General features: G+C 47.1%; 10 protein-coding genes and 1 long non-coding RNA gene across 20 annotated transcripts in view; 6 read left to right on the top strand and 5 right to left on the bottom strand.

The window, feature by feature from the left end:
- Window positions 1-21,287: 21,287 nt before the first annotated feature.
- Window positions 21,288-26,027, bottom strand: LOC119391188 (proteoglycan 4-like). Its single transcript, XM_037658861.1, has one exon. The coding sequence runs from the start codon at window positions 26,025-26,027 to the stop codon at window positions 21,288-21,290; it is 4,740 nt and encodes a 1,579-aa protein (XP_037514789.1).
- A 5,455-nt stretch (window positions 26,028-31,482) lies between these two features.
- On the bottom strand, window positions 31,483-80,351 carry LOC119389947 (replication protein A 70 kDa DNA-binding subunit). The gene is made up of 15 exons (XM_037657404.2): window positions 79,946-80,351; window positions 78,399-78,446; window positions 77,725-77,800; window positions 77,493-77,607; window positions 72,750-72,853; window positions 69,922-70,000; window positions 68,178-68,352; window positions 65,119-65,317; window positions 62,974-63,113; window positions 59,398-59,467; window positions 56,877-57,020; window positions 50,519-50,766; window positions 39,572-39,694; window positions 35,663-35,749; window positions 31,483-32,187 (listed from the first exon to the last, which is right to left on the bottom strand). Exons 1-15 carry the CDS (start codon window positions 79,979-79,981, stop codon window positions 32,065-32,067), a joined length of 1,767 nt encoding a protein of 588 aa, XP_037513332.1. The 5' UTR covers window positions 79,982-80,351; the 3' UTR covers window positions 31,483-32,064.
- A 9,573-nt stretch (window positions 80,352-89,924) lies between these two features.
- On the bottom strand, window positions 89,925-106,789 carry LOC119389948 (replication protein A 70 kDa DNA-binding subunit). Its single transcript, XM_037657407.2, has 16 exons — window positions 106,588-106,789; window positions 106,455-106,502; window positions 106,253-106,328; window positions 106,070-106,178; window positions 104,434-104,549; window positions 103,867-103,917; window positions 103,332-103,428; window positions 102,355-102,526; window positions 101,950-102,151; window positions 100,993-101,132; window positions 100,361-100,430; window positions 97,260-97,403; window positions 92,883-93,124; window positions 91,632-91,748; window positions 91,290-91,376; window positions 89,925-90,160 (listed from the first exon to the last, which is right to left on the bottom strand). Exons 1-16 carry the CDS (start codon window positions 106,618-106,620, stop codon window positions 90,053-90,055), a joined length of 1,812 nt encoding a protein of 603 aa, XP_037513335.1. The 5' UTR covers window positions 106,621-106,789; the 3' UTR covers window positions 89,925-90,052.
- A 247-nt stretch (window positions 106,790-107,036) lies between these two features.
- Window positions 107,037-159,173, top strand: LOC119389949 (merlin). Of its 2 annotated transcripts, none has more exons than XM_037657409.2 (16): window positions 107,037-107,484; window positions 107,739-107,867; window positions 110,392-110,514; window positions 114,123-114,206; window positions 115,186-115,337; window positions 116,826-116,901; window positions 118,197-118,331; window positions 119,085-119,159; window positions 122,163-122,276; window positions 122,790-122,912; window positions 126,896-127,027; window positions 128,088-128,173; window positions 129,326-129,428; window positions 130,768-130,952; window positions 134,164-134,323; window positions 159,055-159,173. In XM_037657409.2, exons 1-16 carry the CDS (start codon window positions 107,398-107,400, stop codon window positions 159,103-159,105), a joined length of 1,815 nt encoding a protein of 604 aa, XP_037513337.1. In that variant the 5' UTR covers window positions 107,037-107,397; the 3' UTR covers window positions 159,106-159,173. The 2 variants fall into 2 exon arrangements, with proteins under 2 accessions (XP_037513337.1, XP_037513336.1); XM_037657408.2 differs by having other exon boundaries at window positions 107,038-107,484; window positions 129,326-129,437.
- An 18,601-nt stretch (window positions 159,174-177,774) lies between these two features.
- On the top strand, window positions 177,775-463,696 carry LOC119389950 (transducin beta-like protein 2). Of its 2 annotated transcripts, XM_037657411.2 has the most exons (10): window positions 177,784-178,137; window positions 182,262-182,456; window positions 247,870-247,921; window positions 330,013-330,287; window positions 390,692-390,778; window positions 406,004-406,139; window positions 410,309-410,358; window positions 413,976-414,170; window positions 461,152-461,338; window positions 463,370-463,696. In XM_037657411.2, exons 1-10 carry the CDS (start codon window positions 177,804-177,806, stop codon window positions 463,404-463,406), a joined length of 1,548 nt encoding a protein of 515 aa, XP_037513339.1. In that variant the 5' UTR covers window positions 177,784-177,803; the 3' UTR covers window positions 463,407-463,696. The 2 variants fall into 2 exon arrangements, with proteins under 2 accessions (XP_037513338.1, XP_037513339.1); XM_037657410.2 differs by lacking the exons at window positions 247,870-247,921; window positions 330,013-330,287; window positions 390,692-390,778; ... (3 more) ...; window positions 461,152-461,338; window positions 463,370-463,696 and adding an exon at window positions 183,651-185,580 and having other exon boundaries at window positions 177,775-178,137.
- LOC119389951 (uncharacterized) lies at window positions 206,229-207,661 on the top strand. Its single transcript, XR_005183193.1, has 2 exons — window positions 206,229-206,318; window positions 207,158-207,661. It is a non-coding gene; the product is annotated as an uncharacterized LOC119389951 (long non-coding RNA).
- A 9,474-nt stretch (window positions 463,697-473,170) lies between the features above and the next one.
- On the bottom strand, window positions 473,171-483,185 carry LOC119389952 (coiled-coil-helix-coiled-coil-helix domain-containing protein 2). The gene is made up of 4 exons (XM_037657412.1): window positions 483,011-483,185; window positions 479,318-479,513; window positions 476,142-476,373; window positions 473,171-473,312 (listed from the first exon to the last, which is right to left on the bottom strand). Exons 1-4 carry the CDS (start codon window positions 483,040-483,042, stop codon window positions 473,299-473,301), a joined length of 474 nt encoding a protein of 157 aa, XP_037513340.1. The 5' UTR covers window positions 483,043-483,185; the 3' UTR covers window positions 473,171-473,298.
- A 219-nt stretch (window positions 483,186-483,404) lies between these two features.
- LOC119389953 (RNA-binding protein cabeza) lies at window positions 483,405-497,484 on the top strand. Of its 4 annotated transcripts, none has more exons than XM_037657413.2 (12): window positions 483,405-483,545; window positions 484,203-484,242; window positions 484,882-484,966; window positions 486,321-486,480; window positions 487,418-488,035; window positions 488,574-488,619; window positions 489,553-489,593; window positions 494,719-494,822; window positions 495,242-495,371; window positions 495,859-496,066; window positions 496,219-496,527; window positions 497,143-497,484. In XM_037657413.2, exons 1-12 carry the CDS (start codon window positions 483,530-483,532, stop codon window positions 497,177-497,179), a joined length of 1,794 nt encoding a protein of 597 aa, XP_037513341.1. In that variant the 5' UTR covers window positions 483,405-483,529; the 3' UTR covers window positions 497,180-497,484. The 4 variants fall into 4 exon arrangements, with proteins under 4 accessions (XP_037513341.1, XP_037513342.1, XP_049270551.1 ...); XM_037657414.2 differs by having other exon boundaries at window positions 486,324-486,480; XM_049414594.1 differs by lacking the exon at window positions 489,553-489,593 and having other exon boundaries at window positions 483,424-483,545.
- A 10,600-nt stretch (window positions 497,485-508,084) lies between these two features.
- Window positions 508,085-510,322, top strand: LOC119388760 (uncharacterized). The gene is given in 4 exon segments (XM_049415185.1): window positions 508,085-508,228; window positions 508,381-508,522; window positions 508,525-508,546; window positions 509,827-510,322. Coding segments are annotated over 4 exon segments (804 nt in total).
- Window positions 510,323-515,977: 5,655 nt separating this feature from the next.
- On the bottom strand, window positions 515,978-523,733 carry LOC119389955 (CD2 antigen cytoplasmic tail-binding protein 2). 2 transcript variants are annotated; one of them, XM_037657421.1, is made up of 6 exons: window positions 523,615-523,733; window positions 522,684-522,866; window positions 521,299-521,465; window positions 520,064-520,277; window positions 517,957-518,235; window positions 515,978-517,616 (listed from the first exon to the last, which is right to left on the bottom strand). In XM_037657421.1, exons 2-6 carry the CDS (start codon window positions 522,856-522,858, stop codon window positions 517,393-517,395), a joined length of 1,059 nt encoding a protein of 352 aa, XP_037513349.1. In that variant the 5' UTR covers window positions 522,859-522,866; window positions 523,615-523,733; the 3' UTR covers window positions 515,978-517,392. The 2 variants fall into 2 exon arrangements, with proteins under 2 accessions (XP_037513349.1, XP_037513348.1); XM_037657420.2 differs by having other exon boundaries at window positions 522,684-522,869; window positions 523,615-523,730.
- A 138-nt stretch (window positions 523,734-523,871) lies between these two features.
- LOC119389954 (GATOR complex protein Iml1) overlaps window positions 523,872-548,226 on the top strand; it is a 48,676-nt gene continuing 24,321 nt past the window's right edge. Inside the window, exons 1-25 of one of the 4 annotated variants that reach the window (XM_037657415.2) lie at window positions 523,872-524,194; window positions 524,298-524,385; window positions 524,565-524,611; window positions 526,581-526,666; window positions 526,740-526,838; window positions 527,011-527,060; window positions 528,296-528,358; window positions 533,020-533,230; window positions 534,181-534,323; window positions 535,405-535,592; window positions 537,139-537,273; window positions 537,375-537,436; window positions 538,071-538,141; window positions 538,916-538,985; window positions 539,084-539,117; window positions 539,396-539,519; window positions 541,272-541,477; window positions 542,439-542,629; window positions 543,113-543,167; window positions 543,244-543,387; window positions 544,852-544,977; window positions 545,244-545,391; window positions 547,033-547,123; window positions 547,735-547,842; window positions 547,944-548,029. In XM_037657415.2, coding sequence (XP_037513343.1) covers window positions 524,152-524,194; window positions 524,298-524,385; window positions 524,565-524,611; window positions 526,581-526,666; window positions 526,740-526,838; window positions 527,011-527,060; window positions 528,296-528,358; window positions 533,020-533,230; window positions 534,181-534,323; window positions 535,405-535,592; window positions 537,139-537,273; window positions 537,375-537,436; window positions 538,071-538,141; window positions 538,916-538,985; window positions 539,084-539,117; window positions 539,396-539,519; window positions 541,272-541,477; window positions 542,439-542,629; window positions 543,113-543,167; window positions 543,244-543,387; window positions 544,852-544,977; window positions 545,244-545,391; window positions 547,033-547,123; window positions 547,735-547,842; window positions 547,944-548,029 — 2,669 coding nt within the window. In that variant the 5' untranslated portion in view covers window positions 523,872-524,151. The remainder of the gene's footprint in view (window positions 524,195-524,297; window positions 524,386-524,564; window positions 524,612-526,580; window positions 526,667-526,739; window positions 526,839-527,010; window positions 527,061-528,295; window positions 528,359-533,019; window positions 533,231-534,180; window positions 534,324-535,404; window positions 535,593-537,138; window positions 537,274-537,374; window positions 537,437-538,070; window positions 538,142-538,915; window positions 538,986-539,083; window positions 539,118-539,395; window positions 539,520-541,271; window positions 541,478-542,438; window positions 542,630-543,112; window positions 543,168-543,243; window positions 543,388-544,851; window positions 544,978-545,243; window positions 545,392-547,032; window positions 547,124-547,734; window positions 547,843-547,943; window positions 548,030-548,226) is intronic. The other 3 variants (XM_037657417.2, XM_037657418.2, XM_037657419.2) reach the window with 3 other exon arrangements.

Here is a 548,226-nt window from a genome sequence, read left to right on the forward strand (position 1 = left end):
TGGAGACCGGCCGTCTCTGCGGCGGTAGAGTAGGCCACAGTGGGGAGACGACTAATGCCGTCCTACCACGCGCTGGCATGACGCAGGCGGCTGTGGCTGGGAGGACTGAGCTGCCGGTGCAAGGCTTCCAGCCACTTCTTCCTCTAGCTTGGAGGCAGCCGCCTGCTGGAGAGCGCAGGTAGCTGAGCGACGCTTGTAGAGACGTCCCAGTTCGGTATTCACAACCAACGGTTTCTCCGTCGGCGGAGTCTATGTGGGTCAGGCCCGTAGCCGGGAATTTTTTTCGGGAGTGGGGGGGGGGGGGGGGGGGGGGGGGCACTTACAGGAAACCTTGACTATTTGAGAAAAACATTCATTTTTATTATTTATTTTTGGTAAAAACACCTACTTCACCAAAATTTCGGGCTACGGGCCTGATTGATGTGGGTGCATGCACTATCTGCGCATAGGAACTCCAGGTGTTGGGGGGGGGGGGGGGGGGGGTTGAAGCCGCCAACCTCCTCGGAATTCGGGGCACGGGTTTACGGGACGCAGTATATTCGGGGTCCCAATACTCGACCGGGCTGATGTGGTCGAGGAATTTCCGTGATAAGGACTCCAACTCGTCGAGCACAAACGGTTACGTTCAGTGGCGTAGTCAAGGGGGCTGTTGAGGAGGGGGGGGGGTGAAACATCTTCCCTCCCTACACGAAATATTTACATTTTGCATGTGTATACATACGCGCCCACACACACACACACCGACGAACATAGATAAACGGGGTCGGACCACTACACCCTGGTTATGTTTTTATTTATTTATTTATTTATTTATTTATTTATTTATTTATTTATTTATTTATTTATTTATTTATTTGTTTATTTATTTATTTATTTATTTATTTATTTATTTATTTATTTATTCACAATACTGTCAACTCTCTTGCGAGAGTCCTTACAGAGAGGGGAACGTAATAAAAACAGAAAAGAACATCATTCTCAAATACACAAATACAGGTTACATCAAGGTCAAGCAGTACACTCGCACAGATAGTCTTCCAAGGTCTGTTCAAATTCGGACAACTCGTTATGTTCGACAACACACATCGGCAATTTATTCCATATTTCAATGACGCACGGAAAGAAGGAGTATCTGAACCTATCGGTGTGAGTGATGTACGCTTGGATTGTCCTGTTGTGGTTCGTTCTGAAGCTCTGTTTACCTGGTGGCAGTTAAGTATACTTCTTTGTTAATATTTAGTTGACCGATTATTATTTGAAATAATAGCTTTCAGACGATTTTTCCGCCTGCGCGTTTCTAACAGATGCAGGTTAGAAGAACGAAGCATTTCCGTGACTGACTCTGTCCCTCGTTACCGGGAGCATATAAATCGCACGGCGTGCCTCTGACTTTGTTCTAATTGTTTCTTTAGATAATTTTGATGAGGGCTCTATACCACCGTGTTATTGAAGATAAATTGAATTAAGGAGATACAAAGGTAGACAGAAATTGGGTGAAATAGGTTAAGCGTATACGATCATATAGTAGCTATTTCTAAGGTTATGCTCAAACCAATACGAAAAAAACAAGCGAAACTGTTGCACGCGTTCATTTTGCCTGTGCTTGCCTCCAGGCACTGTTTGAGTGTCCGGAAAATATCATCGTACCGACACGGCGGTCCGCCTGATGCAACGGAGACGGAACTGGCGCTGCACTTGAAAGCCTCGGCGAAGGCGGCCGTGCTGCGCAGCGGCAGGTTCACCATGTGCTCGGGCGTGAGCACGTGCGCGCGCTCCATGCGGTGCACGTCGTCGCTCACTTCGCAGTGGTCCAGTGCGAAGTAGACGAAGAAGAGCTGCTCGGACGACAGCTCGGGCAGCCCGTTGTAGCGGAAGTCCATATTCCAGATGCGCCGTACGGGAAGCAGCTGCTGGAACGCCCTGTTGCGAATAAGAGGGAACATCTCTTTCAGAAGCAGGTTCCTCGCTATTCGGTTAAGGATATCAGTAAAAAGTCACAGTGAGAGGCATCGCATTTATGAAGGCGAAAGCCTTAGGTGCTTCATCAAACTTGAAAATTGACCGTCGGCAACGACGCCGTCAACACGAATGATCACGTGGTGACGTCACCATATGACGTCATTGTGACGTCACAGATCGCCACAGTTTGTTACGTCATCCCACGACATCGTCAAAATTGGACCGATCACAGAGGCAGTGCAAAACCATGAAAGGTGCACAATGCTCTTGGAAGGCAGTGGGGGCGGATCAATACATCGACTGAAAAGAAAAAGATGGCTTACGCCTTCGACTTATCATATATATGCGAATGCACAAGAGAATCAGTTTTTCTGCGTTTCGTCCGGAGACCGACCATTTCAAAGATGTTTGAGAGATGTTCTTTCTTTATCTGCCTTTGGCATATCGTAATTGGAAACGACAACTTCACTCATAACATTAAGATGATCTCGGAAGCAATGTTTTTTGTAACCTCTTTGGACAGTAACTATAGCGTATGCAATGCGGTCCTGTACAAAGAATTGAGGACCAGAGACTAGAGCACTGCACGAGCTCGGGCCTACCCGAAAACCCAAGCCCGGTCCTGCCCGTGGGCCGGGCCGGGCCGGGTAAAGTAGCTTTCACGGCGGGCCCGGGCCAGGCTCGGGTCTGAAGCTCCGGGCTTAGGCCGGGCCCGGGTTTGAGGTGGCGGGCTCGGGTCAGACATCGTACATTCTTCAATTTTTAAAGGGACGCTAAAGTGATACAATGAATCGGTTAATACTGATGAAGTGTACTCTGAGAACTCGATTGTAGTTCATTTCACCATCATAACGATAAAATCAAGGGCAAGGTTCCATTTTAAAATTTCGCGCCTAAATCTCCGCGCGTCACGTAATGAATTTCAAACTGTATTTCTCGTATCTTGGGGACATTGAGTAAACGAAACTTCTTGAAACTTGGTATGTTAAGTCTATGTCCCTCTCAGAGGTCAATGTACTTAATTTTTACCGATTAGAAACTACGTGGACCCCAGTAGACGCCGCGTTTGTTGCACGATTATCAAGGCGGCGTCGGCACCCTCATTTTCTTTTTACGCGTTTTCTCGCTTACAAAGACTCTTGTCGCAGCGAGCATGGTGATTATGGAATTTTAAGAGTAATTTACTGATAATAGAAAAATTGTTTTTTTTTCTTTAGTGTCCCTTGAAGTGTGTTCCTCATACGTGGCGCGTGCATATACGTTTCATATTTTATCTCGATAAAACGATTCTTTTTTTTATGTGGGGCAAGCTATTTGGAGAAGTTTTATGAGCGACAAGCACTGATCTTCTTTTGCTTCTTGCATATGCGGCTACTTGATTTATCTGAAAGGGGCGAGCTAAAAGGAAATAGACCAGGCGCTTATATAGCTTAGCTAACATCTCGCTATTCCGTGCTTTATTTGTATTCGTTATTATTTTATATGCTAAATATTATTCTCTAATCGCAGTAATAAATGTAGTATAATAAATATATACCTATAACTCATCATCGCAAGCGCGATCGCAGAGCTCCAAGGCGGGGAAACGTTTTTGCAAGTTCCAGCCCTCCACTAAAACGAAAAGATTGCGCGGAATCTCGTTGTAAAAAGAAAAAAAAAACCCTATAACGACATTCTCTTTCCGTGGCTCCGTCTAGGCTCCCAGAGGTCACGTGACGCGAGATGGACATGCACAGCCTGCTTTGTGTGCCCACATTGTTAACATATGAGCGTTCGTCTTGTTCCGCTATATCAGGGGTCTCAAGCTCACCTCATCTAACGGGCCGCATTCACGAAAATTTACTTCCGCAAGGGCCAGGACAGTGACGAAGGTAGGAGTGGAAGGTGAGGGAGGGATAGGTTGTACCAGATGTCAGCTAACGTTGCCATTTTAAAAACGTTTTTAATATTTCATATATGGGTCATTTCTGAAGGGTATTTGGCGGCAAGTTTCCAACATATCGATACCTATCTCCAAAATGACTAAAATCTGGACGCCAATTCCGCAATACCGAAGTTTTGTTTCACAATTATGTTCACCGCATGGTAGATGCAGGCGATGCCTCGTAAAAAAATACTTTAGACCTGTTATGCCTGTGTAGCTCAAGAACGTACTTATAAAGAAAATAAAGAAAAACGAGACAGACAGTCATGTGCGGGCCCCGCCACGGTGGTCTATGGTTATGGCGCTCGACTGCTGACCCGAAGGTCGCGGGATCGAATCCCAGCCGCGGCGGCTATATTTTCAGTGGGGGCGAAAATGTTTGAGGCTCGTGTACTTAGATTTAGGTGCACGTTAAAGAACCCCAGGTGGACGAAATTTCCGGAGCCCTCCACTACGGCGTCTCTCATAATCATATCGTGGTTTTGGGACGTTAAACCCCAGATATTATTATGTGCGGGCCGCGTGTTTGAGACCCTTGCACTATATAGTGCGAGAGCTACATGATACATCCACAACAGCGTTGGAATATGCAGGAAAAGCATAAGGCCATTAAACATGTATATTCATGTTTAAAGGCAATGTATATTAGCTTGACGAAATATGCGGCTTGAAATAAGAATCACGAATTTCATGCCGGGCGACGTCTCCTACCTCGAATAATATGCACCCAATGAGTAAGCTTCGAGAACAGGGCCGTAGCCAGAAATTTTTTGCGGGGAGAGGGGGGGGGGGTGCACTTCCTTGATCTGAAGTGGGGGCTGGGCAGGCAGACGCGGTCGAGTGTCATTTTGTGGTGTCTATGCTATGGCAAAAAAAAAAAAAAAAAAAAAATCGGAGGCGGGGGGGAGGGGAGGCACGGGCCCGGTGTGATGCCACCCTGTGGCTACGCCACTGGTCGAGTATGTTATTCGCACCTTTATTACCAAACTGGAATGAACCCCGAAAATAGATCGCAATCACTTCGTCCACCTACTCCCAGTCCTATCATTGTAATCTTACCAGCGTAGATCACCTTCTACCGGTGCAACATCGTTAGGAAGGCATACAACATGTTAATATTAAAAGAAAGGGCCCTTTGCAAGCAGTGCATAACAAACACTGCTCAAAACTGCAAGGAGAAGCCATCAGAGGCATTTATAGATTATATTGAATAGTGGCACAATTTTCGGGAACGAGAGAAATGAAGGGATCAGCTTGACAGCTATTTTCATTCTGCAGAGGTACAAAAATACATACTAAATTTGCTCCAGTGGTGTAAGATTAGAACTACGTCTACTGACGCCTTCACATTTAGCAAGGCAGATGAGCGCCCCATGCGGCTAGCGCAAGCAGTGCAAGAAACTTTAGCGCGGTAGGACATGTGATGCAACGGCGCGTGGTGTGCTTATAATGGAATCTCTTTATAATTTTATTTTTTGTACAATAGCATGCGAAGAAACAAACTATTAACAATGCCACAAAGACTTAGATTGTATATAATAGCAGTGGTGTGATATGTGAAAAGAATGTTAAGACTTAAATAGTTTCTTTTTTCCATTCGGCTTCTTACACGTATTTGCAAAGTGCACGTGGTGCGCGCGGTTCGGTATAATTTTTATCTAGGTTAGTGTATTTACAACAAATGTAATAAATTTGGCTTTTTTCCTCTATTTCTCTTGATGCGGCAAAGTGCTACTACGATGAAGATATATGTGATATACATATCCAGAAGGGTGCACGGTTGGCTTTGTCGTTATGGCACGCTTTAATGGGACACTAAAGAGAAAAACGATTTGTGTCGTATTAGTAAATTACTCTTTCACAATTCCGAAATCACCACGACTGCGGCGAGAAGACGCATGGGAAGCGAGAAAACGTGCAAAAAGAAATTACGGCTGGTGACGCCACCTCGAAATTCTAGCATCAAACGTGTCATAGATTTTGACGGCGTCTGCTACGTACTACGCATTTCCTAATCGGTAAAAATGAAGTGCATTGTCTTCCGAGGGGGCCATAGACTTAACATACGAAGCTTCAGGAAATTTCGATTAGCCAAAGTTGCCAAAATACAAAAAAAATACGCTTTGAAATACGTGTTGTAACGCGTGGAGATTTTGGCCCGAAATTTCGAAATCCAACCTTGACCTTGATTTTCTCCTTTATTAATGTATCTGTGTTGGTGAAACTAACGACATTAGATTTCTCAGAGTACAATTGATCAATCTAAGCCGATTGATCGTTTCACTTTCTTGTCCACTTAAACTTCAATAGGGAGCGCAATAAAATTAAAGTGAAGAGAGCGTTCTGTGTCAGTCCCCTCTGTTTTTATTGCGCTCCTTATCAAAACAGAACTCATGCAGCAAATCACTTTTCTACCTGCAATATCTGCTACAAAACGCTCTTGATGATCCCGATTGTATTCCCAGAAAATCAGGTACAATATACCACTGTCAAACAAACGTTCATCGTACAGTATACATATGTCCGTTCAACTGTTTCCACGGTGAGCCAGCCCCTTTTTATAAGAAAGTACCGTACGTTAAAGTAAACTTGCTAGGGAAGCATGCGACAAGCAGGCGCATATATTTGCCACTTAAAACGCCTTGCGGTCAATTCTGCGTTCGGGCAACACCACCTATTGGCTCGGGCCCCTGTCGGGCCCTATCTGTGGTCGGGCCGGGCCGGGCCGGGTAGGCGAAATTTTTTCTCGGGTTCGGGCCGGGCCCGGGTCTCGCTTTGAGTCGCCGGGCCGAGCTCGGGCGAATAAATGTGAACTAGTCCCGGGCCCGGGCCGGGCACGGGACGAGAATCAAGGCCCGTGCAGTGCTCTACCAGAGACTGCGTTTTTTAGAAGTTTTGAGCGCTTGCCCGAGTGTTCTTGTTGTCTTCGCAGCGATGCCCGGATGATCTCGTCTGAGTGCCCGGACAACAGCCCTGTCCTTACCCGCGCCACGGTGTTCTAGTGGTTATGGTGCTCGGCTGCTGAACCGAAGTTCGCGTGATCGAATATCGGCCGCGGCGGACGCATCTTCGATGGAGGCGAAAAGCTTGAGGCCCGTACGTGCACTTAGATTTAGGTGCACATTAAAAAAAAAAGACCAGGTCGTCGAAATTTCCGGAGCCCTCCACTACGGCGTCCCTCATAACCATATCGTGGTTTTGGGACGTTAAACCTCAACAATTAAAAAAAACAGCCCTGTCATTAGCTCAATGTCATTTTAAGGTCGCTGATAACGGGGAGCTAAAAGCATTTCATGCTTAAGGAATACCAGCGTTCCCATCCCCTTCATTTGTATCCAATTTGCCTTATACATATCCCTGCATGGATGGATGGATGGATGGATGGATGGATGGGGCTGTACCCTTTTGAACTGGCGGCCGCCACCTAGCCGTGACATATAATGAAGCGCTAACTGTAGTGAACAACTAAATTTCACTCCTGCCTTGATTTTAGCCACCAATCATGCAGATAACCTCCTCTTGGCTATTCCCCTAAACCACAAGGCTCTGAAAAATTCAGCCCCAATGCCATGGACTCCTCCCCTCTACACGCTCCGCAAAGTGTGTCTATCCCTTCGTACTTGGCTCGGTACGTCTTAGACTGCAATCGCTTACGCAGCCAGGGGGTGGGGGCGGGGGGTTGGAGGGTTCGAACTCCACCCCCCGAAAATTTTCAATTTTGCTTGTGTACATATACCGGCGCACTACAAACGCGCGCACGAACATACATAAAGTATGGTTGAAGCCCCCATTCCCCCCCCCCCCCCCCTTCTAGGAAAAAGTTTCTGGCTACGCTACTGTCCAACAACAACAACAACAACAGAGAGCTATTCCGTGAGTTACCGTAGATCTTTTCTTAAGCAATTTCCGGCTTGAAGCTGCAGGGGCGAAACCCGCAAAACTTCTCTTTCGTAAATGCGATTTTCCATTGATCAGCAGGCTTCGCTAATGATATGTCCCGGATCATGATTGGATCAAATATTCTCTTACGAAAAAGTTTAGCGTAAGACGCTTTTGTGATTACGGGCCCTGTTCTGTACCTATGCGCCAGCACGAGCGCCGTGGAACGGTAGAGCAGTTCCCTCTTGGCGTCGCTGGCTGCGAATAGGTTCCCGTCGGAGGCGTAGGCCTGCGTCGCGTCCCGCGAAAGGCAGCGGCTCAGATCGCTCGCCGTAAAGCGCATGTTGGCCACCTCGGTGATGGGCGCGACCAGCTCGTACGGGTCGTCGAAGAGCACTCGCACCAACGCATGGTAGAAGCGCGTCGCCAGCCGTGACAGGTGCAGCGCGAACGCCGTGCTGTTGGTCGGCACCGATTGGTTGAAAAGCACGGACGGCACGCGCACGTACCGGTGCGACACGTCGAACGTCGCGTACGGGTGCGTCTCAGGCATCACCGGGTACCTGCGTCAGGGACCATGGCATTCAAAGTGCGCTCCGGACGTTCACACATCGCGCTTTCAGAATGAATATTTCACTGACTAGTACACGTTTACACGAATTTCCCGCGTGCAAGAGCGTTCGAACGCGCTAGAACGCTGATGGCTTTACCCTAGTTACTCTGTGGCTTTACGTCGAGCAAGCCAGCGCGTTTGCACGACATTGGTGTGTCACGGCCGCTTTTTTTTTTATGCAGTGGCCATGGGAGTGCCGTAGAGTCTGCCTTCTATTAAGCGTGCGAACAAGAGGGCATGGGGGAGGGCGCCCCACCTCCCCCCTAATGCTATAATGTGGAGCACCAAATCTTCCTCATAAGCGTATACTCAGTCGAAGTGCAGGGTTAAGGCCCTGCAGGTTTTTGACCATAATGGCGGCCGAGGACCCGAGAAGCCCGGAACCAAAGACACGCCGTTCTGATCGAGAAGCACATCATCGCTTCATTTGAATTTTTTTTTCTTTCGACCATTGCGAAACTTGTTTTACCTCGGACGCGACCAGTGGGGGAGGGGGGTGGGGCGCTGTGGTGCAACTTGGCCCCTCGTAATGGAGAACCCTGCGCACGTACGCCTATGCAGATAAGGACTATGGAACACTACATCAACGACAATGGAGTCATTGATTCTGACAATCTTCGTTAGAAGGGGATCACGAGAAACCATATCTGGTCTGGCTGTACCAAGGGTATGGATATGCAGCCGAGTTAAGTGCGACCAATATTTATGTCGAGTATTCGAATCTTGGGACGATGCAAGCATGATACTTATTTGCTTCCCCCCTTATGTAATGCCTTGTTTAAGGTCTTTAAGGATTTAATAAATGATGATGATGATGAGGATGAGGATGATGATGATAGATGGATGGATTCAAGTAGCGCGGAGGACACAACTATTCGAAGGCAAGGCGACGTATTTCCGGCATTTGCAGTCGCTAACGACATTTGAAAGTACATGAAGTACATGAAATGACGTGAAGTACATGAAAGAGTATCTGCAATACTGGGTTCCGCTGAAGGTGCGACCGAGCATTTACGCCAAACGCTTTCCAAATTGCATCCCCAGCGATGGTTCCCTCCGAGTGAAACGTGGCAATTCAAATTCAAATTCAAACACGCTGCGGTTTTACCCATCATGCTTTCGGACTGACTGAAAGCTAATCACGAAGGCAATGACCTTGTACAATGCAAAACACCGGAGGCGACTGCGGGAACCAAAAACACGCCATGATTGTCACCATATAGGCGTGCGCACGGAAGAGGAAGCGCAGGGGTGGTGGGCGACCGCTCCCCTTTTTATCACCTAATGGCAATGTCTGCCCCACTCATTCATTCAGTTGGACCAGCTGCCCCGTCATTGTTTAATGAGCACAGTTATGGCCATGCAAACTTTTGACGATAATTGTGTGCTAAGGCTCCCGATATTGCATTGCAAGAACTGTTTGTTTCCCATATTTACTCCCGGGAAGCAGGTACCAAAATACGCCACTATGAGAAGTACGTCATTGCTTCAGTTTAATTATTTCATCCATTGTGAAGCATGTTGTCTCTTGGTCTCGACCAACGAATGGAGTGAGGAGGCGCTGCGATGACGTTGTTTCCCCCCCCCCCCCCCCCCATTCTCAGGGGGAGCCTGTGCACGCCTATGATTGTCACGTTTCGGCGCGTGTAAAACTGGTTGACTATGGCAATTCCGCCCGACAAGCTCACTTGTACGTAACCCGGGACGCTACGCTGATCTCCTGGAGCAAGGCTCGCTGTTGCAGCATGGCCACGTCAAGGAACTTCTTGAGCGGATTCCCACTGTCCCCGGGCTGCGTCTTCGACGACGCGCACTGGCCTCCGTCGTACGCCGTGAGGCGCGCGATGGGTCTCCGCTTGAGCCGGTAGCGCACCAGCAGCGCGGACAGGTCGTCCATCCAAGACAGGTCGCGCACGTTGCGCGCAAAGGCGGCCACGAGCTGCGCGATCCAGTGGCGGGCAGCCAGGTCGGAGCCCCGAGCGTGCAAGTACTGGAGCGCCGCCTTGGCGAAGCAGCCGGGCAGAAGCTGCTCCGTGGAGTAGAGGCACATCAGGGACGTCTCCCTGGTGCCGGCTGTCGAGCGGCCAGTCACGCTGTGTAAGAACAGCGCCTGGAGGCCCCCATCATGCAGCGCATGGTCGGGCATGTACGCCGCCATCCGGATTACCGCCAGGAAGCCCATGTAGTTAAGCAGGTGGACAGAATCACTCGTCTGCGGGGACGCCACATATCGCACGCTCGCTATGCATATATCCATGGCGATGATATTAGGAAGTTTATGATTATACGCACTGTAGTTCATCGAATGTATGGACGGCGTCAGCAGTGCTGAACAGTAATATGCGGTGACGTTTTGTTCAGCCACAAGAGTGCCAGAATTGTTCAAGATCTATCTATCTATCTATCTATCTATCTATCTATCTATCTATCTATCTATCTATCTATCTATCTATCTATCTATCTATCTATCTATCTATCTATCTATCTATCTATCTATCTATCTATCTATCTATCTATCTATCTATCTATCTATCTATCTATCTATCTATCTATCTATCTATCTATCTATCTATCTATCTATCTATCTATCTATCTATCTATCTATCTATCTATCTATCTATCTATCTATCTATCTATCTATCTATCTATCTATCATGGCACTTGTGAACATCTTCCGCAGAAGAAGATACATTTTGCATAAGGTCTATATAGAATTTACGATTAACACACACACGCACACCGTACCTGGACGATTTTCCTGAGGCCAATGGTTGCGTACTTGCGCGATGGAAGCAACACTCGCCACTTGCTCGTGTCCTCGCTGTAGCTGAACACTTGCCCGACGAAGGTACGCAGGCCCGACATGAGATCACTCACGTTCATTGGCTGGTAGGAGCGCGTGTCGTCCAGCTTCTGCTCGCTCACCAGCTGGAACATATCGGCCACGCCATTGCTCTGCACGGGGTAGATAACCGCCATCCGGTTTGAACACGTTCGACCCATAGAGTCGCAGATTATTCCTGCGTTCTTTACAAAGTGACAACATTCCTCTTCCCTGCATCTCATCTGTCACACAACTAATGACTTGTCATGTCATGGCACTCTTTGGCCATCACTGGCCCTTGCGCCATATTGAACACCATATAACATCATCATCACAGTTAACGTCGACCTAACTCGCATGCTCGTAGCGGCAGGTTACGCTAGTTTGTGTACAGCCTATTGTACGTCTCGTTAGGTTACGGAGGCGAAAAATCCGGTAGATCCCACGCACTGTGGGAACCGATGCAGCCAACAAAGAGCTGCATACATCGCCTTGTTTATTTTTGAGCCAAATGAAATCATTCATGCCATAGCATCTAGTTCACCATATATCGCATGTTTGCCACGCACGCGTGTATGCACAATGTGGTATATACCATGCCAATGAAACGTATATTCTGGTATATACACTGCATGACCGGTCATTTATGTTCACCACGCACTCCTGTCATGCCATACCAATTTTGGTATATATCCAGTTATCTAAACGGCCGGAAGGCACATAACAATGTCATGTAAATCATACCGTACATGACATGCATAACATAATTCGCATGTTAGGACCTGCCATTTATGTTCATCATACAGTCACATCGCACAATACCAATTTTGGTGCTTATCAAACGAGCGAAATGGCCACGAGTCCACCATGAGCGTGGCATGTAGATCATGCCATACATGACATGCATGTCATGGTTTTCATGTTACCACCTGTCATTTATGTTCGTCATACATTCGCGTCACGCAATACCAATTTTGGTGTGTATCAAGCTAGCGAAACGGCCGCGATCGGACCATGAGCGTGGTATGTAAATCATGCCATAAATGATATGCATATCATAATTTTCAAGTTACCACCTGTGATATATGTTTGCCATACAGTCACGTTGCGCAATACCAATTTTGGTGTATATCAAGCTAGTGAAACGTCCGCGAATGCACCATGAGCGTGGCATGTAAATCATGACATGCATGTCATGGTTTTCATGTTACTAGCTGTTATTCATTTTGTTGATACAGTCGCATCGCGCAATACCAATTTTGGTGCATATCAATCTAGCGAAACGACCGCGAGCGCATCATGAGCGTGCCATGTAAATCATGACATACATGACATGCATGTCATGGTTTTCATGTTACCACCCCTAATTTACGTTTATCATACAGCCGCGTCGTGCAATACCAATTTTGGTGTATATCAAGCCCGCGAAACGGCCGCGAATGCACCATGAGCGTGGCATGTAACTCATGACATACATGACATGCATGTCATGGTTTTCATTTTACCACCTGTTATTCACGTTCTTCATACAGTCACATCGCGCAATACCAATTTTCGTGTATATCAACCTAGCGAAACGGCCGCGAGTGCGTCATGAGCGTGGCATGTAAATCATGACATACATGACATGCATGTCATGGTTTTCATGTTACCACCTGTTATTCATGTTCTTCATACAGTCACATCGCGCAATACCAATTTTCATGTATATCAACCTAGCGAAACGGCCGCGAGTGCGTCATGAGCGTGGCATGTAACAAACCATGACGTGCATGGCACGCGTGTCATGATTTTCATGTTACCACATGTCAGTTATGTTCGTCATGTCGCAATGCCTCGTCATACCAGTTTTCGTATATATCCATTCATTTAAACGGCCGCGAGCGCCCAGAGACCATGTCATATAAATCATGCCGCACATGACATACGTGTCATGATTTGCACGTTAGGACTTGTCATTATGTTCGCCATGAACTCTTGTCACGTCATACCAGTTTTGGTATATATGAAACTAACGGAATGGCCGCAACAGCCCCAAGGCCGTGGAATGTAAATCATGCTGTTCATGACATGCATGTCATGATTGTCATGTTATGACCTGTCATTTATGTTCGTAATACGGTCATGTTATTCCACAGCAATTTTGGTATACATCCGATTAACGAAACGGCCAGGAGAGCACAAAGTCGTAGGCGGCTAGATAGATAGATAGATAGATAGATAGATAGATAGATAGATAGATAGATAGATAGATAGATAGATAGATAGATAGATAGATAGATAGATAGATAGATAGATAGATAGATAGATAGATAGATAGATAGATAGATAGATATAATAATAATATCTGGGGTTTAACGTCCCAAAACCACCATATGATTATGAGAGACGCCGTAGTGGAGGGCTCCGGAAATTTCGACCACCTGGGGTTCTTTAACGTGCACCTAAATCTAAGTACACGGGCCTCAGACATTTTCGCCTCCATCGAAAATGCAGCCGCCGCGGCCGGGATTCGATCCCGCGACCTTCGGGTCAGCAGTCGCTAGATAGATAGATAGATAGATAGATAGATAGATAGATAGATAGATAGATAGATAGATAGATAGATAGATAGATAGATAGATAGATAGATAGATAGATAGATAGATAGATAGATAGATAGATAGATAGATAGATAGATAGATACGCTCAAACTCGCAGAAGTTCGCTAAGAAATGCTTCGCATTAAAAAAAATTGTAGATCTTTTCCTGCTTGCAACGAAGTTCGACACCGCTATAGATAAGGCGGGCTTAAACAGACGTGAGGGAAGGGGGTGGCTAGAGGTGGGGTGCTGAAGACAACACAAAGGGAGGGGGGGGGGGCAGCGTCCTCCCCTCCATATTGCTCGAGTCCAAAAGAAAAACTTCACATTCGATGCAAAAATGAAAATCAAGCGACACCCTACCTGGCTATTACCCCATACTTTAGAAAATGATTGCCCCCCCCCCCCCCCTTCCCCCTGTGCGCACGCTTATGGTGGCCGTTATTGCTAACCATTGCCTCCAGCGACTGTCCGGTAGCCGCGGCGTTCAGTGCTTTGACGGCTTCCTCGAAGCCATCGATCAACGTTTTCTTGACGGCGGGTACGGTAAACGCGCGGCTCGCGAACAGCGGTTTTGGACGATCTAGCTGGAGGATGGTAGGCCAGGGGGCGTCCGGGCTCGCGTCCAAATCTGGATGCCGGTCCGGATCGGCTCCCACGTCAACGGTCACCAGTGTGGCGAGGCCCAGGTCAACCATCAGTTGGGCGGCGAAGCGCCACACCATCGTTTCTCCGTGCTCGCCCCGAGGGACGTCGTAGGATTCGAGGGGCCACTGTTTGACCTCTCGCGCTCTGAAGAACTCGCGTACGACTTCTGCCGACATGTCCGACACCTGCAAACAGCGGACAAAAGCTTAGCTTACGCAGAATATATATTAGTAAACAACTAAGTCGCTGGATCAAGAGTGAATGAAGGCAACTTTGCAATAATAACAGCGGATAGCAAACACTAGCGATCCTCTAGACAACATTGGGCAGCTCGATGCTAACCAGCGTTGAATGCTTGGCTCCGCCGCAGAACAAGAATGCTGTGCTAAGAAGCATATTTAATGCCTGGCAGTGAAGCATTTACATACCATGAGCGGAAAAGTCACAATGCCCATATCAGACGTATATCTATTTACTAATGTGAGTGGTGTACACACGTATGCGTGGTTGGTAAAACAGGGACAGCCCCGCCAGAAACCGACTGAAGGTCTGTCAGCACGCTTATTTGACGTGTTGGCGCTTGTACGGTGACCGAAGACAGCATGTGCACGCGTGCGTATTTAAAAGCATCTTGAACCACCCCTCGTGCTTGGCGAAAAACCACATTCTACGAACAGCAAACACTGCTACGAACCGCTGAGCGAAATTTTGTATTCGTACGCCGCACGCAGAGTTTACAAGTGGAGCGCGAAGTTGCCGCTTTCTCAAGCGCCCTCTCTTCATACAGAGACCATATAGATAGATAGATAGATAGATAGATAGATAGATAGATAGATAGATAGATAGATAGATAGATAGATAGATAGATAGATAGATAGATAGATAGATAGATAGATAGATAGATAGATAGATAGATAGATAGATAGATAGATAGATAGATAGATAGATAGATAGATAGATAGATAGATAGATAGATAGATAGATAGATAGATAGATAGATAGATAGATAGTGTCATTCTTCTGCTGAGATGAAGTGAGTTTGATTCAGGAGGACAGCCTTAAGCAGGAAAGGTGGCTTTGAGTGTGCGCTCTCTCTCTCTTCGGAGCTGCCGGCGCCTGCTGTTTAGCGTCACACAACAGACAGCTTGTTATTGGCCAATAGCCAGGGGCGTAGCCAAGGGGGGGGGGGGGGGGTTTCAACCCCCCCCCCGAAATTTTTCAGTTTTGCTTGCGTATATATACACACACACATACAAACGCACGCACGAACATACATAAAGTATGGTTGAACCCCCCCCCCCCCCCGAAAAAAATTTCTGGCTACGCCCCTGCCAATAGCCGAAATAAATCAAGAGTGGCGTTTGGATCAGATGCGCTTCTTGCCACGGGGTGCCACCACGTGCCGGCACCGCGCTCTAGAGTGTGCTAAAGTTACGTAGTAGCCACACTAGCGCGCATCGGAATCACACAGAGAATGAGCAAAGGCATCTTACCCGGCGCGTAGCCCCCTCCATCAGAAATTCGGGGGAGGGGGGGGGAGCTACGGCACCCTCCATGGCTACGTGCCTGCTCTTACCCCTTTGCCATTCCCCCTTGTGTAGCTTTAAGCACGCTCGTCTGCCTGCACGAAATAAGAGAGAAAGCGCTTGAAGACTATACGACCAATCCCTGTAACTTCGCTCGTGCTTGATGTATTCAAAAAAATTTTGCGGTAATCGATTCGTGAGGCAATAAACTATTATATTGAGGTCGTTCGATGATAATTTGGAAGAGTGGTCCATGCCTCCTTTAAGGAAGGCGCACTATAGGCTATATGTGTTCGAGCCCTCATTTCACCCTTGAATGATATGCTTCACCACACTACACGATAAGCCATGTGCTTCACCACACTACAGCAAACATCGCCGTATAACAGTTGCGCACTGCGGCAAAACCACGGCCGGACTGGAAAGGCGCGCGAGCGTTCTAGCGCGCCTTTCTAGTAAGGTCGTGGCAAAACTACTACAAGCAGCCGACCATTGTGCAACGCAAGTAAGACCCTTGCCAGGGACGTAGCCAGAAATTTTTTTCGGGGGGGGGGGGGGGGGGGGGAGGGTTCTACCATACTTTATGTATGTTCGTGCAAGCGTTTGTATGTGTGCGTGTATATATAAGCAAGCAAAACTGAAAAATTTGGGGGGAGGGGTTGAACCCCCCCCCCCCCCCTGTCTACGCCCCTGACCCTTGCATTCCCGGACTACCTAGCCGTTGTACTTGCGTGCTCACCTTTTCACCTGCAACAGACCACATCGAGCACTCAGCGCGTGGCCGCGGGCATGTGCGGTCTAAGCTTTCATTTGCATGTTGGTGACGAAGGCATGAGCGCATGTCTGTGCAGTTGTAATCGCAATAAAAATAGACGCGACAGTATCCTCATAAAACTTTCTAATGCGTACAGCACGAAGCTTGGGCTTCGAAGCAGCGAATCGGCAGTTAAAATGTTTCGCCGCAAGGGCGATAGCATTGAATTCGATAGCAACAAACTAATGTTATACGAAGTAAGCCTAACAGCTGTATCTTTTAGCACGTGACCTATCGTCACAAAACGCTGGCGTAAGGAAAGACTGCCGCCGAAGTGAGCAAAGCGACCTTCGTACTGCCTATGGCTTCATTGCAAACTTTGCGATAGGAACATAACACGTACATACGTATTTACGAGACGCGTCTGCTAATCTCTGTAAACATACGGCGCGCGCGATCGCCGGCGACCACACCTGCTCGGTCCGCGTATTCAGTTTCTGCCAGAGACACGCAGCGCCCCCCCCCCCCCTCTTCCAGCAACACTTCGTGGGGCTTTTGCGCGACGGAGACTGCCGGCGCGTTCCTCTCCGTTTGAGCCACGATCGTCGGCATTCCTCGCACGCTTTCACTCGCACATATATAGAACATATACGCGGGGCGATATGTTATTCGTTTGGACTTTATACGGAACCTCACAGCGACGGCGCTAACGTGCCTGAAGTGTCCATATATCTTATGTTTCAACGCAAAGAAACACGAGGACGAAAAGGAAGACACGAGGACAGAGTGTCCCATTCAATTTATATCGCAATAATAGGCAGCGGGTGCCTTAAAGGGGCACTAAAGGCAAAGAGCAATTTATGTCAGAGTGAAGACTCAATGTATGACAACGTCTAAAATGGCAATATTATCAACAGCAGTGCCCTACTTACCGAGAAATTAAACTAAATGTATCACACGATGAGCGCCACGAGTGGGACATTTTGGAAGTGATCCCGATGACGTGGGAGAGTCTGAATACAATTAATCACTAGTAATCAAACTAGCTGCAATAAAAAAAAAAACCTTCCGCGCATCAAGAGACGTAATAAAATGCTGCTTGTTCGTTTCTGTTTGATTCATGAAAAAAGAACCTCTTTGGCGTCGCCATGGGAACGGCACGCGTGGTTCAAAAGTTCCGTTTTCGCCGAACTGCGCTTCGCCCGGCGCCCTGCTAACCACCCTAGCCTTGCTTCGCTCACGCGGTCGCGTCTCAGTGGTAGTTTCGGTATCGCGTACTGCCGCGTGTGTTTTGCACGCTCGTGAAAGTCGCTCTGATAGAAAGTTCGACAAAATACCGCATGCATGTGATGTTGCCGGATGCCCAAATGTGCACGCCGCCAGTGCACGCCGCCGCACAGTAAAGGCGGGCAACATTGGGCACGGCAACAGTGACGTACGAAATACCGCTTTCAGGCGGGTGATTTGAAGTGCGCTAACGCGATGCGGACCACTAAAACGTGATTTTATTTCAAAATAAGCACTTCCTTGGCATAAAAGTAACACTACGAGGTTTCTGGACCGTTATTTCAACAATCAACGTCAACTTAATATTTGCCTTTAGTGTCCCTTTAAGGCGGAAGTCAGAGGTGCGCTTTCCCCTCTCCCCCGTCGAAAAACTTTCTGAGCATACCTTAAATACCGGCTGAATTTAGTCTAGATAAACAGCATACTGCTTAGATGAACCTTAATTGCGTAAGAAATTATTTCTTTTGCCTGCCTTTCGTGAACCGCTACATTGATGATGCACCTTCCTTTGCGCGCACCCGCCAACCGCTGCGGCTCCCACCTGAGCGACTCTCAAGTGTCAAACGCGCATGCACAAGGTCCGTCATAGAGTTGTCTGCGGCGCAAACGCACCTTGCCGCGCTGCATGCAGCTATCGTAGACCTCGGAGGCGAGCTTAACGTCGAACTCTTGCGACGACTGGATGGTGCCAAGCAGCGCGTGCACGAGCTCGTCCTGCAGCAGGCTGTCGGTGGAGACGAACTCGTTTGTACCTTTGCGAAGGCGGTGGTCCCTCGCCCAGCCACCGCACACGTGCTCGTAGAAATTGACGCACGCAGGCGTCTTGGCGTTGTCCATCAGCGACCTGCGGGTGGAGCGGTGCTGCCCTTCTTTTATACGGTCGCTCGCTTGTTAGCATAGGCGTGCGCAAGGTTTTCCACAAAGGGAGGCTTGCCCCCCCCCCCCCCCCCTTTATGGAAGACAGAGTTCTTGTTTCACTGATATATGATTCAACACATTGTGACCGCGGTGGATGCTTCACGAAAAAAAAAAAAAAGCTTGAAGCTTGTTACGCTCGTCGTGTTTTCCCGAACAAAGCGTTATTAATCGCAACAGTTGAGAAAATAATACGAGCACGTCAAAATACTCTATTTCTTGTGAAGTACAAAATAACTGCTAAAGGTCCAAACACGCTGGTTTGATGCCTGCCAACACATAGCTGCGACTAAAGAAGAAATGTCCGGATTAACTTGTGTGGAGACGATCCTCATGGTCCTCACGGCCGCGGGCCGCGTGTTTGAGACCCCTGCTATAGTATACATACCTTCTGTATGTACTGCTAAAGCGTCACTGCATCTCTTTACTCTCTGATATCCCGTGTTAGCTCCACGATCACAGCCACCAGGGTTACACTGCGGAGACCACACAACACGCGTTAACGGAGCTTGATGTTATCGCTTGCCGTCGCCCGAAAATCGAGCGCACATGGCTACTTTAGCGAGGTTCCGTTAACGACTAAAGAAGAAGAAATGGATATGGGCTGAGCACGTAGCACGTAGCACGTCGGTAGGATAACCGGTGTGTCATTAAGGGTAACTGACTGGATTCCAATTAAGAGATGGCAAACGCGTGAGGGGTAGACAGAAAATTAGGTGGGTAGATGAGATTAAGAAGTTTGTAGGTATAACGTGGCAGCAGAAAGCACAGGACCGGGTTGATTGGCGGAACATGGGAGAGGCCTTTGCCCTGCAGTGGGCGTAGACAGGCTGGTGATGACGAATTTATACCTGTTTGTGCCTTAATATTTCTTTCGTTCCGCTATAAAGAATTTAGTGCAAGAGAACAAAAAAATGCAACAAAACCTGAGGTAGGCAGCTTCGCTTTGGCAGAACGATGTCGAACACTCGTACACGCCGGCGAACATCGTGGTTGGTGCCGACGGTGTCGTAATGTAGGGCGCTTCGCTACTTGTCGGCTCCGGACCAGGTGGGCGCGGACCAGGCGGGCTCGGACCAGGCGGGCGCGGACCAGGAGGGCTCGGACCAGGTGGGTGCGGACCAGGTGGACCCGTCTTAGTTGTATGTGGCCTTCTGCGTGCGTGCATGTCAGATATTGAGCTGCACTCATCCGAAACCCTCGCATATATAGAGTGGCAAATTCTGAGAAATCCCGAGAGCTCGAACGAGCAGGTGTTGGAGTCAGTAACCTTAACACAGTATATACCTTTCCTTTCGGTCGCGATGATTGAAATAATTTTTTTTCCTGTGGCAGTGCGCGAGACGTCCATTGTTCGGCAAGCGTTCTTCTTGTCCGTCGAGGAGTGTGAACAATTTTCGCCTGGAGTTTGCCCCCTTTACATCGAAACGCTGACCCCGGCTGGAGACAGCGTAGTTCGACGTGCTGCTGATGCCTTATTAGACTTGTTCGCCTTGTTCGATGACTAAAGCTTGAACTTGGGCTAGTTGGTACGACATTCTGATGTAGTTGCGCTGAGCGAAAGGCGCGAAAGACTAAGAGAACAGGACAAGTATTAAACCTCACGAGAAAGCTTGCGCACATACTTGTCCCATTTTCTTTGTTAATCTGTCGTGCTTTTCGCTCCGTGCAACCGCATTATAAATATATAGAATGTCGCATTCGACTATAGTGATGCAAAAGGCGCCGACGAAGGGAAAATGCTTCGGTGACGTCACTGCAGAGTCACTGAAATCTTCCTCTTATTGTTACGTCAGCACTATTCCATGTTCCTTTTTATGTACACGTCTAGGAACAGTTTATAAATACACAAACTTGAGATTTCGTACCCATCTGATGAAAAAGATACCAGGCAATTATTTGACTATTATACTTCGAAGACAAGCTCAGCTTCGCTAGTATTGAGGATTAGCATGAAACTCATATTTCACACAAACTCCAACGAAACACAGTTTGACTAACTAATACAGCTATGCTCTTTCATGTACTGAAAAAGAAACGTTATCAGCATCGGCTGTCAGGGAAAGCAGAAATGTTTGCTCGCTTTTCCCTGGCACACAAAGTGTACACGAATGAGCGTCGTACCTGGCAGTTGTCTCCCACGTTACGATAGGCGTCATCAGAGTGGAGAGCATCGTTGTATCCTCCGGTTCAACGGGCCCCTTGAAGATGAAATAGACAGCAAGCACGGCGAAGCCGACGACGCACAGGGCCGACAGGAGCAAGCAAATGGCGACGAGCGCCATGTTGCCCTCCTTGTGCGCCACGGCTACTCCGTCTGCTCCTTTACGGGCTCCTTTCTTTCCTTTCCTTTTCTTCTTCTTCGCGCCCTTTGCTTCACCTTTCTTGTGTTTTTTCTTCTTCATTGCCTTTCTTCTTACCCTTGGACTTCTTCCTCTTCCTGTCCTTGTGCGGTGGTTTCTCGGTCGTCCCAGCTGCCGCTGTCCCTGCCGCTGCCTCAACCGCCGTCTCTGTCGCAATACCGACACCATCAACTGGCGCAATCGGGCACACGTCTGTTACCAGCCCCTCGGTAAGCTTTGTGCCGGCGCCCTTCGTTGTCTTAGCCTTTTTGTGGGCTTCCGGTCGCGACGGTCGTCGGGGAGGAACCTCAGACGCTGCCTGCAGCATGGGAAGACTGGGCCCCTCGACTATAAACGGCACAATCTGGGGCGACGCTACCGGCACCGCCTCAACTGTAGTCGCCGGAACAGCGGTCGCTGCCTTTTCGTCCTCCTTGCCGTGTTTCTTTTTACTCTTCGAGTCAGGTTTCTCTCCTTTCGCGTGAGTCTTCTTGGAGTGCTTTTTGCGCTTGTGCTTTCCTTTGCTGGACTTATGGGCCTTCGTTGGGAGAGATGTCACCTGAGTGGTTGACGAAGTTACAGGGACGGATCGCTCGACCGTGGCGCCTGCGGGGTGTCTTTTGGTGGCCTTTTGCGAGGCTGACGAGGTAGCTGCTGCCAGCGTCGCCGCCGACGATGCAGTTGGGCTGGTGCCGAGGGACGTGACGCCGGTCGTACCGCTCGAAGGGCTCATAACGAATGGCGTTGCCGGCGCGCTCGTCAATGTGCTCGCCGGCGCGAGCACCGACTTGCCCTTGGGTTTCTTCTTCTTTTTCTTCTTCTTTTTCGGGTCGGACGGCTTGGGAGGCCTAGACTCCTTGAGGGAGATGCTCTGCGGACAAATGCGCACAACGCTGGCGCGTCGACCGGGCTCAGGTGGTGATGGTACGAGTGACGGAGTTGGCAGAATAACTGACTCTCGACGACCCATCTGGCTGGTGCCCCACTTCATCGAGCGGGTCGGTTCGCAAAGCGGAGGAGAGCTAATGCCCCAGCGATACGTGGAGAAGAACATCTCGCGAATGTGGCTTGGCATAGTCGACGTGGACCATTTGAACGTGGTCTCCTCGGCGGTGTCGGTCGCAGGTTCCTTGCGCTGCTTTGCTCTGAGGACCTTCTTGAGCTTCGCCGCCTGATGAGCGGTGGCCGTGTCCAAGTCAACCTCGAGGGGCGCAGTCAGCTCGACTTCCTTGTCTTGTGAACTGGGCATTGCAGTGGGTCCTTCTCCCGTAGCAGCGCTGTCTACCGTAGACAATGCAGCCGGATGAGCGCTTGGCAGTGCAGGCAGAAGTTTTTCGTCCGGTACAGCTGACTTCGCCCCGCTTTCCATCAGAGCAGACTCGTGTTGCTTGGATTTTCGTCTCGAATCGTGAGAGCCCTTCATTATGCTGAACTTGGGCACCGGCAACTCCGAGGCCGTCTCAGCCGTCTTGTCACCAGCGGCTGGGTGCTCGTCGACCTTCTGCTCTACTGCCGAGGTTCGGCGTTTCTGCTCGTGCTCAAGGGCAATCTGACCGATCGTGCCCGTTTCCACTTCCGTCTTTTTCGCGGTTCTCTCAGGACGCTTTTTCTTCTTCTTGTGTTTCTTTTTCCCTTTCTTCTTGTGGCTCTTCTCTGGGCTTGCAGAGTGCGACACGCTGTGTTTCTCGGACATAGATGCGAGGGTGCTTTTTTCCGCATCGTCTTTTCTCTTGCTTTTCTTTTTCTTGCCGCCGGCCTTCTTGCTCGTTTTCTTCGATGCACTTTCTTTGCCCGAGTCCACTGTACTCTTTTCAGTCTCCGTCGTTGCCATTTTAGACACCTTCTTATGCTTCTTTTCGGGCGATCTTGCCACAATGTCGCTTTTCTCCGCGCCGTGAGACGGCTCTTTCTTCGACATTTTCCGTCGACCCTTGACTTGGTCCTCGTGAGTCTCTTCAACCTTCTTGACTGCTGGCTGAGACATTTCAGTAGCGGCAGTGACTTTGCCTGCGTCCTTGTCTTCCGCACCTTCAGACTTCTTCCATGGCGCAATATGAGACTCCACGAGCTTATCGTCTTCCGCCACGTCCGTGGCAGCGACCGCCGTCCTCTCGTCCAGCCGGCTTTCGTCTCCGGCTTTGGGCTTCTTGCGGCGCTTAGAACGTTTCTTCGGAGCCGTGGCTTCAGGCTTTTCTACATGGGGCATGTCACCGGGCATCTTGGCGGAAGCCGCAATCACCCCTTTTTCCGGCTCTTTATCGTCAGCCGCACGCGGAAGTCCCCCTGCAGTTCCACGACCGAGGGAAACGTCGCCGGGAGCCTCCTTCTCCAGGTCGAGCGGTCGCACTGCTTCGACCTCTTCCACGAGCGCCTTTCCCATCTCGCCCAGAATAACCTGCGCTTCTTTAGTAAGACGCTTCGGCACGTCGTCGTCGGGGATCTTTTCGTCCTCAGCATTAGGGGGCGCCATCGCTTTTGCCTCGACCGCTGGCAATTGAGGTAAAGCCTCAAGCTCGTCCTTTGCCACTGCTTCGAGCTCATCGCCTTTCATTTGCTTTCGAACCACGCCGACCTCGGGTTCTCGACGTTTTTTATTCGTCGCTTCGACAACTGCTGCTTCCGGTTCCTTCACGGTATCTTTTTTCTCCAGCGCCTTCTTTTTCCTCTTTTTCTTTTTTTCAGAGACGCCAGGTGAAGTTCCGTCATCATCGCGTTGCTCTTCGCGTTCTTTCTTCGGCGCCTCTTCCGTCTGTAGGGACATTTTCCTTGGCTGCTTTTCGGCAGTACCGACGGATTTTCTACGCTTCGTTGATAGCTTCGTTTCCTGCTGTTCCGTTTTATCTTCCTCCGCAGCAGATTTCCTCCTCTTTTGTTTCTTCTCTGCAATTGTACCGAGCGGAGAAGCCGCCTCACCCGTACCTGATTTTCGGCGTTCTGACCGCATTTCCGTTTCGAGCATTTCCGTTTTTTCTACCTCCGGGGCAGATTTTCTCCTCTTATGTTTCTTTTTCGTACTTGTACCATGCGAAGAAGCCGCCTCACCCTTGCCGAATTTACGGCGGCCTGATTTCATTGCCGTTTCGTCCATTTCCGTTTTTTCTTCCACCGGAGCAGATTTTCTCTTCTGTTTCTTCTTCGTACTTGTACAAAGCGAAGACGCCGTCTCACCCATGCCGGATTTTCGGCGTCCCGACTTCACTGTCGTTTCGTCCATTTCCGTTTTATCTTTCTCCTGGGTATGTTTTCGAGCTTTCTTTTTCTTCTTGTTTTTAGCGCCAGTCGAAGTAATCTCTGTATCTTCTGCCCCGACTTTCTCACCTTTCCGGAGTTTGGCTTTCTTTTTCTTATCCCCTGCTAGAGCCTTGACATCGGCTACGTGAGCAGCGAGAGAATCTTCCATTCTACCCAGAACTTGCGGCGCTCCACCTACCGTTTCTCGGCTGAGGGATTCTCTGCTGGGGGCCTCTTTAAGCCAAACTACCACATCCTCGGCCGTGACCTCATCCCTGGGCGATTGCTCCGTCCTGCCCAGAACGTCCTGAATACCAGCTGCGATATCTTGCCTGGGCGCATCGCTACCAGTGGGGGCAACCATGTGCGCGGCTTGCATGTGGTCCGCGAGTGAATCTCCCATTCTGTGCAGAACGCCAGGGACGCCCTCTGCAGTTTCGTACTCCATAGTTTCTCCACTGGAAGCCCTTCTCACGGCGGCAGCTATTAGCGCGGCTTGCATGTGGTCCGCGAGTGAATCTTCAAATCTGTCCAGAATTCCCGGAACGCCATCTGCAGTTTCGTGCTTCAGGGATTCTCCACCAGAAGCCCTTCGCACGGTGGCAGCTGTTTGCGGGGCTTTGACATCGTCCGTGAGCGAGTCTTTCATCCCTTCCAGGATGCCAGGAACTCCTTCCATCGTTTCGCGCATCAGCGCTTCGTCGATGGATGGAATAGCGCCGCCGCTTTCATCTACGGTAGCGTCGACACCCGGCCTGGCCTCCTCAGGAGCCGGCATAAAGCGAGCGTGAGCGCCCGCGGTCGGCAATGCACCGCCGACTGCGTCTGGGCCCGCGAAATGATTTCGTTTGTGCCCCCTTGGAACTCTCCATGCCCTGGCATAAGGATCCCACACCGGTTGTTCGGGGCGCCATATCGGCACGTAACCCCTTGGAACTTGCCACGGCGTGGCATATGCGCCTCTAGGAGGTCCGGGGGGACCTCTGATGAGCTGGCTGCGGCTATCGGAACGCGGCGGAGCAAGCAGTCGTCCGATTATCTTCTCCACATTCGTCGATATGGATCGCAAAAGCATCCCCCGGCTACTTCCCGCCGCGGTTGGCCTGGTGAACTCGATGTCGATGTTAACTGCGCGCTTTCCTGGTGAACCGGGTGAAAGGGCCACGGCGGAAGATATTTCCATGGATGAAGCAGTGTCTGCAGCAGAAGAGTCTCTAGTGGAGGGCGGCTTGCCGTACCTGGCGGTGCTGGGCGTCATTGTACTGCGACGTTCGGCAGGCCGCGGCGCGCCACGCTGCACTACTTCGACGGTGACCGAGCTGGAACTTGACCAGCGGTCCGGGCTTACACCATCCGCACCACCGGCTACTCCTTGGCCACGCTGTCGTGGCGCTGTCGAGGGCTGCTGTCGGCTTCGGGCCATTGGCACCGGGCGCCGTTCGCTTTGCCAGTTAAGCGAGACGCTGGGTGGACCATAGCGTTCGTCCTGGGAGGCAGCAGCTTCGTCGCCGGCCTTAGCCACGAAACACGTTGTGTCGCCCATCTCATACTTCTCCCGAGTAGGGCTGGTGGGGCGCTGTTCTCGCAGGAGTGAACGTTCTTTGCCCTTTCCGGTCGCTGTAACTGGTTCCTGGTGAGCCGTGGAGCGACAGCGATCGCTAGTACTCTTTCCGCGGTCGGAGCCACTGGCGAGCCGACGTTAGAGGACTCCGCCCTGTACGTCGTGGTTTCAATATTTGTGTCCATGTCCGAGAAGTCTCGCCGATGCCTTGACGGGCGCTCAGGGCTGGCCGACGACTGGCGTGATCTGACGCTCCTCGTCTGTCGCCGAGCTGGCTCGACGCTGTGGCGTTGCCTCTGGCGGCTATTGACGAAGCTGTACCTGGCGTCGCCCATAGTAGATGCTAGGCCTAGTCGTGCGAGAACGCCGTGCTGCTTCTCAATCCACCACGAGAACGTGGGCACGCAAGACACGCGAGCTCGCGATTGGTTGATAATGATGGTGACTATCGTAACGGTAACGGCTCCTTCAGCGATGAAGACAAAACAGAAAATGATGGCGATGATGACGATCCTTTCCTACATGGCACATACGCACAGTGGGGAATGGGCTAAAAATTCCGTGCGTGGGGAGAGGGGGGAGGCACGCACCTATACTTACAGTCACTAAAGATTGACAGTGGTAAGTACTCACAAGTGTGGCTGTTGGCCAAGATTCCAGCGACTTGGTGAAACGGTTCCCAGATTACAAAGGCCTGATGAGCTAAAAAAAATTCGGCAGATCCCAAGTATTGTGGAAATCAATTTCATGCGACGCATTCAACGAGTAGCAGCCTGTGCCACCTTTATTTTTCTTTTTTGCCAAACGTTACGAGGTAGAGCGAAGTCGTTGCGTAAACTGAGTAATTGTGCGCATATCGTGGGATTACCAGGCACTTCGAATACACTGGCGCGCAAAGGGTAACCCACGGTCCGCCGTAACATTGTAACTCACGTTACAGAGCAGACGTCACTTCCGTCGCAACGAAGTGCACATTATGGTGCGATGATCTTGGTATTATTAAGCACCGGTTGTCGGAGTATTCGAGCAACGCTTGCCTTACCTTGTTGAGTGACAGGAGTACATGCATAACGTTTAGCATATTGTTATAAATGCGGATCGCCAACACCGTAACCACAATTGGCGTTGCCGGCATGAAGTTTCTATAGGGTCTTCTTGCAAAGCAGTTTGAAAGCCTGGAATGGCTCTGTGGTAGAACACTTGACCGACATACAGAATGCCTGGGTTCGATTCCAGCTTGAGCCGTGGATTTTATTATTTGCTCCCATCGGGATTTCTCGCTCACTGACAACGCCGGTACAGAATTTTGTGCGACACTGGTGCGCTATCGCATTATTATCTTATGATTGCGGAAGTCCATTCTCACTGTCCCCGGTATTGACTGTGAATCACCTGTGGTGTATACCCGCTTACCACAGGCCGTGGCATGCGGCCGGATATGTGCCAGACGTGGCCGGGGGAAGGGTTTCGCGACGTACGCCGCAGGCAATTCATTTTATTCATGTCATGACCTGCGAGTCGTGATCATCATGTACTCGTGTCCTCCTCGGCCAATTTTGGTTAAGACGACCACGAGATCGCCAAGACGTAAACGGCTAGATAAAGAGATAGAAACGGTCAAAGTTCATTTGATTCGCAAAGAAACGCTTCGCATTTAATAATAGCGCTTACAGTATGCCTTCACGGGTGCCGCCATAATTCCCTCTGGACTGTGGCAAATATGCATGACCCCCCAAAAATGCACTGCCGCGGCAGTGACGTAAGCGTGCGTCAGCCTTTGTGCCCCCTTATTGCCACAGTCCTGAAAGGAGGCCCTCCTCCCCCCCCCCCTTTCCGTTGAAAAGGTCTACATATAAAGAGAGCATAGGCGTGCGCACGGGGTAGGTGGGGGGCACAGTCAGCCCCACACATTGACATATTAGGTAGTGGGGGCGCTGCGACTCGGGGGGGGGGGGGGGGGGCGTAATGTCAGCCACGGCCGAACTAGACCGCACGTGCGCGCGCGTGCGGTCTAGCCCGGCCGTGTGTCAGCGCCATACATTGACATAATTGGGGGAGAGGGGGGGGGGGGCGCTGCGACGAACCTTTGCGCACGCCTATGAAAGAGAGTACACAACTTTATTTTAATCTTTATGGAGGTAGGCGATCCGCCAGGCTTAGCCTGGTGGCCACCTCCTCTGCCCTCGTTATGGCCTGGAGCTGAACTTCCAAGCTGGTGGAGTAGAAAACCCCCACCCCTCGGGTGAGCGAGTGGCCAGGATATCGGGGGAGAGGGGGCGGGGGTCTTGCCTGCAGTCCCAGAGAATGTGGTGGTTAAGTGCGGCTATTGGCCCACAGTGCGAGCAGTGTAGGTCAATCGTGTAGGGGTATATATGTGCATAAATATATAGGCATGGGAATGAATGTGCTTGCAGTCGGCGCCAGACAACCTCCTGGCGCTTGGTCGACTTGTGGTGCGCGAGTGCTTTTAACTGCCTCGACAGGCGGTAATACTAATACTGCGTAGTATCGGGGTACGATGTCAAGGCTTCACCGGGGTGCCCCGAATCAGAGGCGGGTTCCACCACTGATTCGGGGCACCCACCACTCGGCTGGCGAATTGTTGGTGAGCCGCCTCGTTCTCTCCGGGTTCCCCGCGTGAGCCTCTCTCCTGTTCCTTCCTTCCTTCCCCGCGTGAGCCGGGACCCATATCAGCTCAATGGGGCGTAGTGTTTCTTTCCTCATCATCTGTAAGGAGTGCGGGGAAGAGCAAACGTAACGTTGTAAGGGCAACAATACCACGTGCGAAGTTGGAAATGGCGGCCTTTGAGTCGCTTAGTATAATAGTGAATCCGGCTGCTGCTGCCAGGGATGTGGCCGCTTCCTCGGCTTCTGTCGTGTTAAGCGCACGGACGGAACCCGCCGTTTTTACCCGGGACGAACCTGCGTTGTTGCCGGGGCGTGTGATCACGCTTATTGCGTATGCATTGGTTACGTCTCGGTATTTAGCGGCGTCAATACACGCCGCTTCGGAGTTATACGCGTACGTTCCGTGCAAAAATTGGGCCCTCGCTTTCCTTCTGTCGTCGTGGTGTTTGGCCAACGTGATCTTCGAGTGAGCGCGCGCAATTGAGGCATGAAGAAAAAGGTCTATATAAGTGGATTTAATCGTGCGTAAAGATGTCAAGAAGAAGAAAATCATGCGAAGAGAAAGAACGCTGTGAATGAGCAGTGAGACGCGGATAAAGACTCGCGCGTTTGAATGAAAATGAAAGAAAAAAGCTCAAGATCAGCGACATTTCAACAACATCTCTGCCTGGCGACCCTCATACTTCGCTCGCCACATCCAGTTGTACGCTGCGTGAATGGCAATGCAGTACTGCAGTGAGAGAGACTTGCAACTGTACTTTTACCTATAGTGCAATGCCATGTCAGAAGGGTGCTATGAAACCAACCACGTTTACATATCGTTTAGAGCTGACAGACTGTGAGTGTACAAAAAATAAAAAAGAGTGAGAAAAGGTATTAGAAGACAGAGAGGTCGGACTGAGCTAGAACGCTCTAGCCTGCTACTCCGCAAAGGTTAAAAGAGCACCAGTAGCAATAACCGTTGGACAAATAAAGTTTATTCAACTCAAGTGATGAAAGGTGATGATTGGGAGAGGGGAAAAACATCTTATGGATACCATGCAGTCAGGGACGTAGCCAGAGGGGGGGGGGGGGGAGAGGTTGGGGGGGTTGAAACCTCCCCCCGAAATTTTTCGATTTTGCATGTGTATATATACACGCACACATACAAACGCACGCACGAGCCTACAAAACGGATGGTTGAAACCCCTCGAAAAAAATTTCTGGCTACGCCTCTGCATGCAGTTGAGTATAATGCTGTGCATAAGACGTGAATATGGCGGTGTTTTGTAGTCGCCATATTTGCTGGGCCCAACAAAGCCTGCATCGGCGAATGGTTGCCCAAGTCGTCCTTGCTAGTAAGCTGCAAGAAGCAGATCCTTAAGAATCTTCACAAACATTGAACTTAATAAAATAATTGCGTGCTTGAATTAAGACGACCATATTTAACGCAACGAGGGTACTGTGTATACTGAGCCAGCTACCAGCACGTCTGCAGAAGGGTAGAGAACCTACTCTATCCGATATGTGAGTAATGTCCCGCAGTGGGTGAACTACACGACGAGGCAGCAGAATCATGTCTCACTGAACCAGTCACGGTCGGCAATGACCACGACGGTGACCATCATGGACTTCGGCAGGGGATGCAAAGGGGGCACTTGCCCCCCCCCCCCCCCTCCTCAAGCCACGCCAGGACAGCCCCTGAAGCGCCACCAGTGCCCCCCCCCCCCTTCCCCGCTGCGATGCAACACGGGTTTGCCCCCCGCAAAACAAAATCCTGCTGACGCCCATGGTGAGTGACCATGACTGGCAACGAAAAAAGATATACGGGAAAAGCAGAAAGGTCAACCAGGTTTAGTCCGGTTGGCTACCCTGCAAGAGGCAAATGGTTATGATTGATGATCTAAGTCCACACAGTTTAAAAAGGTATGTACGTGGGTCGTACTATACATCGTAAGCGTAGTATAGTTCCGTTTTGTGCGTGGTCTCATGCGAGCGGTTTTCGGTCACGGACGCTGTCGACGACCGCCAGTGGCTGTCTCCATCTGAATCGAGGAGGAGCAAATGCCAGAGGGTAATCAATCATAATGAAGATGTATAATGCAAGTATGGATGACAAGGTGTATGTGAAGACGTTGCGGTTGGTGGCTTGCAGTGCGGAATGCACGCCGCTGCTGCTGATGATGATTTGATTGATGCACTCGGATTATTTGCAGCACGAACTCTTCACTGCGGGATATATGTTCGAAGAGAAGTTTACAACACGTACGCTCTAAGCTTCTTATGTAAGTGCCGTACGTTGTTGATCATCGCTGCGGCCTCATGGTATGCACTCTAAGAACTTTGACTCTTCTTTTATACATGTGAGAGTCACATGTGTAGCGCTCTCTTTAGAGAGGCACGTCGACTCTATTTAGAGAGTCACATTGACTCCGTTTAGGGGAGTCGTGGGACGCACAACTTTCCAAAAGAGAGTCAATGGGACTCTCTAATGAGAGTGTTCCGCATGTCACTCTAACATGTATAAAAGAAGAGTCAAACGACATCGTTTTTTTCTTAGAGTGTACATACAGGCACGCGGAACCATATAATAATCATCACGTTGAGTTTTAAGCATATAGGAAAGCCCAGGCTATAGACATCGATGTTTCACAGGTTGCGGTATTCTGGAGAAGACGAGTGCCCTCGTTGAAATGTTGGTCCCCCTTGTACAACCACTGTCGATCAATATTCGATGTCGTGCTCTGCGTAACATTAGTAGTGCCAACAACAAAAGAATCTGAAAAATAAGAAAGACAGCAAACGAAAGAAAACAAACGCGAAATATTGATAAAAGAGAAGTTTATTAGATTCAGTTACAAATAAAGCTGTGCGATTACCAGCGACATCTACGGGTGACGCTGCAGTAAGGCAGGTAAGCGCAAAGGTAACAACCTTAGTACCAGAAAAACCAGAAAAGGATAAAAAACGCAGCAAATAAAAAAAATCAGATCAGACACACCACGATTACTGCCCTGATTAGGCAAAAAAATGACAGAAAGAATGCAGTGCGGAACGCTGAGCAGTGAAGTCAGGCCGTTCGAGATGCAACGAGGCGTGGCGCAAACACATGCCAAGAAAAGGAAGGTTTTCAAGTTAGAGATTACCACAGGCAGATGATCCAACGACAATACATATCTAGATCACAGTAAAGTTGGATGTGGTACTCACATGAATGAAAAACAATCACTGGCACAGCAGCGCAACGACAGGTTTGAGTGTGAAAAAATAGACCCGGCACCAATTTTAGTGAATCTCCACTCATTGAACGAAAAAATCTCCGCGGACACGTGGTTCGGGAGATTGTATAAGTTGAGGCAAACATTGCAGATCAAATTGAGCGCAAATTTTGCAGAAACCATGCTTGATGTAGTCAATGCGTTTCCATCGCAATCCTTGCTGACAGCTCTTCGATTCTCCTGAGTAGGCGTCGCGCCTGTATGTTGTAGCGGACTGGAGCCGCGTCGACCACTGTTGTCTTCAAGATGACTTCGTTCTGAAATGACAACAACAGCAGAGGTGGTAAGATTTGTGAACCCAATCAGCCCTTTGAAGGGGTACTGACAACTATTTTTGAAGCCGAGTTTACTCTGCCATACAAATCTCCTGTATACAGAGACGGCTGTGAGCAAGTGTGAAGCTCAGTAAATGCTGATAAGATATTTTATTTTTATATCAAAGTCGACTTTAGCATAGCGCACCTACTTAGATCGACACTATCGTGACGTCAAGCTACAGTGCAAACTTTGATGTCTTCACGCACCAGTATGGCTAGTTGTGATGACGTGACAGGGGCGTAGCCAGAAATTTTTTTCGGGGGGGGGGGGGGGGTTCAACCATACTTTATGTATGTTCGTGCGTGTGTATGTATGTGTGCGTGCCTATATACGCAAGCAAAATTGAAAATTTTCGGGGGGGGGGGGGGTTGAACCCCCCCCCTTGGCTACGCCCCTGTGACGTGAGGTATCAAAACACTCAAAATGACCGCTAGTGCGTCACCAGAAACACTCAAAATAGCCACTTGCGCGTCACCAACGGAGCCACGAAGCGGAGCGGCCGTGGAAACGTCACGATAACTTGCGCGGGCACGTGACGAGAAGCTCATACCGTGTTTCGACGTCAGGGTACGGTAGGAACCGAAACTAGCTTTTAAAAACATTACTGTAATTACCTTCCCAGTATGCACTCACGCATAACAGTACGTTTTCTAGTCTCTTGAGGGCTTGGCCTTTCACGTGACGCAATAAAGCGACACCTGAAAATTTCTGTGTCAGCTCCCGCCGGTTCAGACGTGCGCGGCCATCTCTCGACGGGATCGACATGGGCGCTAGACGTCACCCACAGAGTGTATAGAAGAAGTAACTTCGGTTACTGCCACGTTATAATTGAACGGGGCCCTAAGCCACTCTTCCAAGCCGACATCGAGTTATGCGGGATCACGAAATGAAGAAGTTCGTGGGAATAAAATGGAAACAACCCGCGCAAGTGAGGGTAAATTGGAGATCATTGGGCGAATTCAGCGTCCTACTTCGTAACGCAGTAGACATAGATGAGGCTGACGATGATGATGATGATGATAATGAAGACCATGAGTATATACGGGTACCCCTCTCGTTTTAATTTTTCACTATCTGGTATAGGTAACCAATAATTATACGCCACCATATTGACATATTACTGTTACTAATTCCACATGTTTTCTTACGGAATCCATATAGTGTCCATATATTTGCCATATATTTGCCATACATTTCCGTAAGAATATCACGGAAACATACGGAATTATTGCAATGGCATATACGGAACGTTTGAGTAGCTATGCGCGAATAATGATAACTATATGCCCGATAGCTGCTCGAGAACGTGGTGACGACGTCGCCTGAAGTTAGAGCAACATATGGGTCACCGAGAGTAAATCGAATATTTTGACGCTTCACGGCCAAGGTTATTTAGCCGCGAACAGTTAAACAGAAATATGGAATGCATTTCATTTTTACAAAAAAAAAAGAGAGAGAGAAAGAAAAAACGTAAACAGGGAGCGCGCGACTTCACTTCTCGATTGCCGTAAAATACAATGCGCAGAAATGCCAATAAGTTTGTGAGGTTGAGCACGATATTTAAAAAAAAATATATTTTTTTAGCAAGTTCCCAAGACGTTTCCACATTTTTGTACGTGGAATCCACATGCGTAAACAAAAATAATTGTTTCTATTTAGCGACATTTTAATTAAAGGTGCATGTGTTTAATTCCGACCGCGGCTACAGCATTTTTGGTAAGAATGAATTTAAAAAAAAAACCCGCTCTGGTAACTTCAATCTACAAGTGCACGTCAAAGAATCTCAGGTGCCCAAAACAGCCTGGAGTCAATAAAGCAGCGCAAGAAACAAGAGGAATACGACAGGAGACAGACATGGAGCTGACTAATAACCAGTTTTGTTTTGTTTTTTATTGCATTTGCATGTTAGTATGCATATATGCCTTAAAAAAAAAAAACAATCAGTGTACACATAGGAAATACATCGCGAATGTGTTTCGTGTGTTCCTCCGTGATTCCGTCTCACTTCGTCGCGCCGTTTCGTAATTATGTACACATCAGGAAACGAGATATCGCTGTAAACAATGCTAAAAAAGAGTCACACGTTCGAAAGGTATAGTCGGCCTGAAAAAGTTTACAGACCACAAGGTCTGAGAAGATTTTGAATTTTCCAGCAATTTGTGGCTGTATTTGGTCGAGCTGCGGAGTACATCAATGTACGTGTTGTTAGCGCGTTTTAGAACAGACCAGGAATCTGAATTCATGGCCGCGCCTGTTGAAGCAGCTGAAATATTCAATTTTTTTCTTGTGTCTCGTGGTCCACAAAGCTTTGACGCTGACTCTACATGATTGCATCTCGGCAGAGCGATAGCGAAGGTATACGCTCCCTTGTTTCTTGCGCTGTTTTGTCGTCTAAGTTTAGTATAAAGTACGACCAGCCCGATTCAAGACGCTAAGCTCGAGTTTTCAACCCACCAGGGCGTATCCCATAACCCTATACAGTATTTTCCGGATGAGTTTCGGTGCCGCCATATTGTGATGTTAACTTTGCCGTTTTGTATGTTTAACAACTAAACGACGGTAGACGCATACGCATGAAAACCGTTGTGTCGATGCTTTCGACTTTTCGTGACATTGTTCATTTCACGCCACGATGTACAAAAATAACAAAACATTCGTTTAACAGCCCAAGATAGCAGCGCCAATGTGTAGAACGTAACTATCTTCTACATATTAGTTCTGAGTTCAACCTCCTTGGTTCTGACGAGTATATAGTTTTGTCGCGGTTGTTCCGTATTGTATAGTATATGCTTCAGTGAGTTATGGTGTATGTTGCATCATATACACAACCAATGAAATCAACGGAAAACGTTGATTTCATTGGTTAACGTTGATTTCATTGGTTGTGTCCAACCAATCAACGTTTTCCGCTGATTTCATTGGTTGTGTCCAACATAAAAACGAGCCCCTCGCACTATTCCCCTTCTTTCGTATAGACACAGGGTAGTACGTTTTGTACATTAATTGCCTTATGTTTAAAAGCTGCGAAACTGCCTTTTGTACGAGGTGGACAGGTTCACCTCAAGTTACTACTTGCGGCTTTTTTGCCTGGGCGTCCTCGCAACCTTGCCGTTGTTGCCGAATAAACTGAATTCAATGAAAGCCAGAGCACGATTTTATGATTTTCGTCCGTTAGCACTCACTGTCACTGGCCAGCAGGCCCTCCCCAATGATGCGTCCAGCATCGTGATTGGCTGAAAATTTATCTTAAGAACTTCTATAGCGTACGTAAGAGGTTATTACTGTCAACACGGATTCACGAATTTAATTGCAGACGCGCGAAACTGCTTGTGCCGTCAAGGCCACAGTCGAAAGGAGCGTTGCGCAGGCGTACAAGAGGTGAAATAAGTTAGAGCAGTTACCACTGCTTCTTACATTGTAGGCCTCCTTTGCCACGCGTAGCCTGAAGATAAACCTCTTGAAGGTGGCCTCATGGAAGGTTTCTTCAAAGTCACAGTTACTCTGTAAAGAGGAGAAAAGCACGAATTAGGTCAGTAAAGGCAAACTTAAAGGGTCCCGTCCTTAAACCGCCTACGACATATTTTTTTTAAGCTTCAACTTTCAAGTAAACGCGCGCATCAAGTTCAGTGTGCCGTTCCGATCAGCAATGCCAAACGCGCCAGCGCTACACTTCGCGGGCGCGCCACAAAATACAAAAGAAGACAGTCCCGTACTCTTCTCTGGATCAGAGACGTAAGTCCCCGTTGACTCTGCTCCGGACCTTTCGGTATCCCCAGAGTTGGTAGCGATGTCACCAGTAGAATATGGGCATATGTCAGCAGCAGAAAGAACCTGTTTGTCAGCCTGCAAGTACGCGCGCTCCCTGCTTTTTCTCCTCGCACGGCGAGGAGGAACACTCGGCCAGGAGGAGAGACGAGCCAATGAACGGAGCGTAGCGAAATGGAAAGGGCGAAACTACAGCGAGGGCCGCATTTCGGTCACCAAACGCATGTAACTTTGCTATTACGGCACCACTTCGAAAAATTCTGACGACCACATGTTCGCTGTAGACTCGTGCACAACTGCAATACCACAACTAAATTTAGACCTCTGGGTGGTTTAAGCGCCCTTTAACTCAATGAGGTTTCTAGGGCCTCGTAAAAGGACAATACATCTACAGAAGCCTCTTTGACGTTTTAAGTACGAGTGCAGCCCTATTTGTAAAGATTTTTTCGGATATAAGAATAAGAAAGTCACAGTTGCGCCGCAACGGCGAAGCAATGAATACGATAGCAACAAATTGGAATGTAACGCGAACGGCAAGCAGCTCGAAATTTCCAGCGCGTCGCTCAATAGCAAAGGACGCACGAAAAGAGCGCACAGAGGACGAGCGCGAACTATGAAGTGTCACAGTTGTTACTTCTTTCTGTTTGAACAGCGTGCTCGTTTCGCAAACGCGGCCGCTGCAGCGAGCGAAGTGACCTTTCTACGCTCTGTAACCTCAGCGCGGACATCACGGTGAAAGCACAAGACATACAACCCCCTCCTCCCTCCACGCGATAAGCGCGCACGCAGGCGACCACGCCCTGTAGGGCGAAGTGCACGGATGCGCGCGCGCAACGCTACGAGCGAGGCGATGACCTTCAAAGCGCGCCCCTCGCGCACTTCGCGCCATCTCGCTGGTGAGCAATAAAGCACGCTGATGAAGTAAATGGTGTATATAAATAGCTCGAAAAACTTGGAGGACGGTTAAGCATCGCCTTTAAAAGGAAACGTAAAAGCAAAAATGTTAGATCTACATTGATTATCGAAATAGCCTTCCAGGAACCTTTTAGCGCTCAGAGCGACCAAAAGTTGAGCTATATAGTTGGTAAGGATTCACGATTAACGACGCTTGCGTTGTCTTGATCTATTCTCTTGCGTACGCGTTTACACCCCTACGCTCTTTTATGATGAAGCTTTTAGCATTGTGGTTCTTGCCAAGAAAATGCTTAGTTTGAAAGACGTTTTAGTGGTAAGCGTACCATTAGCGCATTGCAAACCTCCAAGCACGGGCTTGTGACGTGATGTAGCATGTCCGCCCATTACTGCCCGATCGAAAGCCAGCCAGAGATCAGCGAAGCACAATAATAATATCTGGGGTTTTACGTGCCAAAACCAAGATATGATTATGAGACCCGCCGTAGTGGAGGGCTCGATAAATCAGGACCATTTCGCCTCCACCAAAATGCGACCGCCGCGGCCAAGATCGAACCCGCGACCGCCGGATCAGCAGCCCAATACCGTAACCACTGATCCACCGAGGCGGACAAGAGGAGCACAGCCTGTCGAAAACGCAAACTGGGAACATCCGCTAAAATGTATTTAACGATGTTATTTATAAATGCTAGAAAAAGCAAAGGCCCGTTCCTCGGACCATCGGATGAGGTGTCCGCATCTCGGCGGACACCTCAACCGCGTCATGGGGGAAGGAATGTCTGTGTGCATGACACTCACCGTTGTAACACTCTCCTAGGGTACCCACTGCAGCTACAGTTGCGAAGTACCCACTACGTCCTAATTCACCATTTTACGAAGTAGCGAAGTACCCAGAACGCCTCTGTAAGGCAATACGCGCGCCCGCGTAGCTGCACTTCGTTGATGCTGTGGCTGATGATGATGCACTATAGCTGAGCCCTTTGTAATGGGTTTGCAGCTTTTAACAACTCACTCCTTGCGCAATTCACAAGGTGTGACGCCTGGTGTGATTGTACGCCTCTGTCATGCAATGCTAACGCGACTCCACGCCCGACATTGTTTCCAAGCACTGGCATAGCTCTGTGGTAGAACACTTGACTGCCACGCAGAATGCCTGGGTTCGATTTCGGATCGAATCCCTATTTTTATTTTTTGCATCCAATGGGATTTTCCGCACACACAGACAACGCCGCCGACGCCGCGTTTTCTGCGACATGGGCTCCTCGACGCTATATCGCGTTCAATATCCGTGGCATAGCATATACACCGGACATTCCAACGTTAATTATAGGCAGACAATCAGAAAAAAAATCAGGAGCCCAACTTTATCGGGAAAATGGGGACAAGCGAAGCTCGGCGTGTGCGTGTCAGACCTACTATTTTTCTTTCTTTCTTTCTTTCTTTCCTTCTTTCTTTCTTTCCATCGCAATGCGCAATGTTCACTCTAACCAGCCCCGTAGCCAGGAATTATTTTCGGCGGGGGGGGGGGGGGGCACTAGCTGAAAGCCCTGACTTTTTGAGAAAAAGCACCAATTTTTATTATTTATTTTTGGTAAAAGCACCTACTTCACCAAAATTTCAGGGGGGCGGGCCTGCCTCTAACCTTTTCCTTCCCGCGAATCGGATCTTCACCGACGAGCTTAGCAGCGCAACACTTCTGTTGCGACAGGCAACAACGACGATCATGCGTGAAACAATGAAAGGCAACAATGAAAGACGACAGTGGAATGCGGCAGCGTGAAATGACAACTGACCTCGACAAAACATCACATTTCCACATCAGAAACGGCCGATCGCCGATAAGCCCACGATAGGGAGATTCAGTTATGCGTACATTGGAAAACGGCGCGCGCAAATACGCACGTATAGCCAGCGCACCATCGAGGGCCTTTTTTGTGTACATTCGCTGGCACCGGGTTTTTGTAGCGTTAGCTACACTGGCCTAGCCGAGCCAGTTTCGAGTGGATCCTCAAGAGCCGTGCTGCGCATGCGCGAGGATCAGTGATGTCACGCACCGGAGCCGGCACCTTCCGCGCACTCCGCCGCTGCCGCGCGCGACTCGCCGCCGCCGGTCTGCGCTTTCCAGAGGAGTGACATCGTAGCCTGGGCAGACGTATTGGCGCCGGCGCGCGCGCAGCTATTCGCCTTCGCTGTGCAGTCGCCGTCTGACACTGCGCTGGAGCCGCTTGATAGCGCCTCTGACTGGCGTTTGCCAAAGTAGTTTAGCCATGGAGAATGAGAGCGCAAATGCTGCTCAACGGCGCAAAAGAGCGCAGAAGCTTAACTCATCGTATCCCGAAGTACTTGCCTGGCAAAATAAATATACATGCGCCACATAATATGTATACCATGTGTGTGTCATTGGGGCAGCAGTAAGCATGATAATCAAGCTAATCCTAGACAGTCAGGTAGCTAAGAATAATTAGCTGAACCTTTGCTAACGCTACGTTATCCTGGCATAGCCGAGCTAAGCCGCTGCAATTTTTTTTTGCTAAATATGACGCCGCCGCCACCGAAATAGAAGCTTCACTCACAGAAGGGGACAGAGCACCGTTCACAAATGAATGTAACGCAGCATATCAATCGACGCTCTGAACGTGTACTTACAGGGCTAGATGCCTCGTACATTCTTCCCAGGTCTTCCGCAGACACTCCGACCAACTGTTCAACTTGTTCCCCAAAGCAGGTTATCTGCTGGCAACCACTGAAATCTGCGATCGTCGATTTCCCCTGCAAGCGCAACAAAACGTTTAAACTATTTAGCGCGTGTTCTCAAATCTTTGCTGTTAAACATGTGAGAGAGTTATCGTTAAACCAAAGCGGGGAGCATTGAAAAACCTTTCGATTACCGAATCGAGTAGCGCACGTACGAAATACCGAATATCTTTTCGAATAATCAGCACCGACGAAAAAACACCAAATGAACAAAACGTTGGAACCATGAGGGGTCATTTTTCTTGCTTTAATCACTGAATTACCAAGATGCATGCAGCTCAAGCTTTTGTGGGACTGTCGATTCTATATTGATCACCGGGAAGAAAGGTGTTTTTGCTTAAAACTTCAGTGTCGACGAAGCAAGAGTGTCATCAATCCATGAGCATCATCATGATGATGTTGTTGGTTTTGTGGGCGGGCCCTTGAAGATACATCGAAATCCTTCCTCACGTGCTCTCGCTTTGTGTTCGTTTACATGAATAACAACAGGCGCAATTGTTCGATTTGTATAAATTGTCTTGCAGATACAGTACTCAATACTGATGCTTACCTGCGTGCTAAGGCCTATACATAACTTGCAACTACGTCACACCGCGGAACTCTGGGATACGATTTCGCGGCATGCGCCGCCATTACCGAGCACATGGCAGCAGACGACACCGACTCAAGCTGTGCGGCTCTCGCATTTTCCGTCAACGCTGCACATCGCAACGGCGATTTGTGCAATATTTGGCTGCTGCACTAGAAGTGTTAATCAATAATAATAATAAAAAAACAGGCGCGGGGACGTACTGTTTGCCAAACGCGATCACAAGCCCGTGCGACCGCACGAAAGAGCTGTCCGAGAAGCGGAGCACATGGCTTATGCGCGCGTAAACAGGAAGGACCTCAGACGTTGCACAACGTTTGTGTGTGCGGGTGTCACTTCATAACAGGCAAGTTATGCTTCCAAATCTCACCTTTTCACCGAGTGTATCACCACGGAGTTATGCGCGAGGTCAATTTTTGTCGAAACGTGAAGCACCGAATTGAGCACAGCGATCGCGCCTTGGTTTTCGAGACGCCCTCTTAGCTCTTCGGTGAAACGAAGCCCGACTGGACGCCAAACATGTTATTGGGCCATGGTTTTATGCAGCAATCAGCGACGAAATCTGTGCAGTTTGAGCGCCGCAATATGCAGGCGGAGAAGAGCGCCGCTGTAGATGACTCCTGCGAAGTTGTTTCAACCATTACGTGCGACACCACTGACGACACTGCAGGCTGCATAATTTCCCGAATGATTCTCGTTCGTCATAAGCGCAAGGCAAACGATCAAAACACGCGCACTACGCCGAACGATCAGGGCACGAACGTAAACACAGCGCAGTCACTGAGACGTTTGTGTTCGGTGATGGCGGACGGAAGACAGGAAGTGACGTCACTTGCAAGTTATGTATTCTGTGGTAACTGGTATATCAATTTCATCGCACATTTTAGCTGTGTGTGAGGTGTTCAGTTCAACATCGCTTAATTTTTATGTCTCAGTTTTATTTAAAGGCTGCTGACGAGGTACCGCCTTGAATACTGCTGTCACTTATTACTTATTTATTATGAATACTGCTGTCACTTATGCAGAATATAAGTTATCGCTTATGCCACTCACAACCCTCAACACTGCATTCAAGTGCGAACAAACTGCGGATAGCACTGACAGACGTCCCTCGATACGATGTGGCGATGCACCCATCCTCTCATAGGATGTTTTCACTGCATAGCGCTCGCACGTCCTATAAGCCGGCATCCCCGCGAGACAAAGGCTAAGCCGAGAGGGCGCCACTGTTACCGTGGTGGCGCCACCTGACGGAGAGGATACGCGGAGCAATGAGAAGCGGGTGTCTTTTTTTTTTTTTTTTTTAACGCAAAAGCTTTAATGGCGGCCTCGTACGAGAGGCTTCGAGAGACCTTACGCAAATTATCACCAAAAAACCACTTGACCTTGCCCGGGCGATGAAGTCGTCATGTGACGTCGTTACGACCACACAGATAGCACAAATCTGTGACGTCATTCTGTGACCACGAAAACATACGATGCATTCCTAAAAACGCATTACTTCAACTGTTATTATGAATGTTAACCTTACTTTTGAGTCTCTTGAAATATGTTTCCTGCCGATTTTTTATCAGTTGCTAAATTCCCCCTTTTGTTTTGTTTCGCTCTGTGTATCTCTATTTTAATGTTGCAGCAAGTGTACTTATTGAAGATTCTTGCCATGTTGCTGCTTGCATTGTACGGGAAGGTGGGACCAGTCACGCTGCCTTTTAAGCAGCTTTTATCCTGCCATCCTTGCTGTGTATATATGTTGTGTACTTACGTGGTAGTAATGAACTTAAAGCTGAACATTTTGACAGATTTGCCTGTCTGGTTGTATTAATCAAGTATTAATCAAGCGGGAGGGAGATTCCCTCAATTTCTCAGTCTACCGCAAACCCACGCACACAGGCCGCTACCTGCACTTTAATTCAAATCACCCTGCAAGCCACAAAACATCAGTTGTCAACACTTTGATAAGAAGAACGGAAACGCATTGCACATTAGAATCAGACAGGGGGAAAGAGAGAAACACCGTGTTCAACGAACTACAAAAAAACGGCTACCCGCCCCATTTCATTCGGAAAGCAATCCGGCAGCAAAAAAGAAAAGTACTTCCAACGAATGCCCCAGCGTCGCCGCCTTCCCAGAAGCGAATCTCTCTCCCCTACGTAAAAGGCACCAGTGAAGCCATAAGCAGACTTCTAAAGAAGGAAGGCATAACGGTCGCACACAAGCCAACCAATACAATAAATCTTCTTCTACCGAAACCCAGGGACCTTCCACCAAGAGAGAGGGCGAAAGGCGTCGTCTACAAAATCAAGTGTTCCGACTGCCAGGCCGCATACATTGGCGAAACAAAAAACTTGACCGAAAGAATTAAACAGCACAAAAACGACGTCAGGACGTTCTCAAGACAACGGAACCCCCTTGCAGAACACTCAGAAGATGCTGACCATAAGATTGACTTTCAAAAAACCGAAATCCTAGCAACAGAAACTAACCAACAAAAGCGGCTATTACTGGAATCGTGGTTCACCGAAGGCAACTTGAACCGATGCAAGGGGAACCTGCCGTCAGTATACATTCACGGTCTAACCACAGCAAGAAAACCAATGCAAACAAAGTCGCGAGTGAGCGCATGCGTCCCCGGCCGCGAGTTTGTAATATGCAGAGCGCTCAACGCACGGCAACGGCAGCGGCGCGCTATTGGCTGCGTGCACACAGGGACGCCGCTCCGGACTTCCGCCTAGCAACGGCTGCCACGACGAGACGACGCCGCTCTCCTTCTCGGGGTGCCTTTCGCGGGAATTTTAAACGGTGAACGCGGCCGCCGGGCCCCGTGGAATTTTCGTCGCCGCTTGTGAACTGCTACTACTGCTCTCGCGTTGACCGAAGACGCCGTCGTCGCCGTAGGGTTCGACTGTGCTTTGTGCATTTTGTTTTGTTATAACGGCCAACACGTTCGCCCATGAACATTTGTGTTGTCGCCACTGTCTTGGCGCTGCAGCAAGACGCGATCGGCCGTTGTGTTCTACTGTGCGTTTCTTTTTTTCTTTTTTTAACAGTGAACACGCTCGCCCTTGAATATCTGTGCTGTCTGCTGTGTCTCTTGAGCCCTCGCGTTGTCGCAAGACATAATCGTTGTTGTGTTGGACTGATTGCGTTTGTTTATTTTTTTAACACTGAACACGCTTTCACGTGAATATATGTGTTGTCGCCAGTGTTTTTTTGTGATCTCGCGTTGTCGCAAGACGTGATCGCCCGTGGGTTCGAGTGTGCCTTGTGTTTTTTAATTTTTTTTTTCGCGGCTGTTCTTGCCAACGCATTTCGCAGAGCCCTGCAACGCCGGTGTTGTACGGCTATGACCACGGAAAACAGCGCATGTGAGACGTCGGCGCGCCGCGCGATCGAATGCGTTGAAGACAATGACAGTTCATCGCCTGACGTTGACGTGGTTCGGGCGAACATCACTGATGAACAAGACGCCTGCAGCTGTGTAGAAGGTTACGGCTTGAAGACAAACAGATCGTGGGTTGTAGATTTCGTGAAGTCAACATCAAGGTGTGAAAGGTAATACAAAAATGGTGTTTCATAACTACAAAAATAACTTGCAGCATCTTCTGTGGTGATTTAATTGGCGATAATGTCCAATGATGAGCTGTTTCAATTAGGTCGTAGTATGTGCACTTGAGCCGTCTCAGGTCGTATTAGCTGTGCTCGTTCTACTGCCTTAATTGAATTTTGTGTGTATTTCTTTTTTAGTAAATTGGCAATGTCAATCTGGCTCCCAATCTCTGGCCGATGCAACCTTGCGTCCTTGCTGGTTGTTGTTTGTAATTTATCTATATTCTGTCAGTCCAGGTGCTGGCAATTCTTTCCAACTGAGCTTCAGTCAATCCTTCTAAGGTGTTATGTATGCCCAGATGCGTTAATCTCTCTATGCTGGTGCTTTCGAGCAAGCCTAGGGTCTGCTTAAAAGCTTTCCTTACGAACATATTGATTTCTTCCTTTTCTGTCTTGTTCCATTTAAGCCTAAGAATGCTAGCCTCCTTTCATTCCGTGATACTTGTTTGTGATTCTCCTGATCAGACAGTTGCCTTAGTGACCTTAGTCACTATTTTTATAAGAGTATTGCTGTTATTTCCCTTCGACTCAATTTTGAGTACAAGGACCCCTATAACTTGTTCAATGATGGGGATGCCCCCCACGTTTTTCGTGCAAGTCTGTATCTCCGGGCCACCTGCTGGTTAAGTATGGGTCTGTAAAGGAGTTCTGATTTCTCTGGTGAAAATTCAAGCCTAGTGCCTGTGAGGTAGACTTCCACTTTATCTACCACTTCCTGTAACTTCTGTTCTATTTACCCATCACTGCCTTGCGAGATCCATATGGCAACATCATCCGTGTATACGGAGCAATTGATTCCTTCGATGTCTTCACGTTTTTCTGACAATCCTGTCATAATGAGATTAAGAGCATGAGCGATATCATGGAGCCCTGAGGTGTAACTAAACTGTCCATGCTCCTCACCTCAGACTCGAGTTCCCCCATGTTGAAGGTAACCTTCCTATTCGTTAGGAAGTATCGGTTGTAATTGTATGATCTTTCTCCCAGGTTTAAGTTGGTGACCTAAGTGAGTGGGGCCAAATATGCAGGTTTGTGGAATACTTTCGTGAGATCCAACCATAATGTAGCTCTGGTTCACATTGCGTTCTGATTGCTCTGATTATTTCCCCATCCTATGGTACATACGCCATAAGATAGGAAAATAACTAGAACACAATTACTTATGTGGCTGCGGCAATTTTCGATTTTGTTTCGCCAACCGCTTACGCCACGTATAAAGAGGGCCAAGTGCACACATAATACAACTTAATTGAGACGGCTCATCATTGGACATTATCCCCAAAACAAGAAGTTAAATCATCACAGAAGATGCTACAAGTTATTTTTGAAGTTATGAAACATAATTTTTGTATTACCTTTCACACCTTGCTGTTGACTTGACGAAGTCCACAACCCACGATGTGCTCGTTTTCAAGCCGTAATCTTGTACCCAGCTGCAGGCGTCTTGTGCATCACTGATGTTCGCCCGAAGCACGTCAACGTCCGGCGACGAACTCTCACTGTCTTTAACGCATTCGATCGCGCGGCGCGCCGACGTCTCACATGCGCTGTTTTCAGTACTCATAGCCGTCCAACACCGGCGTTGCAGGGCTGTGATATGCGTTGGAAAGAACAGCCGCGAAAAAAAAATAATAAAAGACAACAAACGCACACTCTAACAAAGCAAAATGCACAAAGCACAGTCGAATCCTACGGCGACGGCGGCGTCTTCGGTCAGCGCGAGAGCAGGCAAAAACTTTCTTTAGGTTGGACGACACAAAATCAAGACGTCCGCTCTGTTTGAACGCTTCACGAAGACTGCTTTATTTGTTCACTATTTACAGTGCTCTCGTAGAGAGGGAAAATGAAAAGGAGAATAGAAATACAGAAACAACAAGCACAGTCCAAAAGAGTTTTCTCTGCACCCCGCACGTGCAACAGACTTCAAGAACAGAGGGAGAAAAGGCCTTCCCTGTGTTTTGGGTTACGGTCCCTGTGGCTTTCACTGTTCTTTCACGGGGTGGGGGTGTAGGTCGTAAAACGACGATGTCAAGAACACGTTCTCCGCTCTTGCCGTACGCGTCGTCGCCCCCAAACTGCGGGCCGCTGCGGTTGCAACCCCGAAAACGCCCCCCCCCCCCCCCCCGAGTTGCCCTTCTTCCTTCTTTTGGCCGCGGGGTCTCCCAATTAAAGCTGCCCAGAAGTGGGGGCTGCTTCCCAACATTGCGAAAATACAACAAGGTGAAAGCACAGGCGGGACGAAAATTCCACGGGCCCCGGAGGCGCACGTTCACCGTTTAAAATTCCCGCGAAAGGCACCCCGAGAACGAGAGTGCATCGTCGCGTCGGCGAGGGCGAGGCGGCCGTTGCTAGGCGGAAGTCCGCGACGGCGTCCCTGTGTGCGCGCAGCCAATAGCGCGCCGCGGCCGTTGCCATGCGTTGAGCGCTCTGCATATTACAAATGCGCTCCCCGGCCGGCCCCCGCCCATCAATCCCACACGTCCGCAGCAACCGCGGCAACCGCAACCCCCTCAACGCTCTCACCACCAAAGAAGACGCGCCTTCCCTCCTTCTCCCCAGCTGGTTCGAAAGAGAAGTTAAGAGTTGCACCTCGACACCGCCGTTGTCACTCCCCCTGAGGAAGGAATCGAGTTGATTCCGAAACGTCGGGAATTAAAACCCATTTTTTTGGTTGGAGCTTTTTGAATGTCTTAGTAATGAACTTCAAACTTCGTTGCTTGGTCAAAGGTGGGCGGATCACGGAGGCAGTGTTAAACCCCGTTAGGTGCATAACGCTTTCTGGGAGGGGGCGTGGGATTGGATAGAGAGGACGGATCAATACAATCGACTGATAAGAAAAAGATGGCTTTCGCCTACTAGTCGTCTTAGACGAATGCACAAGGCCCCGTGTGAATTTTTTTTCGCCCTTGGAGCTGCACGGTCGCACGCGGTCGAGTGGTGCGTGCTATGCGATCCCGTGGACTAAGAAATGAAGGAGCACACTTACGAAAAATTGCATATTTTTACTCATTTACGTTTCGGCCGTGGTCCATTCCCTTCTGAACACGCCTCCGTTCGCCAGACGTGACCCGCGGGCGCCATAGGCTTGGGTTTCCGAAAGGGGCGAAGTTTACTCGCCTGTTATCCTGGCGTGGTGAGCAAACATCGTCGATCACGCATCGTGTCACATTGGTCGTGTTACAATGGCATGCTGTCGGTTGGTTAATTCGACTAGCGGGCTTACTGTGCGCAAGATATAAATGTAGTTAGAAGTACACGTTGCTGGGCTAGTCGGTTCATGTTTACAAGCCACAAAAGTATGGCTATTTCCTTGCGCAAAAATAGCCATACTTTTGTGGCTTGTACTTGAAAGATACAAATAAATGTTCTTTTAACAGCGAAGCTGTTTATCCTCGCCGTAATTTGTCTGTCGGAAACAGAAATGTTGTTGTTGTTGTTGTTGTTGTTGTTGTTGTTGTTGTTGTTGTTGTTGTTGTTGTTGTTGTTGTTGTTGTTGTTGTTGTTGTTGTTGTTGTTGTTGTTGTTGTTGTTGTTCCTCAGACACTTGGCGCAACCCACTTAGGGGGATAGGCCATGAATCGGACGGCGCCTTTCTCAAAGATTGGATTCACTTTTTGAAGGAAACGGTTTTAAAAATTAATATTTTATGCGCTACACATAACCAGTACCACTTCATAAAGCTTAAAGGGGAAAAACGAAACGAAAGAAAAACGGCCAAGAATACCTATATATACAACTGTGATTAGAGAAAGGAACGCTCTAAAAATAAACTGACCGAAGTTACGCTTAACATTCAAATCTTTTAGTCTCTCGTAGGAAATTGCATACAGCGTCGAAAACACTCCTGTGGCTAAAACCAAGCACGGTAGCACCAAATGAAAGAACCACCGGACGTGACAAATTTAATCCCATCTTTCGAAGGGGATCTTCTAGTAGTCTTTTCCTTTGGATTTTAAACCTGCGGCACGTCAAAAAGAAGTGATCCAGAGATTCACTCTCCATGCAGTGAAGGCATAAAGGTGACTGATCCAGACCGGACTTGTGAAGGTAAAAGTTCAGTGGGGGGACTCGACATCGTAACCTTGTAACTGAGATTTCTTCCTTTCTAGAGGAACACCATCTGCTCTTCCAAGGAAACTTCAGTTGTGGGAAGTCTGATGAAAACAAAGGAGATTTGTCGAAGTGATTGGACCTTGTAAGCTTTTCAAACCTCGCTGCAGTGACATATGCCGACGTCGGCAAAATAGACATAACAGGGCCATCGTGGGATGATACTGCAAGTGAATCCGCATATTCATTGAGTATTAAACCTTTGTGGCCAGGTTCATGATCACCATCATGAACCGGCACGCGTTCTCTTCGTCCTCTTCTTCGCTCCTAAAACACGTGTGCCGATTTCTCCGGCGTGGCCTGTCATAACCCTGATGGGTCAGAGAACGAATACAGAGAGAGAGAGAGAGAGAGATAGAAAGAAAGAGAAATAAATTCCTGGTTAAGAAATTTCTTTACGAGGCGGCATTCGAACCCGCGTACCCTCGAACCGAAGGCGAGCGTCCTAACCACTCAGCTATCGAGGCACGCTAGCAGACCATATTAATAATAATATCTGCGGTTTAACATCCCAAAACCACGATATGATTATGAGAGACGCCGTAGTGGAGGGCTCCGGAAATTTCGACCACCTGGGGTCTGTAACTTGCATCTAAAGCTACCTACACGGGCCTCAAGCAATTTCGCCTCCGTCGAAAATGCGGCCGCCGCGGTCGGGATTCGATCCCTCGACCGGCGGTTCAGTAGTCGAGCCCCATAACCGCTAGACAACCGTGGCTCGTGGCAGACCATAGCGTAGGCTTGCATAGTATAGCGTAGCAAGGGGGTGGGAATGGGAAGTGAGCGTGAAGAGATGTGATGGTGAGGGGGAGGAGGGAATTGAGGGAAGAGAGTAGATCATAGCATAAAAAGAATGATAAAGACAGAAAGTTAGAGAAAGAAAGAGATGGAAGAGCAAGAAAGAGAAATAAATAGAGAGACAGAGAGAACTAAATAAACCGAAATAAACAGAGAAAAAAAACAGTGAGAAGAAGAAAGAAAGAGCAAACTTGCAAAGCTTAGCAAAACAGCAAAAGCTGCTCCGCTGTCTCAAGCATTGCGCCTCCGGTGCAAGCAGCACTAATTTTTTTCGCTGGTTTGCACAACAGTGTAATGTGTCCCTTGTTCCGTGAGTGCGACAGACCCCACAACGATGATCGCATCTGTTACTGGGATTCTTTCTTCCTTTTGGTAGCATCAAGTAATTGATTTGACAACAATGATGTATGGCCGCTGTGTTCGACAAGCAGTGATAACATCATCGCCATTTATGTTTTAAAGACGATAGTCTTTCTTGGGGAACTTAAACGCAGAAATTTTGGTCTGTCTTTCTGTCTGTCTGTCTTTCTGTTTGTCGGCACGTCCCTCGATTCAGCCACTCGGCCAAAGTTGAACCACTTGCCCAAGGGCCAGCCGTCCTGAACTGGTACGGCTGTTCATACATGTGAACGTTGTCGATCAAAAATTAAATATCATGCATATCTGAGGTGCAATATCACTAGGTAAGTATTAGGTGGCGTGTTCCTTTAATAGAAAATGCATACATACGTAATTTTAAGGACCCTAGTTTCTTAAGCTGCGCTGAAAATGCATAAGAATGGAAGCTTGAGCGAGTTGGTATGCGTTCATCTTTGTTAAAACAACGCTCACTACACGACGACGAAGTAAAAGAAGGCACAGGACAGGCGCTGCCTGTCCTGTGCCTTCTTTTACTTCGTCGTCGTCTAGTGAGCGCTGTTTCAACAAAGCTGAAAATGCGACTGCGCTGAAATTTGCCTTCCTCCGTGCCCTTCGCACGAGCTCATTGTTGTGTTTCGGTTTCGGTTCTGTATTGCACTGTACGAATGCCATGGGTTGGTGTTGAAAAACGTTAGTTTTGAGAAGGCCAAGAAGGTGAAAAAAATATTTAAAAAATGAAAAAGCAGCGTTGTGGGCGGCCTTCAGGCTGCCGGTTGTGGGCGCCGCTCTGGCGTTCCTGTTTTACCCAGGCGACGTGTAAATAAAAGATTGTGTGGAGAGTACTCGTTGAGTGCGGACGTTTCTCTGCTTCAGCGCTTCGCGCCAAACCGCGTTTTCGGGCTGGCTGGCGTCCCCGCCGGTCACGTTGGTCACTGCCGGTCTTCGCCTGCTGCTGCGCCGGGACTACCAGCACGCAACACAGCACTCATGTTTCCCGACGTATTGCCAGATGGCGTCCATATCTCACACAGCGCCTCTTCTATCGTCTTTACACGACATTTGCAGCGAAGCACGCAGATACGCGGCCATTTTTTTTGTAGAGTAATGCAGTATATTGTTGATTATTGTTACATATGTGATGTGCCATAAGTTATGACACGGTTATAGTGAAGTTGAACAGAGCTCAGTAAATGCTTTATGGATGAGAGAGGAAAGAAGGAAAGGTGACGAGTTTTACCGCAGGAGTGCGTGCCTACGACCCTCTGCCCTCTTCGTATTTCGGGGTTGAAGTTTACTACCATTGCTCGCACACAGCAGGAGTGCCCACTTTTTAAGAGCGACACTTTCCTATATTTTCTTGAACGGAATGCTCTTACCGTAATGAGAGGCGTCCACTTGAATTCACTTGTCTCACAGCCGCATTTCTCGCAAAAGTAGTTTCCGTCCTCCCGGTCGAGCATTTTTTTGTTCTTGCAGTTTTCGTTGGTGCAGGCCTTGTACAGGGCGCTTTCAGTGCGCAGGACAGAGAGGCACCCCATGACGTTGTAGTATTCCGGCGTGCCTCCCTGGCCCAAACGCTCCTTCTCGACTTGTGCCAGGCACTTCCAGTTGGGCATTCCGTGGTCTGTAGAATAATTGGATTGGCGACATGTTTTCATCAATAATCGCGCCTAGCTACAACGGCAGGTGTGACGCGAAAAAGAAAAGTGTATACGACACGAGCGACCCGCCGCGGCGGGGCTCAGCAGCTGCACTATAAACATGGTGTTCTGCGGGCCTACACTGTATCACAGAATACGAAATAATATATTCCACTTGCTCCACGGCTCCTTCTTCGTGCCGCCGGCGCTTCCCACGTGGGGGCCCTGACGTATTTAGAAATGGCCAATCAAGGAGGACCAACACGGAATACTATTCGCAGTGACTATTCTGTGGTCCAGACCACAGGATAAACTGCAGCTTTATTCTATGGACCAGACCACGAAATAAAATGAAGCTTTATTTTGTGGACCATACAATGAAGTTGTGCCACTGGTTGTGCGCTGTGGGCCGCGCAGAATGTACCATAGCCCAAGCAGCCCACCTCTCTTGACGACGGTGTCTGTGCACCAGACCACAGAATATAGCCCCAATCTATTATGTGGACCAGACCACAGGATAAACTGCAGCTTTGTTCTGTGAACTAGACTACAGTGTTCTAACTAGACCACAAACTAAAGTGCAGCTTTATTTTGTGGACCACAGCAAAGAGACTTGTGCCGTGGTCCGTGCGCACCAGACATCGCAGTAGCCCAAACAGCCCACCTCTCTTGACGACGGGTTTCTCTCACAAATTGGAAGGGTTTATTCGGTGGTCTAGTTCACAGAATAAGCATTGCGCCCTCCTCTCTTGATGACAGCTTCTCTCGCGAATCGCAAAATTCGCTCGCAGTTTTCTGAATAAGTCCGGACCAAGGAGGTCATTTCCGGGCGTAGTACGCGAGATGGAAGACCCTTATAAGTGAAAAGTTCGAAATGCGAAAGCGAAACCCACCTTTGGCATGCTTGCTGGTCTGACATGCCAAAGCAGGTAAACTAGTGAATTGAAGCAGCAAAAAGAAGGCGTGTAATAACAAATGACAGAGGTTCTAAAAATTTCTGGACCTGATCTATCGCGTCCGGAAGACTTAAGTCACTTTCACCTCAGTACATTTGTGTCATGCAAAAAAAAAAAGTGCGCTAAGATCTGCACGGGAGATTCAAAATTTGAGCAATCCCCCCGATTGTGCGAACACGGCTACAGATCTCCCGAAGAACAGCGTCAACGCCAGACACACTTCAGTCATTTTCACGGCAGTGCATTGGTGTCGTGCAAAAAAAAAAATGCACTGAGATTGGCAAGGGGCTACTTTAGCTGTTTCTGCAACGTTTTCAGACGTTGACGATCATACAAGTACTCGTAATTATACGGCGCGTGCTAGTTTATGTACTTAAGTGACAAAGTGTGCTGTGTCCAGTGACAACTAGTAGGTTCTCGCCAATATTATTGCGCTTTTTTTTTTGCTTGACACAGGTGTACTGCGGCGAAAGTGGCCTAAGCGTAGCATACTCGATGAATCAAGGCCATAAAATTTTATACACGCTGTCATTTGTTATTATTGTTTTCTTTTCGCGGTGGCGTTAGCGTTCTTTTTCGGGTGATTTATGGCCGCGCCCATTCAGAAGGATTGCTCAAAATTAGAGTCTCCCGTGCAAACGTTAGTGCACTTTTTCACATGACACAAGCGTACTGTGGTGAAAGTGACTTCAGTGTTCCGCACGCGATAGATCAGGTCCACGAAATTTTAGTACCGCCGTCATTTGTTATCATCATACGCCTTCGTTTTGCTGCTTCCGTTCACAATAAAAAGTTTATCTGCGGCTGATATCAATACTGGCATATGTCAAAACATTGGAATCTTTCACGCGTACTCCAACATACGCGTCTTCAATATCGATTCACAAAACGGCGAGCAAATATTGCGATTCGCGAGAGAAGCTGTCGTCAAGGGAGGAGGGAGCAGTGCCTGTTCTGTGGACCAGACCACAGAATAAACACTCGCAATTTGTGACAGAAAACCTGGAAAACCGTCGTCAAGAGAGGTGGGCTGTTTGGGCTACAACGAAGTCTGGTGCGCACGGTCCACACCACAAGTCTATTTGGTGTGGGGTGTGGTCTACAATATAAAGCTGCACTTTATTTTGTGGTCTGGTCCACAGAACAAAGCTGCAGTTTACCCTGTGGTCTGGTCCACAGAATAGATTGCGACTATATTCTGTGGTCTCGTGCACAAAAACGATCGTCAAGAGAGGTGGGCTGCTTGTGCTACAGTACATTCTGCACAGCCCACCACAACGCGCAAGATTTTGTGTGGTCCACAAAATAACGGTGCATCTTATTTTGTGGTCTGGTCCACAGGATAAAACTGGAGTTTATCCTGTGGTCTGGGCCACAGAATAGGCACTGCGAATACTATTCCGTATGGTACGGTATAGGCCCGCTTCTACTGCACCCAGCTGCGCCGCACGCACAAGACAAGCTCTACGACGACAACGACAGTGAAGAAAGCAACAAACAATGATTATTATTATTATTTTATTTTTAAGAAAAGAAGTAAGGACACAAGGTGAGAAAAACTGCGACAGATCCAAGCCACGGACTACGGGCATCTTCAAATCAAACTCGAGCCTAATTATGCGGAAGAGAAAATATGACAGAAGGGTGATTCCACGTAAGATCGAACAAACGATGGCTGGTCGACCTCTCAAATTTATTTCAAAATTTTATATATTATTGCCTGATGAGTGGAAAGAAGAGATCCGCAATTTGTTTTGCCACCAAAAATTTTTTCGAACCACAGGAAATCAATAATGACGAAGAGGTGGAGTGGAGCGCTCATCCGCTCTGCTGTTTTGGCCAACTTTCGTTATGAATTGCACAAAATATATTAAAGTTAGGTAGATGAAATTTATTTACCTTAATATATGCGTGTTTTTGCTTCTGCTCAGGTATTTTTAGCCTTTATGTGTAGTGTATATGTTTTTATAAAAAACCTCAAAAATGACCCAATCGGCCAAATTTTCTTTACTTTGAAGGTTTTTATCTCAAAAAAGCCTTGTAGAAGAGGTACAAAAATTCCGCATTACGTTCTTCGTATGTTTATCTACGAAACTGCCAAATCTTGTATTTATATAACTTCTCAGTAAAGAGATATCATCGGGCTAAGTTCAAGAAAACACCGAACGATGAAAACTTCTGACGACAATTAAAAAAAAAAACCCATTTTTTAAATTTCTTAAACTTTGTCCACTTATTCTCCTCCACATCAGCTTTCACAATCATTAAAAACATGTTGCATAATGTCGTTGCACTAATAGTTACGGCCCCTCCAATGAGACTCTTAGGCAAGGATGGGCAATTCCGACTTCTTGCCCAGCAAGTGTATAAAATGCAGGCAGGATTGAATTTCTTTTTATTAAAAGGTCAGCAGGTACCTAAAAAGGTGTCGCCTGCACTGACGACGTTAATTTTGAAATTATTTGGTCACTGCAGCGGCCACGAGCGCTGAGCTACCGAGTAGGCGCGCGCGCACCCGAGATGCTCGTTGTAAGAGACGGCGCAGTGAGAGCTCGTTCTCGCGTCCTCAGACCGATTGAGTTCGAAACAGTAACACCTCTCGGGTGACTTGAACGCACGTGCACTGGAGCTTCGCTATTCTATCCGCCCTCTGTTCGCATCTTAGCTAGGCGCTGATAACACGGCGGAGATGGAAGCAAGATGAAAACTCTATAAGGGAGCTATGAGCGCTCGCTTCACGCACGCTGCTGCCACAGAAACTGCGCTGCGCCAGTTGCGATCAGTGGAAAGCATGAACGTGGCGCTCCAGTGGCAAAACAAAATATGGATTGTCAAATGAAAGAAAAGCAAAACTATCGGTAACCGGATGCGCTTGTCTATATTAGATGTCGGCAGCAGACGGCGTGAACTGGCCGCGCGTTCGGTGCGCTGTTCACACTTCATTCGGCGCGGATAGTTCTTGTGCTTTGCTCTTACTCTACTCCTCCTGTGCGTCTCATGACGAGAAAGTATAGCTCTGAATGAGTCTATTGTGGAGACTACCTTTCGAAGCACAAGAAGCTTAAAGGAGTACTGACACGAATTTTAAAAAAATTCGGATTGTTGCTCTAAATAAAAATACTGGTGTCGAGAAACCTAAAACGACTATTGTGGTGCCTGGGAATGCATCCTATATATTTTAATTAGCGCCACCTTAAAAAGACACTTTCGGTTTCGACATCGAGGGGGGTGGCTTCTCAGTGTCGTTTCATAGCAGTGTGACGTCACGGAGATACAGAAATTCGCGACGTACTAGCGGGAAATCCGTCATCTGCTCGTGGTGCAACGGACAACGATGAGTGAATTGTCGTCCAGTGACCCCGACAGTGATTTCTACGATTTAGGCTGCATGCAGGACGCAGAACTCGCGAACTCGGAGGAACTGTCTTGACTTGTCGGGATAATGTCCTTGCAGTGTGGCTGGCTTGCAAATGCTCAGCGACGAAAACTTCAAAGTCAAATAAAATTATTTTATACGTGTTCTCCGACTCCAGTGTGTGGACAGCGTGGACACTGCATACCAACGAAGCAAAAAATGTCCCTTTTGCGATGTCTCAAAATCGTGTCAGTACTCCTTTAATTATTGCAAAGATGCCAAAATTTCGGAGAGTTACCGACCTAGACATAAATGCTTTGAAGGAACGTTTAATGCCCGAAAGATCAGTGACTGTCAGTGAGACGGACTACTTGTGCTACGCGTGCTTTTGCTACCACTGCAATGAAAGATCTTCACGGAACGCACAGTTTAACAATGGCATTCTTATGCCCCTGAAAAAGAAAGCGACGCAATTAACCAGATCACTGCGACTACCGGTGCACGTGCGTTCAAGACACCCGAGAGGTGCTGCTGTTTCGAACTCAATCGGTCTGAGGACGCGAAAACGAGCTCTCACTGCGCCGTCTCTTACAACGAGCATCTCGGGTGCGCGCGCGCCTACTCGGTAGCTCCGCGCTCGTGGCCGCTGCAGTGACCAAATAATTTCAAAATTAACGTCTTCAGTGCCGGCGACACCTTTTTAGGTACCTGCTGACCTTTGAATAAAAAGAAATTCAATCCTGCCTGCATTTTATACACTTGCTGGGCAAGAAGTCGGAATTGCCCATCCTTGCCTAAGGGTCTCATTGGAGGGGCCGTAACTATTAGTGCGACGACATTATGCAACATGTTTTTAATGATTGTGAAAGCGGATGTGGAGGAGAATAAGTGGACAAAGTTTAAGAAATTTAAAAAATGGGTTTTTTTTTTAATTGTCGTCAGAAGTTTTCATTGTTCGGCGTTTTCTTGAACTTAGCCCGATGATATCTCTTTCCCGAAAAGTTATATAAATACAAGATTTGGCAGTTTGGTAGATAAGTATGCGAAGAACGTAATGCAGAATTTTTGTCGCTCTGCTACAAGGCTTTTTTGAGATAAAGACCTTCAAAGTAAAGAAAATTTTGCCGATTGGTCCATTTTTTAGGTTTTTTATAAAAACATCTAAACTACACATAAAAACTAAAAATAGCTGAGCAGAAGCAAAAACATGCATATATTTAGGTAAATAAATTTCAGCTACCTAACTTTAATATATTTTGTGCAATTCATAATGAAAGTTGGCCAGAACAGCAGAGCGGATGAGCGCTCCACTCCACCTCTTCGTCATTATTGATTTCCTGTGGTTCGAAAAAATTTTTGGCGGCAAAACAAATTGCGGATCTCTTCTTTCCACTCATCAGGCAATAATATATAAAATTTTGAAATAAATTTGAGAGGTCGACCAGCCATCGTTTGTTCGATCTTACGTGGAATCACCCAGAAGATACCATCATTCTATTCCCGCGTAAAAAGCAAGTCTGACGCACCATACAGTCTTGCCACTACAATTAGATCAGCACGGAGTTCCGTTATTTTTCCCTCCCAATTTGCCGCTGCAGAGTTATTGTATATGGCTCCATAGGAGCCATATGCAGTAACTCTATCCTGCTGAACAGCACAGCGCCATCTATGGGACTCAAAATAACGGTGGCGCAGTCGACACAGGGAAGCACTTCCGCACCTTACAACTACGCAGCTGTTAAAAAATAATAACTGTTAACGCTATGTTGGAGGAGTTGCTCACCCAGTAGTTCGTTGCTATGGGCTGAGAGCGAACGAGTAGGCCAACGCACGCTTTCCTTATACCAGCTGCGAAGTGTATGGGTCTCCGGAATGTTCGGGTTGACGTGCAGGGCTCCAGAGGGAAGCATGGACAGGGATATGCTACCTGCAGGTGTATAGGCAGAGTGAAAGATGCATATAGAGTGGTCATTATTACCTCTGTACTCGGTTACAACATAATAAAAAAAACCTCAGCTCTGTCCACAGCGTTCACTGTCCCTCCCACAGAGAGACCTTGCGTAAATACTCCATTCAACAGCGCTTGCCCATTTTCATGACGTCAATTACTTCTCGAGTGTTTCGGCCGGATAGTTGACTTTCCCGACAGACACACGTTTGTGTCGCTGGTGTTAGGTCGAAATGAGGTAGAAGGTCACGGGAAGATGGAACCTTGAAGCGACGAAAAATCCTTGGCACACAAGGTGTCGCTGGAGCCAACGTTTCGACAAGCGGCCTTGAAGACAAGTCCGCTTGTCGAAACCCTGGCTCGACCGACACCTTGTGTTCCAAGGATTTTTCGTCGGTGTTAGGCCGGAAACTTGAACGTCCTAGTAAACTTCCTCAGGGATTTTGACATCGCTGCTCAGCCAAATGTAATGTTTTAGGTAGTAACGACGAACCTTTAGCTCTTAATGTGCGTAGTATTTACACCGGCCGAGAAAAAGTACGTACGGTTCGAGCGGAAACCAGCTAGCACCACTGTCTTTCAAAGATGAAGGGCGGGCGCGCCGAACTACTTACTGTGGGCGGTGCTTACATTTTCTCTTAGGTTGTAACCGAGTGGAGTACTAGTAACGGTGATGGTGGTTATCGTCGTTGTAACAGTAGTAGGAGTAGTAGTAGTAGTAGTAGTAGTAGTAGTAGTAGTAGTAGTAGTAGTAGTAGTAGTAGTAGTAGTAGCAGTAGTAGTAGTAGTAGTAGTAGTAGTAGTAGTAGTAGTAGTAGTAGTAGTAGTAGTAATAGTAGTAGTGGTAGTAGTAGTAGTGGTAGTAGTAGTAGTAGTAGTAGTAGTAGTAGCAAACACATCAGAAGTGTAGTCATACCAATCATAAGAAAGAAGATAATTTTTTCTATGATTTTGGATACCACTATACTTTACAATAACACTGCGGCTGTCATAACTATAACAATTATACTCGGACTAGCACTGTGATTTGGAACCCACAACCGCCGCTGCTCAGATACAAATAAATTGTAGAGCACTATCGCTTCCAGCATTGCCGGTATCCACCCCCCGCCAAGGGTCTGGATAAGGCGGGAGAAAGAATCCTACACGCCGACTTCAAACGAACACATTACTATGCCCGGCCATATTACAATACTTCGATCCAGCAGTCACTGGCAGGTGCAAGCACTGTGGGGAGACAGCCGATGTCTACCACATGGTATGGGCCTGCCAGCTGAATACAGCCATTCCCCCCCTCCCCAACCCTACGCGAGAGGACTGGGAGGCGACGTTGCTTAGCTGCTCTGACCTGGGGGCCCAACAAGCCCTCATTGCGCGAGCAAAAGCAGCGGTGTCGTCCAATGACGTCCCGGACTGAGGATGTCACCTAGTCTGTAGGGCCCTTTCAGGGGCTCATACACTCTCTTTTATAATAAAGTTTTTCACCACCACCACCACTGTGATTGTTATGACGTCAAGTTTCGGAGTATGTTCATTAACGCTTTTCTGTACATTGCGCTTTAACTGTAGTGTCGCAGGAATACCCCACAAGTCCGGTATCCTGTAAAAATAGTTGTCTGAACTCCACGAAGGCCTTTAAGCAGTTATAGCAAATTAATGCGAATACCTTATAGTCTACAAGTTTTCTATAGAGAAACGCTGCTACATTAATGTCTCATAAAGAATTATATGTCCATAGATTGTATATGTAGAGTCTCTTAACATATCAGTGCGAACTTGCAATGTGAAGGGAACGTCCGTGCATGTCGTGTGCATCAACGATGCGCACAGTGTAGTCATATTTACGCAAACGAACGATAAACTAAAAAAAATTACACCATCTCCCACTAAAGGGAACCATGTGTGGATGCGAAACAGCGGGGAGATGGTTCGCTTGAGCGGGAGATGGTGTAATCTTTTTAGGAGCTGGCTCACCAGGTTCTTAAGCTGGGGCGAAGTCCCGCGCCGTAAGCTGCATCCATCCATTCAAAGCATCGTGGAACGCGAAGAGCAACGCTACGCGCGTCGTGTCTTCCCTCTAGCCTGGCCGTTAATTCTCACACAGGGCGAGCGGGGAAAGCGGTCGACAGGCGCGCGTAAGGGGGGGAGCGTAGGAGAGGATGGAGAGGAGGATGCGCATGCGCAGTAAGGGTGGTCACGCCGCACACCACCACCCGATTGAGCTCCGCCATAAGCTGCTTCGTATCTAAAAAAAAAGACATTAAAAGGCCCGGATAGGGTACGCTACCGGCATTCACTTGAGCAAGGCCTGCGACAACGACATGCACGAAAAGACAACAAAGCTGCAGAAGCTTACCATTGTATCGGGACACGCGCACTCCTTTCACAGCGATGACAGGGTTGCCAGCACCGTCAAACCTCTCCGCCTGTGTTTATAATGAAACAGGATACTTACAGTGAAGTTTTAGTTGTTCCACAAACTTCTTAGCGCTTTCAGATTACAGGAGCCGTAAACGTGAGGCGCCGTCTGACGGCGAGTTACCCATTCTATCACATAACCACGAAGTGCATTCTATAGTACACTGCTGGTGTCAATTGTTCGGAAGCGGCGTTATGGTGGACCTGTTGCGTTCTTATACCTTTTATTGCGATAGCAATTATAGGGACACTCTCAGCTGGTTTTTGCAGTCGGCGTCGCCGTCATGTCTCGTATATATATATATATATATATATATATATATATATATATATATATACCACGAAGATAGAAATACTTTCCGACGCGCGGAATCGAACAGGCGACCTCTCGCTCCGCAGCGCGCGGCGCTACACGGCTAGGCCACGAGGAGTACCGTTTTTCAGCATGCTAACGGCGAGCTATTTATATACACCATTTACTTCAGCGACGCGCTGGAAATTTCGAGCTGCCTTCTGTTCTTTGCGTTACATTCCAATTTGTTGCTATCGCATTCATTGCTTCACCGTTGTGGCGAAACTGTGACTTTGTTCTTCCTAGAACACACACACACACAGACACAAAGAATATGTGTTTAGAATGGCGGATAGAATCGTCGAAAAATGTCCCTACATCGATCGATAGCCAGGCGCTACGGTGCTGCGACCATGCAAGCAGTTGCGTATACCGGAACAAAAAACATACTACCCCTGCTTGTTAGCGCGCCCGCTCGTTTGCTTGCCTTTCTTTATATTTTATATATCGAGGACGGCTGCCTTAGGGCATGTACAGTAAAGCTTACTGAAGTGTAATCTCGCACCCTGCAGACAGTCGAGTAAGGCTCCGCAACAACAGTCCGATCTTGACAGCTTGTGCTTTTGTACTCACATGATGTCGCTTTCACTCGTGTTCTTTAGTCGAAAGTCAAGCGGTTGTCTCTTACGTCTATAACTTCAGTCATTTTAGGACATTAATTTCAACAGAGGACAACAAGCACAGCCCATTACCCTTGGCTGCACCTATAGACACCATTTGGTGAAGGCAGCATGCTCATCGCGCACTGCGATGTCCAACACTGTCGCAACATGTCGGCCACTTCGGTACGCGTCTGATGTTCACATACGTGTGAAGTCGCGGTCAGCATGAGCCGCAACACGGTGGCCGTGGCCAAAGAGACGCAAACACAACGTGGAGGCGATAACACAAGTATAATGGCTGAACTGGTCACCGGTATTTTGTCAGCCAGTTTAAATGTCCAGAAAACAAACCCGCGACCCAAAATTTATGATGAAGGGATAACAGCGCACTTCTGCAATGTGAACATGCTGCCGCGAGAATTCTGCGTATAAGTGGTGTAATGATGAAGTTACAGCAGATAAAACAACCATTTGGGCTCGTTTCAGCTTCTCGCTCGGCCACGCCAACCTTCTCTGCAGCGAAGAGAGGTTGGCGTAGCCCATTTTCGTGACTACGCCCACATCGGCAACGTAACACTAAGTCAACGATTACTTCATCGGCATGCAGCCAACGACCGCGCAAGGCTCCGCATTCCTCCACGTGTCGCTCGTGTCAAAGCGGAGCGGTGACGAAGCGCGGTGCGATCGGCACTGGCGAGGTAACAAATACGCGACACGCGCGACAACTGCAGTGCCAAAACCGGATCACCGCATCAAGGGTCCAAGGCGCCGTTTCTTAATATCGACGAAGTCTGCGCTACGTAACGGCCGATATGGGCAACATTACGTCACTTCACGGGCGAAGAGGACTGGTGAGGCACATAAGAGGGGCGCAGGAATTGTTTCTAAATGCGAAGCATTTCTTAGCGAACTTCTGCGATTTTGAGCGTATCTATCTATCTATCTATCTATCTATCTATCTATCTATCTATCTATCTATCTATCTATCTATCTATCTATCTATCTATCTATCTATCTATCTATCTATCTATCTATCTATCTATCTATCTATCTAGCCGCCTTACGAACGTAAATGACAGGTGGCAACATGAAAACCATGCCCCGCCACGGTGGTCTAATGGTTATGGCGCTCGACTGCTGACCCGAAGGTAGCGGGATCGAATCCCGGCCGCGGCGGCTGCATTTTCGATGGAGGCGAAAATGTTTGAGGCCCGTGTGCTTAGATTTAGGTACACGTTAAAGAACCCCAGGTGGTCGAAATTTCCGGAGTCCTCCACTACGGCGTCTCTCATAATCATATCGTGGTTTTGGGACGTTAAACCCCAGATATTATTATTATTAACATGAAAACCATGACACGCATGTCATGTACGACATGATTTACATGCCGCACTCATGGCGCACTCGCGGCCGTTTGGCTAGCGTGATATACACCAATATTAGTATTGCGCGACGCGACAGTATGGCGAACATAAAGAAGAGGTGGTAACATGAAAATCATGACATGATTTACACGCCACGCTCATTGTGCGCTCGCGGCCGTTTCGCTAGCTTGATAAACACCAAAATTGGTATAGCGCGACATGACTGTATGACGAATATAAATGACAGGTGGTTACATGAAAACCACGATATGCGTGTCATGTATGGCATGAGTTACATGCCACATTCATGGTGCGCTCGATATACACCAAGACTGGTATTGCGCGACGCGACTGTATGAAGAACGTGAATGAGAGGTGGTAACATGCAAATCATACCATTCATGTCATGTACGGCATGACTTACATGCCACGCTCACGGTGAGCTAGCGGCCATTTCGTTGGCTTGACATGCACCAAATTCGGTAATGCACAACGTGACTGCATGAAGAACATAAATGCCAGGCGGTAACATGAAAATATGACATGCATGTCTTGTACGGCATGATTTGCATGCCCCGCTGATGGTGCGCTCGCGGCCGGTTCGCTAGCTTGATATACACCAGAATTGGTATTGCGTGACGGCATGCATGTCATATACGGTATGATTTACATGACACCGTCACGGTGCACTTGCGGACGTTTTGTTAACTGGATATATACCAAGATTGGCATGGCATGACACGAGTGCGTGATGAACAGAAATGACAGGTCATGCATTGTATACTCCCGAATATACGTTTCATTAGCATGGTACATGCCGGATTGTACATGCATGCATGCATGGCAAACATGCCATATATAGTGAACTAGATGCCATGGCATGAATGACTTGACCATGGTATGAATGACCATGGCATGAATGAAAGACAAACAAGGCGATGTAGCAGCTCTTTGCCGGCTGCTTCGCATTACATCGGTTCCCACAGTGCATGGGATCTGCCGTATTTTTCGATATGGAGCGTATATATGCGAGGCGCGCAGCGCTGTACGTGATATTCGCAAAATGTGATCTCCGCGGCCTTCTGTGCGAATTACTGTACAATCATTATACCCGCGTTTCGGTATACGCTTCTAGCATATAACGCCCCCGCTGTGACAAACATCGCAGTCTACGGCACCGCATCTCACAGTCGCACCTGATCACCCCAGAGTGTGAGGGGGACGTCCGTATTGCTTTCGTCCACTAGGAGTACGTCTCGTTTCTTGAGGTCCTCATTAGTGGCCCGCTTCTTCACCGTCCTCACGTCGCCTGTCCACGAGCAGACCCCGATCACGTCTGCAAATACCAGGGGAGGCAACATGCACCATTAGGCTTAGCGCCGTTAGGCATAGCAACCATACAGTTTCGGAAATTCGAGGCGGGCACCACAAAGTACCTGCGACTGTGCGACGCCTTGACTCAAGGCATCGTATCGCATGCGTGCTGTCTCTTAAAAAGGTCACGCCACGCAGCTTACCAGTGGCATGATATCCATGTATAGTATAGTTAGCAAGGGGGTGAAAAAGGGAAGTGAGGGTGAAGAGGAGCGGAGATGGTAAAGCATAGCGTACTCTTGTGTAGTGTAGTTAGCAACAGGTCGGAAAGGAATGTGAGGGTGAGGAGGAGAGAAAGGAGGAAGGGAACGCCACCAGCTCTGCTGTCTCCTCAGTCTTCGCACAAATACTGCGCAGCTGCCCCAATTTTACCAATAAAGAATCATGTAGGCTCCAGCAGACGCCATCAATATCTATGACGTCACAGCGGGACGGTACGAGAACTTCAAATGAGGTGGCGCCACCTGCATATTGTTTTTTTTCTTAGCGTTTCCTCGATTTCCAAGCGTCCTCTCTGGGCGAGATTTGTGCTTTTGGCATTGCGAAAGGATGATTTACTAAATTCACTAAATCGATAAAAATCGTTTGGTGTGCCTGTATGGCAAGTACGACAGATATCCCGCTACGCCTGCCACGACACCGCGCATGCGTTTGACGCCGTCTGCAAGTCCAGACTGATCAACGAATTCGGCCAGGCCACATTGGGCACCGTATCGCAACTTGGAAGACTGCGAAGTTTAGTACTGGTTGCGTAATCCAACCAGAATTGAGATCCATACAGGTATGTGGCTCCGCTGTTAAATGTTTGCTTCTGATAGGCCCCTAAGCAACACCGACTGAATAGGATCTTCGAAGAGGTATTCCCTCGCTTGCTGCCACTATGAGGAGGGATGGCAGAAGCGGGCAAGCTCTCGAACTAAGGAGAAAATTTGGGTTTCTAAAACGTGGCGTCAGTCACTGGCCTAGCCAGGAGGGGGCGTGCAAACCACCCGAAAATTTTCAATTTTGCATTCGTATACATACACGCAATAATACAAACGCACGCACGAACATACATAAAGTATGGTTGACCCCCCCCCCCCTTCCCTCCACCCCGGAAAAAAATTCTGGCTACGCTACAGGCGTGTTTCCGTGCGCATACAGCCAGGGGCGTAGCCAGAAATTTTTATCGGGGGGGGCGGGGGGGCACCACCTTGATCTGAAGTGGGGGTTCGGCCAGGCAGATGTGATCGAGTGTCATTTTGAGCTCTGTATGCCGTGGCAAAAAAAAACAATTCGGGGGGGGGGGGGGGGGGCCGGGCCCGGTGTGCCCCCCCCCCCTGGCTACGCCACTGCATACAGCCAGAAAGCATAACAGTATTTGTGATTGGGTTTAGCTACTTGAAAGAAACGGTCGCTGGAGTGCGGAGGTAAGCACCCGTGGTCCTATCGTTGTAATTGGATGTGCCGCACGTGCCGGCGTTCTCGAAGAGCTATAGCGTGCACGAGAAAAGCAATGTAACGATGATCGTTATCTGTACAGTCATTCGTGCCTTTGGAGAGTAATGCGAAAGTTTTGGGGATCGCGGTCCCCTTCGGTGACAAACTGTTTTAGGGTCCACTTTCATTTTCATTTATGTAACAATCACTACACTTTAATTAAAAACCGCTTCTCTTGACTTTATTATATATCGCTTTCACATGACTGTGTCTAATATATATGTCGTTAATATTGAACAATATATCAGGATGTTGCGCTGGGTTCACCCTTGTTCGAAATCAGCCACCAGACACGTGGCAGAGAGAGAGAACAAACGTTTATTTTCAGCAAGCGCACTGTGTGCCCAAGGTGGGCGGCCACCTTATTTTTTATTATTATTATCATTGAAGGAGCTCTAGACTACCAACAGGACGAGGCAGGAGGCTATATACGTATTCACCACAAGAGACAAAAAAAAGCAAAAAAATAAAGATTTTTCAGAACTCACCAATGAGACCGTTCTCGGCCACATCTGGAACATTCGATATAGGCACCGATTTGAGTTTCAGCATGGGAATGTTTGGAGGCTCATCACGGCATGGATAGACGCTGGTTGCTGATGAGAATGACAGCTCGTATTCGTGTTCGAAAGTTGAATACGAGGGGTCTTTTGGTGGCTTCACGGTGTAGTTTGAAATCTCATATACCTGCGCGGAACGTTTTTTTTTCTATTTATTTTTTTCACGTCCAAACACACAGCGTGCAAAGTTGTATAGGTGGCACAGGGGAGACGTTGAATGCCTTTTGCTACTGCACCTTTCTCGAAACTGTGTTCGAAATCATTCATTCATTCATTCATTCATTCATTCATTCATTCATTCATTCATTCATTCATTCATTCATTCATTCGTTCATTCATTCATTCATTCCAAAACTCTATACTATAGGCTTCTTTCCTCTGAAACTTTGCCTGGAAATCCACCGGTTTGAATTGCTCGAGAACACGTCATTCGTCATTCGTAGCTCTAAAGACTTTCTACAGACGCTGGAAAAAGGACTGCCCCGCGCTGACACGACCTTTTCCGTTGACGTGGAAGATTTGTTCTATTCTATACCACACGATGGACTGTTTAAAGCCATCAGGGAAAGTGTTGAAGAATTTGGCGAAACAGATTTTCACAATACTGCTGGCTTTAGCACAGAACATTTTTTAGAACATATTCAGTTTTACTTAAGCTCGACAGCTACCCATCATGATGGGCACTTTTTTGTACAAAAATCCGGCATTTGCATTGGCTCTTCTGTTGCTCCTGTGTTATGTGATATTTTTCTGGCCTTCTTTGATAGGCGTCTGGAAAGTGAACTTTCCAAACAACCGGTTTTGCAGGTGTTTCATTATGTTGACGACTTTTTAGTGATCTTACACTCCTCTTTTAGCAATGACCTTGACAGTGTTGTCTCTCACATCCTAAGCATCTTCTCCTCTGACGGGAAAGGTTTGACTTTTACACATGAATTGACAAAGGACAACCATATCCAGTTCTTGGACATCAAATTACAGATTACCGACGGCCACGTTTGTTGAACGTATAATCCAAGGTCCAACAAAAGCCTACTACCTTACAAGAGTGCTCACTCTAAGCTTGTGAAACGTGTTATCATTATGTCTACCCGCCTTTCCGCTTTACAAAAATCTTGTGCCCACACAGCATCATCAAGCTTCACTAGAGCACGCCTGCTTTCTGCTGGCTATCCGCGACACTTGCTTCGTAGCACATCCGAAAGCCTGCTTCAAAAGTTAAGATCCTCAGAAAAGCAAGAGAAACGTTTGGACCAAAAGCCACCTTTTGTCATGTCTTATTTGCATTGTCTGTCCCATAACGTTAAGAAGGCCGCACAACGGTATGGAATTCGCGTCGTCTTCTCTGCGCCTTGCAAACTTCAAAAAGTTTGCCCGCTTGTGACAAGAACAAAACAAGAGATGTCATGCAAAAAGAACCATCAGATGAAATTCACTACTTGCGATCCCAACGTTATTTACGAGATACCCTTTTCGTGCGGTCGGTCTCACATAGGCCAAACCGGCCGATGTTTCAATGAGCGTGCACAAGCGCACAGCCGATCTTTGCGCACCAGCACGGGTAGCAATCTCGCCCTGCATTGCAAGAGGTGCGATAGCAAGATCTGCTTGCCTCATCTGAAAAGACAAGGTTCCTATCGGAGGCTAAGTCGAGAACTCAAAGGGAAGTCATTGAGGTATTTTTCATCGCAAAAAGTGGAGATAGCTGTGTCAGCTCTCCTTCGATATCGTTATCAAGGGATGAAATTGAATGGACATATCAGATAACTCCCGCGTACGTGATGCGCACGCGCCTTTGTTGTTGTTTTAGATGCGAAGTATCTCTTGCTCGGGGGGTATGTCACGCGGCGCGGTAATCCGCACGCGGCGTAGTTGTCCGCACTCACACTATGCATGTGCAACTCTCCTCCTTCCCTCTCTCCAACAGCTGCGCGTTACTCCCTCCACTTCGCTCCCAGCACCTGCTTGCGCTTCTCCTGCGTTCTCGCTTCTGCTCTCACGGCGCATACGTTACTCTCCTCCTTTAGTCTCCTCTCCTTCAAGTGGTAGAGCGCTGCGCGCGTTCAGTCCAGCGCTTGTCTCGGTTGGCTCCTCTGAAATGCGGGCTACGCAGCTAACGCAGCGCCGCGATATATAGCGGTTCTTGGGGGGAAAGAAAAAGGGCGCTAATTTCTGTCTGCATCAGCGACACGGCTAAGCGCCCTGTAGGGGTAGGGGGTAGGGGATAAAAAGAAAAGTAGAAAGAAAAAAGGAAAGAAGTAAGGGCACAGCGACGGAGAAGAAAGAGATAGGAAAGATGGGCTGGGAGCCGGTCACAAGAGTTCATGGACGGGACCACGATCGGCTAGAGGCACGATGCACGTCGGCGACGGAGCGGCGAAGCCCCAGTCGTTGAGAGGCGCACGGCATGGCGGACGAGGCAACCGTCACGGGGCGCCTACGGCGAGAGGCACGAGTACGTCCTGAGCGGGCGAACAGGGCATCGCGGGACACGTCCGTCTTTAATGAAATCCTCCGAGCAACTCCGCGCCGCGATGAGGGCCAGCGAATGCGCGTCCCCTCCCCCTCTCTCTCCTCTCCTACGCTGCCTCTCTCTCGCGCGCCTGTCGACCGCGTTCCCCGCACGCCCTGTGAGAATTAACGACCAGGCTACAGGGAAGACACGACGCGCGTAGTGTTCCTCTTCGCGTTCCACGACGCGAGGTCGGTAGCATGCCCAGCGAACGCCAACGGAACGCGATCGTGCAAGTGCTCCGGCTTCGCATTGCCTCATCGTCCCCTTTAGCGGGAGATGGTGTAATTTTTTTAACTGTGTCATTGCGATTGTTCCTTGCTCTTATGTTTGTTACTTTGAAGAAACTTTAAATCACCTGCTTTCCGCAAATAAAGTCAGTTGGAAGTTCTGCGCTTGTGTGTGTGTATGTGTTGTCGTCCCGTCTTCATCGCGAAGTTTAAAACTTTTTTGAAACTATACATTTATAGCTTACCTTGCTGGCTTGAAAAGCATCGTAAAGCCAGTCGCAGTGATTGTCGATCCACACCGTCGCACTTATTTCTCCACTTTCATCCAGCAGATGAAGGGAGAACAACTTTCCTGTCCCGTTGTAACTTCTCCAAGATCGTACGGCAGTCTTATACGTGACCCGAACTCTGATTGTCCTCCTATAAAGAAGTGTAGCATACATACATAACACATGCTGCGCCTCCTTTCTTTCTTTCTTTCTTTCTTTCTTTCTTTCTTTCTTTCTTTCTTTCTTTCTTTCTTTCTTTCTTTCTTTCTTTCTTTCTTTCTTTCTTTCTTTCTTTCTTTCTTTCTTTCCTTCTTTCTTTCCTTCTTCCTTTCTTTAACGTCCGGCATATGCAATCCTTATCGATCAATGAATCCCATGCATAAGCCGCCTTCGTGCAGATTGTGACATGGCGCGATTTTGGCTCCTCGAACAAACATATGGGAACAGGGCCGGGTCTCAAACTGGCACCCTCCGTCGGAGTCAAATATATTCCTTGTCATTCAATGCTATGTCATGCATACTTGAACACCACAGCTGAGGAAATGACTGCAATGACATTTGGTCATATACGCCATTCATGTTATGTCATACATGACATGCAGGTTGTGCAATTTATTTCTCATGCCATGCAGGACAGGACATGCAGTTTGTCATACATGCTTGCGCATCCTGGTACATCCTGGTCCCAACTATCACGCAGCACGACTTAAAAAAAAAAGAGGAGCGGCGTTACGCGAAGCAAACCTAGTACATATTGTTCCCAGTACACTGTAGTAGCCACTACTTATTTATTCCTTAATAATGTTTGATTAATTAGTCATAATTATATTTGCAACTCGACAAGTACATACCTAATTATCAAAATGTCAATGAGGCGTACCTAGGCATGTTCTAAAGACATCTAACTGCGCTATTTTCAACGAACCCTCTGGAAATTGCAAACGAACACTTACGTTCACGGTATACTGCTTCAACGCATCTCACCGACTGAGCACTCGTGCACCTGCAAACACTGTGATGTCCCGGACACTCTATGCCATATGGTGTGGGGATGCGTACAAAACCCTAGCACCGCTACACTAACCGAAGAGCAGTGGGAGGCCAAGCTATCGGACCCAGACCTGAAGAATCAGCGCAGTTTAGCTGGTTCAACGGGCACGAGAGATGGCGAAGGCCCGCGGCTACCGACCGCCCACCTTGGGCGCACAGTGCGCTTGCTCAAAATAAACGTTTATTCTCTCTCTCTCTCTCTCTCATTAAAAAACCTCATTAATGAAAAAGTCAGTAGTGGGTACTCCAGTGTACTGGGAACAATATGTACTATAGGTCTGCCTTGCGTAACGCCGTTCCTGTTTTTTTTTTTTGTTTGTTTAATCGTGCTGCGTGATAGTTGTGACACCCTGTATACGTATAACGTCAATGGAACGACCCCGACGGCTTCACGACATATGCATCATGCCTGTGCTCTTGATGGCGTGACATATAGATGGCATGCCTATCATCCATTCATTTCATGACGTGTCGTTCACGTTAGTCACACACGCAACTCGCAGCTATTACCGAAAGGCGATCGGTTATTTGTGGTATATATAACAAACAATAGCGACGTACACACACTACGGTTGCAAAACCTATACATTCTGTGGCCATAATAAAATTAAACCTTAAGGCGGACACGGCAAATGAGAGTCTCTGGGAGAATGAAAATAAAAGCAATTACCTTGAATTGAAGGGAGTAAGTTGAGCGATCGGGATGATATAGGCGTTTGAGCTGCTTCCAAATGACGCCGCTACCGGTGCTGCAATGGAATTAAACGAACGCAGCGCGTTCAAGCAACAAACTGTCTGCATTTCTCAAGAGAGAGCAACCGCTCTCCGGCAGCATTGAAGTGTTCCGTATCACGAAAGCTTGTCAAAGGAAAAAAATGGAAAGACACACCTCTTTACTTACCAATGTTTATGCGTATGGAGGACGGACTTCTATACCCCGGTTGGTCGAGTCCGAAAGAAAAGCAAGCTTTGCAATAAATACAAACATGAAAATGAAGCGATTACGTGCCTCTCACAGCGGCCTGCCTTTGGTCACCGGCTTTCCGGGGTTAAAGGTGGGAGGCAAACAGTTCTTGGAATGAAACAACAGGACCCTCGATAGGCCGCCATTATCGCCACAAACATGCATGGCCGTATAACCCTGCACACTGATGACGGGACAGGTCTGATTGAGTAAAGATTTCGGGACGGCTTGGTCGCTCCCCTTTAAGACTAAACAGTTGTTTCTTAAGACTACGTCCCAAACGTATAGACAATAAGATATCCAGAGAAGAGGATGTCGTCCGGCGTTGACTGTAAAGAAAAAATTGTGGGAAGTTTGCACTAAGTCGCGCAAAGCTTGGCACAGCGAAGCACGGGCCCGTCGCCGCTCGTACTCCCCGTCGACCGACACCTCTAGCTTCGAGATGCGCGGCTTCCTCCTCGAGAGTACGCAGCCAGGCTATGCACTCGAGAGCGGAGGTTGCGCGCGATGTCTCCGTCGGTGGGCGTGGCTTAGCTACTGTGCATGCGCGGCTTGGACAGGTGGTGCGGTATCTGGTCGCTAGACAACGCGATGCTTGCTTCCTATTTCTTTCTATCTTTTTTCCTCTTTATACTTCTTTCTCTATCTTTCGTTGATGTTCTTTCTCTTCTCTTTCTTTTTCTTTCTACATTTCTTTCTTTATATTTCTCATTCTTTCTCATTTCTCATGTGACAAACTTTGAAAAAAAAAGGCGCGTCGCAGCACAACATGGTCAGGAAAAACAGCAAGCCGTCTCAAATACACGAGTGGACAGCTTATTCTTTGTGTTCGGTGTGTGGTGGTTATTCGTTCCTTTGTTAAATTCGAAATAAATGCAAAGAACTCGTTCGCTTGTCTGCGAGAAGCAGCGCCGCGGTGGCTGCCGCCTAGTTTTAAACTGTACAGTGAAAGAAAAAGTCACAGTTTCGCCGCAAGGGCGAAGCAATGAATGCGATAGCAAGAAACTAATGCTATACGAAGTGAGGCTCGCCAATGGATACTCTCAGTTTGAACAGCGCTCCTGTTGCAAAGGCGGCCGAAGCAGCGAAGCAAACTAGCGTGCTTAAAGTGTCGAGCTGTGACACTTATAGTTCGCGCTCATCGTCTGTTTGTTCGTTTAGCGGCGTCCCTTCAGCTCGAGTGACTTTCGTACGCTCCGTAACATGAGCGCAGACACCACGGTGAAAGCTTGAAACAACCCTCTTCCCCTCACCGCCAGAAAACCGCGCGAGCAGACAGCGGAAGGGCAACGTTCTCCCTGCGCAATGAGAAGAAGCGAGCGAGCTCGCCGACGACATTTAAATGCGCCCGTCGTGCTCCTAGCGCCATCTCGCTGGTAATGAAGAAACGCTTATAAGCGCCGGCCGTCTCCGAGTCCGTCCAGCGGTAAAGGGTGTGTATGTAACACTCGCCGTTAGCTTCGTGGAGGGTCTACGTTTCGTGGCGTAGCGGTTAGCGCCGCTCGCTGCGGAGCAAGAGGTCCCTGGTTCGATTCCGCGCTTTGGAAGCACTTTTCTGAATTATTTTTCTTTGCGGGTTTTTTATATATACATACATACCTATACATATACGGTGCATGACCGCGACGGCGACGGCAAAATTCAGCCGAGACTGTCCATATAATTGCTATCGCAATAAAAGTGGAAATTGTGGTTTTCTTGGGTACAGAGCGAAAGAAACAGATAAGCACTACACACCAAAAGCAAAGAATAAGCGGTCCGTTTGGGTATTTGGGACGACTTGCCTTTTCTTCTGACCATGCTCTGCTGCGACGCGCCTTTTTTCAAAAAATTGTCACGTGACCTTCCGGTCTGACGTAACAGGGCTGACGGATTTCCTGCGCGCCTGGTACACTCGATATTATTATCTCAAATTACGTGCGTTTTTTGCGATTTAAAAAAATAGACATGTCATAAATTGTCACGTCCTACAACTCTTAAACAACGGCCCTCAAATTAATAATTAGAAAGTTAATTGAACAGTTTTTGTCAATTACTCATTTGAATGTAACTTTGGGTGCGGCAAAGTTTTTCCGCCTCGCAGTAGGCTGTCACAGCATATTTATAAAATTTTGTATTGTCTAAAAAAAACACCCTGTATAACTCGGTGCCAATCGCGTATTTGCGAGTGACATTACATTAATTCAACCGGTAATGTAATGAATTATTTCTTTTAGCAAACGGATTCCATGCAAACTTTACGTTTTGTTTCATTTAGAAATGAGCCGATGTTCGGTATTGGATGAAATATTTCGAGGTTGTTTTCGACAAACGCTTTTATTCGACACGAAAATTTCGCGATTCAAACGCTCCCTGCACTTCGTGGTCCTGCAACAATTTGCCCTGTCGAGTTTCCGGAGAAAGAAGCAGAATGATAGGAGCAAATAGAAAATTAAACACGGCGACAGATTGCACGCGAGCAATATTTGAGCTCCGAAAGGCACAATGACCACGTACGCGGACGTAAAGAAATCAGCTTTCACTGTCAGGCTCACCTGCAGATGGCGTTGATGAGATGGAAATCGAAGGCCTCCGCAACGTGCAGCCCACGTCATCGCCTTTCCGGATAACGGTTAGGCCCAAAATAACCAGAATATCTCTAGAAAAAAATTCAGAGCCCAATGCCGAGCATGCAGTAACGTTATTCAGAAACTTAGGCGCAGTTACACACTTTATCTTTTTGTAGCAACCAGAAATCAAAACTGGCGCACAGAAAACTGAAGCAAACTCACAAGGTTGTTTGTTTTACGCTTCTTCGACTCACACCCTTACACCTCCCCGAAATGGATGTTTTGCACGAATTGTGGCCAGTTACAAATGTTACGCCCTTGGCAATGTAAGATTTTTCGTTGCTTTAGTGCCAAGAGGAAGGTGATGTGCGCATTTGCTGGACTGACTGGACAACCGCCTGCTATTATACAACAAAATGTTCTAGGCCAGTGCTCCCCCCAAAAAAGCTGCACGCAGATGGTTTTATTCGCGCGACTCAAGTTTCTTAGATTTAACGGCTAACCAGTCTACTCTTCGTGCAAATGAACTAGGTAGTATGGTACGAAATGACAAACAGCGCTTAAGAGGTCATGAACCACCCCTCGGGCTTAGTGAGAAAACACATCTATAAGGAAAGCAGGCACTGCTATGAACAGCTTAGCCAAATCTTGCAGTCGTGCACGGCAAAGAGATTTTAGAAGAGGAGCGCGAAGTTGTCATATTCTCAGGCGCCTTCTTTTCATACAGAGGCGTGTGCTCACTCTCATCGGAGCTGCTGTCGCCTGCTGTTTGACGTCGAAGAACAGATAGCAGGCTATTGGCCAATAACCGACATAAATCAAGAGCGGCGCTTACATCAGATCCGCTTCTTGCCACGGGGTGCCGCCACCGGCCGGCGCCGTGCTTCATAGTCTGCTAACATTACACAGTATAGCCACACTAGCGCACAGGAATCACAACGGGAGAGAGCGATCGCATTTCATCACGCGCGCTCAAGGCCATGACGCGCGCTGACGTAATTTCTCTCCCCCATGCCATCCGTCCCTGTGTAGCTTCCGGCGCGCTCGTCGGGACGAGAGGAGAGAGAAAGCGTTCAAGAAAGTGCTTAAAGCGGGCGAGAAATAGCTATAATGCCGCTCATTATTGACAGATTCGAGAAATTTTTGCGGCAATCGAATCGTGAGGCAAAATTAGCACAGCTTGCACTAAGTCGCTTAGCTATGATTGTACCCTCTCACTTCTCTCTTTCCCACCCCTTGCTATACATGGTATGTTTGCTCTCTTTTTCTTTTTTGTCGCCGTTTCTATTTCTTTCTCTCTTTCTCTCTATCTGTTTTTTTTTTCCTCTTTCTCGCTCTATCTTTATTTCTCTATCTTCCCTTTCTCTTTCTCTCTAAAGTGCGGAGCTTTACGGGCCCGGCCTGTCGTATGTTGTATATATTGTCACATATAGGTGTTTGTGCCACTGTGGATTAGAGGACACTACTAGCCGAAGACGAAGTTGAAGTGTCTCGGGCTTGGATCGATGGTGTTGCACTTGTCATAGTGTGTCAACGCTACACCTTTTACGTATTGTAAATATATTGTAAATACTGCAACTCTACGCGTAACAATATGATGTCATCGCATGCTGTCCTAGCTTGGCGTAACGCAGGCAAAACCACGAATAGCATAGCCATCTGCAGCATACCGAGCGCGCACTCGCACCAAGGAGAATTCTTCTTCCTCTTGTTCTTCGATGATAAGTCTTCTTGTTCTTCGAGCGCCTTGATGATGATAAGTTAGCGCACACTCGCGCCACGGAGAAGTATTCTTCCTCTTGTTTTTCGAGCGCCTTGATGATGATAAGTGAGCGCACACTCGCGCCACGGAGTATTCTTCCTCTTGTTTTTCGAGCGCCTTGATGATGATAAGTGAGCGCACACTCGCGCCACGGAGAAGTATTCTTCCTCTTGTTTTTCGAGCGCCTTGATGATGATAAGTGAGCGCATACTCGCGCCAAGGAGACGTATTCTTCCTCTTCTTCTTCGAACGCCTTGATGATGATAAGTGAGCGCATACTCGCGCCAAGGAGACGTATTCTTCCTCTTGTTCTTCGAGCGCCTTGATGATGATAAGTGAGCGCACACTCGCGCCAAGGCAAAGTATTCTTCCTCTTGTTTTTCGAGCGCCTTGATGATGATAAGTGAGCGCATACTCGCGCCAAGGAGACGTATTCTTCCTCTTGTTCTTCGAACGCCTTGATGATGATAAGTGAGCGCACACTCGCGCCACGGAGTATTCTTCCTCTTGTTTTTCGAGCGCCTTGATGATGATAAGTGAGCGCACACTCGCGCCACGGAGAAGTATTCTTCCTCTTGTTTTTCGAGCGCCTTGATGATGATAAGTGAGCGCATACTCGCGCCAAGGAGACGTATTCTTCCTCTTGTTCTTCGAACGCCTTGATGATGATAAGTGAGCGCATACTCGCGCCAAGGAGACGTATTCTTCCTCTTGTTCTTCAAGCGCCTTGATGATGATAAGTGAGCGCACACTCGCGCCAAGGCGAAGTATTCTTCCTCTTGTTTTTCGAGCGCCTTGATGATGATAAGTGAACGCATGCTCGCGCCAAGGAGACGTATTCTTCCTCTTGTTTTTCGAGCGCCTTGATGATGATAAGTGAGCGCATACTCACGCCAAGGAGACGTATTCTTCCTCTTGTTCTTCGAGCGCCTTGATGATGATAAGTGAGCGCATACTCGCGCCAAGGAGACGTATTCTTCCTCTTGTTCTTCGAGCGCCTTGATGATGATAAGTGAGCGCATACTCACGCCAAGGAGACGTATTCTTCCTCTTGTTCTTCGAGCGCCTTGATGATGATAAGTGAGCGCACACTCGCGCCAAGGCGAAGTATTCTTCCCATTATTCTTGGAGCGCCTTGATGACTATAAGTGAGCGCACACTCGCGCCAAGGAGAACTCTTCTTCCTCTTGTTCTTCGAGCGGACCCCTAAAGTGCGACTTCAGGGGCCCACTCTTTAGGGGCTTCAGGGGCTTCAGGAGCACTTTAGGGGCCCGGGCTGTCGTATGCTGTCGTCGCTTGGCGTAACGCAGGCAAAACCACGTATAAAGATAGAAAGAAAGAAAGGGAAAAAATAGGAAGAAAAATAGAAGGAGCAAGAAAGAGAAAGAAATAAAGAGAGAGGAAGAAATAAATAGAAATAGAAAAAAAGAATAGAAAATAAACGGAAAAGAGAAAAAGAAAGAAATAAATGAGGAAAGGAAGAGAAAACAGAAGAGAAACAAAGAAGGCTGCCCAGCTCCGCACTTCCTTCAGGCTTGGCACCACTAATGCGAAGCTGCCTTGACTTTTTTTCTACTTTATTTTATTCTCTCTCTTATTTGCTTGCCTTTCTTTCTATCTACTTCTTTCTCTTTATTTCTACGGTATGTTTTACTCTCTCCCCTCCTCCTTTCCCTCCACATCACCCTCACAACTCTCCTCCTCAGCCTCACTTCCCTTTCCCATCCCTTTGCTATACTATACAAGGATATATGCAATGCCTTGCTGGCGTGCCTGGATATTCGAGTAGCTACGACGCTCGCATTCGGATCGTGGGTACGTGGATTCGAATCCCGCCTCGCCAAGAATTTTTTTCTTTTTTTCTGTTTCTTTGTCTCACTCTCTTTATTTCTCTCTCTCTCTCTCTCTCAAAATATTGACGAAGCCTGCGATATAAGCCGCGCAAGCCTTGAAACAGCCAAACTGGACGATTCTAAAGACTAATCTTGTTGCTTCTAGGTTGTTTCTAGGCCTTAGCTAGGTAAGGTAATGAGGGTTGTTTCTAGGTTGCTTCTAGGTCGTTGCTAGGCTTTAGCTAGGTGATGCTAGGTGCAGAGAGGTTCGAGCTGAACCACAGACAGTCACCGACACGACACGGATGTCCTAACTCCAGAGACAGAAACTCCCGCTACAGAAACCAAGCGTTCGCACCTCACATAGATCTACGGGCAGGTCGTCGTTGGCGTAGGCCTTCCATTGCTTCGGGGTTGTCTCGCAGCCGCCGTTGCCTTTCCCGTTCCCTAGTCCCTAGTGTTGGGCTAACTGTTGCCTTCTCCCTTTTTAGTGGACCAGTGGTGAGTAGTGGGATTTACCCAATTTCTGTGGCACCAGGCCCGTAGCCAGGGGTGTAGGCCTCCCCCCCCCCCCCCCCCCCCCCATGAATTTTTATGGAGGGGGTGTTTTACCAAAAATAAATAATGAAAATAGGTGCTTTTTTTTAAATAGTCAGGGCCTTCAGCAAGGCACCCCCCCCCCCCCCCCCCCACGAAAAAAATTCCTGGCTACGGGCCTGTGTGGCACACACCCGTTTATGATGCTGATAGTTTTCTGATAGGCCGCACAAACTTCTGTGGCACATGCCCGTTTCTCTGGCTAACTGTTTTCTTTTTCATTTTTGGTGGACCAGTGGTGATTAATGAGATTTACCCGATTTCTGAGGCACATACCTGATAGGCCGCACAGGATAGGCCGCACAGGACAGGCCGCACAAATTAAGGCTGCCTGAAAAAGCTTCGCTGTTAAAATAGATATACAGTGTCCTCCAAATGAATGTTCACTAGACAAAAGAAACCAACAGCAAGAACACTGAAACCTTTACCATGATATACCTAAGCGCGTGTATAACCCGAAAAAAAAAGGAGTAGCGCTAATAACTGTCCCAGTTATTGGTATCCTCAACATACTAGCAAAAACATCAGCGAACTTGCCTGTTACTTTCTTTGACTGTGTACCACATGTACTTTTCCAGTCGCACCACTGAGTATTTGTCAACTTGGTTGTTGTAGGCTGGCGTGCTTGTAAGATGCGCTCCAAGCATTGCATCTGCAAACCAGGTATATTGCGATATATACAGTTGCTGATATGCTTCTGTAATGTGCGATAGAAGCGAGACTCAAAAATAAGCTCGCAAAAAAAAAAAAAAAAAGATCTATATCTCACACGTGTGGCAGTCTGCTCCATCGAAGAGCGCTATCCTACATCTCTCCGCAGAGTCAGTGCGAATGGCGTTTAAGCCCTGAAAATGAAAAAAAAAAGTGACAAAGTATTAACGTACGAAATAAGGGTAGTTGTCCAAGGGGCTCGCTTTCCGCATTATACAGAACTAATGAAACCGACAGACAATTAAGCCAAGGAAAGCATAGGGGACCTTATGTGTGGTTTCTTAAAACTGTAGTGTAATGATCCTCGCTTAAATTGAAAGGAATTAAGGTGGACGAAAAATCACCCTTTCCCTTGGTGGAATCCGTACCCACAACGTGTTTTTTTTTTTTTGGTATTTCGTGAGCATCTGTAGTAAACAGAAAAACAGTAACACTTAATAGATAGAAAGTGAGAAACTTTCTAATCGGACGTTTTGCAAACCGATCTACAACTTTCTTTTTGGAATTTTTGGTCTAGCTTTAGTGCTTCGAAAGTTAGTTAATTAAGGTGGCCTAATTAAGCAATTAATCATCAGAACACAAAAAATAGTGTGACGTACTCCAGCAAATCTTCAACAACATGCATTTGGTCGCGTCGTCATTGGATGCGTTGGCATATTTTTAAACTCTGGCTAAAGGTAGCTGAAGTAACCTGAAAAAAAAAAAAAAAAGAAGTGATGGAGGGTTACATACCAGTATCTGCAGCACGGGTTTGTGAACTTCTTCTTTGTTGAGTAGACGCTGTAAAACCGAGGCAATAGAGATGAGAGCGTCAGTGCGCACGCCTAAAGCCCCTCCATCGCGTCTACTAGCCGGCGGAAAACGCATGGAGGGGCTTTACGCACGCCTATATACGGTGAAATTTTGTTTTATAAGGTTCCACTACCACTCAGAAATTTATTGCGGGGCTCTGGACGAGTCAAGTCAACTTGCTTGAAGGGACATTAAAGTGAAACAATGGATCGGTTAAGATTGATAAAGTGCACTCTGAAAACTTTATTGTCGTTAATTTCATCATCATAGGTTTTTAATAGAGGTGAAAATCAAGGTCCACATTTTATTTTTAAATTTAGCGCCGAAATTGCCGCGCGTGACGTCACAGATTTCAAAGTGCATTTTTCGTATTTTGCCGGCATCGGCAAAATACGAAAAAGTGTCCGAAACTTGGTGTGTTGGATCTCTGGCTCCTTCAGAGAAAAAAATTACTTCATTTTTTACTGATTACAAACTAGATAGGACCTAGCAGATGCCGTCAAAATCTATGACGTCGCGACGTTTGGTGCGGGAATTTCACGGTACGTGGCGTCGCCATCCGCATTTCCTTTGTGCGCGTTTTCTCGCTTTACCAAGCGTCTTCTGGCGGCAAGCGTGACGATTTTGAAATTGGGAAAGAGTAATTTACTAATATCAGGCCCGTAGGCAGGAATGTTTTCGGAGGGGGGAGGGGCACTTGCTGAAAACCTTGTCTGTTTGAGAAAAACACCTATCTTCATTATTTATTTTTCGTAAAAACACCTACTTGACCAATATTACCCCCCCCCCCCCCTGGCTACGGGCCTGACTAATATGAGAAAAATTGTTTATCTCGTGTCCCTTTAAAAGAAACTGTTCAACCTGTTACTCCACATAATTAAACTACATACGCTACACGAGTATACGAGGAGCAGCTGTTTGGCGACGCGACATCAGCAGTAGTAGCGGTCACCAAACTTAATTACCGCCCCGCCCCCCAATCGGTAACACTGTTAGCTCACACACCAAGAAAGACTAACTATAGTCTATCGTGTCTAATGTGCTCGCGGCGTGTAAAACGTCAAATCCCTTAGCTAGTTCCAAGAAATCCCTAGGTCTAGGTATAAATACCTATAACAGGGATCCGGTCATACAACTGAGAAAACCGGCGAGAAACTAGACTAGCGAGTGGGCCCAGTAAATCGGTCACTTCTGTAGCTGAAGCACCTACCACGGGTAACCAGAAATTGTGATCAAAGGCGTTTCTGTAGCCCCTCAACACCTATCTAATGATACAGTGGTGCTGTTACCTGCCAGCTGACACGTACGCACGTGGCGCGACCAACACATTCACGGCTCAACTTCTGCTGAAACGACGACATAATGCTTAGCCGAGCAGTAGACGACCAGATGTATAAATGCTAGAGACATCTTCCGCACTTCATTTCTGCTCTGTGCACATTTAAAGAAAATGACACCAGCTGTACAATAATAATCGAAATACTAACCTGAATCGCCCCAGCTGTGAGACCTTCGTTTTCCATGTCTGAGTGGAAACAGCGGAGGCGTGGAGAGATAAACAGGCGAGGCCCGGTATATCTAGCAACGCCCTCGTCGACTACGGAAGGACGTCGCACGCAGTTCAAACAGTTCGAATTCTACTCTCGATCCTTTACGCGCGTAAGTATCTCTGCCGGTGGCGTCACTTCCATCCCGCGTTTTCTCTTGAAAGGCAAATGCGGGCAACTGCGGGCGCCTGTGGCGAGGCCTCCTCACGACGATCCGTGTGAACGACCTGGAAATGAGGTCGTTCACACGGTTATGGGGCACCGCACGTACAACAAAAGCTGCCCAAGCTAATTGGAACTCGAGCGAAAGCTGAATCCGCGTGTGCAGCCTAAATTATATAGTTTCGATATATCTCCACGCACAGAATGAAAAATAACAAAAGCAACGGTAGAGCGAGCGACGTGGTGACAAGTGCACTTCAAGTGCGATCGAGTTTATAATACCCCGGTCACACTGGCAAATTTAGTGTCATTTTGAGCGAGTGCACTTACGCTCACTGAGTGTCACTTTGGCGGCGCGCTGCTACACGAGAAAGAGAAGTGTGCTTTGGAAATGATGACAGTGGCAATTGGTGGTTCAGTAGCGCAACATAAATTTGTTATTTTTTGGCAATGCTCGCAGTTTAATTGCTTATTATAGGCATGAACATAATTTACAATGAACTTTGCGCGTAAATGAAGTAAACATTGCAACCGCATAACGTCATTGGTCATCGCGAGCCGAGACAAGACATTATCATATCCAAGACGAATCGAAAACAAAAATGGCGGACTCCGGTGCAGTGGTGCAAAAGGGACGCGTAGTGGTGACGGGTGTTTGGAGCGTGTTTTGGCAGCAATCATTTGCTCCTCCCAAAGGCGTATGAGCGCCCGGGTCTCTGCTTCGGACCACGTTGTCTTCGCGGAAGTGGCACCCGTGGCACACGCCATCGCAAATGATTAAAGAATGACTAACCTGCACATGTGCAAGGAAGTAAAAAACGTGATGGACGCGGCCATTGCACGGCATGTGCTCCCGCATACCCCTAGCGGACGTGACCGCAAACTGCCCGAGGGCGAGAGTAGCGAGGTTTTTTGTTGCAGTATCATTTATTTGAATACATGGCAGTATTCCTAATAACGAGAATGATGGTTTAAAAATACCATGATCGTCGCGTTTTGCATTAGCGTATTTATTTGCAAGCCACTGCTGCCGAGGATAGACACTCCGTCGCAGCGAAGTGAGTTTGGCGAACGCACTTGCCGGCAAGTGTACTTTGCAGAGAGTGTCTCTAAGCGTTCCTGTGTGACAGCGTGCAAATGACACTACTGGCGAAGTGCACTCGCTCAAAGTGCACTTAAGTTGCCCTGTGTGACAGGGGTATTAATCTCACCTCTGCGATGTCCGTCAATTGCTACCAAGCAAAACGGACATTTGGCAGGGGCGGCGCCAGCGGAGATCATCCATTGGGGAGGAGGGGAGGGGGCAGCCCCCCCACCCGAAAATTTCGTCTTACACCCATTGCACCCCCCCCCCCCCTCAATAACAACCGTAGTCTAACAAAGCGTATAAGGTCCCCGCCTCTCTGCCCCCTGAAGAAACACTTGACGTGGGTGCCAGTAAAGGAAAAAAAAAACGTAACAAAGGGAGAGAAAAAAAGAGCTGGCGTGTTCATCTTGCGGAAGAGGTACTCAGAGACGCGGACTAAGGAAATATGAAACGACATGTGCACAATCTAATTTCTTGTCGTTTTGAAAACCTTTCCTTACAGGGGCGTAGCCAAGGGGGGGGGGGGGGGGTTGGGGGGGTTCAAACCCCCCCCCGAAATTTTTCAGTTTTGCTTGCGTATATAGGCACGCACACATACAAACGCACGCACGAACATACATAAAGTATGGTTGAACCCCCCCCGAAAAAAATTTCTGGCTACGCCCTGTTTCCTTAGCCCATGTCTGTGAGCACACGTTGAGGCTCGATTGTGGCCTCATATCAATCAATCAATCAATCAATCAATCAATCAATCAATCAATCAATCAATCAATCAATCAATAGCGCTCTATCATGGGCTCCATTTTCTGTGCTACACTTGATCATGCATGTTTGCCAACAATCTCTGCAGTAGAGAGAAAAAGAAAGAAAAAATTTGCAGCATGAGACTCTCTCGGAACCTTCAAAGGCGAAAGCCAGAGGCACACTTGGTAACAATCGGGGACCAGACTTCCTGCAAGACATCACTATCGTGTGAGAGGCACGATTTAATTACTTAGACATTCTCAGCCGTTTCAAATGTTTCTCCCCCCCCCCCCTCCTCCACTGAAGCTTTCTGCACCTCCGAGATCGGCCCCCACCACTGACTGCCTGACCGACAAAACAAGTTCATGACGTCACAAATTCTGGCTATCTGTGACACCATCGCTCGCTTGGAAGCCATGTGGGTCTTTAAACGGGGCTCGAGAAGTCTCGTAGGGTCTCGCTCAAGTATCACGAAGGGAGCGCACAGTTGTTCTGCATTGGCGGCACCGTTTTACTCTTAGTGCAACAAAATGAAACTTTTAGGTGCGTGACACTTTAGGGGCCCGGCTTGTCGTCCAGTGTCTCATGGTCACGCTCAAAATCAAGTGGCCAATACAGCCCTAAAACAAGGCCAGCAGTGCTCAAAACTGGGTTAAAATCAACGAACAAGGGCTAAAATAATATAATAGGTAATCGAAATAATTAACTTAAAATCGCTAAATGCGCTGCGTAAACATGCGGGTGACACCCGCGCCGTGCGACAGAGGGCGCCACCGCCTCGCCAAGCGCGCGATTGCTCCTCCCACCGGCACGCCGGCTCTTCTCCGGCGCCTTCATCGCTACATCTGAAGGGGGCGCGACAACCTGACGGAACTCGCTGCAGACGACGTGTATGCCAACTGCAGTAACGAGCAGGAAGTCTATAAAGTGCGGCAAAAAGTAGCGCGCATGTCGCACACCGAGTTTGCGAATATCTCCCTAACAAGATTCTACTCGTGCCGGTGTAACCCTACACGCCTACCTCAAATACTGACGTCATCCACGGTTTGGTAAACGGAGCAGTGGGAACTCTACAAACGGGAATCGCTGGGGTGCCCATATGATATGCACTTCCTCAGGTTTCACAGTAGTGGAGCTGCATTTAGTGCAGGATTTGGAACTACAACAATCGCTACACAAGAACGTCATTTTTGCACCGCTTTTGGCATGTGTAACGCAAACAGCTGGGAATATCATAATTTGTATATGCTCGTGCGTTTTAGAATGCTTCGCGAGTGCGTCAGTGCTCCGACAGCACAATCACGCGGTGCACTCGTTTATTTTTTAGGCTAAACCCGATCTGCTGAGAAGCCAAATGCCACACAGGTGGCCGGCTTTTCAGTGTCATCACTGGAAGGCAGTAATGCCTTCCAGTGCGTCTACTGCACAGAACAAAGTATCCATAAATGTCGACCCATTTCATGTTGGCACTACCTAGCATGCCATCAACTCTGTTAATAAAGACAATTTCGACGGCTCTCTAAATGTCTTCTCAGCAGGAAATTCAATTTGCCACCCGCCTCCATATAACAGCCATGATGCGATACAGGGAAAGTCCTCAGTTGCTCACCTGTTCCCGAGGCTGCGAACGCGGACAAAGTGTTGTTGCGGGCTTTCTCGTGTTTTACACATGCGGCGACACGTTGACTTTGACGCGTGCTTTCGCGCAGACTGGAATGGCACAAACTGTGCAAAAAATGTGCAACAGGGAAAACCAAGAACGTAACGAGCCCCGACTGCCGAAGCACGTGCTGTGCATACCGACGTCCGCCACGAAGCGTGAGCAAGAAGGTCTGGTAAGAAAAAGAAAAATAAGCGTATCACTACATATGCAAGTTAGTACGCGGTGCGTTCCGAAGGCTGAAAAACGCCAGGCACACATATAAACACCACATGAACATACACATGGGATGCTTGAAACCCCCCCAAAAATTTCTGGCTACGCTCCCGATATGTACGCGGAACCTGCATCCTCCTCTATTTTTTCAGTGCCTGGGCGAACGCCCTCCCCGGGCCGTCGAGCGCGCGCTCCGCGTCCGCTCGCCGCTGCCGCGTGGTGGAGCTGTGCAAGTAGACTACGGGAATGGCGCTGAACCATGCGCTGAACGGCCGCGCGTATAACGAAGCTCACGAATTCGTGTTTGCATCCGAGTTTAATTGCATTTGTGCTTCTTGCAGGTTTTCACAAGCACAGGGGGATGGAAAGAAACGCGAACATAGCGGCGCGCTGTTTTCATCACGCTCTAACCGTGGTAGCAATGAAAAGATGCTAGATGGTCTTTTATTGCGTCATGGATGACGTCGTCTTTTCATCAATCATCCAGGCTATAACCACTTGAAAATAAATGCGAAACAGCAAAGAATGCAGATGCCGCATGTTCGCGTGTCTTTCCATCCCCGCTGTACGTATTCCGCAGGCAGTCTGTCAGGCCGTGCTTTCGGTTCGATACATGCACTCGAGTTTGACAGTATTCGCATTTTATTTTCTATTTCAGGCTACGCCCCAATACTTTAGTATGTCATACTTGTGTTCCACTCTGCAAATGGAACTGAAAGAAATCACGATTGTCTTTTTTTATTTCCCTTTATTGAGAGAGAGAGAGAGAGAGAAGGAATGTAGGAAAGGCAGGGAGGTTTTCCCTTTATTGATAAAGAAAAATCTCACAGGGTCCCTTATGCATTCTCTAAGACGACTGAAAGGCGAAAGCCGTCTTCTTTTTATTGCGATAGCAATTATATGGACAGTCTCGGCTGGTTTTATATATATATATATATATATATATATATATATATATATATATATATAAAAGCCACAAAGAAAAATAATTCAGAAAAACTTTCCGCCACGCGGAATCGAGCGGGCGACCTCTCGCTTCGCAGCGCGCGGCGTTAGACGGCTAGGCCACGGAGAGTACCATCTTTCAGCCTGCTAACGGCGACCTATTTATATACACCATTTACTTCAGCATGCTTTCTTAGTCACCACCAAGATGGATCTAAGTGGGCGCGGGGCGCGCTTTAAAGGGACAATAAAGAGCAAAACGATTTTTCTCGCATTAGTAAAGTAGTCTTTCACGATCAGGGGCGTAGCCAGAAATTTTTTTCGGGGGTGGGGGGGGGGGGGTTCAACCATACATTATGTATATTCGTGCGTGCGTTTGTATGGGTGCGTGTATATATACCCAAGCAAAACTGAAAAATTTCGGGGGGGGGGGGTTGAACCCCCCCCAACCCCCCCTTGGCTACGCCCCTGTTCACGATACCAAAAACACCACGCTTTCTGCGCGAAGACGCTTAAGAATCGAGAAAACGCGCAAAAAGAAAATACAGGTGGCGACGCCACCTTGGAATTCCCGCACCATTTGCCGTGACGTCACATATTTTTGACGGCGCCTGCTTGGGCCTACGTAGTTCCTAATCGGTTAAATCGAAGTCCATTGTCCTCTGAGGGGGCCAGAGACTTGAAATAACGAGTTTGTGGAAATTTCGTCGAGCCAGTGGCGCCAAAATACGTTAAATGCTCTCTCTTAAGCCTTTTACGTCACGAATTACAAAGTACGGCGCGAAATTTAAAAATGAAACGTTGAACTTGGTTTTCTCCTGTAATAATAAACCTATGGTGGTGAAATAAACTACACAAGAGTTCTCCGAGCACACTTTATCAATCTAAACCAATCCATTGTTTCTCTTTAGTGTCCCTTTAAAGATCGTCGCCCCGCTCCTGCGAACGCCGTTGCTCTTCGCCCTACAGGGCGCGGTCGCCTTCGTGCGCTTATCTCGAGGAAAGAAGGGGGCGGCCGGGGGGGTGGGGGGGGGGTGGAGCGGGGGGTTGTATGTCTTGTGCTTTCCCCACGACGTCCGCTCTGAAGTCACAGAGCGTACGAAGGTCACTTCGCTCGCTGCAGCGGCCGCGTTTGCGAAAGGAGCGCGCTGTTCAAACAGAAATAAGTAACAACTGTGTTCGCGTTCGTCCTGTGCGTACATGTTCGTTCGTTTCGTGCGTCCTGCTTTATGTTTGAGCATTGCGCTTCAAGTGTCGAGCTGTGACGCATGATAGTTCGCGCTCGTCCTGTGTGCGTTCTTTTCCTGCGTCCATTGGGCTCGAGCGACGCGCTGGCAATTTCGAGCTGCTTTCCGTTCTTCGCGTTACAGTCCAACTTATTGCTATCGCATCGTTATGTGACGTCACGATTATGTCACAAAATTTTATTATTTGTGACGTCATATGATGACGTCATCACGTAATTATTTTTTGCATCACTCGTGCTGACGCCGCCGACGGTCAATTTTCGCGCTTGATGAAGCATCTAAGGCTCTCGCCTTAATACACTGTTCGGCTGTCGTTCCATGAAATTCCAGCTGACGCTGGTGTTCGGTAGAGGTGGCTTGCAGTAATTAGGCGGGATAATTGGTCTCCTAATACATCTTCAAACTACACTAGAACATGCAGCCGTCATTTACGACGCGAAGATTTCATAGAATATAAGAAGCGGCGGCTTGAGAAGGATGCAGTAGCGTCACTCTTTGCAGACTACCCTTCATGTTTGCAGCCCAAGGTAACAACTGAACCAAGAATGGCATGTGTTGCGTCCGAACAGTCAACGAATGCATGTAGTACCAGTAGCAACGCTGCCTCGCGATCGCCGCCATGTGCATGCAGCGTTGACATTAGGTCCCGAAGCTGAAGAATCGGAGCCCATGGACACCACATGCGCTAACCGCGAAACAACCGACAATCATCATGTACAGTGTCACAGTGAATGCGTGCACAAGGCTGAGCAGGCTGCTCCATGCGACAAAAGCGTCCAGGTCGACAGCCATTCGGCCTCTATACTTTGCTCACTACCAAAAAGGGCAAATGGAAGAGAAAAGAAAGATACCTGAGGAGCCAGATACTGAGGCTACAACAATCCGTCGACAAATATCAAAGACGAGCTCAAGCAACTGACAACAGGCCGCGCCATTCTTGACGCCTTTCACATTGGCTCAAGTGGAGAGTCGGCACTACGACTTTATACTTGAACGTCAGCGTCTGTTCACACACATCGGTCAGTGTTGCAGGAAGCGCGCGGCATATTTAACCGGTTTTGTTTGTTTTTCGTACCACCACGATTTAACTGTTTAGGCTCTGAAATGGTGGAATCACTTGGCATAGTTCCTCTTTTTCTGGCACGAGCTGTTGCTTTCTGCCGGTGGCAAGAAATTTAATTCTTAAAAGCCTTACGAAGGGAACGGGCGATCACGTATATCCCTGGAAGCAGTCTAGTGAAATTTCATGCTATTTAGCGCAGGAACTCCAGGCTTGCGTATAGTGTGCTACACCAGTAGACGGTAGCACGCATCGGGGAATTTTAAGCACCCAAGCTTTCAGTATTAGCTCTTGGCAAATGCTGCTTTCTAAAATCGACTTTCAGACAGTCAAAAACCGACTCTCAGTCAAGCGAACGTAACGGTGATAAAGCAATTTTCCGCGCATCACTGACATGCGCTGTGGTATCGGGCTAGCAGACGACGCGCGAGCGTCTCGATCAGATAGCCGCAAAAGACACATGCCTTCGAAATGGACTGGTTGCCCAGAACGGCAAGTACTTCATGATTCCAGTTTACAAGTTCTCATTATATTTTAAACAACGCGTATACAGCCGAAAACTGAACCATATAGCAGCTTCGAATGCAGCCACGGCATTCGTTTCCGCGAGCGACGACGCGACGGCGGGTCTACTACGGTGGCGGCGCCCGGCGGCTAAAAGCCGCACTAACGCTGACGGTCGGTTTTCATTGCGCTCCGCTCCTTCGCCCAGGCACAGAAAAATAGAGGAGGCGCTGCCCAATCACAGCGCAAGCTGAAGGAGCCGCCATAGAGCCTGTTGTAAACTCGATTAGGCGCCTAGTGAGAATACTTCCGTTTCTTGAGGACAACGGGCCTGTGAGATCGCCTGACTAGCGGTGCAAACCATACGCACGCATCAGCACATTTACTGCTCCTTTCCTTCCCCTCCTCTATTTCCCTTTCCATTTCCCCCAGTGTAGGGTAGCCAACCGGACACATTTGTGGTTAACGTCCCTGCCCTTCTGTTTTCTTCCTTCGTAGGGCACCTAGTGCAAGTACAGCTGCGAAGTACCTACCACAAACCTGAAAGGCAATGCGTCGCCTACGTAACTGCACACTTTATGTTGCGATTGATGATGATGATGATGAATTATGGCTGAGCCCTTTGTAATGGCTGGGCTGCTTTAAGCGACCCACTCGCTATGCAATTAACATGATGCGATGCCTAACGGCATTGCATGCTCCTGCACAATATTACATCTGTTAATGCGACTTCTCGCTTGACATGATGCCTGTATAGGGCCTTTTCCATAAAAGTTTCAAGCACTGGCATGGCTCTGTGGTAGAACACTTGACTGCCACACACAATGAAGTTGTGAGCTCATGAGAGCTTACACTGTAATAGTGCGTTCGTGAGAGCTTGATGGCATGAACAAGCAGCAAATATCTGCAAACTGTACTCGGTGGCCATTGCCACCAGTGCCGTGCATGCAGGTGGCCGCTGTTGTGTCTGCTGTTCCAAGACGTATTCGGTGGCATAACGACCGTCAGTAGTCGAGGAAATGACGACCAGTACGGATGCCTTGACTACTAGCGGTCATTCTGCTGCCCGAAAAGTCACACCACCATGCACATTGAGACGAGGAACCGCTCCCTAGGTGACAGCCAGAATGGAACCCAACAGTTCGTCTCACGCTGTCTTGTAACTCCTAAACCCAGAGTTTAGAAGAAAGCTGCGCGATGCTGGTCACATGCAGTATTCTGTAAGAACACACTACTAGCGGATTGCCCATTTCAGCTCGTGGATTGAGGAAGGGCATCTGAATGACTTGACCTCCAATCTCCCTCTACTTCCTGTGTGATGTTTGTGTGCAGTGTGCCACAGCACGCAAGTCACAAACTTTCAAAGTTCACTATGACTGTACTGTTACAATGTTTACTGGAACACGAATTTGTCATCATTGATTACAAACACATGTACAATTATCATCATCAATCGCCATCTCAAAGCCTCTTCCTCTTCCTGAGGAAAAAGAACCTGGAACCGTGCCCTATGTAAATAGACAACCAGGAGTGCTATCTTATAACGGCTCGACAAGCGAACTGTTGCATACCCTTACATGATTGGCTCGAATCACTCTTTTTCTGCCGCAAGTGTGATTCTGGCCAATCGCACGAGGACAAGCAAATGGGTTGGTTTTCCGAAGCATTAAAGATATGATAGGACTCCGCCAGCCCTCAAAAAGAAACTGTGAGAAACAGACACCACACTTTGCTGTAGGTACACAAAGACATGAAGAAAATTTTCACACCATCTTCGCATAGTTTAGGTACAGCAATTTAATGCAGCACAGCACCGTAACATTACTCTCACATGGAAATGTTAGCGTAAGCAAAGCAGCAAGATTTCTCAAATGCCGATAACAAACAAAAAATAGATAATACGATCATTAGAATAACAGAGAGCTGAGCTAGTTGGTACGTATTCATTCTAAAAAGAGACAGGGCGTGCAGGGCGGCGTTTGTGGTGTCCTGATCTCTTTCTTGTGTCCGTGTTTGCACGCCCTGTCTCTTTTTAGAATAATACGATCAACCTGTGTGCTATGGGTAATTTATGTGCAGAGAAATTATATTAATATACAAGACTGACGTTGGTGAGCTTGTTAACATTATCTCAAACTACACATACTACTGGGATCTCGAGATATGAAATACATATTTATGAACACACTTGAGAGTGATCTGAGCCATTCCACCTGAGTTGTAGTTCACTTTCAAGGTTGCGGTATATGCATGTAGTGCAATAAGCTACAATCAGTGCAGCGCTTGACACGCGAGTTTATTGTGCTGGCATGATTACTGAGTATAGCTCAACTTCTTAATTTAGCACTGATCTGCTAATACTGCACAGTGCAGATCTTGAAAGCAACTTCCTTCAGCTGTTCTTTGGTTTCCTACCAAGAGATCACAAGTTTTTCTGCAGTTCAGCAATGTCCTTGAGCAGCTTTTTTGTATATTCAACATAGTCGACCGGGGAAACGGACATCACGGAAGTCTTCAACCGGCTTTCATCCTGCAACCAAGGTTTGAGAGAAGGTAAGGATTAAGATAGCGAACTAGTTCAGGCTGTTTGATAAATTAAGAAAATGTGTATAATGAAAGCAGGCATGGCCCCTGTCAAGCATATCACACTCAGAACAACAGTAAGCACAAGGACATTAATACAATCGAACCATGTTACTTCTAAAGCCAAGGGGAATGGAAAATTGGTATGCATTGCTGAATATGTATTTTTATTGCTGTAGGAATGACACGCACACTAGAGGCACATTTTTGGCGTCACCGCGAGGTTCCGTATACTAAAGTCCAAATGAATGACAACATGCTGTGCGTCGTATATTTAATGTGTGAATGAAAGTGTGCGAGGATTGCCGCCGACTGCAACTCAAGCGGAGAGAAAACGCACCAGCCACCTCCGTTGGGCGAAAGGCGCATAAAGGGGTCCTGCAGGCGGGGCTGTGTGAAATCAGCAGGAACTGCATACATTGGCTGGGCGTAGTAACCCGCGGCAGCGCACCGTATCTTTACACGAAGTAGCAGACTGTTCATATCTTTGTGCGTGTTGTGTTCTCATCACAAAGTTTGCATTGAAACCATATACAGTACTCATCGCTGCGGCCGTGTTTCCTTACACCAGCGTTTTGTTACGCCAGCGAAGTCGCATGCTAAATGAGTGAGCTGCTAGCCTTACTTCGTATAACATTCCAATTTGTTGCTATCGCATTCATTTGGTTTGCCCTTGTGGCGACACTTTCACTTTTTTTTAATACGTCAACATCAATGTCACAGCAACAGGCACTGAGGTCTCCGTAGCAGCAAAGTATTCTTGCAGAATGCAAGGCGATGTAAAGGCATCGGAGAACAAGAAATCAGACTACCGCTTCTCAAAGAAGCTGTTGCTGGAATTGCTATTCCTAAACTTGTTTTAAAATTTATGGCATCCAATACAGCTAGTGCTAAATCAAAGTCCATTACATTTTTAACATAGCTACTTGGCACTGTTTTATGTAGTACCGATTTTAAAGCATGAATGCTACACAGCGTTAACTTGAATAAATTCGAGCCACATAGCCATACCAAAAAATGTTCATATGCTGCTAGAGAAAAAGAAAAGGTCCAAGAAAATAGGTGATGTCTCTTACATTGTAGACCTCCATTTTGGTGCGAAGCCGGAAGATGAAAGGCTTGAAGGGGACATCATTAAGGATGTCTTCGTATCTACTGTCCTCCTACGGCAGACAAGCAACCAAACAGCTCTCACAAAAACACTCTTAGACTGAATGAGGGATTACAGAACACACAGTAAATCATTGCTTAATAAAACGCAAATGCACCATTCACAGTTTTTCATGGCTCTAATCACTGTGAATGCCTTCTTTTAGATCGCATTATTTGAGGTAGAGAGGCACCATGTTGAGACAAGCCAAACATGAAGAATTTGTTTACAGCTCGACTCGCAGCAAGATGCAAATTGTTCACCGTACCTTGCTGGAATTTGAGTACATCTCGCCCAAGTCCTCTGCAGAAGCCCCAATAAGTGTCTCAGCCTCCTTGCCAAAACAGGTTACCCACTGGCCATCACTGAAGTCTGTCAAATTTGCCTGAGGGGAAAGAGACAGCAAAACCACGTCTTACATTCAAGACATTGATGGCATCCTGTACAAATCTTCAAGTATTTCTAGGCCTGTGTTGTGCCTTTCATTGTCCTTGTCTGTTTTTGGCACTGTAGTTCCTGCATAATGCATTACCAGCAACTAGCTCAAGTTTCTCTTCTAGTGTATTTCTAGGAAGCCCAAATGGGCTCATACGAGTCTAAATTTCTCAGAATAAAGACCTGCTTGGTCCTCAATTGAAGAGTGCAGTATATCATAAATAATAAAACTAATTGTTGAGGTTTTACGTACCAAGGCCACAATATGATTATGAAGGACAACAGTGGAGGGCTCTGGAAATTTCTACCACCTGGGTTCTCTAATATGCACCTATATCCAAGTACACAGGCCCCTAGCATTTTGCCTCCATCAAAAAGTGGCTGCGATTCAGTCCCGCGCACTTCAAATCAGCAGTCAAGCACCATAATCATTACAGCACCATGGCGGATGATATCGTAAATACAATTACATACAAATATGTTGGAAAATCAAAATCTCACAGGGTCCCTTATGCATTCACTTAAGACGACTCGAAGGCGAAAGCCATCTTCTTTTTCCTCTCAGCCGATGTATTGATGCTGCCCCGGCACCCTTCAAAAGCTTTCTGCACTTAACGTGGTTTTGCACTGCCTCCAACATTGGAGGCACCTGATGGCATTGCATAGCCTCCATGATCGGACCACCTTTGACCAAGCTATGATGAGACGTGATGTCACCAGGTGACGTTATGTCAAAAATTTTGGCGATCTGTGATGTCATCGTGACGTCATCTCGTGATGACCTTGATGCGAGACACCGCCGACACGGGACGCTCACGATCAAATTTCGTGTTTGATGAGGCACCTAAGGCTTTCGCCCTTAATCGTTTTTGTTGCCTCATGTCTATTAACATGCGCTAATGACACTCCCTGCACACATTTATTTTTCTGCCAAATCGAAGAATACCAACTACAGTTTTACAGCTGCTTGCGCCGTTCAAATCCTCAGTGCCAGCCCTGCTTCAGTTGCAGGCGCTTTGACATTATTTCATACCACAGTAAATCAGCCATCCTATTACCCTCTTTGCATAACTTTTGCCCCTACCGAGACGAGAAGCCTCCACTTGAATTCCATGGTCTCCTGGGCACACTTTTCACAGCGGTAATATCCAGTCTGCAGGTCGACCACCTTCTTGTTGCAATTCTCACTTGGACAGGCCTTGTAGAGGCAATTCTCCTTGCGGATGATTGACACGCATGCCTTAACGCTGTAGTAGTCCGGTTTGTCGCCTTGGCCCAGACCTTCTGCCTTCGCCTGCGCTATCGACTTCCAGTTTGAGTTGCCTCCTGTGAAAAGATCATGACAATAGTGAGACAGCATACAGCAGAATCTTGGTAAACATAATCACTTAAACGGAACAACTGCCTCTACAATCGTTAGTTTTGTGTTTAGATAACATAAAAACACGTTCAGCAATCGGAGCCGAAATTTCCGCATCACTCTTTCAAATGAAGGAGGAATGGAACTGAATATATTGCAAATACTACCACTCATCAACTTCCCGTAACACCCAGCGCCACGTTTTTTTTCCAGTATCGGCAACGCTCTGTCCCCATGTCTTGTACTTAAGTGAAAGTTCTTCGAAATAGAGATTTCAGCAGCGGTGGCGACATAGTATTTTGCAAAAAACCCGGTGCCGGCAAGTGTACAGAAATGCGGGTGTCAACAAAAATAGGCCCTCGAAGATGCGCTGATCGCATGCGTATTCCTATGCACCGTTTTCCAATAACTGATGCTCTCTCAATCATGGGCTTGCCGGTGATCGGCCGTTTCTGATACAGAAATGTGATCTCTTATTGTTGAGGTCGCTTGTCATTTCCCTGTTGCCTTTCACTGTTTCACGCATGACAGTTGTCATTGCCTGTAGCAAAAGAAGTGTTGCAACTGCTAATCACATGGACGAAGGTCCGATTCCCAGCATGGAGGAAGGAAAAAAGTTAAGAGGGAGCATTGCGCAATGTGATAAAAAGAAAGAAAAATAACAGAACAGGCACGCACACCGCCAAGCTCCACTTGCTCCCATTTTCCCGATAAAGAAAGGATTCCTTTTTTTGTTTTTTTTAAAGCCCTGTCAGAGTCAGCAGTGCCAGCAGCACAGGCAACAGTCTTTTTGTAGTAGTTATTCAATCCCCATCATCGTCACTTCAGTATGACCAGTGCAGGTTGCCAAAGTTTAAAGGTATTATAATAGAACTTTTTGTTGGGCTAGTTGGTACATGCTTACTGAAAAACCAAAAAGATGCGTACCATCAAGGAAAAAGTAAGGACAGGACAGAAAGGGCGTCACTCGCAACTAACTTTATTCCCAGAACATCAGCGTCATATACAGTAGAACCCCGCTGATACGTTTTTGAAGGGACCGTAAGAAATAAACGTAAGAGACGGGAAACGTAAGAGCCGAAAAACAGGAAAAACGACAAAATATTTAGTGGTACAGAATTTTATTTCAATGCTTACGAGCAGCACGAAAATTGGCGCGCTCAGCCGCGATCTAGTCGATGGATAGAAACGCGGAGCTGGGGACGGCCTCATCCACAGAAATGTAATCAACGTACGTGATATTTTTAACACCAACAGCTGTAAGCATGAAAGAACTAAGCACACGCAATCACGACCAGCGCGGCGAGTCCGACCGCGAACCGCGCGCACGACCATGCGAGCTCCAACCAGCTCGAACCGCTCGAACTCCTCCCGTCCTCCGACAAATAACGATGATGATGAGTCTACGCCAACGTGATGGCAGAAGTGAATGCCAATCTCGAAGGCCTTGCTTTCGCAAGCAATTACGTCATAGACGCCATGTTTGTGCAATACAAATCTCAAAGGCTGTGCTTTTGTCAATAGTAAATGCCGATCTCGAAGGCCCTGCTTTCGCAAGCAATTACGTCATAGACGCCATCTTTGCAACGCGAATCTCGAAGGCCATGCTTTTGTTTGCATCAATTGAAAGATCCTGATGCTTGCGCCTCTCATGCGGCTAATATTACGGTAAAACCAGGCCAAGCTGCGTGAAAATGCACCATGGCCACTTTCTTCGGTAGTCACTCGGTCGGCTCCAAGCGCACTTCGCGACGTATCATACGGGAACGGTCCGACAGTTACGACGTAACAGCGGGGTTCCCAATACATTGTATCCTATGGGAGCTATGCCGGGACCGGCGGAAAACGACGTAACAGCCGGGAAAACGCACCAGTGAGGAACGTAACAGCGGGGTTCTACTGTATAACCACAGCGACCGTGCATGCGCACATCGCCTCACACACTCGTCAAAAACCCGCGATAACAAGATTAACTAATCGAAAAATGAATCGATGAAACTAAATTCAATTTAAAGGTATTGTTCCTGCCTTGGTAGTGCTATTCCGGGCTTCATTGCCGCGTCTGCATCTAACCACTTCGGTGACTGGCGAATACTGGCAAAGTTACGAAGGCCTAGCCCCTGTCTGCAAGCCTCGTTCGTGCTGTGGTGGTCCTATTTCATGCTTCACTGCTGTGTCGGCATCTAATTACTTCGGTGGCTGGTGAACACCGGTGAAGTCTAAATATCCACCGTTCAAAGGGCACCACAGAAGTGCGCGCAGCACACGCTTACTTTATAAAAGCAGACGGATATTAGTGTCGACTTCGAAAGCGGCAGTTACGTGAAATCGGCGTTTGCAACGAAACATGCAGTTCCGATAAGCAACTTGACAATGATTCCGCAAGACAAAGAGATGCTAGAGCATGCCCTCGAAAGTTCTCAATTCAAGCCCCGAAGGAAAAGGCTACGACACGGCGACCATGAAGAGTCAGAAAAGAAATGCAGTGGCAAGGACTGAAGCAAGCAAAAATTGATGAACTTTTTAATGCACAACGACTAGTAGCTGCATAATAAACTGTGAATGCTGCGCAAAAGCCCTTGGTAATTTCCTCTGCTTTTTGAAAAGCTGTCAGCTACATTCATTTTCTAGCGCTTATTTAGGGGGTGCATGCACAGAGCACTGCACATTTGCCCATATTTTTCAGTAAAAAAATCCTGTTAATTGGAACTAATTTCTTACCTCCCTTGAAGTTTCACTTTTAGTCAAGCGCGGACATTCTGCGGAAAGACAAATTTATACAAAGACGAAACTGGCCCAGTAAGAGAGCCACCTTTGAATCCCCAAAAGAGCTGTCTCCATTGAAAGACTGCAGGACTGAACTACAAACTGTGAGCTTCTACGTCTAAAAACAACAAAAAGAGCAGCGACAAGCATAGTAAATGTGTTAAGGTGCCAGGTTAATTTCAGCAACTAATGATTCTCAATAGTGCACCTTGCAGATAAGCACTTTCTGTGGATCTGCAGACAAAAAGGAGCCAGCCTATTTCAGAATCTCGTAATGCCATAACAGCCTTTCCAAGGCAACTGCACATTACTTCTATAGTAAGCTCTTGATAACTCGAGGAGACCCCAGAATCTTGTTTGAACAATCAGAAGTTCTCATAATTATGACTCTGGGCAACATACCAACTTGTGTTGTAATGTTTATTGTTTCTTAGGGACGCAGCTATGTCATAGACAGCTCTGAATGACTGCCAGTATAATGTTTTTAAATATCAGCGATCATACTGGCACCAGTTATTATACAGCACATGCATGCATGTAATTTAAGGGACAAATTGCCATGTCCTGCAATAGCCGGTGGCACCTTCCCAATCTTAATGCTTTTTCGCATGACACCAATGTACTGCGGTGAAGGTGACTCCAGAATTGTCTGGCCCGCGATAGACCAAGGCTTGACCTTTTCGTTTTTTTTGTGTGTTTTTTCCTTCTTACTTCCAGTCAACATGTGATTGTTGGTGCGCAAGGTTTGTGTAGTTTGGCCACTTTGTAGGCTAGCAACTGGCTTTATTTTCGACTGTTAGTGACATAAAAACGCAAATGTTCAGCCGAAAGCGACAAAGGTAGCAGATTTTTCAGGCATGAAAAATCAAAAGGTATGAATTTACCAAATTTATGCAATGGAGCAGTTTGAATCAATTGGTGGTAAAATATACTGAAAATATAGCGGGCCAACCAAGAATGTTTAATTTGTTTGAATTAACCGAAAGTTTGAACAATCAGAGTTTGAAATGTCGATAACAATATTATGCGGGGTTTTACATCCCAAAACCGTGATATGATTATGACAGACGCCGTAGTGGAGAGCTCCGAAGATTTCGACCATCGGGTGTTCTTTAACATGCATTGACATCGCACAATACACGGGCCTCTAGCATTTCGCCTCCATCGAAATGCGACTGTAGCGGCCAGGATCGAACCCGTGACCTGTGGGTCAGCAGCTGAGCACCATAGCCACTGTTCCACCGTGGCGGACCTTGAATTATCGAGTCTACTGTATTTACATACAAAGAGAATTGCTAAATGGAAAGACATATTCCCCAAAACACGTGTACTCACCCATTGGTCCGCCTCTCTGTGTGGAAAGGGAGCGTGTCTGCAGGAGTGTTCCCTCTCTGCTATACCAACCCATCAGGGCATGGGACTCTGGAATGTCTGGGTTCACTTGCAGCATGCTTGAGCTGATCAGGGAGAGGGATACACCTGGAAAGCAACAAACCAATGCATCGAATGTTTCCACTTACACACACTGAAGCAAGAACAACAGCGAGAACAACAATTTCGAATCAACGTTGGGGATGCCTCTGTTTCTGCTTCAAGATGCATCTGGAGCTGCACCTCAGTGGATTGACGAAAGAGCTGCCAGCTGACACTCAGCCTGCCAGTATTCACTAAAAATGATCTCTTTAAACGAAACTGAAGAAATATATTGCACTGCTGGTCCGGTTTCTCTCAAAAAATGACAGAAGTTCCTCACAGAGGAGGCTGACCATGTGGAACTACAGTTTAATGCATTACTGTACCAGCCTCTGCATTGACATTGGGTAATCAACTCATCAGTGCAACATCGCAGCCACCAAGCTACTGTGGCAGGTATTATGCATCATAACAGCAAGTTCTGTGTCTAGTACGTATTCTGGTATACACCATGACTTTTGCATAGTGCAGCTCAGACCATTTAAAACGTAACCACCTACAATGCAGGAGTAAGTATAACGCGGTCTTTTGCGACTCCCATAGAACTCTATGTATATGCATACTAGGGGTGTGCGAATATTCGAGTTAAGAATTGGAACCGCATAATATACCTAATCGAATAATTCGATTCAACTTTCAAATACCTAGTAATCGAAGTTTCGAATAATTCGACAGGACAAATACATAAAACGCGAAAAAGGCCAATGGTTCAACTTGGTTGGGGTGGGTGGCGAAAACTAGCGTTAACGTCGTTACAGTAGGCCTGTCGTTGAAACTTTCACCGATATTCTGGTTCAAAAGAGAGTGAATGTTTATTTTAAAGGAGATTATGTCATTTCCACACGTAAAAAAAAAATACATGACAAAACTGTCCAGCCCTTATCAACTTCACTTCCAAAACGAAGGCATGGGTTTCTTGCGTACTTCAGTCGCGCTTCCCTCAGTGCTGGCTTCACATGTGAAAATTTGTTCACGCTTTACAGTCACCACTACTGTACCGCATCACTCGTTCAGAAACTACTATGGTTCCGGATACTGAAGTATATGTTTTCAATATGTGTCCAGTTACTTCGAGTTGTCGATGAATTCGCCCTCGCGCTGCCAATTGCTAGCTTCCTGGTTAGCTCAATTGGTAGAGCGACCGCCCCGGATAGGCGTTGGTCCCGGGTTCGATCCCCGGACCAGGACGAATTTTTCGGCGACCTAAGAGGCTTTATTTCTGAGAAATCCGTATGGATTTCCTTGTGGCTCCGTGCTACAAATGGGTGGTTGTCTATTTTCCCTTTCTTACCGTGGTTCCAACAAAGCACCAACACCAACACGAATTGCACCAACAACGAAAGGAAAGGCATAGATGGCATTTACAACACTCGAGTGGTGGCAACTTGGTCCATGGGCACCTAGTTTGTCATGCTGCTTTATAGCACTGTTCCAGTGCTTGGAGAATATTCTTGTCAAAAAACATTAAAAAGGCGATGTTTTCGCAATCACGATACAGTCAAACCTCGTTAATACGTACCCACTTTAAGCGTACTAACGGTTAAAACGTAGTTGCGATGAATCCCCGACCGAGTCTCATAGAGCCCAATGCATTCGCTGACCGTTTAAGCCGTAGTACTTCGTCCTACGCCTACCGGTTAGTGCGTACCCTGCGTACCGCGATAACGTTTTGTGCCATAAAATTTTACTGCGCCGCTGAACTTCCCGACGCCACAATGTGCCGCCAAAGGTTTTCAGTCTTTTCGAGAAGTGCGTAGATCGGTCGATCACTGATTCCGACTTCCGCGCGATTGCGGCGATGCCTTTGCGGGCAAGCGGGAAAGAACGAAGGTGAGGCGGCGGCCACCGACGAACGCACCAGCATGACTTATCGCCGACAACCTTATCACAATAAGTATCTTCAGGTATCTGCTCGGGCACGCGTGCGGCGCAGCACCACTTTAAGCCTACTGCACGCTTTTAATAGGCGACAACCTGAACGCGCTGGGCCGCCGATTGCTGCCGCCTCGTTGCGCGGGGCCGTGTTCAAGCGCGCGCCGCTTTGTAGAAAAGAAAGCAGCTCGCTGTTGCGGTGTTGAACGTTGTTGGTCGCGGGCGACGAGAAACCTCTTTGCATTGACGCTATCACGTTAAACGCACACGTACGGTACAGCAAGCGTAGCGCTGTTGTAACCATACTGCACGCTTTTATTGGGCGACCACCCAAACGCGCTGCCGTCCGCTGCCAGGACCGCTACAGCGTCGCGGAGTGCGCATCGCTTGCAGGAAGTTCGTCATCGCTGCGTTACAAGCTACTCGCCGCATCTGTGCGCGGTCTGGAGCGAAGTGGGTACGAAGAACACTCCCACGACAAATGCGCGCGTGCGGTACAGCAAGCGGCCTGGAAGTGACGGCGTGAGCCGAGAAGGCGACGCGCTGCACGCAACTAGCCAGGAGACGATCGGCTCCACGCAGCCGTACCGCGTTTCACTGGAACTGCGTCAGTTTTCGTTTATGAGCAGATCGCGGTACAGACGCATGCACATATATCGCGGAAAGCTGACACTGTCCGTTCTGCCGTTTGTTGGTCACTGCGTATACCGGACCCTGTAATAGTTCTGAAATGCTGCTTGGCGTCGCCACCGCGCGCTATCGGCACTATCGGACGGTCGTGCGAGAGTACCAGAATCTTTTCTCCACTTTGGCAAAAAGAAAGAAAAGGCTTTGCAATGGGTACTTTAGGCAATATTTGCTGTGGCACTGTATTTATTTCTTTGCTGGCGGCGATGGCGTACGCGAGGAGATGGAAATCTTTACTTGGTGGTTAATGCGTACTACCGTTTAGTGCGTAGTTACGCGGCGTTCCCGGCAGGTACGCATTAACGAGGTTCCACTGTACACCCGAAAATTTAAGCCAGTAAAGAAGTCCCGGGTCCTCATGAGTTGAAGGAACAGATCAAAACTACAAAATGCCGCAGACTTACCGCTGAAGTCAGATACACGTGCTCCCTTAACAGCCACGACAGGGTTGTCAGAGCCGTCAAACTTTTCTGCCTACAATTAAGAAATCAAGAAGCAATGCTTTAGCACCGTCGCAAAAGCCGTTCGATAGCTGTTATCACCGTATCAGAAAACCTTCGCATTACACACTTGCATGTACTGTAAGATCACACTACCATCACATTTTTCGTACAATACAGAATCAACGGAAGTCTGCTCTATCTACCTTAAAGCAACACAAAGCTACAAAGGATATCAAGATAGCCTCCTTTCAAGATGCAACTCCTGTATTATAAAGCTTCGCTTCAACTCTCACATAATCTGCTGATCTTACTTCATTACTATAAGCCTTCCTCAGGAAGTGGCCTTGTTGAAGCCCTGCAGAACTTTCAAACAAAAGCTAACCCAACTCACCAAGAACCTTCACAAGGGCTTACCTAGGAGCAACACTACTGGCCATTTAAGCAACAGGAAATTGAAGCGTATACAGAATTAAGAAAATTGCACCACTATAACCACACGCCCATGCACGATTTTTGGTATGAGAATGAAATAGTACGGGAATGCCTGGAAGAATGTAAGTTTCCATTATAGGCAGCATCAACCACAACTGTACCTGATCTCCCCAAAGTGTGAGGGACACCTCAGTGCCGCTTCGATCCACCAGGTTTACATCCCGCTTCTTGAGCTCCTGATTGGTGGTGCGACGTGTCACTGTCTGTACGTCACCTGCCGACTTGCAGACTCCAATGACATCTGCGGCACCCCAGCACGCAACCAAACAATGTGCTTCATAAGCTCTACACACAAAAATGAGAAACTTTCTATTGTGCAAAGGTCATAGATGAGAAAATTGAAGAGCAAGCGAAGGACTTATGAAGCAGAGATTTCAGCAAGTGAAGAACAAATGGACAAAGAAATAATGGTTAACATGCTTAGAATGCAACGACAGGCAAAGGACGAAAAAAAAATATATTGCGAAACTAAAAGATAATTCAGAACTTTTATGCAACTCACAGTTTTACGCTTCTCCAAGTTTTAAATTGTCGTCTACTAGTACTGTCACACATCGGCAGTTTTGTTTGCGATCATGCGCGTGTGCAGGGCTACACTCGTTAACACATGCAGTTGGGTGAGTTGGTTTAGTGTGATGAAGTCGAGAATGCGCTTGAAAAACGTGGACAAACGGTCTTGTCTAGCGTGCCTTGTTGTTGCATTTTGTCCACGTCTTCTAAGCGCATCCCCATCTTTGTTACATATTCTTGAGTTCACTTCAGCGAACTTCAGTAGGAAATCCAGCACCAGTCTTTTCGTAGTTCATTTTGCTCGTCCTTTGAGTGCTGTTGCACTTTGAGCATTGTACATTACCAATTACCCCACTCTCAAGCACCGCTTTAAAACGCAAAAAAATGAAATATATAACTGCATAAAATGGCAGTTTATAGCATATGTCCACAAGACAACGGCCTAGGCTTTCTCCTCAGCATGACAATGAAGAACGTATGTTAAAAGCATGAAGAAAATCATTACTGATAAATGACCACAATGCTATTGCATAAACATGAAATCTCACCAATGACACTGTCCTTGCTTACTTCCTGAAGACGCGCAATGGGCACAAAGTTGAACTGCAGTGTAGGGATGTTTGGAGTAACGTCATCGCATGGTGTAATAGTTGTCTCTGGAATGAGTGACATCTCGAAGTCGTTCTTGATAGACGAAAACGAGTAGCCTTTTTTGACGTTCTTGATAACGGCTCTTGAAATGTAGTACACCTGCATATATTTTTCCGGCACGTGATTACTTTCTTCGGAGAGTTGCATCATAGGCGAAAACTCGACACAAGCATTTTCGGCAGGCCGCACAACAAATGATCATTTCACGGGGTTTTGAATCAAGCATCCCATGCACGCAACTGGATGTTTGCACAGCACATCGCAGTGGACCCTTCAATGCAAGGAGAGGGAGTCAGGCTAACCTTGTTCACTTCAATAACGTCGTAGAAGCGGTCACATTCCGCATTGAAGGCCGTGGCACGCATCTCCCCACTCTCATCCAGAAGGTCCATTGAAAAGAGCTTCCCTTCACCCTTGGAGTTGCTCCACGTACGAATGTTGGACTTGTTTGTGATGCGCGCTCTGATGGTCCACCTTAATTAAATGTGCAATAGAGACCAAATAGAGCACTCTACAATACAAGAGGCACATCAAGCACTGCAACAGAGGTAGTAACTAGTCGATGTCTCTAAAGTACTATTATACTGACAAAAGATGTTTATACCTTTTTGCATAGCTGTGAACCCTACAACAACGCTATGGTGCCAATATGCCTTGACCAGAACAAGTTATTTGGGTACATGCTCTCTTAACATGACTGAATCAAAACAACCCCTAGACGCAGCAGAGTGTCTAGGCATAGGGCATGCCCACAAGAGCTCCAAACATGTCACGAAAAATCAGAGGTAGTGGCTATGTGGCATCCGAAACTGCTGGTCTACAACTTGTGGACAATGAAGGCAAGGTAAATCCACATCACAATATACACCTAACCATTTAATTTTGCAAAACCTAGCACTCACGTACAGCATAACTTCAGGATAGGCCAAGAATGAAACATCCAGCTCACAGATTCACATTTCACTGTAAACCAAACCAAAGTTTTGGTGTAGGAAGCAAATTACAGTAGCTATTCTATGACCATGGCAGCTGGATTAGTTGATTCTAGGACCTTCAAAAATCGGAACCTTAGGACAGCTAAGTTTTATGTTGCCCCAACTTCTAATCAGCTATGACGACAGAACTATTAAATTGGGCAACTTGCATTAGACAGAAGCTGTACATTTCAATTCCAGAATGAGAGACTTCGCACAAATGTGAAGTGCTTTCGTATCATGGTTAACAAGACCTCCCAAAGATCTCTGATATAGCACAGCTACAAAGCGAAATAGAAGGTTACCTGTTCTGATATGGTGTAAGGCTGGCAATGGGGACAACTACGACATCACTGGTAGAAGCGGGGTACGCTCGATTTCCAAATGATGGTGCTGCTGAAGCTGCAAACAAGCACAATTCACTTTTGATGTGGAAAAAAAACTATCGCTTTTTTTATTTTCTTTAGAGCAATCAGCATGCGTAACAGTGATCAGCGGTTGAAGTGCAATACTTGGATCATATGGCTACATGTGGTTTTCACGCCACTGCCGAGTGCTTGGGACAACTGAGTTGATGTGGCATGGTACACGATGAAAGGATGAAGGTGAGAGCCTTTGTTGCACAGTGTGACTGAACATGGTCCCTCAAGCGATCACCCAACACTCACTAATGGCACACAAAGTACTGTGCAGTCTAAGTATCGCATTTCAATCGCTGGGCACTGTATGAGAAAGAAGTGATGCCGGCTTTTGGAACTGGCTTTTTGTGATGCAACAACACCGCAAGCATAAAATGGAACGCCACCCAAAAATTCTGAAACGTGCATTTTATTCACTCACGTGGAGCATTTCCTCCATTCGGCTGGAACGGTGGCTTGCTGGCTCCTCCATCTGCAGAGAGCACAGAACTGTCTGTATATGCCAACTTAAGAATTCAGTACATACGCCTGCCTCCCCACCCCCTTCACAAAAATTGCACCTCACCCCCCTGAGATACGAAATGTGGTCTCCAAGATACGTCAACATAAGACTGCTCTATTCTCAGGCATTATGGAAGCAATAACCAACTTATGCTTCCATACTGATACTGGCGTCACACGGCCATTTATGATGGCCAAGCCTGATCCGGTTCAAGCTGCTACTGGCTCTGAGCCATGAATAGCTCCCTTCTGCATCTTGCATTAATAAGCCAATCATGATTAAAGGTACACCATGTGACACATTAACTTTCTTTTCATCCCCCCTTCCCCTTTTTCTCTCATTCTGTTGACACGGTGCACAAGTTTTGCAGCCCCATTGCATGACCAATCAGAACTTGCCAATTTGATAATGGTACAGTGACCACACACAACCATGCTAACAGAGCACCTGTAAAGATATTAAAAGTGGAGCTTGCACCTTGCTCACCTGTAGGCTGGGCAGCACCAGAGGAGGACGACGTTGGTATTACAGGGCTCCCCAGCCTGCAGCCCACTGTTGACCCTTTGGCTACCACAGTCAAGTCCAACACAATCAGAACTTTCCTAAGTGGGGTCAACACAACAATACAATCAGTCACAGCAATAGGTCAGCAAAAAATGTGGAGCTCACTCAGACTCACTCATGAAATACAATTTTGCCCCTAGGGCTTACTCGGAATCACACCAAAATTTTCCTCATTCGGACTCAGACTCACTAAAATTTTTCTCAACTGGACTCACTCGGACTCAAACTCACCAATATATTACTCACTACTTGCTCTGACTCAGACTACTGCTCGATTTGAGTCTGAGTGACTTGACTCACAAGTCCTATAGCGTATAATTAGCTTTTCCGACCGCGTTGTCAATGTTTTTTAACACCAATATTTCGCACAATCGGTGCTCTACTCGACGCCTTTTGATCTCGTACCTTCAGCTACGAATTATCAGTGGTTGCAATCCAATAAAGACATTCTTATTGAAAGCAATGACTCACACAAGATAATTTGATCAAGAACTTCCCGTGAAAGTGTTGCAGGGAGGAGGAGGGGGTGCGGGGGGTCAAGGCACCTCCGTAACTCACGGCTCTGATCAATAAATATTAAGCTGGCGTATGAACGTTAGCGTGTTGAAGTATGTGTGAGTAGAGGTGTGTGTAAACCTGAGTCGACATAAGGTTGATAGTAATGCTGAAATTGAGTAATGCTGAATAGGTCGGCAAAAAATGTCGAACTCACCCACACTAACTCAAGAAATATGGTTTGTGTTTAGGGCTCACTCGGACTCAGACTCGCTGAAATTTTTTTAGCTGGACTCACCCAGACTCACGGCTCGATCTGATTCTGAGTGAGTACTCATGAGTGAGTTTGCCGACCTATGGTCACAGCGGAGATCTCGAACCTATCAGTATTTGTTTAGCGGCAAGCTTGTACACCTGCACGCTAACTTGGGTTTAAATAATGTAATGATCCTATGCCAACACTACTACTTTTAGCCCATAATCAATGGTACAAGCACTGCTCTGCCTATGTTATCACTAGGACCAGCCAATCATATGAGGCAAACAACAAAAAAGGAACACAATACATACGAGATGAACCGTTACATTATGCCAGCTTATCCATACAATCCCTTAAATAAAAATATTGCAACTATGCAAGATATGAGCTTGCTGAGCTTTGTAGCTGTAATGCCAGGTAAGAGCAACTTTCCCTTACAGGGCTAGCAAACGGAAACCTTGCTTTTGCTTGTTATGTCGCTGTATCCACTGATGCTACAGGACTGTGGTTCCATTACAATGCGGGTTAGATCGCTGTGAAAGTTGGGCTTTTCAAAACGTACAAGTCCCCGAAAAGTACTGAAAGCAGGAGCCTGTAGGTGAATTCGTGCCCCTAGATCCAATTACAACCGTCGCCAAGTTGTGCTGCAGCATCAAACAAGCAGATGCCCGTATGAACAACTGAATGCAATCACCCGTACGCAAACTGCATTACATTAGAGATTTCACGGAAAAGAGCAACACATAATTATCGGACGGCTTAAGAAACTAGTGTTTGTAGTTGTGAAAACATGATCAAACCTACTTGTCAGGACTGACAACGTTGCACATATACTTGTCCAACTGCACCACAGCAAATTTGTCAATCTCGTTGTTGTTGATCATGCCGTTGAGCTGCGTGCCCAGCATGGCATCTGCAAACACCGACGCCAGCGCATTACAAATGGTACACGTAGAAAGCTTCGTTTAAAAACGAAATGTAGCTTACATGTGTGGCACTGCACTCCATCCGACAGCAGCAGCCGGTACCTATCGGCTGTGTTGCTGCTAATGGGTTTGAAGTTCTGTAAACAAGGCAAGGAAGGTTGTTCGTAAACATGCAAACTACCATGCTACCATCTTCACAGTGCTCGCCCAAGACAGTGCGGGCAATACCAATAGCAACGAAAACGCATCAAACGGGTACTCACCAAAACTTGCAGTACGGGCTTGTCAACTTGCTGATTATTGAGAATACGCTGCAATACCGAAACAAGCAGGGAACTTTAGTGAGTGGCATACTCCTAATCGCGCAACATGGACTACATGGTTATTACAGCTCACCTCTACCGCGCCAGCAGTCAGGCGGTTCTCCATTGCGTCTTCTCAACTTGCAATCGCAAAACGACTTCCAAATAAACTATGACAAGACACGCCCAACGAAAACACGCGAACCACTATTCACTGTTAGCGAGCGTGTCCAGACAGGAACAAGGCCATTTGCTTTAGAAGCGCGCCAAATGCAATGTTCCGTTGATTCCTCCAGTTTCGGTTCAACGGCGCTGCCATCGCCGCTCGCGATTTAATGCTCAAATAAAAACCTCAATCCTCGTTAGTGCCCCAAAATTACGGCGCTAAGAAGTTTCTGTTCGCGAGGATTTTGTACAATCGCGTGCTGGTGCAGTCTAAGTTGAACTTAAACGGAGCTCGCTTTTCAAGCCCTTAGCGGTTTCTCGTGTTTTACGCTCTCCACGGCCGGCAACTACGTGCGCACTATCCGTCCCTTCTTCTCGTACTCCGTCCCATGAGATTCCGGACAGAAGGGTTATTCGGTGCCCCCCCATCTTCCCCGACTAAGTTTTACACGGCCCGCAAGAAACTTCACTCAAAAGTTCGTGAGAGCGCAGCAGATGCTGGCGGACGCCGTGTCGCCGTTGTCATCATGTTTACGGTCGCCCAAAGATACCCGTTGAGCAATCCACTTTGGCTCGAGTGAACGTCATTCGCCCAGCGCTATGCTAGGGACGGCAAGTGCAGTACGCCGTTTCCTGACCTAGTAATTATTAAAACTGGAGCTCGTCTTCAAGATGATCGTCATTTCACCGCCACGCTTATGATACCGGCCGACGAGGGTCGCCTACGAGAAGACTCATCATGCCGTTCAGAAAGAATCGAAAGCCGGGAAAAGTTGTCCCAGTTCGGGTCTCTACGATGGATGCCGAACTGGAATTTGATCTTGAGGTAAGCGCCTCTTTGCTTTTGAAGTTTATTTTTTACTTTTTTAAAGCGCGTGACTCACTATACGTCGTCCTTGAAAAGGTCAGTTTAGATTTTTACGCCGTTTTAAGCTACCACGTGCCGGCAACGCCTTGGCATCCGTTGGTGTGTGTATGCGTTGTTCGCCCAAACTCTCGGCTGTGCAACAAACTCTTTACACTTATCGCGTTTTTGTTTTGTTTTTGTCTTCTTTCTCTCTCGCTTTGCCCGTGCTTTAGCCAAAAGTCACCGGTCAGGAGCTTTTCGATTTGGTTTGCCGAACCATTGGCCTGAGGGAAAGTTGGTACTTCGGTCTGCAGTACGAGGACACGAAAGGATTCGTCGCGTGGTTGAAGCTCGACAAAAAGGTAAGCACTCAGTCTTTAAAAAAATCCCGTTTACCCAGTCACGATTCGAGGCGCGCAGACTTCGATACAGTCTGTACGGGCCTGTTTGACAAGTTGGTGCTGTCATTCCGCGCCTATCTTCCTCTAACGTCCGGCAGCGTGGCGTTCTGCCTTAACGTCACGTTACGATGCGTTCACTAAACTTGCCGCTTTGGACATAGCGGTAGGTCAGTAGCTTTGGCATACCGGACGGCTTTCTTTTCGGCTCGCTGAAACTGTCATGTTCAGGCGCTGTCAAAAAGCTGATGTACTACTTTTTCCGAGTCCCTGTTTCTAATTTTTGTTTTCGCCTTTGCGTGTATTCACGCCATCTACCCCCCAAGAATAACGGCTGAACAGCTGCTGGGATCGCTGATATGGTCAGAAAAAAAAAATTGCGAAATGTTGCTGATCTAACGAAAGTATGTGTGCAAGATTGCTCTAACGTCAATAAACATCTTCCTTCGTGAATTTTTCACATTGACTCAGTAAAAACAAAAAAAAAAGAACGAAACGAACTCAATGTCATCAAGCAATACATATTGTGAGAGTTAAAAAAAAATAATTTATGGGAGATCAGCTATACAAACAGATGGCAGTCACGTAATCAGTGGCAATGACATGCATTCATTGTGGATAAAAATTCAAATTGACTTTACCAGTGGCACATGTTAACCACATAAGGCTGGTATACTATGTATTAGCTGCATGAATCTTCTGTCGCAGCATTGAGAATTTCCATGTTTGTTAGTGAAGGCACTGCTAAAGGGTGCCACTTCAGTCATGTCACTGAAAAATTTTTTTATCTAGTTGTTACTCTGAAGACAACGCGGTTTTATGTACATGATTGCATTCTTGTGTGGCCCTCGTCTTTCGTTGGTGCAAAACTATAATGTGTTGCAGAGCTGCACCAAGTATGTTCTAGCTTACAAAACGTAGTTCTCATATTTAAGCATAGGTGCAACCAGGGGGCATTCAACCCTCCCTAGCAAATCTTACAGTTGGGGTGTATATCAGAAGGGAAACTTGAGTGAGTTGGTGGAAATTCGTCTTTGACAAGCAACAGCAGTAATTAGACATCCATGTATTCGTACACATGCAAAGATATAGGTGAGTCGGGCCCCTCCTTTCTCCACCCACCCCCACCCCCCCATATAGAATCCTCACTACACCCCTGTAACTAAGCATTAATTCTACTGATCTTCTGCATAGGTCGTTCAGTACTTCATTAAGAACAAAGTGAAGAAACCTTCATAGACTGGGATATTACTTCATTACATTTTCACTTACGTACTCTTGTAACTTATGACTTATTTCCATGAACATAAGTATTGTTTTGTGTCGGCATGTGTACTTGCTGGTACAGAGGGTACAATGTGTGTTCTCTTACACAAAAGCTAAGTTCCTTGGAGCAACTGCTTAAATGTACTAAATGGAAATACTAGTGCATGCCAACAACGGTGTCCGGATTGCAGCTCTGAAAGATATTCATGTCATTGGTACGCACTTCATTCTGTGGTCCAGTGTCGAGCAAAACATGATTTGTTCATCATCAAGTTGATCTTTGTGAAAACGTTAGCGTAGTGTCAAATACCAAGTCTTACGGTTGCATTGTTTGCTTAGCATTGAGAAGGTTGAGTGTCTTGGTGATTCAGTGGTTTTATACAAAACCAGGATTTTTAAAAATGTATGTATGTGTGCAATTGCCATTAGAGTCTGTAGTGCTGGTGTTAGACAATGCATTTTCAAACGTGATCGAGTAGCATCAAGATGAAATTTCTTGACTATGCTTGGCTCCCTTCTGCAGCTTAGGTGGATGAGCCAACCGCAATCCAGTTCTATTCAGATGGGGACCACTCACAATCAAAAGCGACCATGTTACACTGGTACAAACCCGCATTATCAGTTTTGCCCTCAATGTACTGAGGAGGTTTTGAACTATTTCGCCATCCGCTGAAAAAAAAATTCAGAATTTAGGCCCAGATTTGTTCTTTTTACGTGTTTGTGTGGTTCTTCTTTCCTACAATGTTCTCAAACTGTGTGAGCACTAAAAAAAATTTCACGTGATGAGTGCCAATGCAGTGGAGGCATAATCACGAATGTTTTGCCTTTTTAAATCTTTTTGTGCTGATAACATTCATTGAAAAACAATAACAGCGAAAAAGAAACGACACTATAATTGTGATCAGAAGATGCTTTACAAGATGTCGCTTACTATCGTCCAGTAATGTGGTATTATACAAAAGCCATTTCGTTTACTGGAAAGCTGGACATGCTAAATCTCTCCATTGATCACAGCAGACAGCTGCTGCTGCTACTGTTGCGTTGCTGCAAAGAAGTGCATTATCATCTCCACTATCTTATCTTTAAAAATGTCTGCAATGTTTTATCTGAAGCATATGATAATGTGGCAGTAATCAAGGTGTATGACTGTAATTAAACGCACAATTAATGTTAGCCTTTGCTTGGATGACCTGGCATAATGGGGGCATGACAATCGTTTCAGGTTCAAGACCAAGATGTGGCCAAGAAAAGTCCACTCTGCCTGCTCTTTTTGGCAAAGTTTTATCCCGAGGATGTTTCTGAAGAGCTCATACAGGAAGTCACACAGCATCTTTTCTTTCTGCAGGTAAATTCATCACCTTTAATTTGGCACTAGCATTGCACGTGGCTGACTTCACATCATGCATGTCACAAGCGAGTGAACCTAGTTAAGTGCAATACCAAGCTTAGTTCTCTTGGGATATCACAAACACTTAAAGAACACTATGGACCGATATAATCAGAGATGGGTCAGCAAAAAAAAAAAACCTTCCATAGTACCGGAAAGGCCACTCTTGCCATTAGAGTAGGCTTGGTAAGCCAGAAAAGATGGAATAGCAAAAGATGGGCCGTGAAGCTGCCTTCACACTCCCACATTAGTTCACTATAATGAATTGGCTTGCCACCCCCCCTCCCCCCTCTCATTTTTGTTTGTGAAGATTGGCTACTTTGTATAGACGGTTTCGCCAGCGCTTGCCGTTCTCTGGCAACATTGTGCGTTGACTGGAAACTGGCCCTAGAAAACTTCCTGTTTACCTGGTTTTAGCGTGGTTTCAGCCTGCGTTGCTGGCCGCGGCTGCTTGTGTTTCGATGTTTTCTGCTGATAGCATTATCCCGATGAAGCGCTCGCGACTCGTGCACTGTCCTGTAGTGCCAGGATGCAGTCTGCGATACGGAGCTAATTTGCTATTGCAAGTCAAAACGTTCTGTTTCCCGAGAGGTGAAGGCAGAAAGAGCGCCTGGATTGCAGCGATCAGGCGAGAAAACTGGATTCCCATGAAAAGCGCGTAGATTTGTTCTGCCCACTTTATCAAAGGCAAGTAAAGTTCAAAGCATACTCTAATGGCACAGAGGCGATGCTGAGACGTTAGTCGAAGGTCCCCAATGAAAAAGAACACGTCGGACGCCGTCGTCTTCCACCCGTGGCAGAGAAGTACGCTGACGCCTGAAGTGGATAGCAAGAGGTGAAAGCTGGCTAACGCAGAAAATTCACCGTAAAGGTGTTTCCTGTAGTTGGAACCTCATCAGTGATGTGTACTGTTCGAAGCAACACGCGGAGCACCAAAGCAGCCGCGCTCAACATGAATTCCCACACAGTGTAAGTCACGGTGCCCGTGTTTTGTTGCCGTTGAGTTTCCATTTTATGAGAGCGACGCCTGCGAATGGGTTCGCATCAGTGAGAGCAAATGACTCATCACCTGTCTTGTTGCCGTCAATGGACATCGCCCCACTCTAGCTAAATCATCTTCCGGTGTGAGTGTGGGCAGTAGATGTAGGCGGGTTAACTTGAAAGTTGTATTCATGAATACTGTACTCGTGAATAAACCATAGTAGTTCGCGTGACTCAGCCGCACCTGACATCATCGCATGAGTACATTCATCTATATTATCTCAGTCACACCGAAAATGTCGGATTGCGTGCGATTCCGATCGGCGCCGATCTCTATCAAGAGTGCCCGGTGTGACACAGGCGCAGTAATAAGCGTTGGGAGCGGCCCGCTGCGCGCTAATCGCACGTACCGAAGGACTAAAATAAAGTTGTTCATCCATCCATCGTGAGGTTGTGTGCCTAGACGAATATACATAAATGTGTCCGCGGCTGTGATAAAAGGCAGGTTTTTGGCTCCTGTCGAAAAGCCGAATTGCACGACTTCTCTATCCAGCGGATCAGGCAATTCTGCTCGCGGCTGCAGTTTCTGCTTGTACCTCTCCCGTGCGACATCGTCGAGCCCATTCATGCAGACGCTAGACATCGCTCTAAACACATCTGAAGGAATGCGCCAGAAATAATAGAGCAACAAACTCAAACACACCAGGAAATACGACCGGGACCATTGAAAAAGTATTACCGGAAGTGGCGCACCGGAAGTCTTCTTGGGCAGGCCGTTCGGTGCACGCCAGTTTGTTTACCAACAGCGAAACAGTCTATTCTAAAGGAGCCGAGCCAAAGGCTGATATCAGTACGATTAAAATATATATGCTGTGCTATGATGGACATATACAAAAAAAAAGAATGTCGAAGTCCCTGATGTCGCACTAAAATACTGGCCCTTGATGTCGGGATGATTTTCAACAAATTGGTATTTGGACTTCGTTTTATCTTCTTATAATAGAGGTGATAAAAGTAGAGTTTTCAATGCCTGCTTTAGCAGCCTGAAGAGATTTGCCACTTTTTAGTGCACTTTATCACCACGTTTATTGGCTGCTTCTTGTTCACGTATTAATTGTTATCTTAGCAGAATTGTCATCATCATCAACACAGGAACATTTCTTGTATATCTCTGGTTACTCATGCTCTCTGTTAAATGAACCAATCCTCTGCCTGTTTTTGATCTTTTAATCTTATCACTGCTTGTAATCTTATGTTGCTCTCGACTATGTTTGATCTTCCCTTGTGCCCCGCTATAACGCTGATTGACCCCACCTCTCTCTCATGTTGCTGTCCCGTGAACAACTTTCGAGCAAGCTTGACCCTATTCAGATTGAACTCGGTCATCATTGAAGCACTTTTCACGCAGCATTTTCAGTCACACTTGACTTTTGTTTGCCCACATCCACTCGTTTAGATGGGAACTTGAAAAGTTTGCTACGAATGGAGGTCAGCAAGTGTCGAAGCTGCCCATGTGACACGTCTTACAAATCTGAAATAAATATCATCTGCATGCATGCAAGAAAAACGAGCCCTTAAAAGTAATCTTTCCTTCATTCATAGCGAGGGTCTCGTTCTGGCAGACATGATGCCTTCAGGTAGTATGCGAGGGATTATTGGTCAGCTGCCTGCTCGTAAATAGATCACGTGCAACGTGACGCCAAAAAGGCAGAAAAAAGAGTGTTCCACACTCGCTGCCATGGCTGCGACTGGCGCTGACTGACACTCCTAAGTTTCAATCAACATATATACCCTATAAAGTGGACGGGGAGATGACCGCCGCCGTAGCTCAGTGGTAGAGCATCGGACGCGTTATTCGAAGGTCGCAGGTTCGGTCCCTGCCGGCGGCAGGTTATCTTTTCGTCCACTTTACTTTCTTCACATTTATATTCAAATTACTACAAATAACACCCCCTATACTTTCCTTGGCATTGCTGTCTGTTAGTTCTCATTAATATTGTGTCTAACAAAGAAAAACGAGCCCTTAAAAGTAATCTTTCCTTCATTCATAGCGAGGGTCTCGTTCTGGCAGACATGATGCCTTCAGGTAGTATGCGAGGGATTATTGGTCAGCTGCCTGCTCGTAAATAGATCACGTGCAACGTGACGCCAAAAAGGCAGAAAAAAGAGTGTTCCACACTCGCTGCCATGGCTGCGACTGGCGCTGACTGACACTCCTAAGTTTCAATCAACATATATACCCTATAAAGTGGACGGGGAGATGACCGCCGCCGTAGCTCAGTGGTAGAGCATCGGACGCGTTATTCGAAGGTCGCAGGTTCGGTCCCTGCCGGCGGCAGGTTATCTTTTCGTCCACTTTACTTTCTTCACATTTATATTCAAATTACTACAAATAACACCCCCTATACTTTCCTTGGCATTGCTGTCTGTTAGTTCTCATTAATATTGTGTCTAACAAAGAAAAACGAGCCCTTAAAAGTAATCTTTCCTTCTTGCATGCAACAGAAATTTGTCTTACTGCCGCTAGCTATTGTGTATCCGTTGCCACACATTTAACATGTCTGCTTGTTCTCTGTACCCGTCAGGTGAAACAGGCCATCTTGAGCATGCATGTGTACTGTCCACCAGAAGCCTCTGTTCTCCTGGCATCATATGCGGTTCAGGCAAAGGTAAGCACTGTGTGAGATTGAAGGGGTACTGTCTATATGTTGGTGAAGATGTATGGTACACTCTCTACCTAACCATCTGTATCCACAGCTAAAGCAGTTCAGTCTTGGTAAGTAGGAGACACCTGGTAGCATGTAAGCATCATTTGGCACTTTTCTTTTTATCCTTCCGTGTGTTTGATTTCTTATTACCAAACAGCAACTGAGCTACAGTAGCCTTCTCTCAATAAATGGCACTCCTGTTAAACAGTTTAACATATTCCTGACCCCTTCGAGTTCAGTTTAAGGAGAATCTACTCTATGTTTTGTGTCTGGAAACTGCAGCTGTTGTCATAGCCATTAAAAAATGTACAGAAGCACAGCAACCAATTCTTCCATTTTTGGCATTGCGGGAACTTTCATCAACCTTTCTTTTTTACCCCTGGGAGCCTTTTTTTTTTTTCAGTCGTATTACTGTAGTATGTTATTGCTTTTCATTGTGTTGGTATTATATAACTCTAAGCTTCCCACATGGCTGCTTGTTCCATTCAGCATTTTGGTTCTTTTAAAGGCCGCGTCGACTGAGCCAAGTTGCAGTATCAGTTGGCACGGCGTTTATGTGATACAGTGGCAGAAAAAGAGGCGAGCAATGCAGAGGCAAACAAACATGAGGCGACTTGATAAAGGACGGAGTGAATGGTGATAGGGCATCGCAATTAAGATAACTCCACAAGTCGTCTTCACTTATCAAGCGAGGGCAGACAGCTCCACACCTAAAGTATGTTTAAACAACCGTTTTGGTTAGTTGCACCTACATGGCTAAGCAAAGCCTGTACTTCACAATAAACCTGATCGCTTTGAAGTACAAACAAAGGGATAACAAATTTTGGGCCTCGCAGCATGATTCGGGCTCCTCATTGTTCCAAGTCTGTTATTTTGCTCAAGTTAGGCGGCTGACAAGCTCCAACTAGGTCTCTCTTTTTTTTGTTTTTGTTTATTTCAGTACGGAGACTACGACGAGACAACATATAAACCGGGCATGCTGGCCAACGATGATCTGCTGCCCCAGCGAGTCATCGACCAGTACCAGATGACATTGGAGATGTGGGAGGAACGAATCAAGGTCTGGTACGCTGATCACAAGGGTATGACGAGGTAAGAGTGTGTCAAAAAAAATTCAGGAGCCCTTACACTATTGGAAAAACGGGGGCAAGCGAAGGTGGCGTGTGCGTGCCCAGCATACTACTTTTCTTTCATTCTTTCCGTCGTATTGTGCAATGCACCCTCCTGTTTCCTTCCTCCGTACCGGGAATTGGACTGTAATCCACAAGCTTAACAGCACAACACTTAAGTTGCTACAGGCAACAACGGTCATGCGTTCATATCCAGGCAACAATGAAATGTGGCAACATGAAGTGACAAATCACCTCGATGAGCTCGATAAAAGATCACATTGCCGTAATATAAATGACTGATCACCGACAAGCCCACGGTCGAGAGATCAATTATTGGAAAACAGCGCATACAAACGCGCATGTGGTTGGTGCACCTTTGAGGGCTGCATTTCTGTGCACTCGTGGGCGCCGGGTTTTTTGCGTATGATGATGAAATCTGTGGTTTACAAAACCCCTGCTTTAGAACAAAAGTCAAGTCAGTCAGTGTTCTTTCCAGGATCAAGAGATTATGACTAGCACTAGGAGCCACAGAAGCAGGGGAAGAGGGCCATGGGATATGATGCTATGCTTTGACAAGCCCCGTATCAACTAACCAAGGCACAGGACTGTCCTTACCTCCTGGTCGTACGTCTTTGGCACTAGTAGTTACAATACTTAAAAATTTCAGACACCATTTTGATCGCAGCTGTGGCTGGTGTTCTTTCTGCACCGACTCTTTGGTGTCTCTGGCTTTGCCTGTTCTTCTACTACTCTTGATTATCAGTTGACATGCAGTGTGAAGTACGATGCCGAAACTGCCATTTAGCAATTGCGAGCACACCTGAATTCAAAGCTTTTATTACATTTATTCGACTTTACCAACTGTTTGGCAGTTTAGTACGTCAAAGAGTCTGGTTGACTAACGTGTCTTAACAATCATGTGCTTAAGGTGTTCAAGTAAACTATAAGAGAATGCCCGATTAACAAATCTGAACCTTGTATAATTGTTGAGGCATGTGGTTGGTGTATAGCAACCACGCTAATTTTGTAGTGGCACGGCCCTCTGCTTTTATATAAATAACGAAGAAGCGTCAGGTTGAAACGAAGCTTAAAAATACCAGAGAGTGGTAGTCTACCTTCAAGCTTGAAGAAGTCCTTGATTTTATTCTCAACTTGGCTGTGATATTCCGACGTGGGAATGCACTGAAATTTCAGCACATTTTGACTTTTTTTTCTCTCTGGATCGCGCTTCACTTCTGTTGTGCTTGAAGTTTCAAGCTACGTGGTTTCTGTAGTTGTTAGCACAAAGGTCTGTTATCTCCTGCCGCCGTGCAGTATTCTTGTTGCCTTGTTTTGTTTTCTTTTACCTATTTGTTTTGGTATACGCATGCTGCTTACTTCCACTGTGTGCGAGTGACTTTCTAAGCAGTTGTTATTCAGAGAAACCATTCAAAAGAGGAAACCTTTGTTTTTTCTTTGAACGGCGCAGGGATGAAGCTGAGATGGAATACCTAAAGATTGCCCAAGACCTGGACATGTATGGAGTCAACTACTTCCGCATAAGTGTGTGTATTAATTTCAGCGAATGCGTTTTTTGTCTCCTAGTCTCTTCACAGTTTTTCAAATTTATGCCGTGCCATACATTATGCTGGTCTTGAGGCATTTTGTGGGTGCCTGTGTATCAGCCTGACATTTTTACTGCTAAGGAAAAACGAGGACAGAGAAAGAAAAATACGGAACCACGACACAGGCGATCTTTCAATAGCGGGAAAAGTTTGAGGCAGCCCTTTCCAAATGTACCGAATTCAAGTGCTTCTCAAGCTCACATATCTGTAACTATAACTTTCCAATCGTTTTTTTATTGGAAGGCCAAGCCACTTTGTTATACAGTACATAGTTCAGGAAAATTTTACAGCAGGCTAATTGGCTATAAACGTTCGAATTTGTGTGCACGAGTTACGAAGAAAGAAAGAAACGTATAGACACTGAGGAATACACGAACAAAAGACTCTGTGTGTTGTGTATGCCTCGGTAGTCAGGATTGCCATTCGTGGACACAGCCACCACGCGTGCCGTGCACTACCAATTGTGTTGCAATAGCGGACGTTCCCCTGTCCACTCTCTGGCACCTGATTGTGGTCATAAAAAGGGCTTAGGAGGTGCAACTGGCAATACCGAAAAGGCATAAGCCGCTTCTTAAAAAATAACAAAAAAAAAAAACTTAGGAAACGTTTGAGCTTCACCTTCAAAAGTAGAACACAATAGCGTAATCGGGCCCCGTTTGCATTGCCTTCTCAATCGTTAGCGTGGCTTCGGTTTTCGGTGGGCACCACAGCCATGCCGCAATGAACCGAACGTCTGTGCGCATAGCACTGGCCGTTTCAGACTATCCTAGAACGCCTACTGCAAGTGCAGTTGCAAAGTACCCACTGTGCCATAATTATTCTTGTTGAGAATTAATGAAGTACCCACTACACATCTGCAAGGCAACACGTGCACCTGCACAGCTGCACACTTTGTTGATGTTGTTGCTGGTGATGATAATTTTAAAGAAAATCGTTTTCAGTCATTCCTGCCTTCTCTGTTGCATACTATTGTAAGGCACAGTCAGTATTATGCAAATTTTATTGCTATTCCACACCTGAAGGTGAAATTCATGCATGGCTTCCATCCATACTTTGCACTTAACCTTTCTGTAGATGGTGTCTGAACGTGTTTGAAAATGTCTCGTTCATGCTTGCCCCTAGTGCCATTAGATGATGCTGTGATGAAATCTTGGCCGTTGTTCCGGCATTGACAATACTGATAGCAGTGGCCCGATTGTTGGACTGTTGGTTTAATTTTATTTTTTCCACTTCAGAACAAAAAAGAGACGGACCTTTGGCTCGGAGTCACTGCCTTGGGCCTGAACATCTATGAAAAAAACAACAAACTGTGCCCCAGGATCTCTTTTCCTTGGAGCGAGATTCGCAACATCTCGTTTGATGACAAGAAGGTAAACTTTTCGTATATATTGCTTTTTCCTTAGTTACTTGCTTCTTTTTGCTGCTGTTAGTTGCTTAGGAGCTGTGACATTGGGCTGTGTAGTATGAGATGATCTGATCGAGCCTTGACCACTTTGAGCATGTCACAGTGGGTGGTGGGGAGGTGAAAAGTGAAAATTGCTATGTAGGTTGCCTCAAAGAGTCCATGAAATTTGTTTCTAAGTGATCATACTAATGGGGTAATGGACCTTACTAATGGGCTAGAATGCTTCACGAATCTCCTGCCACAAAAAATTTTCTAATCTTTCAAGTATGAGCTGAGTTACAACCAGTTATCACACGCAACAAAAGCTTTCACTCTTCTTTCATTCACAAGAGCACGCAAGAAGCTACACAGGTTTAGTACTCATCTGGGTCCCTGCATTATGGCTCTCCTTTGCAGTTTGCGTTTAACAGGGCACAGATTAAGAAAGCGGTACTGTAAGCTGAATTTATTGGCATTCCAATAAACTAAATGTTAGTGTCTCTCGTGATGTTACTACTGGTAACTTTAAAACGTTACAGGAGCTGCTGGGTCATTTAACTAAATCTTGATGGTTAGTGACCATGCCATACGGCACAATTTCCAGAGTAATTTGTGTTCTTTTGCCCCTTGTTCAACATGTCATCTTGTTATTTTCTAATTGTTGGTTATTTCAAACATTAAAGCCTTAATCATGCATTTTTACCTACATCCACCGGCCTTGTGGGTCTTCTCCTTGCAGTTCAACATCAAGCCCGTTGACAAGAGTGCACCCTGTTTTCAGTTTTACTCATCTAAGATACGAATGAACAAACTGGTAAGTTAAAGCAAGCCACCTACCCTCTGTTGTTTGTATTTGTCAGCTTGTATAACAGCAAATCAAAATAAGAATGAAGCATGTTGAACGGAAAAATATTTTGGGGACGAACAGGGGGAGAGTTCGCAGCATAAACCCGCTTTATCTGAAGCTGTGCTCGCCCATAGTTTTTATTAAACAGACAATCTGGAAAAATGCTTGTGCTTACCTACATTTACATGCACAGGGGTGGAAGTGCTGCGCCATTTGTGCCACGCTGCGCCAATCCGCTTCTGCTGCGCCATCCTGCTCCAAAACGCATTATTGCGCCGAAACTGCTCCCAAGCGGTCTTTGGTGCACAGCCTCCGCGATGGGCTCCGGTGCGCTTCCGAAACCGATCACCGAGGCTACGTTTGGTGCCTTTATGTGCCGCTGTCATCCGTGTCATGGCGCGCCTATGCGGGCTTATATCATCATCACTTCGCGCGTTCTCGTAACGTTGTCAAAGGCGCAAATAAAGCTAGTGAGCCTGTACAGGAGCTAGCTACAAGAAAGTGAGTTGTGCGGCCATATTTCGATTGTGACGCCGCCGGCGCCGGTGGCAACGGAGTTTTTTGGCACGCTGCGCGCACGAGGCGGTTGCTGTCAGCGTGGCCTGGGATTGCGAACTTGAATAAAAAAGTAAGTGCGTTCGCGCTTCATATTGTCGAAAAGGTTCTATTTACTGCGAATATTTAATTTGATGTAAAGCCATGAGGATAGTGCGAGCAGCTGCCGTTGACGTTAAACACGCGACCATTATTTAGAAACTTTGCACTAAGGAAACCGCTAGCTGAGTGTGTGATGTGAATTTTGTGTCATAACTCTGCACGAGAAAGAAAAATTTGTTTTATCCGTTTGTGGTCAGTGAAGCCACTACCAACCGCGAAACCACTCACAGGGCTTCGGTTTGTGCAAGTCGGTTGAACCATTTCCGAAACTCATTTTTTTAGTGAGAGCGTGCCTCTCCATGTGCAGAATTTTTTGCATTGCACACAAGCCCTTAGACGTTATAAATGCAGCATGTAAACGCGCTCGTGCAGCGACGAGCTTAGTCTCGCTAGTACGATCGGTCGCGTTGTTCGATTTTGGCTCGTCAGAACCTGTGCTCGGCTCGTGGTCGAGTAGGCTGTAGCTCGTACCATCCGCAGCACAACATGACATGCCGCTCACCGCCGTTGCTGTGTGTCGTTTGGTACATGAGGTGGCGAGTGAAGAAATATACGAAAAAGAACAAGATAGACACCTGGAACGTTTATTACTGAAAAGACGAATGTGAGGTAGTACGAAAACAGAACCACGGGATACAAATTGTGCGCTTGCGACATCTAGTATCGTGGCACCTGAAGTACCATATTTGCGTGCATATAACCGACACCAATGATTGACAAATCTTGGAAGGGAACTTGAAGGGAAAAGGTGGAAGCGCGTGGCGAAATCTTTGGCGCGATTTACGCGCGTTTTTTGACGAACGCCTTCGCGAAATCGCGCGCGTCATTTTCACGAACGCTATCTCAAAATCGCGCTGCCGCGTCTTCCTACTTGAAGTAGAGACAACACCTCGCGCGGCGCATCGCCCGCTCGTCCGACAAGCTGAGTTTAGGGTGCAGACGCGTGTTTGTTTGGTTTCTTCCAATGCCTTCAGACGGCGCTGACTTCCGCGCATAAACGATGGAACATGTACTGATTGAATGTGGCGATATTCACCCAGGTATACGTGTGGGCACGAGTCTACATGAAGCCTTGGGTTTTAGGGACAACAATGGAAAGCTGAACACGTCCGCAATAGAAATAAGTAAGAGACGGTTAGAGTATTGGTGGCAGAAAAGTAGAGATAAAGTACAAAAATAAATAATTGGGGAAAAGAAAAGGTCATTCTGCCTTAAGAGGCAGAGAGATGGACCGTGAATTTATAATTTTGGTATAATAACATAGATTTAATCAATGTAGATAAGGCATTAGGACAACATGAAACAAGGAAGTTTTTTTTCTTCTTTCTTTTTTTTCGCCTTCGAGCCTGGTGGCAGACATGTCACCGCCCCGTTTTAAAGGGGACGCTCATAGCATCCATCCATCCATCGAAAGAACTTTTTGAAGCCGGCCTGCGCCGGCGTAGGCTTTTGACGAGAACGTAGCAACCCGACAAACACGGCGCAAAAACGCCGCTGCTGAAAAACGTTCATTACCATGAACGTTTTTCATTTGTCAGTCTAGTCAAGTGTAGCTATTGAAAACATCGCTTATCTCGTTTTCCTGAGTCATTGCTCTATCACAGCTGTGATGTTTTAATGATAACATGTACGCGCGTGTGTGTATATATATCATTTGTTTAAGCGTGGTTGGTTCATCAGTAGTGAATCTTTTCTAAAATCGTTGGAATTTCTTGTGTTTACCAGAAATAAAAAAGAATTAAACAGCAATGATGTTTGACCCTAGAATTCTGCTCCAAAACTAACTTGCATTGCTCCAAAACACACATTTTGGTGCTCCAAAGCTGCTCCAAGACAGCATTATTCCTGCTCCCTGAGCTGCTCCAAAACACTCAAGCCCGCTTCCACCCTTGCATGCATGTCAAAGCTGCAAATGTGGTAAAGATTGTTGCAAGGTCTTCCATCACAGCACTTCGCAGGTGTTTTTGTTGTTAATAAAGCTCATGAATTGTTCAGACTTTCAGTCAATGGTTCTGTAGTTTGCTGAAAACCTGACAAGCCATATGAAATAAAGTAGTGTTTAGCCATACAGTAGGTACTGCTGTGACAATGTTTTCATTCTCTTGATATCGCTATGTGTATGTACATTTACATATTTGTTGAATTAATGCGATTTGGCTCCCCCCTTTTAGCAGATTTTGTTCATTCTTTTTATTGGAATTATTTGCACAGCTCATTCACAGTGAAGCTAATATAATTTCACAGAAGTGATTGCCATCTCTTTACATTCAGGTGTTTGGTTTTTAGCCATTCTCGTTTTTCTCATGCCCTTAGATCCTGGATCTCTGCATTGGCAACCACGACTTGTTCATGCGCCGCCGGAAGCCAGATTCAATGGAGGTGCAGCAGATGAAAGCACAGGCCAAAGAGGAGAAACTCCGGCGCCAGGCAAGTTTGGGTTTACATAGTGCACAGCATGCCTACAACGGGCAAACGCTGTTGCTGACCATTTTTTTTTTTCACACAATGAGGAGAAGATGGAAATTCCCCATTTTAGGTATGTGCAGATGTGCGCGTTTGTGTGTGTATGTGTGTGTGTGCTTGCACGCACGCGTGCGCAGAGCCATTGGTTTAACCATTCATTTTTCTGGATGGTCAATTTGAGAGTTCTTCCAAGTATCTAGAAGCTGTATGTGCCCTCATAGACAGTGGTAAAGAAACAGGCACTAGCTTATCAGTATTAAAACCTTGCGTGTCATGACATTGAAGAGCAGATGCTTTAATCTAGCTGGTGTAACTCCGGTAGCATAGTGGTTTAGGGAGGTTGACGCAAGAATATGGACAGGAGCTCGCCATCCATGCCTGTCCTTTGTGTCTGTGTCACTTTAGTGGTGTGATATACCAGTATGCCATTCAGGCTCATTTAGAGGGTGCATAACTTTCTTGTGTGTGTTCGTACAGACGGAGCGCAACAAGCTGACCCGGGAGAAGCAGCTCCGCGAGGAGGTTGAGAAAGAGAAAGCAGAGTTGGAGCAGCGGCTGTTGCATTATCAAGAGGAAGCAAGAGCAGCACATGATGCCCTGGTAAGTTTGCAGTGCCAGGTCGGTGCACTTTTTGTTCAGCGCGGAAGATACACTTGTTTTTTGTACCTGCCTTTTTTTTTTGTCTTTAGCTTCTCTTCAAGGTACCCATCATACGGAACCGTTCTTTATTTCATAATGTTCCATAGCAACACTGTTCCAACCATTCTTGACGCTTTTGTAAGCTTGCCCGCTTTAGAAGTGCATTGCGAGTCGGCAAACTGAAGCCGAGGAATCATTTTCCTGGCATGGGCGACTTTGTGGTTGCCAACTTCATAGGTTCTTCATCCACTGTTTAAATGCATGACCACAGATTATGTACGTTCCTGGCTTGTATACTAATACCCCTGTCACACGGCAAATCTAATGTCATTTACAACAAATGACATTAGGTGAACTTAATGTCATTTTACCTGCCTGCTGTCACACGACGAAAACAAATGACATTTTAAAATGATGACCATGACCTTAGCACTCCGGAGCCGTGACGTTGGGAGAAATAAAAATCTATTAAAACTTGCATCTCACATGCGTGTATCCTAGAAAAAATTTTCTATCACTAAAAAGCTGCTCAAAGAATATAAACGCAGCCGTTTTACACAACTTGCCACAGCTGTACGACACAAACGAAGTCAAGCCAAGAACCAATCGAAAACCAACATGGCCGACGATATGACCGGGCGCGCGTACAGTGAACTAAAGCGTGCGAGCACGACTGACACTCCGGCTGCAGAAATGAGACGGCGGCGGCTAATTCGTGTAGTCACCACCTTGATCACCAAAACACGTGCAATCGGACGATCAACACCCGCGATACGGGCAACAGCAAGAGAGCACAAATGAAACATGGTCGGCGTCCAGCCGCTGTAGTTGAGAGTAGCTTTCCTTTAGAAATTTTCGCGCGTGCTGTTACGTGATCAAACCAGTAATAAGTTCATTTAGTAAAGAATAAGATATTTACGAATTACAAAAGTTACGCATACATAAGTCAACAGTTATCTCCCTAAAAGGTCCCTGGTGTCGAGACTACGCATTCGGTCCGAAATCGAATGCGAATGTGTTTCGGGAACTCATTCGACTGGAGATGCCATTTTCATCGAATGGCATTAGTTTCCCCGTGTGACAGCAAACAAATGACATTACAAACGAATGACATTAGCTGTAAATGACATTAGATTTGCCGTGTGACAGGGGTATAACACTCACTTGCCGGCTCGCATGACCGATGCAACACCGTCGCACTCTGAATTGAAACCTCTCTTGTCGAGGAAGCACTGTCCATATGGGATGTAGAGCCACACAGAAAGTGGTCCTGAATCGCCCCTCATGCTTGGTGAAAAAGTACATGCAGTGGAAAGTAAATGCTGCTGTGAACAGCTCAGCCAAGTCTTGCAGTCATGCACAGCAAAGAGCGTTCACAAGTGGAGCGCGACATTGCCACTTTCTCAGGTGCCCTCTTTTCATACAGAGGCCCGTACATTCTCTTCGTAGGGCATTCATACAACAGGTTTTTCATCACACAACAGATTGCTGCTGTTCGCCAATAGCTGACGTAAACCAATAGATGTGTTCGGATCAGACGTGCTTCTTGCCACAGGGTGCCGACACATGCTGGGTGCCGCGCTCTATGGTTTGCTAAAATTTACAGTAGCAACACTGGCGCACCCCGGAACCACACTGGGAGAAAGCAGTCGCGTTTCGTGACGCACTCTCAATGTCTTGACACCCGTGTTGATGTAACTTCTTTCCCCTTTGTTATCCCCGCTGTGTAGTTTCCAGTGCACTCGTCGAGACGAAAGAAGAAAGCGCTTAGTCCTGTGATGGTCAAATTTTTTCGCGGAATGCACTCCAAAAATGTGTATTTTCTTGTTGCTGAATTAAATTCTTCAGATGATTCTATTTAAGGAACAAATTGTCTAAAATATTGTTGCGTCACCGTAAAGTGACAAAAAAAAATCATTTTTTGTTGTTACATACACATTTTATTCGTGAGTAACGTGAAGTGAAATCCTAAAAAAAAAACACTTATACAATTCCCTATAAATAAAAATTATGCGTTGTATTAAACATAGCTCACAGACACAAAAGTAAGCACACCAGAGTACTTTTCCGGTAAAAAAATATTTTTGCTCTAACGCTAAAAGCTTTTCAGCGTGTGATAGTCGAGATGTCGCTCCTTCATCATCATCCAAGTCTGAAGTCGTAAGTAAATCCTTGTTTGACGAACTGACGTCCAATGAAACAGATTTGATTCGGCACTTGAGGAATAGTCTGCATCAGAAAAATCGCCACTCGACTCACTAGCAGCAGAGCAACAGGCGCGCACTTCCATGGCGTAAGTGAACTGCATGAGTGAGTGCAAGGAAGAAAATTGTATGGTTGTGCACCCATCCGAAAAGCAAAACTAGTGAAAAAGCTATAATAATCCTTCATCTTATCACCAACGAGGCGGAGTTAGTTTTTCCGAGTCTCCAAAACAGGAAACGCAACCACGGCGGCATTGTTTGTGCAATTTAACTCCACATGGAAACAGGTGTAATCGCGCCCCGGGGAGCAATAAATGAGAAAGTAACAAGCGGTCACCTTTTGAGAGATTAGAAACCAGATAGCCATCAGCATTGCGGGCCCGAGAAGCGATAACCACCCGAAGGGCGAAACCAAAACCAGCCGCACCGCGCGTGTGCTCGGATGCACATCTGAAAGCCAGCGCGCCGCTTTGGAAAGAAAAGGAAAAAAAACAATGGAGAGACATCGGCACATGAAAAAAGTTCCACGTATACTACTGTATTCCCGAAGTGTGGCAGCACATGCCAAGTAAGAGAAATGATTGAAAAAGGCGCGCATTTTAAACATACAGGCAATGACGTACATGTACGACGTAAACGCTCAAAGAATTAAAGTATGCGACTAATCCCTGTAAGTCCACTCGTTCTTGACAGATTGAGACATTTTTTGCTGCGACTGATTTGAGCTTTATGGGATCGTCCCATTTGCTGGTAGCGCTGGCTCTGTCGTAGGATTCAAGCCATTCCTCAACGTCTTTCTCACCGGTGCCGCTGACAATCACAGGTTCTCACAGAAGTTGGGCGCCAGCACATACTATGGGCAGTGAAGCTGGTGGGGTTGTTGAGTTGGCGTTGTCATGCATGACGGGCGGCAACTTTTGACTACGTAATTCCAAGGTCGGGGAAACCGCAGCAGCCTCTACCAAAATATAATGAAAACACTGGGCTAAGAGCTGGACAGGTGCAGGCAGCATTGCAGCAAACACAGGGTAGGCAGCTCCAGCTCATGCATCATGCAGGGCTGGCGATGTAGCTGCAGCGCTAGGCATTCCTCTTCACTAAAGAGGCAATAAACTCCGATACTGAGGTCAAGCGGTGATTACTACCCCTTGAAGATTCATAAAGTGCAAGCTTCGCTGCAGTGGAGTTTCCACCAGCTACTCAGTCAGCTGCAGAAATGAACATCAATTATAAGTGTTGAATCTCTGTAAATTTGTGGTGATAATCAAGGCGTCACGAATGCCGTAAATTTCGTTATTGTATCTTTAACTACATTGTCCAGCATTCTTTAGCTTCATAGTAGGGCGAAGGGCTTCCTCTGCACCTTTCTTTCTTTTGTATGTGTGTGTTGGTGGCAGGCTTTCACTTATGCATGACTGCATAAGCAACCTTCATTAAAGATAACGTGCTCCATTTTTTTCACTTACCTCTTTCCTATCTCTCACCTTTAATACATATCTCTTTAAAATGTCATGTTGCCTGCTTTCTCTTGAACTGATCCTGCTTTTCCTTTCCTCCGACACCACTCCTCGTTCCTTTCTTACTGCGTAGCACCCACCAGGTCTTATCAGTTTAGGTGAGTCTAACGTTGACTCTACATCGGTTTCAGCCATTCCAGATGTTATTCTATCTCAACCACTGTGCCTGTGCTCTTCGTGTTTGCATTTTCGTAAACACTGCCCCACGTTTTTCAAACGGCAGAGGCGGTCGGAGGAAACTGCCGAACTTCTGGCTGAGAAGTCCCGGGTGGCGGAAGAGGAGGCCATGCTGCTCACACAGAAGGCAGCAGAGGCGGAAGCTGAGATTCAGCGGATCAAGATCAGTGCCATCAAGGTAGGCCCAGCTTTGGCTGAATGTAGAGGCCATTATTACTAGTAGTAGCGTCTAGCAGTTGACACGGCATAGACCAGTCTCTGAAGCACTTATCGGCAGTGCTTATAATGCGAGGAAACATAATGCCTGCCCCAGTTTTCCTCAGTTTTTTTGTGTGCGTGCATCATGGAAGCTCAAGACGATTGACACTCCTGATAAAGATGTCATTGTGCTTAGCGAGTTAGTAGCTAGTTTTTAGCAGGCAGCAGCTTTACAGACACCCTGTGTTGCTGGTCATCAGAAAAATATATGCACAATTCGCAGGACAAAATAAGCATAAAAGTTGCAGATGAGGCAAATGTGCACATACAGGTGATGAAAAATGAGACGAGTTCTTGAGGTTGGGGTTTGCTCAGGTATTCATAAATATGGTGAAATGAGGAAGGTCCTAAGTTTGTCGTAAGGTATTAGCAAATTTGACATCCCAGGAAGTCATCAGCTTAAAATTTGAAATTTACCCAAGCTTGACATAACGTTGTTGAATTGCGGAACTCATCTTAATGCGAAAGACTAACATTATCTGACTGGGGTGGCCAGCCGTGTAGGTTGAAGAAGTCGTACCTATTGTAGATGCAGATCACGTGTGATTTGAAGACATGCGAAGAGTGTGAGCTCTAAAGTTTGTGGCTCTGTGAAAGTTTATTCAAAACCTCTATTCTTTACACTTGGATGTCTTATTTTTGGTTTTAAGAACTTTGAAGGGTTCCTGCCTACTATTGTTTTGTTTTTTTTACCATAGACAGTACTCTCTTTTTTTTGTTTTCTTTTTTGTCATATAATGTGCGTGCATATTTACCACAGTGTATGCACATTTGTTGATTCAACATTTTTCATATAGCACATTTCGCACAGCTGATTATGTATCAGTGCAGCGCAGTGCAGCAGACATTGTCATTACTTCTGTATTTAGTACTTTACACCAAAGACAACGCCTAAGAAAGCACCGATGACGAAACCGTGCAAAAGCTCAAAACACTCTTTGTCTTCTTTGACTGACGGAATGCTGGCTGACACCTTGCAGACCGAAGAGGAGAAGATAATGATGGAGCGGAAGGCACGGGAAGCAGAACAGTTGGTAGCCCGCATGGTGGAGGAGTCTGCGAGGAGGTAAGGTTTTGTTCATCAGAGCCGCACGTCGTGATGTGGCTTTTGGAGGTCTGCATCTGCTTAGCCTCCCAAGACTTAGAGCAAATTTAGGATCACAGTGAATGCGTAGCTTTCGTAATGCTACAACATTGCTATATTGTTGTAGTTCGCCTTTTCGGTTGTGTGAGCGTCATTGAATGCATTTCTGTCATTGAAGATGAAAGCTGTAGCAAGTGGGTTTCTCTGCATGACAGTGAATCCTTTCCGCTAATGAAACGGAACATAAGGAGATAATGGCACGCTCTTGACCATGATCCGTAATATATTGTGCAGGTAGCAGTTAGCTTAATGAGTGAGGTTTTGCCGTCAGGGCCCCTATGTTAATAAAACATAGGGGCCCTGACATACTTCCGGCCTGTCGGCACCCCTAACACGGGCAATCACGGCCTTTGAGATCAGCGCACGCCATTCACCAATGCCGTCACTGGTGGTGCAGTTGTATACACCCTAGTGCCACCTAGTCTTATATGTCACACGTGCTTCTAAACTACACAAACTGTCTGAATTCACCGAAATATGACCAAATACTTACATTTGAATTAACGCTTCATGCCATAGGACAGTATCAGACGGCGCGTCCGAATTAATGGGGGCCGAATTAACAAGGTTTTTCTGCACAACCTTCCCACAGCACACATCATATAGTGAACTCAGATTAGAGGAGACGTGAGATTCTAGGAGACGAGAGCTCTCACCAGACGGGAGACATCTGGTGAGAGCTGGATTCCAGGAAACAACCAAAGGGACACGAGACAGTCGAGCATTTTCACACTTGATAGAGTTTCCGCTGATCACTGAGCCAAGTTGAACGCCTTTAGCTGCAAGCAAAACTGGGGAAACTTGCTACACTCAAACCTCGTTATAACAAAGCCACATCTGCCCCGAAAATAACTTTGTTATATCCGAAAATTCGTTATAAACGATTATTTTTAACACTGTAGCATATGACAAGCCTATTTTTCATTTACTTCGTTATAAACGGTAATTCGTTATATCCGTGTTCGTTATATCGAGGTTTGAGTGTATGTAAATACTAATTGAAACTGATGTTAATGGGTTCGATCCAGTTTCTGGGAGCAGCATGCATACATTCATTGTGCTGTTCACTTGCAGAGCCGAGGAGGCTCATCAGCTGAAGGATGAGCTCTTCCAGGCCCGCCTGGCAGAGAAGCAAGCCAAAGAGAAACTTCTGGGAATCTTCAGGAGCCCCTATGAAGTACGGACGGTACGTGCATTGTAATGGGTGGGAGTTGGCTGGCTTACAGATCTGACAAAGCCTTTGCATAGTTTGTTTATTCTCATATCAATCTAGCTTTTATGCATTTTTATAAGTTAGACCTGCCTATAACGAACCTCCATACAACGAATTCCTCGATATTACGAAGCTTTCCTATTCCCTGCCATTACTCCATAGAAGCACGTGTATTTGCGACTTCTACGTAACAAAGTGGCAGCAGGAGACGCCCTTGATATAACGAATTTTCGCCGCCAATAACCTAGAGATGTTGCCTTGAATTTTGTCATTTTGGCATGAGCAGGAGCCGCATGCATCTTCTGCGGTTGCCCCGCTGACGAGAGCGCGAAGCGGTGGCGTCGCTCATGGCACGCTCGAAGCCCCGCCGACTGTGTGGTGGAGTGAGCGCTCGTTTGTGTGTGCGGGTGTGCAAAAGCAGCCCCTGACGATATGCAGCTTTTGTGATTTTTTTTTAATGCGGACAACTGTGTCATCATACCAAAGAGATGTCAGATTAGGCGCTGGGGGTATCTCCGCGGCCATGTCCTACGAACGTTCGGTATTGCCGTCCCTCACAAACAAGCAATAAAGCAAAATAATGCAGTTTTTTGCCGCTAAATAAATGTTTTGGGTGAGGTCAGCCTTCATTTCCCTTTGTGTTCAATTTGTGCATTTCTTTGCCGAATTTCATGCTGAAACTGGATATAATGAAAACGTGTTTATAACGATCTTTTTCGGGAATTTGTCAATTTCGTTATATCTAGGTTTAACTGTATAGTAGGTGTGCTGAAGAAATGAAAGGAACTTGAAACACAAAAGTAACGCTAACCTAGATTGCAGCATTGTATTTCTGTGGGCTGGTTGCTGCATGACTTATAGAAAAGAAAAAAAATAAACTACTCATTCATTTAATAGCGTAGCTTAACTGATATTTAAGCCCTCTTGTGGACATCTTTTGTGTTTGCAATAGAGTTGCCTTAAGAGGAACAAGCACTAGAAATAATTTTGTCTCATGGGAAACTAAACTTGGTGTGTCCTAAAAACTGTGCAGAAGAACGCCATGCTGTCAGCTTATCGTAGAACTCTGCTTACCAGGGCTCACTTATAAAGCCTCTCTTTCTTTCAACAACCGACTAATAACTGAGCGGCCTGCCCCCCCATCTTTCATACTAATTTTTATTGCTAGTGTTTGCCCTTGGGTTTCGGTTCTGGCTGCTCGTTCTTCTTTTATTTTTAAATTTCTTTATAGTAGATCTGCGCTTGTTCCTGTGTTGTGAAAGTTGTCCATTGTCTGTCTTTTTCAACTCCGTTTGCGGTGAAGACTTACGAGAACTCGGTTGTGGTGCCCGACGTGCCAACAGTAGCGACGAGCAACCTGCCCGCCAGTCTTGACCATAGCAGCTTTAACCTGGACAGTTCCACGCTGCATTCGCCGGTCAGCATCAGCTGCGACTTCACCACCGACGCTGACATGGCCCAGCTCTCCATGGAAATTGAAAAAGAACGGTGAGACATTTCATCCCTTGTGGCTTTTATTCTCTCTGTAATCCAGACCTTAAATTACCGGCAATGTGCCCATCAGTGATTTAGCGTAGATACATTGCATGCCCGCAGCAGTACAGGACTTGCACAGTGCATATCTGAGGTTTTCACTTGGAGTGCGAATGAAACGTTCCAGTCAAACACCTACACGCTTTTTTTAGCAGTGTGAAGAGTGGCAACATTATTGCGGGAGGCTCCGCATGTGCAGTGTAGACAGGGTGTCCCAACTATCACTCAGCACAATTTAAAAAAAAAAAGGAACGGCGTTACACAAAGCAAACTTAGTACATATTGTTCCCAGTACAATGGAGTAGCCGCTACTAACTTTTTTTAATTAGGCGTCATTAATTAGTCATAATTATACTTGTAACTCGACGAGTACTCACCTAATTATCAAAATGTCAGTGAGACATATGTAGGCATTTTGAAATGACATCTAATTGCGCTATTTTCAACAACATACTAATTGCGTGCTGATTTTTTGGGGTTGATAAAGTCCACAAAATGTGAAAAATAACACGTGATGACGCTCCCACCCGCAAAGGAAAGCGCCGCCCTGAAATAAGCTTACTGCAAGCAATCACTTTGCCTGTTTCTGTTGCCAGAGACAGTGTTCTGCACTTTGGCAACAGTACACGACGCGCACCAACAACATGCGTCACAATTTTGCAGGAATTCGTTCCACTCAATTGTACGCCACATTCACTATCCGTATCTCACAGCCGACAGTTGGGAGTGGCAGATAGGGTGATTCACATTTTTTTTTATACTGCATTTTTTTCTTGATACTGGCTACCTCACAGTGAACTTGTTCGAGGGCGCTACTTCCTGATGCGCACTTCAGTCTAGTCACTTGTCATTTTTCAGATTTTGCGGGCTTTCTTTATCAAACCAAAAAAATGTGCACGCAATTAGTACCTTCTTGAAAATAGCGCAGTTAATGAAAATGCCTACATATGCCTCAGTGACATATTGATAATTAGGTGAGTAGTTGTCAAGTTGCAATTATAATTATGACTAATTAATTAAACCTCATTAACGAGAAAGTTTGTTGTGGCTACTCTGGTCACTGGGAACAATATGCACTAGGTTTGCTGCATGATAGCTGGGACACTGTATGTATATGCAGTTGCATGCAACCATCTACAAAAGACCGTATGGCCTGAAAGAGCAAAGGCACAAAGGAGAGTTCAGTTGACAAGCTTTCCACCAAGAGGTTGTGTAGGTGCTCATGGACTGAAACGTGACACTGCAACATTTAGTCTAACAGCTGGTATGGGCTCAAGATAACCGCATCGTTGCTATAAATCTGGTTACGAAAGGTAATCTTGGCTCTGATGTAATTGTTTAAGCCAAAATCACACCGACACGACATGGACTGAAGACAGTGGAAACGAAGGCAGTATGTGCATTACCTAGCCCTAAATTGTCGCATTTCAGTCAATGAGCACTGTGCACTCATTGCAGACGGAGAGACACACCTGTGTATCATTGAGATATGGATACCCATGTGCAGCCATAGCTTACAAGCTATGCTTGTGCAAAAAGGAGCTGGCCTTTATACGGCCATGTTTATTTTTTTTTTCTGCTTAATTTAGGTTCAAATTTATGAGTGTTACTTGTACACCATAGAATATCTCATAATTTCTACTGGTAACCCCCTTCTGAAAGTCCTACCGCCTGTGGTTATCGTACACATGTACAGCTGTGCATGCCCAGCGGCAAGAGTTTACAAACCATGGGATTTGCAAAAATGTTGAACCCCTACTTAGCCTGGGAACATAGCCTTTGATTAAAGAACTTCAGCCTGTTACGTTTTCATTAAATGAGAAGTGCTGTGCTTTCGCAGAGTAGAAATTTACATTTGCTGTGGAAATTAGGTCTTTTTAAATGTTGTCACCAGGTGTAGAAGTGGTTGTGTAAATCATGCTCTCAAGTTACTGGTCGTAACGGCAGTTCTACTTTCCTGCAGTTTTCCATTTGTATTGAGTGCTACTTAGCGCGGCGGCTGCATGCTGGATGAATAACGTTTAGTCTCGCTGTTCGTGTCACATAACATACATCTGTTGATGCCATAGTGTTTGTGCAGTACTTCCTGTCCATGCACGCAATAAATTATATACTATTACCAAATGTTCTTTTACAGAAAGCATGCTTGCCAAGAAATTACTAATACAGTAGAACCTCGCTGTTACGTTCCTCACTGCTGCGTTTTCCCGGCTGTTACGTCGTTTTCCGCCGGTCCCGGCATAGCTCCCATAGAATACAATGTATTGGGAACCACGCTGTTACGTCGTAACTGTCGGACCGTTCCCGTATGATACGTCGCGAAGTGCGCTCGGAGACGACCGAGTGACTACCAAAGAGAGCGGCCATGGTGCATTTTCACGCAGCTTGGCCTCGTTTGACTGTAATATTAGCCGCATGAGAGGTGCAAGCAACAGAATCTTTCAACTGATGCAAACAAAAGCATGACCTTCGAGATTCAAATTGCAAAGGTGGCGTCTATGACATAACTGCTCGCGAAAGCAAGGCCTTCGAGATTGGCATTTACTATTAACAAAAGCATAGCCTTTGAGATTTGTATTGCACAAACATGGCGTGTATGACGTAATTGCTTGCGAAAGCAAGGCCTTTGAGATTGGCATTCACTTCTGCCATCGCGTTGGCGTAGACTCATCATCATCGTTATTTGTCGGAGAACGGGAGGAGTTCGAGCTGGTTGGAGCTCGCATGGTCGTGCGTGCGGTTCGCGGTCGGACTCGCCGCGCCGGTCGTGATTGCGTGTGCTTAGTTCTTTCATACCTACAGCTGTTGGTGTTAAAAAAATCACATACGTTGATTACATTTCTGTGGATGAGGCCGTCCTAAGCTCCGCGTTTCTATTCATCGACTAGATCGCGGCTGAGCGCGCCGATTTTCGTGCTGCTTGTAAGAATTGAAATAAAATTCTGTACCACTAAATATTTTGCCGTTTTTCCTGTTTTTCGGCTCTTACGTTTCCCGTCTCTTACGTTTATTTCCTACGGTCCCTTCAAAAACGTATCAGCGGGGTTCTACTGTATTGTGACCATTTTGTACGCTTTTGAAAGTTTTGCTCGCATGTAACGGGACGTATACCCCAAGGGTTTCTCCTTGACATTGACCTCATGGTGGCTTTTCCTGTTGTATGCAGCGTGGAGTATCTGGAGAAGAGCAAGCATTTGGCCGAGCATCTGCAGGAGCTCAAGTCAGAGATCGAGGTGCTCAAGGTGGAGAACAAGCTCACCTCCATGGACCTCATTTACGAGGACAACGTGCTGCGAGGCGAGAACAAGTACTCTACTCTTAGGAAGGTGAGTGCTGCGTGACGTCCTTGGTCCTGCGGCTTGGTCAGAGCCTAAATCCTACAGTGGGACACATTCCCTCTTAGAAGAGGAATCTTGAGTACCATGGAACCTCGTTATAGCTAACACTGATATACAGTGGAACCTCGATTTTACGTCCCCCGGTTTTCCGACGACCCGCATTTTACGACGAATCAGTTCGGTCCCGGCGAAACCCCCATAGAAATAATGTATTTAAAACCTTGGTTATACGACGCAATTTTACGCCGATCCCGCATCTTACGACGGCTTTTTGATTCCGTCAGAGAGAAAACACCACCTTTACTCGAATCAGACGTCGACAGAAATATTCCCGAGTGCAAAATAAGAACTTAAGTTCCCCTAGGTTGTCGATTAGAAAAGTAGAGAGTGAGACAGTATGCCTTCTTAGAATGGAAAATTTATTCTCCAGGCAGTTCATGCGCTTCTGTGATCCAGTTTCCCTGACTTTTAAGATCGCTTCAGGATACGCCTCGATCGCGTGCATATCCAGAGTCGTTACCTAGACAAGCTCTATCTAGTACACGGAGAAACTCCAACTGGCCATAAAGAACATCTTTGAGATGCAGGTATTTTCACGTTTTCGGTCCGTGGAAACTTTTCCTGGTCGACATCCAGCTGATCTCCTGCCTTTGTTTGCAGCACTCGCAGTCACAGGCCTTGAGCACGCAAAAGGACGCAACACAGCTATTTTCACAGTGCAAAATAACTTTCGCTTGACATGGACGTTCATGATAACAGCGGGACATCACGCAAGGGACTTCACAAGGGAACAAATATGATGCGCACAGCTCAGTCGCGCTTGAAAGTATCCTACGCAAACTCGTGCTCCGTCGCCGTTATGTGATGGCGATGACACTGTGTCTGACACTTCTGATGGGAGGCTGTTGCTGATGCGGTTTCGGTTTCGTTTTCACGTGCAGGCACTTCTCAGGCTCGATTTATCGGGAGAAAGATGCGCGTTGGATTCGATATTTTAAAGTTAAGAATAACGACTCGCGCACACCTCATTTAACAAAGTAATGCCGCCATTAGCTGCCATTTTCAAAAATAATTTAATCTACCATCCTTGGAGAACCTCAGGGTCGTGTCATGGGCTATTGAGGCGGTCTGTTCGTCTTTTTGGGCAAAGCTGTCTGCCACTGCCAATATTTTTAGTTTTTCGATTATACGACGGTTTTGCGTGGTCCCCTCAAAGTCATAAAATCGGAGTTCAACTGTAGTGAATTGTCGGTTATAGTGAACGAAATAGAACTTTGGTTGGTCACGCTTCATTTCATTTACAGTTCTTTTTTTATATATACAGTCGATCCCGGATATATCGAACTTGAAGGGGATCGCGAAATAGTTCAATGTACAGTCAAACCTCATTAATACGTACCCGCTTCAAACGTACTAACGGTTAAAACGTAGTTGCGACGAATCCCCGACCGAGTCCCATAGAGCCCAATGCATTCGCTGACCGCTTAAGCCGTAGTGGTTCACCCTATGCCTACCGGTTAGTGCGCACCCTGCGTACCGCGATAACTTTTTGTGCCATAAAATTTTACTGCGGCGCTCAACTTCCTGAAGCCAGAATGTGCCGCCAAAGGTCTCCCGCCTTTTTGAGAAATGCGCAGATCAGTCGATCCCCAATTCCGACTCCCGCGCGATTGCGGCGACGCCTTTGCGGGTAAGCATCAGGAAAGAATGAAGGCGAGGTGGCGGCCACCGACGAACGCGCCGACATGACTTATCGCCGACAGCCTTATCACAATAAGTATCTTCAGCTATCTGCTCGGGCACGCATGCGGCGCAGCGCTACTTTTTAAGCCTCCTGCAGGCTTTTATTAGGCGACAACGTGAACGCGCTGGGCCGCCGACTGCTGCCGCTTCGTTGTGCAAAGCCGTCTTCAAGGCTGAAGTTGAATTCATGGCACAAGTGTCGGGCAGGGACGAAGAACTTCAGCCATGTACCAACTAGCCCGAGAGCAAACGCTACTAAGCCGTCATCAGGCGGGCACCGCTTTGTAGAAGCGAAAGCAGATCGCTGTTGCGTAGTTAGCGTTGCGGGTCGCGGGCGCCGAGAAACCTCGCTGCATTGAAGCTAGGACACTAAACACACGTGTACAATACAGCAAGCGTAGCGCGGTTGTAACCATACTGCACGCTTTTATTAGGCGACCACCCAACGCGCCTCCGTCCGCTGCCAGGACCGCTTGAGCATTGCGGAGTGCGCATCGCTTGTATGAAGCTCATCATCGCTGCGTTAACCGAACAAGCTACTCGCCGCATCTGTGCACGATCTGGAGCGAAGTGGGTACGAACAACATTCCCACGATAAATTCGTGCATGCGGCACAGCAAGCGGCCCGGTAGTGACAGCGTGAGCCGTGTAGGCGACGCGCTGCACGCAACAGCCGGGAGACGATCGGCTCCACGTGGCCGTACCGCGTTTCACTGGAACTGTGTCAGTTTTCGTTTAGTAGCAGATCGTGGTTAGGCGCACACACATATACCGCGGAAATCAGACACTGTCCGTTCTGTCGCTATGTCGGTCACTGCGTTGACCGCGTATCCCGGACCCTGCAATAGTTTCGAAATGCTCTTCGGCGTTGCCACTACGCGCTATCGGGCGGTCCAGGATCTTTTCTCCACTTTAGCAAAAAGAAAGGAAAAAATTTGCGGTGGGTACTTTAGGCAATATTTGCTATGGCACTCTATTTATTTGCTGGCGGCGATGGCGTACGCTAGGAGATGAAAATTTGTACTTGGTGTTTAATGCGTACTACCGTTTAGTGCGTAGTTATGCCGCGTTCCCGGCAGGTACGTATTAACGAGGTTTCACTGTATCGATAATTTGAAATATAAAATATGCGTATTTAAGGCTTATATTAATGCATTGTAGGTCTCGAAACAGTTTTCGGAATTTGTAACAAGCGCTAACATGATGATTCGCTCACAACTAGTATGCTAAATAACAAAGTGGCAACTTTTTCTTTTGCAAGTTACTGCACTTTATTCCTCACGAAAATAGTGCGTAAACTTGTCTTCTTTCTTGCGCACTGTCAAGTTCATCAAGTCATCCTAAATATCGTTGAAGCTTTCCAAATAAGAAAATTCCGCACATTCGGCCTCAAAACGCCGATGCAAGCTCTGGAGCGCTGTAAAAGGTTGTTTAGCGGCGGCATTGGCATCTTCATAACTGCACGGGTCCACTTCCGCGGCACCGGCAACGTCGGCCTTGACCTCGGCGTCGATGAAGTCGCTTGCTGTACTCCTGTCCAAGAGCGCGCCTGGAAATGCTAAGTCGCAAAATTCACTGAGGCACCGTACACCGTTGTCAGCGGTCATGACGCACCCAAAGTCGCCACCTGCCACCAAAGCCCGCAAGGAAACAGTTCATGACGGTGCTTTGCTTGACGTAGTTCCAAGCATCACTCATCATTTTATCGCTACGAGCGGGTCAATGTTTAGTGCGTCTCTCAAATGAGGATTTGTCAGGAACGAAGAGAGAAGTACACGAGTCCTCAAGCCGCAAGAGACAACGCTGTGTTGCTGCCCACAAACAACGAAGGAAAAGTCCCCACCACCATCGACATCTTGGCGATGGCGATAGCGATAGCACTTGTGACTTTGTAGCAAGCAGCCGCTGCTTTGGCGCGAAAAACAGGAAAAAAGCGTAGCCTCCGAGATGTGCGTTTTATAACCGAAAACGCCAAAAATACGTCACGACGTTGCGGATCTCGAAGACCATGCTTTTCAGGCTCGCACGCCATCGTGCGCGAACAAACGGGGAAGGGAATGCGAACATTGCGACGAGGCTGCCGAGTATCTCCGCATTCATCTCATTATGGTGCCTTCGGCAATCGGCTCGTTTGAAAAACACTATGCCCACGCGTTAAAACCTACAGATTGCGCATCTAAGTGCACTCGCAAGCACTGTGCAACCAACCAGATAGACGTCATGCAATGACACCGCCTTTTTGTTACCTGCGCGCGAAGAGTCATCGGAACTTGACACAACGCGGCCGAAAATGACCAACATTTGTTAGGAAAAATGCACTCCCTGAAGTTCGGCGCAGCGCAGCGTTCGATATATCGGATGTTCCGCTGTGTGGAAGTTTGATATACGTGTGCACCAGCCCTATACTTTTGCATAGGAAATTCAAGGGGATTTTTCAACTGTTCGATATAGCCATTAATTCGATATATCCGAGTTCGATATATCTGGGATCGGCTGTATAACGAAACCAAAAACGCGAGAGCCGCATCAATATCGGCATATTTGGTTCGTGCAAGGCTCAAAACTCTAAAGGTAGCATAAAAAGCAAAATAAATATTGAAAGACAATTCAGAACTTCTTTTTAATCATTTGAAAAAGTTGCGATAATATTGGTCATCTAGTGCCAAAAAAAGTGCATTTGACTGGTTGGGCCACCACATAAACCAAAGTTTGAAGTGCCATGAGGAGACAGGTAAGGATTACCTCGTCTATAAAGCTGTGAGCCAAGAATAATTAGTTTTTGTACCTAGGATTTCTTGCGAACCAGATTGCCGATTTGTTAGCACCAACTTTTATTTATACTGTGAAAACGAATATCGGATACAATTAACTAATATGTGGTCTCGATGCTTCTTCGTTATAATGACGTTTGACTGTATTAGATGTCAGTGTTCATCACTGTAGCTGGAATGGCACGCAGAGGAGGAACGCTACTGAGGTGAAGCAGTTTCCAACACTATAGTTACATTGTATGGAGGAGTGGCGAAACCTTTACAACATTGCCTGACACCTCACTATGGCTGTTGTAACCACTGTCAGTAAGTGCATGCAGGCAGTGCTGGTGTTTAAATGCTCCAATTTGCGTTGGTCTACAATGATTGCATTACCCGTGAAGCTCCGAGAGCATGACCACCAACTTTTGTGCACAGAGGAGCATGAACGAAGAGGTTGCTGCAAATGCAGCAGCTGCACTCGTGCAAACGATAGTTTCATAATGGTACACTAGAGGGAAATTTGGCGCTAGTGTCTATGGGAGCTGCAACACATGGCGCTTCAGCCGGCATGGGAATGATGGATTTGCCTGAACTTCTTTTTCTTTTTTTTTTTCCGGTTCTATGTAACCTTTAGCCGCTTTGTCGCAAAAGTTCAGCAGCTCCACTTTACCACCTTGACCTTTTTAGGCTGACCAATTCATTCAAATCAGGTCACGAGGCTTATAATGAGCCATTCCTTATCTGTAACAAAGGCCAATACACAACAGTAAACAAAGCCACTGCCACTAGGGCACTGGAAGCTGCAAGCAGGAAGACTCGCAAATCGATGTCTACCCATCATTCCCATGGTTTTTGTAAATATTGTAGAAAACTCTTATGATGCAAACCATGATTAGTCAAACTGCTATAAGAACATTGTACTTGCAGTAGTGACACTTCATAATATTGGCCATATCAATAAGATGAGGTTCCTATGGGTCAACAGTAAAAATAGCCTCGCAGGTTTTTAAAACAGTCCTAAGCATACTGAAGAGTATCAGCCAAAGAAGAGAAGCTTTCAGGGAGGCTGTAATCTCCAGGTCACATACAAAAGGTTGTTTAGGTTTTGGTCTCGCTAATTTCTGGACGGTGAGATTCATCGTGACTGCCGCATACAGTGGAACCTCGTTAATGCGTACCTGCCGGGAACGCCGCGTAACTACGCACTAAACGGTAGTACGCATTAACCACCAAGTAAGGATTTGCATCTCCTCGCGTATGCCATCGCCGCCAGCAAAGAAATAAATACAGTGCCACAGCAAATATTGGCTAAAGTACCCATTGCAAAGCCTTTTCTATCTTTTTGCCAAGTGGAGAAAAGATTCTGGTACTCTCGCACGACCGTCCGATAGTGCCGATAGCGCGCGGTGGCGACGCCAAGCAGCATTTCGGAACTATTACAGGGTCCGGTATACGCAGTGACCAACATAGTGACAGAGCGGACAGTGTCCGCTTTCCGCGATATATGTGCGTGCGTCTGTACCGCGATCTGTTCATAAACGAAAACTGACGCAGTTCCAGTGAAACGCGGTACGGCTGCGTGGAGCCGATCGTCTCCTGGCTAGTTGCGTGCAGCGCATCGCCTCGGCTCACGCCGTCACTGCCGGGCCGCATGCTGTGCCGCACGCGCGCATTTGTCGTGGGAGTGTTCTTCGTACCCACTTCGCTCCAGACCGTGCACAGATGCGGCGAGTAGCTTGTTCGGTTAACGCGGCAATGACGAACTTCCTGCAAGCGATGCGCACTCCGCGACGCTGTAGCGGTCCTGGCAGCGAACGGCAGCGCGTTTGGGTGGTCGCCCAATAAAAGCGTGCAGTATGGTTACAACAGCGCTACGCTTGCTGTACCGTACGCGTGCGTTTAACGTGATAGCGTCAATGCAAAGAGGTTTCTCGTCGCCCGCGACCAGCAACGCTCAACTCCGCTACAGCGAGCTGCTTTCTTTTCTACAAAGCGGCGCGCGCTTGAACACGGCCCCGCGCAACGAGGCGGCTGCGATCGGCGGCCCAGCGCGTTCAGGTTGTCGCCTATTAAAAGCGTGCAGTAGGCTTAAAGTGGTGCTGCGCCGCACGCGTGCCCGAGCAGATATCTGAAGATACTTATTGTGATAAGGTTGTCGGCGATAAGTCATGCTGGCGCGTTCGTCGGTGGCCGCCGCCTCACCTTCGTTCTTTCCCGCTTACCCGCAAAGGCATCGCCGCAATCGCGCGGAAGTCGGAATCAGTGATCGACCGATCTAAGCACTTTTCGAAAAGACGGAATACCTTTGGCGGCACATTGTGGCGTCGGGAAGTTCAGCGGCGCAGTAAAATTTTATGGCACAAAACGTTATCGCGGTACGCAGGGTACGCACTAACCGGTAGGCGTAGGGCGAAGTACTACGGCTTAAGCGGTCAGCGAATGCATTGGGCTCTATGAGACTCGGCCGGGGATTCGTCGCAACTACGTTTTAACCGTTAGTACGCTTAAAGCGGGTACGTATTAACGAGGTTTGACTGTACCATGCAAGTACTGCTGTCGGTGTGCAAGGGTCTGTTGAGTTTCCCTGCTGGCACTACTCGCTAATTGAATGCGGTAAGGTAGTGCCATCTGTCTTCTTCAAATGTGCGTGTTGACGACTGCGCAATGCATGTACATGACACAACCTTTCGGTAGGGCCTGGTGTAAAACACTTTTGAGTTGAAAAATATACCTCTTTCCGTGTGAATATTTGAGGGCCTTTGTATTCTCAGTAAACGGCCGTTTCAATTTGCAGCTATTTCTAGCACCACTATCACGTGTGCACTGTGGCTCTGTAGCTTTGGCTGAATAGCCACAGAAAGTTGTTTTTGAGTACAGTAAAAGCTCATTTATTTGGATTTCACAGGACCCGAGAAAAAAGTGACCGAATTAAATGAATGTAAAATTATCGAAAGTACAGTCGCCGACCGATAAATCGGACACCGATAATTTGGACATGCTCGGTAATTCGGACATGCTCGGTAATTCGGACATGCTCGGTAATTCGGACAGTCGCGCGGCACCGCTGATGATCCCATAGAAGTAATGTGTAAGGACGGCCGATATTTTGGACAGCTGCCAGATCTACATTCGATAATCCGGACCCTGTCCGAGACTGTCGCGCACGCCAAATTGCCAGCTATTACCTCCTCCGGCACCCATGCCATACAAAGTATGGCCTTAGAGATCAAAACGAAAGCGAATTGATTATCTGTGAGGCTTTATTTCGATCGCTACGTTATGCCTCAGAGATTTGTTATTGAAAATGCCGATCTTGGAGGCACTGGTCAACTGTGGGAAAGCGTATCGACATCGCGAACATCCTACATTCCGGTTCCTGTATCCCCATGCTGCGGTAAAGCGTTTCGCTAAGGCAGTGACTACGGTGACGGGGCCCGTCAGCGCAGTACTATCGTAAGAGTGAGGGGGCCCGTCAGCGTAGTGATAACGTAAAAGTGAGGGGACCCGTCAGCGCAGTAAAATCGTAAAAATGAGGGGGCTCGTCACCGTAGTGTAATGCAGTGACGGGCCTTGTCTCGAGCCCTCGCTGTTCTTTCGTCATCGTACAGTGATCAGATCACACTGGCTGAGATACAGGCGGACTTGGTTGCACATAAGCAGAAGTGCGTGCACCAACGCATTGACAACTTTTTTCGGCCACCAGGACACTGAAGTGTCAATAAAAGTATTTTTTTTCTGACGCATTCGTTTTTTCGGATATTTGATAATTCGGACATATTTACGTTCCCCGTGGAGTCCAAATTATCGGTCGTCGACTGTATCAAGAACATCCGGCAGATCCCACGCGCTGTGGGAATCGATGTAATGCGAAGCAGCCAGCAAAGAGCTGCATACATTGCTTTGTTTGTTTTTGAGCCAAATGAAATCATTCATGCCATGGCATCTAGTTCACCATATATCACATATTTGCCATGCACGCGTGCATGCACAATGTGGTGTATACCATGCTAATGAAACCTATATTCTGGTATATACACTGCATGACCGGTCATTTATGTTCATCACGCACTCTTGTCATGCCATACCAATTTTGGTATATATCCAGTTATCTAAACGGTCGGAAGCGCACCATAACAGTGTCATGTAAATCATACCGTACATGACATTCATAACATAATTCGCATGTTAGGACCTGTCATTTATGTTCGTCATACAGTCACATCGCACAATACCAATTTTGGAGTATATCAAACGCGCGAAATGGCCACGAGTCCACCATGACCATGGCATGTAATTCATGCCATACATGGCATGCATGTCATGGTTTTCATGTTACCACCTGTCACTTATGTTTGTCATACATTCGCGTCACGCAATACCAATTTTGGTGTATATCAAGCCAGTGAAACGGCCACGAATGCACCATGAGCGTGGCATGTAAATCATGACATGCATGTCATGGTTTTCATGTTAACGCCTGTTATTCATGTTCTTCATGCAGTCACATCGCGCAATACCAACTTTGGTGTATATCAAACTAGCGAAACGGCCGCGAGTGCGTCATGAGCATGGCATGTAAATCATGTCGTGCATGACACTCGTGTCATGATTTTCATGTTACCACGTGTCAGTTATGTTCGTCATATCGAAATGTCTTGTCATACCAGTTTTCGTATATATCCATTCATTTAAACGGCCGAGAGCGGCCCGAGATTATGTCATGGTAATCATGCCGCACATGACATGCGTGTCATGATTTGCACGTTAGGACCTGTCATTAAGTTCGCCATGAACTCTTGTCACGTCATACCAGTTTTGGTATATATGAAGTTAACGGAATGGCCGCAAGAGCCCCAAGGCCGTGGAATGTAAATCATGCTGTTCATGACATGCATGTCATGATTTTCATGCTATGACTGTCATTTATGTTCGTAATATGGTCATTTTATTCCATACCAACTTTGGTATACATCCGATTAACGAAACGGCCAGGAGAGCACAAAGTCATAGGCGGCTAGATAGATAGATAGATACGCTCAAAGTCACAGAAGTTCGCTAAGAAATGCTTCGCATTGAAAACAATAACGAAATGTCTATTGGATAAATACATTTTTATTTGCTACGAAACGAACTAAAAACGAAAGATGTTTGCCTCAGTCGCCAAGCCTTGGTCACCAACAACGTGATTATGAATGGCAACCATGCCTACCTAAGGCCTGTGGCCAACACTGTGTCACACATGGTGGTAAACAACAATAGGCATGAAGCATTCCGGCTTTCCGATCGTTACTGTACAGTTCGCGCTGATGACGATGCGGACTGCACTGCCTCGTTTCGGTTTTCCCCGAACACTGTTTTTGCTCTTCTGTGTTGGCCCTTTGCGGCGCTTCGCGCTTGGCACGGACATCCGAACTAACCGTGTTGCAGCCATACACGATTGAATTAACGAGAGTTTGATGCCATTAAGCAGTGCATATGTTTGCCTCGACCACATTACACATCCAAATTGTCGAATTTCCTAAATAAACGAGGGCTGAATTAATGAGATTTTACTATAGTGGAAATCTGCGCGATTGTATAATGTCCGTGTATTCAAGATGCACAGTTGCACCCCACTCATGTGGGGCCTGAAGTGTCAGTTTAATACAGCTAGCCATGTCATCCAGGCTTTTTTTTTTTTTTTTTGCTATGTTGTTGTCTTTCAGAAAAGAAAAACATCATAAGGCAGGTCATTGATCATAAGGCAGGCCGTGGGGCCTTCCGTTATCACACCTGCTAGGACCGCTTTATCCTAAAAACAATTGAAGGTTCAATGGTCTCGATTACTGTGCTTTGCTGTGCTGGCTTATCAGCTCTACCCGACAGGTAACAACGTAGCAAAGGTTTAAAAAAAACGACAAAACATCAGCTTTTGAAAACAGCATGCAGTGCATAGAGTGCACTCGCAGATTTATAAGTGTTGCGCTGATTCCCAGACAGGCCTGAAATGTTATTTTATTGTGAGCAGAAAAAAAACAATGTTTGTGTGTCAGGATATTGGTCCACTTTAGCTATTGCATAGTTGGGGCTAATGAAATTTTCTTTTATATTGTTTACATTGTGCTTGTACTATCTCTGCATTGCACAGCATTTTTAAAGTAACCATGACTCACTCATAACAAATACTTTAGATGCTGCCTTTCCCATCAGCTGCCTTATTGGCTCATGCACTTGTCTTATCTTAGGACCCAAGTTTTGTGTGTGTTTTCTTAGATGTTTCTTTATAAGATGCTATAAAATTATATTATATGAGCATATTATCAGTGATATCACTTTTCTTATTTGTTTATATCACATATAATTTTGTAGGTGCGCCGCAGCATAACCCTTGATATCATGGGCATCAGCAGGATTTTGTCTTGAGGGGTTTGGTGCAAACCCGTGTTGCATCTTAGCTGGGTGGGGGGTGGGGGAGTGCTGGTGTAGCTTGGGTGGAGGGCAAGTGCCCTTTTTGCACCCCCTGCCAACGCCAATGCTTGATATATATATGTACATACTGGGTGTCACAGTTAGCTTGGACCAAGATATCTTTAAAAAACACCATGCACTTTAGGAAATTCGTACCTGCCGTATATTAGTGGTAGTCGTATGTACTTAAAACCTGTATTTCTTTCATTACTAAGCATTAATTAATTAGTTAACTTTAACTGGCCAACTTTTACATTTTTGATTGAATCTGTAGAATATTAACTTTATGTTGTAGGCTCTTAAATAACCTCAGAATTAAGGATTTATTTTGTTCTGAAAGCTTCTTGGTTGTTTTTTCCAACAAGAAACCAAAGCGCGTGCAAATATGAGATAGACGCGTGCTCGCGCACTCCTACTGCAACGCTTCCAAGCATTGTTTGATTGATTCACAGTTGCGTTTATTCATTGCCGCATTGTTCAGGGCTTCACGCTCTTTGATGGACGCATTGGTGGCGTATTTACATGCCGGAGCCACGGAGCGGAGCAGCCGTGGAAACGTCATGGTATCTCGTACGAGCACGTGACGAGAAGCTCATACCGTGTTTTGACGTCAGTGTACAGTAGGAACAGCAACTTGGTTTTAAAACATGTTATTCAATTTTCAGGGTGCACTCACGCTTACCAGTACATTTTCTTTGCTCTTGATAGCTTGGCCTTTCACTTGACACAAAAATACAACTGAAAATTTTCATGTCAGGACCCCCTTGAAAGGAAAATACTGCCTCTAATACGATTCATTGGTTTCATATTTGAATTCTGCACCTATGTTCGTCTCTTGTTAAAGGAGCCCCAACACTTTTTCAAGTAGCCATGAAATGGCTTTGCTAAAGGAGCTTATTTCCTCATGAATCGACCACCGAAAAAATTTTTAGAATCCGCCCAATACGAGCGGGGTTACAAAGATTTGTCTCGCGCTGTAATTGCTTTCTCTCTTCTCTCATCCTGACGAAAGCGCTGGAAGCTAAGCAGGGAGGGATGGCACGGGGGAAGAAGGTACGTCACTCGCACCTCATGACCTTGAGCACTATTTCTTCTTTTTTCTTTTTCTTCGAACGTGCAGTGTACTTTCAGTGTGATCGCGCGTGCCCGCGGTGGCAATCCTGCAGCAGTTGCAGTAACTACCAAATGCACCATGATCAAATCAGCCAATGGCATGGAACTTGTGTCATTGATGCAGTGATTTTGAGTCAATAGCATCATTTGTCGAGAGAAGAGGAAGCGATTTTTAGCTGACTTTGAGAATTTATTGTAAATCCCAGGCCACCTGCCGCGCTATAATGTTTCACTCGCGTGTTCCTCGGGAGCCTTGACCACCGAACGGCAGCGTTTTCTGACCATGCTAAAAAATATTGCGGGGCCCCTTTAAACAGGACTGCTGTTAAAAGGCACACATATTCCTGCTCCCTTCAGGTTTTGTTTAACGCGAGTCTACTGTAGTAACATCGTATTGAAGCACAACTCATCCCTGCTTGGATGTTGGGTCTGTAAGCGAAGTACGGCACCTGAGTACTGAGATGTATTTCAACTGACACGGCATGGCATGAAGGCAGTGTGCTTCCTTTAATCAATCATACAGACCAGGTTGGTTTTCTTTTTTTTTATGCTTGGATGCAGCGTTGAGCTGTAACGTACCATCCATCTGTTCCACTTCTCGCAGTGGAATTCTCGTGCGTTGTCAGTTTTTTAACATTTACTTTTTGTCTTATTCGTGTTGCTGGGAGACTGAAAGAGCCTTGACAGGTCATAGCAGTGCTTTGTATCAGCATTGTTTTTAATTTTGCTTCCTGTTGTCAGGGAAGCTTTTCCAGCAGCTTTTAGACTAAGCCTTGGCTTTTGGAGCTTGAATGCCCTTGATGCATCCGTGCGCATGAACCTAGTTAGCCCGAAACCTTGACCAGTTCTCATTTGTTCTGATTTCTTTTTTAACCATTGCAGGCACTTGTTAGTTTGCAGGTTAATAAAGAAACGAGTGCTGAGCTTGTGTAGCTGTTGTCACTGTTCCTTGTAAATGTTTTTCATTGACTATCCTTTCGTTACTGCATAGGCTTAAGCTTTTGGAAGAATATTACGCTAGAGCAGCATTAGAGAGATCCGCTTATACAGACATTAAGTAGTATGTTATGGTGATTATCGTGCGTAAGCCTTACTTGCTTCGAAGATGTTAACCTTTGGGTGCCCGTAACTTGAGCCACTTTTCGTATTGCGTATCTGGATTGCATTGCTGCGCTTGCCATGCCATGTCTGTAGTTTTTATTTTTCTGCCGTGAATGAAGGGGGATTTGGCGTGTGTGTTATACACGCAAGCTTATACTTGGTATAACTATATTGCACGCCAAAATGTGTGAAAAATTTAAGTGTGGGTTGAGGCAATTTTGGTCTGCAGATTGACTCGCAGAGGTTAGGGGGTTAGGTTAGCTTAGGTTAGGATATTGGAGGAAATAATAAGGAATAAATAGCTAAAACATTGGCACTTTATGTACCGTCTTCTGGCTTTGCGAACCTTTACTTTGTTTTAATTCGGTCTGAGGTCAACTTTGCCATGGAAACTTCCACTTCGAGCCGAGGTCAGCCTAAATTGGCTGCAACGACGTTGTCATTGCCAGGGAACTGTGCAACGCTCCAGCTGTGACCTGAATTACTTTTGCTAGGCATTTACGACAGCTGTTGTCTCCCACATCTCAATGTTGCATGCAAGGTAATTATGTTTCACAGTTCTCAGTGCTGTTTCTGTCCACTTAGTGAGCTTGTGACAGTGTGTGTGGGATTGATTGATGACTCTTACCCTCTTTTATCTTCTCTTGCGAGAAAAATTGTCTTTTTTGTTGGTGCAATACATGAATCACAGGCGCAGTATTAATGTATGTTGACTAACGTGAAAGAGCAGTCTAGTATGCGACGTTATTTGCATATGCAAGAAACTTGAATAGACCTGGCACCGGTAGAACACACTCGGTCACAAGCGTTATATTTTCACATTCTTGCATCTAGATCTACATCAGTTCCTGTAAGGGTTATAGTTTGGAATGCGTCAACTACTGTGTTTGTCAGTGGGATTCAGCAACACTTAAGGAAATGAATTACTAATAATAACGAGTGTGCTCATACCCGAAAACATGAATTGAACATTCAATTCTTTGTCAAGTATATAAGGAATAACAACACTTGCTGGAGTTTTGAAGAATACAGTTTGATAAATGTCAGAACTGTTCTTTTATTATCCTTCTGCAGGTTAACTATGGTTCTTGTACAAGGGCAGCAGTTTCTTTAACAAACTGTCAGGGCACATAACTACTGCTTAGTGATTGCCAGTTATATGAATTGCCAGCTTTTAGGTGTGTAACCTACTACGTAAAGAATTTGTTCCAACTTGTCTAGTTTCTAATCGTGAATGGTATTATAGATATACGTATCACTGAATACAAGCTTCATTTCCTATATATTAAAGAGGCAAGCGCTTTATATTCTATATTGCATCAGAAATGGGAATTTAAATACGCGATATTTGATTTGAAAGTTTCGCTGCCATCAGCCATACTGACAACTGAAAATTGTTAATTTAAAAAATGACAGTGAAGGTAACCATAATAAATGTGATTTTGCAGCATGGAACTGCTCACTTTTAAGCAGAGCATGCACTTTTTACCTAATCTCTGTATCAGTGAAGCATTCAGCATCTGCTTTAGAGTGCTGGCTTCAAGATAGGTATTTCACTGAAAAGTAGTTAAAAAAAAAGCCAGGCAAGAAATCTGGGTAACTGTGACAGTGGTTGGCGCTAGCAGGGCTGCGTTGTGTGTGGAAAGATTACTGTGTTCTCAGCTGTCGCAGGTGTGTTCACTTTTGCCCCGGCCCACGAGGAGATGTAGCGAAAGTAGCTCGCTGATGTAGATCGATGCGACATGTGGTTGCACTCTCCGCACACAGGACATGCAGCACTTGTATGCTCTGAACGGAGCCTTTTACTGATCTTCTTTTCTGTTTACCTCTATTTTCATTCTTTTTGTTTTCTCTCTCTCTCACTAACCCAACGCAGTGGGTTCGAGCACCTTAATCGAGAGTAGGCAATGGTTTTTTTCTTTTATGCTGACATCGCAGCTGCTATTTCATGCCGTTGGCATGTTCCACAATGCCCTATTGCTAGTAAAGTATTAAGGCAGACTTATTCGTGTTTCAGTGTAGCCGAGCGACAAGCTTGCTGAGAAGTCGTGGGATCTATATGCTTCGTTTTATATTTGTTTATATAGTTTGCCACAGGCAATTCATTTTCAATCCAGACCACCCATAAAATTCAAGTAACGAAGGTGTCTCCGACTTTTCATCCATATCCATTATCGTTCATTGCTCTGCAAGTGGCTTAGGGCTACATAATTTTCAAACACTTTGTATGTTTTCTGAAGAAAAAATTGGAGCGCAAAACGACACAAAGACAGGTACTACCATTTTCTTTTTCCACAAGTCGTGAACCACCTAGCCCAAGAAAACGTTCTGCTGATTCATATGTTTCTCCACAATATACAACTTTAGCCTAGAGAATATCAGTTTCTCTGCTGAAAGAGCCAAGTTAGAATTATTGAAATGAAAAGTTGCAAAAATGCAAAAACAAGGAGTGTATATTTATAATAGTAGGGATTGATGGTTCAACCTATGCACCAGATTAGGTTCACGACCTCTACGTTCTGTCAAAGTGGATGGTACAATGTCTCTTAGGGGCCGGGAATCATCAGAGGTATCCTTTATTTTACACAAGGGGCCCTCGATTGAAGGAAGTTACCACGCTGCAGCGGCAGCCTCCAGGCGCAGTCCTCCAGAAATTGTACTTCCATGTTGCGGATATTGTCGAAACTGTTTGTTTATTCAGTCAACAAATGAACAGTGTTTGTCGAAAGTTTCAAAGCCGCAGTGCGTGTGTATGAGCCTGTCATCATTCCGTGGGGTACCTCCGCGAAACTTTAGTTGTCCAAAAAAATCGGTGATCAAAAAAAAGGACAGAGCCCCCTCACAATCCGGGCACCAGGAGCATCAGGTGCCCTGTGAAAAAGCTCGATGAATCTTGGTTGTGGAACGATTTCGGGATTTTTGAACTAAAGTAGCACATGGAAAACAAATTGTGTATCAGCTGCAGGTGCATTATACTAAGTTTTAAAAACTGAACACAGAGTACACCTGTGTGATGCCCTCGCAGAACTCCTGCAACCTTCTGTGGGCCTTCATTATGTCCTTGCTTTATTTATCTTCATCATGGAAATTTTCGCCTTGGTTTCGTTTGTAAAAGTGTGCATGGTGCATTGTATCGCAATATGGTTTTTACACAGGGTTTAAAACCACAACCCTAGTTGCCTGTATACTGCTGTTATTGTCCTTTCTTTCATTGTATCGTATCTTAAAGCAGTGTGCTGCACTCACTCAGAATATTCTGCGCATCTCAGGAATATTGCGGCCAGAAAGAAATGGGACTTTGTACATTTAGTACCCTTTCACACACACACACAGGGAACTCCACTATGGAATTTCATCATTGCTAATGATGCCTCTACTATGTCTTCGTTTGGAGACCAAGCTCTGAGTCACCCTACAATATATGCGCTGCATGTTTGTCTATCCTTTGCAGCTGCATTATTACTGCGAGACAGCAAGACTGCGATGTGGCGAGCACGCCAATGTTTGCACACACACAGCTGTGCATTTTTTTTTTTATTGTTGCTGTAAACCATTCGTATGCTGCATCCATCTGTGTTGCAACTGCATACCTGATCCTTCTCTCTCTCTCTCTCACTCACTTTATCATATTTTTGCAATGTCCCCATTTCCTGTCACACCCATCATATGATACTGGCTCTTTAGCGCTTTGTCTGTCTGGGTAGCTGTTCCTGTGCTTCCCATCGGGTGCGGTTGCATTTTTTAGGGCATAATCCTTTGTTTTGTGGTGGACAATGTGCTTCTTGTTAGTTTAACATGTGCTAATTTTGACACAATGAGAGAGCGAGTAAACGAGCCAAGGCTAAGTCGTGTTGAAAAAGGATTGGTTCTGCTTATAAGGCTAGTGGCATTTGCAATTCTTCATGTGGTTTCATGTTGTTGAGGAGGCACACATCACGTCCATGGCAAGGCGCGTAGTATGCGTTTTTTTTTTTTTTATGCCAGATTGCGGGCATTGAAGAAGGACAATTTTATTCATTAAGACATGTAAATTAGTTAAATTAGATTTTAAGGATTTTTAAGGAGCACGAAAAGGCAGAAAACTACATCCCCAAAGGGGCATGTAGATTGGAATGACGAGCCTCTTGCGTTAACGTAGAGTGGCACCAGAGGTTGAACATCCGGTTGAAACCTGACGTAGCTCAGCATAACCGAATCGTGCTGTGTCATGAGCCACGTGACGGCCGATCCGCAGAGTGCATCCCCGATTTGGTCTTTTAAAGGGGTCATGAAGCACCCCTTGGGCTGATTGAAAAAACACATCCTGCGGAAAGCTGACACGGCTATGAACTGCTCTGCCAAATATTACAGTCGTGCGCGCCGCGTAATGGCCACAAGCGGAGCGCGAAGTTGCCGTTTCCCCAGGCACCCTCTTTTCAAACAGAGGCCGGTTCTCACTCTCGTCGGTGGGCGGGTCGTCTGTCCGCTGTACGTCGCAAGAGACATAGCATGCTTATTGGCCGATAGCCGACGTAAATCGAGAGCGGCGTTCGGATCAGATGCGCTTCTTGCCGCGGGGTGCCGCCACTTGCCGGCGCCGCACTCCTCAGTACACGGTAGCCGCACTCGCGCAAGCGAATCACAGCGGGAGAGCGATCGCGTTTCATGACGCGCGCTGGCGTAACTTCTTTCCCCCATGCCATCCCTCCCTGTCTAGCTTCCAGTGCGCTCGCCGGCACGAGAAAAGAGAGAAAGCGCTGGGAGCGTGCGCCAAACCCCTGTAACTCCGCTGATTCTTGACGGATTCGAGAAATTTTTGCGGCAATCGATTCGGGAGGCAGTACACTCCGATACTGAGGCCATTAGATCATTACTTGGAAAAGTGGTTCATGACCCCTTTAAAAAGCACTACCTTTAAAAAAATGCACTATCATTATGTCAGGGGAATGGGATGCAGGCGTCGCACCGCGATGGTGATGCACGAAATGACGCCTTCAGTGTCGTGAAAACGCGCTGCCGGAGCTTATCGCGGAGGCCACGCTAGAGGCCCAGGAGTTCGAATCGAGCCGTCGGAACATTTGTATTTATGTTTATTTCTTTGTTTACTTACAAACTCCCACGTCACCTCCGCCATCCTTTCCGTCCAGGCTTCTGATCGACTCCGTGGACGATTTCTCCTAGCTGACAGGTCATATTGCTGACGCAGCGTCCGTAACGGCGTTGCATACGCGTCACGCTTCGCACAGAGCGCGTGCGCAGAACTTCAGCTCGTGCGCACTATGCGAAACGAAGCTTTCGTACGTCCGCAGTGCCGTTACGAACAGTACGTACGGAATACTAAAACATTGCTTTAATTGTGATGCCGTAAAAAGGCGTGGTGCAGGTGTAAGGCACCGTGGCGACAGGCCTATCTGAAGCGTACACGCCCGTCTCAAGAAAGAGAGAGGGGGGAAAAGGGGGAGGGGCGTGGTACCCACTCATTACCGGCCGACTGCGCTTTCTTTTTTTTTTTTTTTTTTTTTCCTGCACCTCGCCCTACGAGTATCGACACACACTCGCGCACACCTGACCGCTCGTTTCGGCGACTTCGTAAAGTGGAATCCAGAATAACGTGTGTCTCCTTAGCGCAGCACCTTGAAGGCTGCGACGCGCACTGAATTACGACGAGGTTGAATTAAATACGGGCGTGCTAAAATTAGCGCTGTCTCCCTTGGCAGGTGGTTGGCAATCGACGTATACGTCGCGGACGCGTTCTTACGTCCTGCTGCCTTTTTGGGATTGCCGCGTTGCACATGCGCTGAGACTAATCTCAGCGCGTGCCTGAGTACAGTGTGACTTCATGCAGAAGTTGACGCAAGGAAACCCCCAGCGTCAGCTTGGTTTCACCCCCCCCCCCCCTTGTCCGGGGCGTTTGATTTCGTTTTGCTGCGTATGTCGCGATGTTATCGCTTGTTGCCTCCACTCTATGGCACATAAGGGCAATTAATATGTACACCGACCACGAATGTTCACATAAAAGCAACTTGCTTTTATGTCAACATTCGTGGCCGCGGTGTACATTTTATTGTCTTCATGTCTTTTTTCCGGCCAGACGGGTTTCCGCCCGACTCTCGACTTCGTATGGCACGTACCCACGAGGAAGTATTGGCTTAGGTTCAGATTTGAAGCATAATGATATACCAACCATCTCGCTATCATAATGGAGTTTATTACCAAGATTAAAGTGATGATATTAATACAAGGTGTTGAATAATATTTGAAGGTGTTCACGCCAATACTTGAAGAAGCTTGCGAATAACAAAAAAAAAATAACTATTGCGGCTGACAGGACCTTCTTGTCTTTTTTCTAATGGGGCTCTCCGAACGTACATCGCATGGCAGTATAGCGGCCATCTCTGAAACAAGTGATAGCTTTCCGTCGCTGCAGTAACAGTGACTGGTCTTTGGGTTGCACGACAAGCCGTCAAATTCGCAAAGACGACAGTCTGCGATTGTCACAACACGCTGAATGATAACACATTACCTCTTATGAAGTTATAAGCTTGTGTCAGGTTCGGCAGTCTTGTGAACGTGGATCATGGTTTCGTGACAGACGCATGAGAAATGTTGAAATAGCGGCCTTTTCGTTTCCGCTTTCATCACCTATCCACACAACACAGGTGTCCTTCATTTATGCAGTCATCCATCCATCCGTCCGTCCGTCCGTCCTCCCGCGTCGAGCGGCAGTCTTTGGCGGGAAGCGTTTCCTAACTTGCCCGTGTACTAATGAATATTACGCTGTTGTTGAATCATGCTTTTCTAATCACGTGAGCGTGCGTACGAAGGCTCCCTGTTTACTTCACGCGGTGCAGCTTTCACGCGTACCATTAGGAGTATTCGGAAAGTTCTCTAAACTTTTCATTTGATATGTTGCGTATCTCATCGCGGGACGGAGCTTTAGGACATGCAGAAAGCGCGGTTTCGTCTTATCCCTCCGTTGCACGTTTGGATGCTGGGTTGGGTTTGGGCCATATAGGTCGGCAAAAAATTTGGAGCTCACTCGGACTCAGACTCACGGAATTTTTTCCTCAGCTAGACTCAAACGCGCCAAAATATTACTCCCTCGGATTCACTCAGGCTCAGAGTCACGGCTGAGTCGACTCATGCGTTTGCCGACCTATGGGTTTGGCTGCAACTTGGCGTGTAGCCGCAGTGCCAGTTCGCAGAGATTTTATTGCGATAGCAATTATATGGACAGTCTCGGCTGAATTTTGCCGTCGCCGTCATGCACCGTATATGTATAAGTATGTATATATATAAAAAAGCCACAAAGAAAAGTAATTCAGAAAAATGCTTCCGGAGCGCGGAATCGAACCAGGGACCTCTTGCTCCGCAGCGAGCGGCGCTAACCGCTACGCCACGAAACGCAGATCCTCCACGTAGCTAACGGCGAGCATTATATACACACCCTTTACCGCTGGACGGACTCGGAGACGGCCGGCGCTTATAAGCGTTTCTTTATTACCAGCGAGATGGCGCTAGGAGCACGACGGGCGCATTTAAAAGTCGTCGGCGAGCTCGCTCGCTTCTTATTGCGCAGGGAGAACCTTGCCCTTCCGCTGTCTGCTCGCGCGGTTTTCTGGCGGTGAGGGGAAGAGGGTTGGTTTAAGCTTTCACCGTGGTGTCCGCGCTCATGTTACGGAGCCTACGAAAGTCACTCGAGCTGAAGGGACGCCGCTAAACGAACAAACAGACGATGAGCGCGAACTATCAAGTGTCACAGCTCGACACTTGAAGCACGCTAGTTTGCTTCGCTGCTTCGGCCGCCTTTGCAACAGGAGCGCTGTTCCAACTGAGAGTATCCATTGGCGAGCCTCACTTCGTATAGCATTAGTTTCTTGCTATCGCATTCATTGCTTCGCCCTTGCGGCGAAACTGTGACTTTTTTACTCCGTCACCGCTGTCTATTCGTCATGTATGTTTATTATAAGTTTATAAAGCAGCGTTCTTGCATAATACATGTACCAAGGCAGCGCACAATACACTGGCAAAGCTGTCAGTGCAGCTACAAAGCATCATCTCAAATATGTAGCGATTGTCCTATATGCCGTCTGCGGAGCTCGAGCACATAATGTACCGCACACTGGGCGCGATGACTTTGGTGCGCGCGTCTTCACTGGTGGCAAGCGCGTCTTTCTGGCAGCAAATTGTGTGCAGTAGGTAGCACGCACATCGCGTTAGCAGCAACGTGATTTGTCACCCATTGTTAAGAGCTGTCGCACCAGGTGCCGCCATCTGTTCAGGCGGAGAACTCGCCAGGCTCTCAAGTCGGGTTCTGTTCGATTGCGTTGTCATCTATTGTCAGTAGCTGTATCGCCAGGTGTCGCCACTTGCTCGGCTCGGGTGACGACGCTTCGCGTATCCCAAGTGGAGAAGCACGTGTCCGCTGCAAGAGAAATCGCGAGGAGTACTCAACGCGTCGAAATGAAATGCCCGCCCAACAAGAGCCAGGGGCGGTGCCAGCGGGGGACACGGGGGGACGAGGCGCTCCCCTTCCCTCCCTCTCTTTTCCCAAGCGCCGGAGCATAATGATAGCACACAACGACAAGTCACTACGACTTAAAATGTATCAAAATTAAACGACTGGTGAAGAAGCGCGTACAAGTGACTGCGCGATTCACTCGCGTTATTCTCTCATCAAAATTTTCCAGGCGTTATCGGGGGAGGGAGGAAAGGAGGAAGGGCGCAACTGATCGGCTGTTTCTTTTTCTGCAAACTGTAATTATGTGTGTGGAGGAAGAAAATGTACAACGAATGTTACGTTGTGTTGTCGAATTTTATTTTCTTTGTGTGATTAAAGCATATTTTTACATTACGCTATGATTTCATTGACGAAATAGAATAATAGTTTCTAATGAAATAAGCTCTATTCAGTCATTTAATAATTGAATCTTGGGAGAAACACTTTCTACAAGCTGCATAGAGCATTTTTTTTTTTAAAGTTCCATATCACTTGGTTGGCGGCATTTATTATTGTTATTTTCATTCCGATTAGAACGGGCTGTTTCATAACTGTAAAGCTTACTTTCCTGCGATACAGTTTTGCCCAGCTAATGGAGGCATACTCATTTCTGCAAACAGCGCTTACAATTGCACAGTTTGCTTGCACTGTGACGTGGAAAAATCTATATTTGGCTCTCGTGATATAAACGTGCACAAAGGACGAGCACAAGCATGCGCAACTTGAATAAATTTCGTCGTTATTTGCATTGACGTCATTGTGGCCGCCATGTTTGTGTACCAGCACGAAGGTCGAGAATCTGCGTGAGCACGAAACATGGCAGGTGCGTCTTGCGTACGGCAACAAATCGATGACCTGCTGAGACAAAAATACAACAGCCACCGTCAAGCAGTGCAAATTAGCTAGGAGCGCGTTGATGCTATTGTGCACTGACGTCACTGTGGCCGCCATGTTTGTGTACTAGCGCAGTGAGAAGCTGCCTCCATGACGTCAGGTGCAATCCATCTATGGATGAAGTGTTTTTGTCGGTATCCAACGTATGCGTTTGTGACTCATAGTCACTACTTCGCGGGAATTGGCTAAGAAATGGGTTCCAATATATATAATGAAAAGTGAAAAATTCTGGACTGGGTGACTGCGATGTTTTTGTACTGGCGCAGTGAGAAGCTGCTTCCATGACGTCAGACACAATCCATCTGTGAATGAACGGTTATTCTCGGTATCCAACGTATACATGTGTGACTCACACCCACCACTTCTTGGGATTTGCCAAGAAATGGATGTATTATTCCAGTATATATATACACCGGGTGTCCCAGCTATCTTTAGCCAAGGGTTAAAAAATACAGTGAGTGAAATCAGTTGCAGATTACTTAGTCACCTTGCGCACTACAGACAATCTTTTGTTTGGTAATTAACTAATTTGTTGATTAGTATTATTTTACTAAATTGCTAAATATTGACTTTAGGCAAGACATGCGACTTGCAAAGTTCGAGAGGGTCTTCAGAAACCCCAATTGCATTATTTGCGATAAAGCAAGTCTCACGTATACCATTTCTTTTTTTCAAGCTGCAAAGAACGCCCGCGAAATACAAAAAGAACCACGTGACTAGCGCATTCGCGCGCAGCGAAAATGCTGCCCTCAGCCGTGGTTTGAGCGAACGAAATCAGCTGCGGCCAGGACCCGCCGGCTCCGTTGCATCGGTAGGCCGATAAGGGCGGCGCTCCGGAATAATCTTGTCCACTTGGAGTTCCTTAAAGGGACACTAAAGGCAAATAACAATTTATGTCAGAATGAAAGCTGAATGTATGACAAGGTCTATAACAGCAATGTTGTCAACAGCAGTGCCCTACTTACCGAGAAATTAAGCTAAATGTATCACACGACGTGCGCCACGAGCGGGACATTTTGGAAGTGATCCCGATGACGTGAGAGCGTCCGACTACAATAAATCACTAGTAATCAATCTAGCTGCAATAAAAAAAGAACCTTCCGTGCATCAAGAGGCGTAATAAGATGCCGCTTGTTCATTTCTGTTTGGTTCATGGATAAAAGGATCTCATTGGCGTTGCCATGGAGAACGGCGCGCGTGGTTCAAAGGTTCCGATTTCGCCGAACTGCGCTTCGCCCGGCGCCCGGCTTCGCTCACGCGGTCGCGTCTCAGTGGTACTTTCGGTATCGCGCACTGCCGCGTGTGTTTTGCACGCTCGTTAAAGTCGCTAAATGCCGCATGCATGTGATGTTGCCGGATGCCCGAATGGTGCACGCCGCCAGTGCACGCCGCCGCGCAGTAAAGGCGGGCAACGTTGGGCACGGCAACAGTGACACCAGAAAGACCGCTTTCAGGCGGGTGATTTGAAGTGCGCTAACGCGATGCGGACCACTAAAACGTGATTTTATGTCAAAATAAGCACTTCCTTTGCACGAAAGTAGCACTGCAAGGTTTCTGGACCGCTATTTCAACAATCAACGTCCCCGGAGCATAATCGTCATCAACATCATCGTTTTACGTTTCCGGCGCCGTGTGCATTTCGTTACATGGTGTTGGAACGTTACAATAGTGTTGATTCATACTCTGCGAGTAATAGTAGTTACAAATTTATGATGATTTCTACTTTCTGTAATCGGTTTACGTCCACTTAGCCGTGAAGTTTTACCGGTACGCAAGAAATGTGTTAGCGCATGAAATTTTGTTGTTTTGTTCTTCAATGAATGTTATATAATATAGTGTTGTTATTATTTTTTGAAAAACCATTGTCAGAAACGTGTAGGAGAGCGGGGACCTTCGTCAGGCAAGCACACCTGTACTTCTTGAAACTTTCGAGCAAATAAACTGCACAATCAATCGATCATCCAATCAATAAATTAATCAACAACTTCAAATCACGCATCTTCCATGTGAACTCCTCATTTCTCTCTTGTTTTTGCAGTCCCTCGTGCCCCTCATAACGAAATTGTTGTTGTTGTTGTTGTTGTTGTTGTTGTTGTTGTTGTTGTTGCTGTTGTTGTTGTTGAAGAAGAATACTGACCGAAATGTTGACACCTTGTTGAGAGTCTTCTTGTTTTTGTTTTCTTTCGCAGACGAAGTCGGGCTCCACGAAAGCCAGGGTCGCCTTCTTCGAGGAGTTATGATAACTACTTAATTCTTGTTGCCTGGAAACGGTGTGTTTATATATGTACGTTTTGTTTTATATGTGCGCAGGCTATTGACTCGCATTGTTTGTTTATCGAGCAGTGCGCCTTTTAAAGAAGAACAAGATACTAGAGGAACAGAGGAAAATCTAGAAGTGTATACCGTCCCTATTTCACTAGATAGAAAAAAAAAAGCAAACAGTGCAGCTGGCTGCGCTGTTCCGCTTTTTTTTAAATACTTTCTCTATCGCTTTCTGTCGTCTCGTCCCGTCCACGTGTGCAAACAATTTTTTTTTTTTTGCTGGTCCTGTAAATTTTGTAAATAAAATTATCGCTGCCCTGCTTTTATACCCTGCGTAGATTTTTATTTTTGTCTCTCTCTTATCGAACTCGTTAAAAGCAAACTAGGTTTCCAGGACCGGAACAGTACAGAACACGGAACACTCGACCCAGCCACAGCGTTCTGCATGCAAGCTGCCCGTGTCATTTGTTTGAGCTGTGCACGTAAGTTATCAAATGCGAGCGCAGCATGTGTGTTATTATTTCCGCTCCGCTATGCGTTTGGAATAAGGTGCCCTCGTGGCACGTATTCGGCAATACCGACCCAGTACCGTGCAGTAGCTTGCCGCTGTGTTTCATACGAAATACGGTTATAGGAAGTAAACCGGGTGTGCGAAGCTGTTTTAGGGTCAGCGTAACACTTCGCGACATGCATCATGATCGACTGTCTGTAAATGAGGGAAATTTACATAATTTGATGCCAAGGATCTGGAGACCAAATCTAAACCATGTGCAAGTGTTAGTAACAAATCTTAGTGTATTTTACAGCAATTTACTGTAATGGCAACGTGAATAGTTATCTCATTATTGTACATTCAGTCATGCTATATTTCTTCATAAACCGAATTCAACGACCCACTCAAATTACGCGCGATAGTTATCTGCTGGCAGCTAGCATTCCTGAAAAGGTAAAACAAAAAATGTTTTGAAAATTCTGCAGAAACGCCCCGCGTCCACTGTCTGGTTAAACACGGCACTGCCTTCAGCAAAGCTATCGTGTGGAGCAAAACGCTTCAACCAGAAGTGACATAAAGGAACTTTAGGCAACAAGAATGCCTAATTTACTGAGTTCGTGGTCTCTTGATTACTTGCCAATACTGCACAGAAATGGCAAAAGTAAGTCGCGTGTCCAAAGGAGGACGCCGTGTCGCAAAGGATTGAAAATAAAGCGTTTCCCGAGCAGAAATTCGAGGGATTGTGTGTTTGTGTTAGGGGGAGGTGGGGAGTGCTGAATTGGCTCTAATCCACGCTCTGTGAAGATGATTGGTCAGCGAAGCTGTGGTATCGCCTGATCCGGCAGACCAATGTGACGTAGCCTTAAAACGATTGAGCAACGCACTACTTGAAATGATTGACAGCAAGGTGGATTCTTTTACGTGTGAAATTGTGGTGACGTCACACCCTGCTTCGCGTATACGTGAGATGGGCGATTTCCGGAAAGGGCAACTTAAGGCGCATTCACACTTGAGAAGCGAAGAGAAAGCGAAAGCGCCAGAGCGGCCGGAAAACCGTTTTCGCGCGCGTCGGAAATGTTCACATTTGTTCTGCCTCTCCAGCATGCTGTCGCCGCCGCCGCCGCCTTCGCCACTTGGAGAATTCATTCTCTTTTCCCCGTTTCCTGAGCATTTAATTTCGTACCGAATTCAAATTGAGCATGCAAAACACGGAAAATAAATAGCTTTCACCTTTTCAAACCGCCGTTTCGGGAGATACACCAGCAGAAACTACATAAGCGGACACGGCAGCAGTGGCTGCGGCGGCGGATTCACCCGGCTTTGCAAGAAGCGAGACACGTTGGGGCACGCCGACTCGCTACTGCTACACCTTTTTCTACTTCCAGTGTTCTTGTCAATCGTAATCCAAACCAGGTTCTCGAGGAACGCGTCCTTGTCGAGGCTGTGAGTCTTGTCGTGCTGGACGGGTAGTTTGCAAATGCGCCGATGTGAGCCACCGCCGACGCCTTGGCCGCCATGTTGAATTTGCGGTCTGTTGTTTACGTCACGTGATTTGAGCTAGCGCAGCCAAAGTACGGCTTCCCGTGAAGCGGAAAGGCGATCCGCTTTCGCGTGGCGGAAAAATCGGTCTCGGACCGATTTTTTCGCGTTCGCCTCGCGGCGTGGTTTTCCGGCCGCTTAGGCGGCGAAGCGAGTGAATTTCCGGTGAGTTTTGCCGCTTTCGCCCCCATCGAGGCCAAGTGTGAACGCGCCATTACGCAATCTCTAACGCGAAAACGCGCGCGGCAAACGCTACGTGCCTGGCATTGTTCTAAATGCGTCTTATCGTCTGTCAAGCGGTTTTGACACTCAATTCTTTAAGCATATTGACTATGTACCCTTAGTTTGAGGCGATATCAAAACAAAACTTGTTCTTCTCGTTACTCTATACCCTGAGTCATTCTCAAACGCCCAAGTACGCATTCATATATTTGACATCGCTTGTGTTTACCACCTTGACAAGGGTGAGGGGACACGACACTTGCGCACAGAATGTACGTTTTCGATAACACGTGAACGTAAAAGCGTATGGTATGCCATTAAATTTCACGGGAACGCTTCGTACGTGTGTTGAGCCTCACTAGACAAGGCAAAAATTCAAGGGTAGATGGAGGCTTGAATAGATGAAAAAATCTTTGAACTGGCGTTGTCGCTGGCGCCAATGTTTCGACAAGCAGACTTGTCTTTGTGAAGGCAGCAAGTCGCGGTGCCTTGAAGTAATCTGTCAAATGTCTACTGTCATGACCAGGATATGGGGACATGTGCACGTAGCGCCATCTCTCGTCAGTGACAGCGATAGCCTATACCGTAAGTGAATGGGAAATAGGCAAAAAGTTTTACCATCCCCCACTAAAGGGAACCATGTGGGGATGCGAAGGAGCGCATGGGTCGACTTAAGTTCCGTTCATCATGGGCACCTTGCCCGATGTTAACGCGTCCTTGCATGTGAGGCACACCACGAATTCACTGTAGTTGCTGTTGCTGGAGCACGCCACGAGGGTTCATCGCGCGTCTGCAGAATCTAGCTCCCTGACGCCGTCACGTGATTGCGGAGAGAGTGTAAGGGGGAGAGGCCGCAGCGTCTTACCAGAGAACATCTGGTCTTACCCAGCCCCTTACACAGGCGCGAACGCGCTAGCGCGTGCCAGTACACGTGGTTTTGTCTGCGTTAAGCGCGAGACAGACGGTACGATTTTCCATGCGATGTGCCGGCCGACGCGGCGGTGGGGGAGAGGGAATGGCGGCTGTCCGATGCTATGAAAGGTCACCATTCCGGTTTCCCCACCGCCGTGTCGGACGCCGCATCGCATGGAAAATCGTACCGTCTGTCTCGCCCTTTACGCCAAGCTAGGACAGCATACGGCAGCCCGGGAGCCCGGGCCCCTAAAGTTCTCTGCACGTATCATCATCAAGGCGGTCGAAGAACAAGACGAAGGAGACTTCTCCTTGGCGCGAGCGCGCGCTCAATATGTTACAGATGGCTATGGTAGGTTTTAGAAAGCGGACGGTCGCCAATGGAACTACGGACAAAGCCCAGCGCAAAAGCTGCTTCGCATCTAGAAAAAATCGTATATGACGAAAACAACTACGTGAAACCTCGGTGATACGATCACAGCTCATACGAATTTCCGGGTGATACGAATTTTTCGTTGGTCCCGGCCAAGACCCATTGGCCTGCAATGTAATGGAGTATGGTTGTTGCGAATCGGTTTTCAACCAGCGACGCTTGATACGAACGTACGCTACCGCGCAGGTACGAAGAGGTGCTGTCCGCACTGTCGCGAAGACGCGCCAAGCACGCGCGAGCGCGGGAACGCAATCGTGGGCATGCGCGCCGCACCGCCAAATCGCCAGAATCGCGGTGTAAGAAAAACACTCTTTTAAAGGTGGACAATGACCGAAAGAAGGCGAGGGCGGTCTTGGCGAAGGAGTGAGGCCTCACAACGTCAACATGCGCGACCGTTGAGGTCGCACTTGTGCGGGCACGGTCGTAAACCAGCCAAAAAACATCCCCAACACCTACGCGATAACAAAATCATAACACAGGATCGTGGTTCCAAAGACTCCGGTGTCATGCACAAAGACATACTAAAAATTTTGGAGGGGCTACTGCTGTCGCGGGTCACAACGCACCTGGTTCATAAATCAAGTACGCGCCTACGTGCCGTATATTTCCGAGTGTAGTATGATTACGAACATCTAAAAACTTAACTGAAAATCATTCAGAGTTCTTCCTGACGTTTGCTTCTGCCCTGAAAAACAATAAATGAAAATTTACGCCAGCTTTCTTTTGTCGCATGCTAATTTTCCATGCTTTCTGGTGATACGAATTTCGGATGATACGAACATTTTTTGTGGTCCCGTGAGATTCGTATCACCGAGGTTTCACTGTACTTATCAAAAACGACTCCCGGTTCTACGTATACAGCAGAGACTTATTTGAATTTACAGTGTCGCACTACAAACCGCGTGGCTTCTCGGAGTGTTTAATATTTTACAATGGGCTCCATGTGTTTCTAATGGGTGATGTTCAATTGTTCCGGGAAGCCACACGCTTTGTATTGTGATACTGCAATTTTGCCAAAATGTTCCAGTATGACTGTGCTGTATGGAACGCGGAGTCGTTTTTGATAGCTAGCTTTTTTCAAGAGATACGATCTTTTTTTTTTTTTCGTCTATTTATTATTGCCGTTGCTACCGCCGAAAGGTGGCGCCACGTACAGATGTCCCCAAATCTTGGGAATGGTATGAAAAGCTGCACCACCGCCACGAAACGTTGACTGTGTGGAGACCGGCATGGTGCCTGTGTAACGGTTTCTTTTTATCGTGGGACCGTCCTCGTGATACGTGCGACGTGCTGCCGAAGTATCTGAGAACGTCGCTGCGTCGTCGTTGGGTGGTGACAGGGCGACTTCGATGCTGTACAGCGGTAAACAGGCCGCAGTGCGCTAGGCCTAATCTGCTTGTTCCTGCTCATACATCGCACCGGCACTGCTGGCGCACCGTCTAAGAGGTGCCGCTAGGTGTGCGATATATCTCCCCCCTTCCTCCATCCGCCTTATTTGAGTGATGGAGGTGGTCGTGGAGGACCAGACAATCACCGAAGAAGAGTATCTAAGCGGGAGCTGGACCACGTTGGAGGCGCAGCGCTGGTGCGCGCGCCAACAGCCCCGAGCCGATACAGACAGGAAGCATGCAGACCGGGAGCGCCACTGCCGGCTCCGAGCATCGTGAGAGGGGGAGACCTCGATTCCGCGCCAGGCCGCCACCGCTCCCTAAACGTAAACCGCTACCGAAACTTCCGCCGGCGGATTACAAGGTCATCATCCGACCACAAACAGCAGCCAGTCTGCTACACCACGGTGCGACAGAACTTTTTAAGGCAGTCTGCGCTGCGGCGCAGGTGAACCCCACGGAAGTCGTCGCCGAAGACCAGCTCCGGTTACACCCTACGAACAATACGGCGCTGATCAGCACCCCGTCCCTGGATAGGGCAGGCAGGTACATAAAATTACAAGTCGTCAAAATCGGCCAACAAGAAATCGAAGTTTTTGCTTACGCTCCGGCGCCTGAGAACTCCACCAAAGGGATACTGTATCATGCTTGTTCTGACGAAGATGATGCAGCTATCTTGAATGAACTACGTGCCAGAAATAAGGGCATCGATATCGTCGGAGCTCGGCGCCTGGGGAAGTCCAGGCATATTTTGACGATATTTGCCGGTGCCGACCGGCCGCCCTACGTAAGATACTGGGGCGCCACGTACGTCGTATACCCTTTCCGGGATCGCATCGAAGCCTGTTACAACTGTCGGAAAGTAGGCCACCGAACGGATGTGTGTCCTCAACAAAGACAGGCAAGATGCAAGAGATGTGGAGATGAGACGCATGCCACGCCGGAGTGGGGCACCAAGCCCACATGCCTAGCTCGGTGCATAGTGTGCAAGGGTGGGCACCCCACCGGTGGCAGGAACTGCAAGTTCAAGTACTATTCTCAAGTACAGCAGCATAACAACAACAGCAAGAACAGCACATGGACCAAGGGCACGACCGTCGTCATCGGTCAACAACAAGGCGGTGACCAGGAGAACACAACCCGCATCACCTCGGCTACCCAGCCGAACTCGCAGAGCACAGGTTACAGGGACGCGGTACGAGGCACTCCACTGACGGAGGCGTCGCAAGCCCGTCAAGAAAACGCAACTGTGCTGCAGCAGGCTCCATCAGGCTCCAGAGAGCACTCGTCCAGCAGAGGAAGGGCTGCAGCACATGGTCACTACACCAGCCATGGCCACGGGACCAGCCAAGGCCAAGGGACTACCCGATCGGACCCTGGCGGAGAAGTCAGCGAAACGGTGAGGGGGTTAGTTGCAGAAGTTAAGGAGCTCAAAAAACAATTAGAAGCTGCTAATAATAAGATTCGAGCGCTGGAAAATCCCACGCCCGCTCGGCTAAAGGCCCGAACACACGTGCGCGTTGCAGCGCGTCAACGCGTGACTTCTTGACGCGGCGCCGCGCTCTCTCCCTGTGGGGTGAGAGGGCGCGCGGCTACGCGAAGCTGCGCGCCCTCCCTCTCCATTGGGAGAGGGTGCGGCGCCGCGTCGAAAAGTCGCGCGTTGACGCGCTGCAACGCGTACGTGTGTTCGGGCCTTAACGCTTGCAGCTAGAGAAACGGCCGCATACGTACTCAGGAACGCGGAGTCGAGTATGGAGGTAGATCATGCACGTAATCCCAAAAGAAAATTAATCGACGAGAGAACCCGCCGAAGAACCAGCTAGCGATCTCAAACAACGAGTCGAAACAGTAGAACAAACAATATCAAGCCTGGCGAAAAGCATAGACGAAAGATTCAACGTTATGCAGTGTGCAATGCAAGAAACGCTGAAGACGTTCCACGACATGCTCAAAAACGAAATACGCAACATGATACCCACATTAGGCAACAACATAGAGACACCGTCAACCTCGCTACCTCTAGTCATCGCGTCTGCAAATCAAACAGGGGGACCTCAAAACGGACGCGGCATTCCCAACGGTGCGGCCGACGCCAGGTCCACAGTATACCACAAAAATGATGGCAGAACAAGTTAGAATAATTCAGTGGAACTGCAGATCGTTTGCCAAAAAGAGAGCAGCGCTGCAGTTCGCAATGACGGACCTCAACCCTAAGATCGATGTCATCGCGTTACAAGAAACAGAATCGGCTGTCAAAATTAATGAGCTCCCGACAAGCAACAAATCGAACGTAAGAACAGCCATTGCAGTACATCGTAACATTGCTGCAATGCAAATCGACTTGGAAATGGAAAATCTGCACTACACTTTTGTTCAACTCATGCCCAAGAACAGAAAGCATAAATGCATCTATATACTTAACGTATATAGCCCGCCAAGATGCAGTACTATCCCCTTCCCAACAATCATGCGAAAAATGAGGAAAGAAGCAGGAGAAGCCCAGGTTGTCATTCTGGGAGACTTTAATGCAAGTCATACCATGTGGGGCTACCCGCGTAACACCAATAAGGGCGTCTCGATAGCAAATGGGGCCAACAACCACGGCTTGACCCTGCTCACAGATCCTTCACAGCCGACAAGAATTGGCAACAGCGTGACACGAAACACCACTCCCGATCTGACCTTTGTCCGACAAGTGGAGGGAGCGACATGGTCCAACACAGGACTCAATTTGAGCAGTGATCACTATGTCCTGGACATCAGAATACCTGCGGCGGGATACAGTAAAAAGAAGAAACATATCAAACATACCAAGTGGGACCTTTTTCGATTCAAACGGAACCATCAGGCTGTCACAAAAATTGAAGACTTAAACGAATGGACAACGCAGCTCCTCCAGGACGCCGAAGAGTTCACGACCGACGCGCTGGCCGAAGAGGATGACCCCAGACCTGACGCTAAGCTGATCACGCTTTTGGAAAACCAGCAGACTCTCCAAGCGGAATGGCTGAAGCGCAAACATGACCGTCAACTTAAACCAGCCCTGGCTCAAGCTGAAACGGAAGTACAAAAATACTCTCAAGAGTTACGTTCGGCTCAGTGGATGCAGCTGTGCAACAGGCTAAACGGTCAGCTCGGCTCGAAGAACCCCTGGTTCTTGTTTCGTCATTTGCTGGATCCCGACAACAGCAAAGGGGCAACTGCCAAAAAGGCCAGCCAGCTTCTCCGGATGCATCCGGCGTCGGATCAAGAGATCATACAAGAGCTCACTAGCCGCTATTTTAATACGGAAACAGATGATCTTGCGTGCGCAGAATACAGTGGCGAAGCAAATGAGAACATAGATGCTGATATCACCGAGGCTGAGGTCAGAGCTGCACTCGCCGATCTAAAAACCACCTCGGCGGCTGGGCCGGACGGCATTACTAACAAATGCTGCGCAACCTCGACGACCAGTCGATAAAAAAACCTAACCGACCTATTCAATCATGTTTGGCGCACCGGTGAACTTCCACAGACGTGGAAAGAAGCCGCCGTAGTGTTTATTCCAAAACCAGGGAAAAAGCTGCAACTTGAGAATCTATACGTCCAATCTCGCTTACGTCGTGCCTGGGCAAAGCACTAGAACATGTGGTTCTGACACGCCTCATCGAGCATGTTGATGAACACCAGCTATTTCCGTCCACCCTGTTTGGCTTTCGGCAAGCTATGTCCACGCAAGATATTATGTGGATGCTCAAAAGGGACGTGGTGGACGCAGGCATTCCAGGAGCAGTACGCACAATACTCGGGCTCGACGTGCACAGGGCGTTCGATAACGTCAAACACGAGGCCATACTCAGAAACCTATCGAATATGAACGTTGGGGCACGAGCGCACAAGTACATTATCGCATTCCTTAGGGACCGGACTGCCACCTTCAGCATCGGAGGCATCAACAGCCCCCTGCTCAGTCTTGGCGCTAGAGGTACGCCCCAAGGTGCTGTACTATCCCCATTTCTTTTCAACTGTGCAATGAGGAATCTACCCAAAGAACTTGACAAGATCTCGCTCATCCGCCATGCCATCTACGCGGACGATGTGACTATTTGGACAAGGCAAGGCAATGCCGAAGTCGTCAGAGGAGCACTGCAAGAAGCGGCCAACACTGTACAAGCCTATGTGGACGGCAATGGACTAAAATGCTCCTCCGCCAAGTCAGAACTGTTTATTGCTGGCAAAACAACACCGGCAGTCAGAAGTATTTGACCGTTGTAAGTCTTGTCTGGCTCAGTCATCTCTGCGCCTTCATTGCAATGGGAGTGCGTCTCTGCGTCATTTCTTTTTAAAGGGGTCATGAAGCACCCCTTGGGCTGATTGAAAAAGCACATCCTGCGGAAAGCTGACACGGCTATGAACTGCTCTGCCAAATATTACAGTCGTGCGCGCCGCGTAATGGCCACAAGCGGAGCGCGAAGTTGCCGTTTCCCCAGGCACCCTCTTTTCAAACAGAGGCCGGTTCTCACTCTCGTCGGTGGGCGGGTCGTCTGTCCGCTGTACGTCGCAAGAGACATAGCATGCTTATTGGCCGATAGCCGACGTAAATCGAGAGCGGCGTTCGGATCAGATGCGCTTCTTGCCGCGGGGTGCCGCCACTTGCCGGCGCCGCACTCCTCAGTACACGGTAGCCGCACTCGCGCAAGCGAATCACAGCGGGAGAGCGATCGCGTTTCATGACGCGCGCTGGCGTAACTTCTTTCCCCCATGCCATCCCTCCCTGTCTAGCTTCCAGTGCGCTCGCCGGCACGAGAAAAGAGAGAAAGCGCTGGGAGCGTGCGCCAAACCCCCGTAACTCCGCTGATTCTTGACGGATTCGAGAAATTTTTGCGGCAATCGATTCGGGAGGCAGTACACTCCGATACTGAGGCCATTAGATCATTACTTGGAGAAGTGGTTCATGACCCCTTTAACATATCGCCGGTTAAACACTTTCAAGGACTACATTTTTTTTTAGAGTAATCTTTCCGAAATATACGTCTTTATTTGGCGCTTATGATCGTCCGAACGAAAGTACACATTAAAATTTATCATACTTTATAGACATTCGTCGCGTATATAACATCTATCATTTTTCTCACGATTTATATTTTAGTAATTTTTGTTTCAGTTTATGTTACTATTTATTTTCTAAACTATTGCCTGGTTTAGAAAATGGCCGATCCGACCACCGAAGACCGATCCCCAAGGGTTGGTCGCGCCAGGTCGGGAAAGAATCAACCCACTCCCTGTCATAGTTCTGAAAATCCCAGAGCTTTTTGTAAAAATTGTTAGATTTAACCACAGCTGCAATTACACAATAGCGTAGTCAGTAAGATAACGGTTTTCGGTACCATTAGGTGTGCTATTACGGCTAGCATCGGATTCCGCCCATTGCCAAATTCCGCATGCCGTCTGGACCGATGATCTTGAACACGTCTTTGAGTCTGGCAGGATGGGAAGAGGCACAGAATGTGCTCAACCGTCACCTCGCAGTCGCATAGGCTTCATGCTGCACTGTTGGCTGTTCCAATGAAATAAGAATATGCATTCGTAAATGCCAAACCCAACCGCACGCGACACAGTTGCATCGCGACGGGAAAGTTCGGATGCCAAACGAAGTCGCAAATCAGGGTCGACAGAATATAAGCGGCATTGGAGGAGCCCCGTGTGCTCCACTATAAATGTGTGATGTGGTGAGCAAGGGATTAATGTTGCCGCGCATTGTCCATTCTAGAAGGCTGGCGGCTTGGGCTAGTTGGTATATAGGTCATGACGCTCGTCTTCGTGTACCTTTTTGTCCTTGTTCTGAGTTCACGCTATAACATTTGTCCATTATAGAGATAGTGTGGGCATCCGCGTATATCGTTCACGAGCCGGTCGTTGCCGACAATTCCGCAATGACTCGGCAACCATTGATATGTAATATCGTGTCCCTTCGCGAGCGCTTGGTGGTAATCGTGCCTTATTTCAGACGCTATAGATGCTCGTGCAATCCATGTCGTAAGGCAAACTGCAGTATTTGTAAGGCTGAATTCGAGTCGCGAAAGATAGCCTTGACGCAAGACCACTTTCGGAAAACAAGATCCTGAGACCTTGGTCTACGGTTTCGTACATGCAGAAGACCACACACGCCCTGTTGTGCTCATTCAAAATTGACCGACATTCACGTACGTTTGTACAGCGCGTGTTCGTATTCAGTGTTTTCACACTAACTCCTAATTTCTTCTTTTTCTTACTCTTGTTCTTTCTTTATCCTATATATTATTTGCCCTTTCCCCCTCCCCACGTGTAGGACTGACAGCCAACCGAGCCTGTGCTTGGTTAACCTCCTGCCTTTCCCATTCTCTCTCTATCTCGCTGGACCAATCAAAGCCGACAAAATAGCGAATTCGACTATGTCCAGAATGCATGCATCCCAGTACTGCAGTGAACATTAAATGGATTGCCTAAATTAGTTTAGGAAAATTCATCGACCTAACTGCTAATTCTTGATTCTCCTGGCCTCGAATGGTTTTGTAATTTTGCGAATCGATTATTTCCAACGCGACGTCACGTTAAAAGCGCGACGGTTCAAACGCGCTTGCTAGTTTTTAGAATACTGTCTGCTCGTAAGTTTAGAATAATCTAGAAGCGTTTGACTACGACGAAGGAGATGATGATCATGATGAGATGGTGTTTTCGGGCGCAAGCCAGTTTAGCGGCTTCCCCACTGCGCCTCTTCTGCAATCAGGAGGAAACCATTGGTAATTTCTTTCTATCCTGTCGCCGGTTCACGACATTGAGGGAAAGAATCATAGTACCACCTCTTCGAAAGCTGGGCCTGGGAGTATCAGAACCGGTGGTACTTTCTTTTGGGGTCACCACTCTGGGATATAGCCACAGGGATGTTTTCTTCGCCATTGAGGAATTCATCAGACAGTCTAAAAGAATATCTAGCTAAATTCTGCCTGCTTTAAATATTTCATTACCAATAATTGGTACATCAATGCATTACATTAGTTAATTATAGCTTCTAGGAACGACACCCTAAATATAATATTGGAAAAATTCACCCCCTACTCGGCTAATCCCCTGCATTGGGTATGAGCCATGCTAGGAAAACAACAACAAGTGTGGGCAAAGAGCGCCATGCCAGTGAATCTATGAGTTGCCGATGGCCAATGGATTGCAATTAGGGGTGTGCGAATATTCGAAATTTTCGAATATTCGTCGAATATTAGATTCGAAATATTCGTATTCGATTCGAAAATCGTGTATTCGAAAAGTTTCGAATATTCGATAACTTCGAATATTCGAAAAATCGAATATGCGATTCGATTATCATGCATAAAATAACTCGTCTTCCACATTTCTGCTGCGTTCGTATTGCTAAAAACATTGCCGAGAGGAGCGATAAACATCGTAAGTACACGGAGGCACGATATCTGCCTGCGACGAGCGCCCCAATACGTATGATTTATTGCTGGTGCATCTCCGACGTGCAGCGCTGTTGGCGATCATGTAACCGTACATTTTCAATATTATGCGGCCGTAACGTGCCGCACTACCACTCGTTCGCTATGCGGGACCACTTCTGAAGAAAGACAGTGACCCATGTGACTGGTGGCGGACTGTAGGCACCTTCAGATACCCCATTCTGGCAAAGCTTTGCCCCATGTACCTCCCTATACCAGCCACTTCTGTTCCAAGCGAGCGTGCCTTTTCAGTGGCAGGGGGAGTTGTCTCTGTTAGTAGGGAGCGCCGGCTGCCTGATCATGGGGAGCAGCTCATATTTCTTCATGATAACATCTAGTCATTACTTTCATTGTGCAGTGATATTTGCTTGCGTTGTGATGTGCATTGTGCTAGCCTGGACATTGTGTTCTGGAGATAGCAGTGTATGTTTTGTTGCCAGTCAGGCTGTTAATGTTTCTTTTCTTCAAATAGTTACATGTTAAATAAAGTATTGTTACTGTGGAGGCATTTTTCCTTTGATATTCGATATTCGATTCGATATTCGAAGGTGGATATTCGTATTCGATTCGTATTCGAAAAATTTGATATTCGCACACCCCTAATTGCAATGCAAACGTAAGGAGCGGCTGTAGAAGGGTCTAGAAATCAGTCGCTATACAAAGGCGTAAAAAAATTACGGCGGTGGTAGGTGAGGCGAACTATGGACAGAAAATATTTGTGGATGAAAATAAAAGGAATATTAAATATGTAAGTAGCACAAATGCCCCACCCGAGCCCTTAAGTTCTAGGGTTGGTGAGGCATGTTGTTGGTGTTCGCCTATAAAGTGTGGCACACATCCACTGTGGGGGATTGGCCAAGAATTGAGTGGTTTTATAAGTTGTTAAAAAACTTAAGAATAGCGTACGCAGTTGATGAAAGCTCCCAAGCAGTAGCCTCTAATAATTAAGAGGCTGTGGTACAGATCGCTGGATGTGTGACATGCTGTTGCATGTCACACATCTTATAGATTGATAGTATTCAGAAAAGCAAGCACTGATTAAACGTCACATAAGGATTTTTACCATAGGCGTGCGCAGGGTTCCCATCAGTGAGGGGGGGGGGGGGGGGGGCAAATGTTCATCGAAGCGACCCCCCTCCCTACTAAGTCAATGTATGGGGCAGATTTTGCGCCCCTCCCCCCTCTTAGGTGACTAGAAGGGTCAATGTACGGGACAGATTTTGCGCCCCCCCTCTAAGGTGATTAAAGGGGGGGGGGGTCGCTCACCCCTGTCCCCCCTGTGCGCACGCCTATGGTTTTTACGAAGAAACAGGAGCGATGCAATGACATTTGTTGGTGGTTTACCAGTGGAAAGTATTCTTTTTTTTTTTCTGTCTGCCTCTAGTTCACGACATTCCGCAAATACGTGAATACTGTCAGGGGCTCGCCAGATTTACCATATATTGGTGACTTCAGTACATCCTAATTGACTTCAGTACATTTTGTTCTACTTTATGAGCGGCCAATTGTTCAGTTGCGGTTTGATGAAGCGTAGCTTATTATGTATCTCATTATCCTACAGACACTGCCAGTAAGCTCTGAGATTTTTTTCTTAGGGAATGGCTTAATGTCCATTATAGGGACAGATTGCAGAAGCGTAATAAATACAATTTCATGAAATTTTGAAGAAACATGCACAAAGGTCAGGCAAGTATACCAGGTGTTTGTACCAGGTGTTTTCCTTAACAGACAGCGTAGATAAACACGGCGTAGTCCGAGTTGGAATGGCGTCAAACAGTGTCACGCAGGAGTCCGCCGGCGAGCAATAAAAAAATAAATGCATAATTGTTTCTTCTCCCTCCAAGCGCGAAATACATGCACATAACCGTCATTTTGAAAGATCGCAGCACCAGTGCTAGTCATTTCCGCAGGAATCTCTACCGTACAAGCTTTTCCAAGTTAAATATCGTGGATGTTCGCATGTGGAACTTGCGCACGCGGAAACGTTGGCCAGCCCGCGCTTATTCTTTTTATGACGTAGCCTCCGAAATCGCGCATACTGAATCTCGGAGGCTGCGGTTATGGCAAATCAGTTCCGCGCAAACCCGCAAGGTGGGGGAAGTGTCGTGAAATACAGCTTGGTGGCACTTGCCGTTACTTTGATTCAAGGAGATGCTCTTAACATTTTTTCATCTATGCGGAAATAAAATGTCAACCGACGGGCAGAAGGAAATGTTGAAAGTAATGAAGAAGCAAGTAGATTGCAGCTAGAGTCAGGTCTAATTAAACTGTCAATTCGAAGCTCGCATTGTATCTGGCCAATCAGGGTGGTAGAAAGGCCAGGAAAGGGTATTCGCAACTCAAATCAACATGAGAGGGCGCTGCGGAGTCTGGCACGGTCTGGCCACGCTGTGCAGCATGGCGGATTCACGGAGGTCCCCGCATCCGCTGTCTCTGACACAAATATGAACTTTTTTGCAATGTGACTGCAGTTCGCGATGTTTTGTAGAAGGGGAGCGGGTTGTCGATGCTGAACATCTCATTTTAGTAGGAACCAGTGGTCCTGCAAGCGCGAGTGGCGTGTTGGAAGTGGTCGCGTTGTGTGTGCGGACCGGCGATCCGGCGTGACTGCGGTGTGTGCGATCCGGTGTGACTGCGGACCCACACGAGATCCTCGTTCGAGTCATAGCGTCACGCTATGACTGACTCGTTCCAACTCGCCCAACAAGCAACGTTCCTCGTTCGAATCGCCGGTGTTTTCCGGGAGCCGTCCATCACTGAAGCGGAGTGCTCGTGCACAGCTGGACTGTCCGCGAAGTGCAAGCACATTTCGGCTGTCTTGATCCACTGTTACAGGTAGGTGACCCGTGACTAGTTACATCGACGCGCATGGTAACGCAGAGCAAGCTCACTGCTTCTTTGCTTTTGAAGCAAGGCTGGCATAACGTAACTGACCCTGCTCCTATTCCGAACTCGTTTTTTTTTCTTTCCTCTAACGAAGTTCGCGCTTCATCATTCATCGTGTTCGACGCACAAGGAGCTGCTGCAGACCAGCAGTTTGGGATAGCAATAGGGCCGATGAAAGGAGTCTGTTGCATTACACCGACACTGGCTTGGTACGGCGTTGTTTTTTAGCCGTCTTCGCTGGCATGGGATATGTGAAAAATAAATTGTGGAAGCTTTATGTGTCGATGTGTGTTGCATTTAGTTTTTCACAACATAAACACAATGTTTTTAGGAAAAAGAAAGGGCACTTGCAAGCAAATTAGGGTCATGTTTGGAGTGTTATGAAACATTGCACACCGAACGTAGCATCTGCAAGACACAGTTTAAAGTTGCTTGTAACCCAATAAAATGATGAATGCTTATGACGCAGACGTCAACATAATCGAAATTATCTACATAACGCTACTTTAGGTACTAATACTGCACTTGTAATACGGTATACGCCAGCAAAAAGTGGATGCGGTTGGTTTTCCTTAACTTGCAAGGGCGAGTAAAATTGTCACGAGGGTGGCATGCGTGTCACCAATTACTGTAATAAACCGGCTGAGTGAAATACCAGCATCATATGGACAAATTCGTGCGTGATTGGAAGACAAATCCGTACTCGTTCGCGGAGAGCTTTTTGAGTGCACTGCGAATTCGTCCGTGCCATGCAAGAGACTGCGCTTTCAATAAATGCCAAGGTTACAATGATGATTGATCGCTTCCCCGAACTTGCTGGTACGCCACTAGTAAACACTAAGACTTCCCACACCCGTTCACGATGCGCGAGCGTTGTGCTGGAAAGTGCATAGGATGCCTTCCGGGTTGCCGCCACGTGTAGTGAAGATACGAACAACGCAGACACCGTTCAAAGGTCGCACATGGGCTCGAACTGCGGCATGAGACATGCAGCAAATAGTCGCAAGTGTGCCCAGAAGATCAAGTCCTCGTATTCCTGTTAACATACAAAGAAAATAAGGTACAGCTCAATCGCACATGGCGCACCGAGACCTCGCAGTGCCACATTTGTTGACATACTTCAGGCGCCGCAGCGACATGTAAAGTCGCTAGATACAATGATCATGTAACAGGTTCTAGTTCACAAGTTTACACTAGTGTCTCACCTGGAAAGAAGAAATCATCCCGTGCAAAATGCCGCGAGCAAACGGTCATCGTCGGCGTCACAGCCTTGCCTATATGCGAAGATTCGCAATCCACCGCGCTCTGCGGTTTCGGTCTTTGCCCTCGGAAGGAAATGCATGAAATAGCGCTATCTTTCCATCTCGCAGACACGCACTGGGGAACACAGCAGAACTGCTTGGCCGTTCGTTTTTTCTTTACTGGCGGCTCCATCTTACCGCCCACGACTGCAGCCGATACGGCACTTATGGCGTCCGGACTGTTTTGGACCTCCGTGCGCTGTTTCCTCCCACTGCCGCTAGGTGCCGCATGAATTGCTGGAGTCGCGAATTAAAGACGGGTTTCTTCTTTTGGCAGCTTTGTGGCTCTCCTGGAGGAGGTGGTAAATACGTTTTTCTTTCAACCAGTTTTGTTATGAAAAGATATTAGAAATGTGTGGGTACTGATCAGGGTAGCTTGCCGAGAAACTCGAAAAGCGCTTAGCGGGTAAATATTTTGTTTTTAATGTAAACCTTGTTGGGAGCGTGCTACTAGAACGGACGACCACAGGCAAAGCCCACAAGACGCGGAACGCAATGCGAAATCCATTTGACGCGCTATATCCTGGTGAGCGGTGTCATTGACTTCCTAGGATTCTAAAGAACCCGTCGCCTTTCGTGACTTTCTTCGTGGCCAGGTCGGTGTAAAAGGTTCTGGTTTGCGTTAAGTAGCACGTGCTAAGTTTGAAAGCGCAGTCACATTGAAAGAGAGCCGATTGACGCACCTTAACATAGCCTGCGACGCAAAGGAAATGAGAGCCTGGACCACGCTGAAGAGAGAGCTTTTGCATCCCGATTGCAACAACGACTTTCGGCTGACGAGTGATAATGAAATGGCATTTGTATGACGTTATGCATCTGAGGTCATAGACGCGTTCTCTCGGAAGAAGTCCCATTTGGTTGCTCTCACGTGGTTAGCACCTGAATATTAATGTGGCTATGTAGCGTTAGATAGGCCAAAGGTGAGAGTAGAGATCTATCTATCTATCTATCTATCTATCTATCTATCTATCTATCTATCTATCTATCTATCTATCTATCTATCTATCTATCTATCTATCTATCTATCTGTCTGTCTGTCTGTCTGTCTGTCTGTCTGTCTGTCTGTCTGTCTGTCTGTCTGTCTGTCTGTCTATCTATCTATCTATCTATCTATCTATCTATCTATCTATCTATCTATCTATCTATCTATCTATCTATCTATCTATCTATCTATCTATCTATCTATCTATCTATCTATCTGTCTGTCTGTCTGTCTGTCTGTCTGTCTGTCTGTCTGTCTGTCTGTCTGTCTGTCTGTCTGTCTGTCTATCTATCTATCTATCTATCTATCTATCTATCTATCTATCTATCTATCTATCTATCTATCTATCTATCTATCTATCTATCTATCTATCTATCTATCTATCTATCTATCTATCTATCTATCTAAACCCAATGTCTTGTAAATATTTATTTTGAGAATTATATCACAGAAGCGGGAAACCACCAACAGCGCTTCGTTGTAATGGTTTACATTGGCACTTATTGATTTCAGTTATATGCATTATTACAAGAAATTTTACTGTATGTATAGGTGCCGTAAGCACATCAGTATTATTGTGCAGAGATTCGCGAAAAAGGTGTGCAGGCGGCATCACTATACCGTGCAGTGATATGGGCCGCCGAAAAGTGGTTCATATCGAGGTGCCGATATAAATATTTTCCCTGTTGGAAGTCCGCCAGCAAGCGATAAAAAAAAAATAAATAAATAATTGTTCCTTCTCCCTATTATCCGAGCGCGAAATAGAACGCAAATAATTCGTATGAAACTAACAAACGCAGAGCAGCTGACGACAAGCTGAGCACGCACGCCAGACAAGCTATTCGACGTACGCGGGTTTTACCAACGAATGATGGGATTTGCGTCACGCCACTTGCGCGACGTGGACATTTCGCAGCAGGCGCGATGAAAAGCGCCCGCTATATATTCTCTCGCGGTGCGAACCCGGATTATCGCCTTACACCGACCCCTCCGCGCTGACATCGTATTTTAGAAAGGCAAGTGATAAAGCGCGCATACTGAGTTTAGGATGCCCAACGACTCAATTCAGTGGGAGCAGAAACAGGGTGCTGGCAACGGTGTGTGCGCCACGACGCGAGCGCCGTCTACACAAGGCCAGCGCACCGGTTGTTGTATCGCAGGTTGTATCTTTTGGCGCGTAGCAGCGTGTCATCATCTAGCCGCTAGTGTGCTACGGGTGCCTGTAGCACATGGGAGCAGGAGCATGGCCGACGAACTAGTGTTTATTACTGCTAATTCACCTGTGATAGTGCTTTCCGCTGTCATCGGGGTCCTCATTCTTCTGATCATTCTCGTGGGAGGCCAGAAGAAGGACGATGTCAAGAAGGAACCTTCGGAAACGAGTGAGTAACGCATCATGTGCGCTGGCTTTTCCCCTTGGCACGGCGCTCGACCAGCGAGGACGCATCTGTGCTTTGCTACCGGCCCTCAGCGAGGTGCTGCGTGTTCTTGAGCAAGGCACAGCGCTTTGCATTTCCACGAAACCGTTCGGGAGCTCGCTTACTTGGTCGCTGTTAGCGTTGCGGCTCATTTCGTTCTCAGCCGAGATGCCCCACTTCGCGTGCCGGCTTCGGAGCCCAACCGCGTGCGTGCACAAAGGCGACGTGGTCGGGCTCCAGCGCTCCGTGAGTAACATTATTCTCCTAAATAGTTGCGCTACGTCACGACGACGACGAAGACGAAGCCAACGTACGGATTTTACAGAAAGCGTTAAGTGGGCACGAATGCGTTTGCAGTTAGCCTTACTTTCCTTTCGATCGCCCGCCTTTTTTCTTCTTATTTTTTTTTTACCCTCGGCTTCCCTAACCGACGCCACCGATCGAAGCTCGACGCATTCGGCTACTTGCAGCTAGCCGTTACTCCCTGAAATTTTGTTACGGCTGAAACGAAAGCTCGTTGTTGGGATTTTTTGCTCGTGAGCAACGAAGTAACGCCGCTGTCCGCACTCTACATTCTGTACGCGCGTTATGGTCCGTTGATTCGGGCGGTCAAGTCCCACTCCAGGCCTCTTTTCTTTTGCACCTTTGTTCATCGGTGCATCCCGAGCCGTTCACGGGGCGAGTGTGTTTGAAGAAAGCGCAAATACAAATAAGGCAAGAAAAAAAGAGTAAGTCCGAACAGGCGGGAGTTGCTCAGAAGCGTCAATGAACGAAGGGGGGTTCTTGACTTCTTCGTATTGTCGGCGAACAAAACACGAACATAAAATAACTGCCGAACGCCGGTGAACCCCTCTGCCGTCGTCGACGTTTGAAGGAGAACCGCGGAGGCGGCGCATTTCGCGAAGGAGGAAAAAACGATGACGGGATATCCGTGCAGTGACCGCGGCGAAGGCTTGTGGGGGGGTGCCGCGAGCCAGGCTTGCAAACCCCCCTCCCCCTCCCGGTATTACCCGCTCCTTGAAGGAGAATGCGTCACACCAGTGAAACAACCGTCGTGATTTATTAGGAAACTTTGAAGCGGTGACGCTTGGCGCAACGCCGCCTTCTCCCCGCACGTTGCGTGGGCAAGGGAAGGGCTCTCTCTCGACGGTTTGCTCTGTCGTCTGCTAGCGCGGCCAGACGTATCTCGTACCTTCGTCCGCGCTGGATCGCCACAACTCTATCCGCAGCTTTGGACGAAAGGCAAGCGCAGGCTTTTATCCTTTAATTAGGACTAGTTCTCGTCCCTTTTGCCTAACGCGCTGGCGTTTCGGCTGCGGTGATTACACGGGCAACGCAATTTGACCTAACCCGGTTTCATTGTGAGTGTTTGGTGCGTGTGTAGAAGGCCGCACCTGGATTGAGGTCAGTGTCAGTCCAGCCCAGCCGCGTGCGTGGGGATCCTGCTTCTTTTCAGTCTTGTCTACAAGAAAGCGAGAAAAAAAAGAAAACACGGTGGGGGGATGGGCTCTCACGGCCTTTTTTTCTCGAGTCTCTCACACTCCTTCGTTTGTGTTGCTTTCGGTGACCCGAAGGCCCCCTTTCGAGCTAGCCGCCGATACATCTGTTGCTCTTTTAGTGGAAAGCGTTCCTTTCTTCTTTTCTGTAACCACGCGCTCTTTCTCTTTCCCTCCGTTAAACCGCTCCGGATGCGAAACCAGGAGGGTGAACCCGTAGAGAGGTCGCAACACCCCATGTTCTCTTTTGTGTCGTTAAAAACGCGATGTATCTACCTGTCGCGTCAGACGCGCACAGCGTCGAGGTTATTCGGCACGTTGTCCGTTTCCTGGGATGCGGGAGATACAACCCTGAAAAAAAAAAAAAAAAAGACTGCCCTTGAAAGAAAAATTAAAGCAGAAACGGGGTTGTTGACGAGAGATAAGGGCTCGTGGCTACGTGGAGGTTGCTTTTGTTTGATAGACACAATGCTCGTTTACAATCGCGATCGCTGTAGGCGACACGTCATCAGCGGGTTGCTTTTTTGATTTCCCGGTACGTGTCAAGAACCGCACCGTCTCCGGACGGAGTGACTAAGCACTTTTGTGTTTACGCTGAAGCTCACATCTGTAGGAGCAGAAACGCGCCCCCTCTCCCCATCCTTCCTCACGTGAAACTGAGTGAGCCTTGCAGTTGTATATAAACAAGTTCGCTTGTCCGATTTGGGTAGTGCGTTCACGTGCGGACCAGGGATCATCAGTGCGTGTGTCTACGTGCGGATGTGGCTATCTGTGACGCACGTGTGTTTTTATGAAGGCAGTTTTCCTGTAAACCATGTAAATTTGGCTCAGCTCAGGGTAGGAGACGCACTGTTTGTGTATCCTGTAACTTGCTTTTAAAGGGGCGCCGATGACCGATAGAAGATATTTTTAACTTAACGGAAGAGCTAGTGTTTTTCCTAGCTATCAGTCTGGAGGTATCGTACATCTGTATGGCACCGAAAATAGCCCTTGCAGTGTGTGTTGTTCTGCCTTGCTGTGAGACGGCGGCGCGCAGTGCCTCATGTATATCTGTTTATATTTTGAGGACAGCAAAAAAGTGGGTCAAAGCTGATAGATGTTGGCGAATCTGAACGCACACGGTCTTGCATGCAAGCTGCAAAATTTGCTGACTCTTGTTAGATGCTTTGCTTGTTTGTTTGCATGTTGAGATGTCGCTGGTTTAGAAGCGCGGTTGAGGGTGCGGAGTCAACAAACAAGGGGGCCATATCTCACTTTTATAATGTGTGTTTGTGTTTACTGCGAAAGAGGGGGGGGGTGGGTGTTGATTTTGTTGGCGACCTCGCTTATATGTAAAAAAAAAAGCGATCATAGCTGATTAAAACGGCATCACTTTTGGTGAGCAGTCGAGTAGACTTTTGTGAAGAGTTTGCAGTCTGTTACAGTGGTTAAGGCATGTTGGTAACAATTTCTTTCGGAAAAATTTCAGCGCACTTTCAATTAGACCGGAACCGAAGGTCGTACCATCGTTACCTTTTTACGCCACGAATGTTTGATCCCACTGATGTCTTCGCTTCGGTTTTCTGCTATCCAGTGTTCTAAACGCAGAAATGCGTATTTCATTAACACGTGCCTTTAGATGATGCAAGAGCTGTAAATAGGAAGCGTGCGAAAGCTGTCACGTGGTGCGATGTGCAATTCGTAGATCGGAATTCAGCTGATTAGCTTCGCGTGCGCTGTTGCCAAATGGTAAGAGCGCCGCGTGGTGGGAATGACTCATGAATTGTACGCAAATGCTTTTTTAACGCCTGTTATATAGAACGTGGGTCTTCTAGAGCAAGTGGGCAGGTACGTTCAGTGTAAAAACGGAGTTTGTACGCAAAGTACACTGCATCGTCGTTCGTGGCATAACGCAGCTTTAGTCGCTCGTCCACTTTCCGGGAACAATTAATTGTTTGGCTCGTTGGTATTGCATTGCTGAAGAGATAAATTAACGCTACCAATGGCAACGCACGCATCTCGAACTTCCGATTTAAGTGTGAGGAAGTTAACGCGTACACTAGGTAACATTTATGATGTGCTTCTGAAGTATGTTTTCAGATGTGGATAGTTGCGGAAACGAGCTTACTCATAAATTAATTGCTACACTAATTAGGTTGCAACTGAAGCTACATTTCATTGTCTGTTTTCTTGCACGGATGTGCTTTACGTGATCACAAATTAGGGTGAAGTTGAAATTTTTCTTTGATGGTGAGATATTCCTTTAGTGTGTCATTTGTTGCCCTAATTTACCTCTTCAGTAAAAAAATGTTGCCACCGTTGTAGCTTAGTGGCTGAGGCGCTGCACAGCCAAGCAGGAGGACGCGGGTTCGATTCCCGGCCACGGTGGCCGCGTTACGTCCATAGAATCTCCCAGATGGTCGAAATTAATCCTGAGGCTTCCGTAATCGCACCGTGGTTTTGGTGCATGAAACACGAGAATTTGATTTTAAAATTTTCATCAAGACGTTCTGTGTGTATCGTCGATAGCTACTCGGAATCGTTGACGTGTAGCTACTCGAAGGTAGCTACTCGCGGTGAAGTGACGGCGGGCTCTCTCTTTTGTCCGCGCAGCCAAGGAAAAGGAAACGGTGCTTAACAAGGAAGTGCGAGCCGTGCCAAAGAAGAAGAAAGTGCAGGAGAAGAAGCGTGACTTGAAGACCCAGTACTTACATCCGTGGCTCATGACGACCTTAAAGGGACACAGCGGCTCCATACTCGACCTGGACTTCAACGGCAACGGCAAATACCTGGCGACCTCGGCTGATGGTAAGTTGAAGGCCTGGCGCTTTTGTCCAGCTCCACATATTCGCGTCCGCGCTTCCTTTGATTTGAAAGCACGCTCTTTTGTTTTCTCATGATGACGCCTGGAGACTCTTATTAGAGTTGCCGTTCATTGACGAAATACAAACTGGATTTCACCGTAAAATGATGCATCATGAGGCAGCTTAGTCTGTGCCATCATAGAGCTTTATTTGCTTTAAAACAAGCAATATCAACAAAACAAACCTGGTGTGGTATTCTGTAAGAGTTCCAGTAAGTGCACTGTTCTATTTCAGTGCACTCCGATTGGCTGTATACCATGTGAGCCAGCGGACTGTACGGCACCAGCCGTGACAGCTGGCTCTGAATTATATCCAATCAGAGTACGCGGGAACGGACGGTGTACTCATACAGGGTACAATTCCGGGACGTTTTGTTGACGCTGTGCGTAGGCTGGTACTCCAGAGTTGCTGTAAATAATCGAATCATTGCTAGATTTAGTTAGACTCCTCCCACTTGTGAAAAGGCATCCAGGTATATCTCCTTGGCTTCTTCTGTAGAAAGAAAAAAGAAAGAAAAACATAGGTTCCTTGATATCGTAATGTATAGCAGCTTTATAAAAGACGTTAAAACACGTAAGCGATAGGACGATATTCGAACGCTCGTGTTACATTAGTAGCCATAGTTATGGGCTCTCTTATTCTCTCTCTGAGGACGCGTTCCTTAGGACATCCTTTTGAGAAAGTAACGCGTAACAAAACCTAGCTACTGCAATTCACCCTCGCTTTATCAGAGCTGTAGAGAACCCTCACCTTTCCCGCTCCTTTGACTACTTTGCGTACGTATGCGTGTGTGGCTGTGTGTATGATGGCATCCCAACGTGCATGCTGGTGCGTGCCATGGCAGGGCGCGAGCTGCCCGGGTGTGGGAGGTATGTGCAAGTCGCTTTGTCATTCCGGTCCAGGAGCCGGAGATCTCTTTGCTTTCTTTCCTTTCCTTGCGGTGCTGGCACTGTCTTTGTCTCCTTGTCCTGGAGAGGCCGTCTTTTATGGCTGTAGATTCTTAGCGCATAGCGCTAGTGAGAGAGAGAGAGGGAGCCCCGCGGGTCCCGCCGCCCAGAGCGCGGGAACCATGTCGAGAGTGAATCCCGACCGCACTATTTTTGTTGTCCTTCTTCCCTGCTTCCTTCCCCTCCCGGAGGTCGCTCGGCTCAGCGTGCCGTCCAGGGTCAGAACAACCACAGCTGTCACAAGTCCTCCTCCGTCGGAGGACGCACGACCACGACCGCGTCCCGGGGTCCACCGAGCCCGCTGGAGGGCGCCTGGCGGCTTCCCCTGTGCGCCGACGACTTGTACCACCAGCTGCTGCGCTACAGACTGACGCCTCAGGAACTGTACCGCTGCGGCTACCCGCGGCCTTGCCCCGACGAGCCCGGCCGCGCCGTGTGGCTGCAAGCGGACGCCGCGACGGCCGACTCGAGCCGCAAGACTTGCTGCCGCTGCGGCTCCTCCTTCGTCATCACTCCGGGCGGCGAGTACTACGCAAACGACGTCTGCACCTTCCACACGGGTCGCCGGGGGCTCGCCGAGTTCTCGTGCTGCGGCGCGACGGGAGACGAACCGGGCTGCGAGCGCTCCGACTACCACGTGTGCGCCCAGGGAGCCCGCGGCGAGCGCGACGGTCCCGCGAGGGGCTTCGTGCGCACTCGTCCCCGACACGGCGTGGCCGGAGGCGTGTACGCGCTCGACTGCGAGATGTGCTTCACCATCCGCGGACTGGAGGTGGCCAAGGTGAGCGTGGTCGGCTCGAACGGCGCCACCGTGTACGACTCGTACGTGCGACCCGGTAGTCCCGTGCTCGACTACAACACAGCCTTCAGCGGCGTGACGGCCGAACACCTGCGCAACGTCCGCACCACGCTGCAGGACGTGCAGGCCGTGCTGCTGCGCCTGTTCACCGCCTCGACGGTGCTCGTCGGGCACGGCCTGGAGAACGACCTGCGCGGACTCAAGATCCTGCACGACACAGTGGTCGACACGGCCGTCGTGTTCCCCCACCACCGGGGACTGCCGTTCCGTCGATCGCTGCGCTCGCTCGTCGGCGCGTACCTCAACCGCGACGTCCAGGACGGGCCCCGAGGGCACGACAGCGTGGAGGACGCGCGCGCCTGCATGGAGCTCATGCTGTGGAAGGCCGGCCGGGACCAGAAGCTGCGCGAGCGACGGAGCCGCGGCGCCGGTGGGCGCCTCATGCAGCCGTCGCTCTAGTTGTGGACAGTGTCGTTCGGTGCTTCGCGCGCGCGCGTGTGTGAGTGAGTTCAAAGGAAAAAGTGTGTGGTGTGGAGGACTCTTTAAAGTGAACGACGCTCGTGCGCGGGGCTCCCTCTATTTCTCTATCTCTCTCTCTCTCTCAACCAGACCTGCTATCCTCTCTCTCTTTATGAAGAAAGACAAGAATTCGTGCTGCCCTCGGCGACACCAACCAACGCACACTGCCATGATGTGACACCTGCTCCCTATAAGCGGATCTATCCTCTCGGCGGCTCGTTCTGCCTGCACGCGCCCGGCTGGTCTGTGTGTGTGTTGTTGCCCGTGAGAAAAAAAAAAGAAAAAAAATTAATGGACGTGCCGCTGTGCGAGGACTGGACCATTGAGACGGAGCGGTGCCACCGAACCACGGTTGTGAAAAAAATGTGTCACTCTCCGGACTTTTTTTTTATTGTTGATTTTTTTTTCTCAAGGACTTGTTGGGGGACTATTGTGTCTCAGTGTTGGTGGACGCTTGTTTGGGAAGACGCCGTTGTACTTCTTGTTTTCCGCCCCGTTTTTTTTTTCCCTTATTCGTACAAAGTAAAAAAAAAAAGTCTTATATGACTCAGGAAGGAAGGAGGGCGTCTTTCCAAAATAGAAAAAAAATCGTATAGAGGAGGAGAAGACAGAAGCCGAGACGAGCCGACAAGACCGCGCATCGACCATCTTGTACAGTCTTTTATTTATTGTCACGTGCCCATCGTCATGCTGTCATTTTACACGTGCGGCTGGGTCTCGTGCAGCTTGCGGATCTTAATTTATTGATATGCCCATTTTTTGTATTTTTTTTTACTGCCATTAAAAGGAAAATATTTTTTTCCTCGGCGACCAACGTATCTGTAGTACGGGACTTGTCTCTTACTCTCTCTCTCTCTCTCTCGCGTGTCGTGCATACAATTGCGGACACTGCGAATCGACTGTGCACATACCTTTCCATCCTGTTGAGTGTAAGTGTTTGACAGTTCGGTGCAGTGCTGCATCGCGTGTGTGTCTATACTGTGTCGGTGTATAGGATGCCGCGCATATGGATTGCTGGTTCGCAAGTACCATGCTCTCGGGTTCGTTCAAACTAGAGCTCATGTATGTACAAGGCCAGGCAAGGCACCTAAGTTTGAATGAGGTCGAAGAGCCGATAGAACAGACTTTAGTCGGACAAACCATTGGGCTAGATGGTCTTATATTATAACAAGGTCAGAGTAGCGCAAATGAAGGACACACATACTAGGCAGACAAGGTGTCCTCCTTCATTAGCGCTATTTTGACTTCGTCATAACGATAGAACCTCATGCAGGTTTACGTCAATGACGTCATGCCGTCTCATGTTGCCGAGGGGTTTGTTGAAACTGTGGTGACTGGTCTTTCATATACCCCTTCAGCACCTGCTGGCTGTTTCATCTGGCGTTGGCTAGCTACCTCGTAACTTAAGCAATCAACAGTGCCTCAGACCTTGTACTTAATTTCTTACGAGCTGTACTAACCATAGTTTCCGGCTATATTTGCTAGAGGGAACTGTGGCCCTGCGATTGCTCAGGCACCTTAGGAATGATGGGCAGTACGTGGATTTTGCCAAGTCTTTGTGCTTGCGGGTTCGAACGCACTTGCCAAGACTTTGTTTATTGTTGTCTTTTGGCTTTTGTTTCGGTTAGAAGAGCGGCTCGTTGTGAACCTCGTGAGCTGATTTCATTTGTTAAGTCTGAAAGGGTCCTGGTGGGGAAGTTGGACTTTGAAGTTTTTGCTGGACTTTGTCTTGCGACAAAGTGGCTGGAGGCCACACGGAGCCGAAAGAGCGAAGCATATATATGCAAATCCATGTACTACCCATCATTCCCATGCTGGCTTGAAGCACCATGCGTGTCAGCTCCCGTGGACACTGGCGCCAGATTTCCGTCTAGTGTATTATAAAACTCTATGGTACTGACCACGTACAGTATTGCTAAGCTGCCAGGCACCCGTTCCAGTGAGCTGTTGAACTCGTGCACAATAGACATAGAAGATATATGTATACGGCACAGCAACCACGCGGTGTCATGACGGCCGGGTTAGTGACATCGTGTATAATTAAGCTGCAAGACCACCAGCCCCGTCTCCAGAGTCAGCGAAGAACTTCAGTGGAACGGCGAGAGGTCTCATGGCGGAGCTGTTGTAAGCGACTCTTAGCGTTGTTCGAGGAAAAGCCGTTGCCACGGCTAAAAATGTATTGACTCACGCCTCGGAGCGCTTGCCAAAACGTTGCCACAGGGCGGCTCTGGGGCATAGCGTCCTCTCGCAACTGGATGCGTTGCGCAACTACCGTAATGAAGCGAGCCTTGCCGCTTCCTCCGCGTCGGATGTTGGGACGATCCGCGCAACGACCACGAAAATGCGACGGCGCATGCTTGAAACAAACGCAGGTGGTGGCGATCTCTTGTGAATCCCCCCCGCTGTTTCTGTAATTGACGATGTCTTTGTTTAATGAACACTGTCCTTGAGGGCTTTTGAATACAACAATACCAGAGAGAAGTTGAAAAGCTTTTATTCTTTTTTAGTTGGGCTTCAATACATCGCTGGCAACGGCACGAAGGCTTGATATGCATAGGCGTGTGTAGGTGTGCGGTTGCCGTTGGTGTGCTTCATGAAATTTGGATGGAAAAGGAGACAGTTTTATAATAGGGTAACGCAAAGTTTCGCGTTAGCGTTTGTCGCCACTACGCATGCGTCATGCGCTAACCTCTTGCGTACCCCCGTTAAGTTACGAAAATAGCGTATCGTACCCAAGCAGCGCTAACGCTGCGAACCCTCTTCCAAAACTGCCTAATAAGTCTGGTACTTCTATACCGGGGCAATATTACGTATTTATTACATGATTGAGGTCGGAGATCTGTACATGTATTTACCACGAAACGTGTGGAATAACGCGTTATTAAGACCAGAGGCCGCAGTGCAGCGCTTGCGCCTGGGACCGAAACGTAGTGCGTTGTTTACAGCAATCGCAGAAGCGGAAAAAGTCGCGTAAGCAGTACGACTTTGGTGGCGTGTCGTGGAGTCTATAAGTTGTAGTTGTGACACACGAAGTTGCTGTTCCGTAGAAATTTGACTTGCAGAACTGTACTGCACCGAAAAACACGAGGAATCGTGTTATGAACGCGCTACTCGCAGCGCTTGCCTGCTATGTAGGAGGTGTGTGTTTGATCAGAACGGTTGCAGAGAAGAAACACGGCCTGTTGGTTGGTGATGGAACCACGACGGCCTCATGCCTTGGTAATGAATCTGCGTGCTACGAAACAGGCGCAGGAAGATACTTAGCATCGTCAAGGACAGCGCGCCGTAATTGAGCCAACAGTTGAAGCTTTTAAAAAAAAAACAACGTTTCGTTCCTCGTCTCCGTGTGGTTCGCCGCTTGTTGCCTGGCGCTTGCGCGGGGCGTTTTCCTGCAAGCAGCGAGGACGTTGCATTGACTACGCGCCGCGCGCGAATTGCGTCATTATCAACGCCGAATCAAAACTCGAAAGCGCGTTCCGAGGGTGATACGCCGGCGCAAGGCGTCGTTGTGGGATAATCCCGCACCGGAGAGTCCCATGCCTCATCGACGACCCTTTCGCGTCGTATAATTGCTGCTTCACCACCGGCAAGTCGATCGAAGGACCTTTCTTTTCCTCTAGGGGTGTGCGAATATCAATTTTTTCGAATACGAATCGAATACGAATATCCACCTTCGAATATCGAATCGAATATCGAATATCAAAGGAAAAATGCCTCCACAGTAACAATATTTTATTTAACATGTAGCTATTTGAAGAAAAAAAAACATTAACAGCCCGACTGGCGACACAACATACACTGCTATCTCCAGAACACAATGTCCAGATGTCAAAATGGCTGACTGGCCTAGTTGGTGATTCATTCTGCTTGCTTGAAATGCGAGCGCTTAACGTAGACAAGGATGTAAAGAAATAACACACGGACAATGTCCGGGCTAGCACAATGCAAATCACAACACAAGCAAATATCACGGCACAATGAAAGTAATGACTACATGTTATCATGAAGAAATATGAGTTGCTCCACATGATCAGGCAGCAGGCGCTCCGTTGTAACAGAGACACCCCCCCCTCCTGCCACTGAAAAGGCACGCTCGCTTGGAACAGAAGCAGGGGCGTAGCCAGAAATTTTTTTCGGGGGGGGGGGGTTCAACCATATTTTATGTAGGTTCGTGCGTTTGTATGTGTGCGTGTAATATACGCAAGCAAAACTGAAAATTTTCGGGGGGGGGGGGGGTTGAACCCCCCAACCCCCCCCCCCCCCCCCCCCCCCCCTTGGCTGCGCGCCTGAACAGAAGTGGCTGGTATAGGGAGTTACATGGGGCAAAGCTTTGCCAGACTGGGGTATCTGAAGGTGCCTACAGTCTGCCACCAGTCACGTGAGTCACTGTCTTTCTTCAGAAGTGGCCCCGCATAGTGAACGAGTGGTAGTGCGGCACGTTACGGCCGCATAATATTGAAAATGTACGGTTACATGATCGCCAACAGCGCTGCACGTCGGAGATGCACCAGCAATAAATCATACGTATTGGGGCGCTCGTCGCAGGCAGATATCGTGCCTCCGTGTACTTACGATGTTTATCGCTCCTCTCGGCAAAGTTTTTAGCGATACGAACGCAGCAGAAATGTGGAAGACGAGTTATTTTATGCATGATAATCGAATCGCATATTCGCATTTTTCGAATATTCGAAGTTATCGAATATTCGAAACTTTTTGAATACACGATTTTCGAATCGAATACGAATATTTCGAATGTAATATTCGACGAATATTCGAAACTTTCGAATATTCGCACACCCCTATTTTCCTCGTGTTGACGCCACGCCACCGATGAACACCTGTAACCGAACCGTTGCAATGGCACGTATAGACCTTTTCAACGGAGAAAGGGAGCACCTTTTTTCTGGGCTGTTGCACGGGAGTACAAGGACTGACGCACGCTGATGTTGCTGCCTTGGCAGTGCATTTTCAGGTGGTCACGCACATTTACAACAGTCCAGAGGGGATTATGGCCGCGCCCAGGGAGCCTTCGTTGAGAAGGTGCGTAGTGGTGTGGACTTCATGCTGTGCCAAGAATCATCGCGCTGATTGGGTGTCCGCCGACTCGTATGAACGACACGCAACGCGCGCCCATGACGCCGCTGCTTCTCATCTGACGACGCGGCGAGGGGAACGGCTGGCCCGAGTGCGTTTTGTGACGTCGAGCGCCGTACGCGACCTCTGGCAGCGCGCGGGAGCATGTCGGCGGCGATGTGGAGGAGTCCGCGAGGCCTTGCGTCACGCGCGCGGTGGTGTCAGATGTCAAGGCGTGTAGCTCGAGTGACCATCAATTAATATGTATACCATCCGCGTCGGCCTCCTCGGCTTCTTTCAAGTATACGTCGTGGTTAACGGCTTTTACAGGGCGTTGTAATTAAACGCTGGTCGGTAATTAATTAACGGGCGCGCTAACGTGTAGCGCACGAGCACGAAATGGAACACGCCCACGACTGTCCCTGTTACAGCTTTTTTTCCCCCTTTCTATTTCTTGATTAGGCTTTCCAGCGATTCGGTCTTCTACGGTGTATAAGACTGAAGTTGAATGACCTTCTGTCCAATGCCAGGAAACATTATGCCGGAATGCAGGCGAACTGCTTTGCAAAGTTGCAGCCTTTGGAGCTTATCCCTAAGTAGGTATTGAGCGCGCGTTCGCCCAGTCGCGTTGCGAGAAAAAAAGAAAAAAAGAAAACACCTTCCCCCCGCCATTTTGTTTAGATTCGAAGCCGATCCATCATTTACGAACGAAAAATTGTATGGCGCTCCGTAAACATGACAAACAAGCGTTCTCTTATAGCCAATTACAAGAGCTGACCCAAATCGGGCCAGTCCAGCTCGCTCCGTGTCTGGCTGCTACTCTGAAACGCGTATAACATCTGTAGGGGCGGATGAACAACTGCGTGCGTTGTCGTTTTTTGCAATCCGCTAGCGTTTTCGCTGCAAGTACTCGTTCAGTACATTGCAGAGACACCAAACTTTGAGAACTGATTTCATGTTCAACATAGGTGGGTGTGCTGGTGTCCCGATAACACACATCAACCTGCAACGACATCTCCACGAAGAGGGTAGACACGAAACCCGGAAAGGTACCAAACCAGCGGGGTCCACATTCCACGCTGGATGACCGGAAGTATTAAGTACGCTGGAATTTCGGGCAGGGCGGTTGGGTTCCTCCGTAGTGTCCGAGCTTTGCAAAGCAAGGAATGTCCAGCGGCGTTTTCCTCCGGCTCGCGGTCCCAAGAGCACGCAGGGAACTGCGAAGCGTGAGCTTTGTGCACGTGGGTGTAGCCCCATTTGGCTTCCGCAAAGCGTGCACAGCAGACCGCCACGCCACCTCCGCTGTGGGCCAAAATAGTTTAGCACCGTCTGTTTCCGGGATTACGTCGACGTTTATAGGCGCTGCGTTTACCGGCCGCCTTCCCGCCCTATAACGATGAGGTCTTGTAATGGACATTGCTTGTGTTGTGCACGGCTCACGACAAACAAAACTTCGCTGCAGGTGCAGCTAGGAAAGTCGCACGTGCCGCTATACGTGCCGTGCTCGGAACGAGAACCACACGTCCTGAATTCAGCAGAGAGGCTTGCACACTTCCGAGAATCAGCAAACATATCCAACTTTGTTTACATCTCCAGTCACGGAGGTCCGCTCACTCCAGAGATTCTGCTCCATGTCCAGCCCAGCTCCATGGATTAACTCACTTGGGCCATAGGTAGAAGTCAGCGTATACAACATGACCCAGTGTCACGTATACTTCCATCTGATCGCTATCCACAAACCACACTATAGATGCTTTGCCGCAGTCTCTGTCAGCGGGACTGTACTGACATGCGCCGTTGTCTCCTGGTATACGTGCCACCGTCACTCGGTCAGTTAAGCCATGCTGCTTTTGGTGTCCCGAACGTGAAAGGTCTTATCAGCTATAATCTCGCTCACAAAGGTTACACAGAGGCCATCACCCGCGTGCGATTGTATACACGTCCGCATTGTATCTCGTTCCCTGCAGATCGACGTCTTTATCCACCGCTCCGTGCGTAAGCTTTGCCTGCGACCATACCTGGCGAGTCGGGGCATATCGTATATACTACATGCTGCCGTACATAGCTGGCTTTCGCACGAAAGCGTTCGCCTTTTGCCTGCGTGCTAGCAGATGATTGGACGGGCTGCCGGCGTCATCAAGAATTAAACCAATCGCGCGCGGAACAGAGTCGGCATTGAGTGGCTTTTATATAGGGCAGGCGAATGTCGTGCGTCAGTTGCAACTGACTGCCAGCGTATCTGACATGTCAGATACGCTGGCGACCACGTGTCACCTGCGAAATTCTTTGACTTTGTGTTCTGTAAGGTTGGATAGATTTCGAGAAAGACAGCGTTCGCTTGAACTAATGGAAGCGTTAATGTGGGTGTCGCTCATAGAGTGATGAATACACAGAAAGATACGTCGGCTCTTTCAGCACTGCCGATGTCATAAACTCAACTTGAGGAATGTGAGAGGAAGACAAGAACTAGTAAAAGTAAACGAAAACGAATATTTATGTCGTGTTTCCAACACACTTTTCTATGTCAGCCCGAAACAGTCAAAACACAACGCATAAGTTGCCCCCCCCCCCCCCCAGTAAACAAAAGAAAAAAAAAAAAACCTGGCGCCTCCCCTGCGAGAATTATGCCTGTAAAGGCACTGGCGTAGCCGTGGGGTGGGGATCGGAGGGGTTGAACCCCTCCCCCCCCCCCACCCCCCCACGATATTTTTTGAATGTCGCATATATATATATATATATATATATATATATATATATATATATATATATATATATATATATATATATATATATATATATATATATATATATATATATATATATATATATATATATATACAAGCGCACATAAAAACACACGCACGAACGGACATAAAACATGGTCGATCCCCTCCCGAAAGCAAATTTCTGGCTACGCCCCTGCTGAAGGGGCAAGTCTTCATCACAAATATAGATAGAGAATGTAGAAATATAGGGGAACTCTCTTAACTGATTCAGGTTTCCTCATTAGTGTCCTTTTAAAACACCACTAATGAATGAATGAGGGAAGTAATTAGTATACGAATGTATACAGCCGCTATTCGCCGCGAGATCGGGCTACAGGTGGCAGCACCGTCGCCGCGCTAGTGTGGATAGGCGGTTGTCGGCGCGTATACCAACGTGCACAACAGCGCTTCGTTGTGAGCGATGAGACCCAATTTCCGGCAAACAAAATGCGTTGACTGCAGCTTTGTGGTAATATGTGCGATCTTCATTCCCGAATTAATGCACGAAGCGCGCCAAACGTTACAATTATTAGTGAGAGAAGCGCATTCTGCCAACGAACGGGTCGCTCGCCTTCGGCGACAGTCGGCGTTTTCGCAATGGGTGACGTTTTCTTGTTGTTTTATTTGTACATGTTTAGCTTGTGCTCCACCTACTACGCACTGCTGTAGCGCACGACTGAATTAACTATTTACTTCTTGTTCATTTGGATGCCCCTCAACAAAAAGAAAGCCCGTATTCCTGCACGATGAGTTGAAATAGCACTTTGTGCACTGCGTGCTCAAATATTCATTAGCATTTCTTATTCAGTTCTCCATGAAATGTAGGACAGTATATGGGTTCACTGAGGAAAGCTTCGTGGCTGACAGCGCTTTAGCGCTACGGAGACGTTTAACACGTACACGCTTGTTTTTATTCCAGTAACAATACATAAGGGTAACTGTACAGCACGGAAATTTCTTCGATTGATTACTTGCACGATAGTAATGGAACAAAGGTCCGGTTATTTCACTGGACCAAAGTACGTTTTTTCATACGAATAATGTCCGCTGTCTTCCGTCAATCTAAACAACGCAACACAAACGCTCAAGATAATGTAAAGAAAAAAAGATGTGGCTTCGCGTGAAATTACTACGACATAAATGTAAACTACGCCCTTTGGATTAATTTTGACCATTAGCGCTCTTTAACGCACACCTTAATCTAAGTACACCGGTGTTTTGTATTAATTTCGCGACAAGTTAAAATTGCGCAAGGCAACTCAGTTTTGCGATTTCCGTGTGATTTCATTTTCTGTTCTTTTTAGGGGACAATTTAGGTACCGAAGTGTCACACGTGACTTAGCAGAAATATTTCTCTCTAGTGAGACCATGACCGTACACAACTAAAGCTCGTCGCGTAACGTATAAACAACACCTAACCACAACGCTCAAGTACATGCGAGCCTTTTTTTTTTTTTACCACCGCGCCGCTAAAAGGCTATATTCACATGAGATTTAATACTTCTCATCTTTAGGGCAACACCAAGTGCACTTTGCAATGCGCTTGAACCATAGAGCGGCACCTACACTGATATGACTCTCGTGAACGGATGGTACGACGGACGGTACACACAGCACTGTAGACAAGTGCACTCACCGATCTTATTACAGTATACATATACAGCCGATCAAGGCCAAATGCTTCTTTACATCGTGTTAGGCATACGTACGAGCGGTTAAAGTTGCACTAACGCAACGGAACAAACCGCCTTTTGAGGACCTGCGTGACGTACGCGCACATGCAAACACAACGGGGCTAGCAGACGACGCACGGAGCAATCCACACTAGGCACGGTTCAGCCAGAAGCCGCTAGGCGGCGACTGTGCTCGATCTCGCGGCCAATCGAACCGTATTGGCCTCGAGGAGTTACGGAGTCGCCCTCTGTCGGACGCGCCTCGATTGCGTGCTAGGCAGGATTACCGCCGGCGCGCTCCCCATAGGTTTTGCTGTCGGCGCTCTACAAAAACACCTCGCGGAAGCCCTCCAGGGCATTTCTGTAAGTACTTTCGAAATGAACTGTGTTCTTTACTGTCAAAATAATCATTTTCGATGAACTGAAAGCACAAGATATTCTACAGTCGCTGTCTCTTTGCAGAAAACCGAGCACCCGCGTCACTCTGTCACCGCGTTGGAGACCCCTGAACCGGCTTCTTGCGTGAAAGGTAGTCACTCGCTGAGTGCAAGCTGTGAAATATCTCGTTAGAGTAGACTGCCTGTATAAACAAACGGAGCATAACAGAAAGAAGCCTCAAGCCAGCGATCGCACGGGTTCGCGACGTTTGACGGTGCCTCTGCATGTATGAGCGTCTGCATGTATGTTCGTACTGATGGTTTCGCTTTTGCTACGAGCGCGTTTTGACACCGCGCTGTGAACTTTAGGCCGCAAAATATGAGAATTTGTGAGTAAACAAACAACTACTGTTGCGCGGACGCTATCAGAGCAGTTCAAAAACAATTTCCTTACAACTGCGGCTTCGGTGCGCATGGCAACTTCGTGATCTGCCGTCCCGACGATTCAGTGTTTTTTTTTTCTTTTTCAGTCTAAATTCAGGTACGTTTCAATGTCATTTGACAAGTTTCTCGCACTGCGTATTGATCGGTCTTCTCAGCGGGCAAATGCCGCTGCTTCTGTTTCTTTATTCAGCGCATTCGTTTCGTTTGGTGCTCACACAAAACGTGAGCAAATGCGACGCCTTTTTTTTTAATGCTCCTTAATTATCGTTCCGTTTGCATTCCAGTGAACTTGCCGCTCTCTGTCATCAACAAATTCATAGACCAAAGCTTCACCACTTCGAGATTGCTGGTGGAAGAAGAAGCAGTCTACGAGACCGAGCATGTAGTAGCATGCGACGCCTAGGAAAAGAAAGAAAATACAGTAACGTTTGCCGGACTTGTTCTGCAAACGTCGGCTGTGAACTAGGACCCACATGAACTTGAAATGGCGGTGAATAAAATAGAAGGTATTGCAGCAACCAGCAGCCGCAAAACAGGATAGTAATTATTTGCCGTGTACCCGAGCAATTTTGGCAGCAGTGTCGTGTCTAACGCCAACAGGGTGGCATCTTTCCCACGTGAATAAATGAGGCTCCAAGAAAATACGTGGGGTTGGCCGGTGGGCCGATCACAGAGGCAATGCAAAATTTATGTAGCTTATGAAGCAATGCGTGCCTCATCAAATGGGAAGGTTGCCCGTCGGCGTCCCGCGTCGGCGGCGTCAACACGAGTGATGCAAAAAATATTCGTCACGTGATGGTGTCACCATATGACGTCATCATGACGTCACAGATCGCCATATGTAGAGTCATTATGACGTCACATAATGACGTATTCACACATCATGGTCACTTTGCATTGCCTCCGTGATCGGTCACGGAGGCCATGCAAACCCGCGTTAGGTGCAGAACGCTTTTGGAGGGGGGCGCGGGAGAATCAGTACATCGAGTGACAAGAAGATGGCTTTCGCCTTCTAGTCATCTTTAACGAATGCATAAGGGACCCTGTGCGTTTTTTAATTTAACGTATCTAAACAATGACTTGCGTATCTGCAGCCGATTTTGTGGACGCTGAGCATGGGGCCGACGATCAAGAGGTCGCATTGGAGGGTTCTGAGATGGCATCGCACGTGGTAAAAGGTAGCGCTTTTTCCATCGTGTGGCAGATAAGCATCATTTGCCGGCGGGAAGCGCGCGCGAGCCATCGTCTCAGTGCGCGCTGTCTGCTACTCACCGAACATCGCAGGCCCGACGCAGTAACAAAAGTCTTCGTCGCGGAAGTGCTTCTTGCACACAAGACTCGTAGCGGATGGCTACTTGCCGGTACTTAGCTTTACAACCCATCCTTCACGCTGTTTCTTGTCCCGCGGTTACCAGTGCAGGCTGACACTGGGCTCCTTTGCGTAAGCGTGGCACTGCGGCACCGAGCGGTACAGCCCCATGTTCGTCGCCTTCGGAGGCAGCCACTCTATTACAATGGTTTCAATTGAGTAGAAAATGAGAGAAAACTTCCGAATTTGAACAGACCGCAGCGCATGTGGGACTTGAAACTCATTTTCAAAGCACGCGTCAGTGCGCCACAAGCAGCCGACGCGGCCGCTGAGACCACGTGATCCTGCCAAGCACGTCACGCCGACGGTGGCGCCGGCGTTTCCAGTGGTGGGCCTCGAGGCCAATAGTGCGCCGTTTTATACATGTCGACGAATAAGACTGAAACGCTCCTGCATGTTATATATTTACTTGAGGCAATGCTGCGGATCGCTTTTCAAAAGGCAGCGTGGTGTTCTTATCCGCGTGCTTGGAATAGTGTTACAAAAAAGCACGATAAACGGACACAGCCATCGCTGGAAATCTGAGCTTGCGCAGGGTTGATCAAACTGGCCGGGGGACGAGCGCAGGCCACGTTCGGATCCGCCCGGAACTCCTAAGCAGCTTTTGACACAGTGGGTGATTCTTGCGTCATGCCGTAGTCTATTGTAGACGATGACATGACGAATAGACTGTGCTAATTAGACAATGCCCTGGTATATCTGTCATAGCGGGTTATTTGACGAGAACAGCTTTGTCTAGCTTTTTTTCCGCATTGCTTGTGATAACGTAGGCGAGCAATGTTTGCTCGAGGCAGGTATACACCGATATCGGACAATGGCATTCCAAGAATTATCAGCAACAAGCCGATGACGGTCTGATGGACAAAATCCTCCACCTCCACCAAATGTCACGTGGTCTATTCACGTACAAACGTGAAGGAACGACGAGGGACGTCAAGGGTCCAAAATTCAAGCAAGCGCAAGCTCGGGTCGCGTGGCTACCACTAACGCTGTGGCTTGCTTTCTTGGCTGCCTCGTCGTCGTCTGTATTGTTCACTACAACTAATATGAAATGTACTTTATTGTGGGGGGGGGGGGGGGGGGGGGGGGGGGCAACGCGTGCTTCGTTTGCCTTATGAAATGTGAAGCATTTCTTAGCGAACCTTTGGAACTTTGAGCGTTTCTATTTACGTATCTGTCTATCTATCTATCTAGCCGCCTACGTCTGGGTGCTCTCATGATCGCCTCCTTAACTTGGTGTCGACCAAAATTGGCATGGGAGGATAAGAGGTTTTAGCGAATATGATTGTCAGGTCATGACATCAATAACGTGAAAATTCTGTCGCGTACGTCGTCAAACCCTTTCCACTAGACACGTGTGGCACATACCCGTTTATCACGGGCCGCGGTGTATGGGTGTGCGCCACAGGTGATTGACAGTTTATATCTACCCAGGAACGGCGAGAACAGACATTGGTAACTGAAATGCTAGAGCGTTAAGGAGAACCAACACCGGCAGCGTTGACTCGACGAATGGAAAGAATGAAAATTAGGATCCCAGCAGGAATCGAACCCGAGCATTCTGCGTAGCAATAAGGTATTCTACGACTGAGCCATACCAGGTCTATAAACTGGTTTGGAAAAACAGCCGCAGGGCAATATCGGTGCAACGTCAATTGTGGTTTTGGTGCTTGCTATCTAATTTTACAAGAAAGCAATAAATACTACATATGTACTCCTACGATACAGGCGTCATATCAGATTAACGTCTGTGGTTCCAGTCTTGGCTCCGCTTTTATAGCAGTCTAATAAACATTACGTTTGTATTCCTGTGATTCAGCAAGCTATGTTGAAGCATTGCTCGACCCCGGTGCACTTCGTCCGCCGGAACGACGCAGTGTCCTCTTCATTTCTTACGAGGCTGGGTGATGGCCTCATGCTGCCCGAGGATGGTGCCAGATTGATTGACAGCCGCTTTGTAGACTAGGCTACGTAGGCCACATAAGCGCAGGTATCCAGGAATTCCAACAGCTCTACTATACCACATACTTCTCTACACATGGACCCCTCATCAGCACAATCACGACCGGATCCTATAACAAGTCATGACCAGTTGCTGGTGCTCACTGATCAGGGGGATGATGCCCTTCTTCAAGAACTGTCAAAAACTTCCACACATGCACACGGGTTCGCGAAACGTGCGTGCGTTCACGGGACACGTATAAGCACTACATGTCAGCTTACCGCTTCTGGTGTTGGTAATACCCGCGTTGCCATTGGCAGCGTTACCCAACCGTAAACAACTGGTTATATAACACATATGCGGCTCTTCAACATATATGTGTGCGTATAAAATTTATACAAATCTTTAGCGTCATTTTGTAACGTGTCGCTGAGTAAAAAAAAAAATTACGCCACTGTCACCTTCCCGCCGCATGCTTCGCACAACATCGACTCCCATGGTACGTTGGATCTGCCGAATTTTTTATGTATATGAATCGTACTGACAGAATGCCTGTTCCCTGCCACGGTGGTTATGGCGCTCGACTGCTGACCCGAAGGTCGCGGGATCGAATCCCGCCCGCAGCGGCTGCATTTTCGATGGAGGCGAAAATGTTTGAGGCCCGTGTACCTAGATTTAGGTGCACATTAAAGAACCCCATGTGGTCGAAATTTCCGGAGCCCTCCACTATACGGCGTCTCTCGTAATCGTATCGTGGTATTGGGACGTTAAACCCCAGATAATATTATTATGACAGAATGTGTGTTTCGACTTTTTTTTTACTCTATTTTATACCTGCCGACACTCGCAGCGCAACGAAGTGTGCGCAAGAAAACAGATGTTACGTCTTTTGTTTTTGTTTTTCTTTTATTTTTGTAAGAAGTGCGTGGCGTATATCGTCATGTACAAAACCGTCTCCTTAAATCTGTTAAAAACAAAACATAGATAAAAAAAGACGAGTTGCCGTGTAAGGTGTTCCGGAAGACCCAGAAAACTCTAGTAATAATTGGTTGTTTGCTTAGGAAAATATATAAATAAAGAGAATAATAATAATATCATGTTTTACGTGCCAGAACCACGATATGATTATGAGGCACGCCGTAGTGGAGGGCTCCGGAAGTTTCTACCATCTGTTGTTCTTTAACGTGCACTGGCATCGCACAGCTAGCACGCGGGCCTCCATCGAAATGCGACCGCCGCGATCGAACCCGCGACTTTCGGGTGAGTAGCCCAGCACCGTAACCACTGTACCACCGAGGCGGACTATAAAGAGAAAGAAAATGAAAATTTACTGCTGATCGCACTGTAACTGTGTAGCTGACATTCGAACGACGGTCAGCGTGGTTGGGGGGGATTATTAAAAGGAAGAAGGAAATGAAAATGAAAATTGGGTGTGAAGTGCACGATAACTGTCTCTCAAGTGAGGGATAGTAAAAGAGAGAAAAAGAGGGGGGGGGGGACTGTTTACATACGTAAAGAGCTCACAAAGAGGAGTGTTAAGAGTTCCTTGCCGCTCTTATACGCGTATAATAGCCGTTTACGAGTCACGTTTGTTTTGGTGTTTCCTCTCAAAGCATTTACCTTCCACCGACGAGGAAGCGAATGCTTGAAACGGCAGCGGCCGGTGACACAGAGCTTGTTCAAAACACAAAGAAGAGCGCCAGGTTTTTTTTTTACTTCGAGTGAACTCGTTCGCCCGCTTCGCTTCAAGGGATGCAGCTGAATGCTTTGAAAATAAACACGTCACGGATGTGATTCGTCAAACGTCATGCGCGGCAGCACGTGACTTCAGGAATATAAGGATGAAAGCAAGAACGAAAGAAAGAAATACTTGAGGACGCCCGCCGACAACAGCAACACATTTCCCTACGAGATCTGTGTACCTATGTAAATTATCCGCCCCCCCTCCCCCCCCCCCCCCCCCCCCCACACACACACACACTTCCCGTACTCCTCTCTCATCGATTGATGACCGCCGTTCATGTGCCAGTCACTCGAGCTAGACACGCAGTACCAATTTTGCTTTCCTTCCTTCCTTCCTTCCTTCCTTCCTTCCTTCCTTCCTTCCTTCCTTCCTTCCTTCCTTCCTTCCTTCCTTCCTTCCTTCCTTCCTTCCTTCCTTCCTTCCCTTCCTTCCTTCCTTCTGTATATATTTCCTCAAATAATAATCATAATTGCTGGGGTTTCACGTCCCGAAACCGCGATATGATTATGAAAGATGCCGTAGTGGAGGGCTCCGGAAATTTCGACCACCTGGGGCTCTTTAACGTGCACCTAAACGTAAACACACGCATTTTGCCTCCATCGAAACTCGGCCGCAGCGGCCGGGGTTCGATCCCGCGATTTTCGGGTCAGCATTGGAGCACCATAACAGCCAGACCACCGCGGCGGGTCATATATTTGCTCAAATAACCGATCGCTTAACTATTTAACTTAGAGCTCTGCGCGTTGAGCAGCAGCATATATAGTATAGTGTTGAGTAGCATTTGTAGCGAAACATAACCGCGGAACACAAACTCGACATCTCAGAATCGGCGTCCAGATTTCAGTCATTCTAGATAGCAGTATCGACATGTTTCTCGAATGCTGGCGTCAAAACCCCTTCAGAAGTGACCCATATACGATATACGGGAAAGGTCTTCTTTCAAATGGCGACGTTCAGTGTAAATGGACGTCATTGACAATGACGTCCAACGGGTACATTGGGCATCATACGGAGAGGTCTTCGTCCTACAGTGAATATAAAATATGCTGACAATGATGATGATGATAATAATAATGAATTGTCCACGTGTTCGGGAAGTGCAGCTTCGGTAACACAAGCCAGGCGTGTGTATTGTAGCTCGATCCTCGAGGCCTTCGGAGTGGTGCATTGCCGCTTGCGGCCTGAATGTCCAACGAGACGGAATGTACAACGAGACTGAATGTCCAATAGTGGACATTCAGTCTCGTTGGACATTTCGTCTCGTTGGACATTCCGTCTCGGTTGGACATTCAGTCTCGTTGGACATACAGTCTCGTTGGACATTCCGTCTCGGTTGGACATTCAGTCTCGTTGGACATTTCGTCTCGTTGGACATTCAGTCTCGGTTGGACATTCCGTCTCGTTGGACATTCCGTCCCGGTCACAAATTTCACTTTTCCGTTTTCGTTCCACACACCCCAATATTTGCTGTGAAAATTTTCCGAATGTGCCCTAACACCTAACATTTGCGACGTGCGTGAAAATTCGTTTCGTCGTGATAGGACGTGGCGCTGAGACTGCGTATTACGCACGGCAAGGATATATATATATATACATATATATATATATATATATATATATATATATATATATATATATATATAATATATATATATATATAGATATATATATATATATATATAGAGAGAGAGAGAGAGAGAGAGAGAGAGAGAGAGAGAAAGCGCAAAGACACGAGGGAACAAAATAGGAAACAAGACGCAAAAAAGAAGTATTTAAAAATAAGAAAAAATATTTAAAGAGCTCCCTCTTGCACTCGTTTGCTCGTGTTCATATAACTTGATGCCTTTTCAACAAATCGAGTTGAAAGTTTGCGCTTTTCATGCTTTTGTTATGTGCGTCCTCCCTAAAAATATGTACCTGTAACTTTACCACAGTTTAACAATTATGCAAAACCAAATAGCCCGGTACCTCACCTTGTTGAGTAATCGATTAGCTTTCAGTTTTTTCTCGGTAATCCGTTAGTTTTTTTAAAAAGGTAATTGTAATCGCTGACGCTCTTTAACTGTAATGCGTACAAGTCTGTTCCCGACCGAGTTTTTTTTTTTCACTTGAGCTTCACAGCACTAATATCGACATCATTGGAAGAGTAATAGAAGAGCTCGTGTTCAGGCCGGTTCTGAAAAGTCCTCAAATTATTTTAAACATCATAAAAACGGTTTTATTGTCGCCAACGATTACCTGTATGCTATGTGTTGTAATGAAAAATTATTCACGCGGAGCACTGCAAAACGCGAGTAAGATTGGCTACTTCGGCAATAAGCTCAGGAAAAATGAGCAGTTCGCAGCGGATGGCCTGATGCTCTCTTGACTGGCCCGGTGCAGCGGAGGTGTAGGTCACCGCTCATTGCACGTCACTCTAATGTGGTGTGACGTCACTAAAACTTTCATTACGCTTCCTACACAGTGACGTCGGTGTCAGACGCGCTAGCGATGGGTCTCGATCGCGAGAATGAGTATTTATACAGACTTTGGAAGTGAATTCAAATATATTCTAAACGTTTGCTGCGTGCAATACATCGTGCTGAGCGTCCTTGCTTACAGAGAAAGCCTACAGCAGGCTTTTTATAGCCTCAAAATTTGGTGACACCACCTCTTTAACGGCATGGTCTTTCCTAGACCGGCCTGCAGTTCTCTTGTAGCCGAAATGCCATGACATGTTTCCATCAAGCTAGTCAAAACTAAAACTGATATCCCACACTCAGCATGCTTCATAATCATTTCGTTGTTCTGGCGCGTGAAACCCAGGAATTTAATTTTAAAGGAAAATTTCCTCCCTAGCTTCTTCGACCCGCATTCTTTAAGAGGAAAGAAGAATTGTTCTAGGGGCTCGTAGAAAAGCCAACAATCAAGCCAAGGAAAGCATAGGTACGTTATTTGTTGATCTTTTTAACTGTAGTGTAATGAATGTGACCTAAATTGAAAGGACTTAAATGGGACGAAAAAGCACACTTTCTTTCGGTGGGTTTCGAACCCACAACTTTCGCATTACGCGTCTGATGCTCTAACAATTAAGCTACGACGGAGGGCGCTCCCTCGTCCACATTGTTGGGTATTTACGTGAGCTTGATCCCGGGAGGGTTAGCAAGCGCAAATCGCCGCCGTAATTATAAGGTTGCGGGTTCGGATCCCACCGATGGAAAGGGTGTTTTTTCGTCTACTTGGATTCCTTTGCATATGGGTTTTAATTATTACATCGAAGTTAAAAAAAGCAACAAATAATGTCCCCAATGTTTTATTTGGCTTAATTGGCTGTTGGTTTTCTAACAAATAACTGAGTCTCTCGAACTATTCTTCTTTCGCACTTTCATAGCAAGGGATTCGTCCTGCCTCGTGACGCTTTCTGGCAAAAATAGTGTTTCACACTCGCCGCCTTAGCTACGAGTGGCGCTGGCAACACTCTCAGGGATTAAACGCAGATAGATACCGCACAGAGTGGACGAGGGAGCGCCCTCTATCGTAATCCTTTAAGGGGCTGTGATGTCCGATTCATGACAAAGATAAACAGGAACAGCAAAGTATGCAAACAACCAAAATAAAGCATTAAAGTAACATATTCAATATACATATGAAAACTAAAAAATACAAAATAGAAATAAAACTAACAGAATTTGAAATTATGGTAAATGCAGGAAAGCGAATACGGAAACAAAAATACGACGCCCGACGCCACAGTCAATATTTGGAAAACACACACAAAAAATGCGATCTTCCGTTAGGCTATCTTAACCCAATGAATCAGTTGTCCTGAGAAATTTCAAACGAGGACTCTTCTAAATTGGACATTCCGTCTCGTTGGACATTCAGTCTCGTTGGACATTCCGTCTCGGTTGTACATTCCGTCTCGTTGGACATTCCGTCTCGTTGTACATTCCGTCTCGGTTGGACATTCAGTGTCGTTGGACATTCAGTCTCGATGGACATTCCGTCTCGGTTGGACATTCCGTCTCGTTGGACATTCAGTCTCGCCGGTCACGTGACCCATTGGACATTCAGTCTCGTTGTACATTCCGTCTCGTTGGACATTCAGGCTCTGAATCGTGCATTGCCTACCTTGCTAAGCGCGCGCGCTGAAGGTCATTCGCTGCTCTTCTCTCCTAACTTAATGCACTGTGCATTGGCAGATTCTTAAACATAAGTAAATAAATAAACCAGCGTGCTCGAACGCATTGTGACGGAGGTCAGTGGCGATGCGCGACGCAAGCATTAAACAAAAAGCTACGTGACTGTCTTTTTTTCTTACGATCATCATTAATATCGGCAGAGGAAAAACCTATTCTCCCTTGTTGGAAATTTCGGAATGTATAATTAACTTTTTTTTGTGCCCTTTGAAGCGGGGATCGGGTTATTTTCACGAGGAAGGGCAGCGTGACACCTTGGATGTAGATACTCGCCGCGTGTACGTGCCAGGCACCGAACACGGCGATGACGCCGCGCGGGAATAAATTAGCGAAGGGACGACAAGCACGACGGTGCGTGTGCTCCTCGACGAAAAGTTTTTAATCGGTGCTGCGCACCGACTTCACAGGCAGGCAGGCAGGCAGGCAGGCAGGCAGGCAGGCAGGCAGGCAGGCAGGCAGGCAGGCAGGCAAAGAACTTTATTATTATCCGGAGGCGGCGCTCGACCCCCTTTAGGGGGTGACACCGGTGGGCCACTCCCACGACGGGACGGGGTGGTTAAACTCTACGGCCATGTCGCGGGCCCTCTGGATGGCCTTAAGCTGGTCTCCTTTGTCTTGGCTAGTGAGCAGATGGTTCCAGTCCGCCTCCGTAGAGGGAGACTCGCTGCTCCCGCGCAACGCAGGGCATTGCCACAGCATGTGTTGTAAGGTGCATTTTGGGTGGCCACAGCGCGGGCACCCCGGCTCTATGCCATCCATGTACTTGGAACATTTTAAAGGCGATGCATACGCCTCCGTCTGTAACAAACGTAGAGTGATTGATTGAGCCCTGTTTAAGTGTGGGTGCGGGAGTGGGTACCTCCGCCTCTCCAACTGGTAATGTTTGCAGATTTCATTAAATGTTAACAACGGATCTCTGAAGTACCAAGTAACGTCCTCAGCCTCCGATTGGTTCTCCCCGACGTGGAATGTGAGACCTCGCGCCCGGGAGTGAGCCAATTCGTTGGCATTGAGGATGGTTCCGTGTACGTGTCGGCCAACGTGTGCCGGGAACCAGATGATGTGCTTTTTGTCTGACCAATTGGCAGCAGAGAGAACGCGCGCTGCTTCCCGACAAACCGAGCCCGTCATGAAAGCCCGTGCGGCTACGCGCGAATCTGTGTAAATGGCGGTGCGGTCGGTGGCAGCGAGAGCTAATGCCACAGCGACCTGCTCGGCGCGATCAGCAGTTTATAAACATATATGAAGCAGGGAGCATGTGAAGCAGGCGTGTGGGTTTATGCAGTGTACAACGGAGTCTCATTTCACGCAGTCGCATTCATGTCTATTCGCACTCCTAGGTCCTCACTCACGTTCGCACTCACGTGTTCTCACTCACTCGCCCATTCATCACTAACTCGCACACTCGTCTCACCGAGGATCACTCACTCACTCACTCACTCACTCACTCACTCACTCACTCACTCACTCACTCACTCACTCACTCACTCACTCACTCACTCACTCACTCACTCACTCACTCACTCACTCACTCACTCACTCACTCACTCACTCACTCACTCACTCACTCACTCACTCACTCCTTTTGAATTGAGTATGAGTGAGTATGCTGACATCAGGCCCGTAGCCAAAGGGGGGGGGGGGGGGGGGGGCTAGCCCCCCCCCCCCCGAAATTTTGGTGAGGTACGTGTTTTTACCAAAAATAACTAATAAAATTAGGTGTTTTTCTCAAATAGTCAAGGTTTTCAGCAAGTGCCCCCCCCCCCCCCTTCCGGTAAAAATTCCTGGCTGCGGGCCTGGCTGACATATGGTTGTGGGTCACTTCCGGATAGATGTAAGAGCGGCACTTCTTGATCCCCTTTTCTTTACTTTTTTGCGAGTATCAAAAACATATGTATTTTTCTTGCCAACGCCGAAACTGAAAACTGATTGCAGTGGGCATGCAGCGAGCTCAGGGAGCTGGTGGAATCGCGGATGTAAGCATTTTTATTATATTTGAGTCCCTGTTATTTCGGTGGCAAGCAGCACACATGCAGCCGCACTGCACATTGGAGTCCCTTAACGTGTTATCGCGCGGAAGAGAGAACGAAAAGTTTGCGAATGTGCTACGTAGATCGTAAAGACGTCAAAGTATTCCTTGCCTCATTGAAATATTTCGCAGTTATTTACCCACGCGATGTGGTTTAGATGACCCATGACCCCGGGAGCGTCAGCCTCAAACTTGTGCGTCAAAACGCCGCCGCGAAGAAAGACATCCTCGCGCTGTTATTGTTTCTCGGTATTCTCCGAACTCCTTTTGCTCATCTCTTTTTATTATTTTTTTATTTTCTTAAAATCAAAGCGGGAGATGTGTCTAGAGTCAGCCGCGTTCAATGGGATGACAGAGAGTGCGTCAATCGAAGCGAAGACGTCGCTGTTGTTTTATTTTTTCGAGATCGTTCAACGCAAGCAATTGACGCCGGTGGGGACGAGATAAACAAAGGAGAAGAATGTATCTTTCGCAGTCTACTGCGCATACCGAGGCATTTAACCTCCTGCGTCGGGCACGTTGTCCTTTGCGTAAAGCACAGATGCGTTGCTTTCCTTTTTTTTGCTCGGGGGCGGGGGGGGGGGGGGGGGGGGGCTCCTCTGGTGCGATATTCAGTAAATGCATGAGACAATCGTGTTCATGTCGAAGTGTTCTACACACATTACCAGAAAGTGTGGTAGAGTGTTTATGGGATCTGGAAGAAGCATAGCCGTTCAAGCGGCATGTACGGGAATACTAAAAATGTACGTCCATGAATTTGTCTAAACTTTATCTCTGTATTTTCAGACGGCTCTCCCGCCTTGCGAATCGGCCATCTTCTATACGTAATATAAGGTGACGTCCAAATGTCACGCTCAGCAGCGGCTGCCCCGGAAAAGCGAAGGCGAATCTCGCAGGCCATGATTTTATTCACTACCGGCACCGGAAGCGATTGTGGGATCCGAATACACGTCACATTCGCCACGTTTTTTTTTTGAAAAAACGAAAGCGAATCTCGGAGGTCACAATTTCATCCACTACCGGCGCCGGAAGCGATTGTGGGACGCGAAAACACGTCACGTTCGCCATGTTCCTTAAAAAAAAAAAACGAAAACGAATATCAAAGGCCACGATTTTATTTACTGTTGATACAGGAAGTGATTGTGGGAGCTGAAAACAAAACACATTCGTCGTGATTTTTGGATATTCCTGTATTGCGCAGTGTTATTGCCTTTCGCGTTTAAAAAAAAAAAAAGAAACTCGAATGCTTCGAAATTTCGTACAATAAAGGAACATTAACACGTACTAAGATATGTAACTAACAGGTGATAGTCTATTACGTGACGGAAGACACCAGATCTATGAAATGTAGAGGCCTGTCAAAGACATATTGGGCTTAAGTGGCAGGGTCTGGCAGACAGGTCTGAGTCATGCATGTTTTAACATTAAGATCTACTAAGAAAACAACAAAACATAGATCCTCACCACACTCTATAATCACTAACAAGACAGGACATATCCATGCACTAAACATAATTAACTTAACGATCCCTAGTTTCTTCTACTAATTTCTCTATAAATTCCGTGGTATTTATATTAGTCAGGGGGCTGTAAAACGATTAAGAGATCAGCAAATTTACTTATCGGTCTTTTAACCGTTTACAATAGTTATAAGTATTGTAAACATGAGATAGACACTCGCCCGCTTCGATGCTATTTTGCATTGTCATGTATGGTTTGAATATCCGCGTCTGTGCGGAATATCCGCTGCATTAAACCCGCATTCCATGCGTTTCACGTCCAGGTGTATTATTTGAATGTCGTAATAATCAGAACATCGCGCGTGGTCCCAAGCATCATGACAACGCCTGAACGAAGCACACCAATCATGTTTCCTTATTTGGAAAGATCAAAATGCACTGCAGTATACAGTTTTGATTATACGTAGCTCCTATCGACAAAAGTGTTTTTTTTTTTTTTGAAATTCGCGCAATTTACCAAGTAAAGGTCACGCAGTCCCTTATGCATTCACTAAAGACGACTGAAAGGCGAAATCCATCTTCTTCTTTTTCTTCTTCTTTCTCTTCGCAACCGATTGTATTGATCCCATCCCCGCGTCGTTTTACGCTGCCTCCGGGATTGGAAGCGTTGCGAGCTTTCTGCACTTCACATCGTCTTGCAGTGCCTCCGGGATCTGCCCTCATATGGCTAAGCGACGATATCATGTGATGACGTATCATGCGACGTCATAGTGACATAACGATGACGTCATCACACGATGATTTTTTTTTACCCCTCACTTCGTATTGAAGCTGCCGCCGACGGTTACTTTTCGCGTTTGATGAGGCATCTGAGGCTTTCGCTTTAATAGTGGTCTTAGAAGAGTTACAAGGCAGCGCTTTCACAAGTCTAGTTTCAGTTTATTCATGCGCACACGCGAAGTATATATACATAATGCTGCTATGCGTACGAGGGCCTCAAAGGGTTAATAAACTTAGCCAACGTTCGGCGAGGAAATAATTATAGGACGACTGTACTCTGTGGCCTCATGCGAATGCTCGGATTACGCGCTTCTGTATGCTTGCACGGTTAAATGAGAAACGAACGGAGTAGCGGACATTGTAGCGAAGGGCTCTGTAGAGGAAGGTTTGGGGCATGCTTCGGCTGCGCTTTGCGAAGAACGTTTTCGTGTGTCATACGTGCGCAGGCAATGCGAATCGAAATCCTTACTTCTTCTTTTCTTTTTTTTTTTTCAAAAGGAAGATGCGGACAGAGAATATCGGGGATGATCCCAAGAAGCCCATGAGTGACTGGGTGACTGATAAGGGGCGACTCGAAAGAGGCAGGAAAGAACAGTGACACGCTGCGTTTGTATATAAACGAGAGATAGGTGGCAGAGGAAAACATTGTTTAAGCTCGTGCGGTAGGGTTAACTGAATTCCATTCGTCGAGAGATATCCGCCATAAAACCTCGTATCGCGCACGCGCGCGAGAGAGAGAGAGAATTTCAGAGAGAACTTCTTGGGTGAGTTCCTGCTTTGATTTACTGTGTCAACTTCTTTCTGACGCGAAGTGCATATCGTGAAAAGAAAACGCACGGAGAGAGAGAACTCGATATCGGATTGAGAGTGAGTCAAGACAAAGTTGTTGGTAACAGTGGATAGCCAAAATTAACCAACATTTGCTAGTGCCGATAGTATGCGAGAAAATCCAGTAGCTGGTGAAGGAAGGCCTCTACAGGGGTTAAAAAAAGAAAAAAAAAAGAAGGTTGAATTCGTACCCACCATCATATGCCGTTGTATAAAGTGGATGGAAGAGACCCAGGAACACGTTTGCTTAAATTTTTTTTATTAAAATATAGAGAAACCGCTGATTCCTTAAAAGAGAATTATCAAAGCAAGGATGGGACAACGCCTTACGCTTTGCATTCGTACACTAACTGTACCGCGCGTCTTTCCCGCCGTGATCGTCTAGTGGTTATGGTTCTTGACTGCCGAACCGAAGGTCGCGGGATCGATTCTGGGTCGCGGCGGCCGCATTTCGATGAAGGCATAATGCCGGAGGCCTGAGTGCTTAGATTTAGGTGCACCTTAACCCTTTAATGCCTGAATTATGAAAGCGCCGAAGAAAAAAAATTGTTTTTCATTTTTCAGCTTTTGATAGCAACCTTAACTTAAATCAGCGTTTGCATTATCCAAAATGCAACGTTAATGCATACTTTTAGGTATGTCGCGAATTCGCGACAACCGGCACTTAAGCCAATAGTAGCTCAATATGTTCATTGCAACGCAAGTGTGGCATCGCCGCATCAAAGAAGTGGATTTCTTCAGGGGGACGTAACTTGGCGTCATCATTGTTGTTAAATGCAAGTTTGACTTTATTTCCTCCTACCAATCACGTGACATCGTGTCGGCCACCCTGTGTGCCCTAGACTCCGCCGCCCAGTATAGCCGACTTCTTAAGAGCCGACAGAATGACATGAAGGTGACGGCACCGAGAAATAGATCTAGCTCACCACGATACAGAGCCAGCCCTTTGTTCAGATTTTCCGCGTCGCAAACAGATTGCTCTGCTGAACGATGTGTTACGTGAAGGTGTCATATAAATTGCTTGAAATATTCAATAGGAGCTCGGACAGTGTCACATTCAGGATGAGCGGTTTTCCAGTGTGGCACTTCCCGCTGTTCTTGACAGTCATTTTTTTCCACCGCACTGCATGTTTTAGACAGGCACTATCTTGGCTGGTCTACCACATCTTCGTCTTCATCCTCACTGCTCGATGAAGACACTCGTGCTTGTGCATGAGGATCGACATCGCCGTCTTCGCTGTCATTGAGACAGCTGTCGTCACTTTTATCTTCAGGTGGCAAGCGCATGCGAAGCCTTTTTTTTTTCCATAAAATGAGCGGAAGTCCATCATGAACATGTCATACCGGCAGTCATCACTGAATGACTCAAATGCCGGATGTCGCGAATTCGCGACATACCACAGAAGCGAGGATTGCGCAGGAAATAACGTACTTCAAAACAACGTGACATGTCGTGTGCAACCTCTTGTATGCGGACACATCGAAAAAATTTTATACGAGATGGAACTTACGTTCTCGCGCAGAAAACAACGAAGTAGTTTGAGTTGTTGCACGTGCTTCGCGTTCTCCGGCGTCTGATACACAACACTGGGTTCCAGCTTGCAATACCTTACATGCAATGGCGCTAGATGTCTCGTGCTGAAAGCTACGTTCGCCGCAAATACGTGACAGCCACCGTTGAAGGCATCAACGCGTTTCGTGTGTTACTTAATCGGCGTCTTTCGGTATGTCGCGAATTCGCGACAACCGGCAGTAAAGGGTTAAAGAACCCCAGGGGGTCGAAATGTCCGGAGCTCTCCACTACGGCGTCTTTCACAATCAAATCGTGGTTTTGGGACGTAAAACCCCAACAATGATTATTATTATTATAACACGCATCTTGCATTCTTAAACAGTGACCGACCCATCCGAACAGCCATGGATGCTCCCAGGAATGTTTACAAACACGTGGATTGATCTCCTTGAAGTCTGAACTGAACTGCGGTGTCTGTGTTTCGTTCTCTAGAACGTTTTACTATTAATAGAATGCTATACAAGGCTAATCCTAACACCCCAGTGAGTCACCCGCCGTGGCGTGGTAGACTTGAACTACGGCGAGCAGTTCAACGTCGTTCCCGACCGCGGCTGCAGCTGCATTTAGAGGGGAGAGAAATCAAAGAGAAAGAGAGAGAGAGAAACGCAAAAAAGAAGCCCTTCTGTACCGTTCTGTGAGCCTATTCCAGCATGAAATTTATAGAGTCATGAAGTACGGCGTTCCGCATGGTTTCCCGTACTGTGTACGGAAACGCCGCACCGAGTCAGCGCGCAGCTTTTTTTTATTTTTCTTTTTTTTCAGTCTGCAAGACCTTTATAGCTTCGTTGATCATCCCATCACATTACTGTACGTAGTGAGCAACCCGCGTGGCTCAAATGTTTAAAAAAAAAAAGGCTACGTTGTCTGCCGCGGTGTGGTATGTAGTGGTTACGGTGCTCGGCTGCCGACCCGAAAGTCGCGGGTTCGATCCCGGCCACAGCGGTCGCGATGCTATACAGGCCCATGTACTGTGCGATGTCAGTGCATGGTCGAAATGTCAGTGCATGGTCAGTACACCAGATGGTCGAAATTTCCGGATCCCTCCACCGTCGTGGTCGGCACGTAGCCAAAGGGCTGACCACGACGGTACGGTAATCCGGCACTACTAAAACACTGTTATAACTCAACGCCTGGATGTCGTAAACGCCGTGTTTTCTCGATAGAATGACGAGGCGTATAGAAACAACGGCGGGGTCCGCGTGCTCGCTGCAAAACGTGTTTAGAAAATTTGCTGTTTTTAAAGGCGCATTGTTGTTGGAAGCCGGTTGAATGAACTTCATTTCGTTCGCTTTGTAAAATGTTTTTTTCTTTTCTGTTTCATTTCTCTGTCAATTTTGCCTACCCTGTCATATGAACTTCGTGATTTTATCCTCTAGATTTATTTCGCGAAATATCTGGAAAGGAACCAGCACCATGTACGTAAAGCACTGCAAGGTTCTTAGGTTTTCTCATGTTCCCGTGTCCGAACGGAACTGACGCGAGAACGAGAGAACACTGTGGCGTCGACGCGACACTCCATAGCGTGTCGACTAGTGGCCGCTGTGTAACGCATCGAGTTCGTGTAAACACAGAACGATGCGCCAGGCTTGCGCTTACACTCTCGTATTTAATTAAAGTTCCAAACTACTTAAAAGAGCTGCGTGCTATAACAGTAGTCATCTATTATTATACGTGTAAGAAACGTGCCAGCATATTCACAATCAAACGAAACAGGCAAAGGAACGTGACGTGTTCTTCGTCAGTTTCGCGCTCCTTGTTGTCGAGTTATACGTCAACCTACCAAATCGCGCAGTTTGACGTTTTCCCGTGTTTACTAACTGCCCTTACGTCATCCTTCAGTGTAGAGTAGCCCTCCGGACGATTGACACGGTTCTTTCTGTCGTCAGTCACTTGTTTCTCTCTCTCTCTCGTACACACTGCGGACACGTGTCCTGACACTTCTTTGTGCTTTAGTTTACACCGGTGGTACGCATAAATCGAGACACTCAATGAGTAAGCGCGACGTCACGGGGACGTGAAGTCTATCACGCATTGTAACGAACTGGTCCGCCAACGTGTTTTATTTAGCCAAGGCGCATTAATCTGAGGTGACCTGTCATTTCAGGCGTAGTCACTGACGGAACCCGACCGCTGCTTAGCCTTAGTGATCCTATGAGGAACTGACGTGTTTCGGTATAATGACGCAATCGACGTATATACTGTCATCTTGTACAGCGAGACATTGGCACGCAACACCGAGCGGCGAAGGGTGGTCGACGAGAAGTCAGCTGGCTGGAGAGAAAGGGCGAAATATACCGGAACGCGCTTCCTTCCGTCCCACACCCGCCGCGTGGTGTTGTAGCGTGCGCCGGCCCACGTGTGCATACGCCCGTATCGATGCGTCACACGCGGCGGAGGGGCATGCTCTCGGCGTAGGCAAGTTGTAGCGAGCCGATATAAAGGGGAGGCGTGTTCGGTGGTGAGTCGGCGGCGCTCTCCTGGAAGACTGGGAGGCAATGCGCGTGAAACGGCCGGACGGCTTCCGGCCTGCCCTGTTGGCGACGGCGACGGGTTTGCTCACCGCTTGCGACGTCGTGCGTCGTCGGCACTCGGAAGGGGGCGCCGCTGTGGCGACGTCACACACTCTCGGTGTAAATCGCTGCCTGTTGAATGGTCCGGGCCGACTCGCTTGCGAGTTGGCGGGCTCGACCGTACAAGCGAGTGGAGGAACGATCGAGTGATTTCGACGAACTGAGGCGTTGGTGACCACGGAGCTTGGAAGAAACGGATTTTTATTAACGCGAAAGCCTTCGATGCCTCATCAAACGCGAAAATTGGCTTTTGGCGTCGGCGTCAACACGAGTGATGCAAGAAAAAAAAATCATTATCACGTGGTGACGTCACAATATAACCTCATCTTCACGTCGTACAGCACCGATGTCGGGACGTTATAATGACCTCACTGTGTAGTCACATGACGTGACGTGATGAAGTCATCACATCATGTCGTCGCTTGGTAAATGGTGGGCTGATCACGGAGGCAGTGCAAAATCAGGTGAGGTGTAGAAAGCTTGCGGTGCCTCCGATTCCGGAGGCAATACAAAACCACGTTAGGTGTAGAAAGCTTTCGAAGGTGGCGGGGAAGTCTTGTTTTCATTTTTTTTACTTGTCTTGTTCGCTACGGAGGGTCTTCCCGGGTGAATATCCCGGCATCGTATGTGCTGAGAGTGTACATATAGTTTCCGGACTTTGTTGCAGCATGGCACATGCCTTATCCTCTTGTAACTCTTTGCTTCCGTACGTATCCGTACACCCAGGAAGCGCAGTTCGGGTTTCGTGCAGCAGCGCGATGCCACTTGTATAATCAGGTCGATTTTTTCATCCCCTTGCGAATCTCTTTCTCTCTTTTGCCGCATCTGTAAGCGTCACGTGATCTTCCACGTTTTCCATCGTTCGCGCATCCCGTTTACTGTCTCCGTTCTTTAACTTTTGTTTCGAGGATTCGTGCTTGTATATTTAAGCTTTCCATCGCTCCACAATTGGTTGCATTGATAGAGATGCCTACAATATTTACTAGAGGGAACAATGGCGCTGCGATCGTTCAGCCAATATGGAAATGGTGGATAGTATACATGGATTTGCCTAGTCTTCGTGCTTGCGGCTTCGAACACACTTGTGGCTTTGTTTATTGTTGTGTTTTGAGTTTTGTTTCGGATAAAAGAATCGTTCGTTGTGAATCTCGTGAGCTTATTTGGATTGGTGAGCCTAAAAGGGTCAAGATGGCGACTGCTGAACTTTTTCAATAATTACCCGTTTTAAATATTTAAAACGCCACACGGAGTCGAAAGAATGAAGCTTCGGCAAATCCGCGTATTACCCGCCATTCCCATTCTGGCTGAAGCACCATGCGTTGCAGCTCCCGTTAGAAACTAGAGCCAGATTTCGCTCTAGCGTACGATTATGAAACTCTATGCAATGGTAAATCGCATAGTTTCTGTGTACAGTGCGTCCGGACGTCGCAGTCGCCATATTTGTGCGCCTAAAGCCGCAACAAATTTTCCATCGACAATATTCTGTACACGTGCGCAAAAAAATTCTGCATATTGTTTCTTCCCAATCGCTTAAACGGGCGAAGAAGACATGACGTCAACATCTTGATCCCCGGGCTCAGTTTCACCGCCTTGCCGTCTCTACAGGGCTTCTTAACAGCTCTAGCTTGCGTCTATGGGCGCCTGCGCATTTATGGAAGTTAGGGAGTTGGTACTCACGTGCACTGAACATGAACGCATTTACAGTGCTTCCCGATTCGACCTTTATACCGCGGAGTGCCATCTGCGCATGCGTCAAACGCGGCAGCGCGTGCGCACATGCTGCCCTTGCGAGCGTTTGTCTTAACGCGATATGGTTAAAGAGCTCATTTCGCAGAAGTCACGGTGTCCGCGGCGTCGTCGTCGTTGGTTGTGAGCGAAAAATCAGTGTTGTCCGTGAGCGAAGCTTCGAGATATATGCAAATAAATAAATAAATAAATAAATAAATAAATAAATAAATAAATAAATAAATAAATAAATAAATAAAAGTCTTCGGTCGGAGTGCGAATCGAACCCAGGCCTTCTGCGTGGCAAGCAGCTGTTCTACCACGGAGCCACGGCAGTGCTTGAAACTGCTTCTTAAAAAAAAACCGCTATAATAATGTAATGTAGTAGGAGGAGTCTCGACGCATGTATAGTATTGCGTGGTAGAATCGTAGAATCTCGTCAGGCCTCAAAACACGTGAATTGTGCAATGAGTGGGTGGTTTAAAGCTGCCCACCCATTACAAAGTGCGCAGCTGCGCGTGCCGCCTTACGGCCGGGTAGTGGGTACTTCGCCAATTCGCAAAAGAAAGAATTATGGCGTAGTGGGCACTTCGCAACTATATTTTCAGTGGGCGTTCTATAGGATAGTTTGAAACGGCCGATGTTTCACAAATTCTACTGCCGCACGATTCATGGCCGGTCTCCCGTGGTGGGTTGAGCCATTCTTCTAGGAACCAAAAACAACCAACGAGCCAATCTTACGTTCACAAACGTTCCTTTTCTTGCGGCACGATTGAATGCGATGCGCACGGGGCCCTATTACGCTATCGCGTTCTACTCTGGAAGGCGAAGCTGAAGCATCCTTCTGGTTTTCGGTCGTCCGTTATGGACTATTTTACAGATAAGTTTTGGTGCCGCCATATTGGGCTGTTAACCTCGTCGTTTTATTGCGATAGCAATTATATGGACACTGTCGGCGGATTTTCGCCGTCGCTGTCATGTCCCGGATATGTATGTATATGTGTGTATATATAAAAAGCCTCAGATAAAAATAATTCAAAAGAAAAAGATTCCGAAGCGCTCGACCGGGGTTTCGAACCTGCGACCCCTCGCTCCGCAGCTCGCTGCCTTAGACAATTACGCCATGTCTCATTCGTTCGCCAGGATACTAACGGCAGAATAGAAACGCACGCGGCCATTTTCGATGGAGGCGAAAATGTTTGAGGCCCGTGTACTTAGATTTAGGTGCACGTCAAAGAACCCCAGGTGGTCGAAATTTCCGGAGCCCTCCACTACGGCGTCTCTCATAATCATATCGTGGTTTTGGGACGTTAAACCCCAGAAAAAAAAAGAAAAAAAAAGAAACGCACGCGGCGATGGGTGAAACGCACGGGACGCCACACGTGGCGAAATTAAAATTATGCGAGACGCGGGCCATGCTGCATCGTTGCCCGCGCTGCGTTTGCGTCGTATCGCTGCGACCCACGTTAGTTATCCATTTTCGGGTTGTAGCGCCACGCCTGTATTTCACTATAGCCACGCCACTCGTGGCTAGTCGGCCACGGAAAAAAAAATGTGCGCCCCGTGGCTTGTGGTGGCGCGAGCTAGTGGGAACGCATTGGCTCGTATACATGTATATGCCACACGAGGGAAGAAACGAGACGGCTTTACCGAAATCACAGTATATATGTTACACGGCGACCAGAATCCTGAGGTTAAAATTACAGCGCGTACGCACAAGACACCCACGAAGAAAAGAAATGTACGAATCAAGCGCTGACTGCTTTATTCTTTCATACGCCAGTGCATACATAAGCCCAAGGCAAACTTACTGCACAAGCGCACACAACAATAGCTCTAAACGAAAACGTATAACAAAGATGATAGTGTAGCGGGAAGACATGAAATTATATTCAGATGGGTGCAGGGACGAATAATTAAACAAGTAACAAGGGTAAAGAAGTGCGTTTGCGCTGTAATATTTAGTGTTTCGCCTGAGTTGGGATGTGCGCCTTCGACTTGTACTTTGACGTAGGGCGTGGTCGACCGCGCTCGAGCGATTATCTCTTGAAGGGGAGTTTTGTACGTCTTGTGCTTTCACCGCAAAGTTTGCGTTGAATCTATAGATCACAAGAAGGTCACTTTGCTCGCTGCAGTGGCCGCGTTTGCGAAAGGAGTGATCTGTTAGCTATAGAAGATCCAAAGTAGGGGTTAGTTGAAATAACAACTGTAACAGTTCGCGCTCGTCCTATGTGTACCTGTGCGTTCTTTTGTGCCTTCTTCTTTGTGTTTGAACAGCGCGCTGCAAGTGTCGAGCTGTGACAGTTGTTAGTTCACACTCGCCTTGTGTGTTTTCTTTTCCCGCGTTTTAAATGCGAAGCATTCCTTAGCCAACCTCAGGCACTTTGGCTGTTTCTATCTATCTATCTATCTATCTATCTATCTATCTATCTATCTATCTATCTATCTATCTATCTATCTATCTATCTATCTATCTATCTATCTGTCTATCTGTCTGTCTGTCTGTCTGTCTGTCTGTCTGTCTGTCTGTCTGTCTGTCTATCTATCTATCTATCTATCTATCTATCTATCTATCTATCTATCTATCTATCTGTCTGTCTGTCTGTCTGTCTGTCTGTCTGTCTGTCTGTCTGTCTGTCTGTCTGTCTGTCTGTCTGTCTGTCTGTCTGTCTGTCTGTCTGTCTGTCTGTCTGTCTGTCTGTCTGTCTGTCTGTCTGTCTGTCTGTCTGTCTGTCTGTCTGTCTGTCTGTCTGTCTGTCTGTCTGTCTGTCTGTCTGTCTGTCTGTCTGTCTGTCTGTCTGTCTGTCTGTCTGTCTGTCTGTCTGTCTGTCTGTCTGTCTGTCTGTCTGTCTGTCTGTCTGTCTGTCTGTCTGTCTGTCTGTCTGTCTGTCTGTCTGTCTGTCTGTCTGTCTGTCTGTCTGTCTGTCTGTCTGTCTGTCTGTCTGTCTGTCTGTCTGTCTGTCTGTCTGTCTGTCTGTCTGTCTGTCTGTCTGTCTGTCTGTCTGTCTGTCTGTCTGTCTGTCTGTCTGTCTGTCTGTCTGTCTGTCTGTCTGTCTGTCTGTCTGTCTGTCTGTCTGTCTGTCTGTCTGTCTGTCTGTCTGTCTGTCTGTCTGTCTGTCTGTCCGTCCGTCCGTCCGTCCGTCCGTCCGTCCGTCCGTCCGTCCGTCCGTCCGTCCGTCCGTCCATCTAGCTGCCTACGTCTGGGCGCTCTCCTGGTCGTCTCAATACCTTGTAAAATACCAAAATTGGCATAGCAGGGGATCAGTGTATGACGAACACGATTCACTGGTCATGACATGAATAACGCAAAATACCTGTCACGTACGTCATAAAACCCTTTCTCTCAGTCACGTGTGGCACATACTCGTAAACCAGTGTTAATTTCATGCGGGTATCTGCCACAGGTGATACAGAGTCTCAACCAACACCGTAACCGTGAACACACATTGACACGCAAGGAATGTGATAATAATAATTGTTGGGGTTTTATGTCCGGAAACCACGATATGATATGAGAGACGCCGTAGCTAAGGGCTCTGGAAATTCTGACCATCGGGTATTCTTTAAAGTGTACTGAGATCGCACAGAACACGGGCATCTAGCATTTTGCCTCCATCGAAGTGCGACCTGCGCGGCCGGGACCGAACCCGCGACCTTCGGGTCAGCAGCCGAGCACCTTAACCGCTACACCACTGCGGCGGACGCAAAGAGAGTGGGGAAAATGAAGACATAACACCTTTGGAAGACGCTCAGCTACAGTCCGCTCGTCCACGTGGTCCGTGGCACTTCCTGGCATACCTGGCACTTCACTACACTTAGACTCCTCATTGCCGCGATTACGAACGAATCCGATAACAAGTCCGGTCGAGCTGCTGGTGCTCGCTGATCACGGTGATGATGACCTTGTTCAAGAACTGTCAACAAACCCTCCTTAACATACACACGGGTTGGTGAAACGTGCGTGCGTTCTCCGTCATAACGGACAAGTATAAGGATAACAACTGCAACTGCGACAGTAACGTACGTGCAGTGCGCCTGCGCGTGCCACTCGGCTGTGTATATATCTATGGAAGCTTTCCTGAATGAAGCTTAGTTGCGAGTAACGCCTGCCCTGTGCATCTGTGTTCGTTCTTTGTCCTGTTCGGATCCGCGCTATACAGTATTGAAGAATATAAGCACTACATGCCAGCTTCCCGCGTCTGGTGTTGGTAACACCCATGTTGCTGTTACCATCGTTACGCATCTGTAAACAAGTGGTTATATAATAGATATGCGGCTCTTCATCATATGAGTGTGTGTACACCACTTCTATATTTCTCTAGCGTCATTCCGTAACGTTTCACTCGATCTGAAAAAAAAAAAAAAACGCCTGTCACCATCCCGCGCATGCTTCGCATAACATCGATTCCCACGGTACGTGGGATGTGCTTGACCAGCTTGCAGCAAGTTTCTAGCTGTTTGCCATTCTTCCTGTGACATTCCAGTTTCATGCTATCGCATTCATTGCTTCGTCCTTGAGGCGGAACTGTGACTTTTGGTATCTTTAACAACTAAACGAACTGTGCTACGATACACGCATGCGCTTGAAAATGGTTGGGTTAGTGCCTTCCACGTTTCATGATGTTATTAATCCGCGTCGCGATACACAAAAATAAGAAAGCATTCGTTTAGCCGCCAAAGGTGGCGGTGTCCATATTTCTTACGTAAAATCGTCTATATGTAGCGAAAACCTCGTTGTCTTCGTAATACCGCAGTCTATTTGAAGTGCAACGATCTATATATAGGCGTGATTGATCGTGCACGCGTTCTGGGCGCTTGCGTTTGGTATTTCAAAACGGGTGACGCTAATGATATATCGATATCTCGCTCTCGTTTTGTGGTTATTGTCCGCGGAACATTGTTTTATTTTTCACGTTGAGGGGCATTTTAAAGGCTTCCGCTGTTTAGCGCACGAGCGCGTGCGTCAACGCGAGCTTTGCTTCGCATATTTACATTCGTGCGTCAGCGGACGAATTGCTCGGTCGGGCTGCCGCGGTCGTTAGCGAGGAGGTTTTAAAAACTGCTGGAGTGGAAGCTCTGGCAACAAGCTAGTGTGAAGCCAGCGTTTGCTCATGATTTACCATCAAAAACATAGCCTTTTCCAGTGATGCCCAGTTAGAAGTAAGGTGTTCCTGTTCTGTCAGTATAAATAGGTTAATTATATAAAATAAAAAAAAAGCGCTGTTACCTACGGAAGTATTTTATCCGGTTGGGTATCGCCAGGGTCCTTCATTATTGAAGGACTCTGGTATTGCTAACGTGATCTCGAATAAAATTTGCCTAGACTTTGAGGTTTCATTAACCAGTAACACAGGGAGGTACATTGAGCAGTGTCCAAAACAATTGCCCGTTTCACACTCATATTGCGTGTGACGATAATCGCTACCTTTTCTTCGCTGTAAGCTAACGTTCTATCGTGCCTATGGTAACATGGCGGAGGTCTGGCTTCACTTTCGGGGCGGAATTTCCACTCCAGCATTTTATTATTTAACCTCCTTGATTGTCAGCAATAGTTTTCCCGAAAAAAATTTACTCCTGCATAAGCACCTCAATGGGCACTTTTTTTATTTGCTTTTATTGTAGTTTCGTTACTTGGCGAACGTATTGATTGCTGTACGTACAAATGAGATGGTCAGAACAGAAGCTGTGTACCAATGTTCGAACTTATACTATCGTTTTCATGGTACGTCAACAAGGGTTTTGAAATACCGGACAAGTATTTTCGACCACCTGTAGTTTTTTTTCGACATCCAAAATTTGCATGCACATCGGTAGCTTTTTTTTTTTAGTTAGTACGTGAGATCTGCAAAGAGGGACGCACGCGTTCTTTCCTTTTCCTCTTTTTTTTTATTGGTAAGCTGGCTTTCTGTGATTATTTTAAAGAAAAGCTCTACGAGGATCACTTTACTGTAATTACATCATGGCTTTCATGACAACGGAAAGCCGATATTAGCGAACATGAGCCATAATACGGCTAACGGTCAGCCAACGTTACACAATGCTGGTAGTATGCCAGTGAACACGGCATCTGCGTTCTCTCAGCTCGCTATCCGGCCGCACACTTTTATACAACTAAGCTTTATACGGCTAGGTTCTGGAGGAACGCGTCCGTAGACAAAATACGCCTAGAACAACAACTTTCGGCGCCCCTCGCACATCTCCCCCTCGCCACCGCCGATGCCTTATTGATGGGTGTAGCGATACTAGGCGGCGGCACGGACGCGTGCCGCCGCCGAGTATCTTCTTTGTTAATGAGTCAGTAAATTATGGTGAACAACGGCATCGTACCTCGTTACACAAACAGAAGCGTTGCTATCGGGCTGCTCGTGTCAAGGCCCTCGGGTAACTACTCTATTTTGGCCCACTCTAACTTCCGCGTCCACCGTGTAAACTTTTGTCGACGCAGACTTCGCAGTTATTGCGACAGACGAAGAAAGTCTCGTCAAGCATTGTCGCATTGGCCGCGAAGAAATCCGGGGACATTGAGGCTTGCTTATCATACGCCAAAGGATGTTCCGTCGTCTGCGACGTCTCTTTATTTATTTAGTTTCTTTTTGCGCAGTCCATACCGGGTCCGACTTTAACGCGAGCGGATACATAGATCCCTGCAATATGCCCTTTCTTCTTTTTCCGTGTATTGCACTAAGGTCGTGAAAGGCTCTTACGTTTCGATATGCGACGAGGACGTCAGTAGCATTTTATTTTGATAAAGTAAACCAGGATTTCGGAAGCTTTTTTACGTAAGCGTAAGGGAACAAGTTTATTTCCGGATCTTAAAGTTTGGGGGATGAAAGACCTCCAGTAATGTGAATTAAAACATGCGAGCTATTCGTTAATCTTTATATTTGAGTTATGCCCTACAACATCATGCCCTTCAGTTAGTACGAACTCGCCCAAGAAAAGTAATTGTGGAACGAAAGCAACTAGGACACAAATGAAAGAGATCGGATGCGGCTGGTTATTTTGGTCACGATTGCTGATGCACTGCTGTTTTAATGGATCCGACTCAGTTTGATGCAAACAGGTGCAGGATAGGGCTCATTTGTTATTGGCAACTGCTTTTTAAAGTTCAGGATACAACCAAGAATCGCCCCATTTTGATTACAAATGTTTAGAAGTGAAAGATACCTAGGCGTGCTTTATGTTTCTGTGAAATTCATCCCAGTCTCGGTTTCTGGATTTGGCCCTTTTAGAGAGAGAAAAAAAACACCACATATATTGACATATGTTGCCCGTACTATATCTGTACTGTTTGGATGTCGGCGAATGTTGCTTTCTCCTGTTATAACAGCGTAATGAAATAATACACGCGCTCTACTACGCCTCTGCATCGATGCTTTACACATCAAGACTGTGAAATTCGCTACCGTTTTCGTGTTTGTTATAAATAGTACCGTGCTGGCAAAAGAGAAAGTATAGGGCTAAGCTTGTGAAAGCATATGTAAAAAAAATGCCCGTTACGTTATCATTTTAAAAATTGAACTGTACGAATGATATACCCCGAAGAGAGGTGAAAATTTACGAATAGGCAAGTTTGCAGCTCGCGGGTGTCGAACCCATGCCTCGTGAATTGTGGGTTCTCTCTCTCATTTCGATGGAGGCGAAATGCTAGAGTTCCGCGTATTTAAATTTATGTTGCGTTAAAGAACCCCAAGCGGACGAAATTTCCAGAGCCTTCCACTGTATAGTGCGTGCCTCGTAATCATATCGTGGTTTTAGGACGTAAAGTACCAGGTGTTATTATGAACATTGTCCCGCGGCCACCAGTCGTAAATATATCGTTTCTTCGATGCCGCGATGTGGAGAAATTCTATTAAGAAGAACTGATCAGACGTTTTTCTTTAACTTGCTGGGAAGCACTTGGAGACATTTACCGGTATACGGAGAGGCTGTTTGTTGCCTGGGCATGCTACTTTGCATCGCTTAAATGCGATGACGTGCGTAGATGAAGTGACGCATACGCCACGCACGCACGCAGGCACGCAGGCACTCAGGTTTGCGCAGCACAGCGGAGCATCTCATCGATTAAATTTCTCTAGAGGCCAGAGGTTCGTTAGACTCGTCGCCTGTCAACTAGAGTCTGTACTGCTCCTTGCTGTCTGTGCCTGAGCTTACCGGAACGGAATTCATCATCAGCCTCTCCTCTCCCTTCTGATCTATTATCCCCACTTCCCCTTTCCCTAAGGCTCTGAGCCGTCATCCCGCAACGGTTGAGGAACGCCGTGCCATTTTGTTTCCGAATAAACCACGTCTCACTTTTCGAGCCTGACAGCATACGCTCGTTTCCGCACGCACTGGCGGTTCTGTGAAACCTTCTCCTCCCCGGTCTGTGACGCGCAAGTGATCTTTTTGAAGCTCGAAAGCTTCGCTTGGCGTTCTTTGCTCTCTCGCACCACTCGGTGCGTCAATAACAAGGGCGTAGAAAGAAGGATGCCATCACTTAACTATGGCGTTTCAGCGCAGTAACGACGTGAAGCGCTCCTGTTATTTATTCTTTTTTTTTCTAGAGGCGAAAGCTTTGTATGCCTCATCAGACGGGAAAACTGACCTTCGGCGTAGTCCTCGTCGTCGTAGACACGAATGACACCAAATATCATCGTCATCGTCATCATGTTGATTGTTCTGATGTCCTGGTGGTTCCTCTGAGAATACTCGAAGGCAAAGGCCATCCGGTGTGGCCATCATAATCATCACCGAAGAAGAAGAAGACAAAGAAGATGATAATGACCGCACCGTCTGCTCGAAATTGCAGAATTTCATTTTTTTTTCTAGTTTATTTTTTACATTTTTTATTAATAAGCACTCTTGAAGTTGTGATCGAAATGTTACGATGCGAAGTCTTGGCTAATCCCTCAGAGTGGGTATGTGCCGTAGTCTTGAGGATACAAACAAACAAACAAACAAACAAACAAACAAACAAACAAACAAACAAACAAACGAACAAACAAACAAACAAACAAACCGGATGGCTTTCGCCTTCGTGTCGTCTTAGGCGGATGCATAGGGGACCCTGGGAATTTTTCTTTGAAGACAAAGTCGTCATTAACCTCTTCCACGGTTGCGATGATATATATATATAGGCTGCGAGTTCGATTCCCCGGTCATGGAGGCCACATTTCTACGGGGGCCAAACGCAAGAACGCTAGTGTACTTACATAAGTTTAGGTGCACGGTCGTTAAGAAAACTCAGGTGGTCGAGATTGACCTGACGTTGAAAAGAACTGATACGAAAGAAGTGTAGTGAAGTTGGTCGGAAAACGGTCCGAGCTGTTTTGTTTTTCGTCTACTTTCGTTTCCCTTTTTCCGTGCCTTGTATACATACTTCAACTGGACCTACAAATAACTTCCCCTGTACCTTGCGTGGCGTCATTATGTTTATCTTTAAGGAAACTAGCTCAAACCAACTTCTTCCCCTTCCTTTAATGGCGCAATCAGCGAAATGCATGGGTCTACCATGTGGACCGTCCATTTCAGCGTACGCTGATTGGTTAGAGTTGTAGAGCTGATGGACCGGCGCCAATCGTCATTGGCTGCTCTTGAGGTCAGTGCAATCGGCGCACGCTGATATGGACAGTCCACGTAATGGACTTGGTCAGAATACCTGGAGTTGTTCGACGTGCCACCAAGTGCGCGGGCCAAGAAACCATCGCGTAAGCCAGTTGGCGCGCGTGATGGTGCAAGTTGTAGCAAGCGCTGGCCAAGAAGCCACCGTTAACTTATCGGCCTACCGCTGCAACGGAGCTGGCGAGTCGCGGCCGCAGCTGATTTCGTTCGCTCAAACCACGGCTGAGAGCAGCGCGTTCGCTGCCGCGCGAATGCGCTAGTCACGTGGTTCTTTTTGTATTTCGCGGTCTTTCCTTGCAGCTTGGAAAAAATGGCATACGCAAGACTTTCTTTATCGCAAAAAAATGCAATGGGGGTTTCTGAAGACGCTCTCGAACTTTGCAAGTCACATTTTTTGCCTAATATCAATATTTAGCAGTTTAGTGAAATAATACTAATTAACAAATTAATTAATTACAAAACAAAAAAAATGTGTACAGTGCGGAAGGTGACTGTCAGCAATCTGCAACTTATTTCACTCTCCTGCCTCTAATATTGTATTTTTTAACCCTTGGCTAAAGATAGCTGGGCCCCGGTATATAGGGTGTGTTCAAAATTAAGCTTGATGGTTTTCTTAAAATTCAGCACTGGGAAAGAGGTGACAAGCACCTTTGCATGCAGATAAGTTTTCTTTTATCCAGGGGGACACAAAGCGAGACAATAATTATCGCTGTCAGCCGCCCAATTAACTAAGATTCAATGATGAACTTTTTAATGAGTGCAACAAGTGGTCATGTTTGTATTGAAAAGTTGGAGGCAGTCGCGTTTCTACACGGTTCCACTTGGAATAATTCTTCTAGCATGTCTGTGTCCCGAGATATCCCGCTGCAAAGTTATATTGCGGTTTGAATGATTACGCGTGCAAGACAGTGAGCACTGGTGCAAAGCTCCTCCCCGATGTGCAGCGGCAGTTGCATGCGGCGTTTAATCTGACAACGTGCCGAAGGCATAGGCAAAGATGATTACGGTTACCCTTTTACTACCGGCTGGCGATAGCAAACAATGACTGCTCGTCACATCAGGGAGGAACATTGCGCCGATCCTCACCGTCTTGCATGCGTAATCATGCAAGCCGCAATTCAACTTTGCGGCGGCATATCTCGGGGCACAGACATGCTAGAATTTTTCCAAGAGGAAGTGTGTAGAAACGCGACTCCTTCCAATTTTCCATACAAACATGACCGCTTGCTGCACTCAATAAAAAGTTCATCATTGAATCTTAGTTAATTGAGTGGCTGACAGCGATAATTAATGTCTCAATTTGTGTTCCCCTGGATAAAAAAACTTATCTGCAAAAGTGGTTTTCACGTCCTTTCCAGTGCTGAGTTTTAACAAAACCATAAAGCTTAACTTTGAACACCCGGCATGTATAGTTTGTAACATGTATTAAAATAGAAGCTTGAGCTAGCTTGCAGGGATTCATGCTTGTGAATGTGTGCATGCTCTTCACGATGTCCGGGCTTGCGCCTGTCCCGTCTGTTCCTTTCGTTTATCGTCCAAACATCTTGAAGCGCACACATTTACAAGTATGAGTTTGTATATTGTATATACGCACACACACAACCACATACACGAACATTCATTAGGGGGGGTGCATGGAGGGGTCTGACCTCCTCCCCCCGAAATAATATCGTGGCTGCACCCCTGTAAGGGAGCACGGCACAGGCGGGAAAAGGGCATAAAAAATAGAAGCGTGTTCCGCCAACACCATCTAGAGTCTGTTTCAGCAAGATATAGAACCCCCGCCATTTCTTTTTTTTTTCTTTTTCTGGTAGCTCATAGCAACCGAGCTGCTTCGACGGATGAACGAATACCAGTATATCAGCAACGAACGAAGGCATGCAAATAAGGCAACGCGTTTAACGTCATCTCCGCAAGCTTTTGGAAGCGGAAAGTTGATGCATGGGGGATGGGGAGCGGGAAGCGCGGTGTGAAGAACCTCTGCGTGCCGCGCTGGGAGGTATAAGGGCATCACATTCGTCTACGCACGACGAGAATGCGCGTATTTTCTTGACGCGATGTCAGGGGTGAACGGCACGGAGGGCTCCGTTATATACTTGCGTAAATCCTACGACGTGAACGCAGATGACGCGGGCTGAATATGTTACCGGAAAGGAAATTATGAAAGTGGAAAAAATATATTACATACCTAGAAAATCAGAGGTGAACGGAGCCATTGTCGTCAGCACGACAGCTTCGTGAAACGATGCTCGCCGTTAGCAAACTCTCTTAGTAATTGATGTGCCTGCTTACATTATACGGTGCGCCGCTTTCTCAACCCGCCGTGCGTGCATTGCGGCTTATAGAAGCTATTAGGTGTTGCGATGCTAAGCACGAGGTGGCGGGTTCGATTCCCAGCCACGGCGGCCGAGTTCTCACGGGCAGCGATATGCAGGAGTGCCCGTGTACTTAGTCTGGTACCTGGTCGAGTTCGTGGTTGTACGTACATGACGGCGACGTGCACAGCGAAGAATCAACTTACGAAAAAGGCTGAAGAGTAGAGTCTTCGCTGAACACATTACAATCGTTGTTACCACCCGCCACGGTGGTATAGTGGTTATGGTGCTCGACTGCTGACCCGGAGGTCGCGGGATCCAATACCGGCCGCGGCGGCCGAATTTCGATCGAGGCGAAATGCGAGAGGCCCGTTAGATTTAGGTGCACCTTTAAGAACCCCAGGTGGTCGAAATTTCCGAATCCCTCCACTACGGCGTCCCTCATAATCATACCGTCATTTTGGGAAGTAAGAACCCCAACAGTTATTATTATAATATGTTTGGGGGTTCAAGGGAATATTGAGGGCGTTAGTATGGCGCTGCATGCTCGCAAATGTTTACATCACCACCGACGTCGACAGCAACGATGAGACTGAGGCTGTGGAACAACAACAACAACAACAACAACAACAACAACAACAACAACAACAACAACAACAACAACAACAACAACAACAAAAGGCACTAGAAGTGGAGCACATTTACTTTCCGATGTGGTTGATGGCCTTGTTCGCCTCGAACGTTTTAGGCTCATCTTCGATAAAAAAAAAAAAAAAAAACCACGAGGAAGGTGTAATGCGCGTCTTTGTCGCAAACAGCTCGGCGTTCAGATCAATAGAGTCCATCGTCGGCTGGGCCTGCATCCTCGCTCCGCAGAACCGGCTTCTATTTCCCCGTAGTCTCTTCGCCCTCCCCTATGCCCTCGCTGGATGATCACGCTTGCTCCGTATATGAGGTGGCACTCGGTGGTTGTTCTCTCTTTATAACACAGCTGGCTCCGTGGACTCACTAACCCTGATGATTTTGTGCCTGCCCACCTATCTCCGACTTTCTTTCTTTCTTTCTTTCTTTCTTTCTTTCTTTCTTTCTTTCTTTCTTTCTTTCTTTCTTTCTTTCTTTCTTTCTTTCTTTCTTTCTTTCTTTCTTTCTTTCTTTCTTTCTTTCTTTCTTTCTTTCTTTCTTTCTTTCTTTCGGGTCTGCGACGGCGATCTGCCGCCCGGAATCGTGCGCTGCTTTGCTCTAGTATGCGTCTTTGCTTCCTATTCCTGTTGCTGCCTTTTTCTCTTTTTTTTTCTTTTTAATTCTTGCCCCACCACGGTGATCTAGTGGTTATGGCGCTCGACTTCTGACCCGAAGGTCGCGGGATCGAATCCCGGTCGCGGCGGCTGCATTTTCGATGGAGGCGAAAATGTTTGAGGCCCGTGTACTTAGCTTTAGGTGCACGTTAAAGAACCCCAGGTGGTCGAAATTTCCGAAGCCCTCCACTACGGCGTCTCTCATAAGGATATCGTGGTTTTGGGGCGTTAAACCCCAGCTATTATTATTATTATTATTATTATTATTATTATTATTATTATTATTATTATTATTATTATTATTATTATTATTATTATTATTATATTATTATCTTTTCATTCTTGTCTATTCTTTTTCATCTTTTCCTTAGCGGACTGTTTACTTGGCCTTTGGCTCCTTCGAAAACCGAACGGAAGGCCGTTAACCCTCAACCCATACCGCCTCCCCCCTTCTTTTCCCTTTGTGTGTATTGACCTGAGGGCGGATGTTGTAGATGGTGGAAATAGGGCATTTTTTGTCTGTTTGTTCTTGATTGTTTATTTTCACGTAAAACTAAGCTGCTGCGACGTCGGCACTGTTGTCGGGTTCACGCACTCTTTATTTATTTACTTATTTTTCAGACCTCCGATTACCCGGCTCACTCACCTGAAGCGCTCGCTGCAACTTCCGCAAAACGGCGCGGTGAGAAGCAGCGTCGCGTCGACGCATGCGCTGTTCAGGTTTCTGCTCAGACGAACCACGTTCTTGGTTTTATATCATGAGCGGGGCAGTGTGGCGTATCTGTAAACTTCATTTCGTCGATTACTTGCTGCAACGTTCATCTTCGGAACGTAAAATACGAGCAAAACCATTAGCCTATACACTTACGCTGCCCGTTCGTCTGAAATGCGCTAATATAGGGTGAAGCCCTTAAATAGGAATAGCCTCGCAGACGATGGGCGCAGCAAAGCGCGCTTTGTGGGCATGCGCTTACCCTCGCCCTCACCCTGTTTGAACCCGCCACGGTGGTCTAGTGGTTATGGTGCTCGACTGCTGACCAAAAAGGTCGCGGGCTCGAATCCCGGCCGCGGCGGCCGAGTTTTCGATTGAGGCGAAAATGCTTGAGGCCCGTACTTGGATTTAGGTGCACGTTAAAGAACACCAGGTGGTCGAAATCTCTGGAGCCTTTCTCTACGGCGTCCCTCATAATCATATCGTGGTTTTGGGATGTCAAACCCCAGCAGTGACTACTATTATCTCCCTGTTACATCTTGGCTCCGTCTTATATGGCGCTGACGCACAGAAAAGTCGCCGCTCGCGCACGCTATAGTTAAATATTTGGGTGGTTGTGTGTTTACGATCCTTCATACTAAACACGCAAGGCTCTTGTCATCACTGTATGAAGTCCTACTATCCAACGCTTCCTCGAGTGGCTTATATATTACTTCATTACTTCCTGTTAACTTATCTCTTACTCTGCTGCGCAATCACGCATTGCTCGCCACTCTTTTCTGTATCGCGCATGTGCGTGCGCGTGTATAGGTTTGGTAATCTTTCTGTCTTATTTGCGAACGGACCGTAGACGCTGGCGTATCAAGACTTATCTATAAACTGGCACATGTGTTACACGTGTGTATTGGTATACCGGAGGAAGCGCCTGAAATGAAACACTTTAACGGAACCGCCGAGGAAAGCTCGAACCGTATACTGCTGACTTCGAACAGCTAGCCGTTAAGGCCATAGTGCTAAATAGAAATAAAAGAAAGAAAGAAAAAAGAAGAAGACAATATCGAGTTTTACGTTTCAGAACCACGATATTATTATGAAGCACGCCGAATTGGGGGCACACTGGATTAAATTTTGTCCCCTATAGCGCAAACTTCACAGACGAGGCACGAAAGAACACAACACGCACAAGCGCTAACTTCCAAATGAATATTTATTGTTTGAGACGCATATTTAAAATGATAACCGCTCGACTGCGCCACTTGACCTCCACAACCCACAACACCCTAAAGCGATAACAGTAAGCTTACTATCTAAAAGCCATCGGTAACGTGCAAAACCAAAAAGTTATACACGATTCACCAGGCACTATCAGGTGCTGCACATAGAAAGCACAATTCTTTCTTTGGCAGGGCAATGGAAGGCATGCTGATACGGTGATCATCGTTGACCATTTCGGCTGCTTCGACTATTTCTCGTGTCTTCTGGTCGGCACGAGCGAATGAGCACTGCATCGATGGATTACCAACTATAGCCCAAACGTGCACATTGCTAATTTTGTCCACCTGCGAGGGTTCAATAGATGTCTTGCACTGACGTCACTGAAACCGTCGTGTTGGAGCACCAGCATGACGGGGGAGCGGGGGGGGGGGGGGGCGAAGTGTAAACGTCACACGCAACTTCTTTCGTTGTTTACGCGCAGAGGCGTTCCTGCCATCTCCTTGTCACATTGAAGTAGGTTAACCGCAGCCTTTGTCATCAAAGCCGCCGTCGCGGTGTGCCAGTATACGTTCAGAAGCTGCGTCCATGGCGTCACGCATACGTGCTATCTATATAATGCGCGTTTAAATGTAAGCGCAAGGGGGTTCTTGCATTTTGCCCCTCATCAAAATGCGGCCACAGTGGCATGGAATCGAACCCGCGTCCTCGTTGAGAAACTGTTCATTTACGCCCATCGTATCTTCGTGAATCGACCCGGCACTGCGGTGGTGCTCGCCATTTCTGGAGCCCTCCACTACGGCGTCCCTGATAATACCGTGGTTTTGGGAGGTAGAGCCCTAACAATTATTATTATTATTATTATTATTATTATTATTATTATTATTATTATTATTATTATTATTATTATTATTATTATTATTATTATTATTATCGTGAATCACATTCCGGCTAGGCGCCCCGTAAAGCAGTTCACTCGCTGACTGTTACCATGTTCGTCACACAAATAGAATTCTCGTTCTTAGATGCTTAAATACGGTGCTTTGGAGCTAGCTTCATTTAAATCATAGCCTCTTCGCTTAGCATATTTGATAGAAATGCCATTCGCAGAGAGAGCGAGAGAGAGAAATAAAATGTATGAAAATATACAAGGATATAATGTAAAAGGGCAGCCGGTCCGTATACGCGCGTGCTTATTGTCACGTGACCTTTCGGCCCACGGGCCCGTGGGATCGTGCGCATGCGTTGAACTTTCACGTTTCCAAGGAAGCCCATTAGCATTGCGTGCAATACTTAGAGCGACATTGGATTCTCAAAGCACGCGTGTTTTGCAAACGGGGCCGATCAGTCTTTGCGCATGTCGTCACACTCACTGCGCGCATATATGCCTTCGTTTATATCGAGAATGCCGTGTAGTTGCCTTTTAAGGTGGCTCACCGCAGGTTGCCGTGTCGCTAACGTTAAAGGGACACTAAAGAGAAAACCGAGTTTTCTCGCATTAGTATAATACCGGTGCCACGCGGACACTTTCGATCGCGAACGCGCCTGATCAGGATCGAATTTATTAATCGTGATTGGCTGCTCTACGCAAGCTGCAGAAGGGAGCCAATCACTGTTAAGAAATTTGAGTCCTATAGGGTTTAATCGCGATCAGCATTGCACCGCGTGACACCGGTATCTTTCACGATGCCAAAATCACCACGCTTACGCCGAGAAGATGCCTGATGAGCGAGAAAACGCGCGAAACGAAAATGAGGGTGGCGACGCCACCTTCGAGTTTCCGCACCAAATCGCCGTGACGTCATAGATTCTGACGGCGTCCGCTACGTCGTTCCTAATCGGTAGAAATGAAGTACATTGTCATCCGAGTGGGTCAGAGACTTACCATGCCAAGTTTCAGGAAATTTTAATTGGCCAATGTCGCCAAAATATGAAAAATGCACTTTGAAATTCGTGACGTCACGCGCGGAGATGTCGACGCGAAATTTACAAGTGAGACGCTGACCTTGATTTTTCTCCTCTATTATTCAAGCTATGATGGTGAAATTAACGACATTATAGAGTTCTTCAGAGTAAAATTTACCAATTTAAACCGATTCATTGTTTCTCTTTAGTGTCCCTTTAAATGTGACGGCGTGCTCGCTGTGAAAGTCGCTTCGCTTGCCGGCGTTCGTTTAGCGCTCGCGGGCTATTGTGCCCGCCGAAGCACCAGGGCCGCCGCCGTTCGGCAAACTGTTTGTATTCCCCTAATCTGCAACGTGATAAAATACAAACACTCGAGCATCGGTGAAGGTCGGAACGAAAATGGCCTCCCGAATGATATCTGTTCTAAACGCCTCCTTTTAGCTTTGTTATCAGAAGGCGACTGCTAACGTGTGCCAGTGCTTGTTATCGATTTCGAGGTTTTTGCGTTCATTTCACTTGTACGCCGCTAACGTAGTGATCACAAATAATCTTTATAAAGCAGCCTTAGATGCCTAAGTGACCGTCGGCGTCAACACGAGTGACGCAAAAAATCACCACGTGATCACGTCACCCTGTGGCGTCATCAATATGAATGTCACGGCGTCACTATGAATGTCACATAACGCGACGTCACATGCCGACGTCATGACATGGCACTACAAAACCACGTGAGGTGCAGAAAGCTTCCAATGCCTCTGATCACGGAGGCAGTGAAAGACCACGTTGGTTGCAGAAAGGTATCGAGGGGGTGGGGGAGGGGAGGTGGGAATCAGTACAGTCGACTAAGAAGAAAAAAAGATAGCTGTCGCTTTCGAGTCGTGCAGATGCATAAGGGTCCGTGTGGGTTTTGATATCGCGATGTCCTCAGTTCACAATGTGTCTTAATTGTGTATGCAAGCGCACGCAAGCATGCTAGGACAGACAGACAGACAGACAGACAGACAGACAGACAGACAGACAGACAGACAGACAGACAGACAGACAGACAGACAGACAGACAGATAGATAGATAGATAGATAGATAGATAGATAGATAGATAGATAGATAGATAGATAGATAGATAGATAGATAGATAGATAGATAGATAGATGAAATGCTGTTGCGCGTTTTGCTGACACGGATACTTGCTCTGTCGTAGAGCTGATATGGAATGACCCAGCCGCACACCTGAGGTCGTCGTTCTCCGTTGCAGAAACCGTGGCGATAAGATTGGGCCGGCGCCGTACGCGCGCTGATAAGATCCTGTTACACTGATGCGATCCGCCCCTTTATCATGTCCATTACCCACAGGGGCATGTGCCGCGCTTGCGTGCGCTTTGCTCGCGACTGCGAGGTGAGATGTAGCAGTAAAAAGTAGGGAGAACGACACCGACCGCAAGAGAACCTGAGGAATTCTGCGGTTGGCTACCCTGTACTTCGGAAGGAAAGAGGGAAAAAAAATCAAAGCCAGTTCCACCGCAATTGAAAGCTGTATACGAACTGTGGAGCATCGATTCGCCTGTGTTTCCTTACGTTTATCTTGTGTTTGTCTGCTCTTTTCTGGCGTTGGCGTTCAAGCGTGCAACCTTCTCGGCTTACGTGTGTCAAGTATGGTACCTGCGTGACGCCAACGCGAGACATTAGACGACGACAAGGCAGTCCCTTAAGCTACGCCGCAGTTAAGAGGAGAATGCAGTCTGCAATCGGATACTACAAAGTCATGGCAATATATATATATATATATATATATATATATATATATATATATATATATATATATATATATATATATATATATATATATATAGCACTGTCCAAGAACGAACTACCGCATGACGTTCTGGAGCCATATTAATTATCGCCCGAATGTCACACTGGCGCGAGCAGTAAGCGCGACCGAGATGCCGTAAGCGTGGGAAAAACGAAGATGGCGAGCGCGTGACGCGTTATAGCGGCCGCCTCGCGGAAGCGGCTGTAACCCGGCGAGCACTGATGCCGTGGCCTCCGGGATCGTCTTGCGCGCCGCCCGCTCGCCGATGCCACGATGACGCCATCAACAACGGTGAGCAGTCTTGGCAACCCAGGCCGCGTGCCTACTTCTTTCAAATACCATGGCGTGTCGTAACCAATCTCTGCAAGCGAAACTCCCCGCGACTTCACATTTTCAGTGAAGCTGTCTTGTCTACCCTGTTCCGTCGTCGTCATTCTAGTAGTAGTAGTAGTAGTAGTAGTAGTAGTAGTAGTAGTAGTAGTAGTAGTAGTAGTAGTAGTAGTAGTAGTAATAGACGTCACGCAGGTCACGTGACTATGAGTGGAGTGAATAAAGTAATAAATAAAACGAAATGACGATGATGATGCTCATGCAAAACGGGCTCCGGGTTTTTCGTGCACGATGTCGCCACTGAAACCTGTGAGTTAGAAACGCTTCGCTTACAAGTTGAAGTTTCTTTAGAAGTATAAGTGCGTCGCAGTTGCACTCTTTCTCTCATTGTCAACAATGCTTCCGCGCGTGGCAGACGAAACGTCTTGCCCTGTTCTAATAAGTTGTTTATTCGGTGTGTACTATACGTCCCTTGTAACGTTTCGCCCCGACGCGACGGGCTTCTGTCGAACTTCCGGGTACAATGTCAACGCCCTGTTGCTGTTTGGTGTAGCATTGCTGCGTTGTGGGAGACTGATGTGTGGCGTGTAGAGCCATCAACATTTACAGTCGAGTTCAATTCACGCTTCTGTTTCCGTCTCTCTTTTTGGATTCAGTGAACCTTCTGCGACCGACATACGCTTGTGTGTGGGCGTTAGCACGTTTAATTCCTTTGAGTTTATAATGAAGCGTCTAGAGCGAACATATAATGGCCTATAAAATATTTCAGCCAGTTCTGTGAAAGCCGTCGTACAGCGAAGCAGTAAGCGCGTGAGTGTACTTAAGATCCGCCGCTAGATTTGGAATACGCGCGCTTACACATTTCATCATCATCACTATCATTTAGTTTTATTTATTTCTTTATTCACCCCCTCTTGACACGTGACGCCTACTACTACTACTACTACTACTACTACTACTACTACTACTACTACTACTACTACTACTACTACTACTACTACTACTACTACTACTACTGGCCCGTAGGCAGGGGGGGGGGCTCCTAGCCCCCCCTCGAAATTTTGGTTGTGTTTTTACCAAATGTAAATAATAAAAATAGGTGTTTTTTTCGAATAATCAAGGTTTTCAGCAAGTGCCCCCCCCCCCCCCCCCCAGAAAAAAATTGCTGGCTTCGGGCCTGACTACTACTACTACGACGACAACGACGACGAAGATGGAAAAGGGTGAATTAAGACAGCCTCGCTGCACAATTTGTTGGATTTCTATGAATATATCTGGAGCGAACGTGAGGCCTTAAGAAAAGAGATGTTGCATGGGCGCCTTTCAGGCGAGGGCACGCATCTCGACGCGTCTCTTTCCAAAGAGGGGCCTGACCGCTTGACGCGCGGAAGAACGTGCGTGTAGTTCCTTTGTCGACATTCTCTAAGGTCGCGTACAGTTTCTCACGAATGACTCATGCGGATACACGTGTCGCAGAGCTGCATATCTGAAGGCGAAGCAGGAATTGACATTTCTTGGTTCCATAGAAACCAAAGAGCATTTGATAGTATAAACTCTGACCTCTTGGCCCGACACATTCGTACGGAAGTGCTCCATTGCTCTTAGGCGTCAGAGCATAGATGCTCCCGTAGGTTAAAAAATGGTTTCCCTTAGAGAAACCTTTTTTAGTGCGCAAAACGGCTTTCATTATGTGAAAGATGTCACCTGCCAGCCAAAGCTGCCGACTTGTTCCCGTACAGTGAGCGTGGAGCACATGCAGTATAACCCTAGTTCTCTAAGCTGCGGGACGCTTTTTTCAGACAGTGTTGGTGTTTATTGAAAGGGCGAGATGAGTATTGCAGTCATGCGGCGTTTATTTATTCGAGAGGTATAGCCCCTTCAGAGTGATCAGGTTGGCTCAGATTGCAAAGCCTGGTTGCTAGGGAGGTGCCGAGGAGGAAGTCCTGGATACTGGTCGGAAGGTAGTGTCGATATAGACAGGCTCCATGTTAGTGAACAGCGGTAGGAACCGGCGAAATACTTGGGCACTTGTAACGACGTCGCTACGCGTAGACTTTGCTCAGCGCTCGCCACCGCCCTCTGCGGTCATGCAGCAGCTGCGAAAGCTGCTTCCGAGCATCGCGCGTCTATGCGTCTGTTCGCACAACGTGGTCATTGTTTCTTCCAAGAATGTTGTCGTTCGTAATGTATACCTTCAAGACTTTTGACAGACGCTGCACAGTGTTGCCACGTTTCCGGCGCACACTGACCTAGGATGGGAGGGGGAGGGGGTGGGGTGGTATGTGAACGGGGTAAGGAAAGAGGTGCAATTCTTTCCGCGGCCAATGCATAGGGAGAACAGTTCAGCACCAACGCACCCTTCGGCAGTGATGGTGGTTGACAACAGTTCCTTGAACATTGTGCAAGGGGAATAAAAGAGAGAGAGAGAGACAAAATAAAAAAAAGAAAAAGGAGGGAAGTTGACCATCACCGTACCTTGTTTGTTTTGCAACCAGAACGCCCATGTCTATGTTTTGTAAGCATTATTTAAAAATTCGTTATAACTTGTACACACTGTGCGTGTCGTTATATCTGTGTCACACGCTGTGTCAGCGTAGCAACTACAGCGTTACGCTGCCATGCACGAGAATTCCCGTCAGCGGGGGCTAAACTTCGATGGAGGCTAAATGCAAAAACGCCAGTGTACATAGATCTAGGTGCACGCTAGCCAGAATTTCGTGCTTTTTTTCTTTCATACATATGTGGATGCAGTCACTGGACGCCTTAACGGGCCGCACTAAGCGTGGCAGGCTCACAGGCGCCACCAAGGGGATGCACGACGTATTATTATTGTTTTAAAAACAAAGCCAGAGACTTAATTAAGAAACACACACACACAAAGAAAGGAAATAAAGACAGATTTGACGAGGGTGTCGTGGCTTTTCGAATGATAAATTGGTGTTTTTTTCCACTGTCTCTATCGTAGTTTGTCTGCGTCATCCCTATAACATTCGGAGGTAGCACGTTTGAAATCAGTGAAACATTCCATCCACTCATTTTTAATTATCGCGTGCTCCGGACTTCATGCGATGCACGGTTTACTGTATGAGAGGAACCTTTCCGACGTTGATTACGAAAGGAAGGAACAACGGAAGCAGCTTACGAATTTCATTGACGCCTTTTTTTCGTTTTACGCTTCCCCCAGTCATTGCCACTGTTTGTTTGTCTGCGCGCTGTCATTGACGCTAAGTTCACTGACGCATACTTCAAAGCAAAGCTTCTGAACGAACCCGCTCGCGGTGCCTGATTTTCTGCGTGGGTATGGATATCCGCTCGGGCTTGACGTTCTGTAGGCAAGAAAAGCGCTTCGCTTAGAATAAACATGTATACGTGATGACGTGCTGCTTTTTATTTCGAAATCTCTTCAGCTTTATTTTTCATAGCGCAGCAAGTACATTTGTCGAAGAAGTAAAGCGATGAAATGTTGCCTTTTTAGTTTTTCAAAGTTCGACAGCGTCGTAATTGACCAGTAGTTGGTGTACTGAACTATCCACAATTGGGAAATGGCTCCAGCCTATCAAAAAATTAGCGCGGCTTGCACTAAGTCGCACGAGGCTTGGTCATAGCAGAGCTGGTGCACCTAGCTGGTCCTGGCTTGGCTAGGCTTTAACTCGCTCACCTCTCTTTCACACACCTTGCTATACTATACTATACTATACTATACTATACTATACTATACTATACTATACTATACTATACTATACTATAGTATACTATACTATACTATACATGGCTATGCTTGCTCTCGCCTAGAATTTCTCTATATCTTTTTCTTTCTGTACTCGTTCTTTCGCGTATCAGAGTTATTGCATTCCACGCCGGAGAAATGGGCGCACCTGTTTCTGGGAGCAAAGCGGAAGATGACAGTGAAGAAGCAGAAGCATCGTCGTGCCGGTTCACGATGATGATGATGATAATTTTCTATCTACGACACACGGCCAACCTCGAGCATGGCAGCTCTGCTGTGGAAACGCGACATTATATAGGCCAGAGGGATACATATCAGCGCAGACAAAGAAACAAAGACTCGACAGAGAAGTAAGAGGAAGCATTATATAGGCCATTTCGTAAGCTCCGTTTCGTTTGATTCGCCTGTAGCTTGGATCCACATTCACTTGTGGTGACTTTAGTCGTGTTCCTCAGGGTGCCTTAAATAAACTGAACACCACCAACGACGACGACGTACGGCAGCGCAAGACACGTAATACATCTACAAAAGGACGCGAAGAAAAAACAAACACGATGTACCGAAATAACACTAGAAAATGTTTAGCGCAGGTTGTTAAACAGTACATTTAGACGTCCAAAAGAAAACAAAAATAAAATGATAATGAAGCAAATTATTTTAGGTATCAAAGTCGGTTTAGCATATGTATGATAAAGGACGATAGGCTCGCAAAGACGGACGCAAGCGAGAAGTCAGGACAGTTAGTCGGCGTTTGTTGACTTTTCTCTGGTGTCCGTGTTTTAACGCATACCGTGATTTATCATGAATGCCTACCAACTAGCTCAGTCTTTTTGTAAGTTTTAGCATATGTATAGGATCACAAGTGTGGCGTTTTGGGGGTTACTTTGATATATAGTCCGCGTCGCTTCCATGTGACAACCTGCAAGTTTCCTTGCGTGCTTGCGAGTGTTTCTGTTTTTCTTCTTTTTCCGTGGCCTTTCTAAATTCACTCTGTGTACACGGGGTGCCTGTGCATACATAAGGTAGCCGATCTCGGAAGCTCATCACACACAATTTATTTCTCTCTCGCTCTCTCTCTGTCACTCTCGCCTGCCTACACGTTGGCTTTGCTGTACGTTCTGGCAAGCATGCCGCATGCAGCGCACACTTTTTAATAAACACGCAAAACTCGCGAACCGCTTTCATTCGAAATGCACGGCGCGATCTATCAGGCGCCGTGAGTATAGCAAACACCGCAGCGCTCGCCGTTTGAACGCGTACGGACATATTTTAAGTGCTTCCTGTCGTAAATTAGCTGTTTCTTTTAGCATTTTTAATACGTACCCATCGCGCCGGCGATTCGTCTCTCATCTCATTGAGAAACTGCAACCTGCTTTGGCAGACCTGGAACAGAGCCACACAGCAGTCGTGCATGCTGTCAGGATGTTGGCAGTGTTACGCCTAGCCTTGCCTATGGTGTGTATGCTACTATCGCCGATTCACATCTCTGGCACGCAGTGCATCTTATAGTGCGCTGCTGGCATCGTTCATCGCGTTGACATTCTTGACAGTGTTGACGCGCGTGCATGTGTTGCTCGTGCACGCGCGTAGCTCGCAATAAGTGTAGTATACGTGCGTAGTCCTTAATGCGCAAGTGGAACAACACGGCTCGTGAAATCGTCCGAGTGATTGATGAATTGCGCGGTTCATTCTGACTTTGATTTACCGAGGCGGCTCGGAGGCTGTGGACCGTTTGCATTGACGCTCGTCGTCGTCGCCATCTTTGAATACTATAGCAGGTAAAGAAGCTGCTTAAGCGGAAGACGTGACAGACTAAAAGGATGCGCGACTTGCGCCGAGTGATAAATCGATATGGGTGATCTAATCCACTGAAAAAAAAAGAAGAAAAAGAATCAATAAATCAATCAATCAACTTTGAATTTGAGCTTTTTCTCATTGATCGTCCATTTGAAACAACCTTCTCTGGTCCATGTATCTGTAATGGCATTTGATATTGAATTCTCTATGTTTTAAAGGTCGGCAAGCCGGAACTGAAAACTTATAAAACGCGTAATGGAGTCGTTCACCCGATAACAGATGCGTAGCTCTTTATCCATGGGTTCAGCGCCCGAGACGGTAGAGATACGCCTTACGTGGACTGGGATCCAGCTTTCAGATTCAACTACGCATCTCATGTACAGAGGCCTCATTCCGATGTGGGCGGTGTTCCTAGGCTTTCTTGTTTGGGCTATGTTTGTGTTATGGACGGACACTTTATTTATAAGCAAAACCTGCGGCCATTGTCTCGTATACTGTGTAGCTTTTTCAGACGCTGAAAGCAGCACCTTTTACTCTATTTATTGCACATCATATTCGCGTATCATTGAAACTGCAGTTGCACGTAAGCGTAGTTGCGTGCGACTTGCACGCAACTACGCTATAGTTGCAGATGCAGCGTCAGTGTCTCGCGTTGCCTGTGCTTATCGGTCGACTGTCTTATCCTGCTTTCATTGTGTAAAATCGTTTACTTACAGTCAAAGCAAGCAAAACGAAAACACGCAGACATGCCTCTATCGGGCAGTTGCATGTCTAAAGAACAAGTGTGTGAAATATATACAGCTGCGTTTTTAAAATACATTTGCATTCGAGGCATACCCGTACATGTGGCGTTGCACTCTTGTTGCCTATGGAGTTCGCACTTGCAAATATTTTAACTGCTGTTGCATCTATATCGTAGGTTAAACGTTGCCAAGGCGTAGCCAAGGTGCCACTCGCCGCCTTGGCTACGCGATCGGCGCTGGCTAACACTCGCAGGGATTAAACGCACAAAAATAACCAACAATGTGGACGATGAAGCGCCCTCTGTCGTGGCTCAATCCGCCTTTTTCATTTTCCTGTGCTGCCCTCTGCCATTATGGTAGGGTTTCGGTAGGGGCCGGGGCGACCGGTGTGGCCAGAACGAAGGCCTCCGAGATCGTAAGGCGTTCCGCGACTTTTCCGCTAGGGGAAGGGCGCATGCGCCGTGGCATCGTGAAAGATGGCAGATTGCATGGTAGAGTATCCGGCGTGTAAGTTGAAGGCTGATGGTTTGGAGCTCCACCGATGGAAGGGTTGCTTTTTGTCCACTTTAATTCATTCCAATTTATGTCGTAATTACTACACTGCAGTTAAAAACGCAACAAATAATATTCCCCAGTGCTTTCCTTGGTTTGATTGTCTGTTGGTTCCATTTGGTTGTAGGTGAATGTATCACATGTCTGTACGCTGTCTAATATACGTTTATTGCGCTGCACTATCGTAAGTGTGTACATGATCGCATGTTGCGCTTGCTTATCGGTTGAGCACCCGGACGGTGCAGCATTACGCGATCGATACTTTTCAGTCGAGATAAGAACAAAGTGAGAACGCGTCGACATGCTCTTATTAAGGGCGAGTGTCCGTTAATATAGGTTACTGACATTCGGCTCACTTGGCATATCGAGGGCACCCCTTCGCATCACTATGCCGTTGCGTGATAGGGTTTTATATAAGGAGGCTTTTTTATCGCGTAACCTGGCGAAACTTATAGAGCGCTCACAATGTAGCACTAGGGCTCTTTGCAATAAGCACGGTCTTAAGCAACGCTCTGTAGTGAACGAAACAAAAGAACGAAGAAGGAAGACACCCACTGACGTTCATAAGTTTATTCGTCATTCAGTGGTTACCCCGCTTAGCCCGAAGGCACCACAGCAGGAGGTGGGAGGGGGGTTGCATTGTTGAGAAAAACATCTTCATTGGCGCAGCCCACATGCTGATTCGATAAGCGATTCCGTTCGCTGATGGAACGAACAGAGAATGAAATATTAGGCCTCGTAAGTGTGTCGTAACTGCGAACACCTTTTCTATCGGCGTAAGTAAGGCAACTTTGCACTCGTATACCGTATGGAATCAGTGTGTCTAACCTCTTGCTTCTCGTGTGCGTGTTTGCCCGCCTTACCTTTTTTTTTTTTCGTGTTGAACCTATGTCGGGCGGTGTACTGTGACGTGTTCTCTCAAGCGTAGAAAGAGAGGAGAGAGAAAGACATCGGGGGAAGGTTCAGCAGCGACATCACGTTTCTCAAGGAGCACACCGGAATCAGCCCCCAGCCAACCGGCAGTTGAGTGTTGTCTCGAATGTTATGACACCCCAATAAAAACTAAAAACTCATATAAAAAAGAGGTAACGGTTCGAGTTAGGAGTTGTATAGGATACGTAAGAGATGGAAGTATAACTTTAGCGGAGATAAGGGTCAATTAACTGCCATGATAATTACTTAAACTTAATTGAAAGAGTTGACTCAAAGAGCAGACTGTTATGTGAGTGTGTTCCATCACAGTTTCACATGCCCACTACACATCAAGACGACGCCTACCCACTGCAGAACGGTATTCTTTCACTTATAAGTTCACTCATTGAAGTGGACGACAGTGGAAAAGCCAGTTCTAGTGGATTGTGTGTGCACACTGAAGCTATGCAAGTCGGCGACCAAAAGTTAACCTAAAGTCTAGCCAAGTGAACCAAAAGTTCACTAGACAGTAGGGAGCAAGCGCCATTAAATACATTTAAATGAAACATTAAGGTCGCCTCAAGATTTTTTCATCACAACCCACGTTAGTTGAAGTTATCCGGTCATAGGTCTTAGTTGTTCGGGTTTAAGTCTGCACAGCTGTGCGCTATGACATTATAGTATCTTCACTCTTGGTACCTGCACACACATCGACAAATGGGCAAGTGAATATTCGTTAATATCTTAAATATTTTAAGCGTAAGAAAGGACGAGACACAAGGCCTGTTGTTTCCGCTTAGTAATTAAGTTTTGCATCTACACAAACTCTGCTTGCACAGACATACGGTTTCATTCTCTTCGGTGCACACTGCGTTCGAGACAATTTAACTTAGACTCACCGAACACAAAGACAACGAGAACTTCATATATAGCTAATTTTGCTTGCTAGCGCGATGATGGTGTATGTATATATTTAAAACATTTTTAATACAATCGTATTTGATGTGAGCTTCACTTTGTCTGATTATCTATGCGCAGAGCGTCTGTTCCGAGAAATTCATCATCTAATTTGACATTAGTTTCAGCTAACTTAGTACTTGGGGTCATAAATCTCGAGCACTGTCGCTTTTTTTTTTATTTAGCGGCCGTGTCTCGACGCAGTGTCAAGCATTAAGGCCTAAAGCTTATTGCTTTCGTGCGCCGCTGCTATTGGCTGACGAAAATAAATATCAACTGATTTTTGTATTTTTTTACTGCGCTTTCCCTCGCGTTGACGGTATTCATCTGACACGCCTTGATATTGCGTCTATATCTTAGTTCCTGAATCCGAATTTAGGTTAGCGAATGTCAAACTCGATTGCTAATATCTCGTAGCAGATTGAACTGCCTTGTTTCGTAATAATAAATTAAGCAAAGTGAAACTGCGCTTCTTCGAATAACATTGGCTTGACATTTCAAATACCGACGCGTATGCTAGATCGCGATAGCGAGAAGAGTGAATTATGAAGTTTTTGTTAACACTATGTTTGATCATGCTGTAATTATACGCGAAAAGTCTCGGAACATGTGGACTTTTGGAGAATCGAGAAAGGATGAAGTCGTCTTCATATACGATCGTACGTTTCAGTTTCAAGTGTACAGGCGTAAACGATAACGTGACGTCATGAAGAGCGCTTTATGTTGTACTTGGTGATTAATGCGTCCGATGACGCTCAATCGTTCTCGAGACTTTGTGTCCACGAATGCGCACGAACCTTCTGTGCAAGGTTTCTTAGCGTAACTCGCATCGTGTTCAAAAAAAAAAAATATTATTTCGAAGTCAGTTAGTCACAAGGTGTTTATTTCCCTCTCGGTCGACCCCGCGTCAGATTGAATATGCGCCGCTTTATATAAGCTCCTTGCACCGGTAACGGGGCGCTACGACGCCTTCATTTACTCAAGGAGCGTGTTTTTTTTGTTTTTTGTTTTTTTTTTTGGGGGGGGGGGTCTTGTTGGTAAGACATTATCATGTGAACTTAAACTTCGCTTGGGACGAGACACCAGAGTAGAAGTAGACAGGACAAACGCTGCGTTCGTCCTGTCTACTTCTACTCTGGTGTATCGTCCCAAGCGAAGTTTAAGTTCACGTGAATGCCTTCATTTGCCAACACAGCGTCGCCGACTCTAGGTACTGTCGGGGAAGGGGGGGGGGGAATAGTGATGATGACATTCCACGTGCCGATGGTTTTTGCTTCATCGCTTTTCTAATCGTTACACGTTGAGCTTTGGAAAGCTCGAGTTTAGCGATGTTAACGCTTCTTATTTATGGCGTAAACGCGTCAAAGTCACACGGAGCATGCGCGTACAATGAATTCGCGTCGCGTCCCTCCAATTTTTCTTCCACCGTCCGCTAGATTGTGTGTTCCGGAGCTATATGTCAACGGTGAACAGATTCAGCGCAAAGTGCCTGTCTATTTACGGAGTTTCAACTTACACTTGCACGCGCGGCACTGTGGCGTAAAAAAAAAAAAATATTGGAAATGTGTATATAGGCACGAAAATTGGTGCAATGCATGGCGCGTTAGCATGTTCGACGTGTATTCTGTCAATGTCAGTGACATAATCTGTCAATGACGCGTTTCATCCCGACCAGGCGGGCTTACGCGTCATACTCTCGACTTCGCCCGTGACAATATTATTGATATTATGTCAACGGAGGGGGGGGGGGGGAAGAGGGGACGTGTTAAGGTATTTCCTGCCCCCCCTCCCCTTCCTCCTGTATTTGCAGCCGCCTCTGGTCAGAAGTACAGGAGAAGACGGAGGCTTTATGAGAGGAAAAAAGTCCTTGAAGATGGGTGACGCTGATGCCGGCCAGCGTTTCGGAAAGTGGTTTCATCCCGACCAGGCGGGCTTACGCGTCATACTCTCGACTTCGCCCGTGACAATATTATTGATATTATGTCAACGGAGGGGGGGGGGGGGGGAAGAGGGGACGTGTTAAGGTATTTCCTGCCCCCCCTCCCCTTCCTCCTGTATTTGCAGCCGCCTCTGGTCAGAAGTACAGGAGAAGACGGAGGCTTTATGAGAGGAAAAAAGTCCTTGAAGATGGGTGACGCTGATGCCGGCCAGCGTTTCGGAAAGTGGTTTCATCCCGACCAGGCGGGCTTACGCGTCATACTCTCGACTTCGCCCGTGACAATATTATTGATATTATGTCAACGGAGGGGGGGGGGGGGGGAAGAGGGGACGTGTTAAGGTATTTCCTGCCCCCCCTCCCCTTCCTCCTGTATTTGCAGCCGCCTCTGGTCAGAAGTACAGGAGAAGACGGAGGCTTTATGAGAGGAAAAAAGTCCTTGAAGATGGGGACGCTGATGCCGGCCAGCGTTTCGGAAAGTGGTTTCATCCCGACCAGGCGGGCTTACGCGTCATACTCTCGACTTCGCCCGTGACAATATATTGATATTATGTCAACGGAGGGGGGGGGGGGGGAAGAGGGGACGTGTTAAGGTATTTCCTGCCCCCCCCTCCCCTTCCTCCTGTATTTGCAGCCGCCTCTGGTCAGAAGTACAGGAGAAGACGGAGGCTTTATGAGAGGAAAAAAGTCCTTGAAGATGGGTGACGCTGATGCCGGCCAGCGTTTCGGAAAGTGGTTTCATCCCGACCAGGCGGGCTTACGCGTCATACTCTCGACTTCGCCCGTGACAATATTATTGATATTATGTCAACGGAGGGGGGGGGGGGGAAGAGGGGACGTGTTAAGGTATTTCCTGCCCCCCCCTCCCCTTCCTCCTGTATTTGCAGCCGCCTCTGGTCAGAAGTACAGGAGAAGACGGAGGCTTATGAGAGGAAAAAAGTCCTTGAAGATGGGGACGCAGGAAAGTGCCGGCCAGGTTTCATCCCGACCAGGCGGGCTTACGCGTCATACTCTCGACTTCGCCCGTGACAATATTATTGAATATTCAACGGAGGGGGGGGGGGGGAAGAGGGGATTGATTTCCTGCCCCCCCCCTCCCCTTCCTCTGTATTAGCCGCCTCTGGTGTCAACGGAGGCTTTATGGGGGGGGGGGGGATGCCGGCCAGCGTTCGGAGGGTTTCATCCCGACGTGTTAACTTCGCCCGTGACAATATTATTGTATTTCGGAGGGGGGGGGGGGGAAGAGGGGACTGCCCCCCCCTCCCCTTCCTCCTGTATTTGCAGCCGCCTCTGGTCAGAAGTACAGGAGAAGACGGAGGCTTTATGAGAGGAAAAAAGTCCTTGAAGATCCCGACCAGGCGGGGGTCATACTCTGACGCAATATTATTGATGCGGAGGGGGGGGGGGAAGAGGGGACGTGTTAAGGTATTTCCTGCCCCCCCCTCCCTTCCTCCTGTATCAGCGTTTCGGAAAGTGGTTTCATCCCGACCAGGCGGGCTTACGCGTCATACTCTCGACTTCGCCCGTGACAATATTATTGATATTATGTCAACGGAGGGGGGGGGGGGAAGAGGGGACGTGTTAAGGTATTTCCTGCCCCCCCCTCCCCTTCCTCCTGTATTTGCAGCCGCCTCTGGTCAGAAGTACAGGAGAAGACGGAGGCTTTATGAGAGGAAAAAAGTCCTTGAAGATGGGTGACGCTGATGCCGGCCAGCGTTTCGGAAAGTGGTTTCATCCCGACCAGGCGGGCTTACGCGTCATACTCTCGACTTCGCCCGTGACAATATTATTGATATTATGTCAACGGAGGGGGGGGGGGGGAAGAGGGGACGTGTTAAGGTATTTCCTGCCCCCCCCTCCCCTTCCTCCTGTATTTGCAGCCGCCTCTGGTCAGAAGTACAGGAGAAGACGGAGGCTTTATGAGAGGAAAAAAGTCCTTGAAGATGGGTGACGCTGATGCGGCCAGCGTTTCGGAAAGTGGTTTCATCCCGACCAGGCGGGCTTACGCGTCATACTCTCGACTTCGCCCGTGACAATATTATTGATATTATGTCAACGGGGGGGGGGGGGGGGGAAGAGGGGACGTGTTAAGGTATTTCCTGCCCCCCCCTCCCCTTCCTCCTGTATTTGCAGCCGCCTCTGGTCAGAAGTACAGGAGAAGACGGAGGCTTTATGAGAGGAAAAAGTCCTTGAAGATGGGTGACGCTGATGCCGGCCAGCGTTTCGGAAAGTGGTTTCATCCCGACCAGGCGGGCTTACGCGTCATACTCTCGACTTCGCCCGTGACAATATTATTGATATTATGTCAACGGAGGGGGGGGGGGGAAGAGGGGACGTGTTAAGGTATTTCCTGCCCCCCCTCCCCTTCCTCCTGTATTTGCAGCCGCCTCTGGTCAGAAGTACAGGAGAAGACGGAGGCTTTATGAGAGGAAAAAAGTCCTTGAAGATGGGTGACGCTGATGCCGGCCAGCGTTTCGGAAAGTGGTCTGGTCTTCTTCAAAGCTTACTTGCTTTGAAGAAGAGAAGACCACTTCTCTAAACAATGTCTCCCTGCAGCGAAACCCCATAATCAAGGATTTTGTCGCTTCTGGTAGTGAAACATATAAGTGCCGTCGGTGCTTTAAGAAAAAAAAAGCACTCGTTAAACATTGTTTTGCTGACCTGACTAAAACTCTGTTGCTTCTCTTTGGTATTCCTTCTTTTTTTTTATTTGTATAGCTAGCTAAGAAGCACGTTTTTTTTCTTCACCTTGCAGATCGGGTTATCCTCATATGGTGTCTCAAGAACCTGGCGCAGAAGGAGCACAAGTGAGTTGGCCAAGCAGTTTGACTTTTTTTTTTTTTTTTTGTTTACGTCAAGACGTTATAGGTATAAGTCGAAACGGCGAATATATATCAACCAGTGACAGCGCCGCTGACGAATCAGCGTCATCGTTCATTCACAGGTACAAGTGACGCAGTACGCACAACGCTTCATGAATGATTGTGTCCGTGGAATTCGGCTGACGCGCAAACAGGGCAATGTCCTTGCAAGCGGCGGTTGTCGTCTTGTCGGCTCTTTCGCGCTTTATTTATCTTTTTTTTTTGCCGCACTTCACATGTAGCCTATACAGCGCATGACGTATTGGGAAGAACATCCACGCATACCCTGAACGGCGCCGCACGCGTTTTTCGCTGCGCTTCACGTATGTACCTTTCTTCAACGCCCCGTCAATGACCCTTCTTGACCGTCCAAAGGAATATGATAGATACCGCGCTCGCCTCGCCTGCGCAGGTGCTGGCGTGAATGTGAGATGCTTAGCATTGTATGTAATTCCTTTAGGCGCATATGTCTGCCGTCTCGTTCTTTCAGTCGCGACTTGAGTGAGTTTTACAGTCCCTGTCTACGCCAAGACATCTCATTGTTTTCATTCTCTACCTTAAAAAGAACCCAAAGAGATAATGTCGCGTTTTCGTAGACTTTTCGTTGCCTTCAATACAGTACCCGACATGCCATACACTCTAAAAAAAAAAAAAAAAAAAAGAAAAGGGTATGTGTTACTCTTTTCGGCGAGTCTTGACTCGTCACGCATATGACTCTCTTTAAAGAGACACGTTAACTCTCTTTTGGGTCCGACGACTCTCCTAAGAGAGTATAGTGATATTCAAAGAGAGTTCGTGTGACTCTTTAAAGAGAGTAATATGTGGGGCAAGTCGGGACTCTTTTTTATTTTTTTCTTAGAGTGTAGTACATTTAGCTTAGAGGCTATAAGGCATAGAATTTCTTACATTTACCTAGAGGGAAAACTGGCGCTGCGAGCTGTTGAACGCATGGGAATGCTGGGATATGTGAGCTTCAAGCTTGGCTCGGATTGGTATCGTTCACGAAGAGCCCGGACACATTTCGAAGATGCATCTGGCTTCAACGCGTTCCTTGGGTCAGAGTGGTTGACTTCGTACTGGTGGAGCACGTAATAAGCCATTTCTTTTTTATCATTGCGCAGAAACGAGTTTTATTTAACTTTGGAAACTTATTCGTTGACGTACAATTATACGAAGCGTAAAAAGTAACGAACGGCCTCTAAACTTTGAAGGCAGATGACAAAGCCAGCGTTCACTCTGCGACTGCTCGTCGTCGGTTTTTTTCTTTCGTTGTTTGGTTATGCCGTACAGGTGGGTGGACATTTATTCTAGAATATAATGCGCGTGAATGAGATCCATTTATAAAAGTTTTGTTTTAGAGAAGCTATATTTGCGAAGTCGTGTCCGCTTTTTAGCCGAAGCCTCGCTCAACACCAGCCAACACAAGCCTCGCAGACACATATACCGTCATTCCTATCGCGGCAATAGCGCCCCTTAAGAAATTCGCATAGACGGTGGCGCCAGATTTCCCTCTAGGTATTATTGTGAGAAACTATATGCTATAAGGATGGCCTCCGAGATTGGTTGCCGGCGTGCCTAATCTCGGAGGCCACGCTATAAGGTGTTGCGCTGGTAAGGTCAAGCACGCTGGTTCGACTCCCGGCCACGACGGCTGTGTTTCGACGGGGGCGAAATGCCAGAAACATCCCGTGTGCTTATAGATTTTATGTGCGCATTAAGGAACCCCATGTGGTGAACAGAGTTAACCCCGAGTCCATTACTTAGGCGTGCATGACTCATAAGTCGTTACCATATCGTGGTTTTGGCATGTAAAACCCCACGATTTTTTAAAAGTAGAGTACTTGTTGAAATGACATTGAATGCCATGGATTACTTATGTAAAGGTTCATCTTCGTTGTTTAAATGAAGATAGGCGTGCTATAGAGTGTGTCGGCTCTTTCATTCATTCATTCATTCATTCATTCATTCATTCATTCATTCATTCATTCATTCATTCATTCATTCATTCCTCATCGACTGTTACACCCTTGCGATAGAATGTCAAACTCATTTCGCTATAGGTTGACGTCTCCGGTTACCATTAACCCTACACGAAACTCTCAGTCGCTTCCGAAAGAAAATGAAAGGTACTTGATCATTTTTTTTTTTGTCATGAATATTCATTTGTACAAGAACACCGTGGCAAGTCTTGACGCTTTCTAAATATTAGTATATCAGCACCGTTAGTATTATTAATTATCATCATTAGGGTTTTGTGAGCCGTCCACACTTTAACCGTTGTTCTCCTGCGCATCATATAACGCTGCTGCGAACCTTGCCTCAACTCTTCCATGCTTGAATCAGCATTCGGGGGTGTCAGAGTGACGAAAAAAAAAAATGGATTCCACGCTTGCGTAGGGTTAGGTCAAAGCTAAGTTTTTTTTTTTTTTCCTATCTTATCTGAAATGCCTTCGCTTCACTTCTCACTTCTCCTTCTTCATTTGCTGCTCAGCAGTCAGTCTGGTGCAGCTATCTGCAATTTTCTGTCGTCGACACCACTACTTCTTACTTCTCGTCGAAAACGTCAACAGTCGCAGCGGAGTCCACCTCGATGGTGCAGTGGTTACGCTGCTCGGCTGCTGACCCGAAAATCTAGGGTTCGATCCCGACCGCGGCGGTCGGATTTTGATGAGGGCGAAATGCCAGAGGCCCGTGTACTACGCGATGTCAGTGCGCGTTAAAGAACACCAGATGGTCGAAACTTCCGGAGTCCTCCATTACGGCGTGCCTCATAATCATGTAGTGGTGTTGGCACGTAAAACCCCCAATTAATAGTAATAATCTCAGCGGAACAGGACTCTGAAATGTTTGTTTCTTTTTTACTCTCGTTTCTTAACGAAAACATTAACGCTAACTCCAGGCTCTAACACTTTGTCCTTTCGTGCGCCACATGGGCCCTCCTGAGATCCATTTTTAACATCGACACTGTTTATAAGCCGGCCGTAACCCGTAAAAACTTTGGTGTTTAGAAGTGTGTACAAGAAACTATCGTCACAATAAACGGGTACGTACCGCAGAAATCGGGCAAATTCAACTACTCGCCGCTGGTCCACTAAAATCGAAGAAGGCAACAGACGGGCGGCAAACACCAATTAAGATTTCTAGGCAGACTTGACCAGAAATTGAGGAAAGCTTTAATAAACCGCCGGCGTTAACCCAGTGATAAAACACCGTGGCCACACGTTTCACCTTCGCTGAAGCATCTGTACGGAGTGCTTCAGCGGTGCGTACAACGAGATAATACTATAGGGAACGGGAAAGGCAACAGCGGCTGCGAGAAGACCCCGAAGCGATGGAAGCCCTACGTGAACGACGATCTATGCTCCTAGATCTATGGGAGGTGCGAACGCTCGGTTTCAGCGCGAGTTTCTGTCTCTGGAGTTTGGACATCCGTGTCGTGTCTGTGACTGTCTGTGGTTTATCTGGAACCTCTCTGCGCTGAGGAGCAACCTATAGAAACAACCTGGTATCACCTAGCTAAAGCCTAACAACAACCTATAAGCAGCCAGATTAGACTTCAGAATCGTCTAGCTTCGCTGTTTCAAGCCTGCGCGACTTAGGGCAAGCTTCGCCTTTTTTTTTACACTCATCAGACGAAAAGTTTACCTAAGACTATGGTGATTGGTTCCGTTTGTGCCTCTGTATGTCCGTGTGTGTTTGTGTTTGTTTCTGCGTGTTTCCGCATGTTTGTGTTTGTGCGCATGTTCCTGTGTGTTGTACCTGCGTGTGCGTGCGTGCGTGTGGGAGTTTGCGTGAATGTGCGTATTCCTGTGCGTGAATCCGTGTCATGAACGCGATTGGGTGTTTGCGTGCGCGTTTTTGCTTGTGCGCGCGCGCGCGCGCGCGCGTGTGTGTGTGTGTGTGTGTGTGTGTGTGTGTGTGTGTGTGTGTGTGTGTGTGTGTGTGTGTGTGTGTGTGTGTGTGTGTGTGTGTGTGTGCGTGTGTGTGTGTGTGTTTGCTTGTGTGTCATTCTCACTCCTGTTTGTCTCATTCTATAACCCGTGTACGTGTTTTACAGCCAAGCCCTCGGTCGTTCTTTTAATGAATTATTGATGTTTTGTCGTCGTAACGGCATTCTCGGTTCCTGGGATTAATTTTGTCAACCTTAGCTTGACATATTATACGTGCGTGTTTATATAAATATTTATGAGTTGTTCGTTTACGTGTGCAGTGAATTGCGCGCTGCAAACATGAGCGCCTTATTTGACCGATAAAATACTTTTTCTAGCTGACCTCGCGTCATTCATTCATTCCAGCTATAGGGGTCTGTTATGCCGCGTTAATCGTAAAAAGACTGCTCATTTTCGCCCTGAGCACATGTCTTAGGAGGCAATAACGGAAAAATGAGCAGTTAGTTTTGTTTACTTGCTTCACACAAGCGATTTTCGTCGCTGTATTTGAAATGGGCGTCTGCGTGTTCCGTTGACGATATTGGAATTCTAGCTTAGGTTTTTTGCAAAAGTTGCACAGATTTAGACAGAGAGAGAAGAAAGGTAGAGGAGGATGGAGCGGGCTTTCTGGGCTTCATTCTGCTTGTAGTTTTCTTTTTTTTTTTTTTCAAAAACGTATTTCACTGTGTTAGAATATAGTTTCCGTAGCGACCGCCACGCTAGGTATCAGGCCTCACTAAAATACCGGATGGAGATATATGCAACGCGGCTATGGCTACTTGATATCATTTGAAAAAAAAAAGGGGGGGGGAGAGGGTGCGGAATGTCGACCTTGCGGTATGTGCTAGAGGAATTCAATTCGTGAGCATTATGCAGGCGGACGAGGCACCGGTGGTGTCGAACAACTGTATGCTATGGATGGTTGGATGCTTTGCACCGTCGAGCCACTGGCGACTTCCATCGTGACACCTTGAGTACATATATATTACCGCTAGCGAGACCTATTTAATGCAGATATGAGAAATTGTTGAGACAGGTAATGTCGCTGGACCCAACCTTTCGACAAATTGTCTTCGGGGAAGTCCTGTTGTCGAAACTCGAGCGGCATTCCCTGCTCAATGATTTCTCATTACTTCAAACGTCCTTCTTCCTTTCTGTCTTTCATAGTGCGCTTTCTTTAGGTTTACAGGTATTTTATAGATACGTTTCCCGTGGTCTCCGGAGTACCATCTAACCATCTTGTTCAACGGTCGCGGCTTCGTTTACTCTATACCTTCCACAACACTGTAAAAACAAAAAAGAAAAAAAAAACTTCCCGTACAAGATTTCCTCTATATTAGTAATGCGGTTGCAAATCGACTCGCGTGCTCTATAAATAGTCTTCACGTGTCTACTTTTGCGCGTTTGATCGTCGACGGTTTATTTTCTTTCCTCGTGCGTGTAGTCGGTATATACGCACGTTACAGTGTTTTCGCCTCTCCGAAATACTTCTCGGCATACGGAAACCCCCCACCTGTCGTAGGCAGGCGGGCCGTTATCGGCTCTGTGTATATACGCTTGAATAGACACGCATCTCTGGCAGACCAGAATAGTGCGCGACGCGGTGCAGTGCGCGTATAACCTGCTCTGAACCACTTCTGTGAAATGTAGCAAACTTTCCTCGCTTGATACACCGGTGGGGCAATCCCCGCGGGCGTCGCTGGCGACAGACACAGTTGTAGACATATGAACAAACGCTTAGAGGCATGTGTTTGACTAAAGCCCCTCCAACGCATGGAGGGGCTTTATGTTTGACCGTCTCTTCCTTTTCTTCTTAACAACAAACTACGACGGCAGAAACAACATCGACCCGAGTAGAGAGATAAACGACTTTATTTAGGTAATTGGCTGCTTTATTGCTGGTTACTGTGGGTGAAGTCCCTTTTCCAGGTCCCCACTGACTGTTGCGGCTCGCCGGGCATGGTCTCTATAGGGTCGCCAATGCACCTCTTTAATTTTCCTGCGCTGCCCACTGCCGTTTTGGTAGCACTTTGGTATAGGGGCGGAGACAATGACAACCGGTATCGCCAGAACGAGAGCCTCCGAGATCAAGGCATTTGCCCACAATGCGTTTCGCCACTTTTCCGCTAGGGGAAGGGAGCATGCGCCGTGGCATCGTGAAAAAAAAGGGCAGATTGGCTTCCGAAGTCCAGTGCAGAGAGTCGCGCCTCCCACGATCAGTTGACAAGTCTGTCCTTCATTAGTGGTGAGACGGTGTCTGCCGACCACGTGTGCACTGGTATAGGTTACGTGTTCGAGTTTCGGGGTGGAGTCGCACCACGGTCGTTTGTCGCTTTGTTGTTGTAGAAACATCGCAAATGCACAGTTCACAAGAAAGAAATGCACATAGCAACGGCGCCATCATATGCCCCGTTTCTATAGGTGATTTCTACTCAAGTCGTCAAACAACTAGCCCAAAACGTACGCTTTGACGACAGTAACAATTACGACAACGATGTTCATCATGATGACGATGGTTGTTCTCTGGTTGTTCTGCCTGCACGTTCGCGCAGTGTTCAGCGTTTGTCTGTCACCCTCATTTTCCTTTTTACATAATATTAATGCCATGATCCTTGCGTTTGGGTAACCCACGTACGCACCATATGATAACTAATGCGCAATGTTATCGGATATTACACGGAAGAGCTGTGGTTCCACACTCTTATTTGTACAAAATGTCACCTAACGCTGCCATTTCAAGGAACGCATTTCCCATGTATATCTCATATATGGGTCATATCTTGAGGGGTCCTGGCGTCAGGATTCGATAAACACATCGATACTGATCTCCAGAACGACTTAAATCTGGACGGCAATTCTGAAATAGAGATTTTGCTCCACGGTTGTGTTTCAACGCATGGCTACCTTATGGGGTTCATCAGGAAAAAAATTCGGCAGATCCCACGTACCGTGGGAGTCGCTATTATGCGAAGCATGCGGCGGGAAGGTGACTGTGGCGTAACTTCTTTTACTGAGCGACACGTTGCAAAATGACGCTAAAGAGTTGTATAAATTTTATATGTACACATGTATGTTGAAGAGTCGCATATGTGTTATATAACCAGCTGCTTACGGGTGGGTAACGCTGCCAATCGCAACCTGGGTATTACCAACAGCAGAAGCGGTAAGCTGATATGTCCTGCTTATACGTGCCCCGAGAACGCACGCTCGTATCACGAACCCGTGTGCATGTGTGCAAGAAGTTCTTGACAGTTCTTGAACAAGGGCATCATCACCGCGATCAGTGAGCACCAGGGGCTGGTCATGACTTGTTATAGGATACGGTCGTGATCGCGGTGACGAGGGGTCCATGTGTAGTGAAGTATGAGGTATAGTGCAGCTGTTGGAAGCCGTGGATGCCTCGGTCATTTCGTCGACAAATTGTCTGTCGACAGAGCCGGCGACATGTCGGAACCTGAAGCCACCCTTCGCGTTGGTGAGGCATAGGCCGTGGAGGCTGGCAGGCCTCGATAGTGCGACGTAGACCAACATCAGTGGATGGTGTTTGTCGTATTCGTAGACTACCTGGGCGTATGTGGCCTACGTAGCCTAGTCTACAAAGCGGCTGTCAATCAATCTGGCATCATCCTCGGTCAGCATGAGGCCATCGCCCAGCCTCGTAAGAAATGAAAATGATACTGCGTTGTTCTGGTGGACGAGCTGCACTTTGCGGTGCGGTGATGTGGGTATCATATGTAACTTTCGTTAATGAATTCCTCCGGGGTCGAGCAATGCTTCAATATAGCTTGCTGAATCATAGGAAAACAAACGTAACGTTTATTAGACTGCTATAAAAGCGGAGCCAACACTGGAACTACAGACGTTAATATGATATGACGCCTGTATCGTAGGAGTACACATCTTAGGAGTGTCATGTAGTGTTTATCGCTTTCTTCTAAAATTAGATAGCCAGCACCACAACCACAATTGACGTTGCGCCGATATTACGCCTGCCTAGGCTGTTTTTCCAAACCACTTTATAGACCTGGCGTGGCTCAGTGGTAGAATACCTGATTGCCACGCAGAATGCTTACGTTCGATTCCTGCTGTGATCTAATTTTCATTCTTTCCATTCCTTGAGTCAACGCTGCCGATGTTGGTTTTCCTTACCGCTCTCGCATTTAAGTTGCCAATGTCGGTTCGCGAACGTTCCTGGGTAAATATAAACTGTCAATCACCTGTGGCGCATACCCGTACCCCGCGGCCCGTGGTAAACGGGTATGTGCCACACGTGTCTAGTGGAAAGGGTTTGACGACGTACGCGACAGGATTGTCACCTTATTCATGTCAAGACCCGGCAGTCATATTCGTCAAATCCTCTTACCCTCCCATGCAAATTTTGGTGTACACCAAGTTAAGGAGGCGATCATGAGAGCACCCAGACGTAGGCGGCTAGATAGATAGATAGATAGATAGATAGATAGATAGATAGATAGATAGATAGATAGATAGATAGATAGATAGATAGATAGATAGATAGATAGATAGATAGATAGATAGATAGATAGATAGATAGATAGATAGATAGATAGATAGATAGATAGATAGATAGAAACGCTCAAAGTGCCAGAGGTTCGCTAAGAAATGCTTCGCATTTAATAAAGTGCTTGAGACCAGTTCCGCCTATGTAGCTTACCCGAACAGAGCATTATTAATCGCGACACGTGAGTAAATAATGCAAGAACCGTTTAGCAAAGTCACAAACATTTCATTCGTTGTGAAGCCGCGGGCCGCGTGTTTGAGACCCCTGCTTTATGTAATTTGTGCTTTATAGTGTTGCTCTTCACCATTCAGGCTTTAAGATAGCCGACTCTGAAGCAGAGGCCGTTGCGCCGCTCGCTTCTGATGCGATTACGATGACACGTATCCCGATGTTTGTATTAATTATGTGAAATGTGAAGTACCAATGGACTATGCAGAGATTGTCTGATGGGCGACATCTTTCTAAATGCGTCTGGGGAGCGGGGAGGGTGGATATAGGTATGATAATCTTGTCAATGTGTTTAGGGGGGGGGGGGTCGAGGAGTGTTATATATATGAGAATCTCGTCAATGTGTGTTTACGGAGGGGGTGGGGAGGCGGGGGTGGGATATGCGTATGAGAATTTCGTCAATATGTTTACGGGAGAGGGGGATGGGGAGAAGGGGAATATACGCATGAGAATTTCGTCAATGTGTATACGAGTTCGACGATTGTCAAATGTCATCACTCACGAAGAGGCGACTCACCTCACTGAATTTTTGCAGCCACTAGTCACGAGGAAATCGTGGAGGGCTCCCGAAAAGCGTGGCCCGCATTTTCTCGAGGACATTGGTATATTCTCTTCAGGTTGGGGACCTCGCATGCATTCAGACAAAATAGGAGTAGCCGACGCGTGTCTAGTACATATGCCATTCCCTTAGAGACAGGTTGTACGATAACAACCGGAGAAGAAAAATATGAAGAAAAAAAAAAGAGCGGAAGTCACCGCACAAATGAAACAAGGAAGTCAAAGATCATTCACACCGATTTATCTTTGTACGTATAAAAAAAAAGTCAGTATTGTCCTTCGAGTCATTTGCGTGAGAAACAGTGACGAACCACATTCGCGCTTGCGAACGAAATCCCGTCCGAGTTCCTTGAACGCGAATTTGCGTACAAGAATCGACTCGATCTCTCTGCGTGCGTATCTTTCTTACTTTGTTCTCAGTACTGCGATTCCGAGAAGCGATGTAAGCCAGATACGCTACGCCGCGTTTTTTTTTTTTCTTTATCGACCGCTAAACCGCGACAAGAAAGAGCGAGTGAAAGGGAAAGAAATTGGGAATTAATCAAGCTTTTGTAATTGCTCTTCTTTCGAAAGAAAGAAGGTTGAGGGAGGGTATACACAACGCCCGCGTTTCGCTAATCACATTCGTGCCTGGACGTACTACACTGGACGCGATAATAATCGCGCCGTTATTCTCTTTCTTTATATAAGTATTCGGTTTCTTCGGCACGGGGAAACACGGTCGTAATTGAAGCGGCCGGCCCTTCAACGTGACTACATACGGTGTTTTGCACACTCGGGAGCTTGCGAAATGAAATCTGGAACGAACCGCGCATGCGCAACGTCATCCTTGCATACCAATGAGCGAGCAACGGATTTTTCTGTTGTCGTCCTCAGTCCCACTTCAACGCTGCCTCACTGGCACTGCGTTCTGTCCGTCGACGGAAAAATAAGACCGTCTGTTTTTCTGCTCTCTCTCTCTCTCTGTCGTCGCATCAATCGGGGTGATGTCCCCCGACTGTTCTTAGAACTCGTGGAAATCCACCGATTACGCAGCAGCTCGTGTGCGGCGTAATCTCCTCAACATCGCTGTTTATCGACGCGCCTTTCCCTTCGCGCATGTTTCGTCCCGTTCGTCCCTCGTAGTGCGTCGCCAGTCTTAACGCTAGTACCAGATCTTGACCTCCAAGGTGGTGCCGGTGGGAGATTTCTCCTGTGCGTTGTTGAACAATAAAAAATTCGCAGTGTGCGCGTTAACTAAAAGCCGAATTCTTCTTTCTCTCATTCCCCATTAGCAGCCATTAGCATGTTCCAGTAGGAAACGTTAGTAGAAGTGGAAGTGTAAGTGTTAGCTAAAAGCCGACTTCTTCTGTCTCTCATTCCCATTAGCAGCCATTGTTTACCTCCAAGGTAGTGCCTGGTGAGATTTCTCCTGTGCGTGATTAAACAATAAAAATTTTGTTCAAAACGCCGTTGATTGATGAAATAAACCAACGAAAGACGCCAGATGTTTTCTAAAAGCAAAACGAAAAGACGCCAGATGTTTTCTAAAGCAATGGTTTTCTAAACAATGAAAATTCACAGCGTACATGTAAAATTAAAGTGAGCTGCAAGTCGTCATAACTCTCATCGAACCTTTAGTATAAACGCGCCCGATCTCACGTCGGTGATGATGTACTGGGCAGAATTCACGGAAGATTCACGGTTTACCGATGAACCTCCGCAGCTTCGTCCACTCATCATCATTCACTTCGTGGATATGCTGTGATTTTTTTTATCCCGACGTGTTATGGGGGAACACGTTCGGTTCTTATATGGGGTAAAGAAACATAGCGACGCGATTCGTTCAGTTATGTACGCACATGGTCATCGCAGTGTAATCACTCACTCACTCACTCACTCACTCACTCACTCACTCACTCACTCACTCACTCACTCACTCACTCACTCACTCACTCACTCACTCACTCACTCACTCACTCACTCACTCACTCACTCACTCACTCACTCACTCACTCACTCACTCACTCACTCACTCACTCACTCACTCACTCACTCACTCACTCACTCACTCACTCACTCACTCACTCACTCACTCACTCACTCACTCACTCACTCACTCACTCACTCACTCACTCACTCACTCACTCACTCACTCACTCACTCACTCACTCACTCACTCACTCACTCACTCACTCACTCACTCACTCACTCACTCACTCACTCACTCACTCACTCACTCACTCACTCACTCACTCACTCACCACTCACTCACTCACTCACTCACTCACTCACTCACTCACTCACTCACTCATCACTCACTCACTCACTCACTCACTCACTCACTCACTCACTCACTCACTCACTCACTCACTCACTCACTCACTCACTCACTCACTCACTCACTCACTCACTCACTCACTCACTCACTCACTCACTCACTCACTCACTCACTCACTCACTCACTCATGCACACAGACATGGTATGCGTTGCGGGCATCTCTTTCCTTAAGTGCATATCTGTGTTCCTGCTGCCTTTCGAGGTGAACTTCTCTGTTTGTCCTTTATTTTCACACTTGTGCTTCAATTACTGCGGCGGTCATTTTCTTGTTGCCAAGCGTGGCGTGACAATGGGAGATCTAACGCATGCAGCGCAGGGCGGGCGAGCTAATGACGCCGTCTTTCTTTCGTCGCTCTCAAATTCTTGGACGAACTGCAATTGTTCGCGGAAGGGCACCTGCTCTCGGGACGCGAAGAAATAAATGTAAGAAAGAAAGAAAGAAAGAAAGAAAGAAAGAAAGAAAGAAAGAAAGAAAGAAAGAAGAAAGAAAGAAAGAAAGAAAAACAATTCACGGTCTGTGAGCCTCTCTCGACGCGGCCTCTCTGTTCGGAGCATTTTCTCGGGAAGTGCCGTATCGCGACGCAACTCCATCCAGACTGCCGGAGAAATGCCGCTGTGAGGAGGAAAGCGGTGGAGAGATGAGATGAGAGAGAGATTGATGAGGGAACCGGCTTCCCCGACGGAGAAGGAAACAATGTTTCACCATCCGGTCGCGTTCGTTCCTGGATCCTTCTTTCTTTCTTTCTTTCTTTCTTTCTTTCTTTCTTTCTTTCTTTTCGTGCCGGTGACAGGCCATGGTTACGAAGAAAGGTCACGGTCCCCGACGATCGCACTGAGTCGCCGTCTTAACTCCGAGAAACCGTTACTTGCTCCGGAACCGAGATTTTATTTATGTATTTGTTTATCATATATTGCCACGCGCGCTCTTTCTCTATTTTTTTCTATTTTTATGTAACCGCCCGTTACACGTGCAACCACTGCCTTGCGCAGGCCTCGCCAGAATGTCTGGGAACCTTACCCGTTCTTTTAGACTCTTCTGATAAGATTGCGTAAATTTATCGATAAGGTTGGTACGCTTATTCTGGAACTAACGTGACCACCAACGATAACGCTGGAATCTTCGATGCCACACGTACGAATGCCTACGCGCCTTAACGCTGATCACTTTCATCGACGACCGACGACTGTGTGCTCCGATATCGTTGCAATCTGAGTGTCATACTTTTTTTTTTTCTGGGCAGAAGTTCGCCCAATAAAGAGTTTAATCTATGCCAGCTTGTGTTCTGCGTACTTCACCGTCACAACCGCGTGACAATATTTTATTTGTTGCGACCGTGTGGAAGATTTGTTGCCGTGGCGTTCCTTCGCCGCGGCAAAAGGTCGCAGGTTCGATTGTCGGCCGCTGCGACCGCGTTCTGATGGCCGCAGAGTGGAGAAAGGTTTGTGCTCTTACCACCTGTAGGTTGCGCTATGCCGTACAGCATCTCTCAGAAACCCAATGTTGGTTCGTGTCTTAGAACTCAATAAAGGCGACACGAATGCTAAATCCATCTTCTTCCTTTTTTTTGTTAATCGATTGTATTGTATGATTGTATTGAGAAGGGCAGCGTAATCGTCTAAAGGGAGCGCCAAGTCCACACCGTGCCTTTATTCAGTCGTATCTGTCATGTCATTGCTTTTTAAGTGCATGGTTATGGCCCACGCAGATATTTGACGATAATTGCTGCCGAGAAGCCCTTTTGTTGCATTCCAAGATGTCTTCTCACCTTTACCCCCGGAAAGCCGGGGACTAAACGCAGGTCGTTGTGAGGAGCATGTGATCGCTTCGCTTTCGTTTTTACCTCTGTTGCGCAGCTTGTTGCCTTTCGGACTCGACAAGCGGGGGAGGTGGGGGGGGGGTGCCACTTGCCCCCCCCCCCCCCCCGCGCCTTCTGATAGGAACCCTTCGCACGCCTGTGCTAGTGTGTGTTCTTACTCGTCTCCGTCTTCATAAGCTTCTGCGCTAAGCACTGGGAATATTCCACAGGAATTTCCACGGCTCGGTGATTGAACTGATAGCGCACATGCGATCTCTGACTGAATTGTTTCCGGTACTTAAGGATTCCGATTGTGAAGAAAAATAAGACGGAGACTATAGAGAGGTGTATGGTCGACACGTATTAGTTTGCGTTCGTTAAACCTTTTTCGCTTGCGGCAATGAACTGCCACCTTAGAGTTCACACACAGTGTCAACTTGTGTTTCCGGTTTCTCGGTTTAATTCAAATAACTGTGGTAGCGCAAAAGGTAACGAGACACAAGAAGAACACGGAGACACATACACAGCGCTGTGTGTGTGTGTCTCCGTGTTCTTCTTGTGTCCCGTTACCTTTAGTGCTACCATATATAGTTATTCAAAAATTCCGTACCCACAAGCCCGCCTCGCAACTTTACTCAGTTTAATTCGGCTAGTACACAACGTGCAGGTTAAGATGAGATCACTCAGTTTTTCTATAGTCATAGCCTGTGTGTACATGAAATCTTCGGGCCATTAATTTGAACGCTTTTTTCTTGCGCACCGTAGACTATGTGTCTAAGATATTGCGTTGCGTGTATTATACTCAGATCTTGCGACTCAGATACTAAAACTGTCCGCTTTGTTCCTATCGAGGTACTCCTCCCTACATGCCTGACATCGATAGTAAAACTTATAAATATCCGTTTTGTGAACTTAGCCGATTAGAGAGTTTCAGCCTGTCCGGTGCTCCGGTATGCACGTAAAGACGCCTGCCTAATACCGGACGATGGTAGCGACATATTGAGGCACTTCGTCTAGCCACGACAACAGACGCGTTTTCTTGGGTTGGCGAAAGAAGTAGGAAAAGATCTCGAGAATAGAGCGTGCTCACGACAATACCGCTGCCGAAACTTTACACCGGGAGCGAAGTGAAGTGCATTAAGTTATTACAAAATTTACTCAGTGTTCTTTCTGGTTCAACTCAATGCCATGAGGAGGCGCCACCATCCGGTCACTCACGTCTGCGCCTGTGGTAAACCGCAAACTCTAAGAAGTTCGCGGACAAAAAAAAAAAAATCTTGGACCATGATGTATCTCAACCTATATACGGCTCATACACCAAGATGAAGAGGGAACTGTGTGAGCTTATTGAAACGCAGCCGTTATTGCTTAGTACAGCGTGGCGTGAGTGACTCACCGCCATCTTTAAAAATGAAGGTCTTTAGTTTTTCGGCAAACTTGCCTAGCGTTCGCGGATTACAACACGAATGGCCGGATCGGTGCCGCCACATGGCGGCGTAGAAACAACCAGGCAGACGTACAACTATTGTTGCAGTATAACCGAGTGTATTCTATATATGCTAAATTGTTGGTGCAAATTGTCCGCGGCGCGGTAATTGCGAATGCGCTGCCTTTTAAAAAGGGTTTTCTTTTTTTCTTTCGTCAAGAACACTTACCTAAAACGATAACAGTCCTTTGAGGCAATGTGGTTATATGTGGCCCTATGCTCCGAACATTTCGTTTTTTGTGCTAAAGCCGTCGCACATATAGGAATACCGCGGATACGCTACAACTAAGTTAAGCGCTTGGAGACGAAAGCTTGATTAGGTCAAGATGCACTGTCCTTGCATAGTTATGTAACGAACCACCGGCGCGGCACTGTGCTCGTAACGATCCTTCGTGACTTTGGTCGTTTGCTGTGGATTCCTCGCCACCCACGCCGCTTGATCGAGCTCGCGTGGAGGTTGTTACGTAAAAGCCGGGATATCGGTCACTGCAACTGGCGTGTCGATCAGTGCGACGCTCGTTACACGGGCTTGATAATGTTCGTTTAATTCGTCGCCCTGTCTATCATTCGCTCTTTGCCAACGCATCTCAAACAGATTTCGCCACGTCCAGCAAACCGAGAAAGAGAGAGAGAGAGGGATATTTCGCGGTACTTCATGCGTCCTAAGTGTCCGTGGGAGCAACGTGACCGATTAAATCGATTAGATTTGCATACGCTCGCGAATTTTCTACATTCTTCTTACCGTATTTACAAGCGCAACGTATTCGGGATCGTCGAAGATTCCGCATGGAATATCCTGGGCCTGTATTCTCAAACGATCGCAAAAGGCGATAGTATCGCGTTTGGTGACGTAGAATCTGATGCGTTCAACAACTGAACAAACACTTGCCTGTGACGTCATTGTTGCACTGGCCGTTGGTGTTACGAATGTCTCACAACAAAGGAGTAAGTGTACCGTATGAGCGCAGAGCGACCCGAGTGCGGCGTTTTCGAGCGTATGGTGGCTTCTACGCAGTGGCAGGCTTGGCTGTGGCTACTTGAAATATAGGACGTGTTGAAAGTGCTTTCAACGTTTTTTGCGCGATTGTTTAATGCACAGTATAATATTTAAAAAATGCAACTTTGCGTGAAATGTATTTTCGTTGAGAGTTTAACACGGCGTACTCGGAGAGTTCAGCTGTAGTGTGCCGCCGCAGCGATATCGTCTCAACATCTCAGCATGTTGCCGGCTCGCGATAAGCCACGCGAGCAACGCACGGTTCATGTTCCTGGGACGCTCAAACCACGAAAAAACAGGCGCTGTCAAAGAACGAGTACTGATAACACCCCAAGGTAATTCTCGCTGAAAGCTTCAGCGCAAGAAATGCTGCGTAGATCCACCGAGGATTGAATGCTAGAAGCTACCGCCTACGTCACTGAAATGCTAGTCTTCACCACCAACCGACGGTGATAAGGTGTGTTCGTTTATTCCAGGCATTGCAGGAGCGCCGTAGAGCACCGTCACGTCGACGGAAGTACTTGATGGCGCCTTCACTTTTCCTGTTTTGGTCAATAGCCAATCAGCGGGCACCAAAGGCGATACTTTTGCGATTGTCGCCTTTTGAGAATACGGCCCCTGTGCACAGCGAAAACCACGAAAACCACGAAAAACCACGGTTTCAGTGCGGACACCGATTCAGAGGTGTCTCCGGCCGCACTTTCGGGTCTCGCTGAAAGGCCCAGCTGTCTCCCGTGTCTATCATCACTCTATTCAAAAGAAAAAAGAAAAGATTTGAATAAAGGGCTCGTTTTCTTCGTCTATGAACAGAGCCTAATAAAACCCACAGAAAATGAAGCTAGCCAATGTACACAGGGAATATTATTCGTAGTCTTTCAACTGCAGTGCGGTATAATTACGATTTTACGATTTACATGTGAAGATGTCGAAGTGGACAAAAAGTCAACTGGCCACCACTGAACCTACCACCCTCGGATAACGCGTCCAATGCTCTATACCACATGGGCTGCAGATTAAATAGGCTACAAAGAATGCCCCTTATTCCTTCCTTGGCTCCATTGTCTGTTGGTTTCATTAGGTTCACTGTATTCAAAAGCCACGCGTGCTTTTAGCTAATCCTTTGTTATTTCCCCTTCCTCTCTGATCGTGCAGTCAGAGCGTTCGCCGATATTTCGTTCTTTATGTTCGTTCATTACCATTTTACTCGCGATTTCGCTACGTCTCTATATTTTCCCAAAGGGTGCCGCGAGAGCTGTTGAACTCGCTGTTCTGTTATTTCTTTCCTTTATTCCGAAGGCATCGAGAGAGTCGATCGGCATGTCGTTTCTTGCAGCCTCTGACCTCGCGACTTCTTTACGAGCGCGTCAGCGTGGAATGAATGAACCGTATATTTAAATGCACTGGACTCTGAATCGTGTAGTGAGCTTTCTTTGTTATGTTTGTTTTGCTTTAAAACCATTCATCCGGCGTAAATGACCAGAGTTTCAGTGAACCTAGCTTTCCTTTCCTTGAACCTATTTCTTTTTTTTTTCCTCCTGCTCCTTTTTTTTCTGCCACCGCTAAATATAGCTTAGGGCAGCACATATCATGCTGTCGAAAGTAATTCAAGGCTGTTTATTTTTTCTTTTTGGTGGGGTGGAGGGGTGCATGGGTTCCCTATTTCGAAGCAGGCAGAAAAAGTTAATGTGTTTTCATTAGAGTGATTTAGCTTTGCATTGTGCGTTCCTGATACGTTAGACAAAGTGCGCATGCGCTAATTCATCGCCTAAGCAAGCTTAGAGATCAGCGTATTAGTACTCCGTTGTCGTGTACCGTACAAGAGCTTAGAAGTGTAGTATAACGATACTATAAAAAAAGCAAGGCCTTGAGAAGTGGCGCGCATCGCCAACGCATCACCGATATCTAACGCGGCGCCATCTACTAGGTTACTATGTAAACACACTATTCACGGATACTCGCCCCGAGTAAGCCCAGCAGCATGAAAACAAAATGGGGTTTCAATATTAACGACCAATCGTCTCTCATACTCAGCGCCTGTAATACTGTGATCCTAAACACGAGATAAACATTGAATCGTTGGTTAACACCTGTAGCTGTCTGGCGCTGCTATCGCCCCTTGTTTACCTCAATGCGGGCGTATTGTACGGCTTGTTCATTGCGTGTAGCATTTCTTTAGCTCTCCACCCCGGCATATAGACCGACCAAGTACGCACGCACGCACGCACGCACGCACGCACTCACTCACTCACTCACTCACTCACTCACTCACTCACTCACTCACGCACGCACGCACACACACACAAACAAACGCGACGTCACCTAACCGCGAGTGACGTCAGCAGAACACGTATGATGTACATGAGATAAACGTAAGGTGGACATTCCTGAAGCCTGCATTTGAACTTCGGGTATCTAGTATCAACCGAAGCGCTCTGATCACATTGCCAGAGGCGCACGCCTCATGAGGCAGAATAAGAACGTTAAGAATTTCCCGCAAACAAGCGAGCATGTTCAGACGCTCGGCGCGTTTTGCACAACGCTGATGGTTTTCTGAAGGATTTCCTTCATGGTAGGCCTGTGCGTTGTTGTGCCTGGGCATCTGCTTTCGGGCAACCAGGAGAGGAATCAGCACCTGGACTTCGGTCAACACCTGCGTGTTGCTCATGCCGGCGCATCCCGGTTCGGAGAAAGGTCAACACCTGCGACCGGCGGACGCTCAACAGGTTAGAAGGCCGTCAACACCTGCGACCGGCGGGCGCTCAACAGGTTAGAAGACCGTCAACACCTGCGTGTTGCTCATGCCGGCGCATCCCAGTTCGGAAGAAGGTCAACACCTGCGGCCGGCGGATCGTCAAGTTAGAAGACAGCCAACACCTGCGGCCGGCGGATCGTCAAGTTAGAAGGAGCCAACACCTGCGTGCGGCTTCTGGCAGCGCGTCGCAATTGATACTCCTGGCAGCGCGCCGCAATTTGGAGAACTTGGATAGGAGCCCAACACCTGCGACCGGCGGACAGTCAGCAGGACAATGGACGGCTAGACGATTTAAGGCCGTGCCGGTCCGTGGAACGAGAGAGATCGGAGATCGGAGAAGGAGAACGACTCGAACGGAGTCGAACCAGCCGACGTGGTCGGGCTGGCAGTCATGTTGCCTGGCAGCAAAAATATGTAAATAGTGTACATAAAATCTTTTCCTTCTTCACCTTGCCATTACTGACTACTCCGAGCACGACAGCGATGGACCACGCTACCCCAGTCGTAACAGTGGTGGCAGCGGTGGGATGCAACGACCTCGGATCCTACGCCGCGCACCCGAGGGGCCCTACCCCAGTCGTAACAGTGGATGGCAGCTCGGTGGGATCGGCCAGCGTCAGCTACCCTGGTGTGGTGAGTGCCTGAAGTTTACTTCTCTTATTGCCAGACCTAGCTAGCCCAAGTCTTTGTTAGCAGGTTTTGGTTGCAGACTTGTAACTTTGTTTGGTCAGCCAAGAATTGGATGGTCTGACCGCTTAGTTTAAGTAGAGGGTAAACGAGGCGGAGTGCAGTGTCAGTATGGACAAGTTCAGTGTGCAGGACCTCCTTGAAATCTGCGAGGAGTTGGGCATTTCGGTTGGATCTGCTAAACGGAAACGGCAGATCCTCCCGATTATGGAGGCAGAGAGGGTAACTGTCGAGGAGGCCCAGGAAGCTCATGAGGATATTCGAGCTAGAAAAGAGGAAATAGATCAAGAGAACAGAGAGAAACAGATAAAAGAAAGAGAGAAGAAAGCTGCCGAGAGGCAACATGAGTTGAACCTAAGAGAGCTGGAACTTCGTATATCCGCCGCAAGACAGGTTCCCATAGTGAGGGAGTCCGTAAAGATGGAAGACCTGTTACAGCCGTTCAAAATTGGCGAGGACATCGCACTGTTTCTTGTTAATTTTGAGCGAACGTGCGAGAAGGCCGGATTCTCCCTCGAAAGTTGGCCGCAAGAGTTGCTAACTCTTCTTCCGTGCGAGGCCGCCGATGTTATTGCTAGACTCAGTAGGAAGGACGCGGAAACGTATGACAAGGTCAAAGAGGCGCTGTTGCGCAAATGTCGCTTGTCAGCAAAAGCATTCCGACAGCGTTTGAGTCATACGCGCAAAGCTAGGGCATCGGACGAGGGCACGCATGGGGGAAGAGAAAAGATGGCCAACAGGCACGCAGAGTGCCTCGGACGTGGGAAAGGCTCAGTTTTAGCCTTAGTGTCAGATGGCCAGCACGAAGTAACGGAGGTTAGGGATAGGTTGCTCAGCCAGTGTGGTAATGTAGGTTCGGCCGAATGCAAAGGCCAAAGGGAGGGGTCTCTGAAAGGCAGTGATAAAGCCCGAGTAAGGGAAGAGACTCTTCAGAGCAAGCTGACTAGCTTAGAGAGCGTCGCGGCTGTCGTTCAGTCACAGGATATAGGTGACGATGACCGTGAGGGTAGCTCAGTTCAGCCGTTTGGAGCTTCGACTCCACAGAGTTCCGTACATGCGAGTACGAGGGACGAGGCGTCTAGTATTGTGAGGCGCTCCGAGGCGCAAAAGGATGAGGCGCGCCACAGAGACCAAGAGGTCGGGAAGCGTCGCGAGGCACAGGAGGCTGAGGCCCGTCGCGAGGCGCTTCAGGACGCAGAGGCGCGTCACAAGGCCCGAGAGGAGGAGGCGCATCAGAGAGAACGAGAGGCTGAGGCGCTTCGATGGGCGAGAGCGGACGAGGCGCTTCGAAAAGAGAAAGAGGCGCGAGAACAAGAGGCACTTCTTATAGCGCGAGAAGCTGAGGCGCGTGAGGACGAAGCGCGTCGAAAGGTGCCAGACGAGGCGCGCCGCGGAGACCAAGAGGTCAAGATACGTCGCGAAGCGCAGGACGCAGAGGTCGCCTTCGAAGGCCTGAGAAAAGGGGCTATCCAGGATAGTGATAGATCACCCGAAGCTAGAGAGACATCTCAGGGCGAGCTAACTGAGTTAGAGAGTGTCGAGACTGTCGCTATGTCAGAAGTAAGGACACCTAGCGACGACACCGAGGATAGGCTAGTTGAGCCGCCTGAGATTTTTGCGGTGAATATCGAAGGCAGCGTACTTGCGCGCGCGTGCGTCGAAGCTGCCAGCATTCCGAGCCGTTCAGTGAGGAAAAGGCGCCGGCGAAGGAAGAAGGGGAACGAAAGAGAGACCAGTAGCGGTAAGCGTGCTAAAGCGCTGGCAGAACGCGACGACCGCATCTCTCGAGACGGCAAGTTGAAGGCTTGGCCTGAAATCCCAAGAAGGCGTGCTAGGAAACGTCCCAAGTTGAGAGTCCCGCGGGGATCTAGATTGTGCGCTAAGCGCATCGCGAGGAAGCGAATGTCGATGAGATTCAGGCGCCGAGGTTTCCGTCTGTTCTCATCTTTTTCACTGCCGTGTAGAGGCAGGAGCGCAACGAGGTGTCGCGCACATAGGTATCGTGACAAAGGCTCCAAAGTCTGCACCAAGAAGCGTGCGAAAAGGAGAAAGCGCCCGAAAGATAGAAATGCGACAAAGGTCGCGACGCGGTTGAGAAAGAAGTTCAAAAGTCGGCGCGAAATTGCAAGACAAGCGCGATTGCCGTCAGGGACCGGTTTCTACCGCATGCGCCCGAACCGCCGAAAGAAAAAGAAAAGAGAAACGCATGATTCGCGGAAAGGGTCAGTGGGTAAAAGAACTCCCCGTTCCTTTCGAGGAACGTTCAAACAGGTGCGACACCGCGAGGTCGGTGACCTTCGCGAGGTGGCAGGAGGCGACAAAGAAAAGTCCGCTACAGGGAAAGTAGTGAGGCTCGACGAGGGGGTGATTAACTTTCATGCGTATCGTACACCCCGCTTGACGAGAAAAGCCTTCTGGGCGCGACCACCGCGAGTGCGCCTGAAAAGTTGTTGAGGACAGCTGTTGGCTTTTCCTGGAATATCGACTCCGGATTTGTTGGAAGGAATTTTGACTGTTGATTTTAGTTAGTAATTAGTATTCCTTGTTATTTCCGCGAGTATTGATGGCTTAGTAAACTGTTATTGAACTTTGTTTTCTTTAGCGCTCTGTTGTTTTGTTTGTTTGCCGATATGCGTTGTGCGGTTAGCTATCAGATGGTTAGTGACACGTATCAGAGCGAGTCAAGGGCTTTAAGAGATGAGCGCCTTGAATAGGGTTACGTCAGCTGACTACGAAAAGAGTTTGTGGCGTTTCCGTTGCGTGTCATGCGTGGACGCAAGGAAACATTGGGCAGTTTTCGGGTGGCGTGCGCTGAGTTAGCGTTGGCGTTTGAGGCCTGCTGTTTCCGTCACCGGCGGGAGCCCGCAAGCGGTTGGCGTATGACACGTGCGCAGTTACACGAAAGGCCGGCGCAGGGCTTTGTGTGCGCCGTTCGGGAGCTCCCTAGTAAGTCAAGGTGTCCCACGAGTTGTTAGCGGAACCTTAGGCGTTAAGCTGAGAGCTTGCGAGAAGGATAGGCAAGGCTAGGCTTTGTGCGAGTTTTGGTAGAGCCACGCAAAAATTTATTTTTGTTCGTTTTTTTTTTTTTTTGGCGTGCGTTCTGTGTAGGAGCGAATGAGGAAAGGTTATAGCGAGTCGCTCGGTTGTTTGTAAAAATTGTGACCGCAAGAGTAGAGCTAGGTTAGTGGTACATCCGCGGAGTAGAAGCTCGCAGTGGCACTGGTACGTGCAATTACGGATGTCGTTTGCGAATTCAGTTCCTGATGTGGGTGCAGCGTGACAGAGTGCTCACGGGAACATGTCTAGCTTTAGTGGCGCAATATTAAGAATAACATGCGGAAGCGGTAACCCGCATGGGAGTGAGTTGTCGGCGTAAAATAATACACGTTAGCCGTGAGTAAAGATTTGTACGACCACTAATTGTGAAAGAGTGGTGTTTGTCGAGCGTAACCGAATGTTACTTGTTTGTGTTTACTGTAGAGGCAGTAATTTTGACCTATGTAGTGTCTAATTTTGGAGGGTAATCTAGCGTTGTAGTTGAAAATTGTTTCAACAGAGCTAGCTGTAGGTTGAGTTTTGTTTTGTTTTTGTACTAGTTAGCGTGAGCATTTAAAGAAAAAGGTAGTTCAACATTGTTTTATGTGAAGCGTGTAAGCTTTATTTTCAATTTCAGTTCCTAGTTAGTAGAACCATGTTGTGTTCTTACTGTGTTACGCTTACGCTGAGAGCGTTTAGTGTGGATTTAGCGAAGCCTTTGAGCTTCCGTTTGGCTTCCTTGGTTGTTTACCTTCCATGCCTAAGCAGCTATAGTACAATTACAATTCTTGTATTACCTCGGAGTTGTTTCTTTAACAACACCTGAAATTGAGGTCTGTGGTTGAACTCGTCGCCATACGATACGCACTTCTCCTCGTTTTATTTAAAGCGGGAACGTTAGTTGTCAGTAAGATTTGTTTCATTCATGTCTGGCAATTCGAGGGAGTGCGGAGGGCACTTGCAGCGTTGGGTGTAGTTTGATAATGGTTGCCCTGTCGAGTTCGTCTTATCCACAGGAGCATCGAGTCCGTGCCAGCCGAATGTTCGTGTGGAATGTCACGAGAGCGGTGATCTTGGGAGCTTCGCCTCGAGCCGTGGATGAGCCTGGTGTCCGGCCGCATCAATTCAGCCGAGCTACGTGGAGCAGATCGTCCTCCTGATGCATTGTTTGGCGGCGGGGGTGCTGTTGTGCCTGGGCATCTGCTTTCGGGCAACCAGGAGAGGAATCAGCACCTGGACTTCGGTCAACACCTGCGTGTTGCTCATGCCGGCGCATCCCGGTTCGGAGAAAGGTCAACACCTGCGACCGGCGGACGCTCAACAGGTTAGAAGGCCGTCAACACCTGCGACCGGCGGGCGCTCAACAGGTTAGAAGACCGTCAACACCTGCGTGTTGCTCATGCCGGCGCATCCCAGTTCGGAAGAAGGTCAACACCTGCGGCCGGCGGATCGTCAAGTTAGAAGACAGCCAACACCTGCGGCCGGCGGATCGTCAAGTTAGAAGGAGCCAACACCTGCGTGCGGCTTCTGGCAGCGCGTCGCAATTGATACTCCTGGCAGCGCGCCGCAATTTGGAGAACTTGGATAGGAGCCCAACACCTGCGACCGGCGGACAGTCAGCAGGACAATGGACGGCTAGACGATTTAAGGCCGTGCCGGTCCGTGGAACGAGAGAGAGCGGAGATCGGAGAAGGAGAACGACTCGAACGGAGTCGAACCAGCCGACGTGGTCGGGCTGGCAGTCATGTTGCCTGGCAGCAAAAATATGTAAATAGTGTACATAAAATCTTTTCCTTCTTCACCTTGCCATTACTGACTACTCCGAGCACGACAGCGATGGACCACGCTACCCCAGTCGTAACAGTGGTGGCAGCGGTGGGATGCAACGACCTCGGATCCTACGCCGCGCACCCGAGGGGCCCTACCCCAGTCGTAACAGCGTGTTGAACGATGCTCATGGAATGTCGTCGAGTTGCCGTTCAGTGGAATGCGGGCGCAGATAATTACAATAAGACACTGCCATCCTTCGGTCACTCGTCGCGACGCTGATATCGACAAATTTTCTCGCAGAGGAGACGCGTTGTTTGTCTCATCAGTGCACCTATATAGCGACTTGGAGGTCTGTCTGCTCGACCTCTGCTGCACGCGATCTCCCTTCTCAGCTATATTATAGTCAGCCATTGTTGTCACCGGGTCGTTGTCGTCGTCGTCGTCGCCCTCGAAGGCTCCGAAACACGTCTCAATTGTTTTCAGCTGCCCTTCGGCGTTATCTTACCGTCCTCTGCGCTGATTTGTTCTAAAGTGCCAGTGTCTTTATCGACGTGCTCTTCTCGCTGCATGCGAAGTGACTACGGCCGGTTGGTCGGTTTGTTGTTGGCGTTTCCGCAAGGTCTTTCGTCTACATTACCGGTTTGCCTTTTAGAAATTGTAATAACTCAGACAAAGCTGCACGCCGCTTAATTAATAAAAAAAAGGACAAAAGAATGATGGCTTGCACTGAAGGTAGCAAGACATATAATTGCCACTAAGGCCAGTCTTGCAGTCACGCTGTAATACATAACTTCTGACACAGAAGATATATATCGCGCACACGTTTGGTGTTTTGACAATGTTTGCTATTGGCGGGGGGGGGGGGGGGGGTTCTGCATATAACGTGGTTTTGCACTGCCTCCAGGATCGGAGCCATGGAAAGTTATTTGCGCCTCGCCTGGCTTTGCACTGCCTCCGTGTTCGACCCACCTTTGACTAAGCGGCGATGTCTTGTGAAGCCGTCATCAAGTGACGTCCCAAAATACGACGACCTGGGACGTCATGTGATGATTATATTTTGCATCGCTCGCGTTGAAGCCCACACCGACGGTCAATTTTGGCGTTTGATAGGCATCTAAGGCTTTCGCCTTAATAACTCAAGTACACCGAAGGCATTGCACCTATCAGAGTGTCGCACCAATGAGATGCATGCTCTGATTCCGTCTGTTGCGGAGAGAGATGATGAGCACTCGCACGCCTAGCGTGCCTAAACCGACGGCACGCGTAGACCAAACTTTCTTTCTTTCTTTCTTTCTTTCTTTCTTTCTTTCTTTCTTTCTTTCTTTCTTTCTTTCTTTCTTTCTTTCTTTCTTTCTTTCTTTCTTTCTTTCTTTCTTTCTTTCTTTCTTTCTTTCAACAACGGCACTGAACGACGTGACGCACTGCACATTTGCATTCGTAATGCTCAGACGATGTCATTGCACACTGAAAGTGTAGCACAAATTAATGTCATTTATGCACGGGCACTGCTGCAGGGAAACGGGAGCCATCGTTGTTCGACAAAGCCGTCTAGGACTATCTTCGTCGAGTCGTCAGACGTAGTAAGTCGAGTCAGACGACCTTGCCAGGGGGTTGCTAGGGGACGCTCCGCAAGGCATATATTCCTGCCCAGCGTGGACTGTATGCGTACGAGCTCGTCGCGCGTCATTTGCATAAGTAACGGTGCGAGTGTCCGGCCGTTAGCGAGTTTACTCAAAAGACAGGCCGTTGCTTATGTATGTAGTGCGAGGGAAAAAGAACACAACTTAAATATCTAAACAGTAATAACAATTAACTTAGAGCCAGACGAAAGGGAATAATAAAGCGTGCGAGCGAAGAAAAAACAAACAAAGCAGTGGTGAAATGGCCTCTGCGCCTGCGCGCTGTGTAAACTGATCCACATGCAGTGTCCGGAGGGAGAAAACGGTGATTGGAATCTCTCAGTGTGGTCGTGTCGCGGTCGGCACTAAAATGACGGCCCGCTGCAAATATTGCGGTTGGACTGCCGCTGGCCTAGCTCAAGTTTGCGCAGTTGACGTTGTAAATAGCTATGTAGCCCCGTGCAACACATTTGAATTTGTTTATTTCGATTTCCTTACCGTGCGGATCGAGTCCATTGCCACGTATATGGCTTGAGATATACGTTTTATTTTATAGCTCTATATAGAAGCTATGTAGAGCTCGGCGATCGCTCCCAAGCCGGACGACGCATTGGGACGCACGCGCACTCCGAGCGCGTGCTGTCGTTAACCTTGATCTGGGCTACACTCGCGGCCTTTTCCTCGAGTTCTTTATATACATATTTCAATTTTATTTCTTCGCGTGCGCTTATGCAATCTCTGTCGTGTCGTAACGCGAGCGAAAGGATGGATCGATAAGAGCGTCAATTTCTCCTCGGGTGTTTCGCGTTTATTTTATTTTTTCCCCCTAATTACGCACATCCCTTAGGGCTGCGTTCTGCGCTGTCTTTGGCAAATACACGTGCGAAGCGTCCTTTGCATATGACGTGTAACTGGATTCCTCGCGAGCGAATGCAAAAAGCCCTCCAGTATTCGCTCCGCGATTACATCTGTCCTCATCTTGCCGTTGCCTGGAGCCAGCGAAGGAACTACTGCGCAGTAGTCGTTTTACGGGGCATGCATGCACGCATCGAAGCAGCCGCTAAGTCAGACCCGTCAAGCAGCCAGGCTTTCCCTGTTGGGTTTCCCGCGATGATAGCCTTATTACTTACCCCAGAGAAGAGAGGAGGGGAGGGAAATCGCGGTGGGCTGAACTATAGGCTGTCCGTGTATAGGAGAACGGTGCACGGCCAACCAACGGTGAGAAGATAGCGCCGATTGAACGCGACGTTGTATGGATGGAGATACGTATAAAGGGAGCGCTGTTCTGTTCTTTTTTTCCCTCCTAATTCAAGTTCAAGAGCAGGCTACGCGAGCGTTGTTATTGAGAGTTGTGTGTGGTTGTTCCTACATGCTGATATACGTGCACGCGTGTGGCGTGGCGTTCCTGCGCGTGAGGCGTGATAATCGGTCCACGTTGTCGCCAGTGCGAGTTGTATGCACGAGGACTTTGACATCGGCCCGGCTGGCGTTCTAGTTTGCTGCGTATAGTGCGTTCCAGTGGGGATACGTGTGCAACTGGAGCGACGGTTAACGCGTTCGGGAAAAAGGTTCACCGCCCGTGCGCTTCTCCGTGGGCGGATGGCATATACCAGCATCTAACGGCACTCACTAACGCTCACCAACGCTATAACTACGATCATTTTCAAGGGCGTGAGTACGAGTGTGAAAACGAATATTGACATCGACCCGTTTTATAGCACGAAGATATACAAGGAAATCCATGGGGATTTCTCAGAAAGAAAGCGTTCTTTGTTGACGAAGAAGTCGGAGTTCGAACCAGGCATCAACGCTTTTCCGTGGCAGTCACTGTACCAGCTGAGCCGATCGGAAGGGTAGCAAATAGCTGCGCGAGCTCTAATTAAGCGGCAGCTCGAAGCATGTCGATGCAGAATGTGGCCAAACATATAGTTGAATCTCGCAAGGTAACAAAGACCGTGTAAGCGCGCGTGTGCACATGTGTGTGTGTGTGTGTGTGTGTGTGTGTGTGTGTGTGTGTGTGTGTGTGTGTGTGTGTGTATGTGTGTGTGTGTGTGTGTGTGCGCGCGTGCGTGCGTGGGTGCGTGCGTGCGTGCGTGCGTGCGTGCGTGCGTGCGATGTGATGTGATGTGATGTGATGTGATGTGAGTGTAGAGTGTAGATAGGAGTATGAACGTGAATGAGAGTTACAAGAGAGAGAGAGAGAGAGATTGACTATTCCCGTTTTCGAGTAGACGGCTGTCCAGAGCACACACACACACAAGAAAGAGAACGAAGACAAAGAAGGACTGATGTCTACGCGTTATCTTTGCTTTTGAAATCCCTGCCTCCAAGCCCCACACACCGACTGTTGCCGCCATATCCGCATGGATTGCCGGCATTACTGTAACTCCTTAGATACATCACATCGAACGACACGTTGTGTTTGTGCATTGCACATGCGTATTGTTCTTGTTTGTCATCTGGGCATTGGTGTTGTCATAATAAGTTTGTGGAGCCTTTCGTGAACTCTTCTCTTTCATTCTCTGTTCCTTTCATGTCCCGCTTCCCGTTTGAAAGTACAGAGTAGCCAGCATGTGCTCTCCTCTGTTTAACCTCCCTGCCTTCCATTTCTGTCTCTCTCTCTCTCTCTTGATATGGATAGTGTGACATAACGAAGAGCAAGGCCACCGCTGCGCTGCGTCTGCTCTGAAACAATGCAGAAGTCAAATCGGACGTCGACTCGCATGTTCACCGCATTAATTTGTTTCGCTCGCGCGATAAAAACAGCACGAAGCAGGGAAAAGCCGGACACTTATCTGAGACTTACTCCCGATCGAGAAGTTCATGCGAAAATGAGACCTTCGATGGCTATCGTGACGTATTGCCGACCCTTGCAATCAATCTCTCCGTGCACCTGCACTACCGAAAAGCATAGCCTCAGAGAGTGGTTTCAATTACACCGAAGTAATCCTCGCTGGGAACGTATTTTCTCACTGATATAAGTGTCAGCATACTGCTGTGTACGCTTATGTCAACTGATAACATGACACGCCTGCGAGTTTCCTTCAGTATAACAATGTTTAATTCTCTTTCGTGCTCTACTGCGCTTCTGTTCTGTTGCCACCTGTTCTAGTAACTCTATAATAGATACTCCGGTTATCCCTTCTCCGTACGAATTACATACGATCACCTGCTTCGTTTCTTTTTTACATTTATATTTATTAGATTCATGTCGGCTATAATACAGGCTGCCCTGCCCTCATATCCGCACTGCTGTTCTCAATGCTGTACGCATTTTACTTCAATCCACTTTACTCAGTTGTGTTTCAATATGAAGTTCAAGAACAGTCGGGCGCGATGTAACGCCTGGTCTTTTTAAAGGGGTCAAACGGACGCGCCCTTCACAATACGTAGCAGTATATATATATATATATATATATATATATATATATATTATATATATATATATATATATATATATATATATATATATATATATATATATATATTTGTATATATATATATATATATATATATATATATATATATATATATATATATATATGAAAGAAAACTAGTCACAGTGAAAAACATAACATTTATTCTGAGGACCGGCCTTTCCCCGGCCGAAAGCTCAGAATAAATGTTATGTTTTTCACTGTGACTAGTTTTCTTTCATATATATATATATATATATATATCACCATAACGTTATAATCCATTGTTTCTCTTTTACGCACGTCGTTTTGACATCGCAATTACGCACGAAGAATAACGGGGCGCTATGTTTGCTTGACATAGATTTTTAAACAGTGTAGTTCCGCATTGTATTTTTTGTAAATATAGTAACATCGTGAATCAGAAGACATCATTTTTTGTTTCGTGTCTTTCGTATGGATGGCCGCGTCACCATGTACCGATGAATAGAACCGTTTCGCGCGCAGTATTGTCGAAGGCAAAAAAAAGAAAGCCTCTGTGCGCGAAAATTGTTGCGCATGACCAATTGTTATGACATTTTATACTAACCGCACGTACGTAAGCGGCAAACTGCATTCTATGGATGCATAACATTTCTTAGAACTAACAATGAGTTCTAAGAACTAAACATCAACTCGCATACCATGGGCCATGCGTGCAGGTAAACTTTTGTAATGTTAGTCATAACCTATTATATAATATTGTTTCCAATATGTACCCTTGATTCTGAATAACTTCTAGTTCTAAGAAGTGTTCTGCATATGTATATATAGCTTATAACTAACATTGCATAATTTTTATTATGTAATGTTATAACCTCTATACATATATAGAACACTTCTCACCATGGCTTCAACGTCGACAAGATTTTGGTTGCGTGGGACCGCGCATACAAGTTTCGCAAAGCAACGAATGCGCCGCTCTAGTTTCAGCCAAGGGACTGACTCGCCGCCTATGATGTCAAGCGCAGAACTTCCGTTACGTCGACGACAACAGCGACTTTTCTCTCCTCCTCCTCTCTAACTTTCCTTCCCCCTCCCCCCTTCCCCAGTGCAGGGTAGCCTACCGGGCTCAGCCCTGGTTAACCTCCCTGCCTTTCTTTCATCCTTATTCTCTCTCTTCTTGGAAGTTATTCAGAATCAAGGGCACATATGGAAAACAATATTGGAATAAAAAGCATCTTTCGTAAAGCGGTTGATTAATTTCTACGCAAGGGTTCGTCACCTGCAGATCAATTTGATGCGTGTAGCCATCTTCGATCCCTTCCACCACGCAGCTTCCTTGCGTTCTGCTGCGTTGCGGAAAGATGTCACCCTTCCCCCCCCACCTCCGCGTACTCTTAGAAGACCGTTGTAACATCCTCAGGGAAACACTTAACATCGCTTTCAATGTTTCAGGCGCAACATCCGAAATATTTTTTCTATGGTTTCTCAATATTTCGACACGTCAACCGCGTGCAAATAAACGTTAAGCCAGAGCACAAGTGCGATACGATTTCAAATAATTGCCATAGAACAGGCAATAGCGTAAGGACTTACGCACTGTGGTGGCTGATAGATCATTGAGGAGGCCATGTATACTTTTTACCGGCAATATTTGCATTTTCTGAACAGTCCCTGATGCATGCATGCGAACAAACTGCTTATTTGCTCCTAATGCTTCGTTTTTGCTTTTAATGAATAACGCTTAGTATAACGCGCAATTCGATGACTGAAACCTAAATTGCTGACATCATGAATAGTGTGCATGATTCATCATTACTTTTAATTGTGAAGATGGTTCGTTGCAAAGCTAGTCCATTCGACTCTTTGCGGTCAATATTTCATTTGTATTGATTAGGTTTCAAAAAATCTGTCCGTAGGCCTCTTAGAGTTGAATCCTTGTGTCTAGTCCATTAGGGCAGATGCACGCACGCGCATTCGCAGGTGGACAGTGTACACGCAGTGCATACACGGCAGACACCATGTGTTACGAGAAACCACGCTTCATTTACATATCTTAAAAACTCTCATTTCATCATTCCCGTCATTCTCAGCACGAGTGAGGTGTCTGCTATGAAATCATTTTCTATTTTTGTAGAAAAAATCTATTTATCTTTAGTAATGCGCCTTAGTTCCTCTGTCTCGACGACAGTTACAAAATATGGGCTTCCGTTCTGCAAGTAAATTTATCTCGATTGCTTTCTCGTTCAGACAAGTAAACAACGTTACGGATACTGTAGAACACTTCGTATCCAACCGGAAGTGTTTGTCGTTAACCTCCCTGCCTTCTCCTTTTTCTGTTTCCTTCCTTCGTTTTCACCGGATACAGAATACACGAAGACGGCAGCTTTACAAGGGAAACGCAGAGAAGAATAGTATTATGAAAGAGAGAGCAACAGGGTGGACTTTCAAACGTTGCAAAAGACAAAGGTGTCAGGCTCGAAACTTAAGTTCGTCTGGTGTAAACGCCCTGGTTTTTCCCGTGGTAATGTATGCGGAAGCCGTGGACTTTGAGGAAATATGAAAGAACATGACAGAAGAAAACGAGCAGAAAAATCTAATTCAAACAAATTATTTGTGGAGAGAACCTTAGTCAACGACCGCACTGGACTTAGCCGCCCGTTCAACGCGGTCGATCAGCGATTGCTGGTCGACCGGGCCAGAGCTCGACAGTGGCGCCTGCCACTGCTCCAACGTGTGCGTTGGTGTCGTCTCTATCAGGTGTGGGGGGGATGCTTTGAGCACGTCTAGGTATTGTGGTATAGTGTAGGACTTCCTCCGCACAATTAAGGGACAGGAACCTCGATAGCACGTAAGAAGGAAAAAATAAAGATAGATTTCGTTTGAGCTGTGGTGCTGGCGTAGAGTTTTGAGAATCCCGTTGACTGTCAAGCGAACAAAGATCTCGTTCGTGAGTGGTACAATCCTGAAATGTTCTTTCGAAGCAAGGGTATTGAGATTAAAGTTGTATTATTGTGGTCGTGCCATGCGAGCTATATATCAGTTCAATGGAGCGAAAATCAACGTTAGCCAAAGTTGAAGGTAAGAGAAAACTAGGCCTCCCAAGCACGACATGGTTTGATGTTATTCTTGAAGCTATAGGCGTGCGTAGGGGTCTTCAGTGGATGGGGGGGGGGGGGGGGGGGGGGGGGAAGGCAAGTTTCAACGCAGTTCAGTTGAAGATGGTGGGTTGACGAGATGAATATTCTTGAACAGGGGTATGTGTGTCGCTGGAGCCAACCTTTCGACACCTGGTCTTGTCTTCTTCAAGGCAGCAACAAGTGGTCTTGACGAAGACAAGTCAACTTGTCGAAACGTTAATTGGCTCCAGCGACACACACCCCTGTTCGAGGATTTTTTTCTGATGAGCTCAAGGAACTTCTATGAAGCAGGTCTCATTGGCGGCCGTAATATTATGGTGTTACTAGAAGCGGCGGCGTAGCCAGAAATTTGTTTCGGCGGGGGCATGTCCTTATTCTGAAGTGGAGAACGGGCATGCACCTGTAATCGAGTGTCATTTTGTTATCTGCCTACACCATGGCAGAAAGATATTTCGAGAGGGGCAGGTGCCCGGTGCGCCACCCCCTGGCTGCTCCCCTGACTAGAAGATAGCTAGCGGCTCGAAGGCATTTTACAACAATCTAGAGTAGCAGAAAAGGTGCATACTGACAGCTAAAGCAACCACAAAGAAAGCGAAGGTATAGGTTGTCTCTAATGCGATCGTTTCTTCGCTCATCGGATCCTCCATTAGCGTCGCGTTTGCAGACGACCTTGTCGGTTCGAACCACGCGGAAACAGCATTGACGCAAAAGCTTCTGTCGGACAAAAGTGTCGACTGACCTGAGGGCGGCTCAATCTAGCTAACACGTCTTTTTCTTTCGTTTTTGTTTTTTTGCTGCATGTTTTCTCCTTGACGTACGCGCTCGCGCGGCTCACTCAACTGTCGTCATTCGGGCTGATTGCGCACGCTAAAGCTCTATTTATTCTACTCTTTCTCGCGAATTTCGCAAGGGGAGTCAAGGGCAGGGGAAGCAACTCCGCGAGGGAGTGTCATCCTGTATGCATTCCCGCTGCGAAGAAAACGGGCGCGAATGCAATTTCGGAAGGCACGACGAAAATTTGTCATTTGGCATAAAAGAAGGACTGCTGTCGTCATTGTGCGCAGGAGGTGATTTGCGTAGCCCATCAATGCCGGTTTTCGTCATCCTTATATGCACGGCCACTGTAGTACGGCAGAGAACGCACATTCGACGTCAGTGGCTTGAGCTCAATAGCTGAGCTCAAGCGGTGACTCTGAGATTGTTACAGACAAGCACTTACCCGAATCTAAACTTTATTAGCAAGATATATCCAGAAAGAGAGTTACAAATCAGTTGCAAGTAGTGTAATGGCATCATTACTCCGGACCATATGCTTTGGCAGTGTCCTGTGGCTTTCACAGACTGTGACAAGAAAAGAGACTGGTGGCAAAGAGTCCTTCACGGTGGAGCTCTTTCATATCAAGTACAGGCCGTCCAGAAGGGCCACGATACGGCGGAAAGGTTAAACCATACTGTCCCGACGTGGGAGCCGCCAGCGTCAATCTAAAGCTTGATCTTCAGGACCCGAATAAAGTTCATCGTATACCATACAATACCACCTAAGCACTAAAACGTGCTGGCCCAGTGTTTGTCACAAACTGGGATCTATCGAAGTGTCTTCTGTTGTAGCTTTTGATTTCTCTATCATCGCATTTAAGAGACGTGTGCTTCTAACTTTGCATCTGGTGGTGTAGACCGATGGATACATGACAACACATTCCACAAGACACTTCTTCACTTCATACACAACACCGGCCTAACGGCGCACATTTAACACAATTATACACAACATATATTATGCCTTAAGGGCAAGTCTATGTCGCAAATAAAAAATAATAATATTAAGCACACCCAAATGATTTTATGGGTATCCAATAATGCTGCAGCAGGTATCACCCCTTGCTATATATGCTGGCGAAACTTGAAGAGAACAGTGCAAGCGCGGAGACCCTTCGTGAGCGTATGCTGTCATTGCTTCTTCATTGTAGTTTCTGCGTGCTCACGGACCGCCACATTTTCCCACCTCCTAGCCATATCATGGCCTGACATGTGAGGCGCTCCACTCCGGCGTGACCATGTACGGCTGCACTGCAAGTTAACCGTGTACTTAGACTTAGGGCAAGTTAATGGATCCTCGGTTGTCAAATTCAATCCGGCAAACCCCGCTACGGGGTACCTTATAATTATATCTCGGTCCTGGCACGTAAAAACCTACGACTAATTTTTCATTTTTCTTTTGTTTAGTAAATTGTCTTGTGTCGTTAGGACTTCTGTACGCACATATATAGATGTTATTCGCGATTGGATGCCCCCCGTTAATCGGTTCAGGCATCGACTTGCGAGCTCATTTCACAGACGTGTGTTGCGTATACGCACGCTAATTTCCCAACCGAGTTGTTGCCAGCCTTCGCAGCGGAGAGCAATCGGCAGCCCATGCAGCGGCTCCTCGCGAGTTGCTTCGAGGAGAAAGACGCCCGGTATTTCCGGCCCCTTCGAAGAAGAAGACGCGTCTTGCACGCTGCGCTTTATTTATAGCCGCGCGCGGCAACACCGCTAAACTCCTTCGCAACGCCTGCGATGCTTTGCGCAGGAGGGGGAAGAGGGGGGGGGGGGGCATAAAACAGGGGAAGGCCCTTGTCCTCTCAAGTGTCCCATTCACGGTGTGTGAGCGCCGTAATTCTTTGCTTTCTTTCATTCTTCTTTGTGTTCTCGCGTTTATTTTTATTTTTTGTTTTCTTCCTATTCGCGCTGCTACGTCGAGCATCGGCGACAGCGTGCATTGCCCGTGGCTAAAAATGAAAAATGAAAATAACAACGAGAAAGAGAACAGGAATAGAGGCAGCTCCACATTACTTCCATGCTATAGCTGTATTTGCCTCCGATGAACGCGATGTTTGGGCGCGATGAATGCGCTCGAATGCTCTTTGAAATTCGCGCCGGAATCGACGCGGCGCCGACGACGTATATCGGTTGCTATGCACGTCACAAATATCCATCCATCCTGCCATCCATCTATCCATCCATTCATCCTTCCGTCTGTCGTACGGACAAATTACTGATCACCTGACCGCCGTCAAGTTATGCATTTAGGGAGCTATATAATGGACATTTTTTTTTTTTTTTGCGTGCTGAACGTCGAACAATGGTGAAGGCCTTACGTGGAAAGTCGACGCTTGTGTTCGTCGCTTTTATTCCTATACCTCGTCTGCCTTCCGGGATGATACACGACTTCCCTCACTGCAAGTTCCGCCGACTGTTACGTCATCATTTTTTAAAACTCGAAGCCCGTGCGCAGCACGCTAGTTCTTGTAATACGCGCGCTGTGTAATGGGAGTTTAAAAAGCCACACGGTTTCTTATGTATTCGCCTAAGACGACAGGAAGGCGAAAGCAATCTTCTTTTTCTTCTCACTCCATGTTCTGATCCTGCCCCCCCCCCCCCCCAACCGCCGAAAGCTTTCTGAACCTAATGCGGTTTTGCACTGCCACCATGATCGGGTGCATTACAAGGTTTATGCACCTCACATGTTTTGCACATCTTCCGTGATCGGCCCGACCTTTGACCAAGCGACGATGCCATGTGATTGATGACGTCATCATGTGACATCACGTTATGTGACTTCATGACGACGTCACGAACTCTTGCGACCTGTGACGTCATGACGACGTCATATGGTGACGTCATCACGTGATGATGATTTTTTAAATCACTCGCGTTGATGCGTGGCCGACGGTCAGTTTTCGCGATTGATGAGGCCTCTAAGGCTTTTCACCGTAATATAAATGCACGCTTGGAAACAAGACATTAGCGGCAGGAGGCGTTAAAAAGCTCGATCGAGTGAAACTATACTGCGCAGTAGTTCTTTCTTTATAAGCGCACGTCTCTTGCCTGGCTTACGCAATACTTCTCCTCAATAAGCCAATAACAAGCTTGCCAGTTGTCGACCGGCTAATTCTTGTCAAACAGTTAAGAAGGAATGAGAACGATTTCAGCGCTGGCACACATCTGAGTCTCGGAGGAAAGATGTTTTAAGTAACGAAGAAAAAAAAAAGCCGCATATAGCTGATGCAAGCCGTTTAGCTGCAGCTGTGCCAACTGCGTGCATGGTGACGTTGACTTTTAAGATTCTGCCAACCTCTTTCACAGCGTGTTCGGTTATTTTCACGCGTGCTTCTTTTCACTATGCCTCTTTTCGAAATCCGGCCGGGGCTTACGCGTTTCTATTGCGGCGATATGCGGAAACACTCGTGCGCTTTAATTTGCGTGTACCTAAGGAAAAAAAAAAGCGCTGTTCAAGTTAAATCGTCACTATACCACTATACGCGCCTTCTCATAACGACAGTGTTGTTTGGGACGTCATATCCAATTAATTAATCAATTAATGAATGAATTGTGCTGAGCGTATGGTACGTGGCTGGCACATGACGTAAGCATAAACATGGCAAAGCTTACAGACACACTAAAATGTGACGCCATGAAAACGTGAGTCCGCTTGTTGTAGTGTATACAGTTTTCTTTGTTTTTTTTTTAGATAATACAGATTTTTTATAAAAATTCTATGACAGTCACCCGCCTGTCGATTTCGCATGCGTACTGTATGTCGAGGCGGAAATATTGTGCCGCAACTAAAAGGCTAATTAACAAAAATTCGCTAATTATCTCTTAACTATTGACTTGAGGGCAGTTGTAGTGCGTGCCAGTTTATGGCACAGCCATTTTTAATTTTTTTTAGAAATCACGAAAGTTCCTCGCAATTCGAGATATTCATCTTCGAAATTTAAGGGCGAAATCGAAACTGATCGCGCACGGCGCGCAGAAGACGCGGCATCTCTCTTACGTTAGACAGGAACTACTACCTGTGAATTTTTATTAAAATTCTGTATTGTCCGAAAAAAGAAACACCCTGTATAAGCATGTGACTCGCGCGTAGTAACGTTCTTGTTGTAATCTGATACGTTTTTCTTGTGATTTCGCTGTTCGCTCGTTCACTCCTCTTCATGCGTCCAGAGCAGCAATTTGGATGAAATGTGTTGTGGACATCCTTGACGGCGCTCGTCTCTCTGCCTCTCTGTGGCATCATAACGAAACCAGTGAAAGCGCTCATGTTATTCACCTATACAAGTGAAACGGAACCGAACGCATCACTGCGAAGTCATTTGTTAACCATTCCATTAATGATTCCACACCAATACTACTAGCGGAGTCGTTCCAGATGCGGACCTACGACCCCTCATTTGCTGTAAACACTTAATGCAAGGTGGCAAACTGACTCGGCTGGTTTGTGGTTCCTATATATGATTGTCATCTTTTCCGTTCACATCCAGTTTCGCGGCCCGCTTGGAGATCGTTGTGAGACTGTCGTGGACTACTACGTCTTCTACGTCAAATGAATGAATGAATGAATGAATGAATGAATGAATGAATGAATGAATGAATGAATGAATGAATGAATGACGACAATCAGCCTATGCCCAGTGCATCTTCACTCCGCGGCAACTTCGTCGCCAGCGCTGATTCGACTCACGGATGAAGACAGAAAGACAGACAGACCGCACTAATTTAAAAGAGCTCGATTTCCGCGAATTCCGAGATTACACTCGCGTCACTTCTAGGTATAAGACTTACAGCAAATAACGAAGTAAAGCACGAGGGTAACGAAGAACGGACAAAGGTTAGGAACACTGCACGAGGTCTCCCGCGCAAGGGCTTGGGTGCCTCCGATTACTTTCTTCTCGATACGCAGGACGGGGAAAATGAGGTCGCAGCTGGTTTCAAATACGTATACAAAAGCGTCCACCCGTGTACGCGAACATATTATACACTCGCGCGCGTCGTCACATCTTATAGCTGCGATTGCGTGCGCGATGCAAGGAAGGTCCCCGCGCGCGATGGGGTATGTCCCGGCCGTGACGAAATCTGTTGAACCGAGGAGGCTGGGGACCTCGCGCCCGGCGAAGGAGTGATTGGCTTATCGGCGACTTCGATCGATGCCTCGTTGCCCGGTGCCAAGACGACGATGGCAACGACGAGGAAATCTGCTCTGCCCTCGCGTGAACACACGCACGCTCGAACGGACGCACGGTGGCGTCCTTGGTGTCGTCACCAACGGCGATGGACGGTACACGCACGGCGGTCGGGCCGAGGCGAAGTAGCGTGCAGTGTGCCCCGCTCTCGAAGTGAGTTCTGAAGTGGTGCATAACGCTTTGGGTCTTTTGTATGTATGCCGAACAAGATGGAGGCTTGCACGAACGTGGAGACATTACTGTGATCGCAATTGCTCCGCCTGTCATGGCCGTAGCCGACTTTTCGAGGGCGGCACTTGTCTTCTTCAGTGCAGCGTCCATTCAGTAAAGGCGAATTGTCTTGTCCTTATCAACTGTAAATCTCGGAAGTGATTTGTGTTCCAACGTGGGATCTCATTGGAGCCAACGCTTTGAAGAGGTATTTTTCTTCTTAAAGAATTTCACATTTGACCAATCGTCGGTGTCCTGTGATGAAGTCACGTTTAGGTGACGTCATGACGACGTCCTACATTAAGGCGGTACGGGGCGTCATGATGACGTCATGTGACGTCATCATGCCGTCATGATGCAAGAGATCATCATGTCGTAACATAACGTGACGTCTTCACATGATCTTTTGCATCACTTCTTGTTCAATGTTACTAGTTCTTGTTGACGCCGCCGCCGCCGCCGACGGTCACTTTTCGCGTTTGATGAGTCACCTAAGGCTTTAGCCTTAAAAGAAAACTGAGACGCGGCACAGTGTACCTCTTGGCGATCGCTCATTAACGACGGTTTCGTCTTGTCTCTTAGATAAAAATAATTAACGACGTTCCTGCATTTCCCAGCTTTCCTATTCGCGCGTCTCTTCTCGCACGGAGAGCCACATAACATTTCTGCAAACAATAAAACTGTGCGACCACACAGGGCTCACTTGTAAACTTTACCGGTTGACACTTGTATGGAAGTATATTTGTTTCACGTGTTCAGTTTTTATTTCCTTTGGTTTACCTTTCGGCTCGGTTTCCACATGTGTGTATATCCTTCGTAACGGACAAATCAGCTGCTCGTGTGAGCGCTCTATGTAGACCTGTCCTCGTCTCCAGTCTCATTGTTCGTGCTCTTTCGGTGAAAGATTTCGAAGAAGGCATCTTGCTTTTGTCAGTAGCTCAACCCTGTGCCTACGTGTTTTTCCATGAGTCAGTCTAATTGTCTTCGTCCGAGGCTCAAGGGGTTCTCGGTGACCAAAGTGTCGACACGAAGTCTGGCCATTTTCTTCGTTCTTGCCTTCTTGAAAGGTGGATCGTCTACGGTGCTCGGCTGCTGAGTCGAAAGTCGCGGGTTCGAATCACCGCCGCTGCGGTCGCATTTTCGATGGAAGCGAGAATGCGAGAGGCCCGTGTACTTAGATTATGAAGCAGTTTAAAGAACCCCAGGTGGTTGAAATTTCCGGACCCCTCCACTGCGGCGTGCCTCGTAATCGTATCGTGGTTTTGGCACGTTAAAGGGACACTAAAGGCAAATATTAAGTCGACGTTGATTGTTGAAATAGCGGTCCAGAAACCTCATAGCGCTGCTTTTGTGCCAAGGAAGTGCTTATTTTGAAATAAAATCACGTTTTTAGTGGTCCGCATCACGTTAGCGCGCTTCAAATCTACCGCCTGAAAATACGACTCTCATACGTCACTGCTGCCGTGCCCAACGTTGCCCGCTTTTACTGCGCGGCCGCCGACACTAGTAGCAGCCGAGCGGAAGTAGCGGGACCCACAGTAGCAACAACGGCGCTGCGGCAAAGACTTGCTCGGATGGGCACATTCAAAGCCGTCACCGAGTTGCGGTTGGTCTCGTAATCCTCAGTACGAAAGTGCAGCGAGCACACACGCAGAGGTTTTGACTGTTTAGCACACTGGCGCAATGGCATGACACTAAGCCACTTCGAGCGTAAGGGTTCATTCCGCGGCACCCAGTGAAAAGACACACCGGTTTCCTTGCTGCAGCACTGGCGTTGTGCACCATTCGGGCATCCGGCAATATCACACGCATGCGGCATTTTGTCGAACTTTCTGTCAGAGCGACTTTCACGAGCGCGCAAAACACGCACGGCAGTACGCGATCCCGAAACTACCACTGAGACGGGCGAGGCACAGCTCGGCGAAAGCGGAACCTTTGAACCACGCGCGCCGTTCCCCATGGCAACGCCACGGAGGTTTTGTTTTCCATTAATCAAGCGGAAACGAACAAACAGCATTTTATTACGTCTTTTGATGCTCGGAATGTTCTTTTTTTACTGCTGCTAGTTTGATTACTAGTGATTTATTGTAGGCCGACTTCCCTACGTCATCGGGATCACTTCGATAATGTCCCACTCGTGGCGCTCATCATGTGATACATTTAGCTTAATTTCTCGGTAAGTAGGGCACTGCTGTTGATAATATTGCCGTTTTAGAAGTTGTCATACATTGGGCTTTCACTCTGACATAAATTGTTATTTGCCTTTAGTGTCCCTTTAAAGCCCAGAAATAATTGATTGATTGATTGATCCCCATAATTATCATTACGGTGGATCGTCTTGACTGACAGTGACACCTATTCTCGGCGTAGTAGTTTATTGCTTCTTGCGGCTATCCATTTGTTTCGTCGGGAGAAAATTCTAAGAACTAAATTACATCCATTGACTAAATCATTTTACGCTGGAAGTACTGTTCAAATTTCCGTTTCTTTTCGGCGCAGACATTTCTGTGGTAAGCGGGTACAACAAGAACGCTAGCTTGTTTTTTTTTTCTTTTTGTAATTTTCGCGTCAGCTGCGCGGTGCAGCTGAATGCTCCCTGATTTCATCATATATATATATATATATATATATATATATATATATATATATATATATATATATATATATATATATATATATATATATATATATATATGCTCTTTTTTATTGCGTCAATAAAGGAAAACGGTGTGCCACCATGTGTCGTGTAGTACTGGGACACGGTCGAAGGCGTCTAAAGGGGGGCGTCGCTTAGCCTCATTAACGCGCATAACTCACTGGAGAGGCCATAGATCATACGCATTCACTTAACGTATACCATATGGCACGTGGCAACGTGCGCCGAGGCATTGCGCGCGGACACACCTTGACACATCTGACCTCACCTCACTGACACATGTCGCCGCCCACCAAAATTAATTAAGATGCACGCTTGGCTGATTCCCGCGTGCTTGTGCGAAGGGTGGTGGCCAGTAAATATTCCCTGTTGTTCAGCCAGCCCGTCTACTGTTATTATTTTTTTAAGCAAACACGAAAACCGCATTTGCTGACACAAATTGAGCGAACCTGACGCCGAGGGTAAGGAATGGTGTGAGCTGGGAAGGGGTGTATTATTAAACGTTTAAGTTTTCGTCATGTTCTGCTAATCACGCTAAGCTACACCACGTATCTTATCGGAAATGCTACCTCCACAGTCACGCAGGCTTGATTTTTGTTTGTTTGTTTGTTTGCTTGCTATCGCGCGCATACGTGTCATTGACGAGCTTATTTAACTTTTTATTTTTGTTTTTGACAGTCTTTCCTCCGCATTTAGTTTAACCTTTAATCTATCCAGTCCCTGCCACGACATCGTTCATTGACGTCATAATGGACAGATGTTCCGCATAAATTAATCTTTCACAGAAGTGTCGAAATCTGGGCCAGTTGAATCATGTTGTTTGAAGAAAAGCCAGCAAATTCACGGAACATGAGAAAGAAGCAAACCCACACAACGCTGGAATCCAGCGTTGTGTGCGTTTTCTCATGTCCCGTGAATTCGCTGGCTTTTCTTCAAGTAACCTTTCACGCCTGACATGACTCTTTCTACTCTCTCTCTCTCTGCTGGGGAAAGGCTATACGTATGCGGGGAACAGTTGTCTCCCTAGAATAAGCCTAGACATTCCAGGGAAATGCGGCCGTTTGCGTGCCTATACCCTTCATTAACACAACTGCTACGATCGCGACGGGCGTCACAAAGGTCACGTTCACGCATATGTCGTGACCTTCGCGATCGAGCAAGCGTTGACATCTGCGTTCATATCGGTGCGTACGCGCCACCCGCTGTGTGGACGGCTGCGAGATGTGCGAATGATCGTGTAGTACACGCGTGCGCACATTAAATGAACGCGCGTCTCGTTCGTTCGTTCGTTCGCGTGCGTGTGTGTGTGTGTGTGTGTGTGTGTGTGTGTGTGTGTGTGTGTGTGCGTGCGGTGCCTGCCTACGTGCGTGCGTGCGTGTCTATGCGCCGCACTTTTCACAAATTCCGGCTGCTGCAGTTGCATAATACATCCAGTAATTTGTGCGACAGCATCTGCGAACGTCGTACAAATCGATTGCGCGAGGAGCTGTGCCGAAATAGCTTCGCCTATCCTGTTTTGTGCGGTTTATGGAGCACTAAAACAGCTGGTGGTGTCTCGTTCTGTCCTCCTCATCTGACGAGGTATACCCTGCTCGCCTGTTCTTCTTGGCCGTAGCCGCAGACTTCTTTTGTAGCTTGTTAGTTACTAAACATCCAGAACCAGCAAAAACATTGCACATTGAAAGGGAACGATGACAGGAGAAAACCGTGCGCATATATAAAGAGGGCCGCTGTCTTGGTGGAGGTTCCACAACGGTGCTTGAAACAGCCTTTTATTTTTCATACGGATTCGGGAGTTCCAGTACACCTACGTTCAATTAACCTTGTTTTTTTTTTAAGTACAATTAAGGTTCTTCGATATTGCGTTTCTTATCTACCATGGTGGCTCAGTAGTTACTAAGGCGTTGAACTGCTAAGCACAAAGGCCCGGGTTCGATTCCCGGCGGCCACCGCATTTCGATGGGGCGCGGTATTGAAAAAACAAAAAAAAAGGAAAGAAAAGAAAAGAAAAACGTGTACTCATTCATAGTTGCTCTGTAAAAGAACCCCACGTGGTTCGTCCGCAGTCCTCCACTATATAGTATACAGTGTACCCCATAATAGTGTCGTGGTTTTGCCACGTAAACGTTGTCCGGTGGCATCGAGTCCCTGTGACACTGCGAGTGCATGAACGCTATAGTGATACCCATTCAATACAATTTCCTTAATTAAGCACACCTACATACATATCGCTGTGTCCTAAAACACACTGTCTAATCATCATCGTGCACCACTGGCATTTGTTTTCGCTCAGTCGAATCGACAGCTATCATGGCTTGACCGAAATGAGAACGTTTTGGTTTCATAACCATTGCTTCGAACGAACATTCGGGCTTAATAAGTACGTGTTTTCACCAAAAATAAATAATGAAAATACGTGTTTTTCTGAAATAGTCAAGGTTTTCAGCAAGTGCCCCTCCCCCCCCCCCCCTCCCCGCGAAAAAAAAATTCCTGGCTACGGGCCTGTCTCATTTTATGAGAGATATTGACTCGTTTTATCTGCAGTTTCGGGGGATTGTCGATATCACACGCCCGAATCCTTAGCTCGAAAAAAGAATCGAGCTGTTTTCTTTTCCTCCGCGCATCGTTGTGACGACTTCACTTGCAAAACCGCGTATAGAGATTATCAGCGGCGGCACGAACTTCGATCGTTCGTTCCATAGCCACGAGGACTCCGAGCGATGCTGCGCGCAACTACGTCTCTTAACGAGAGGCAGCGGCCTGACCGTTTATTATTATTATCATCAGGGAAACCCACGGACGTCTCTATATCTCGTCGTCTCTCCTTTTTTCGAAGGACGTCTGACGCGAGCACGTCGTGTCACTCTCGCTTGACCCGTCTCCCTCGCTTTCTCTCTCTCTTCTTTATGTCTTTCAACTTTGAATAGATGTCTCTATTTCTTTTCTCTATTTCTAGTCCCCTGGACTTTCTTCGCACTGCATTGCGTTTGCGTTTCGCCGTCGAGAGTAAGTTACAAGCACGCTTGAGATCTCGGGCGTAATCACGGTTTGGCTTATTTGCGGTGGGATCGAGTTTCCGCAGTGTGGTGCGTCATAAAAAACAACCTCGCCGTTTAACGTATGATCTAAGCGCGGAGTTAAACATCACAACATCGTATATGGCCGCATATACTTGCTGTACGCCAGTGGCTGTACGTGTGTACAGACTATATAACTATATAGTTGGGCGAGACGGTACATCTGCATCTTTGTGTTTTGTCGTTTCTTCTTTTAGTGTCTTGTTATTTTATTCGCACTGGGTATAAAGATGCTGTACGCGTGACAAACTGCCTCCGCATTTCCTATCTGGTTTTCGATTGAATTTAAGTGTGTTGCACTAACTTTGCTCAAACGTGAGTGGTCGATATAAACGCACTTGCGCTGGCCGCTTGCAAGAATATATATGTTTGTTTTTTTTCAATCTGGCGTATTCTGACGCCGCTTTCGTGCGCAGTTAACTTCTGTATGCGTCTCTGGGTGTTTACACGCATTCTGCCTTACCTCCTTCACTGCAACTGTGACATCATTCTTTCCGTTACAGCTCAGTGCAGTAACGTCGTTTCACTAAAATCTACACTTTGTCGAAAGCCCGTTTGGCCGGGTTTGATCGTGCCACGTTCATACACGAATAATGCGAACGCCGACCGCGTAAAGCAATAAATAACGCACTAGCAGTTTCAAATTAAGGAAAAAAGACGTAATCTGCAGTTATACGAAGAGGATAGAATTAAACCAGATCTCCTTGAAGAAAGCTGTCGAACTCTCTTGACCAGCTCGGAACCAACAGACCAACGCTGGGTTGTCCAGCGAGCAACGACTATCGCCGAAAGGCTACCCCAGTGAGCTGTCGACCCCCTGGTTGTTTAGCTCAGGCCGATAACGTCGCTGGACCTTTAAATAAAATGTTACCCATACCATACCAAGAAATATCGGCTGGGTGGAGACTAAACCCTCGATGTTCCGTCAAGCTTCTGTACTGTGCATCTCTTGTTGTCCGTGTATTTCGCGGCTGCTTGATTAGCTGGTGCTGCTGCTTCTGAGCAAGACGTTGCGTGTTGGAATTCCAGGCCTTGGCGATTTTACTCACGTGGAGTCAAAGTGCACGAGCGAATAGTATATGCAATAAGGACGCCGTGGGGTGTCGTGAACTCAACTTTCGCTAACAGGGTTCGTCCACGCAACAGCAGCAGCAGCAACAACAACAACAACAACAGCAACAACAACAACAACAACAACAACAACAACAACAAAAACACTTCGGAGGAACATTGAGAAACAGACAGGTTGAGGCTGAGTCGTCTCTGACACAGATCTCACTCAGATTCAGCTGCGTGTGGTCTCGTGAAAGTCGTCGTGTGGGATTTCATCTAACACCTTCTAACGCAATCGACCTTAATTACTATAGTCGCCGCAGGTGAGAAATGTCCGTAATGATGGGGTATGGTATAAGGCTTGAGCCCGAGTGTCAGGATTCTCGAGCGCTTGTAACACGCACGCGTGTATACGTGCCGAATTTTCGCGCCCAACAATACCACGACGAGCCAGCTCACAGATCACGCGATGAATGCGCATCCTCCGCAAAGAGGTGCTTATGTATATGCACGCATATTTGCCACGCACACGCCATCACGGCGTATATACAGGGAGGCATGCGAGCGCGGAGCACCCTCGGCCGGTCAAGGGTCCAGCGAGCTTCCTCGAAGGAAACAAGGCTGCGCGTGCGCGCGCTCGTGCGCGGCCAAGGCTCAGTACTGCTAACGTCAGGGTCTTCCGGGTGTTCTTATGAGCACTTAGTGACCGTATCAGCACTGACCGTCATGATCTGAGAAAAAATTACAACACTGAACTGTGGCGTTGTCGTACAGTTCATCTATATGCTGTGAGAACAATGGACATAGATAGCTTGCTCTGACGTCATCTCGCGCGCCGTCTTAATGTACTAGCTCGTCGAGAAGCTTCGTGAGCGAGAAATATAACAGTGATGATCAGATGAAGTATGGTCACCGTCAAGCGCGATGAACATTGAGTATCATTGCAGACATGTGTGCAGTCATCCTCTAGTCATCTCTAGTAATTTTCTTAGGAAACTCTGTGCTTGAGCATACGCTACAAAGAAGCACTATAGCCAGTTTAGACCGGCGAAACGTTCTCAGAACATTTATTTCTGTTCATTTGACATATAACGTTTCATTAGTAGAGCAGAATACGAACGCCAGACTTTACTAAGATTGCAATATATCTCAAATATCACAACGCATCAACATCATGTAAATATCGTCTTGACGTCAGGTATATGTCGCATTTCGTGCTTTTCCGCACAGGGAAAAAACAGCTCCAGGAGCGTGCTAACAAGATTAACTAATCACATTATACTATAATGACTGCGTCACTCTTTTTCGCGCTTATTTAATTAAACATACCCCAGCTAATGCCGTCAAAATCTATGACGTCTCGAAGGGTGACGTCACCGCTTGTTTTTCTTTTTTTAAGCTTCGTTTCGTGAACATGAGCGCAATGGATATGTGCAGGCTTCCAGCAAAAAAAAAAAAAAAAAGAATTGCGTGTAGGAGTGCGCACGTAACATTTTTGTTGTCAAGAGCTCCCGGCAACACTTCTCTCGTACGTGCCTGTTCTTCTGATCGTTGTTTAATCGTTTCGAGACATGTGTTGGTTGGCTGGTTAGTATACTGATTGGTCATGGCAGCGCACGTCGGTAAAAAGGACGGCACTGAAGAACAAAAACAATGTTTGTCTGTTCTGCGTAGTCCATGTTGTACCTATACGTGCGTCACCATATCCCATCGTCCTAAGCACAGTTATGCCACGGACGATTACATTTTTATTGGTATCTACTTTGAAACGGGGGCACGGGCAACTGCAGCCACCTTTACCCGTATGTTACAATCAGTAGTTATGACACCTGTTGTTGTCTGCAGCGTAGTGTCTGTCTCTTTCTGCTTCTTCTTTTTCTTCGTGTAAGTCCCTCCACTCTCTCTCTCCCTTTGTTATTATTTTTTACTGTACTTCCCCTTGCAGTGTTGCAAGGTGGGTATTTATCTTGCGGTTAGCCTCTCCGCCTCTTCCGCGTATCATTTATCTATCACTTTCCCTTCGCTTTTTTTTTTTTTCATCGCTAACGTTCGAAGGGTCTCTTGCTTATTTGCACCGCTGACCTGGTAATACTTCCGTCTTTGTATCCCGTTGCCCCCAAGAGGTGGACGCCTTGTAAGGGTGTCTGTCTTGTTGGGCGAATATATCGACATCGCATTACAATGCGTTGAGCAATCTCCGGACGTTTGTTGCAACAGACACGAGCCTCGTCCTGCGGAAGCGTGGAATTTATTGTGCACGCTATACCTATCAGAGGCGTGTGACTGTGTTACATTAAGCGGAGCCCGAAAGAACTCATAGTCACGCGCGTTACTGTATGAGTTCTTTCGGGGTCCGCTTAATATGCCACAGAAAACTCGTTGTAGTATCTCCGACATACTTCGCCGAATAAAATGCGTTGCTGGGCTAGTTGGTGCATAGCTATTTTTTACGAAAGCGGCGCACCAGGCAACATGGACGAGCGCACACTACTAACTGGTTTACTACTTGAGAAACAGCTCTGTATACCCAGGTGTGCAGCACGTGCGCAAAGGGTTATACTAAGATCCTAAAGCGAAGCCGTGATAATGTGTAAGGTGGGAGTTGGCTGAGGCACATTTTACAAAAGTGCATAATGGGCGTAAATGGAACTTCGATCGTGTTGCGAAGCAACACATTTTTTTATTGGGGGAGATTGCCTTTGATTTCCCCTTGAGCACGTGCTTCAAACTTGGATACATAGAGCTGTTTTTCGAGTAATAAATCAGTTCGCAGTGTACGCTCTTCCTCGTTGCCTCGTCTCTCGTCACTGTATTTCGATGCGCCACTTTCCTAGAAAATACTTCGCACACTTTATCACCTCCCGATGGAAGCAGGGAAATGGAAGTAGACCAAAGCATGTCACTGAGCATGTGAGGAAGCGGAGAAAGGGGCTCCGCTTAATTTACCACAATCACCGAACAAGTAGTAGAGAAGCGATTTAAGCCGAATACGACTGGCCCTTCATGAGCGTGTTTGCAGTTGGCGGCGGGATAAGAGAATTCGTGTGCATCCTCGAATTTGCAACGAGTGCATTGTTGTTAGATACGATCTTCTTTTTTTTTTCTTGTTGTACTGAATTCGCGAAAACGTCACGCGCCTCGTTTATTGAAAGGCCACACCGGCGGTACGGAGTCGTTTCCCAGGATGCGTGATCTTGTTTTCCGAGAACAGATGAATGTCGGGAACACATGTTTTTTAGAGACGCCTAGAAAAGGTCGCGTTCTAGATGTGAGTCAGCTTTAGCTCCGAAAAAAAAAAGAATAGAAAGCTCCGGTGTAGATCCCGGCGATGACTTTTGTAAATGTCGATTTCGGTAAATGCATTTTTTTTTTCGGCGTTCAAGGGTAAGGCAGTTTCGCTTAAAGCAGTTCCGCTGACGTCTACTGTGTCTTACTTATTGTACGCGTAAAGCGTATTGTGCTTTAAGCATTGGGCAACAACAGGCAGCGGATATTTACGTGGTGAATAAGCCGTTTCTAAAGTTTTCATAAGAAAGTGTGAACTTTGTTTACGTATATGAAGAACGTAGCATTGTTCTTGCGTTTATTTACTCCTTCTTCGTCAGACAGATCGCATCGGTCGTTTCCTTAAGATTATATAGGAAATTATATACAATAACGATATTTGCGCATGCAATGACTAAATGTATGTATTCGTACGTCACGGGCAAAACATACCCCGGGGTTGACGTCCTATGTACACGACAGCATAATGGTACACGAAAAATAATAAGTATTTGCAGGGATTTTATATTCCGGGAAAAAAAACGATCGAAGGCCAAATGGTTTTGAAATGTCAGGTGCAATGAATCAGACTTGTGCACTGATCGGGGACACTGCTATGAAAGCTCTGTGAAAGCGCGTGAGCTTAGGCTGCTGAATATGGAAGCAAAGTTTTTTTGTGTGCTTTCGTTGGAAATCTATATACGGCAGGGGTGTTCGATGAATCGCAGCATAAAGATGTATGGGGCTTTCGATCAGAGAAACACGATGTTTATTATTATTATTTTATGTCTGCCTTCGGTTTGACGCTTGAAGGTGTTTCGTGCATCTGTAATTATCTTCGCCTCGCGTTTCATTTGCTCCGTAGCAGCTGCTGCGCCAGTGACAGATTCTTTTCGATCAAAGCAGTATAGTTACGAAACTAACACTCGTGGACGCCACGTTTTCAAAATTCGAGAACACGTTGACTATAGTTAACACAAGCGCCTCTATTTCTCGTGTTTGCCTGACCTTTGCTGCGCGCATGCGCGAGGAAGAGCAGTTGCGACGGATTAAAGTCAGGGGAGCTTCGTTCATTTTTAACGAGTAAAGAAACAGCGCCATTAGAAAGGAAAAAAAAACGCTGGCAAGTAAGAAAACTACGCAGGCAAAGGCTGAATTTTTGCCTTAATGCGGCCCTGCAGCACTTTTCCAAGTAACCATCGAATGACCTCGCTGTCTGAGTCCATTGCCTCACGAATCGATTGACGCAAGAGATTTTCGGATCCATCAAGTATCAACGAAGTTACAGGGAATTGTCGCACGCTGTCATAGCTTATTTCTCTCATTTTGTCCTGATGAGCTCGCTAAAAGGTGAACAGAAAAAAAAAAGGGGGGGGGGGTGATGACAAATGGGCAAGAAGCTAAAGTGCAGCACACTACAAAGGGCTGCGCCGGCACGTGTCGGCACCCCGTGGAGGCCGTGGTAAATATGCAGCACAAAAATGCTCAATCAGCCTATGGCCATCTCCGATGACGTATTCGGGCCTGTCGATGACGCAATTCGCCGAGAGAAGAGCGAGCGACTGCTAGCTGTCATTGAAACGTAACTGTAAATTCCCTGCCGCGTGCGGTGCTATAATATTTGGCCGACATGTTCGCATGAGCCTCGTCTGCCGATCGGCAGCGTTTTCTGACCGTGCTCAAGAAGTGTTGCATGGGCCCGTTTGAAGATATATGCCTTTCCCTAACTTCACTGTTGGTTATGTTCGTCCATCACTCAGTGCGGAACAACTGAATGCACATCAAATAAGTAAGTAGAGAAACGGTTTGTGTCTAAAGAGTCCGTAATGGTAAATATAGCAAGCCTTTCGTCATCGAATATTGGCCCGTATGCGACTGCATGGTGTGTCCGTTTTCTCTACATTTCGTTTTTCTCTTGTTAGGAAAGTGGCCCAAGGACGCAGCAGTCTTCACCGCACAACGCAAAAGATGCGCGTCACATTTATACAGACAAGCTTGTTTTGCGCATAAAATCTGCACAAAACAAACTTGTTCAATAAGGATCGCCGGAAAAGTCACTGGATCCAACTTAGCTATATAGTCAGGGAGGTGATTCGAATGATGACCTGTTGCTTTGAAGTGGCCCAGAAGTAACAGTTCGGTAGCATGGCACTGTTTCGGAGGCATTGATTTGCCACTGTATTTCGTTATTTCGAGAGAGAGAGAGAAGGCGGGATGAAGGGCAGAGAGGTCAATCAAGGCCACATGCGTGTGGAAAGGAGAATGTAATCTCCGGAGTTTCGGCATGAGCAGAAGCCACTGCATACGGAAGGGCCCTGCTTCAATCGATCCCAGATGCTACATATATTTATAGCGCCTTCGAGATGCTATCTGCCTCGCCTGCTAGCATCTCGAAGCGCTCGTTTTTAATCCCCGCTGTGCTGCGTCATTGCGTTCATGCACGTTGGTATGCGTACAGCACATTCCGCGGTGTCGCTGCACCCGAAATATTTCCGTCACGGGCGGCCGCACTGGTCGCGGTGCTAACTTTTTTTTTTGTACAAATGTCGCGCCTCACCATTGTCACCGCACCTTGAAGACAAACGCGCACATCGATATCTTTGTTAGCCATTGACATGCATGTTTCCGGTGCGTTCCTGAATGAACCATGCTTTCTCTCCATGCATGAGCATTCCCTGCGTGCTTACTTTCTGTCTCTTTCGCTGATTCGTTTTTTAATCGACCTTTCCCGTCTGCATACTTATCGATGATATATCTCTACTATCGCCGCGACGATAGCGTGGCGCCGACGTGCATGCCCTTTGCTCCGAGCACCATGCCTCTCATTCTGAAGAAGAGAATATCTCTTGATACGCGAGATATAGCGCGCGTTTCGTGCCGATGTGCGCACTAAAAGCCCCAAGTGGTCAAAATTTGTCCGATGCTGTACAGTTCGTCACAGCTTGGCGATAACTTGCAACAAGTAATCGATACTTTAGGCACTGAAAACTGTTTCTTCCACTAGCTATCTATGATGCTGTTGTTTCCACGCGAAGTTTCGACGCTGGTTGCCCTCACTGAAGCGGAAGGGCTTGTCTACAGAGCACGCGATATTACTGCTTATTCGAACCACGCTTGCGTTTCGCAGGTTGGTTGGCCTAAAGGGCCTACCAACCTGCGAAGGGAGTGGGTTCTTTCTCGCCTTCGCTATTCTTCCTACAGCCGATATCTCCTCCTCGCGACTGATTCCTTCATAAAACACGTGCACAATGTCAGCACTAAGCGTTGAGCCTGTCAGGGCTTCGCGCTTTTCGGATACACGCTGTTAGCTCCGCTTGCGCAGTCGAAAACCCACAGAACGAAGTGAAATCAGTTGATCGCGCACGATAGTCATGTGAGACAAGGCAGGACGGGTGTGCGACTGCATGGCAAAGCAGGTTAGGAGACAATTCACATCCAATGTCCGTCCTATGTGGACAAATCGACAACTTATATCCTCATGACGTCATGTGAACAGACTGTTGGCGTCACGAATTATTCCGGAAAGAGGGATGACGTCAGGAGAGAATAACGCTCTGGTTTCTTGTATTTTCTGAGGTTGCTTGGGGCCCTTTAAGGGACACTGTCTCATGTCACCGTCGAATCGACACTATATGACGCAATTGACCGCGAGCGCTGTTAAAATACCTCGTTTCTCATTGATATAATTATTGTGCATGTGACGGAGACGGACTACTTCGGCGTCGACGTTAATTATGACGACGCGACCTGGCGGAAGCGAAAGGTTGTCGAACCCAGCGCGGCTGCCTAAGCGACGGGCTCGTTTTTAATTGTATTTCGCCCCATTTGTTTGTGAAGTGACGCGTGCCTTTGATAGCTGACCCCTTTGAGAAACAAGCCACGCGCTTCCCGCGACTGTATCTGAGGATGATAGTAGCGCTTTGTTCCGAAGCTGACAACTGGACGCGGCATTAATTTTTTTTTCTCATTGGCGCTCGTCGAAAAGCGCCGGTCCCGTCTGTACAATATAGTTGGCGTCAACTTCTGTGTCAGCAGGGAAAAGAAATAGTACGGCAGCTGAAACTTGTCTTCCTGTTTCCGAGTTCCCCGCGGTGAACAGACATCGAGAGGCCGGCAACATAGCGGCCACTCAGCCTGGTTGCCTTTTACTCTTATGTATATGCTATACTAAACACTATACCATACTATACTGTACCATAAGCACTGTACTATACTTTAATATTTGACTCGGTTTTACGACCCCAAAACCACGATGTGATTATGAGGGACGCCGTAGTTGAGGGCTCCGGAAATTTCGATCACCTGGGGTTCTTTAACGTGCACCTAAATCTAAGTACACGTGCCTCTATCATTTCGCCTCCATTGGAGTGCGTCAGTTGCAACCGGGATTCGATCCCGCGACTTTCGGGTGAATAGTCGAGCACCATAACCGCTAGACCACCATGTACTTTACTACACGATACGATACTGTACCATACCAAACAGTGCCATATGTACCGTACTATACTATACTGTGCTATGCTATGCTATAATACACTATATCTATATCTATAATACACTATAATCAAAAGAAGGTCGAAGTTTAATAGAAGATGGAGGCTTGAATAGTTGAAAAAACCTTGAACAAGCCAGTAACTGACGCTGACAAGACCACTTGTTGAAACGTTAGTTCTAGCGACGCCCACTATTCAAGGATTTTTCAACTATACTATTATAGCGGATAAGGTCCTGAGGCTTTTTAGAAGGAAAGACTGGCGGCGGCAAAAGGCTTAAGCGCTCATGAAAACAATTTTCCCTTCTCATCCGGTTTAGCTTAAAGGGGTCATGAAGCACCCCTTGGGCTGATTGAAAAAACACATCCTGCGGAAAGCTGACCCGGCTATGAACTGCTCTGCCAAATATTACAGTCGTGCGCGCCGCGTAATGGCCACAAGCGGAGCGCGAAGTTGCCGTTTCCCCAGGCACCCTCTTTTCAAACAGAGGCCGGTTCTCACTCTCGTCGGTGGGCGGGGCGTCTGTCCGCTGTACGTAGCAAGAGACATAGCATGCTTATTGGCCGATAGCCGACGTAAATCGAGAGCGGCGTTCGGATCAGATGCGCTTCTTGCTGCGGGGTGCCACCACTTGCCGGCGCCGCACTCCTCAGTACACGGTAGCCGCACTCGCGCGAGCGAATCACAGCGGGAGAGCGATCGCGTTTCATGACGCGCGCTGACCTAACTTCTTTCCCCCATGCCATCCCTCCCTGTCTAGCTTCCAGTGCGCTCGTCGGCACGAGAAAAGAGAGAAAGCGCTGGGAGCGTGCGCCAAACCCCCGTAACTCCGCTGATTCTTGACGGATTCGAGAAATTTTTGCGGCAATCGATTCGGGAGGCAGTACACTCCGATACTGAGGCCATTAGATCATTACTTGGAAAAGTGGTTCATGACCCCTTTAAGCCGGAGAAAAGAGTGATAAGCGCCTTATCTACAAAAAACTAAAATGAAAAATGCACTACTGAGTGTTAAAGCTTGACTTTTTTTTTTATCTTCTCTCTCTTACGTTGGGGCGTATGCGAAACTGTCGCGCGTGGAAACTATATACACTGACTCAGCATCCGTTCCAAGAAACTGAGAAAGCGGTGTCAGATGCTGTCCAGGGTGCTTGATGGAACTTAAACACGTGTGCAAATGCTCCACATCTGCAGATTTCCTTTCATTACCATGCACAGATGTGTCCACGAGCATATGTTAAAGATGACGGTGATTCATTGTTATCAACTATGGGGCTATAGGCTACGTACCGGGTAGTCATTTGAATAAGCGACAGAGAAAGAAGTATTAAGAATAAAGAAAATGAATATGTGTTCATAAAGATATGAAAGAAACATTAGTAAATGGAAACTCATGTATGTAACGTACGTCTACTAATGGAATTTATAAAGGCCGGGTCGACAGCAACGCGAGGCTGCCATACTCGCATGTCGCAACGAAGATGATAAATGGACGCTTTGCAGTTAACTAGCTATGTTTCACTAGCATATGAGATTAGTCCGCCGCGGCGGTACAAGTGTTATGGTGCTCGGCCGCTGACCCGAAGGTCGCGGGTTCGATCCCGGCCGCGGCGGTCGCATTTCCATGGAGGCGTAATGTTGGAGGCCCGTGTACTGTGCGATGTCTGTGCACGTTAAAGAACACCAGGTGGTCGAAATTTTCGGAGCCTTCCACTACGGCGTGCGTCAGAATAATATCGTGGTTTTGGCACGTAAAACTACAGATGTTGTTGTTATTATTATTATTATTATTATTATTATTATTATTATTATTATTATTATTATTATTATTATTATTATTATTATTATTATTATTATTATTATTACGCATATGGGAGAGAGAACGTGTGTACAGAACCGTTGGCAAGACAGCGTACAAGTTCGCATTGGTTAATTAAATGTGACCGGGAGTTGACTTGAGAGAAAAAAAGAAAAAAAAATGGCCGCGTATCTGCGTGCTTCGCTGCAAATGTCGTTGAAAGACGATAGTCTTCTGCCGGCCGTCTTTTTTTTCTGCCGGCCAATTCTGCGCTGTTTCAGCGCAGCCTAAGAAACACTAGCATTTTCGGCGCAGCCTAAGAAACACTAGGGTCTTTGGGATTACGTATCTATGTATTTTCTAGTAAAGGAACGCACCACCTAATAATTATGTATTGATATTGCGCCTCAGATATGCGTAATATTTGCTTTTTGGTCGACAGTGTTCACAAGTATGAACGCAGCTACCAGTTCAAGATGGCTGGGCGTTCAGCAAGTGCTTAAACTTTGGCCGGGTGGCTGAATCGTGTGACAGACAGCCAGAAAGACAGACGGACAGACCAAAATTTCTGCGTTTAAGTTCCCCAAGAAAGACTATCGTCTTTAAAAGATGAAAGGGGACGGCATCGTGTAGCGGTGGATTATGAAAGCTGGCAGTTTCGTGACAAATTGCTTCCTCCTGATACCAGCTTTCCTCCCTCCGTGCTATCGGCTATATATAGCTCACGTCTCTTCGGGCTTAATCGCAGTGCGCTGATTGCGTAGATTTGCGCTAGTAATATGGTTAAGGTCTCGCTCGTGTCTACAGCTATAGAGTAGCTGACGATGACGATCATGATGATTCAGCCACGGTGGTGTGTATCGTCAGGCAATCGCGCGACATGAGAAAAGCACCTTCGAAATGTACTAAATTTGTTCCTGTAAATCGAATATGGAGAGATCAGATGTTTACAAGTCAGGCAGCACGAGCGGGAGGAGGAAGTGCGAAAAAAAAAAAAAAACGAGACAGAGGAACGTAATATTTGTCGGGTTACGTGTTTTACGTTTACGTATTAGCGTGTTTCTTATCACAGACAAACTTGTTTTACGAGCAAATTGATTGCAGGCAGAAAACGAAGTTCAGTAGTGCAATTTTCTATCCCAGTGCAGTTCATCGTGACTGTTGTTGTCGTCGTTGTTGTTTGTACTCGTTACAAGTTTTCTTGCCTTTACCCCGTGTGAATCAAGCTGCATATATACCTGTTTGCCCGTTGGTATCATTCGCACCGAAGCAGAGAGAAAGAGAGAGAAACTAAGGGGCGCCATTTTGTGCAGCGCTTCTTTATGAGCGTTTCTTTTCTTTACACGCCCGCCTGTTTCTTCCTCTCCTCTCTCGGCCATTCGCACCTGTGTGCGGAGGCGCTGAGAAAGCATGAAGGAAAACAAAGAGGTCGCGGGTGCGGCGCGAAAGCGTTTGCGGGCGCGCCCGCTGATAAGCCGCGCCGCGCGCCCAGTAGAGAAGGTATTCCGTTGATTACGCTGACGCCCGCGATGCCCTGATGTTTACGCACTCTCGTTGTTTTTTTCCCTTCCATCGTGGCGTTAGCTGAAGCAGCGACCGTAGTACGATAACAGTTGGGGCGAAAAGTAAGAGTGTAGAATGGAGGAGGGGGGGGGGGGGGGACTGCACTGCCAACGGCCTCTGGGCTGCCACGCGCTTCCCTACTCAGCATTGTACTCAGCAGTGTACTCAGCAGTGTACTTCTCCTGCTTCACCTGCTTATCTCGCAATACGAGACATGTCTCGTAATTGCGACGACGGTGCGCGTAGTCGTGCAACACACACTCGCTGAAGTGACACTGCAGACGGATTACTTAGAGTGAGAGAGAGAAAGATAAGATGTTTGAAGATCGCGGAAGGTATCAGCCAGCAGATATAAGCAGAGCTTGCTACTTCAGGTCAGTTGCTACATCATTGCTACATCAGGACAAGAAAATCGTCAACAGCAGCAACCATGCAGCTACGGCCCCATATTGGATACGCGATAACAGATTCCCCAGAACACCGATTCAATTCTCACACAGCACAGGCCTTACGGCATAAGTATAGTAGAACACACACATCATGCGTCTTAAGGGAAGGGCAGGTCTACGTCGCAGTAAAACAACAACGACTAGAAAAAATAAGGAATAAGAAAACATACGAAGCACAAAGTGCCGGCTCAAGGTCAGGTGTGGATAAGTATACAGATTGACGTAACTGCGACGGCAGGGCCTTCGTCGGCTTGGATCACGTCCGTATATATGGGGCTCCTCAGTCAGAGGCACGGCAGGATGACATAGTCGTTGCTTGTAAATGAGTGTTTATATAGTTATCAATGATTTCCTGCTACTACACTTTTTCCTACGTGCTATTCTTCATTGCTGTCCTTTAGCTTCCATGCCCCATCCATACCACGACACGCCTTTCAGTACTTAATTTTTTTTTTTTCGTTTTTTTTTCCTTTTCCTTGCTTGAACGCTCGCTCGCTTGCTACGTTTATTGGCGGTCGTTCAGGCTACAAAATTTGCGTTATTGCGTAATTTCGTTGGCGATATCGCGAAATGCGATTGGGTCATCAACGAAGAAGAGCAAACAGAAACTCTGCGTGCGTGGGCTGCAAAATCAAGCGCCAAAGTGGGTAGGGGGCACGACCTTTCGCGTAAGGTGAGCGCGTGCCGCTGTTCGCCAGTTGTCGCCTGAGGCGACGATTTGTCACTTTTCTCCTCGATCGCAGTCTCGTGCAGCCTGATGATATCGCCTCTGCGCAAACACCGTCACGCCGTGCCAAGTGTTTTCATTCCGCTTTCGTTGCGCATATTCCACCCCTTCTATGTTCTGCATCACGCTGTCTACTTGGCCTTGATGATTTCAACCTTTAGAAACCTCCTTGATTGATTAATTAATTAATTAATTGAGTGAGTGAGTGAGTGAGTGAGTGAGTGAGTGAGTGAGTGAGTGAGTGAGTGAGTGAGTGAGTGAGTGAGTGAGTGAGTGAGTGAGTATTAAAATCTAACAGCTTTGGGCTCTGCATATATATCCCTCTGTATATAATAGACGGCTCATGGTAAATGCACATGTACTATCGGCGCCAAATGAAACCCGAACAGCGGCAAGCTTTAGCAGTGGTTTAGTGCGCGCCGTCGATTCATCACCATGGACATGCGCAGTGCTGCCAAACCGGAGTGCTGCGCGCCTGTCAATGGCGATGACTGGACGGCGCGCACTATACCATATCTAATGCTTGCTGCTGCTCGGGTGTCATTTGACGCTGATAGTACGCGCATTTAGCGCCGCGAACGTATAGTTTTTCGTGCATATCGCTGCACGCATCTTCGAAGCCATGGAGGTATCGCGCCCGCAACCTCCTGTTGCTCGTGAGCAGAAATGCCGCGCGTATTTGAACCAGCAAACCGCTCGCTTCCGCATGCATGCTGTTTTAGCGCATCGTGTCGATATGTCTTCTGCCATTTCTCTCTCTATCTCTCTTTATCGATTTTATACTGCTATTCTTTCACTCTTCACATATCTGTAGAGTGAGCGATAGCGTTCGTTTGTATCGCATATCCATACCGGCGCATGTTGCCGATTTAGCCGCACTTCAGGTTTTCGAGGCAATTGATTTAGCGACGAATGAGCAAGCTCCTAGTATATACTACTGCTACCGCCACTACTACTGCTACCGCCGCTACTACTACTACTACTACTACTACTACTACTACTACTACTACTACTACTACTACTACTACTACTACTACTACTACTACTACAGTATTACGAGGATGCGAGTTGCTTGACTGAGTCAGCGCATGCTGATGGGGCCAAAAGTTTAGAAGAAAGGCAACAACGCTCGAGCGAACGTTCAACCTATGCAACATATGCACATACACTATAGAGATGGTTCGCTAATAGAGGCATTCGCCCGTCTATACCCTTATGCGGTTCACACCATAAATCACCACGAAGGCCTGCGGCAGTGTTAAAGCGCGTATGTGTATGCCTTTCGCTTTCACGATCGTGCTCCGCGCGCGCGGCGAATCGAATCGACTCGAGTCGCTCGCCGATCAGATGGCGAATCGTGATATCGTCGGAGGGCACGCTTTCCCATTGTCTGCCGGGGTCACGCCGTGAGCGGTATATAGCTTAAACGACTGTGCGCCCGCGTCGTGTATGCTTCTTTAGTTTCACCTTTCTCTGGTTTCCGCGTCATATTTAACCTGCACGAATCGCCGGCGCTATTTCTTCAAAGCCATTACAGATGCAGCGGATACGTACGTAGGTCATTTCGGAAGAGGTCACGTGTTTTATATGAATATACTACGCGCGGCTAATGCGGGGTGGGGGGGGGGGGGGCATGCTTACTCATCGGTATACAAAATAGCGATATATGAATGATGCATATAGTATATATGATCATCCGAAGGACATCGCATTGCATTCATTGATAACGATGCGCTTTTCGTCGGTGTATACGGCCAGCACTGTTTCGCTTAAGCGATTGTGTCCGTGCTTTGTCCTGCGTAGTAAATAGAAGAAACACACATGAAGAAACAAACACGTACGCACGCACGCAAACACACAAACAACCACAGACACCAGTCTGTTGTATTGGTTATACTTCTTTTTTTTCAGCAAAAAAAAAAAGACCAGTCCGGAAAACGTTATAACAGCGGACCTCTCTGAATGCATTGTAGAGGCTCAGTAAATGTGAGCACCGTTTAGCTGCGGGGCCGACCGCGGCGTGAAAACGAAAACAAGACAAAGAGGAAATTACGAGCGTCGTCGTGAACGGCGTTTCCTCCAAGAGCTTCCTCTTCCGCTTTGCGTTGTTGCCGCAGTTAGTGCAACGATGATTGCTGTACACTCCGCACACCACAACGAGGTTGTGCCTTTTTCGATAACCTTCCGCCGCGATGGAGGAAGCTCATTTGAACCGAATGACATTTGCGTTTCGGCCGTTAAAACTGCATGCAGCAGCAGCAGCAGCAACCGCCACACGCAAGCATTGAAAGTCGCGCGACGACATTTGAAAGTCCTTTGTTAGTCTTTGTGCACGCAAATTGCGGTCGCGTACGCGAACAGTTTCGCGCTCAGTGTCGCATATACGCACCGTTTCGGTAATTCCGTGCAGCGACGCCGAGCTGAGAGGACCGCGGTCTGGTGCCCTCGGGGAACGGGAACGAAGTTTGCTGCAGAGTATATCGGTCGTATGCACCCTTTTCCGCGGCCTTGTTGGTACTTGATTGTTTGCACGATGCCGGAGATCAGAACGCGTAATTGAACTCTTGATCAGGGCTGTGGCGTGTATAGGCGGTGAAATGAATTCTTTTGCGAAGCCCTTGAATTGAACTTTAAATTCAGGAACCTAACTGATCGAACATATTGAGCGCGACGCTTTCCCTCAGAATTCCACAAACAGACACGATCCTTACACGAAACAGTTCGTAATTGCATGCACCGTTGCGTGATTCTTCTGACTGTTCATGTTCCGTTTTGTTTCTCTGGTCAGAATCGGCGAGATAATTGAAGAATTGTTGATATTGTCATCATAATAACTAATCCAGGAGTAAGCCACTGTAGTTGTTCAAGCAGCTCTATCAAGTCCTGCTTAAACGTTGTCTTCATTTCCTGCAAGCCCAAAACACTTCCTTTGGCCTGTCTGTGTCTGTATACAGTAAGTGTCTCTTCAGCTCAAGCACTCGCGCTTCCGGTCTGTATTGTACACTGCACGCAACTACCGGCACAGCGTCCATTATGAATACATGTAGCGGTGCATTACGCCCGATGGTTTCCGTCGCCCTTTCCGGCGTATCTTTTTTTTTTTCTTTGCCATTGCCATCATAGCGACCTTCGGCGCTCCACCTTGGATCCTCTACCCTTTTTTATTATTATTTGCCGGCGCGCGTACTTTACCGTTGTTCCGTATGCTTCGTATGCTTCTCATGCCCACATGTGTGCGCAAGGGTAAACCTCTATGTACTACATCGCACATGCTGTGTACGTGTGCAGCAATTTTCATTGCCAACGCGCTGCAACGACCATGGATATGGTATACACACCTGTTAATGCGCGACTGCTTTACTTCTGTCCCCCAGGGCGCTCTTGTGATTTGCAGTCGTGAGAGGATTTCGTATGCCAGAATACGTTTACTATAGGTATCCGACAAAACGTTGATTTATCCATACAGGTAGTTTGAAAGAGCCTGTCTGCCAGCGCTTTCGGCCGTCTGGCAGAATTACCCTACCTGTGGTGAACGAAAGAGAGATATAGAAAGGGGTGATGAACGAAAGAGAGATAGAAAGGGGTGATAGAGCGCTCGCTTCTTTTTTTGCACACAACCCAATGAAACCAACAGACAATGAAGCTATGGAAGCTATAGGGTACATCGCTTGTATGTCTTCAAACTGTAGTGATATAGTAATTACGACATAAATGGAGAGGAATTAAAGTGGATGAAATAAGTCACAGTTTCGCCGCAAGGGCGAAGCAATGTATGCGATAGCAACAAAGTGGAATGTCGCGCGAAGAACGGCGAGCAACTCGAAACGTGTAGCGCGCTGCTCAAGCACAAAGGACGCACGAAAACAACACACACGGGACGAGCGCGAACTAACTACTGTCATAGCTCGACACTATAACAGCGCTCTGCTCAAATTAACACAGAGAAGGACGCACGAAACAAGCGCACAAGTATACACAGGACGAGCGCGAACTAACAACTGTCACAGTTGTTGCTTCTTTGTGCTTGAGCACCACGCTGCAAGAGCCGGCACTGCACAACCAACTGCCCCTATATAGTTCGGCGCTTCTAGCTAGCAGCTCACTCCTTTAGCAAATGTGGCCACTGTAGCGCGCGAAGTGACCTAACTTCAACGCAAACTAAGCGGTGAAATAACAAGACGTACAAAACTCGCCCCTCACAAGATAAGCACGCGCGCACGGGCGACCACGCCCTGTAGGGCAAAACACAGGTGCTACTGGTAGGAGGCGCGCGCGCGCATCGCAACTCCCGTGAAAATCGAGCGGGGCGACGACCTTTAAAGTGCGCCCTTCGCGCCATCTCGCTGGTGATGAAGAAAACGCGCTGAAGCGCCTCCGAGCTCTGCGTACTGCCAGCGGTAAATGTATATAAACAGCTCGCCGTTAGTGTGCTGAAGGGCGTATGCTCCGTGGCCGGGTCGAATTAACGCCTCGCGCTTCGGAAAAATTTCTTCTGAATTATTTTTCTTTGTGGCTTTTATATATATATATATATATATATATATATATATATATATATATATATATATATATATATATATATATATATATATATATATATATATATATATATATACGGGACATGACGGTGACGGCAAAAACCAGCCGAGAGTGTCCATGTAATTGCTATCGCAGTAAAATCAACTTGCCGCAGGTAAGGACCGAACCTATATACACCCTTCGGATAATGTGTCCGATGCTCTACCAACTGAAGTGTACAGGGGCGGTCGCTTTCCCATCCACTTTATCGGGTATTTGTTTTTGTGTAATCCTGGGAGTTTTAGCCGGCGCCGCTCGCAGCCATGACGGCGAATGTGAGACACTCATTTTTTTTGCCAGATGGCGTCACGTAGCAGGTTATCTTATTACGAGCTGGACGCTGACCAGTAAGCCCTCGCATACGACGTTATAATCAATTCTGTCGGAACAAGACCCTGGTTATGAATGAACGAAACCGGGGGAGTTTATCGAGGGCTCGTTTCTTTCTCAGACGCTACCTAATAAAACCAACAGATAATGAAGCTAAGTAAAGTACAGGGGACATTACTTGTATGTTTTTTTTTAGGGGCGAAGCTCCTTAAGGCGGCACCCGTTCGTCCCTCGTAGTCGTCGTGGTCGTAGTAGTGAGTAACAAGTCTTACGCTTTGACCTCCAAGGTGGTGCCGGTGGGAGATTTCTCCTGTGCGTTGTTGAACAATAAAAAATTCGCAGCGTGCGCGTTAACTAAAAGCCGAATTCTTCTGTCTCTCATTCCCCATTAGCAGCCATTGGCATGTTCCAGTAGGAAACGTTAGTAGAAGTAGAAGTGTAAGTGTTAGCTAAAAGCCGACTTCTTCTGCCTCTCATTGCCATTAGCAGCCATTGTTTACCTCCAAGGTAGTGCCTGGTGAGATTTCTCCTGTGCGTGATTAAACAATAAAAATTTTGTTCAAAACGCCGTTGATTGATGAAATAAACCAACGAAAGACGCCAGATGTTTTGTAAAAGCAGAAAGAAAGAACGCCAGATGTTTTTCTTAAAGTGTAGTAGTAGTAGTTGCATGTAGCCACCTCGCCCGATCGTCAACGGGCGAGGTGGACTGGCAACGGCGCGAGGACCCTGCCGTACGAGAGTTAAATCACACTAAAAGACATACTTTGCGGGCGATACACTCTAGTGAGCTTTCAACTTTTCGTCTTAATGTACATGATAAAGAAATTATTTCTACGAAAAACGCAAGGCACACCTTGAGCAATATGTTTGGTTTTGGGACGCTAAATGGAACCATGAGGCGATGCGAAGCCGGAGCACTTGCACGATCGCGTTCCGTTGGCTTTCGTTGGGCATGCTACCGACCTCGCGTCGTGGAACGCGCGTCCTGTCTTCCCTCTAGCCTTGCCTTTAATTCGCACAGGGCGAGCGGGGAATGCGGTCGCTCTTGGCGCTCTTTCGCTCGGGAGCGGACTTCTTCCTTGCATTTCACCGATCACAAGTGATAATGAAGGGACCACGTAAACCAACAGTACAATAAAAGTTTGATGTTTAATATATACACGATGTTTCACACTCTTTATATTATGTACTGGGCGCATTTCACGGAAGAGTTTCACGGTTTACAGATGATTCCCTCCGTAGCTTCGCCCCACTCATCATCATTCACCCCGTGGATATGCTGTGATTTTTTTTTAATTCTATAGTATAGTAATTATGACATACACGGAAAGGGATTAAAGTGGATGAAAAATCAACTTGCCGCATGTATAGGGACAGAACCTAAAACCTATACGCGAATAACGCGTCCGATGCTCTACCAATTGAGCTACAGGGGCGGTCGCTTTTCCGTCCACTTAATTGGGTATTTATGTGTTGTTTTTTTTTGTGTAACCCCAGGGAGTGCTAGCCAGTGCCGCTCGCGGCCATGACTCGCCGTCATTGCGTGTGATAGTGCGTTTGACGAAAGTGCGGCAGAGCTCTCGTTGCTGTGGCCTTTACCGACTATAGTGGACTTATCTGCAGGCGTAAACTTTGTCGCTTAGCGGCATTAACGTTGCGAAAGGTTGCCTTTTATTCTTTGTTTTCTTAGGACAGCGTCGATAAAGATGCCCTTTTCCCTCCAGAGTTCGCGAGTCTCTCAGCTTTCGTAAGATTTCGTCACCATCGGCGATCTCCTTGTCGAGCACATGTTGCAGCATTCCGACATACGTCTACGCTCTGGGATTTAATGTCTACACGTTTCCAACTATTGTGCCTTTATACATTAGTCCTTGAATGAGATGAAAATGGCACTATCTTCTGCAACGTGTGCTGGAAGTGCTAGAGGCCCGCGTGCTTACATTTAGGCGACCCCACGTGGTCGAAATATCCGGAGCCCTCCACTACGGCATCCCTCATAATCATATCGGGGTTTTGGGACGTAAAACTGCAACAGTTATTATTATTAAGCTTTGCGAGAGCACGACTGAACGTCAGTGGAAGAGTGCCGTCAGCGCTTGGTGATCTAGGAGTACTGACTGAGCCCAATGCTGCTTAGCTTCGGTGATTCGGTGATTGGACGACAACCGGCATATTCAGAATGATATGGCCGGTGTTTGGCCCCAACTGTAGTACCTCTCATGCGCCATTTGCGCTTTTTCGCACCGCTGTTTCCTCTTTCTTTCTTTCTTTCTTTCTTTCTTTCTTTCTTTCTTTTTCGTGTTCTCAGGGCTAACCCGACCCCACAAGCAGAGTAGGTACTACGCTGCAGTTCAAGGATTTTCCGCCTACGGCGCACTCTGTACAGGTGGGCGCTAAACGGCGTTAGTGTTGTTTTTGTTGCCGCGATCGCTTGTTGCTAGGCCAGCTCGTTGTAGCTTGAGATCGCAGCAGCAAAACTCATGGCCAAGGTCGCTGACTGCGCTGCTGTCGCTTTAAAGGAATATTTACGCGCGTTTCCCGACGCCCTGTGAGCCCTAGAAACGAGCATTTCAGACGTATATATACAAAAGGTCATTCTAACATGAAACTTAATATGGTCACGAAGTGACGATCTTAATCGAATTATCTACAGTGACGTCATTGCTGAATCAACATTATTGAAACCTTAGATGTAGCGATGAGTCAAAGTATATATATACGCTGAGGTAGCTCAGCTGGTACACGGGCATGTAGTGAGAAGACCATGGTTCGCATCCCACCCGCGATAAATTGTTTTTCTTCCGTCTTAATTTTACTTTGCTTTATGATTTCTACTTTTTCAATTAAATAAAACCAGTAATTTATCGCACTCTTTCTTTGTGTATCGTTGTCTGCTGACGCTTTATTTTGATTGCGCGCCGGTTCCCCTTGTCATGCGCGTGTGTGTTTGTGTGATTTCTTTCTTTAAATAAGCCCAGGCGTTCTTGGATTTGCCTTTTCTTTGATTTACCTTTTCTCTTCATTTTGTATAACTGTGTTCAAGTGTTTATGTGAAGCAGAGAGTCTTTTTTTTTCTTTTTTTCATATTTAATCGTTTACTACAGCAATAAAGCGAGCCCTCGGCGCTGCTGTTATACCGAAAACGCGCCGACATTCCTAGCATGGAGGCGCATCGCAGAATAGCCACCCACTCCTTTCCCCCATTCCCTTTGCGGGATCTTCTCAGTGACTTTGATATAGCGTCCATTCTACGCAGTGCTTCTCTTTCTTTTTTTTCCGCCTCGGCTTCGGGTAGCATATACAGTGACTCTAGGCTTCGGGTTCTTCTGCTTCACTCGGTGAATCCGCTTCCGACACAGCTCTGCGAAAGGCGTGCGCGGCGGGGCAGGTGGTGACCACTTGCGCTCGCATGCAGGTGGGGGCTGCCTGCCTGTGCGAACGCCAAGCAGTCTAGTGACTCAAATGCGGCGTGACCGCCTCTTCCGTCTGCATCGTCTTCACCGGCTCCTCCCTTGCACGCCGTTGTTGTTATGTAGCTTGGGCGAGGGCTTACGCATTGTGCGTCGTCGGTCTGATCTACCGGCCCTTGCCAAGATAAAACGTTGCATTCAACAACATCGCATCACGAGCAGCCTATTTTAAGTTCACTGCAGGATGATCAATCAATCAATCAATCAATCAATCAATCAATCAATCAATCAATCAATCAATCAATCAATCAATCAATCAATCAAATAATTGATCGATCAATCAATTATTTAACGTGCCCAGGAACAACCGTAAGGTCTTTGTGCAGGCGCACGTAAAAATAAAACAATAAAAATAAACAATACAACACAGTCTTCAGAAGAAAATCCAAATAGAAAGAGCAAACACGCATAGACAAAAAGAAATCACTGCAAAAGGATAATAATAATAATAATAATAATAATAATAATAATAATAATAATAATAATAATAATAATAATAATAATAACAACAGTACACGGGCCTTTATAGAAATTCGCCTCCGTCGACATGCGACCACTGCGGCCGTGATCGAACCCGCGACATTCGGCTCAGCAGCCGAGCACCGTAGCCTCTGTACCACCGAGGCGGACCTATTGCCTCTCGGAGGTGGTCGTCTAGGATACGTCATAACACTGATAAAAAAAAAGTAAGGTAAAAAAAAATCTGTGATGTTCATGGCAATATGCGTTGGCAGTTGTGCATCACACTTCGGACGCATTGGAGATTTTGATTAGCTACGTCCCTCTACAGTTCGCGACAAATTTTCCTCTGTACGGACTTCAGACTTGTGATTTTCCATGATACGGCAAGGACTGATACAGGACAGAGAAAGAATGAGTGGGAATAATAGCAATTAAGTATTAAGAAAAAAACTAGGTGTATATGTATATATACACCTCTTGGAGTAAACGGACAGTTGTGCGTGTAATCGGCGAGATCGGCGCGTTCATCGTCAGCGAATAAGTGACGCAGCAGTGGAAAAGGGGTCTCACCGCACTCAAAGTTTTGATATCGACGCGCCGAGGTCGCGGTTGATCGCTATCACTTGCACTTTAGGCTTTCCCACTACCCATCGCCCGCACACTTCGCTGTTGCGAGGGTAATTTGTTGACGTCACGATGATTCTAGGTAGCCTGCTCAGTTTGGAAGGGCTCGACGACTTTGCGGAACACGACGTCAAAAAAGAACAAAGAAAAGAAAGAAGAAAGGCCGCCATGGTGGTACATTATTTACGGTGCTCGAGTGCTGACCCGAAAGTCGCGGGTTCGCTCCCGGAGGCCACGGCGGTCGCATTTCGATGGAGGCGAAATGCTAGAGGCCCGTGTACTTAGGTTTATGTACACGTTAAAGAACCACACGTAATCGAAATTAATCCGGATAGTCCCCCACTTCGGCGTATACCTGACAATCGTATCGTGGTATTGGCGCTTAAAACTCCAGCAATTACTACTGTTATTAACTCGTCCAAGCGTCCACTTGACTGGTGCAACGATTTCGCGTCGTCTCCACAACTTACAAAACGGAACACCGTTTCAGGCTTCTTCAACGTCTCTCGCGCGCTGCTTTTCGCATCACGCGCTCCGATCGTTTCAACCGGAGATATATAATGTCTTATATATAATGTCTTAGAACGGTTGGCGACGAGGCAACCCGCGGAGCGCGCAACGCTGGAACAATATGCGCGACAATCGAACGATTCTCATGCACACTGTATACGCTCGGCTATGCTATATGCTTTGGCTTGCAAACTTTCCTTTGTGCACGGGGCGCGTATGCAGATGTTACGGATCACATCCTCTCCACTTTGCGTAATGTGACAGCGTGTGCCAGCTAGCCCATAGTGCCATTGTTCTTCGCTGCCTTCGTTGGTGTTGTCATAATACTATATATAGATATGATACAGATATATATTCTCGGAACACTGCGACACATGTGGCGACACCTGTGGTCTGCTGCCTGCCGCATTTTTTTTTTTCGTGGAATTTCGTGCGCTTTATTCGATGCTCGCGTGAAACCTTCGTTTTCCCTGTATGTACACTTCACTCTAACCCCCATAAAAATTTCCATATGAATTTTGTGGAATTTATATTGACCTATTGTAAGTCTCGATAGACGTTCAATTGGGATTAAGTTTAATGTTACGCTCAATGTTTGTAAGATTTATCTTCATAATCTTTTTTTTTCTCTCTCTCTCTCTTTGTAATCAACTCACTTCTATATAATCTCCTCTGTGCCTTGAAGGCAATTGAAGTAAATAAATAAATAAATAAATCTGCGGCGAATTTTCTTAAAAGGAACGGTCGTAGTGTGCGAGTGTGTAATGTACTGTGGCAGGTGCATAGTAGAACACACGCATTATTTTATTGAATCGTTACGAGAACCGATAGCCAGAAGTAGCCAAGATCAGTCAGTGCTTGTATTAAGCGACTAAGTGCTGTAAGCTTGACAGAAGCTGTGCAGTTTTCTTGTTTTTTTTTTTTTCAGTAATAATGAATATTCTAAATTAATGTATATTCTGCCTCGATCGTGTAGTCATACGACAGTTTGTATGCCCTACATTACATCACTACAGATTTCTTTCTTACGATATCGCTAAAGAAAAATATCGTTTTTCTTTCCTTTGATGCTAAAGCAAGGACAGCTAGTGAAACCACAGTTTGCTTCGCTTTATATGGCATTATATGTAGAAACCTACGTTATTACCATCTGAAGCCGATGGCCGTGGCCTCCCATAGGTGGTTATTTACACAGGCGAAAAAGAAATACCTTGGGCGATTCCCGTTCACTATGCGAAACTTCTTTTCCCTTTCTCTCTCTTTTCTCGTTTCTCGCCGAGTGGCCACATGTGCGGCGGCCAACAACCGCGCTGCCGCGCGTCATATGTATGCATACACACGGCCCGTGCCTCTTAATCCTGGCGCGTAGCCGACCGGTTTGCTTGTTCTTTCTCCCCGGGCTTTGGGTCATTGGTTCAAAACAAACGCACGTGATGACTTTGGCACTCGCACTGTTTTGCTATGCAATCGTGGCGGTGAATGTTTAAGAGGAACTTTTCATTTTTGTACATCGCATTCTTCTCTTTGCCTTTGGAATCTCTTGGCTCTTAACCGCATGGGTCAACCACACGGTATTCCATCACGTACTATACGCTGCGTTTAACCGACTTGCCAAACAGCTGGCTTTCAAGACGCTCACTAAATCGTGTTTCTTTTTTTTTTCTTCTTTTTCTTCTTCATTCGACGAGTGCTGAAAGAGAAAGAATGGTCTCTTATTATGGTTCGGTCACCCTCCTATTCGATGATGAAGAAAATAAACTTGAGTAGACGATTACGTCACGCTGGCAAGCGAAGCTCCTTGCAAAGTCATTCTGCTCCCTCATTCCCTTCGCAGTATAGGCCGGACACGTGACCTCTGAGACGCATCGTTATTAGACCAGAACGTTTCGTTCGGCTATGCTTCTGGACAGCTTTGCTTGCGTGCTCTGACGTGACGATGGCGGCTCGGTCATCATCAGTTGCGCTGACGTCACTGAAAGCGCCACGTTGGAATACCAGCATGGTATAGGGCGCGTTGTTTGTGGTGTCGCGCTAACGTTATCAGTGCACGACATGCACGTTCTTTCGTTATTCATGCGGAGAGACCAATAACGTTCCGGCCGCATCGTTACCACATTGAATCAGGTGTTAACCGAAACGTGATTATGGTGCATTGACGTCATCGCCGCCATGTTGGAGTACCAATACGTCAAGAACCGGCGTCCATGACATCGCGTGCAAGCTATCAATAGTATTTGTGTTCAGTTGCGTTGCGCTGTTCTTCAGTGTTTCCACACTCCACGTCGAAGTCATTGGCCGTCCGTCATCTGCGAGGCGGAGAGAGTGGGCGAGGAGGAGGAGGAGGAGGAATGAAAAGGGAAAACAAGAGCGCCGTTGTGTGCAGTTCGGATAAACGACCGCGTTATTGCACGTCGAGGGCTTTAAAAAAAGCGCGCTCAAAGTATAAACAGGCCTGTTTACGGGAGTGCCAAGAGGTTGTTGAAGCTCACCGCCGCCCGCGGGTCAGAAGTCTCTTATCTCGTACTCCGTGTATATTGCCCTGCAAAAAAAAAGGAAAGAAAAAGAAAAAAAAAAGAAGAAGAAAACATTACGAAACGAGAACGAGAAAACGAAAGGAACGGGGAGGGCATTCACTGAGACGAGGGGCGCCAAATGAGGAGAGATACGAAGACACACAAACGGCGCGTAAAGCCCCTCTACCTTACGCAGTAGAAGGGCTTTAACGGCGCGCGCTTATATGCCTCCCCTGGTGTCGTCACCCGTGTTGTTTCTGTTTCTCGCTGCATACGCTTTTCGCCATTAGTAGTCCAGCCGCGGTCGGTTAACCTCTCTCTCTCTATCTCTCTCTCTCTGTAGTACGATAGGTCAGTAATGCCTTTGCAACGGCTCAGTGCAAGCCCCCCCCTCCCCCCTCTGTCTCCCTTTCTCTCGAATATCCTAGAGTGCACCGACTCAGTGCAGGATATACCCACGTGCTCTGGGCCGTGTTTGTAAACAGTGCAGGGGAGCACGTTCGAGTAGCGACCTATTGCTCCGTGCCCTTTGGGCGTCTCGTGCTATTATTGCACTCACTGCCTACGACACTGCGGCGTGTCTCTTTTTGTCGATCGAAGCCGCGCACCAGCTGCGCACAGACAGCGATTGACCTAACCGGCAGCCATTAGGACGCAAAGGAAACCTTGTACACAGACGATGTCTCGTTATCTCTCTCTCGTCCTCTCTTTTACTGTTTCTCTGTTATTTCCTTCGTGCTTTTTCTTATGGGACTGCGATGTGCTGGGCCCTGTTTTCGCTCTCTCTCTCTCGTACAGCCCTGTTTGTTTCAGTTGCGTTCGGAGTCGAGCACTGATTTGTTATCGCGTGTCTCGTTCTGTGGCACAGTGCGCTTGTGCCCCATCGACGTCATTTCACTGCGATAAACAGACACGAGCCGATAGGAAAGGGGGAGTCTTCCGCTGTTGTCTACGTTGTTTCGTACCAGCTGCTAAAAGCGCCGTGACCCCAGCAGCATACTGACTGGTGTTTTTATTTGAGAAGAACGAAAACATTATGTACGCTACATGTTATCAAAGGCGAATGGGAAGAACGAAAATATTATGTGCCTTACATGTTATCAAAAGTGAACGACCGACCCACGCTTTGCCCTTTGCTGTAGATATGAATTCATGTCATAAATTTGGCGACAAAACACAGAGATAAAAGGCTGGAAAATGGCTGGAAAGCGTCGGGGAGGGCGCACGCACACACACACACACACACACACACACACACACACACACACACACACACACACACACACACACACACACACACACACACACACACACACACACACACATGCACGCACACACACACTGGTGCAAAGATGTAGATTAACTTTAGTAAAAGTTGGAGTGGAACTAAGCACGGTTTGGGCGAGCTTAAACAACAGTCGCACAATGTCTCAAGCTGGCTCAATGAAATTATGGATAGTTAGGATAAGCGCGACAATGTTACATAAAGTGGAGGTTTCAGTCTCTGTCACCCTGAATGAGCATAATAACTTGGGGGGGGGGGGGTCGTTTGAATAACGCTTATTGCCCTCTGCAAACATTGCCGCACGTGTCTGCGGGAACGCTGATCATACGAGATGAAGCTCCGAAGAGTAAAGATAACCATGCAGCACCAGCTGCTTGTTACAATGGGACACAAATATTATGACTAAGACAAAACTGAAAAAGACTATAGCGACCGTATACGCGTGTGATAAGGAAGCTCCACGCTGGCAAGGTCAAGGTCCTTTCGAGTATTTTGTCCCTCCTTTTGTTTCTTGTGACCCTTTGTGCCCGGCGCACTTCGATGTCGAATGCTCCTAAAGAACTACGCGGCCCTCTTCGATGTTGATCATGAAATGAATGGTCAATGTACCACATGAGATATACCTCGAGCTCAATTACCTCACATTGCTGACCGAAGCACGCGTAACTTCACACATAGCCTATATAATGGTACGGTAATAACGTTACTAGTATATTTTTCACTAAGACAGTTGGTCATGAGAAGCAGGATCTCCATGAATATTGATGAAGTGTCCATCTGCATATGCTGTATATTATAAACGCTCCTTTTCATTGGATAAGGATCGAGATGAAGAGTCACAATCGCGTAATGGGGTGTTGGCAGCATCTGGCATTTCTCATCTCATGGTACGTGCAACATACTTCATCGCTACTGCTTGACCATGGCCGATGTCAGATTAGCAGGTTTTTTTTTTTCTTAAAAAATTAAGGCAGCTATATAAAGCGCTTTCGTTAGGCTTCCCCATGAACCTCCCCTTGTATTCGGCATGAGTATCTCGTGTAATCTTCTGCCAGCTAATGGGGTCCTGCACTGAGGACTCCACCCACGCTCAGCGCCTGTCGAACGACGCAGCCGTTCCTCTATATTTTAAAAATCACACGGTCCCTTATATGCAATCACCTAAAAGTACTTGAACGCGAAAGCATCCTTTTTCTTTTTGGTCGATGTAGTGATCACCCTCCCCTCCCCTCCGAAATCTTTCAGAACCTACTGTGGTTTTGAGCTGTCTCCATGATCGGTGCATTACAAGCTTTGTGCACCTCACGTGGTTTTGCACAGCCTCCGTGATCGGCCCGCCTTTGACCAAGCGACGATGTCCGGCAATGACGTCACCACGTGACTTCCCGAATTCTGGTGATCTATGACGATGGCGTCATGTTACATTGAGGTCGTGTGACGTATGGCACGCCCACTGGACACCCACTTCACTTGAGTGTCACGTGACTTTTGATCTGCTTCTGTTACTTTTTTTTGCGTCATTCGTGTTGACGCCGACGCTGGGCTCGCGAAGTATTGTCAGATCTCTCCAAATCTCGAAAACGCCGACGCTGACGGTCAATTTTTGCATTTGATGAGGCATCTAAGGGTTTCGCCTTAATATACGTCATCACTCACTCACTCACTCACTCACTCACTCACTCACTCACTCACTCACTCACTCACTCACTCACTCACTCACTCACTCACTCACTCACTCACTCACTCACTCACTCACTCACTCACTCACTCACTCACTCACTCACTGTGCCAACTGATATGTAAGCAAACCAAACGCAATGCACAATTTAATGTACGGCGGTTCTCGGGGGGGATAAGCGCTTCGCACGCGCGCAGCTCATACAGGAACTGCGGGAACACTCCAGCCACGCGCGCAACTATACGCATCTTCTGCTGCTTCTCTTTGCCACGGCGTGCGAGTCAAGGCGCCAGATGTGTATTGGCTTTGCGTTCGTCCCGACTGGGGCGCGGCTATGTTTCGTCACCCTTGGGTGCGTCTTGCGCGCGTGCGTATCCGCTTGGCGCGCCACGAGAGAGCTTCACTGGGGCTGAGAACAAACAGTGTGGGCGACTAGAGCACTGCACGGGCCCGGGCCTGCCCGAAAGCCCGGGCCCGGCCCGCGGGCCGGGCCGGGCCGGGCCGGGTAAGGGATTGTTGGATCGGGCCCGGGCCGGGCTCGGGCCAGTGACCTTCGGGCTCGGGTCGGGCTCGGGCCTGAGCCAGGCCCGTATTAGGCCCGGGTCTCATACGTGTCTTTATAATTTCGTGTGTACGTTGTTTGGCTTTGTTTTTGTTGTTTTGTGGGGTTTAACTTCCCGAAGCGACTCAGGCTCTGTGAGACGCCGTCGTTGAGGGCTCCGGGTAATTTAAACCACCTGGAGTGTATTGGCGTGCACAGAAATTGCACAGTATACAAGACGTCTACAATTTTGCTCAATCGGTATGCTACACGTAATTTCAAGAAACGCCTAATATAAGTTTCCACAATTATACCGTGTAAGGAAAGCAACGGTAAACTGCCTATATTAGTGTATATAAGATGTGCGCGTTTTTATCTAGAAAAACATTTCGAGTATGCAGCTACGCTCGCATGCCCGCCGCGCCAGTTTCTGCCTGCGTGACTCCGTAGACTGGTCAACGCGACTTATGAGTCATTAACATCCCAGGAGCTGTTTTTCGTGCAGTTGAAGCGCAAGATGCGGAGCGACTCTTGTCACAGGGCGAACGCCGCTGTTGATTTTCCAATTACTAGTCGCGACCAGAGTGTGACTCACAACAGGAGTGATGAGGCTTGAGAAGCGATCCGGGATTCTGGGAATAACCAACACACACACAAGCACACACAGACTGATTAGTATCATTTAAACCACCCTTTATTCAACACACCGTTACTGTACACACGTCTGACACGAGTGTTTCGCTTTAAATAACTTCGCAATGAAAACAAATTTTCACGTAAAAGAAGGCGGGGACCTTGTTTCGCTTAGGCACTGGCTATGCATGAATGAAAGAACTTCTATCTGAGAAATCGCTTCAAAATTTGCTTTCAGAATAAGCCCCCGGCATAATCCGACAACCAAGCCCATCCTCTGGATGTCAGGGGCACGCCGTGAGCGGTTACTGACCGCGTGTTTTACAAACGTAACCCATCCTTAAACACGCAGTTAAACACGTGCGAGTACGAACTCCCAACGACACCAACGCGCGTGGACGCAGTCTAGGTTGACATCAGACATGGCATGGGCTAGAATTACCGCACATAGCTCCTAAAGTCACGTATACTCACTCGATTCTGATGAACGTCACCGCAGATGTAAGCAAAGCACGAAAATAGCAAACAGAAATGAGGGTAAAGAGCACTCGGCGGCGGGCGCAATAACGCGCGCCGTCGAAGAGCCTTTCCCGTTGCCGGCGAGGTAAACGGGCCGGGCCGGGCCGGGCCGGGCCCAAACCTTTCGGGCCTGGGCCGGGTACGGGCCGCATTTAGGGCGACTCCATTTTTCCTCGGACGCCGCCGTCAGGTTGCGTCAACGCTAGACCAACAGGGACCTCGAGACGCGGGTGGTTGTTTTCATGTCAATGAATGAATGAATGAATGAATGAATGAATGAATGAATGAATGAATGAATGAATGAATGAATGAATGAGTTTTAAAGCTACTGATTTGGGCAAGTTTGTGAGTCATAGTAGGAAAACTCGAGGTCTAAAGAGAGGGCCACAGTCAAGAAGACCACGGGACGAGCGAATGAATGAATGAATGAATGAATGAATGAATGAATGAATGAATGAATGAATGAATGAATTTTAGAAGCGCATGGTTTTGTGGCAGTTTGTAAGTCATAGTAGGAAAGCTCGAGCTCGAAAGACGGCACTACAGACAAGGCAAACGTGGCAGTAGTAATGAATGAATGAATGAATGAATGAATGAATGAATGAATGAATGAATGAATGAATGAATGGAAGAAACGACTGGCCATGTATTTATCAACTTAAAATAGCTCATTTTTCAAAGTGCACCCTTAATCATGTCCTGCATAAAGTGCTAGGTATAGCCAGGAGAATAGACCGTTTCCGTCTGGTTTCCCGTCTATAGTATAGCACTTTACCCGGTACATGATTAAGAGGCGTCTAAGGGGCTGACCGAAGCTTTAACCCATTCTGGTCATATTTTTCTTTTTTAATCCTGCGAAGATTGTATGTTACGAGCGTGTGAAATACTAGAAAATGGGGCAGATATGAAGACGACAAATATTACCAACCGGAGTTTGTTTGTTTCTTTCCCCTCAAATAGTCGTAGGTTTGCGTTGTAAGGAGCGTTTGATTCCTGTGACTTCTAAATTCGCAGTCATAATCAGTATGCAGTCACGTGCTATTTTAAGACCTGTCGTTTGCGTGACTCATGTCAGGAGCACTATATATATAGGCAGCAGGCTCCAGGCTCCTCCGATGATAGAGCACCGAGGCTTGACCTTATATAGCGTGACAGGGGACGCGTGGACATTCCTGAAATATCAGGGTTAGCCTTTCTCTCTCTGCAGCCCAGGCTTGATGGGTTATCTTATTATCATTTGGAACATTACTGAGGATAGTTCTTTGTTTTTCCCCTCGATGTCAGACGTTAACTGCGATGCATTATTATCGGGGAGAGAAACGACCAGGTCTCAAGGGTTAACAAAAACCGATTGAACAGTCCTTCTAATGGTACACGCCGTTACGCATCCCATGCTATCTTATAATATCGTAATCTATTTTGAGGCGTGGCATTTCCTTTCGCAGCTTATTGAGAATCATTTGCGTGTTAGGAGCATATGTCTTTCTTTCTTTCTTTCTTTCTTTCTTTCTTTCTTTCTTTCTTTCTTTCTTTCTTTCTTTCTTTCTTTCTTTCTTTCTTTCTTTCCTGAGATACAGTGAACGATTACGTGATCAGTGCTTTGCTGCGAAGTCATACGGGCTTCCTGTATGAGCTGGCGTCGCGTCCTTTGAATCGTTATTTTATTCTTACTCGTCCTTGCAGAAGGCTGCGGCACAGCTTCTAGAGAAATGTTGTGTAAGGCAGCAACCAGTCTTTGTTAGAAGGCGCAGCCAGCTACGTACGGTATACCTAATTATACAAACGTGATTATTATCGCTGTTACAAAAGCCCCCTCCCCCCGTTATATATGTACGCCACTGCCGAATTCGACTGTGCTTCTGTATTCTCTCGCCAAACTTTCTCCACTATATCCTCTTTAACGTGAGCATGGGTCAGGCAAAGAATAAATCAAGGAACTTACTCGATCGATATTTTTCTCAACTCGCTACCTATACTGCGAATTCGCAAGCCACACTTCGATATAGGGGCTGTCTTATCTGCAATAAGTACAAGGTACGCTATAATATCGTCCGAATGTACTTTAATATAGAAATAACTAATGAAAAATCCAACAAAGGAGGGCGTCAGTTTGATGAGAAAGTCCAGTCTGTAGTGTCAGTCCAACGTCACACAGGCGTTCCAGCAGCCCTTGGCGCTCCCGTTAGGTTCGCCGCTGAAGCCCGAGGCGACGTAGTGCTCGCTCCGTGGCAGCCGCAGATACATCGACGCTCCTATCCCGAAGCTCGAGGCCGATCTATTGCAGCGCTTGGAGGTACTGCTGCACCACGTGCCGCCGTCTAGCACACTCGTCGACGACGGCTGGAGAGCAGTTGCCACCATTACAGCTACCTTCGTTCGAATGGTCGTTCCTGTCCAGCAAGAGCGACGCCTCGTAATAGTTGCGGTGGTGGTCGTGCCGGCTACAGTCGAAGTTGAACAGACAACGTGTCCCTCGTTTCGCGAGCTCGACCATTTACGCTTTGGAGCGCCGCGGCAGCTGGAGCACGCGTGCCTACACCTACCGCGACTCTTGAAGGCGCCATGTTCGTCGCCGCGCGAATGGCTGCCATGGCTACTCTCACGATGGCGACGCCTCGCAGCAGTCGTCGTGGCGATGGTTGTGCAGGCAGCACTCGCTGGTCCATTCGCAGCAGAGTCGCTCTTACGTCGCTTCTTTAGAACGCTAGATGTCTCGTAGGTCGCAGAAAGAGAGTCGATGGGGATTCGAACCGGCTGTACTCCGGCTGTCAGCTTGGTCTTCGCCCTTCGCCAACGAAAGGACAGTGTCGCCGGTTTCGTCCTGCTCTCCTCCGCTTGTGTAGAGTAGTCCATAGGAGTCGCTTGTGTTCGACTAGCAGGGATCGCCTCCGGCCCAGGATATGCGCTGCCGCGAGGAGCACTGTTGTGTAGTTTCGTCGTATTTCCTATCTTGCCTGACTTCACATCTTGTCGGGCCACGTCTCGAATACGCCAGGGCTTCATCGCGTGCCGTCGCGCTGCAGGCCGACCTACTGCTTGGCCAGAGTACATCCACCGTCCTCGGTTCCGGGAAATGCCGTAGACACTCTTGAAGGGCGTCGGAGTGGGGGGTCTTGAATCGAGTCGCAGCGAGGTCCCGGTGTTTGGCAAGTATTGAGAGAGATATCAGCGAGAATGCCGGGAGACTGCAGCGTCCGAGAATGCGACCGCGCTTCTCCGATGTTCCAAAGCTGCGATCGTCTCGAGCGACAAAGCGCGTGCTTCCACTTTTTTTTCTTTTTTCAGCTAAGCACGCGCGATGCGTTTGCTTCGTCGTCCTCTGCCACGGTGTGAGAGTATATACCGTACACCGTGTCCTCTGCACAGTAGCAGCATTGGCGTTCAACCGTGGCCTCCGCGACTAACTCCGACAGGAAGGCGTACTGCAGGAACTGATCGCGGAGGCCACGTTTCATCGCACGAGCTTTCGTGATCGCTCGCTGCGCGAAAGATGGCGCGGCGGGATTGCACCCCTTATCGCACCATACCTGGGTCGATTTATCGATAACGGATGAGAGGATGCGTATAGACTGTAAGAATAAACGGAGCTGATATCTTGAGCTCAGTGCTCATCATGACTCGCTGGTTTCTCATACACCGTCATACGTGGAGCCTTTGTTGCGGGAGATGGAGCCGAAAGCGGACCAAGGGGTCAACTTGTGAATAACGACGTTTAATTATATTATCACACGCGCACTCGCCGCGTTCAAAATTCAGCCTAAGGCATTTTCCCTCGATTTCCTCAAATATTGTCGTAGGATGGACCGATGTCTTCGATACAGCTTTATTGTTTCGCCCACTTAACATTCTCACGCCTTCCGTTAACTACGGAACCTTATGGTTATACATAAGGGGTCAGACACGAGAAGCGGAAATTCTCGCATGCCATGAGCCACGTCACTGTGCATGTTGTAATCATGGCTCTTCACTATAAACCGGCCGCCATGATATCAATACCGAGCGTGCCGGGATGCAGAGCCGTAGTCAGAGGCGCGCGGTGACCCGACCTAAGGACACGACCTGAGGACCTGAGGTATCAGCTGCTCGTGACTTATACAACTACCGACGCACTTTGACCTCACCCATTGTTCCCACGGTAACGCCACTTCGATCTTCGATGCTAGCTGCGACACCTGTGCAGTATGACATTCCACTTTCAAAGCTACATTGCTTACGGAAGCAACGCGCTTTGGATGAGCACGCTGCTGTGTTACTTGTATGTGGCGTTGCACTGCTTTGTTTCACAGCAGAATGGTGAGTCAGCCTAATAAGTATAGGTTCAAGTAAATGTTGAAGATATTGTGTTGAACATGTTGGTGTTCAACGTGTTGAATGGTACACAGGCAAGAAGTGCACGCTCGCAAAAGCTGCTTAATGGCAGCTGCAAACGTTGATACCGAACAATATAGCCAGGTATTTATCCTTGTAACTATTGCGGCCAGGCATAGGTGATCGATGGAAGGCTATATGTGCCACCAGCATGCACGTATAGTTTCACCACATCGTCCTGGCGGATAAAGGTTGTACAACTGGCTTTAGGCGCCTTCATCTTTCATCATCTCGGAACCTTGCATAGTGGTACATCATAATTGACCTACATTTGTACGCCGTACCCTGTACAGACCTCGTTTTTTGTAACAAACTCGCGTTCCATGCTTCGATCGTCGGCATACTGCAGACGCGCCGGCACGCGATATGGCGATTGGGGGAAATGGGTTGCGTTAGATCGGGTTATGACTAGAAGCCTCGGGGTTGTGGCCCCTGTGGTCCGCGGTTCGAAGGGCGCGCGTGCGCACGTCTGCATGCACGTTTCTTCCGCAACGCATGGCTTGTGCTCGGGGAAGCGAGCCGAGGAGCACGCAAGCGGAGGAAATTCATTTATTTTGCTCGCGCATCGTTCGTCGCTGTCCTCGTCGTCACAAGAAGGACTCTGGATGTTCACGTGTTTCACTCTCTCTCTTTCTACCTCTCTCGCTTGTCGTCATTGCTGTAGGCATTCGTGCCTCCCAAAACCTCGAAACGGCCGTAAATATAGCGCGCGAGAAAGAAATTAAAAAAAAAATGAAATAAACGGGAAAGGAAAGCGGCACCGTTGCCTTGAGCCGCCTGCAGATTCGGTTGCATCTGCGTGCGTGACGATTTGCATGGATGCATACCGACCATGGGCCCGCATAATGGGTTGTCTGAGACATCTACCTTTTATTTTTTCTTATTTAGTATACGAAGGTGAATGGCGGCTGTGTGTATACAGCTCTCGTTTTCTGTCCGCCATCATCAGAGTGCACTCGGGACCTCACGGCCGCGGTCTCGTGACGCGCGCACCCGAAATCCTCGCTATTCTTCCTACTTTGTTCTTTTTTTTTTCTTTTTTGGAGACATATGTATCTGCATGAGGCCACGATAGCATGTCAACCCGACAATTGGACTCAGTGGGGAAGCAAGAAGAAAAAAAAAAAACGAAGGATCACGCATTTCACTAAGGACACGTCCACCGTTTGATACATCGATGAATCGCTTACGTTTTGTGGAACATTTTCTTTTCAATTTACGTTATACTCCTGAGGAGTGACTAGTCTGCGTGTCCTCCTGAACACGGATTGAGCGTCGTGTTATGTAGGTGAAAGCGAAATACGAAGCTTCTGTAGACCTATTCTTATCCATCAGCCTATATCACCGACGCCCTGATCAATCATAAGCAACACACCGTTCTCCACTGGTAAACATCGTCACACCTTCGCACTGCTTGCGTTAACGACACGCAGTGGAACTGTGATTCACGATTTTCGGAGCGTCTACGGGAGTCGTAGTGTAACGCTTGGTTAATACAATACGCATTGTTTACAATGTCTCTCTAGTGTACACGAGGACGTCGAAACCTTTCCTGAACATGTTTGATTAAACATGCGGCGCGCAGTCGCCTTATCGCCGTGCACTGTTTCGTCAGAGATCTATGAAGGGATTGACACCAAAGATGTTCAACTCCGTTTTGTTAAAGATAAAAGGCAAAAAAATTTTTGACCAGAGCTCATTGATGTCTTGCTGTCTGCAAGTGTTCGCTTCACAGAGAGGCTTTTCTACATGACACGCTCTGTCGTAAAGGACGCAAACAAACCAAGATAGCGAGCGAACAAAGAATTTCGCTTGTCCGCTTGCTTGCTTCCGCTGCTTCCAAGATTAGGCTATCTCAAGCATCTGTGACTCTGATTGCGCTGTCCCTGCTTACCACTTGACTCTGTAAGAACAAAAATACTTCTGGGGACCCTTTCTGCGGAGCCAGCTGCTTGGTCTGCATAAGTACACTTTAAGAATGTTGTGATACTCGCGTATTGAGCCCAAAAAGATCAGTAGTTCCCATGCGTAAGCAACTAACTATTCGTGCAATCTCAAAGTAGACTTTCGAGTTTTTTTTGTAACACTCGGAGTTTAAAAGTAAGGGCAGAAGCTTACGGGAAGATGGACGCTTGAACTAATCAACACTTGTCGTTTACCGGAGTCAACCCACCAGTCAACCAGTCAACCCACCAGTCACCAGTCAACCAACGGCAATTACCGGAGTCAACCACTAAATTTTTTGTTCGGCCACTGGTGATAGCGTCGTGTAGTGCGAGAACTCTACTTATATACTTTAATTTCAAGAGCTCCAATACACGCCCATGCTGAACTCAGATATTATGTAAAATAACAGACCTAAGTATGACGCACGTAGTCATTCAAAAAAGCAATAGCGAAATTATATTCGTCATCACTTCATTTGTGCTTAGCGTTTTCTGCATGACGTATCAGTCAGTGAGTCAGTCTACCGGTCATTCCACACAGACAGCCTATGATTCACTCATTCAGTCAACGTCAGTAAAGAAAAATGAATTATCGGGTCTCAACGCATATATATTGTCTACAACGATTAACACTGTATAGGGGGGGACAGCCTCAAATAAATTTCTATCATCTGCATACTTCATCGGGCGCTCATAACGCGGTATGTGGGTGTGTCTCATTCTGACCCCGTCTGATTCGAACCCACGACTTCCTGGATGAGCACAGGCGGCGGAAAGGGGCATTTGCTAAATTTGAAGGTTGAATCCTCCACACCCCCTCCTCGAAATTTTTCAGTTTTGCACAAACACGCGCACGAAGAGGCATAAAGGTTGGTGAACCCCCCACCCCCTCCGAAAAAAATTTCTGGCTACTCCCGTGGTAAGCGTACAAGATATAACAGCACATTTCGGAGAACGAGTGTACATCAGATATGAACGCACTTTATTGGCGAAACTGTGAACGTGGCTGCTAACCAGTTTGTCTCCTTCTTTTTCGTTACTGCGCAGGTCTATCCGTCTGAACGTGGAACTGGACCACGCCAAGCGTTGCAAGTGGAGCCCCGACAACCGGGCTCTGGTGCTGTGCACGGCCCTGGCCAACCGGGTGCACGTGTACAGGGTGAAGCGACGCGAGGACGGCTCCCCGGGTAGCGCCGAGCCCCTGCTGCAGTTCCGCGACGCCCACCGATCCTCCGAGCTCCTCAACGTGGGCATCGCCTGCAACGGAAACTTCATCATGAGCATCTCCATGGACACCACGCTCTGCGTCTGGAGCCTCAAAGGTACACGCACCATTCCTCCTAAGCTATCTCTCTATGGCATACAGTCTCAGCGTTCTTTGCTTAAGCACGAAAAAAATTCGTGACGTGATAGTCCCAGTTAAATAAATGTATTTCATTAGCTTATGTTTGGCTTTAAGTGCGCGACCATTGACGATTACCGTTTTCCGAGAGCGTGTGTTTCTCGACGAGACCAGGCCCGTCGATTTCTGCTGACTTCTACGGACCAAACGGATCTGGTCACCCGTTTACAGATGTTTTTCTTTCTAGTGTTTTTACTTAATTTTGTTCAAGTGTTCGTCCTTTTCTTTCTTTTTCCTTGACTTTCCTATGTTCCTTTCCCTCTTCCCGAAAGAGTATAGGCAGGGGTTGTGCCCCTCTAGGTGGCAGCTGTCGGCCTGCTCTCTCTGTCTTTCCGCTGTGTCATTTGTGCATGCAAACGTAATAATCATAGTTATAAAACGTTGTGTCCTTGTCCATGTCGCGCTTACTCACTCTATCATATCTTATGCCTGCTTTTAATAGGTTCCCATTAATAATTCTTATTGCAAATCAGTTCTGCGGAATCCCGCAAGGTGGCGGAAGGGTTAAGAAAGGGAAAATAGAAAGGGAAATTGTGGCTTCGTGCTACAAACAGGTGGTTGTCTACTTTACCTTTCTTAATAATTCTTATTATTGCCGTAGTCTACATATTTTCACCTGAGGGTTGTTCTCTCTGAATCACGCACTTTTTATAGTTACACTATTTCGTCGGCCTGCTAAAAAAAAGAAAAAAACGGCCTTCCTTTTATACTTTTCTTTATTGTTCCTTTTCTTCACCATTCTTTTTTCGATAATTAGTTTGTGGTCTCTCTGTTTTTTCTGCCGATTCCCTCACACCCCTCAATGCATTGATGTACGAATTCCCGCCATTGCTTTCTCTTATTTATTATTATTATTATTATTATTATTATTATTATTATTATTATTATTATTATTATTATTATTATTATTATTATTATTTCGATAATGGAAGTACAGGAATTGCACCATATATCTTCTTCTGCACTGCCGATGAGGTGCGATGTGCCATCCTCCTCTATCGTATGCGAATGCCTCGTGTGACACGCATGAATGCATTCTACCCATGCCCTAAAGCTTACGTACCCAGACGAGAGATGTATACATACGACTTGATTCTCACGGAGTCTCGGTTTAAAGCGAAGCGCTGTCGGAAAATTGTGGGGTATGGACGTAAGTAGAGCGTAAAGTCGCCCGTATATAAACGTTCTCCGTTCCTCGATTGTCTATTTTTTTCCCTGTTTTTCGCGGAGTTAATAGTCGGAAGGATGCGTCCGAAACGTCCGCCAATGGCGAGTGCGAAGCTCGCACGAAGCAACCAACCAACCAACCCTCTTAATAATTGCGGGGTCGTGCACGTTTCGCTCTCGAGCGAAGACAAAAAGAAGGTCTCGCGTTTCGAGCAGCCGACTCGCACCGTGCATATGGTCCCTTGCCGTTTCTTGTGCATTTCCGGTTCTCACGTTACACCGTCGGATGGATAAGTACGGAAACGTCCACAGCAACGAGGCTCGCGTGGCACATCGGCTGCGTGGGCCCATTCTCTTATTGTGTGAGTTCCGCCGCACCGCGGGCTTCGACGGATGTGTTGCCTTTTAATCCACCGCCAAAACGACAGATAATAAACCAACCTAAATTGTTAACGGCTTTATTTGGGATTTTTGGAGTAGCTTACGCTGGGTGGTCAACGAGGTCTCATGTAGCCAATGTGGTGTCATGTAGGTCTCAGTAATGTGCGCGCTGTGCGCGGAAGCGCTGCCCTCTCGCGCGCTCGAAGTAAATTCGCGATGGAGTAGAGATGCTGCCGGTTCATCCGCGGGGAAACGCTCGGGGATTCGGGTTTCCTCGCAACCAAGGACGATTGCGACATATTTATACGTGGAACCGAATGCGTGAGAAATGGAGTAAGTTCAGCTCCTGCATATATATAGAAAAAAAAAAAACCTCTGTGTACGATCAAACTTTGCGCAGTTTTACGTATCGCCGCCGTTCGTGATTGCGGCCGTCGACTGCACTGCGACGTGCTTGTGCGCGTGGGCGGCGTCGGGCAGGGGAAGATTGATGGCATTTTCTTTTTTGCGAGCATTAATATTGAAGGACTTATACGGCCGATACAGCGCTGCATCTGGCATATCTATTATGCTATATATTTATAAATTTGTTGATATTGTACTTTGCTTTGCACTTTGCACTGACTCTTTTAAAGTAGATTCCGTATTTATCTGCGATTTCGTTCGCAACCATGCAACCATACTTTCTATGTGTGGAGAGGGTGTGTGTATGTGCATGCGTGTGAGTGAGCGTGCGTGCGTGCGTTTGTATGTGTGCGTGCCTGCGTGTGTGTGTTCGTGTAACGCCGGAAAGCCGCGCCGCAGTTACAGAGAGAGGCCTCCAACGCGACGTGCAAGATGTGTCGAAACTGCATGGCAGCTTTCAGACCCCCTCTTTGCAGTTCCACAGCCACGGCGGCAGCTGCAACACGTCGTCAGACGCCCGGGGGAAATCTAGCTTCGGGGAATGCACTTATTAAACCGAACCGTATACCTCTCTTTCTACTCACTTCCCTAATTATTTTTCTTCCTCTCACCAAGCTGGCTGCACATGGTCTTTGCAGTTCCAATGTATACGCCGCTTACATCCGTTGCGTATCTATTCCTTTTTTTTTTATTGTTAACTCCTTCTAGCTCTCTCCTCTCTACTTTCAGCCTAGTCGCATCTGTTTGAAGATCTCTTACGTAACATGCAATGCAGTGTTGCGCGCCGCTGAGCGCTGCACTTGATAAGAGCTATATCTTCTTCATTTCCTAGGGGCCGTGGTGGAACCGTGCTCGCCTCGGTGAGGCAACGAGCAGCCCGGCTGGGTGGCTGGCTTCGCAAGGCCACGCGTTTCGTTTTTATACGCTGCATGCTCTGCACCCCCGTAGCTGTTTTTTGTCAAGGCTGCGGCTATCGGAATGACGTATAGCATAGACGTGGCTTGCGGATAAGCCTGTGTATACCTTCTCTTTAACGTAGTTTCTCGTGATCCGCACCACTTTTTAAAGGGAGACGTTTTTTTGCGATCGCAACGTGGTGGGCATTCGCTGTACCGAGTGTACTTTTCTTACGCGTTTGGATGGTATGTATAAAATCGGGTGTCACTTCGTAGATGGTTTCTTACGAGGAGCGTTTTGTGTCACGCAAGTCGCGTTGAAAAATTTGTGGTAAGCAAATTTTCAGAGACGCCCTCACCATAGGTGTGTGCACTCTCCTATCGCGATAGTAACTGTGACAAGTCGTTTGGACGTTGGTATATCTAACGCCGCAAAATGTCTAACGTTTTCATGAGTACACGCTTAAACTACCGTTTTACGATACGAAAGCACTAGTCTTGCCGCAAGGCGGCGCTCTGCAAGTGAGAAAACTAGTGTGCCTCGATGTGTGCGCCCCCCTTAGGGTGTTGCCATTCTTTGAAGGGGCTGATGCCGCCACGACGCCATTTTTCGCCCCGCGTCTCGTGCCTCTCAGCGCAGCTGCCGTAGAGGGGTGAGACGCCGGTAAGAAGCCGTGGGCTAAAATATGGCAGCCGCGCCGCAGTAGACGCCGCAGATGTCCTCACCCTGGACAAAACGCGCAACAAAACGCGCATCAAGGCACCCTAGAGAAAACCCGCAAAAAGAAATAATAAATACGGGTGGCGACGCCACCTTGAAGTTCGCGCGACAACTCGCTTGTGACGTCATAGATTTCGACGCCATGTGCTAGAGCCCACGTTCAGTACTCACGGATTGAAACGCGATATCCTTATTATTATTATTATTATTATTATTATTATTATTATTATTATTATTATTATTATTATTATTATTATTATTATTATTATTATTATTAAAACGACTGCTTTGAGCAATGGCTCATGATAACTGCGTCATGTCGCTGCAAATCTGGCCGCTAAAGGTAATGTTGTCTCTGATGTAAATGTTCGAGGCAAAATTACACCGATATGACAAAAGCTGTAGACACCGAAAATGAAAGTACGTGCCTAAATTCTTAGGCCTAAACTCTCGCGTTTCAGTCCACGAGTACTGTACTTGTGAACCGGTAAACATCAGGTACATTGACCTTCGAGGGGGCCAGAAACTTAACGTATCAAGTTTCAGAACATTTTGCGGACCCACTGTGGCCAAAATGCGGAATAATACTCTGAAATTCGTGACGTCACGCCGTACTTCATGTCCAGGGATATCAGCGCGAAATTTAAAAAAAAAAAAGAAATGAAACTTTGACCTTCATTTTTTTCTTCTGTAAAACACCTATTATTGCAAAATTAACGACGGTAGAGTTTCCGCGGAATCATTTATCTGTATAAATTGATTCATTGTTTCACTTTAGTGTCCCTGTAAAAAGCCTTTCTCTTGGAATAAGTCGCTCTGTGCAACTATAGCTCGTTAGAGAGGGCAATCATTTTGGCATCGATTTGTGCATTGATGGTGATCAAATCAAGCCGCACCGTTGGTTCTCTTGTGTGGTTGATCGGTTGCTTTTGCGTTGTTATAGCTGCTAGGATTGGTAGGGTCACTGTCACTGCTGTGCCTGTAATTTAGAACTATAGTGGCTTGATTGGCGTGTCATTGGGCGCGACTGCCCAACCTTGAGGCACTGTTGCTGTTATATGTATACTGATTGGCTAGCTGGAATCTGCTTACCCTGAAGTTGCTTGGTCTCTTACCTGACCAGGTGTTCGGGAAATCCTTCGTTGAATGTCATGACCGAGCACGTCATTGACACAATGCGTTGTATGTATACTATATAGTTATTGATTGTCATGATGGCACAGTGCGGTGCATAGATAGCGGGTCGCTATCTTCACAGATTGCCCAGACATCTGGGATGACGTAGTCAACTGTTCTGATTGGCCCCGGCGTTGGCTGTCTGATCAGCCGATACACTGTCGCGTTTTTCGCTTTCTGCCAACCGCAGTCGTACGCGATTGTGGCTAGGGCGTTATCCTGCTAAGTACGAAGTTGCGGGTTCGATTTCCAGCCGCGGTGGCCGCATTTCGGTGAAAGTGAAATGCAAAGAAAGAAAGAAAGAAAGAAAGAAAGAAAGAAAGAAAGAAAGAAAGGAAGGAAGGAAGGAAGGAAGGAAGGAAGGAAGGAAGGAAGGAAATTGTAACGGCCGGATATTTAAACTTATACCCGTGCTAAGGAACCTCGGGACCGGCCAAAATTGATCAGGAAACGACGCGCTTCTTGACGAGATCGTGGTTTTGGCGCGTAATACCCCAAAATCGGAAGTGTTCGACTCGCCGTCACTTCGATCCTCTATAATTCATGAAATTACCGGTCGACGCTCTTTCGTTTCCCAGTATCATCATCACCATCTTCACCGCCACCACCATTTCATCCCTCTATATATATCTCTTTCCTACAACTGTCCGTCACGCAGCCTGCGAGCTGGCAACTAAGGGAAACCTCGAGCTTAGTATATATAAGACGGAAAAGGCTTTGGCGTAACCGGCGCTTTAAAGCGAAACTCTGCCAGAGGTGTTTACTGTTTACCGATCAACTCATCGTTGCCAAATGCCTGGCCGTCACGAAAGCGTTCCGATGTCCTTGATGCGTTTCGGTGTGATAACGTTATTAGAAAAGCAGAAGTGGCGCTTTTAAATGAAACGGTGCGTCTATAGTGTCTCTACAGGATAGATCGTGAAATAGAGAAAAAAAAAAAATGTGCCGTTTGAATCGTTGTCGCTGCCGCTACAATGCGCGGCAGGCGGTGCAATTAACCTTTCCCGTGTCTGATAATCCACTCCAATCTTTACCAGCTGTCAGATTAATGATAAGCTGTGCGCCAGCTGGGAGCATTAGTTTCAGCGAAGCCTATAGCTTTTGCCAGCGACCTCAAGCCAATGGACAGGTTTATGTATCGTGTGTGTGCGTACCCAGGTTTCCAAACGAATTTTAGATCACTGCGTTCTCTCGTTGCTCGAAGCACCTATGTGATCTCGGTCAGCCAACGAAAAAAATAAATAAAAATAAAATAAAATGCAGACAACCGAATTATTGGGCTGAGATTGTATTAATGCACAGTAGCCGTTATAATAACCAATAGCCAGTGCTGCTAGAGCTGCTAGCCAGTGATATAGCCAGCGTTAGCCAGCGTTGCTATTTTACGAGCAATTACGGTAGCCGGCTAAGAAAAGTCAAATTTAATTTTGTCAGAAATTTTCTTCTCGACATCGTGGACGTAGTGGCTCGTTACAAAAAAGTGGATCGTGTATTTACTGAATGACGTTGTTCTAGAATAAGAAACTGCGCAAAGTGAACGCTTGACCTTCTGTTCGTCGGGTACAATAAAGAAGTTTATTTCTGACATATTTCTGCGCTAGTATTCTTCGTGCCTATCAAGTGCATGTGCACCAGTGTTGTAGAATGGGCGCCTCTATTCCATACCAATTCCATTCCAGGGAACTAGAACTTACCGCAATTCCATTTCTTTCAATTCCTCGGAATGAAAAAACTTAGCCCATTCCCACTCCGGGAATGGCCGGGCAGTTCAATTCCATTCCTGTAATTCCTCAATGTAGGAAAGGCATCTTCATAGTTTTATCGATTTAAGAATGAACGTCCCATAAAGCTTATGTCATCAGATGCAGTAAGAACTGCAAAAGTACGCAAAACACGTTACCAAGGTAGAGGGATAGTATCTTGGTGACATATCTCGTGCAGTACAACAACCCTACTAATTCCTGTAGGGGCAGTTCTCCCGCCACCTATAGTATTCGCATGGTCAGCATGTTTGAACGAATGTGATGTTTTATTATTGTTTAAGCTTAAATTTTTTAATGCTAAAGTGACGACATAGCGTATTTTTAAGCTGACAAACGTAGTGTTCAAAAAGACTAAGCAGTTTTGCCACGCGTCTGGGGCGGTCGTGAATATGGAGAAAACTAAGATTTGGTTAATGGGGAACAAAACCCTCTAGATCTGCTGGTATTAGATGGAAGAGTGCACCGCTCGGGCGCTTTGTGCTTTTGCATCGAATACGGAACACTGGGCCGCATTGCTCGTCAGCACTCACGCTTGTCAAGCGTGCCTCCAAGTATGGATAGGGTAAGGAGAACTTTCTGTGTTCGCCTGTGCGCTGGTATGCAATGTCTTCCTTGTCTCAAATGTTATTTACGTGTTTCAGGCACTAAACTGCTCGTGAGATAAAGATCAGGCTGCGCATAGAGTATTCGTCACTTTCGTGTATGGGTATCAATGGGAACCAACGCGCCGAGATAATTTGTTTCTCCCTTCAGTATCTGCTGGGATAATGCATTTGTTTGTACACTAACTTATGTCTCGGTTTGTAGTAGGCTCGTTGCTTATAAATGCACCATGCTTGTAATCAGTCAAGCCCTTTTAAAAATACTGCTTTATTGTTAAATTCGAGGCTATGACTTACTAATGTCTGAAATTTGAAAAATAGCGCGAGACGAAAACGTCCTCTATTTTCGTAAAAAGACGTAATTCCATTCCCATTCCATTCCGTGCAAAAGGCGCTTAATTCCATTCCCATTCCATTCCTCCAAGCGCTGTCTCCATTCCATTCCGGGGTCACGAAAATTTGGAATGATTCCATAGTCATTCCAATTACGGAGTGTCAACTCCGCAACATTGATGTGCACATACGGCCCGTTTTGTTATTGAATGCTCTTGTGCATGTGGCATATGTGACATACGTTGTTTGGTTGTGTGTGTGTGTGTGTGTGTTTAGAATGCGCACTCTCTTAGTGTGCACGTGTGGCATTGAAGTGCACTCCCCACAAATCCCTGTTGCCTCTCTACTGAGAATGAAATAAGCCGCAAAATATCAGTAAAATAATAAAATGTGCGAGTGAAGGTGTGAGCGAATTCTGTATTGATCATTTTGGAAGAGAGAGAGAGAAGCAGAGGGGGTGCTGTACACGGTCAGAGCCTACATTTTGACCTCTAAAACTGCCGAAGTGTATGGTTCCCCGTACGTCACCGCGCGCCGCCCGCGGCATTGTGTGCCGTGCCCCTATAGCTACGAACTGCGCGTGAAAGGTGTTTCCGCGCCAAGGTCGGAAGCGACAAATGAAGAGGAAAACCCGCTAAACGAACCCGGGGTGTGGAGCACGGTTGTGTCACCGCGCGTCCCGAAGGTCGCGGACAATGCGCGGAGATACGTTTCCGCGTGAAAGTCAGCTGTCTGTCGCCATCGGCGACCTTGCGACGACAGCGTTAGCGCACGCAGTGCGGGGATGGCTTGCGAGGGGCGGAAGCTGCAAACGGGGTGTTACCTCCCTGTCGGAAGCACCCGCCCGTTTCGCTCCGTCACGCTCGCAAAGGCTTCGTCAGTGCTGTCGGAACTAAAGCGAGGGACGATGTCGGAAACGTTCCACACTGTCGTCATGGTCTGCTCAATGCGCGTGTGTATGTACATTAGTGTGTGTGTGTGTGTGTGTGTGTGTGTGTGTGTGTGTGTGTGTGTGTGTGTGTGTGTGTGTGTGTATTTGCGTACGCAAGTGTGTATGTGTGTACGTGCAGTGCATGTGTTGCGTATGTTTGTGCGTGTGTACTACGTATGTGTTGCGTGTTTGTCCGTTAGTGCACCTGTACTTGTATGTGTGCGTGTGTTTATGTGTCGTGTACATTCGTGGTATGTGTGTGTGTGTGCGTATCCGTTTCGACCTTCAAAGCTTCCCAACTTCCATGCTGCAATATACAGGCTTTCGTTTATTCCTGTCGCTTCACTTGTAAGCCTCAGAACAAGGGGCGTAGCTAAAAAAATTTTTTTAGGGGCCGGGTGTACAACCGTACTTTATTATATGCTCGTGCGTGCGTTTGTATGTGTGCGTATATACATGTGCGTACATATACATGCAAAAGTGAAAGTTTTCGCCCACCCCTCCCCTCCTACCTACGCCAGTGCTTAGGATAACTGCATTCGATCGCCGAAAGGTCACAGCGGCACAATATTATGACTGAGTGCCGAATAAAGGCCTCGCTGTGACCCATCGTGTTGCGACCTTCCATGCGTGCTTTGACGTTCTTTGCTGCAGAGCGCAAGGTCGCTATAGTGCTACCCTCGATTGGTGTAGTTGCATTCCTATATGGTGGAAGTGGAATAAATAAACAAAGACAACTGCTTATGTGCTGAGCTTCGGATGCGCAGTGAAGAACCAATGGGGAGGAAAATAAATGCAGTCCCTTCTGCTGCAGTATATCTTGCAAGGCCATGTTGCTGCTGCTAACCGTAAAACCTCCTAGTTTAAAGTAATTAATTGTAACTTGTATTCAGAGATGGGTATGAGTTCTCCGTCTGACGTGAGCCATGCCCGCCGTACCCGAGTCCTTCACGCAGATAAGATCTCCCTTTTTGTAATTTGCGGTATTATTCATAGTGTTTATTTAGACTGAGGCAGCCATGCTAATAAAAGGATAACATTAAGAATAACTAGACTTGAAGCGGCCAGAATGTCTAACCACCGTGTTGGTGGGCTTGAGCTGCCTGCTGAATCCTGGGAAAGCAGTTGGTACACTTCCTTAAACAAAAACGGCAACATCGGAATTTATTCATGTTTACGCTATACCTTTCATGGCCATCCTGCAAATTTCTTTTTTTTTCTTTTTTTGCTATATTCAACACTTAACACGCTCGCGTCAGGTGCACAAGAAGCGCTGTTGTCGAAACGGCAAAAAAGACAGACCAGTAATTCTTAACAAGCTTCAGCGCAGATCTATCCATGGCTCTACTGAACTAAGCTCAGTAAAAGTGAGATATATTGTCATTTGTATAGCAAGCGACGAAAACTGTAGCGACGTAAAGATAAAAGGTTACGAAGTGGTTGGTTACTTGTGGAGACCACCTTTTTTTTTTTTTTCATTTACCGTAGAAAGGCTGTTCAATTGATGGCTGCTGCCAGACACTTTCCCAAATCTCTCAACGCCTATCGTTAAAGAAGCCTTGCTTGGTGCGGGCTCCTTGAAAATAGGGTTGAACTAGCGCTGGATAGGTTGGGTATTGTGAAGACCTTCGGCTGATTAAGGAAAAAGAAAGAAAAACGCTCGCTCGCGGTGAAACAATGGCCACTGTTTGGTTTGTTCTCAGACGTGGCTTCCCTGCATTCTACGCGGCCGTACGAAGACGCACAAAAAGAAGGAAGTAAATTTAATAACATCTCAGGAGTTTGGCCTTGCTCATAATTACATATGTACGCATCGTTGATTTGCTGCAGTGTCCGCTTATTATAGACAACGGACTGTCACTGTTATCAACTTACCACTAGACGCCAGGCGCGCCCGTCGGTTCTGTGTAGTGACATGCACGTAGCTCTAATTAAGGGTGTTATAGACCCGCATAAAATAATAACACGAAAATCATGCTGTTTTGTTTCTGCTAGAGTAAATCTTCACAGACCGCTCTACCTAATGTGGAGCAACAAACATCTGACGACACAGAATGTGCTTGAGGGCGTGGGTTCGATTACCGGCCGCGGCGGCCCCATTTCTTTGGGGGGAAATGCAAGCGCACTCGTGTCTTCGATCATCGCGCACCTTAATTAAGGAAAAAAATATTTAGCTTCAGCGAATGAGAACAGAAGGAGGACCTTGACAACACAATGCGCGTTTGAACCCTAAGGGAAAAGCTATTTGTGAGTAAGGCAATTTGAATTTCGTTTATTCTGCAGACATGTGCCCATGAGTCATATACAAAACTCCCTCGGTATGTATTCTATATAGTAAACACTGGCTGGTCACTCGCTAACTGCCTTGTTTCCGCTGCGCTATTTGTAAATGTAATGAATGATGCGCATTCTTTTGCTTTCTTTGTGCCTTTCGCGCGGCATATACGGTGACGAGAGTAGATATTTTGACATGAATCCGGGATTGTTTTGTGATGGCCGCCTATATTTATCTGCATTTTTTTTTCTCCTCATTATCGACCTGTCCTGCCGTCGCTTATAAATCAGTTGGCTGTTTTCGGTCTCACTTCATTGCTTGACAGATGTATGTCTTTGCCGTCATTTAGGTCTTGCTGTAAACGAATGCTCAAGGGTTGCGTAACTTCGCGCGCACACGCAGGCATGGACTTTTCTGCCGGTTTGTTTCGGTTTAGTGATTCAGTTTCTTTCTAGGATGGTGTACTGTACTTATTCGAGATGGAAAAGTTTAGAATGCATTTGTCGGTCATATTTAGCATTCATGAGCTGGAACGACCGGCGCAGTGGCGTAACGTTGTGGTCCTTGCAGGCAAAAGCTCACTAGCTCGCTCGATCGATCGATCGCTCGCTCGCTCACTCACTCACTCACTCACTCACTCACTCACTCACTCACTCACTCACTCACTCACTCACTCACTCACTCACTCACTCACTCACTCACCCTATATATATCACCGACTTAAACGCTCTATCTCTGACTCACTCACTCTATATATATCACCCACTGAGTCGCTTTATCCCTCACTCACTCACTCACTCACTCACTCACTCACTCACTCACTCACTCACTCACTCACTCACTCACTCACTCACTCACTCACTCACGGTTATATGTCCGAAGTCCTAATTTCACCACAACTGAAAGTTTGGTGGGCTGGCACTGGTTCATAAACAGAGAATTACGCGAGAAACACGTGTACAGGAAAAACAAGCTAACGCATATAGGCTACGCAAGACTGCAAACTAGCACTGTTTTATTCAAAGATAGGGCCATTTACACTGAACATCTCAATCATGCACGGCGCTGTACTTTGGAGGTAAACGCCATGATTCATCTGGCTTCCGCCATTTCAAAACTTTCTCTCCGCTTACGTGTGGAGTATAGGGCTATACTCCATACATGCTCATGTAAAATAAGACATCATCATTATGGTGCCTCTTTGAAAAGCGATGTTGCAGCTCGTTTGAGAACAATCGCAGGACGGCGATGAAGGGTCTCGTCGTAAAGTCATCTCCCTGCTGCTGACTCTGCACACCGTATAGCAACAAGGCGTGCGCTTTTACGGTACACCCGACATCGTCGTCGTCGTCGGCGGCGGCGGCAGCGGCGGCGGAAATTGTGGCGCCGGCTGATCGGGCTGCGCAATGCGCTCGGGAAACGCCGGGGCACATAAACGAGCTCTTTATGGCTCTTGTGCGCGAACGGCACGTCCTGCCGGCCCTGCCCTGTCGCGGTGACGATATATGATGAATTTCCAGGTACACAGCCTCTCCCGGCGTTCTGTACCGCGCAGTTATACAATTCTTCCTTTTATTTGCACTCCGCCCTGCTGCGGCTCTTTCTTTTCCGTTTTGTTTTAAACGTATTACAAGGGTCAGGGTCATCCAAGCGGCACCTGAAAGTGAAAACAGGTCATCAATTTGTTTGTAGGTGATGCCTCGAGGAACGTGCGCTGCCAAATATATGTACAACGCACGATTTGAAGGGGAAAAATGTAATTATATGGCGGCAGTGCCTCGGTGGAATGGGAGACTGACACAACCACCTAACACATATGATTACGTTAGGAGACTGACGCACATGATTATGAGGCACGCCTTGAAGTGCGCTGCTCCAGGTTAATTTTCACCTCCGTGGTCACATATAAATCTAAATACACGGATGCTTTGTACTTGCCCCCATCAAAATTCGGCCGCCGTGGCTGGGACTTGAACCTGCGTCCCCGAGCTTGTAGCATCGACGGGAAAGGAGACCCAGTTTTGGTGTGGTTTCCACAGTACATATATGTATATCCCTCAGGTTCACAGGAAGAGAAAGACAAATTTCGCTTCAAAGGAGGATCGGAAGTGGTGGTTGTTCAGAAGCTCCGCCGTATAACTGTGTACGTCACTGCTTCGCAGATTTAGGCCATTCAGATGGTCTGCTCCTTCATTATCTTCTTTTGCGTACTTTTCTGTCTTTCATGCGAAGCTTCGGTAACACGGACAGCCATTGTAACGTCGAAGGTGCTGTCCAAATGTAAAATAGCACGGCAACGGCGGTCTGAAAACTCCAAACGTAATTAATTGTATGAAAAGTAGATGAGTGGAATTGAAAAGCGCATCCGCCTGACTTACGCGTTCCTTCATGTTCTCATTCCCTTTCTTGTTTCTCTTTCTTTTTTTCTCTGTGTGTGTGCGTGAGTGTGTGCACGCCACAGAGATTACTTTTCAAGATAAGTGAAGAGGACGGAAAACTCTGTCTGCATGGTCATGCACAAATCGTACTTGACTGCAACGTCGAGCACTCGTTCGAATGAACATTTCATAAATGTGACTGGTCACTGTGTCGAACAGTTCTTTGTCACTGCGGTCAGTGCCGTATGGATATAGTCATGTTTTTTCGTCCACGTTCACTTCCTCTGACCTCATAATTACTACGCGAGCTTCGATTAAAAGCTACATATAACGCCCCCTATGCTTTTCATCGCTTCATTATCTGTTGGCTTCACACGGTTATGTCTGACAAAAAAAACGGACCCTCTATCGATTCTCATTCGCCTCGTTCAGAAGTACCAAGTCATGCTGTTCCTTATGCATTCACCTAATCCGACTCCAAGGCGATAGCCATCTTATTTTTTTCTTTCTCTCCGCAGTCGATTGTATTGCAACGTCTGCAAGCTTCCTGCACCTTGCAGTGCCTCCAGGATCGGCCCACCTTTGGTCAAGCGACAATGTCACGTGATGTCGTCATCATGCGACGTCACGTTACGTGACTAATTTTGGCGACCTATGATGTCACGATGACGTCATCGGATGATGACGATTTTTTGCGTCGCTTCGTGTTGACGCCGACGGTCACTTTTCGCGTTTGATGAGGCATCATTGGGCTTTCGCCTTAATAAAGGTTCATAATGGCCTCGTAATATACTTACGGAGCACTTCCGCGCGACCTGTTGGTCAGTGCCTTGCTTGGCCTGCGCGCGAAGAAGCGTGTCTCAGGAAGACATCGGCGACGCTTCGCTCCGTGGGCAACAGCAGCGTGTAGAAGCAGCAGCAGCCGGCGCATGCTTCTCGCGAAGTCAAGCGTCCCTTCCCGCTGTGCCGGTCTGGGCGCCGGTGCGTGCATAATACGCCACAGGGGCGGGTCAAGGTGCCGCGCGCGTCGTGTGCCGCCAGTGAAGCTTTGTTGCGTGAAATGGTGCGGTGGTTCTTAATGACGCCGGCCGCGGCCTCCTCCGCCCGGCGTTCAAAGAGCATCGCTACGACAAACGCTTCGCGTGCGCTGCTTGTCTGTGCGCGTGCGTGCGCCGTTCTGATGAGATACGCTGCCGCCGCACGGAGGCGTATCGTCATCCCCGCCGTGTGTGTCTTATATGTAAGCCAGGGACGACGTCGCGTGTACAGTGGCGCGTTTTACCCTGTCCCCGCCCCATCTGTCCTTTCTGCGGACAAAGTGGCGTGTGCCGAGTCTGTACTCCCTACTGCCGGCGAGCGAGACGCATCTAAATGCTGCGTCGTGCTCAACGCTGTGCGCCTTCGACCTTGAGTGACGACCACTACCTCCGCAACCCTCTCCTTACTTTGCTGAATGGAGTAAACAAACGAACAAAAAATGCTGCGGTGGGGCTGTCACCGAAGCGTTGTCGTGACGTGTTACGAAAATGTGATTGACGTTGCGTTTCGCGCCTTTCTTTCCCCAGAGCGATTGGCGGTGTAACCCCTGATGCATAGCGGAAGCAAGCTGCTCTCACAAATCTCTTGCATGGAACATGCGCTGAACTGAAGAAAGAAAAAGTCGGTGGCGATTGTAAATGCGAGAGCAATGCGTCAGCGTTGTCTTAGATTGCCTTCAGGTACCTTGGTGGTCAGTGCTGGCGAACAGTGCTGGTATTACATGAGCAAATGCGGTAGGTTTTGCACAAACTCATACACCTTTCTCTCTCTCTCTGTCATAATGTTCATGCATCAAAACTCTTTGCTTCACGGGGCTCATTGGTGGGCTAGCTGTGCTTTCCACTACCGCTCTTGCTAATAAGCAGGTCACTGAGCAATGCCAAGATTAAATGACGTTTCAGCATCCCGAAACGTCATTTTATCTTCACATTGGTCAGTGACCTGTTTATTAACAGCGCCTCTATCTGACCAGACGGTTCCGTCAAACTATCAACTGCTATCGGTCTTGCTTACGAGATTTTTTGGGTATGACGCACTGCAATGCGCTTGCTTCCGTGCTCGTTTGTCGGAGAGATACAGGCAGAGAGAGAGAGAGAGGAGAGTGTATTAGGTATAGATCGTGAGTCCGTACAGGGTGTGCCTTTTTTTCCGCATCGACAAATCAATCAGATCGCTCACTCTGCAGCCAAGAGGAGATGCGCAGTATAAAGCGCCCGCGGCTCGCGCCAGTCCTGCGCCCTGAATGCATGCTTGCCCGTCAGACGCAGTGAGCGGAATCGTGTAGGCCTCGCCTTCCGCGGACCCCATTTTTACCCGGAATGCGTCGATCGGCTCGGGTGCGCCTGCCATTGCTGGACACGCTCGTTCTGTCACCGTCCGCTGGCACGTCCAGATAACAACGCCGCAGATACTTCAATTCCTTGCCTCTGGCACTTTTATCTGTCTCCGGCGAGGTCGCCTTAATGCGTGGCTTCGCTCTCGCCCCGCGGCCTGGCGGTACACGTGTCACGTTTGTTGCTGTGAATGGTCGGCTGGTTACTTCCAGCCGCTCACTCCGATCGCATTAAGGTTAATACATTATGCAGCACCGTGACGGGGACACGTCTAGCGGGCTGCTAAAACTTCTGACCGTCGCGTCTCGGCGACAGCGTATACCCTGAGGTCATTGAACTGCCCACTCCGGAAACGTCGCGTCTGACCGCCTTTCATACGCCGCGGGCATTACGTTATGCCTGCGTATGACTGCGCCTGGCTGCGGCCGCACTTAAGTTCAGTTGAAATCTAACAAAAGCACCAAATGAACTTTCCGTTCCTTCCGAGCTCCACAAGGAAACTCGCCGCTGTGCCTCTGTGGTTGCAGCACTCTGCTACTGCTCACGAGGTTGCTGGTTTGATTACCGACCGCGGTAGCCTCCGCATTTGGTAGAGAAATGTAAAGACGCCTGTGTGCCGCACTTTGTATAGGTGCACGTTAAGAAACCACAGGTGGTCAATGTATAGGTGCACGTTAAGAAACCACAGGTGGTCAAAAATTGATCGGGAACCCTCCACTAGAGAAGCTAGTCTGTATACCCTCCACTATACCGTGTTAGAGTGTACTAGAAGTAGACTCTAACCGTGTCTCTTGCAGCCCCAGTGTTGCTTTTCGTATGTGAAACACCACTGTTGGGAACCCAAAAGCAGTGCACACGATTAGGAAAAGTAACCGCAAAAAGACACGAGACAGAAGAAGAGAAAACACAGCTTCGTGTTGTCTCTTTCTGCGTCCCGCTTGTCTTTGCGGTTACTTTTCCGAATATGAGTCACCAACTCGCCTACACCCACTCTCTTCTAAACTGTATACTTACAAGCTATACAAAGTATGCGTGTTTAACACCTCAGTGTAAGTGATATTGCCCATAGCCCCTCAGTGTTTACATCGAAGCGCGGCTGTGAATTATGTACTCCTTAAGCAGCCGTTAACTTCAGACACACGTTTCCCCGCTCTCGCCATGTATTGTAAACAGATACCGACGTAAAGACCCTCTTTCCCTTCGAGGACCCCGTTTCCTTCTGGGCAGTCTCCCCGGAGCTGTGTAACCGCAAGCAGCTTCTCAACAAGGTTTCTTTTCTGCCCTCTGATCCTGCGTCCTCGATATATAATACCCTCGAATCTTCGCACGATTCCCGGTGCTTCGAACGACATAAAGTTCAGCTAAGTTGGTACGGATTCATTATAAGCGAATGCAGGCGTTCACATGCACGCACGCACACACACAAAAGCTCTTAAGCTGGGATTGTGCATAAGAGAGGGTTTTTGGCAATCCTGGCGCAGGACATATCGTTAGAAAAGGTTGCCAGCCAATGCCAAAAGACTCACAGAGTCCCTTATGCACTCATTTAAGACGACTGGTAGGCGAAAGCCATCTTCTTGTTCTTATCAGTCGATCTATCGATCCTGCCTCGCCAGCCTCCGAAAGCTTTTTGTACATAACGGCGTGGTTTTCCACGGCCTCCAGGATCGGGGGCACCTCACCTGGTGCACTGCCTCCGTGATCGGCCCACCTTTGACCAAGCTATGATGTAATATGATGACGTCATCATGTGACGTGACATCACTCTAGTGTCACGATGACGTCATTTGGTGACCTGTGATGTCATAATGACGGCATGGGGTGACGTCATCACGTGATGATTTTTTTGCATCACTCGTATTGACGTCGCCGACGGGGGACGGCCGACGCGGGACGGCGGTCAACTTCCCTGTCTTATGATGCATCTAAGGCTTTCGCCTTAATAACACTTTTACAAAGAGAAAAAGTTTTGAATTCTCGACCCGTGCATGGACCATAACGTTGGGTTTGCTCCATCTTGGGGTTTGCTGCATATGCTTCGGACTGATGGTCGAGGCAGTGCCGACATTTATCTATATATAGGCCAGCGTGCTGTTCAAAATCGCATTTCTTTCGTAAGTGGCAATCGGAAATGGCCCCAGCTTTGGTAATTCGGTATCGCGCCGACGGTCACCCTGAGTGGTAGACAAATCATGAGGTTCTTTTGAGACGTATTGCCAAAGTCTTATGTTCACAAGCGCTCGTTGTCATTGGTCGTTCATTTTTGACTAACTGGAACCTGCGCCTTTGCAAGCATTTCGATGCTAAGAACTGTTTTGCGACTATGGATTGAGAATTTAATTCAATGTTTACGTGGACATGAGTCGAAATAATATAAACATTTCGTTTTGGTAGGTATTGCCTCTTAGTCTTGCGTGCTTGAGGGGCCTCTGAACGGAAGGGCGTGGAAACGTCGTTAACGCAACAATTGCGTTAGAGACGCGTTCTGCCTAAATTGCGTCTGCTCGCGTTTTCCATTTGTGCCGGTGGTAACCTCGCAGTCGCTCCGACGTTTCAGCACGTCGCGGGCAAGCCGCGCAACCAGCACTCGCCGCAATTACCTGCCACAGAAAGATTCCATCCGCCGCGAGGCATTTCGTGGTCCACGCGTACGTTTGCTCACGTCAGCGCTTGAGTTGTCACTTTCTGAAAAGTTTGGCTCCAGATTACGTCTTTGTTTGTTGACGGCCGTCGTGGCTGCAAGTTAACTTTTGTTTGTACGGACTGCGCCGACATCGGCTTCGAAGCTGCATGCATCTCGACTGGAAGGACCAGTTCATATATCTTTATTCGAAAAAAAAAATCTATTACGGGTCATGGCCGTTGCCACGTAATGTCATTATGCCCTCTTGTGACGAAACACAATAACGTGAAAAAAAGGAGGTTGCACCGCGCCTTTCGAGCAGGCATGTATGACTACGCGGTGGAACTCTGTTTCCGTCCGTGTTGATAGTGCGCGCTCACTGCCGCCCCAAGTGACGATTATGTTGTCCATCGACGGTGTCCCGGTTCGAACTGAACTTGTTCTTTGTCAGTGGCCCCGGCGGCGCGAAAATTTCCTCGTGACTCCCAGGAGCATTCTGTCGCAACGCTGCCGCCGCTGCTGCTGCAGGTATACACGCGGCGCGCTCCATGCTCCGGGTCAAGGTGTACGTGCGTGGCGGAGCCCTGCTGCGCTGCATACGCCGAATATCCTCTCGCGGGTATTGGGCCCGTCTTGTGTGCCGCAGCACCGCGTAACCCAGCTGTGTAGTACGCCTCGGAGACAACGACGACAGCGTGTTGGGCTATAACGTCCGTGGTATACAGTCGCAGTCGCGATTTTATGTATAGACTTTATCAACAGATTTTTATGTGTGAAGCGTGCGCATGCGTGTTGCACAGAGACAGCATAGCATGTGCACCCCTCATGAACTTCACTGGTCACAGTGAAGTTCTCCTTCTCCTTGATATCCTTTGTATGTCGCGCCCTCCCCCGACACCTACGCCTATTCGCGACCGACCTTTCCGTCTCTCTCTCAGTAAAGTTTATCTCGGGGACCAACCATTGAGAGAGAAATAATGGAAATGCAAGGAGGTTAACCAGGCTAAGCCCGGTTGGCTACCCTGCGTGGAAAAGGGAGACTAAAACATGAGGAGCAGGATAGAAGGCCATGTTTTGGACAAACGTGCGCAAGCAAAAAAGGCGTTCATTGTCCAGTTCGTCAGTCCGCAAATGTAAGCTTTCGTTCCTTTGAGGCTGTGAATACTCCGATTTATCGAACGAACGGTATACATCGCAAAGTATACTTATATACACACTGAAAGTTTTAATTAGACCTTACGCACCCGTGCTTGACTCGCGATAATTGAGCTGCAGGGTATACATGTCTTCACGACCTTCACTATACGCTTTCCCGCAGAATCAGGCAGTTCTTGCCTCTACGAAGACATGGCGCCCTCGTCGAAACGACGCTAAGACTCTCCTTACCTGGAACTTTCCTTAGCTGCTGATTGAGAGCAGAGAGAGAGAGAGAGAATAAACTTGTAAATACACAAATTCCCCTAAGAATCATCCACCGCAGTCGTTGGGAAGCCTCGTCCCTCCTTCCCTCATTCTATCTATCTCTCTCTTTTTTCATCCGACCTAGCTATAGTCTCGCACATTTTATTTCGAGAGATTGCGCGGTTGCCCGGGCGCGGCCAGATAACGATCGAGTTCGTGCTTCTCCATGCGCGCCTGTACCGTTTGGTTCTGTCGGCTTGATTTATTTACGCGCGTTGCCACTAGAGAGAGATCCTTCAATGTTTCAGAACTGTGCACAACGCGGGGTATTTCTTTTACTGCTCTCCGAGGAACGATTTGTGGCCGTACGTGCACAACAGCCCGGGCATGTGAAAGGTCTCATTGTTCTTTCTTTAATTATTTCTTTATTTTCCTTCCTTTCTTTCGTTCTCTCTCTATCTATCTCATTCTTTCTTTTCTTCTTTCTTTATTATTTCTTCCTTTCTTTTTCTTTCTTTCCCCGAGCTCTACACACGCTGCTTACGCTCGTTCTCTGCCACCTCCCGGTCCCGCTACACGGCGCGCTCGCACTACGCCCTTTTTTGAGCGTTGAATTCGTAATACGCTGGACAGACGGGGCAGATAAAAGAGGGTGCTACGCGGAGCAAGAAAAGAAGAAAATCATGAAAAAGAAAGTCCCTAAACGAGAAAACAGGCAGCAGCGCGGGGGTCCGGCTGCGGCGCCGGCGCTCCCCGCGTTGCCGCTGCTGTCCGCCGACGGCTGCTCCAGTGACCCGGTTTTTTCGTTGCGGTGCACACATACACAGCACTGCTGCATGGAGACTGCTGCTGTGATGCAGTGCTCGCAGTATTCGCGCAGCTGTTTGCGGATAACGACCTCCCGTACTTCGATGGGCGTTGTGGCTCTTTGCTGCCTCTGCGTGCGAGCGTATACACAGTTTATTAGTTTTGTCTGTCGACCAGCTGGCGGCGGCACGGAGAGGCAGTGCGCGCGCTTTTGCATTGCATGAGGAGACAGGGAGTGACGCTCACTCAAGAGAGAGAGTGATGGAGTCGGCGGGAGAGGGAAATCGGCGCGCTGCTATGCAGTGAAGCGTACGTTGCGGAGGCAGCCAGCTGCCATTTTTCCTTTGCACGAGCTAGGAAGAAAGACTAATAATAATAATTGTTGGGGTTCTACCTCCCGAAACCACGATATCATCATGAGGGACGCCGTAGTAGAGCGCTCCGGAGATTCCAACCACCTGGGGTTCTTTAACGTGCACCTGAATATAAGTACGCGGGCTTATAGCATTTCGCCTCCATCGAAAATGCGGCCGCCGCGGCCGGGATTCGATCCCTCTACCTTCGAGTCAACAGTCGAGCACCGTGACCACTAGACCACCGTGGCGGGTGGATATTATGCGTCATTTGCTGTAGAAGTGTCTAGAAGCTCGGCAGAAGGAAAAGTCGACACTCAAGGACATTCGTTTACACGTGTACAGGAACTGATGCTACACTTAGTAGAAGTTCCACTTTTACTATGTGGAACCAATGCCTTAATTTGGAAGTGAGTTCCACTTGGAATATCTTGATTTAGTCGAGCATTCTTGCACATGTGGTTTACTCCGTCGAACTTTAGTGGAACGAGAACCTGTAGGAGCGCTTAGCTAGGACAAATAGGATCGGATCTTGTCCTTAATTCTTTTGTCTCCCTTCGCTTCAGCACCTACGCACATTGATCGCTTTCGAGGAACGGTGGGCGCGTTCATGTATATGAGCGTCGAAGAAGGACCCCAAAACGCGTCGGCGTGTGAACCCTTTGACGTTCTTGTGCGCGAGCGTTGAGATATCGCCGCGGCGATAAACGCAGGTATTTGTTTGTTTGTGTTCCGCTCACTGCCTGTGCGTGTGTAGGGGCGGGATATGAAAGGGAAGGGGGGTGGGGTTGAGTAGAAATTGGTGCGCATCGCTCTTGACGGTGTCGTGGGCATAGTGCGCGATTGTCTCTTGCCAACTGGTCGTAACGCGGACCCGTGCTTGAAAAGCTGTGGGAGTGTCTTCTCTGCGCGCCTCGTCCGCGCTTTTGCTTCTTGTTGATGTCTGATGACCTTGCATCTATGGGGCCGCATTCGCGAAGCTTTTCGTTCGTATAACTGTTCTCTGTCTTTGCCTGCAGCTGTCGTCGCTGATGGTATATGTACAGTGTTAGGATTGGCCGACATGTTTATTTCATACAATTCTAGCATAAGGGTTTTTGTTATGTTAATAAGCTGTGTGGATGGGGCCCCGTTCTCGCAAAACGATTTTAAGCTATAGAAATGTTCGTAAGAGCAAATTTCGACTAATCAGCATGCCTACTCATTACAGCGTTTACCTCTGGTGCAAATACATTCTATATGTAGTTTAGTTTGGGGAAGGGGGCTAGAGACATCAATAAAGCAAGAAAGTGGGTAAACGTTTTTGAACACACACCGTGCTTTGGAGAAAAAAGAAACCTAAGATGGAGTGGGATAAAGCAGATTGGTGTGCCACGTACGATGAGAACAGAAAAAGAAGTGGTCGGCGTGGTCAAAAGAGAGCACAATTTCCGTATTTCCATAAAGCCTATACACATTGCAATCAATACCGCTTTTCTTGCGTTACCAATGCTGCGATATTTGTCAAGCCACGTGCCCAAAATAGCGGTCTCGTATAGTCGGCTATACATAGCTGCAGGGCATGCATCGCGCTAAGCCGGGTTTTCAGGCAAACGGGGGTGTACTGACACTTTGCGCAGTTTCGGCACGCGTCCCGTTGACCGTAATGCAGCAAGAAAGTGGAATGTTTGGCCCGTTAGTGATGCATGAAAAGAAGGTGATGATAAAAAAGAAGACGAGGACAGTAATGAAGCAGAAGCCACATTCGAGGCGCCCCCTCCTCCTCCCAGCCTCTTGTGCTCATTCTGTGGAGATCATAAGTCAATAGATCAGTACTTCTTATCACGTCGTCGTTTCTGCTTATCAACTAAAAAGCTCTAATATGATCATTTTCATCGAATTTGACTGAACCTTTCTATTCTGAATGCTATTCCGTCTTTCGGAGTCTCTTCGTTAGGGCATCGTCGTAGGGATGACTGCTTAGCCGTTGAAAAGTATTCAGATTATTAGTACTATCTTCTTACTATAACTTCTATACTGCATATTCATTTCGGTCAATCCAAGATTTCTCACGAATGGTACAGTTCACATTTCGCTAATAACACCTTAACTCACCCTGTTCTTGGCCGTTGCTCCGGTAGTGTGAACGAGCCATTCAAGGGGGAGCAATAAAATTCTCAAGAACACACGGCCATCTAGAGATTGTTCACATGCAGCGCTCTCCAGGCCGTCTTACGAGTTCGCGCTGTCCGTTTTATTATTCAGCAAGCTTGCTTGGATCTGCACAGGTCGTGGGCGTTTCTTTTGTTTGGGGCTTAAGAGGAAGCTTAGGAACTCGGCACTATCCGACTCAAATTCGGTGCGTGCGCAATCCTGCCTGCAGCCTTCCACGGAGGAACCAAAGGTTATATAGTTCGGTGCTCTGAGATTGCGGACTCGCCGACAACGATGTTCTTTTGGCATATACGCTAAGCCTATGTCTTTGTCTCGCTGTTTCTAAGGCCCTCGTGTTTACACATTCGTGTGCGCCGGCTTGCCTTCGCTTGGCTTGAAGCTCGCGAAATGGAACCGGGCGGATCGAAACGGACATCTCAGACGCCGAAAATTCAGCGCGAATAGGAAGATGGCTGGAGTAGATCGAGTGCCGCTGCACGCCTTGTTGCCCTATCCGTGTCATCCTCGTTTGCCTCACTTTGTGTTTTTTTTTCTTCTTTTATGTGTTTGCGCTAGCTCTACATACTGCGTCTAACGAGTTGCGTGCAGTGTAGGGAAATCTGCAGGGTCTCTGTTATATACAATCAGTGATGAAAATTGAGAACTGGGCTCATTTTTAACACGCAGCAACGAACAGACGCGGGAAACAACACACGATCACACTGTTTCAATCTTCTTCTTGTCGTTTCCTTGCGTTGCTAATCAACAGCACCCTCCTTTGTAGCTTAGCGGCCAATGTGTCGCGCCACTAAAGTCGAGGACGCGGGTTCGATTCGGGTTCGGGCGAAATGCGAGAACATGTATCTTGTTTCATTTCGTTGCGCGTTAAGGAACCTGAGGTGCTCAAAATTAATCCGGAGCGCCCCACCACGACGTGCCTCATAATCATATCGTGGTTTTTTTTTTTTTTTCAAACGTAAAATTTTACAGTTTAAGAAAAACTGATGTGTGGTGTGTGTGAAAAGTTTGAGCTAAGGTTCGCCCATTGTTGTTCACAAATGCTTCCTTGAAGCTTCCGTTCAGTCGGCACGATGCGGAGGGTGATCGCAGGAAGAAAACTTGAGAAACCCTTTGTTATCCTTAATTTTTAATACTTTATTAATACAATTCCCTGCAGTGCCACGAGGGCATTTTTGCAAGAGAGGGGGGGGGGGGGGGCACTCGAAAGTGAATATATAGTAAAGGTGAAAATACAACTTACAAATCAAAACATACAGCAAGAAAAAAAAGAATGGAAAGACACATCCATCCAGCAGGCCCGCGTAGCGGCGGCTATAGGCAAGGCCTGAACGTTCCGACGCGGGAGACCTGAGCCCGGGTCACAAAACTCCAGGACACTCAAAAAATGCTTTTGACCAACCAAAACACAAACAATCATCGCGATAACAGGCACAAAGGCACACTCACTCCGGCTGGGCTGCATGCAACGCGACCACTGCACGGAATTGACACGGCCGAGTATATATATAGGTGCTGCGATTAGTCCTCTGCCTGCCTGATTTCGTCGAGAGTCTCGGCGGCAGAATTATCGCGGAATAAGTGTACGGTACCAAAATAACCTTCGCCTTGCCTTTCGGTGCTTTGGGCTTATAAGACACTCCCGGGGTCTGCCACCCGGCTTTACCGTTCTCGCGAGTTTGTACCGCGTTTATCGCGACTTGGTGGCTCGACGCAAGTGTGTACGCGACGAGGAAAAGTGGCCGAAAGTAGCGCAGACGCAAATTGAGCGCACGACGGCGGAGATCGAAAACAGAGCTTCGGGAATATATGTGCCAAAATAGTAAGCGCAATCGAAGCGAGAACCGGCTCTCGTGCGCGCCCCTGTGGTTTAGCTCGTTCACCCCTCGCAACAACTGCAGGTCGGTGGTGTACGGCTATGTAGACTGGTCGATGAACGGGAAACGCTGGGCGTTGCGGCTCTATCCATTTAACTACATGCCTGAGTAAATGGGCTCGGTGAACTGAATTGGCCCGTGCGCGTCTCTGCACGTGCGTTCGAAGTATATATGTGTACTTTTGAGGGAATTCCTCGGCGATGAATGTCAATACTGTACACAGTCTGAATCACACTTGTCTAGAGCGGTCGACCGCGCGGCTGTGGTAGTGATGCAGAACTATCGATGGTACTATCGATACTATCGATAGCTCAGTCACTATCTAACTATCGATAGTAAAAAAATTCGATGGTACTATCGATAGTATAAAATCAACAGCACGATCTCAATGCAGAATAAACATGGTTCCCCGCGCATGTGATATATAGTGGAGCCGGAGGAGCAGGCTGAAGGGCATGAAAGTTGACATGCTTGTGTTCTGCACTAGGGTGCTTTGCTGACACATGATCATAAAGTCAAACTATTCAGCTGCAGCGGAAAGGAAGGCGTTACATGTGGTGGAACTGCGCGGCTTCAAATTTATATTGCATTTTGTGATTTCAAAATAAAAAAATTCGGCAGATCCCACGCACCCTGGGAGTCGATGTTATGCGAAGCATGCGGTGGGTAGGTAACTGTGGCGTAACTTTTTTCCACTGAGCGACACGTTACAAAATGACACTAGAGGTTTGTATAAATTTTATACGCACACATATATATGTTGAAGAGCCGCATATGTGTTATATAACCAGTTGTTTACGGTTGGGTAACGCTGCCAATGGCAACGTGGGTATTACCAACACCAGAAGCGGTGAGCTGATATGTAGTGCTTATACGTGTCCCGAGAACGCACGCACATTTCACGAACCCGTGTATATGTGTGCAAGACGTTCTTGACAGTTCTTGAACAAGGGCATCATCACCGTGATCAGTGAGCACCAGCAGCTGGTCATGACTTGTTATAGGATTCGGTCGTGATCGTCGTGACGAGGGGTCCATGTGTAGTAGGTATGTGGTATAGTAAAGCTGTTGGAATTCATGGATGCCTCGGTCATTTCGTCGACAAATTGTCTGTCGACAGAGCCGGCGACATGTCGGAACCTGAAGCCACCCTTCGCGTTGGTCAGGTATAGGCCGTCGAGGCTGGTAGGCCTGGATAGTGCTACGTAGACCAACATCAGTGGATGGTGTTTGTCGTATTAGTAGACTACCTCGGCGTATGTGGCTTACGTAGCCTAGTCTACAAAGCGGCTGTCAATCAATCTGGCATCATCCTCGGTCAGCATGAGGCCATCGCCTAGCCTCGTAAGAAATGAAGAGGACACTGCGTCGTTCTGGTGGACGAAGTGCACTTTACGCTGCGGGGATGTCGATATCATATGTAACTTTCGCTAATGTATTCCTCCAGGGTCGAGCAATGCGTCAATATAGCTTGCTGAATCGTAGAATACAAATGTAATGTTTATTAGACTGCTATAAAAGCGGAGCCAACGCTGGAACCACAGACGTTAATTTGATATGACGCCTGTATCGTAGGAGTACACATCGTAGGAGCATCATGTAGTGTTTATTGCTTTTTGTAAAATTAGATAGCCAGCACCACAACTACAATTGACGTTGCACCGATATTACGCCTGCGTAGGCTGTTTTTCCAAGCAAGTTTATAGACCTGGCGTGGCTCATTGGTAGAGTACCTGATTGCCACGCAGAATACTTGGGTTCGATTCCTGCTGGGATCCTAATTTTCATTCTTTCCATTCGTTGAGTGAACGCTCCGATGTTGGTTTTCCTTAACGCTCTAGCATTTAAGTTACCAATGTCTGTTCTCGCCGTTCCTGGGTAGATATAGATTGTCAATCACCTGTGGCGCATACCCGTACACCACGGCCCGTGGTAAACGGGTATGTGCCACACGTGTCTAGTGGAAAGGGTTTGACGACGTACGCGACAGGATTTTAAGGTTATTCATGTCATGACCCGGCAGTCATATTCGTCAAATCCTCTTACCTTCCCATGCAAATTTTGGTCTACACCAAGTTAAGGAGGCGATCATGAGAGCACCCACACGTAGGCGGCTAGATAGATAGATAGATAGATAGATAGATAGATAGATAGATAGATAGATAGATAGATAGATAGATACGTAGATAGATACGCTCAAAGTGCCAGAGGTTCGCTAAGAAATGCTTCGCATTTAAAAAAATATCATGAACCCGGTTGGTTAATTGTAAGATGTAACTGACTGCTTTTGGATGTGAATTTATTGATGGACATATTCCGCCGTTTTCACTGCGGAAATAATTTATTCCCTTCGCCAATAATTGCTCATAAATTAAGCGAAGCTTATAGTAGGCTATGCAAATATTTTGCCAATTTGGCTGGTCAGCAACAGCATTAACACCACTATCGATAGTATTGTCACGTTGTTGTGACGGTGGAAAATGCTGCGGCAAGACTGGGAAATACGGAGCTCTTTATTTGGGCGAACTTGTGGCCAGGAAGTCAGAACTCAATACACAAAAGATACACGCTGCGCACTGATATCGGCGAGAACAGTCGTCGGCCGCCGAGTAATTTGATCATCGGTGGAACGCGTCGTCTTTTATAGATCAGTCACCGAACCTTCCAGCGTTATCACTGGTGATCGCGTAAGCTCTCGAATAAACTTGACTATTCGCGTCCGGCGCGTAATCTTAAGAGAATGATCCCAAACAATCGTGAAGCTTCTCAAACATTACGGCGCGGTCTGCGTCAAACGTTGCTAACATTCTTTGTTGGTGAAACCCGAATCCTTCAAAACAAAGCAACAAACACGCGTGGCAATAATATCGCTAGTAATATTAACCATGGTACTACCGATTGTACTATCGATAGTTTGTCGATAGTAGTACTATCGATAGTTTGTTTACACTATCGATAGTTTCAAAAAATCTATCGATGCTATCGATAGTCAATTTACCGATAGTTCTGCATCACTAGGCTGTGGACGCTGGCGTCTTAGCTACAAGCTTCCGTTCATGCTTGAATTGAAGCGCAAGAACCCAGCATGCGGTATGTTTGGTATCATTGCGGCGTCAGTCTCCGCATGTTTTTGCAAGAAAACGGCGGCTGGAGCGGCCGACTGGCCGCTCCAGATAAGTGTGATTCGGAATGTACGCTGGCGAAGTTGATGCATATATACAGTGAGAAACCGCCATAATCTACTATAATATAGGCTAACCACCATTCATAAGCTTTTTTTTAAAGGCGAAAGCCTTTGATGACTCATGATTCGTGAAACGCAAGAAAGTGTCCGTTGGCGTCAACGCGAACGGTACAAAAAGGTGTCACGTGATCACAGATGACGTCGTGATGATGCCATCTGTCACGTCATAATGACGTAACAGATGACGTCATCGTGACGTAGTGCAGCACCTGCTGAGGACCAATGCAATCGAATGATAAGAAACATATGATGGTGGCTTTCGATTTATAGTCGTCTTATGTGAATGCATGGCGGACCGGGTGACATTTTGCTGGCCTATCAGAGAGTCGTTCCGAAGTCTGTGAAGGTTTTAAGCGCACTTTTTTCTCTTATTGGACTACCTCTCGCGGCCTCGCCTACTTGTCGCAGGACGACAGTGCGCGTGTGCGCGTCCTTCGCATGGAACCAGAATCCTCGAATATTCTGATAATATTTACGTTACGCACGCGCGTGTCTTTGTTTATGTGTGTTCATCTGTGTCTTATTAATAACTATATCCATTTTATTTCACTTAGCGAAATTGCTTTGCGATCATATATATATTTTTCTCGCTTGCCACGCAGAGGAACTATTTCGTTTTCTGATTCGAGCGAAATGTATCTTTAGTTCATTAGGTGGCCTAAAGCTATAAGAACTCACCCGTGCATAAATTAGTTTGGAGATTCATTAGCGAAATTGATGTTGACCTAGTAAAGGGCCCCCCTCCTGCCTGGTGGTGGCAAGGTTAATCCAGCAGTAGAAGTTGTTTATGCTTGGCGATCTGGTGCTACATACACTTCGTACTAGAAGCCTTCATTGTGATATGCGCGCTTGCTTTAACTTGTTTCATTTCCGGCATGTTGTGCTATAGATCTGCGTGATGAAGCACTCCCTCCCAATTTTAAAGATAAACTGCAACCGCTGGCGGTGCTCGTAAAATGTGCGGTGCGCTTAGTGGTACATCACTGGTTTAGTGGATTGAACGTAAACACTGCCGTCGCAGTGGCTGTCCAATGCGGGAAAACGGAAATGGAAATGTCTCGAGTATGATGGAGGGCCTCCTGTTATTCACTGCCTCGGGTGTTTTACGCCATGACCTCGCTTCACAAAGAGAGGCAATTACTGCTAAGATCGAAAATTCCTGCCTTTGTTTACCGCTTTCGGCGGCAAATTATACTCGGTGTTTGCTCCGATTCGTAAAGCCTGTTGCGTCATAGGTGCCTCAGAGACCTGTGACCACGAAGTATTTTACGAACAATAGCAGTTAATTCGTAATGACCAATACTTCATCAAGGGATCGAACGATGGCACTAATGTCGTCACAATGCGACCAAACCGCGACATTAATGTCCTCATATGTGCTGCCAACGACTGATCGATGATCACGCTCATCAAAGCCATAAACAGGACGTAATCAAAAGCGTCTTCCGATACATCGCCGTTCAAACCAAGCTCCTTGTCCTTTACGACGTATACCAGCAGTAAGAGCGTAACAGAGCTTCAAGCATCGATATTCGTTGAATATAACGTATATGATCGCGCAGTTTGCCTCCAATACTTCAACAGACGCGATATATCTGGAACAGGCCTGTTGCTCTATGCCTGTTAGTGCCTTTGATCTGCGTGAAGCATCGACCATTCGTTCTTAGCATGCGCGAGAGCACTAGTGTCGCTGACTGCGAGTGCCCAGCCACGTGGCATTTCTTAAAATTTTATATATTTCGCACACTCTTTTTGCAGCCCGTAAAAAATTAAGGCCACGCTATAGATATCGTCAGGGAGATTAATTGTTTGGGTGTGTTGCTCTACAACTTCTTTATGTAAGACCTTGCTTCTAAAGTAATAATTAAGAAAATGATCAATGAATCGATTATTATTAGTTTTTCTTACGTCACGGTAAAAAAGTACTGTGCGTTGTCCAAAAGGGCAGTAAACATTACAAAGTTGGCTGCATTCTCGTGCCTCAGCATTTGCATTTTTCGAAGCGTGGCACGAGCTAGCTGAAAGAACTTGTAGAGTCACGTGCCTCGCTTGCTAGCGCTACCGCGTGCTCCTGAAGGGACACCTGATGGAGAGCAAGCACGTCAGTTGCACTATATGTGAGAAATACTCGAGTTTTATAACCTAGGTGTTTTGTAGGGTGTCCGAACAACGGACGATAACACCGGACTAGCACTACCTTTCATCCGTGTCTAACGTTCTTATTGACGTCGGTGTGTTCTTCGTACGTGCCTTATGAGATATCTAATCACGTCCAAGCTAACCTGCTAACGTATCCTATTAAAGGAGCTGAACTTTTCTTATTTCAGTTTGTTTTATTACACATATCTTCGTGTTTGTTAAAGGAGCAATGAAAAGATATATATATATATATATATATATATATATATATATATATATATATATTGTAAGCACATTTAATGCACTTCATCGTTCTCATGTGCACATAGCCATCATCATCCCGGTTCTTCTTCTTCGTGGTGCTGTGCCGAGGCAGACACTGGAATAAACGGTTCTGCTGGCGTTCTCTGGTCCGGTCGTCCTGCGTCTTTCACAGTGGTGGAGGTTCATCAAGATCCCGACGTCCTCCTGCGTTCCCGTCCTACCTGGAGCTACTTTCCGGTCGCCGCTTGCGCCCGGCCACCCCTACAGCTATGCAGCCATCGGACCACACCGCGAGCCCTAACGCTACAACGCCGATGTCACCGGCTGTCCGCTCTTCGTCAACTGTAACAAGCCCTCAACGCGAACCACCCATGTTCGCGGGTCTCCGCGGTGACGACGTCGACGACTGGCTCGACATTTACCACCGCGTGAGTGCAGTCAATCGGTGGACCGAAGCAGAGAAATTGACTTATGTTCCATTCTATCTCACCGGTGTGGCGAAAACGTGGTATTTTAATCATGAAACTGACTTCGCCGATTGATCCGCTTTTACCGTCAAGCTGCGACAAATCTTCGCATGCTCATCGGGCCGTTCCGAGATCGCGAAACAAAAGCTGGCTACGCGTGTTCAACTCGCACACGAGTCATACATCTCGTACATCGAGGATGTCTTGGCCCTCTGCCGTCGTGCGAACAGTGAAATGACGGAAGCCGAGCGCGTGCGCCACATCCTCAAAGGCATAGGCACGATCGCGTTCAACGCCTTGGCTGTTCAGAACCCTACATCAGAAGAAGACATTACTTCGACATGCCAGCGCCTCGACGAGCTGCAGTCTGTGCGTCTTCAGCAAGGCAGCGATCCGCACGTTCCGCCTCACTCCGATTTACGAGCCCTGATCCGCACCATCATCCGCGAAGAACTTCAAGAACAGGAACAGAGGCAATTCACTGCTGCCTCCACTCCATCAGCACCTTTCGACCTGCGCAACCTTGTGAAGCAAGAGTTGGCAGCCATGACGTCACAGACAGCACCTGTCGCTCCACCAGCCCGCCCGATACCTCTGTACGCTGATATGGCAGCCATGACGACACCGACAGCATCGGTTGCTCCAACAGCACGTGTGATGCCCACATACGCCGATATTGCTGCAATACCACCTGCTGCCGTTACATCTGGGCCTACTGACCTTGCCTGTGGTCATTTGGCTTCTGTGAGCGGCAGAGCATCACCTTCATCTTCATATCCTGAGTGGCGTTCATCCCGTCCCGTCTGTTTTTACTGCGGTATACGTGGCCACATCTCCCGTTACTGCCGTCGCCGCCAGCAGGATGAACGACGAGGTTATGCTGACTTCGAGCGAGATCGGATCCGCAGACCCGATCCTTATTGCCCAGATTCCTATCCGTACACGCCGCACCGGTCTCCGTCTCCTCCAGCGTCCTCGCGTCAACGTCAGGACTCCCGTTCCCCTAGACGACGCTCTCCTTCGCCCTATACCGCCGCTCTGCATCACCGCTTCGCCCCATCTCCCGCCTTGTTGACCAGCATTCGGAAAACTAAGGATCGCAGTTTTTGGAGGGAAAACTGCATCCTGTCGACTACCAAAATTACCTCCTGTCCGCCCGACCAATATGTTGTCAGTGACTATTGAAGGTGTTCCTGTGCAAGCTCTTGTTGATACCGGTGCCGCCACTTCTGTTTTGCGTCGTGACTTGTGCTCGCGGCTCCGTAAAGTAAGAACACCTTATGTAGGACCTGTGTTGCGCGGCGAAAATAACGTACAGATTTAACCCGACGGACAGTGTACGGCTCGTGTCTTCATTGACGGCATACGTCACCACATCGAGATGATTGTGTTGCCCACGTGCGTTCATGAACTTATCCTCGGCTGGGACTTCCAACATTCTATATCGGCACCGTCACCCTCGATTTTCAACTTAGCTATCGCTGAAGACTGCGTCCTGCGCCCTGGTGACGAAGTCGTGGTAGCTGTCACATCTAGCCAAGTAGCCGATGGTGACACACTAGTTGCCCCTTCTGCTCGCTGCACTTCGCGTGGAATTCTCGTCGCATCGTGTCTTCTCCGGTTGTCCTGTGGCCGCGCACTTTTGCCTGTCTGCAACACAACTGCAGAATCCATGCTGTTGCTCAAGGGGATGACCGTGGCGACGATAGACGCCTCTCCACTGATCTCCGTCGCAGCACTTTGCCCGTCTTCATCACCAGTACCAGCTTCAGGTTCGAGTTCTTCCTCTTTGCGAGCAGTGATCGGCTCCGACCTGACATCTGCACAGTCCGAAGCGCTACTGGCGCTTTTAGATAAGCACAAAGCCTGCTTCGACAGCTGTACCACAACACTGAGCCATACTTCCGTGGCTGTACACCGCATTGAAACCGACGGTTCGGGAATTATACGCCGTCGGCCATATCGTGTTTCGCAGTCGGAAAGGAAAGTAATCGAAGAACAAGTTGACGACATGCTGTCACGAAATATAATACGACCCTCTTCCAGTTCCTGGGCTTCTCCGGTCGTTTTAGTCAAGAAAAAAGATGGCTCCGTTCGTTTCTGCGTTGATTACCGAGCGCTAACTAAGATCACGCGCAAGGACGTGTATCCTATACCTCGAATTGATGACGCTTTAGACACACTCCAGGGGCGAAATATTTTTCCAGCCTTGACCTGCGATCGGGCTATTGGCAAATTCCCATGAACGAGGCTGACAAAGAAAAAACCGCCTTTGCTACGCCGGACGGGCTTTATGAATTTAATGTAATGCCATTTGGCCTGTGCAACGCTCCAGCCACTGTGAAAGACGGAGGACGACCGGACCAGAGAACGCCAGCAGAACCGTTTATTCCTGTGTCTGCCTCGGCACAGCACCACGAAGAAGAAGAACCGGGATGATGATGGCTATGTACACATGAGAACGATGAAGTGCATTAAATGTGCTTACAATATATATATATATATATATATATATATATATATATATATATATATATATATATATATATATATATATATATATATATATATATATATATATATATATATTTGTATATAAATTTCTTAGAGCTGCACTAGTACTAGTATTTGTCACATTTTGTATAATTTATGACAAATTGTCACGGAGAGCGGAAGCTTGATGATTCAGAAGAAAAAAAAATCCAGAAGCGGAGAGCATCTATTAAAGCTGCTTTCAAGTTCTACGCACCAGCGCGTTGGCCTCATGGATTTTGACGGCGTCGGTGAGGCTAGTTTAGGTTGTCTCAGGTGTGCTGGTTTACTGTAGCGTAAATGCTACGGGTAATACCGGCAGCGCTAAAACATCCCATCGATGCAATTACTACCTTGTCGACACTTACTCGGAATTTTCGCGACATATTTGTGTGTCATCACGAGCCTGCTTCTGTGCCGCTTCCGGCTGCGCATCACTGACGTTCGCTGAACCCCACGCCTAAGCGCGGGAAAGTATACTTTAAACACTTTGACGTCACACAGAAGTGTCAGCGCTGAGATTCTGGCGCCAAATTCAAAACTTGAATATTTTGGTTTTGCGACGACTTGCCTCGTGTCTAAAGAAAATATAGCATTGAAAGAATGGTTTGTCAGTTTCAACTGACTCATTGCTTCCCTTTAATGCCCCTTTAATTCCCGTAGTGTGCACTATCTTGCTTCAGAGGTCCTGGTGTCTGCCATTCGGATCGCAAACGCTTCCATTCCAACGCGTACAGTTTCACGGGGCCTTGGCTCGAAGGGGAAATGCCGGTCGGCGCGCGTGTACGTACAGCCGGCGACCGTAACCTGGATCGGCGCGTAATCTGGCACGCTTTCGCTCGGACTTGTCCACCGCTGTATAGGGCCGCTTCGTCAATGCGTCTATAGGTCGCCGTGGCGTCACTTAGACGCGGGTATGCGGTAAAATAGAGCGCGAAACACGATACGCATCAGGTTTATCGACGACGTCGCTCGCTGTCGCCGACGGCGTAGCAGGAGGCCGTGCTCGTCGGTTGAGGACGAAAGACTAAAACCAAAAGCGAGCGGCGCATCCAGATTATTATGCAACACCCCCGGCGTCGGGACGTGTGTGAGCGCATAAGAGAGTGCGTGATCGCGAAAGCGGGGTAGCACTATATTCTTCGGTGTCGTCGTCGGCGTACACAGTGTGGGCAATCCGTTTTCATTGGGGGGAAGGTCGCCCGCGTCTTAACGCGACGGGGTCGTATCGGCGGTCCTCCTTTTTTTACTTCTTGTTTCGTTTGGCTCTTACGATAATCTCAGACGCTCGGGCTGTGACGTCACAATGGCGCTGCCGCGGGGGGGGGGGGGGGGCTTCTTGAACGCATTTCTTTCTACCTCTCTCATCTCTCTCCTTGTCTCGTGCATCTATGTGTACCCTGTAACCTTTTCTGTCGTTCCTCCATTTGCGTTTTCTCTCTCTCTGTCTCTCTCTGTCTCTCTCTCTCTCTCTCCACCTTCGCGCCAAAAGAGGAGGCGGTGCCGCACGCGGGGCAAGGCCGCCGACCAACTAACCCAAATCGCCGACGACTTTTACGGTGGCTCTCACGCGCAGTGCATAAGCGCCCGCAGCTCTTCGATGTGCGGTGGTGGTCGCCCGGTGCGCGTTTTCTTTCTTTCTTTCTTTCTTTCTTTCTTTCTTTCTTTCTTTCTTTCTTCTTTCTTGCTTATCTTTCGTTCTTCTTTCTTTCTTTCTTTCTTTCTTTCTTTCTTTCTTGTCTTTCTTGTCCTTTCTCTTCTCAGCTTGCCTTCGATTTGCGAGATAGTTGTATTTGCTGGAGCCACGTAAGAGGAGGTAAACAAACTATAGCGACGTCACGGCGTTTTCCATCGGTTCGAACAGCGCGCGGAATGTGGGTCGAAACTCCGAGAAACAACCCTCCACTGCGCTGTCCTTTTCTTGACGCGGTGAACTTCTCTCGACTTGTCGCAAAATTTCCGACTACCATATTCTTCTGTAGCCCTCCTTCCTCTATTGTTTTGTGAAGTGGGGTGGGAGTTCGCGTTACAAACCACCCGCGAGCTGCCGCGGCTGCTGTGCCTGGAAAGCCTCCGTTGCCACGTCAGCAATGCCTGTTCTGATTGACAGTGATAGATAACTGCGGCCCACGGCAACAGCTGCGCCTTCTTCGTGCAACGCTGCTTTAACGTTAGTGTTGCAATGGACGCGCGGTTGGCTAGGAGCGAGCTTGGCCAGGCAATTGTGCCGCCCCTTGAGCGCCTCGATGGTTCGTCAACTCAGTGTGTCGCGTGAAAGCAATCAACAGGCGAATGATTCAATTCGTCGGGCTCTTATGTAATGAGGGGCATGGCCAGAATTTTTTTTTCGGGAGATCAACCACACCTGACGTATGTTCGTACGTATGTTTGTATGCGCGCGTGTATATATGCGCATGCAAAATTCAAAAATTTCGGGGGGGGGGGCACAGGGGTCTGAACCTCACCCCCCCCCCCCTGCCTGGCTACGCCAATGTATATAATACTCAACATCCTGATGTAGACTCCGCGCTACGCCTTTGTAGGACGCCAGGAATTCATAAGGTCGTCTCTCGGCAAGCGTCAGCTGCAGCGTTGTTGAGCTCTCACTGTATCTCACTGTATACCTTTCCTCTTTACAACTGGTCTGCATTCTGCTACGCACCCACCATCACAGGAACATCTGTTGGCGGTATTGCATTCCTGACCTGCCTGCCAGTTACGTTTGGGGCATCCGTCAGTGGTTCTCCTTCTGGCATCGACTAGACTATCAGATGTTGCCAACTATATCACTGCAGAGCCTCACGCATGCAGAATACGTGACCTTATTTGCAGCATCTTGTGATGTTAATAGACTTGTTAAATAGCGCTGGAAATGTTGTGTCCCCCACCCCCACCCCACTCCTCCTTTTCAGGCGCTTGCTCGCGTCTTTTTTTTTGTTGTTGTTGTTATTAATTTTCTTCTCTTTCACTTTTCATAGTCCGCCTCATCACCGTTTGCCTTAGCTCTTTCATTCCTAATTTCTTTGTTCAGTTTTGTGCATTTACCCATCTTCTTTTAGCGCGTTTTACTTCGGTTTCTCGTTTCACACACTCTCCCTCTCTTCTTTCTTTCCTTCTTTCTTTCTTTCTTTCTTTCTTTCTTTCTTTCTTTCTTTCTTTCTTTCTTTCTTTCTTTCTTTCTTTCTTTCTCATCAGTGCCCTCCGTTTCCCTTCTTCCATTTCCCCTTGCCAGGAAGGTGAGGTGGTTTTACATGGGCTCCTGTCAGTGTTTAGGTTCGTAGGCAAGTAGCCAATCCTCCAGGTGTGTTACTTGTCCATTCACTGAATGCCTCCCAAACAAAGCAACAACGCCAACGAACAGCACGCCGTCGTCGGACGGCTTCTCCACACTACAGTGATGCCGTGAGGAGAAGCGGGCGTACTGGGGGTGATGGCGCGGCACTGCTGACAGGGGCATCAAGCAGAGAGGATTGAATTGTGGTCGTTGCTGTTGTTCTCTATGAATGGCTCGCACACACTTCGGGTAATTGGTCAAGGATTGGGTGAATTAAAATGATTACTCAAAGGGGAGCTGTATCGCTAATGAGAAATTTTCGATTGATCGAAATAATATTATATAGCAGTTTAAAAACTTAGTGGGCCAATTTTCCTTAATTAAATAATTTTGAAATAGCTGCGCAGACATGCCTCTCTCACTATGTCCCAACGAGGGAGATCCCACTGACAAAATATCCGGAATCCTTTAGCTCACGCTAAGGAGAAAAATCAGCGAAAACGTGTGCTCTCACGAGACCCTGAAACTTTCTGCACATCACCCTTTGTTGCACTACCTCAGGGATCGGCCCACTGTTGACAAAGCGACGATGTCGTACGATTACGTCGTCATACGACGTCATATAATGTCATGTCATTACGCCATGATGACTCAAACTTTGGCGATTTGTGATGACATCATAGGTCACGGATGGCGCCACCGTGACGTCCTCTGCGATAACGCGATACTTACTGTACTATTCATGTTAACGCCACGGCCTCAGCAGGCCTCGCGATGTATCCTCGGGTATCGCCAAATCTTGCAAAGACTCCTGACTCATGAGACATAGATGCCTTTCGCCTTAATAAAAGAAGCAAATATCGCTGTACAGTCGCATTGAAATGAAATAATGAAGTTTCAAGACGGGAAACGCGAGTTATCCCATTCGCTGATTCTTCCGTCAACGTCGTCCGCGACAGCGTCGCCGAGTCCGGGCGTGACCGACCTCTCGTCATTGTTTTGTTGCGCGGCTGCCTTGTTGCGCGGCTGCCTTGTTGTGGCGACTGACCGCGGAGGAGGGAGGGGTACCCTTCGTCGCTATCATTCTCACTCTGCTCTCGCCATTGTTGTCGAGGCGTTTCCCCATGTTGCCTACCCGCTTCTTTCGCTTCTTCTTCCTTCGCGGCAAATGGCTTCGTTCGGCCGTATTATCCGTCTGCGGCTTCCTCCTTTCCTCTCTAACCGTCTCGTTCGAGTCGTGTTTATATCCGCTGGCAGTGCACGCATGCATGGCTGCGGTGCCACGCAATCTGTCGTGCTGCACAACAGTGCGTCTCTATTTTCTCCCCTCCTTTGTCCTTGTCTCAAAGTGGTCTCGCGTCTCTCTCTCTCTCTCTCTCTCTCTGGTTCGTCTATCGAAAGCGTCATCATATGTTTGTTTCAAACGCACGTGGCCACCTCGGCTGGTCCACGCGATTGTTCGTGCATAAAAGAAGCAAAGCAAAAAAATGGAGGATAGAGGGAAGGTAATTGCTCCATGTATAGTTAGATCTTTGTCTTTTCCACGCGTTTTCTTTTCTTGTTATTCTTTTTTTATGTTTCCTTCTTGGCTTTCTTGTTGCTCGTGTATGAAACAAGCAAAGAAAACAAATGGGGGGGGGGGGGGGGGGAGTAATTTCGCCACGTATAGTTAAGTTCCTGTCTTTTCTTTACGTTTTCTCTTTTTTTTTCTCACCTCTTTCCTGTTCTTTTTTATTTCCTTCTAGTCTTTCTTTGGTCAAGGACTAGTGGCGGTTTTTTCGATCGCGTACGCGATCTCCACTGCGGGGGGTTTTTCGCGCGCCCGCAGCTTTCGCCTAATTGCGTCCCCGAAGAGAACAGAAAGGTCAAACACTGCCGATGGCGGGGATAAAAACGTCTTTACCGTATTTCCTTATTGATCTTTCTGTTTCCTTTCTTTTTTTTTTCCTGATCTTTCGCGCTTGCATTGTACCTCGCTACACGCACATTGTGTCTGGTCTCCCGCGCGACGTATAACAATGTTAAAATGCTTACATCGTCCGAGACTGCGAAGCCCAGTAAGTATAAATAACGAAAGAGAAGGGACTGTAGATTTGGCGCGAGTACAAGGGGGGGGGGGGGGAAGAGAGAATATAAGTTTATATTTCTCGGACACGCACAATTGTCGTTCGCTGCTGCAGCCGTCGCGTCCGGCCTTGCGTAAATGAAAACGAAATGAGCGCATTCGAGGAAGAAGAAGTAGAAGAAGAAGAAGACCTCGTCTACTTGCATTGTCGTCTCTGCAGCGCGGCGAGGAATTGTCGGCCGTGACCGCGTACAAATTGCGTTGCAAGCGATCGCCTTGGCAAAGGAGTCCCCCCCTCGCGCAATTCTTTCCACTTAATGATTTCGATCGCGAGAAACATTCACACACGCATATATTGAGATCGAGACAGCTAGGCTGGCGGTGAAAGTAACGAAGAATAAAAAAAAACGCGACCTTCGATCGCAGCCTGTTGGCCCCCGGCTTCTATTGCGCTAAGGTGTCTTGTTTTCTCGCGTAGCGGTTGGCTTTATTGTTTGTTCGTTTGTGCGTCGACTTGTCTGCGACCCGGGTTCTTTACACACCCTCGCGTGTTACTTACGAAGAGAGGCTCGCCAGAAGTTATTGAGCGTTTCTCCTTCAAAGAAGTCAAGGGGGAAGACGAGTAAAAGAAAGAAGGAAAGGTAGGGAGGTTAATTAAAATACTCTTTTTTTTTTTCTTCTGAGTTAAAGGTTGGAGTGATCAGCAGGGGTCGAGTAAAGAACGTCGTTTTGCGGCCACCGTGAGCGGTAACCGAACTCACGGCTTCGTGCTTAGATGCAGGTAATTGGGGTTGTAGGCGGTACGATGTACGTTACTCTGGTTGAAGAGGTTTGGAAGGCAGTAACCGTAAGAGAAAAACGGTAGTTGTGGTCGCCGCGTACTTAGGGACGGTCAACACGGCTTAACATGTTTCGCAGTCGAATGGAGAGATGGTGAAATGCTAGTGAGAGATAAAACTATAAAACTATATGACCGTGAAAACACTTCTTAAATTCGAAGCAGAGCTTGATCGACAGAAGTATAGGTAAGTTTTCCATTAACAGAACTTGTCACGTTCTCTTGGCCAGCCTTCTTTTGCATTCATTGCAAGCTTTTAGCATGCTTTTTGTCGGCGCATTTTTCTGCGCTGAAAATAATCTAAAACACCAAAAAAGCATTTTTGTCTCAGTATAAACTGCTTGGCAGCAGCAGTAGCGGTAGCAGCAGCAGCAGCAGCAGCAGCAGTAGTAGTAGTAGTAGTAGTAGTAGTAGTAATAGTAGTAGTAGTAGTAGTAGTAGTAGCAGTAGCAGCAGCAGCAGCAGCAGCAGCAGCAGCAGTAGTAGCACTAGTAGTGAGTAGTAGTAAGTATGTTTTAAATGGATCTAACTGGCGGCTGTATACGGTGCTAGCCAGAGAAAAACGGTAGTTGTACATGGTATACATATGCTCACAATACTAGCAGCATATATTTAAAAAAACGCGGACACTAGCACGGACACTTGCAAACACGGACATAACGTCACCACCATTAATACAATGCGCCAATATAGTTTTACAGAAATAATAACGCGATTTAGCAGCCAGGTTTAGATATACTGCTCGCGGTCTCGTGCGAGCAAGATACCGCTGAACGGACGGTCCTATAAATGGTGCCCGCATATTTGCTTTACATTCATAACACACTCTCACGTGTCCTTACTGCTTACTTAAGGCCTGACCCTCCGGCTGCTTTCGCAAAACTTGCCTCGTGCCATATTATATATCCGGTTGCCGTAGTGTGTGTGTCTATTCTCCCTCACGCACGTGTGTCGTGCCTCTCGCACAATCTCGTTCCGCACAAAGGCGCGGCAGCTCACGTGGCAAAGAACGGCGTCGCGAGGTTGCGTAAACGGTTACGTCACGGCCGGTGGCGGGCTGCCCGAGCGCCACGTGCGGGCGACGCCGCGGCAGCCGCGCGCCGTCGTCTCGATTGTGCCTCGATCGCACGTATCACGTGCCGCCACGACTGTACGCTAATAGCCTCCGCGCGCACGCGACGCCGGCGTTTCGTACGCCATGTTCGTTTTTCGCGTTTGGACTGTTATGTCGGTTATACAGTGGCGCAACCAGCTATGGATGGCTCAATTGCGCTAACTTCACTGAAACCGCCATGTTGGAGCACCGCATGATGGGACACGAAGTCTGCCATGTCACGTTAATATTATCGGTACACCGCATGCAATTTTTTTTTTCTTTTTTTTTCTTTTGTACAGCGAAGCTGTCAAGCTTTTTCTTATGCCGTGCAGAGCCGACAGAAAACTCGGCGGGTATGAGCCACAGCTGCCAAGCAGCTCATAGCGTTGCCATTCATAGCGTTGTATACAGGGCAATCGATGGTTCGGAAATACCCACTGCAGTAGTTCGATGTCCACTGCAGTAATTCAGGTGCCAATGCAAGTGACCGTGTTGATACCATGTGCATGCCCATTCTTCAGGAGTGTTCAATTGTCAGTATATATCAGCAGAGGTCAGCTGATCCGCGAAATTATCGAGGCTCAGTTGATTGATAGGCTGGAAGATAAGTGTATTTCCAAACCGTCGATTGCCCTCTCCTGTAAGGAGTTAGCCTATCTACGTAAAGATAGTTGAAACTGCAAAGTGCGTGTAATGATTGATGGTGGTGGAAAAGCCATGTTCCCTATATGTATGTGGTACCCTGTTTTCGAAATAAACATTGTTGCAAGTTAGTGCCTGTGTGTGTCACGTCTCTCTTTGTCCCTGTCTTTTAGTACGCTGTAAGCTTCAATCTTGAGAGCGCATCCTCATTGGTGCTCAGGCTTGGCAGCTTCGAGCTTTGACATAGAAGTGCCGCTGTCTTCCAAAGTTGTACCCGACTGTAGAAGCCTCGCCCCTCATCTCCGCCATGTACGCGGGTGTCTCAATTCGATTGCTGGAGCTGGCACATATTTAATAATAATAATAATAATAATAATAATAATAATAATAATAATAATAATAATAATAATAATGATAATAATAATAATAATAATTTACGTGCCGAAACCACGATATGATTATGAGAGACGACGTAGGGGAGGGCTGCGGAAATTTCGACCGTGTGGTGTTCTTTAACGTGCACTGACATCGCACAGTACAGTACTCATGGAGTGAAACGCGAAAATTGAGGACTAAGTAATTCTCGTACTTTCGCTGCTAGCGTCTGCAGTTCGTGTAATAGTAGCTCGTAGTAGTCGTTATACTAAAAAGAAAAAAAAAAGAAAAGCGATGTCGCGTTTCAATCCGTGATTGCTGTATACACGGTCCTCTGACATCTTGTGTCCATCGAAGCGCGACCGCCGCGACCTGGATCGAACCCGCGACCTTCGGGTGAGCAGCCGAGCACCGCCACTATACTGCACCACCGATGCTGACTGGCACATATTCGCCTCGCATCCAGTTGCCTCCCGGACAACTCGCAGGGAAGTGCATTCTATTGCGTTCCGGAAACGTCGCGTATGCAATACAAACCCGCACTCTCGTGACATTTTATAAACCACAAGCTGTATTACACTATACAGTATGCGCCCGCATATTAACAACATTTCGTATACATAGTACGTGACATTTGACGCCTTTCTCGAAATCCGCTATACTTACCAACGCGCAAACGATGACGTGTTCGCATCGATCTCTGTACCGCGTGTACAATCTTGCTCGAAAGAGCAGAAGAAGACGGGAACTCCTCGTAACTGTGATGTTTAGAAGAAAAAAAGAAAAAAATATCACACCATCTCCCGCTAAAGGGGACCATTAGGCGATGCGAAGCAGCGTTTCGGCATGTCGAGCCCGCGTTTCAGAGGGGGAGGGGAGAGGGGAAGCGGAGAGAGAGGTGGAGTGGAGGTGTGTGGAGAGGGTTTACGCATGCGCAGTAAGGGTGGTCACGCCGCACACCACCGGTTTGAACTCCGCCATAAGATGCTTCGCATCTAAAAAACCGCGAAGGCGCTTTTTGTTTTCTCTCTCGTTGTCTCTTCTTTATTTATTGCCTTCTGTCCTCGTGCACGCTGCCCTTCGTCACATGCAAAGCGTGACTCGCAGAACACGTGTTACTCGGAACTGCTGGTCAATTGTTGGTTTGCTTTATTGTTATTGTTATTTATCTTTTCTTTTGGAATTGCAAGAGATCGGGACCGCCGTGGACGTACTCCGCCTTTGTTGCAAAAGAGGAAAGAGGTGCTAGCGACACGACTTCTTGAGTGTAAAGGAGAGGGAGAGAGAGAGAGATTCCAATCACGCGACGAACGCGCGTTGAATTCTGTTCGGCCTGTTTCGAAACGCGCCTGCCCGGAAGATGTCGCGCGAATACGCGTACAGGCGGTGTTGTTAGCTTCGAAAGTGACCTCGGAGACGGGTTTGGAAACGACTGTGCACCACGTGCGCCTTTATATCGAGGCGAGCTTTTCCAAACGAGCAAAAAAAGCCTCTCGACGGCAATAAATTTGTTTCCTCCCAGCTGGCTGTCGCAAGCGTGCGACTGTTGCGGCCGCACGTGTTGCTGATCTCAACTGTGGCTTTAAAGCGAAACGAGAAGAAAAATCTGACAATGGGCTAGTTGTTTAAAGGGACACTAAAGAGAAAAAAGATTTTTCTCTTATTAGTAAATTACTCTTTCGCGATTCCAAAATCACCACGCTTGCCGCGAGAAGATGCTTGGTAAGCGGAGAAAACGCGCGAAAAGAAAAGGCGGGCGACGACGCCGCCTTGAAATTGCCGCACCAAACACCATGACGTCATAAATTTTGACGGCGTCTACTAGGCCCTACGTAGTCCTTAATCAGTAAAAATGAAGCATATTGTCCTTGAGGGGGCCATAGACTTCACATATCAAGTCTCAGAAAGTTTCGTTGAGCCAATGTCACCGAAATACAAAAAAAAAAACCTTTGAAATCCGTGACGTCACTCGCGAAGACTTTGGCGCAAAATTTAAGAATGAAACTTTGACCTTGATTTCCTCCTCTATTAATAAACCTATGATGGTGAAATTAGCGATACTATAGAGTTCTCAGAGCGAAATTTATTAATCTAAACCGATTCTTTGTTCCACTTTAGTGTCTCTTTAAACATGATCAACTTTCTCCTGCCGTCACGGTGGTCTAGTGGTTATGGTACTCGACTGCTGACCCGAAGGTCGCGGAATCGAATCCCGGCCGCCGCGTTTGGATAAAGGCGAAATACTAGAGACCCGTGTGTTTAGTTTCAGGTGCACGTTAAAGAACACCAGATGGTCAAAATTTCTGGAGCCCTCCACCACAGCGTCCCTCGTAATCATATCGCGGTTTACCGCCGTAAGACCCCACCAGTTATTACTGTTACGATCAACTTTCTCTGCGCAAAACTACAAAAAGTTCTGGACACGGCGAGAAAAGGCACATACAGAAGTCATAACCGCAAACTATCAACTGAGGTTGACAGTTGGTTTGACAGTTTTCGCGCATCAGCTGTGGTGTGTGTGATAGTTGATAGTTTGCGCTGATGTGTTCTGACGTGTGTGTATTTTCTCGCCGTGTCCTGTACTTTTTTGTAGTTTTGCTTTAAAAAATGTTGATCACGAAACGAATAGACAGTTTAGATTGATAAATTACTTTTTGAGCTAATCTGCTGTCGTTAATTTCGTAACCGTAGGCTAATCATTAGAAAACGAAGTAAAAGAAAATGTGTTTTTTCTTTTGTTTAATGTCGCGTTCCGAAATTGCGGCACTTGACTCAGCGTGACGACACGAATTGATAAGAGAATTTTTTTTTTCGTAGCTTGGACACATTGGCTCGTCAAAAAAATTCGTGTGCATCAAAACAGCGCTATATGCGCACGCCGGTGATTCAGCCGCATGCGCACTCGCCAACAGCGCCCGAAATCCCGTGGCTCTCCAAGTACGGCACATTTTTTTTTTACATTTTTTAGCTTTTACGTGAGCACTCAGTGCATCGTCAATCCATCACGTAAGATTGACATCGCTTTCTCTTTTGCAAGCGTCATCCGTTCTCCGCGATTACGCAAGTGTTTCTGTAAATTAAGGTACGCGCGTGACGTGACTTAGCGCAACCGAAATCAGAACACGAAACACAACGCTTTTAAAAAGATATAGCCAGTGGATTCTCTTGTTTAATTTTTGCAACAACACACATTATATATATATATATATATATATATATATATATATATATATATATATATATATATATATATATATATATATATATATATATATATATATATATATATGGCCACGGACACCTCTGCCTGAGAGTGCGTAATGCGTCAGAGAAAAATTAATTGCGTGAAAATCCGCGAAATGGAGCGAGTTTCGTAAAACGGAAACTGTGATAAGGTGATGCACCTGACAGTGCAGTGTCAAATACCCCGTTCTTTACAGCTCAGGGCAGTGCGTGTATCCATGCGTCGGGCAGTGACGTGCACTCGCGCCCGTTTCGTCACTGCGGAGCCGTAAGGAAAAGAATCCTTTATCAGGTTTAAGATAACTTAATGCCTTGCTCTTAGTGTCCCTTCAGGGAGAACCGCCGCGGTGGCTCACTTGGCTCCTGAACCGGAGGTCGCGGGTTCGATCCCGGCCGCGGCGGTCGCATTTCGATGAAGGCGAAATGCTATGGATGCCCGTGTACTACGCGATGTCAGTGCACGTTAGATAACACCAGATGGCCGAAATTTCCGTAGCCCGCCATTTCGGCGTGCCTCATAATCATATCGTGATTGTGACACGCAACACTAACGTATTATTATTATTATTAGTTTATGCAGCGACAGAATACAAGTACCGTCGTGCTAGTTCTGTGCTTTCACTCTGATATCCTCAGTATCACGTGCGCTCACCTATATATACGTGTTGACCGCGGACACGCGTCTTCCCACGGTGCAGGCCTCACCCGAAAGAGCATGCTATTGTATATGACGTGAGAGTTACTCGTAGGCAGACGATGGTATTACAAAAATAAAAAAGAAAATGCTAGGACTAGCTGAGCTGTTACGTTTGTTTGTTTTTTCCTGCCTCCACCTAGTCATCCCTTCTTTTCTCCCTCTATTTATAAAGATAAGATGACTGCCTTGAGTTTCAATTTGAGAATTGCGACTTGTGCAAGCGTCTCTGTAACATTTAGCAAGGGCCTTTCGGTCAGTCGCATGCGCAAGTGCCCTGGAATGCACCTTCAAGATCATGAAAAAATGAAAGCACTGTGAGCTTGAAAAAAAAAAAGAAAGAAGACGTGAACTTTGGCTCCGATACTTCCTTATCCGTGAGTCACCGCAGGGATGATCGATTATGTATGCTTCACCTCGGCGCTATACGTCGACGTTATTGGAAAAAAAAAAAAAAAGACGTCAGTGAAACAGATGCACGATGAGGTCAGAACACAATAAAGTCACGTTTCTTAACCTTTCGGGAAAGTATACTTTCTGTTAATATACGAACGAAGCAGCCCAGCTGTTGTTAAACAGGAACTGCGGGTGATGTCGTGTACTTGGGAAAATCACGCCGCTTTTTCTGCAGAAGGCTTCAGAAATTTCGAGGAACTTGCCCAGTTGTGAAATGAAATTTTGGGATGTTGTAGCAAGGTCGACAGCTGGGCTAGTTGGTAAGGTTCCATAATATTTAAAGCAGCGCAAGAGACGGGACGTCCCGTCTTTTGCGCTGCTTTGAATATTTTGGGATGTTACGATTCCAGAAATCACTACGAGGCACCAAAGAAGGGGAATGGATCAAGGGCTCGTTTCCTTTGTTATACGCAACCTAATCAAACCAACAGACAGTGAAACTAAAGAATAAGGTATAGGGAATATCAGTTGTAGGCGTTTCGCTGTAGTGACAATAATTGCGATAGAAATGTAGTGAAATTTAAGTGGACGAAAAGACAGCTTGCCGCCGATAGGGACCGAACCTATACAACCTTCGGATAACGCGCCGCAGAGTGTTATAGACGCCGTATTAATTTAGACCACCGAGCGTCTTTAACATGCACTTAAGTCTAACTTCTAAGCACGTGGCCAGGTATCGAACCCGCATCCTCGAGCTGGCGCAACATCCTCGTTACCACAGCGGGTCCCAGTTGTATACGTTAAAGCATGGACTCCGAGATTAGCCAGTGGCGCGCGCGCCGCCGGCCAATCTCGGAGGCCATGGTTAAAGTGCAGGCAAATGTTTTGACAGAGTACGTGGAGTTGCCTTATCCTATAAAACGTTATCTGCCTCTTTCGTAAACTGCGAAGTCCTTTTTTTTTTAATGCCTCTTCTGCAGAATGAGCTACATCACGCTCAGAACATTAATGTCGCGCTTCAGGTAATTTTGTTTATCGGGGTGTGTAATTTTCGGCGTTAATTCGGTTTTTTTTCGTCCGTGTATTGGTACGTATATAGAAGTGCGCACGAATTTGCTTTCTGTGTATCGGGCAAAGGGCCGTTTGACGCTTAACATGCCCGTTTGCAATTGTATTCACAGTACTACCATATTTCGCGTGCCGTGTGGAATGCGTGCGTCAGTCTCGGAATGAAGTGTGCACAAAAATGCGGGGGATGTAAACAACTATAGCACTCGAGGACGTCAAGCAGCCGGGCTTAATTGACGCGATCAAATGCCGAGTAAGGAGAGTAATTCAAGGCCGGGTGAAGGGCGAGGCTTCCCACGTAGATGCTGTGAGGAAAATGGATGCCGAACCGATTACAGTTCCGATGACGCCAAAGTGAAGACGAAGCCCGTGAACGAGCAGGTGTTTTGAAGCCACGGTAATAGCCGAAAGGAGCCAACTCCTTCGAGTTCGAATTGTTTTTGTCTCAGAAATAAATCAAGGCTCCGAAATTTCCGGCACGTCTTGTAGCGCATCGTGAGGCAAGAAAGAAAAAAAAGAAGGCTGTTTTTTTTTTTTTAATTGATAGACAACTCGGTCATTGGATTGAGATGGAACGATTACAAATTCGGCGTTATTGTAGCGGATATGGCCAACATTAGCTATCATTTAGCCATGCTCTATAGACAACATTATTCTGTGCTAACGTGCGCTGGCAGTACGCAAGTAATTGCGGTCGCTGAAGTCACTTGACTTATTGAGATTCTCTTTTTAATTGTAATGCCTTGGGGATCGGCCTATGTTTTCTATGAGAAATCTTACCGCATGTTACAAGGCCATGGAAGACGTTATCTTCAAAAAGTGCGCACTTCTAAGACTTGCGTCGTCAATGTACAGACAACATGTGAACGAGCTTCTCCAGCTGTTATGAAAAAAACAATTGCTTCTTCGTCGCCAGCTTGAAGCGCAACAAAACTACTGTCTCAAGACGTGTACCGTGGGCGGGGCTATAGTACGTAAAACATTGGCTTTAAAGTTAAGACTGCACTGAGGACGACGCAGCGGAGAGTACAAGTAGAGAGGACGAGCTCAGACTAACAACTGCTTTATTGAGGACACAACGTATTGCCTTTGCGAACAATGCGCGCCCCACGCAGCAAGCACTCGCTCCCGTCAAGACGGAAGACGTCGTGTCCTCAATAAAGCGGTTGTCAGTCTGCACCCGTACCGTCTTCCTCAGCGCGGCGTCTTAACTTTCCAAAAGCTGCTGTTTATCGCGTTTTAAACGCCGCACCATGTTTCTTCCTCCAACAATGCGATTTTCTCGCTCGTCCGATATGCCGTTCAATGGCTTACAACACAACGCTGGCGCCGAACTAATGCGCTCGAAAGCAAGTTGTCTTAGACTCGGCAAGAAGTGATGGAGATCGGGGCCATCTTCGGCTGAATCCAATCGAAGTTCTTGCTCTAGCTTCCCACCATTACACACTCTTTCTCAGGCTCTCTCACTATGTCATGTATTTCACTTAGCGAGCGCCGTTTTGCTGCGTTACGCGCACCGCGAAGTCTCGCTGGAAACGTCGCACGTGGTGTTGAGGAACAACCCTCTCGGGAGCTGCACCAGGCAGTTTAAAACGGCGTAAGCAAAAAATGAAACGAAAATAAGTCAAAGAGAAAACCTTCTGGCGTTACGCAACGCAGCCGTGCCGTGGAAGGCTGTGTTCCTGCGCGTGTGGCTCGTCGATTGTCCTGTCACGTTTCGGTCGGGGCTCTGTCGGAAGTGTCCCTTCCCGACCTCACCTGTCTCCGCGATCACTCGCCTTCGCCTGTGAAGCCGTTAGTGCTCTGGTTTTTTTTTTTTTTTACGCTTTTTTTTTTGCTTCTTCGACAGCCAGATTTTGACATCGTTTTTCGTGCCAGCTTTGAAAGTGAAAAGTTTGCGGAATGTTAGAGAGAAGGAAGGCCACAAGGCGCCGTCCTATTGTCTCGAGAAGACCGAGGTGATGGATACCCGGAAGCGAGAAGTACTTAAAGAAAAAAATAATGTCCGCTGGTATTTGGCGCTGGCTGCGGTTACGCTTATGGCAGTATGCCATTCTTTCTTGTGGAACAGTGGTTGTCATCGGGTCTGTACCTGCGTGTACTTAACCTTCGGAGAGAACCACTGACCGAAGTGCTTTAGCAAAACGAGCGGACGCCTATGCATCAAAGCGTGTGCTATGTTAGAGCTGGCGCAACATCTCTACGTTGTGATTAATCAGTCCGTGAACGTTCCGTCGATTGTACGACTCTTATCCTTTTCAATCAATCAGCCAACCAATCGTTGTATCGATCAGTTTACACCTGTCTTGGTAGAATAAAAAAAATTGTCATGCGATTAGTAACAAATGGTAAGTACAGGAGCCCCATGACCGCGAGTCCAAGAAGAATTATGCAGAATAGTTTCGGGACGAATACGTGTTTGCCGCCGGTGGGATCTGTCATTTGCAGATACGTGTATAGTTGAAACTCACTTGTTCGCTGAAATGAACGCTCCGCTCTGTACACTCTTTAGCTTAACATTCTGTTAACAGGTGTCGCCGTCAGCACTACTTATAGCGTCCGCACTCACAGTGACTGCAGGGTAGCATACCGGTTATGCCAGACTGGTTAACATCTCTGTCTTTCCTCTCTCTCGTTTTCCTCCACCACAGTGCCTAGCTAACTCTTATTCTAAGTTATACAAGAAGCACTGCCGCACTAAGAAATGACGATAATAAAACGATCGGCACAGCGCAGGTCCAGATTGGCTCTTTCTGTTTCTCAAATTGCCGCTCAAGACGGCAGAGTGCCAAGTGCGTAGTGTATGCGTGCAACTTCGTGCTGTGGCCATTAAATCCCAAGCATGCATTCGGAGCGCTTTCTCGCAACCCGGAGAGGATGGATCTCACATTCTGATGCAACGTAGTGGTTTCGTCACGTTATACGAGTGGCTGCAAGAGATTATCGGTTTCATTACGTCACTCTTGTGACGTAATCAAACCGATAATCGGCCTTGTGGCAAGGTCGCACGTTAGGGTCAAGGAAGATTTCGAGCTTTGTCAGCACCACGAAGCTCAGAAAGGCGTCTGCAGGTCAAGTTTAGCAGATACCTGCCGGATCACGGAAGTCCGCGCTGTGCAGCCGCCCGTACGTTGTCAGCCACGACGTAGTGGTTACAGTGGTTACAGTTGCTGTCTGCACTTATTCGCATTCCGCCAATCTGAAAGCGCAGTGGCGGAGTGTTAAATTACTCTGATAATAGTATCGGTTTGCATCCCAGGACCGAGGCAAGAAAAGCTTCCTTCGGCTGCTAGAAAATGTTCCTTCCTTTTTCTGCCCTACGAGATTTTAAATGTTGGGGTTTTATTTCACAAAACCACCATATGTATTGACGCCGTCGTGAAGGTGTCCGGAAATTTCGACCACCTGGGGGGTTCTTTAACGTGCACCTATACCTAAGTACACTGGCATTTCGCCTTCATAGAAATGAGGCCGCCGCGGCCGAGATTCGATCCCGCGACCGGCCCACGAACTATATAGCAGTTTTGTGTCTTCACTTTCGTCAGCAGCGACAGATGAGCGGTGAAGTTGACACAAAAAACATAGACACCTCATGTATAAGCGGTACATACGCACGCATTTGCCTGAAAAGGAATTAAGTAAAATAGAGAGAAAGAGAGAGTTTGGCAAAAGTGTCCCCGTATGTCAAACGACAGCTTTCACTCCACGGGGAGGTCGTTTCTGGCACGACTCCAGGACGTTTTTGTACGCGAGTCATTAACCTTCTAACTAAACGGAATAATTTAAAACGAGTTTGCCTAATGAACTGCTCGTTGGGCAGGCATCGAAACCGAGTGAGGATATTCCGCCCCATAATAACACGACATGTAATGTTATCAGCGAACATTTCTTGTTTCGTTGTGTTTTCTTCTCGCCTCTGTGCTTGCGGCGCACACCAAAGGCCAAGTATACGGGCGTTTTCACCTTTTGTCCCGACCGGAATTCGCTAGCCGCGGTCGGGAACCGAACCCGTGCTCTCGAGCTCAGCAGCGCGTCACCGCTTAGGCTGGCATCTGTAATTCTATATACTCCCTAGTCTGTAGTCTGTAAACACTAAAAAAAAAGTCCTTTTACTCTTTCTTGTGAGTCCTGACTTGACTCGTATACGACTCTCTTTAAAGAGACACGTGAACTCCCTTTGGAGGTCATTATGCTCTCTTTAGTGAGTTACGGGACCAAAAAGAGAGCTAACATGTCTCTTTAAAGGGAGTCACATACGTGGCGAGTCAGGACTCAAAAGAAAGCGTATACACGTGGTCTTACTGTTCTCATCTTATAGGGCGTATATTCTCAAATGGGGTTTTTGAAATGAAATGTTTGACAGGCATGCTATAGCTGCCGCTTCTGACGGCCTTGACCGACTCGATGCTATACACGCGTGCGCATCGGAGCAGGCGGGCCGGAAAGGCAGCTTGTCTGTGACGTCAGCGCTCATTGCGCAGTGTCAAGGGCAAAAACCAGGAAGAGGAAGGCGCGGCCTTCTGGTGGTACGTGTCGCTATAGGGCTGCGCATCATCTACCCCCTTTTTTTTTTTACTCTCTCTTTTATTTTTGTATCCCTCCTTTGTTCGTGCCTCGCGTTCAATGTGCGCGCCCCTGCGCTAGGTTTTTACGCATTTTCTTTTTCCTGCGCATAGAATCCTCCCACTCGCGGAACTTGGCCGCCTCTTTCAATGATACCGTCATTACGCGATGGGCTGCCTTTCCTTGTAGTTGTTTCCTTTTTCTTTTCTCTTTCCTTTTGCTATTGTTCATCGTTGAAAATTTTGAAGGATGTGAAATGTTTGGTTGTTGGAGGAGACAGTTGGCTGCTGTTCTTTTACTGATCGGTATACTCACGTTATTAGGGTGTTCTAGCTGTGCTGGTTTTAGCGTACGGCAAATATACGGAAATGCCGTAACGCCGTGGTCAAAGCACGAAGAATGCATAACAATATGTGACACAGTTTTAGTCAATGCGGTGGATCAGTAGGAGAACAGCTGCTAAGAATTGGGCCACATATCAAGCCCGTCTTCGTCACCTCAGAGCAACCGGTCATCGCCCGGGTCGCCCCCTTGATTCGCAAAGTTGTATCCATAGGCCTTTTCACCGCTTCTCCCTATAGACTTCATGCTCGAAATGAACGAGTTCGTTTAAGTGTGGCGCGCATTTTGTGTTGCGTCGTAAACTATATGCTAAGCATAAGGGCAGCATTCCGCACAACAATAGCACACCTCACACGGTCCTTTATGCATTCGCTTAACACGACTCGAAGGCGAAAGCAATATTCTTTTTCTTATCAGTCCATGTATTGACACCCCCCCTCCTTGCCTAAAGCTCTCTGCACCCAACACTGCCTCCGGGATCAAATGCATTGCAAGCTTTCTCCACCTCACGTGTATTTGCAATGCCTCTGGGATCGGGGCACCCCTCACCAAGCGACGATGTCATGTGATGATATCACCATGTGACGTCACAAATTTTGCCGACCTTTGACGTCATGATGACGTGATCACGCGACAGCGATTATTATTGCGATAGCAATTATATGGACTGTCTCGGCTGATTTTTGCCGTCGCCGCCGTCATGCACCGTATATATATATATTGTAATGAAGACAGCGGCGCTCGGGCATAGGCGCATGTTCGGCTAGGGCGAGAAGAAGGAAGACGAGGAGAATAAGAACAGCCGGCCCAGCGAACGGGCGTTGTCTCTTGTTTCTCTGCATGACTATATATATATATATATATATATATATATATATATATATATATATATATATATATATATATATGATCAAAGCCACAAAGAAAAATAATTCAGAAAAACTCTCCGACGCGCGGAATCGAACGGGCGACCTACCGTTTTCCAGCGCGCGGCGTTCGACGGATGGGCCACCAACAGCACCGTCTTTCAACCTGCTAACGGCGATCTATTTATATGCACCACTTACATCAACATGCTTTCTTAGTTACCACATAGACGGCGCGATGTGCACGCATGGTTAAAGATCGTCGCCCCGTTCCTGCGAACGCCGTTGCTCTTCGGCCTACAGGGCGTGGTCGCCTTCGTGCGCTCATCTCGAGGAAAGAAGGGGGCGGCTGGCGGGGGGAAGGGGGGGGAGCGGGGGGTTGTATGTCTTGTGCTTTCCCCGCGATGTCCGCGCTGAAGTCACAGAGCGTACGAAGGTCGCTTCGCTCGCTGCAGCGGCCACGTTTGCGAAAGGAGCGCGCTGTTCAAACAGAAATAAGTAACAACTGGGACAGTTAGTTCGCGCTCGTCCTGTGTGTACCTGTTCGTTCGTTTCGTGCGTCCTGCTTAATGTTTGAGCAGTGCGCTTCCAGTGTCGAGCTGTGACGCATGATAGTTCGCGCTCGTCCTGTGTACGTTCTTTTCGTGCGTCCTTTGCGCTCGAGCGACGCACTGGCAATTTCAAGCTGCTTTCCGTTCTTCGCGTTACATTCCAATTTATTGCTATCGCATTCACTGCTTCGCCGTTACGGCAAAACTGTGACTTTTTTTTGCATCACTCGTGTTGATATCGACGGTCACTTTTCGCGTTTGATGGTAGATTTAAGGATTTCGCCTTGAGGCGCTGCAACACTTTCGACATGCTCAGAAAACGCTGCCTATCGGTAGTCGAGGATCCTGAAAACACGTGAGCCAAACATTGCAGCGCAGCACGCGGCCTGCAATTTACAATTAATTCTCGACGTCAGCTAAAATTCGCTTCCTCTCCTCTCTACAAATGATGCATTTACTCAAACGACGGCGCCATATGCCAAAATTTACGACCATTGGCTTATTTGAGCATCGTTGGCTGCATAGTTACTGCGCCCGCCGCGGGAGGCCGCCACGTGCCCGCGCTCTCACTGAAGGTTGGCTGCGCGATTAAAGAAAAAAAAAGTGCTCAAGGTCATGGCGTCCGCTTGACGTAGCTTCTTTACGCCGTGCTATTCCTCCCTGTTTAGCTTCCAGCGCGTTCGTCAGGACGAGAGAAGTGAAAAAGGAATTACAGCGTGCGACAAATCTAACTCCGCTCGTACTCGACGGATTCTTAAAACGTTTGCGCCAGTCGATTCGGGAGGCAATAAGCTGCTTTAGTAAAGCCATTCGATGGTTTCTTGGAAAAGTGTTGTAGGGCCCCTTTAAAGTAAGAAGCGTGGTCGATTCGGCACCCTACCCACGAAAACAAAAATTGCGTATCCTATAGTATCGCATCAGTTAAGCGTATGATGAGGGAATCCGTATATTTCTGGACTGCTCTAGCTTTCTCTCTCAACACACACTCTCTCTCTTCTGAGTGGCATCTCAGAGCAGCGCTTGCTAGGCGGCCACATTCTGTGATGGCTGATTTCACTTATTTAATTACATTTATCACTTGCTGTGCCTCGCGACTGATCACCACGATAAGGGCGGCGCACGCGGCCGCGCCCGATGCAGCGACGACGAGGCGTAATAAGTGAAATGAATCATTACGATACGAGGACGCATTTATGGCGAAGATTTAACGATAGTCTCCATAATTTTGAAGGCCGTTTATCCCTTTGTCGCGGGTGGCGCCACGTCGTTAACGACCTTGACTCTCGGTCACAAGGACAAATTTGTCGTTCGCTCGCCGGGACAGTGACATGCATGCATGTAACACGTGAGCGGCGGCGCGCGCAGGTGGTGCATAGTTGCGCTGTGTGCAGTCGCTGGCTGCGCGCTGTGCTGGCTGTGCTTTCGCGTGCGGACATGTGTGACGCATTCCATTAGATGGAATGCCGCGCCCGTTGCTATCAGCTCTTTAGCGATCGCGAACGACGGCGCCCACTTGCTGTCGTATGGCGCCTTGCACTGAGCGCTTACATTCAATGTGCTCCATGCGACACATCTGGCGTGCAGTATGTGTGACACATGTGTAGACAAATACGTATAGACAATCGTGACGACTAAGAGAAAGAATTCACGGGCCATTCCACTCTGCGAAGGTGAATGACTAGCGAAGCTGTTTATCACGTGCACGACACAGAGGTCACACTGAATTTTGATGAAAGGTACAGACAGAATCCGCCTTCTTCAAAATGCCACGGCGCATGCGCCCTTCCCCTAGCGGGAAAGTCGCAAACGCCTCACGATCTCGGAGGCTTTTATTCTGGCCATACCGGTTGCCCCGGCGCCTACCAGAACCCCACCAGAACGGCAGAGGGCAGCACAGGAAAATGATAGAGGCGGATTTTTAAAATTTAGTGTATGCTCATTTTATAGCACGTCCACCTCAATTTGCATGGGCCAGAAGTGCAGTGCGCATGTTATTTATTTATTTATTTATTTATTTATTTATTTATTTATTTATTTATTTATTTATTTATTTATTTATTTATTTATTTATTTATTCTGTTTATTTCGAGTGGACCAATGGTGAGTAGTGGGGTTTGCCCAATTTCTGTCTCACCCACAAAAAAGATTGACAGAGGCGGTTTATTGCCGTCTGTAATATAAAGAGGTCAAAGGAGTTGTGATCATAGAAGCATCTTCTGTTCGAGAAATGGTCATGGCGCAAGTGGGGTAACACTAACAGCGAACACTACGATTACGTTTCTAGGTCTGAGGTTATGGATAAGAAGCTAAAAACTGAAATTCAAAAAAAAATATTTTTTTTGTGTGTTTTGACTTCCACATTGGAGCAGCTTGCAGACGTCGGTGATTATGTATGTACAGCCATTGTGCGCTGGAATCTAGCGTCGGAGATGTCATTCTTTGTTTGCTTGTTTATTAGTTTTTGTCCTCAATATTTTTGTAATTAAATATCGTCTTTAAATGGGCACGAAGAGACAACAAGCGATTTTTCTCGTATTAGTTGGTTATTACGTTGTAAGGAAATCACGAAAACTTAACGTCGCCTGTTTCGGGAATTCTCATTGTGTCAGTGTTGGCAAAATACGAAAAGAAATATTACTTTGAAATCTGTGACTTCACGCTGACATTTTGCGATGAAATTTCATCGCGAAATACGAGAAATAAAATTTGGCCTTTGTTTTCCCTCCTTATGATGAAGGTGTGATGACAGGATTAACGGCAATATAATTCTAAAAAAATAACGTATCAGTCTAAATTGTCTTATTGTTTCATTTCAACGTCTCGTTAAGCTATATATATGTGTAAACGATTAATTCTTACATAGCCCTAAGCGGGCAACCCTATGTCAGGCCCGCCGAGCCGCTATAGCCAGTGGAGCCTTGGAAGAAGGGCCCCACCCGCAATGAACTACTTTATTTTTTTCAATAAATGTTGTTTCTCTCTCTCTCTCTAGCCCTAAGCGTCGACTCACTAGTCTATGAAAGGGAACGCAACTATACTGCCGTGGCCTCGAGTGACGCTGGCTAACACTTCATGGTTAACACGCAGAGAAATGGCCGAGAAAAAGCAAAGTGCTACCGCAAGGCACGCCTAAAGTGGAGGTTGTAGGTTCGTTTCCCACAGGCTGCAAATTGCTTCTTTTTAGAGCGAAAGCTGTACTATACGCTATGACTCCCAAGATCATTCATCGCGTCGCAACGACCTTGAGCCGCCGGAGCGCGACGTCACGCCACGTGATCCGCTGCGGATAGGCGTCGCAGCTACTCTCTCTCGGATAGGGTGCCTTGATGCCCGCGCGCTCCGCTGAGGGTGAGGACAGGCGCGTCGTCTGCTACGACGGCCGCCATTGCGAATCCCGCCGCCGCTCGGCAGCATGCGAAACGCGCTACACAAAGCGCTTGCGGTGCGCGGATACGTCCCGAAATAAGTGCACGCTAGTGAGCTTTCTCTTTTTCTTTTCTTTTTTGAGGCTTGGGCAGCTTTTATTGCTGTTTTTGCCTAAATGTTTATTAAGGAAGCATGTAATTCATGTAAGCTGACGGCCTGTGCATGTGTTATGCGCTAGAGGTAGACGTAGACTCCGTTATGTTGAAAACCAATCCTCTTCCTTACGTCGGAAACGACAAAGTCTAAAGCCTTATTTAATTTTCTCGTAAGCTCTGCATTCCAAATACACAAACAATCGTTTAAAGTATTTGTATACATGTCAGCAGCAGCAGCAGTATATGTATCTGAACACACACAATTTAGTGTTGCGAAGCTACCTAAGCGCGATTAAGGTGGCTCATTTTGCTAAGTTTGCAAACAATTTACTCGTTTATTATAAATGGCAGCATACATATTATACACAGAATAAAGGGCCGAGGGGAAGTATGGTGCGATTATCCTGCTAAAATGAAACGAAAGCTTCTTTATCATTATTGTTTCTTGCTCACAATCTGTAGCCGCTACTGTATCGGCACTCGAGTTGCACCTTGAGTCCTTATCAAAACGATGAATACGTTGTTGAGTAGTATGCCGTAAAACTTTGCATGCGCGCAGTATCAGTGCGTTTTTCCTTCTTCTTTTTGTATCTGCAGTTTCTTTTTCTGTATCTGCAGGTTTTCTCGCATGCCCAATTGCATGCACATAATATTGAGTGTTTCCAATACTGTTTTACACTTTGTGCGGCAGATGCACGGCGTCGGTTATTTGTCTCTTTTATTAATAATAATATCTAGGGTTTTACTTGCCAGAACCATGATATGATTATGAGGCACACCGTAGTGGAGGGCTCCATGAATTTTGACCATCTGGTGTTCTTTAACCTGCACTGACATCGCACAGTACACGGGCCTCTAGCATTTCGCCTCGACCTAAATTCGACCACTGCGGCCGGGATCGAACCCGTGACTTTCGGGTCAGCAGCCGAGCTCCGTCACCACCATACCACCGTGGCGGTCGTATTTTTAAAGCGAAAGCCTTAAATGCATCATCAAACGCGAAATTTGACCGTCGGCGTCCAGCGTCTACGGCGTCAGCATACCAAGACGTTGAGGACGAGGGACGAAAAAATCGTCACGTGATGACGTCACCATAGACGTCATCATGGCTTCACAAATTTTGGCGTGACGTCATATGATGCCGTTATCACATGACATCGTAGCTTGGTCAAAAGTGGGCAGATCACGGAGGCAGTGCAAAACCAGGTGAGGTGCCTCCGATCTTGGAGGCAATGCAAAACCGCGCTTTGTGCGCAAAAAACTGAGAAGATGGCTTTCGCTTTCGAGCCGTCTTAAGCGTACGCATAAGGGAGCCTGTGAGTTTTTATTTCATTAACTGGTTTTCCATGACGTACTCACTGTACAACTTGACTTTGTTTCTCGTATTTTTTACTGACATAGCGTGTCTACTGTACACAATGCTTCCCCGTCTTGTTGTTGTTTTCATGCGTCTTCTTTGTATAGACGTTTCGCGAGAACTGTTTGTATGCGCATTCCTGTATGAGCCTTCAGGGCTTACATTATTAATAAATAAATTATGCTTGCTGAAAGAAATAAGATACTGAATGTGTATGTGTGTGTGTGTGTGTGTGTGTGTGTGCGTGTGCGTGTGTGCGTGTGTGTGTGTGTGTCTGTGTGTGTGTGTGTGTGTGTGTGTGTGTGTGTGTGTGTGTGTGTGTGTGTGTGTGTGTGTGTGTGTGTGTGTGTGTGTGTGTGTGTGTGCGCGCGCGCGTTAATATCCAGTGTACAGGCCATTTATTTGTGCGCATTAATGCTGCGCTGACAGAAGCAATTACAGAAATAAAACGCAAATCACACACTAAAACACAACTGCCACTAGTCGATTCACAGTGATCGTAAATGATTAAAAAAACAGAAACTGCGTAATTATTTAAGGCAGGACGAAAATGCAACCTTGAAACACAGAAACAGGGAAGGACAAGAATCATTTAACTGGACACATACATAAATGGGAATCAGACCAGCACAGAAGGCGTACTTGAAACACGGAAAGGAATATAAAAAAAAAGAACCGCCGTGGTTTTTACTATGGTGCTTGACTGGTGACCCGAAGGTTGCGGGATCGAATCCCGGCCGCAGCGGCCCCATTTCAATGGAGGTGAAGTGACAGAGGCCCGCGTACTTAGATTTAGGTGCACGTTAAAGAACAACAGACGGTCAAAATTTCGGGAGCCTTTTACTATATACGGCGCCTCTCATAATCATATCGGGGTTCTTGGGACGTAAATTCTCACAAATAATTATTATTAGGAAAAAAGAAGGATCTGATCTGCAGACAAACACGCACAATATATTCCATGATACATTTCAAATCACAAAAGTAGCGAAAGCAAAAATCAAAGGCAGATACAGGACCAACCAAGTGCAGTAAAGAATGTTTGGGAAGAAAAATGCAAGATTCATGCACACGTGAACCAAAGCATTTTAAGCATGTAGCTGATATCAATGTGTCCATAGATTACGCAAGGTTAACACCGGCAGGTTACCCTTGCATGTGCATTCGAAATACCGGCGGGAAACTTACGCTGCAAGTGCATAATGTGTTCTTCGGATGCCGCTTGTCACGTTTGATTTTTGCTGTCCAAAGAAACCTCGTATCTTCTAAAACGATACAGCTCCCAGCGTTTCTGGAATGATTGCTGCACTGCGGCACGCAACACTCGGCCATGGTGACGGTAGCGAGCGCATAAAACTGGAGGGAAACGAGCACCGACCTAAAAAGAGCACGCGCGCCACGCACAAGTGACCAGGCGGGGGATTCAAAATGGCGGCCACGCTGCCGCCAAGGCCGCGGAGGCGGCACCTGCCCTTTCAAAAGCTGACACCACTCTAAGCGGGGGCGCGCGCATCGAGGCACTCTACTCTCGGAGTCTCGCCGCTGTGGTACCACGTGATCAGGCGAAGATTTAATGGCTGCTTCGCCGTCTCTCAGCCTCGCCATGGATAGCGCGCCGGTTGGGCCGTCTGTGCGTGCGCTTCAGCGCATGCGACAGGCTGAATCCAATCATCCAGTAGCTATAGCTAAACAGCAGGCTGTGAAATATCAAGCAAATGCAAAGTTGCCTGCTGAGACACCGCAGCAAAGGGTTGACAGATTCGCCTAGTCGTCGAGAAGCTTACCAAGCGCGGAAGCGTGCCAACATCGAAGGTATACTGCAGCCGCCACCGTCGTTCAGCACCACGAACAATAACAAGGAGAAGAAGCATAACTTTAGGGAATACTGTGTGCATACAGTCTTGACTCATTGGATAAGCAAGCCAAACATGTGTGTACCTTTCGCTCGTGATAACTTGGTTGACAAGAGTTAAAGCACAATCAATTTTTCGTCCGCTCTTATTTTACCTTCATCTTGTAATAACTACCCTTCAGTTAAGAAGTACAACTAACGCCATCTCGTATGCCTCTCTTGTCCTTACTTATGTGCCGCTTTTTCTTTAAGGCGCTGTGATTTGTTCGTCTGTGTCAGCCGTATATGCATTGAGCCTTAATTCGCCGCTTGCTTTCCCGCAGGAGACCTGCTGGCCAGCGTGGACACTCGGCACATGAACAACTACTACGGCTGCGTGTCGCCCTGCGGACGCTTCGTCGCTTCATCTGGTAAGATCGAAAGCGTCTCATATATCGACTGAGTCAGAAAGAGATACTGTAAAAACGCAGTTTATGATTTTGTGTGCATGCATTAGCCCCGTCACTGGCCATCAATGCGCCAGTTGCAATAGGACGTACGCGTTTTAACGTGAATCGGGCCAGCTGGTCGCGTCAGGATTCTCGCCGGTCCGGCATACATGAGAAGCGAAACGAACGCCACTCGTTGCTACAGAAAACTCAAACGTGGTATTTTTGTGCAAATATGCCAATACAGGTCATATTTACACAGACGCGCAGAGATTCTTGGTCTGGCTCGGCGAGCCAGTTGGAACGGATGCATAGACGAAATAAACTCTCTCGTTGATGTTCGCCGTGGTTGATTTTAAAGCGAAAGCTTTACTGGCCTAGTCGAGCGCGTTTCGCTGTGTATCTCCGCGTGGCCTTGAAGCGAAGAACGCATACCCCGTGACAAGCCGCTTGAAGTTTAATTGCGGCGTTGCAGTTGTGCACGATCCTACAGCGAACACGTTCGTCGGCTCGTCTGTATATACCCCTCCGAATACCCTTCCTCAGCGTCCGAGGTGAAAACGCAAGGAGCACGCGAGCGCGATCCTCTGTTGGTGATTTAGGGGCGTGGTATTCCTCACGTCGACTGCGGCTACAGCTTCCGTAACTAACGAAACGACTGTAGTGAGTGCACGCAGTACGGAACGGTCGATTAGCCATATCGTTCGGTTGGCAAACTGTGCTTCGGCTACGACGGTAAACAATCATAACCAAGTAAACAAGCTTTCGGTTGCATAACTGGACCTAGCCGAGCTAAGCCGCAGCCATTTTATTTTCTGCTGACGTCTTGGTCACAACTATCTATTCCTTATTGGCACGAAAGGACGTTGCAATCGGAAAGAGCCAAGGCTCTAGCTTATTGTGAACTTGGAAAATCTTTCCGGTATCAGAATGCCCAGGTACTATAAGCCAAACAAGCCAAAAAGCTGATTGGAAATAGCGAGGCTTGAAAGTGGCGAAAAGTCGTCGACCGATAAATGTCGCTACGCGGAGCCAACGTTGACTCCACCACCATTCCTCGTTCGACGAATTCTCTCCGGATGTACGCCATAATGTACCTGGAAGTGTATGACGTCGTAATCACAATGACGTATACGCCGACGCTGAGATTTCAGCGTGACATTCAAGAAACGGCAGTGTTTTTTAAACATTAATTTTCTCGTGTTTTCATCAACTTTTTTTTCTTCGGCTATAATCAGCAAAAATTGATATCTGAAAGAGCACTTTTGCAAGGCTTAATCAGCAATGAATAATTTATATATCTGTTTATTCATTCTACGTTTGATAACACTGTTAATATCACGTGAGAATTGGGCTTTTTTTTTTTTTTTGAGCGGCTCTTTTCTTTACACAACCAAATGAATCCAACAGACAGTTAAGCCAAGGAAAGCATAAGGAACATTATTTGCTGTGTTTAACTGTTGTCTACTAATAACGTCAATTGAAAGAATTAAAGTGTAAGAAAAAGCACCCTTTCCGTTGGTGGGATCCCAACCCACAACCTTCGATAAAGGGGGCTGTTCATGGTGAAGATGTTGTTGATGATGATGATGTTACTGTTGTTGTTGATGTTGATGCTGCTGCTGATGATGATGATTTTGTTGATGTTGTTGATGGCGATATTCTCGTCCTAGTGAGACGCCCGAGCAACCTAACCGCATTAATTACTCGATTACGCAACGTTCCTTTTATCATAATTTAAAGAAAGGCGGGCGCAGCAACTAACTATTAAGGCTGTCCACGTGCTATCATACGTGATTCTGAGCATTGTTTCCGAGACGTCTAAATATTCTCCTGCTGACGTTCGCGCTCACTTTGCGTACATATTCAGCTATGCGCACGTGATTTACTTCTTTATTTAAATTTTTTTGGCGCCTTATATATGAGTCGCTGCTGAGGAATGCCTTAAACGCCACTGCGTTACTGTCGTCAAATGTGTCGCTGCGATCTTTCGCGCTTTCGTCAACTTTGAAGACAATGGACCCTTCCCGTCAACTTCTTGTTTTCGGGCGGTCGTTCCTCGACTTTGAGGGACGGCGACCCGCGTATACGTGCGCGGGTGCATTCGCGCGTCAATGAGTCCCGTTGCACACATTTTAAAATAGGTACAATGACAGTTCGTGGATTTCTTTGCTGACGTTCGGCCAATGTCGCCTGGAATGTATGACGTCCGTCCGCTTCATTAAAGACGGGACACTAAAATAGCAGCGCTATAGATGATTTTTCGCACAAACTCAGGATATCGTTATTTTTTTATTGTATAGTTACGGGAGAGCCATTGATACATATCGGAATTAACGAGACGCGCAGCTTTCGTGAAACAGGGTAATTAAATCAGCATTTTGGTGTATTTGCTCTTGGCATGGCAAACCGCGCGAAATTAACAAAAAAAAAAGAAAGAAAACTCGGTGGGGTGGGGGGGGGGGGCTGCATTCGTGTTGGGACAGACTATTCGCCAAGCTGTATTCGTATTTCTGCTGTTGACGCCTCTCCGTTCGTTTTTCCCGCGTGAGCGACTGCCCACGGACACGTTCTTACTCGGTCTCATAGGCCGCATTCTCCGCTTTCGCTGTCCGTATTCCCGCGCTGCGCCGTCTCGCCGTGTCCATTTGTGTCTACAATACGGACGCGAGCCACCGAGAGTAAGAAAACGCCCGGTCCCCACTATCTTGGCAACGCATGGGCGTGAGGATAAACAGCTTCGCTATAGTAGGAGACAGACGGGAGTGAGCGCTAGCAAGTTAAATCGCGAAACGTATATCGCGTGTATCTACTGTGCAGCTGTACATATATTGCCCAAGCGTTTTGCGCACGGTATCAATTACGACTTGCCTATACCAGGCAAAGCGTGGAAATCGTCCTCCTATACCACGCGTGGCTTGCGTCACGCTGTAGCTGCCTACGGGATAGACCCACGTTGCTACGTGTGTCCGCGGGGTTGGATGCGGCGTATGCAGGGCAGGGGCGTAGCCAGGGGGGGGGGGGGCTTATGGGGCTTCAGCCCCCCCCCGAAATTTTTCGTGCTCTCATACACCACCAACCAGCGGCGTCACCCGGGTGGTGGGATTTATTGGGCTTCAGCCTGATTATCATTTTTTTAATTATTTATCTTTTTATGACCCTCAAAATGTTAGCAGAAGCAAGTTTGATATCGGGCTCTACACAGATGGCTCAAAAGTGGATGATGACACAAAACATCAACAGCTAGCTTCTCCTTGGATTCCTCCGCCATGCTATATGTTTAAGTCTATGAACGATTTTAAGCAGAAACGAATGTTTACGTGGCTTGGCTGGACAGGTACCGATGGCTTAGCTTCTCAGCGCTTCAAGAGGGTGCGTTTTGCCGAGTGTGTGTCCTTTTTAGCAGAAGTGAGATTGGCAAGGGCCAACATGCGCGCACTAAGGCCCTCGTATCCAATCCATTTCAAAAGTGGAAGCACGCCCTCGAAGTCTTCGGTGCACATGAAGTCACTAAATATCACACTGACGCTCATCTGGTAGCCGATAGTTTTCTTCAAACCTTCTCAGGATGTGTGCCCAGTGTTGTTGATCAGCTGGACCATGGCAGGCAAATTCAAATAAGAGAGATCCGAAGGAAGTTACAGCCTATTGTTGAGACAGTTCTCTTTTGCGGGTGGCAAGGTGTGGCTCTCCGTGGACATAGAGACAGTGGTCCCATGGATTCAAGCACAGCCTCCTCTACAAATACAGGCAACTTCAAAGAGCTGCTTCGCATGCGCGCGGATTGTGGCGACACAGATAAAAAAAAGCATTTCGAAAGTTGCCCAAATAAGGCCTCATATTTTAGTTTATATGTACAAAACCACATTATAGAAATCTCTGCTGCAATCATCAAGGAAAGCCTAGTCGCAAAAGTAAACGCTGCAGGCTGCTTCTCCGTACTTGCTGATGAAACGACGGATGTTGCAGGTATCGAGCAGCTTACTGTTTGTGCAAGGTACCTTAATAAGGATGCGAACGGAATCGAAGAAGTGTTCTTAGGCTTTATGCCAATTCACGACCAAATGGCCGGGCCCTGGCTGACACCATCATAAGGCTCCTTATAGAAATGGGAATTAACATGCAGCATCTCCGTGGTCAAGGCTACGGTGGTGCAAGTTCGATGGCCGACAAAACGAATGGTGTTCAAGCTGCTGTCCGTGAGAAATATCCAGCCGCACTCTATGTATTCACTGCGCGTGTCACTCCCTTTATCTAGTTGTGTGTGCAGCATGCTCCATCACAGACATTCGAAACTCTTTTGGGACTCTGAAGGCGACGTCAGCCTTTTTCCGTAAATCTTCCAGCCGCAAACACGTTTTGCGAAAAGTGATAAGTTTGAGCTGTCCTGAGCCTACCAGGCAGCGCCTTTTGGGACTATGCGAAACGCGCTGGGCCGAGAAGCACGATGCAGTGCTTTCATTTGTGAGCCTCTTTCAGCCGTTGATCGCAGCACTAGAGGAGACTAAGTTTAACGGAAATGGCGAAAGTCCAGTGCAGGCAAACAGTCTAATGTTGGCACTCTTTTCACCAGCGTTCCTTGTAAGCCTGCATGTGACGGAACACGTGTTAGCACTGACTTTGCCACTGTCAAAGAAGCTGCAGACGAGGAGTATCGACATGAGCGCTGCCATTGACGACAGAGAAGTGATACAGCAGACAATTGAAAGTGACCGCAAGAACACGAATGTTTCTTTCTCAAAAATATTTGCACAAATGCAGGCATTGGCAGAAAAACTGAATGTGGAGATCACCAGCCGTCGAGCCGGTGTCCGGAAGCAAAACCTTGGGAGCAATGCATTCGAAAGTGCGGAAGAATATTTTCGCAGAACCCTGTTCATTACGTTCATGAACCACGTACTAGCCCAGTTAAACCAACGGTTCGAACAGCACAGGACACTTCTAAAGGACTTTTCATTAATTGTATCATCCGCAATACCACCAATGCAAGATGATCGGGAGAAAGGAGCAGAAAATCTCCTGACCGTTTTTGCGCATGACGTCGAAACGAGGGCTGGTTTTGGAGAACTGCGACTATGGTGGACAAAGTGGGCGAACAAAGCAGCAAACCAGAGCCCCGGTACAGGAACCGATGCCCTCTCTCATTGCGACAGCAGGTTCTGTGCGAATGTGTACAAGCTACTCCGGATTCTAGTCACCCTTCCAGTGACCACTGCCAGCGCAGAGGGAACGTTTTCAAGCATGAGGTTACTTAAGAACTACTTACGCTCCACGATGTCTGAGGAACGCATGGTTGGCCAGGCACTTCTGTACGCCCACAGAAATGTCGACATCAGCGTGTCGGAACTCATTGACCGCTTCGCTAAGCTTCCTCGCCGGGTCAACGTTGTCCTTTGATACCGAGCAGGACAAAAATCAGCGCAAACGAAAGGAAAAGACACTACTGTTCCAGAGTTCAGGTCAATGAGCCCGTAATTCTGACGCAATATTATTGTTCACCACCTTTTAAAGCCGTGAGGATTTTGTACCTTTTAGCAGTTAACACTGTGACCTAATATAAACATAAGAATACGGGCATCAGGTGGACATTACCAGCCAATCGACAGCTTCACCTTGTTCACTGAGAGGTCGGCGTACGCGGCGTTACCAAACAAATTCAACTATTGGGAAGCCGTACTAACAGCATTGTTTGTTACTTTCATTTGTCGTTTTTGTTCTTCATTGCTTTTTGAACTAGAAGCGGCAACCTTCCTTTAAATTGAGTGCACAATAGTGGTTCGCACTTTTAAAACAGTTTTGAAGTAGTTTCTTTCGTTATTTCTGCGCTCTTCCTTTATAGTTCTGTTTACATGGTGCGTCCGAGTCAGCAGCTTGGCCCAAGGACATATCAGTTGGCCATTATGTATAGTGATCATTGCTTAGTTCCGTTTATTGATTGCATATTTAAATGTACATTTGTGAAGTTTTGCGTAAGCATACTGCGCACTGTTTCCGGTGACTTATATTTTGCCCGTATTCGAGGTGTACTTTCCCATTCTTGCTTTTCCCTGGCCGCATCATTTGTGCAAAAAGATTAACATTTTGCGTAAACAATCTGCATTAAAATCCTGGTTATTTCGTGGACTTCATTTTTTTGTTATCGGGCACCTCTTCAGTTCAAAGCTGATGCAGTTCCGAAGTTTACGTGATATTTGCCGTACCTGTTACACACACACACAAACACAAATATTGAAAAGAGTGAAGACAGTTATTCCTGGAAAGATTTTGCGGGCATGCCAACATAATATTTTTACGAAAAAACACATTTCTTACTCGTTCTTAACAGAGGGCAGCATTCAAGAAGTGATTTGCAGCATCTAATACAAATTGTCACTGGTAATACATATTAATGGTAATACCAGTGACAATGTATGTACATGGTAATACATGTACATACCCACGCCGCTTTTGGAAAATTATGAAACCGGACGACAAAACCACAGTCTCTCTTTGTGACACTTCTGGGTTCCCCGTTGCCGACTGCGACGTTCCATCCGTCAACTCTGCATTTTGTTCAATCTTTACTAACGAACCTAACAACGAACTTCCTGATTTTCCGCATTTTGCTTTTCCGCCAATGCCAAAGATTACATTCAATTCAGAGGGAATCGTAAAAGTTATTAACCAATTAAAGAACTCTTCGTCATGCGGTATAGATGGCATAAACGCCAAAATTCTGAAAAATACTAAACATGTATGTAGTTCCATATTGTCAATCATTTTTCAGCAGTCACCCGACACAGGTGAAGTCCCATTAGACTGGAGAGTTGGGAAGGTCTTTCCGTTCTTCAAGAAAGGTGACCGCTCATTTGCAGGTTACTACCGACCAATCTCGCTCACTAGTGTTTGTTCAAAGATCATGGAACACGTCATCTTTTCTCATGTTGCTACATTTTTATCATCCGTAAACTTCTTTCACCCAAACCAACATGGCTTTCGTAAAGATCACTCATGCGAGACCCAACTAACATTATTCCTGCACGACATTCACCTTCATATGGACCGTAACATCCCAATTGACACACTGTTCTTAGATTTTGAAAAAGCCTTCGATAAGGTACCCCACTCCCGTCTCCTTCAAAAAAACCTCGCGTCTAAATTTTCATCGGCATGTTTTTAACTGGATTAAAGCATTCCTAATAAACCGTAAACAATTCGTGCATGTTAATGATCACTCCTCCGACCTCTCGCATGTCTTGTCCAGCGTGCCCCAGGGTATCGTCCTAGGGCCTCTTTTATTCCTAATATACATTAACGATATTCCGCTTTCCGTTGAATCTAACATCCGTCTTTTTGCTGATGATTGTGTCCTCTACCGCCCTATAAATAACCCCACCGATGTCTCCTCTCTACAGCATGACCTCTCACGCATTCAGCAGTGGTGTACCACCTGGTTGATGTCCCTTAATGCGAAAAAACATCACTAATTTCTTTCCATCGTCGCCGAAACCACACGCCGGCTACTTACACCATCAACAACTGTCATATAGCTGCTACTGACTCGATTAAATACCTGCGTGTCCATCTTTCGAGTAACCTATCTTGGCGCGACCATATAAATCACATAATTCACTCCGATAACCGCGCTCTCGGGTACACACGCCGTAACATTTCCATGACACCACCTTCCGTTAAACTACTCGCTTATAACACCATTGTCAGACCAAAACTTGAGTATGCAGCTGCTGTCTTTGACCCCACCAAACTAATCATATCGAAATACTTGAGTCAGTACAGAACCGAGCAACCAGATTCATTGTTTCAGATTATTCCCGCTACTCGAGCGTCTCCGCCCTCAAATCCCAGTTAAATCTTTCTACCCTCGCTCTTCGTCGTCGTATTGCACGTCTCTGCCTTTTTCACAGATTCTTTTATTCAACCCCGCGTGACAACCACCTCATCCAGCCGGTCCATCGAGGTCATCGCACAAGTCATCCAAATGCTGTGATTCCGCCATGTGCCCACACCACCTCATTTCAGCAGCCCTTCTTTTTGCGCACCACCCGAGACTGGAATGACCTTCCGAACGAAGCAGCAGTCATCCGCGATTTTGCGCGCTTCAAAAATGCCACCCAGGAAGCAGACTCAACCACATCCTAACATACACCTTCATCGATACCGCCATTTTATGACGCCCACCCCTCATGTAAAGTCCCATATGGGACCTTTGAGTATATAATAAATAAATAAATAAATAAATAAATAAATAAATAAATAAATAAATAAATAAATAAATAAATAAATAAATAAATAAATAAATAAATAAATAAATAAATGTTATTCATATACTTAGTCGTTCTAAAAATTCAATGAGGAGGTCGCGCTGCAACGTGAGCCCCCCCCGAACAAAATTCCTGGCTACGCCACTGATGCAGGGGGCCGGTTTTTAAGCGAGCAGATAATGCGCCAAACCCCGGCTAGTATATAGGCTTAAAAACGGTTTCTTCAATGAAGGAACGTCGGTTTTGATTATAGCTGTAGATATATATTCGATATAGTCGTGATATTTAAGTGCCCTGAGTCCTGAGATGAAGGTTTTGACAACCTCCTCCTCTGATGGGGAACCCTGCATGCGCACGCCTATAGTAACAGGTGGTGTGGTCATGCCCCGCCGGACAGAGATGCGTCTTGACAGTGTTACGGAATTCTCTCTTAAGATTGAGCGTGTTGGTACAACATGATTAGGAGTGCAAATCAGCGCAACCGACAGGAGGGGACAGAAGGGAGGACACAGAGCTGTTGGAAGTTCAACACTCTGTGTCCTCTCTTCTGTCCCCTTCTGTCGGTTGCGCTGATTTGCACTCATACTCTCTTAAGAATAGTAACTTAATTGGTTTGATGAGATTAGCGGATCTTCTCTGAACTCTATGTGTATCGGGTGTTTGGTTAAAAAAATACTTGAAAAATGACGTTCGTGTCTTTCACACATAGTAATGTGTTTTTTCCTGAACTTTCACGTTAACTTTAACGTGCTGGCTGTAAGGGCCACATGACAAATGACGTTCGTGTATTTAGTGCCCAGCACTGTTTTTAATGAACTTTCGCGTGAATACTAATGTGTGCGTGTTTCATAAAAGGTCCACTTGAAAAACGACGTTCGTGTTTTCACGTTTGGTTTGACGTTTACGTCAACTTTGACGCGTTTGTATTTAATGAAAGGGCCGCTCGAAAAATTACATTCGTGCGTCTCGCACATGTGGGCAGTACAATGTTCTATTGTACTTTCACAATGAACAATAACGCAGGTGCGTCACTTCTTCGTGGTTCGTTTTTGATTTGTTTGTGTTCATTCGTTTTTCTAATTTTATGAAAAGTCAGTACTATTTTAACGCGTGTTTAGATAGCCAGCTTTAACCTATACCTACCGTCCCACATGTTTTCGACTACTTGTTTATTCAGCAATAAAACAGGGGTGTTCATGGGCGTACGCAGGGTTCCCGATTAAGGATAGTTCCCGACCCCCCCGCCCTTCGATTGGTCGAGTCCAAGATGACGTGTTTTTCCTTGCTTTATAGTCCCTGGGTTTCCAGGAGTAAAGATGGGAAGTAAACAGTTCTTGGAATGCAACGTCAGGGACCTTCGGCCGCCATTGTAGTCAAAAGCCTGCGTTGCCATAACACTGCTCTTCAAACAGTAACGGGACAGGTCCGACTTAGTAAACGTACGGGGCAGACTTTGCGCACCCTTTAGGTGACTTTGGTAGTAGTAATTTATTTCCAGCCATACAATTTTGATGGAGGTTGTAAGAATATCCGCTTGGACTAGCTTCTCACGCCCTATATTTCTAAATCAGGTGTCGGTGGTGGCTACAGAACACATGATAAAATGCTCACTGTGGAAGAGACGTTCACAATTGAAGAAATTAGTTTTAAGCAAATGAAATTGAGAACCCAGCTGAAAGAAAGTGCGGCCGTTCTTTGTGCAGCGGGGAGTTCGGAAATTAAACGGCACCTTAACGTTTAGAAAATCGTAGATGTGACGACACCTCCAATGAAGTTTTCGCGTCAACTCGCCGCGCGGTCACGGGTATTGGCAATAATCTGGGGCCTGATTACTCGAATAATCGACAAAGAAGGGGCGCACACTTCTTGCTGAAAGAACCTAGTTTCGAGGGTATTTCCTCCGTTGAAATGGGCTGAAATGACACGAGTAAAGACTTAGAAATTGTCATAGTATACTACTAGAGTGAAACTTCGCTTGAACGAATTTCAAGAGACCCCAGAAAAAAAGTTTAAGTGGAAGTTCACTGAACTGAAATAGCTATGTTGCAGCTTGAGCTAAGAGAAAGATCAGGGGTTCAAATGAAATTTCAACCCATTTATTTGTCATGATGCTCATGTTAATGCGAAATTGTGCTTATTGAACATGTTGTGAAGAATGCAGTAATCCTTTGCGGCACTTGTGCGCTTAGCATCGCAGTGGTCATGAATTGAGTTACCGTGTCCAAAATGTTCTCCGGCACAGCAGTCTGTTGGGCAGCAATGGGCTTCAGTTTCTCCAATCACATCAGTGCTTCTTTCGCAGAAAATTTTGGGGCTTCCTGTTCAAGGGTTACAGCCAATCCAGTCAAAAGCCAATTGGAGCTCGCTGTTCGTCTCGTGTTAATGAGGCGCATTGTCAACGTAAAATCGCTCTGAAATACACGCACGCAATACAATGACTCTCTTTCTCTCTATGTATCTAAACATGTTACAGTAAATACCATTGCGTGGGTGTATTTAAAAGGGAAATAAATTAAAAAACTTGTTTTTTCCTTCGGTACATACTGGATATTTTCACCAAGTTAACTTTATATGTTGTTTTTATCTATCTATCTATCTATCTATCTATCTATCTATCTATCTATCTATCTATCTATCTATCTATCTATCTATCTATCTATCTATCTATCTATCTATCTATCTATCTATCTATCTATCTATCTATCTATCTATCTATCTATCTATCTATCTATCTATCTTCTATCTATCTATCTATCTATCTATCTATCTATCTATCTATCTATCTATCTATCTATCTATCTATCTATCTATCTATCTATCTATCTATCTATCTATCTATCTATCTATCTATCTATCTATCTATCTATCTATCTATCTATCTATCTATCTATCTATCTATCTATCTATCTATCTATCTATCTATTTCTTTCTCCGAAAAAGTATTGCTGAGGTGCGCTCGGTTGCGGGAATAGCTCATACAACGAAAAATTTGTACACCACTTCGCCTCAATGCGCATGCGCGCGCGCTTTTACCTAATTGAACGCGTCGTTTACCAGCATTTTTCCTGCATACCGATGGTATTTACCCAGTTTTTCGTTTATATCCATATTCATTATTCAGTTCTCTCGTTCTAGCACTTTCTATACAGCGTAGATTTACGCATACATATGTGCAATGTAACGCACGAAGCTGCCGCACTGCACGACGCTGCATGCATCGCGAACACAGGTCACGTCTCCCCTTTTAATTCGTTCCAGCCCACTTGATCGAAGCTGTTTTCTTTTTCTTTCTTTCTTTTTTTCTTTTTTGATCGTATACTGGCCGGCCGATGAGCCTGTGACGTCACTCCTATATACAGCGAAACGGAAAGCATCAGAAAGTCCCCTGACACACTCGTCGAACTGTTGTTTTACGAGTGTGTTGTTTTACTGCTATTGCTGTATTTGCCGTTGCTTTGCGACTTGCTGCCGAAACAGTAGTATACATATGTGTGGCCAACCCAAACGCCACGTCACGAATGCGTCAGAGCGCTGGAACCTTTTACGCAGACACCCCCTTGCCGCGCTTCCTCTGCGGAGCTATTTATGGCTGGCAGTGATGTTTTTTCTGACTTTAATTAAGCTGGTCACAACAACAAAAAAAAAAACATTTGTAGGTTAAGACTCGAATTTACTTTTTTTTTTAATTTTCTTTATATCTCGCCGGCGTCCCTGTACACGTCATGTCAGGGTTTTCGGTTAGATAAACACGTTTCTTTTTTTATTTCCTTGATTTGATTTCTCTCTCACTCTCTTCTTTGCAAGCGTACAGTGCTTCTACCCCTCCGAAGATGGAGTTATAGGCGTATATATAGCGTTGATTCCTTAAGTGTCTCCGGATAGCCTTTCTTTAATATTTGTCTATATAGTTATTTAACAACAAGAGCAAGTGGTGCCGGCGATGACTTCATACTCCGTCGGCCTGTCCGGTACCGTCTCTATCTCGAGCTCTGACGCAGACAGTCCCTCCATCGGCTTTCTGAGCGTTTCACAAGACGATCGACTCCCGGAGGTCCCTATCAGCAACGCAACAGCTGAATGACGTAGGAGACTACGAATTGATTTCTTACACTCTAAGGCTAGCAATGCGCAATAAATGAGAGCTGTCACCTTTCCTATTATAGCAGTGCAGCCAGCGCAACAGGGAATCGTACCTGCTATACATTGTGCCCCTGATGCTATACATTGTGCCCCTGAGGCCACCGCGACGACTGGGTGAGTCGTAAGGAACGCGAAAAAAAAAAAAAGAAAGGAACAAAAAGCGGGGGGCGGGGGGGAGGAGGGGACGGGAGGGTGTACGTTTCACTGAATGATTGTCAATTGATGCACGTGGCATTTTAACAATAGTAGGTTCGAAATGCCTAGAAGAAGGGATTAACTCTCATTCATTTTCGTTGTGTATGGTACCATACCGAATAGATTCAAGAGCCCCCTTAGAAACGTTAATGCCCCCTTAGAAACGGTAATTGGCCATTGGCCATTTATTGGCCTGCAGGGGATTTGACGTCATATTTCGAGAAACGTATCGGTATACTGATCTCCAGAATGACCGAAATCTGGACGCCGATTCTTAAATATAGAGTTCTTGTTTCACAGTTATGCTTCAACGCATGGTGACCGCATGGGGTGCCTCATGAAAAAAAAAAAATGCTTGAGAGCAGTCATGCCTGTGTAGCTCATGAACATACTTGAAAGAATTAAAATAAAATTTATGTACGAAGGTAGTGCGGGCCGGGCAACTAGCGAAAGGTCTTCGTGTTTGAGACCCCTGCTCTAAATGGTATGGCTTCTCTCGCGGACTGCACGTCAACGCTTCTAGGAAGCCACCAAGGGCGCGCAGTTTGTAAACAATGCTGTTTTCTTGTAGCTGCATCGACGCTGAGTCACTGCGGACGCAGCTGTACGGCGCAGTGCATGTATGCATTGTCTACACTGCAGGAGCGTATGATTAAGACGTGACCGTTGTCACGAGCGCAGCCGAGGTAGGTTGGCACGGCAGTCGGCGCCGGTGTCGTCGACTCCCGCATTGTGCAGTCCCGCAAGGTCCTTTCCTCCGCGCTTGTATACATCCCGTAGCAACGCGGAGTTGTGGTGACTAATACACACATGATGGAGGCAGGCGAATGCGCGTCATTTTTTGTTGAGCTGAGCTGTCGATTTCCCGATGCGTCCCGACCTCCGTGTATAGATAAAGGGCAGAGTGAAGGTTACGCAGCTGTGAAGGGAAAAAAAATATAAATAAATGACTTGTGTGCGCGCGTCCTGTATGTCGACGACGAGTCCCGAAGTATCATGTGCACTGTATGCACGCCTTCTTGTGTCTTTTGTATACGTGACTGCAGATGGCACGTATACACGCTAAACATAAGTCTTTAGCTAAACATGGCCATACTCGCTGATATAGTGCCCGTTCCTGAACAGTTCTTGTATTTTATAATGTTCCGTAGTGCCTTCTTTTAAATGTCAACATTCAAGGCATGTCTTTTTTTCTTTAGTTCGCCCTTAAGCATAGTAAAATACGGTGCCAAAGTGCACAAATCAGGGATCGGTGAACCTATGACCAAGCGAAGATGTCATGTGATTACGTCGTCATATGTCATGATGACGTCACATCTTGTATGATGTCATAGGATTTTTTGGTACCAGTCGTGTCGCTGACAACGGTCACTTTTTGAGTTCGATGAGGCATGTAAGCCTTTCGCCTTAATAACAGTAATAATAATAATAATAATAATAATAATAATAAGAAGAAGAAGAAGAAGAAGAAGAAGAAGAATTATAGAGAAATGCGATGGTAATGATGAGATGGCGAAAATGAACATGCATAGTGTAAAAAATAAATGCGTAAACGAAAGTGCGACTCAACCTCTAGCGATCACTTTAATGACCATGTCAGTTTTGCTGCTTCCAGTTGTGAGTGCCGCAAAATATCTTAAAGTATGGTTCACCCATACTTTATGTATGTTTGTGCGTGCGTTTCAATGTGTCCGTGTATATGTAATCATGCAAAATTGAAAATTTTTTTGGTGGGGAGAGGTGAAACCCCCCCAACCCCCCCACACACACCGATCCTGGCTATTCCATTGCACGACGGCTACTTCGATGCGGGTGAAATGAGACACACGTCTTCGTATAAACCAGACTTGGCAGCAATGAAATTAGAGTAGTTTAACTTCGTTTTGCTGTAATGAGTGTAATGAGATTGTAATGCGACTCTTTTATGGGCTTGGTAATTTAAAGATGTAATTACTTTAAGCAAATAATTTCAAGAAAATTACTCTACTTTTTCAGTTACTTTTGCACTAAAATATAGCATGTCCGCTTACCTTTCGCATAAAAAAGTTACCAAGAAATAAAAGAAAAATAAGAAAGACAAGCTCATCCGAGTGCCAAACCTCAAGAGCGGGAAGTTTAACCAAGATCTTTGAGGTTTCAATGTATATGTGCTGAAAATGAAGTGTACGTGAGTTGGTGCATAAGTGACGAACTTTCGTTTAAAAGAATTTCAAAGCAATTTCATTACTTTTGGCCAGCAGGAATGTGTAATTAATTTATTTTCATTATAATTTAAAACTAATTAGTAACATAACCTAATTACTTTTTAATTGTAATTTTACCATATTTGGGGTATATACTTAAAGCTAGGTGCGCGCGTTGAAGAACCCCGCGGGAGGTCACGGAAATGAGGTGGCGCCCGCCTGCGTGACGTGCCTCGTAATGGTACCGCGGATCTGTCTTGTAAAAAACCCAGTGGCTTAATTTAAATATTTATTCACGCAGCGACAGAACGCGAGTACCACGTACCGTATACTAGTAGTTCTGTGCTTTCACTGACATCCCTAGCGTCGCGTGCGCTCACCTGTATACGTGCTGACCGCGGACACGCGTCTTCCCATGCATGATGCAGGCTTCACTCCGGACGTGAAGGTCTGGGAGGTTTGCTTCAACAAGACGGGTGACTTCAAGGAGGTCAAGAGGGCCTTCGAGCTCAAGGGTCACACGTCGGGCGTCTTCTGCTTCGCCTTTTCCAACGACTCCTCCAGGTATACATACATCCGTCCTCACCTTTAAAGTGCTCGAACATTCGAAATAGTTCGTGCTATGCTGTTTCTCGTATTCGATGCGAGAATTCATCATCCTAATTGAGTTTTCTTTTTTCTTCCTTCTTTTGTATTGATATTCGGACACAAGAGTGAAAAAAGCACACGTGAGGACTATATATATATATATGGCGTTACGATTGGGGCGCTGTCGTTAATTTGCCCCCTGTGTAGCTGATATCGCTCTCGCAGCGCGTTCACGACGCATGATGGTCGCTCAATACGCGCGCAACGCCGCAGCATTCTTTATCAAAAGTGCGCTTTTTCGTGTGCACGCTTTATCTCCATGGCCTTGTTTCGTCTTATCTGGGAACTGTTTGTTCACGTTGTACAGGACGTAATTCACACATTGGCAACCTCCACCCCCCACCCCCCTTTGTTTTATGTGTAAATTCGATAACGCTGTCGATCGTTACGAAAATTGTTCCTACGAACCGAGCGCCAGCTTCTATGAGCTAGGTGCTTGCTTATCGCTTCGTGTACCGGGATTTCTCTATAGTAATGTCGTTGCCTCTGAAATACTCGGAAGTTGCGGTCGTGCCTTGCGGGCATTGTATTCGGCCGTCGCTTATTTATCATTATATGCTTCCGCGTACCGAAGCGATTATTTTTTCCGGATACAATTATCGCCGTGACGGCAAGCGGAATTAGATGTTACGCGGTACTGTGTAAACAAGAACGCAACAATGAGACGAGCGAAGATTGTCGCGTCGCCTTGATGCTGTCAGAACTATTGTTTGTCCCCTTTGTAAGCCTATACTTCTTTATTTATTTTAGTTTCATTGTGCTTAACCAGGTACTCTATGAGGTGTCAACTGGCGTTTTGCAAGCAGTTTTTCTTTAAGCATCAAGAAACAGCATTTTTCGTACTAAAAATTTGATGGCAAAGATAAACTGGTAATTTAAGTACAGGACAAAGCACCACGATTTAAGACTTTAATGAAGACAAAATGTACGCTACAAAGTGGATTAATTTCGAAAAATAAAACTCCATTACCAAACCGTTTCGGATTTTAATAGCGAGCAGTGAGAGGCCCCAGGACACAAGAAACGCTTACGAAAATGAACACCAGCGCTGTCGGCTAATTCTGGCTAATGTTGGCTACACTGCTGTCTAGTGTCGGCTATCCGCTCCTATATATATAAAAAAAAAAACACATGGTCCCTCATGCATTTGCCTAAGACGACTCGAAGGCGAAAGCCTTCTTCTTCTTCTTAGTTGATTGTAATGACCCCCCGCCCCCCCCCCCGAAACTTTTTGCACCTCACGTGGCTTCGATCGGCCCACCTTTGACAAAGCGACGATGTCTTGCGACACGTCATCATGTGACGTCACAGTGGCGTCACAAGTTTTGGTAACATGTGATGTCGTGATGACGTCATCACTTTTTTTTCATCAGTCCCATAACCACGATATGCTTACGAGGGACGCCGTAGTGGAGGGCACCGGAAATTTTGACCACCCGGTGTTCTTTATCGTGCACCTAAATCTAGGCACACGGGCCTCTAGCATATTGCCTCCATCGAAATGCGTCCACCGCGGCCGGGATTCGATCCCGTCACTTTCGGGTCAGCAGTCGAGCACCGTAACCACCAGATCACCGCGGCGGGTATCGTCGCAATCGAGGACGCGATCACTTTCGCGAGGTTTCGCGCGACTTCGAACCGGACGATACGTCGTTGTTGGCACGGCTTATACAGAGCTTCTAACGCTGTGCCAAGCTCGCTATCTTAATTAGCGCCACGTTAGCAGGAACACATTCGCTGACCCACTATACTTGGACGCGTCTAGCTCCGTTGCCTCCGAGCCACACGTGAAACCTCACGAAGGTGATCGATAGCATATCACCGAAAGTGATCGCTTAGAGAATATGTCGCCCTTGAATAAAAGTCACCTTCGCTACGTGCATTGCAAGGTTTGCGACGCCGTGGCCAATTAGTGATCGTTATACCGAAAGAGTTCGTCGCCTGAAAGCCGATAGCCGCTCGATTCTTGTCGTGATACGCGGTTTTGTCTTTACGACGCATCGAAGCTTCGTTAACACCGATTCCCACAGCGCGTGCACGTGGGATCTGCATCATTTGCTTGCTTATTTTGTTCGCACATTCGGTGCAGCTCTCGGTATGGCTTGGAGGCCGATCGTGCGTTCGTTGAGAGAGAGATGGAAGGGGGTGGGGGGCATCGTTATTGTATTACGTTCTTGGACTCTGTGTCGCGCGTTCTTTGTTTTTATCACGTTTATTCATTATTGTTCATTGCATTTATGAGTGTACATGCATAATGATCTCATTTGTTCTATGTGTCTATTTGTTCTGTTCTATTTGTACAACATCCCTCTAATATTTGTTAAATTCTTTTTTCCTTCTATTATTGTACTTTATTTGTTAAGGGCCTGGATTTCAAAACTGCGCCATGTGCGCGGGCCCTCAGGCTCTCTCACGTGGTTTTATAACCGCTTTTCGCCTGAAGGTCCTCGCAGCTCTGCTCGGACATAAAGATACGAATGAAGATTGCAAAAAAAAAAGGAATGGAGTAGTAGAGTCGTATGCCCAAGGCGTCTTAAGCTTTTCCTGCTTCAGCAGCTCTCAATACCAGGGAAAGTGGGAGACCATCGAATATGGAACTGGTCTGTGCTCTCTCCCAGATAGTTCCTGAGAAGTACAGAAGAGATTGGACGAATGTGACGTCATCCAGTCGTATGAAAGTGGGTCCCGAAGATTCCACGGAAGCGGCACGGTGGCTAATATAGGGTGGGGGACGAGATAGTAGTAATAGTTAGTGGTTGTTGGTTTGGGTGGATATATATGCAAAAGGAGAAAAAAAAAAAGAATATTTTACCCAGAATATTTTAGTCAACGCTGAATGAGGGAGGAGTAAATGAAGGAGTCCTAAAATTATACCTGAAAATGTTTATGCATGATGAGCTCTCAGCAGTGTTTAAGGTATACCGTTGTTGAAGCGGGAGTGTGTGTGTGTGGGGGGGGGGGGGGGATGTTAGTGTGCCCCTTTCTCCGGTGTGAACCGAGAAAGCCGGCTCTCGTATGTCGCTGATGAGAGGAGATTTAGACTAGGTAAAATTCAGTTCGTTTATTCCGATGCGCACTCGGCGCGTTCCGAAATCCGTCTCTCCCGGACCTTCCCTTCGGGTCTCTTAGAAACACTACCGCACGGGGTCTTCACAAGTTCGTGCACGGCGCTCTCGAGCGGAGGTCACGTTCCCACGGTTCGAGCACGGTGCTCGGATGCCTCCAGCCACTGAGATCTGCAACACCATAGTCGTCGGGTCATTTAGCTCGGCAGAGTCGCAGTCCGTGGCGAGTACTTGAAGTCGTAAATCGGAGCCCCGAGCTCGTTGAGCAGACGCTCGCTGCCGTCGCTGTCCGAGTCCCCCGCCAAATGGCTTGCGCCCACCGCACCGTTGTACGAGGCGCTGACGGAGATGTACCGGCCAACACCACCACGCGTTTTCGAAGGTGCGCTTCCAGGAAAACACAGCCGAAGCCAGCTGATGTACGTGACGACACCCGGCATATTCGCCCGCAGCTCGGTTTTGTTTATACGAGTCGCAGGCGCCGCATTGCCCCGCCCGACAGGGGGGTGGCAACTTTTCTCGAGATTGGCGACATCAATTCCACATAGGCTGCTCTTATGCATGCATAAGAGCAGCCTTTGTGTGGAATGGATATCGCCAATCTCGAGAAAAGTTGCCACTCCCCCCCCCCCCCCCCCCCCCCCCCCACACACACAAACACACTCCCGCTTGAATAAAGGTATACTTTAAACACTGCTGAGAGCTGATCCTGTATAAACTTTTCCAGGTACGATTTTGGGACTTGGCAAGCCGTTCCAAGATGCCTAAGTGTTCTTGGCGTGTAAAAAAAAGTTATGTTTGCGTAAACAGTATCACAGTGTGAGCAACTACGGTATATAATGGAAAAGCAATACACGATAAACGGAACACGAAATTGATTATCCGTTTACTGCGTGTTGTTCGTTGGTGTTTTCAGCTTCCCACCTTATCGCGCGACGAGGTGACACCGTGGCCTTGTTTGGTTTGTGTCGACGTCTCAAATCTGACGTTTGCTCTCCCTCTTATTTGCAATCTGTGCAGGATGGCATCTGTTTCCCGCGATGGAACGTGGAAGCTTTGGGATTGCAACAGTGAGTACAATCGGTGCTAGTTCCTGGTTTTCTTTTTTTCTGCCGCGCTAGCGCTTTATATCAGTCGATGCTTTGCGTAAGAATGGGGATGCGAGGGGTGTAAGGAGGCTATGTCGTTTTTAAACAGGAAAAACGCAGTGCAAGTCACATCCCGCCTACGATATTGCATTCAGCCGGTCATACATGGCGGCAACCGCATCCGTCACCCCCATTCAACAGGCTTTCATTATGCCGCGACAGTCGGGGCATCAATATGCATTCTTCGACGCGTCCATAGAAGGTTTTTTAAACACGTCTTTCCGGAGATCGCGTCGTATCCGTACATGTCTCCCGTTTCATTAAACACTCCGTTTCAGTATACAGACTTCAGGCGATGAGACCTTTCTTGCGAAAGGAACTCGTGGCACACACCGCGGCATGTTCGTCAAGAATCGGATTGCGCGGTCAGAAAAGTTAGAGCATGTTCGCGGCGTAGATTGTGTAAACACGCATTCCATGTTTTGTTTTGTTTTAACAATACTCTAAATCTCTCGTGCTTACCCTTGACCACTCAACCAACACCACAAGTCTATATAGGTGGTGTCGATTCAGCGCCGGCAGCCATGCATGGCGTACGTCGTGCACCGGAAAAAAGAAAAAAAAAAGAATTGAGACTGAATGGCATTGCGCTTACTTCAGGCACCCCATACGTATAGAGTTAATGTATAAGCTGTCCTTGCCTAGGGAAGCCTCTGTAATAGTAACTCTATAGGCGACGTGTATAATAGCATTTATTGGTATCACTTTTGAAACAGAGTGGTACCGGTGGCCACCTTGCTTTTTTTTTTTTTTACAGTGGGGTGTTGTTTTATCTGTTACACACCAACATACTATCTTTCATTTTTATTTATTTACTTTTTCTCGGCACAAAAAGCCTCAATTTCTTTGACGTGCTGTTATCTGTGCCTGCAACGACTCCTGCTCTGCCATCTCGCTTATCCGCTTCTTGTTCACCAATATTCTAAACGTCTATTGGTTATCTCAACGTCTGACCAGTTAATACTGATGACGACAGTTATGGTGGTCTTCCCCTTTATATCGGGTGGCCACCTCGCAGCGCACCGACCGGAAAGATAAAAATTGAGAAAATGAGATCTACACCAGCTCCATGAACACCACACGCCTTATTCACCGTCCCAATGACCGCCACTTACTACGCGCCAATCGGCGCCATCTGACGGTCTTCAGTGTGCCTGCCTCGATGCCCCGCGAGGCAGGGATCGTCGTACCACTGGACGGTCCCCACAGACATGGAGCCGTCCGTACCTGCTCCTTCGCAGCGCTGCCTCCACCTCATCTTGTCACATGCTGCGCACCGGCTGGCTCCCCAAGATCTCGTGCTTGAGGCTTTCATCTTAAAATCTGGTCTTCGCTGCTTCTCAATTACGCGTTTAAAACGTAGCAGCGTGCACTGGAAGTGTGCGGACCGTCCTCCCCAGTTGCGTCATATTCGCGGATCACCTTCACGAAGACAGGGAGTGAACAAAGCGCGTTTTTTTAAGCTTCTGGGGCAAGCAACTCTGCCGCCAGGCTCGTTCATCTGACAGGGGAGAGGAGGATGAGGATAATAACAAAGTAGCATCTACGGGGCCAGCAATAGCTTCACAGCGACTGCTCGTCAGCTCGGCGGTACGGTATACACAGGGGGAGGCCACCGCCTCTATACGGGCATCATAATTGCGAGCTTTCTTCGTCGACGACGGTGGAGGAAAAACAAGAAAGCGGCAACGGGGAAAACAGATAAGAAACGTGAAGGCTCGGGCGAGGAGTCAAGAGACGCGGCTGACCGCTCGTCATCGAGGACAACGACATGGCTCTTTCTTTCTTTCTTTCTTCTTTCTTTCTTTCTTTCTTTCTTTCTTTCTTTCTTTCTTTGTGGAATCTTCGACGCAATTTTATTTGCGTGCTTTTTTTCCTCATACTTTCTTTCTGTGTCCTATGTTTGCAGCCGCACGAACAGAGAGAGAAAGAGAGAGAGAGAGACGCACGAATGCGTAGTGTGTGCATCGAGCGACTTTGCGCTTGGCCGAATCGGTGCTCATCGACATCGAGTGCACCTTTCGCACCGGTGTTGTATTTGACCTTGGCGTCCTCGGTATGAAGAAGCTTGTGGGAGGAGCGTCTATAGACGTTAATAAAATAGGGAAGTCTCCAACCACAATCGGCGGGCCTTGCGGCTGTAATTATGCGCTTGCTTATACGAGCAGAAAAATCTACGATGCGTCCGAACGTGCGTAGCAGGAAAGCACCGCTACATTCCGAGCACGCCGCCCCGTTTGTGCGAACCTTGACATTAATAACGGTCAGTAGCGTAGCGAACCATTTTTTTCAGGAGGGGAGGGGGGGGGGGTTAGACATGTGTACCAGGATCATTTCAAATGTTAACGAGCTGAAGACGACCGACACTTAGCTCTGGGATTCCACCGGGACGTTCGTACATGCAATACAGTAGCACGTGTTACTCCACTGGCACCCGCTGATAAAGCACTGGCTTGCTTTGTGGGTGTATTAATAGATACGTATGCGCCCATGTCGCCGTTATATTGAGAAACGCGTCAGTTTAACTCCCCTGAACGACCCGTATACGTGTTCACACGCATGTTCATTACGCTGAGCATTCTGCAAAAGCGGAGTCGTTGTGGCGTGCACCTGGTGTGAAGTAAAAACGCGGTGCGTATGAGGTACGTTCGCGGTCAAAGCTGTATGTACTGCTGGCGAGAGCTGTCAAACCCACTCTCAGATTAATGAACGTGCCCGGGCCCCGTCGACGAAGATGTTGGTTCAGCGGCTAGCTCAACGCCCCTTTGCTGCCCGGTCACCCACCAGTCTGCTATATATATATATCAACTTGTCATACCGCGGCCATCGGTGCTGTTCGTTGCCCCTCACGTAAGACCATCGCTTCGAGCGTGCTTGCGGGCGGCCCGTCCTATCGCACAGCGGCATCGACGGAGCAGTCGAAGACCGCTCGCTTGCATGCGCTGTGCCTACCGATGACATCGTCAATGCGTTGATGACGTGTAGATAATCGTCGCTTTGAGATCTTCAACACGGTAATGGCGTCGAGTACGCCGCAAGGACCACCTCCGCTGCAGATCTCTATGTCCGCAGAATTTTCGCCTTTTCCTTTGTTTTTATACGACGAAGGAGAAGTTTTTACGCGTGTCGGGGAATATTGCTGTGCAGTTCGAAAGCTACTTATTATCTGATTAGAAATCACTACAGTTATTTCAGAGCTATATCGTGAGCGAGACCTCAATCGTGGACATGCCTCCTCCTTCAATAGCCTTAAGTTGGGTGTTTTAGCAGCTTTCTCCTTATGAGCGCGTATATCTACCGATTCCCCCAAATTATCGGTAGCGCTTGTACGATTTTCTTGCTCCCTTCTCTTTCTGTCATTTGCGCCTGCGTAGTCGAGTACGAGAAGCAAAATCGACCTACGTTAACCACACAATGCATTATCCTCCATCGTGTGACGTCGTCTTGATGATGTGGCAGAAGGGGCTTCTTTCTTCTAGACGGTACCAGTCGATAGCGAAGAAGTACATCTTCGAATCCTTTCTTTTGCGCCTGCGCAGTCGAGTACCAGAAGGGCCAGGAGCCGTACCTGCTGACGACGGGCCAGTTCCCTCCCGTGAGCCAGGGCGCCACCCCGCGGTGCTTGGCTCTATCTCCCGACGGCCGCACGGTGGCCATCGCCACCGACGACGAGGTGCACATCTTCTGCGGCAGGACGGCCAAGCTCAACGGCAAGCTCGAGCACATGCACAACGGTGAGTCCATGTGTGTGTGCATCTATAGGGCCACGAGAGCACCGCTATGTGGGAAAAACTCGCAGGGGTCCCTTATGCATTCGCTATAAGGACGACTCGAAGGCGAAAGCCATCTTCTTTTTTTTCTCAGTCGATGCACTGATAATCCCCCTCCTCCCTCTGAAAGCTTTCTGTACGTACCGAACGTGGTTTTGCAATGCCTCAAGGATCGGAGGCGTTGCAAGCTTTCTGCACCTCATCTGGTTTTTGCACTGCCTCCGTAATCGACCCACCTTTGACCAAGCGACGACGTCTTGTGATGACGTCATCATGTGATGTCACTTTATATGACGTCACAATTTTTTGCGACTTTTGACGTCATTACGACGTCATATGGTGACGTCCTCACGTGATGACGAGTTTTTGCATCACTCGTGTTGCCGCCGACGCGGGGCGCCGACGGTCAATTTTCGCGTTTTACGAGGAATCTCAGGCTTTCGCCTTAATATCAGATTGACGCGGCTTCGAGATACAGACAGGACAAGAGCCGTGCCGAGTCCGTCGCTTGCCTTCTGAGAGTCGCCCCGCCCCGCTTCTGGGTATGTGAGAGATAGCGCGAAGTACGGCTTACACTTTTTGAAAAAAAAATTAAAAACTAAGGTATTTTACCATTATGGATGGCCGCTCTCTATAAGTTGTCGTTTAACGAAGGAGCGACACTTGCGTGAGCCTTTTTGTTACATTTCTGTCACGCTATTTTTTTTTCACTCTCTCACTTTTTCACTCAACGAATATTTTGTGCGCCAATTTCAAGTTTCGTATTGAATGATTTGGTAACGTTGAATATGTTTACCTGCTAAAGAAAAAATGTTCTGCTGTTTTCATTATGCCTAACAGCGAGAACCGAACACTACGCCAAGGCACCCAACACACACACACGCTCTACGTACCTGTTTGTGTTGCGTCCCGTTTCGTCCGTTTTCGATTCTCGCTTTTTAAACACACTTATGGGTCACCGACGTGCCGGAGCCACGAAGTGTATGTGAGGCAAATCTTTTTTTATGAGATGAATGGATTCGTGCAAGCACGGCACCACGTGTATAACCCCTCCAGTCCACTGCCGAAAAACACGCTCTCTCTCTCTTTCTCTCTCACTCATATTCTGACGGCTTAATTCAACGCCTCGTTGCTTTGACCGTATCTAAACCATTGGTATTTCGAAATAGTATTCCATTAGCCTTTGCGAGCTGCTACGGTGATGATGCGAAATCCACGGTCTATAACGTTGGGTGGGCTAAATCTCAAGCACACGCTGCTATTTTTGTCCGCTAAACTTTTGTACCTTTATATAAATGTCGAGTCAGAGAAGTCTAGCGCATCAGAGGCGTACGCCTCGAGCTTGTAAACATACCCGATGCATGAGCTGCGGGGCTTTGCATGGCGGCTTCACTGCATGCCACCTTGTAGTGCCGTGTGTAATGAAGCCACGCAGAGTTTTTGTTTCTCACCGCCGAATAAGTCCATCTTATCCGCTCACGAAAAAAAAAAAAACTTATTTGCAGTGACGTAAACCTTACGAAGGCAGCGCGCACATGTTTCTCTTTTTCGAGGATAGTCGTTTACGAAAAGCGTTTCTAGCGCACTGTTATAATAAGATTAGTTGTAAACCTTTGCGTCGTGTAATGTCGACATTGCGTCTCGGGTACACGCGCCTCGCCGTTATATATTTAAAGTGTTCGATAACGACGTATAACGTGTATGGCTGTAACCGTGTGCTATAAAGAGGACTTTCTAATTTATTACACAAGGGAAACTCGTTTCGACGTGAATGGACTGCCTCGCGAACGACTCGCTTAACTGTCTTACGAGGCTGCGTTGTATACGAGGTCTATAGTTCTGTGTGCTGCGGTTACGAAACGCTGCCTCGCAAAAGAGTTGTGCGGCTCTCTTGCAAAAGCACCCCTGCAAGCTGCGAAAATAGACTGCTGCATAAACTGTACTCCACGACGCGACGGTGTGATGTTACATGTATATACGTAATATCACCCCGTCGCGTCGCAGAGTACAGTTTATGGAACAGGTGATATATATATATATATATATATATATATATAACGAGCTCCTAGAGTGTCGCGGTAAAAAGGAACAAAACAAGATACCATGATGTCAACGCTCACTGCTTCATAAAAGAACACCTTCCTCGCTTTAATTTGCGCGTGGTATTTATTATCTAGCCTGAATCATCGGCGCCTGGTAGCAACCTTCGCTTCTCTGTTCATGTTCCGTGCTTTTTTCGGAAGAGATCTTTGTGCGTACCACAATATTGAAGCGCAGGGGATGTTCTTAGGAACGACATATCGGAAATGTAGCTCGCCGTCCGCTCGCTGTGCCGCGAGGGGGTTGCTCCCCCAGCTGGTACCGCAACAAAACCTTGCGTACGCCACTCATACGAAATCTTTGTATAGAGTGCACCGCAATACTCTCATAACGTCCTTGGTGCATTGCACAGCTCAAAGCTTCCGAGACGGTTTCAGAAATTACGCGTAAGCGATGAGGTACTCCGTTTATTTTATTTATTTTTGTTCTCTTTTAATTCCGAATAGAATATTGCCACGCCCACTTCTTGTCTTGTTTTGATGTATTCAGGTTTGACCGGCAGGAACGGTTATCAACGCTCGACGCTGTCCGCGAAGTAATGTTCTAGAATCGTCGCGATCGTAGTAGATCAGTTTGTTAAGATTGCGCCCCGCACGCGAATGTTCCAGCTTTGTCTAGAGATTACGCCGCCACCAGCGATATTGCTGGAAAGTTCGATAGCGCCTGTATAAAAGCAGACACGCGTGACCGCTTGTCAGTTGATCGACGGACGACGCCCTGTTCGCCGCTATCATTGTACAGCGTGTATTGCTGTAGTTATAGTTCTCATTTTCCGGCCACAAGTTCGGCCAAATAAACAGTTTCATCCCGCAAACGCCGACTGCTGTCTTCGTCGACGTCACGACCACGTGACATCTGGTGGAGGTGCTGCTTCTTCCATGATCCGGACGCCCCCGCGAAGCGCTGACCCAAGCCCAAGCCGCGAGGAGGACGACAGCAAAGAAAACCCGGATCGTCGAACAAGCCGCAGGCAGAAGGGACTGCAGCCAGAGCACGGGCTCCTTCCCGAAAAAACCAGGCAGCCCCAGGTCCCAACACCCACCGCGGCGACGATGACCGACCCCGTGCAGCCTGCGCCGATCCTACTCCGGCAGCCCAAGGAGCCGCCAACCTTCCGCGGGTCGTCATTCGAAGACCCGGACACCTGGCTCGAGACTTTCGAAAGGGTCTCAACATTCAACAACTGGGACTCCGAGGACAAGCTGCGACACGTTTACTTTTACCTTGAAGACGCAGCAAGGACCTGGTTCGAGAATCGGGAGTCCACTCTTCGAACTTGGGACGCCTTTCGAAGCGCTTTCCTGCAGACGTTTGCAAGCGTCGTCAGAAAAGAAAGGGCCGCAGCCTTGCTAGAGACGCGGGTTCAACTTCCAAATGAAAGTGTTGCCATCTTTGGAGAGGAAATGACCAGACTGTTCCGCCACGCCGACCCAGCCATGCCTGAGGACAAGAAAGTCAGGTTGCTCATGCGAGGGGTAAAGCAAGAGCTCTTCGCTGGGCTGATGCGGAACCCGCCCTCGACAGTCCAAGAATTCATCTCAGAGGCGACGACGATAGAGAAGACGCTGGAAATGCGCAACCGCCAGTATAATCGCCGTTCGATTCAAGACAGCCCAGCTGTTCATGTCGGCTCCGACGACCTGCGTGAAACGATCCGAGCGATCGTGCGCGAAGAACTGCGCAAACTTTTACCCTTACCACAGCCTGAAGTTGCCTCGATCGCTGACATCGTCCGAGAGGAAATACAGCAGTCTCTGGGCACCTCCGAGTCAGCGCAGCCACAGCTGCAAGCAGTGAGCTATGCCGCGGCAGCCCGACGCAACGCCCCCCCTCCTCGCCCACGTCAAGACGCCGCGCCACCCCAGCAGTTCCGCCGCCAGGCACCACCGCCGCCGCCACCGACGTCATACCGCCCGCCAGCCGGCCAGCTATACACGCCGAGGAAGACCGACGTTTGGCGCGCCCCCGACCACCGCCCACTCTGCTACCATTGCGGGGAAGCTGGCCACACTTACCGCCGCTGCCAGTACCGACAGATGGGACTGCGTGGGTTCGCCATCGACGCGCCGCGTCCACAACGAGGGGAAAGACCACGCGACATCGCCGACTACCTCGCGGGAACGCAATGGACGCCCCGACAACCTTCCCGTTCGCCGTCGCCAGGCCGCTACGTCTCCCCCCAACGCCGACCATACACTGGCCCAACGCGAGGCCGATCACCTAGCCCGTATCCGGAAAACTAAGGGCAGCAACCGATGGAGGTGCGGTTGCTGAACGACGAAACTTTGAAGATCCTCCGCCGTCGACGACGACGCCGCGACGAAGTTCCGAGCCCCCGCCGCACGCCGAACGACGTCCTGAAGACGAAACTTTGCGACCCGTGGAAGCAGACCTGACGACGCAACGCGGAAGCAGCGGTGCAAACCGACGTAGCCGTGACCCGACGCCGCGACGTACACGCAACGCAAGACGGCGGACTAGCGACCTCGACGTACTATTCGACGGACACAACGTTACCGCTCTCGTCGACACTGGGGCCGACTATTCCGTCGTCAGTGGGTCATTCGCCGCGAAGTTGAAGAAAGTTAGGACTGCTTGGGAAGGTCCTGAAATCCGCACCGCTGGAGGTCATTTGATAACGCCGGCTGGAGTCTGCACAGCAAGAGTCAGCATCAGTGACCGAACCTATCCTGCGAGCTTTCTTATCCTGCAGCACTGTTCCAGGGACGTGATACTTGGGATGGACTTCCTAAGTGAACACGGTGCCGTAATAGACCTCAGATCTGAGTCAATAACACTAACCTCAGAAAAAACGCTGCCGCCACACACGACGCCAGGAAAGCCCGTATTGAATGTGATAGAAGAGCACGTCACCATTCCGCCTCTCTCCAGCATCATCATTTCCGTCGGCACCGAAGAACACGCAGACCTTGAAGGTGTCATCGAGGGCGATCAGCACCTACTTCTCAACCGTCAGATTTGCGTCGCAAGAGGCATAGCCGAGCTGCGTGATGGCAAAGCAAAGGTAGTGCTGACAAATTTCAGCCATGAATATAGGCACCTCAACATTGGTACGACGGTCGCCTACATCCACGAATTCGTGGAATCCAGCAATGCTCTCGCCCTCTTCGATGCTACCGAACCTGCTTCGACGAATCGACGAAACCAACCAGATTTCGACGTTAACCCGAGCCTCCCGAAGCACGAGCAAGACCAGCTAAAAACCCTGCTCCTACAATTCAAGGACTGCTTCTCGTCGTCGTCACGAATTCGACAGACCCCAGTCGCGAAACATCGCATCATAACAGAAGAAAGTGCCCGACCAATACGTCAGAGCCCGTACCGAGTTTCGACGCGAGAACGCGAGGCCGTCAAGAAACAGGTCGACGAAATGCTACGCGACGACATCATCCAGCCGTCCAAGAGTCCGTGGGCGTCACCTGTGGTGTTAGTGAGGAAGAACGATGGAACCCTACGTTTTTTGCGTCGACTATCGTCGCCTGAACAAGGTCACGAAGAAGGACGTGTACCCTCTCCCACGAATAGACGACGCCCTAGATCGACTCCACAACGCCAAGTACTTTTCGTCGATGGACCTCAAGACCGGCTACTGGCAAATCGAAGTCGACGAGAGAGACCGAGAAAAGACTGCCTTCATAACACCAGACGGCCTGTTCGAGTTCAAGGTCATGTCCTTTGGTCTTTGCTCGGCGCCCGCGACTTTCCAACGCGTTATGGATACAGTACTGGCCGGCTTGAAATGGCAGACGTGCCTTGTGTACTTGGACGACGTCGTTGTGTTTTCCTCAAACTTCGACGAACACCTTCGACGCCTTGAAGCTGTACTTCAAGCGATCAAGACCTCCGGACTCACCCTGAAGCCTGAAAAGTGCCGCTTCGCGTACGAGGAGCTCTTGTTTTTGGGTCACGTGATCAGCAAGAATGGTGCTCGCCCGGACCCGCGGAAAACAGCTGCCATCGCTGCCTTCCCGCCACCCACCGATAAGAAGGCCGTACGCCGTTTTCTCGGCTTGTGCGCCTACTACAGACGCTTCGTCAAGGAATTTTCACGAATAGCCCAGCCACTAACGCACCTGACGAAGACCGACGTGCCATTCAAGTGGGAAACGGCGCAAATCGAGGCATTTCAAGAACTTAAACGACGCCTTCAGATGCCTCCAATACTAGCACATTTCGACGAAGACGCCGATACGGAAATCCACACCGACGCAAGCAGCCTAGGACTCGGCGCCGTCCTCGTGCAGAAGACTGACGGGCTGGAGAGGGTCATCAGTTATGCTAGCCGGTCGCTATCAAAGGCAGAAATCAACTATTCGACAACGGAAAAGGAGTGCCTGGCCATCATCTGGGCTACATCGAAGTTTCGCCCCTACCTCTACGGCCGGCCCTTCAAAGTTGTGAGCGACCACCACGCCTTGTGTTGGCTAGCTAGCTTGAAGGACCCTTCCGGTCGCCTCGCACGGTGGAGCCTACGACTGCAAGAATTCGACATTCACGTCGTTTACAAGTCCGGAACAAAACACTCTGACGCCGACTGCCTGTCTCGTGCCCCCGTGGACCCGCCGCCGCAAGACGACCAGGATGATGGCTACTTCTTGGGAACCATAAGTGCCGACGATTTCGCTGAACAACAACGATCCGACCCGGAACTCAGAGGCCTTATGGAATACCTCGAGGGCAAGAACGCCGTCGTTCCGAAAGTGTTCAAGCGAGCACTGGCGTCGTTTTTCTTACGCAACGGCGTTCTCCAAAAGAAGAACTTCTCGCCACATCGAGCCAAATACCTTCTCGTGGTGCCTCCAGAATTGCGGCCAGAAGTCCTCGAGGCCCTGCACGACGACCCGACAGCAGGACACCTCGGTGTTTCCCGAACGCTGGCAAGAGTACAGGAAAGTACTACTGGCCGCGCCTTGCCGCCGACGTCACTCGCTACGTAAGGACATGCCGAGACTGTCAGCGACGCAAGACACCGCCAACAAGACCAGCGGGCTTTCTTCAGCCGATCGAGCCACCTCGGCGACCGTTCCAGCAGATCGGGATGGACCTCCTGGGGCCGTTCCCAACGTCGACTAGCGGTAATAAGTGGATCGTCGTAGCTACCGACTACCTGACCCGCTACGCCGAAACAAGGGCCCTACCTAGAGGCAGTGCTGCCGAGGTAGCGAAGTTCTTTGTTGAAGACATCGTTCTGCGTCATGGCGCCCCAGAGGTCCTCATCACTGACAGAGGTACGGCGTTTACAGCGGAGCTAACTCAGGCGATCTTGAGGCACAGCCAGACAAGCCACCGCCGGACCACTGCCTACCACCCTCAAACCAATGGCCTCACCGAGCGGCTAAATAAGACCATCGCCGACATGCTGGCCATGTACGTTGACGTCGAGCACAAGACATGGGATGCCATCCTTCCTTACGTGACCTTCGCATACAACACCGCTGTGCAAGAAACGACGCAGATGACGCCGTACAAGTTGGTCTACGGACGGAGCCCGGCAACGACGCTCGACGCCATGTTACCAAACGTGACCGACGAGGAAAACATCGACGTGACCACCTACTTACAACGTGCCGAAGAAGCTCGACAGCTCGCCCGCCTGCGCATCAAGTCCCAGCAGTACACCGACAGCCGTCGCTACAATCTTCGACGACGCTTCGTGGAATACCAGCCCGGCGACCGTGTTTGGGTCTGGACGCCGATACGCCGACGTGGGCTTAGCGAAAAACTCCTTCGGCGATATTTCGGGCCATACAAGGTTCTTCGACGCCTCGGCGCTCTTGACTACGAGGTCATCCCGGACGGCATTACGAACTCTCAGCGACGCCGCGCAAGACCTGAAGTCGTCCATGTCGTGCGCCTTAAGCCGTTTTTTGCGCGTTAGCGAACCTGGGGACTCTACTTTTCCTTTGTTATTGTAATGTATTTATGTATGCACTTGTTTTTTTCTCTCTTCTTTGTTCTTTCACAAGCATCGGGACGATGCTTTTTTCAGAGGGGGGCAATGCCACGCCCACTTTTTGTCTTGTTTTGATGTATTCAGGTTTGACCGGCAGGAACGGTTATCAACGCTCGACGCTGTCCGCGAAGTAATGTTCTAGAAGCGTCGCGATCGTAGTAGATCAGTTTGTTAAGATTGCGCCCCGCACGCGAATGTTCCAGCTTTGTCTAGAGATTACGCCGCCACCAGCGATATTGCTGGAAAGTTCGATAGCGCCTGTATAAAAGCAGACACGCGTGACCGCTTGTCAGTTGATCGACGGACGACGCCCTGTTCGCCGCTATCATTGTACAGCGTGTATTGCTGTAGTTATAGTTCTCATTTTCCGGCCACAAGTTCGGCCAAATAAACAGTTTCATCCCGCAAACGCCGACTGCTGTCTTCGTCGACGTCACGACCACGTGACAATATCGGCTAACCCTATTTGTTCGCTCATACACCCTGTAGTCTTAATTCTGCGCCTATCATTTTCCGTTTCATCGCACGCTGCGTGATCCTCAGTTTCTCGACTTTCTTTGTCACTGGTATACCGTGAGCTTTCACTCCACATACCGCAGCCGTTGCGTAGTCGCCCCCCCCCCCCCCCCCGTTCTTTATTCTTTCTTTTTCTTTTTTTAGTTCGGTCGACCAACTGCGTATAGGGTCTTTCATCTTATACAAGTAACTTTGAAACTGCACGATTTTTTTTCAACTGGCAAGTGCGTGGTTGAGTTGGGTTAGGTTAGGGTTTAAAGCGGTGGTAGGGAAGGGGGGAAGTATTAAATAACGACGTCCACAGCGGAAATTAATTACTGCCGCCGGTATGGATAGACCCGAGCAGACAGTACGTTTCGTGTCGCAACAGGTGCTCGCACTGTACACGCCACGCGCCGCAAGTTGGGGGAGCTTGCATGTGGCGCTCTTGTTACCAAGCGCGCACTTATACCGTTTGTGCAACGCAACTCGGTCGTTCTTTTGTATACGCACCGTCTTTGCGAAGAAAGAAATGAAGTCACAGGGCGTGCGGCGCGTGACCACAGTCCTATAGATGACGACGGTGTTACGTGTGTGGTCTGCCTACAGCTCCAAGCTCTGGCGAAAGAGAGACAGATCGTGCTTTGAAAGAACAAGACTATTAATTCGTAGTTCAACTTTCTGCACATTATAATACGGTAGAGTACATTTTGTGTTTATGATATTCCGTGTTTGTTCTTTGTATTCATTTTCCCTCCACCAATCCTCCTACCGCTTTTTAATGATCGCTGTGGCGAACACGTTCGCATTTTCCCTGCTCTCTCCAAAACCGACAGCTTCATGGAGGCTGCTGCTCAGACGCAACGGTGTTTTTTCGGTTCATCTAGACGGAGCTAAAGAAGCTGTCCAGATTGGGGTTTAGGGACAGCGTTGCAGTTTGACCCATTCTTGATGCATGCTCGTGAGTGTATTTGTATGTGCGTGTTCATATATACAAACATGAAAAATTGAAAAATTTCGGTGGGGGAGCGTTTGTACACCCCCTCTCCCCGTCCGGCTGCACCAATGTCTTTGTCTGTCCTTCGTCCACGTGTTGAAGTTATGTATTTGTTTGGAGTTGCCTCCAATATACTTCTTGAAGAACGTTCGCCGACGGAAGGGCTTCGCAAGCTATACAATGGGCACGTACCCATATACGTTGCATGCGAGCCAGACACGCATTGAGCGTGCTGGAGTCGCGAGTCGCGACGGTGTCTGCATGGGGTATCTGTTTGCATGGCGCCTTCCGGTCGCGTCAGGGGAAGAAACCGAGACGCCGGATTGTGTTTACACCTCCAACTGCGCGTTGTGTTGCACGCGTATGGGCTGACAACGCTCACAGACGGCGAGTAGAAGCCACTATACGAAATGCATTTCCATCTGCGCGCACAGGTGTTTCTGAATCGATCCTTTCGCGGGCGATCGTTTGTTTGTCTCGGCGTCGTCTCAGACGCCGTCGAAGGAAAACCCGAACGTGTGTGTGCATGCGTGCGTGCGTGCGTGCGTGTGTGTGTGTGTGTGTGTGTGTGTGTGTGTGTGTGTGTGTGTGTGTGTGTGTGTGTGTGTGTGTGTGTGTGTGTGTGTGTCACGTATATACGCTGCACCTGTGTTCCACTAGCATGCGCAATTGTCGTCCGGCGCTGCAAACTGGAACCTTTCGTAACTTGCAGCTGTCGCGCGAAGTTGCGCAAGTGGTCGCTTGTGTCGACAAGCGGGGGGGGGGGGGGGGGGGTTGGCATCGATGTCTCCCTAGGCGGTAGCAAGCGTTCTGTAGCCCTAAGGATGTATGTCTGGGCTAGTTGCGTTGTACTCCATTGCTAAAGAAAACAACCTAGAAAGACAGAAGACGAAGTGTGGTGTGTGTTCCTTTTGTATTCGTCCTTCGCTTTTCTTGCGCCTCAAGTTTCTTCGAATAATCTATGCAGTGCACCCAAATCGCGAAGCGACGGGTCGGAGACAGTTGCTGTTTGTCGAAAAGCGACTGCTCCGTCCCGCTGCTCGCGATTGCAATATTGCGAGTGATCGATTTTGCTGCCGATTCTGACCTTATTGGCGACTTCAGTTGTGTGTGCTATAGAACATTAGCGACCAGCTTAATTGAGGACGACGCAGCGAGCCATGGAAATGAAAATGATAGGTGTATCTTAAAGGGAAGCTGAAGCACTTTTTAAAAAAAGTGACTTGGGAATGTGTAATCATAGTTTGATCCTTGTTGAATACGATAACCAATGTAAGAGTTCACAGAAGTGAACGCAAATGGCATTTCTTGGCCAAAAAAAAAAAAAAAAAACAGCGGCTGCAGCCGCAGGGCTTCATGTACTGCTGAGCGAAGGCGGTGACGTCAACTTCGGTGTGCCGCGTCATCGGCGCCATCAGCTCTGTAAAAGCATGGCCTTCGCGATTAGTTCCACCAACGCGCGCAGCCAGAAGTAGTCACGGAGGCCACGGCTCCGCCAAAACCACGGTGGTGGCATGAAACAGGTGGCCCATCGAGCGCCGCGAGCGCGTCGCCGTACTGCTCGAGTTGCTCGCGGCCGCCGCTAGGTTCGCGACGAGTTTTTGGGCCGAAAGACGCGCACCGCAAGCTCTCGCTGTACTGTAAAAACCGGTTTCTCTAACTAATTTTGTGGCTTTAAACGGTTGTTTGTGCTTTTACTAGCTTGTAGTGGCTGTCTGCCAGCTTCGACCGCAAAAGTAAGAGCGCCAGGCTTTATGAAGCATAAAATTTTTTAATCGACGTGGGTAGTCCCGATATGACTGTCACAGTGTGCCGATTGCAAGAGACGTGCGCGTATTTTTTTTTTTTTTTCGAAAGCGTGAAAATTCCTACCGGCGAGTGTACAGAGTAAAAAAAAAAGCATTTGGTTTTCACGTTAACGTATGTATGTCGGAGGTCTGTAGCTGGCGGTCTTTCCATGGAATTGCATTTCTCCTCAACTGCAGTCGCTTTTCGTCTTTCGGCGCGGAGAAAAGACATCTTAGTCGAAATAGAGAAGAAGTGGGCATGGGCATGGCATGTGGCGCGCAGGCAAAATAACCGCTGGTCATTAAGAGTAACAGACTGGATTCCAGGAGAAGCTAAACGCGCGAAGGGGAGGCAGAAAGTTTGGTGGGCAGAAGAGATGAAGAAGTTCGCGGGTATAACGCGGCCGCAGCAAGCACAGGACCTGGTTGATTGGCGAAACATGGGAGAGGCCTTTGCGTTGCAGTGGGCGTAGTCACGCTGATGATGATGGTCGCTCGACGCCATGAAAGTTGCCGGCGTTAATGATCCCTCAGAGAGACGAACCCGATAAAGCCTTGGTTCGAGTCGACTTGCGGGGCCCGGAACCGGTGTCATTGTTTAACTGTAATGCTAGCGGGTCGGACCGAGCGAACATCGAGGCGAGTTCAGTCAACTCTACACTGCAAGGAGTGCGTTGTCTCGCCCAACCTGTACTTCACGTGGTGCCCATTGTGTCAGCGGGGACCAAAGTGATGAATTTAAGGCAAGGTTCCATTTAAAGAAGAGAACTGTATTCAACTGAAGTTACAAGTGAATCGGCGGGGTTACATGTGAAAGAAAAAAAAAACGGGATTCGGTGCTGGAGCTCGTTCAGCTGCGTCCGACGCCGCTCGTGTCTCGGCTCTCTCTCTCTCTCTCTTCGGCGATGCGTTGCTACGCGTTCCCGGCTCGCAATCTCACTTTTGTTCTTTTTGAATGTTCGTCGATCCAAGCCTCATGGCAACAGCGCCGGGCGAACGTGCTCAAGGTTCGAAGTTCACGTTTACGTAGTGTAGTGTTTCTTGTGCGGGCGCCGAAATGCTGCCGGTGAATTCGAGCGGCAGCCAGCGCTTCCCGGACCTTAGCCCATCATCTTTGTTTGGGCGCCAAGCACGCACGTTGTAAACACAGCGGCCGTGTGAACTCGAGTGCCGCTGACAATTGCGTAGTGATTCATACGTCTTATGCTATGGTAGTAGACTAGTTCGTAAACCCCTCGAGAATGTGCATTTACGTTGCTTTTATTTTCTGTTGAAGAAATGTAGGTACAACTGAATTGAACGTGATCGGCACGGTGCATAAACAGCGTCGGGTCGAGTTGAATGGACGTGCGTACATGAGCACTCGGCAGAGGGGATTGCGGCGCCTATACATTTATTGAGTTCGGCCAGTTTCTTTCCTTCTTTCTTTATTATTATTCTTTGCGCCCTCTCCGCCAGGATTTTCTTTGCTTGAAAGGGAAGAGAGTGGGGGGGGGAGGGGCTTACGCGTTGTGTTTTACTTTGCAGTTGGGGAGGCGAAATTTTTGCACCCCCGACCCCTACCCCCGCCCCTACGTTCTGAGCGCAAACTGAACAAGCACAGTTTCATCATTCAGTTTCGTTTCAAACAACAATCGGTGAACCTGTCTAAACTGCGCGCGCTTCGTTTTATTTGTCGTTTGTTGACTGCGTATTTTGCTTCTAACCGGAGCTCGTTTCGAGTGCCATTGTAATACTGATACTCGTGCTGCCATCTGTCGCTTTTAGCGATAGACTAAGGAAATAAAAGAAGTAGCAGAAAAACGTTATTGAATGTCAATGCGTTCCCCGGTTCCACGCTCTCTAGCCGCTCAACGCACTTTGTCGCGAAGCATGAGTCATGCCTCTGCAGCTGGCCGCCATGTGCACATGGCATGTGTGTGTACAGCATATAAGCCCACATATCGCTGCTTGAAAACTGCGCAACACTCGCTTAACGGCGAGCTCAAGGCCAGAACCACCGTTCTTTCATAACTGCGATACATATTGTGTCTATTCCTTGTTTTACTACTTTTTTCTTTTCAATTTCTGTTACTGCTACACGCACTTTCGCATGTCAGAGAATTCGATCGACCGCGCCGCGGAGACAGCATTCCAGTGTGCGTGGTCGAAGTGTCAAGGATGCCTGTCCTTGAACCGGGTGTCAAACTTTTTAATGAACTTAGGCCATCTCGTGGCAGTTTCTTTTTCCATCATTTTTGCCCTTCTTCATTAAACTTTTTCGTTTTCGACCCCGCGGAATTCAAGTAACAGAGTGTCCAACAGAGTTCGATCAGTTATTTCGATTCCCGGCCTCGGTGCCGCATTGCGATTGGGGTGAAATGCAAGAACACCGTCCACATAGGCTTCGGTGTACGTTAAAGGGACTCTAAACAGAAAAAAATTTTCTCGTATTAGTAAATTACTCTTTCACGATACCAAAAACACCACGCTTGTTACGAGAAGACGCTTGGTAAGCGAGAAAACGCGCTAAAATAAAATGCGGGTGGCGACGCCACCTTGAAGTTTCCGCACCAGTCGCCGTGACGTCATTAATTTTGACGACGTCTGCTAGGTCATACGTAGTTCTTAATCGGTAAAAATGAAATATTTTGTCTTCTGAGGGAGACAGAGACTTAGCATACCAAGTTTCAGGAAAGTACGCTGAGCCAATGTGGCCAAAATACGAAAAAACACTTTGAAATCTGTGACGTCACTACTGGAGATTTCGGCGGGAAATTTTAAAGGGATGCTTTTGACGGCGCTTTTCTCATGTGTTAAATAAACCTATGGTGGTTAAATTAACGACACCAGTGTTTTTAGAGTATAATTTAACAGTCTAAACTAATTTATTGTTTCACTTTATTGTACATTTAAGGAACCCCGGATCAGTGATTTAGACACAGACCTCCAACATCCCACTAACAAGTTCAACCTCCCAAGAGAATCCCCCCTGGGAGGTTGTTTTGTCCACATCCCACATCCCGTTGTTTTGTCCCAAACCCGTCTTGTGCGCATTACAGAATATCCTTTTCGGCAACTTTGCAGCCATGTTAAATATACATGGGCATTCTTCTGAAACGTTCCATATATCCTTCCAGTAATTCCATACGTTTTCTATACAATTCTTGTCGGCAAACACATACTATTATATATGTTCTTCGACTAATTCCATAGCAATCGTGCGCGTACACGGGGAAGGTGCATTGGTCTTTTTTATAGTCTTCATGTCTTTTTCAACTGATTCCATTAGAATCACACGGGAGATGTCGGGAAGACGCATACATTCTCTCTATTCTTGGTATATTTTTCAACTGATTTCATGAGTCATACGGGAAACACAGGGAGAACGCAATATTCTGTATATTATTCACATATTTTTCAACTCATTCCATAAGAATCATACGGGAAACATGGGCATTCATTGGAATTGCACATGTAATAAGGTGTCAGTGCATGGTTCCGTAACTCATCGTTCTCGTGACGTTTTTGTCGCTGTCATGGCGCTCTTTTCTCATGTTTGATGCTCGTGCCATAAACACCAAATCATCAGTCAACCGTTATGCTGTGTAGGTACAACCCATTGTTTGAACAGAACGTCCATTTCGAAAGACTCTGCACGCAGTATTGACATTCGATCGCTTGAACCAAAATAGCATCGTTGTTACGACCCCCTGTATGTCGTTTTATCTCGAATCACGGAGAAAGAATTATTGCTCCGTGTCCCGAATGAAGTTCGGAACGTCTGTATATCGATTCGCAATTCTTATCGCTGGGACGCCACGTGAGTTGCTGTGGTTTGGGGTGCTCAGAACGCGGCGTCAACGAAGTGCGTTGCGGTGTTCAGGAAGGTTCAAGATAACCGACTCGGTGTACAGTGGTTCCGGGGCTCGCCTGCCGACCCGAAAGTCGCGGGTGCGATGCCGGCCGCGGCGGTCGCATTTCGATGGAGGTCAAATGCTATAGAGGCACGCGTGTACTGTGCGATGTCAGTGCACGTTGGAGAACACCACCTGGTGGTCGAAATTATGCGGAGCCCTCCAATAATAATAATAATAATAATAATAATAATAGCTGGGGTTTTACGTGCCAAAACCACGATATGGTTGCGAGGCGCGCCGTAGTGGAGGGCTCCGGAAATTTCGACCATCTGGCGTTGTTTAACATGCACTGGCATCGCATAGTACACGGGCCTCTAGCATTTCGCCTCCGTCGAAATACGACCGCTGCGACCGGGATCGAACCCGGGACCTTCGGGTCAGCATCCGAGCACCATAATTGAGCCCTCAACTACGGCGTGCTTCACAATCATATCGTGGTTGTGGCACGTAAAACCCCATAAAAATAGAAAAAAGGAAAGATTTAAGGTTTTAGATGCATCAGCGATTTTTGCAGGTCAGTTATATCGAACCGACCGGTTTCTGCAAACGTAAAAAAAAAAAGAAAGAAAAGAAAGGTACTTTTCTTTGTGTAAGCATACCGCGCGATTAAATGCTGAAGGCGTCGTCTCCGCGTACGCGAGTAACTTGACGTCTTCTGCTGTTCAAGAAAGAAAAAAAAACGATGTTTACATTTTTAAACACAGAGGTATGTACGTACTAATATCACGTGCTAGGTTGGAATGCTATTATAGCGTATGCACATACTCGTCGTATACTTGACAACGCACATGATCAAACTATAACCAGTATACAGCTTGCATGTAGAGTTCTAATTTTAATTTCGTGCTTTGCGTGTGTATTAATTGTCTCTCTCCGTTCGCCCGTAATGCACCGCATAACCTTTGAAACTAAGTGCACACCAACATGCAGCGGCGTAGGCAGAAATTTTTTTCGGGAGGGGCACCTCCTTGATCTGACATTGGGTATGGGCAGATAAATGGGGTAGAGTGTCATTTTGTGCTCTGTATCCCATATGAAAAAAAAAAGTTTTCTTTTTTTTTTGGGGGGGGGGGGGCAAGGGCCCGGTCTGCCTCTCCCCCCCCCCCCTGGGTACGCCACTGCCAACATGCTCAGGTGTAGCAACCGCAGTTACATTAAATTAGTTGAAAAAAGAAAGTTAATTGGATTAAACCGTAAGCATTGTATGCAGTTCCGCACGCATCTGACTTCACACTATACGCCGTGATTATTTCACGTGTAATAGTTTCCGAGTTGCTCCTGAAAAACAGATTAACGGAAATACGCTTTGCAATGTATACGATGTATACATTGCAATGCGTATTTCCTTACTATACTATTACAATGCGTATTTCCTTACTATAGTATACCTTACTATGTACTGTTACGCATAGGCGGGCGCACAGGGGGGCTCCCCCCCCCCTAATTATCTAATTATCGAAGGGGGGCGCCATGTGAGCCCCACACTTTTACTCAGTCGTACTTGCATCGTCATGGCCAAGCAGGCTTTTTTTTTTTTGTAGCTCGAGGCTGTTCTTGGTCGAGCCTTCCATGTCCGGAATCCGCGGTAACGCTTGTGGGCATCATAAACGGGCATGCGCCACAGACATTGGGTAAATCCCGCTCATCCCCGCTGGCCCACTAAAAATGAAGGCAACAGTTGGCCCAACAAACGGGTATGTTCCACAGAAATCTACGTGGCCTGTCAGAAAACTATCATCATCGCAAACGCGTATGTCCCGCAGAAATTGGGTTAATCCCACTACACACAACTTCCACTAAAAAAGGAAGAAGGCAACAGTTAGCCCAACAAATGGCGCGCGCGTTACCTGTCACGTGATACATTGTGGTTATAAAAGGTGGTGGCTATACCACCACCTCAAAGCTTAACAAAGAGTTTTTAATTAAGAGCTGTGGTACAACATATCTGAAAGACTTGCAAAACATTTAGCCTGACGAAGGGAACGCCATCAACTTCGCTGTTTTATCGATGTCCGCGAAGTGGAGCTGGTTGAATTTTTTTTTTACTCTAACGGCGGCCGAAGGCGCCTGATGTTGCCTTCCAAGAGCTGTCGGCGCCGTGGTCTGTGTCCTTTCTTGTCCCGTCCTTTTAGCGCTGTCTTTGCACTCGTGAACCAGCCAGCCCAAATGCGTGACCTGCTGCAGTTTCTAATGCGGGTTGCTCGTTAATCACGCGCCTTACTGAATAGTATTGGCGTAACCAGAGGAGGCCACGCTTACATGCGCAGCTCTGGCTTCGTGTTTCATGTTTCCTTCCAGTAAAGTTTCAGCTTCCCTCTTTTTCTTGTCTACGATGCGCTGTTTTTCTTCATAAAGTAATACGCACCAACTATCCCGACTTGCCATTTTGTTACCAGAGTAAGGTCTGGGGGGTTCATATCCCCTCATGTAATTTTGACACGAAAGTGTTTTATGCCGTGATCCACCACGGCTCCACTGACGCATTTCCGTCACGGATATGACGTTGTAAAATGTAAAGACTAACATATGGCAAAGAAAAAAACTATAAGAAAAAGTTCCGTCACCTGGAGTCGAACTTACGACCTCTCGATCGCTAGCGCGCAACGCGAAACGACCCCGCCACAGACGGCGTGTTCTCTGCTATGCTAAGGGAGAGCTATTTATGTACACCATTTGCCGATGGCGGTACTCAGAGATCGGCGGTACAGCGTGTTTTCGTTATCACTAGCGAGATGGCGCGAAGGGCTCGAGCGCGCGCCTCGACAGGGCGTGGTCGCTCGTGCGGGCGCTGATCTCGTGATCTCGGTGGTTTGTACGTCTTGCGCTCTGCCTGCAAGTTTCCGTTGGGAGCACGAAGGTCACCTCGCTCATGCAGCGGCCGCTTTTGCGAAAGTAGCGCGCTGCTCACACAGAAATAAGTTACAACTGTGACAGTTCGCGCTCATCCTGTGTATGTTCGTTCCGCGCGTCCTTTCTGCTTGAGCAGCGCATTGCAAGTTTCGAGTGGCTTGCCGTTCTTCGCGTAACATTACAATTTGATGCTGTAGCATGCATTCCTTCGCGCTTGGGGTGAAAGAATGCACAACAAACGCTCAACTACGTCTGTGAAGACACGTTTCGCTTTCGTGTTATGCCATGATTCCTATGACAGAGGGATCAGCCATGCTTTTTTTTACGTTTTGCATGTAAAAAACGCGACTCGATTACCCACAGAAACTGAATGTCCACCGACGATGAGGAATATCCGCTATTTGACATGACATTCAGGCCCCAAGCGGCAGCGTATGGGTCCCGCAAAAGTGGCCCGACTGCTCTCAAGGTCGCGGCGCACGGTGGGAGGGGTTCCCTCAAGTTCGGCACGATCGATCCTCCGTTTTTTCGTCCGTGCACCTCACTCATCGCGGAAGTTCGCGAGGGTTGTTGGCTGAGTGGTCCCTTTCCGCGACCCCCCCCCCCCCCCCCCTTACGTCTACTATACAAACGACGCACGAGCCACGTGACTTTTGGCACGCAGGCATCGTGGGTCGTTGATCGGCCGTTGATCGGCAGGGAGCGCCGGCACGGTGCCACTGAACCTTCATTTTAGTTCGTCGAACGGGAGCTGAGTGAATATGACGATGCGCGGCGCAGCTAGAGGTCGTGGGGTCTACTGTGGCCGCATTTTGACGGGGCTTGAATGAAAGAAAAAGAAAAAAAAACAACAACGTAACAACGCTTTCAATGCCGCGCATTTGGGTTGCATAATAATAATAATTAGAGTAATAATGGTGGTGATGGAAAATGGCCAACTGGTCAAAACCAATCCGGAGTCCACCCACTGTGTCGTGTCTTGTTACCAGATCGCGACTAGCTTTGCAAGGCATTATCCAAGAATCTAATATGTTGTTTCGTGTATGTGTGTGTACGTAGGGTGGGGTTGGGGGGTTCTTACGTGGAGATTGGTTTGATATCCATCTTTCATTTTTGTCTAGTCTCGCATTTACCATCGAAGCTAACGGCAGGAGCCGCCGTTTTACTATTGCAGATGCGTAATTTACTGATTCAACCGAATTCGTAATTCCGTTTTGATGTTTTTATGTTTGAGTAAAATAAGACTTCAATAAATTTAGCTTCTCCGTCTGCACATGTGACGGCCGTTTCCCGCTGTTCTTACGGTATGTCTATAGTCGGTTACACAGTCGGTAAATGTAAGCTCCGCCCCCCAGTATCGCGGCGCGCCTGTCATTCGTCTGTGCAAAAGAGTCATGATTGATTACTTACGTTCTAACCATAAGTACTTCTACTGCTAATGTAAATAGTACGCATATTACCAATTAAAAGTTCATCGTCCCTTGTCAAAATGTTGAGTTTGGCTGAGCATTGAAGTCGTAATCATTGCTGAAATTTGCCAGGAAATTCAAGTTTTCGACCGAAAGCTAGCGACACGAACATGTGTCTGCATGATTTACGCGAGACGTGGTTGATTGCAACTGGGTGGGGCATTTATGCAAGTTCTCTTTCTGTTTACAATTTATTCTTACGATTTATTCTTAGGTTGTAACCGTATATAGGTTCAACTAAACTCAATCAGTGAAATACAATTGCATTCACGCTGCCAGCCGGTAACACAACACGGGCATTCGTTTACTGGTGTCGATCATGGACACCGTTGTACGCACATATATATATATATATATATATATATATATATATATATATATATATATATATATATATATATATATATAGTCATTTATCGCATTCCGTAGCTGTTTCGGGTTTCGGTAAGTGGCGAAGTCAATCCCTGTTCCTTTTTGCGCACGAGCTGGCATTTCGTTTTATTTTTCCCGAGCTTGGAAGTACGTCCGAAAATCCTCGTGACTGAGCAGTGATTTTCTTTGTTTCGTTTATTTTGTCCTCAAGTGCGTTCTTTCTGAGTGCGTCATACGTGCATACCGACGAGGAAAACAAGACCGTAAAATATGCGCAGTGATAGATGACACTTGTGGCTTTGACCTCACAAAGGCCATGACAGGCGCTGCTGCATAATTGAGAGCTCTATAGTCGTCTGCAGGCGTGAGGGGGTAGAGCACATCTGATCTAGATGCAACCTTTGCGTGTGGCGTCGTTATGCAGTCGTGATGTCGATATGCTTACATATTGTATAGCAGCGTCGTTATGTTATACATCCATATAGTGCGCGTGTTGTCGTTACGCTGTATATCCATGTTTTACAGCAGTGTCATAATGTTATGCATCATAAAGCCCGTGGTGTCGCAGTGCTATCCATATTGTACAATATTGTCGTTATGTTAAACGTACATATTGCGTGTGGTGTCTTTACGATATACATCCATTTTTGTATAGCAGCGTCTTTATGTTATATATTCATATTGCGTGCGGTGTCGTTATACTCTACATCCACATTGTGTAGCTGTGTCGCTATGTTATACACCCGTGTTGCGTGTGGTGTGGCTGTGCTACAGCATTACACCACACACACAGTATAGATGGATACACGTGACCTTAAAGACGTATACCTATACATCTGTTATGAGAGTTCTTATAACGCGAAGAATTCTGAGAAGTTAGGTCTTCAGAAGCAGTATCTGACACCGGCCTAGCCAGCACACTCCCCTCCCCCCTTATTTTTTTAAATATTGCATGTGTATATATACACGCACACATACAAACGGACGCACGAACATGCATAAAGCATGGTTGAACCTCACCCCCAACATCTCCCCTCCCCCACCCGAAAAATATTTCTGCCTACGCCACTGGTATCTGAGTCCACTGAAGAAACGCCTTCTTTGGGGTAAAACGGCGGAAAACATGACATTAGTAAAGCAAACCAAGACAGGTGAATGGAATGTCATTTTGACAGAGACAAAATGAAGGTAATGAAGGTAAGGAACGCACAGATATTGTTATTTGTACCCTTTAACTAAAGTCTAGTAGTTAATACATTAAGGAAAAACCAACCAAGGTGCTCGAGAAAAAAAAAATCGCCGCCGGTGCCGGCCTTGCCCGAAAGCTTCGCATTACATATATACGCAGGACATTAAGAAGCTATCATATAAAACTATAACCAAGACAAATTTTAAAGACTTAAATAAGGCTATTTTTGAAGAAAATCTCCCTTATAAGCACTCACGGAGTCAAAGGCACCTGGAAGGCGTAATACCAGCACGAAAGCTAATGCTGGTTCGTTTCGGCTAATTAATTGTTGACGAACCTCTTGTATAAGAAATTATGTAACAAATTAATACACGTACATTGCTCTGCATCTGCTTCACTCCATTAAATGTTGCGCGCACTACTGTAGTTCCCCCGAGCAAAATTCGCTTCCAATATATCTTTTTTTGCTGCAGCCTCCCCCCCGCCCCCTTCCCACATGAAGAAAAGAATGACAGATGTATGGAAGGCGTGTTCATTAGAGCAGCGTGTGTGGTCGTAAAGCATCTTTTTGAGCCACTTGCTGGTGCAGGAAAGGTTTACGAATATACATAGGTATTCCCGCGGTGTCTGGGATACCTGCAGCGGGTTTGTTTTGAAGATGGCGTTAAGAATTTAATTCAGTGGCTTTATGTGTCAAAACCACGATGCGATAAAGAAGGGACGGCGTAGCGAGGGGCATCGTATTAATTTTGGCAACATGCGATTCTTTTTTGTTCCCCTAAATCTAAGTATGTGGTTGTGTTGTTCGGGGCCCTTCCACCAACATTTTGTAAAGGTGTATGCACGGCGATGTCCCACTTATGTAAAGAAAAATATGGCCTGATACCGAAGGCGGTGCAGCCACTTCACTTCAGTTACCGTGTTTACTTCCGTGTAATAGCAATCGCTCCTCGTCGGCGACTAATGTTCACTAGTGTTGACTGAAACATTGCTAATGTGGGCTAGTTTTGGCTAGAATGAAAGAAAGGTGAGCTATAGTTGGTAGGGATTCCGGACAAAAGACGTTCTTGCAAACAGGTAGCGTGTGTTGTGTGTTTCTCTCTTGTGTCCGTGTTTGCACACCAACCGTCTTTTAGTGTTGGCTAAGTGACTTATAATGCTTATAAGTGACTTATAAATGCACATATATACCCCATAAAGTGGACGGGGGGATGACCGCCGCCGTAGCTCAGTGGTAGAGCATCGGACGCGTTATTCGAAGGTCGCAGGTTCGGTCCCTGCCGGCGGCAAGTTATCTTTTCGTCCACTTTACTTTCTTCACACTTATGTTCTAAATACTACAGATAACACCCCCTATACTTTCCTTGGCGTTATTGTCTGTTAGTTCTCATTAATATTGTGTCTAACAAAGAAAAAACGAGCCCTTAAGAGTCATCTTCTTTCCTTCATTTATAATGCTGGAGTGCTATTCTGGACTCTGTCGAATTCCGGCATATGGCCACATTTCGTAATGGCGGTATTTTAAGCCAATCACAGAGGAACTAGCGGCCCTCTTGGCCAATCAGAGTTGATAAGATGGCGAATTCGACAACATTGCGGAATTCGAGTGTCGAGAAAGGCACCCCAGAATAGCACTCCTGGAGTGCTATTCTGCACGTTGTCAAATTCCACCATGTTGTAAAATTCGCCATCTTGTCAACTCTGATTGGCGAGATGGCTGCTACGGCATATCTGACTGGCTGAAAATGGCGCCATTACGAAATTTGACAACATGGCGGAATTCGAGAGTGCCGGATACAACTTTACAAGCCTGCGTCATTTCCTCCTCAAAGGCGGATGCGCAAAAGCCTGCACCAATGGGTGCGCACTCCAGACTGACGTCATGAGTCGGACGGCCGCCTTCGGAGAACACTGCCAAGTGCATGAGCGAGACTATTTCTTTAGTCGCGGAGGCGATCGGCTGCCGCGTTTCGGTCGTCTGGGCGGGGCCTCTTCGAATTTCTGTGCGCCGGTCAGAAATCGCTGACGGTGGTGTGGTGCGGAAGACAGGGGCAACGTTACTAGAACAAACTCAGTTTCAAAGCTCCGTATCTCCGCCAGCGGAGGAGGGTGGTCCGAACGGCGGTCGCGAGAACTAGCGGCGCTGCAGTTCTGTCTTGCTCCACTATCGGCGCGTCGTCTGCTGCCACGGAATAGCGCTGCGGTCCGCCGCGCAGTTGCTCGCGGCAACTGCGCGGCAACTTTCTTATTGTACTAGTTAGGTGGATACTTAGGTGGATATGCATAAGGTCGTCTGTATGCATTGGCCCGCGTGCGTTGTTCATTGAGTGGCTAAGAATCGATATTCGGTCTATATTGCCACGCCCACTTCTTGTTTTATTTTGACGTATTCGGGTTTGACCAGCAAGGACGGTTACCAACGCCCGACGCTGTCCGCGAAGCAGTGTTCGAGAAGCTTCGCGATTGTAGATCGTTTTGGTGAGATTGCGCGCTGCACGCGAATGTTCCAGCTTTGTCGAGAGATAACGCCCCACCAGCGATATCGCTGGAAAGTTCGATAGCGCCTGTATAAAATCCGACGCGCTTGACCGCTTGTCAGTTGATCGACGGTCGACGCTCTGTTCGCCGCTATCAGTGTATTGCTGTAGTTTGACTTTCAGTTTCTCGGCCACAAGTTCGGCCAAATAAAGTGTTTCATCTCGGACCTGCTGACTGCTGCCTTCGTCGACGTCAATACCCTGTGACAATATTTGAGCTGTCTACATTGCGCTTAACTTCCAAGCATAAGAGTTTCTAAGCGAATGAGGGTTTTCAGCGTAATTTTTATAACTACCACCACAATTTTAGCCGCTGTTATCTAGACCAAGAACAACTCAACACGTTTGTAAAAGCCTTTATAGTGTACAAAGAAGCGTACTTACTCGAGATACAAAAGCGTTCTAGAAAAACAGTACTCGTGTTTCTACAATTTATTGAAAAAAATTTTTTTTCGAAAAACATCGCCAGTGCTCTGCAATGTTTACAAGACACGTTTTCGCGACGGTTAAAGGGATACTGACCCAAAATCGGAAAATTTTACGAGAACTCGGTAAATGAAATCTAAGTGTGCGATTACATCGAATAGATGTCGTCTCTGAGCAATTTTTTCAGCGGATAGTTGTATTTTCGGTGTCTCATCTTTCTACGTCGCATCCTTCTACGGTGCCTTACACAATTCGAACAGCTCGGCCGTGATGTGAGCACCGAGCAGTTATTCGCGCGTACTCTGTCCCTATAACAGTCGTCAGTATTCAACTTCAGTTTTTCAACTTCACCGAGCAGATGTTCCATGCCCGCAGCACTTACACTGTACGACAGCCGTTTGCGTTTCGTGCTGCAGCCGTTCACTACGCTGTTAAAATGCTCGTCAACTACAATTATCTTTTGCACAAGTAAGTCTCCGTTCCCGGAGACGCGGTACACATAAAAAAGACGAGGACTGGTCCTCGTCTTTTCTATGTGTACCGTGTCAAATTTTTGCGCTGAGCAGCCCGTTCTCGAGCCGGCGAGTGTAAAATATTCCGCACATCTTGTTCGATACCTCGTCGTAAAATCTCTCGAAAATCCACTGCTTTGAAGGCATGGCGACAGCTGACAACTGATCGGATGTCAGTGTGATGCAACTCTCAGTCTCGGTAGCGTATATAGGTAATCGCCTGCCTTTTGTTTTGTTGTTCTATTTCTGACAGCTCCTCCAAACTGGGCACTGGGCTTTCGCGGGACGCCGTGCCTTTTGGGGAGGATTTGCGCCAAAACCCCGAACATTTTGGCTTTGAAATGTGGGGTGGAAGTGCTGGGAACAAGCGCGGCACGGCACCGGGCGCGAGTTCCCACTTTCCACGTGGGATCAAAACTTCTTGTCCCGCAACGACACGACGATAGTGCTTTACAATGTCGTCACTCTCAAAATGAACGTCACAGACCTTGAATTTCACAGTAAGCTTTCTATCTTTGCGATGCAAAGCTTGAATGGCGTAGGGTCTTTTGCAGGTCCGAAGAAGTGTCGTGAAACGGAGTCGTCGTTGCGGTAGCCGCTCTTGCAGCCCGGCGCAAAGCAAGTCGGCATACCGCACTGTGAATCTGTTCGCCCTCGTTACGCTTCGTACATCACTTCGTACAAGACGCTAAGCCTGGTCAAGAACACTCGCAAAAATGACGAGCTAACAGCGCAGACGACGCTGTAACCCACGTGCGCTCGTACATCGGCGGCGCCGATCACAACAAGCGCCAGCCGCGGGAGCTAGACGTGACTGCAGCGCCACTAGTTCTCACGACCGCCACGCGGACCGCCTCTCCGGCGGAGCTTTTAAACTGAGTTTGTTCTAGTAACGTTGGACAGGGGGGCATAGGCGGGCGCAGGGTTCCCCATTAGGGGGGGGGGGCGATGTCTCACCGCAGACCTCCCCCCTCCTCGCCCCTGGCCGCGATCGAAAAAGAACAAGCTTCCAAGCTTCGCAGTGCATGCAAAGATGAAAATGAAGTGGTGACGTGCTTTCCGCAACGGCCTGCTTTTGGTCCCCGGCTTTCCAGAAGTGAAGAAGAGAAGTGAACAGCTTTTGGAATGCGACATCAGTGGTCCTCGGCCGCCGTTGTCGTCAAAGGCCTGCATGGCCATAACCCTGCTCTTTAAACAATGACGGGACAGGTCCGATTGAGTAACGGTATGGGGCAGACTTGGCGCCCCTCCTCAGATAATTAAGGTGGTGGTGGTGGGGGGGGGGGGGGGGGCTCGTGCGCACACCTATGGGTGGGTGCATAGCCTAGAGAGTTGAGGGGGGAGATAAAGTATTCCCTTGAATTTAGAAAAAAGAAAAAGAAATTCAAATACCGTAGAAGTGGGTTCGTCTTTTTTCTGGAGAGCTGCATCGTCTCCGCTGTGAAGAGTTCATCTGTCTGTGGTCATGCACATCGTGAGAAATTCAAATACCGTAGAAGTGGGCTCGTCTTTTTTCTGGAGAGCTGCATCGTCTCCGCGGTGAAGAGTTCGTCTGTCTCAAGTCATGCAACTCGTGAGACTTCTAGAGGAGAGAAAGATACAACTTCCGGTGAAGTGATACAACTGATGTTCAGATTCCCCGTTCGGATTAAAAGAAAAGACAAACGGCGGCGCGCCGCAATTATTGCGCGGCGGCGGCGGCATTGTGATCACTCGTGGGACTTCGGCGGCGAGAGCAAAACAGGCGATGGTGGCGGCGCACAGGTGTAGTCCAGAGCCCTATATTCGCTCTGGTGTAGTCTAGACTAGGGTGGCTAGCCGCCCTATCTAGACTAAAGTCCCCGAAAAAGAACTTTTTCGGGGACTTTAGTCTAGGCTCTAGAGCAGCACCTCTGGACAGTGTTGCTAAATAGTGGATACAGTGGACAACACCAACTTTATGTTCACTTATGGTGTCTGGTTCGGTCAATCTCAATTCAACGACGGTGTTGCCTACCGATATTTTTCATTTCGACTTTCTTCGGCCCTCCGAGTACTCATGCATATGAACTTTAAAGTAATTTCAGTGTTGTGAGAGTGACGAACGCTATTAGCACGCACGTCACCCGCTGATGACGTCACGGAAAGCGGCAGTTAAGTGTGGAAGCAGTCAAGGAATTTACTGGGAATAACGCATTCGGCATCAGTCTCCTGAACTTCGTTTTGCGCCAATGAAGGCTGCGTGCGCACGAAGTTTTTTGTTTTTGTTTTTTTCTGCAGGAAAGGACAGGCCGTCTTTCAAGTCACCTTTCTAATTAACTCTGTGAATCATATCGCAGTGTCATACTGGTGACGCTCGAGCTCGCGGTTTTCCACACTTTCGTCCATCCCAATTATTCGCCCTGACGATGAGTGTGCATTTGTCCAAATGGGTGCGCTGAGTCATTCCCACGTGGTTTATACAGCGCGCTGCATTTCCGCGTATATTCATGACCTTCCGACGCTTCGCACGCTTGCCCATATAGCGTTCGATAATTTTTGTTTAATCTTTCTGGGGGCATTTAAAATGCTCGTACCTTTTTAAATTGCTGGTGTCCGAAACGTGGTGTCTAACGCGTTTGTGGCAGGGCGTCGGACTTCGTTAGTGTTGTCTGGGGAAGTTTCTTGCTGATTAAGCGTGTACTCTACACATAAATTAAACCGCGATTTTCAAGCACATACGGTTTTCTAGACGCGGCATGTCCAATTATTGCGAATAAGGCCATGTTTGTCCCAGTTCTCGCGTTCTTCCTACAAAAAGAACAAGAGAGCGGTTTCACCGGCGATTCGGAGCAATTACGATGTCCTGGACACAAGGGGACGCTATTCGCCATTCCAGCTTATTCCAGCTTAAAGTCCCTTGATCCAGAAAGTAGCGACACTCTCCTCCGCGCGCGCGTTTTCCTCCTCAATTCTCCTCGGATTTCTCCCCTCCCCTGGCCGGCGCGCTGCGCACGGCACGCTGAACCCTCCACTGGCTCGCTGCAGCCGCATTAAAATCACTGCGCGCGCTTGTTTAATCGGCCCCTTGAAGCGTCAAATGAGAACCTGTTTCTTAAGGAATAGTCATGACGAAAGTGGGCTTTCGATAGAACAAAGTGACAAATATATTTTTAAAGACGCTTCGGTATATACAAATAAGCGCTTCGAAAAAAAAAATGAGTATATCATACTGGCGGCTGAGCGGTTTACCTTCCCGTCGCCGCCTCGGCTGTCCTTAACACGGTGTATTAAAGGAGTACTGACATGAATTTTAAAATTTTTCGGGTTGTTGCTCTAAATGAAAGCACGGGTGTCGAGAACCCTAAAAAGAGTGTCGTGGTGCATGGGAATGCATTGCATATATTTTTAATACCGCTTCTTTCAACCAGCAGTTTCGGTTTCGCTTTCGAGAGGGTGGCTTCATAGTGACGTGTCAAGTCTGCCCGTGACATCACGGGCAGACTGCAACCCACGAAATATGCACCTGCTGTCCTTTGCTGACAGTCGAACGTGGTTCATGATGAGTGAACTGTCGTCCAGTGCCTCCGACAGCGATTTCTGTGATTTAGGCTGCATGCAGAACCCAGATTTCGCAAACCAAGTGAGCTGACTTGAAACGTCATAGGGCTCTCCATGCGGTGAAACTGCCTTGCAGATGCTGGGAGATGAAAACTTTAAAATCAAACTTAAATATTTATACGTGTTTCCCGGATGCGGTGTGGGGAGAGCGTTAACACTACATGCCAAGGCAACCAAAAACGTCCGTTTTGCTGCACTTCAAAATCGTGTCAGTACTCCTTTAACGCATGTAATGTAACCAGCATAAAGTATAGGCGAGAATTTTTTTCATAATTGTGGCCTTGATGAGCTAAAAGAAGGCACCCAAGAAGGAATGTGGTGGCTTACTTAAATTGGGCCAAATGAGTGAGCCCGAAGCCTTTTTGTATCAATGCCGCTGTCAGACACGCACGCACGCACACGATGCATGCACGCAGGCACACACACACGCCTATACACACGTGATAAAGACACGCACATACGTACACACACGGACATGCATACACACGCGATACAGACACGCACACACATAGATACACACGATCATACGCACGGGATACAGGCAGGCACGCTCATACACATGCAATATAGATACGCACATACATACACACGCACGTACACACGTGTTATAGACACACGTGCGTGGACATGCGAACAGACACGCACGCACTTACATACACATGCGCATACACACGTGATATAGACACGCACGCACATACATACATATACACGCGCATATAGACGCGATACAGACACGCACATACATACATACACACGCGATACAGACACGCACGCTCATACATACATACACACGCGATACAGACACGCACGCTCATACATATATACACGCGCGATATAGACGCGCACGCACATACATACACACCTGATACAGACACGCACGCTCATACATACATACACACGCGATACAGACACGCACGCTCATACATACATACACACGCGATACAGACACGCACGCACATACATACACACGCGATACAGACACGCACGCACATACATACACACGCGATACAGGCACGCACGCTCTTACCTACATACACACGCGATACAGACACGCACGCTCATACATACATACACACGCGATACAGACACGCACGCAGATATACACACGCGATACAGACACGCACGCTCTTACCTACATACACACGCGATACAGACACGCACGCTCATACATACATACACACGCGATACAGACACGCACGTTCATACATACATACACACGCGATACAGACACGCACGCACACACATACATACACACGCGATACAGACACGCACGCACATACATACACACGCGATACAGGCACGCACGCTCTTACCTACATACACACGCGATACAGACACGCACGCTCATACATACATACACACGCGATACAGACACGCACGCAGATATACACACGCGATACAGACACGCACGCAGATATACACACGCGATACAGACACGCACGCTCATACATACATACACACGCGATACAGACACGCACGCTCATACATACATACACGCGATACAGACACGCACGTTCATACATACATACACACGCGATACAGACACGCACGCACATACATACATACACACGCGATACAGACACGCACGCACATACATACACACGCAATGCAGACACGCACGCACATACATACACACGCTATGCAGACGCGCACGCACACACATACACACGCGATACTGAGACGCAGGCACATACATACACACGCGATACAGACACACACGCACACACACAACGATACAGAAACGCACGCGCATGCACAAGTGATACAGAGTATACAGACACGCACGCGCAGGCGCACGCATACACATACGTGCGTAAACGCACAAACACCGCGAATACACAAACGCACGCACATGCACTCACACGTTAACACGTGCGCACACGCACATACAAACGCAAGCGCACATATGCGCACATACAAACACGCATACACCTGCACACACCCGTACACACACGCCTGGAGGGTTGACGCCTGGAGGGTTCATGGCGGGCGTGAGCAGCTGAAAGCGCGCGAAGTTTGCTTGCGCTCGCTTCTCGTGACGTCAGGGTCACCTGACTGGGAGCTATCGCGCGTCGCAGCCATTCAGCGTTGCGGATGCGCCGGCTCCGCGAAAGAGAGGGTGAAAAAAGAGGAGGTTGACGGCGCGGCGGGGATGAGCCGGCGTGGATAAAGGAGCGTCGCTACTTTCCAACATCAAGGGGCTTTATTCCAGCTTAGCTATTGACTCTATTCCAGCTTACCTCTCGCCACCTAGCGGACGCGCCTGGAAGCAGCATAGTTCTCAAATTGGTGACATGCCGCCACGCACAAACCCGATATAATAAACAAAAAACATGGCTGATCCCTCCATCATTGGAATCGGTATAAAATGAAAGTGAAACGTGTCTTCACAGAAGTAGTGCTTATTGTGTAGTGATATACAAGAGCTTGTACAATGTACATTCATGTTTGGCAGCTATAGCACCGCTTGACGTGTGGACGCACCCATGTTGATGCTCAGTGAAATGTCTCCATCGCGACGACTAACGCCCATCATCATGATTAAACTGTTGTGGTAGAGTGACCTAGAATAGGGGGAGTGTCCAAAGCGCCGCGCGAATACATGGGAGGAGCGAGGGCCTTTTGCGGTGAACTGCCGCGCCGCGGCGCTGCCGTGCCGGACCCGTGGGCTTTCTCCGCGGCGGAAGCCGCGTCAAAGCGGCGAGCGTCTGCTACGCGCGTGATATTTTGGCCGCTATTAGCTAAAGTTGCGGAAATTTGGGCAATATTTCATACTGCGTCACTGCAATATAATATTGCAGCGACTCATCACACAGAGCACGCGTTTGTTAGTTTGTGTGTTGTGAAACGGGGATTTTGTATATATCCTTTCAGCTTTTTCAGGTTTGTCACCGCATTGGTCCACACTTCCGTGGCTGTTTGAGGAACGCATCCTGCGCGCACTTCATCGTGAGAAAAGGCGCTTAACTTATTTTCGTGTGGAAGGACGAACGCAAACTTGCTGCAGGAGAAAATAAACTGAAGATAACCAGGAGAACGTAGCACATATGCACGTATGCTCATGCATGCTAACGCGTTTGCACCCTTCATATCCTATCTTTTCTTTCGTGCATTCGATTTGTTTTACAAGGCTGCCTCCGGCGCTCTGCCGTTTCAAGCCATTTCATGCGAAGCCGAATGTGTCAGTCGGCGTGGCCGCGCTACCAAAAGTAAAAATTACTCGCGTAACTCGCGTCTCGTTCACTTGGTATACACGAAAATTGGCACGGAGGGGCACGAATGTACGTATGCCCAACACGGCCGATAGGTCATGGCATCACATGCTTGCCATTTGCGTAACGACTAACAATAATAATATGGTGTGTGGCGCGCAAACCCGCTTTCTCTAGCCAGAAATATTTCTGACGATGTGTGGTCTGACGATTTGTTTCCGTCAGGTTATAAAAAACGTGGTGGTCACCAACATCGACGTCAACATGTTAGACTTAGCTATACATTTTGAAGAACTGACCGCATAGGTAAAATGTATATGCGAAAGAATTACATGAAAAAAAAAACATGGTCCCTTATGCATTCGCCGGAGATGACTCGAAAACGAAAGCCATCTTTTTCGTCAGTCGATGCATTGATCCTCCCTCGCCCCTCTCCGAAAGCTTTCTGCACATAACGTGGTTTCGGACTGCCGACAGGATCGAAGGCATTGCAAGCTTTGTGCACCTCACCTGTGTTTACATTGCCTTCGTGATCGGCCCCCGATCACGGAAGCAATGCAAAGCGACATTGTCGTGTGATGGCGTCATCATATGACGTCACGTTGAATGACGTCATAGTGACGTCACAAGTTCTGTCGACGTTATCGCGTGATGATTTTGTGCATCACTCGTGTTGACTACGCGGGACGCCGACGGTCAATTTTCGTGTTTGATGAGGCATCTGAGGCCTTAAAAAAAAGACAAACCAAAGAAAATGAAACGATAACAGTGCAACATCGTGTATGCCTCACTTCACGTTATGAGCGATCGCCTGAAAACAAACGTGATTCTCAGTTCAGAGCATCTGATTGCACGCGTCTGCGGGACAAAAGAGGCTTGCTTTACCCGTCTGGTCACCTCTTTATATTTATTCAAGAGATGAGCAGACTCGCTATTTAAGTACTTTGGAGCTTCAGCACGAAATTGTGGTGGACGCTATATTGAGGTCATCAGGAAAAAGCGGGAAATTGCGGTCGGGTGCCCTTTTGGCGCGCACTCAACTGCCGTGGAAACAGTTGTATTTTATGTAACTAATCGCCCACATCTTTTTGTAGTCTCTGAACCGGGCGAAGGCTAACCTCCGAGAACCGTGAAAACATCTGAGGTTGAGAATGAGTTGTTTGAAACTGTTTTCATTTCGTATGGTGAAGGCTTGAAGCAATGCACGCATCTCGCGCGAAGGTTTCATACTGACGTTCAGCGATCCATTGCAACATGCGGCTAGGTACAAAAGGTATCTCTGCATTTGAACAATTTTCTGAAGCGATTGAGATATTACACTTCTATTTGTCAATTTCTTACCGTATTTCCGTTTCGGCAGCTTGTACAGCAAGAATGGGGGCATTTGTAACTTCGTTCCATGATATCTGGATATTTGTAAAGGATATTCTATATTACGCCTTTTATGCAAGAACTTGGTGGAATAAGGTCAGTTTACCTGGCATTGCTTTTCTTTCAATTGTTTGCGCACGGTGAGCCTTGCTGTACGCTACCTCAGAAGCAAAGATAAGCCAACAGCATTGCGGTCGTATGGCCGTCACTACTCCCTTTTTTCTTTTTTTTTTGTTTCCCTTGCGTCTTCCCGGTGTGCTCTGTCCATTAAAAAGTGCTAGTCAGGGGCGTAGCCAAGGGGGGGTTGGGGGGTTCAACCCCCCCCCCGACATTTTTAAGTTTTGCTTGCGTATATACACATGCACACATACAAACGCACGCACGAACATACATAAAGTATGGTTGAACCCCCCCCCCCCGAAAAAAAATTTCTGGCTACACCACTGGTGCTAGTCGAGGCTAATTAATTGTCGAATAAAGCGGTGTGCATATGGCTAGCAAACCAGCGGCGACCATGGGTAAAAAGCTCGTAGTGTGAAGCGGTCACTGCGCGCAAGTATTTCAGCTGACTGCGCGTGCAATTTACTTTTTTTTATTACTCTTAATTCGTGCATCCGTGATGCTATTGCCCGATTATTTATGCGAATAGGGTTTTTTTTTTCGTTCTTTGCTTGTGCGTGTCCGTTTTGCGCGTTTTTACACACGCACCAACCTTCTCGAACTCTGTGACCGGAACTAGGCCACGCTGATGCCGCTTGACACGTGATTTTTTGCATTCTGTTGTTGCCCAAGCACTAACACAACGCTTAAAGATGGTTAAGCTCCATTCCGCACCGCATCATAAAAGTTAAGTAGACTTCAAGTGCCCTAAGTGGAAACGCGGCGCAAGAAACTACAGCGCGTAGCAGACGCCCCTCGCTTTCCGCGCGCTTCCCGAGCGCGGAAAGCCCGCGGGTCCTAGAGTTACTGTATATGCTACCTTTAGGTAGCAGAGTTGCGCATCTGTCTTCCAACGCCGCTAGCAACCATGCATCGCGGAGAAGCTGACGCTCGGGCCAATGTTTTTTTATTTTTCGACGCCGCCGCTGCAGCGAGCTGAATTAACACTAGCCATCGACAGCCAATGTTTATCGTCGGTCTTCGACACGCCAGGCAGGTTAATCGGCGACACGGTAGGCATGTCGCCTGCAAAAACGAAGTGCGACTTCACCGCATAGCTGTGGTTGCTAGCCGGACCTATGCGCAACTCTGCTACCTAAAGGTAGCATATACAGTGACTCTAGCGATGATGATGATGATGATGTCTGTGGTCTTCCCCTTTATACCGGGGGGGCACCTTTTAGTGTCCTGACCGGAACGAAAAACAAATAAATTAAAAAAAAAAGAGAGAAACAAAGAAAAATCACGCCAGTTCCATGAACATCACAATTGTTCACTGTCTCCCTGACCACCACTGCAGAAGCCTTGCTTTTGTTATTGCTGTCGCTGCCAGGGGGTGCACGTTGGTATCGCGGCTGCCGCTTTCACCCGATGCGCCACAGTCTTTCACAAAGCCGAGTGCCTCCGGTAGTGTGGCGCCATCTGTCTGACGAGGCCAGAGGCGTTCGCAGTGAAGCACCAGGTGTTCAATGCTCTCCTCGTCTTTCCCGCATGTCCTGCACTGCACAGTGCCGTCAGCCAACGACGGGTCGAAGTGACGCCGATACACCCGAGTGCGGAGCGCTCCAGCACGGGCCTCAAACAGAAGTGCACTGCCGGCACTATTGTCGTATAAGCGTTCGGCGGAGATGGTGGTCTTGTGGGCTCTGTATAGGGCTAGGCTAGGTTTCTGCTCCATAGCCGCCTGCCACACCGACGTCTCAGCTTCCTGCACTCTATTCCGTACTCTTACTGCCCATTTTCTCTCACTGTCCTCCTGGACGGGGTCAGTAAAAAGGGAGTACTTGCGGCACAGAGTGTGGAGACGCCTGCGCCATGGTGTGTTCATGCCCTTGAGAGCTGTGTATCTAAATACACGACGGGCCCACCGCTGGTCGTTCATGAGGCGAAGACGGCCTTCGTAGGCCGCCTTGCTCCTTGCCTCTCGTGCCTCGTAACTTGACCATCCGAGGTCACCTTGCACAGCTTCGACCGCTACACGTCCATGACACGCCAGCGCCAGTCGCCCAACCTCACGCTGGCCTCTTTCCAACCACTGGCGTGTTGCTGCGGACAGGCAGATGACGGCGTTGGCGAATGTCAGCACTGGCACATGTACTGCCTTCCACAGTTCGCGCACCAGTACAAACCGGTTGCACCCCCACAGGCTCCGCCGTCGCAACACGTTGGCGGCCCTCACAGAAGCCTGTCGAACGTGCTCCTCTTGCTTGTCATAGAGATCTGCGGAGGTGCAAAGGTTGACACCGAGATACCGGTACTTGTCTGATACCGGAATGCTTCCTCCGTCGGGAAGCTGCACATCAATGGTCTCCACGCCTGAAAACTGCAATATGGCCGATTTTTTGGCATTGAAGTGAAGGCCCAGACTCTTCAGGTGGTCGGCTGCCAGTGTTACCAACCTCTGAAGGTCACTGCTGCGCTCAGCCAGTAGTACTAGATCATCAGCGAACACCAAGCCGGGCAGCGTCCATGTCTGCGCCACTCCACCAATCCTGAGTCGGAACGCGAATCCAACTCCCGATTCCACGAGTGCCTGCTCAAGTCCCGCCACATATAGCATGTATAGCAGCGGAGACAAAGGGCAGCCCTGCCTGAGTCCTCTTGTTACCCTCACAGGCTGTGTTCTGGTGCCTCTGAAGCATGCTACCACCGAGCTATCTGCATAGAGCCGCCGGAGAAAGTCTGTCCACACGCGCGGCATTTGTCGTTGGTCTAACTGGTGGAAAAACTCCTCGTGTGGCACACTATCATAAGCCTTGGCGACGTCCAGAAAGCATCCAAGCAGATTTCTGGTTTCTCTCCGTGCCACCTCGATGGTCTGGGTGAGCACGAAAAGATTGTCTTCCAAGCGTCGGTTCCGTCGGAAGCCATTCTGGAGTTCAGACAGTATGCCCCTCTTCTCCGCCCAGCCGCTCATCCAGCCCTTCAAGACTTGAGCGAAGAGTCTATATAGGACGCTCGTCACCGTGATTGGTCTATAGTCGCCCAGCAGTCCAGCGTCGCCTCCTCTCTTGCACACGAGGCTTACTCTGCCGCATTGCCAGTCGGATGGGATTGGGCCGTTCTTGAGGATGGTATTGAAGATTCCCGCGAGGTGTTCACGAGCAGACTTCCCCAGGCATTTCACAAGGCCCGCCGGTATGCCGTCCAGTCCGGTAGCAGTACTTGCACTGATACGCGGGAGTGCACGCTCAAGAGCGATCCTAGTTATCTGCCAATGGTCCTCTTCACTTGGTTGGTGAGGCTCATCTGGGTCGCCGTTTACTGCTGAGGTCGATTCGTCATGTGTGGGATTGAAGAGCTCTTTCATGTGGGTCGTGAGGTGCTCTGCGAGGTCGGTGACCGGTAGGTTGCTGGAGTGGTGTCGAATTTCAGGTGCCGGAGTTTGGCGATCCAATGAAGACACATATTTCCAAAACTTGTTTGCACCGTTACGCCCTGCCTCTGTGATAGCTCGCAATTGTTTGTTATTATGCTGAGCTATTTTGCTTTGTACAAGGACCCGCATTTCTCTTTTGAGGCGGAGGTATTCCTCCCAGGTACTCATGCACTCCTCTCCGGGTGATGTCCTAACAGCCGCTCTGTGTAGGCGATTCGCCGTTCGTCTTGCAGTAAGGGCCCTTTGTACCTCTTCGTCCCACCAGCCTTTGCGCCGTAGGCCGCCGCGGGAATTTACGCGAATTTCGTGCTTCTTCATGATACGTCTCAGTTCGAGCACAAATTGATCATATGTTGGTGGTTCCGTCGGTTGAAAGTTCTGCTCGAATGCTTCCGCGACTGCCGCATACTCCGACTGCGGGAGGTGCCTCTCAGCAGGGTTGCGATGTTCCTTCGCAATGGTTCGCTAGGAGGATCGAGAAAAGCTTAACTTGATTCGGTTGTGGTCGCTTCCTATGCTGAATTCACCATTTTCATCGATGTTCATGTGGGTGAGACGTCGTGCTAAAGCAGGTGTCGCAAGCACGTAATCAATACAGCTGCGACTGTTCCTGGCGCTCCAGGTGTACTGTCCTTCACATTCTGGACGAAGATTTAGCACCTCTAAGGCAAGTGTACGTGCCAGTGTCAGCAGTAATTCCCCATTGGTATCTTGGAACCCATCCAGAGCTTGGAGGTGCCCATTGAAATCGCCCATAATGAGAACCTCTCGATGGCTTGCCCATCTTGCCACGTCTTCCCTGATGCACTGCGCCATACTTGAGTTTCCAGCATCGGCTCCAGCAGATACGGCAAAGTAGACCACCCCTACCAGGACTGGCAGCCCCTGCAGGTAGCCCTCGACCCACATGTGCTCAACACACGGACTGTCCAGCTTCTTCCAAGCTGACCTAGTTTTCCACAGGAAACCGATTCCCCCCCCTTTCCTCGATTCACCTGAACGGTTCAAGCCAGCCCACTGCCAACTTTTATGTACTGGTGGCTCTTCCATGACTCGAAGGTGTGTTTCAGCCACGGCATATATCTCTATGTCTTCTTCACCCATCATCTGGTACAGTTCTTCCCATTTGCTCACCGTTCGAGCACCATGTAGGTTAAGGAAGCCTACATGTATGTCTTTGCTCTTTTTGCGGCTGCGGCGACGGCGGGCCGTCTTTTTCTTCACGTCCTGTGCCAGGAGCGCTTCTGCCACCTCTGTGGATTGGCCATTTGTAGGATTGCCTGTCCCAGGGCAGTCATCATGGAGGTTGTTGGTTTCACACTCCATGCCCTGTGCTTGTGGTTGCCTGACGGGCGAAGCCCTAAAAAAGCACATAGTCTGCGTCCCAATCGTTGCCCTAGTTGCTCGGCGACGTATTCACTGTAGGAAGTTCCATTCATCTTATCCTGGAGAGCCTTTGTGACACTGACGAACTCCACGCGTGTTCCAATGTCTGAGCAAATTTGACGTAGGTTTTGATTCCACAACTCGCACTTGATCCGCATGGTATCGTCTTTGGGTCCTACTTCTGGGACGCCGTACACCACGAAGAAGTGGCCTTTGGCTCTTGCCTTCCAGGAAGTTATTTGGGACTTGAACCTCTCAGTTGAATCGTGTGGAGATGTGTCGTCTTGGATGTCGCTGAGACCGGCGTGCAGTACCACGATGGCCTCTGTTGAATCCCAGACGTCCGTCGCAGTCTCGATGGCTTCCATTGTTTCCACGAGCGTAGCATCTTTTTTCGTACGGCAGTGTACACCTCTGTGCCATGCACTGGCTTGGAGGACTGCTCGTTTGAGTCTACGTGCATTGCCATCCCCGTAGACGAATGCGCCCGGAAGTCCTGCTGGCCGTTCTGGGGGGCTGTTGGCTGTTTTCTTACGCGAAGATGGTATGGAGGTCTGGCTATCCTCTGCCCTCTCCTTGCGCAGTCGCTTCTGAGCCCGCTTGCTGCGTTTGACCTGCCATCCTACGGCCTCCGCGGGAGAGCCACCCACTAGCTCTTGATCACTGTTGGGCTTGTTCTGGGATTGGTCTATCATTCTGCCATCATCGACGGCCGCGGCTTTGACCACATTCCTGTCATCGCCACCCACTAGCTCTTGATCGCTGTTGGGCTTGTTCTGGGATTGGACTATCTCTCTGTCAGCATCGACTGCCGCGGCTTTGACCGCATTCCTCTCATCGCTTACGTTCTCTGCAGACTTGGTCACTTCTACCCTCCTCGTCGCACTGGTGTTCTCGTGGCTGCTGGTCCTGTCTGCCTCTATTATGTCCAAAGCTCTCTGTAGTGCTCCAACTTGTTCAAGTAATGCTCCTCTCAGCCTTCTCTCCTCTGCAAGTTTGTCCAGCAGCACCTCTCGCTCGTTTTTGCTGTTCACAATATGTGCTTCCAACCGCGCCGCCAGGATATCTAAGGCCAATTGCCACCTCTCCGACTCCTGTTTGTATTGTAGCTGGGACTCTTCTCTCATGATCCTCATTGTCTCGCATATGCGACAAAGGAAGGACGAATCAGCCTCCGCCTCTTGCGTTGTCTCAAATGGTGTGTCGGATCGCTCGAGCCATCGCTCGCAGCTCGGGCACTGCACCCAATCGACCAGCTCTTCTCCATCTGACGCCTTTCCGTTTGACACCTTCGTCCTCTTGGTGTGTTTCATTTCGGTCAGCTCCACACAACTCCGCACTATGGTCAAACTGGCGCCACCTCTCCACCGCAGTCGGTAACACTACGTGTCGGCTTTGGCGCTGTCTCGGTGGCCACTAAAACGAGACCGGCTTGTTAGGCCTCGTCCCCCACATAGGCTTGTGTAGCGCGTCGTTGCACTGTCACCGTACAGATGTTGTCTCGATGGTCCCTAGGGCTCCCCGCCCGCCGAAACGCAAGTAAACACCGCCGGAAACATCGCACGTAAGGGCGCGTCCCACACGAGAGCACGAACGCGAGCACGCGAGCGGGTCCGGCGCAGCAGCGGCGCGGCGCGGGAGTTCACGGCAAAAGGCCCACGCGGGAGCCGGCGCTTTGGACACTCCCCCTATTCTAGTTGTGGTAGCTGAAGTTGTGAACATATATTCGGACTCAGCGAATAGTGAATCCCGCGTAAAGATGACATCAACAAGCTCATAATCAACACTGGTACCCGGTATGCACTTCTTCAAAACGTCGTGAATTAAGGAGAGAAACGGCACGGTGTGCGCTTTCTAGTAATGGGCAACCGACGCCTGTGCTCATGCATACACAATCACACTGCGCTTCAGCAACACGGGAGGCAGAGGTTCGTAGCTTGAGCCGCAAACGCGTGCGTCCCGCTGGCCTCTGTCTCGCTCCACCAAGGCACGACATTCTCCCGTCGAAATCGTGTCCTTTCTGCAACGTGTATTGCAGCAGTTTTGTTAGTCGGTGCTCTCGCAGTCGAAGCAGTCGGCGGCGGAGATATCCCGTTGGTGCATGTGGAAGCTGCACTACTCCGATGAGCCGGCGCACGCTAACACGAAGCGAAAAGCAAAGAACTTAACTGCGTCTAGGGTGCCTCGGCAACGCCAGCCCGACCAGTGTCGTTCGCTGGTATCGAGACGCTTTAGCCATGACCCCCGATATCGCGCGAAATCTCGGAGTAAGCGCTAGTAAGTGTCGATCGTGACGCATTACTTTTTCACCTCTCACAGACGGCGGCACCGCCCCGCCTACCTAAACCGCCAACAGAGAGCACCAAGAGCCATAGGTGTGCGCAGGGTTCGCCGTTAGGGGGGGCGAAGGTTCATCGCAGCGCCCCCCCCCACCCTACTAAGTCCATGTATGGGGCAGATTTTGCGCCCCCCCCCCCTCTTAGGTGACTACGTGTCAATGTACGGGGCAGATTTTGCGCTCCCCCCCTCTTGGATGATTCGGGGGGGGGGGGGGGCGGACGCCCCCCTGCCCTCCCCTGTGCGCACGCCTATGCCAAGAGCACCGTGCGAGTCGAGTTGCTGTATATGCTACCTTTAGGTAGCAGAGTTGCGCATAGGTCGGGCTAGCCAGGCTAGCAAGTGCACAGCTTTGCGGTGAAGTCGCACTCAGTTTGTGCAGGCGACATGCCTACGGTGTCGCCGATTAACCTGTCTGGCGTGTCGAAGACCGGCGATAAACATTGGCTGTCAATGACTAGTGTTAATTCAGTTCGCTGCAGCGGCGGCGTCGGGAAATACAAAAGTTGACCCGAGCGTCAGCTTCTCCGCAATGCATGGTTGCTAGCGGCGTTTGGAAGACAGATGCGCAATGTTGGAAGTTGTCGCGGAGGCGAGGCTCTCCCGCAATTGCGCTGGTTTCCCCGCGTCCAGGCAGGCGGTCGCAAACCTCGTCCTCAAGAAGAGCTGCTGTTGGAGGGAACCGGACTGAGGAGCAGAAGAAGCGTATAAGAGGTTTATTTACATTTTTTACATATAGACAACTCGTTCCGGAATGTCCTCCGCATGCATCCGCTCGCGTCTTTTAACCCCTTGGCGGTCCCTAGATTCCAGACCTGGGGAAACAGGGGAAGACGTTTCCATCCAATCGGGCGGCGAATCCTGCAGGTCACTTTGCTGGCACCGTCCCCAGCACACGCACACACAACCCGAACACGCGCATTGTTCTCACAACGATGTCGCGTCGGGGGAAGCCTGCCGCCAGCATGCGGGTTGTGATGAGTCCCTCATGTCGCTACTCGAGCCGACCACCCAAGCGGCCGAACGGCGGCTGCAGGCCCGGCAAATCCACTGGTATGCGTCTGGGCAGCTGGCGATGATTTGAGCGTAGACGACCTACCAGCCGGAGACGCACAGCGCGGTGGTCCGAGGTCCGTCTTCGGCGGAAACTCGGCGTCGCGGCCTTTCGTGGGGCACAAAGGCGCCATGTGTCGCATTTCCGCTCCGGCACCGGCGACAATGGTGCTGTCTCGAGCAAATTAATTGAAACCATGCACCTCCTGGCGCATGAGAATCAGCCGGGCGTCTTCGCGCTCTTCCTTATCGCCGCACAGTGAAGCGGCTGCCTTTTTTTCGTCCCGGCGCCCCGCGGCAAAGGATGGCTCGCCGATCGCAACAGCAACTATAAAATATAAGGCGAGTTCGTAAAGTGTCCAGCACCAGCATCTGCGAAGGTAACTTAAAGAAAAAAAAAAAAAAGCGAAGGTAACTTAGTCGGTTGAGCGTCGGGCGCTCACCGTCGCGGCCGCAAGGTCGTGGGTTCGATTCCCAGCGACGGATATTTTTCTTTGTTTTTTTTTCTTTCGCACCCGTTGGCGTCTATTTTATTAACAGAAGTACTTGGTAGACCCCGGCATAAAACACTTTCGTGTCAAAAATTGAAGGACACTTTGCAAATTCCATATTGCGTTCGGCGAAAGCCTGTGACCATTCGACTCTGCAGGCGACCGTAATCCTTGACTTAGTTGTCTTCGCAATGCCCACGAACTATAGGTGGCGCGCCGTGCTTTTCAATATGGCGCCAGGAGGAGGGTCAACCCGTTTGTATGGTGGCTAGAGGGGGAAGTGTGACGGGCGAGAGCGGAGGGCTGTACGAATTCCCAATGAAAGATGGCGGTCACACCAGGTGGCGCTACCTGCGCCGTAGGTGCTTGCGGCGGCATTTGCCTGCTTTGCGTATGGCCGCTAAACGTTAGTTTCACTTGTTTCTAATAATCGCTTATACCCCGCGCCCGTGCTGTTGAAGGCGCTACGTGTTTGTTTCGCTAAGAAGCATGTGTTGCAAGTTGTTAGCGGTGTTAAGCAAGAGGGAAAAAAAAGAAAACCAAGAATGCTTTTAAACCAGACGGAACTGGCATGCCTCCAGGCTTTCATATTTAAATGTTTCTTAATATCGGTTTGCTTCGACATGTTTAATTTGCTACAGTGTGCAAAAACTTGGCTAGTTGGCTGATTTTCATGGCAAAAGCAGCGCAAAAAGACGACAACACGAGAAGAACGACACAGGACAGGCGCTGAACTGTTCAGCGCTGGTTCTGTGTCATTCTTATTATCATATTCCTTTTGCGCTGCTTTTACCATATTTATAGTCTGCTTCAGTTTAACTAAACCACTTGCTCGGCTGCATAGCTCAGCTGACTTTAAAGTGTTCTTTCCTCTTGGTCAAGTGTAAACTGTTTACAATCGTTCATAGCGAGTATATTGGCTGCAGTGCAGCGCGTTTTTTTTTTTCTCTCTTAGTCCGCACCTACTTCCCCCCCTCCATTTCCTCTGTATTGTAGGGGGTTCTCTTCAGGGGCGTAGCCAAGGGGGGGGGGGGTTGGGGGGGTTCAAACCCCACCCGAAATTTTTCACTTTTGCTTGGGTATATATACACGCACACATACAAACGCACGCACGAACATACATAATGTATGGTTGAACCCCCCCCCCGAAAAAAATTTCTGGCTACGCCCCTGGTTCTCTTGAGCGCGAAATGTTCAAAGCATTTACATTTTCCGGCTACTTTTCCTTGAGAAAATTGAAGTGCTCTTGAGCGCGAAATGTTCAAAGCATTTACAATTTCCGGCTCCTTTTCCTTGAGAAAATTGAAGTGGAGATCGGAATGCTGCAGCTGGAGGCTCTTTGATACTGCGCATTTTATTTTATTATTTTAGCGATAGTTCTGTCTATGCAAGGACCAATGATTTCTGTTAACTTACGGCTTTAGATGCATACTAAATACATGCAAGGACATGTTTATTTATCACACATTTGTCATCCCATAATTATGTCAGACATTTGTTATCACATACTCCCCTATCACGTTAAGAGGTCAAATTACTTGACCCTCCTCAACTTCAAGTTTTTGGCGCTCCCTTATTTTGGAAACTCCTGTCTGCTTTTCTTTTTTTTTTTGGTAATGTACTTTGGTGCGTCCAGAAACACCGTAGGCACAGCGTCTTCTGACAAACGCGGGGTATCTCACAACCTCACCGTTTATAATGTACATGAAACAGCGCGCTTAGACAGGACAGAAAGTTACAAGAAGCACACAGTCTGTCTGCTTCTTGTAACTTTCTGTCCTGTCTAAGCACGCTGTTTCATGTTCAAGATGTACCAACTGGCCCGCGAACAATCATTGTTACAATTTATAATGTGTTGGTATGTCCTTCCGATGAAACTCACGTCGAAGTGCCGCTCGCAAACAACGCTGTCCCCTGTCAGCTCTTTGTCAGTCCGCTTATTATTTCGAGCTCACTGCTCTCGCCTCGCGAGATCCTTCGGGGATTAAAGACCGAAAGCTTCTCCGAGCACGATCTATACCCGCCTTTACAGCCAGGGACGAAGCATGTACTTGCGCGATTTGACGGCATGGTTCGCAGAACACGTGGGTACAGTGGCGGGTAAACAAACGACGACAGCGAAGGCAAGGCATCCGAACAAGGTGACGGCACAGCACAGAGAGAACGAACGAGTCCAGACGAGCCAAAGCAAGCGCGGCGAGCGCGAGCACCTACTACTACACCAGCGCCCCTTGCGGCGGCCAGAACTTTCATTGCGTTCCGCGCATCGCTCTCCCACGGCGGGGATACAGCGCCCGTCACACTTCCCCCTCTAGCCACCATACCGTTTGTTAGCATAGGTATGGTGGCTGCATAGGAACAGATAGGACGTGCGGACGTACGGACCGTGCCACTTTCACCGGATGAAGTCATGAGCTGCGCTGAAATGGATATGAGACTAAAATACTTTCCCAAACCATGGAAAGTGCTAAGTACTCGCCACCTAATTATTTGCTGCGAAGTGAAAGGTTATGTTTCAGCTCCGTTACCGTGCATAACGATGCTTTGCGAAATCCTGTGCGTGCTACATAAACCTATATGAACTAGAATTGACGTATGAGCTGAACGGCACTCCGAGGTAGTACGTACCGAGCCTGCCTGACGGATTTGCCGCAGTAGTAGGCCGCCAGCGAGTAGCACCATCGCTGCTGCGCGTGATGATGGCTTGCAAACATAAAAGTGTTCTGTGATAATACCCCGTCGTCATTACTTGCGCAGTCGAAAACGCGGAGTTACGCCTTCAACGGAACACAAGCATTTAACATGCCATTCAGTAGCGCTTGTGTCACAGCCATGCTGAGACTCTAGCCGTGTGTACTTCACCCGCATGTTGCAGGTTCGATCAGCACGATCTAAACATGAATCGAAAAGAATAAACACGTATGTTTTTCGCAACGTCGAAGAAGTTCGCCGAGAGGCGTGGATTGTGGCCGTGACTGCACGTTCCATCGCTCTAACCATTTCGCTTCGTTGGTCGAGCTCGAGCGTGTTGGCGGCATGCGGCGCTCCATAATATCCACAATAATTGTGATACATCCAATGCACAAGAGGAACTATGCTTTTATTTTGATCTCGCTCAAGGATATTATACATTAAATACAATCAGAGTGACTTACGAGCGTGAAAGAACATTAACGCACGAGGGGACGTGAAGTGCAACTCGCTCCTCGTGAGTTAGCGGCTGGTGGTTCATCGTCGCTGTCACTCTCGGTGCTTTCACAGTCTTCTACGTCCAGTGAAAAATCCTCGTCGTCAAGATGGTTTCTTTCAAAATCACTGCTGAAAGCAATCTGAAGAATTTCCTCCGCCGAACGACTTGAGAACATCTTCCCAATCTTGCTCTCAGACCGGTCAACAAGCAAATCGCTTGCAGTGTGCTGCCACCTATCAACAAACGTACAAAAACAAGCGGCGCAGCCAGCGCAGCGGTGGCTATGAAACCCAACACACTGGCAAAGGACGGCGTGGATGGAAAGCGTTCGCTCCACGAAAGGCGTCGAGCAGACGCGTCCTCGAATGATTGAAACGTCGCTCGTACGATTCGTAACAGCGCTTTGCTGACAAAGGATAGAGGCCCTATTTTAATGTATCGCCAACTTGAGATCGCTCAGTTATACATGAGCACATCGCGAGCCCGCGCGACCTCCCTCCCGCGTGCAGTGTTATGGGACTCATGTACTACAAGAAACACTGACCAATTATATATGCAAGTAAAACAGGGTGAGCTTCAACTGAATATGTCAGACGATAACATTTAACTTACCTACGTGGCTACAGAAAGCCTCGCGAAGCTGATAGTATGTGTACACTGTGGGCTAGCATTGAAAGCGCGAGTTGCCACGTATTTTCACGAAAACTTCGCGTCTCGCAAGAACGAATCAGATTTCTCGTGTCACGGAGGGCCCGGTTTGTTCACTGATGCAGGGAACATGCAAAGTCGTAGTGTTCCTTTCTTGCCAACGCGTTAACACTGAGGCTAGCACAGCCGAACAAGGGAGCGACTGCATAGTGCCGCCATTTTTAACCCTCCTCGAGAGGACGCTCCTGAATTCCGCTCGGTGGCGCGACAGTCTATGGGCATTGCGAATACTCGCGGACAACATTTCTTGGCAATGAAGGGAAGGCTAGAGAGGCAAACTACGCGTGTGCTACCGCTGAAGATTATAGTCCCACAATTGCGTCCGTGTTTTCTGCGTGAGAATAAAAAAACAACATTGCTTTATTTTCCACGGGGCGCTGTTTGAAGAGAGGGTCAGCGCGCACCAAGGAGGTAATTATATTTGTTTTGCTTTATGCAGTGTCATTTCGGGTTTTTGCACCTGTGAAAACGTCGCACCTTTTACGTGCACCTCACAGTCAAAATGATGTCTTCGACTTCAGATGAGCGCTTGTCACCCTCCAGCTTTCCCGACGACTCGCCGAGGGAGCTTGTGACGAATTTCACTAACAAGTGGCTATTTAAGCCTGTGACGGCCGCTCGAAGAATCAAATGGCCGTCACAGGAGGTACGGAAGGTTCACAAACCAAAACTAATTTCGAAACGCGCGCCGAACCGGACTACTTCGCGGAGCAGTACATGTGCAGTAGCTCCGCCCCCGTAACCTTCCCTTCATTGGCAAGAAAAGTTGTCCGCGAGTATAGCCACCCTACTCGCACGTCGGCGTTCCTGTGCCCCGGTGCGTTTCTTGAGTTAACTTTCTGTTTCGCGCGCGCGCTGCCGAAGCGGATCTCAGAGGCCATGTAGAAAGAAATGCATGGTTGAGATCTGCTCCGCCAGGTGCCGCAACGATCCCAGCTGCTCACAAGAAAAGCGTCTGCTCTTTCAATGAACTCGTCCACTTAATTTTCATTAATTATCCTGACAGTTAATTGATCCTTATAATAGTTAACTTATGCTCCGATATCATATATGTGTCCAATATAACTCTTGACTTGAACCAGAACCATTGATTTCGTACCAGTTTTACTTTCGAAACACATTTTCTGAACACTTGGAAAAATGGTAGGTAGTGCTTGACTGGAAGTGCTTGAACGAGCAACGAATACCACTCGTTGCCCGTGCCTATAAAAATTGAGAAGCCTTTCCACTTTTTGAAAGTGGACGACCAGCCAAGCTGTAGCACATCACACAGGGTTAGACATAAGGGTGCATCTATTTATTTTCATCGTTTGGTGATGGTAGTGATGATAGATTTGCGATTACTGTGATAAGCTCTATGTGCTTTTGTGTGTTTATCATCCAGCACCTGGAGTAGCATGTCAGACAAATAGCCAGGCAAACATCTCCAGAATTTTATTAAAACATTTCTTTCTCTTTCTCTCTCTATCGCAGACCCCATCGTGGCACTGCAATTCTCTCCCAACGGACGGTACATGGCGGTGGCGGCAGGCAAGCACATTCTGCTGTTCAACAACGTGCCAGGATACCAGAACGCCATCGATGACCTCGAAGAGCGCAAGAAGGGCGCCGCCAGCGCCTCAATCCGCGACAGGCTGCAGGCACAAATCGACGAGGCACGGTACGTCCAACGCCACAGTTTGCTGCCAGGGTTATTTTCAGCAGATATACTTGAATGATTGTCTCGATATCATCATCACCTTTAAAACGAGGCAGCTACGCATATACGGTTCGTGCCTGTTACAACAAATCCACAAAGATATGTACGGCAGACCGTTCTTGCCCCTTTATTTGGCTGTGTATATTATATGATACAATAAATAACGCTCAACAAACTCGACCATAGTGGACTACATGGTATAGAACACGAAGTCTTGTGCGTAATTCTAGGTGGTGTGAGCGCAACGTACTTTGTTGTAACGACGGCATGCGTGCAGCAGTGCACGCAGCTATCTGGTTTTTGCGGAATGCAGAAAAATGCGTCTTCTCTGTCGGCAGCAAGTTTTCTACAACGCCCCTGCGGCTAAAACGAAGTTTTTTCTGGTCGGCCACATGAGCAGCTGAAAGTCACGTGTCGCCGAAGGTGCTACCAGTCATAATCGGCTTCTCTTGGAAGCTGCAGCGTATACTGCGATTCAGAAATAGCCGTCAGTGACCGCAAATGCAGTTTTTAGAATGTAGTTTCTCATGAGATCAATTTACTCACAATGAAAGAAGTTAGGCTGCTATTGGCAGCTTTTAAGCTGCAAAGTGCAGGGTACTTATACGAGGTAGAGCCGTCACGCGTGTGCACAACAGTGGCCGGACACATTTCTCAACTAAACTAGCCTCGTATGATCCACCAGGCTCATGACCCTCGAAGTGCCAAAAAGACACCCTGCAACATTTTTTCAACTGCCTTCTGTAGCACTGCAGAGTAGTGTTGAATACCGAGATGAATACAAAAAGAATTTTAAAAACTTGTGCACAAAAACTGAAGTTATTCATCTTCAAAGCTTAAAGCCCGAGCAGATAATGGGAGGAGACGTTCCCTTTCGCTTTTCACTCTGCCAGTAGCGTCGCTAGTTGCTTTCAGTCTCTGCGCGCCTCTTTATTGAGGTGTACCGGAAGCTGAGGGACTCTGCTGGAAGTCTTGCCTCATGGTGGCTCTTGTGCAGCACAGCTGTTGTCATGTTGCAATCCTTTTGACAATATGTTATTTAAACAGAATTCCGTAGAAGTGCAGAAGTATTTCTATATTTTTTAGCGCACCGTAGTGTGGCCTAGCTGGGACCATACAAATATTCAAATATTATGTGCGATTGGCATGTCAAGCCAACCAAACACACAGCAACTGGCATTACTACCACATGACCAAATGTCACTTATGTCCACAAAAATTGCAGTTGCATGTCGCTGTAGTCTAAGCACAAGGTGGTTTCTCTGTTAAAATAAAACAATAGGAACACAGTTTTCAGCGTTCCTACTTAGGCAAGCAACAATATAGGTGCATTCCACAGCACCAGAACAAGAAGTAAAAACGATATGCTGAATTTGTGTCGCAGGGCCCTTTAATGGCTTCATGGCCAGACACACAATGTGCTTAATGCCTGCTCATGGCAAGTAATCAGTTTGATGCTGCGTGAACGAAGTGACATCAGAGTTTAAAAAATTGTATCTATAACAAATTTAATTATCAACTAGGATTTGATTGATACACAGAAACAATTTATTTGGGACATCCTTGGCAAATTTCAACTATGTAGTTAGAAAACTGTTAGGTTCCTCATTTGTTAAAACCACTGAATCTCCTGTATTTTTTTTTAAGTGAATAGCTTCTGACTCTTTCTCGGCCATATTTGTGGACGTTAGTTGGTTGGACTTGCGTAAGGTGTCTACAATCACAGAGCCATATCGAAGGGCATGTTTGTTGCCAAATGCCAACTATTATAGCTCTTAGGTATGCACAAGCTGTCCACTTATACAACTGCTATACAATGGCACAAAAAAAATTTAAGTACACAAATACATATAAGGTGGTTGGACCCCTCCCAAAGCAATATTCTGGCTACGCCCTTTTTGGAGTCTTCTTGAAGTGTTTGGCTGTCCACTCAGATTGGAAAATCAACATTGATGGTTTCTTCAAATTTTTGTTTCTTCTGGTTTTTTACAGGGGCATTTTGAAGACAATGGAAGCAAAGGATTCGTAAAGCGTGAATGTAACGGTGGCCAAATGGATCATGTGTTCACTTCCTCTCACTCTGTCTGCATGCTGCAAGGAGTCAACTTCTTCCTACTGTCTACAGCATTCCAGTGTTCAACTTGCTGGTCAATAGTGCAAGTACCTTTATTTTTTTTCTCGTGAAGGACGAGAAAAAAATTGTTTCGTTCCTAGTGCGTCTGGTTGTATTGCGTGAAATGGAAGCATGCATGTGAATGGTTGGAAAGGTCACTCCATCTTTTTGGTAACTGAAAAAAAATAAAATATCATCACTTCGCATGCCGTGGCCCATTATTTCTGTGAAGCCTCACGACGTGTATTTCATGTGATGGAATGGTAAGTGTACGAAAGAAGGGAAATTTTAAGGGCTTGTTTTTCTTTGCTAGACACAACATTAATTAGAACTAACAGACAAGAAAGCCAAGGAAAGTATAGGGGATGTTATTTGTAGTAATTATGATGTAAATGTGAAAAAAAGCAAAGTGGACAAAGGGATAACTTGTTGTCGGCAGGGACCGAACCTGCGACCTTCGAATAACACGTCCGATGCTCTACCACTGAGTTATGGCGGCGGTCATCCTCCTGTCCGCTTTATGGGGTATATAGTATGTGCATTTAAACCTAGGAGTGTTAGTCAGCGCCGCTAGTAGCCATGACAGCGAGTGTGGAGCACTCTTTTTCTTCTTGCTGGCAGAAAAAGAAAATTACCCATTGGCTGCAGCGAGAGTGTTTAAATATAGAGTGGGGCGCCCCCTGGGGTCATCCAACAGAACAAAGTAATAAAACATAATATACAACAAACTGAGTATCTTGTTTAGTGCAAGTATCATGTTTTGCACTTTTTACAAATATTTAATCATTCAGCATTGGCAGCCACAGTTAATGATGGTTATTTGGATCTAATAACATTGGCGCCAGTGACATTGTTTGAGGTCTTGTGCTAGGCCTATAAATACAGCATGCGGCACTTCGCCTGCACATGTGTGTGCCAAATGCAAGCTCCAAAACCAAATGTGCTTGTATGGTTGCTGAAAAAGTAGGGGCATTCAGCACACCTCTGTTTTACATAACGAAACAAATTTGTATGTGTATTTCTGAGTCAATAATTATTATGCCTAAGGGCAGAATTTCGAAAAAATATATTTACTAGTATATATACTACGTCAGCGAAAGGTATCTCTAAAGCATGCTGCTAATAGCACTGTTAATAGCACAGTATTTAACGGCTTCCTTGATTAACTTGATTTGACTATTGATTCTTTGCCTCTTTTACAAGAAGGTATTGCATTGAGACACAAGCCCAGAGCATTGGTAAAGGCACCTGCTTAAGATACACCAAGGCAGGATTTTTCACCTCCCAGTTAAAGTAAACTGAAGCAATGCAATTATTGACACGTGTACTTGCTTTTCTTTTCATTGCAATCGGGTTTTGCTGCATAAAACTGTTACATATTGTTGCGAATATATTTTTAACTTATTTACAGTGTAGGATGGTCCAGCAGTCAAGATGGCGGTTGTTACTTCGAGCACACCGACACGTCATCTGCCTCTTCTTCGCACACCTCCCCATAGTCATAGCTGCAACCCCGCTACATCGACCTCCGGCGGCGAAAGCGCCGACTCGGCGCCTGTTAGCAGGTGATGGGCGAAAGGTACGGCTTCAGGCGAGCGACGTGGACGACGTTTGAAGACGTAGAGGGCGCCGTAGGGTCCAGAGGGGCGATGTCATAGGTAACCTCAGTCACCTGGCGTAGCACACGGTAGGGGCCGGAGTATTTGGGCAGAAGTTTTTCGGCCAGGCCAACATGCCGAGACGGAGACCACAGGAGAACGAGGTCACCCGGACTGAAGCGAACGTTCCGGTGGCAACTGTCGTATCTATGTTTCTGGCTGAGTTGAGAGTCCGAAAGGCGTCGATGGGCGATCTGACGGGCCTTTTCGGCTGTGCTGATAGCGTGGCGAGCATATTCGGTGGAGATGTGGTCAGGCATGGGTACGAGCGTGTCGAACGGCAAGGTCGGTTCTCTTCCATACAAAAGGTAAAAGGGAGAATATCCAGCAGTGTCGTGGCGCGAGCTATTGTAAGCGAAAGTGACAAAGGGTAGAGCAATGTCCCAGTCGCGATGATCAGTCGAGACATACATGGCGAGCATGTCAGTGATCGTGCGATTCAAACGTTCTGTGAGTCCGTTCGTTTGGGGATGATAGGCCGTTGTAAGCTTGTGCTTGGTTGCACAAGAGCGAAGTAGGTCCTCGATTACCTTGGATAAAAAGTAGCGGCCTCGGTCCGTGATGAGTTGACGAGGAGCGCCGTGATGTAAGATGACGTCTTGTATCAAAAAGTCGGCGACGTCTGTAGCGCAGCTGCTCGGGAGAGGTCTCGTAATGGCAAAACGGGTAGAATAATCCGTAGCGACGGCGACCCATCTGTTACCGTTGTGAGAAAGTGGGAAAGGTCCCAGAAGGTCGAGGCCGACACGAAAAAAAGGCTCAGCAGGTATGTCTATGGGTTGAAGGAGCCCGGCGGGGTGTACAGCTGGCCTTTTCCGGCGTTGGCACGACTCGCAAGAAGCGACATAACGATGTACGGAACGGTAGAGGCCGGGCCAGAAAAAGCGTCGGCGGACACGGTCGTACGTTCTGGCAACACCAAGGTGGCCGGCCGTTGGTACATCATGTAGTTGCTGAAGTACGGTCGAGCGGAGATGAGTGGGTACTACAACTAGTAGTTCCTGTCTCACTGGGCGCATGTTCCGGCGGTATAAGATACCGTCTATGATGACGAACATGCGAAGCGAACTGTCCGTCGAGTCAGTATTCAGGCGGGTGATTAGATCTCGTAGGGACGCGCCACGCTGTTGCTCGTCACCGATGTTGCCGAAAGCAGAGAGCGAGGAGATACAGATGGACGTGTCATCCGTTACGTGGTCTGGATCGTCAACGGGGTACCGAGAAAGGCAGTCGGCGTCTTGATGTAGACGGCCGGACTTGTAGACCACTGTGTACGTGAATTCCTGGAGGCGCAGAGCCCAACGAGCTAGGCGCCCTGTTGGATCTTTGAGTGCTGAAAGCCAGCATAGAGTGTGGTGGTCTGTGGTAACGGTGAAAGGTCGACCATATAAATAGGGGCGGAATTTACCAACTGCCCATACAAGCGCCAGGCACTCGCGCTCAGTAATAGAGTAATTGCGTTCGGCAGGGGAGAGGAGCCGGCTGGCATACGCAAGAACTCTATCATGACCGGATTGACGCTGGGCTAACACAGCGCCAATGCCGTAACCACTAGCGTCTGTGCGGACCTCGGTTTGAGCAGACGGGTCGAAGTGGGCGAGGATCGGCGGTGTGGTGAGCAGCGTAATGAGGCGGGAAAAGCACTGGCTTGGTCAGGACCCCACCAAAATGGCACATCTTTCTTGAGAAGATCAGTGAGGGGGCGGGCAATATCTGCGAAGTTTCTGACGAAGCGTCGGAAATATGCGCATAGGCCCACAAAACTTCGAACGTCTTTGGCACAAGTTGGTACGGGAAAGTCGAGGACAGCGCGAACTTTGTCGGGATCGGGTCGGATGCCAGATGAGTCAACGAGATGCCCGAGAATAGCAACTTGGCGATGGCCAAAGTGGCATTTCGATGAATTAAGTTGTAGCCCAGCCGCACGAAACACTGAAAGAATGGACGAAAGTCGGTCGAGGTGAGACTCAAAGGTGGGGGCAAATACAATGACGTCGTCCAGGTAACACAGGCAGATAGACCATTTAAAGCTGCGCAAAAGCGTGTCCATCATCCGCTCGAACGTGGCCGGCGCATTGCACAAGCCGAACGGCATGACTCTGAATTGGTAGAGACCGTCAGGCGTTACAAAAGCAGTCTTCTCACGGTCGAGGTCGTCTACGGCAATTTGCCAGTAACCAGAGCGTAGGTCTATCGAAGAAAATAGGTAGCACCATGAAGGCAGTCCAGGGCATCATCGATACGAGGAAGCGGGTAGACATCCTTTTTGGTGATCTTGTTTAAATGCCGATAATCCACGCAGAAACGCCAGGTGTTGTCTTTCTTTTTAACTAAGACTACAGGGGAAGCCCACGGACTCAAAGAAGGCTCAATAATGCCTTTTGTGAGCATCTTGTCGACCTCCTGTTGAATAACTTGGCGCTCTGATGGTGAAACTCGGTAAGGACGCCTGTGAATTGGAGCTGCATCACCGGTATCTATGCGGTGCTTGACTTGCGAGGTTTGACCTAAGGGCCTACCGTCGAAGTCAAATATGTCAGAGTAGATCATAAGGAAATCAGTGAGGTCTTTAACTTGAGAGGGCAAAAGTTCTGAGGCAATCATCTTGGTGATGTTGTTGTGCAGTGTAGAAGAGGTGACTGCGTCGACTCTATGCGGGTTCGGAGAGTCGACAACGGGCAGTTCAGGTGACACCGATGAGATCTGGCACTCGTGCGACGGTGACAGAGTAGCAAGAGCAATGCCTTGTGGTAGGACTTGAGGGCTGAATCCGAAGTTCAGAAGAGGAAGGCACGTCTTGTTCGCTGTAACAGTTACAACTGTGTACGGAGAGGAGACGCTGCGGGCCAGTAGAACACTGGGAGAAGGAGAAACCACGTAATCACCATCCGGTACATTGGGATAGGGTTCAACAGCGACGCAAGTTAGGGCTTGTGGTGGCAGACGAATAGCCTCAGCACACGAAAGTTTGGTCTGAACCACCTCCGACACGGCGGACGCAGGCAAGTCAAGTTGTACAACACCGGCCGAGCAGTCAATGACAGCAGAGTGGTCAGACAAGAAATCGAGTCCGAGGATGACATCATGTGGACAATGAGCGAGAACATGAAACAGAACGGACGTCTGGCGGTCGGAGAACCTCACACGTGCCGTGCACATTCCGAGTACAGCCGGAGTTCCTCCACTAGCGACACGTACAAATAGGGACTCGGGCGGCGTAAGGACCTTATTTAATCGTGCACGGAGATCAGAGCTCATAATAGAAATATGTGCGCCGGTATCAATGAGGGCAGTAACAGGTAGGCCGTCCACTTCCACAGCAAGCAGGTTCTGGTCCGTAGTGAGGGTCAGCAGAGGGTTTTCAGGTCGGGGGTCGAATGCAGCGTCACCTCCGGGAGCTGCATTGCTCAGTTTTCCGAGTATGGGCGTCCAGTAGGGCGGGGCGACGAATGGCAACGGGGCTGAGGTGACCGGGAGCGACGATCGCTTGGGGACGGCGAACGGCTGGAGCGTCGGACCGATGTTGCAGGAGCCTCAGCGTATGGTCCACCGTCACGAGCGGGAAACTGCAGGGGCCGGTGGTTGTCGTCACGTTGATAGCCAGAAAACAAGCGAGATGGAAAGGTGCGAGAACGACAGTAGCGAGAAATATGTCCTACACCGTGGCAACGAAAGCAGATCGGCTTGTCGTCCTACGTTCTCCACTGGGCAGGATCACGATAGCGGCGAAACATTTCCGGTGCACGAGGAGGCGTTATGGAACTGACACGAGGTTCCGTCAACGAACACACCGGCTGCAGTCCGACATTCGCAAGCTCTTCCCTCACAACCTGCTGGATCAACGAGATCGTTGGTCGAGGATCATCAGATGGCCGCGTCAGGAAAGATGGTGGCGACGCCGCCTCGATTTCTCGGCGCACGATGCGAACTACGCTCTCGTTGGTAGGCGGTTGACCGCATGGCGGCTGAAGGTCCTCGCAAGATGATGTAGCGGCCGTGTTCGGAAGTCGCACGAAATGCTGGGCAATGCGGCGACTCTTCAGTTCTTCGAACCGGCGGCACTCTTTGATGATGTCGTCCACGGTGGAGCAGTCTTTAGACACTAGTAAATTGAAAGCATCAATCCGCAATTCCCTTGAGCAAGTGGCTTACTTTGTCACCCTCTGACATGTTGGTGTCGACACGTCGGCAAAGGGCCAGGACGTCAAGGATGTAGGAGACATACGATTCGGTCGAAGATTGTGCCCGACAGGAGAGTTCTTTAGAAGCGGCCCGCTGGCGTCCGACGGCTCTACCAAATAGGTCACGAAGCTTCTGTTTACAGGCATCCCAACTGGTTATGTCAGCTTCATGAGCCTGAAACCACGTACCTGCTGTTCCGCAGAGATAGAAGTCAACGTTGGCAAGCATCATTGTAGGGTCCCACCGGTAGACCGCTGCAAACCGCTCATACTTCGCGATCCAGTCATCGACGTCAACGTGGTCGGTGCCGCAGAAGTTACCGGGATCGCGGGGTTGAGTCAATACGACCGGCTGTACCGGCTGTACTGGAGGCGCGGTCGAAGCGGCAGCAGCAGAGTTGCTTTCTGTTGACATATTGCGGCTGTCCAGGATACGTCCGCTGCGGAGTTCCGTCTTGCGTAGTACCCAGCACCTCCACCAAAATGTTGCGAATATATTTATAACTTATTTACAGTGTAGGATGGTCCAGCAGTCAAGATGGCGGTTGTTACTTCGAGCACACCGACACGTCGTCTGCCTCTTCTTCGCACACCTCCCCATAGTCATAGCTGCAACCCCGCTACAATATGTTGCCACTCAGCATAGGCTGCACCCAAATGTACTGGAACCTTCTCAAGAGCTTTCAGGTGTTCTAACGAGATTGCATGCATGACGTGAGTGGTTGAGCACATTCTGGAACTTACACAAGCACCAAAGATAATGATAGAATGTACGAGGATGCATGTATAAATGCCGACACGTTTCATCCGTAGATCAGATTATCGACTGTGCTCACCGCTATGATTATACCATGGGTGTTTCATTTTGCTGCTGCATTTTCTACCGTCACAGCTACTATGTTACAACACGACATGCTTCTTGGGATTAGCCTAGGCGTTGCCTTCACTCAACACTATGCAAACCTTATGTACTGTGCAGACAGCCTGAAAATGTGAATGCTGCCTATCGTCCAAGACACTGTAGCTGTTCTGTGACTGCCCCGTCTACGTGTCGAAGCAGTTGACAGATGCTGGCAGGAATTGAAATGCACACATTAACTGCAAGTTCTCTTTCACATGCAAAGTGTTGCCACATGTAGCAACAGCTATAAGTGCGGTTGCGGATTGTTTAAAGAGTATCTAACTAGACCCGAGCCTTCGGAAAATCCAGTGTTATGTTAACGTGCGTACACATCAATTCTTCCTGTCCTCGTCGTCATTCGTTACTCTTTCTATAATACCTTTTCCTTTTTCCCCTGTGCAGTGTAGCAGGCCAGAACACAGTACTAACCGAGGCCTACCTCTGCCTTTTCACTAATAAATTCTCTCTTTTATATGAATGAAAACAAATTATTAGATAGAAGCAACGACGATTTTTTCACCATTATTGATCATGCTTGCTCATGGCACGGCTAAGTTTTTTTCCGTATTGGATGCACCTTTGTTGTCAGGTTGTTTTGCACTCCTCTGTACATTCGCGCTCAATGTTACATGTGACACGGGAGCATGTGGCCTCGTGTTCAAAGACTGCGCTTAGCTTTAACTGTTTTCACTTCCATGACTGAATGATAGTTTCTTATTTGAGATCATCCCCAAGTGAGAGAACAGTGTTTAGCTGTAGAAATAAGAGCTAGTGGAAGTCGTGGGTATGTTGGAGCTTGTAAGGCTATGCGCTCTCTTGTTGCATGTCACATTGAGCGTGACTGTAAATGTGTACCAGTCATCACCATTCAACACTCGAAAAGCATCTACGCCTGTACTTGTGGCACCGTTGCACCGACACCTCACACCATGCATCCACCTTATTTCGCACAGCTTGTAAATGGTGTTGTACAATTACACACTTGCACAAGACTAAAGGTACTTCTACACGTGACACAGAATGACAAACATAGACAACTGTACACATTTCATTTTAGTCGAACCAGTTACGATATCGAACCTGACAGACATCACAATACAGTTCAGTATAGGCCTCAGGTGGTACACTTCTCTGCGCAGCACCTAGTCTCTTTCTTCATTAGCATATTTCACCACACGACACCACTGTATTGCAATGAAGCTTACTAAAGGAAATGTGCTGAATGCTATTTGCATAAGCTATCCACATCTGGATATCTGTAGCTTTTTTTTTCCTCGATGGCATGCAATTCCTTTCAGATTCAATGTCCAGTTTGACAGAAGCCGCCAGAACGATTTCTTTTGGGCGGCAAGAATATTTCCATTTCTACTATTCAACATGACGGCAAGTGTACTTACAGGGTCACAGCATGACACAGCATTCAGTATATTGAATGTAGAGGTTAACCCTTTGTATCCCAGCGTCTACATATGTGGACAAAACATATCAGTGAAGTGGAATCAGGCTAGCCAACGCATTGCCTTAAAAATCGATTTGAAATGTTGGCATTACTTCAGAATTTCATAAAAACATCTATATGTGTCCACTTCTGTGCACAAACAGCGGTAAGTGCGCACAGAACAAGGGCGTTTTTCACAAGCCGCCTGTAGACGTGTATGCCTACATATTTTTATAGGTTCACTCTAAATTCTTAAGAACTTTTATATTATTGAGATTTATTCGAGAAAAGGAAGGGTTTATCTTGTCTTTGTGTGACTTTTGTTGCACTGTGAGCGACCAAAGTTTTTCAAGTTGAGTTGTTGCGGCGGCGTCCACGTTTGTGGACACCAGGCATACCGAGTTCGTGTAAAAAGCTGATAGAACGCCGCATGGTAGTAAGACCCGCTCCGTTGCTGTGCGGCTCTACCCAAAACATTATCAGTGATATAGCTAAACACGCCTTGTAGAAGTTATTTAGAATTTATTTGCTTTATTCTGGACGTGGATTAAGTGATGAAGACATACATGCCATAATTTTCGAGCTGACTAGCAGAAGCGAATGATCCGATTTGGAGGGAACCGGTAATTAGTACATTGAAGTAGAGCCATGAACAAGCAAATGCCTTATGAAAAATGCTACTGCTGATGATGAAAGCATTCAGTTTGAACGTAACCATGAAAGCACTGGTAATGATGATCAACCACGATAAAGATAATGACGAACACGTTGAAGTAGAGCGGTGGGCAAGCAGATGGGCCTTGAATGGTGATAATGATGGTGATGATGAAGGCGTTGAATCAGAGCCGTTAGCCATCGGCCACGTGACCCTTTGCGATGATGATGATGATAATAATAATAACGGTGATGATGATGATGATGATGAACGCGTTGAACTGATGATGGCATTGATTATGGTAAGTAGTGATGATGATAGTGATTATTGTGTTGGAAGTTCTTTCAACACAATAATCACAGAGCCGTCGGCAAGCAAAGTTCCATGTACGATTAAGAAGGAAGATGGACCCAGCGTAACTGGTGTTCCCAGCGTCCGCATATGTGGACACTTGTTTTCTTGTAGAACTAAAGCTAAAACTTCCCATGTTTTGGTTTATTCCCACTTTCGTATGTATTGTAATTGCATATATGCAAAAAAATATTTACTTGCGCAGCTGGATTGGCCATGGGATACAAAGGGTTAATCTCTTCAATATAGGCAAAGCATAGCATGGGATTACCAAGGGGATGTTACAGTAATTCGACATACCCAGGTTTGATGTGTATGGGTATAGCTGTATAAGCATGTCCTTACGTCTCCCTAAAGCTTTGCTCCACATAGACTACAACACAGGAATTGGATCCGCATTTTGTTAGCATAGCACCTGTGGTTATAATAAACACCTTCCCCTGCAGATGGAATTTTACTAGAAGCAATCCATTGCGAGTAACAGATGCGACGAGAGTAACACGCTACAGTACTGTCTCTTTTATTACTTTCTACACATGTGCGCAAGGACAATGCCCTCCTCAGCACTGTTGATCAGCTTGTTCCTGAAGTGGGCCCAACAGCATTGTTTCCTAGTGTTCTACTTTACATGCCTCCACCTGAAAAAGAAAACATGAAAGACGGCTATTTCAGTTGCACAACACATACTGCTGGAAGTTTTAAGGAGTGCTCGAACTGGCCGAATGTGCGGTTATGCACAAGGTCACCAATTCAACAATGTCTTTAGTGAAATGAAACACTGCTAAAGACATTCCTGCCAAAAGTGAATGAGCATATATGCACGCACACTTGCAGGAAGCTTAATACATCCATGCTTTCTCATTAGGGGTGTGCGAATATTCGAAATATTGAATATTTTTTAGAATAGTGTTTGCTATTCGATTCGCACTGGAATTTTACTATTCGAACTTCCCAAAAACAAATACAGTCAACGTCCAACTGAAAGTGCCCCCTTCAGATGTTCAATATGCCTCACCTCATTACACTCTTGTATTGCGGCAAAGCTGCCTTTCAAGCTCCGTTACGGTCGAACTTTGTCAAGAGACAGTCAACGTCCGATTGGAAGTGGTCCCTAGTCTTTCAGTATGCTTCACCTCATCACACCCCGGAATTGCGGCAAAGCAGCCTTTCAAGCTCCGTTACGGTCGAAGTTTGCCAAGAGACAGTTAACGTCCGATTGGAACTGGTCCCTAGATTTTCAATATGCTTCACCTCATCACACCCCGGTATTGTGGCAAACCTGCTTTTCAAGCTCTGCTACGGTCGCAAATGTACTAACTCAAGAAAACGCTGGTTCCAACATGGAGATGACAGATGTGGCAGAGGTGGGCGCTTAATTGATGCTGTTTTGGACCTTAAATTTGGGCAGGAAGTCCGAAAAATCGGAAGCCGAAGCTTTTTAGCATCCAAAATTTCAGATGTTCTTATATATCGACGTCTACGAGGCAGATTTGGAACTCCGGACTTGAAGGGAGCACACCCTTGTCCACCACATCAGTTGGGCTTGCACAGAAGTTGAAAGAAGAGGAGAGGCTGAGGAAATGGCATCTTTGCCTATCACGTGTAAAGTGTTGTCGGCAACACTTTGGTTGCGCCAAATCATGTACATAAATAGAAATTGGCCTCTACATTGCCTCATTCCTGATACGACAACCATGAAACACCACCCCGTCTGTGCTTCATCAACCTAGCGAAAAGAAACACTTTCATGTTGCTATATCATAGGAATATGGTTAGGAATCCTCTTTTTTTTCTCCAATTTCGCTTCGAAGTATTCGAAAAATATTCTAGAAATATTCTACAAATATTCGATTCGCACTCACACTTCAATATTCGAATTCGCTTCGCACCCAAAATTTTGCTATTTGCACAGCTCTTACTTCTCATACTTTTTACTTTTTGCTGGTAATGTTCCCATGACTGGAGATGATGCCAGTAAGATTATGAGCCATGTTTAGGGACCAAAAGTCATTATTGACCTTGGAATTTTAGAGCACTTTCTCATGAGGTCACACCTCACTCCATCGTCTGCCGTGCAGAAGTGCACACTACAAAGTGTGCCCGCCAGCCACGGAAGGCAACAGCTAAAAATAAGCAGCATTACATTACAACAAGTATACGAGCGTTACAATACTAAGTACAGTAAAACCTCGGTGATACGATCACCGCTCGTAAGAATTTCTGGATGATACGAATTTTCCTGTGGTCCCGACCAAGTGCCATTAGCCTGCAATGTAATGGAGAACGGTTGTTGCGAACCGATTTTCACCCCGCGACGTTTGATACGAACGTACACTATATGCAAAGGTAGGAACAGGTGCTGCCTGCACTGTCGCGGAAGAAGCGGAAACAACGTGCGGGCGCGGGAATACTGGCTGCGCAAACATCAGCAGTGCGTCGTTGCCTCCGAGATTGTGAGCGCAAATCTTGGAGACTTTAATGCGCTTTCGTGTTTAGATTACAGATGGCACTGGCGTGGCACTTCTTTTATTTCTCTCTTTTTTTCTTTCCAACATGTTGACGCATGCTGCAGTGCTCGAGGCAGCAGCGTCATTGTACTGTGTTAACACGTGCCTGCCACGTTGATACAAGCCATGTCCTCGCATTCAGGCGTCCTATGAAAGGGGGACGAGGACCCCAAGAGACGAAGTGGACGGTCTTGGTCTTGGCGAAGGCGCTAGGCTTCACTACGTATGCGCGCACCTGCCAACTCCAATTTGCACGGGAGGCTCCCGAATTATGAGCAAACCTCCTAATTGTGCAGGCACAGCCGTAAATCTCCCGAAAAACACCCCTAACATCACCGCGATAAGAAAATAACAGCAACAAAGGACAGTGGTTCTAAAATTTTCTGGCCTTCATCTATCGGATACAAAGCGCTTCTTAAGTCACTTTCGCCGCAGTACTCCGGTGTCATGCGAAAAAGCGTACTAAGATTAGGAAGGGGTAACTAGCAATCATGGGTCACAACACATCTGGTTCATTAATTATACGTGCGTGCACGCACGGTATATTTATGAGTACAAGTATGATCGCTGAAATCTAAAAACTTTACTCGCAATCATTCAGAGCTCTTCATGACGTCGCTGTGGCCCTAAGGAACAATAAATCAAAACATATGCCAACCTCCTTTTGTCGCATACTAATTTTCCATGTTTTCTGGTGATACGAATTTCAGATGATACGAATATTTTTGGTGACCCCGAAATTCGTATCACCGAGGTTTTACTATACCAGCTTACCACATCGCAGGCCCACATTAAATTCCTTCATAGACACTAGATCCTTTTATTTTCTTTACGTAGTCACCATATCCAGGTTGGATAGACACACCAAAGTAAAGTAGGGCAGCCAAAGAAAGGGTCTTTACACTTGCAACACCCACCAGGAATCAAAGCTCCTCATAATTGTTCAAAGGCACTACTCACCATGCTGGAGTCGGCACTCCTTGAGGACCTGGTTGAAGCCCTCACACAGCGAGATGTCATGCTGGTTCTGGGCGCACTCCAGGAACTGCTTGAGCTCATACTGGCACGGCCCACTCAGCTGCTGCTGGGGCTGCATGGGTGGCACAGCAGCCGCAGGAGCAGCAGCAGCAGGAGCAGCCTCGGCACTTCCCCCTCCGAAGCTACCAGTCAGGGCATGACCAATAGTGTGGCCCTGCAACACATGTGCAATGATGTAGTACTCATACTTTTTTTTTTGCATCAAATGAAAGACCAATCGCTAAAGAGCCTGGAAACGTACTGGTAAGCATAGGTGTACCCTAAAAATTTAATTACGTGCTTTTAAAAGCTAGTTTCGGTTCCTACTGTACCAAGACGTCACAACACTGCGTGATCTTCTTTCTCGTCACGTGGTTGTGCAAGATATTACAACATTTCCACGGCCATTTCACTCAGTCACTCTATTAATGACGCACAAGCGACCACTTTGTACGTTTTGATTCCTGACATCACCAAAACAGGTGCGAGAAGGCACCAGTATTGATACTGTAGCCTGATGTCAGTAGGTGTGCTGTTCGAAAATTGACTTTAATGTCAAAACAAAATACCTTAGCATTTACTAAGCTTCACTCTTGGTCAGAGCCATCTCTGTATACAGGAGACTTGTATGGAGGAGTAAAGTCAGCTTCAATAATTGATGTCAGTACCCTTTTAGGAACCTCAGCCACCGAAGTGGCAAGCAATCAAAAGTACTTGAGAAGTGGTGCAACTTAAATAGGAATGTCATGATCTTTTTTATGAAGTCAATGTGGATTCGGGCATTTTTTCTAGCAAAAGAAATGTGCCATATACAGAAGGTGCCAAAAGGGCAGCACACAGCAAAAAAATACTGGTAAACCTGCACAGGTAACAGAATGTTACTGCATGTAAAATTGATCCTTTGGACAGTACCTCATGAAGTCGAACAAAGTGAACTTAAAAAGTATTCTATAAGCCTTTTTGCCAACAGAAAGCATTTAAACATGATTCTTTTTCGTGTTTTGAATGTGCATATACATTCATAATTTTCCATCAAGTGCCCTCATGTTTGGTGGTGGAAGTACTTATTCTTTGACATTACTGCCCATAATTCTGCTTCGTAGGTAGACTTCAAAAGGCACTTGTTAAATTTTAAATGCAGAAGAGTGATCTTCGCTGCTTTCACATCACGAGTGCATATTTATTGCTTGGCTATCGCTCAGACTAAGTGCTTGTATCCCCCGAGTGGGCAGGAGCACAGGCTGCAACGTGCACTCCCGGCCCCAGACACCACTGGGTTGGAGCCAACAGAGCACTCCACTTCAGTACCCCTGCACAATGGTCATCACAGCGGCAGCCTCACAATATTAGCACGCAATGGTGTGAGGTTATCGATAACTTGACAACAAGCAGAAGGCCTCTTCCCCTCTTCAAAAAACTTGGACCACAATTCTCACTGCTCAAGACTGGTCACAGCGGGGTAAGAAATTTTACCACGAAGCTAGGTATGGCAAGGCAGACAACAAGGGAGCAGCCAGAGTGGCGAAAGGCTTACAAGCATGTTGAGACGTGTTAACTGGCACAGTTCCATGTCTTTGACACCTTCAACATACTACTTTGAGCTTCCATTTCTATGATCTTCCAGTGCTCGCAAACATTTAGACTGCTGTGCTAGTTAAATAAATCCATACGAAATGAGCTCAATTCAACTTACTGCCATGCCTAATATCTAGTTCTAAAAGCTTCCTAGCACACATATTTTCACTGTCATGTGCGTACTCTTTGTTATTCACTAGTTAATGCCTTCGTAATGAAATTGCCAAAAGCAACGAGAAAGGTAGCGTTTAACTTATTTATTGAAGTTAAGTTCCCAGTGGAAATGGAATTAAAGGGACACTAAAGGCAAATATTAAGTCGACGTTGATTGTTGAAATAACGGTCCAGAAACCTCGTGCTACTTTTGTGCCAAGAAAGTGCTTATTTTGAAATAAAATCACGTTTTAGTGGTCCTCATCGCGTTAGCGCACTTGAAATCACCCGCCCGAAAGCGGTGTTTCGCACGTCACTGTTGCCGTGCCCAACGTTGCCCGCCTTTACAGCACAGCAGCGTGCACTGGCGGCATGCACCATTTGGGCATCCGGCAACATCACATGCATGCGGCATTTTGTCGAACTTTCTGTCAGAGTGACCTTCACGAGCGTGCAAAACACACGCGGCAGTACTCGATACCGAAACTACCACTGAGATGCGACCGCGTGAGTGAAGCAGGGTGCCGGGCAAAGCGCAGTTAGGCAAAAACGGAACTTTTGAATCACGCGCGCCGTTCCCCATGGCAACGCCAAAGAGGTTCTTTTTTCCATGAATCAAACAGAAACGAACAAGCAGCATTTTATTACGTCTCTTGATGCACGGAAGGTTCTTTTTTTATTGCAGCTAGTTTGATTACGAGTGATTAATTGCAGTCAAACTCTCTCACGTCATCGAGATCATTTCCAAAATGTGCCGCTCGTGGCACTCATCGTGTGATACATTTAGCTTAATTTCTCGGTAAGTAGGACACTGCTGTTGATAATATTGCCATTTTAGACGTTGTCATACATTGAGCTTTCACTCTGACATAAATTGTTATTTGCCTTTAGTGTCCCTTTAAGCTTCGTGTGTTGCAGATTTGTCATTGCATTTGTGGTGCACCACAAATGTATTGAGAAGCACTGCCTGTACCTAAATTGAGCACTCGATTGTGCGTGCCACCATTGATTTGACCGAAGTTTGTGGATTGCTAATGCTGTCGGTAAATTTTGACTGCTCTATCCTCCATTGCTTGTTGTCTCTCTCACACTGTTTCTGGCACACACAGCAGGCCGTACATTTTATTTTTTTTTTTTTTGTCTAGCAGCTGTGGCACCACACACAGCAAACAAACTGATGGCAAAAAAGGGGGCACACTAACTGACACAGACTAAGGAAGAAGATAACGACGACACAGGCCCCCAAGCTTCCTCAGTCTGTGTCTGTTAGCACGACCTCCTTTTTATCATCAAGATGAACACATATGAGTTATCCCAGATGTTTGTTTTGCTGAAGCAAACAAAGCTTGCAGTCATTCAACACCAAGGAAAGGATGGCCAAAGAAACCCACCACCGCAGAGCCAACGGCAACTCCAGCCGCGGTAGTGGCCATTTGAGCAAACATGCCGGGCTGCTGAGGCTGGGACATCATGGGCGCCGGTGGGTGCGCCTGGGTTGGCACAGGTTGCGTAGGCGCAGCTGTTGCCCTGGCTGGTGCAGGTGCAGCCGGTGCTCGGGCTGGTGGTGGTGCAGGGGCCCGCCTCATCCTGCACGCAGCAGATAAAAATTTGTTGCCCATTTCACACGAACATTACCACACACACAGTTTCGAAAAAGACTGATAGAGAAGGAACATAAAAAGAACAAGGCCTTGGTGCTACTGAACAGTCTGGTGTGTGCAGAACTTAACTTTGAATGTTTGGCATGCCTGGAGCTCTGCCATAACTGAAGTCACAGTAATGATCATTGAACAAAAGGAACTTTTCTATGGCCATACAGTGCAAGTGTACAAACATCAGCAGATCAACCTACAAGAGCATGTTAATACACCAGACTGCTGAGAATGAATTTATAAATACGCAATAATCTGAACATATATTGCGTTCCCTAATATGAACATTTAGGATTTTGCATAATTAAACATAATTAGCTGAGCACTATAAAAGATACTGACTCAAGTTAACTATGAATGTGCCATTAGTCCATTCACCAATCTGCACGTTTATTATTGTTAGTTTAATTAGCTGACATGAAACACGGAGTATTCTGTTCGATAGATGATAGAAGCAGTGTTACAAGAGCACGTACTGGACTAGTCACAAAGGTGTGCTTAAAGTGTTAATCGTACACCAGCCAGCTACCATTCGCAAATTGCCTTTTTCCTTTTCAGATGCTGGTGAAATCGTCACACACCGGCAGCTGATGAATATTCTGAGCACCACAGTATTAGCTATCACAAATTAGCAAGCTGGACATGATCACTACAAATTAGCGTGCCAGCATTCAAATGCCATAGACCATATGTACAGGAACCAGTTCATGCTCTGTAACAATTATTTTCATTCAGCGGGTCCTTTTCATACAACAAAACAGGCTTGGTAAACTTTTCACTAGACTTTTAATTATTATAAATTACATTCACCGTACCAAACCAAATCACAAATCTTATGAGAGATACTGCATTAGCGAGCCCAATCAATTCTCTCTTAATGTTCTTGCATTCCCTGCGCCGAAGTTGCCACAATCCGGGGTAGAAAATTTCAGGATTGTGTCTAGCAGCAGAACGCCACAGCTACGGAACCAACTGTGGCGTACATCACGTTCAAATCATTGTACAGGTAGGTCCACTGTTAGGGGAAACATGCAAGCGCGTGGCTTGCGCTCCGTACAGCGCCATGTACGCGAAGAGGCGAAAACTAAGCGCATGCGCAAAGGTGCGCAGGGGCAGTGCATGACGAGTGTTGTCTGCTTGCGAACCGCCCCTTTGCTTTGCCTGCGCGCAGCATGCACATGCAAAACGAATCTACAGTTATAAATAAAGCATTTTAAGGTATCGTTCTTTTCTTCCGAAATGCCAGTACGGAAGCGTGTGTTCGTGAGCGGGCTTTTTTCTCGTGGTAATTGGAAGATTACACAATGGCTCGGGTGCTCGTCCACTATTGAAGGCAGGTCGCTGAAATTTCTTTTCAAGGCTACACCCACCGTTCCATTTCAACGATGAAGAATCGACCGCTCAAGGCTAGCAACTCTATCGTACAGGGCTACAAAGAAGACAAAAGAACAAGTACGCTATATATACTCGCAAGCGGCAGCAGGACTGCGAAATGGTTGCTTTCACGGATAAGCCAAGCGTTTCTGTTCAAGAAATCCGTGCAACCTTACATTTCAAGTGTCGAAAACGACTGTTAGGTGAGGGATTACTGAAGCAGGTCTGAGTAGTTAGCTGTTGCAACGCAGCCTCGCACGAGCAAAGCCATAGGGTGGGTCGCTAGCAGACGATGCTCGAAATTCACGGCCCCGTGCATTTCCATACATGCACTTGGTTTTTGCCACTTCACGTACACTATCGTCCTTTATGAAAGGGAACACACGAGCGCATGGCCTGCGCTCTGCAGCGGCTGCCTACAGCACCATCAACCAACAACTGTAGAAAGCAGGACCGCTTTTGGCGGCATCGCCCATTCCGAGACCGAAGCGGGAGCGTAATCTAGCAGCGCTTGTCCTGAGGCCAAGATTCGTTATTTTGTTTGCCAATAGATGACGCCAAAGGCGGACGTGCTTTCTTTAGCTGTCGGTTGATGGTGCTGTAGGCAGCTGCTGCAGAATGCAAGCCACGCGCTCGTGTGTTCCCTTTCATAGAGGACGACAGTGTACATGGCGGAGTGCGAGCCACGCACTCCCATGTCCCTCTAACATCGGACCGACCTGTACATACTACTTGCCAATGAAAGACAAAACAGTACTAAAAGAAAGGCTCTCAGGATATATGACTTTGCAAGTAGCCAGTGCGACAATTCTAAGGTCAAACAGATTCAAGGTCACACAGACACCACTCTTCTTGTTCTTCTGCATAGCCATCTTTTGTTAGCCTAAATGCAACGCTTCAGATAACAATGAAAATGGTATTTGAGAGGTGTGAGCTAGCAACAATCCCAAACTTCACAACTCTCTGGTGTCCCAAACCCGAAACAAAAACCAAGTTAATGAGATTGCATCATCCACTTTCCAGGTGGAACAGGTCAAGGAAGGCCTACCAAGTCACCTTGACCTCACATCCACTGTGCGCCAAACATCAATCAGTTAAATGATAACAGAGAAAACATAGAAGATCAAGTCAGTTGAGGCCAACGTGGTTTAGTGTGCTCGTATAGTGATTTCCTCCACGATTTACGTGTCGGTTTCAATCACGTCCCGAAATATGTCTCACTTCACCCTTCCAACGTGTAGCACACGCAATTTACCGCATGAATTATGCAACATAACGGGCAGGTGACTGCAGCGTGCATTACCGCGCAGCCCAAAGCGTAATTACGTCAACGTAATAATGCGCATCAACTTAATACAGCTTAAGTAACAAACAAAAACCCAATGCCACATAACCACGAGGTTTCATACGTATTTCTCAGCAATGGTGTAAGGCGAATTGTATTAAGAAGGGAAAGTTTTCATTCATTGACTTCCGCCGTGTTACTCGTGACGAAACTAAATGCGCACTTCTGCTGTCGCGAGAAAGTCATAATAAATTAACGTATAATTAGGCGCATTTAGACGTGAGATTACCGACCTGGTTAAAATAGGCGCACTGGGGCACTACGGATTAATTTTAACCAACTGGGTATCTTGAATGCGTACATAAACCACCTCAACCTGCGTACACCGCTGCTCTTGCATTGCGCCCCCTATACATATGCGGACGCCGCGGCTGGGACTTCTATCAATGAAAAAACATAAATGTGCGTCAAATACAGAGCAATTTTTATGCCTTCAGGCGAAATACTTCGTATTTCGCAATAGACCCGCGAGCGGTAGGCAGCGACCAACGACGCAATAGGAGCAAAACACGGTCTTTATAATACAAAAACCGCGTCGGAAGTAGTTCGCCACGATTCACGGCGTTATGAAGCAGGTATATAACCTTAAACACGATTATAGGATATAACACAGAATGTTCAACAAGCCACGCGGCCGTGTAACGCCGAAGCCGCGTTGTCGCCTACCGCTACGCCGGATTTGCTAAGCAATATACACTAAACGAGACACTTACGGTGCGGCTGGTGCTCTCCTTTGACGAGGCATCTTTTTATACGCTAATTAGTTGCGAGAATGCGCAAATAGACGCAAAGGACCGACGTAAATTGTCGCGCAAGTCCGCACAAGTCCAACGACCGTACACTCAAGGGCACAGTTTCTCCAGGTTTCTCGAAAAACCTGAAGTCTTTTGATGATGATAGAGACGGTGTTTAAACCTTTAAACAGTTTTAATGTATGCAGCGTATACAGGGCCGGGCGAACAACCACGCCTACATATTGCTTCAAGTTTACATTTTTTAAAAGATTCCTGTGTTTGGACTGATAGTATTTTTATTTGTAGTTTTTTAAATTGTAGTTTACTAGCGTCACAACTGTGCAGTGGCCACAAAAGAACAATGTTTGTCAGTGTCAAGCCCAAATGAGTGACGTAGCCTTTCGTTCTTTCACCCGCCATCTTCTAGTCGGCTTCCTCGTTGTGTTTACGCCACTTTGATTTCGTCTAGCAAGCTTTGGAAAAGAAACAATCTTCGGCATGGCTGACGCCACGCGTAAGTACCTGCTTTTGTTCTGTGCGCTCGTCTATGGTTCAGCTTACGCGCAGTTCAGGCAATCGAGCAATTACTTTCGCTTCAATTATCGGTGGACCGGCGTTAGGCTTAATCGTGTTGCCCGTCCGACGCAGGCACTGGTTGTTTTTTTCACCTGACTTTCCTTGCCTACAATGTTTCTCCTGCTATTTGATCACACGAAAGGCTCCCGCGTGAAGCTGTTCTCTAGTGATAGAAATATGGGGCACTTGTCGTAGCCGATTAACATACGGGCGGGCTTCTACGTCTCTGTAGAGGTTTTTCTTCGTCCGATTGCGGCGACGCCATGTTGCCGCCTTCATTGCCGCCACCTCGTCGCACGTCTCGCCTCTCCTCGTAAAATGCGAAAGATTCGTTTAGCGGAGCCGCTGTGCTCGCGGCCGCTGTTTGGCGAGGCCAGAAATGAAGAAAGGCGTTCGAACGCGTATTTTCCACAGACTTGCTCTATAACTCCGAATTCATGTATTTACTTGCAGTCAATAAATTAAAAGCCCTCCAATCTGCTGTACTTGCATGTTTGGGTTGCATGAGATGGAATTTTAGGTAGAGTTTCCTGTTCAAGCTCTCGTGTGTTTTATGTCAGTAGGAAGGCTGAACTGGTTTGTTTATTGTTTGCAGAATACGGGAGTTACGGCAACTCCCAACCTGCGGCAGCTGGGTAAGTGTAGTTTTCGTATTTTACGATGACTCCCACAGGATTCTTGTACGCGCAAGTAAACATTAAGCGCATATGCGCAAATTTTCTGTGTAGTTGTGCGAAAACTGAATGTTGCTCGAATAAAAACCCGTTTGTCTTGCTCACAGGACTGGGAAATCGATACAAATTGTTAGATTGCACTTTTGGATGCAGGAAACGTTGACATCGAAACTCTCACAAGTGACACCATAAGACATGTTGAGTTTCGTCTTTGGACGCTCGAAAAATATGTAATTGCAAAAGGTGTCAAAATTGGCTTGTAATGGTTCTCGGTAACTCCCATTAAATGTCATCTTATTTTTATGGATCACGCCTTAAATGCCTACTAAATGGCTTTAAGTGGTGCGGTAAAGCATAACACTGAAAAATGGCGCATTTCTGGCATCAAGGAAAAAGCTGATCATGCAGAATATGTGCAGCGAGCATTATATATCGGGCCAGCAGAGACCATGGGCCCTACCTTTGGATTTTCTCTTGTTCAACATGCTCTACAAATGAGGTGTCGCCATCTATATCCCTGTTGCACCATGCGTCCATCGTTTAGAAACATTGCCCAGAAGCGTCAGGAAGCAGTTAGATGAGTGCAAGTATGTCTTTCAGGTATGGCTCCTATGGAAGTTATGGAAGTGTGGATCAAAACTACTCACAGGCCAGCTACACCCAGCCCGCCGCCACAGGATACGGGGTAAGCAGCAATGTATTTGTAGCGCCTTGCATGCGAGGGTTACACCAATTAAAAAAAAACTACTGACACCCATTTTCAAAGCTTACTGTATACCCCTGTCACACGGCAAATCTAATGTCATTTACAGCGAACGTCATTCGTTTGTAACGTCATTTGATTGCTGTCACACGGGGAAACTAATACCATTTAATGAAAATGACATTTCCTGTTGAATGAGTTCCCGAAGCACATTCGCATTCGCTTACGGACCAAATGCATAGTCTCAACGCCGGGGACCTTTTAGGGAGATGGCTGTTAACCTATGTACACGTAACTTTTGTAATTTGTTAATATGTTATCCTTAACTAGATTAACTTATTACTGATTTGATGACTTAACAGCATGCGCAGAAGTTCCTAAAAGAAAGCTACTCTCAACTACAGCAGCTGGATGCCGGCCATGTTTAATTTTTTCTCTTGTCGTTGTTGCCTGTATCGTGAGTGTTGATCGTCCGATTGCACGTATTTTGGTGATCAAAGTGGTGACTACACGAATTGGCTGCCGCCGTCTCATTTCTGTAGCCAGAGTGTCAGTCGTGCCTCCATGTTTCGGTTCACTGTATTCACGCCCGGTCATATCGTCGGCGATGGTGGGTTTCATTTGACTCTTGGCTTGACTTCGTTTGTGTCGTGCAGCTGTGGCAAGTTGTGTAAAACGGCCGTGTGACAGGGGTATTACTCTGCCATACAAATTTCCTGTATACAGAGAGGGCACTGAGCAAGTGTGAAACTCTGGAAATGTGAAGATATTTTACTTTGATATCATAGTCAGTTTTTGCATTGTACACCTACTAACATCTACACTAGCATGACGTCAGGCTCAGTATAAATTCTGGTGACTTCACGTACTAGTATTGCTGGTTGTGATGATGTCAGATAGCAAAAGATACAATATAGCCGTTACTGCATCAGTAATAGAGCCCGAGAGCGGAGCAGCCATGGGAGGGCTAGAGGCGCAGGCCCGCCCAAAAATTGGTGCTTCCTCAGACAGGTACTTTCCTCAAATAGTCAAGGCCTTCAACAAGTGTCCCACCCCCGGAAAAAATCTCCACTATGGGCCTGCCCACGATATACCCATAACTACTCAAAATGCATGTATAAGCCGCTGTTCATTCGCCTACTGCTTCGCATGACATAGGCTCCCAGAGTGTGTGGGGTCTGGCAGAATCTTTCTTCCAATGGCAAACTTATGATCATGAAATTAATTACACTGGAATTCTCGCAGAATCATTTGAGCTTTTGCAGTGTAACCTATCAGTTCGTATTTTAGCTTTAACAGTTCAAAGGATCTTGAAGCGCTCCTGCCTTCATTTCAGCAGCCGCAGCCAGCACCTCAGCAGCCACAGCAACAGCCCATGTGGGGTGCTGCTTCTAATGTGGCTTCCACACCAGCTGCAACGACCTACGGACAAGACCAGTATGGGCAGCAAAGCCAGTCGTACAGTAGCTACCAGCAGCCCAACTCTTACTCACAGGGTAAGGAGAATGGCTGCATTGCTTTCTATTGCTCCCTATCTGCAGTTTGGCAACGAAAGCTTCATTATAGCAATTTACCTTTTTCCAAGAAATAAAGGTAGTTTTGGGTCATCTGTTATCTTCACTGGGTTAATTCATGTGCTGTGTGAGACTTTTCACGAACATAAAGCAGTTGCAACTGTAGTATGTGTACACGGCACTTTTGTGGAAAAGCTGTTATGGAGTTCTCAAATTATGTTACTAGGAACTGTACTGCATTTGTTTAGAGGTGTGCGAATATTTTTGGAAAGTGGCATTGTCTCTGTGTATTTCTCTCAGCCCCCCACCTTCTAAGGCATTTTTATTTTAAGGCACAACCACACTAGAGCAAAAACATGTGCACAGTGCTGTCAACAATAAAGCAGATGCGTTCAGGTTTGACTGTCACATGCAGACACAACTGGTCATTTGTATCCTCAGTTTGTGGCATGCTGCACTAAAATAGTTCCTCGATCGATCTCACACGTGCAAGTTTCTGCCTTCGCCACGGACATTTTTCGTTAGAGAATGTTTTGTAAATGTGCTGTAAGAGGCAGAACACATCAGTGGCCATCGTCTAGATTTGACAAGAAACGAAATGTGATGGTGCAGAGCAATAAAGTATGGCCATACTAGAGTTGTGCTGCAGTGTTGCGGTGTCCTCACTCAGTGCAGCACGTCTGCTTCATTACACTTGCGCTATGGTGTGGTAAACACAGTACTTGACGTGGAACAGTAAGCTTTGCCAGCTGTGCTGTGGTTGGTTTTGTGCACGAGACAGGTGGGTCATTTTCTACACACTTGACAAGATAGTGACGCGTGCACCGCCCTCTGACGGAGCGGTGTGTTCAGTTCCATCAGTTCGCTTAGAAGGGGAAGTCGCGGGCACTGAGCGACGTCTGGCCTGTCCCACGTGCAGGCCAGAGTGCAACGTACGGAGGGTACGGAGCTCAGCCAGCTCAGGCGCCTCCTCCTGCTGCTGCCAGCAACACTGCTGCGTACCCTCCCGCTGCCAGCACGGGCTACGGGGCACAAGCACAACCAGCTCCGGCAGCAGGCTACGGGGCACAGCAGCCAGCGCCACAGGGTGCTTACGGAGCAGCAGCCGGTTACGGAGCCCCACAGCCAACACCCCAGCAGCCACAGCAGCCTCAACAACCAGGTTCCCACCAGTATGGAGCAGCAGCCAGTGCAACCCCGTACGGCTCGGGCTACGGTGCTGCGGCAGGTGCAGCACCGTATGGGCAGGCCCAGGGGCCCCCTGGACAAGTGGGTGGACCGCCGCAGCCAGGTGGTGCATACGGGGGCCCGGGTGGTCCCCCCCAGCCCCCTCAACCGGGTGCACCGGCGGGTCCCCCCAGTAGCTATGGGGGAGGGGACTATGGACGGGGTGGAGGAGGGCCCCCGGGTGGCATGGCTGGACCGCACGGAGGTCCACCTGGCCCACCCTCGGGAGGTGGAGCAGGAGGCGGCGGCTACGGCGGACCTCCGCCTGGAGGATATGGGGGCCCTGGTGGTGGATTTGGCGGTGGCCAAGGTGGGTGCGCTCGCAGGATGTTGGAACTGCTGCCTGTCTGCACTCTAAGCCTGTTGCATATGTAGAATGGAGTAGTGCCAGATTTCATGCACCTTGCCCTGCGTATGCCTCACTTTGCTTTGTGTGCCTGTACAATTGAGATCCAGCAGGTTAACTGCATAAGGTACAAAATTTTGCTGATTTGGCTTGGTTGATGGGTCGGCCACCAGCTGTTGGTGCATTGTCACATTGGACTACTTGTAGTTGTAGTGGCTGTCTGTAAACCATGTTGGTGTCATGCTTGTTGCTTTTGATCTGTTGTCTCGTGTTGTTGCCTTCTCAGTCTACCTTTGCTAACCCCGTGTAATGTATAATGTGAAAAGTTGGTTGTTGTAACAGTACCTTTAGCTTTGTGTAGCAAAGTCCTTTTTCTATTACCTTTCTGCACGGTACTATGCAGTCGGCAGTAAAATATATTATTCGCACACCTCTACAACTGTATTGTTGCTGTATTACACGAAGCTTTAATTTGCACTTTTATCTTTCTTTCCTCTCTCAGGTGGGCCAGGCATGTATGGCGATCGGGGAGGAAGAGGTGGCTTCAAGTACGTGATATCACTACATTTCCTGCTTGATCTAACACTCTTTCGTAGGGGTTGACGTCTGACTTGTAGCTTGTAAAGATGCACAATGCGTTCGATCTGTAAACTACTCACAATCACTTTGCCTACTTTCGTGAGAGGAGTGATGTAAGAAATTGTGTTAGGGAATTGTGCATGTGTAACGTGGCGGTGCTTTGCACATTAAGATGGGTCCAGTCATACACAAAATCGTAAGGTTCATTTAGTGTACCAATATAAACGTAGAAATCAGCCATTGTTACCTTCACATACCGTATGATTTTCTCTTCAAAGCACTAGTGCTACGAGTTTGACGACATTGGTTTGCCTGCATGAATGACGCAACAGGCATTTAAACGATGTTCACTTCGGCTGTGGTATACATGTGTGTGTATGCAGCATACGAGAGGCCTAATTGGCCATGCTGCTTTTGCGTTAAAAGAGGGTGTTAAAGGATCCGTGGTTTACGTAACGCAAAGGGTGCAAAATGAAGTTTTGAGACGTGCTGGTTAATCTAATGCGTGGTGTTAAAAAAGCACGGTCTTCACTTGTCGTTCAAGTATTGTAGTGGGTGCCTTGGTCTCGTGGGTTACAGGAGCACCATTCACTTAAAAAAAGGGTTTGCTCTACGTAGTCATGTTTTGGTTGGTGTCCTCTGGTTCCTAACAATGGCTGGGGTTGTAACGCGGGGCTCGCTGCACGGGCGCACGCTGGTTTTGCTCTTGGGCGTTGCAGGGAGTGTGTCACTGTTCTCTTCCCTGGACCCCGCCTCGACGGACCTCCTGGCTTGGCCAGGACGGTCCGAGGCGGGGACCAATTGCATAATGAGAGCAGGAGATGCCAGGGGGTGCAAACTCCCTGCCCGTGAGAGTCTCAAGGAGGGAGGCCTAACAAATCGATGTCTGCTTCACACTCTAGTAATCAAGGTGGTCCCGGTGGCAGGGGAAGTTACAACAAAGGTAACAGCTTCACCTCATGGTGATGCTTTGAGTTTATCTCTATATCTACCTATACGTGTATATTACCTAGCGCTTACCTCTGCTCGAGGGCTTCCCCAAAACTGAAATTTTATTTCATTTCCTTCTGTGGTGAAGAGCCACTTGTTCTTCATAAATACTTGTGGGTCGCAGTATTGTTTCAAAAGTGTTGGTGCTGCTTCTGCACAATTTTTTTTTTACTTACAAAGTTATGGTCGGTGTTGCAAGGCATGGTCAAGACTGGTTCAAGTTTTTCAAAGCACTTGTGCTGGGTGCTTTAACTAGTTGGATACAGTGTTATAAGCTAGTTGTCCTGGTGTAAGATGGTTCCTTGGGCGTTGATATACACTGCTGTGCCACTGGTTGGGGCTGGTTGGGGCAACATGCAGCTGGGCAAACTGTCACAAAGCACAGCTGATGGTCATTGCTTGGTTAGTACCTGCATGAAGTTGTGCAGGTTCACTTGTCCTGCACAAAGTACACGCAAGTTGGGCGGTGCGCATAGAAGGTGCCTTTCCTGTGAGGTTATGGAATGTTTTTCACAAAACTAGCGCGGCCTCTATAGTGGGGTGCCAATGTGGGCAGTGGTTGGTATAGCCCAGTGCTGAGCACCTTGTGTATGGAATGGTCTAGAAACCAATATTAACTGTGTGGCCCACTTTGTGCATCTTTCACAGTATCTGGCAAAGTGTGTTTCACAGAAACAAAGACAAGTTTAGCATGCTCACTGGCAACGAATATGTATAGTATACATACAATTATTTGCTGTAGTTTCAGAAGATGTTCAACATGAATAGGGGTGTGGCAGGTGTTCATGCGCTTGATGTCTGCCTCAAGTGGGCAATTCTGTCTTTAATATTGTAGCAAACATTCAGATGTGCAATGATCATTAGTGTGGTACCAACCTGGTTTTGTTCAATGCTGTGGTTTTTTAGAACAGCAAATACATCTGGTTGAACATTTATAAAAGTGGTCATTGGTTTGACGTTCTGTCGAGGTGCTGGATTCCTTGTGAGTACGTCACCTAGCGCATTTGTAAAGGCTGCTCAAAGGCACCAAAAAAACCTTTAGCAATTGTATGTGGGGGAGGCTTTCCTTTAGGGCATGCTACTTGCATGAAGTTGAGGTCTGCAATCCCTCATGTTTGGCTTCAGTTGAAGCACGACTGTGTGTTAAGCTGCAGCCAGGGAAAGGTGCAGACAGCAATACTCTTTTCAGTCTTGCTTTCAGTAGTGTTGTAAAGCAGGACGCATGTATATTGCTGTTTCCTTGTTATGGAAGCTGTATGGTGGCCCCTTTTGTGAACTGAAGGTCATGCTAGATTGTCAGCTTGGAAGATTCATTAGGTCTCAGGCACCTCGTTTACTTATTGAAGCAAGAGGGAAAATCACCACTTGGTGAGGGAAGGTGGCATGAATGAGCTAGCTGTGACATCGATGTACTATATACTTTGTTGGCAAAATTTTTTGCATCACCCTAATGCCATTTGTGCGAGTTCAACTTGAAAATGTAATGTTCCTTCTGCCTTGGGTTTCGGACAGTCGGTGGTCTGTAGTACTGCAAGCCCTGAAAAGGGATGTACTAGAATGCTGTGGATACACTAGCAAGAGTTTTGTGCCTTGTGCTTATACTTCTGCACACTCAGTTAATACATATTGCAGGTTATCCGAACGTGGCAACCTGCCTAGTTATATATTCCTTGGTGAAACCTCTGGGTGTGTCAGTGCCGGTTTAAAGGTTATCAGTGGTTGTTTTAAGAACACATTAGTGTAATGTACGAATTTATGTGAGCCAAATGAAATTTGGCAGCACCAGATTGGTTGGCTAACATGCAACTAACCTTTGTTCAGAGTGGAAGCTTTGATTTTTGTGTAGTGTGTATGTGGTCAGTCGTAGATGCCTTTGCAATGAGGCAGCACCAATGTTCCACAGTGGGAGTACTTAAGCATTCAGTGTGGGGTGTCGCACAAACCAGTCTTGAGGTGCCTTGCAACACTATTTGTCTCTGCTCCCCTTTTACGGTATGGTCATCCATACGCAAAGTTTTCACTGCACCGTAGTGTGCTGAGGTTGCTTGCATAGGTTCTTTGTACAGTTGGGTGAGGAGTTGCAGTTTTGAATATTGCACGTGTGTTAATACTTCTACACAAATTGATGGCGGCCTCACTTGCGGCTGATTGTAATATGAAAAGGAACTTCACGCAAAATTGTGCATACATTAAGTGCAGCTCCTCTCCTGTCTGTGTTGTCTTTATGAGGATATAGAAGAGTGCATGCGCTGCCTGTATTTATGTGGTTCAAGGCCACCTTGAAGCCTTGACTTCGATGTGTACAGTGTTTGCACGAATATAGCATAGAAGGAACATTCAGTGACATGGTAATAAAGATGCAGTGTTAGCTTAAGGAACTGCGGGTAGGGTAGTCTACCTGTACTAGGGCTCGTGCTGGGCTCGCGCATCGCGCAGTTCATTGAAGAAACACTGACACAATTGCCATAGTTCTGCTCTTTAGATCTGTGTGCTGTTTATCGCCCTCGCTACGTTTATTACACTCACTACGTAGATCAAGAAGCTTGCTTCTCTACAATGCTGTCACCAATTGTCTGAGCTTCTTTGAAGTGTTTTGGGGTAAAGCATTTACTTCTGGAGCACAGATATTAATAATACTTTTTTGTCACTAACAATATCACAGGTTGAAATTTTCGCTATATTCGTGCAAATGCAGTACTTCGTACATACTAACACTTAATGTGGTAACGTAGCAGCGTTATCTGGCACATAGAAACTTTTTTCAATTTATTTAATGTTGGCACTCAGAACTAACTTGGTACCCACCCCAGCATACAGAAATGGTCTAAGGCTTGTAAATCTGGAGTTGTCAAAGTTGCCACCTGCTTTATGGATGGTAAATAATTTGTCTTCAATGTGAAACGATCAAGTAGACGTGTTGTAATAGATGCAAAGAAAATGCAGAATTCAACAAATAAATTCTGTGAATGGGCAAGAATTTTCTCGACTGCTTTGAGGTGGCAGTTTTTAGACGAATCGTTGCCTACATGGTTGTGCAGGCACATCTGCTTTTTCTAAAAAGACAGACACATAAAAAAAAACTTTCAAAGGGGGTCAAACTAGGAAATAGTTTGCGTGTTTATGTTCTAGTCGGTTACAGGAACATTGCTCTGCTTCACACAGAATTGTATTTTCGTCTGCGTGGTCATTGCCGAAGGATGGTTCCGCCTGATGCACTTAAGTAAACATGCTAAGGAACTGCAAAACCCTGTAACGTAGCTTGGAGCAGCACATTATCGCTTTAAAGTTGGCCACAGTGTTATCGAGACAAGAGGGGTGGACTTGCACATATGGTGCTGCATGCATAGGTCAAGCTCTCTGCAGAAGTCCAGTTCACAAATTTGCATATTTGTGAAGTTCATGTCCGATAGTGTGTGAAAAGACCATATTTCTGGGTCAACTGTACACATCTTGAAAAAAAGAAAAGCTATGCCCAGTTTCTCTGCTGTTAAAAGTTCTTTATTCCCGTAAAAACAAGACTTGCATTTTATCCCTTCGTGGTAATTAATGCAAGTGTACGTGGCAAAGCTTGCACAATAAGCTTTCATTGCTCACATGAATGGTTCTTGTTTAGCACTCTTGACATAATATTTTGTGAGCAAGTTACGCACAAGGATTTTGGGCATTTTTTTCAGTACGGATGCTAGTTGAAAGATTGGGTTTGATGGGCTAGCCCAGGGGTTGTCAAAGCGGGTTCTGCAGAACTCTGAAAGCTTGCAAGATTAGTGTTTTATGGTACAATTAGAGGTCGGAACAAATGTGACCCATTCCTGTATAACCCACATTATTGATTTAGAGAACATTCGCATAGCGTTTTGGATTTAACAATACCCTTGCATGCCGCTTCCGCACATCTCGAGGCTAAGCAGCAAGAGACTCGCGCGACTGCAGCGCTTTGGACTCTCCATAGTTTGCAACACCAAATTTGTGCATGCTTAGCACGTGTAGTTCGTGCTCACGAGGTCAGTTTGTAGCGAGAGTATGGGAATCTGTGTGAAAATTCTACAATGTCACAGGCACGTTTCTGCCTTGTCGAGTACTCCTGTTGAAGACCGGTGCCAATGTTTGCTGTGTGAACGGCGTGTTGCTAACGGGCCCACGGTGCACATTCATGCGTTCACATGTCACTGTTACCGCTCGTGCTGGTATTCCACTGCACACCTGTTCTGTAATAAAAACACTGGGCAAGTGCGTTGGCGTGCACAAAAGGCACGTCTTTGCGCCGGCTTCGAGCTACACGACTGTTTACATTAAGATATTGTTCCAAAAATAAAGCTTCAGTGAAAGCGTGTCACTTCAATTGCGTGAAGACACAGTAGTCATATGGTAGTGTGCTTTGCAGCACAAGAGTGGCATAGTGTTTCAGGGGGGTGGGTGTTGGGTCACTTCTTTTTATGTTTATTTTAAATAATGTATGTATTATCAAGAGTTCAGCTTCAACGGCAGTGGCCTCTGAGATTTTGAAGTACATGAGTGGAAAGAGGAGAGCTCTGGGTTCCACGGCATTGAAAAAGCTGTTGGGATTCCCCACAAAGCTTGAGAACTCCTGGGCTAGTCTTACGAGGTGGTTTTGTAGCTGTTTTGCAAGATGATAAGTATGCCTTACTTTGGTTTTCATTCCTATCAACTCATGGATGCCATTATTTATAAATTGTATGTCTTTTTCATGCTTCGTGGCAAAAAAAAAATAATAATAATAAGCTTCCGAATCAGAATGACAACACAACGAAAACTTGCAAAATGGAATTTCCATATTGCATTCCCGAGTCAGGACTTTATGCATGACTTGCTAAGGGCTTTTAAGACAATTAAGGTCTTTCGCTAAATATGCGGAACGAGACACCTTGCTCAAGACGAACCATCTGCGTAATGTTGCATTAAACATTCATGCATCAAGTAGATACACCGAATTTTTCTAGCACTAGTGTGGCCTGGCTCAGTCTCCTGTAGTTTGAGAAGTTGTGCTGCTGGCCTTAAAGCTTATAATTTTGTTGCTGTAGAGGCCACTGTTGCTAAATTGATGTGCCCTGGTTTTGTAGGACCTTCCGAGGAGATGGCAGACACTATATTTGTCTCCAACTTGCCAGAGGATGTTGGCGAGATTCAGCTGGCTGAGCACTTTGGTGCCATTGGACTGATCAAGGTATGGCTTCCTTTTTCTTTCTCTTCTCCTCTTTTTTGTCTCTTTCGTTTGGCTAAGTATTTTCATTTTTAACTTTCAAACAAGTCTACTAAGTTAACATAGTCTCTATGTCGTAATGGCAGGAAGAAACTGGGAATTAAAACACATTACTTTTATCCGACCATACGGCTCGTAAAGGTAGCTCTAAATGGTGCAGGTACACTTGATAGATTGATTAGTGTTTGTGATTGAGTAGCGACAGTGTGTTTGAGTGTTCAATAAAACACTGGTTCTATAAGGCGAATTTTGTGGTGAAGGCGGAAACACAGAGTGCACATTCGGTATAATTTACATGATGCACAGATCGGTTTGGCACTTAATGGTACTCTATGTTGATGTTCATGCTATTGTTCACTTCGGTCAAAATTGTCATTTGACAGATCGATAAGAAGACTGGGAAGAACAAGATTTGGATCTACAAGGACAAAATCACTGGCAAAGGCAAGGGAGAGGCGACCATCACTTACGATGATCCTCCAACTGCCAACTCGGCCATTACGTGGTTCCACGGTGAGTGCACTGGAAAGTTTCTTGCGATCTTGAGATGTTTTTGCTTTGTTTCTCTGTTGTAAGGTTACTGGTCGCCAAAGAATGGGTGCTGGGAGGCACTCTGCAAAACAGCAGTGCCAAATGCCTGCCTGGTGATGCGTACACGCTACCTGCTGTTTCATTAAAAAGGAACACCAACTTCTAAAAGGTCATTTTGAAGACAAACAGGATGACTAAAAGAAAGCTTGGGGAGAGAGTTTTTGTATTTCTCGTGTATGTCTAGAACATTGCAGATGCACATGTGAGCTCGTCGTATTGATTGGTCAAGTTATCCGTGCCTTTTCTCAGAACATCTCAATTGCATTACTCACGTTCTTGCAGGTGCTCACAGGTGTTTCTCATTGTTGCATCTGTGATACGCTAGTAAACTTGACAGGCTGAGGACAAGTTTCACTTCTCCAGGAATTGTGGAATCTGATGTCTGTCACTTTTGTGTTGCTTGCTGCAGGCAAAGAGTTCATGGGCGGCAAGATCAATGTGGAGCTAGCCCAGCGCAAGACTCCGTTCGGCGGCTTCGGTGGTGGCATGGGTGGCCGTGGAGGGCCCCGTGGTGGAAGAGGTGGTCCCCGAGGAGGCGGCGGCCCCGGAGGAGGCCGTGGGGGTGGTCCCGACGGAGGCATGGGTGGCCGTGACGGAGACTGGAAGTGCCCCAACCCGTAAGTACAGGCACTCGTTGCTGCTGCGAATGTACTAGGGGCAACTGCCAACCTACTCCTGTAACTGTTTTAATAAAACAGCCTTGTCTGCATTTTTTTTTTCTCCTAGTTAGTCTACATCGATCACAATGTGTTTCTCCATCTTCTTGCAGGGCATGTGGCAACAACAACTTTTCGTGGCGTGTACAGTGCAACAGGTGTTCAGCCCCACGTGATGGTGGTCCTGGTGGGCCTGGAGGTCCCGACAATGGACCACCAGGCATGCGAGGTGGCATGAGAGGCGGACCCCGTGGGGGTCGGGGCGGTGACAGGGGTGGCCGTGGAGGAGGACCTCCCATGGGTGGACGTGGGGGTGGACCTCCCATGGGCGGAGGTGGCCCACCAATGGGTGGTCGTGGTGGCGGCTTCGGGCCGGGTCGTGGAGGCCCCGGTCGCGGTGGACCCATGCGAGGTGGACCCGGGTGAGTGCAGTGCGCATGTTGCTTTCACAGCCCCTACTTGTAGTCACAATTCTTTAGGGCATTTGAAACTGGCAGGTGCAAGTTTTTTAGAGGGCATCTGTGAGCCTTTGCATTGTCATGTGATTTGTACATGCCTTCCATTCAATTGAAGCACTCTATATGCATACATTATGAATAATTGACCTGTATTGTTGCTGACCATGTTTCATCATTCTTGTTTTGCAGTGAGACCTTAGACATGGTCACTCAGTCTTCGCATCGTTAGATATGTGTATACATGAGGCTCTATGTGCTCTCGATGCGTTGTCTCACAGTAAAATAAGACTTATTTCGAACTTAACAATAAGCATTGTGCAAATATTGAATTACTATGTAAACAACAGGAATAGCAGTTCTGTCAACATATTTTTATTTAGCACCACATATTTCATTTTCATTTGATTTGTGTAAAACAGCCAACTGATTCCATTTGACATCTTTATGTGTGAGCAAATTAGAGGGACTTGCAGAACTGTATTCTCTAGCTGATGGGCCACCAGCAACAGACTGATGTATAAGCAAAGGTGGCACTTAAGTGCATTTAGCATGCTTACATGCCATTTTTTTTCTTTTCAGTGGAGACAGAGGTGACAGAAGAGCACGACCATACTAGAAGTGGCCTGTGAAGTTGGTTTGAACCTTTATTGGCTGCATTTGTTGCTCCATCATGTTTGTTGACCTGTATCAAATTCCTTCATCCTGTTCATCGACGTCATTGCGTGTGATCATGAAAAAAACTTTTTAGTTCTGCCATCTTTCATGTCAATACGTACTTTCCAGTGACTGTCTCATGATGTGCACCATTCCATGTTGCCTTTTTTTTTTTTTTTCTTTCTTTCGAAAGTTCACTTGCTTACCACCTTACATTGTGTGTATAGTATAACTGTTTTGTGCACCCAAATAAAGCTCTTTTGTTCATTTAAGTTGTACTGCTTCATTTATATACGCAAAACATTTTGCTGCTGACATAAATTTATACAGTCATCTTGATTCTCGAGGGATGACGAATGTCTGCCCATGATCTGTTTGTAGGACACGAGTGTGTTGAGCGTGTTGTCACTTGGCTGCCACCAATGCCTGCAATGAAATTTGTTTTACTATGGAGTATTTCCTGCATCTGTTGTGTGCCAACTATAAACTTGCCTCGAACTGAACAGTGAAAATGGTGCTATTGAGGCAGGTCTCGACCATAAATATTATCCTGGCTTTGTCTTCATCCTTGGAAAAGTGGGAGGGTGTAAGAAAGAGATGCCATTTGCATTGCAGAAAATTACTTGTCTGCGTTCTACTTTAGCAGTGCTACATCGAGTAGTAACAAGTTTAGATGTGAATTGCTTGTAAGATACTTACGGATTGATTTGGGACCAGTAGTTCAGTCTGAAAGAAGAGATCTTTTTATTGACAATGTTCCAAATTAATATTGCGCGAGATTATACAGAATTATATTAGTGTAAACAATATTCGAAGTCGCTGAGATGACGATATGGTAAATCTAATCATTGAGGTCAAATTTGACATTTTTGGGTGTGGGCTGGAAGCTCAATCGTTCTACCCATGGTCGGCAGCGGATTCTGGCTTGTGTGCAAAATGCGCCACAGTATGATGAATGTTGCACGCGTCAACGTCTAGAGGCCTTTAGCACGTGACTTTGTTATGTAGAGTGCAAGCTAAATTGTGGACTGTTTAGTCTGTCACGAGCTCGGCTTAAAGGGAAGCTGAAGCACTTGTTAAAAAAAATAACTGGAGTGTCTAATCATAGTTTGATCCCTGCTGAATTCGCAAACCAATGTAAAGAGTTCACAGAAGTGAACGCAAATAGCATTTCTTGGCGAAAACGAGCTGCAGCCGCAGGTCTTGAGATTTTGAGCGAACGCGGAGACGTCAGCTTCGGTATGCCGCGTCATCGGCACTGTTAAAGCATGGCCTTCGCGATCATTTCCACCAACGCACGCAGCCGGAACTAGTCACGAAGGCCACGGTTGAAGATACGACAGGGCTGCGCGGCTCTCCGACGATGACGTAGTTCCGGTTAGTTTGTTTCCGCGTCCACACTTTCGGCGCGTTCGCGTGGCCGGAGCAAGACGAACTTTTCGCGTATTTTAAAGCTCCTGCTGCCACAACAGCGGGAAAAATTACGCCATGGTCGACAATAATGTTGGTCCTTGTTAACAACGAAGTTTTACCGAAATCTAAAACTAGCTTCCCTTTAAAGGACCCCTGACAGCAAAATTTTTGTTGATGACTTTTTTACTGTAATTTGTAGCTTTGTGTCTGGTAATACCTAAGTTAAATCGTAAATGCTCTAGCGTATCGTATAACTAATTCTAGCGTAGTTAATTGTGACCATTTTAGCGTCACTTCAAAACGCCCGCCTAAAAACCACAATAAACTAGCGCCCCATGCGGGGGATCATCAAAGACCACGTGCACTCAAGCTGTGGTGACGTTGAAAGCGCGGTTTTCAAATCGGGGCCCCGCGCGCGGTAGAGATTGAAAGTATGTGGGTGCCTCGGTATGGGTTAAACCTGTTAAGCGCGTGTCCCCTCACGAAAACTACCACGACACCCTCGACAGCAGGCCAACAACAAAGCGAGAGGGGTGCGGAACAATAGGCCTCGCCAGGTGCCAGTCGTCGTATTGTGCCCGTGCGCCCCGCAAACCTTCTGTGACGTCCACAATACTTGCTTTACTCGTGGAACGTCACACGGGGCCTCTATCTACGTCACACCAGGATGTCGCGAGGTGCAGCCAACTCAAGTGGGCACTCACGAAGCACCCCTTGGGCTGATTGAAAAAACACATCCTGCGGAAAGCTGACACGGCTATGAACTGCTCTGCCAAATATTACAGTCGTGCGCGCCGCGTAATGGCCACAAGCGGAGCGCGAAGTTGCCGTTTCCCCAGGCACCCTCTTTTCAAACAGAGGCCGGTTCTCACTCTCGTCGGTGGGCGGGGCGTCTGTCCGCTGTACGTCGCAGAGACATAGCACGCTTATTGGCCGATAGCCGACGTAAATCGAGAGCGGCGTTCGGATCAGATGCGCTTCTTGCCGCGGGGTGCCGTCACTTGCCGGCGCCCTCCTCAGTACACGGTAGCCGCACTCGCGCAAGCGAATCACAGCGGGAGAGCGATCGCGTTTCATGACGCGCGCTGGCGTAACTTCTTTTCCCCATGCCATCCCTCCCTGTCTAGCTTCCAGTGCGCTCGTCGGCACGAGAAAAGAGAAAGCGCTGGGAGCGTGCGCCAAACCCCCGTAACTCCGCTGATTCTTGACGGATTCGAGAAATTTTTGCGGCAATCGATTCGGGAGGCAGTACACTCCGATACTGAGGCCATTAGATCATTACTTGGAAAAGTGGTTCATGATCCCTTTAAGATATCTTAAAGGCAACGTTCGTCACTAATAATCGGTCAGATGTGCCCTCGTATACAGGAAAGTCAAACAACACAAACATCTCGAGGTTTCAATTTTGGTGTCAGGGGTCCTTTAAGGCAAAAACGTCAAACGTGCTGCCTAGCGTCGATTCCCCCCCACCCCCCACCCCCCTCTTTTTTTAACTGGATCAAGTATTCGCTTCCCAAGGTTTGGTCACAGCAAATGACGTGCGTTGCGTAAAGCACTCAAGTCTGCATGTCTTTATGCAGCCATGGAGTCTCCAGTAACGATGGCGTCACAGTATCGTCAGCTGTGCCGCCGAGTCGTGTTCCCTTATGGGCTGCAAAAGATGATCACTCTTCGCCTAAAACACTTCCCTGCCTCAACGTAGCGGGTCTTGACCCGCGACGAGTTCCAATGGGTAGGGTGGGGGGCATGCTTCCCTCCCGACCAGGCTCACCGTGATCACACACTTTACAGGGAACGTAACGGCGACGGCAATGGCAAATTTTGGATTGGAGTACCCGTACACTTGCTATTGCACTAAAGCTTGCGGCTAGGCGACTTGAGCTTGCGAAGTAAGGTGATATCGCCAGCGAAAAGCGGCACACAAAGCTATGTTGTAGCGCCAGGCAAGAACAATGAAGCTTTCAAGCTCGTACAATGCTGTTGGCTTGAGGTGTACAGCTTTTGTTCCATGCTTGCTTGACTTGCTGAAGGTCCGGCATCCCAGAGGTGGTGATCGCAGAAGGTTGGTTCTTCTCGAACGTCTCTAGCATCTGTGAAAAAAAGTATAACCGCCGAAAAAAGGAAACATATGCAAAAGAGGTCGCGTGTAGTACGCGAAGAGTGCTTACAGTTGGGTGCATAATCTTCACGACGCATTCCGAAGCCCTGTCGAACACGATGTCTGTGACTTCTGAAATTAAAAACAGAACAGCAATAGATGTACCTGTTTGCTCTGGCAGGGGAAGCGGGCACATATCTACAGCGTGCTTTACTCAGTTCAGTGCCATCAATAATGGTATGGTGTCACTTGAGTCACTGTTCGAATATGCGCTACAGCTCGGGGAGTATTCTCGCTTTTCCTGTTCGCCCAGAGAGTGACGCCATCAACGTGAAGTGCGTAGCGTATGTTTCTGTCAATGCCATATTTGACTGCAAGAAGCAGCTGACAAAATAGATTGCGTGATCTTATAGGACTCGCAGGATGCCTGTAAACTCTTCCTGAAAGACCCGATTCCGAAAACTGAACCATGCAAGAACGAGTGCTCCGTTTCGTATTTCATGGGACTCTCCTCAACCACGGCCGGTCTGGAGGCGCGCGCTCGCTCCCTTCAGGTGCGAGCGCGCGCCTCCAGACCGGCCGTGCCTCAACAAACCCGTCTAAGTTGGCAAGCACCTACACATACAGATGTTCTTTTTTTTTAGACAATACAGACTTTTTTACAAAAATCCTATGACAGTAAGGCTCTTGTCGTTTTTGCACACGCACTCCACGATGAGGCGCAAAAACTTTGCCGCAGTTATAATGACACTGTTACCACTAAGTAACAAATACTAGTTAATTAACATTTTAATTATTGACTTGAAGGCAAGTGTTTATATTAGAAAGTTGTAGTGCGTACCAGTTTATGGCATACCAATTTTTTACACACTCCAAAGTTGCACTTAGTTCGAGATATTCTTCATCGAATGTCAAGTGCGACATCGAAACTGATCGCACGAAGCGCGACCGTTCTGTACGTCAGACCGGAATTACGAGTCACAAGGGAGCGAAGAAATTTGAATGAAGGCGCGCCGCGGCGGCAGTATGTTTTCGTGAAAAGCTGCAAGTCATCTCACTTGTGCCCGCGCATCGCCTTATTTTCTCGCCTAGTGTTTGGTGCTTATCCATTTCTTTCGAACTGTGTATCAACCTTTTCTTTGTCTGGTAAGCATAAAACTCGGGGGCTGCCACTTCCGCGATTCTTCGTGCAGACACGCGAAATAGTTATTCGCGCCTCTTTATAGTTTAAGAGAGAAACACATAAGCACTACCCATCGCACACAAACATTAAGCTGTCTACTTGTGTATTTCAGAATGCTTGCCGGTTTTTCTGGCCAGATTCTGCTTCTGCGCGTCTGAATTTCGTCACTTCCCTGTCAAGTGTTGTCCCGGTGTTCCGCCAAACTTTGTGCGCGCCGAGCGCGATCAGTTTCGCTTTCGCCCTTGAATTTCGATTATGAATATCTCGAACTACGTGCAACTTTCGTGATTTCTGAAAGATGAGTGTGCCATAAATTGGCACGCACTACAATTTTCTAATATAAACACCTGCCCTCAAGTCAATAATTAAAAAGTTAGTTAACGAGTTTTTGTTAATTAATGGCAAAAGTGTCATTATAACTGCGTCAAAGTACTTCCGCCTCGACATAGACTTCATGTGTGAAAACGGCAAGAGGCTTACTGTCATAGGATTTTTATAAAAAATCTGCATTGTCTAAAAAAAAAAACACCCTGTATATACGAGGAACAACTGCAAGAGCTCTCCATAGTAGAGCACTGCGTGTAGTACTCGAAATTGTTTCCTTTTTTGAAGGGGTCCTGCAACACTTTTCCAAGTAACCATCGAATGGCTTTATTAAAGGAGCCTATTGCCTCACGAATCGATCGCCGCATTTTGTTTGTTTTATTTTTTGAATCTCAAGTACGAGCGGAGTTGAGAGATTTGTCGCACGCTGTAATTGCTTATTCTATTCTCTCGTCCCGACGAGTGCAGTGGAAGCTAAGCAGGGAGGGATGGCATGGGGGAAGAGGTTACGTCACGCGCGCGTGACCTTGAGCACTTTTTTTTTTCGAACGCGCGGCTGACTTTCAGTGATCGCGAGCGCGCGCGCAGGCACGTGGCGGCCTCCCGCGGCGGCCGCAGTACCTATGCAGCCCACGATGTCCAAATCGGCCAATGGCCGTGAATTTGGGTATATGGATCAGTCGTTTGGCTATATGGGATCATTTGTCCAGCTGACTGAGAAATAATTGTAAATAATGTTTGGCTCGACTACCGATCGGCAGCGTTTTCTGACCACGTTGAAGAAGTGTTGCAGGGCCCCTTTAACAGCGGAATTGTTTAAGCTCGCCGTTGGTCCGCGCGGCGTTCGCAAAAACTCGGCCTAGCTTTGGCGGGTATGCACCATTGAAAGCGGATATGTGCGCACTGCGAAGCAGCTCCTAGCATAGCCACCGATGGCTATTGATAGCCAGTCGATAACCAATCAATAGCTAATTGACAATTAGCTATTGATTGTTATCAGTAACCAATAACTAATTGATCATTAGTAGGGGTGTGCGAATATTCGAAAGTTTCGAATATTCGTCGAATATTACATTCGAAATATTCGTATTCGATTCGAAAATCGTGTATTCGAAAAGTTACGAATATTCGATAACTTCGAATATTTGAAAATTTCGAATATGCCATTCGATTATCATGCATAAAATAACTCGTCTTCCACATTTCTGCTGCGATCGAATAGCTAAAAACGTTGCCGAGAGGAGCGATAAGCATCGTAAATACACGGAGGCACGATATCTGCCTGCGACGAGCGCCCCAATACGTATGATTTATTGCTGGTGCATCTCCGACGTGCAGCGCTGTTGGCGATCATGTAACCATACATTTTCAATATTATGCGGCCGTAACGTGCCGCACTACCACTCGTTCACTATGCGGGACCGCTTCTGAAGGAAGACAGTGACCCATGTGACTGGTGGCGGACTGTAGGCACCTTCAGATACCCCAGTCTGGCAAAGCTTTGCCCCATGTACCTCCCTATACCAGCCACTTCTGTTCCAAGCGAGCGTGCCTTTTCAGTGGCAGGGGGGGGGGGGGGGGGTTGTCTCTGTTGGAAGGGAGCGCCTGCTGCCTGATCATGTGGAGCAACTCGTATTTCTTGATGATAACATCTAGTCATTGCTTTCATTGTGCCGTGATATTTGCTTGTGTTGTGATGTGCATTGTGCTAGCCTGAACATTGTGTTCTGGAGATAGCAGTGTATGTTGTGTTGCCAGTCAGGCTGTTAATGCTTTTTTTTTCAAATAGCTACATGTTAAATAAAATATTGTTACTGTGGAGGCATTTTTCCTTTGATATTCGATATTCGATTCGATATTCGAAGGTGGATATTCGTATTCGATTCGTATTCGAAAAATTTGATATTCGCACACCCCTAATCATTAGTTATTGATAATTAGCTATTGATAACCAATCGATAACCAATCAATATCTAAGTGATAATCGATAAATAACCATTAAATTCTATAAAATGCTTGGATGGGCTTAGCATGGGACGGGATGGGATTAGCATCGATTGCTAATTAATAGCTAATCAATAATCGATCAATAGCCAATAATTTCTAGGCAATTGCTTGGACGTGCTCAGCCGGACTCCCAAAAAATGCATGACCGATACGTTGTGATAACCAATCCATAGCCAATGAATAATCGATCAATAACTCATGAATTCTAGAAAATGCTTGGTCGTGCTTACCCTAGCCATCCATGTATATTATATAGCAAGGGGTGGGAAAGGGAAGTGATAGTGAGGAGTAGGGAAAGGAAGTGAGAAGGTAAAGCATAGCACAGTCTTGTATAGAATAGTAAGGGGTGGAAAAGGAAAGTGAGGGGGAGGAGGTTTGGGTGCCCCCCCCCCCCCAACCTCCCGAAAAAAAATTCTGGCTACGTCCCTAAGGGCACTTAAACCTGAGTGCACGGAGCTTTTAGGCATTTCGCCGCCGTCGAAATGTGGCCCTCATGGGTGAGAATGATGGAAGCCGGTAAGCCACTACAACGTGTAAACGCACTTCCAAATATATAGGAAAATCGGAACAAAAATTATTCGCCGTTATTTTCGCCCATAGAAGATGACATGTTATCAGAGGTTCCGTTTAATTAGCACAAGTAAATCATTGGTAATCGGCTTGTTGGACTATGCCGGTCCACAGGCTGAAACATCACTACAGCATATAAAAACACGCTATTTAATCAACAGCCGGGACGGCTTTTTTCACATGTTCTGTGAGGAAAACTACATTACGGAAACTATACATTGAGGAAAATTACCGCGAAGAAAGTCATACGAAATGTTTTTACAGCGTCCGCGCCCCGCGGACAAAACGACGCATAGAATAACAATTTTCGGCAGTGGATGTATATCAAAGAAATTGCGCGATGAAAACACGGACAGAAGAAGACAAGTACAAACAAGAGACGAATAATTTAGAGGTAAAAGTGGACACATGTGAAAATGAATTATAGAAAGTTAGAATATATTAATAATGCTAATTTAAAAATTCAGAATCAAAATCGCCCTGATTCAACTAAGAATTTTTGTACAGCGGAACAGACATCCCGGTGACAATGACCTAATGAGGAGGCTCCCAAGGATATAGAATATTCGAAGTAATGAAATCCAATCCAATACGATTAAACGCCGCTTTGAGAATGTTTTTCCTCAGGAAATTGAAGCGGTTACGTGATAAGAAATAATGTTCAATTGTTTCGTCCTTGTTACAAAACGAGCAAAGAGGGGAAGGAGCCAGACCAGATCTATGCATATAAAAGTTTAGTTTTGGAACGCGACATCGTAATTTGGCCAATCCCCCAGAGTGGGTGCGAGCCATTTATAAAGGTCATCATCATCATCATCAAGTACAAACCCAGCACAGACTTTCAACTCTCTACAGCATATAACGAGTTGAAAGTCTGCGCTGTGTTTGTACTTTTTCGTCGTGCAATTTCTTTGATGTCATGGATCACCAACTAGCCCAAAATGCTGCTCTCATGAATATATATCGTTTTATAACACTTTATGCGCTTACCTGAACACTTGTATGCCAAAGTAGCGTCTCTGAGCATCAACAGGAACAGCGACCAGCGTAAAAGCCCGGACGTCCTGCACATATCCCCGATTCGCGAGGTACACACCGAGTGCGTATTATTATAAAATAGCCTACGACACGTCCTACCACGTCCTACGACAGACCGGCTGGCAAGAGGTCCGAAGTTTCTCTGGCGCGCTAATCTCGCTCGGAAAAGTACAATTTTCTCTCCCTCATCTACGCCTCTAGAAATGGCGAATTAGTCAAAGGGCGGTCAGCTGCGCGGCTGCAGGAATAACCACGATGTAAGCTGCGTGTGTTGACATAGGCGCAAGCTGAGCTATCAAACCTTCGACTGTTCGAATATATGGCGGATGCCTAATTGACTGAATGACGTTTGTACGTCGCTTTCACTTTATAACTCCGTTTGCGTTGGAAGCTGCAGGAGACCGCGGATAAGTTCGGAAAGTAAAAAAAAAAAGGACAGTTTCGCCGCAAAAGCGAAGTATTATGAATGCGATAGCAACGAATTGGAATGTTGTACGAAATATTTTATGTAGCGTATAAATTTGGAAACATTCGCTTACTAACTAAATTAACAAGCGTAGTGTCAATGCGCTCGGGCAAACATCACTGCGAAACACAGGCGACGACGGCGGACACCCACTGTTAAAACGCTGGCGTAAGGAAACTCTGTCTCTGCAGTGAACGAATCGACCTTTGTGGTGCTTATGTCGCTTCAACACGAACTGAGCTGTGGGAACACAGCTTGTACAAAGGTATGAGCCGTCTGCTGATCACTGTCAAGAGTAGGGCGTGTGCGACGGCATCCGGCAGCTCAAAGTACGCAGCTCCTGCCGGAGCCTCCAGGCCCGCGATCGTCGGCATCCCTCGCACGCTTTCACTCGCACATGGAACACACGATGCACGGTGCGTCGTTATCGCCCTCGGAGTTTATACGGAACCTCTCGGCGACGCCGATGGCAAGAAATGCTTCTGGAGTTCGTATAATTGCTGTCGCAAAAAAAAGAAAAAAAAAAGACAAAACAAATGGTGCTGGCAAGTGCACATTTAACTGAGTAGCAAAGGACAAGCACCGACTGACAGCTGAGGAACAGATGGCTATGCATGTATACATGTTGGCTACTTTACATAAAATGTCGCGGGTATAGAAACCCAGATTGCGATCGGATAAAACGTAACGCTAAAATAGTAAATAAAAGAGGAATCAACCAAGCGTAAATAATCATCTTGCATTAATGAACTTCCAAACTGTCACCGCAACAATGGCTGATTTATTTTGTGTTCCTCCCTCAATGAGCAGTAAGAATTCGGTTTCCACAGATTTTTGTGGTTAGTAATTTTCAATGCATTTCTGCCACCCCTGGGCTAATGAGTCAGACTGATTGTGAGTGATTCATTTCGTATTGATATAATTAAGCTTCCAAGTAAAAATCCAATATTCCATCCGACACAGATTGAATTGTCATGGCTGTTTTTTTTTTTTTTTTGGTGGGGGGGGGGGACTTTCTTTTGATACGCAGCACTCTGGCGGACGGAAACGGCTGCGAAAGTCCTGTTAAAAATTAGCTGCATGCAGAGACTAATGTGATTGTCAGTTAGTCCTCGGTTTGCTGAACTACATACATAGATTGTTCGACGTAAAGAGCACATTTCAAAAACGTTATACCACATGCTCTGCATTTTCTTTCGCACAATGTTAATGATATAACGTTAGTCGACCGAACAAGCGAATTAATCTTCGCGCGAGGCCGGTGGTTCCTCAATGCAGGAAGCCGTACGACCTGGCCGCATTCCGAGTCCTGCCGTGCACTAAGTAGCTGCAAGGCCCTCAGGGCTCGAACTGAGTAGACAGGCATCCCACTGCTCTTCGCTTGGTGGTCGTGTGTTGCCTATTCACGTCTTATGATGCTTATATAGTATAAGTGTGCAGAGTAGCAAACCGGTCGCTCGCACCAGGTTAACCTCCCCGCCTCTTCCTTTTCATCTATTTCTCTCTATATATACATATAAGTATTTTGGCGATGTTGGAGAACTTGCAACTTATGCCTCTCCCAGAATTTCAAAAATATGAAGTATCAATTAAACTACGCCGTAGCAAAAATGGTACACCGGCACATTGTCCGTTTAATCTCATGAACATTTATAATTTTATCCACCTGGGTCTGTGGTCAATCGACCGACGCATCCGCTCTCACGTATATCGTTGCGCGAGGGCACGTGCCGGAAATTTAGACGAAGAGGAAGAAGCAGAAAGCAAGATGGAGGCGACCGGTGTGTCAGGGCCGCATGGGGAGCCGGCTGTCGTGAACGGCAGCCTGGACGCCGTCATCGGGTCTGACCTGGACGGAGACCCGCTCTGGACGGCCAGGCTTCTGGTGAGCAGGCCGGACGACCTCGTCAAGGTGAGACCACATCATACGTCACGGTTCGCGATCCTGCTATGCGCATGCGCGAACACGTCCACTCTCCACACTGATATCATGGAGAGACTAAAATGGAGTTTAGTGCGCGGCGGTGTTGGTCACACAGGGTCATCACAAAACGATGCACGCAGGCTTACCAGGACTACTTGAGCGTCGGCTGCAACGTGCTGACGACTTGCACGCTGCGTGCGAGCGTCCAGGCGCTGCAGGAGCACCTCTCCATCAGCGTGTCCGAGGCGGAAGACCTCATCGCCTCCAGCGTCAGCCTGGCGAGACGGAGCGCGACCGACATGCCACGCAAGCTTGGCGCCGATGACCGAACCCACAGAAAGGAAGGTGCGTGCCTTACAAAGACACTATACAGAGCGGCAAGAGATGTAGATCATTTTTAAAGCATTTTTTCTTTCTTGAATTTCGCGCGCACAATTTTAGCGTTGTAACGTTGGTTTGACGTCAAAGTTTTGCTAGGCTCTTCTGCAGCTATTTTCGACGTTACGGCTCCGGAAAAATTCTTGAAACATGCGAGGTTGCGACTTTAATTTAGAATGTAATGTAGAATTTACTTGTCGTTCGATAAAAAACTGACGAGACTCTGGTGAGTGATGTCAGGACGACGACGTCACCGCGAACTGGTACGACGCGCCACCTCGAAGTTCCCGCACGAGTTCAGAAAGCAGTGGCTACAGTCAGAGCTCTCTGACGTCATGAATTCTGACTGGTGACTCCACTCGGTTTTTCATCAACACACAAAAATCATTTTTGCTTTGTAAACGAACCAATGAATAAATGCGAAAATGTTTTGATAAACTTTTTCGGCAATTTAAAATATACCATTTAACCCCATGCAAACAGGAAAATACTTTAATCAGTGACATCACGTTGACGTAATTGTGCTACACTGCGCATGAGAAATAAAAAAAAACGTTGGTCCCCATTTTCCCCTGCTGGCGATTTGCTTTTTCCACTAAATTTCTTAATGTTGACTATGGGCAGAATACTGTCTCCGCTATAATTAATATTTATCAAATATTTAATCGTATTAAACAAAATGTCGAACAGATGTACAAGGGTGTTCAAAAGTTCCCAGGCCGCTATCCCATTCCTGGGTTAGCGGCCTGGGAACTTGTGATGGCCCCTGTACGTACCTCTTGCAATAGAAGCTTATTAAGATCATTGGAACCACAGCTTACGTGCGGCCAGCTGCGGTATGATATGCGCGCATCGTACGTCCTGTTCAATTTTAAAGCTTTTTTTTTTCTCCAGCTCTGCTTGCTTCTTTTTCTTTCAGAGATCTCTTCCGCGCTGAATACAGAGACATAGTTTTCCCTAATTCTTGTGGGAAAAGAAAAGAACGCTCGCGCGAGGGGGGGGGGGGGGAGGGGAGGGAGGGGTTGAGCCAGAGCAGCTGTGTGTGCAAGGCAAGGCACACAAAATAAATCACTGTTGTGATCAAAGCTTGAATCTTATATATAAGTGACGTTCGCCTTCATAAAAGTTATTTACCATTTGTTCACCGGCACACGTACACGTTTGTCTCGTTGGCCGCTAATGAATGCCCACCTCCGCATTACACACAGCTGTCTCGGCGCAGTAATTAACCCGCACGTCTCGGCGATCTCTTTTCCTTTTGTGTGCACAGCGCCTCGCAACTTCGATGCCAAGTCAGTGCGCGTCGTCGGCTCGGTGGGTCCGTACGGCGCGTACCTGTACGACGGCTCCGAGTACAACGGCAGTTACGCGGACCGGATGTCGGTGGACGAGCTGCGCGATTGGCACCGGCCCCGCGTGCGGTGCCTGGCGCGCGGCTGCGACCTGCTCGCCTTCGAGACGGTGCCCGCGCTGCGCGAGGCGTTGGCCCTGGTGCGGCTGCTGCGCGAGTTTCCCGGCGCCAGGGCTTGGCTCAGCTTCAGCTGCCAGAACGAGCGTCTCACGGCCAAGGGCGAGAGCATCGCGGACGCCGTGCGCGCATGCCTCGCCGAGGACTCGGCGGGACAGCTCGTGGCCATTGGCGTCAACTGTTGCCAGGCACGTCGAGACAGCTATACAGACGGCGCCATTCCGGGGGCCCCTTAATGGATGCAAAGCACTTAAAATCATAATTGCTAAACGCACACACACACACACACTTATCACGGCGGAACATACGGCGACGGCGAAAATTTGCCTGCTGTGCCCGTTGGTATTGCAATAATACGCAGACGAATTAAGGACACATGAATTGACAGGACAAAACGTTCTGTTCTGTGGGTTCATGTTTCCCCTTTCTCTATATTTTTTCTTTGCATTTATCATGAACCAACTATTCAATTCAATTCACCACTCTCCTAAGCTTTCGGGCTTACTGCTTCCAGTGGCTCGAAGGTTTCGCTACAGCATTCTGATTATCTCCTATGACAATGCAGCGTACATAACTCAATAATTAATGCTGCTCGCAAAAACTTTGAGAATTTTCGCTCGGTAAAAGGGTAAAAGTACGTTAAAATCCATGCTTATGCAGTCAAACGCAGTAATAAAAAAATGCTCGGGACTTGAAATCAACATGCTCCGTACACAAGCCACTTAATTCGTTATAGAGGTCGTGCACCGTGACGTGCAAGGCCGACACGCAAGGAATATTTCGTTATACAGGTCAATGCGCTTAGGAGCGTTCCACCTAACACGTCGACTAAATGAGAATCTTGAAGCGCTGCTCACTCCACTGACTTCTCGCAATGATTGCCATAGAAAGGAAGTTAAAAAATAAATAAACAAAAATGCAAGACAGCGAAGTCAAAGGGATACTAAATATAAAAATTTAAGTCAGTTACCTACACCGACATCTTTCATAACTATACACATATGTGTTGATTTCGCATCATGGAGTTCATTGCTAGATGAGAAAACAAATGCGAGACTCCTCTTCTTAAAGGGGTCGGGAAACACTTCTAGTAATAAGCCAATGAACTCGTTATCGGAGTTTATCGCCTCGCGAATCGATTGGCGCAGAAAATTTTCGAGTCCGTCAAGTAAGAGCGGAGCTAGCGAAGCTGTCTTCACCGCAGTAAGAGTCATTGTGCGGGGAAGCCAGCTTGACTTGCGTGAGATAGCTGATTCGAAACGTGTAGGTCGAATTATTTTAGGGGCGAAGCTCCTTAAGGCGGCACCCGTTCGTCCCTCGTAGTCGTCGTCGTCGTAGTAGGTAGTAGTAGTAGTAGTCGTAGTCCGTAACAAGTCTTACGCTTTGACCTCCAAGGTGGTGCCGGTGGGAGATTTTTCCTGTGCGTTGTTGAACAATAAAAAATTCGCAGCGTGCGCGTTAACTAAAAGCCGAATTCTTCTGTCTCTCATTCCCCATTAGCAGTCATTGGCATGTTCCAGTAGGAAACGTTAGTAGAAGTAGAAGTGTAAGTGTTAGCTAAAAGCCGACTTCTTCTGTCTCTCATTCCCATTAGCAGCCATTGTTTACCTCCAAGGTAGTGCCTGGTGAGATTTCTCCTGTGCGTGATTAAACAATAAAAATTTTGTTCAAAACGCCGTTGATTGATGAAATAAACCAACGAAAGACGCCAGATGTTTTGTAAAAGCAGAACGAAAGAACGCCAGATGTTTCTAAAGCAAAACGAAAAGATGCCAGATTTTTCTAAAGCAATGGTTTTCTAAACAATGAAAATTCACAGCGTACATGTAAAATTAAAGTGAGCTGCAAGTCGTCATAACTCATCGAACCTTTAGTATAAACGCGCCCGATCTCACGTCGGTGATGATGTACTGGGCAGAATTCACGGAAGATTCACGGTTTACCGATGAACCTCCGCAGCTTCGCCCACTCATCATCATTCACTCCGTGGATATGCTGTGATTTTTTTGCGACACCGTTAACCACGCAGGACGATTGAGTAAGGAGAGGGTGTCGACACCCACTACGTGGTAGACCCACATGCTCTGTAGGGGATGCCTTGCGACATAATTGCAGAATCCAGTAGCGGGACAGCTAGACGTGGCGGTCGAATTATCACAAAATTAAGTGGCGCGAACGTTTGAGAACTATTTATTTCATGTCCTGCTAGGCTCCTTTTGTGAAGTGTCGCTGTTTGTGTCTCAACTTCGTGCTGCTGTATATTACTTTATCTTTAAATGCTGAATTGAACGTATACCGGCGTGTACTTTAACGTGTATCGCCTGTGGCAGACATTGTAGTTACACATCTTCGGGTATATTATACTTGAAGAGGTATTTATGACTGGGCTGTGAGAGATCGCAATGTTCAGCGTGCGAAATTAACCGAGTTTCACTAATTAGCTTTTACTTACAGATTTTTTTTTCTTTCTGTTGCGGACATGAAGTCGGCCAGTAACGAAGTTACACGCGTTTAGCAGAAATGTTTACAGATATGCTTGTCTCAAGCGAATACCGCGCGCCTAGCTGTTAATTCGTGCCACGCGCAGGCAGCAAGTAAATAAAGTGCGCCAACCAATAAAACCTTCCTGAACAAAAATGAAAACGTGCGTTAATACATCGAAATCCGTGACGCCATACTGCTGCACTTCGCGCGCGAATTTCAAATAGGTAATCTTGTCCCCAATTTTCTCCCGTTAATTGTGGAACCTTTGCTTAATTAGATATAACTGCAATCGACTTTCTAAAATAAATAAAAATAATGCTTCACCTGACGGAACTACCTTAGTGGTTTTTAACCTATTGCTGTTCAGAGAACGGGTTTTTTCTAGCACAGGGCGCTCTTACCCCCACGTGCGGTGGCGGGAATCAAACGTCACGTATGTGCCATACATAGGATATAAGCTGCAGGAACCAGAATCTATACAGACGATTAATTAATTGTCACCGCGTTTTCGCATATGCATGCCTACGTTAATTTTGAAATTAACGTTGCAACCTGTCAAAATGTTTCCACGCAATGCACTTCTCGAACAATGCGCGCATCGCCTACTGCTATAGTTCGAGTCTCAATAGTTCGTTTATCGTTTCTCATGCGTGTCTCGACGTTGTTTCGTCCAGGCGCACATGGTGGCACCACTGCTGTCTGGCGTGTGGAAGAGCGGAAGGCCACCGCTGGTCGCTCGGCCCGATGCCGAGTTTCACGAAGTGGGAGTATTTGGCCAGCCGCCCAAAGACCGCGAGAAGCTGCAGTCGCAGGTGGTCGAGTGGTACGGAGCTGGCGTCAGGTTCTTCGGAGGGTGCTGCGGCACCGGCATCGACCACATGTCCGCCGTTGTCGAGGCGCTCGACAAGGTCACCGAAGGCACCGCCAAAGGCGCTCATTAAACGCACGTTTTTGAATCGAGAGTTCTCAAATAACACGCACTTTATCGTTTCAAGCTTATACTTTTATAACGCGCAGCACTTCACCGCAGCGCTCTCTGCTGGCTATGACCTATGGCCGCACACCAGCACTGTTTCAAGAGTGTCTGCACGTGCGTAGTTCCTTCCCAAAAAGCGTTTACACTTGATTTTCAACACGAGATCAGGAAAAGAAAGCGGCGCGGCTGCTTGTTTTGGCGCATGTTTAAAACACGTGTGCACTTAACAGAAAACACACGAATGCTAAGGTTCTTGGATCTACCAATGCAAACCTCAGACATGCCGAATTTATAAGCAATCCGAAACTTTCCGAATAAGAGGCAAATATTCTATGAGGTTAGTAGAATTATGTGAAAAGCCTCTGGAAGGAACTGAACAATTAAGGACAAACGTCAGCAGTTCTGAAAAGCGGTCAGCTCTTTTCTTGCCCGTAGTAATATGTTGCGAGTAGGTCGTGCGAGTTTTTATATATGATGAACTAAATGTTAAAACTAGAAATGTTAAACTTGACAGGCCTGTCAAATTCTAGATTTCAAACTCCTACTCAAATACGGGCAACACTGTTTGCAGCGGGAAGCACAGCGAGAGCTCGTGGAAGTTTCTCACTGTGAAAAGAAGTCGGTTTCACCTCAAAGGCGAAGCAATTAATGCGACAGCAATAAATTGGAACGTTATACGAAGCAAGGCTAGTAGCTCACTCTTTTTGCATCCAACCTGGCGTTACTCAACAAAACGCCGGCGTCAGAAAACGCGGCCGCTGCAGCGAGCGAAGTGACCTTCGTGTTGTCTATCGATTCAGTGCAAGCTGAGCGGTGAGAACACAGCACATACAGAGGTATGAGCGGGATGCTGATCTCTCTCAAGATAGGGCGCGCGCGACCGCGCCCGGCTGTTTAATGTACGCGTTTCCAGCTGGTGCAACGTATTTTCACCTCCGGGACCACAATGGGTCTTTACGGAAGACAGACAGCGTTCGTCTCCGCTTGGGCAACGATCTTCGGCTTCCGGCACACGCTCTCACTCGCACATAATCACACGACGCGCGGGGCGATGTTGTCCTTGGATTTTATACGGAGCCTCACGGCGACGCCGACGGCAAAAATGCTCCCTGAGTGTCCATATAATTGCTATCTCAATAAAAATAATAGGCCTCGTCACGACTCTGTTCCTAACATTCTCGTGTCCTCCTCCATACATGGGTCACGTTGGAAAGATGGCATTTCAGAATTGTTAGCCGAGGACAAGCACTCCTACTGTCATGTGCGTGAGCGTAACGGCTCAGCATAACCAACTGTATTTAAATTAGCATTAATCACTGCGCAGGGTACCACAAGTACATGTTTTATGGTGGCATTGGACACAATGCTTTTGCAAGGAAGCATGCATTCGTGCATTTCTCCAGATTACCAGATACAGTGTCTTTCTTGCAATCCACTTATGCATTATGACTGTATGAATGGTCACTTTACGCACGAATGTCTAAAAGCTAAAGACAATACAGCCTAATTGGGCCAGATGTCTAAATCCCATTTTCGTTCTATGAACCCTCACTCAATCCAGTGGCAAGGCTTCGGTGGAAGTGCTATTCAATCTGTTCCCCATCTGTGGAACACACATGTACTAGCCAACGTTACTCAAAGCTGTGACCTACAAGTCTTCCAAACTGGCACGGCTCGTGCGTCGCATCAAGCACTGTCTGTGCAAAGAGCAAGCAAAATGCCTGATGAGGCATTTGCAACAGTGTATTTCAACTGGTCAATATAACACTTGCATCTTGAACTGTCAAACTGAAAGAGAACCTTATATCAGCATCAGGGGCGCAGCCAGAAATTTCTTTTTGGGAGGGGGTTCAACCATACTTTCTGTATGTTCGTGCGTACATTTGTATGTGTGTGTGTGTATATATGCAAGCAAAAGTGAAAAATTTGGGGGGGGGGGGGGAGAGGTTTGAACCCCCAACCCCCCCCTTGTCTACGCCCCTGATCAGCATGGTTATTAGTGGCAATTATCCACATGCTTCTGTAGCTGCCAGTGGCTAGCAATGCAGCAGAAGAAACGGAGGTCGCCCCCTACGAAAAATCGGCAGATTTATCTGTCCATTGAATGTAGGTACCATGCCAGACATCTCTTCCAGGAAACGCCAAGTATGTTGCTGCCAGCAACACAAGCACATAGTATGTAACATTTCAGCTTTGTATAATAACATATCAAACTTAGTGTTTGCTTTTACCATCACTTTAAAGCACAGCCACCTCACGACAACCTTTGCGGTTCGCATGTGGCAAGTGGAAGAACTTCAAAACTGGCATTATTTACATACAAGTGTGGCCTGGCCCTCTGTACCACTTTGCGCATTTGACGAATCAGGAGGGTGATGAGGTATGCAGACCTTCAGGTATGATGTGTAAAATGCACTGTGATACACCTTCAAAAAGATGTGCACTGTTTTTATTTGCATCCAGCAGCATCACTGGGACATGATACGCTCATTAGTGCGAATGTTTACGAAACTCCAACTTCAGGCACTAAAGCAATGCTATTTTAATATCCCACAAAGCTCCACGGACACTAGCACTGCTACCACTTACGTGCTGCTGTCCTTTTGCAGTCAGAGAGAATGGCTTTGACAAAGTATGTATACTTTTACAGTGCATCACGAAACATTGTGAGACACTGAGAAAATATAACGATTTGAAAGCGGGGGAAACAAGATCACACCGGCCATTTTTTTCTTTCTCGATAAGTTGCTTAGCACAATGCAACATGAATTTAAAGCTTGTATGACATTACAAGAGAAGTGGCTTCGATGACACCCAACTGACAGCAGCTTATATAAAAGTCACAAACAAATGCCCTCTATAAGATATGTTACAGTGATTGTTGGAGTGCCACAGAGTACACCAAACACAAACTACGAATTTTAGACAATTACCCTCAAGCCACATGACTGCTAGCCCTAAACATTGCCGAAACACGATGTTAAAGACAAGCAACATCAGTAGTTACAAAACCAAAAGAAAACTTGGGTTCACTGATGCCCCATATACGTGCCAACTTCAACATCAATTCATGTGGCAACATTTCTACTGCATGAGATAGCAATACAATTAGCACGATCGTAAAGGCATACAGAAAGATATCAATCGATTACCACATCTGCATATGCAGACGACTCTGTGTTAGTACATGAGAGAACTTCACAAGGGTGGTAATTTGGGCTCAGTGGTTATTCACGATCGTCTAAAACAGTGCATAAACGAGTGGACACGTAAGATGAGTCATACAAGCGCTGTGTGTCTCGTATGTGTGCATTTGTTTATGTGCCGTTACAGATGTACCAGTGAAGTGATGGTGTAACTACAAGGGCTACGATTTCTGTTGCTTTCATTCTGACTATTTCTCACAAAACTACCACTGGCAAAGCAAGCGCAAGTGGGATATGTTGCAAACTGTGGGAGGATGGAGACCAATGTGCAGCGTATGCCAAACAGTGAGAATGAGCAAAATACATTTCTCCTTAGTGCTCCACCAATGGCTTCATGCCAAGACAGTACTTGGCTCCTGCACATTAACGAACAACAGTGCTGAAAAGGGGAAAAAAAAATGCTGCGCAGAACTTTGGATGCTTCAACATGCAGATGTCTGCAGAAGCACACAATACCAGGATGTTGCAGTGTTGCAATTCTCTAACGGACATAGCAAGCCTTTTGTTATACGGGCCATATTCTCAACCTGTACACTACATATATTGACTGCATTTGTTCAACTTCAACATTTAAAAGCAACTGCAGGGGCCATACAATGCACACTGTGTCCATCAATGCACTGTTCTGCAAGACAGTGCTTCAAACGTAGAGCTCAAAGTCTATCCGTCTTGAACTGTAAAATGGACGATCCGTTTCGTGCGCTTTTCGGACCCAGACACCGTCTTGAAAGTATCCCTCCTGCACCCACTGCAGCATCTGTGCTGATGTGTGCAGTCCATACACTGGAGCGTCGTCAGACTCTTCCCACTTGAACTCCCACATCACTTCATCATCGCCTACTGATGAGCTCACTGGTTCTGCACCTGAGACCATAAAAGTGATAAATAACGATGTGAAACTGCAAGACTTTTAAGAGACAATACAGGCTAAGATAGGAGACAAAACAGCCTGCTTGTTGATGCTCCGAGGTCATCTTGTAAGTGATAAATTGTGTGTAGGCATGAAACTGGTGCTTTTGAACCTGGGATGTTTTCTTCCTTAAGTTTATAAATTGGCCAACTTAGAGGCATACTACGTATTGTTGATACAGTTGGTCTATCCACAGTGCAAGATTTTATGCAACTGCATGCATTTTGAAAATGACGGTCTTCCCTTTGGGAGCTAAACATGAGAAAAAGAAAGAAGGCAACCATGACCACATACCTTCACTCTTGCTCTCAGTTCCGGCTTTCTCCTTTTTTGCGGGTGATGGCTCAGTGGCTTGGGTGCTGTCGGCATCATCTGCAAACATGTCGAAGGAAGACCCCTCTACAGCTGTAGTGGCTGCCTTGGCCTCTTTAGCCTGTTGTTTGTGTTCTCGCAAGAACTTGAGTCGCTCGTATGTCTGCTGGTAGATGTCCATGTCACCAGTTGACACCAGCCGGTCGGCTAACTCCGTCATTCGCAAGAGGCTCTCCTTGGGCGCCACATCCTTGGTGCTATCTGAAGAATACAGAGAAACATACGCAAGTATAACTTGTTTAATGATCACATATGTGGCATAATTTAAGTGCAGATGTCCTAATGTAGAAGCCAGATGAATGAATGTACAAGGTGATCACAACTTCCACCAGAACAAGTCACAGTGACAATGCTTCCTATTTGTGGCTCTCCGTTCTGTTTGGGAATCGCAAAGCAACTATAGTCGGTGACAACCTAAGAATAAATATAAGCTCCGCCCACGAGGCCGCATTGCTCATATTTTGCATGCCTCCGCGCTACAAACGAAGTAGTTCCTAAACAATGGCAATACTTTTCACTCATATAAACCTTATTTTGCAATACTGCACTGATACTGAAATAAAGAAAGCAAAGCTAGATAAAAGAAATTGTGAAGGCACGGAGTTCACTGTCAGCATAACAATATTTGTGTTGTTTAAATCGCACCCCCCGCCGCCTTCATCTCGGAGTCTATACGAAAAAGTAATGTACATATCAAAGGCGATGTTTCTGAGCAGTACCTAATATGGTATTAAAAGAAAGAATGCCAGATTTAACATAAAACTTAAAATAAAGGAATCATTATTTTACGGTTTAACAGAACAAAACAGCGACATTTATCATGTTTAATAAGGTCGTTTGTAATTTTTTTGCGAAACTCTCGCCGCCAGTTTTCTTCACTGCCTGCTGTAACTATGGCGACTGTGACTCAAAGCGAAGTATGGCGAAATGGTCTGAGATCTCCTTTGTGAATTTCGACTCTTGTGTTGCCGTAAATACCGCATTTGCGTCTCTAGTCGCCGTGCATGTAATCGTGTTTCAAGAAGACGCCAAGGCTTCATTTGACGTCTTGCTTCATCGAAATAAAAGCATGTTGCACACATGGCGTTTAACTGTGGGGGCCATTGCGTGCGTTGCCGTTCACGCCAAGGAGGTGCACGCGGCTAAATTGGCATTGACTAAAAGCTTTACGTGGAATTGTTTCTCGCTTCGACAACTTGCACTGGCACTGCCATTACCCCTTAAGCCCTTGAACGTTCAAGTTTTTAGTTAATTTATTACTTATTCATTACATAACTGCGTCACCCCAGTGGGAATTGCAGCAGGGGGGCCCATTTTTGCTAGAAGAGGGGCCCCTACCTTCTATATATGAGTGTGTCTGTGCGAAGGCATATAGAGGGTGTCCCAGCTATCTTTAGCCAAGGGTTAAAAAATACAATATTAGAGGCAGGCGAGTGAAATCAGTGGCAAATTGCTGACAGCCACCTTGCGCACTACAGACAATTTTTTGTTTTGTAATTAACTAATTTGTTAATTAGGACGATTTGCCTAAATTGCTAAATATTGATTTTAGGCAAGAAATGCTGCTTGCAAAGTTCGAGAGCGTCTTCAGAAACCCCAATCGCATCATTTGCGATAAAGAAAGTCTCACGTATACCATTTTTTCCAGGCTGCAAAGAAAGCCCGCGAAATACAAAAAGAACCACGTGACTAGCGCGCTCGCGCGCCGCGAGGATGCTGCCCTCAGCCATGGTTTGAGCCTGCCGACTCCCACGCCATCTCAAGGACTACGAGATCTGAGGACAGATCCAAATTATGTTGGGGCGTGTGAGCATCGCCATAGAGCTCGCTCACGGCAAGGCAGCCGCATCGCGAGATCATCACCCTCAAGATGGACGATCGTTAATCGAACGTGTAGAAATAAACAGTTCTCTTGAATCCAGTGTAATCGGTCCTTCCATCAAGATATTCTACCCCTTAAGTTACGTACTTACGACTAACAATGGTATCAGCACATCAACTCTGCCACCAAAGCAAAAGAGCAACCAACCTGGCTCAGTTTGCTCCTGCTTCTTCTTCTTCCAGCGGTTTATTGTCGAGTCCCGCTTGCCACCTCCCAGGCGTTTGATGCAGGACAGCACAGTCTCGCCAGGCTGCATGATCTCCAGCATGTCTCCGTAAAGTGCCAGGGTGTCCACACTGTCCTCATCTTCGGAATCTTCCGTGCCTCTGCTGTCCTCTGCAACTTGCTTTGTAGGTTGCACCTGAAAGACAGCAGCAGCGAATCATAAGCAGAGACACTTGCGCATCATTTGCATGCACCGTTGGCAGGATGCCGGCTGTAGGCACGTGCGAATCGTGATTTTTGAGACTGAATCATGTATGCACTGAATAGTGCCAGAAGCCAATAGAATAGTTTTCATACACTGGACAACAGTTTTACTATATATAATGCGTTTAGGAGTTTAGGAGCAGCACATGTTTATGAATCACCATAACAGTCATGGCAAGCTAGTTGGTAACGGCAGAACCAGCAGAAGCGTCAAGCTGACCAAACGTCTTCTCGCCTGAGTGGTGCGCCCTGCCTTTCCGAGTAGCACTGATGTTCACTACAATATTAGAGATGCGAGTTGGGCTAGATGGTGCGAAATGACTTCAGATATAACTAATTACCACAGGACAAGGTCCTTAGTCCTTGACCAAACAGACAGGACAAAGGTCCTGTCTGTTTTCTTCAACTTGTGCATTGTCCTTACGCTAATTAGTTATGTCAAGTCAATTCACTACAATGTTCACATCCTAGTAATTATAATTTTCGCATTAAAAGCATAATAGAGCATCAGAAACAAATAAGCAGATTCTTCACACGTACAAATCTTTTCAGAGTGTGAGAATGATCATTGCAAGCTGGTAAGGTATGGTGCCCCAAGTGAAGTGGCCTGCCATACTACGTAAGCACTCATGTTTTATGCCTATACTACGCCCACGGGAATGAAATTTATCGTACTTTTGTGCCAACTCTACGTTTATTTCAGTGCAGTCAACATTTTGAAATGTTGCCCAGGGTCACCAAAACTTTTTCAATCTGCCTTGTGCATCTGGAAATCTTGTTGCTTGGATACAACACGTAGACACATTACAATGAACATGCATTATAGGCTAATGGCAGGCATTATATCCCTAGATTTATGCAGGTAACTCAATGCAGACCGAACCATATCACAAATAAACAAAATATGACTGCGAGAAGGCAACATTAAAATCATTGCAGGAAATCAAGCTCACCTTGACCCAGTCAATGTTGTCGAGCCAATTATCGCGTATCTCTGGTTTGTCTCTATTGAAGATGAACATGCCATCTTTGTCAAAGTGGCCATCCTCCATTTCATCTTCCATGTTGAACGGGGTGATTTTGATGTTTCCATCATACTCGATTGTTTTGTCTTCCTGCCCTAAATTAGAGATGAATACGGCAATAACATAGTGTGTGCAACTTTAGAACATGCCTGATGCAGCATAAGCTATGCCTTTTGATGACAAGAAACTATTTCATAATTATTTAATACCTGTAATGTACACAAGAGATTTAAAAGATAATCATCTCAGGAAATCATTTTTGTTGTTCATAAAATTTGGAAGAACTGGAAGTTTTCTTTATCTTTTACAAAGCTGTCACTCTATGTCAAGTATTTTTTTAGTTGTTTCAACTGTCATACAATGAAAGATATTTGAGAACTTTCTTTTTATCTTAACCTCATGCTATAATCACTGTGCAACAATTACTCTTCAAGACGTTGCTGTAAAGTGTAGTTTTCTATGTTCAGATATTTTAAATACAATTGTTCCAGCCCTATGAAAAAATGTTTGCAATATAAATACCTTAAAATTTCTAAAGCATTTATTGAGAGTTACTGTAATAGTAGATTGCACTCTACAAACACTGAGGAGTTATGGATAAACTTTCATCACAACACAACAATTCTAGGTACTTAGAAGACTATGCACAGCATCTGGACACTTGTGCACACAGCAACATTAACGTGAATGTAGATGAGTGCTGTTAATGATACCTATAACAGCATAGAAATATCACATCCTTTTTTTTTCTTCGTTATTATGTAAAAGTGACAAAAGATAAACATGACTGGGTTCATCTGCCTCTATGATCCTTAGTTGTGGCCAGTGCCTGTGTACAAAATAGCAGATCCCTAAGCACGACAAAAGTTGATGTCTTAATGTAATGTTGAATTAGGTCTTCACTGCCTTCCAGTTCAAATTTTACTTCCGAATTGATGGACATGGAATATGTGGGCATACTGATGCAATTTAAAACTGAGAAGTATGATAATTAAAAAAAATGGACTGCTTTTTGACCAGCATCTTATCTAATTGGTCATAAAACATTGTACCCACAGTCTGCCAATGTACACAGGTCACTTACGAAGTGTTTGATTGCCACACTTGAAGTAAATTGACGTGACGCATATAGTGTCAGTTACCTGCAGTTGTCAGCAGAAAGCAATTGGCATAAAGAGCATGATACTATCTTGAAAAGTTGAGCGTGCTTCAAAGTTGTACTTAGGTCTACTGAAATGATCTGTGAAAGCTACCACGTTGACATATTTGGAGGCAAAATTTTGCATCACAGGCCTTCGCATCATGAAGCTTACCTTCCACATCATCTGGGTTAAGCAAGTTGTACTTTTTGTCTTCAACTTCATCATCCTCCTCATCGCTGTCTAAGGAGTTTTTAAACTTTTTCTTGACGCCTTCATCCGCTCCTTCCTTTCCAAGGAGCTCCTCTTCCATCTCGTCAAACTGCACTCGTTTAGATGACATGGTCATGATATGCCCTGCTGTGGAGTGAAACAAACATAAAAAAAAGAAATGCTTGCAGTTAGTGCTGTAACCACTAGAAGAGCCAGGGCGGGGGCCAGTTGGTTGTTCATAGTGTAAAGTTTATCGCGCTAAAAGTAGACGAAAGCTACGTGTTGTCTTGTGTCGTTCCCTCTACGTAGCTTTCGTCTACTTTTAGCGCGATAAAGTTTACACGCTGTAACCACACATCTATGCATAGGGTACCCACTGTAACGATTTCGAAAAGTGTTTACAATTCGGCACGCACACACCATATCAGTGGATGTTCATGCTACATGCACATCTTTGCCGAAAAACAGTACATAGAAGTTATAATGCACAACCAGACATTTTGGCGAGGCGCCTAAAGAACACGTCGCTTGAATACATGTGACGATGAACCTTTGGCGCTTGTCGCACTTCAAACGCCGAGGTAAACAGCATGCGGCACGCGAGCTCTGTCGCTTAGTTTATTTGTTTCTTGCCTTGGATATCACGGCGCAAGCGAGATCTGATACAGGCACCGCCTGCTATATACAACGTTCGTTAACGCCAGTTGCTAAAAATGCAATCGGGGCCGATCATAAACACATGTTCCCATGCTAGGCATGCGATTGAGTTCACAGTTGGCGGCAACTCCTCGTTCGCCGGTACGTAGTTTACACGCCAACCACAGTAACATCGCCTACTGCAGCCTGATTGCGAGCGCAAAAGCAACTAATGTAAGTAGGTGGCAAAACGCACCGTCAACGCTGTGAGATGAGTACAAAGAACTCTGAAATGGTCATTTTGCGTACAAGATTGCGTGCGTTTGAAGAGGATCGCCACTGGGGAACATCGTAAACGTAAACAGAGAAGTTCTAGGGGGTTCTGGGCTCATTTAAGGATTTTCTAGGGAACTTGGGGATAAACAGAAACCGCCACCGATATCGGTTGTTTTTCTGGGCGGTGTTGTTTAGGCGCAGCGTTACACATGTCCTTATTTTTATTTGCAACGGCGCATTACCGTAGCGCTGTAATTGAAATGTGTCTTTCATGTGTACACTGAGCACTGATTTAATAGAGCGGTCAAATGCTTTTGAAGCGCTCAGCAAGGCGAGCTCTGCTGTATGTGGCCCTGCGGTCATTAGCAATCAGAGCAGTTCAGCTGTTCATCAAAAGTACTTGGTTATTCTCATAACCTTTAGTTGTCACTTCTAAAGCACAGTGTTACGGCAAGACGCGTGCGTCTAAATAGGCAACCACCGGTGGCAAGTGCGCTTCCGAAGAAAAACTCAACCAATGAAGCAAATGAAACTCATTTGCCATCAGAAAAGTTTTTCTGGTAAGTATGATATACGCTTGATTGCTGACTTATATATAATGTGCGCGCGATCGGTGACGCAATGCGACTCACGCGTGTACTTCATTTTCACTATTTTCAACAGATGACAGCCTGATAATCGGCGCCAAAGACTTTCCGGGTCTACAGATCGGTGACATTGTAGAAATATACCTCCCTGATGACACTTTCAGGTGAGCCTGCGCAAGAATGCTTTAGTCCATTCCGTCGAACTCTGAGCTTTGCTGTAACAAGAGACAGAACGGAAGCAGGCATGGATGCTGCTTTGTGTATATACACCTGTTGCACAAAATGCTATCTCCAGAAAAGCATATTTGAGTGAGAGTAATGAATTGTATTGTTCCACTTACAGCCGCTTACTGCTGCAAGTGACGTCACTGAAAGAAGACTTTCAGAAAGGTTTGTTTTCATCTTGTTTTTTAATCCACAGTAACTTCGCAGCTTTTCATCTGTTCTTTGAACACCTTCGCACATCTCAGTTACCATTCACACATCGCACTAATTATGAAGATAAATGGCTAATCTGTATTATGATTTATCACTCGAAAGATGGAACTGGAATTTGGCCAATGTATGGGCTGTGGTTGTTCAACTACCTAGTTGTTTATGGAGCTTTCGTATTGAGGCAATGATCATAGTTTAAGTTATTAAGTGTACAGTAGAAGTCTATTTCATAAATGACTTTCTACAGGGCAGTAAATTAATTTTGTTGCTGAAATGTAATGTTTTTGCTTAGAATGTGTGCTAGCAAAACCATTTGTACGTTTCTCTACTACATCAGAGCTGATGTTGGTGCCTTTATACTGCTCATGCTCTATCTTTTATTGTCTCCCCATGCCACCAAAATTTCTCAAGTGGATACTCGCCCGGCATTCGGCAGAATTGCACGGGCGGGACTTGGCCGGCAGTGTCTCCTCATTGGCTGGCCGTAGTCACGTGGCTAGTGCCGGCATCCTGTAGCAACACGTGCTTTGCTGGCATTACGGGCAGGCAGAGTTTGCTTGTGCAAGGGGCCATCAAGCGAAGAGTGCCGGCATTTTGCACCGGTATAGTTATTTTCTGGTAGTTTGATTTATCTATGGCAAAGCCTCACCTGAAAACGCACTCTGTGACAGTACAAGTTGTCCTGTTGTGCTTTGACTGGCAGTTTGCTTTTGCGAGCTGTTGTCACTCTTCGCTTGACGGCAGCTCACGAAAGCAAACTGCCGGTAAGACTACAACCTGCCTACTTATTGTGCTGTCACAGTACGTTTTCAGGGGTACCAGCAAGTAATTATCTCCGGGCAAAATGCCGGCACTCCTCGCTTGACAGCCGGCAGCTCGCGAAAGCAAAGTGCCAGTTAGACCACAACCGGACAACTTGCGCTGTCACAGCATGTTTTCAGAGGAGGCTATGTCATGCACGCATAAATCAAACTATGGGCAAATTATTATTCCGGTGCAAAATGCCCACACTCTTCGCTTGGCGGCCGGCATGTTTTCCCTTCGGCTCTCACTGTTTTTCTAGTGTCCGTGGTCTGCCCATGTCACCGGGGGGGGGGGGGTGCAGTAACCCACGACGTGCTGCTTCGCAGTTCTCAGTATTTTGCCAGCGTCCATAGTTTGCGTGAAATCGAGAATTGGACGAAATCTCATCTGGTCGGGATGTAATGGCATTGTAGAAAGAAAAAGACAGGATGCCGACCAAGAAGGTGTCAAAAATATAATAAAATGACGTTTCGGCTTCCACACGGAAGCCTTGTTCACTAAGGTCCATGGTTTGCCCGTGTCACCAGGGAGCCAGTGACCTACAACCTGCCACTTCGCGGTTCTCATTATTTTGTCAGCATCTGTGGTTTGCCCGTGTCAGTGAAGGAAAAATGCGGCCCCTTGGGAGCAGGTACGTTAATACAGTTCGTCAAAAAAGAAAACACCGAGGGTAAAAAAACGACAACACCGAGATTCGAACCAATGACGTTGCAGTCATTAGTGCCACACGAAGCATTAACCCACTGCACCATGAAGCTCGAACGACGGGGTAGTCTAAGAGACTATTTTTCAAAATCGTCGTGCGTACAGCCATTTGTGATATTGGCGCACGATCGACGTCGTCACATGCAGCATTACTCTTCTGATCATATTGTAGTTTTGGGACGTTAAACCCCAACAGTTATTATTCCGCCTGCCTGTAATGTTGGCAAAGCGAGTTTTGCTACAGGATGCTAGCACTATAGCCACGTCACTACAGCCGGCCAAGTTCTGCCCGTGCAATTCTGCCGGATGCCGAGCGAATATCCACTCCCATTCTCCTTAGAACTGTGCATACCTTAATCAGGTCTACCACCCACACCAAATTAAATTCAAGCTTTTTCTTCCTTTTGTATATCAGATGCAATTAGCGTGGAGCAAAGCCTCGCCAATGCCTTCCAGCTCAGGGTGTATGCTGATGTCATTGTTAACAAGGTGGACCCAAGGGTTTGTTGAATGACACAGTTCCCCCCTTTTCGTTTTTACGTTCGTGGCTTACCAACCATGCTTTGTGTTTCAGGATGTGGCTCTTGATTCAGTTGAGCTTGTGTTTAAAGACCACTATCTGGCTCGCAGTGACATGTGGCGTTGGAAGCAAGCTATGGTGAGTTTGCCCACTGTACGTGATACATTGCATTTCTTTCTGTTGTGCCATTCAATATCTAAAGCTTGCCATGAGTGAAATTGTTCGTTTTAGTGTGTGGAGTGTGTGTGTGTGAGTTGTCACGGAGAGTCTCATCTTAGAGGCATTGTCACTTATGACTGCTCGGTTATGCTCTTTCATCTTTTAGATCAACACGTGTGTTTACACCAAAAAGCTCATCAAGATTCATTCAAGCATGTGAGTTGTACTGAGCATGGATGTGTTTGTCTTAATAGGCCTCATGAAGGTTCCTTCCTTCTTTTTATCATTGTTATTGGTTTGATAATTGAGTAACTGACATCTGAAATGTTGTTTATGAAAAATGTAGCGTCATGCGTAAGAATAACTTTAGCTTGTCAGTCTCTCAATGTTCAGCGAAGTCTTGGTATGCAGTACTTTTCTTTACATTCTTCCATCTTTGGAATGGAGCTGGTGCCGCTCTAAGATGAACGAGCCACATGTTGCTCAGAAGCGAAACTGCTGAACCGTTGACAGGAAATGATGATTTCACTATTTTCGTTCTCTTTGCAAGAACCTCTATAAGCAAAACTGCAAGCTTTATAATGCTTGAACCTGTTGTCACACTTTTGGACATGCATTTGTGGAGGGTACGCTCCATATAAATGAAGACAGTGCATTTGCTTGCCTGAATGCAGGAGCACAAACATCCTAAGAATCTGTTAACTGCTTCACAAATAATTTTTAGCATGTGCGTACGTTGCAGCTGTGTTCCACCAACATTCAAACACTTTTTATTCTTTGATACCTTAAAGCACTTAACAGAGAAACCGACTGGTACTTGAAATGATCTAGCACAGGTGCCATACCATGCTGACTAGTACTGGCTGGTACTGGTAGTACTTGAAATAATCCAGCACAGATGGCATGACATGCCTGCTGCCATTATCTAAAGCACACGAGAGTATAGTTGTACTACTAGTTTTGACATCCTGCTTTTCCTCGCATGTTAAAAACTGCTTGTGTTTCCCAAAGCCTCTAGATAGACCATTTAAAACAGGTGCCACTGGTTACTAATCTGAGATCAAGATCCCGACATGCCTGAAGGCAGCGCCATTTCTTGCCTCTCTTGCTTGTTCTTTCCCATGGTCCCCTTGTTATTTGTCATCATGTAATCGCTGTCATAGTTCAATATCACCATAGATGGTCTGAACTCAGCTAGTCACCGTTTCGAGATCGTACCACAGACCAGTTTCCGTGTGAAAGAGGAAACGGGGAATTTGTCAGAGTACGGAGAGGCCAACAAAAGCACAGAATCAACAAAGCGCTGCTTCTTGGTATGTAGGGACCTTTTTCTTCCGAGCAACCTCCTCACAGTACAGTGTAACATGTAAGAAAATGTCCCAACTCCCAATCAACATCACTTTCTTTGTGATCGCTCTACACATGCTAATCTTACAAGTTTTATGACGCAGGTCCCCGTGCCAGCCTTTTGAGGGGGGCAAGTGTACCGCAGTCTCAGGAAAGCCTTTGATGTGGTTAGCCACTTTTACTCTTTGAGAAGACCATGCTCTTTAATGTGTTATTTCTCCAACCAAAGCCCTGAACCACATGAAGTTTTTCTTTATGGATATTCATATGCTGTGGTCATCTTATGAAGCCATTATTTATTTACTCGGTCTCCATTGCTGGGTCTTTTCTGCATCTCAGTTATTGTTGATGAGATTTAAACAGTTGTCTGCAACTCACTTCTCCGTCCTTCATTTTGCGGACAGTTCACTGCATGCAAGACTGTTTCTTACTGTAGTCTGGTCCATTTGTTTAATGGTTCTTAGGAGATGGGTTCGCTCTAATTGAAGATACTGGTGTCTTCTATGAATGAAAGAGTATTTTTCACTTTTGCTACACTTTACATCCACCTATAGTTGAAGAAATCAGCTGTGTTATGGTTTCTTTGACAGCATAAAAAATATTCTGGTCATGCTGAGTAGGCAGCAATGTACAATTTCCAGAAATCTTGGTGGTCCACCTTGTATTTACAGTTAGGCATGTGTCTTCCTCTTCTCGATATGTATTGGTGGCATGAAATTGCACATCAAGTTGAAAAGGTGTGCTGCAGAATGAAAGTTACTGAAGGTATTGATTATCTCCTTTTCCTGTGGTTTCACTAGCTGTCATGTAATCATGCCGAGCTCTTCATTTTATATGAATTCTCTTTTGGCAAGGTTGCTCATACAAAGCTTTTCATTGGAATGTTAGTTCCATCAGGAGAAAAATTTTTTCGTGATCCCACATCTTGCAGCGGAAACTTGAATCTTTTCTTAGTACACTTCACGTGTAGCATCAAGCATGAACTGCTGATGGCAGCATCAGCAATTTTCTATCCAGAATGCTGTACAAATGTGCAGAGTCATGCTAGATGTGAACGGTCACTTGTCCTGTGGTAACAAGAATGCATACTCTGGCATTCTTTGAAACTGGGTATAGGACCCTGTGCCTTAGGGTTCTGAAAACGATACTCCGATGACCAGGCCATGAGCTCATCATTGCAACCATGTATTCAGATAGGTTGTAGAATATTCAGTGCACTTCAAGAAGTAGTAATATTATTTCCTTGATAACAAAGGGTGATGTGAAGTAGTAACAAATGCAGCAGTTCAGAGCAGTCATAGAAAGAAGCTGATAGAAGTATAGTAGCAGAAGTGGTAGAACTTCACTTGTGGTGATTCATGTGACATTGACTGCGTGTGACTACCGCATGGATTTTTAGGGCATGTTAGCGAGACCTATTTGAAAGTCATTGTGTCTTAAGTCTTTGAAGGTCACCTTAGTTGAAACCAAGAAGAAATTGGCATGGGGAGGGAACGTGACGAGAAGGTCCAATGGTCATTAAGGACTAGATACCAAGAGAAGACAAGTTTGACACAGGGTGGCAGAAAGTTGAGTGAGCAGATGAGATCAAGGAGTTTGCGAGGATAATGTGGCTGCTGATAGCACAGAACCAGGTAGATTGGAGAAGCACAGGAGAGGCCTTTGCCCTGCAGAGGGCATAATCAGGCTGATGATGATGACCAAACGAGGACCACACACCTACAGGCTAACTGTACATTATTGATGTGGTAAGAAGTGTTTCATTCTCCTCACCTTTTTTAGCTGCAGAATGGATGGTTGCCCTTTTCTTCGTCTTCATATCTTGTCGGCACTGTTGCTATCGCTGTTATATTCCAAACTCTTTTGTATTGTGTCTAAAGCTTTTATCTTTTGTAGATAGACCTCTCTTGCAGTCCTCGTAGCTTCATCACTCGTTGATATCGCTTCATGTGTTGGTAAATGCATTGATTTGCACTGCTTGCCTTGTTGTTGTGTTAGGCATTTCTCACCAACTTGTGTGCATGTGCTATGTTTACTGAATTGTTTCTTCTTTTTGACTGTTATGATTGCGTGTATACTTTATGTTTATATCACTGCATGCAGTCTTGTTCTATTTTACCTATACAGTCAAACCTTCATATATGGAACCCATATATAACAAATTATTCTGTATATCAAACAGTTGTAATGTCCCCTTGAATATAGTTTTGAAACGGGGGTTAAGGACATCATAGTTGAAATCAAGAAGAAGAAATGGATATGGGCCGGGCACGTAGCACATCGGCAGGATAACCGGTGGTCATTAAGGGTAACTGACTGGATTCCAAGAGATGGCAAACGCGTCAGGGGGAGACAGAAAATTAGGTGGGTAGATGAGATTAGGAAGTTTGTAGGTATAACGGGGCAGCAGAAAGCACAGGACCGGCTTGATTGGCGGAACATGGGAGAGGCCTTTGCCCTGCAGTGGGCGTAGACAGGCTGATGATGATATGAAATACTTTATATATCAAATTACCTATATAGAACTCTTTTGCGATCCCCTTCAGATTCGATATATCCGGGTTCGACTGTATATATGCTTATTCGTGTGTAGTGTGCATAGCTTAGTTGCCTGGAGTGCTTATTACCTGTCACATTTTTTCTTTGCCAACTTTTTATTCTCTCACTGTAATCAGAGTGTGCTGTGTCTGTTAGTGGCTGTTAGTGCACCTGCATCCTTGCCTTGTTTGCTGCCCACATACGCCAATATTCAGGTATTTTCGCATATCTTGAACACACAAAGTACAGTAAAACCTCCTTGATATGTTCCTGGGTCATATGATTTTTTGGTTTACATGCTCATGGTGAAAAGTACTGGAAGTACAGTTTATTGCCTGTACAGCAAACACCGCGGTGATGTGACCGTGACAACTTATAACGAAAAGGACAGTGAGATCTTCTCGGAATATATTTATCTGCATATCTGCCTTGATAACACAACAATATACACTTCTTTGTCCTTTAAGGTATATACCCAGCTGTGCTTTTGCTTCGTTGTTGTCTCACTTTGTGCGTGTGGAACATAACCTATCATAGCCACTATGGTTACTTACTATGTCATACTTCACTTCTGCTTACGCACCTTCATTTTCAAATGGAGGAGATGAAGAAAAGTCCCCTCAGGCTGTAGGTGGTTTCAAGTAGTTCCAATTAACTTTCAACAAGTGCAGTCAAGGAAGAAGAGGAAAGCATTTTGTTAAGAGAATCTTACGTCATCTAGGCTAGGAACGACTTCTATTTAACCATACATGGTGCTTCCATGGTTTCACAAAGCTGGAGAGACAAGCTCTTTAATGAAAGCTGAAGCGATTTGCCTGAGGCCACACCTAGCATGCTATGCTAGGTGGATGGAATGGCGTACACTAAGCCCCTCCTTGGTGCTTTCATTCGCCGCCTAAGCTGCGGAACCATAAATTTTGTCGTGACGTTTCTTCCAGCATTTCCACCACAACACTTCCCCGAGCATCGAGTGAAAGACTTATTTCAGCGGAGCTGTTAAGCTTTTCGTTATGCCGCGTGGCGTGACCAGGAAACTATCATCATCATGAACTGGCATGCGCTCTCTTCATCTTCTTCTTCATCTTCCGGTTCACTCCCAGAACACATGTGCCAATTTGTCCGGCGTGGGATAAAATAACTCCGATGGGCAAGAGAACGAGTACAAAGAGAGAGAGAACGAAAGAGATAGAAAGAAAAGGAAAGAGAAATAGAGTGAAAGAAAGGGAAGAAAAAGTTAGAAGGCGAGAGAACGAGTACGGAGAGAAAGATGCAGAGAAAAAAATAGACGGAGAACGAGTACAGAGAAAGATATAAAGAGGTAGAAAGAAATAGAAAGAAAGGGAAGAAAGAAAGAAAAAGTTAGGAGGAAGACAGAGAACGATATAGAAAGAAACAGACACAAAAGAGTGATAGAGAAAAGAGAGAGCAAGCACAGCCATGTATAGTATAGCAAGGGGTGAGAAAGGGAAGTGAGGTTGAGGAGGAGGAAAAGATGAGGGCAGCACCACTAATGCGCAGCTGCCTGAATTTTTTGCTGCTTTGGGAGTCACTGCTGGTCAACATGGATGTGCTGCATCAGTTTAGAAATACCTAGGGAGGTTTGGGAAATGCGGATGAGTGAGGACATTGCCTGTGCGTGTGCAAACTTCCTTCTTGGAGTGGCAGAACTAGGCATTGGCAGCACTTAAAAGAAGGGTGCCGCTTAAGGTGGCAAAGCACGATAAACGAGGTTTAGTACACGAAGGACATGTGGCACTTAACACTCTCATAGCACAACACACACACAATTAAGACTGCTATTGTCAGAATGCGGGTGTGTTGTATGTTACCTTGGAATACTAATGTAGTGTATGCTAGGCAAGGACCGAGAAGAGAACATTAACTCTGTGTTCCTGCTATTTTTTTAGTTCCATTTCTCTTGCACTACATTAACATTTGTTGAGACTAGCATGTTGCAGAAAACTTAAAAGGACCTTCATAGTGCTTAATAAACAGGTGACAGTAGTTGTATTCAGTTTTCAGTTTGTTGAGTTTCCTAGTTGTTCAACTGCACTCTGCTTGTATTTGTAATTCTTAATAAGCGTAACAATCTTTTTTTTCTTGTACTTTCTGCAGAACATATCAATGAGGTTCTGCGGTAATTTATGGTAATTCTTTATGTAAAATCGCTGTGTAAAAATTTTTTTCGTATTTACATTTCTGTTTATAAATTTGCTTGTCAAATTTTACAAATATTACGCTTCATTCTTCTTGTATTTCTCATTTTTGACTGTATGGTTATCCTCTACAGGCTCCAGGTATATGAAATGTGGGCTCACGGAGAGCAGGTAGCCTCGGGAGTCATTACGGCTGACACCAAGATTGTCTATCGCTCGGCCAGCAGCATGGTGTACCTCTTCATTCAGATGAGTTCTGAGATGTGGGACTTTGACACCAATGGTGACCTCTACTTTGAGAAGGCTGTCAATGGCTTCCTGTGTGACCTTATTGCGAAATGGAAGGCAAGTTGCTTTGCGTTTAGTCCTAGTCAACCGATAAAAACATTTGCAGGAGCAAAAATTATGTACTCTAGTGCACATTACAGCTTGAAATTACAGTAACCTGCAGCTGAATGTTGAATGCAATGGTCAGGCTTATGTAGACTAGTTTTCTACCACATTTTCACACATATAAGTACCAAAAATAGATGAGTGCAACTTTGTGAAGCTTACAGTGCGTTGATAGCATTAACAAAATGATGCTCCTCTGTTTAAATGTAATATCGTCTTGACTCGTCCCTGATGCATATTTATTCTATCTTTTGATCAGCACCGCCTCTGTGATTACCAGTGTTGCATTGTTTTCCTTCATCAGAGCACTCTAATGTTCTGAATTTCGTTGTTCATCAAGTATGGAATGTAGTGCAAGTTTCGCACATCCATGCAACACTGTCTTTAAAGGCGTAGGGCTTGTAAGGTGGAAAACTACACAATACCTTTGGTGAGTGTGGAGGTAGAACCAGTTAGAGTAATGCATTGCAGCTGTTCTTTGTGTGAGCTATACATGCAAAAATACGGTATACAGTTATGAAAGCACCACACATGTGCACCTTGGAGCACCAGTGACAAGTACACATTGCATAAATTTGCACATACATTGTATACAACAGCAGCAAACCTTTTATCTTATCCACTTCTTGTACAATCGGCGTCAAACGAAACCCGAACAGCGGCAAGCCTTCGCATGGTATAGTGCGCGCCGTCCTGTCATCACCATTGACAAGTGCACGCATGCGGTTTGACTGCACTGCCCATATGTGCTCCTGTCCATGGTGATAACTGGACGGCGCGCACTATACCACTGCGAAGGCTTGCCAGTGTTCGGGTTTCGTTTGATGCTGATAGTACAATGCTTACCTTGCTCCTGCAACCAGTGCTTCATAATGTTTCAATTCTCTTTATTGGTTCCTCAGGATATGAAGTGCAATCATGACATCAACATTGTGCTCTTCTCACGGGTCTTCTATGAAGCCAAGAGCAAAGAGCAGTTTCCAGAACACATGGCCCATTGCGTGCAAGTGGATTACAAGGGACGCTTCTACGAAGACTTCTATAGGTAGCAACTCCCCTTTCAATCTTTGTTGAGGAGGCCTGCTTACTGTATACATAACCCCAGCCAATAAGTGCCAAGACTGTGCTGAAGTTATATGTTGGATTTATGACCACGTTTCACTTAGCTAAGCGAATATTGGTCAGAACGAAGCACACATTTGTAAAAGAAATTGTCATGTTTATCTGTTCTAAACCTCAGTGGTCACAGATGTCACATGATAGACAGTCATGCATATATGCAAAATATTGTAGAACAAAGAGATAAAGAAAGAAAGTAGATATAAATTTTTGGGCAGAATTCTAATGCAATTGGGACATACTCTTATATCAGTGTGTGGCGACATAATAGCATGCATGTGTAAAACAGCTTTCGCTACAAAACATCTCCTATCCCAGCTTTCTGTGGTTTTTTTCTTTTTTTTTTCAATTGAAAATGGACTGTTAGCATGCCTGGTAGGAATCTAAATCATAATTATTATCCATGGGGTTGTTACTATGAAATAGAATAGTATACAGGAGAAGGTGCCGAGTCAGAGACCGAATCCAATCAACATAAAGATGTCGTAATTAAATGGCTTATGCATTCTGCATTGTTCCCATATTGCTGAGCTTCTATTTATTTTATATGTTTTCTAGTTTAGCCCAACATTTAAACCCCAGCAATTGTTACTTTTTTTATTTTTGAAGGCTAATGCACAGCAGTTGGAACTAAATGCTATTGTACTGATTACTAACTTTGCTTGTAATGGAAGGCACATTTAAATGTGGCTCATTTTTCAAACTTCACTTTAATGTATTATTCTAATTTTAATGAATTACTTTCGATTGAATGCACCAACTGCCACCGCACACTTTTTAACTGATCTCACTTAAGTTATAAACTAACTTTTTATGGCACGCCTGTTCAAAAAGCTATAAAGAGGTCATTCAGTATGTAATGAGAGTGATTATAAATATTAGTAATGTGGCAAATGCAATGGCATGAGAGGAGATAACACTTTGCATTTGCTGGACCCATTTCGTGCCGCTATAGCCGGTGAGCAACGGTAGTCAGTCACAAAAGCTTTCTTTTGTGTTTTGTGCAGAGTTGCTGTCCAAAACGAGCGCATCGACGACTGGACGCAGACATTACGGCTACTCAAAACATATTTTAACGAATACCCGAAGCAGATTCTTGAGCACCATCACAGGCCAAATGTCAGGGTGCCCACTGCCGTGAACTCGACTGCGTCTCAGGGGAACTTTCTCCAAGTGCTCAACATGTCTCTAAATGGTCTGTAGCCGGTATTCTATGGAAAGGTGTCATATAAAGCATGAACGTTGAAGCATGAACATTAGGGCTGGACGACTCGTCAATTGACCTTAAGATTAAGATAAAATAAATTACTGGCGTTTTACATACCAAAATCACGACATGATTATGAGGCACACAGTTGTGGGGACTACTGATATATTTTGACCATGTTGAGTTCTTTATCATACACCTAAATATAAGTGCACCAGTGTTCTTGCATTTTGCCCCCATTTAAATATGACTGCAGTGGTCAGGATTGGAACTGTGCCCTCGAGCTTAGCAGCGCGGCACCTCAGCCCTTGGGCTACCATGTCAAGTGACCTTGGGATTAGTTATTGCTTTATTGCTTTATGTGTTTGTGATTAACGATTGATGGAGTATTGTGGTTTTGGCACGCAAAACTTCAGAAAGAGAAATAAGGAGCAATTAACGATTGTAGGAACATGAAAAAACTGCGGCAAGTATTGGCATTGACGTGTTTGCTTTACCTCGAAAGCAAGGACAAGAATTGCGGATAGAGTGGCAGAGTTTCTTAGGACAGAAGCCACCCATTTGCACTGTACTTGAAGCCAGCTGAGGTTAAGTCTGGTCTCTAGCAGCTGCTAGTGCATGAGCATTACACAGAAGTTCCTGTGACATTAAGAAGGCTCAACACTCATAACATACATAACACCATGTCATGGTGATATTCTGAGATGACGTTGTCAAGTATTGCCTTCGTCACGAAACATGTAATTAATTTGTACACTTATCTGTTACTTTAAAAGCAGGTTACAGGGTATTGCATGAGGGATAGCAAGCTTGATATGGTGTCCATTCAGGCAGAGTCATGTTAATGTAATAAATTTGACAGTCGATTCATAGCCCGGCTTGTTTTTCTGTCAAACTAGTGTTGATTTCTTTTGCTGATGTACACCCGTGAGCAAAATATACGGACCACAGAAGTGCGAGCCGAAATCGCTGTCTATGCCATCTAGTTGCGAGCCGTCCGTCTGCTGTCGAGAGCATTACTCTGACGGAATTTGTCAGAGAAATGCTCTCAAGAGCAGACAGCTTGCCACTAGACGGTGCAGACGGCAAAGGTATACGGACGACAATGGTCCGTATACTTTTGCTCACGGGTGTACATCATTCACCAAGTCTGATTAACTGATTCAGCAGTGAAGTAAGAGATTCCAATTAATTGGGTTAAGCTTTTTTATTTGTTGCCAAGCCCTAATGAACATGTAGACTTAACAAAGCCATAACGTTATGGTTTTTTTTCTGTGAATACAGTAGACTGTCAGTAAACGGAAATCTCTTAAACGGAATTGCTCCTTAAGTGGAGCAACTATCTCTAATATGATTGGTTTCCTACTTGAATTTTGCACCTCTGTTCGTCTCTCAGTAAATGGCACTACTGTTGAACAGAACATACTTTCCCGACACTTTCAGGTTCTGTTTAATGAGTGTTCACTGTATTTCATGCTACTTACTTTTTCTTCAGTGAGGGCATTAGGGTTTGTGCTTTTATCTTTCTGTGCAGTTTTTGAAAAGCATTTTATGGATCGAAGCTTTGACCGCACTGGCCAGCTTAGTGTTGTCATCACACCCGGTGTTGGTGTCTTTGAGGTTGATCGAGACCTCACCAACATTACAAAGCAACGTATCATTGACAACGGTGAGAGCACGGTTATTTGTACTTTGACGTGGTAGTCGTGACGTCAGTGGTGGACTGATTTTATGGAAATGAAATGATCTGAAATGATCTTCTTTCTGCAGGAATCGGAAGTGATCTTGTGTGCCTTGGTGAACAACCCTTGCATGCAGTGCCACTATTCAAGGTGAATGCATGCCGCCTCTCTTTCATGTTCATGGAGTAAACAGCTACATGGATAGCAAAGTTTTTGTAGACGTGTAGCTTGCATGCATATATGTAGCTTGCATAGCGTGCTATTACAGGCTATTGCATTTTTTTTTATAAATTAGAAAGTATTTATTATTTTGTTCAATTTTTGGAGATCATTTTTATCTAATATCCTTACTCAATTCAGTTAGTAAGTAGAGCTATTGGAGCACCCTTGATAACAGTTCTGTATATTTGCTCGTAATTGATTACCTTAATTAAACTAATTCTATTTCAAAAGCTGTTGTGTTTTAGTGCATTCCTATACAGGAGGTCCCCCCTGCAGCCTTGTACTTTCTAACTTGTCCCTGTAGATACTCATATGTAACACCACCTGTGCGAAAATAATGAACTGATTCTGAAAGATAGTTATGTTCGATATGTACTCTTTGGAACTATGAATGTTTGCACACTCATCGTGTATTGTCAGCTCGGATTGAAGGTAATGAACACAGAATCATTTTCTGGATGTATTGAAAGCTGTGACACTCCCTTTTAAGCTGTTTTCACTTTTTCTTCATTGAATTGTGGTGAAATATGTGCTCTTTTTTTTCTTTCACGTTCTATATCAGTTTCAGTCAAAGCATCCAACAGGCTTGGATATGAAGGATGACTACAACATGCCTCACTGGATAAACCTGAGGTACTTACTGTTAGTTCTTTCTGTTGTTTTCTTCGTTTCTATGAACACCTCTTGCATGCAAGCTTGCTGTCTTAGTCGGACTATTGGCAACCCCTTCTCTCTACATTAGCTCAGAATACCAGGCTAGAGATGTTAACTGCACTCAGGCCAGCCTGTCTGCTATTTCTTGAAATTTTCTGTCTCTCTTGCCATTGGTTAACTCCGAGGGCACTTAGACAAATGCATGCAAGAAATCTGGTGGCCTTTCTTTCTTGAACTTAGAGTGGCCTTTTCACTAAGACACTTCAAAAGTGCTGGCCATATGAGGCTTTTAAAGATGATAGTTCGATGAATGCTCACTTGCTTCTTATAAGGAAGCAGCCACCTGCTATACCTTTGTGTAGAACAGAGTCTTCACTTGTTGTGATTACATAACGCAACTTAATGCGCCTACGGAAAATAATTTAATTTTCCTCAAATTTGACCTGTGTCAGTTAGCTCTAGATTGTTAGTCGCACATTTAGAAGAGTGCAATAAGAACTTAGCTTCTCAGAACACCAGGCAAGAAAAAAATAAATCTTGGTTTTGTAAGGACGATAAAACTGCCTTGAATTGTCCTTGTTGATCTTTTGGTCATGTTCACCTGTTAGTGCATGCTGCTTTGTCTGCTTGCATTCTCTTTTCAGGATAAGCGTGTAGCATACTTGAACAGGCATGTATCAATTATGTCAACACATCCTCGAATGCCAGAATGTGTACGTACCACCTGAAGGCCTCTATTTTCCTTGTTTGCAGTTTTTACTCAACGACACCTGCACAGTTTTACTCAAAGTTTGTACCCCGCATCAAACTTCCCACTCCTCAGGTTAGTAGGCCCTATTCTGGGGCAGCAGTAAAGTACTGTGCAGTGTTGTTTCTTGTGCAGACTCTAACTGTAGCCTTTTTCTCCACATGGTTCTGTAGCCAAAGCCTAGCCACGTGAAAGCACTTGGAACAGGTATGTGTTATGGTTGCCTCTTTTTTACTGCTTTATATCATTGCAACTTTGGCCTAAAGAGTAACACTGAATTAGTTTAGAGTGGTGAAGTACTTTTTCTAAACCCTTTATTACCTAACTTCGAGGCAATAAGTTGATGATGGTTAATGTTGCATTTAAAAAAAATTGCATGCCTATATCTCAACTTCAGTACGTCAACGTTGAATTGTGCGGTACAGCGTAAAAATTAGCCTGGTACTGACTGGCACCGATCCTAATTGTCTTTATTTCACCAACAGGAATGTACGCATGCCGTAGTCAGCCTCCTATACGCGCCTCTGACAGCATCTCCGTGGTGTACGACTATGATGAATATGACGCCAACATCTTCAAGGGATGCTCCCCAAACCAATCTGGGCCAAAGTGAGCAAAACTTACATGAGCTAAATGTTTGCATGCTGTGTAGATACAGTCTGTATAACCATTGTTCTCCGTGGTGGTGTAGCAGTTACGGTCCTCGGCTGCTGACCCGAAGGTCGTGGGTTCGATCCCAGCCGCGGCGGTCGCATTTCGATGGAAGCGAAATGCTAGAGGCCCGTGTACTGGCAATGTCAGTGCACATTAAAGGGGTCATGAATCACTTTTCCAAGTAATGATCTAATGACCTCAGTATTGGAGTTTACTGCCTCTCGAATAGATTGCCGCAAAAATTTCTCGAATCCATCAAGAATTAACGGAGTTATGGGGTTTGGGCGCACGCTCTCAGCGCTTTCTCTCTTTTCTCGTGCCGACGAGCGCACTGGAAGCTACACGGGGAGGGATGGCACGGGGGAAAGAAGTTACATCAGCGTGCATCATGAAACGCGATCGCTCTACCGCTGTGATTCGCGTGCGCGAGCGCGGCTACCGTGTACTGAGGAGTGCGGCGCCGGCAAGTGGCGGCACCCCGTGGCAAGAAGCGCATCTGATCTGAACGCTGCTCTCGATTTACGTCGGCTATCGGCCAATGAGGATGCTATGTCTTTCGCGACGCGGCGATGCAGATAGCGACGTCAATCGGCAGACGCATCGCCCACCGACGAGAGTGAGAACCGGCCTCAGTTTGGAAAAAGGGCGCCTGCAAAAACAGCAACTTCTCGTTCCGCTTGTAGCCTTTACGCGGCGCGCACGACTGCGATATTTGGCTGAGCAGTTCATAGCCGTGTCAGCTTTCTGCAGGATGTGTTTTTTCAACAAGCCCAAGGGGTGCTTCATGACCCCTTTAAAGAACACCGGATGGTCGAAATTTCCGGAGCCCTTTACTACAGCGTCCCTCATAATCATATCGTGGTTTTGGGATGTAAAACTTCAGGTATTATTGTTATTATATGTGTAACTACTGATGCTCATGCAATTGCATTAGTTACAATGCTTTAGCTACAGAAGCAGATATGCAATGGTTGAAAACCTTGCTTCATTTTTAGTTCCAGGCATTGTAGCCATTATTGTATTCATTATTAGTTCCAGCATTGTAGCCGTTATTAGTTCCAGGCAGTTCCAGGCATTGTAGTCATGGGGGTAACAATATGATGCAACCCCTAAATACTACAAAGCTACCGCTTTGCAAAATTGCTGTGTGTGCTATGTGTGTGCTGTGTTGCTATGTTGCTGCTAGTATCATGAGAAGACTGAGACAGCGAAGCAACCATTGCGCAGTTTCTTTTCTGACCATCCCCGCTTCGCTTTCTTCATTCATTCTTTGTTTCTTTAAACACCTCACTTGTGTTTCGATATTTAGCACGTTTTCAAAAAAACGCCAGGCCTGTGCGGAAAGCGCAGCACAGTCACAGCGAAAGCTGGAAGAGCGGCATTTCTAGAGCCGTTAAAAATTCTTTTGGGGCTACTAATACAAGTACACTAGCAACGTACCCACTACGCCACAAATCATAATTTTTGTGAAGTTGGGAAGCACCCACCACGACATTATTTGTCATTCTGCGGCCAGTCGTCAACTTCCGGCCATAGCGGCTGCTTTCCGATGGGGGTAAAATGCAAAAGTACCCATATACATCATGTTCAAAGAACCACAGGTGGACAGGGTTCCCCACTATTGCATTGCTCATAATTATATCGTGGTTTTGGCACGTAAAACCCCAGAATTCAATTCTTGTTCTACCCTTTTCTTCTATGTTCTAGGATGAGCACACTGCAAAGAGCCAACATGAGGCGCTGTTCTCATCTGCCAACACCCCCACGACCCCTGAATCAGGACGACGACACCTCGTCATCTCCAACCTATTCCAGCGGATCGTCCCATTCACGTTCGGGTGCCATATCGATCCCCCGCCGAGGGGCTTCATGTTACGCCAGATCTCAAGCAGCGTCGACTCTTGGGAATGACGGTGTGTGTCGAAGCATTATTCAGGCTTGATAACATGATATAAACACATAAGCACACCAGGAGGCATAAAAATGCACGTACGTCCATGCACTCTCGTGTGGCTTGTTTGTTTGTGCAGTTCACCATATTAACATAAATACACTTGCTAACCTAATAAGATCTCCTAGTGCGGAGGCCTGTCTGATGCTTAAATGGTGCTTTGGTGCTGTACATTTGTGTTATGTGAATACCTTTTGACGAAAGCACCCAGCTTCATATTCAGGATTTTAGAAAGGTCGTTTGGATTCTTGTTACAAAACACGGTGAAGGACTGTGCTTTATTCTTAAAGCATTCAAAAGAGTGAATTGCTTGATTTTACATATGTATGAGAAAAATAAATCCTTGCTACAAGGTCCGCTATACTAACCTTTTCCTGAATATACGTCAGTTTCCGATTCTCTTCCTCATTTCCAATGTGAACCGAATCCTTCATGTAAAGAGTGTCTGTAAGTCGGAAGCTTGCAATTTTGTTCCTTCTTGGATATTTGTTTGACTCCATTTGGACTGTTTAACATGTGCAGTCTTTACCAAAAGCTTTACACTACTGTGCAAAAAAAAAAATGTTCTCAAACAATGTCATTGGAGCCAACATTTCTTGTTCAGTGACACCTCATCACATCAAACCTCCATCTTCCCCCGAACTTCTCTCTTGTGTGGATTTCTGCAAGAACTAGATTCAGAACAGCATGCTTTTGAAACCTTGCTATAATGAGTGCTTCAATACTTTGAGTATGAGGAGTGCTGCATCCTTCAATCTTTTTGGCTTTGGAGAAAGAGAAGGTTGCCATGTTTCTCTGCTTGCTTAAACCATGTCTTTAAGTGTTCCTAAAAAGACCACACTGAATGTGTTGAGCCTAAACATGTATTTTTGCTGCAGCTTGGCTGAATATGAGTACAGACATGGCGATGTGTTCTTCCATAGGGACAGCTGTAGCTGTGTGTGACGTGGAGAAGCCACGAGTACTGGCATCTAAGGAGAACTTGGAGTTTGTGGTGTCACCACCTCACCGGACAGTGGTCGGCAGTGCCGGCCAGGTTCCCGAGGCACTGCAGGAAAGGCAGAAGACGCCCCAGCAGCCCAGGGCCCTCATTAATCCCTTTGACCCCTCACAGGTGAATAGCCTGTGCTAGCCAGTAGGCATTATAATCACCATTTATGAACCTTTTCCTCGTATCCAGAAACGCGACTTAATTTGGTGACTTTGCTGTAACACCTCTTGTGAAACTGCTGAAGGAAACGCAGTTACTCTCTTGGACATGCTGATGCCAAGTGTTCCTTTATCTGGACTTGCCCAGGTCAAGTGACCCTGTTAATGTGACTATTGACAGGCCACCTTCGTTTCGACTTATTGCTACTACAGTGAAAATCTCAAACTAGAAATTTAAAATTTTCTGAATTGCTTGTCTGTACCTAACAGAATAGAAGCACAAATAGGAGCTAATGTGCCTGCATCTACTGCTGCAACAGTTCACACTATGCTTTGTGGATAGATAGCGAGACTAATAGATGGCACGCAATCAGAATTCAACATTATGCTTAGGCATTCGAAGTTACCTTACCAGTGATGAACCCTTACTTTGAATTTTCGTTTGCAGGTGACAATCAAGCTGACGTCAAACCGCCGTCGGTGGACGCACGTGTTCCCACTGGGTACAGCTCTTTTTTTCCTTGTCTTGGTTCCTTTTTTCACACGTGTTGCTCTAGAATTATAATGTCCTCTCTTCAGGACCAACTGGGATTTTCATGCAACAGCATCACTACCAGGCCATACCACACAGTTCGAGTCGGATGATGATTCATAATCAAGAGCTCTCTACACACCCGGAAAAACCTGCGATGGACGTCCCGAACAAGAAGGCTGCTAAAGACGGTCTGTACTGTCTTGCACTGAAGATATTCCAGCATTGTAAAATATACTTGCAGTGTTAGAAATATCGTTGAACCCCTTCATTTGCATGCTGCAAGTGCTGCAGCAAGTCAACATCAGGAAGAAGAAATGGAATTCAGTGGGACATGTAACGTGTGAGACAGATAACGAGCGTTTTATTAGAGTTGCTGAATGAGCACCTTAGCAAGAAAAGTGCAAAGGAGGACAGCTGATGCTTACATGACACACAGAAAGAGAAAATTTTGTAGGTGTAATATGTGGTCAGCCCATGCAAAACACTGTTAATTAGAGATTGCCGGAAGAGGTCTTCGTCCTGCAGTGGACGTAAATAGACATGATAATTTCCGCAAGCATGTGCCCGTTTAAGTAGAGTGTCATGGCTTGTAGGCACACTTAACATTACACGTTACATTTTATACCTTTAAGTACATAAACACCTATGTTAAAATTCCAGTGAGGCCAACAGCATGTCCATATTGAGTGTGATGGAAGCTGTCTTAAGTATGGACAGTTGCTCACTTTTTTCAAGGAATTAAAAAATCGAGTTATTTATTCTCCTGCAGCAATAGAATACAACCAATGACATCATTATAACATAGCGTCTATGCATCTCCTTGGTTTTCACTTTGTATCCACAATTATTAAGCTGTGAGTCTCCCATAATTATTTCTTTTGGACATTCATATTTTTGCAATATTGCTCTGCCTCCCATTACTGAGGATCATAGTGTATGCCAGAGTAAAAAGTCCATTAATACATTTAGTGAACTGTTGTGAATATTGTTGTGAAAACTGCAGGGATAGTTTATTCAAACTTGTGATGGCTACATGAAAGTGTTGTGGGGTAGTGCACATATCATGCAGTGGATGTTGTGCTGTCACCGGTACTGGCTTGGCTGTGTGTTAATTCAACAGGAGCTGTAGGGATGTTAAAAAAGAAGCATTACGCTAATTGTTCATGTCCATCATCATTATCATGTGCGGTACACTTTGAACTTGGTGACGTGTAATTTGAGCCAAGTGGCAAGCAGCTTCTGATAAGTGGAATCTCAAAAAAGAGAGGAGCATAGTTAGCAAATTCAGGACGTTGATTTTCTGTGTTATCTTCGTTGATAAGAGTGGAAAGTTCCCCCACTGTAATTAAATGTAATAAGCATAATCTTGGTTTTCATCTGGTGAACAGCATATTTTCTTTGAAGCGAATACTAGAACAAAGTTTGGACCAGCAGTCTTTAATCTTATTTCAATGAACAAAAGTTGAGTCCATAAACTTAAGCTTTTGCTTTTTCTCATACAATTTTTTTTAAGTAGGGTGGTACACTGGGCGACTTGGTGGAAATGCATTGTACTTTTTAACAACAGCGCAAAACACAGGACTAAGGAAAAGAGAAGACACACACGACGCTGTTTAGGTACGATTTTTTTCCTTTCACGCTCTTCATTGCAGTTCATGTGAGACCACGAGTAGTGTTCCCATCATCTCTTGGCAATGAGACACCCATCGCCAAGACAGGGCACAGCTGGTTGTGGGGCACAACTGGTGAACAGGAGTGGACACCAGCTCTAACTACAGGTATGCACTTTAATTGAAGTGCATGTCATCGCTAAACTGTGTTGGTGTTATTTTAGCGTCAGTGACTGCTAACTCAAAAAGGCCATAGTATGATATTGCTTATGGACTAGCGGCCATGCTCAACATGTTTAGACTGTTGAAGCAGCTGCCTTTCCAATGCAAGCACGCATCTTATCAGAATATGCGTCATATCTTAACGTTTCGCATGTAACCATTTTTTTTTAAATTTTAATGGAAAAACAACCTGTCCTCTTGCGGTGCCTCAGGTGTCGACTGGAAGAGCCTGGTGATACCCGCCTGTCTGCCCATCACTACAGATTTCTTCCCGGACAAGCACAGCCTACAGTACGACTATGTCGTGTCTGACTACAGCCTTCTGCCCGAAGAACACAACTCTGAGATCAACCAAATAAGGCATGTGCAACCTACGCATATCTAATGTGCATTTCCTTGTAACTGTATAGTGAGATATATGAAACATTGGCAGAATACAGCCCTGATTTCCTTTACTGCGACTATACCAAACTCTCACAGTGGACAGTCTTCTCATGGAACGTCACGGCAGTGCAGGCATTGTTGTCCTATGACGCGAAATGCATTTATAGATGCCATAAGAAACCCAAACTCATCTAGAGTTACTGTACATGGCTCCTTTAGGAGCCATATACAGTAGAACCCCGCTGTTACGTTCCTCACTGCTGCGTTTTCCCGGCTGTTACGTCGTTTTCCGCCGGTCCCGGCATAGCTCCCATAGGATACAATGTATTGGGAACCCCGCTGTTACGTCGTAACTGTCAGACCGTTCCCGTATGATACGTCGCGAAGTGCGCCCGGAGCCGACCGAGTGACTACCAAAGAGAGCGGCCATGGCGCATTTTCACGCAGCTTGGCCTCGTTTGACCGTAATATTAGCCGCATGAGAGGCGCAAGCAACAGAATCTTTCAATTGATGCAAACAAAAGCATGGCCTTCGAGATTCAAATTGCAAAGATGGCGTCTATGACGTAACTGCTCGCGAAAGCAAGGCCTTCGAGATTGGCATTTACTATTGACAAAAGCATAGCCTCTGAGATTTGCATTGCACAAACATGGCGTGTATGACGTAATTGCTTGCGAAAGCAAGGCCTTCGAGATTGGCATTCACTTTGCCATCGCGTTGGCGTAGACTCATCATCATCGTTATTTGTCGGAGAATGGGAGGAGTTCGAGCTGGTTGGAGCTCGCATGGTCGTGCGTGCGGTTCGCGGTCAGACTCGCCGCGCCGGTCGTGATTGCGTGTGCTTAGTTTTTTCATGCCTACAGCTGTTGGTGTTAAAAAAATCACATACGTTGATTACATTTCTGTGGATAAGGCCGTCCTAAGCTCCGCGTCTCTATGCATCGACTAGATCGCGGCTGAGCGCGCCAATTTTCGTGCTGCTCATAAGAATTGAAATAAAATTCTGTACCACTAAATATTTTGCCGTTTTTCCTGTTTTTCGGCTCTTACGTTTCCCGTCTCTTACGTTTATTTCCTACGGTCCCTTCAAAGATGTATCAGCGGGGTTCTACTGTACAGTTGAAGCTTTGGGACAGCACAGTGGCAAAGCTCTGAATGGCACATAAATGTAGGGACGTGAGTGATAATCTAGCTGTGATGGGCAAACTGTTTTTCCTTACCGACTAGTAAGGGGCCAAAGTGAGATCACAGAAGCAAGAGGATAATGATGACTTCATAATGGGCATATTCACAAGTATGATGTAAAGGAATGACAGTTAGATGCCCTAAATTTAAGTTTGACATTGGCTTTTAACCTGTAAATGCCAATAAATGTCATCCCTAATATAGTATTCAAATTTAAACAAGTATTTGATGTCTAGCAATGGCTGTTTGATTAGTCATTGAAATTTTGAATGCTTGTACATCCTTTAAAAATAGTAATAAGTTTTTTTGTCTACGTTATGTTCCCCCCTGTCCTCTCTTGAAATTATGCATAATGTGCACTGCCATGCATGGTGTATCTTCTAATGGTGAATCAATTAGAAAAAGCTTAAGACTTCACTGTGATATTGCAGGTGTTATCGAGGAGAGGAGGACTACAAGCACCACAAGCCGCTGACTACACTTCAGGTTTACCAGGAACTCATCTGTCAACGATTGCAGCAGGTACTTTAGCCAGAGCATTGGCATAGTTGAACCTATTATGTCCACTGCTGGTTTGAGCTGAGGGCAAACAGAAAATCTCAAATGTTTCTTTGCTAGTTTCGTTCCAAACTAGCCATGCTTGGATAATTTAGCTGTTTGAAAATAATGTTAAATAAATAACTGGAAAAAGAAGCCCAGTTAAATAACCATCTAAAGCGAGATGTGACAGCTGTAGCACCACTGCATCATAGAAGAAGCTAAGGCGTGTAATACAGACACAAGAGAAGGGATCAAGGCGACACAAATGCTGTGTTGTCTCACGACATCATTGCATTATGTAAACCTCTGGTCCATGTGTTTAAGGCTAGTGGACTTTATGAACACTTGTGAACGGTTAGCAAAAGTTCTGATTGTTTGCATGAACTGCTTGTTTGCTTTTTTTCTTGCTTCTTTCTCTTATCCATTCTGTCTAATATTCGTGCTTTCTTCGTCCTTCCCATGTACAGGGTAGCCAACTAGGCACAGCCTGAATTAACCTCCCTGCCTTTCTCCCTTCGTTTTTTTTTTCTCTCATTAATTCTCTTCTCTGCATGCGTAATGTTTTGATGTGCAAATTTTTTTTCACTGTACAGGGCTTTCAGATCATTACACTGCCTAAAAGCCAGCACACTGCCAATGGTACGCAGCACTCATCGAGCCACAGTGTTCTCAGAGGGCATGCACCTGTCAATGAGGAAAAGGTTTGTAAAGAAATTCACAATGCATGTGCAGCTCTTTACGAGCTATGCCCTATCATTTCCATTCTCAAGTAAAAGCTGACCTGAGGACTCTCTCTTTGCAGGAGGAGTGCCGGATGAGCATTGGCCGAATATTCCACACAATAGCATTAAATGGGCCAGTGATAACCGTCACCCAGTACAGACCCAGGTACAGCTGCTGAATTCTTCACTTTTTTTTTTCCCGCTGTCAGTAGAAATATGAGGATCTAGTTCCTTTCAATTTTTTGCCAGTTCTTAACATAGCTCTGTCACTGCCTGATTGAGTTCTAGCTGTTGTTTGTGTCTGAAATCCTTAGTGTGACCCACAGCACCTTCTCATTCGTCATTTGTAGGCATGGGCGAGTG

Source organism: Rhipicephalus sanguineus, chromosome 4 (assembly GCF_013339695.2).
Source record: "Rhipicephalus sanguineus isolate Rsan-2018 chromosome 4, BIME_Rsan_1.4, whole genome shotgun sequence".
Classification (NCBI taxonomy): Eukaryota; Metazoa; Arthropoda; class Arachnida; order Ixodida; family Ixodidae; genus Rhipicephalus; species Rhipicephalus sanguineus.

Excerpts from the sequence above, each read along its gene's own strand:
- LOC119391188 (XM_037658861.1), bottom strand. The coding sequence starts at position 26,027 with ATGGGCGACACAACGTGTTTCGTGGCTAAGGCCGGCGACGAAGCTGCT.
- LOC119389947 (XM_037657404.2), bottom strand. The coding sequence starts at position 79,981 with ATGGAAAACGAAGGTCTCACAGCTGGGGCGATTCAG. Across the intron at positions 70,001-72,749 it reads CTCATCAACGCCATCTGCAG|CACCGGTAGCGGCGTCATTT; the intron begins GTGAGCCTGACA and ends ATTCCATTGCAG. Across the intron at positions 63,114-65,118 it reads GGCCGAGAACGGTCTCATTG|ACGTGATCGGGGTCTGCTCG; the intron begins GTGAGTTCTGAA and ends TGGTATTTGCAG.
- LOC119389948 (XM_037657407.2), bottom strand. The coding sequence starts at position 106,620 with ATGGAGAACCGCCTGACTGCTGGCGCGGTAGAG. Across the intron at positions 102,152-102,354 it reads ACGTTATTGAAGTGAACAAG|GTGTACTACATTTCAAGAGC; the intron begins GTTAGCCTGACT and ends AAATATATGCAG. Across the intron at positions 93,125-97,259 it reads ACAGAGAGGCGGACCAATGG|GAGGCAACTCAAACTGGAAG; the intron begins GTGAGTACACGT and ends ATCTTTTCACAG.
- LOC119389949 (XM_037657408.2), top strand. The coding sequence starts at position 107,398 with ATGCCGTTCAGAAAGAATCGAAAGCCGGGAAAAGTTGTCCCAGTTCGG. Across the intron at positions 110,515-114,122 it reads AGCATCTTTTCTTTCTGCAG|GTGAAACAGGCCATCTTGAG; the intron begins GTAAATTCATCA and ends TGTACCCGTCAG. Across the intron at positions 128,174-129,325 it reads GTGGAGGAGTCTGCGAGGAG|AGCCGAGGAGGCTCATCAGC; the intron begins GTAAGGTTTTGT and ends GTTCACTTGCAG.
- LOC119389950 (XM_037657410.2), top strand. The coding sequence starts at position 177,804 with ATGCCCAACGACTCAATTCAGTGGGAGCAGAAACAGGGTGCTGGCAAC. Across the intron at positions 178,138-182,261 it reads GAAGGAACCTTCGGAAACGA|CCAAGGAAAAGGAAACGGTG; the intron begins GTGAGTAACGCA and ends TTGTCCGCGCAG. Across the intron at positions 182,457-183,650 it reads CCTGGCGACCTCGGCTGATG|GTCGCTCGGCTCAGCGTGCC; the intron begins GTAAGTTGAAGG and ends CCCCTCCCGGAG.
- LOC119389952 (XM_037657412.1), bottom strand. The coding sequence starts at position 483,042 with ATGCCTCGTCAAAGGAGAGCACCAGCCGCACC. Across the intron at positions 479,514-483,010 it reads AGGAGAGCACCAGCCGCACC|GATGAGGCGGGCCCCTGCAC; the intron begins GTAAGTGTCTCG and ends TGCTGCGTGCAG. Across the intron at positions 476,374-479,317 it reads TTGCCGTTGGCTCTGCGGTG|GGCCACACTATTGGTCATGC; the intron begins GTGGGTTTCTTT and ends CATGTGTTGCAG.
- LOC119389953 (XM_037657413.2), top strand. Across the intron at positions 484,243-484,881 it reads TCCCAACCTGCGGCAGCTGG|GTATGGCTCCTATGGAAGTT; the intron begins GTAAGTGTAGTT and ends TATGTCTTTCAG. Across the intron at positions 495,372-495,858 it reads GGCCATTACGTGGTTCCACG|GCAAAGAGTTCATGGGCGGC; the intron begins GTGAGTGCACTG and ends TGCTTGCTGCAG.
- LOC119389955 (XM_037657421.1), bottom strand. The coding sequence starts at position 522,858 with ATGACCATGTCATCTAAACGAGTGCAGTTTGACGAGATGGAAGAGGAG. Across the intron at positions 520,278-521,298 it reads ACAACATTGACTGGGTCAAG|GTGCAACCTACAAAGCAAGT; the intron begins GTGAGCTTGATT and ends GCTGTCTTTCAG. Across the intron at positions 518,236-520,063 it reads GCAGGAGCAAACTGAGCCAG|ATAGCACCAAGGATGTGGCG; the intron begins GTTGGTTGCTCT and ends TGTATTCTTCAG.